The sequence below is a fragment of the Hyperoodon ampullatus genome (assembly GCF_949752795.1).
Source record: "Hyperoodon ampullatus genome assembly, chromosome: 4".
Classification (NCBI taxonomy): Eukaryota; Metazoa; Chordata; class Mammalia; order Artiodactyla; family Ziphiidae; genus Hyperoodon; species Hyperoodon ampullatus.
Genome location: NC_136917.1, coordinates 163,816,529 through 164,359,665, shown reverse-complemented (window position 1 = coordinate 164,359,665; position 543,137 = coordinate 163,816,529). Strand labels below are relative to the sequence as shown.

At 45.4% G+C, this 543,137-nt stretch overlaps 1 protein-coding gene and 1 long non-coding RNA gene across 2 annotated transcripts; one reads left to right on the top strand and one right to left on the bottom strand.

Moving 5' to 3' along the window:
• Positions 1-153,579: 153,579 nt before the first annotated feature.
• On the bottom strand, positions 153,580-154,519 carry LOC307051550. The gene is made up of 3 exons (XR_013810832.1): positions 154,403-154,519; positions 154,156-154,206; positions 153,580-153,706 (listed from the first exon to the last, which is right to left on the bottom strand). It is a non-coding gene; the product is annotated as an uncharacterized lncRNA (long non-coding RNA).
• A 4,208-nt stretch (positions 154,520-158,727) lies between these two features.
• TRIO (trio Rho guanine nucleotide exchange factor) lies at positions 158,728-535,387 on the top strand (the record flags this gene model as incomplete). The annotated part of the gene is made up of 57 exons (XM_079704002.1): positions 158,728-158,884; positions 291,065-291,139; positions 308,520-308,634; positions 316,592-316,784; positions 319,066-319,578; positions 321,460-321,582; positions 325,548-325,739; positions 339,966-340,097; positions 351,199-351,429; positions 364,309-364,431; positions 376,643-376,834; positions 393,019-393,188; positions 394,210-394,384; positions 400,153-400,348; positions 402,313-402,479; positions 404,004-404,123; positions 405,871-406,062; positions 406,433-406,582; positions 410,104-410,218; positions 412,807-412,922; positions 416,178-416,300; positions 428,749-428,943; positions 429,042-429,157; positions 429,990-430,056; positions 430,661-430,770; positions 431,699-431,768; positions 432,377-432,466; positions 433,990-434,082; positions 436,161-436,272; positions 437,627-437,817; positions 439,739-439,840; positions 444,124-444,266; positions 445,019-445,118; positions 457,428-457,671; positions 495,112-495,404; positions 496,827-496,997; positions 499,543-499,638; positions 506,117-506,265; positions 507,381-507,447; positions 509,015-509,118; positions 510,629-510,698; positions 512,909-512,998; positions 513,600-513,692; positions 514,417-514,467; positions 514,722-514,799; positions 516,052-516,243; positions 517,431-517,608; positions 519,944-520,746; positions 524,631-524,878; positions 526,391-526,529; positions 527,353-527,380; positions 527,578-527,740; positions 528,023-528,144; positions 529,527-529,605; positions 531,308-531,508; positions 534,060-534,198; positions 534,776-535,387. The coding sequence occupies 57 exons, from the start codon at positions 158,728-158,730 to the stop codon at positions 535,328-535,330; spliced, it is 9,312 nt and encodes a 3,103-aa protein (XP_079560128.1). The 3' UTR covers positions 535,331-535,387.
• Positions 535,388-543,137: the final 7,750 nt, after the last annotated feature.

Below are 543,137 nucleotides of genomic sequence, written 5' to 3'. Positions count from 1 at the left end.
GTTGCAACACAACCTCTGATGTTCATTTAATTCTATACACTGCCCAACAGTAAACTTGGAGTCAACAGAGATATTTGAATCATTTCTTTGAACAGTGAGTAACTTTAAACTGTATCAAAATAGAAAGCAGAGAAGCCACAGCTCTGAATAAGTTGTACAAGAAATTCAGTCTGTCTTTGTCTAAACAACTGTGTGGTTAACTACCAGCATTGTGGCTGTGGCCATCAGATGGCGGACTGTAACCCAAATGAGTCATTTTCTCCCCATAAAGGACAAGCAGCCTATTTCACATGTAAATAGAAAATGATGTCTGTAGATCACTTGCGCTCACACAGTTGTACATACAAATAAACCAAGGTAATTTATTCTTTGTGACTAAACATCTTGATCATCCTTACTGTAAAGATATGATGGGAGGGCTTCCCTGGTGGCGCAGTGGTTGAGAGTCCGCCTGCCGATGCAGGGGACACGGGTTCATGCCCTGGCCCGGGAAGATCCCACATGCCACGGAGCGGCTGGGCCCGTGAGCCATGGCCGCTGAGCCTGCGTGCCCGGAGCCTGTGCTCCGCAACGGGAGAGGCCACAATGGTGAGAGGCCCGCGTGCCGCAAAAAAAAAAAAAAGATATGATGGGAAATCATAGGCAGTGTGACTTGAGAGATCTAGTCTGTGTGATTTATCTCATCAAGATGAATAAAAGGGGCTTCCCTGGTGGCGCAGTGGTTAAGAATCTGCCTGCCAATGCAGGGGACATGGGTTTGAGCCCTGGGCCAGGAAGATCCCACATGCCGCGGAGCAACAAAGCCCGTGCGCCACAACTACTGAGCCTGTGCTCTAGAGCCCGTGAGCCACAACTACTGAGCCTGCGTGCCACAACTAATGAAGCCCACATGCCTAGAGCCCATGCTCCACAATGAGAGAAGCCGCCACAATGAGAAGCCCGTGCACCACAACGAAGAGTAGCCCCTGCTCGCTGCAACTAGAGAAACCCCATGTGCAGCAACAAAGACCCAACGCAGCCGAAGATAATAAATAAATAAATAAATAAATAAATAAATAATTTTTTTAAAAAAGATGAATAAAAGGCAGGACATGTAAGGTTGGGCATGTTGAATCCAGGATTTAGTCCTTGATGTTCAAGTTTCAGGAACTCAAATCCAATCAGGTCATCCAAGGATAAAACAGGAAATAGGGAACCCATGCCACCAATATCCTGCTAATTAACCTCACAAGAGACTGATTTGGAAGCCAGGATGCTAATCTGGTATTGACACCTACTACTAATTTGGATGCTAATTTGGCACCTGAACTTGGGAAATTCACCTGCTCAACAGCCAATATTAGGGCGTGGCCTCCATATATAGAGTTAACAGAGAGATAGCATTTAGACCTAAATATTGTTTGGTAAACAAGGTGCCAGAGCACAGGAAGTTAGAGTTTGTTTATGGAATACTTTTTAAATCAGCCTCTGGGTATTAGTAAGCAGCTGTTTTCTGTTCTAATGATGAATGAAGACAGTATCTAGACTAGCAGTCATTCTCCTCTGTGCGGTGTTGAAAGGTCACCAGGAAATCGCAGTTTTCTCACCCTCCTTGCTCAGCATCTTAAGTATCAGTCCCAAGAATCCTGTGTCAACACATGACCTCAGGACAGAGGTCACAATTCATTATATCATCCATTCTCTTTCATTAGTTACATTGACATTGGAGCTTCCCTAACGGTATTTTAGGCACCATCCTCATTTCATCAGCAGCCCATTTACAACTCTCTCTCTTGGGAAAAGTTACTTTCTGGGAAGACTTCCACAGATGGCTGGTGGCATTCATTCTGTGTTTGTCAGGCGTCACCATGGCTCTCTCGAGGTTTCGCAGTAAACTGCAAAGTCTTCAACCTCTGTGGCTGAATTTCAGCCTCAGAGTGGGCAAGGCAGAGACAGTAGGTATCTTAGGGAATCCCCTTGAGTAAAGGAAGCTCGGTGAGAATTGTCATTAAGCAGCACAAACAAAGCAAAGCACAAGCCTGAATCTGCATCTGACCGCCTGCCCTTAATTGCCAGCCTGCAATAAAATTGGTTTCTGGCCATTGGAGAAGAGTCATCAAACAATGCTCAGAGGGAGACCCAAGAGGGTTCTCCTGTGAGTAGTTTCCACCAGGCAACAGCTTCAGCGGGCAAGACTCCTCCTACAGGAACTTTTAAACTGAGGAGACCTCCAGCCCCATCTTTGTGGATGATGCACTGTTTCAGGCTGAGACTATTGGTCATTCCCAAATCTTGAGTCAGACATAACGAGAAAACAAGAGCAGACAATGGGCCTCAGGTAGGCAGGAGACTTCATCCAGAAATTCAAGTACCTTCAGGCAAAGTTTAAAGTTTCACTTTCATTCATTCACTCATTCATTCATTCAACAAATGTGAGTACCTTTTATGGGGCCAGGCACTGTACTACATACTAAGCTAACCAAAACACACACTTAGTCAGGCACTAAAAAATATTAACTGTAAGATGCATAGTTATTTTATAGAACACTCAAAGAGAAAAACATCAAATGCTGTCCATTACACTTAAATACAACCTCAATTTTAAGCTGCATTCTGAATTCACAGATGTTAAAATGTGAAAAATGTACATCTCCGAACCAATGAAAAGCCAACGTCCCTGTCTTCACTGGGGGAAGATATAAAATAAATAAATATAAATGCATACATAATTATAAATAAAATATGATTACAAATTGTGGAAAGTGCCATAAAAAAAGAAAAGTGTGAGCAAGCTTCACTCGGATCTGTGTTTTGAATTATTGCCATTTTATGCTTACATTCCAAAGTGTGAAATTTCCTGAACTCATTCCTAAATTACGAAGAGTTACCTGGCTTGGGCCTTGCAGCCCTATATGTACAACCTATGCCATGTGGTATAATAAAAAATTGCAAGCACTGGGGTCAGGCACACCTGGATTTAAATCCCAGCTCTGTCCTCTTTTAGCTATAGGACATCAGAGCTTTTGTTTCCTAAATGGTACATCCGAAATAAAGCCACCTGCCTAACAGACTTGTGCTGATTTAAATATAGGTAAAACCCCTGGATCCTCACAGGCACATAATACATGAAAAAGATGACTATATTTTTTATTTGCAAAACAGTTATGACTACAATTAGTGACAATACCAATGTAGGGTAGGAACTCCCAAGGAATTTAACCTAACCCAATCTAGAGCTATCTGGAAATTTTGCTCTTGATTTCCTAATATGTCCTAAGAGAAAGAGTAGATCCAGGTTTCACTGGTTACCATCTACACATTTTTCATAGATTTCTACTTCTAAATGTCCTACCGACGCCCAGAATTAAACACATTCATCAGTTTAATGGCTTTGTAAACAACGATACAGGGGCAGCATATAAAAATGGTAAATGAGTTCAGTGGGATGAGAAAGTACCGTATTTCATCCATTCTGAGGTGCACATTTTTTTGCACTTTTTACCGTATTGAAACTGGGTGCACCTGCTATGCACCCTGATAACTGTTGGTCAACAGCAATCATGACATAGTTGTCATTGCCAGAGTTTGCACAGACTCAGTGGCACTCCGGACAGCATGACAAGGCCACTGCAGCACCTCAATATCACAGCCAACAAACTACTGAAGATCCATTTGAGGGAGGAATGTGTGTCCTGGTTGTTTTCTGAAAATCTTCCACTGACACCTGGGAAGATCAAGAAAACACCAGCATCACAATTTACAGAATGAATGACAGTCGATGGAAAGAAAATCCCAGGAGAGTCAGACCCTGAATGTGAAGAAGTTTTAGAAATTTCTTAACCTATTCATTGCACCTATTTTTGTATGGATGCACGAGGGTGACATACAATTTTTTTTAATCTATGTTTAACTAAGTCTGAAAGAGCTTTTTTCGATTAAAATAACTAAAGTTCTAAGAAAGCAGTGCATCCTAGATGAACTGACAGTTACTTTTCTTAGGGGTGAAGGAACCAGTGGTGTGTCTTTTATCTGATACTGGCTTAGATCAGATGAAGTACAGTTTTATGATGTCTAATGATCAAAGAAAACTTCTTGGAGAAGGTAGGATTTAAGTCAAGCTCTGAAGAACAGTAAGATTCAAGTAGGAAGAGGCAGGGTATAACATACGGGGAAAATATCACCAGCAAAGCACAGAGGTTGGAGTTCAGAAGAAAGCCTTTCTCGTGCTGCAGTTATGAAGAAACATGAGTGATTCATCTCTGAAAGGTATGTGGAGGCTGAACTGCAGGTGTCAACCTATGGCACTGGCCTTTGCTGGCATTAGGGAGTCACTGAAGAATAAGCTGATGAAACTCTTGATTAGGAAGATTATGCTGAAGGATGGGAGTAAAGAAAGATTGAAGTCAGAATCCTAGGCACAAGGAAATAAACGATTTGACAGAGGGGCGGAGGCAGTGGTCACCCAAGCCACTCAAAAACAAACAAGTAAATTAAAAAAGGCAAGTCCTCTTATCCCATCCACCACTTTGCCACCCCTGAGCCACTCCTATATAGAAATCCTGGTTGAACTAGTGGGAAGGAACAGAGACATGGAACTGGACAATTGGTAATGGGGGAAGTAGACACATTTGTCCAAGGTGATTCCATTTTATCAAGCTTGGTAAAGTGAAGAATCATAATAACTTAACAGGAATGGGGGAATTTAGAGAAAGCGTGCATGTTGAAGACGAGATGTCTAAAGAAATGGAAATAAAGCTCTGGTTCTTTGCTCTTCCTATTGGTCTTTTCATCTTGAAAACGTGAAGGTCAGTATATGAAAGACCAAAAACAACCAGCACCTTTTTCTTTATTTCTAAATTCATAATAGAAAGGAAAAACTCAAAATTAAAAGAGAACACAAGAGCCAATCATATACGAATTCAATAATTATTTGAGCTGCTTCCTCTCAAAAACATTTCTGAAAGCTTAAATTAAGTGGTGTGGTTTGTTGGTTTTGCCACCATTTCCATGAGTTGAAATTGCACAGCAAAAGCAAAAAAAATACGTAAGTTTTCTGAAAGCCTCATCTGCCAAAATTCAAGAGAGGAAGGAGGAAACACAGGTGAAATCCCAGAGGATGGTACAGAAAGCTGATGCATTTAGAGTAAAGCATACACTAAACAGAACATCCAAGTTCTGCAGGTATACATTGAAGGAAGAGAGATGCTCGATGCTAAAAGCACATTCCAGGTGTTATTTTGTATAGTACCTTTCAAGCAGAAAGTGTAAGAATTAGGAATTTTTGGCACTGGGAGAGGGGTATATACATATCAAGAAAATCTCAGGAACAACCTTCTGACTTCTTGTCTTCCCCCTGGTGACACTTCAACATATTCATAGAAACAGTGTTGTCCTGGCTTTGGGAAGCCATGCTTTTGATCTTGACTCCCACATACTAGGTGGTTGTGTGATGTTGATAAACCACCAGCCATACTGGCCCCATTTTCCCCATGAACAATATACGGTAGGTAGCCAGATGATCTTACAAGTACTGTCCAGCTCTAAGCAAGATGCAGGAACTAAGTGAGTGATCTCTGCCACTTGGATCCCAAGCACACAGCATCTTAAAGTAATCGAAACATTATCTTAACATGAATTTTACACATACAATCTTACAACGTGGCATACAAAACATTGAAAAAATGATATCATTGGAATCATCTGAAATGAGGCTGATCACTTTAACGGTACAGTGCTGTAACATCTTTGATATTATTGTTTTCCCCATAGGAATTTTTTCCCATTCTAGATGCCCAATTTTGAACAAATGACATCCCCTGGACCATGACACTTGTTCTTTGTGTATAAAGCTATAGTGCTTTCAATGGAATTACTCAGCCATAAAAAAAGAATGGAATAATGCCATTTGCAGCAATATAGATGGACCTAGAGCTTATCATACGAAGGAAGTCAGACTGAGAAAGACAAATATCATATGATATCGCTAATATGTGGAATCTAAAAAAAATGATACAAATGAACTTATTTACAAAACAGAAATAGACTCGCAGACATAGAAAACAAACTTATGGTTACCAAAGGGGAAAGGCGAGGAGGGATAAATTAGGAGTTTGGGATTAAAATACACACACTACTATATATAAAACAGATAACCAACAAGGACCTACTGTATAGCACAGGGAACTATACTCAATATCTTATAATAACCTATAATGGAAAAGAATCTAAAAAAGAATAGAGATGTATATGTATGACCAAGTCACTTTGCTGTACACCTGAAACTAACACGACATTGTTAATCAACATTTCAATAAAAATTTTAAAAAATAAAAAAATAAAGCTGTAATGCTTTATAAGATTCTCCTCCCAAACCAAAACACAAGCTCAGGGGCTCCGAATGAAGATATGGCAATCAAATTTTGGCTGCAAATCACGGAGTCCATGGTAATAAGTCCAGCCAGTATCCTGCTTTTGGGTTGGCTGCTCAGCATGGTTATAATTTTTCATATTAATCCTTTCCAGATCAGTTATCCCACTTGCTCTTTGTTTAAGACTGAAATCTTAGCATTATTTCACACACAACTGAGAAAAATAATATTTCTTTAACTAGAATCTTGTTTGTAGTTATAATCTAAAGGAGAAGCAACAGCTTGGGAAGGATCCTATGCCTTAATTACATGTGTTTTCCGAAATCCAAGGTTCAAACAAATATAAGACCAGTATTAATTAGAGAGATATGAAGCGAGTCCTTATTAAGTGATAGCTCTTGCTTTCTAAAAGCAGCAGACACAAATGATCTTTACCTTTATGTTACCTTTTAGTTGCTACTGTTCCGCACACGGGCTTTCGAAGGCACCAAGGCAGGATCATTTTCCTGAATATAAAACAACAGAAACTCCAACTCGTATTCCATCTTTTTTGGTTCTGAGTTAGTTTATCGGGTATTTATTTAGGGGAAAACTATATTTCATTACATAAGTCACTGCCCATCCCCAGATCTGACCTCTGGTACTGAAGACGTTGGGGACCAGTGAATAATACTGAGAAGTCCCTCAGCGCCCATCCGCCTGCTCTCTCTGACTCGCCAACAGACACAGACAACCCTCCAGGAACCCAAGACTACAGCTGCAGGATGAGGATCAGGGGCCCAAGGTGCGCTGGAGGACCATTTTAAGGGCTATCTGCTGTTATCACAGTTGTGTTTGTTTTGTTAAACAGGGAAAGAAAAAAGTAGAGAATCAGTTTCACCAGCAAACATCAAAATTCTTACTTAATCCTGCATCTGGCTGCTCTTTGCTTTTCTCTTGTGCTCAAATGTCATGAAATGGTAATCTCAAAATCGTGTTCCTTTCCTTGAGAGAATGAAGTCAAATGTCATTCAGTGTAAAAATCAAACCCTGGGCTTCCCTGATGGCGCAGTGGTTAAGAGTCCGCCTGCCGATGCAGGGGACGTGGGTTCGTGCCCCGGTCCGGGAAGATCCCACATGCCACGGAGCGGCTGGGCCCGTGAGCCATGGCCGCTGAGCCTGCGCGTCCGGAGCCTGTGCTCCGCAATAGGAGAGGCCACAACAGTGAGAGGCCCGCGTACCAAAAAAAAAAAAAAAAAAAAAAAAATCAAACCCTAATATTAGAGATGATTAGTTGATTCACTCAAGATACATCTTCTAAAAGCAATAAAGAAGAACACCTCCCAGGGCTTCTAATATCACCCCATCAGAAGCACACTAATTAGCCACCATCACGGGGAACTTCCCAATGTATGATAGCTTGACTTTGCAAACCCTCATTTAATATGATATTTATCATAAATACAAACCCATGAAAATAACCAAGACATACTTATAAACACCAGTGGTTAGCACTCATACCCATGCCACGGTGTCTGGCAGTAAAATGAGACACATTGATTCGTGAGGCAGAAAAACTTTTGATTATAAGAACGTGATGAGATACAGAAAATCCATGTATCTGAAACCAAGCAGTAATTTCTCGAAAGAATGTTTTGTCTCTCTTTGAAAAGTTTAAGGGTAAACTTGGGGAGACATCAAAGGAAGATGTGTCCAGTCAGAGCCAAGAATGATCGCTTCAGAAAGAAAGCAGCTGAGAGAAGGTCTGAGTTCGAGGGGAGGCTCAGATGCTTTGCTTTTGGTGACCTCTGACCTCCACCAATACCACTGCAAACTCTAAGAGGTCAAGAATGGATCTGTCTGCATCACAGCTGTATTTCTGGATCTTTGCACTGCTCATTAAGTGAATGAACAGTCCCATTTATAACCTCATCCAGGAGCTAATTAGGTCTTTAGACCCCAAGCAACCTACAGTTACAAATAAGTTACTCTGCTACCAAGAGGGCAAAACTTATTTTGCCAATGAAGACAAAAATAACCCAGTTTATTTACCTGTTCATATTTTCTAGACTTCACCCTTCTTAAAGACTGTAACATAATTTGTAATAAATGTCATTACTGCCTATAGGTTTCACAAGGCAAATCTCAAACACTGCTGTTTCCTTCAACAACAAAAGTGTGAAAATATCATTTCAGAGAGGAAACACAAACTCCATTACTGCATACATAAAGAATAAATTCATTTTCTTGCTAACAAAACTAAGTTATCTAAACGCTGTGCATCCCAAATGTTCTTTCTAAGCTTCTTTAGGATGAGTTTTCATGCTTACGACTTACAAAACCAGCATCACAACTTTCCTGACAGAGTGGGGATGAAAGGACACCCAATTAATATTAATATATACACATGTGTTTCCTATCATAAGTACACTTAACCATGCTTTATAATGCAACATCTCATTCCTGCTACTTAATTGCCAGCTCCCTGGTTTTTCTGTTACTAACTCTCCCACCAAAAACAGTTGACGCTGGGTCTTGTACTCAAAGGCAGCTCCCAGGTAGATTCAAATATCCAAGTAAAATGGTACAATTAATTACATATTTAAACTTCCATTGATTAAGTCCATTATTACGGGGACATAAATGTACCAGGTATGAAAATGTGAAGGCCAGGATAAGGCAAGGTTTTTGAAAATGTAGCCCTTACCTGGTGATTTAGTATTTGACATGAAATTAATCTGAACAATTACTTTCTTTGTATTGTTTTAACTTTCAAACATTACATCATCAAAAATATGGGAAAGTTCTTGTTTAAAAGTAACCAAAGATGCAAAGAAAAACGCTAAGGATAAAACCTAGTTGTATAATTCCTTCCCTATTTCCATATTTTAGGTGTGATTTAAGTAAAAGTGTTATATATTTTAAGAAAATGTTTTAGTATAGCTCATTAATCTCATCAAAGTCAACCACCATTATATTTATTGAGCTTCTCTGATACACCCAACATAATGTTATTCAAGTATAAGACATAAAGAGTTTATAATCTAGCACAGGTGACAAAACCACAATTAGTCAATAATAAAGCACTAAGTTATAAGAACCTATCAAGGTATATTGGAATCCAGGCTGCGATATCAAGTCAATGTGTGTAAAATATACCCTTAATATGCAATAAGGTTTAAAAGATAAGAACTTTTCATAAAACTCAGTTTTGAGGGAATTCTCTGGAGGTCCGGTGGTCAGGCCTCTGAGCTTTCATTGCCAGGGGCCCGGGTTCAAACCCTGGTTGGGGAACTAAGATCCTGCAAGCTGTACAGTGTAGCCAAAAATTTAAAAAGAAAAAAAAAAAAAACGCAGTTTTGAAATTAGTCTCAATCACTTAATTAAAGTAGGAGCAATAGTACACTTAAAAACTAAAGGGAAAAATTAAAAAGCTAAAAAATTCTGTACCATTCTCCTTTCACAACAGAAGATAAAGGAAAATACGTTCTTCCAGTTGTGTTCTGAAAGTGAGCTAGAGCAGGCCAGGAGAAAATACTTTCTGCTTTTCCATTTCCTCCCCCTTTACCAAAGCAAAGGGTTTACATGTGAATCTACTCCAAGAGAAAATTCTAGAAGGAAGACAGTGCCTCCCTGTTCCCCATGAAACCACCCCGGCATTCGTATCACTGCCATTTCCGGAGGGAGGCCGATCCCACCTTCTACATCCGGGTCTTCCTCATTCTCTCTTAACCTCCCCCTCTGCTTCAGTCTCCCTCCTTTCTTAACCTCAAGCCTAAAGGAAGATCACCTCTCAACCAAATCTCACGCGCTCCCTTGCACATCATCACCGATTCTCTTGCCATTCTGAGCATCATTTTGAAATAAATCAGGATCACACCATCAACCAGAAGACTAAGGCAGACCACAGAAGTGTTGTTTGGCCAGTGGGTTTTTCGGCCAAACAACAGAAGGAAGAAAACATGGTGTGCCCAATTGCTTATTACGTTATAATAACAAAGCACAGAAACACAAAAACTGAAGGTGTTAATTCACTGAGTGATGTAGACTAATAGGAGAAAATCTATTGCTTTTCTAATCCAGAAAATACACAAAGCCGAAAACAGCAGTCTCCTAAGAGAAAATGTGAGGCAATTACGAATATAAGAACTACAGGTGAAGGCGATTTTCCTCCCAACTGTCATCCTCATTGGGGAATTACATTTGACCTTTAAAAAAAAAAAATTAATGAAATGGAGAACATTTTTAAGTCACAAAAATTTGTCCTGTAGAAAGTTTTCCAAGTGGTAAGCACTCTATGAGACTTTATTTTTCTCTAATTAGTTCCATTCAACTCTTATAGAGATTCAATCTCATTAAAATCAGGTCAAAACTCTTGTTTAAATATTAAAATTTTATTCTGATATATAGGGAAAAGCAAGACTTGAAGGGGAGGGGAGGTCCTGGCCAAAAATGTGCAACAGTGAAGAAAGAAAAGAGCTTCAAGCCATTTCCTTCCCTTTCCTACAAACCTCCCCCTTGGGCAAGGACATCACCCATCGCCCACTCTCACCAATGAGGGTCCACGTTCTTCTCCAAACGAACCTTCATACTTACTTATTCTGCATTTCTACTTTCCTTAATTAGCCTAGACTGAAGCTTGAGGTTTACACCACAATCAACTCTAACATTTTTTTCTTGCACTGAAATATACAAGCAGGTGCTCTTTTTTAATTATCATTTTACTGAGTGATTATCAAATGGGATAGAATTGCAAACTGGAATTTTGTGAACTGAATTATTCATTAGAGTGAATTTCAATATACTGAACATCAACTTACCATTGCTCAGAGCTATCAGCTAAAGTTTACAAATATTTTCCTTACAGGGAATTGTTGTTGCAATAGTATTTCTAGCAGGGGAATGTCAAGTTGGTAAAGCTCTACTATTAACAATGGATCTGTAGACATATGAAAGGTGCACTGTGCCTGCAATTAACAGGCTTAGGCTTCTCAGGCTTTTTTTTTTTTCTTTTTAAAAAGAAATCTTCAGAATTCCAGTTACAAGATTTACAGCATTTCAGTCTTATGCCCTTTAAAATCTGATGTTTGGAGGTTAATAAAATAGATTGATCCAGAGATACTACATGTTGGGGTCTTTTTTTTTCCTTTCAAATGCAGTACATTAGATGATGCAGTCTAAGCTATGGAAAGAGGGATATGGAAACAGCTGACTACTAGTGCATGTTAGCTGCCATCCAGCGGCTGGAAGTATAACTCACCCACACCCACTGCCCAGTGAGCTAAGGAAATGTTGAACGGAGCCACGTCTCAGTACATCAAAGGCTAACAGTAATATACATTTACTGTCTCATATTTATGTAAAGACAGAATTATGGGAAAATTATTGAATGCTTTAGTGGAAGTGAAGCCAAAGTCTCCTCCTTTATAATTCTAAGCCATAAGAAACTTATCTTTATGTTCAAACTGTTTCCCTTTAAAAAATTCCCAATTTAGAAAATTTGCCTATCTATGTCATATGAACCAAACTAAATAATAAAATGATTATCAATGATAAAACAGATCTGACTGCATGGGATACAGCACATTGAAGGGGCAAAATTTTTGATATCAATCTCTAGGGAAGAAAAACATGCAAATATATCCATAGTGATTCCAATATTGTTACAGCTACATAGTGAATTCATTCTGAATGATTTTTGTCATTTTCGCTCATGTAAAATGTAATACCATTCTCTTATTTTAAATCTTTAACCTCTTTTAAACAATTACAATACTAATGTTTTTAAATAGCTTTTGACGATTATTTACTATAAAAATGATGCACATTTATTGTAAAAAGGTAAAAAAATAAATACCACCATAATCTGAGCATTATTAACAGTGTGCTTTCTAAGAGAAATGCTCTGATTCCCATCTCCCTTTTCTTAAAAAAATATTTTATATGTATATATACACATACATATATGTATATATGTATATGCATATGTACACCTTTAATTTTAGTTTACAAGATATCATGAAAATGTTCTACTGAATATTCTTCAAATTATGATTTAATGGTTACATATCATATTGTTAGACAGGCCTTAATTTATTTAGCCAATACTTTTTTTTTTAGCTTTTAGATTGGTTCCAATTTTTTACTGTTATAAACAATATAATGAATATCTCTGTGGTCAAATCCTCGCATAGATCTCTGCTTATTTATTTCAATAAATTATTAGAAAAAAATTATTCCTTAAAAATTATATCCACTGGTTCCCATGAGAAATTAATTTGTTTCGTCTTTGCCTATATGACAGATGAGAAATGGCTGTTATACCATTGCTAGTTTAATTCGCAAGTCTTTGACAATAGTGAAGCTAAACATTTCTTAAATATTTATTGGCCATTTGGGATGGGGGGGTTTGTAAATTGCCTGTCCATGTCCCTATTTTTCTCCTAGTCATTTTCTTTCTCCTGATTTATAATTGCTCTTTTTAAGATTGGATAAAGATAGCACACATACAGAAAATGAATAGCTGCTTCAATATTACTATCATACAAAGTAGAATTAAAGACAAAAGCCTAAAAGATTTGGACCAAGATAAGCATTTTACTTTTATAAAAGGTATAATCCACTACTAGTGTATGGTAGCTATGTACTGAATAACAGTCCTAAAGTAAAATAAGCAAATCCTGGTAGAAATACAGGCAACATTAACAGAAAAACCGTAATAAAAGGCTGTTCTAAAAGAATGTCATAGAAATACCCTGACACTCCCCAAATAATATTAGTCTTTTAAAGTAATCATTTGTTAGAACACAGAAACCACACAAGTCACAATCTCCAACAATAATGTTGTAAATTGGAAATTAATCTTGAAGGAATTTTATTCTCAACTGCTTTTAAGTTTAGAAAACCTTCTTTTAAATTACTATTGGATTCTTGCAGAACTCCAAACTGTAAATAGAGGCCATTTGGAATGTAATAAATCCCACTCAAGACTCAAGAGGACTGAATAACAGAGAGGGAAGGGACTGCATTCACTCCCAGCATCCCGGGAACATAGGGCAGAGAAGGTCAGGAGAGGGGCACCCCTAGTCAGGCTGAGTTGGCACCCCTAATTCAGGGACGGGTCCCTGCCTCTTCATGCCTTGAGTGCAGGTCTTTCAGGACCAAGCCAGAGCCCACAAGTCCTTGGAGCCCCCCAGGTGCTTGGGAGAATAGATGGGGCCCAAAAGTGAGTCCAGGGCAGAAAGAACAGGTGAGAACTGGAGGCGGTATTACCACCTGAGGTCTCCTTATTCATTCTTTAACTGGTTCTCAGCTCCCTTTCTGGAATTCTAGGTGTGTTCTATCAAGATTCCTCATTCCTCTCTCCAGGAAAGGAGCTCCCAAATCTGGACTCACTCCGTGCTACAGTTGAATATGAAGGTCAGAGTAGAAAATAAGTGCTCAGATGAGGAAACACAGTCAGAAGGGTAAAGTGACTCTTCCAAAGCCTGTGGACAAAGTGTCCATGTTCATAACAGAGCATTATAAGTCATCTTTTTAAGATACTTCTCTCATTATTTCTACTAATCCTTGACTCTCAACTCCCTTGCCAGCTGACTCACATCTTACCTGCTCCAAGAATGGTGCCCTGATTGACACTGACCCTGAGTACTCCTCTACAGAGAAATTAATCCTTAAAGCCTTTACTGTTTGTATATATTATTTTATTTGTATCTGTCATATGTTTTACTTTGAATTCAAAGCATGTGGCAATGTGTATAGATTCTTTTCTATAACAGATAAGCACCTGAATTCTGGTGTGTCAATGGAATATTAGAAAATCAAATAATATTTTCTAATTTATATGTCATCATTTAAGTTTTTCACAGAAAAAGAAAGCAAATCCAAGAAATAATGAAAAATCATGTTTTGATACTTTAGAAAGCAATAAATTTGTAATAAAACATTAAATATGTTTGATTTTTAATATTATAGAACACTTCTGTGTTTTTCAAGATTCTTTTGAATTGCAAGGAACAGAAAAACACTCTTATGAATACGAGTGTTAACAAGAAACCTCAATGGACACTTGTTAAAATGGCAAGACAGATTTTATTCAAGCTATTGCAGTAAGGAAGCAAGATTTCAGTACAGAACTGAGCTTAACTCTAAATACAGCAGGGGCAGCTGGTGGTTTATAGCCAATAGTCAGGGGTCAGTGGATAGAAAATACTAAGAAGAACTCGATTAGATTCAGGGGTGGGCAGATTCTCACTGTACTGGCTTAGCAGGATTCTGGCTAAAACTGGGCTTTGCAGGCCAAGCACTGGGCCGAGGGTGAGGCAGAGTCATAAAGAGGGCTCAGAGGAGCCTGACTCAAGTTTGGTCATGGAAGGTAATGGAAGTTTAAGAATAAATGAACGGGCTTCCCTGGTGGCGCAGTGGTTGAGAGTCCGCCTGCCAATGCAGGGGTCACGGGTTCGTGCCCCGGTCCGGGAAGATCCCACATGCCGCGGAGCGGCTGGGCCTGTGAGCCATGGCCACTGGGCCTGCGTGTCCGGAGCCTGTGCTCCGCAGCTGGAGAGGCCACAACAGTGAGAGGCCCGCGTACAGCAAAAAAAAAAAAAAAAAAAAAAAAAGAATAAATGAACGAATGACAAAATGTCTTGGCAGCTGCTCGGCCAGCCTCACAGAGAAATGCCACGTCCATCACACCCCACAGTGGCTTCTGGCAGTGCATCCCTCACTACAGTGGTCAGGTTCCAGAGCAGGGAGCATCTTCCATGCCCAAGTGTTCCACCACTTTGATGACTCAGCAACCTCCTCCTTCTCCTTTTGTTTCAACTGTTTCTATTACTCCTTGGATCAACCACAACTCCTGGTTGCAAACAACTGGAATCAACTCTGGATAAATGGCAGAAAAGGAATCTATTAGAATGATCATTTAAAAGGTACAGAGGATAGACAGAAAGACTAGACGATCAGGCTCAGAAATTAGATGGGAACCAAGAGGTGCTGGAGGCCAAATATCAGCGAAGGTCACACTATGTGACACAGTCTCCAGATGCCCCCTGACTCTCAATGCTGCCTCAGCTATCACCACAAATAGGCTGTAAACACGCTTGACCTTGTTTCACTCCCCCTAGATTTCAAGTCCCAAACTAGGGCACCTGACTGAAGGCCCTGAACCAAGGTAGCAGCCATGGGAATGGAGATGACACAGAACTGGCAGAACCTGCCGGCTGAGTAGGAACTAGGATTTTCAGTGTAGAAGAAAAGAAACACAAACATAAAAATCAAATAAGTAAAAGGTGGTTAATCTTTTTTTTTTTAATTTATTTATTTTATTTTTGGCCGCGTTGGGTCTTTGTTGCTGCGCGTGGGCTTACTCTAGTTGCAGTGAGCGGGGGCTACTCCTCGTTGCGGTGTGCGGGCTTCTCATTGCAGTGGCTTCTCTTTGTTGCGGAGCATGGGCTCTAGGTGCGCGGGCTTCAGTCGTTGTGGCACACGGGCTCAGTAGTTGTGGCTCAAGGGCTCTAGAGCTCAGGCTCAGTAGTTGTGGCACATGGGCTTAGTTGCTCTGTGGCATGTGGGATCTTCCTGGACCAGGGCTCAAACCTGTGTCCCCTGCATTGGCAGGAGGATTCTTAACCACTGTGCCACCAGAGAAGTCCCAAAGCTGGTTAATCTTAATTTTGACTGGAAATATCTTTATGAACTCAGATGTATGTCTCTCCTTTTGAAAACAATGTATTTCCTTGCTCTATCCACTGAAATAATGATAAACAACGATCAACTCAGCAGCAATGAACACCCCTAGGACCCAGACTAGAGTCTCTAAATACATCCCCTATGAAATGGAGCCAGATTTCCTTGGATTCCTAGAGCGGGGCAGGAAATAGACAAGGTGAGCCTGGAGCACCTTCATACCAGAAAGCACAGAAGCTGTCAAAGACAACTGAAGTCATGTCAAAGAACACAGGGGCCAACTTGCAGCATCTCCCATGGACCAAAGAAGAAATGTAAACAATAAAAACAATAATGACTGCAATGGATTGAAACAGAAAATATACAAGATCCATGATTTCATGGTGATATTTAAAAAGCAAAAACCAAAAACACTTTGGTCATTTCAGGAAGTTGCTCTGGCACCAATTTACTTTGAAAACTGATAAAGGGAAAGGATCAATCATTGTTCCTGCTTTTCCAGAACAAACTGTATTTCACAGTAACCAAACAGCTTATGACATGATCGAATTTAAAGAAAAATTCTAGCTTTAAAATGCAGAATAAATGAGAGTAAGTCACCATTTGAACCCTTAATGAAACAGTGAATCTAGGCAGCAAGTATCAATAGATGCTAAAACTTCCCTGGTGGCACAGTGGTTAAGAATCCACCTGCCAATGCAGGGGACACGGGTTTGAGCGCTGGTCTGGGAAGATGCCACATGTCGTGGAGCAACTAAGCCCGTATGCCACAGCTACTGAGCCTGAGCTCTAGAGCCCCCGAGCCACAACTACTGAGCCTGCGTGCCACAACTACTGAAGCCCACGTGCCTAGAGCCAGTGCTCCGCAACAAGAGAAGCCACCGCAATGAGAAGCCCGCGCACCGCAACGAAGAGTAGCCCCCGCTCGCCGCAACTAGAGAAAGCCTCCACGCAGGAACGAAGACCCAACGCAGCCAAAAATAAATTAATTAATTTTTTAGAAAAATAGATGTTAAAACCGTTGGGTGGAAAATTGATGGAGAATTTTACAGTAGAAAAATGAGGGCAAATCCATTGATCAATCTTAACGTCACTAAAAGTGAGATTACAAGACATTATGCCCCTTAATGCGACGTAATAGGAGCTACACAGCACTGCCTATGAAATATTCTTGTCAAAATAAGAAAAAAGAGGGCTTCCCTGGTGGCGCAGCTGTTGGGAGTCCGCCTGCCGATGCAGGGGACACGTACGTGTTCATGCCCTGGTCCGGGACGATCCCCCATGCCGCGGAGCGGCTGGGCCCGTGAGCCGTGGCCGCTGAGCCTGCACGTCCGGAGCCTGTGCTCCGCAACGGGAGAGGCCACAACAGTAAGAGGCCCGCGTACCGCAGAAAAAAAAAAGAAAAGTGATTCTCATCTCTGAGGGGCAGGACTGACTGGGGAGGGTGGGAGGAGGCCTGTGGGCTCTGGTGTGTGCTGTCTCCTCATGTGGGTGCTGCTTCCATGAGTGACTTCACCGTGGGGAAATGCACTGAGCTGTATATGAAATGATCTCTATAGCCAATAAAAAGGCTGATTCCTTTAATGACTATAATAAAGACAACATAGCATGAAAAAAAAAAAAAAGCTTCTATATCAAACTACCAGTTAAGGGAAAGGTGGGGACAGAGGAAATGGTTAAATGACACCATGATGATGATGAGGTCAGCCAAACTCACAACAGGGAAAACTCTAACAGTATAAATGACACTGTTTCTTCAACCAGCAAGAAGTGATGCTTACAAGGAGACGGGGGGACGCGGTGCTATAGACTGAAAGAGATTTACAAGACACACCAACCCAGGGCAGTATACTAACCTTCTAATAAACCAACAGTTTCCAAATTGTTTAAATAAAAGGTCATGGAATGAGTACTAAAGACACTGAGAATAGGTGGGTGTGATAAATGATACAGTGATTTTTTCGTCTTTACCTGTTAAAGATACATACATGATGTAATGTTTGGGATGTGCTTTAAAATCCCCCAGCAGCAACAAAGGAGAAGAATAAATAAAACAATTCTCCAAAACTGTGAGAGAATGTGGCTAATTGTGGAGGTGGGTGATGAGTATCATGGAGGTTTCATTCGACTTTTTTGTCTACTTTTGTGTATTCTTTAAATTTTCCATAATAAAAAGCTATAAAAAAAATTTTTAATGGTTTACAGTGTTTAAATTGACATGGAGTCCAAGCAGGAGAAGGATTGAGAAGTATCCATCTGATGTGAGAGAAGAATGTGAACCTTGTGAAGTGAACAGAAATCACACTGTCTTGTTGCTTTGGGGTCCCAGGCTTCTTCCTCACCCCAAACCCCCTCTCTCTACACCCCTTTATACCATCTGCTCTAGTCACACCACGATGTCCAAAACGCCTGTCTGGTCCCAAACCTCCTATGTTGGGAAAAATGCCCTGTGCCTTGTCCATTTGCTAAGTTCCTATTCTCTGCTTCCAGCTTGCTTAGGACTCACCTTAGGAAAGGTTTCCCCAACGTCACCCACTGCCCTCCATCCTTACACCCTTCCATGCTTGCACACGGCACAATGTAATGCAATCGTGTGTTCAGACAATTCTCTCCCCTCTACTAGACTGAGCCCTTCAAGCATTTATTGTTGGGGGTATATTAATAATATTTAACAACCTATACACGAAAGAAAATCAATAGATAAACCAACATATAAATTGGATGTTTTAATACTTTCCCTTTTATCTCTAGAGAAAATAAATTATATATATTATAAAACAACAAGGTCTTATAGCACATCAGCTTAAAATACATATCTGGTCTAAGGCATTATTTGATATAATCAATAATCTTCCAACACATCTCCCCCATTGAACTGACAGTCATTAAGTGGCATAGTCTTGGAGAATTTTTAATATCAGCTCTATTATTCATGGGGCTGGATATTCACCCAGTTTCTACTGAATTAATGGCAAATATATTCAGAATTTTCCTAGCCCTCCTGAGATTCTTACATATTCAAAATTTCCACTAACAACAGTGGTTAGTGGAGTGAATATCATTATTCAGCCCCCAAAAACGTTCCTGTCCTGACCCGTAAACCTGTGAATTACCGTACATGAAAAAAGTGACTTCGCAAAGGCGAATAAACTAAGGACCTGGGGAGGGGAGAGGATATCCTGGATTATCCAGGTGGGCTCACTGTCATCACAAGGGTCTTTCTAAGCAGGAAACAGGAGGGTGAGACTCAAGAGAGAAGTTGATGTGATCAAGGACGGGGTGTTGGAACAATGCCAGGAGCGGGCCATGGGCCAAGCAATGCAAGTGACCTTGAGAAACCAGAGAAGAAAAGGAATGGGATTCACCCCAGAATCCGGAAGGAATGCCTGCCAACACCTTGATTTTACCCAGTGAATTGGACTTTGGACTTCTGACCTCCAAAACTGTATGAAAAGAAATGTGGGTAAAGTCACCAAGTTAGTGGTCACTTGTTACAGCGGCAGTAGGAAACTAATAAACAACCAAGTCTTCAGGGTGTTGGTTGGCATGTCGTATTTAAGGTCAAACCCAACCATTCAGGTTCTGTGAGAGATGGTGCGGTGGTGTGGGTCAGAGGGATGGCTCTAGGCTGGGTTGCCTCCTGTAGAACTCTGGTGTAAAGTATCTTCTCTACGCTTCACTTTTCTCCTTCATAAAATGGTGGGGGGAAGAGGATGCTAATTATAGTACCCAAATTAATTTTCTTTTAGAACATGTTTGGCACAGAGCAGTGAGATATATATATATATTCATTAATGCCTACGATAGGTTGGCACTGGCACTGAGGGGTTTTAATGACTTTTCCAGGGATGTTGAAAAGCAACTTCCCTGGCCCCATACCACCCACACAAGTCCCATGCATCCTCTAGGGTCGCTCTCCAGCCCAGGATTACCCATCATGTCCAGGGAGACTGACACTCCAAATCAGCACCTGGGTGGCCCCCATTGCTACTCACACTCTTTCCCTGGCTTTCTTACAGCCAAAGTCCTAAGGAGACCATTTCCTACAAGAGTGCACAGCCACAGCTTCATGGGCCAGATGGGCACCAGGTGTTTGCCCATTGGGGTGCCAATGCTACAACCACTATTCACTGTTTCCCCACCGCCTCTGAGCCCACTGGGAGAGGCCTGTGGATGACCCAGAAGCCATGGAAAGCATGTCTTGGTGGTTAGGAGGCTGGTAGAGACTAGGACGGCTGAATGGCATGCTCCCTTGGGACTTCCCAAGAGGTGGGGAGTATTGATGGAGCACAGACTGACCCTCTGGAGTCCACATGGGGAGGGGGCAAATAGCAGGCATCCAAGAGGCAGGACTTTAGGGGATGGACTTGGGCACCAACAAAAAGAAGAGGTGCCAGGGCTTCCCTGGTGGCGCAGTGGTTGAGAGTCCGCCTGCCGATGCAGGGGACACGGGTTCGTGCCCCGGTCCGGGAAGATCCCACATGCCACGGAGCGGCTGGGCCCGTGAGCCATGGCCGCTGGGCCTGCGCGTCCGGAGCCTGTGCTCCTTAACGGGAGAGGCCACAACAGTGAGAGGTCCGCGTACCGCAAAAAATTAATCAATTAATTAATTAATTAATTTAATAGAATAAAATAAAAAATAAAAACAGAAGTTAAAAAAAAAAAAAAGAAGAGATGCCAATCCACAGCTCTGTCCAGGCAGAAGTCTTTAAATTGCTGGATAATGGAGAAGAATCATGGACTCCCAGTGAGGGGACACTGGGCAGCAACGGGGCCCTTGACAGTTCAGAAGCAAGGGTTTACTTACCATATGGAATGGAGGTACCCAACATTCCAACAATTAGTATGGCTGTACCAGTATGTATCTGCTGAATTTCAGCCTTGTCTAAAATTCCATCTTGTACTCTGCAGTGGATATCGAAGAGTCACTCATTCAACATCCATGCTAATCCATTTCTACTATTTGTTTTTTGTACTGTAGTAACTCGACAGCTAAAAACTACATTTCCCAGACCCCTTTGCAGCTCCCTTGTCGCTAGGGGTCCCTATGTCCTTTAGGTTCTTCCCATCAGGTAAACTTGCATGAGATTTTGAATCAGACCAAGCTCTGATGGGAGGTAGGGTGTGAGACATCCACTTTGCTAGCGCAAATTACGGCAGAGGTGATGTGGCCATGGGACCAAAACCAGGCTGGCAGTTCACTGATCAAGTAGACGCCACGTTTCCTTCAGTGGCCCAGCTCTGTGGTGTGGCTTTGGAAGCTCAGCTGCTTATTTTTATATTTTATACTGTTTATTTTGTTCAAAACTTCACACTCAATTCAGTGTGACAGCTGTACCCCTTGATAAAGTCCTTTGCACTTTAAACAGGAAAGTGGATGCTGATATCTATAACTGAGAACAATGACCAAGCAAATGGTACCAGAAATGAAATGCAGGAAACAGCTCCCCACAGGAATGTGGGATCTGAGCTTGGCTACCTGTATCCAGATGCTTTCAGACACTGGGACACTAACAGTCACAGCACACAGTGGCAAAGCAGTTACTTAGATAGTCACTTGTGGTGGTCTGGAATGAAGTGACATTGAAGGCCATCGCCTTAGAAACACCAAGGTCTCCTGCAATTAGCAATTACGGGGAACGTAAAGAATACAGCGCTGTAGGGTGGCAGCCACTGAGCAAGGTAACTGCACCGGGGAAAGGAGATTCCCGGACCCTTGGAAATTAGTGAATCCTGCTCTGAGCTGGCAAAGCATGCCATTGTGGGCCACCAGTCAAAGCAGGGGAGTCTGGGGTTGGTGATAAATGGTGTTTGACTCCAAGTCTCTCTCCAGTGGACCCAGTGGATACATAGACTCATCCTGTGAGCCAGTGGACAACTGAACTCATCCAGTGGTTGCTTCCACAATACCTGAGTGTATAATCAGAATAGACATCCTTGGCAAATGGCAGAATCCTCCATTTTTTCAGGTATAGATTCTCCTGGAACATCCTCTCCCACTGAAAACAGAAAGCAGTGCCACCGTCAAAGTTATGACAGATGGGTCTTCCCTGGTGGCGGAGTGGTTGAGAGTCCGCCTGCCGCTGCAGGGGGTGCGGGTTCGTGCCCCGGTCCGGGAAGATTCCACATGCCGCGGAGCGGCTGGGCCCGTGAGCCATGGCCGCTGAGCCTGCGCGTCCGGAGCCTGTGCTCCGCAACGGGAGAGGCCATAACAGTGAGAGGCCCGCGTACCGCAAAAAAAAAAAAGAAAAAGATATGACAGATGCAGGTGGCAATCCCTACCACAAATCCTTTTAATTCTCCTCTTCTACCAGTACCTCTCTCAAGACAAATGACTTTGGAGCAGGGATCCTCAGTCTTGGCACTCCTGATATTTGGGGTGGATGCATCTTGCACTGTGGGGCGGTGAGCAGCACCCCTGGCTTCTGGCCACTAGGTGTCAGTAGCACACCCTCTCCAGTTGTGATGTTGGCTCCAGACATGACCAAATGCCCCCTGGGGGACAAAATTGCTCTTGAGTGAGAAGCTTTGAACGACACGAAATAAGCTTAATCGGAGATTGACTCTAATTACAGCTGCTGTTTCCAAATATGATTTCTTGAACTAGAAAGAAGCACAAGTTTTGTTGAGCCTCTTTGGCTTTGGGAACCAATATATCCCATATTGGGAGGCACTGCTCCTGCCATGGACATAGTAATGTATAACGCTTCCAGCTCTGAGTCGGGGCGCAGGAAGCCTAGAGCAAGACACGGCTCCATCTGGTGCAAGCCCCTCTGGCCCTTTGACCCAGCTTGAAGTTCCTGGGGAAGATGGAATGCTGCATAGAGGCCTGGGAAGAAAATCATAGCAGAGGCCCCCTGCCCGCTTTGGAAATAACTCTTCTTTTCCTGAAACAGCTCCTAGCTTGCTACTGGGGCCGGTAGAAACTCCAAGTGCCACGGTACCTGAAATTCCCCTCATAAACCCAGTGTTTTCTGATCTTTCAGATCATAAATGTGGGCTTTTGCAATGACTGTCCACCAGATCCGGAAGGCACAGGTAAGTTCCGTGAGCAGGGAGCTCACATGCCCGGGGCAGCTACACCTGGGCACCTAGGCACCACCTCCTTCCTCACAACCCACACGTGGGGCCTCTTGGGAAGCAGAGGTCATTTTTGCTTCTCCTCCTCAGCATCGTGCAATGCTTCTGGTTTGCTACTATGCTTAAACCTGAAAGGTGGAATCTTACAAGATCAGTTTCCTCGCAGGACAGATTAGGAAACTGGTCCCTGGAGAAGTTCAGTCACTTCCCCCAGATAAGGAAGGCAGGTGGTGACTGGCCAGGACGAGAACTCAGGGCTCCTTGTTTATGGTCTTTTTGCACATTTGAAGGTAAAGAGTTGTTCTAAGATTCTCTAGTAAGAAGTAATTCTGCATCCTACCTCAGCCCTTTCCTTAATATTAACCATACGTAGAGAAAGAAAATCCAGCCATCTGCTGCATTTCATGACATTGTTACACTTCTAGAAAAACAGAGGGAGTTTCAACTACATGAACACAAAACCTTCTCATCCATCCAGCTCTGTTTCATTGCTCTATCCTTAGATGGTTTACCCAGCCTCCTCGAGTTTATAGGAATCTTTATTCATGTCCAAGCTAATCATAATCATCCTTGATTTGCTTAGAATCCACATAAGTGAATGGAGTAGAATCACGACAATAACACTTTGTGCAGGAAATTAAAGGTAAGCCATCTAGACTTTTTTTAAGAAATGAGTGCGGGCTTCCCTGTTGGCGCAGTGGTTGAGAGTCCGCCTGCCGATGCAGGGGACGCGGGTTCGTGCCCCGGTCTGGGAGGATCCCACGTGCCGCGGAGCTGCTGGGCCCGTGAGCCATGGCCGCTGGGGCTGCGCGTCCGGAGCTTGTGCTCCGCAACGGGAGAGGCCACAGCAGTGGGAGGCCCGCGTACCGCAAAAAAAAAAAAAAAAAAAAAAAAAAAGAAATGAGTGCAATTAGAGTCAGTATCATTTGCTGAAATGACTTCATCACCTATGAAAAATAACATCTATAAGTTTCACACAAAATGTACCGGTCTGATTACATAAAATTTCATGGTATTTTCCCAAAAGGGTAATACTATGAAAATTCAAATGCATTTTGCTTCAATTCTTTAACCTTGAGCAGTAAGTCACTGAAATATTTTTTAGGCTTCTCCACAAGATGGGGCTGCTCTCCAAGCAATTCTGTTGCTAAGCAGTGCGGCATTTTGAAAATGTTTGATTTATAAAGTGTCACTCACGTTAGCTGTCTTGGTAGGATGGCTCATTAACTGCAACTCTAGGAACCATTAATTAAGGTGAAGGATAGGGATTTCTAGCACCATTTAAGGAGCTGTAACTTCTCGGTCTCTGCTTGTTCACGCAAGGGTCTTCAAGTCCAGGCTTGCGTTCTACCGGCCCCCGTTCTCGACTTCACCAGGAAAGCCAGTGTGAAGGGCACTCTTCCACCTCTGTTCCCAGTGACCTGCACCTTCTTATTCCCTGATCCCCTCCGAACAAAATGCCACGCCTTCACGCAGACCATGGACGCAAACAAAGCCGGTCTTGAGAAAGAGAGGGACAAGAGTGAAGCCAACACCCCACGCGTGCAGCGGGGAGCGTCCAGAGTACTTGCCTGTCCTGACTCTCACCCTTTTCTCAGATCCAGCCTCCTTGCTGCCCACACTGTGATTCCCCAGGGCAACCCTGGCCACTCGGGCTTTAACCCTTCTCTGCTTTCGTTGGTTTAGGTTTCTGCAACCAAAAGGATCCTAATCTATGCACGATACCGCCATTAGAAGGAATCTTACAGGAAGCATTTACTAGAAAATATATTAACATCCATAACCAATATTTATTTAGTTCCTTGATGGGCTCCCGTGAGCAGAAGCTGGGCTAAACACACTAAGCAAGGTCACTGAGTCCCACACTTTCAAGCACCACCTCTCATCCGTTCGGCCTCACCTGTCTCTGAGGCCCTGGACCACCTGTTCTGGCCCAGCTGTGGCTTTGTATCCAACTCTGGGTGGGCGCTGACCACCTCTGCATACACACGGGCCACAACAGTTCTTGCTTCATTTCCAGACTGTATGCCTCTCACCTCCTCCCCAAGGTTTCCCTGTCGCCACAAGACACCTGGAATCTGCTTGTCACCCATGACGCACAACCAGAAGAAAAAGGGAATTAATTAATGTCAGTGAAGCAAATGTTCACCAGTGGGAAAGCGCAGCACGAGGTAAGTTCTCCCTTCCCCCTCCGGCTGCGTGGCCGGCCTCAGGCTCCCAGCGGCCTCGTGGCGAAGAGTCCCACCAGACTGCTACCTGGAAGCATCCGGCTAAATAACACACCCTCCTATTGGCTTTCCCTCCTTCCCTACCTCACTCCTGTTTCCCCTCAACGCTTGCTTTCCTGGGATTGCACTCCTAACAAATTGGTAACACAAATCCATGCCCTGGCTCCGCTTTTTTAGGGAACTCATTCCAAGATGTTCTTGATTTAAATGAGGTCTATGGTCAAGTTAGAAGCTGAACATGGTAGAGACGTAAAATTCCTGGCTAGTTTCCTTTTCAGTAACTGAAAATGCAATAGGATACTACAGTAACTGGACACGAGACATGAAGCAATTCGTCCCCCTGTACGTGGGTTACACGGAGCGTTGCTGTAGTAACAGATCAGCAATCGATTTACACAAGAGAATGAAGGGAAAGATCCTATGAGCAAATGAACTCAGTTTAGTGCCACATTATATACCAAATATGAGCGAATTTAATGAGATGCTTCAATGGGACTTCTCAACTAATAACTACTTTGCCTGGAGAAAAATGAACATGTCGTGGTAAGCCTGTTACACAGAAACCAGAACTGAAAAAGGCCAGATTCAAGGAAGCCACTTCCTGGGCAGCCACTAGATGGAGAGCTTCACCATCCCTTGGATTCTTTCCCTAAAAGAGACACCCAAGGCTTGCCTCTGCCCTTATTCTGGTTGTTAAGACTTTGCTATTTGGCAAATAAAGATCTACTTGCAATAACCTGAGAATGTAAGAACTGTCTAAATTTTAAAAGTTGAGAATTGTTTTATTATAGATAATACAGAAGTAGGATAAACATAGAGCACAGAGAACATTTTAGTTGTCCAGGGGCTGTATTTTTTTCCTATTGCTCCATTAGCTTCCTACTCTGGAGGGAGGCATTATTATAGTGTTTGATGAGGGCTTTGGCTTTGTTTTACTTTACTTTGAAGGGGTATCGGTGTTTGCTGGGGCTCTTTTTAATATTTTAATTTTATTGGAGTATAGTTGATCTACAATGTTGTTAGTTTCAGTTGTACAGAAAAGTGATTCAGTTAAACATATACATGTATTCACTCTTTTTTAGATTCTTTTCTCACAGAGCTTATCACAGAATATTGAGTAGAGTTCCCTGTGCTCTACAGTAGGTCCTTGTTAGGCATCTATCTTATATTTTGTAGTGTGTGTGTGTTCATCCCGAGCTCCTGATTTATCCCTCCCCCTAACATTTCCCCTTTAGTAACCATAAGTTTGTTTTTGATACATATAAACCTGCTTCTATCTTGTAAATAAGTTCATTTGTATTTTTTTATTAGATTCCACATATAAGTGATATCATATATTTGTCTTTGTCTTTCTGACTTACTTCCCTTAGTATGATCATCTCTAGGTCCATTCACGCTGCTGCAAATGGCATTATTTCAGTCTTTTTGATGGCTAATATTCCATTGTATACATATATACCACATCTTCATCCATTAGGTGTTTGCTGTTTAAGTAAGGTGTTTTGATAACCAAAAAAAATCTCCTAAAGAGCATTTCTCAGATGAAGCCAGGGAAAATGGAGGCCTGAGAAGATAGAAAGTGCTGGGAGCAGGGGGTGTCAGTGGGTGGAGGACGTGATGCCTGTAGATGGGGGCAGAGGCATAGGGATATTGTGATAACAACAGCATATTTTTTTTAATTATTAATGTGGGGAATAGTTTATGACAAAAATCTTCCCAGCTTCATAATAAGAGATTCGTAAAATAACTTACTGTAGAGGTATACGATGGAATTCGACACAGCCATGGAAAATCACGTTCAAGAGACATTTTAGGGCTTCCCCGGTGGCGCAGTGGTTGAGAGTCCACCTGCCAATGCAGGGGACACGGGTTCATGTCCCGGTCCGGGAAGATCCCACATGCCGCGGAGCGGCTGGGCCCGTGAGCCATGGCCACTGAGCCTGTGCGTCCGGAGCCTGTGCTCCGCAACAGGAGAGGCCACAGCAGTGAGAGGCCCGCTTACCGCAAATTAAAAAAAAAAAAAAAGAGGCATTTTAATGAAATTGAGATGTGTTTATGATGTGTCATAAAATGAAAAGAAATAGGGCTCTGAAAGAGTATGAATCAATTTTTGTAAAAAAAATTTTTTTAATTAGAAATAAATTACATATACATGTATGTGGGGACAGGAGAGACTATTGACAGTGATTATTTCTGAGACTGAGAGGTTGGCTTAATTATTTTATGGGGTTTTTTTGCTTCTCTGTACTTCCTAGGTTTACCTCTGTCTTATTTTTATTTTAATTACTAGCATTACTCTCTACCTGGCCCTGTTCTAAGCACTTTATAAATAACAACTCACCAGATCCTCACAACTTACTTATGAAGTAGTTACTGTTACTTTCCCCATTTTTACAGGTTAAAACATTGATGCAGGGCTTCCCTGGTGGCGCAGTAGTTGAGAGTCCGCCTGCCGATGCAGGGGACGCGGGTTCACGCCCCGGTCCGGGAGGATCCCACATGCCGCGGAGCAGCTGGGCCCGTGAGCCATGGCCGCTGAGCCTGCGCGTCCGGAGCCTGTGCTCCGCAACAGGAGAGGCCACAACAGTGAGAGGCCCGCGTACCGCAAAAAAAAAAAAAAAACAACACACTGATGCACAGGGAAGTCAAATTACCTACTGGAGGTTACACAGCTAATGAGTGCTGGAGCTAGGATTCAGACCCAGGAAATCTGGCTCCAGATTCTGTGTTGTTAAACTAATTTTAAAAAGAAAGAGAGAGAGAGAGAGAGAGAGAGAGGATAAAAAAAAAAAAAAGGAAGGAAGCAAAGAAGAAAGGGAGGAAACTGTTTGCCCCAAGGGAACAATACAGGTTGGCTTTAAAAAAAAAAAAAATTAAAAACCATTTAATGCCTCTAAAATTTTATTTTTAAAAGAAATCTGTTTTTTTTAAACATCTTTACTGGAGTATAATCGCTTTACAATGTTGTGTTAGTTTCTGCTGTATAACAAAGTGAATCTAAAAGGAAAAATATAAACTGAGAAAAACAGATAACATTGAAGTGGCTAATCCTGAATAAATTCACGGCAGGAATTCAGAATCATGCAAGTAAACTGTCTTAAACAAGAGGCTCTTCATTTTCTTTTCTGAATACTTCGTGCTGGCAGCTCCCCTCTCAGAGCACAACCGGGTCCAGGGGCTGGATTTACCTCTCTACCCCAAACAAGTCTGGACTTTGCCTCTCCAGAGCATGCCTCAACCTGACCAGCACGAAAGTCATCATTTTTTTTTTTGAACCATGTAAAAGAAAACCAACTTGTAAAACAGGGGGAAAAGGCATAATACCCAAGCTGAAACTGTGGCAAACCTTAAATATGAGTTCACACTCTTTAAGTTTGTCTTCTTCAAGACCAAGGTCTGAAAATGAACCAATGACATCTTGCCGCCAAAACCAACCAGCCAGTTGGGAGCCTGCTCTGCTGGGCTCTGTGTTAAGAAGGGAAAGCGCTCGCTCGCCTGAACTGTTCCCTTTCCCCTAGATGCATGCTTTTCATGGGCTTTGGAGGAGAGGAAGGAAAGGGGGAGAGGCGGAGGTGGAGGGGAGGAAACGGGAGCACGAAGGATCCTGAAGGGATGAGGAAGAGGGTGAGAGAAAGGAGGGGAAGAAGAAGACAGAAAAGAGACGGGCAGGATGCGGGAGCTCTTCGTTTTTCTACTGCTGTGGTTGACATGGCGAGGAAGGGGTCACAAACCTATGCTGAAACTCACAAAGCCTAAACACAAGAAGAGAACTATTTCTTTCTTATCCTCTGTCTCTAGGTGCAGACTTCAGGCAAATATCATCTGAAAAAAGTGGTGAATGGGTCCTTATCTCTAAAAACAGTCAGGATTAAATCTGCTAAAGAAGTTTCAGTGTTATATGTAACAAGCACTCAGCAAAATCCTTTATTTCACTGCAATATCCTCCAGCACACAGAGCAGGAATTAACAGACTTTGTTAAAAAGTAATCCTACTATAAAGAAAGCAAGTGCTGTTTAGGTGATGAAGACCCAAGCCCCAGAAGCTGCAAGGTAGCGTAACAAACCCCCAAGGAATGCCACAGATGTTCATTTGTCCATTCAGCTCACCCAGGTTCCTAGCTTCCAGGAAACAGGTATTTTTTAAGTAGTCAAGGATTAAGTTGTTTGCAAATACTTGTTCAAAGGACCTCTCTACTCCACTGAACGAATGGTTTGTCTGCTCTGCATCCACCAAAGATTGGCTGGGTGGTGGTTGCTACTTGAGCTGCAGGAACAGGAATTGCTGAGCTAAACTAAGCAGCTGTGAAGAGCCTGGAATTCTCCAAAACCCCAATGTTCTGCACAAGATGACTGATTACCCCCACTCTCTCCCAACGAACACACTACTCCCACCATGTCCATCAGACCTCCATCAGAAAAATCCACCCAGGGAATTCCCTGGCGGTCCAGTGGTTAGGACTCTGCACTTCCACTACAGGGGGCAGCAGTTCAGTCCTTGGTCGGGGAACTAAGATTCTGCAAGCCACAAGCCGTGCATCGAGACCAAAAATTAAAAATCCGGGCTTCCCTGGTGGCGCAGTGGTTGAGAGTCCGCCTGCCGATGCAGGGGACACGGGTTCGTGCCCCGGTCTGGGAAGATCCCACATGCCGCAGAGCGGCTGGGCCCGTGAGCCATGGCCGCTGAGCCTGCACATCCGGAGCCTGTGCTCCGCAACAGGAGAGGCCACAACAGTGAAAGGCCTGCGTACCGCAAAAAAAAAAAAAATCCACCCAATTCCCAGATTACCCATAGAATTGCACATAGCACATTTAAGAAATCCAGAGGAGGATGGAGATAAAGGTGAGAATGAAGGAAAACCCATGATATCTCTTTTCAGAATTTCTGTACCACTGGTTTTTTGGGGGTTTTTTTCATTTATTTATTTATTTATTTATCTTTTTATTTCTGGCTGCGTTGGGTCTTCGTTGCTGCGCGCGGGCTTTCCCTAGTTGCAGTGAGCAGGGGCTACTCTTCATTGTGGTGCACGGGCTTCTCATTGCGGTGGCTTCTCTCGTTGCGGAGCACGGGCTCTAGGCATGTGGGCTTCAGTAGTTGTGGCTCGCGGGCTCTAAAGCGCAGGCTCAGTAGTTGCGGCGCATGGGCTTAGTTGCTCCACGGCATGTGGGATCTTCCCAGACCAGGGATCGAACCCATGTCCCCTGCATTGGCAGGCGGATTCCCAACCACTGCACCACCAGGGAAGCTCTGTATCACTGTTTTAAAAGATCATTTGCACCTATCTTTGCTCTTAAGACTTTGTCCAAAACAGATGAATATTTAACCTAATCTCTTTATACTTATTCATTTACTGACCACGTGCTAGGCCCTGTTTGATTTCTTTGGTGCCAGTGACCCTAAAACTTGACTTTAAACATCTATTTTGAAGAAATTCCACTGCAAGAATACATCTCTCTATCCTCTATCTGGGGGGATTCCCTTGTAATGGAGCTGGACTTATGTAACATACTTAATAAAGAACTGCCAAGTCATCGGTATTCCACTGCCATCTAATGTTATTTCCCAGTACTAAAAGGAGATCAAGAAGGTAAGAATACATGATTAGCCATTTTTAAATCTTTATGGTAAATTTAAAATATTAGCTCACTGGGCATATATTACTACATAGTTACCAAAACATAACTACAACTCCCAGGATGAAACTTAACCAACCTTTCCTAAACCAACTATCACTACGGAGGCCGCTAGGTAATGACCCAGTTACTTCTTCAGATGGCTTAATTATCCCAGAAACACCAAAGCTCTTTTTTGAGAAGTGGAAATCTATTTCTGTTATTCATTAACACCCTTAAAGTGTATATAAGCCAATGATAGGGAAATGGGGAGTCACAAACAGAGGGCATGACTAAGGTCCTCAAATGAAGGGCCAGTGGGCGCCTACTTTTTTCCTTAGCGGTGTCTGTCTACACATGCTTACCTTTAAAATGGAAATCTAGAATTCTAACAAAGATAAAATTAGGTCCCAAAGTCATTACGAAGTTAATGAACAAATATAACCATGATGCAGATGCTACAACAGGTTCCTAAAGAAGTTAAATAGGCTGTGCTTTCATTACTCTAAATTTTCTCTTTAAGCAGGTGGAACATATTTTCAAGGTAAATGAAGGGACTGGGCGGGGTTTCTCATTTTTAAGCTTCTAGGTCTCTGTAAGCCTGGGAAAAGGATACTAAATACCCAAGCGTTCTGAGATGAATTTTCTCAGCAAAAAGAAAATCAAATATTCCACCCACTTTATGATCAACTGTGACGGTAACAAAATAGAGATGACATAGAGTTTAGTCTCATGAAAAGACTACTCAGTTAATAAACCTTTATAATTGCCGAATCTACTCAGCATTGGGCTAGACACGGACACACATAGGTGTTTCCCCTAATAGCATAAGGGCAAAAATAAAATGAATCCTATAGTCCATCCTCAAAAAAAGCTTGAAAAGCATGAGCATGGCTACAAAAAGAGATTTGCTGCATGGGTGGTTCTGGAATCAGCTCTGCTAATTAACAGTCACACCCCCATGCAGTAAGGTACCCAGAAGCCAGCTGTGATGCCCTAGCCTCTTGAGGTCTAGATGAACCTGGCCGAGCACCCATTCCATGCCCTTTTCAAGACTTCAGTAGACCCCCAAGGGGCTGAAGGGCTCAAGATAACCCCAGCTCTGAGGTCCTTCCTCTAGGGGTCCAGATGTACAACGCAGCCCATTGCTCAAATTCTAGGAAACAACAAAGTAGCTTGTGAATAGAGCAGACTCCATAGAGCAAAAGGGGGAAGACAGTTTCCCAATGAACCCCGGGCATTCCCACTCTCAAGGCTCTCTGCTCATCCCTCGCCTGGGGGATTTTCCCATGACTCTTCCACTGCACTTGACCCAGCCCCCATCTGCAGGCATCCCCCAGCCTTCGTCCAGCCTCCATCTCTCCTCCACCCCTCACCCACCCAGACAGTGAGCCTGCTGTAAGCCCCTCTCCTGGGTTGTTCTGGCTTTGCCCTCAGGTCTCATCTCCTATCTCTAGTGACTTAACAAGAGTTTGTTTTTCCCAAACAAAGACAATTTTCTCCCTCAAAAGAAATTCCGCCATTGATATAATTAATTATGTACACTGGCCTTACTGGAAAAGTACTATCATCCATTCTGAAATGGTCGAAATAATAGCATACATTAAAAAAAGGTAGACCTTTAAAATCATGACTATGAGACACTTCAGCAAAATAGTCGTATCATGAAGAAAGACAGAAGAGTAGTATCCTGTTGTAAAATGACTCATTACGCATTACAAACATGAAAAGATACCTAACCCCAGACACAACAACTACGTATAATCCAAGTCTGCTATGACACGGAAAATAAGCTTAACCATTCTTCATCATTACTGAAAGGAGCCACCATAGGGCTGACAGTCTTCACCACTTATAAACTTCAATGGAAAAGGAGTCGTAACCTAGTTGGGGAGCAAGGACCTCGTTTAAGAGCTCTTTGCCCAGCTCCGCCTCGTTGCTCCAAGACTGCTGCTCACCTAATCCGTCTGTCTGTTGCCCTTACCGCTTCGCCTGGAACATCTCTTCTCCCTGCGTGGCTAGCTGTTCGCAGCCTTAGGTTCACTTGGAACAGCTGTGCAGGTTCATTGTCACCATCCATCTTCAGCAGCATCTGTCCATCACACAGGAGTGGCAGCGAACCCGTATCAATGCAGGTAGGTTGACCACATGCCAGGACCTCCCGGTCGCACGCTTGTCCTCAGACAAGACTTGGAGTGGCTGATGGAGGCCAGTTTCAGGCTTTGCCCACACTGATTCCCCCGTGCTCTTCATGCGTTTTGAGTAACCACATGCATCTTTTGCTGAGTCGGTTTTCATTTTAACTTGTTTAGGATTTTCAGCAGTGTTTGGCATGCTTGTCTTCCCAATGAGAGGGTTAAACCTTTTTGAGAACAAAGACCCGTACCTTCAGTTTCTTTTACATCCGCCACTGAGGACAAAGACCCGTAACTTCAGTTTCTTTTACATCCGCCACATTGCCTTGTAGAGCACAGCACATGTAACATGCTCTTTTTTTAACTTTTTATTTTATATTGGAGTCTAGTTGATTAACAATGCTGTGTGAGTTTCAGGTGTGTAGCAAAGTGATTCACTTATACATATACATGTATCCTTTTTCAAATTCTTTTCCCATTCAGGTTGTTACATAATATTGAGCAGAGTCACCTGTGCTATACAGTAGGTTCATTTAACAAATGATGCCCGATGCCCTACCACCAAAGCCAGCCCCAGCGAAAACTGGGACAAAGGCAAAATTAGTCTTTAGCCCCTTCCTTCCTTCCTTCTTTCCACCTCCTCTCTCCTTCTCCCCTCCCATCCTCCACCAGAGCCAAGAGCTCCCAAGGAATCCATTGTAGCACTTACTTAGGCCGGTGTGGGGTGGATCTCAATTTAGTGGGGTCTGAGGTTTACTCAAATTGGGGGTCCCACATTAAGAAAGAGAAAACAGAATTATAAACACAAAATTAGGCATTAAAGTGAATATTTACCTAGAAAGAAAAAATAAAATATAACAAATTACAAATTTTTTAAGGCTGGTAACACAAAAGCCAGGAAATAAATAACAGACTATTTTATTAATTTCCTGGAAGACTTTTATGTCAAAATAGGTATACAGAGAGATAGATAGAGATATGGTTTTGGCCAAAAACTCTTTGATCTCTTCTTACAAAAACTTTGCAATGTCTTCTATAGAGTGAATACAAAGATGATTTAGTCCTTCCTCCAGCAGGGATGATAGAAATTTGTCTTTTATTATGGAGAAACGGGGTACTCAAAACATGCAAGTTCCCAGACAGATGTACTGGCTATTTACAGTTTACAGGTTTGTACCCTACAAACACAGGAATTTTGATCAACTCTATTTTTCATAATTTCTATCATAAAGCAAAAAAATGTATACTGTGTTTACAATTATATTATTACATTATCAAGAACAGTCATGACAGAAAAGGATTTGCATTTTTGAACAGACACTGATGAGAACCCAATCCTCTGCTTTGGGCACATTTGGTGATTAAGTGTTTTTCCTAGACTGGCTTCTGGCTCATCCATATCAAACCTGGTTTCTCCTCCATGGAGCCCATCCTTCCAAGCTGGGAGCCACAGAACACCTTCACATTGAACATGACCCCAGCTCTGGACCTTTAGGTCATGAATCTGGCCAAGTGGACACAGCAGAAGGAATGCATAGCAGAGACATGCAGCAAAATATATTTGTGCTAGCTCTTTGATATATCCCCCCAAACCTACAGGAAATGTTTTCTCAACTCAGCTTCCCGTTGCATCTTAAAAATGCCTGTTGCCATTCCAACTTCACCCAAGAACAGGACAAGTTGAATGAAGGTGAAGTTGAAATGGAAAGAGACTTACTCAGTTCTTCACCAATGGCAGTTAAGATATCTTACTTCTGCAAATTGTACAAAAACGTACATCCATTGAACACATTCCTGGGTCCTCCCCGTGCAGGTGGGGGGGCCTGAAACCTAACCTTCATTAGTTTCACTGTAAACCACTTCTAGACTATCCTCACTAAGCTGGGAAAATGAATAACATTTATTAAGTGCCTTCTCACACACTGTATTTTACATTTACTAACTCATTTCATTCTAAACGTTATCTTGTGAGGAAGGTAATATTCCCATTTTATAGATGAAAACATTGAGGTGCATGGAAGGTTCTCAGGGGACATCGAAAACAACTACTGCCATGACTGCTTCCAGTGAGGGAGCTAGTAGACAGGACTGGGATAAAGACATGCTTTAAATTGTTTATGTCATTTGAGGGGTTTTTTCTTTATTCTCCACGACTATTGACTACTTCTTAAATTTAAAACTATATATTTTAAAGAAAAAAATAAGAATTCATACTAAAAGGGAAATTACTAATAATAGACTGATGCATTTTATCACGGTTATGTGTTGAAGTGTGTCCCTCCCAAAAAAGGTATGTTGAAGTCCCCCAAGACCTCAGGATGTGATCTTATTTGGATATAGGGTCCTTGCAAATTGTACCAAGACCAGGTCATTGGGATGGGCCCTAGTCCAATAAAACTGGTGTCCTTATGAGAGGTGGGCATTCTTCCCATTGAGAGGTGGGGTCTCCACCCTCAAAATGAGGAGGGAGGAAGTTGTGACTGTTTTGACCACAGCAGAAGTAACTCCCATGTTTAGGTCATAAAGGTGATGCAGCTTCTACCTTGGTCTCTGGAATTCTCCTCTTGGATGCTCTCAGCCACTATGAAAGCAGCCAGCTTCCCTGAGACCGCCTTGCTGTGAGGAAGCCTATTCAGAGAGACCGACCAGGCGGAGCCATGTCTCAAACCAGCCGTGTCTGACCTAAGACACAGGAAGAGAGAGAGATGCCTGTCCAGTCCTGGCTACACCAGCACCCCAAACGCCATAGGAGGGACCCTCAAGCCAGAACCACCCAGCTGAGCCCATTCCTGGCTTCCTGACCCACAGAAATTGGAAGAGATAACACGATGGTTGCTATTTCAAGCGACTAAATTTGGGGGTGACCTGACGTGCAGGTAACCAGCAGAACCTCCAAATTTCCAGAGCTTCCACTCTCATCTGAAAGGAAATGCTTCGAATATTGCTGCTTAGTGGCTATCTAAACATCATTTATTGTGAAGCAGGCATGTCAAATCTAAGTCAAGGTTCCTCCTGGCCCAGCTGGTCCTTATCTGAAAGGTAACAGCCACCTTTCTGCGAAGACGTCTCCTGAGTCCCCAACACAGCCCGTGACACTTGGTCGACCCTCTTCTGGGAAGGCTGCCAGAGTCGGGGATGGCTGCTCCCTCTGGGCTAGGCCTTGCTTTGCTTCTTTGTCATGAGCAATAACATGGACACCCCAGGACACCAATGCATCACAAACTCTTAGTCTTTACCCAAATAAGCTAAACAATGTTCAGAAGTGGCCCACCCAGCTTTCAGCCCTCCAAGAGGAAGATTTTTTAATTTTTTCCAATGTCCAAGCAGTCCAAGGAAGTCTATGACCACTCCCTTGGGGATGGGTATAGGAGGCTTCGCCCACATCCCACAGCCAAGCCCTGTTGGTCCAACCTGGAGGCTGCTTCAAGAAAGGAAGACATTCTGACTCTTCATATTATCTCCCCTGGGGCAGAAATGTTGGCCCATGGGAACCCGATCATAATTCTACCACCCCATCTGGGGTAGGAACATGGCAGCCTTTCTCTAAACGGCCTCATGAAAATAGCATAACCTCTGAGCAGGCCTAAACTTTGTCAGGAATCTGACAAGCATCACATGTTCACCCTCCTTTCTCAGGATGTATAATCCACCTCCTGCAAGACAGGCCCAAATCACTTACCCAGGTTCCTCAAAACCAGCAGTCACAATGTGTTCACCTCATCTGGTCCCCAAAGAAAAGGGGAGAATAATCATTAATTGTGTAGTGAGTGTTAGGGGAACTTCAAAATCATCAAGGGCAGTTTGAGAAAAGGGTCCACAGGAGAGCATGCGATACACACTGTAGGAGGGGAAGCAGGGGAAGGGAGGGAGGAAGGAGGAGAGAAGCAAGAAGAGATGAAGGAACAAAGGGCGGGGGGGAAATGGAGACAGAAAAGAAAGTCAAATTCCCCAGAGCCCTTCCACAGTACTCCAAACACAGTAGGTACTTAAGGCAATGTGTTTTGAATTAAGCCGAACTGCTCAAGTATCCTCTAATTCTGTCTTTCCTACCCCAGCCTGACTCTCCAAGCATTTTCTCTTGAGAGGAGTTCATACGGAAAGAAAGCATTCATTCAGATTCTAACCAACAAACCCCCCATGGGACCTGGTGATGGGGCGGGCCTGGCCCTGAGGGGAGGGAACACCTGGATCCAAGCATCATCCTGAAGGCTGACCTCGTCCCAGGAGTGTCATGCAATAGCCTGGGAAACCAAAATATCCCTGGTGGGCAGTTTACTCTTGAGCTGAAGCTCTTGATTTTTATGCATAAACAAAGAAAGGAGTGAGCAGTTGTTCCGCCCTTTTTCTGTCTGTTTGTTAAAAGTAAGGCTACAAAGAGTAAAGCCAAATGCAAACAGCAGAGAGGTATAAATAAACAGCCTTGGTGCTCAGTGCCAGGAAAGAGCTTAGCAGGACTAAAAGAGAAAATGTAACAGGTAAACTTCCTCCTGACATTTCTCCTGCAGTGGCAACCAATTCCTCGAAATAGCCCTATTCATAGCAGCCTTTTTCTAATGCTATACTAGCCTCAGACAAGGGAGATGAACAGCGTCTCCTCTACCCTCCCCAGGGAATTGAAAGCTCCACAGCCGTCACATTTCCCAGCTCTAACAATTTATATGTCTCAGTGTCCACTTGCTTTGATTTTTCCTAAATAATGTAACCACAGAAATCCATATTGAAACTGGGCAGGAACTTGTGGGGCCCTTCTGGGTACAAAAGACCCTCCGTGTCCCCCAATTCTTGTTTGTAGAAAAGGCTTTAGTCTCCTAGACCTTCCCTGAGTTCCAAAGAGCAGACTTAAGCAGTTACTAATTAGGGAAGTGAGGGAATGCAGAAACAAAGGAAAAGCAGTCAAGCAAGAAAAGTAATGATACCTAAAACAGAGTCCTGTTCCTCCTCAAGGGATATTCATAACCATCTGACACGTATCTTTGAGTTGTTCAGCAGAAACTAAGGTGGAAGTGGAGGTGGAGGTGGAGGAGGATGGAGGATGGAGGATGGTGACTACAAGTGGAGGACGGTGGCTACATGCTGACCGCAAGCGCGCAGATCCCAGACTGGTTGGAACCAGGAGGCTGATGATTAAGATTCCTAACACATCACCCTGTTACCTCACCACCAACCAATCAGAAGAAAATCCATGAGCTGCATCCCCCACCCCAAATGTTGCCTTTAAAAACCCTCCCCTGAAAGCCATCAGGGAGTATATATATATATATATATATATATATATATATATATATATATATATATATATATATTAACAATATGTTTGCATTTTACTTAACTATATAACTTAAATATATACCGATAATTTATATTTAAATATATAAATATTTATAGATTTACCATATGCATATTCATTATGAAAAAATTTTAAATAAAGGGAAAAAAAAGAAAACTAAAATCCTCTTTAATGCCACCAGCCAGAGATCAGTATTTTGGTGTATGTCCTTTTAGTCTGTTTTCTATACATATTTACATAACTTTTTTTTCCCATTTATTTATTTATTTTTTGCGGTACACGGACCTCTCACTGTTGTGGCCTCTCCCATTGCGGAGCACAGGCTCCGGACGCGCAGGCTCAGCGGCCATGGCTCACGGGCCCAGCCACTCCGCGGCATGTGGGATCTTCCCGGACCGGGGCATGAACCCGTGTCCCCTGCATCGGCAGGTGGACTCTCAACCACTGCACCACCAAGGAAGCCCCCTTTTTTATTTTTATAAAATTGGAATGATATTGTTTTAGTGGCCTACGTTTTTCAGCCTTAAAGTGAGCATAATTAATAAAACATAAGAATATGCTCTAAGGCTAATAGCCATATTTTTATATTCTTACAGGGTTAAACTTGATAAATTTATGTAAGATTATATAATATATGGATTTTAAATTAAGGAATACAAAAAAGACATTGGTTTATAGGTATTAGCAGTTGCAATGCCATCTGTCATTTCAGGGTCTGTTTTTCTGGACAGAAAATGGGTAAATGAGTCACTAAAGGGCTTCCGTGGTGGCGCAGTGGTTGAGAGTCCGCCTGCCGATGCAGGGGACACGGGTTCGTGCCCCGGTCCGGGAAGATCCCACATGCCACGGAGCGGCTGGGCCCGTGAGCCATGGCCACTGAGCCTGCGCGTCCGGAGCCTGTGCTCCGCAACGGGAGAGGCCACAACAGTGAGAGGCGGGTGTACCGCAAAAAAAAAAAAAAAAAAGAGTCACTAAAAAGATAAAGTGAACTAACGAGTATTTGTCTTAATGAAACACAATGTAGATATATTGGAAATTCCAAGTATTTATGACATGTTATATGAAAATAAGAATATTAATATGTGCCTACCATAGCAAGATGCTCACAAGAATAAAACAGGTAATTTTCTGCAAGGTAAATATCTACAGAGGGGAGGGAAATGTTGAAGTATTATATATATAAACTATATACCTTGCTCTTAATTACGTCAGTAATACAATTTATGTTTATTAAATCATGACAGGATGCATTTTATTGACTAGCATAATACATTCCTATACTAATATAGTTATAGATAGTGTAAATGATAAAATGTATAATGTAACCACAGAAATCCATATTGAAACTGAGTAGGACCTTGCCGGGCCCTCCTGCGTACAAAAGCCCCTCTGTGTCCCTAGTTCCTTGTTTGTAGAAAAAGCTTTAGTCTCCTAGACAGTCCCTGAATTCCAAAGAGCAGGAATCACTTTTGGAGATAAATGCAAAAACAAATACCCGGATTTTTTTTCCACTCCACAATAGTCATTTAAGAGAGCGAGCAAAGCCAAATGAAGGGAACCCTGATTTAAATGCAGAGTTCTTTTCCGGCCCTTTCTCACATGCTGTGCACTCAGGCAAAAGTAAAAGACACCAGGAAACTGCCCAATGGGGCTTCCTGTGCACCTCACCCCTCTCCCTCTCTCCAAGGAAACTAAACACTGGCTTTTGTCCAAACCCAAGGGCTAACGAGAGCTAGTTACAGCCAACAACTTCCCACAAGAGCTGTCTCCGCCACACCTGGACCTATTTGATGCTCGCTATGGGTCAAGGGTTGCTTGGGTCCACGACGCAGCCCACTAGTGGCCTTTCCGCAGCAAGTTGAAGATAAAGGGGAGAGGTGGTCCCTGAACCTAGGCTTTTGTATTTTATGAGTGCCCTGGCCTCCTGAGCAAAACATGCCAAACTCAAAACCCGGCAACTCTAGGCCCTCAGGCTCACGAAGGCGCTTTCAGGACCCACGCCCTGAAGCTGAAGCCCGCAACCGAAGCCCGCCCCGCCCGTGCGCGGACCCCGTGGAGCCGCGAGCAACCCGCAGCTGGGAGGCCCCGCATGTGCCGTGGCGGGGCGGGCCGAGCGTGGGAGCCGCGCGGAGCGAGCGCGCACAGTACCAGCTTGTCCATGGCGCTGCCCTCCGGCGCTCCGCGGGGACACGCCACGGGTTGGGGGCCAGCCGGCCCGCGCTGCTTCCCGGCGTCCGCTCGGGCTGCTTCTCGCTCCGCTCACCGGGCTGTTTGCGGCTCAGGCGGTCGCCGTGACGACGAGCTTTGCTCCGCCTGGACCGGGTTCCCGCCTCCCTCTCTGGGTGCTCCAGCGCCTCCCCGGGCTCGGGGGTCCAGAGGCGCTTACGCCGCAGCGACCTCGCCGCCGGCTCCCGGAGAGCGGAAATCCAGAGGTTTTGGCTGCCGACCCCCAGATGCCATTTCTTGGCTGCTTTCCGTCCAGTTTCGGTTGGCTCTGAGCTGAATGTTCCTGCTAGCATCAGCCAAGTCCCCTTGTTTGGAGTGTCTCTTCTGAATTTTATGTTTCTAGCTTCAGGAGAAAATTTTTCAAAATGAGATTTACAATGTTTCAACTTTAATTCGCACATCTTCCCACAGGCTTGACTCATACTTTGGTTCCTCTCGTTGGGTCCTTGTCAGGTATCTTCACAGCTGATTCTTCAGCCTAAAACTCACTGGAAATGTTTAACCTGGAGTTTTAGCCTGGAGGTGACAAAGATAATTTCCTAAATGCTGTCTACCTGTCAGAACAGTAGCTGCATTGGCATGTGTGAAGATTCCAGGAACTTTGCCCTAAACGACTTTACAAAGGAGAATATGAATATTTTATCTCTGCAAATTGTCCTCTCTCAGTGGGACTAGGACTGACCGTTAGAAATATGTTTGCCACATGTGTCCGTTTATAGCTCTAGGAGCCACTTCTGCAGTACGCGGGCGTCTCACTGCCGTGGCCTCTCCCGTTGCGGAGCACAGACTCCGGACGCATAGGCTCAGCGGCCATGGCTCACGGGCCCAGTCGCTTCGTGGCACGTGGGATCTTCCCGGACCGGGGCACGAACACGTGTCCCCTGCATCGGCAGTCGGACTCTCAACCACTGCGCCACCAGGGAAGCCCTAGGAGCCACATTTTTAACAAGTAAAAAGAAACAGGTGAAATTATTTTAGCAATGTTTCATTTAACCCTATATATCCAAAATATTATTTCAACACGTTATCAATATAACAATTATTCGTGAGATATTTTAGATTCTTTTTATCAGCTGTAACCGAGCCGGACCCTATGGGGCCTTCCTGGGACAGGCCTTCCCCCATGTCCTCTGCTTTAGCTCCTCTCTGAAGGACCTACACAGCCGTGTCTGATGCACATTTCCTGAGTTGTTTTGCCGATGTGAACCACGAACTTGCGTGAACTATACTACATCCTCAAATTTTTATGTGCATTTTACACGAACAGTAGGTTTCAGAACAGACAGGTCTCATTTCAAATGCTCAATAGTTAACATGACTGCTGGCTACTGTATTAAACAGTTCAAATCTGCTAGACTATTAATTCTAGGGAGACCAGCTCCAAATCTCCATGGGAAGGAGAAGATTGCATCTGTTCATAAGGGCTACTAAATACCGATTAGCTCTTGAACAATTGTTTAAATTCTTCCTAGGAAAAAAACCATTAAGCAGTACAAACTCTAAACACTCTTCAGAAACTAAGAAAATTTTAAATGACTTTTTTTGGTTCTAGGGAGTGTCATCATCCTGTTTCTCTCAGTAGCATATTGTTAGAGTTCGTTGTGCACCCAATAATCACCTTGGAAGATTTAAAACCAGGCCCTCAAGAAAAGAGTTATTCTTTTAACAGAGATGAAAACTCAGCTTGGCCAGGAAAGACAGCCCAGGAAAAGAGGGTGTCAGTAGTGGGTAGGTCTGAGAATGGGAAATGAGAGCTAACACTCTTCTAGGTCATGATTGTGAGTTAAATCATATCTTAAGACACCCTCTAAACTTGGCCATTATCACTATTATCACTGTATTACAGAGGAGACAGAGAGTTCCCCAAGACCATAACCAGAAAGAGGTTATGACCCCTGAAACTTGGCTCCATCTGGTGTTTAAGCTCTGGACTATACAGGCACCTCAGATACATTGCAGGTTCGATTCCAGGCCACTGCAATAAAGCAAATACTGCAATAAAGTGAGTCACATGAATTTTTTGGTTTCTCAGTGCATAGAAAATTGATGTCTATGCCATACTGTGGTCTATTAAATGTGCGATAGTATTATGTCCAAACAGTGTACATACCTTAGTTTAAAAATACTTTATTGCTAAAATATGCTAACCATCATCTGAGCCTTCAGCCAGTTGTAATCTTTTTGCAATAGTAACACCAAAGATCACCGGTCACCGATCACCATAACAAATATAATGATGATGAAGAAGTCTGAAATATTTTGAGAATTACCAAAATGTGACACAGAGACACCAAGTGAGTAAAAGCTGTTGGAAAAAGTGTGCTGTTAGAGTTGCTCCACACAACGTTGCCATAAACCTTCACTTTGTTAAAAAAAAAAAAAAAAAAAAAAAAAAAACTCACTATCTGCGAAGCCCAATAAAGCAAAGAGCAATAAAACAAGGTATGCCTGTGTTGAGGTGGCAGGAGGTAAAGGTGAGGGGCTAGCAAGAGAGAGGGGCACCTCCAGAGATGGTGACACACCAACACAAGTCTGGCTGATTTCAGAAAGAAAGCCAGAGCTAACACTTTCAAAACAGTCCTGTAGTTCCCTGGTCTGTACCATCTTAGGCAAAACTGTGAACTAGATATTTTTGTCTTTGGTCTTCTCTTCTTGCTAAAATTTCTTCTTTGCTTTCAGAGGGGTATACGTTGTTCAGGATCCCCAAGCTAGAGCAGACCTCCTTGGGTCTGGCCTGGGTCCCAGACCTTCCCTGGCTATAGGGGTCCATAACTTCCTGCCTAGGGCACCACCCTCAGAGGACGCCCTTCTGGCTTTCTAACAGTCTAGATTAATCCCAGCAGTTAGTTGTTGCTGGGCAGATAGCTGTCTCAGCCCATTCTCGTGCCCCTCCTGTATCTGTTCTCTTAGACTTGACCTTCTGGAGATGGAGTCAGCCCAGTGATAGGAACCTTGAGTGAGATGACAGGGTGGCAGGGGAGATGCTTGAGCCAGAGGACCCTGCAGGTTCCTTAGGTCCTGACCATGGCTGGAAATAACTCCACCATTGAAGGAATTGGGCAAATCTGCTTTAAGGAAAAAAATTGAATTTTTTCCCTAAAAGATGTTAAAGTAAACGTCAAACTAAAATCGCCACTTAAATTGGTCTTTTAACAAGAGATTCATCCTTGGTGCTTCTGTTGCCCAACACACAGTAGGTGTTCAAAAAATAGCTCTTGAATTTAAGAAAACCAAATGAATGAACACGTAGCAATTTATTTATTGTCCACCCACACAGAATCAAAGACACCAAGACTAATTACATAGAATCATGAAATTTCAGATCTGACAATAACTAATGTAGATCACAATTTTATTGTATAGAAAAGATTATCACTGTATGGAAAAGAAAACAAAGACCAACTTGTCAGAGGCCACAAAGCTGTGTAATAACTGAGACAGGACTAGAAACCAAGTGTCCTTTTTTGTACTGTGTTTTATAATCTATTTCAAGACTTTAAAATTATACAGTTTTTTCCTCCACATGTGATTTTCAAAATCACAATGCTTTACAATGCTTTGTCAGCAATGTAGCATCCCACGAAATTGATTGTATTTGTCTGTCACTAAAATGATATAATGGTAACTTCTAATTTTAAAAAAAAAATTGATTACTGGAGACAATTTTGTTAACCATTTTACTTCCATAATTTGGAGGGGAAACTTTTGTTGCTGGTCACAAATTGTGGGCTAGCAAGCATCAACAGACAGTGAAGGAATTATTAGTTCACAAATCAATATTAAGTTGAATTATAGACTTGGCAGTGGAAGAAGTCACTGTTGGTTGGCTAACTCACACATTTTTCTGTCTCATTAAGAAGAATAAGATTGGCAAAGAAACATCTACCTCTCCTATATATGCAGGAAATGGCAAATATTTCCCAGGGTCCCTTGTAGTTATAGGTGGCTGTGTGGCATGATTCTGGCTGGTGAACCATAAAAGTCAGTCTACTAGGGCCCCTGGGAATGCCTTTGCTTTCCTCAGGAAAGAGACAGATTCAGCTTTCCCCTTCACACCTTCTTGCAGTTGGAATGCAACCATGATTCCTGGAGCTGTTGCAATCAGTTACATTATGACTGTCTTAGTCAGTTGGAGCTACTATAAAGAAGTATCATAGACTGGATAACTTATAAAGAACATAAACATTTCTCATAGTTCTAGGGGTTGGAAGTCTGAAATTAAGGTGCCAGCCTGGTCTGGTTCTGATGAGAGCTCTCTTCCAGGTTACCAATGCTGACTTCTCATTGTATCTTCACATGACAGAAATAGAGCTAGCTAACTCACTGGCCTCTTCTTATAAGGGCACTAACCCCATTTATGAGGGCTCCACCCTCATGACCTAATGAAGTCCCAAAGGCCCCACCTTTTAATAACATCGTGTTAGGATTAGGGTTTCAACATATGAAATTTAGGGGGGACACAAATATTCAGTCCATTGTAATGACCATCAGGGAACAGCCCTTTGAATTACAAAAATGATAGCTTTAATGTCTTTGAGTCTAAACCAACAATAGCAACTGCCACTTCCAGACCACTTGTTAGATGGGAAATTAAAGCTTTGTACCTGGTGTTTTCTGTTCCCTGCAACGGAAAGCATTCCTAAGTGATATGGCAACTGCCAACCATTAGATTTTTTGTGGGTCAATTTTATTTTACAAACATGAATTATACATTGGACAGTCTCAGACTAGAGGTAACTTTCACCACTGTCCCAACCTGAGGCAAGGAGGAGTGGCAGAAGTGAAACAATCCATGAATAAAACCTCTAGCTGGTTTTATTCAGATCCTCCCAAATACAGCTACTGGGCAGGTGGCATCTCTTTTACTCCACGACCACCACCGTCTCCCTTGGTGTCCAGAATTCCAAATCTGTTTTGCAGGCAGGGGTTAAAAGGGTTTACAAATACCCTTGGATACTGAAGCAGGGATAGCCTCTCTTTTGCTAAGATGAGCCAAGCAAAGACTCCAGGCACAAGTGGGCATCAGTCCTGCTAGAAGTTGAGCAGATGCCTGGAGGTGAGTCATCCTTTGGATGATGGTAATGAGAAGGGCTGCAGGCATGGCACCTCTCCACAGGCATCATTCAGAGATGCTCCTGTAAGGATCTGTGGGTGTTGGCCAAGCCACTCTCTGCAGATGCCTTTTTCCCCTCTGGTCCTCCATGGTCCACGAGGCCCAAGGGCACCATCCTCAGGTGCCCTCCAGCCACTTGGCTGCCCCACATGCTTCTTCCGGTCTCACCCAGCTCTGCTTCCCTGCTGGTAACAGCCAGGTGCTCCAGCACGACTGCTCCATGGAGTCTAGGCTGCTACATCCCTGCTAGCTTCCACAGAGGGTGATGACCAAAGGCACTGTAGTGGGCATTTTTCCTCTTTGACCCCCATCCAATTCCCATCCCTCTATTTGGAGAATTTCCCACCAAGCAGAGCTCTCTTTCCCATATAGAAGCCAAAAGTACCAGATATTCTCCAGACCTCCTCACCGCTAGGGCACCAGCAGGTGACTCAGGCATGTGACCCAATCAATTGCATCAAACTTGGACTTGAACCAGGAGCTGATGGCCCAAAGATGTGGGGCGGTGGAGAATGCATTCTGGTAGAGAGTGTCAGCAACAACCCTGAGTAAATTTCCTAGCCAGCCGTGGCAGCAGTGGCCCCCTAAGCAGTGCATCCGGTAGTAGGTCAGGGAGGTAGCAGTATCCTGAACAGGCTGGTTTTGTGGCAGGTGTCTGACCAGCTCCTGGCTGCGGCTGACAGATCCTCCGGGCCATTTTCCAAGCATCACTGTCCAACTTTCTCAGCTATTCTGAGCTGCTCAATTGTCCTTTTAATCCAGTCCTTTTTTCTTTTTCTTTTTTTTTTTTTTTTTACTCCAGTCCAGTAAACAAAAAATTTGCAACAGTAAATTTCTGTTGACTGCGATGGAGAACCATGATTTTGACAGCTGCACATTTAACACTGCCCCATCCTCTAAGCCCTCTGAACAACATTAACTTGAGGCTGGTGTGTGCGTAATGACCTTTATTCAAGCTGGGAAATACTAATGAATAGAAGAATTACAGAAGGAAGGAGAGATTTAAAGTGACATAGAATATATAAACTTCTCAGATTTGGGGGGCCATTTATTTTTCATCTTTACTGGAGTATAGTTGCTTTACAATGTTGTGTTAGTTTGTGCTGTACAGCAAAGTGAATCAGCTATACGTATACATATATCCGCTCTTTTTTGGATTTCCTTCCCATTTAGGTCATCACAGAGCATTGAGTAGAGTTCCCTGTGCTATACAATAGGTTCTCTATTTTATACATTGTAGTGTATATATGTCAATCCCAATCTCCCAATTCATCCCACCCCTCCTTCCCCCCTGGGGAGCCAATTTTAAAGAGTTAAGCTCTTCAAAGGGAGTTTCTTCCTAGGGAAAAGGGGAGCAGTTTGCAAGTTCCTAGCCTTCTTTACCAATTTCAAAGGTGTAGCAGTCAGAGTTCTACCAGAGAAACTGAACCAGGAGAACACACACATATATAAACACATGCGCGCACACATGCACACACACACCACACAAGTAAACTACATACATTTACATATAAAGAGATCTATTTCAAGGAATTGGTTTCCACAGTTGTGAGTGCTGGCAGGCCTAAAATCCTTAGGGCAGGCTGTCAAGATCAGGCTGGAAACTCCTGGGCTGGAGTGGAAGCCAGAGCCCATGGGCAACTCCTTCTTCCTCAGGGAAACCTCTGCTTTGCTCTAAAGACCTTTCAACAATTATCAGTTGCTCAACATCAATCTGATACAAAACAAACATAAGACAGATGTATTTTGCAGTGCATTCTTTGCAAAATTTTAGGGATACAAATACTTTTATAATTAAAACTTAGACTTTGCACTAAAAATAAAATCTTATAATATGGTAAGCAACACACACAGGATGAACGCTTTTTCTTATCTGAGAAAACATAAAATTACCACAGGATTAAACTGAACAGGTACGCACTGAAAAAGAAACAGAAAAGAATTTTCCATTGTATCGTGTATTTATAGAATCATGGTTTACCAAAATATTTCTATCTAAAAATGGAGCAAATATTACCTATAAAACCAGTAGACAGGGGCTTCCCTGGTGGCTCAGTGGTTGAGAGTCCGCCTGCCGATGCAGGGGACGCGGGTTCGTGCCCCGGTCCAGAAAGATCCCACATGCCGCGGAGCGGCTGGGCCCGTGAGCCATGGCCACTGAGCCTGCGCGTCCGGAGCCTGTGCTCCGCAACGGGAGAGGCCACAACAGTGAGAGGCCCGCTTACCGCAAAAAAAAAAAACAAAAAAACTGTAGACAGACCTCAATATCTAATAGTAAAATGTAACAACTAGGGTGTGCAATTACAATGTGTTAAATGCTAGCATCGAATGTATGTAATAAAACTACATCTATTTTTTGCCAAAGTGCAATGTTCTAATAAAATAATGACACTTTATAAAAAGAATTTACATTTTAACCAAAACAATATTTTCCACCTATAGCTGAATATAACCAATTCATTACTTAAATGTTTGAAAAAAATTAACGATGAAAATCAAAAATGGTATAAATGCATGAAGAGTTCCTTGTTATTTAAATTGCCTTTACACTGAGTATTTTAGCTTGGGCCTTTGGGTATGGCCTTAGATTATCAAAAACAAATGAGATAGTCTATCAAAGAAACAGCTGCTTTCTGGTATATGGATGACCTCACTAATAATTTTTAATATTGAAGTGTTAAAGCAATTTCTTAGTCAAATTGAAAAGAGCATGTGTCAAAGTTTTATTTAAAATTTTCCACAAGAGAAGAGCCAGCCAATTTAAAGATATCCCTTCTGTCAGAGATATTTATAGAAAAAAAAAAAAAAGTTGGCTGTTAAGAAAATTTTTCCAAAGCTTGGAAATAAGAAAGAAAGAAACCTGTGTGACTTTTCAGTCTTAGAGTAGAAAATCGTTTAATAACCGGTCCACCCAAGGATTATTTAATTCTTCAGAAGAATGCATCTGTGTCTGAATTATTACCATTAATTAGAGAGCAGACTGTGAAGTTACAGGTTAACTAGTAGGTTTCTGTCCTGTACAAATGAAATGATTTCTGTCTGGGAAAAAATATAATCACAAAAGTTACCATTTTATTGTCATGTAGGACATTAACCAGTTTTGCATTCTTAAGTCAGCATTCTTCCACTGATGATATTCAATATTTCCCATAATTTTTAAACTAGCTGGATCTCTCATTAATGTGTTAAATAAATCTGTAACACATGCTGTTTTATATTTATGTAAGAATTAAGAATCATGCTTTTAGATGTTTTGAGTTATACTTTGATATGATACAATATAAAATATGCATGGTGACCTCAGCCTCCTAAAAAGGCAGATGGTCAGTTGGGTGAGTAGATAGGCACATAACTTTCCAAAAGGATATCTTAACCTCCTTAAAGTCTATCAGAAAATTGCTCTGGAATGCTAATTTTTTCCCAGGAGTTATAAATTATGTCTGCAAAAAAAATGTATGTACCAGATCTTGTTTGAGACAGTTTGCTTTCTGAGTTGTCTTTTTAAATTTGGAAAACATTATGTATATCGTCTACCATCAATAGACAGAAATAACCATAGAATTACACTCTTTCACAGGATTATACTGGGGGAGGAATATCAGGAAGAAAAATGCCGGAGCATTCTTAGAATTGGGCACTTAAAAAATTTCTCCTGCCAATAAAGAGGAGACTCTATCGCATGCCTCTGACATACTTCATAGTCTGTATTCTCCTTTATGAAAACTCAAGCCAGAAAGGGAAAGTGAATTTCAAAATGTCTCATGTTGGTCAAGCTGTTTTGATGAAATGAACAGAAACCCACTCGAATGGGTTTAAGCAAAGAGTAGGATGGACAAGGAGGATACAGGGGTATCTCAGTATCCCGGGGCAGAATGGAAGCAACCAGCAGGCAACCCAGGTCCCCTCCGTGGGACCCGATCCCTAGCTCCTGCCTCTCTCTATAACTCTCCCTAAAGAGCTTTGCCTCTCTGTGCACTCGGCACGAGGTTGCTGCCCCAGGACTCCCCAGTTTACAAGTCCTTAATTCACGCGCCCAGCAGAGACAGACAGACAAAGATGCCTTAACCCCAGTTCCTGGAGAGAGAGTTTTGGATCTCATCCCCACCCTGATCTAATCAGCTCTGGCCAGTAGGGTCCACAAGACCTAAAGACTGAAGGAAGGAAGGGCCTGGAATAGACAGACACCCAGGAGGGGTCACTACAAGAACATCCTCTCCAAGGATGTGAAAACTTTCTTCTCATTTTTCCAACCTCTATTTCACACCATAACATTCCATGTATTTCTTCATTCATTCATCAATCAAACATGTTGTGAATACTGGCCATGTGCCAGGAGCGGTACTAGGGACAAAGAAAGAATGAGACACAATCCCTGCCCTTTTTTTTTACTGTCAAATGAAAGTCCATTAAATTTCTTGAACAAATAAAAGCATTTCAGTTCAAGAAATATGTCTGTTCTTAATGACCAAACATACTAAAACTTCCGATTTCTCTCAAACCAGTTCCTCATTTGATCCGTAGACCCTGGATGTGGTCACTGCAGACTGGCCCACGGTCAGGCTGACATCATCTTCTTTATCCCAGGACTCTCATTAAGAAAATCAAGGTCAGTCTGGATAGAAAAACTTTTCTTACAGGAATTTAATTTCAAAATTGGACTTTAAGAGAAAGATTTAAGTGCAAATCAACTATACTTCAATTTTTTAAAAAATAAAATTTAAGGGGACTTCCCCGGTGGTACAGTGGTTAGGAATCCGACACAGGTTCGAGCCCTGGTCCGGGAAGATCCCACATGCTGCGGAGCAGCTAAGCCCATGCGCCACAACTACTGAGCCTGCGCTCTAGAAACCGTGAGCCACAACTACTGAGCCCACGAGCCACAACTACTGAAGCCTGAGTGCCTAGAGCCCGTGCTCCACAAGAAGAGAAGCCGCCGCAATGAGAAGCCCGTGCACCACAATGAAGAGTAGCCCCCACTCGCCACAACTAGAGAAAGTGCACATGCAGCAACGAAGACCCAATGCAGCCAAAAATTAATTAATTAAATAAAATTTAAAAAAGAAAAGACTTGGGCTTCCCTGGTGGCGCAGTGGTTGAGAGTCCGCCTGCCGATGCTGGGGACATGGGTTCGTGCCCCGGTCCGGGAGGATCCCACATGCCGCAGAGCGGCTGGGCCCGTGAGCCATGGCCTCTGAGCCTGCCCGTCAGGAGCCTGTGCTCCGCAACGGGAGAGGCCACAACAGTGAGAGGCCCGTGTACCGCAAAAAAAAAAAAAAAAGACTTAAGTAGTAGATAAAGACTTAAATGAAATTAATATTTTACCTTAATGTAATTTTTAAAGCTTAAATGACTCACTTTATGCCACTTGTCGTTACTAATATTGAGACAACTGCTCTTCGTTCTTTTGAGTTTTACTCACCAGGGCAAGAATGGTGTGATAAGATCTTGAGGAATCCTTATTCCTTCTAAGGTGACAAATCCAATGTGTTTAGGTAAACCTGGGGATAGGTCACCTCAAGACTTTAAACGTACAAAGTCTCATAATTCAGACTCCACAAAACTGGACATTTGTGATAATACAAAGGCTGGGCTCCTGTGTCTTTTCATTATTTGTAAAGAAAGGATTTGCTGAGTAAATGAATGGCGTATACAACATTTATTTGAGGGAGAAAAAATAGCCTGTTGAATCCTTCTGTAAGTAATTAGAGTTTTCAAATATTTGTAAGCGTTCCAGGGAACTATGTATTTATAAATCATTGATACATTAATTGGAAAGCATTCTTATATATTGATCAAATCTGATTCCCTCAGGACTCCTGCTAGGCACTGCTTTCCTATCCTGAGCCTAATTGCTGTGTATAGTTAAAAGTAATAAGCATTGTACTGTTGGGCTCAGGTCAGGCTGCCCCAAAATATGCCAAAGTGGCATATGGATTATTTTGAATTAAAGTTACTTGAGAAAGAGCTGGTGCAAGGACACTTGTACCCTCCCCTCTGTCCTCATGAAAGCAGGAAGTAAATCTCCCATATGAAAGGTACACTCCCAGCACCAGAAGATGGGGAGACAGCCTTATCACCCACCAGAGGTGTTCTTCTTAAGTTCTTCACTAATTAGTACCCAGGCATGAGCTTCTTTGTCTTGTTAGCTTTTCACAATTTATTGTTTCTTTGTTTAGAAAGTATGAAAGCTGTCTACTTTGGTCTTTTTTTTTTTTTTTTTTTTTGATTCTGAGCTATGAGAATCCATACTTCCGTACAAAAGTAATTAAATTTGTTTTTTCTCCTGTTAATCTAGCTTATGTCAATTTAATTATTAGGCCAGCCAAAAGCACCAAAAGGAGTAGGGGAAATTTTTTTACAAGAAATCTTAAAAGCAATTTAAATGAATGAATGTTTCAATAGAAATTCTCTACGTGACAGAACCACCAAAAAAATACAATAAAATACTTCCCTCTTGTTAACTCCTACCTTACATTTAGGTTTTCAGAAAGTTAAATTTGAGCAACCAAGACCTTGGTCATGCTTCTAGGAGGCTTAATGAGGCAGGTGACATTCTCAGTTTAAGGAGCTGAAAGGAGAAATAGGTGAGGTAAACACTAAGCAATACACTCAACTCCATTCTATTTCCACCAGATCTTTCCTTGGTAGTGTTTGAAGAAGGTGGCTAAAACTTTTTTTTCTTTTTCAATTTATCCTTATTTATTTTATTTTTATTCTTTGGTGTCTTAAGTACATTCCCCCTTTTAAATTTTTCATAATAACCATTTATTGAATGAAGCCAATATTTGGGAAAAATTCATTGCCAGAGAGTAAACATACAATGCTCTGTTTTGTCTTCATTTTTCCAAAACATTCATTTATTTTCCTCTAATCATTACAGAAGTGGTTGTGTATATTTTATTTATTTATTTATTTTTAGAAATTGTTTGTCCTTTTTTTAATTTATTTTTTTTTATTTTTAAAAAAATTTTTGGCTGTGCCCCCTGCACTTGAAGCATGGAGTCTTAGCCACGGAACCCTCAAGGAAGTCCTGGTTGTGTATATTTTACAACATGAATCATAAACAGTGAGAGTTAAAATCCTGGGAAAGCTGTAGACCTACGTCAAGTTAAATAAAGGATCCGCCATCCTTAGATTCACTATAGAAATGCAGTGATGTATTACTCTTTTCAAAACTAGCTTTCATTAAATGGATTTTTGAAGAGCTTTTAGTTCTAAGAAATGCATTTCTGTGTCCACCAATAACAATTTTATTAATACCACATGGCATATGTCCCTTAAACTATGGCAAGACCTATTTCCTGAATTACACAGGGAAGGAGGTACTAGAATGTGTATACTGGGTTCTCAATTTACTACAGCATGATTTAGTTTGCTTAAAAGGCTGTGGCACGATATGGAATGTAACAACGAGGGTTAATGTTCAAGCTACTTTGAGTGTGCATATTTTAACAAGATGTGATTTAAAATTCTGAGAAGCACAGATGGTTGATCGAGTGCAGAACTGTGATGGATGGAAGATCACATATGAGTGCTGAGCCCAACTGCAAACAGCAAATACCTCTTGGATTAGCATTCATTATCATGTTGTTTTGGTTGTCCTGCAACAAGAACTTAATGGCTGATGACATTACAGTTCAAAAATACATTACCCTATTTTGTGAAAGATTCATCCCCTCCACTTTCTTTCCTTCTTTTGGCAGAGTTCAACAGTAAAGGGTGTGAGAAGTTGAGTAGCATCTCCCCACTCCTTCTAGAGGATCTCACAAGACCCTTCATCATACTGTGATTTATAATAAAAAATATATAGTAGTTCTTCTTTCCTAAAACTCTTGGTATTTTCTGCGATGAGAGATAAAGGTGTCTTTTGTTATGTTAACGAGATGACTTTTGGAAAACTCCTAAGGGTTATGGTTGGTTGCCAGGAGAACTAACCAAGTGATTAGAGGGTTGAAACTTCTTGTCCCACCCCCCTGACCTCCAGGGAGGGGAGAGAGCTGAAGGTTGAGTTCAATAGCCAATGGCCAATATTTTAACCAATCATGCCCACGTACTGAAGCCTCCCTAAAAACCCAGAATGACAGGGTTCAGAGAGCTTCTGGTTGGTGAAGACATGGAGATGTGAGAGAGTGGTGTGCCCCCCAGAGAGTACGGAAACTCCTCACCCTTTCCCCATACCTTGCCCTGTGCATCTCTTCCATCTGGCTGTTCCTGAGTTATTGCCTTTTATAATAAACGGGTAATCTAGTAAGTAAAATATTTCTCTGAGTTCTGTGAGTTGCTCTAGCAAGTTAATCAAACCCAAGGAGGGGGTCAATGGAACCTCCAATCTATAGCCGGCAGGTCAATAGTAAAGGTGAAAATCTTGACTTTCCATTGGCACCTGAAGTGCGGGTAGAGAGTAGTCTTGTGGGACTGAGCCCTTAACCTGTGAGATCTGACGTTATCTCCAGGTAGAATGTCATAACTGAGTTGAATTGTAGGACACCCAGCTGGTGTCGGAGAATTGCTTGGTGTGGGGGGCAAAACCCACAGATTGTAATTGGAGTCAGAATCAGTAGGCCCTTTCACACTCAGCTCTGGTAATACGGTAGTTAGTCAACTATTAAAGCCTTAGCCATCCCTTGCAGCTGGGTTGGCCAGTTACCATCTTTACTTCCTGGACATTCCACGTGTCAGCCCACGTGTAGGTTTGGCCCTTTCCAGACCTTGAAAGCACTAGAAAGAAAACTAAAAGGAGTCCCAAACCAGAACTTAGTCTCAGAGCTTCTTGGGCTTGACTCTTGTTCTAGACACTGAGCTTCTTCTCCACTCCACTGAGTGCCTTACCTTGTTTTGTGCAGACCTGGCTCCCAAAAGACAAGAATCCTCCCTTGTTCCTTCAGGCACTTCAGGACCTGGGCCCTTATACATCGACACAAAAGCACCTTGGAACTACACATCGGTTTGTGGGTATGTGTATGAGCCTATGAATGAAAGAAAAAAAGAATCTACTGTTGAAATTCTTTCTTTTGTTTCCTGGTTTCTAGGAGATGCCTTTCAAAAAGAATATATTAATTCTATCTTGATTTCTGAACAGAATAATGTCTGTGAGTCCCTGGCTCCTCTTTGATTTCATTCAGCATATTTTTTTTTTGGACACTAATTACACAACAGGAACTAAAATATGTAGGCACCGAGATACAAGGCAAGTAATATAAATATGGCCCCTACTCTCAAAAAGCCACCAGTCAACCAATAAATATAATACAATGAAACCCTTAAGTAATAGAAGTACATATGTGCAAGGTATAGGCATCAAGGAAAGCAGTAAGAGAAGAACATTTGCAAATGGTAAGCAGTTCTGAACAGATCTAAGTAACTGTAGGCAAACATGTTTGAACATGTCTGTATGTTGGGGGGCGGGGGTTATAAATTAGTGTAGACGGGTGAGCAGTACACAGTGTATAAATGGAAACTATGGGTCTGATTTTTCTCAATTTCTTCCTAAAATGACCTGAAATCACATGGCATTAAATAATTATGCAATAAATGAATAAACACATAAACGAAGGAGTGAATCTTTATATTTTATAAGCACATGGGATGCTCGTCCTCCCATTTTAAGTTCATCTACTGGAGTAAACGCCCACTCTGAGTTCTGTTTCAATGACCTAGGCATGGACATTTTGGTTTCCAGTGTCATTGAAAGGTAAACAGAAATTACTTTATTTGAATTAAAATAAGGGGAATCATTTCATTCTCTGCCTATCCAGATCCTCCCTGTTCCTCTGGGTAATGTACCCATCATTTTTGCTTCCTGTGTGTCACCACAATTTCTGAACTTCTAACCCCCTACTGCCTGGGCCCTCATTTAGCCACTTTCTTATCTCCTTAACAAGACTATAAAGTCATTGAGAACATGATATTCTGCTCTCATGCTTTTCACATTGAAGTCTCTCCAGAAACGTGTAGGAGGTGGGAAGATAAAGAGACAGAGGGAACACATGAAAAGATGCCCAACATCAGTTAGTCATTAGTGAAATGCAAATCAAAATCACAGTGAGGTAGCACTTCACACTAGGGTGGCTAAAATTTAAGACAGACAATAACAAGTGTTGATAAGGATGTGGAGGTACTAGAACCCTCATTCATTGCTGGTGGGAATGTCAGATGGTCCAACCACTTTGGCAAACAGTCTGATAGTTCCTCAAAATGCTAAACACAGATTTATCATATGACCCAGCTATTCTACTCCTAAGTACAGACCCAAGAGAATGAAAACATATGTTCAAACAAAAATTTGGACACAAATGTTCATAGCAGCATTATTCATAATAGCCAAAAGTGGAAATAACCTAAATCCGTGAATAATATTCTGTTACCTGGAAATACCACATTATTCATCCAACTGATGAATGAATAAACAAAGTGTGATATATCCATACAATGAAATATTATTTGGTAATAAAAAGGAATGAAGTGCTGGTACATGCTAGGACATGGATGAATCCTAAAAATATAATGATAAATGCAAGAAGCCAGTCACAGAGGACCACATATTGTATAATTCCATTTATGTGAAATGTCCAGAATAGGCAAATCCATACCAAAGAGACAGAAAGTAGATTAGTGGTTACCTAAGGTTGGGGAGAAGCGGTGGAGGAATGGTGAATGATTCCTAACAGGGAGAGGTATCTTTCTGGTGTGTTGAAAATATTCTAAAATAGGATTGTGGTGATGGCTGCACAATTCCTTGAATATACTAAAAATCACTGAACTGTATCTTTTAAATGGGTGAATTTCATATTATATGAAATAAAAATACCAATAAAGCTATAAAAAGAGAAAAGGAAATGCTTCATGTGACTTCAGGTCAAATCAGTGAGACACATTGTTGAATGGAAACACTAACATAAAAAATAACACTCCCCACAGAAATAAGCCTCATAAAAGCAGCATTTTCTGAAGGCAACAAATTTCCTTGTTTCACCCACTCTGGGAATTAGAATCTTGAATGATAAGTACGAAGGAGCTACTAAGTTCAGAAAATTATCCATAACAACACATATGGATTTGGTAAGAATGAATTTAGTCCATGGAGTAAAAACTAAATGTAGTTTACAATATACTTGACTTAAGCATAATTATACACCCCAAAGAGTAATTATATAGAGTAGGAGGAAATGAACTTCAAGTTAGTAATTTCTGACTTCCCCATTAGGAATAATGTGAGGGTAAGAAAATGTTTTCTGTGCAGGTCCCTATTTATACTGGTCCTAGTGGGTGTTTCTGTGAATCCAGTGGTGCTCTTGCTTTGAACTGGTCCATTCTCAGATGTCACTTTCTTACTGCAGAACCTGTATTATTTGCAGAAATTTCTTAACCTCTGCTCAAACTTTACTTATCCTCTAGGACTTGATCAGTGGCATGCCCAAAATGATCTACTGATAATTTTTTACTGTCCCTGAAATGGTTTCTGTTTCTCCATGGGCACAGACTGGACCCTCAGCTGATCCCAGAACTCCTTTCTGTCCTTTTAGGCCCTGCATTCTACCCCATGCTGAAGCTGGTAATGTTCCTCTACTTTGGGCAAGAAGAGTGATTTAGCTCAACCTGCCTTGGAAGCCGTGATTGGGGTCTCCTTTCAAATGTCCCTGGAAAGACAATAACACAGAGGTTGACCCTAGGTGGTAGTTGCTTGGGTTACCCTCCAGTGCTTGGAATAGAGGGGACAATTGGGTTTCTTCCTCTTTGTCCTTCCTCCCACCCTCTGTCTGTTCCCTGATGGCATGCTTTCTGGGCTCTTGGTTCTCCAGAGCTGCCGTGTTTGCCCCAACAATTCACACCCTGAATTTTGCCTCAAGTTTTTGGGATGAGAGCAGAGAACTGGACAGTCTTACTAGTCAGAAGGAAGGGGAAGGAGAGTGGAAGTCAGAGGATCTATCAGGACCATAACACCTAACACCCCCAGAGCATAAACAGACTCAAGAGTTGGGGTCAAGACAACACACTCTACTCTGTAACTGCCTAAATGCTGATGGCAAAACTTTTAACTGAGCTAAGTGGTTCCACTACAAATCTGTTTTCCATCTCACAGCTGGGTTCTGAATGCTTCTTGACAATCATGTTTCTAATCACTACATGATTCCCTTTCCATCCCTCTCTGCAGCTGTTGTAAGCCTTCATCACTTCTCTCAGCTCCTCACCTCCACCCCTACCCTCCTCTCTCCCCACAGTGTATTTCACCTTCAGTGAAAAGGAGGCACTGCGGGCTGTGACCTCCGTCAGTATCCCTTCCTTTGGCTCAAAATCCCTTCCCCTGCCCTGACGTGGGTCACCCTTTCTCCTTCTGGTCTCTCTCAGGGAAGAGTCCTGAACACCACCAAAAATCAGCCCCCCACCCCTTATAGGATAAATAGGTCAATGCACAGATGGAGATTTGAGTCCTGACATGACCCTTACCAGCTTTGCAGCCTTGGGCAGGTGTTAAGCTCTCTGTGCTTCAGTTCCTATAAAATGGGGATAATAAGAGTACCTAGCTTATAGGGAAACTGTAAGGATTTAATTCATTTTAATTTATCTGGGTAAAGAATTTAAGACCATGCCTGACACATAATAAACCCTAAAGGTTCACTATTATTATCTCTGTGTACTAATAGGAGTGTGTAGTATATTATATATATATTAATTAATGTGTGTTAATATCAATTATAGTTAATTATTATTTGTGAATCTTCAAAAGGGAAATGAAGTGCCATCTCTACTTCCATATGCACCATTGATTCCTAGCCCAACCTGACTTCTGCCCTTTGCCTCTCCTGAAAGAGTCTTTGTCAACAGCCTCCTTGTTGCTAAATCCTGTGAGTTCTTTTCACTTCTTCTACTTATCCTCTCCATAGTTTTTAATTCTACTGACCACACTCATCACCTTAAAATGGTTTCTTCTACTTCCAAGCCTCCATACTCCTCTAGTTCTCCTTTTTTATCTCCCTGACCTTCCTTCTCCATTCCCTTGTGAGTTTCTTTTCCTCTACCCATCCCATAAATGTTAGTCAGACTCCTCTCTTCTCTCTCCATATCTACTTCCTGGATGGTCTCAGGTATGAGACCCATGGCTTCAATCTCCTTCTTTTGTCCTTTAGGCTCTAGGACAGTGCTGTCCAATTTTGTGATTGTTATGGGTTGAATTATGCTCCCCAAACAGGCATGTTCAAGTCCTAACCCCAGTTCACGTGATGGCCTCCTTATTTGGAAACAGGATCTTTGCACGTGTCATCAAGTTAAGATGAAGTCATACTAGATTAGGGTGGGCCCTTAAATCCAACAGCTGGTGCTGTTATAGGGTGAGAAAGAGTTGGAGACATGTCCACAAGGAAGTATTCCGTATGAAGACGGGAGCAGAGATTTGAGCAGAGATTGCACAGCTAAGGAACGCCAAGGACGGCCGCCAACCCCAGAAGCTAAGAGAACGTGATGGAACAGAGTCTCTCCCAGAGCCTCTAGAGGGAGCATGGCCAGCTGACACTGTCATGTCAGACTTGAAAACCCTCCAGAACTGAGAGGATGAATTCCTGTTGTTTTAAGCCACTCCGTTTGTGGTCATTTGTTAATGACAGCCTTAATATAGCATGGATGGAAATGTTTTATATCTGCATTGTCCAACACAGCATCCACTAGCCACAGGTGGCTACTGAGCACTTGAAATGTGACTGGTGTGACTAAAGAACTGCATTTATAATTGCATTTCCTCTTAATTTACATTTAAATAGGAATACGTGACTGGTGGCTGCCATCTTGGACAGTGGCAGCTCTAGACCCACATATCAACAGTCTGCAGGGCAGCGCCTCTTGCACATCCCACAAGCAACCCAAACTCTCTTAATATGCTCACGACGAATGTCTTCCCCTCAAACTGCTCCTCCTTCTGTCTCAGAAGAGGTGCCTCTTTCACAACCCAAACCACGGGTGTCCTCCTTGGCTCCTCTTCTCCCTTGGCTTCCACATGCGGCAAGACACCAAGTCCATCTCCTGACTATTTCCTCTCCTAGGACAGCACAGCTTAACATGGCCCTTCTTGATCTGGCCCCTCCAGACTCCTCTGGCCACCACCTCCTCCAGGGAGTCCTCACTGGAACCAAAACTAGATTATGTGCCCCTTTTGTGCTCTTACAGTGCAGAACGCTCCTACTGCAGGAGGGTTTACAGTATTGAAATAGCCCCTTTGTCTTGTCTGTCCGTCCATTACTGGCTATTTTTACACTACCTAGCTCCATGCCTGGCATGTGGTGGGCAACCTAATAAATATTTGATGAATTGATGAATGAGTGAATGAACGCATGAAAAGAATTAAAGAGTGTAGGTTGTCAGGGGGAAATTGTTAGCATGGTCGCTAATGAGGGGTACTAGAAAAAAAATAAAACACAGAATAGATTAAAAATTTGCTTTGGTGGCATCCAAGTGATACTAATTACAGTTATTTATGTGAAATCTAACTTTTTATGCCTAATTATCATGCAGCAAAAGCAAGGATTATGTATATCATTAGATGTGTCAGATCAACTCGGTTGGGTTTTATTTCATTATAATAGTGAATTATGCACATATGCTTAGACTACATAAATGATTGTGGATGAGCTGGTTGTCTGTTCCCACCCTTTGAAAACGTTTCTTTCCTCTACTGCTCACTCCATAATACTTGCAACTTCGGGGCACCGTGAAAATAAGTGATGGGAAGAGAAATAGGTGATGACTTGTGACCGTGCAGAATACAAAGCAGTCATGAGTTGATTGGGATGTTGATACTGCTGCTATGTTATTCATCATTATAATGCATTTGACAGCCACAGAGGGTTTCAGCGGCATCATTTTATTTAATCATCTCTCCAACCTTGTAAATAATTAAAATTCTCAGAGTTTTAGTGATTTGTTCTCATAAATGTCAGTGTCAGGAAAATAGCCCATGTTAAGACAGGTTCTGAAAGAATGAGGCGAAAAGATAACTACATTTTAAATTATACTTACCAAGGTTTTTATTAAGCATTTTTTATACACAGTTATCAACAACACCACAATGATTTTGGTATTATTATTCTCTTTTTTACAGATAAGGCCATGGAGGGTCAGAGAGGTTGATCAACTTACCAAAGTCTCAAGGATGGTAAACAATGATTTTTGAACCCATGCTTTTTTCCACTCTACTTAGTTTATGCCTAGCGGTCCATGTTTTATCAGGAAAGTAGGAATAAAGACATCTTTTTAGTCATCAGGCGCTGGGCTGTATCTGCAAAACAGCTCAAGGGATATGGTTCAGAATATTATCTACAGCATTTGAGGAGACACTAAAGATCCTTGACTTTGTTTAATGGCTAAACTACTGATATTTATCTTGTTTGACTGCTTTCCTTTGCTTCTGCACTTTCTCATTTTTTTCTGATTAAATTTATTCTTTGGGTAAAGAAGATGTGGCACATATATACAATGGAATATTACTCAGCCATAAAAAGAAATGCAATTGAGCTATTTGTAATGAGGTGGATGAACCTAGAGTCTGTCATACAGAGTGAAGTAAGTCAGAAAGAGAAAGACAAATACTGTATGCTGACACATATATATGGAATTTAAGAAAAAAAAATGTCATGAAGAACATAGGGGTAAGACAGAAATAAAGACACAGACCTACTTGAGAATGGACTTGAGGATATGGGGAGGGGGAAGGGTAAGCTGTGACAAAGCGAAAGAGAGGCATGGACATATATACACTACCAAACGTAAGGTAGATAGATAGTGGGAAGCAGCCGCAGAGCACAGGGAGATCAGCTGGGTGCTTTGTGACTGCCTGGAGGGGTGGGATGGGGAGGGTGGGAGGGAGGGAGATGCATGAGGGAAGGGATGTGGGAACAGATGTATATGTATGACTGATTCACTTTGTTATAAAGCAGAAACTAATAAAAAAAATAAAAATAATAAAAATAAAATAAAAAATAAAAAATTTATTCTTTGATTAAAGTTTTTCTATAGGCAAGAGGCAAGCAGAGGACATGGGGGCAGGGAGCCCTGTCCCCTGAAAGCCCCATAGGATCCTGCTGGGTTTTAAAGGCTTGAGAGAAGGAAGTGGAAAAGGTTTTAAACAGCTGCTATGGGGGTCACCGAAGGACCCAATGTGGGTAAAGGCTAAGCGTATATTTAAGCATTCCTGAAAGCCTGGCTGAAAAATCTCTCTCTTATATCATACAGTGCATTAAAGATAGCCAGAAATTCTTTGGTCCTCCTCCCACTGAGAGGCGGGATCTATTTCCACTTCCCTTGAATCTGGCTGACCTGTGACCAAATTTGGGCACTAAAATAGGAAAGCGATGCTGCTTGATTTCCGATCATAGGCTGCAGGAAGCTTGACAGGTGCACCTTGGTCTCTGGGAGCCCTCTCTCTGGGCTCCCTGAGCCGCCATGCTGGGGGATCAAGCGTTGGCACCCCAGTTGACAGTTCCAGCAGAGTCCAGCCTTCCAGCCATCCCCACTGAGGTGCCAGACTCATGAGTGAAGCTGTCTTGGGCCCTCCAGACCAGCCCATCTGCCAGCTGAATACCACCGAGAGGCCTCAGTGAAGGCCACACGGAGCAGAGTAATTGCACAGCTGAGCCCTACCCAAATTCCTCACCCGCAAAATTGTTTCAAGCCAGCAAGTGTTGGGGTAGTTTGGTACACCGCAAAGGATAACTGGAGTATGCAACAAGTCCATTTTGTAGTTTCCTCCCTTCAAAGTGCCAAGGTCCAGGCTAATAAATAGTCATAATGAAACAAACAAGCCCTCCAGTCTTTCATACGGCAATTCACACATGCACACATGTACACACACACACACACACACACACACACACACACATGATCCTGGCGAATTTGTATTTCAGACAAATAGCCTTTCAACGGATTGATTTGAAAGGTCACCCATAAAATAATTTTTCCTTTGAGAGTTATCAAACACTGCTAAAAAGAAAATGTCTGTGAAAGCACAGCTGGGACAGATAGGACACTCTTTTCATAATTTCACCATTTCCATTCGTGGCACCCAACAGCTTTTTGTGTGTTCAACTCCGATTTGAAAAAGAAACAAGAGATAACATCTGCTTTCTCCCCTGTCTTCACACCCATTTAATCACACCCAGACACGCGGGTTCTTCTCTCACGTTACTCCGGTTTACCATCTGATGACGCTAAGATGAACGTGGCATTTTCTGAAGATCCATCGCACGACGTGGGCCAGGAATGCAGAAGAGCTGAGTGGACGGGGTTGGGGGTAATGGCTCTAACTTCAGTGGACAGAACAGTTCCCCACACTGAGCGATGAGCCCAGCACAAAGGCTGCAGCTGTTTGCAAAGGCAGCCGCAGTATTTCTGACACGGCAAATCCTACCGGTGATGTCAGAATTTTTTCTTAAATAAAAGTGAAACGTGAGAAGGTGAAAATTTACACCACCGTTGGAAGATGTTTTCCCTTGTTTCGGGAACCGTATCCTTAAACGACTACGTTTTTCCGCACTCTGGATCTCCCCCAGGTCTGTGAAAGTCTACATCTCTTTACAAAAACCTACCCGTTGGCTGCCTGTGTTTTGGTTATCTCACCACCCTGTCATGCAAGTCGCTGAGCAGGGAAAATGACTCACGGGCTCGAAAGCGAACTGAATTCATTGAATTACACGTTGGAAAAGAGCCCGAGTGAGTCATCACCGCATCCCTCGCTCTGCCTGGGGTAGCACCACACCTAGACCACTCCGGCCAGAAGAGAAGGAGCCGTGTTTTTTAATAAGCTGGTCAGAGGAGGATCATTTACAACAATAATAAACCTCATTCTTATATATACTCGTGTTCCAACCGCAACAGCTAGGCGCTACAAATTTGGACCCCAAAGTATAAACGAAAGAGCAGAACTATGCAAAGCGGGGAGCCCAGCTCATACAGTGCTTTTGTGCAAATAAGAAAAAGTGATCCCCAGGGATGAAGGGATTAGGGGAAGCCCCCTCACTGGGGCAGAAGCTGCCCAGACCCTGTATGCAGAACTGGGGAAGCCAAGCAATAGATTCAGGTCACTCACCACTGCCCCCACACGCACCGAGCTCCCTACCCCCTCTCCTGGACAGAGAACAAGCCCAGGACCAAGTGCAGTGCCTGGGAAGAAGTTAATGCAACTTTTGATGCCTCCCTCTCCCCCCGCCGTGAAAATCTGTCTTTTCCTGCTTTACCCCCATGGTTCCTGTTACTGACACTAGGTAACACAAATTCATTTTTAATCTGTCACCTAATAATATCTGAGAGCTGACGAGTAATATATCTTCATCCCACTGGGTACCTGGCAGGTGCTCAATATCCCCTCACTAAAGGACTGAATGACTCTGGGAAAGAATGAACACAGCCTTCCCACATTCACATCTCATATTTTCCTCACTCTAACTAAAGGGAAGAGTACGACCTCACCTCCCCTGAGGGAAAAGGACCGACCACATTTGGTTCTCCGGAGCAGAATTCCAAGGTGGAAAGGGGAATTCTTGGACACAGGGACCATTGTGGCTATGGCACCTGAGTCCTTGCTGGCACATTTTCCTTCCCCCCTCCTCCCGTTTGGATGTCATTCCAGAGCCGTCTCTCTCACCAAGTAGTGCCCTAGACCAGACCATCGAGAGGACAGGAGGAGAGCATCCTTTCTAACCCCTCAGAGCCCTCTTACATAAAGAGAAGAGGCTGCCTTTCCAGTTCTGCTGGTCATAGGCACCTTTCCTCTTGGGGACAGTATTGGAATCAGAGCACTGCCACCAAAACCACTTACCCAGGGCAGACCTTCTGGACCACTCCCCAGCCTGGCATTATCAGCCTCCTAACAGGCCACAGAGACAGCTGCCAAATGACCCCATCGCTTTGATGTAAGGGGCCACCTGTCATAGCCAGAGATCAGAAACTGAATGTCCAGGGGCCAGCCCAATGGTCCACACAGTGTCTGTCGTTGTTGTTTGTTGTTGACATTTAATTGCACGAGCCCATTTACATGAAAGATCCAGAATAGCTAAATCCATAGAGATGGAATGCAGACTGGTGGTTTCCAGACGCTGGAGGTAAGGAGGAACAGGGAGTGACTCCCCAATGGGTGTGGGGTTTCATTTTCAGGACATGAACATGTTTTGGAACTAGATAGAGGTGGCGGTTACACAATATTGTAAATGAACTAAATGCCAGTGAACTGTCCACTTTCACATGGTTAATTTATGGTATGTTGATTTCACCTCAATTTTTTTAAAGTAAATACCAAAAAAAAAAGAGAGAGAAAGAGAGAGAGACTTCTATCAGATGTCTGGCTTCACTTCAGAAACTAGAAGACCTGGCAGCGCTAGCCCTATCCCCACGTGACAACAATCAGCTGGTGCGGAGCATCAGCTGCCTGACTGAGGGAGGGGCACTTGCCCTCCACGTTGTCTTTCACCCAAGCCTCATCTGAGTGTGTGACCCCTGCCCCTACCCACAAGGGAGCTACTTATTTTCTGCAGAGTCTAAACAGAGTTCCCACTGAGTTGCCATCTTCAGGTGACTGTGAGGTAAGATCATAAGTCAAGGTCTGAGAACACAGCTGGGAGACAAATAGGAAGAGGCCAGGAGGCCGTGACCAGGGAAAGAGATACAAGGACAAGCGAGGACCAGTGTGTTCCTGGTCGCTCTGCCTGGAAGAGCATCTCCTCCACCCCCCCAGCCTCTCCATCCTTTCACCCTGCTTTATTTTCCTTCCCAGCTCTCATTACTACCTGATTTACTCTGCATATTAGTTTCCTAGGGCTGCCATAACAAATGACCACAAGTTGGGTGGCTTAAACAACAGAAGTTTATTCCCTCACAATTCTGGAGGCCAGAAGTCTTCGATCAAGGTGTCAGCAGGGCTATACCCCCCTCCAGAGTCTCTAGGGGAGAATCCTTCCTGCCTCTTCCAGCTTCTGGTGGGTCCAGGTGTTCCTTGACTCGTGGCAGCATCACTCCAGTCTCTTCCCCCATGTTCACATCGCTTTCTTCCATCTGTTTCTACGTTTCCAACCTCCCTCTCCTTTCTCTTATAAAGACGTCAGTCACTGGGGCTTCCCTGGTGGCGCAGTGGTTGAGAGTCTGCCTGCCGATGCTAGGGGACACGGGTTCGTGCCCCGGTCCGGGAAGATCCCACATGCCGCGGGGCGGCTGGGCCCGTGAGCCATGGCCGCTGAGCCTGTGCGTCCGGAGCCTGTGCTCCGCAATGGGAGAGGCCACAGCAGTGAGAGGCCCGCGTAACGCAAAAAAAAAAAAAAGACATCAGTCATTGGATTTAGGGCTCATCCTAAGTCCAGGATGATGTCATCTTGAGATCCTTAACTACATCTGCAAAGATGCTATTGACAAATAAGACCTCAATCACAGGTACCAAGGGTTAGGATTTGGACTTAATTTTTTTTCGGAGAGGGCCACAGTTCCACCCATTAGGCTATGTACTTTTTTGTTTACTATGTGACTCTTCTTGTGAAGTGTCCTGAGAGTGGGGAGTCTGCCCGTTTGTCTCCATGTTGGATCCCATGGCCTAGAGCAACGCCTGGCACATGGCTCCTCAGTGAATACTCGTGGCAGGACGGAATGAGGCAGCTTGTGTATGGGATGATGTTGGCTCAAGCCAAGTCAGCCAATAGCCGGTTCAATAGGAAGGCACAACGATAGCCGTGTGGTATGTGAACGTCAGCTACAAGTATCAGGTAGACCCCAGGGATGAAGGTCGCTGGCTAGCTGGGAGCCGTCAGGGGAATATGAGGAGGGCTCCAGCTGGACTAAGAGGTTTGTCATTGAAACCACAAGCCTGTGCCGATACTGAGTCCTGGCACCCCAGCTCAGAGACGCAGAACCCTGGTCTGCAGTGGTGGCTGGACAAAAAAACTTCGGGAAGAGTGAAGATGACCTCCCACCCCCACTGGGATATTTGCAGTAATTCCAGCCCAAGGGACACTCAGCCTGTGGGTACCAACCACTTGCTTCAGAATCACCTGGCGGGGGTGGGTGGGGGTGGAATACCCCAGCGGTCCAGTGGTTAGGACTCCAGCTTCCACTGCAGGGGACATGGGTTAGATCCCTGGTTGGGGAACTAAGATCCCGCATGCCACATGGCACAACAGGAAAAAAAAAAAAAAAAAAAAAAGAATCACCTGGGGATAGGAATTAAAACTGCACATTCTCAGACCTTACCCCAGACCTTCCCAATCAGAATTCCTAGAAGGGGTCTAGGTGATTGCTGAGAACACTAAAGTTAGAGAACCAGTGAACCTTGGTCTCTTGTAATGGTCACCCCTGGGATTTTCCCCTCCTCAATTGTCAGCATCCTACATGATTGCTATTTGCTATAATCACTGTCCTCACTTTAGGCAGTTGCCCCAGAATCGGTTGACCTGTCCCAATTTCTTGTCTTTCTATTTTCTTTTTCATACTGTCACCAGAGTTAAAACATAACAGAGATGGCACTGTCTCTGACCCTATACCCTTGAATGGTTTCTCCATGATATAGAGAGCAGACACAGCTGACCACCCGCCCAACAGCCATCTCTCCCTTATTTCGTTCTAATAGAACCCAACAGAACCCTGATTTCATTCAGGCACTTTGGGGAGATGTGCTCATGGAAAGTGGGCCCTACCTCACCACAGGGGACTAATTGTGATGGGTCTCCAATCAGTCATCATAATATCGTTGCCATTTGCCAGGGATTGGTTCAGAGAGAGACAGGTGACCTGGTTCTGTCCAGTGAGACATGATGGGTGCCTGCTGGGGTCTTCTGGGATTCTTGACCCTGATAAAAAGAGACAGGAAAGGAAAAAGTCCCCATTTTCCCCTCCGTAGCAGATGCCTCTGGCTCCCTGTAGCACATGCCTTGGCCCACCTTGGTTTCACCTGCAGCCATGGTGGATGTTCTTAGTTATGGTTGTTTCAGCTCTTCACCTTCACAGCATTGGTGAGGGAGGCCTTCCTACCCCAGGGTTCTGGGGATGGCTGAACACTCAACACTGGACAGATGAGATCAACAGCAGTTTATAGTCACATATACTCATGCCTGGGGAGGGCGTAGGAAACAGCCTACCATGCAGGGCACACAGGGCTGCACTTAGGAGCACAGTGAACAAGCATGGCCTTGGGAGGCAGGGTTTGTAGTATCAAAAGGAGGGGGTGAACCCCTTTGTTCTCCCAGGAGACTAGGATAGGCTTGTTTGGATAACTCTGTGGTCTGGCGGGAAATTGAAGCCCTTACTCAGGGATAAGCCGCAGCAGGGCCTGGGCCTGGGATAAGGAAGATTGTTTGGCTAATGGAGCTTATCTGTGGGAGCAGGTGGGAGAACTAGCCCTCCCGGCTTCAGATAACGTAGCAGCACATACCGCTGAACCTTAATTTCAGGCCTAGCACCACAATGCTGGGCATTCTCAGGCCCTCACACTCACCCTGAGCTGACAGCTTCCCACCTCCAGGCCACACCCTGAACTTCTTTCCATCTTGGCCCCTGAGTCTTCTCAGCACACACCTGCTTTCACGTCCCCCCCAGCCACTGGGGAATAGGAGCCGTGGACGGAGATCCAGGAGCCTCACATTCCAGACGGGCAATCCTGGCCCCACTCTGCGCACTTCCCAGTAGATCCCAGCAGAACTTAGCCCCTGGTGCTCACAGCAGCAGCTCAGTGACATGCTCTTGTATTGGTTCCTCCCCCTTCCCTGTCTCATGTCCTCAGTCCCTCACTCCTGCTTCCTGGACCAGCTCCCAAATAAATGGCATCAGGCTCTGCCTTTCAGGGAACCCAGAATAACACAACTTCCCTGCACCTGGACACGGTTTTATGACGAAATGGTGTCTTGTCCTTTCAGAGGACAGAGCTCAGGATGAAAGCCAACAGGCTCAGGATGATGGAATGGAAATATGAGAGGAGTGGGGGCCTCCTGGTGACACCCCTGAGAAGCTGACCCCAAGCAGCTCTTGCCCTCCACTCTTGTTGGAAGGAGATGATGAACCTCCCCATTCCATCATTTAGGCCACTTTCACTGGAGCACCCTAAGTGATCCCTAAGATGTTCCAGAGCGTCTGTGTCGGTAAAGGCAAAAGAACCACTTTAATTTTAGACCAGCAAAGCCAGGAGTCTCAGATATAAGGTCAGCTGGAAGTGTCAGCTGTCACCGAACAATCTCTCGGGAATCCTGCAGAAGGAGAGTACAGGAGTCCAAATGCACCATCTGCCAAAGCCCGTCCCCAAGTCACAGTATGTGATGAGTGTAACTATTTGTCATAACTTTGTCCATTCTCGTTCCATCTTGCTGCCTTCAGCTGTCACTGGAATTTCACTAACATGATTCTAGCCACAGAGCTGTGGAGGAAATTCTTTTTCAGAGTTGCACAAGCACAATTATAGCCACTAACGACTGAGCTTCTCGTGACAACAGCCTCTGGAAATCAACCACGTTCAAGCGTCTCAGTTGCGTGTCAGCTACTGCCATGCAACTGGCATGTGGGGTTTTGCATGGAATCTGTAAAACATTAAATAAGACGGAGGCTCTGAAAACACCATTCCCTGGTGCGCTCTGGGCTCAGCGATAATATGAGTGATTAGAGATCTATTTTTACTCTTTGGAAGACACTAATTAGCATTTAGCTGATTTACCCCAATTAGACAAATAGTTGTTTAATGAGAAATCTTCACAAGTTAGACGGCTCCCATTACATTACCCTCCCAGAGGAACTAAAGAGACCTCCACAAAGTCTGGCGGAGGAGTGTGCATTTCCTATTTATTTATAAGGATTTACTAGCATGCACAATTAGCATATGTTGTCAGATTTTAGCTTGTTCTCTCCCTGTTAGTAACAATACCTACAAAAGTTCTAGGTGCTCCATAGCACTTGCTGAATTGTCTTGATTGCTGCCCTATAATATTCACTGAGCCTCTACCCTGAGCTGACCCGGAGGTACAATGACCGATAAGGCTGCCCTGTCTTCTAGCTTTCAGCATCAGAGCTGTCTGACCGGGAGCAGGACACGGCCCCTCTGCATCTTGGTATCCTCGTATGAAAATGGCGACAGTAACACCCAGCTTTGTGTCCTCCAGCCTGTGCCGGCACACAGAACCCCACTCTTAGAAGGGCCAGGAGCTTGCTTTAACGCAATGCGATTGCCATCTTGAAATTCTTAATACTTTTTGAACAAGGGGTCCCACATTTTCATTTTTCACTGGACCACACAAATTGCACAGCCCAGCTTGGGGACAGGAAAATACACTGCAGAGGTTTATAAGGATTAAATAAGGGAATGTGTTTAAAGTACGTAACACAAAGCTTCACATAGGATAAGTTCTCCAAAATGGTATAACCATCCCAACTAGGTAGTTAAATCCAAAACACATGTATTTTCTGAAGGCCTCCTACCCATCTAATCTAAAGACAATTAGTTGAATTCTGCTGACCTTTCTTTTAAAAATGCTGTGAGTACATTTCTGACCTCAGCTTTGAATCTTAATTTTCTAATAATTGACATGGTCTGCTTCATTCCTCCCAATCATTTTTGTCAAAACATCCTCCTCTCCACACTCGCGTTGACTTGAGCTCTGTGTACCCAGAAAGTCCTTTTACCAGAATGAATGAGTTACCAAATACTTAATTGGTTCTTTCAAGTCAATCACCTTTCTTCCTTGAATTGACCAATTAATTCGCCCAAAATGCTTACAGAGATAAACCACACACAGGGGACAGCATGGATTAGAAGTGAAGCCATTTCATTTTTTTCTTATCTCTACAAACTGATAACCTGTGATATATGTCCACAATCCCTTATCCACAATTCTGAAATCTAAAAAGCTCTAAAAACTTAAAAATAAATTTGTGGCAAATAGATTTGGTTGCAAAACAGCAAACCTGAAACTGACGTGGGGCTATTTGTAGTCTTTTTAGAATGATGCTGTAGTTATGATATAACATACCACATATAAACTGAATGACCTTTCTAAACTCAAAAGAAAAATTCTGAATTCTGAAACACATCTGACCCCGCATTTTTGGATAAGAGACTGTGGCCTTAGGTCAGGTTTACACCATCCTTTCCCAGCTTGCTTCCCAACCAACAAAGCCACATGTTAAGGACAGGCACTGGGATAATTTGTACACGTATAATCACAGCAGCATTATTCACAATAGCCAAAAGGTGGCAGTAACTCAAGTGTCCCTTGACGGATAAATGAATAAACAAAATGTGGACTATACATACAATGGAATATTATTCAGCCTTTGGAAAAAAGGAAACTCTGATACATACATGGATAAACCTTGAAGACGTTTATGCTAAATGAAATAAGCCAGTCGCAAAAGGACAATTACTGAAAGATGCCACTTATATGAGGTACCTACAATAGTCAAATTCATGGAAATAGAATGGTGCTTGCCTGGGTTTAGGGGGAGGGAGGGGGAAAGGGAGACTTTTGTTTAAAGGGTTCAGGGTTTCAGTTTAGAAAGATGAAAAAGTTCTGGAGGTGGTTGGTAGGTGGTGATAGTTGGTTGTACAACAATGTGAACATACTTGATACCACTGAACTGTGCACTTAAAAATGATTTAAAAGGTAATTTTTATGTTACATGCATTTTACCACAATGAAGAAAAAAGGCAGGCCCCGGAAGTGCCGTGCTCTGTGCATGGGTGCTGAGGCCCCTCCCCACCTGTTCCATCTCCCTGTATCCCTGGCCGCCCCGGATCTGACCCTCCGTCTCCACCACCACCAGCATCAACTGCCTTCACCGAAGCCCTTCAGGCAGAGGCATCCGCAGAGGCCCCCTCCTGGCTCAGCTTTCATCTGGCTTCATTTCCCGGAGTCTCAGAATGATGAACTGGCAACAGACCCATTTCTAGCAAGACACCAAAGCACTCACAAGTGCCCTGGCCTTGCAGGCATCCCAGACCCAAGACAGCCCACAGAACAGGTCCGTCTCCAGGGTCTGGTCACTCTCTCACACTGTAGGAGAGGGCTCACATGCAGGAACAGAGAGAGAGATCCTCATCAAGTTGATCTGAATCCCCTGTGTATTCGTTTCCTATTGCTGCTATAACGAATTACCATAAATTTAGTGGCTTAAAACAATACAAATATATTGTCTTACAGTTCTGGCAGTCAGAAGTCTGAAATCAGTTTCACTGGAATAAAATCGTTGGGCTGGCAGGGCTGCGATCTTTCTGGAGGCTCTAGGCAAGAATCTGTTTCCTTGCCTCTTCCAGCTTCTAGGGGCCACTTGTATTCCTTGGCTTAAGGCCCTTTCCTCCATCTTCAGACACTCCAACCTCTGTGTCCATCATCACGTGGCCTTCTCTCTCCACTCTGACTCCCCCTGTGTCCAACCTCTTGGAAGGACCCTTGTCCCTGTGACTACATCCAGCCCATCCAGATAATCCAGGGTAATCTTTCCATCACGAGACTCTTAATCTTACATCTGCCAAATCTCCTTTGCCATGTAAGGTAATATTTTCACAGGTCCCAGGGATTTCAGGTTCCATGAACATCTTGGGGAAGGGGAGCCTTTATTCAGCCTACCACACCCCGAAAGGCAGGCTAAATTTGAGGGTTGGAACAAGGTGACGAAACACCTCTTGCTGCTAGTTGCAGAAGATCTAGAAGGCGAGTACAGACCGTGTCTGAGAGAAGGGACAAAGATTCGAGTCAGAGAAGGGCGCAGATGCATCATCAAAGCGAGGAGAGCCTCACGTAGCCATCAGGACCTAGATGCAGAGACAAAGGACAAGTGTTCTGTTTCTGGCAATATGGCAAACAGCATAACTTAAATATTCTCCCGATACCAGGCACCAAGAAATGCGGAACAAAATAACTTTCCACATTCATAGCCAAACTCCCAAGCAAGCAAGGGATAGCCTCAGGGCCAAAAACAAAAATGAAAAACAATCAGCATAGTAAACATGAACCGATACTGGGGTTGCTCTACAGGGGTGAGAGAGGTGCAAGTTTTGGTAACTAAGGAATTTATGATTTTATGCCACAGCTAGACAGGAGAGGAGGCCTTGTGCCTGTCCCAGATGGAGAGTTGGAACTGAGGTCCCTGGGGTGATCCAAGAAAAAAATCTGCCTATTGGCCCAGGGAGACTGCAAGGAAACTCACTGACTTGGGGAGGGGTCATGATGAAGACTTGGCATTTACTCTGAGTGAGATAAGGAGCTATTGAAGGGTTTGGAATAGAGGAGAGACAAGGTATGACTTAGGTGTTAACGAAAACAAAAACAAACAAACTGAAAAAACCACTCACAGTAGACTAGAGAGAACAAATGGAAGCAGGGACCCCAACAGGCAGACTAGGCAGTAATCTAGGGAAGAGATGTCAGGGAGTTAGGTCAGAGAGGTAGCGGGAGACGTGGGGAGACGTGGTTGGATTCTGGGTACAAATGAAGATGGAATCAATGATACTTGCTGATGGATTAGTTACAGAGTAGGACAGGAGATGTGAAATCAAGGATGATTCCAATACCGCAGTAATTTTGAGATTCCAGACAAATTTTTAAGCTTGAGATGACTTTTAGGCAGCCCAAGAGTGCTCCTGAGCAGGCAGTAGGACACATAAGTGGGAGTAGAGGGAAGATATCAGGGTTGGAAACAAAAATTTGGCAGATGTCAAAGCAGGCACCCTTGGAGATATCACGAGTTCGGTTCCAGACCATCTCAATAAAGTGAATATCACAACCAAGCGAGTCAGACAAATTTTTCGGTTTCCCAGTGCATATAAAAATTATGTTGTGCATATATACAATGGAATATTACTCAGCCATAAAAAGAAACGGAATTGAGTTATTTGTAGTGAGGTGGATGGACCTAGAGTCTGTCATACAGAGTGAAGTAAGTCAGAAAGAGAAAGACAAATACCATATGCTAACACATATATATGGAATCTAAAAAAAAAAAAGGTTCTGAAGGACCTAGGGGCAGGACAGGAATAAAGACACAGACATAGAGAATGGACTTGAGGACACGGGGAAGGGGAAGGATAAGCTGGGACAAAGTGAAAGAGTGGCATGGACTTATATATACTACCATATGTAAAATAGAGAGCTAGTGGGAAGCAGCCACATAGCACAGGGAGATCAGCTCGATGCTTTGTGACCACCTAGAGGGGTGGGATAGGGAAGGTGGGAGGGAGACGTAAGAGGGAGGAGATATGGGGATGTATGTATATGTATAGCTGATTCACTTTGTTATAAAGCAGAAACTAACACACCATCATAAAGCAATTATACTTCAAAAAAGATGTTAAAAAAATAAAATTAAGTTTAAATAAATAAATAAATAAATAAAAATTATGTTTACACTATACTGTAGTCTATTAAGTGTGCAATTACATTATGTCTAAAAAAATGTACATACCTAAATTAAAAATATTTTATCCCTTAATACTAAACACTAAAAACTGGCATATAGGTCAGGAAGGGTTTTAAGTATGTTAATATATAGTATTTTAAGTATTTTAAGTTGTGTCATTGGGAAAGAGGGTAAAAGTAACATTCGATCTTAATAAGTCAAGGAAGTATGTTATAAATTCTGGGGTAACCACTAAAAGAATAGTAAAAGGACATATAACTTCCAGACCAATACAGAGGAAAGAAAGAATGCCAAACAGGAATTTTTTAAAAAAGAAAAAAAGGGACTTCCCTGGTGGTCCAGTGGCTAAGACTCCATGATCCCAGTGCAGGGGACCCGGGTTCAATCTCACATGCCACAGCTGAAAGATGCTGCATGCCACAAGTAAGACCCAGCGCAGCCAAACAAATAAATCAATAGTTTTTTTAAAAAGAAAAAGAAAAAATATTTTATTGCTAAAAAATGCTGACCATCATTTAAGCCTTTAGCAAGTCATAATCTTTTTGCAATAGTAACATCAACGGTCACTGATCACAGATCACCATAACAAATACAATAATGATGAAAAAGTCTGAAATATTTCAAGAATTACCAATCTGTAACTCAGGGACATGAAGTGAGCAAATGCAGTTGGGAAATGGTGCTGATAGACTTGCTCGTTGCAGGGCTGCCATAAACCTTCAAGTTGTAAAGAGCACAAGTGTCTGCAAAGCACAGTAAAATGAGGTACGTCCATATATAAATGGTACTGAAAGCCATGGGACCAGTGAGAGTAGATAGGCAAAATGTACAAGTACCACACTCCACCATTAAGAAGTTAGAAAAGAGGAGGGGGCCGGTAGAGGGGACAGAGAAGAACATTCCAGAGAGCAAGAAGGAAAACCTAGAAAATGCATGTGCTACAGGCCGAGTGAAGAAGTGATTTGAGAAGAGAGAGTGATTGGCAGGCCAAGTGCTGCTGGTAGCTCAAGTCCAATGACACCTGAGTATCAGCTGTGAGATCTGGCAACATGGCGATCATTGGTGATTTCGACGAGAGTGGTTTTGGTGGCCTGGTGGGGGTGAGAGGCTGTTGGAAAGGGCTTAAATAGAATGGGAGGAAACAATGCATGTCCCTCAACAGATGACTGGATAAACAAAGTGTGGTATATCTATACAATGGAATACTATTCCACCATGAAAAGGAGTGACGTACTGATACATGCTCCAACATATATCAATCTTGAAAACATTACGGTGAGTGAAAGAAACCAGTCACAAAGGACCACATGTTGTAGGATTCCATTTATATAAAATATCCAATATAGGCAATCCATAGAGACAGAAAGCATATTAGTGGTTGCCAGGGACTGGGGGGGCCTGGGAAAAGCAGGGAATGGAGAGTGACTGCTTAATGTATACAAGATATCCATTTGGAGTGATGAAAACGTCTGGAACTAGACCAGTGATGGTCACATCACCATTGTGAAGGCACTTAATGTCACTGAATCATACACTTTAAAATGGTTGCAGTGGTACATTTTTGTGTATTTTACCATAATAAAAAATTAAGAGAAAAGGAGAAGAGAGATTAAAGACAGCACAAGTGGAAACTGTAAAAAGGAGAGAAATAGAGTGGGAGCTCTAAGCGAGGTCAGGAAAAGTGTGTGTACTAATGGGAATGAATGTGTAAAGACAAAATGGATGATTCAGGAGAGAGAGGAAGGAACTGTTGGACAATGACCTCGAGCAGAGGAGAACGGTGAGGCCCATCACAGGAGGACGGGGTTGGCGTTTGCCTCCAGGAGCCCAGGCTTTCCATCCATGGGACGAAGGGGGAGGGAGAGCGTGTGAGCACAGGTGCAGCCTGCAGGAGGATAGGTGCAGTGGTGAGGACCTGTGGAATCTCTCTCTGAGACACAGGGAGCAAGGTCTTCTGCTGAGACTGAGGATGGGGAGCAGATATGGAATCGTCCTCTATGAGCAGGAGAGCGACTAAACCAGGGAAATATAGTACAGTCGTTGCACTTCACTGAGGGTTACTGATCTTTCATTTCCAGTGAGACATGGTGGGCGTCCTGCTCCCACTGCCTCTAGCTATGTGGGAACAACCTCACAAGAGGCAGCAAGTGAGTTTAGCCACAACAGGGTTGTGGTTTAGCCAACAGTGATGCTGAATTTTATGTGTCAACTTGGCTAGGCCCCAGTGCCCAGATTATTGGTCAAACAGTATTCTGGATGTTTCTGAGAGAGTGTTTTTAGATGAGATTTACATATACATTGGTGGACTCTGGTAAAGCAGATTGTCCTCCATAATGTGGGTGGGCTTCAGCTAATCAGTTGAAGGCCTTCATAGAACAAAGATTGACCTCCCCTGAGCAAGAAGGCATTCGGCCAGCAGCCGGCCCTTGGACTTGAAGTGAAACACCAGCCAGGCCACCCTGCAGATTTTGGACTTGCCAGTCTCCATAATCATGTGAGTCAATTTCTCAAAATAAACCTCTTTCTGTATAAACACCCCGCTTGTTGGTTCTGTTTCTCTGGAGACCTTTGACTCATACATCAACCAAGTACAATGAAATGAGAGAGGAGAAGGGTCTGGGGTGTTTACAACCAACTGAGGGTGTATGTTCAGCTGGATACGGAGGAAAGTGAGGGTGCAAAAGGAACGAGGTCAATGACTGCGGGTAAGTTCATTGGATTGTGGCCCCCGTGTGTTTAAACAATTGTTGGAGCGGGGCGTTAGAGGGAGTTATAAAGCCAATTCTGAATACTTCCAAATTAGCATTGTGCAAGAGAAATGCTAAAATAGATGTGTTTCCATTCTTCTCTGGAAGAACAATTGCAAACTCGAGGCTCCAAAGGCCTGATGAACTGTGTCACACTCCCCTCCTGGAGTCCAGGCAGGAGGCAGCCTCAGAGCAGGGGGAGGGTACAGGGAGGGGGACAGGCTGCGGTCAAGGAATGGCGACAGGGCAGGGCTGGAGCGAGAATGACCTGAGAGAGCCACCTGCACCTCGCCTGGCGCGATGGCCACCCGGGGACATTCCCATAGCCCTGGAGGGACCAAGCGGTGACTGAGAATCCATCACGGTGCCTGCCAGGGGTCATCTGGACTGCAACAAGGGGATGCAGAAGGCCAAGGCGACAGCCCAGAGCGAGGAGAAAGAAGGAGGCTGTGACCAGGTGCCCAGGCAGCAGTGGGGCGCCCAGCTCCCCAGCAGCCATCAGCACACACAGAAAACACGACGAGGTCCCACCAAAGGCCAAGCAGGAAGACACACATCTCCTAGGCCAGCTCAGAGAACCAGCCACCTGCCACAGTGTTCCAGAAGCTTCTCCCTGCCCTGGGGATTTCGTAGCGGGGAGGAGGGTGAGAGGAGAAATCATGCAGGTGGGAAAGGTCCGGTAGGAACTTTGAACTTCGAGGCAACTGAGAAATTTACGCAGAAAGGCTTTTGTTTTTAACCAGAAAATACAGAATTACCTTGAGCGGCGCGTCTGGCCTTTGGAGGGGAAGTGGAGCAAGATTGTCATGGAGGTTGTTCCCACTGAGAGGAAAAGGCAAATTCCAGAAATCTGGTTGAATGGTGACCTGAATTCTGATGCCACCATGTGAAAGGGGTGATGTTATACAAAACAACTCTATAAGTTGAGAGCATGTGACAGAATCACAAAATAATCTCTGAATGGGAAGAAGCTTTAGGTGGTCTAATCTAGAGGTTAGATGACCTTGGCCCCCTCCCCAGGGGACAGCTGGCCTCGGCTACAGACATTTCTGGTTGTCACAACCGGCCTCTAGTGTGTGGAGGCCGGGGATACTGCCCAGCATCCTACAATGCACAGGGCAGACCTTCACAACAAAGAATTCTGACAAGAGTGCCAAGGTTGAGAAACCCTAGTCGAATCCAAAATTCTCTCCAGACATGCGTGTCCTCAGGAAAACTCCCTCCTGGCTCGGCCAGGAACTTCTGTGGTCATTTGCCCAGTGACTCAGTGACAGAGGCAGGACCTGTTCCCAGCTCAGCCTGACCCCAGAGTCTGTGCTTTTTATACCTCTCTGTTATGCGCCAAGGCCAGTCAAAACAGGGACATTCTACTTGCGATGCTCTACATGCCCAGATGGTGGGCTGTGAGGAGTTCTGCCGAAGGGTCCCCTTCCCCTAAGTCTCTCTCCCACCACCTGCAACAGTGTCTGCTACTCCATCACTAAGAGTCCACCCTTTGGGCTGAAGCTCCTTCTGTAAGATACAGGTACCCCACACAGGTTTGAAGAAATTACTCTACAATACAGTCTAAAAATGGTACTACTGGTTGACCTTGGCAAGGCACTTGACCTCCTGTGCCTCCATTTCCTCATCTGTAAAATGGGAATAATCATTATACCTACCTCCTGGATTGTCACACAGATGGACTGAGTGATTCTCTGTAAAGCCTGACACATACTAGGTGCAATTGGTGTGATTGTTAACTGTGTATTCCAGCTTTGAAGGGGAAATCTAGATGGTCCCTTTAAAAGCCTGGCAGGAACCCGGGTTTAAAAAAAAAACAGCAACAACAAGAGTGCAGCCTCTGCAGTTTCTTTTCAAGTAAGACAAACTGTTCAAAACTGAACAAGGATTAGGAAGAAGTGAGTGACTGACTCTTCACTGGTTGCCAAGGAAACACTCCAGGTTGGAGAAAAGATTGTGGTGGAGGTTGATGCCAGCTCCAGAAGGAGCCCATAGAATTCCATCCTTCTTCTCCCACAGTCACAGGAGGAAAAGTGAGCAAAGAGGCGCACAGGGCATTTTAGAGCTAAACCCTGTGGTTCTGAGAAAGTCTCGCGTCTCAGCAGAAAGCTTGCTTATTTCCGATGCCTTGGCAAATCTACTCAGGACAGACAAGAACAAGCCAGGCTTTGCTGGTGTAAGCTGCACACTTGTTCTCAGCTTGGCGGAGGTTGTCCGTGGGCTGTTTGGACGCCGAGTGTATGTGGGAGAAAGCTAAATATTTCTCCGAAGAAAAAGAAGAAAAGAGCATAGGGTGAGCAGGAGTGAGAAGGGTTGTGGTAGGACCAAGATGTTGCTATTTCTGGGAGAAATTATTTCCCTATTGTATTCCAGGTTTGTTATGGACTCTTTTTGTTCCCTGTGATAAAAGACACATAACATAAAATTTACCATTTTAAAGTGTACAGGTTGCATTCATACTGTTGTGCAACCATCACCACTAATTCTGTAACTGAGCAAGACCCTATGGGGCCTGCCCAGAACAGATCCCAACCCCGCTCACTCACCCATGTCCTCTGCCTGCCTCTGTCTATAGAAAAAATTTAGTCAAAGAATAAATGTAACCAGAGAAGCGAGAAAATGTAGAAAGAAAGGAAAACAGTCAAGCAAGACAAAATAATAGTAGTTTAGCCATTAAACGAAGTCAAGGACCTTTAGTTCCTCTGCAAGGGCTATAGATGATATGCTGAGCCATGTCTTTTGAGCTGTTTTGCAGATACTGAAACCCTCAGCAGGTGGAGGAAGTTAACTGTATGCTGCCCACAAGCACGTAGACCCCAGACGGGTCGGAACCAGAAGGCTGATGATGTTGACTCCCAGTTACTTCCTACCAGCCGATCAGAAGAGCGTCCACAAGCTGATCACACACCCCACAGCCCCCTCTCTTACCCTGTCTTAAAAAACTCTTTCCCTGAAAGCCTTCAGGAGTGTTCACGCCTTTTGAGCACTAGCTGCCTGGGCTCCTTGCTTGGCTCCTGCAATAAATACTACCCTCTCCTTCACCAGAACCCAGTGCCAGGAGATTGGCTTTACTGCTCGTGGGCCAGTAGACCCAAATTTGGTTCAGTAACAATTCCAGAACCTGTTCATCCCTCCAAAAAGAAACCCTGTTACCAGTCCCTCCCCACTTCCTCCTGCCCCCAGCCCCTAGCTACTTGCGATGCTCTACATTAATGCTCTACATTAATCTGGTTTGTGTCTCTATGGATTTTCCTGTTCTGGATGTTTCAAATACATGGGATCGTACAGTATGTGGCTGCTTTCACTCAGCGTGTTTTCTGCATTCCTCCATGTTTTAACACATATCAGACTTTTGTTCCATTTTGGGCTGAGTAATATTCCATTGGATGAATATAATTTATTTGGTGGTTCCACTCATCTGTTAAGGAACATTTGGGTTATTTGCACTTTTTGGCTATTGTGAATAATGCTGCTATGAACATTTTCTACATGTTTTTGTTTGAACACCTATTTTCAAATCATGTGGGTATATACCTAGGGGTGGAATCACTGGATTTTATGGTAATTCTATGTTTAACTTATTGAGGAACTGCCAGACTCTTTTCCACAGCAGCTGCACCATTTTACATTGTTATGGAAATGACAACACCTCATACTAGTAAAGAAGCAATGCTGTCAGCCCCTGTGGAAATCAGTCTGGTCACATAAGGAGCTGTGTAGCTTAGTAGAAAGAGCATCAAACTGGAAGCCAGGACACTGGGTTCAATTTCCAGCTGTGCCAACTACTAGTTGATGAAATACTTATCCTTCCAAACCTCAGTTTCTTTGTCCATAAATGGGAAATATCTGCTTCATAGAGCTGTGGTGAAGATTAAAGAGTTATATTAAAACACCTGGCATCTAGGAGTTCTAGCTATCGTTATTATAATGTATAATGCTATTATCGGATATTGAGAGCCATAAAAGTCATGTTATTTAACTCAGAAAGTCTGCCCTTGAAAATCTATGCCAAGGAAATCAAGTTCCCTATTCCTACTAAAAAACAAACCTTGAAATATATGTCCTGGGACTTCCCTGGAGGTCCAGTGGTAAAGAATCCGCCTTCTGGGACTTCCCTGGTGGTGCAGTGGTTAAGAATCCGCCTGCCAATGCAGGGGACATGGGTTCCATCCCTGGTTCAGGAAGATCCCACATGCCACGGAGCAACTAAGCCCATGTGCCACAACTGCTGAGCCTGTGTTCTACAGCCCTCAGGCCACAACTACTGAGCCCACGTGCCACAACTACTGAAGACCATGTGCCTAGAGCCACCGCAATGAGAAGTCCACGCACCGCAACAAAGAGTAGCCCCCGCTGGCCGCAACTAGAGAAAAAAACAAAGACCCAACACAGCCAAAAATAAATAAATAAATAAATAAATAAATAATTTTTAAAAAGGAATCCACTTTCTAATGCAGGGGATGCAGTTTCAATCCCTGGTCACGGAACTAAGATCCCACATGCCATAGGGAAACTAAGCCCACATGCCGCAACTACTGAGCCTGCGTGCCTCAACTAGAGAGCCCGCGTGCTGCAAACTCCAAAGCCCACATGTTCTGGAGCCCACGCACCACAACTAGAGAGAGAAAACCCACACACCACAACTAGAGAGAAGCCCACATGCCTCAACAAACGATCCCACACGCCACAACTAAGACCCGACGCAGCCAAATAAATAAATAAATAAATGCCCTATTACGAATGAATTAATAGTACCATTCTTAAACGAGAAGGAGAAGAAGAAATCCAACAATTCTTGAGCACCAGCTTGACCCTGGGTTCTGGGTTAAGCTCTTGACATACTCATTTATTAAATGTGCATGTACTGAGCCTCTACTATGTACTACTTAACAAGCTGGGCACTGAAAATACAGCACCAAAGAAGAAAAGCATAGTCCCTGCCCTCATGAAGCTTATGCTAACAGGAAAGAAATAAATAAAATAATTCATGATAACAGCTAACACTTACTGAGTACCTGTTTTGTGCTAAGTCTATTCAAAGCCAGGGATTGGCAAATTACCATCCGTAGGCCAAATCTGACCTACCACTTGTTTGTGTAAACAAAGTTTTATTGGAATATAGCCACGCCCATTTACGTATGGATTACTGTCTATAACAGTGCTTTCACACTACAGTGTCAGAGCTGAGTAATTAAGACAGAGAGCACGAAATCTAAAATATTTACTACCTGACCTTTTGCGGGAAAGTGTACCAACCCCTGTTCTAAGTACAACAAACCTTAGATATAGGTACAGTGCTAATACTGTGCCCATTATACAGGTGAGGAAACTGAGGGATGGAAAGATGAAGTAACTTGTTCAAAGTCACAGATGTAGAAAATGAAGGAACCAGATCTATAGCACAGTCTGGCTACAAAACATGTGCTATACACTCTATGCTGTACCGACTATTAGATCAAATATAGGGTGATTTAACTAGAACTGTAAGAAGTGCTGAGAAGAAGGAGAGTATGCCGTGTATCACTGAGGTGTAAAACGGAGGCTAGGATCTGAAAGGTGAGGAAGGATTGGCTGGGTGGCAATGAGACATTCCAGGTGTAAGGAACAGTGAATAAGGATCCTGAGACAGAAAAGAGCTGGCCCATTCGAGGGACAGAGAGAAAGTATAGCTGGAGGCAGAGGAGGGGGGAGTAGTATCTGATGGATCTCATGAGAGAGGCAGGAGGCAGATTATGCAGGGCTGGGTAAACCAGTGTGAAGATGCTGAACTTTACACTAAGAGCAAGGAGGGTCTTACGCCAGAATGTGATAATATTAGGTTTGCCTTTTTTCAAAGATGACTCTGGATAGAGTGTGAGGATGAGCCTGGAAGGCGGGAACTGAGAGTGGAAGGAGAGACCCAGTAGAGGCTATGGCCAAAGTCCAGATGAGAGACATGGTGGCTTGAGCAGGGCTGGGAGAGTGGGAGACAGAAGCAGACAGATTCAGAAGCTGTTGTGCCAGGGCGGGGGTGGGGACAGAGTCCGTAAGACTTGGTGACTGACTGGTTACAGTGGTGACAGAGAGAGAGAGGCTCAGGGCTGGCCGTGTGGCTTCAGTACTTCAGTGTGTATCACTTCTAGGGTATTGCTCTGGGTTTTGAACTGTAACAATGGACTCTGCTCTGGTTAATTTCAAAAGAAGAGGATTACAATGCAGAATTAAGTGCCTAAGAGAATCTTTGGAAGGAAGAGTAGATCAGCTCTAGGCTGAGGAACAAATCCCTGATGAAGGTGGCAAGGAGACCCTGGAAGGACACTGCCTGTGCCAGCAAAATGGAGATGCTCCCTCCTGTCTCTTTGCTCACACAGTTCCTGATTCAAAATCCCTGCTGGTGAATCTGATTGGTGGACTCTCAGTCACATGTCTGCATCCTAGCAGCAAAGGAGGCTGGGAGGTGTCCCTGGTTTTTGTTTTTATATTTTGATTTCTATGTTGGGAGAAAATCAAAATGTGAACAGCATGTTCCAAAGATTCTAGGCTGCTATGAAGAGCACAATTGTGCTAGAATGGACGGTGGGCAGTAGAGTTAGGTCACAAAGAGAAAAGACCAAAGGAAAGCTGGTGTGACAGGGAAAATAGGGGGTTCCTTTTTCGATCTGTTGAGTGTGAGGTACCTTTATATCAAAAAGGTAGCTGGTGAGATCCTCCTTAATCCTCATGGCAAACTACAAAATCCATCTTTTGATCACTTGCCCTCATGCCACACAATCAGAAAATAGGAAAAATGGGGGACGTGAATCCAGGACATTTTGGATCCCATGGCTGTGGGACTTTCCTACCTCACAAACACTGTCTTCCAACTTTATTATTATTGTCCTTTTAATCTCTGCCTATTTGGGGGTAATATCATCAATGGCTTTAATTTTATTTTTATTACTCCTGAGGCTGACAAACACCAAGAGTTGGCCTGACAGCCTCAAGGAAGAGCCTATCAATTCCAGAAGACTTTTCTATAGAAATGTCATACTGATTCTACAGTTTATATAAGAATACAAAGGACTTATAATTCAGCCAAACAAATTTTGAAAAAGAACAAATTTGAAGGACTTACATTACCTAAGTTTCAATACTACTATAAAGCTACAGTAATCAACAGTATGGTATTGGCAAAGGTTAGTTGTAAGATGAATGAAAAAGAAGTGATGGTCCAGAAATAGACCAACATATACATGGCCAATTAATGTTTAACAAAGATGCCAAGGTGATTCAATGGGGAAAAGATGGTCTTTCCCCATAGAAATGCTGTTTGGACAATTGGATATCCATTTAAAAAAGGAAATGGACCTGTAATCTTACCTCACACCATATACAAAAATGAACTCAAATAGGTCACAAACCTAAATGTAAAAGCTAAAACTGTAAAATATCTAGAAAAAAGTAGGAGAAAATCTTTGTGGTCTTGAAGTAGACCAAAAGCTCTTAGGACACAAAAAAGCACAAATCATTTAAATATATATATATTAATAAAATGGACTTCATCAAAATTGAAAGCTTTTGTTCTTTGAATGGTACAGTTAAGACAATGAAAAGTCAAACTGCAGACCAGGAGAAGCAATGGATTTGTCTTAAGAACAAAAAAATGTTTATAATTTAATCATAAGAAGTCAAACTAGTTTATTTTTTTTAATGGGCAAAAGATTTCAAATGTCTTCACTAAAGAGGATATACAAATTGTCAATAAGCACATGAAAAGATTCTCAACATCATTAGTCATTGGGAAACTGACAATTAAAGGAAAACCATAATTCAAAAAGAGTCATGTACCAAAATGTTCATTGCAGCACTATTTACAATAGCCAGGACATGGAAGCAACCTAAGTGTCCATCGACAGATGAATGGATAAAGAAGATGTGGCAGATATATACAATGGAATATTACTCAGCCATAAAAAGAAGTGAAATTGAGGTGGATGGACCTAGAGTCTGTCATACAGAGTGAAGTAAGTCAGAAAGAGAAAAACAAATACCGTATGCTAACACATATATATGGAATCTAAAAAACAAACAAAAAAATGGTCATGAAGAACCTAGGGGCAAGACGGGAATAAAGATGCAGACCTACTAGAGAATGGACTTGAGGATATGGGGAAGGGGAAGGGAATGCAGGGACAAAGTGAGAGAGTGGCATGGACATATATACACTACCAAATGTAAAATAGATAGCTAGCGGGAAGCAGCTGCATAGCACAGGGAGATCAGCTCAGTGTTTTGTGACCACCTAGAGGGGTGGGATAGGGAGGGTGGGAGGGAGGGAGACGCAAGAGGGAAGAGGTATGGGGATATATGCATATGTATAACTGATTCACTTTGTTTTAAAGCAGAAACTTAACACACCATTGTAAAGCAATTATACTCCAATAAAGACGTTAAAAAAAAAAAAAGCACAATGAGTTAACACCATACACCCACTAGAATGGCTACAATTAAAAGACTGGCTATGCCATGTTGTCACGGAAGGAGAGCAACGGGAGGTGTAAAATTGTGCTTTGGAAAACAGTTTGGCAGTTTCTGAAAAAATTAAACATGCACTTAACATATGACCCAGAAATTCTGCTTCTAGATTTCTACCCAAGAAAAATGAAAACACATGTGCTCAAAAGATCTATATATGAACGTTCATAGCAGCTTTCTTTAGAGAAATTGTGCGGCATTAAAATACTTCACACCATTATAAAGGAATGATATAGTGATACATGCGAAAACATGGATGAGCCTTGAAAATGTTATTATTAGTGTCTCAGTAATTTTTTCATGGCACCTAAGCCAAAATACCCGAAGGTTCTATTTATTTAGAGGTTAGGTCCGAACAACTTCATAATAGGGGTACCCGAGGTGTTGAGCAGAAGTCTCGTTGTTTCCCTCGGAAATTGTAAATGCCCATGGTGAGTTTGCTGTGGTGTCCCGGGGCGCCTGAGCACAGTTTAGGAACCATGAAGGAAAAACGGTTACCTGAGGCTGTGGGAAAAGGGCATTAGGGAGCTTTCCGGTATGATGGAACCTCCCTACATTTTGATTGTAGTGGTGGTAACACATGTGTATACATTTGTCTAAAATGGATGCATTTTGTTGTATGTAAATTATACTTTACCAAAGTTGACTTTAAAATAAAGGCCAAAAATATTCTGGGTATGAAAACACATCTCATGTGTGCATATATACACTCATAAATACACACAGTCCTCTTTCTGCCTGTTCATAGAATCATAGAACTACGTTTTGTTATCTTTGTTATCGGCCACACTAATTGACTCTAAGATTCAGTTTTCACCACTGAGATCTACTCCCTGTTGAATATTATGATGCATAATACAGATGCTTGCTTTGGTATTACTTTACAATAGAAATTAACTTATAGCAAAATATTTGGTTTAATGCAACATGTGAAATATCATCAGCTACTTCAGATGATTGAACATCAGGATGATCAAGGTAAACCGTAGTGCCGCTGTTTTTTTTTTAAACAATATTTGTGAGTAAAAGCTGCTAGGAAAGATTCCTTCTCGCTGTAATTCTTAAACCTTACACAGACAAAATGTGAGAATTATTTCTTTCTACCATACTAATAGTCATCAAAATGTATGTTGGGTTTTTTTTTTCTTATTTTCTTCAAGGTTTGCAATTTAACAAATGTTTGCAACAAAATTTTATCTGGCTATAACTTTTTCTTCGTCTTTGGGACATTTCCTACAACCAATAGCTAAATCTTGTCGTGGGATCTAGTGCTGAAGGCACTCAGACATCTGCTAATTATTTTATCTTCTTTCTTTGCAGCAGGTAGGTCTTTGCCTTGGATAAAGTGAATTTTAAAGTCCCCAGAAGGCACTAGCCTTCTGCTTTTAAAGTCTCTAGAAGGCACTAGCATCCCCAGTCTCAGAAATGCCTTCTCAGCACGAGGGAGGTCTGCTTGGGTCGGATATAAATCTCACATTGTGCAGTTTAAGCTCATTTCCTCTTTTTTGTACTTGCTCAGTTGATTAGCGCCTCCTTCATCCTGGCTTAAATCACAGGAACTTTGCCCAGACTCTCCTCGATGCATCTTCACTGCCTTCATTCACGTGTCTTCCATCTCTCACTGCCCATTGCCCACCCGGGGCTACGCAGTGATTCCCACAGCAACCTTGGCATCCAGGGCCTCCTCTGATGGTAGTCTGTTTATAACTAGGAGACCACATGTCCTGGTCTGCCGGCTCAGCGTTAGTATATATGCTTGTTGTCTGGCACAGCTCTTAAGAGTGTCCCCTCCTTTCACCCTAAACAGTGTCTTGGTTTGTTTAATAAATTATATGATCCCCTTATTTATAGGGGATGAAGAATCAGGGTGATTCCCCTGAACCTCCCAGATTATGGGGCCCCACACTCCAGTACAGCAAACAGAGGAGACCAGATAGAGTGACTAAGTGTAGAGTGGAATTGCACTGGCCCATTTGGTACCCATAGCCACGTGACATGTGGCTAGTTCTAATTGAGTTGTGCTGAATGTGTACAATACACTCCAGATTTTGAAGCCTTAGTACCAAAAAAAAAAAGCAAAATAGCTCATTAATAATTTTTATATTGAAATTGTATTTCAGGTATGTCCAATTAAATAAAATATATTGATTAAAATTAAGTAATTAATATATAATTAGAATTCAAATATATTATTTAAATTATTTTACTTTTTTAAAAAATTATTTTACTTTTTAAATGTGGCTACTAGAGAATTTTAAATGACACATGTGGCTTGCCTTGTGTTTCTACTGGACCGTGCTGCTCTAGATACAATGAGTCATTCCCAGGGGTGGTCCTACTTCTGACTTTCCTTTTCCTTTCCTACATTAACACCAGGCAGCTGAGGGGTAGATAGCAACCATCTCAGGTATTACTCCGCCCAGATGGTATTTGTCTGATGACTGTGGTCATTGATCGTGCACAATCCCTACTCAACCAAGGTGTTATGGGGTGGAAAACACAATACTCTCCAGTTAGGAGATTGGAGTTTTAGACCCAGCACTGCATCTGGGTGAGTTTAGCCAAAAATCCAACGTCAGAGGACCTTGGATTTCCCCTCTATAAAAACAAATGGGGGCTTCCCTGGTGGCGCAGTGGTTGAGAGTCCGCCTGCAGATGCAGGGGACACGGGTTCGTGCCCCGGTCCGGGAGGATCCCACATGTCGCGGAGCGGCTGGGCCCGTGAGCCATGGCCGCTGAGCCTGTGCGTCCGGAGCCTGCGCTCCGCAAGGGGAGAGGCCACAACAGTGAGAGGCCTGCGTAACGCAAAAAAAAAAAAAAACAAATGAAGGGCTTCCCTGGTGGCGCAGTGGTTGAGGGTCCGCCTGCCGATTCAGGGGACACAGGTTCGTGCCCCAGTCCGGGAGGATCCCATATACCGCGGAGTGGCTGGGCCCGTGAGCCATGGCCGCTGATCCTGCGCGTCCGGAGCCTGTGCTCCTCAACGGGAGAGGCCACAACAGTGAGAGGCCCACGTATGGCAGAAAAAACAAAAAACGAATGAAGGCATGGAGCTACATGACCACTGAAGCTCCTTCATGTTCTTTCCAAAAGGCCTTAATCCATGAATGAACACTGTTGCTACTGCAGGGATATGTGTAGGGTCAGTGGTAGAGCGAGATATAGGAAGAGCTCTTGGGTTGCCTCATAAATCATGTGCCTCTCCCGCCATCAAAGCTTCCCTTAGACCCAGAATGCCACCAAATTATATCCCTTGCCACAATGGCCAACCCAGAAACCAGCATTTAGATAAGGAAATTTGTCACGTGCTAGTGAGAATGCAAGCTAAACAAAAATACCTAGGATTAGGAAGGACTTTGAAATTCAGGGATGATGTAGCCATTAAAGGTCACTAAAGAAGGTGAAGATTATTTTAGAGAAATAACAATTCTCCCCTTTCCAACAACATTTTTCTGGAAACCACATACGAAGAATAACGTAAGGTAGATGGGACTTTCACATAACAGCAATATTGTAGCGGGAGCATCCTTTCTGACGGATGACTCCACATCCTAATAACCACAGACACTAAAGCAATAACAACGTATAGGACCGATCCTCCCAGGAGGTGTTTCATTTTAAAAGAAAATGTATAAACGTAAATGAATTTCCAATTTGTGGCACACGGCAGCTAGGTGGGCTGAGGAGAGACCCTTTCGAGCAGAGAGCTTTCGGGTTATTATTTTCTCATAACCCTCAATCCCTCAGGGCTGCAGCCATGCCCCGAGAAGGCAAGTGAATTGACATCAGAAAGCAGGGGTTCTGCTTCTAAGAAGCCCGCGCTGGTTTAGCAGATTAGCTAACTGACTCCTTGAAGAGCGTGGAACAAAGTTTTGAAGAAGCGGGATGGAAGCTAGATTATCATCAAAGCTCTCTGAGTGTGAAGATGGAGAACAGATGAACCAATCAGTGGGTAGCCAGGAGGCACCTGAGGGATATAGGAAACAGCCAGAGGAAGTGGGACTCCTGGGCATCAGGGGCCAGAAAGGGCTAAAAGACCAGGGAGGGTGGACCCAGGGCCGTGGGGAAGGCAGAGGACCCCACTCCAAGGTCACTGGACTGCCAAAGGCACAGACGAACATAATTTACTTCCTGTCTTGCCAAGGGCCAGCCCCGCTGCTTCCTGTGGGTGTGCATTTCCTTTCATTCAAACCCTCAGCGAACTCAGAGGAATTTGAAAAGGTGTTCAGTCTTTAGTGAGTGGTTCCTCTTGTGCTCTACATAAAGGGTTAATCTAGTGGAAAACAGTCCCCCATCCCTGCAACATTTGACTATTCCTGGTGAAGGGAGAGGCTGCAGAAGAGAGAATACAGACGTCTCAAAATTATGAACACCTGACCAGAGGTCAGGTCAAAGTATGAATAAGGAGAAGGAAAAAAAGGTGGGGTGAGAAAAAGTAAAACACAGCATCAAGGAGAAGAAAGGGTAGATGAGGAAAGTGAAAAGAAACCAAGAAAAGGGGAGAGAGTGGGGATAGAGAACACAGGAGACCCAAGAGGAGAGACACAGCAGGTCCTGGGATAAGGACTAGAATTCTGTAAACGGTTCGAGTCGCAGCTTGCTCTTGGTTGAGCTTTCCAGACAAGCATTATTGGAACCCCCTGAAATCTTAGCTATTTTTGATAGCTCATCAACTGCTTTAATACTTAGGAACATACAGCCAGTCTCCACCTGAGGTAATTTTTTGTTCTACAGTGATGTGACCACAGAAATGCGACCCACTGATTTGGATTAAATCAAAGCAAGGGATTAAACCTTGAACCCCATTCTTCACATAAATGTAAAGGCTACCAGGCATTCAGTGTGGCCTGGGAAGCAGAACCTGCCCTCAGGGCCATCGGCCTGACACTTCAGCCATCCTACCTCTCCGCCCGCAGGGTAGACATCAGAAGGTGCATGAGTGGAGGCGCCATGTTACGCAGTGAATGGCAGAGCTGGATTCGTTCTTAGTGTTGTCTGACTCCAAACACTGGGCTCTCAGCTATACGCCACACTGCCTTATTAAGAGCCAGGGCTCTATGATAACAGCTACAATTTTTTGGTGCACAGGAAACAGTTGAGACTTTATGAAAGTTTCTGGTTGGTGATCAAAGCCAGACATGGCCTCACTCTACCTGGTCTGTGCAAATGGGCCATTGTTTGGCTCTGAAGCAAATTCTTCCGTTCCCTGGTGGTAATAGCATTATGTCTTCCTTGAGGTCACAGTATTTTTGTCTTTCCACTTTTCTAGGAATCTGAGAAGGGCATAGAGGTTTGCGTGAGGGGTCTCCCTAAAGGCATTTTCCATGCATCTGAAAAGGGTGCCATATTTCCACCAAGAGTTAGATCTTAGCCTCTGAGCCAAGTAATAAATAAAAATGTAACCCAAGGGAAGCCCCCAGCCCCTTGAAACACTTGAATTCGGATTTCCAGCCTGGATGGGAACTTGGTTTAACACACAATCCACCACAGGAGAGCCTGGGGCTACTCACTGGACCCCAAAAGGCTGACCTGAGGCCTCACTGCCCAGACTTCCAGGGGGGCTGAGATTGTCCTGGCACCCAAGCCACCACATTCTCCTTCAAGCCCTCCCCACGCATCACACCTTTCAGGTCAGCCCCCTCCTCTCCAAGGGAGAAAGCCCTTCCATCCAGCCCCTATATGGGTCTCACAGACCCTGGGAGCTTCCTGCTGGCTCTACCGAGGGGAGGCACAAGCCCACCTCCTGGGTTACCCTGGGGTGGGGAAGCCCAAACAGCGCCACTCGATCCAGTTCTGCTTCTCCTCCTCCATGTGTCCATCTGCTCCCCCAGCAGTGCTGGGGGCAGATTTCTGCTGAAGAACCTGAGGCAAACATAAGTTACCTGCACAAAACTCGGTTTTCTTCCAAGAACCTCCCAGCCTGATCCATGTGAAGACCGTCAGCTCCTTCTTTTACCATGATTTTGACCCTACTTCCTGTGACATAATTACTATTGGCTTCTTTCTTGGCTTGTTTTCCAACCACAAAGGGTCCTATCTCCCAAGCTGTGCCTGACACAGAGTAGACAGGCAAGGAATTGCATAAACAAGTCAATACGTGGACAGATGCTGCAAGATAGACTCTCAAAAATAAAAATGTATGAACTTTTATGTAGTGGGAGGGCTTAAATTGCTTCCTCAGCTATCAGCTAAGTCATGTGGGTGTTAGAAAGAAACTGTGGTCCACTGTAGCCATTCCCTCTGGATGGCTAAGGAAGAAGTGGTGTTTCCATCTAGCAATTCCTTCCCAGCACTTCCTGGAAAATTTCTATGTTTTTCCAAAATCCCAAATCCTGAGGATAAAATCAGACAAGCAATTGGGAAAATGGGAAAAACAATAATTCTCCTGTGAGAATGAAAGCTTAATCATTAACCTGGAGACATAACTAGTTTGGAGTCCCTGATACCAGGTCAAAAGTAAGAGCAGGAAGCAATGACAAGCGGAAGGGTCAGGACATTTCAGGAAACAGTGACAAGAGCGCTTAGGACGGATGTGTTCACAATCTACGCAGTCGGTCTTGCTTGTAGCTGTTGTGTGTGTGTGTCATGGCCCTTCTCCTGCTAATGGTGACTCATTCTTGCAAATCAAAGAAATACTAATAAATCCATATGCATAGTGTACTTTATACAAATGTTGTGAGTAGGGTTATAAGAAACAGTAAGTTTGGAAGCCAAATAGGTCCTTAAACTGCAATTTTGACATGTGAGAGCAGTGCTGTAAACCCTGCTGAGAGGCTCAAATGTTAAGTCATTTAAATACTATCAGATAGTATTTGGTGTTTTCCTGTGTTTGAATATCTGCTGTAGGTTACAGTTCTTCGTAAAATGGACATTATTTTCATTGTATTAAAAAAAGGAAGGGAGCTTATGTTTCACTGTTTTTATGTAGCCACTCATTTAAAAACATGTCAACAGAGGACATCCCGTGTGGCACAGTGGCTGAGAATCTGCCTGCCAATGCAGGGGACACGGGTTCAAGCCCTGGTCCGGGAAGATCCCACATGCCCTGGAGCAGCTAAGCCCATGCGCCACAACTACTGAGCCTGTGCTCCAGAGCCCGCGAGCCACAACTACTGAAGCCTGCGAGCCACAACTACTGAGCCCGGGTGCCACAACTACTGAAGCCCGCCCGCCTAGAGCCCGTGCTCCGCAACAAGAGAAGCCACCGCAATGAGAAACCCACACACCGCAACGAAGAGTAGCCCCCCCTCACCACAACTAGAGAAAGCCTACACGCAGCAACAAAGACCCAATGCAGCCAAAAATAAATTAATTTATTTTTAAAAAGAAAGAAGACAGTCCAGCCAGGGCTCAGCCCTGGAGAGGGAGGCAGTGAAGGGAACCAGGCTCCCATCAGCTGGGAGTCCTTGGTCGTGGAGCAGAGATGCCAGCGTGACTCTGCCTGGAGCCAGCCAAGGCTTCACACAGGAAGTAATGGTTTGCTGGACCCTAAAGGGAAGGGACAAGTGTTCCAGATGGAAAAGGAAGAGATAGAAACTCCACACATGGAGGCCAGCCTGTGCAGAGCACAAAGACACGTGCAGAACATGGCTTGTGGGACCGTGACCTGGAAGGCGCTGCCTGCACTCCACACTGGGACATTTCCCTCCATTCTTTGATTAGTGGGAAGCCTTTTTTTTATCAGCTTTAGGGAGGTATAACTGACAAATAAAACATGTATATACTTAAGGTATGCAACATGATATACATTGTGAAATGATTACCACAATCAAGCAAATTAACACACCCAACACCTCACATAGTTACCCTTGTGTGTGTGTGGCGAGAACACTTAAGATCTACTCTCTTGGCCAGGTGTCAGCATACACCGGAGTTTTGTTGGCTATAGTCACCATGCTGTACATTAGATCCCCAGGACTTACTCATCGTATAACTGGAAGTTTGCAACATTTGACCAACATCTCCTCATTTCCGCCCCCCACTCCCAACCCCTGCCAACCACCATTCTCTCTATTCCTGTGAGTTTAAAGCCTCTGAAGCATTTAATCAGATGAGCAACATGATCAGGGCTATGGGTTAGAACAATTAGCTAGGAAAATTCCCATCCACACCTGGCTGTGCGGATCCTTTTGAATAACTCCAAAGAGCCAGAGCCCACTGACCAAAGGCATACTCCCCAACCAGTTGTTCCTGCTGGATTTATATTTGGGTGAGAGTGGATTTTTTTCTTTCATCAAATGGTCTAGGTTACAGGACTTCCCCGGTGGTCCAGTGGTTGAGAATCCACCTTCCAATGCAGGGGACACAGGCTTGATCTCTGGTCGGGGAACTAAGATCCCACATGCCACGGGGCAACTAAGCCTGTGTGCCACAACTACTGAGCCCATGCACTCTGGAGCTCACGCGCCACAACTAGAGACAAGCCCGTGTGCTGCACCGAAAGATCCCACGCGCTGCGACTAAGACCCGACACAGCCAAAAATAAAATAAATAAATAAATAAATATTTTTTTTAAAAAAACTGTGTAGCAACATAGGAAAATATTTATTTTTAGAAAATGGTCTAGGTTAGCATCTGAGTTTTCATCTGAAAAACAAGGGGATGTCAGTGCCCAAAGGCACCACACAGGAGCCTCTCCCATCTCAGTTCCCGAGCTGATTAGTAGAAACTGTCACTTCCCACTGTAAATTCCTTCTTTAAAGACCGAGCTATAATACCCTATTCCAGTCAAGAGACACTTCCATAAAAAACTGGGGGCAAGCTATCTGCATCTAACTCTGCAATGGTGCAGGAAAGGCAAATGTGGCGAAATGTTAAGTGCTGGTGAATCTGGGTGAAGTGCACACAGAAGTTCTTTGTACTCTTTTTGCAACTCTTCTCTACACTTGAAAGTATTAAATGATGCCTTAATATCTCCTCCCGTCTGGAGTCTACAAGAGTCCTTTGGATGATGATAACAGCCACCAATCTCAGGAAATCCTGCTATCCTGTGTACATCACATTACAATGTCTCATTTAATTTTTACCACAATACAGTGAGGTAATTACTATTGTCCCCATTTATTGATGAGAAAAAGAGAGATTTAGAAAGGTTAAATGATAGATTCGATCGAATGATGACTCAGTCCATAGTCGTACACCCACCCAACCTCCATGAGCAAGGTATACTTTCCCCATCCCATATTTGTTGGGCTTGGGCCATGGGACTTAATTTGGAAAAAGGGATGCTAATGGACAAGACATGAGTAGCAAGTTAAAATGTAATTGCATGGTCGGGCTTACACTTTTGTGCTTCTGCCATGACTCTAAGAAAAACATGTCTTGGGTAGGTGTTACTGGTCCAAGGGGGATAAGAAACATGTGAAGCAGTCTAGACTTAAGTCACAGCTAGAAGGCAGGGCCAGGTGAGCCCAGACTAGATCAGCCAACACCAAGTACGCCCATGGAAGCATGTTATTAGATGTTACTGAGTTTTAGGGTCATTTATTACATAGCACTATGGTGGCAATAGGTAACTGATACAACTAACATGTCTCCAGAGCAAGTGATGGACTTTAAAGCTGGGCTTTAACAGCATATGATTTCTCCTGACAAAAAAGGGAAGGAGGAACATTTCAGACAGAAAGGGTTTAAATCCCAAAGGCATAAAGTATATCACTGGAAAATCAGGTGACAGATGATACTGAAAAGGTCAGTCGGGGTCTACTCATGTGCTTAAGTATCAGGATAAGCCAGACAGTGCTGCAGTAATAACTAAAGTCTTAAATCTCCATGGCTTGTCACAGTGAGGTTTTGTTTCTCATTCACAAAAAGCCTGAAGCAGGCCAAGCAGCCTCCTCCATCCAAAAACTACTCTGTGTAGCATACCATATTAGTTGGCTAGGGCTGCTGTAAAAAAATGTATCATGAAAATCCACAGAGATGTATTGATGTATGCATACAGAGATGTATTGCCTCACAGTTCTGGAGGCTAGAAGTCTGAAATCGAGGTCTGGCAGGGCCATCCTCACTCCTCAGCCTGTAGAGAAGGATCCTTCCCTGCCTCTTCCAGCTTCTGGTAGCCTCAGGTGTTCCTTGGTTTGTGACAGCGTAATCCCATTCTTTGCCTCCACTTTCACATGCCCTTCTCCCCTCTGTGTCTGTCTGTGTTCAAATTCCCCTCTTCTTATAAGGACACAGTCATACTGGATTAGGGCTTGCTCCAGTGACCTCATGTTAACTCGATTCTGTCTGCAAAGACTCTAGTTCCAAAGAAGGCCATTTTCAAAGCTACTGAGGGTTAGGACTTCAACACAGCTTTTAAGAGACACAGTACATCCCATAACACACACATAGCTATGAAGTCATCCCAGAAGGACAGAAGAGAACTGGAGGATACCATGGGATGTGTTCAAGGGCCAGGTCTGGAAGCGGCTTCTATCCCTTTTCATCAGTCTCCCAAAGGACCAAAGTCTTGTCACATGATCCCAGCCTAACAGCAAGGGAGGCTGGGAAATGTGGAGGAGCACGTGGTTATTTGATGGGCATCCACAGTGTCTTCTGTGATCCCCGGTTCAGGAGTCCAGGCTTCATTCTTCAGGCAACAGGAAGCCACAAAGCGTGGGGAGGGAGATGGAAAGAGGAGGTAAAATGATTGGATAGAGTAGAGAAAAGCAATTCAGGAGACTAGGAGATCTGTTGAGATGCCGTACAAATCACCCAGAAGGTAGACGGTGAAGATCTGCACCAGGGCTGTACTGCTGGGAAGGGAGAGGAGGAAACAGGTTCGAGGAAATGGTTGGAGAAAGAATCGTGCAGCCAAACAGAAGGGAAGGAAAAGGAATCATTTTCCCGACTTAACAATCGCTTCACATCAGGACTTTAAAGGGTCTGAGCCAAAGGAACACGTTCCGTTTCGGAGAAACCCTTCTGAATACTTCGCAACGTCTCAAAAAGCAAAATCTCCAAAACCAGACCACTTTGCTAAAATTGTCTATATGGTGGATACCACCGGAGCTAATGAGCCCTTTTCCTGTTATGAAGCCTGGAAAGGAGACGAAGGGGCCAACTCGAACGAGAAACATCTCTTTGGGGACTTTCCCCCAAGGGGAACGGGATCAGAGAGAAAGGAATGAATTTCAAAAAAATATCCTGGAGGCTTCATGCTTCCACTCCGATACCACTGCTGCAAGATGGTGCCAGGAGCTCAGCACCAGCCCTGGAAGAGAGAAAGAAAACAGCTCCCGGCTGCAGAGTCCAGACCAGAGCCTCGCTGGAGGTGCCAGCTTTTCACGGACACGTATGTAAGTTGCGTGCTCTGGGTGAAAACCTCCGCCAGGACGCCGATGCCCTACGATAAACAGCTCTCCCGGAGGAAGGAGCCCCAGCTCTCAGGCACCATTTGTACCTTCCTTCCTGGGGACCACGAGCACTTCTTTGCTTCCCATTTACTACTCACAGTGGTCAAGGAAAGAAGCAGCCTGTTACTTACCCCTGAAAGGATTTTTGAAACAATGCGAAAAGGGATTGGTCCTTCCCAGAGGGGCCATGTGGCCCCCTGAAGGGAGGCAAGGCGGAGAGGAACCCCTCCAGGTAAGAAGCTTGGTGGGCAGAGGCGGTGAGGCTCCGTGTGCGCTGTCAGGAGACTTGCTGCGTGTGGCCTGGTCCCTTGTCCCCCTCTTCCGCTGTCATCCCGAACCTTAGCCTTCACTTCTACGTGACCTTGGTCGTATGACAACAATTCCCTCTCTTCTCCGGCTGCTGCCTGGAGGAATTGCAGAGGCTCAGCGAGACAAATGCTCTCTTCCCCACTCACCGCATTAAACACTGTTTTCTAAACTCACCAGGAAACCCCCAGAGTTAGAGCAGCCAGGCAAACTTGGGAGAGTGAACAACGGGCTCTTAACACATTAAGAATGTTGGACTCGGCTAGAATGCCTTTCTTTTTTTTTTCCTTTTCTTTTTCCTCCCCGGTCTCCCGCTCCCCAGTTTAAATTTTCCTTCTTGCCCTCCCTGGACTCAACTGGACACCACCCCCCAGAGCAAAGGGAAAGGTTAGGAGAAATATAGGAGGATACAGTATCATGAGGTCAAAGCGAGTCAGACCAGGGAAGGACGGGAGAGAGGAGATTCAGCCGACCCCCCTCAGACCCCGGACTTTGCAAGGGGCCAAGGACTTCGGTCTTTTTCAGTGCCCTTCATCAGCCTGCACCACAACGTGCCTTGCGGGTATCTGTTAAGTGGCCTAACAGAATGCTTTCTTTTTTTTTTTTTTTTCCCAACTCTTTTTTTTTAACATCTTTATTGGAGTATAATTGCTTTACAGTGGTGTGTTAGGGAGACGCAAGAGGGAAGAGATATGGGAACATATGTATATGTATAACTGATTCACTTTGTTATAAAGCAGAAACTAACAGAATGCTTTCTGAATCGAATGCTTTCTGCATGCCTCAGTGACTTGCGTGCAGTCCGTTGAAGACAAGAAAGGAAGCCTCCCTTACCAGGGTGCTGGGCCCCTGTGTGCACCTGCTGGAGTAGGTGTCTCTTGCTAGAGGGGTTGATGGAACAGACTGCAAACGCCCCATTAGCATCCGCTGCCTCCCAGAGCTGCAGAAGTTGTTATCACACACACAAACACACATGCAAGGTTAATGATTTTTAAGATCTGCTTCAACTTGGAACTTACCTCCTTAAAACTCTTCAGGGGCTCCCCGCTGAACTGGTGAGAATATCTAAAATCCTGCAACGGGCAAGGCTCCACATCAGTAGTTTGTTTGTGAGGTGACTCCAAACTTTTTAATCGTGGAATCCCTTTACACTTGTAAAAGGTATCAAGGACCTCAAAGGATTTTTATGTCTGTGGGTTACATCTACCAACACTCACCATATTAGAAATGTAAACTGAGAAGATGTTATTTTAATTATGAATGTATTTTTAAATAACAAAAATAAAGCCATTACTTGTTAATATAATTAATATAAATAACACGTACAATTAACACAAATCAGGTTATGAAGGCTAACTCTATTTTCCAAAACAAATCCTGTTTAGTGAAAAGAGTGGCACTGTTTTACATTTTTGCAAATCTCTTCAGTGTCTGACTTAATAGAAGACAACTAGATTCCCACATCTGCATTCAATCTGTTGTGATAGATTATGTTGATAAATCTGTAGACAAGCCATCCTCACACAGACATGCAGTTGGAAACCAGAGGAGTGTTTAATAGGCATTTCAGATCACTGTAGATATTCTTTTTTGATATTGCACCAAATCTCAGCATGTGGTCATTTCTTAGCGGTTAGTTGCCATGTGGAACACAAAATCGTATCAGTGACTTTTTCATATACTATTATATTAAAATCCACTGGACTATCTTGCTCTTTGAATGGATCTTTCACCCATACAAGATGCTGAGCCATCACACATTGGTCATTTGGAAAACACTGGCTGAGTTAGGCAGATCTTGCAAATGTTGTCACAGCATATTTATACAATATCACAGAACACTTCTCAATATCACCACCCATCTCATCAGAAAAATCTTGAAGTATTAAGGAAACTCTCAGCCTAACTATGACAGAAGTTTTCCAAAAGTCTAGTTTTCACTTGGAAGCTCAAATTTTATTATTGGCAACAAAAAATATTACTTTGTTCATGTTTGAGAAAACATTTGGCAAGTATCTAAGTCTGAATAATCATAGTTCGATCATCTGCCAGTCATTCTTCCCAGTAAAAGCAGCGCTTTGTGAAGCATGAGGCTAGTTCAGCTCACAACTCAAGTCAACCATTGGAGCTGGGGTACACAGAGCACTTTCTGTGTATTTCCCATTCCATTACACAGAATTTTTAAAACACTATACCCAGGGCTTCCCTGGTGGCGCAGTGGTTGAGAGTCCGCCTGCCGATGCAGGGGACACAGGTTCGTGCCCCGGTCCGGGAGGATCCTATGTACCACGGAGCGGCTGGGCCCGTGAGCCATGGCCGCTGAGCCTGCGCGTCCGGAGCCTGTGCTCTGCAACGGGAGAGGCCACAACAGTGAGAGGCCCGCGTACCGCAAAAAAAAAAAAAAAAAAACTATACCCAAAAGAAGAGATTTAGTAAGAAGTAATCATTTTTACAGCTTCATCAAGGACATTTTAAAGTGAAACTCGTATATATGTACGACTCCTAGTTCAGCCTTGATTTGTGCTAAAGCCCCACTGGTTTTACCCACCCTTGAGTGATTTGATAGGGATTGCATTAAATCTGTAGACTGCATTGGGTAGTATGGCCATTTTAACAATATTAATTCTTCCAATCCAAGAGCATGGGATATCTTTCCTATCCACCCTTGATTTGCATTTTGACAGTGACATATCACAACGGTGAAAAAGGCAAATACCATCTTAGCACTATTATGAAAACTTGATTTGACCTATACATCCTGAAAGGGTCTCAGGCAACACCGGGGTTCCATGGACCATGCTTTGAGAATCCCAGCCCTCCACGCTCTGACATCTGCCTTCCTCTCAGTCTCCTCCTCCCTCACTGGCTTCTGTTGGGCTCCATAGGAGCAGACCAGGAAACAAGGATTCAAGGGCAAGTAGTTTATTTGTGAGGTGACCCCAAAAAGTACTGGGTCGGTCCAAGAAGAAGATATAACAATTGTAAATATTTAGGCACCCAACATTGGAGCACCTCAATACATAAGGCAAATACTAAGAGCCATAAAAGGGGAAATCGACAGTAACACATTCATAGTAGGGGACTTTAACACCCCACTTTTACCAATGGACAGATCATCCAAAATGAAAATAAATAAGGAAACACAAGCTTTAAATGATACATTAAGCAAGATGGACTTAATGTATATTTATAGGACATTCCATCCAAAAACAACAGAATACACATCTTCTCAAGTGCTCATGGAACATTCTCCAGGATAGATCATATCTTGGGTCACAAATCAAGCCTTGGTACCCGTTTCAGTGATGTTTTTTTCTCAAAATTTATATTTACATTAATATAGGTGAACCATGAGAATATCATGAATTTACAAACCAATATTTAAATTGTGGTGGGAAGTGTAATTTGACAAGAATATGCTAGGGGGTTTACAGGCTCTGGTCAGGGAAGGCTATAGGGGCCACTGAGTGTTTTGAGTCTAAACTTCATCCGTATCAGTATTTGTTTTACAAATTAAAAAAAAATTTCTTTGGCCCTGCCAAAAAAAGTACTGGGTGGGGACTGGAAGTGTGATATGAAGAAGAGAAGGAAGGCAGTGCATGCTGTGTTCAGGAGCAGGCAGGGTGCCCCTGCCGATGACTGGGGCTGAGTCCTGCTGGAAACTGGTAGGAGACGGAGCCAGGCATGCCTCAGGGTTATCCCACCTGAGAGATGAGGGAGCCGGGGCGTTTATCCTCCAACTCTTGTCACTGTTGGCTTACGGCTGCTTGCAGCGACCTCCCCTATCCAGCACTTCCCATCCGCCACCATGTGCAAGAATTCTGCACCTAACATGGAAAGCAGCAATGAAACCCAAATGAAGAATGAATGAGTGGGGCTTCCCTGGTGGCGCAGTCGTTGAGAATCTGCCTGATAATGCAGGGGACGTGGGTTTGAGCCCTGGTCTGGGAGGATCCCACATGCCGCGGAGCAACTAGGCCCGTGAGCCACAACTACTGAGCCTGCGCGTCTGGAGCCTGTGCTCCGCAACAAGAGAGGCCGCGATAGTGAGAGGCCCGCGCACCACGATGAAGAGTGGCCCCCGCTTGCCACAACTAGAGATAGCCCTCGCACAGAAACGAAGACCCAACACAGCAAAAATAAATAAATTAATTAATAAACTCCTATCCCCAACACTTTCTTTAAAAAAAAAAAAAAGAATGATTGAGTGATGTATAAGAAAGAGCCTAGTGATGGTAAAAGAGAGCTTTCCTTTCTAGATTTCACACAGATTGGATTTTATTTTTCCAAAGCAAGCAGCTAAGACATTTCTTGGGCACTGCTTACTTGCAGTGCCAAATAGTATAAACCAGAAGAAAAACTTAGAAAACTTACAAACCATCTCGTAGCACATGATTCATTTTTGTCTATTAGAATCTTCAAATACCTTGTCAGTGGAGTAGAAATCTCCTTAATCAAATCTATTTCCCTTGTCTGGCACTTTAAAACAACTGAGTTCTGTGACTGACAGTAGGGCTCACAAACCTTTTTCAGGGTTATCAAATCCACTGCTGGGAAAACGCTAATTCCCTGAAGCCTTTTTTTTTCAAGCTCAGGTCTGCAGGAGATTCAATCCCAAAGTTAAATGCCCAGGTGCATGATTTCATATGTGCTTTGAATGATGGTATCTCCCCCCAGAAAATCAAACAGAATTAGGAAAAGCAATTGCCCACAGGGATTTTCATTTTGTATTAGTGACATGAGATCATTCACAGGCCACGCCATTTTAACAATTCAGCGTTGTGGAATTAGAAACCTTTCCACAAATCCACCATAGAATTCAAAGTGTTCATTTTCTTCCTATTATGGGAGGTGAAGGAAATAGGTGTTCTAAAATGCAGGCAGCATCAAGGTAAATGTGGAAGCCGTTTGCTCAGTGAAAAATGCATGTATCATTTTTCTTACAGAAGAGAGACAATATTTGATTTTAATTATCCCTACAGCATGGGTGGTGTTGGGTCCAGATCAAGGAAGCTAAGGAACTAAAACAAAATACATCAAAGCATAACAGGTCAAAGAGAAGCAAACAAACAGAAACATGGAAATGAAACTATCAGTGGATGACCAAACATAACCTGCAGTACTCACTCATCGCACAAGTGTCTAAACATCAAAATCCAGATATTCTTCAGATATCTGGGGCTCCAATATCCCAGGAGTGGTCTCCTTAGGCAGACTATAGACTGCAAAGCATCCCAAGAAAATACAGAGGAGAAACCAGAAGGGATCGGCCGGTGGCTGAAGGCAGCCCCTGACCAGACTGTGTACTGTATCCAATATTCCTGGTCCTTGGGTTTAAGTTTGCACCTGGTTGCCCAGGACCTGCTGAGAGAGGGTCAGACAAGCCCACAGTTGGAAAGCAAGGGCAAGATGTCAAGAGGCTCTCTAAAGAGAAGACTACAGAATATTAGTGGATGGGGAGCTCCTTAAAATAGTTTTTACAGCATCCCTGAGACTCACTGCCCTTGCTCAGCAACCCTACAGAGTAACCCTGGCATCTGCCTGATTGTACACTTAAGCCTGGTGAGTGAAACTTTACAAGCTCTGAGTCAGAGCACACATCATTGACAGCATCTTTCCACTTCTGCTAAAAGCCTGACATTTGGTACCTTGGTCCCCCTTCCGGCTCACTGTCCTCCCAGTGGCTTTCGTCTTCATGAGTCCCTTGATCCTAATATCCCTGGGCCTGGTTCCCCTCACTTCTGTGTCCTCTCGGAAACCAGCTTGCCCACCAGTGGGGCAGCAGCTGGACCCTCCAAGAATCCCAGAGTTCCCAAGAGAAGGGAACTCCATTCCATAAACGTTTACCCTCAGTCCTGAAATATTTCCAAGCCCCGAAAGGCTAATTTAGTCCCCACTCTCGACCTCAACAAATAGCAGAGCTTTCAGCTATTTGTAGTGTTAGGACAAGAGCCAAAATGGGCTCCAAAGAGCAGAGTGCCCCGGGAGAGCTTTGGCATGTGTGCTGGTGCATGTACGGCATGTATGCTCATGTACTGGTGCTCACCACATGCCAAGCTTGGTGGTGAGCTATCAACACACGTCTACTTACTTAAGCCTCACAGCGTTATGGGGGTAGATGAACTGCTATAATGCCCATTTTAAAGATGAGAACATGGAGGCAGAGGGAGGTCAGGAAACTTGTCTAAATGGCACAAAGGGGCAGAGCTGGAAATCCAAGCAGGATGGTCAGTCTCCATGGCCTGGACACCAGAGCTGGCACAGATTCGAGGAGGACGGGGCGAGAGCACAGAGAGTTCATATTTCTGGTTTATATCCAAGTCTTATTTCTTTTTGGGAAATACTCCAATTCTTTTTTTTTTTTTTGCGGTACACGGGCCTCTCACTGCTGTGGCCTCTCCCGTTGCGGAGCACAGGCTCCGGAGGCGCAGGCTCAGCGGCCATGGCTCACGGGCCCAGCCGCTCCGCGGCATGTGGGATCCTCCCAGACCGGGGCATGAACCCGTGTCCCCTGCATCGGCAGGCGGACTCTCAACCACTGTGCCACCAGGGAAGCCCTCCAATTCATATTTTAATCATTCATTTAAATTGTTAAGCATTTATCAAGCTCTTATGCTTTCTTTGGGGATTAACAACTTCATGAAGTAAATCAAACAGTTATAAGTAAATATGCTGTAATTCTAGAACCATAAACGAGATGTTTAATTCTGAAAGGTGGTATTTGTGCATCTTTGTGGAACAGATGATGAACAGTGGCTGGGGGATTGGATCTGCACAGCAGGGCACCCTGCCTCCCCCACTCACTCTTGAGTGTGTAATGTGCTTTCTTGTTCAAACAAACTCCCATCACCATTTTGAAGTAATATAATTCGTGATGAGGGATGAGGGTCTAAACTGGACCTAAGTGTTGCCAAAGTGTTGGTCTAAGTGTTGCCTGTTTAAAAAGAAATGTTTTTGGGGGGAAAGAACACAGATGAATACGTTGCATAATTGGATATTGGAGATAAAGGAGGTCACCAAATTTCAGGTCAGTAGACATTTATTGAGCACTTTCATCCTGCAAAAGCTGTAAGAGGTGGGCAAAGATCAGCTAGAGACATCCCTGATCTCAAGGTGTTACATAAAAATTGGGAAAGCAGAGGGCTTCCCTGGTGGCGCAGGGGTTGAGAGTCCGCCTGCCGATGCAGGGGACGCGGGTTCGTGCCCCGGTCTGGGAAGATCCCACGTGTCGCGGAGCGGCTGGGCCCGTGAGCCATGGCCGCTGAACCTGCGCGTCCGGAGCCTGTGCTCCGCAACGGGAGAGGCCACAGCAGTGAGAAGCCCACGTAATGCAAAAAAAAAAAAAAAAAAAAAAAAAAAAATTGGGAAAGCAGAGAGATAAGACAAATATACAAATAGCAGTAATATAAATTAGATCAATCATATTATGACAATTGCAGACAAAGTACTGCGAATAAAAATGTGCCCAGGATTCACCAGGAGGGAGAGGTTCCATACAGTCTGGGACTAAGAGGTAGTATTTTAGGGACTTCCATGGGCACAGGAAAGGGTTGTGGGCATGCGTACATCTTCTCTCACCCTCCTCCTCTTGCCCCAGCCTGAGGTTGCAGGTTCAAGCCCCACCCCACTCTCATTGGAGGCTGTGGAATGATGCTGGTGGGTCACCCCTCCACTGGGCCAGGGCTGGAATTCTCTGCTGATGCTTCTGGCTCTATCCGAGCACTTCCACTGTCTGGGTAGCTCTGGAGTCACAAGGAGAGGGTATGTATTGTTTTCATATGGATTGTTTTCAGAGTGTTTTGTTCCTTGCAGAAGCCCAAGGAAACAGCCTCTGACTGTGGCCAAAGCGTTGGTCTAAGTTTTGCCTGTTTAAAAAACATGTTTTGAGGGGGAAAAATCCACAAATGAGTATGTTGCATAATTGGATACTGGGGATAAAATAAAACTTCAGAGAAGCCAGCATCCTCAGGAATGTGGGTTGAAGAGTGCTGTGCTTGACATTCATGGGAATGTAAACAGAATCTTGGTCTAGAAGGGAGGGCAAGTAGAAGGAGGAAGAAAAAAATCAGTTCATAAGCGACTCACCCACTGCCTACATGGGTTGCCTGATGAAAAAAAGGCTGTTTGGTTAGTAGGAAGGCATACCTGCTCAGTTCTTAACTAATGCTATCATATGAGTTATTTCTTCTAATATGTTCACTCAAGTTTCCATGTTACATTCAGACAGAGGACATCCTTCTCCTGCAACGGTCAAGACTATGTCCCAGATTCTTCACTGTATTTGATTGTTTGAGATTTAAAAAGAAAAGACTACTAGGGAAGGTGGGAGGGAGGCTCAAGAGGGAGGGGATATGGGGATATATATATACGTATAGCTGATTCAGTGTGTTATACAGCAGAAACCAACACAACATGGTAAAGCAATTATACTCCAATAAAGATATTAAAAAAAAAAAAAAAAGGGCCTCCCTGGTGGCGCAGTGGTTGAGAGTCCGCCTGCTGATGCAGGGGATACGGGTTCGTGCCCCGGTCTGGGAGGATCCCATATGCCGCGGAGCGGCTGGGCCCGTGAGCCATGGCCGCTGAGCCTGCGCATCCAGAGCCTGTGCTCCGCAACGGGAGAGGCCACAACAGTGAGAGGCCCGCGTACCGCAAAAAAAAAAAAAAAAAAAAAAAAAAAAAAGACTATTGATAGGAATTCCCTGGCGGCCCAGTGGTTAGGACTCAGCACTTTCACTGCCAGGGGCCTGGGTTTGATCCTTGGTCAGGGAACTAAGATCCTAGAAGCCGTATGGTGTGGCCAAAAAACAAAAAAAAAAACAAGAAAAACAATAAAAAAAAATTTTTAAATACTATTGACAGGGACTTTGGAATCTCTTTAACGTACACAAGATAATGGCAAACACAAGAATTGATGACTTCTTTGTCTCACCATTTATTTACATTTTTCTTCCCGGGGTGGGGCCGCGGGGGAGAAAAGTTTCCGGGAGTAAATGTCTATTATATGATAGTATGTATCTATCTTGTTTAGTGTGGAATCTGCAGGTTACATCTTTTTTGTTACAATGAATAATATTTATATGTACTTGATGTGGTCAATTAATGAATAATGCAATTTAGGGGCATTAGTCAATTTAATAAATTATGATATTTGATAATATCATCAACTTGGAATTCTTATGTGAAAGTCAGTGTAACATCTTTGAGTGTAAACTTCCTCAGAGTGCTCATGACACTGTTACTAAGCCTGAGTTACTAGGCTTAAGGGCTACATTTTCATTTAATTAGTATGATTCAGCCTGAAGGCAAAGGAACGTGTTAAAGTAGGGCTCCTTGGAGAAATGGCTAATTCTAGGACTGGCGTAAGAAAGTACAGCAGGAGCCTGGAACAACTTGTGAGGCCAAAAAGTAAGGAAAGTAAGGATGGAATCAAAAGGACATGGGAGCCAGCTTGAAGGGCCTCCTAAGTGGCCAAATATGAGACGATCTGAGCCTCAAAATATAATAAAAATTGTGTATTATATCCTGTAATTCATGGAATAAAATTAAAATGTGCAAGTCCATACAGCTTAAAAAAAGCAAATGAGAGAGAAGGGAAAGTCATTCCTCATAATAGAATGCTAACTAGCAAATGTGGAACAACCAAGAGTTAGAAAAGCATCCTTTTATAACCATCATGGTCATAACTGACTCAAGGAAAACTTATCAATGGCTGCAGGATGTGGGGTGAATGTATGAAGAACAATAGGATATTTACATAGTTCCAATATTTCCTGACATAAAAACAACGAGGACCTACCATACAGCACAGGGAACATATTCAGTGTCTTACAATAGCCTACAATGGAAAAGACTGAAAAAGAATCTGAATCACTTTGCTGTACACCTGAACCTAACACCACATTGTAAATTAACTATACTTCAATTTTTTAAAATGGTTATTGAAAAAATAAAGTATTTCCCAATAGCTTACTTATAAATTACAAAAGGGAAAACTGTGATTTCCAGTGAAGAAGCCTGACAGACACCACATTAACCAAGGGGCTGAAGTTAATATCACCACTAATAGGATAAATGGACAGCAAGTGTCTCCTGAGGTGATGCACTAGGAAAAACACAGTACCAGTCATGCAGGATTTGCCCAGAATGCATAACCTAATATAATCACAAGGAAGCATCTGACAAAACCTGTATCAAAGAGCATTTCCAAATATGAATAGTGCTGCTAATCATAATGATGATTCATGACCCTGAAACTCCTCAGATATTTTCTGAATCATAAAATAAAAAATGATTATAGCAAAAATTGCAAATGTGTTTTATCTTCAAGTTTTAGTAATCGATAATTATGGCATATTTAATTAACCTTTCTGTTTACCAGCCTGATGAAATGGTAATATCATTTTTGAACTTCAATAACCATCAGAAATATTCAATAAACATAGATTTTAAGTGGTATGAAGTGAAGGCATTGCTTGAATAATCACTAGTCTCTAATGTCAGATGGAAAAATCAGTTCTGTAAAACCTGGAGTGAGTTTTCTAGCAAAGGCTTTTACTCATCTCTGTGTAACACAAGAGAGTAGATTTCCTTGGATATTTTGACCCTCTGGTTTTAGTCTTACTCAGAACCCAAGAGGAAAAATTCCACCTGCTCTCAAATTTTAGATCCAAAGTGAATTTCCAATTTAAACCTAAAGAGAGGTTGTGTTTGTTTTTCCCAATGACTAAAAATATTCCTACGCTTTTGCTAAAATATTGAAAACATTTTCTCTTACAATAACAAAGGAACTTTTTTCAGCCGAGGAAGATTTCTTTCTTTTTTTTAAGTTTCATTTACCTGAAGACGAAATGCTGTAACAAGAAAGTGCCTAGAATTATAGCACAAGTTGTGACTTGACTCTGTAGCTGTCATTCAGTCATGAAAGAAGGCCTGCATCTTTCCGCAGATCTACTTTGAGGGAGGAAAAGTCAAATTTTCTGGTAAAAGAAATAGCCCGGGATTCCCTGGTGGCGCAGTGGTTGAGAGTCTGCCTGCCGATGCAGAGGACATGGGTTCGTGCCCCGGTCCGGGAGGATCCCACATGCCACGGAGCGGCTGGGACCGTGAGTCATGGCCGCTGAGCCTGCGCGTCCGGAGCCTGTGCTCCGCAACGGGAGAGGCCACAGCAGTGAGAGCCCCGCGTACCGCAAAAAAAAAAAAAAAAGGAAGAAAAGAAATAGCCCACCTCGTGCTAATTCTTCTGGGACAGTGCTGTCAACATTCATTCAAAAGAGATAAAGAGGATGAGGGAGGGGTGGGGAGGGGAAGGAGAAGAAGAATTAAAAATGGAAAAATTGTAAAGTTAATGCTCAGTCTGTAATATGCTATTGCATATATGCATGGTGTGGGAAATCTGTTACTATGAGAATTAGGGGGTTTGTCTCCTTTAAAATCTCTAATAAGTATACATAAAACGCAACCTTATTTTCTAGTAAGAAAGAGATTTTTTTTCCTCTTGTACAAAAGAGGCAGATTATTTGCAGAAACTCAAGTTAAAAATAGCTCTGGTGATATTGTCTGCAAAGCTGAGAAACGCTCTTTTGTGTTTCATATTCTCGTTAAAGAGAGAAGGCAAAGGGAGTGTGAAATAAAGGGTGAGAAAACAAACACACTTTCTAAAAGAACAGAATGCAGAAAAACTCTCCCACTGACTTAGCAAAAGTAAAGTCGATAGTTGAGCTAATTTCATAAGGGTGAAGCTTCAGTAAGTGACTAAATAGATAATAATTTCTTTTTAGGGGGTAGGAGTAATAGTCTCCTCTTATGAGCTCATAAAATATACCTGTTCTTCTGCCACCTTAGCTGGAAAAAAGGACCCCCTGCTTAAAAGTTGAAAGAAAACAATTAATCAGGGCCTGAGGAAGTTCCAAAGAGGTAGAATGTTCTGTTGCTTCCCATTCTTAATGTGTCTTTGCAGCATGTGCAAGAAGCATCTTAGATAAGGAGCAAACAAACAAAAAGGAAAAGGGGCAGTAATTCTGACTTAATAAGAAGCTCTGATCCTAATTCATGGGCTCCAGTTTTTTTCCTAGTAAGACACAAGATCATTTTTATTTTTATAAGACAAGAAGTCAGTAATTGATTTCACAGCCATTGCACTGGAATAATATTGAACAAATGTGGAAGCTTTAAATAAGATGTGAACCATATCAGGAGTGGCAGGACAGCAAATGTGCATCTGTAGACTGCTTCATGAAGCAAGACGGGGGGCGGTCTCACTAAAAATTCAGAAAATACATGTTACCCCACAACGGTGTAAAATGTATTGGAAAAAACTCACCAACAAACCAGTGGAACTAATGTTATGCAGATTAATTTCAGAGTCCTTTGACATCAAAGAAATCATACAGACAAGTCTACGAAGAAGAATCCATGATGCCATCTGGAATTCAGGTTTCTAATTCCAAACCAATTGGTAGCATGAATTAATCTTTTCAGTGGAAAGAGTCTGGCATGACTGATAAATAAAATGTGTGATAGTACTCACATATGTAATACACAACACAGACAACCCCCCAATATATAACATTCTCGCTACGCTAAACCTTGGTTACCTCAACAAGAATATATATGTGTAATATGAATTGGTAGATATTTTAGCACTGCAATTAATATTGCCTATTATGCTTACTATATACTATTGATAAGTGTGGCTTAAAGATATATTCTTAATATTTTTAAGGTTTATTTCCCCCCCCCACCTTTTTTTTTTTTTTTTTTTTTTTTATGGTACACGGGCCTCTCACTGCTGTGGCCTCTTCCGTTGCGGAGCGCAGGCTTCGGACGCGCAGGCTCGGCGGCCATGGCTCACGGGCCCAGCCGCTCCGCGGCATGTGGGATCTTCCCGGACCGGGGCACGAACCAGCGTCCCCTGCATCGGCAGGCGGGCTCTCAACCACTGTGCCACCAGGGAAGCCCTATTTTCCCTTTTTGAATTAGGATTTAAGAGTGGCGAGGGGCTTCCCTGGTGGCGCAGTGGTTGAGAGTCCGCCTGCCGATGCAGGGGACACGGGTTCGTGCCCCGGTCTCGGAAAATCCCACATGCCGCGGAGCGGCTGGGCCCGTGAGCCATGGCCGCCGAGCCTGCGCGTCCGGAGCCTGTGCTCCGCAACGGGAGAGGCCACAACAGTGAGAGGCCCGTGTACCGCAAAAAAAAAAACAAAAAAAAACAAGAGTGGCGAGACACAGCACTCACTTGCTTCAGTAGGTGATCCTCAGTTCTAAGCGCATGTGTTGTTTTCTGAGCACTTACTCTATGCCAGGCAGCAGGCAGAGATGGGGAGCCGCGATTTGAACTGAGCCTCGTACTCCACACATTATCTCCCAAACACGCATTTAGAGAGTGTGATTTCACAGCTAAAATACCCTCACCCTCATTGGCTGTAGCCAGCAGTGACTTTGAAGTCTTTTATCCCTTCCTTCACCAACAGATGCTGGGGTGGGGAAGGAGGCACAAAGTTAGAGAACAGCTGTGGAGACCTTCTACATCACGACTTTACTCCTCAGGGTTCTGGAGCGGGTGTGTCCTCGCTCCGGTGTGTGGGATTGGGAGACCAGCCACTGTCACTACACCAGTAGGTTCAAACCAGCTTCACTTCACCTAGGCCAGTTGAAGGAAGGGCCATCACCTTCCACAGTCCCTGCTAGCAAAGGTAGTAGCATCTATTTCTGGGAGAATTAGGTCTCTAGTAACCCAGAGAGGGAGTTCACACACCTCAACAGATCTGATGCAGCTGTTCTTTCTGGCTCTCACTTTCCCAATGTCTCAATTTCTTCAACACTTAATTTAAGTGGTATTAAATCCTTCCTGAAAGAAGGTTGGACGTAAATACATAAAGCACCTCTCTGAGGCAACAGAGCTCATTTGTGCCTCTTTTTATTTAGTTCCCAGGCTGAATGTCACCCAAACTCAGAGCTCATGAAGTTGCTTTCAAAAACTAGCTGACATAAACAGATAGGAAACTGAACATCAGATTGAAGTGGCTGAGATTCTCTCTGCAACTCTAAAAGAGCTTCAGTATTACCATTTTGCTAAAGATGACTTCATATCAAATATCAGTTGATTTTCTTTAGCCAGAGTAGGTGGCAGTGTAAGGAATCATTACTGATGCCTGAAGTTCCTTAACTGGAAAATGTCTTCATACATCAATTAGAGACAAGTTTGAAATGCAATGTCTCTCAGCCAATGATACCATGATTTAATTCTACACTGAGTATAAATTATTAGTAATTCATAATGAGAAAGAAGAGAAAGGACAGAGAAATTCTGGTGCCTGCAGAAGATGGGGAAAGTGAATACCATACTAGACAATTTCTTGAGTAATTTCTTAAAATTACTCTATCACTGAAGATAGGCCCAATAAATACTTTTATTGTAAACAAAAAATTTAATGAAAAATGGAAAAAAGGTGAGGGGAAACTTTTTGAAAATGGAAACTGAGTCTACTTCTTTACTTTACACAGGGTAGTTAAACAGTATTTTGGCAACAAACCAGGACTAGAAGGGAACTTCCTCCAACTGATAAAGGAAAGGTATGAAAAACCTACAGCTAGCATCATATTTAATGTAGGCAAACTGAAAGCTTTCCCCCTAAAACTAAGAATGAGACAAAGACGTCCACCCTCTCCACTCCTATTCAGCATTGTGCTGGAGGTCCTAACCAGAGCACTTAGGCAAGAAAAAGAAATAAAAGACGCACAAACTGAAAAAGAAAAAGAATAAGTAAAAAGATCTCTATTTGCAGACGATATTATCTTGTATATACAAAATCCAAAAGAATCCACTAAAAAATGATTAGAATTAAATCAATAAACAAATTCAGCAAAGTATCAGTATACAAAATCAATATACAAAAGTCAGTTGTACTTTTGTACACTAGCAAGAAACAATCCAAAAATAAAGAAAATAATTCTATTTACAATAGCATAAAGATAGAATATTTGGGCAAAATTTTAACAAAAGCAGTACAAAACTTAAACTCTAAAAACTACAAGGCATTGTTGAAAGAAATTAAAGAAGATCTAAATAATGGAAAGACATCTTATGTTCATGGACCAAAAGAATTAATACATCTAAGATGGCAATACTTCTCAAATTAATTTAAAAATTCAGTGCAAGCCCTGCCAAAATCAAAGGTGGATTTTTTTTTTTCAAAACTGACAAACTGATCATAAAATTCATATGGAAATGCAAGGGATCAAAAATAGCCAAGGAATTCTGGAAAAGAACAAAGTTTGAGGATACACAGTTCTGACTTGCAAGTTTACAACAAAGCTACAGTAATCAAGACACTGTGGTACTTGCATAAGGATTGACATATGGATCAATGGAATAGAATTGAAGTCCAGAAATAAACACTTATATTTATGGTTAACTGATTTTTGATAGGAATTTCAAGACAATTCAATGAGGAAAGAGTAGTCTGTTCAACACATGGTTCTAGGACAACTCGATATTCACATGAAAAAAAAAATGAAGTTGAACCCTTGCCTCACACCACACACAAAAATTAATTCAAATGTATTCATAGACCTAAATGTAAGAGCTAAAACTATAAACTCCTAAAATAAAATATAGAAGTAAATATTTGTGACCTTGGATTAGGCAATGATTTCTTAAATACAAACCAAAACCACAAGCAATAAAAGAAAAAGTAGACAAATTGGACTACATCAAAATTTAAACTTTTGGTGTTTCAATGGACACCATCAAGAAAGTGAAATGACAACTTACAGAATGGGAGAAAATATTTGCAAATCATATACCTGACAAGGGATTTATACCAGAATACATAAAGAACTCTTACAAACTACAATAAAAAGACATATAGGGACTTCCTTGGCGGTCCAGCAGTTAAGACTTCACCTCCCAGTGCAGGGGGTGCAGGTTCAATCCCTGGTTGGGGAGCTAAGATTCCACATGTCAAAAAACTGAAATGTAAAACAGAAGCAATATTGTAACAAATTCAATAAAGACTTTAAATATGGTCCACATCAAAAAAATCTTTTAAAAAAAGACATATAAACCAATTTTTAAATGGGCAAAGATTTAAATAGACATTTCTCCAGAGAAAATTATACAAACACGTGAAAAGAAAAAGATGCTCAATGTCATTAGTTATAAGGGAAATGCAGATCAAACCACAATGAGATACCATGTCACACCCACTAGGATGGCTAAAATAAAAAAGATGACAATAAAAAGTGATCACGAATATATGAAGAAATTGGAACCCTCATTCATTGCTGGTGGGAATGTAAAATGGTGCAGCTGCTTTGGAAAATAGTTTGGCAAATGCTCAAAATGCTAAACATAGAGTTACCATATGACTCAGCAATTCCATTCCTAAGTATATTCCCAAGGGAATTGAAAACATGAGTTCACACAAAAACATGCATGCTTAAACCAAGATTATTCGTAATAGCCAAAAGTGGTAATAACCCAAATGCCTTCTACTGATGAGTGGATAAAAAAATGTGGGTTTGTTTTAAATGAATATTATTTGGCAATTTTTTAAAAAATGAAGTACTGATACATGCTACAATGTGGATGAACCTTGAAAATATTATGCTAAGTGAAAGAAGCTTGTCACAAATGATCACAAATTATTTGATTTCATTTATGTGAGATGTCCAGAAATGACAAATAGAGAAAGAAGCCAAGGCAGGAGGGAGGGAGTGAGGAGTCACTCCTAATATGTATGAAGTTTCTTTTTAGGGTGATGGAAATATTCTAAAATTAAGTTGTGATGGCTGCATTGCTGTGAATATATTAAATACTAAAAAACAACTGTATACTTTAAATGGGTGAATTTTATGCTGTATGAAATATATCTCAAATCTTATAAAAACATACTTTGGCATAGGATCTATTAGGAAGAAAGAGATCAATCATAGGACTTAATTTTCAAATTTGGATTAAGAAAACTGGTAGACACCATGAGATGGCAACCCAGCAACCATTCTCCTCTTGTTTCTGGGAATAGAATTGCAATTTTGTCCAGGTAAGGGGCAACAGCATGCCTAACCCCAGGTGAGCATTAATTGGCCTAATTAATCATGGTATCCTCATTCACCTTTGAAAGTGACTAGTTTAGGGTTGTCAGGTGACCCAGTCCTGGCTTTTGACACAAAAGAGGAATATTCTGCTGAGAGTCTTAAAGGGATAAAAAGTTCTGGATTAAAAAAAGATCCCTCCGTTCCCTGCTTTTTGACTTTATTTAGTAAAGAAGTGATGCCTGTGAGGGCACAATCATGAGAAGGACAGAGAAGCTGCCCAGAGCTGCTGTGTTAGCCGCCTCTGGAACCAATTACCCTCAGAGTTCTCCTAAAATGAGATTTATTAATAAACCCCACTGTTTAAACTACATTCTGTCAGGTAGGCTGTATATTGTAGCCAAAAGCCTGCTAATTTTTTGTATTGGAGTATAGTTGCTTTACAATGTTGTGTTAGTTTCTGCTGTACAGAAAAGTGACTCAGTTATACATATACATATATCCACTCTTTTTAAGATTTCTTTCCCATTTAGGTCACAGCAGATCACTGACAAGAGTTCCTTGTGCTATACAGTAGGTTCTCATTAGTTACCTATTTTATAAAACATAAAACATATAAACATTTAGTAGTATGTTTATACATAGTAGTGTATATATGTCAATCCCAAGCTTCCAATTTATCATCCCCTCCCCAGATTTCTCCCCTGGTAACCATAAGTTTGTTCTCTACATCTGTGACTCTATTTCTGCTTTGCAAGTAAGTTCATCTGTACCATTTTTCTAGATTCCACACATAAGAGATATTATACGATATTTGTTTTTCTCTTTCTGACTTACTTCACTCTGTGTGACAATCTCTAAGTCCATCCACGTCTCTGCAAATGGCACTATTTCATTCCTTTTTTATGGCTGAGTAATATTCCATTGTATATATGTACAGCATCTTCTTTATCCATTCCTCTGTTGATGGACATTTAGGTTGCTTCCATGTCCTGGCTATTGTAAATAGTGCTGCAATAAACATCTGGGTGCATGAAATGGTGATAACTGATACATTTTCTCTTAAGTGGGCTTACTTGTGAATTCTCATAAAATTACATTTCAGCCCTACGTCAATGCTCTTCTTTAGAAGATGAGATAAAATTGATCTAGATTGTTTCAGAAGACAGGCCTAGCAATAGTCAGTGACAGGTATAAGAAAGGAGCATTTTGAAACAATGCCATTTGCAGCAACATGGGTGGACCTAGAGATTATCATACTAAGTGAAGTGAGTCAGACAAAGACAAATATCATATGATATTACTCCTATGTGGAAACTAAAATATGATCAAGTACTTCCCTGGTGGTCCAGCAGTTAAGACTCCATGCTCCTAATGCAGGGGGCCCGGGTTTGATCCCTGGTCAGGGAACTAGATCCCACATGCATGCCGCAACTAAGAAGCCCACATGCCGCAACTAAAGATCCCGCATGCTGCAACTAAGACCCAGCAGAGCCAAAAATAAATAAATAAAAATAAAATAAAATATGATCAAATGAACTTATTTACAAAACAAAAACAGACTCACAAGCATAGAAAACAAATTTATGGTTACCAAAGGAGAAAGGGAGGGGGAAGGGATAAATTAGGAGTTTGGGATTAGCAGATATACACTACTATATACAAAATAGATAAAAAACAAGGTCCTACTGTATAGCACAGGGAACTATATTCAATATCTTGTAATAAACTATAATGAAAAAGAATATGAAAAATCACTTTGCTGTACACCAGAAAGTAGCAGAATGTTGTAAATTAACTATACTTCAGTAGAAAGAAAGAAAGAAAGAAAGAAAGAAAGAAAGAAAGAAAGAAAGGGAGAAAGAGACAAGAAAAACAACTTTCTCCACGTGAAATGGATCAGAGGACTGTCTGCCTTTGTTAGGAAGCAAAGGGGCTCATGAAGATCACATGTCAAGAATGCTGCTAACATGCAGCACAGTAGCACAACCACTACTGGGCATATACCCTGAGAAAACCATAATTCAAAAAGAGTCATGTACCAAAATGTTCATTGCAGCTCTATTTACAATAGCCCAGAGATGGAAACGACCTAAGTGTCCATCATTGGATGAATGGATAAAGAAGATGTGGCACATATATACAATGGAATATTACTCAGCCATAAAAAGAAACGAAATTGAGCTATTTGTAATGAGGTGGATAAACCTAGAGTCTGTCATACAGAGTGAAGTAAGTCAGAAAGAGGAAGACAAATACTGTATGCTAACACATATATATGGAATTTAAGAAAAAAAATGTCATGAAGAACCTAGGGGTAAGACAGGAATAAAGACACAGACCTACTAGAGAATGGCCTTGGGGATATGGGGAGGGGGAAGGGTAAGCTGTGACAAAGTGAGAGAGAGGCATGGACATATATACACTACCAAACGTGAAATAGATAGCTAGTGGGAAGCAGCCTCATAGCACAGGGAGATCAGCTCGATGCTTTGTGACCACCTAGAGGAGTGGGATAAGGAGGGTGGGAGGGAGGGAGACACAAGCGGGAAGAGATATGGGAACATATGTATATGTATAACTGATTCACTTTGTTATAAAGCAGAAAGTAACACACCATTGTAAAGCAATTATACTCCAATAAAGATGTAAAAAATAATAAAATTAAATTAAATTAAAAAGTCCAGCCAAAACACTAAGCAAATAAACAAGCAAGCAATAACAATATGCCCTAGGGTTGGGGGAAGTCAATATCCAGAGTTGCTATAAAACATTAACTAAAATATTCAATTTTCAATAAGAAATTTGCAACATGCTGAAAAATTAAAAGTGTGACCCACACACAGGAAAAAAAGCAGGCAACAGAAACTGCCTGGATCCAGATGTTACACATAACAGGCAAAGACTTCAAAACAGTCATTACAGGGAATTCCCTGACAGTCCAGTAGTTAGGACTCCACACTTTCACTGCCTAGGGCCCGGGTTTAATCCCTGGTCAGGGAACTAAGATCCCACAGGCCACATGGCATGGAAAAAAAAAAAAAAAGAAGAAGAAGTAAAGACAATATCTCATCAAGTAGAGAATATTGATAAAGATAAATTATTTAAAAAGAGAAACAAATACAAATTCTAGAGAAGAAAAGTATCATAACTTAAATTTTAAAAGTATTACAGTAGATTTGAGCTGGCAGAAAAAAGAATCTATAAATTTGAAGATAAATCAATAGAGATTATGCAATCTGAAGAAGAGAGGAAAAACAATTTTTAAAAATGAGCAGAGGGCTTCCCTGGTGGCGCAGTGGTTGAGAGTCCGCCTGCCGATGCAGGGGACACGGGTTTGTGCCCCGGTCCGGGAAGGTCCCACATGCCGCGGAGCGGCTGGGCCCGTGAGCCATGGCCGCTGAGCCTGTGCGTCCGGAGCCTGTGCTCCACAACGGGAGAGGCCACAACAGTGAGAGGCCCACATACAGCAAAAAAAAAAAAAAAAAAAAATTAAAAGTAGAACTATCATACAATCTAGCAATTCCAATTCTGGATATTTTTCTGAAGAAAACAAAAACACTACTTCAAAAAGATATACACACCTCAGTGTTCATTGCAGCATTATTTACAATTGCCAAGAAATGGAAACAACCTAGGGGTCCATCAACAGATGAATGGATAACAAAGATGTGGTATAGATACACAACGAAATACTACTTGGCCATAAAAAAGAAAAAATCTTGCCATTTGTGACAACATGGATGGACCTAGACCTACTATGCTAAGTGAAATAAGTCAGACAGAGAAAGACAACAATCACATGATTTCACTTACATGTGGAGCCTTCAAAACAAAGCAAACAAAGCAAAACAGTAACAGACTCATAGATACAGACACTCTGGTGGTTGCCAGAAGGGAGGGGAGGTGGTGGCTGGGTGAAACAGGTGAAGAAGATTAAGGTACAAACCTCCAGTTATAAAATAAATAAGTCACTGAGATGTAACATATAGCATAGGGAACATAGTGGATACCATAACAACTTTGTATGGTATGGGATGGTAATTGGACTTGTGCTGATCAATTCACAATGTATATAAATGTTGAATCACTATGTTGTACACCATAAACGAATATAATACTGTATGTCTACTATACTTCAATAAAAAAATAAAATTGGGACTTCCCTGGTGATCCAGTGGGTAAGACTCTGCACTCCCAATGCAGGCAGCCTGGGTTCTGTCCCTGATCGGGGAACTAGATCCCATATGCATGACACAACAAAGAGTTCTCATGCCGCAACTAAAAGATCCCACATGCTGCAACTAAGACCCGGGGCAGCCTAAATAAATAAATAAATATTTTTTTAAAAAATAAAAATATAATAAAATGTTTAAAGAGTCAGAATGATGTCTAGGAGATTCATCCATATCGTTGCATAAATCAGTAGTTTGTTTCTTTTTACAGTTGAATAGTATTCCATTGTATGAATAGACCACAATTTGTTCAGCCACATTCATTCCATACATATAAGAGATCTAAATTGTTACATTATGATATTATATATCTTCAGTATAAGATATGATATATAAAAATTTTGTAACCGCTAACTGGCTTCTCTCACTCCAATCTCCAGGACATTCTCACTGCCAAGATCAACTTCCCTTTCATCGCGACAATCTTCTGTTAAACTTTGCCCTAGTCCACTGCTGAAAGTAACCCCTTTTGCTTTCTAGTTTCATTTCATGTGATGCACCAATTAATACTTTGGGTTATGGTTCCTTAGGTATCTATCTAATTTCAACTACTAGACTCTAAGCTGCTTGAGGTCGGGATCCAAGTGAGTTCGGTCTCTGCTTGTGCACAGCGCTTAGCCAACGACTAGCTTGTGGCATGTGGCCAACAAATGGCTGCTGGTCAGAGAAATTAACAAGTGAATTCCTCGACTCAAAATTAGCTTCAGCGACTCTCCCCATGCTGCAGCTTGTTGTTCAAAACCTTCCACAGCTAGCTCCAACCTAGCTTTCCAGTTGCATTCATGTGGTTTTTCATACATAATAGCCCTTTTCCAGTTACATTGGTTTATTTGCTGAGTTCCATGCCTTTTTCTGTGATGTTTTTCCTGTCTGGTAGAAAACACACACACACACACACACACACACACACACACACACACACACACCTTTATAGTTATTCTCCCCACCTTCCGAACAAGAGTAGAATCCCAAGGTTCCTGTTTCCACAGGCATCTCCCACCGTTCAACATCTCCACATCTTTGTCGTTTTGGACCACACAAATAAGCAGTTTCAAATGGTGCCCAGTAGGGGGAGGTGTGCCCATAATCTCCCACAAATTCCAAAGGTTTTTTTGTAGCCCTGGAGATTTTAAAGAGGCTATATGTCTACAGAAACTTCTCACGGATTAAAGAATAAATAAACAACAGCTCAGGCATCTCCTTCGTCAGACCTCTCACAGGCTACGAGTCATCTCCACTAACCAAAGCCCCGTAACTGAGGTCCTAAGAGCAAAGGCAAAACCATCTGACCATTTTTAATCTCTGTGATTTCAGACACAACCAGTTCATTTTTCAAAGTTACATCTGGAGGACCTCACTCCATTTGCATTCTCACTTTTTTAAAAAAACTCAATAAACTGTATTAACAGAATGAGTGTTGAATCTGTGTGGTTGAATCAGGAGCCATTCTTACCTTTCATAAGCAGAGATTAGTTAAAATGAAGAAAACAAACTCTGGGTCTTCCCTGGTGGCGCAGTGGTTGAGAGTCCGCCTGCCGATGCAGGTGGACGCGGGTTCGTGCCTCGGTCCGGGAAGATCCCACATGCCGCGGAGCGGCTGGGCCCATGAGCCATGGCCGCTGAGCCTGCGCGTCCGGAGCCTGTGCTCCTTAACGGGAGAGGCCACAACAGTGAGAGGCCTGCGTACCGCAAAAAAAAACAAAAAACAACTCGGTACTGCCCACTTCTTCCCCGTTTCCACCCACTTCTTCCCTTTATGTAGATTTTTAAAATATGTTTTCTGTCTGTTTACCAAATGGCAGTTATTTGTTATGTACTAGATTTAAGATACCACAGGATTCGGCTTGACTGAAGTGTAAATGATCATTGATTCACGCGGATCACAAACCAGAAGTGAACAGTCGTCGTGAAATACAGAAACCATGTCACATCACAGGGAGCAAAAGATGGCCCAGCCCGTTCTCACGCTGGGGCACATGGATCTCACAGAGAACAAATAAAGTTCAGCGTTCCATAAGTTTATAAATTAATGAAGCTGGAAGAGATCATTGCATTTCATCGATGAGAAAAGTAAGATCCAGAGAGATCAAAGTGACCATTTCAAGACACCACAGCCAGTTAGTGACAAAATAGAGACTAGAATCCGACCCTTTGGACCAGTTTCCTGGAGGGTGATCTTCATCCATATACACCATTTATTGTTCTTGCAGTGTCAGCAAGAGATGATATCTTTTTTTTTTTTTTTTTTTTTCTGCGGTACGCGGGCCTCTCACTGTTGTGGCCTCTCCCGTTGCGGAGCACAGGCTCCGGATGCGCAGGCTCAGCGGCCATGGCTCACGGGCCCAGCCGCTCCGCTGCATGTGGGATCTTCCTGCACCGGGGAACGAACCTGTGTCCCCTGCATCGGCAGGTGGACTCTCGGCCGCTGCGCCACCAGGGAAGCCCCAGGGAAGCCCCAAGAGATGATATCTTAAAAGGATCTTTTTTGTGCCCAGGACCTTTAAAGATATACTAAGAAGGCAATGAAAACACCAGGTTGGCTTGAATAACTCCTCTCTAAGGAGCCAGCCAGGCTCTCAGCTCAAGGCTGTCACATTAGCACCTTTCTGAAAAAGTGAGAAGGATCAGCAAGAAAGAAACAAAATCCATTCTTAGTGTTTATTGTATATGTCAGCACACATCCTATTCATTTCTCCTGTAATTTATTTATTGGGTGGAGTAAGAGCCAGGATGTGTAATTATATTAGGAAGTTATTTGTCCCTTGAATCTAAAGATTATGCCTACAGCTCACATTACACCAGAGGTAGGACGGAAATGCTAAAAGCTACATTAAAATGACAGTGCTTAATAACAATGGCACTTGAAACTTATGACACCATTCAGGGTGGATCTCAAAGCACTTGGCAAATATTCATTACATTTCAACACAGTATGATGTCCAAGGAGCATCAGCTTGTGGTTTCCTTTTCATAAGTCAGAGGAACGAAAAACCATTGCCTTTCGGGCTTCCCTGGTGGTGCAATGGTTAAGAATCCACCTGCCAATACAGGGGACACAGGTTCGAGCCCTGGTCCGGGAAGATCCCACATGCCATGGAGCAACTAAGCCCGTGCACCACAACTACTGAGCCTGGGCTCTAGAGCCCGCGAGCCACAACAACTGAAGCCTGTGCGCCTGGAGCTCATGCTCTGCAACAAAAGAAGCCACCGCAATGAGAAGCCCACGCACCACAACAAAGAATAGCCCCCGCTCTCCGCAACTAGAGAAAGCTCGCGCGCAGAAACGAAGACCCAACACAGCCAAAAATGAATAAATAAAACAAATAAATTTTAAAAAATCTTTTAAAAAAAATCATTGCCTTTCAAAAATCTGGTTTTTTTAGCCCTAACATTTTTATTTTTAATTATGCTTAATTTTGTAAATTACCTAAAAGCCTCTTAGCAATAAGTTTATGTAAGTTCTAATTAAATAAATAAAGTGATTGACTTCATCAGGATCAGAACTTGAAAGTCCTGGGCTCATTCAGAAGAAATACTAACTTTTCTGGCTTCGTGATATAAAATTCATCCAAAGAACCCTCACAAAACATCATCTGAAATTCCAAGGGTGGAAGGTATAAAGCAACCCACCATGGATTATAGCAAATAATTTTTTAAAAATTACAGAAGCTAAAATTCTCCCCAGAACTATCTTTATTAAAAATTAATCCAGGAATTCAGGTTTGGAGATGAGGTAGGAGGATGGGTGGGAGGGAATTAGAGAAGGAGGAGAAGCGAAGACTTTAAATATGTATGATTTTTATTTGAAATCAGAGAAAGATTCCCTACTTTGAAAACTTGAAGTGTCGTGATAATTAAATACTTCAGATATTTCATATTATATCTGATGGGTTTTGACTTCAAAGGAGCTAGGAGGGCAAAGTGTCCGCCAACACAGGGCTTTCACTGCAGCTCCCCGAAGCCTTCATTCTCATCACAGAAGGTTCAGCATACTTCTTCCCAACACAGCACCCTGGGGACAATTTCTAAAATGGTTAATGAGATGTAAGTGGAACGTATTGGACAGAGTCCCAAGAAAAGTTTCTAAAAGGGGGCTCACTCAGCTAGGAAGAGTGCTTTTGGTTGATTACCCCCATGCCTCCTTATTCCTGCTTGGAATGGGGACGTGATCGCTGGAGTTCCAACAGTCATTTTGTATCTCGAGGTAGATGTTGTAAAAAGGAGGCCACACTCTGAGGGTGGTGAAAGAAAGATAAAAGGAACCTACACATGTGATGACAGTGTTGATGCCATACCCTCCCTGAACTGCCTGCCTTGGGATTTTACATAATAGAAAGCCTCTTACTTGAGTTTTTCTTTATTTATTCACTAACACAGCCAGATCCATGACCTTTAGAGTTTAACTTTGCTTCCCTTTTAAAACTGCCTTCAAGGACTTCCCTGGTGGCGCAGTGGTTAAGAATCTGCCTGCCAATACAGGGAACACGGTGTTCGATCTCTGGTCCGGGAAGATCCCACACGCCACGGAGCAACTAAGCCCGTGGGCCACAACTACTGGACCTGTGCCCTAGAGCCCGTGCTCCGCAACAAGAGAAGCCACCGCCATGAGAAGCCCGCACACCGCAACAAAGAGTAGTCCCCTCTCGCTGCAACTAGAGAAAGCCCACGTGCAGCCACAAAGACCCAACTCAGCCAAAATAAATAAATTTTTAAAAATATTTTTTAAAATATTAAAAAGAATAATTATTTTAAAAAACTGCCTTCATTTCTTGAGGAAGTATGGTCTATCATGCTTTCCTTGACTTTTTAGAATAAGTCCACTAAGGCCTCAGTGTCACAACTCCAGAAGACACCCTATATATTGTGGGCCAGTGGACACCTCCCACCTAGACTCCCACCTAGAATGCAGGGTGAATAGGGTCCACTGGACCCTGTGGACTTAGCTTCCCCTGCTTTCACTGAATTCCCTGATTACCTTTTGATTTCTTGGGGTTTCATCCACAGGAAGATCAGTAAAAAGGTGATTTTAGATTCAAATACTGAGCCAAAAATTGCTGATACAATCTGTGGGTTTATAATATCATTAGGTGCTAATTTAGATCAGATTTCTCAACCTTGCAAGTCATGGACCACTTTGGCAGGTAAATAAATATCCTGAACTATCTACCATACCTCTTTCTACAGGAAGGAAGGAAGGCAGGAAGGGAGGGAGGCGGATTTATCACATTGAATGGAGAGTGTGCTATCACTGATCACAAAACAAGAAGAGAAATAGAAAAACTATTTCCCAACAGAAACAAAATAATGACAATAACAATAATAATTAATAATATTTACTGTGACACAGCTTACTGTGTGCGCCATGGTTCCACGTCCTTTATATGCATTAATTCCTTTGATGTCATAACAACTCTGTGAAATAAGGATGATGATGATGCTGCTGCTTACTTTGCAGATAAAGAAACGGAGGCACAGAAAGCTGAAGTGAGCTGTCCACAGTCTCACCGTTGGTAAGTGGCGGAGTCGGGATGTGCACCCAGGTTTATCTGACCCCTGAACACATGCAATTAACTGCCACACCACATTACTCTCAGTAGTTTAAAACTGTTGGCAACGTGTTTCTGTAAACACTGATACCGCAGGCCCCATAGGGAAGGGGTTTTTGTGTTTTGTTCACTGCTCTGTGCCCAGTGGCAACAACACTATTTGGTATATAATTGGCACTCAAGTAATTACTGAATAAATGAAGAAACAACTAAATGAATGAATGAATGTGGAGAACTTCACAGAACCTCTAGCAGGGTTCTGTGATTATGGTTTAAGAACTGCTTCGTGGGGTTGCTATGAGCAGACCTTTCCAAGGAGAAACCCATTCATGACAAGCCACGTGGGATGCTGGGATGCACCAGCTAAGAAGTATTAACATCTTGACCACCTGTAGGAAATCATAATGATACCTTCTGGGAAGGTTCATAGAGTGTAAAGGACCTTTTACATTTACACTGCCTTGTTGAATCCTCATTGCATCCTATGAGGATTGAGTTCCACTTTACTAGCGAGAAAGCTGAGGCTCTAGGTAACAGCCAGAAGCCAGCCTCCTGCCCGTTCAGCCACCACCCACACCGCCGGGCATTTGCCCTGGGGGTCTTGCCCTCTGTGGGGTCAGATGTCCCCTGACCACTCATATCCCACTCCCCCACCCCCTCATGAGCACAGGCCTGCTTCCACAGCTCTCCTTGGCCCATAGTCTAACCCCTAATTTTGGTGTTCCAAATATCCATTGTTGAGTTTTAATAAACCACTTCAAAATGTAACAACTTAAATAACTATTATTATGTCTCACGGCTCTGTCAGTTGACTGGGCCAAGTGGTTCTTGCTCAGAGACTCTCGTGGAGACTCTCAGACATGCAGTCTGATACCAGGTCAGCTGGTGCTGCAGTTACTCCAAGACTCGCTGGGCTGGATGTCCTATGAGGTCCACTCACATGGGCCAGAGCAGTGATGGCTCAGCTGGAGCTGTTGACCTATGTGAGCCTCTCCGTGTGACTTGGACTTCCCACAGCCCAGTGGCTGGATTTCCAGGGGAGCACTGCAGGGATGAATGTTTCCAAGGGCCGGAAGCAGAAGTTACCGAGCCATTGAAGGGCTGTGCTTGTAACTGTGACAGCGTGATTCCACAGTAGCCAGTGGGTGAAAGCAGCCCTGGGGCCCGCCCAGGGTGTGGAGCTCCCTCCTGACGGGGAGCCAGCAGGTCACATCACCAAAAAGCCTGCGGGATGGGAGGTGAAGTCACAGCCATTTTTGGAACAGATGATGCACTGCACACAGCTTTGTCATTAACCTGCAGTGAAGCTATCCACCTGCAGAGAAGTTTCCATTTCCATCCACACTGCTTGTCTGTGCTTAATTGGGCACAGAGTAATATTCAGTTTATTTTTCCTAACTGTGCTAAGGTTACATTCGGGACTTTACCTGTTATTAGTCCATACCCTTTTATACCTTCGAAGGCTGTTTTAATTCAAGCAGGTATTGAAGCCCAATGATAAAAGCGTCATGGGGAGGAGGGCGTGACTGAAGCTGCCACTGTTTGATGGACATTCATGATGGTCCTGTGTACCCGTGGTGGTTCCCTGCCTCTCAGTGAGGACCAGGCAAGGACACGTAACTAGATCAGTTCGAATCCATCACAATCATGAAAACTTTTTTTTTTTTTGGCCACACCGTGCGCACAGCATGTAGGATCGTAATTCCCCGGCCAGGGATGGAACCCGTGCCCCCCTTGTTCCCCCGCAGTGGAAGCTCGGAGTCCTAACCACTGGACTGCTAGGAAAGTCCCCAAAACTCTTTTTATCAAGTTCACGATCCACCTCTCTTTCAAACCTTAGGTCCCAATATTTCTCACCAGCATCCATGTTCCAGTCCAACCAGACGTCTCACCCTGCGCTTTCCAGCCTTGTTTGCTCTGCTTGATCTACCCCCACCTCTCCCCATCCCAGCTCAGACTCCGCTCCCACATCCCCATTGATTGCAATATTACTTCTCTCATGACAAATTCCAATTCTACTTCCTCTAGATTGACTTTCCCGATTTCCTTGCCAAAGGGTGTGATGTGACGCTGTTCTTCTCTGAACCTCTGGAACTCTCAACTTGTCTACCTGGAGTCACAGTCCTGTTGAGGCTTGTGTCTCATTCTCTCCCTTTACTTTTACAACTGCACAACTCAGCGCAATGGCCCCCTCACCACAGGTGTGGTCAACGTGTGTTGACTTGGGTTGAACATTCAGGAATGTCATTCTCATTATGGAGTCATTCCATTCACCCATTCATGCACTCATTAACCCAACAAATAGTGACTGGGCATAATCCCCATGCTAAACCAAAAGAATGTTTTAACATAACTCTGCACTTAAATAACTATTCCCACTTCCACCATCAAAATGACCTTACCAGAGGAGGTCATGTCCCATGTTCACTTCAGTTTCAGCTCCTTAAAGACCAAAAGAGATGTCTCTCGGCGCTAGACCAAGGGCTGTCCACAAAGACCTGAGTAAAGCATCTGCAGGACCCTGGTCTTCATCATCTACTCAGCATGCCCTTGGCAGCCAGACCTCGAACAGGCTCTCAAATATTGCCTCTTCTGATCACGTTCAAAAATGTGAGGGCTTCGTTGGTGACCCTTCTGATTCTGTTTTGGCTCCATCCTCACGGAGCTGGGGCAACCCATCCATCCATGCCCTCCATGTGGCTCCTAACGTGTTCACTCCCTGGGTTGGTCTTTGCTACTTTCTTACAGGTCGGGCTTTACACCAGGAGAAAGGCCAGCAAGAGGAACTCCAGGCCCTTCGTGGAGGACGGTCGCAAATGTCAAGGTGGGACGAAATCTTCAAACACAGAGGCAAGTTATTTAGCCACTCTGTGTTTCCGTTTTCCTCAAGTGAAAATGGGAAGAGTAAGAGCCCCTGTTTCAATGAGATAATGCACGCACACGTTACAACTGTGCCTGGTACATAATAAGCAGCTCATGAATGTGAGGTTTTCTTGCTGTTGATGAATTAGTGTTGTCTTGCGTCATGTTTCTGAGACAAGGAAGGGTCTGATTTTCAGCAAAGTCACAGGGAGGGCAGCTTCAGCCAAATCCACAGGGGAACGGGGAGTCGGGGAGCACCCATTGTCAAGGGCAAGGGGCTCCCTGGGGGAAAGAATTTGCTGGCACCGCCTGTTCTCTTCGTTGACAGGCAAATCAGCTCCAGCAGCCCAAGAGCAGTTCTCTGAGAAGAGGAGCAGGTGTTGAGCTTTGAGAAACAAAAGTGCTTTGGAGCTGGGAGAACAAGCAGGGACATGGCGGGGACCCAAGGGGTCTGGGCGAGCCCTGCAGCGTGCGTCTAGCTATCTTCTGCACAGTATTGCCTGCAATTCTTGTCTTTGACGTTCCTTTTCATTCTACAGCCCCCTTCTCTGTCCTATGTTCCAGTTCATTTTACAACCTACAGTCTGTTCATTCATTCAGCAAATAAATACTTACCAAGTCCGACTATGACAACCTCCATGCCAGGACCTGGGAATATGTCACCGAACAAAAAGGGCAAAAATCCGTGCTCTCATGGAAATATTCAGTGGTGGCAAATTTTACTACTTTTTAGAATAGATATGAATTTTAGAAAGGGCCAAAAAGACAGAGAAGAGGTGATTAACTGCATAATAGCAATTTTTACCCAAGGTAAGTTGCAATTATAAATGAATAAGACTAAGCCTATTAAACTAATCTTTCCCAGGCTATAATTTTCATAGGACTTTTTAAAAATTGCACTTTTTTATTACATGGGCACCTAATCACACTGCTGGAAACTTGGAAAATAAAAAAAAGTATATTAACCACCTATAATTCCACTGGCTTAATACAACTACTTTCAGCTTTTGGGGGGATTTTCTTCCTGTCTTTTCTTTGTATCTACTTTTCTTTTTTTATAAACTTGAACTCATTAGTATACATTCATATATTCCTTTCTCACTTCATATATTACCATAAGCATAGTCTCACGGTCTATATGAACAATGTTTTAATGACCATAGGAGATTCTTTACTTACTCATTCCCTATTATTATTTGGGGTTGTTTACAATGTTTTCACTATTAATTATCAAATTGATTCATTGGGAAAATAATTCCACAGGAGGAGTTCCAGTTATGTGTGAAGCGCTGAAACCACAGTCGAAGCGAGTTCACTGATTCCTGGGGAACACTTCTGAACGATGACTCTGATTTGAATATACCAGGTGTATCGTGTTGGTTAAAAAAACAATAATCTGACCCCGCAGTTTCATATTTCGCATGCTTGAGGAGTTCTTTCTAAGCTGACAGGAGGCCTCCAAAAGAGGAATTTTCGGAATTCGATTTTTATCTCCATCCGACTGCACCAGAAGCCATGTGCTAAACCTCCCTGAAAGTGCAGGAAGGATATGGATGCGGAAGCAGAGGCTGGGGGCATCCTGTGATTTGCCCGTGTTTTTCGGGCCTCAGCTGACCCCGGAAGGGCCTTGGCCGCAGTTTTCCCGGAAGGGGCCCCAGGTCTCGTTGTCACTGGTTTTTCAGAAGGCTCTCCAAGGCCACCGACATCTGTTAGACACGACCCCAGACAAAGACAGCTGGGAAAACCCACAAGGAAGGAAATCTCACTGTGAAAGGAGCTGCCTCTGGGGCCCTCCAGGGCCATAGTTAGCCATTGTTCGGTCACAAAAGGCTCAAGTTGAAAGCTGCTGCTGATTCCGGGTCAGTCTCTTGGCCCCGTGGCAGAGGAGGGTGGGAGGGGACACAGAAGCGCCCGTGTCCCCAGGAGGGCCTGCCAGTGGCCGACGGGCAGCTGAGGGACTGCTGGCCATGAGCCGGGGCTCTGTCTACACAGGGCCTGGCCCCCGAGGAGACCAAGCGACAGGCACCGACAATGGGCCATTAGCTCCCTGTGGTTTCTCCCCAACCCCGGCGCTGGCATTCACAGCGTGGTCCACCGTCCCAGCTAAGAGCTCCCTGCAAACTGCTAGTCCATCGTAGTCAAAACCTTCCAACAGCCAGCTGCCTGGACCCCCGGAGCTGGACGAAGAGGCAAACAGTGGGACTTGTTTTAGCCACACCCCCATCGCCTCCCTGTAAGGCCTAGGGAAAGGAGAATGAGTTTTTAAACTACATAAACTGTCCAAAATTGGGAGTGCACTTTCACGGCTGGACAGGGTGGCAGTGCCCTTGGCAGATATTTGACATCAACACGCGGAGCACTCTGGGTGAAGAGGACAAGCATGTGGTGGGGAGAAAAAGGTGTCACAGGAGCATCAGACAAGAAAAATCACCTCCAAGCTGCTGTCGACACCTTTCTCTTACCAGTTTCTGCAGCTCCCCAAAAGCCTTCACATGACAAGTGCTATGGTCCCTGAAGTGGGCCACTAGGGCAAAGGGTCAGGCTTGGAGGTTGGCATGGATGGGGGTCCGGCTCGCACTCTCCAGGATTAAAACTGGAAATGACCTCATGCCTGATGGGCTCAGCCTGATGCTCTTTATTTTGACTCAGGGCTGGTAGACAGGGCGGGTCCTCAAAAAAATAACTTCTAAAAAGAAGCAAGGGACAAAGCGAGAGAGAGGCATGGACCTATATACACTACCAAACGTAAGGTAGATAGCTAGTGGGAAGCAGCCACATAGCACAGGGAGATCAGCTTGGTGCTTTGTGACCGCCTGAAGGGGTGGGATAGGGAGGGTGGGAGGGAGGGAGACGCAAGACGGAAGGGATATGCGAACATATGTATATGTATAACTGATTCACTTTGTTATAAAGCAGAAACTAATACACCATTGTGAAGCAATTATACTCCAATAAAGTTGTAAAAAAAAAAAAAAAAAAGAAGAAGCAAGGGAAATCAGGTTAAAACAAAAACCAACACACAAAACTTTCCTCTACTACGGGTGGAATTCTAGCACTGACATATCTTGACATCTCCTCTAAGGAAACACAGTTAAAGGGAATTCCCTGGCGGTCCAGTGGTTAGGACTCAGCATGTTCACTGCCAGGGGCCCAGGTTGAATCCCTGGTCGAGGAACTAAGATCCCACAAGCCCTGCGAGGCAGCCAAAAAAAAAAAAAAAGGAAATACACTTGAACAAACACATGAAGGCGATTGTGATAACAGAGTCTAATTTGCAGGCTGAAGAACACCTTAAGGTGAAAGAGGCTCACTAAAATGGAGAATGAGCCTCCCCATTGGATGGAGATAAAAATCAGATTCTGAGAATTCCTCTTTTGGAGGCGGCCCTGAAGGCATGGCCATGGGCTTGTGTGCACCGTGAAGGGCGAAGGCCAAAGCTGGGCATCTAGACGGTAGTAATTTGCAAAAGCATAAAGGACATTTAGCAAGGAAGAGTCCTGGCAGGTGTCCTATACAGGGCTGATATATGGAAAGTAGGCTCTACTGAGGTTATATCTGCTGTTAAAAAAAGGACACTATATATAAAATAGATAAAGACCTACTATATAGCACAGGGAACTCAGTAGAGTACTGAACTCAGAACACTCAATACTCTGTAATGACCTATATAGGTAAAGAATCTAAAAAAGAGTGGATATATGTATATGTATAATTGATTCACTTTGCTGTACACCTGAAACTAACACAACATTTTGTGTTTTTTGTTTTTGGGGGGTTTTTTTTGCTGTACGCGGGCCTCTCACTGTTGTGGCCTCTCCCGCTGCGGAGCACAGGCTCCGGACGCGCAGGCTCAGTGGCCATGGCTCACGGGCCCAGCTGCTCCACAGCATGTGGGATCTTCCCGGACCGGGGCACAAACCCGTGTCCCCTGCATCGGCAGGCGGACTCTCAACCACTACGCCACAAGGGAAGCCGCTAACACAACATTTTAAATCAACTACACTCCAATAAAAAATCTAAAATAAACAAACAAGGACATACTTCCATACTGATTGGCAGGGGCTGCTGCCTCCACCACCCCCCACCCAGGGCTACTCCTCTTCCGCTCCCACCCCCCAACCCTCCCAGTACTGAAAACCAAGGGTGGGTATCTCCAGGGGCCAACCTGGCACCTGCCAGCCTGTAGGTGCATCAGCCAGTTCACAGCAACTGCTACACATGAACCCCATCCCTGTGTGTCCCCCCCAGCCAGGAAGGGCTCACACCATAGTACTGGGGATAAGCCCAGTGCCAGGTGGCCAGAGCATTTTCCCAAGGCATCCTCAAGAAATGCAGCCCCCACACAGTACCATCCAGCCATCTGTGTGTATTATCAACCCTACTGCTATACATACTTAATGCCAGGACTTAATATCTCATTTAAGACTTCCTCAGACTTTAAGGTTACCAAACAGCAGGTAACTGTATCATGCTTCTTGTTGTGTAAAGAACAGTCTAAGGCAGAGTTATTTAAATAGCTAAGAAATTGTAGGCTAAATATTAGCCAGGGTAGAGCCAAGACTCTGAGATCCTTCAAACCCATTGGGAAGAACTATGTCTTCCACAGAGGGCTTTTTGGAAATTTTCCCTTCTTTTAAGCTGTCTCCAATCAGTATTAAATCTCTTAACTGAGTTGGGGGGTTCTTTTGTTTAAAGAAAGTATGGGAGAAATAATGTCTCCATACAGATGTGCCAAGCTGGATGCTACATGCTTTCCATATAACCCTCCTGGGCTCTGACACTGGATTATTGAGCCCTTTTACAGATGAGGAAACTGAGGCTTAGAAAAGTTATTTACTCAAGGGCCTAGAAGCTAGAAGGTGGCAAACCTAAAATCGGAAGCCAGATCTGTCTAACTGAAAAACCCCATCTTATTCACTCTCTACCTAATACTGTCTCCTCTGTGACTGGCAAACAGTTTGCCTGTGGTGTTACCTGTATCAGGAAGTTACTTAGCTATTAGGTTCGAAAGAAAAAAGGTTTGTGGGAAGTGTGATGTCAAGACCACGTGCTTTGAGGAGAAAGTCAACGGTCACCCTTCTGAGAGACGTTGATTCCCCAAGTATTGGGGAGACTCCTTCACCAGGTATGATCTGGCCACGCCCCCATCCACCTGCTCAAGAGAAGAGGTGCCACCATCTTATATGGTATCCTCTCTGCTGGCCAGACAGACAGCTGTCTCCTCCAAACTGCTTATCCTGTGTCAGTCACCACTTACAGCCTATTATTGGTTAGCACATATATTTTTTCCCTCTGCTAGACTCTCACCTCATTCAAATCAAGATCCATGAATGATCTTTTTTTTTTTTTGCATCCCATACATGTTGCACACAACAAAGGTGATGCACATATCACTTGAATGAATGAATGAGTGTGGAAGATAATCTTTTCTCTCTCTTTTTTTTTCATCCTATATAGATTGCACACAACATAACACAGTAGAGGGTGAATAGCAGTGCAATGAGGGACTGAATGAGTGTGGGAATGCAGAACTGGTCCTTGACCTGGAAGGATTCATATTAAAAGCCTCTAGGGATGTAACTAAGAAAGTGACACTCTTAGAAATATGAGACATGGTTACGGCCAGAAGAAATCACTAGCCAAGTTTTATTCAGAAGCTTAGCTTGGGAGGAATATCTTTCTGCTTTTATATTGACTTTCTGTGAAGCAGGACACAAGGCAGGTCCCATTTTATGCCCGACAATGGAAGTGAAAAGTTTTCCTATGTCTGTGACAAGATCACCAAGCAACTGTAATCAGTAAGAGATAAATGGGCCTCTACCACACCCATTAGATTGTAATTAATTTTTCTTGAAAGTCCTGCATTTCTACCATTTTTTAAATTTCAACAATGATCAAACATATTGCCACCTAAGGTATCTACTTCAGACAGGAAATTCTCAGAGTGTGTCTCTCCAATGATAGAACTCTAAGGAAGATGAAACCCAACCCCAGTGCAGTCAGCTCTTTTCAGCCCTTAGACTTACCTTATTTTCCAGTTTTCAGATAGTCATTCTTTGTTTTCATTTGGTCTTGAAGCTTGTTAGGTTTCTAAACATTAATTTTTACTGGAGTATAGTTGATTTACAATGTTGTGTTATTTTCTGCTGTACAGCAAAGTGAATCAGTTATACATACACACATATCTACTCTTTTTTTAGATTCGTTTCCCATAGAGGTCATTACAGAGTATTGCGTAGAGTTCCCTGTGCTACACAAGTAGGTCCTTATTAGTCATCTATTTTGCATATAGTCTGTGTAGAGGTCAATCCCAATCTCCCAATTTATCCCTTCCCCCACCCCCTTCACCCTTGGTAACCATAAGTTTGTTTTTTGTTTTTTTATAAATTTATTTATTTAGTTATTTTTGGCTGCGCTGGGTCTTCACTGCTCCACTCGGGCTTCCTCTAGTCGTGGCGAGCGGGGGCTACTCTTCGTTGTGGTGCGCGGGCTTCTCATTGCGGTGGCTTCTCTTGTTGCAGACCACGGGCTCTAGGCATGCAGGCTCAGTAGTTGTGGTGCGCGGGCTCAGCAGTTGTGGCTCGTGGGCTCTAGAGCGCAGGCTCAGTAGTTGTTGCGCACGGGCTTAGTTGCTCCGCGGCATGTGGGATCTTCCCGGACCAGGGCTCGAACCCATGTCCCCTGCATTGGCAGGGGATTCTTAACCACTGCGCCACCAGGGAAGCCCCATAAGTTTGTTTTCTACATCTGTGACTCTACCTTGTTTGCCAGTTTTCAGATAGTCATTCTTTGTTTTCATTTGGTCTGGGAACTTGTTACTTTTTTTTTTTTTTTTTTTTTGTGGTATGCGGGCCTCTCACCGCTGTGGCCTCTCCCGCTGCGGAGCACAGGCTCCGGACGTGCCCACTCAGCGGCCATGGCTCAGGGGCCCAGCCGCTCCGCGGCATGTGGGATCCTCCCAGACCGGGGCACGAACCCATGTCCCCTGCATCGGCAGGCGGACTCTCAACCACTGCGCCACCAGGGAAGCCCCTTGTTACTTTTTTAAAAGAACCAAATTCAAATCAAATGATCACTTTTAATATGCCAACACCTGTGATTTCATGAGATTTTAGGGCTCTGAGTACAATCCTCACCTGCATATCTTTGAAAAATAAAGTTTACCAATTTCAGTTAGAATATTTAAGTGAACTGGATGTTAGCTGGCCCTAGACCCGTTGCAGAGACACATGCCAAAATATGATGCTTGGGGGCTTCCCTGGTGGTGCAGTGGTTGAGAGTCCGCCTGCCGATGCAGGGGACACGGGTTCGTGCCCTGGTCCAGGAAGATCCCACATGCCGCAGAGCGGCTGGGCCCGTGAGCCATGGCTGCTGAGCCTGCGCGTCTGGAGCCTGTGCTCCACAATGAGAGAGGCCACAACAGTGAGAGGCCCGCGTACCGCAAAAAAAAAAAAAAATGATGCTGGGAGCAGAGACTCTTACCTTGCTCTGAAACCAGCCTGCTGCAAGATGGGAGAAGAGATACGTATTATCTCACAGGGACATTGCTTAATACAGACTTAATTTAACCTAATTTGAGGATCACATGATGGTTATTGCAACACAACTAGTTTCTTCACTTCTACCTTCATGTCTTATTTCCAGAGTGACCTTTTACATCTGAGTGAATGGCCCCATACATCTTTTAGTTACATGAAGGACTGTCAGATATTTGTCAGCTGCAAGGCAGGCCCAACGATAGTCTCAGCCAACTTCAAGGAGCTAGAATAGCCCACCAGAGTTGTCCTGAGTTTGGGTGACATGGCCAGGCCCTTAGACCCCTGAGTTGATCTGGACATAGGCTGCCACAAGAATGGACATGACCTTGGGCAAGACTGCTTTCTACAACAGAGATACTCCCAGAAGAGGGTGACAGCTTCAGGCTGTCTGCTGACTGTGTTCCCAGCAGCTAGAGCAACACATCTTTCATCGAAGGGAGGTCTGGATGATGCAACACAGAGCCCACCACAAATACATGGTCCAGTTGGGAGATGCATACAATTGCACAGGGAATTATAATACACTGTGATGGGAATAGGATAGAGTTAAATACAGGGCTCTTTGGGACATCTAAGAGACTTATTGTACACAATTTGGGGGATGAGGGAAGCATCTCTGGGGAAAGGGAAATGCACATGCGAAGGACAAGAGCACAAGTATCAATAGCTCAGTGTGATGGGGAGACAGTAAAGATGAGGCTGAAGAGAAACATGGGCCAGATCTCCTCTGTCACATTGACGATTAAGACTAGCAGTAGGGGGGGACTTCCCTGGGTGGTCCAGTGGCTAAGGCTCCACGCTCCCCATGCAGGGGGCCCGGGTTTGATCCCTGGTCAAGGAACTAGAGCTCACTTGCTGCAACGAAAGAGCCCACATGACACAACTAAAAGATCCCGCATGCCACAACTAAGACCCAGCACAGCCAAATAAATAAATAAATTTTTTTTTTTTTTTTTTAAAGACTAGCAGTAGGGAACCATGGGGTGGTGGGGAGGAAGGCCAGCCTGCTGCAGGCTCGGGAGAGAATGGGAGGTGAGCAAGTGGAGAAAAGCAGACTATACAACTCTTTCATGGAGTTTTGTTACAATGACTGCTCCGGTAGGGGGTAGGGCTAGTGTCATTTCATTAGCACATTTTAGAATAAGCCAGTGCTGAAAAGCTGAAATAAGGTCTTGATAAAATTCCTAGGGAAAGATATGAGAAATAAAGCCATTAAAATGTCTTGTGAGGTTAGGGGCCAGTAGACTAGCAAGGAAACTGCCTGGGGTCAGATCATGGAAAGCCAGTAAAAAGTTGGGCAAGAGTATCGGTGTCTAGGGCATGTGTGTTTCTTCTCAAGATGATTCAGTGAGCCAGAGTCATGAAATGGAGAAAAAGGACACAGTCCTTCAGAAAGAATTTAAGCCAACCACCCAACCGAACAAACCAAAAAACAACACTAAGTTGAAGAAAAGATACATATTAGTCAAAAGGTTGTGCTAACAGATAGAACCTTGAGTTTCAGGGGCTTAACAAAAGTAAAAGTGTATTTCACTCACATCCTGGTCTATTTCAGATTGGGTAGGTCTGCTCCATCTCGTACCTTTACCACCTCAGACATGTTGCCACCAAGGCTGATGTGGATGGGGAATGAAGAATAGAGGTCCACAAACAGGGGTGTACATATCCCATTGGACAGAATATGGTCACATGGCCCCATATCAGTGCAAGGAAGTCTGGGAATTGTAGTCTGTGGGCCTTTGAAGAAGAGAAAAATGGATGCTGGTGAGCTCCTGTAGAATCCATCACAGAATAAAATCTCACCTAAGTAAGTTGATTCCTCATTAGTCTTGAAGACATTTTTCTTCAATAAGCACAAGTGTTTTAGTTAAAGAATGAAATACCACTGAAGTGGAAATTATAATTCACAGCATAAAATAATTAGAGGCACAATACCTATCACAGAATAGGGCTCAACAAATATCTGTTGATCAGTTAAGCTAATGCCTGATAAGTCTTGAAATTGAACAGAGCAAAAGAAGATGACAACAACAACAATGACACAACAACAAATGTTTTCCCCCCAAAGACTGTTTTGCTCTCTTACTCAAGTTTTCCCACATCCTATATTTTTGGCTGTTGGTTTGGAAGCCATAATCAGGGACAAGGAACAGAGAGATGCTTACAAACGCAGAGTGGTTGAACTGGGTTTACACTGTCCACCAAAAAGTCTTGGTCTAGTAGATCTTACTTTGCTCCTTTCTTTCTTTTTCAAGGGGAACATTAGGAAAGGACTGTGGCTCGCACACAGGCTCTCCACACTGATGTGGTTCCGCAGACCTGGGAAGGGCATCCAAGGCTCCTAAAACTCCTCGGCGCCTGCATATGTGGGAAACCTCTTTAGAACATTCAGTTGCATAATTGGAGAAAAGGTTTAAATCATCTTGTGGGAGGCAATAGCTTGACGAACATGCCTACTTAAAAATAAATGACGAAAATTAGATTGAGCAACTCATTATTTCAACAGGCATTTTTTTTGAACATTTACTAAATCTGTGAAGCAGAGCACCAGATACAGTGAAGGACACAAAGAAGCCTGAGCTAGTCTCAGCTCTTAAGGAGCTAGTGGGAAAGACCAGCATTTAAAAGTCTCATTGAGGGCTTCCCCTTCCCTGGTGGCGCAGTGGTTGAGAGTCTGCCTGCCGATGCAGGGGACACGGGTTCATGCCCCGGTCCAGGAAGATCCCACATGCCGCGGAGCGGCTGGGCCCGTGAGCCATGGCCGCTGAGCCTGTGTGTCCAGAGCCTGTGCTCCACAACGAGAGAGGCCACAACAGTGAGAGGCCTGCATACCGCAAAAAAAAAAAAAAGTCTCAATGGATTATAAGGGGAAATGATTCTGAACAAAGTGATGAGAAAGCTGGTGTAGAGTTGGTGACAGTGGGTGCTCACCTCAGACTATCAAGACCAAAAGCTCTGTGGTGAGCACAGATTTGGTGGAAGACTCTGGGACCATGGGTGCTCTCTGGCTGCACCCCCCCAACCCCATAGGCACAGGTGGCCAAGGTCCTGGCCTGAATGGGTCCTGGCATTTCAGGGGTCTTCCTGCCTGGATCCTATGCCAGGTATGGATGGATATAAGGCCTTGGAACTGTGGAGCCCCCGGGGGTACCCTCAGACATTCTGCTTGGAGCAGGCTCCAAAATGTGGACTTGACAGAGAGGCTCCAGGAGATTCTGAGGTTTGGGACAATGACAAGGTGGATCTTTAATGTCACACAAAGGAGTGGGAAGAGCATTCTAAAGGGCAGGGGGTGACTCAGAAGTTTTTGAGGAGTGGCATGGCCCAGCCTGTGCTCCGGGAAGATCACTGGGCTGGGGTCCAAGGAGCAGCGGCTGGATGACGCTAAAGTGCGGAAAAGAGCAAGAGCCATTCCCTGAGACAGACCCCCCCACCATTCTGCTTCCTTGTGACTCTCCCCCAGATGTCCCTGCCGCCAGGCACCTGCAGAGATAAATGACCGTCCCATCATCATGAACATGCAACTCTCACCAGCTTGTTAACTCAGCAGGATCACACAGGGGCTCAAGGTCTTGCAGAGTGACCCTCTGCCCCAAGTACTTGGAGGGGTTCCAAAGGCTGTCACAGACGTGTGCCCCTCCCACTAGGTCCAGTGCGCCCCACCTGCTGCCATGGTCCCTCCTGAAACACTACCCCTTGAGAACCAGCCCGAGCCCTCAGGAGGCAGAAGCCAAGCTGTGGGCTGGAGGAGAATGGGGAGAGATGACCACCTCTCCCCATGGCATGAAGCGGTCTCACGGCTCCACATTACTTGAATCCCAACAGTTTTCACTTGTGGTTGTCGCTCTTGTTGGGATCCAGACTTTCACACAGGAGGCTGGACTGAAGCCCATTCTCTCTTTCAAATTTTTGTTCTCTGCCTATAGTTTTGCTCCTGGTCCGAGCTCCTCATACCTGGATCCCTCTCCCCTGTGGATGAGTCCTGACACCAGAGGCTCCTCAGATAGGCTGTCCCAACAGACCAACCCACCTGTATGGAGAAACACCCTAGCAGTGGGCACAGCTGAGTTCTCTTCCCAGGTGGTTCCTTTAAGGTACCCAATGGTTCACCAGTTATGCCTAGACATGGCTAAGTGTCCCCATCTGCTGAAATCCATGTTGTGTGACTGTGTCACACAGGCATGACGTTCCTCTTGTCAAGGTTTTCTAGGTTATAGTAATAAAATTGGGACCTTGAGTTAAGTAATCCTTTTCAGCTGTAAGATTCTGAATTCCAAGACAAGTTAGAAGGCTACTGTAATAGTCCAAACATATGATGATGAGTACATGGAGAGGGAAGCATCAAAGAAGATGAAAAAGCGGTCACATAACTGAGGAATAATAATGACCAAAGTTCACTGAGCCTTTACGATGTGGTATATAGACCATAGTCAGCAGTTTACATGTATTATCCAACTGAAACCTCAGAACAACTGTATGATGTAGGAAATGCTATTATCCCCATTTTACAGATAAGGAAACTGATGGTAAGCTTCTTATATTTACACAGATATAGTAGCTATTTGGAGTCTGCACCTGACTCTGACTCCAGAACCATACTCTTAGTTACTGTGCTACACAGATCTTCATGAAAATTTTGATAAAAATAGAGAGCATTGGATCCTCGAAAGAGAAGGTAATTCTATGGCATAAAAGGAAGATCAGAACGAGAAGGAACTGTACTGGAGTCTACCTTTCCCTTACTCACAATTCAGTCCAACTGGTTTGTCCGTCTATCCATCTATTTATCTATATATCATATAACCACTGACTTATCCATCCACCCATCCATCCATCCATCCATCCATCCATCCATCCATCCATCCATCCAATCAGCCATCTATCCCCAACCTTCTTCAGAAAAGAACCTGAGGAAACCTAGGAGAAATAAAGAAGTAAAAACTTTTAAAATAACAATAAAAGAATAAGAGCCATGTAACAAAGGGGAGTAGATAATTGTAAAACTGATGCAAATAAGCGCATAACTTAATTCTGAGCATCTCATCTTCCACGGAATAAAAAGAAACACAGCGAGTTCCCTACTTTGCATTAGCTCCTAAAAGGAAGCACAACCATCTGTCAGCAGAGACAAACTTTCCTACTACCAAATCTTAAAACAGCTAACACATGGATCTTTATTTATTAAAGGGAAATTAAATAACATAAGGCCAGCATCTTCCAATGCAGATGAATCCCAATAAAGGCAGAACACATCATGTTAAAGCTTCGTTATTTCTGTAGGACTCCAGGGTACACTAATCGGGACATATTCTGTCCAGGGTAGTTTTTAGATTCTGGATTGAGGAGATCCAGTTTTGTGTGACTTACTGTAGTTCACCATGGTCTCCCCTTCACCTCCCCATTGGCTTCTATCTCAGGAAAGATAAATATACAGGGACACCAATTAGATAATGTAGGAGAGAGTGCAGAAGACAGGAAGGAAAGAAGACCAGTGACACGGGAAGGTGTCACCAAGGTGGGGAATGGGCTGGAGGAAGGTGAATGAACAAAACACCATGGCTTCTAAATGGTTTCCAGTCCCACCATTTTGTAAAAATCCAGATAACATAGTATTTCAGGCAATACATATTAGCTCCTTTCCTTGCTTCCCTGCGGTTGTGAAGAGCTGAGAGAAGCTGAGCAGAGAAGAGAGTCTTGCTGAAAGGACACAAACCAGGGCTTCCTTCTGCAGGTAGGAGGTATCTTCTTTTTTTCTTTTTTTATTTTTATTTATTTATTTGTTTGTTTGTTTGTTTTTGCAGTACGCGGGCCTCTCACTGTTGCGGCCTCTCCTGTTGCGGAGCACAGGCTCCGGATGTGCAGGCTCAGCGGCCATGGCTCACGGGCCCAGCCGCTCCGCAGCATGTGGGATCTTCCCGGACCGGGGCACAAACCCGTGTCCCCCCGCATCGGCAGGCAGACTCTCAACCACTGCGCCACCAGGGAAGCCCTTTTCTTTTTTTTTAATTTTTATTGGAGTATAGTTGATATATGATATCACTTATATGTGGAATCTAATTTAAAAACGATACAAATGAACTTTTTAACAAAACTGAAACAGACTCACAAATCTCAAAATCTAACTTATGTTTACCAAAGGGGAAAGGTAGGGGGAAGTGATAAATTAAGAGATTGGGAGGTATCTTCTTGAGTCTCTCCTTTGGGAAAGAATCTGTGCACCACGGAGCAGGATGGAAGGGAGGTGGGGGTAACATCTCCTCCCACGTGGTGAGATGCTGGCTGCTAGCTCTTGCTGTAAAGGATACTGCAACATGAGAGAGGACAGCTGTTCAAAGCCAAGGAGACATGTCATCCAGACACATCTGACCTGCCCACAGTGTCCCAGGTCGGAGATCAACCTAGTCTATGCTAGGAAGCCCAGTTTTTCTTTATTCCACGTGCATAGTTGTATCTCCATAATTTATTAAAAGATCACATTGTATTTATTCTCTGTTCTTTGAGTCTTGGCCTTTGACCAAAAGCAATAAAATTCTGACCTAAGGATTCTTCCCTTACCACACCACTGCAAGGGGGGTTCTTACTGCTTTGAGTTCCTTAGGCATTGATTGTGTCTGCTACACAATTGAACACAAATTCATTTTTTTAAAAAATAGATCTCTATTGGAGTATAATTGCTTCACAATACTCTGTTAGTTTCTGTTGCACAACAAAGCGAATCCGCCATATGCATACACATGTCCCCATATCCCCTCCCTCTTGAGCCTCCCTCCCACCCTCCCTATCCCACCCTCTAGGTCATCGCAAAGCAACCAGCCGATCTCCCTGTGCTATGCTGCTGCTATTCCCACCAGCCAACTATTTCATATTTGGTAGTGTATGTATGTCGATGCTACTCTCACTTCACCCCAGCTTCGCCTTCCCACCCCATGTCCTCAAGTCTATTTTCTATGTTTATCTCTTTATTCCTGCCCTGCAACTAGGGTCATCAGTACCTTTTTTTTTTAAGATTCCATATATATGCGTTAGCATACGGTATTTGTTTTTCTCTTTCTGACTTACTTCACTCTGTATGACAGACTCTAGGTCCATCCACCTCACTACAAATAACTAAATTTCATTTCTTTTCATGGCTGAGTAATATTCCATTGTAAATATGTGCCACATCTTCTTTATCCATTCATCTGTCGATGGATATTTAGGTTGGTTCCATGTCCTGGCTATTGTAAATAGTGCTGCAATGAACATTGTGGTACATGTCTCTTTCTGAATTATGGTTTTCTCAGGGTATATGTCCAGTAATGGGATTGCTGTGTCATATGGTAGTTCTATTTTTAGTTTTTTAAGGAACCTCCATACTATTTTCCATAGTGGCTGTATCAATTTACATTCCCACCAACAGGGCAGGAGGGTTCCCTTTACACCACACCCTTTGCAGCATTTATTGTTTTTAGATATTTTGATAATGGCCATTCAAACGGTGTGAGGTGATACCTCATTGTAGTTTTGATTTGCATTTCTCTAATAATTAGTGATGCTGAGCATCTTTTCATGTGCCTCTTGGCCATCTGTATGTCTTCCTTGGTGAAATGTCTTTTTAGGTCTTCTGCCCATTTATTAACTGGATTGTTTGTTTTCTTGATATTGAGTTCCATGAACTATCTGTATATTTTGGAGATTAATCCTTTGTGTGTTGTTTCATTTGCAAATAGTTTCTCCCATTCTGTGGGTTGTCTTTTTGTCTTGTTTATGGTTTCCTTTGCTGTGCAAAAGCTTTTAAGTCCCGTTTATTTTTGTTTTTATTTCCGTTACTCTAGGAGGTGGGTCAAAACAATCTTGCTGTGATTTATGTCAGAGTGTTTTTCCTAAGTTTTCCTCTAAGAGTTTTATAGTGTCTGGTCTTAAATTTAAGTCTTTAATCCATTTGGAGTTTATTTTTGTGTATGGTGTTAGTTAGTGTTCTAATTTCATTCTTTTACATGTAGCTGTCCAGTTTTCCCAGCACCACTTATTGAAGAGGCTGTCTTTTCTCCATTGTATGTTCTTGCCTCCTTTGTCATAAATTAGGTGACCATATGAGCATGGGTTTATCTCTGGGCATTCTATCCTGTACCATTGATCTATATTTCTGTTTTTGTGCCAGTACCATACTGTCTTGATTACTGTAGCTTTGCAGTATAGTTTGAAGTCAGGGAGCCTGATTCCTCCAACTCCATTTTTCTTTATCAAGATTGCTTTGGCAATTCGGGGTCTTTTATGTTTCCATATGAACTGTAAAATTTTTTGTTTTAATTCTGTGAAGAATGCCATCGGTAGTTTGATAGGGATTGCATTGAATCTGTAGATTGCTTTGGGTAGTATAGTCATTTTCACAATATTGATTCTCCCAGTCCAGAACATGGTATATTTCTCCATCTGTTTATGTCAACTTTGATTTCTTTCATCAGTGTTTTATAGTTTTCTGAGTACAAGTCTTTCACCTCCTCAGGCAGCTTTATTCCTAGGTATTTTATTCTTTTTGTTGCAGTGGTAAATGGGAGTGTTTCCTTAATTTCTCTTTCTGATTTTTCATTGTTGGTGTATAGGAATGCCATAGATTTCTGTGCATTAATTTTCTATCCTGCAGCCTTACCAAATTCATTGATTACTTCTAGTAGTTTTCTGGTGGCATCTTTAGGACTTTCTATGTATAGTATCATGTCATTGGCAAACAGTGACCTTTTAATGTCTTATTTCCAATTTGTATTCCTTTTATTTCTTTTTCTCCTCTGATTGCTGTGGCTAGGACTTCCAAAACTATGTTGAATAAGAGTGGCGAAAGTGGACATCCTTGTCTTGTTCCTGATCTTAGTGAAAATGTTTTCAGTTTTTCACCATTGAGTATGATGCTTGCTGTAGGTTTGTCATATATGGCCTTTATTATGTTGGGGCAGGTTCCCTCTATGCCTATTTTCTGGAGAGTTTTTATCATAAATGGGTGTTGAATATTGTCAAAAGCTTTTTCTGCATTTATTGAGTTGATCATATGGTTTTTATCCCTTAATTTGTTAATGTGGTGTATCACATTGATTGATTTGCATATATGGAAAAGAATCCTTGTATTCCTGGGATAAATCCCACTTGATCATTGTGTATGATCCTTTTAATATGTTGTTGGATTCTTTTTGCTAGTATTTTATTCAGAATTTTTGCATCTATGTTCATCAGTGATACTGGTCTATAATTTTCTTGTTTGTGATATCTTTTTCTGGTTTTGGTGTCATGGTGATGGTGGCTTCGTAGAATGAATTTGAGAGTGTTTCTCCATCTGCAATTTTTTGGAATAATTTGAGAAGGATCAGTGTTAGCTCTTCTCTAAATGTTTGATAGAATTTGCCTGTGAAGCCATCTGGTCCTGGACTTTTGTTTGTTGGAAGATTTTAATTACAGTTTCAATTTCATTACTTGTGATAGGTCTGTTTATATTTTCTAATTCTTCCTGGTTCAGTCTTGGAAAATTGTACTTCTCCAAGAATTTGTCCATTTCTTCATGGCTGTCCATTTTATTGGCATATAGTTGTTTGTAGTAGTCTCTTATAATCATTTGTATTTCTGCGGTGTCAGTTGTGATTTCTCCTTTTTCATTTCTAATTTTATTGATTTGCTTCCTCTCCCTTTTTTTCTTGATGAGTCTGGCTAAGGGTTAGTCAGTTTTGTTTATCTTCTCCAAGAACGAGCTTTTAGTTTTATTAATCTTTGTTATTTTTTTCTTTGTTTCTATTTCATTTATTTCTGCTCTGATCTTTATGATTTCTTCCCTTCTACTGACTTTGGGTTTTCTTTGTCCTTCTTTCTCTAGTTGTTTTAAATGTATTGTTAGATTACTTATTTGAGATTTTTCTTGTTTCTTGAGGTGAGATTGTATTGCTATAAAACTCCCTCTTAGAAATACTTTTGTTGTATCCCATAGGTTTTGGGTTGCCGTGTTTTCATTGTCATTTGCTTCTATGTATTTTTTAAATTTTTTCTTTGATTTCTTCAGTGATCTCTTAGTTATTTAGTAGCATACTGTTTAGCCTCCATGTATTTGTGTTTTATTACAGTTTTTTTTTCCTGTAATTGATTTCCAATCTCATAGCGTTGTGGTCAGAAAAGATGGTTGATACGATTTCAATTTTCTTAACTTTTTTGAGGCTTGATTTGTGACCCAAGATGTGATCTGTCCTGGAGAATGTTTCATGTGCACTTGAGAGGAAAGTGTATGCTTCCTCTCTTGGGTGGAATGTTCTATAAATATCAATTAGATATCTCTGGTCTATTGTATCATTTAAAGCTTGTGTTTCCTTATTTATTTTCTGTTTGGATGATCTGTCTATTGGTGAAGGCGGGGTGTTAAAGTCCCCTACTATTATTGAGTTACTGTCGATTTCTCATTTCATGGTTGTTAGCATTTGCCTTATGTATTGAGGTGTTCCTACGTTGGGTACATAAATATTTGTAATTGTTATATCTTCTTGGATTGACCCCTTGATCATTATGTAGTGCCCTTCTTTATCTCTTGTAACAGTCTTTATTTTAAAGTCTATTTTATCTGATACGAGTAATGCTACTCCAAATTTCTTTTGATTTCCATTTGCATGGAGTATCTTTTTCCAACCCTTCATTTTCAGTCTGTATGTGTCCCTAGGTCTGAAGTGGGTCTCTTATAGACAGCATATATATGGGCCTTGTTTTTGTATCCATTCAGCCAGTCTGTGTCTTTTGGTTATGGCATTTAATCCATTTACATTCAAGGTTATTATCGATATGTAAGTTCCTATTAACATTTTCTTAATTGTTTTGGGTTTGTTTCTGTGGGTCTTTTTCTCCTCTGTGTTTCCCGCCTAGAGAAGTTCCTTTAGCATTTGTTGTAAAGCTGGTTTGGTGGTGCTGAATTCTCTTAGCTTTTGCTTGTCTGAAAAGCTTTTGATTTCTCCATCAAATCTGAATGAGATCCTTGCTGGGTAGAGTAATCTTGGTTGTAGGTTTTTCTCTTTCATCACTTTATCCTGCCACTCCCTTCTGGCCTGCAGAGTTTCTGCTGAAAAATCAGCTGATAATCTTATGGGGATTCCTTTGTATGTTATTTTTTGTTTTTCCCTTGCTGCTTTTAATATTTTTTCTTTGTATTTAATTTTTGTTAGTTTGATTAATATGTGTCTTGGTATGTTTTTCCTAGAGTTTATCCTGTTTGGGACTCTCTGTGCTTACTGCACTTGGGTGACTCTTTCCTTTCCCATGTTAGGGAAGTTTTCAACTATAATCTCTTCAAATATTTTCTCAAACCCTTTCTTTTTTTCTTCTTCTTCTGGGACCCCTATAATTCGAATGTTGTTGCGGTTAGTGTTGTCCCAGAGGTCTCTGAGATTGTCTTCAATTCTTTTCATTCTTTTTTCTTTTTTCTGCTCCTCGGCAGTTATTTCCACCATTTTGTCTTCCAGCTCACTTGTTCATTCTTCTGCCTCAGTTATTCTTTTATTGATTCCTTCTAGTGTATTTTTCATTTCAGTTATTGTGTTGTTCATCATTGTTTGTTTGTTCTTTAGTTCTTCCAGATCTTTGTTAAACCTTTCTTGTATTGTCTCAGTCTGTGCCTCCATTCTATTTCCGAGATTCTGGATCATCTTTACTATCATTACTCTGAATTCTTTTTCAGGTAGGTTGCCTATTTCCTCTTCATTTATTTGGTCTTGTATGTTTTTGCCTTGCTCCTTCATCTGTGTCATATTTTTTTGCCATCTCATTTTTTTTTCCTTTTTTTTTATGAGTGGGATTGTGTTCCTGTCTTACTGGTTGTTTGCCCTGAGGCTTCCAACACTGGAGTTTGTAGGCTTTTGGGTAGAGCTGGGTCTTGGTGTTGAGACGAACTCCGTGAGACTTCACTCCGATGAATATTCCCTGTGGTCTGAGGTTCTCTGTTAGTCAAGTGGTTCAGACTTGGAACACCCACTGCAGGAGCTTCAGCCTGAGCCCAGGTTCTTGAACCAAGGTCCCGCATGCTGCCTGGGGCAGAAAGAAAAGAAAAAAAGAATGATAACAAGTAAAAAATAAAATTAGAGTAGGAAACTAACAGATATGTTAGGAAGAATATAAAAATTAAAATACAGATGACAACAACCGGAAGGTACATTAGTACCACAATAGTAAAAAAGAGGAGGAGGGAAAAGAAAAAAAAGAGGGTTAAGGCCTTGGCTGTGGAGGGTAGGGGACCAAGCAAGGGTGAGTTTGGGTGGTGGGCAGGGCCACTGCTCAGGACCCACAGGGCTGGAAAAGGCCCTGGGGGCTGTGGGGGGAGGGGCTTAGGGTCAAGGAACAGAAGGGGCCCAGGCGTGTCCCCCACACCTGGTCTCAGAGGACAGGGGACCTCACCTGGGAGCCCAGCAGCCTTCCTGACCTCCAGTGTGCTGGGGGCAAACTCCCTCCTCTCCTCTGCTGCTCCTCCAGTCTGGGAGGGCCCCTCCCACCTGCCTCTCCTGCTCTCCCTGGCCTCCCTCCTATGCCCGCTGGACCCACGCAGCCTGGAGGGGGCTTTGGAGGGCAGGGGACCGGCCTGGGAGCTCAGCAGGCTCCCTGGCCCGAGCGGGCACGGCAATCGCACTCTGCTCCTCTTCTGCTCTTCCTGGATGGCTCCTCCCACTTGCCTCTCCTGATCTCCCCGACCTCAGGGGCACTGAGCCTGTCTGGCCTCCACTTTTCATCCCCCTTCAGTGCCCCTACTTCCTACCAGTTCACTTTGGGGTTCCTCCCGTCTCCTTGGGCATCAGGGTCCCCCACCCGCGGCCCACATATTCTCTTTTGTAATCATAATTGTCTTGTCAAGTGACTGGGTCTTATCCTTCCAACTATGTCTTGTCACTTAGAGCTCCATGCACAGGGTCATGCTCAGACAGGTGCTGAGTGTTGGCTGATTCAGGACTTCCAGATGCTGGAGCCACTTCATCATGTCGTCCTTTGTCCACTAGATGTGCCCTCTACCTTTCTTCACTCCTCTCTGTCCTCAGGAGTCTGATGGCTATGGACTCATCCACAGCCTCCCTTGTTCTCGCTCCCAGTCGGGTGCAGGTAATGGGAGGCACAAGCAGCAGATAGAGGGTGGGAGGAGAGAGACATTGGACTGTTTGTTTCTCTGGCTTCCTCCCTGTTGAATTTTGGGGTCACAAGTAAATCACTGTATCTGGAAACTCTACCAAGGGCCGCTTGTTTGCCTCTCATTCCACAGTCTCTAGGAAGGTCCACTCTTCCATGGGTTTTGCTATGATTCTCTCCTGGCACTTTGCAACTTCTTCGGTACTTGACCAAAGAGTGAATGAACCAGTAGCTGCACACCCTTCATAAGACTGTGCAGTTCAAGGGAAGCAACTGCCACAGACATCTCCTTTAGGAAAGATCCCTGAACCCCTCTGGCTAGTGGGGGAAGAGCACCATCCATTGTGGCTGCTCAGGGACAGCACCTGCCATGGGAGATTCCCACCCGGCCCTGTGAGACCAGTCAGTTGAGGATGGTGGGGTGTATGGTCAGATCCCTGAATCTCATGGTTGTTAGCGTATTTTTCCCCCTGGGAGGAACCCCTCAAAGTCTCTACTACTGTAGCAGCCTGTTTTGGACAATTTCACCTTTTCTTCCTTTATGTGAGGGCCTAAGAATTTCCCAAGATGCAGTCTTAATGCGTTTGAGCTGCTATAACAAAACACCATAAACTAGGTGGCTTAGAAACAACAAGGATTGATTTGTTACACTTCCGGAGGCTGGGAAATCCAAAATCATGGGGCTGGCAGATTCAGTGTCTAGCAAGGCTTTTCTTCCTTGATGGCTGTCTTTTCACTATAACCCTGTGGAAGGGGCAAGGGAGTTCTGTGGAGCCTCTTTTATAAGGGCACTAATTCCATTCATGGGGACTCCACCTCACGACCTAATCACCTCCTAGTACCATCACCTTGGGGGTTAGGATTTCAACATATGAATCTTGCAGGGATACATTCAATCCATAGCACCTTCCCTGACATTCTACTGCCTTGTTTTGAATTAGCCACAGCTGTATCTACCAGATTCAATTTGTATTTATTTCTGTTTCAACAGCTTTTTTGAGATATAATTCATATACTACACAATTTGCCCATTTTAAGTACACAACTCAATGCTCCCTCCCTCAGCCCCTGGCAACCACTAATCTACTTTCTGTCTCCATGGATTTGCCTACTCTGGATATTTTTATATAAATAGAATTACACAATATGTGGCCTTTTGTGACTGGCTTCTTTCACTTAGCATAATGTTTTCAAGATTCATCTGTGTTGTAGCAGGTGTCAGTACTTCATTCCTTTTACGGCTGAATAATATTCCATTGCGTGGATATACATTTTCTTCATACATTCATCAATTGATGGCAGTTGGATTGTTTCCAGTCTTTTGCTATCATGAATAATGCTGCCATGAACATTTGCATAGAGATTTTTGTGTGGACTCAAGTTTTCATTTCTCTTGGTTATATATCTAGGACAAGAGTAGCTGGGTCATATGGTAACTCTATGTTTAACTTTTTGAAGAACTGCCAAACTGTTTTCTAAAGTGGCTGCACCATTTTACATTCCCACCAACAAGGAATGAGATTCTAGTTTCGCTACATCCTTGTAAGAACTTGTTTCTGGATGCCTTTTTGATTACAGCCATTCTAGTGGGTGTGAAGTGGTATCTCACTGTGGTTTGGTTGGCACTTTCCTGATGGCTAATTATGTTCAACATCTTTTTCTGTGCTTATTGGCCATTTGTATACAATCTCTATGTCCACAATTCCCTATCTAAAACCTTAGGAACCAGATGGATTTCAGAATTCTGACCCTTTCTGAAGTTCATTTTAAAAATTTCAGATATGGAAAGGTAACGCAGTTTGTATACTGTAAAATGCTTAATACCCCCAGTAGCCTCTTGGGCTGTATCCCCACAATCACATCCTGCTGTATTTCTGCAGCAAAAATATGATTCACCCTAAATGAGATAGATAAAGTACACCCATAACCTCACATATGTTAAGTCAGTTTTTGCCACCAAAAGAGTTACAGAAGACATTGATTTTCAGAACTTTTGGACTTTGGAGTCACAGAGGAGGGACCGAGCACCTGTACGTGCCTTTGTGTCCCGTCCAAGGCTGTGTTGTGGGCAACGATCCTGTGGTGCCACCCCTGCTCCTCTGTGACTCCCATAAACATTGTCCTCTGTAGCGTGGCTCCTCGGGGGCCAGTTGCGGAGCAGCGAGCAAAGACCGGGAGCCACCTCCCCTCTCCTCCCTGATCTGATTTGCATGTTGCCCCACCTCAGAGCCGGGTGGCATTCTCAGCCTAGCCCCACGGTTGCCTCAGGGCTGTTGAGGTCACTGTGCTTGTCCAGGAGAGAGAGGACGGAAGTGGGGGGAGGGTTGTGATGCCTAGGGGCAGGGCGGGGCTTAGTCCCTGCAATGACTCTCAGATATCTCCATTGTACTTTCTGGAATCTTTAACGCTATTTGTAGAAACAGAGAAAGGTTGAGAATTCAGCCAGTGCTGAAAGTGGGGGATTCAACAGTGTGCACGACCATTTTGGGGTTTTCACAGAAGTAGACTGCAGGCTCAAGGCTGGGAGGAGGGTAATTCAAAGGCTTGGTCCTCCTCACCTTCATTTCCTCCTTTAAGTGGCTCTCTGGCGGAGGCTTTCTCTTGCCTCCAGTGGGCCCACAGGGTCCACCCTTGAGAAAGCACAGGGATAGCTCATCAGCTGTCCCCAAACTGCTGATTGTGGGCTTCACTGATCCCGTCCCAGGATGTGGGGAGGAGGGGTTCTATGCCCTGTCCCCAGTTCTGCTCCAAAGCCATAGCTCAGTGAGGGTCTGTGACCTAGAACTGTCCCCTGCAACTGATTCCTTTCCAGTGGGATGCTCTGAGCTAGAGACCCCCTCAGGTGGTCTCAGGAGAAGGGTTTACTGTAGGGGCTAAACCGAGGGGACTGGTGAACAGCCTGGCATCAGGGAAGTAGCGCTGGGGGGCCTCCCTCCCATCCATTCCCTGCAGTTACTTCTCTGCTGCCTGGTTGCCCTGTCCCCCCTGCCTCTTTCTCCAAGTTTCCCAATTCAAGTAGGAATGAGCTCAGTCTGGCTTGTCTCCAGGTACTTTCTTCCCCCTCCAATGAAGGAGGTAGGGATGGACGAGGGGCAGATGGGAGCTAGCGGGTACAAGCAGTGATGCATATGAGGTCTTCCTGGGGAGGAGGGCAGCTCCTGAAGGCCATGGTCAAGCAGGCAACGTTCATTTCTCTAGTTCAGTCACCCAGGATCACACAGCTAGTCAGTGTCAGAAGTGGCACCGAAAACTAGTTCTCACTGGGACTTCTTTTTTCTCCGTGATGCTATGTAACTGGCGTCTCTGGAAGAAGACAGTCAACTGTACTGGTTTTGAAAATAAATCCAATCCACTAATTGGAGTTCCTTGTTGCTTTGCGTAGCCCCTGATTTTACTCTGAGGCCAGAGATAAAGAAACAAGAAGTAAAAAGAGGCCCGAGGTTGAAAGGAATCTTAAAAAAAAAAAAAAAAAGAGTGGATATACGTATATGTATAACTGATTCACTTTGCTGTACACCTGAAACTAACGCAACATTGTAAATCAACTATACTCCAATAAAAATTTTAAAAAAAACAAAGATGCCTGAGATGCTCTCTAAAAAGTGGTTTTCTTGTTGTGTCTCTTCTTGTCTCTAGGTCCCTAAGGGCAGACAGCTGGGTGGGAAAAGGAGATGGAGGTGCATGGGCAGGACCCCCTCAGGCTGGTGAGGGAAGAAGTCCTCCGAGGTGTAGCTGCACAACACATCGGCTCCATGTCGCAGTGGGCAGCAAGGACCAGGCCAGTCGCCCAGGGCCACCCCAGCTTTCCCTCCGCACGTGGGTATCCTTGTGCTCCCGGTCAGCTCTGCCTGGCGCAGGTCCCATTCATTGGTGTGACGGTCCTCAAGCATCTTCCAGAGCCTTTACCCTGGGGGGTGAGAGCTGCTGGTTTCTAGCAGCTCTCTCAACGACTGTCTGTGTTAAGCTTTTTACAGACTTCTGCTTTATTTTCTAACATTCTGAGGAGTCCACACAATCTCCAACTTTTGACCTTAAATCACTTAGAATCTCCTTATACAGTGAACCACACCTGTGATCTCATTCTGATTGTCAGGCAGGGTCCTTACAAAGAACCTACGAGGTTTTACATGATGAGGCCACTCTGCTCTACCGACTGCATCTCCTGTTCCCCCACACTCAGCCACGGTGGTCTCCCTTCCCTTCCTCAAATAGCCAAACCGAACAGGCTGCCTCAGGGCCTTTGCCTCTGGGGTCTTCAGTGAGTAATCAGTGAGCCCCAAATAGAAGAATCTTCACTACCTCTGCCAAGGAACCAGGACCAGAACTTTCTGAGGGTCTACACTAAACAGAGGCAGTAAGACCAGTCAAAAGCAAAGTAGGTGCTTTATTTACTGGTGCCTTCCATTGCTCTTTTCCTTCTTTCATCCTTCTTATTACTCTTGCCAAGGCTGGGTTAATCCACTAATCCTCTCTAAAAGGGATTAAGTGATAAAGGTTTAAGGTGTTAGCACGCCCAGGAGTCTTTATCCATTCCAGAAATCTTGAAGACCAGAAGTTGGCCAGGGTCAGACTGACTGAATTTCCCACCTGGTAGAATTTCACATTCTGCATATTTGGGTCTGGGGATTCAACCTGGAATTCTCTGGGTTCCTGGACGGGGACAGAAAGCCAGCAGTTATTAAGCAATGAGCTGTAACATAGTTCAGTTTGAAACCAAGGCAGCAAATATAGATACTGTCACTTCTCCTGTACACTCTTCTCATTAACATACCAGTAATAATAAAACCTTGCAACTTCCACATCGGAGCTCATTTTAAAGCCAAATCTATCTTTATCTTTTCTTCATGTATAATTGGGTTTCCCTGCTACCAGAACTTCCAGATCTTCATCAACTCATACCCTACAAACATGCATAAGCATGTCTGCACACACGTGTGCATGTACATGCACACACGCACACACACATATTTTTTGTCCACTGTCCACCTCAGATACTCCCAATTTCCATCCCCTGTTCCTTTCCCAGGCTTATTCCACCTAACTCTCTCTTCCACCTCCCACCAGGTGTCTTTGCTTAATTTGTATATTCAGAGCTATCTCAATGGCTAAAAAAAAATACTGGAGTGAAGGAGCTCAAAAGACTCTTACCAATCAACCCACAAGGCCAGGCAGCCATTCCTGGGGTCCCATGCCTGTGAATACAGGTTCAGAGCAGAACAAGTAGGGCTCTGGCTTGGACCTTTTAGTAGCTTAGTGGAGGTCACCCCAAATCAAAGAAAGAAGCTGGGTCTATTTGTACTGCTTTGTGCGCCAACTTAGCATGGTCTGGGCTGAATTAGATGCCCTGGCCCCTGTGGGTCCGCTTTCCTCCTTTTACCTGCCCCAGGACCAGCTGGGGACTCTCAGGACACAAGTCACATCACACAGTGCTACCCACTGTATGGCATATGGCAGCCCTCTGCCCTATGCCCTACTTACTTTCCACACTCATTTCCATAGCAGATTAGTCAAGTTAAATCTCCAGGTATCTTTATGCTCTTTAGCTCACATTTAGAGTTAGAGTTCCAATTCTGGCCAGAGGTAAAGCCCCACAGCTCAAGAGGTCACCTGGACATTTCCATAGCATGTCTGTATTAACATCGATTCACTCCTGAAAATCTCTCAATGTGGAACTCTCCACATTCCTCTAGATTCTTTCTTTTTCTTTATCTTAAGCACTCATTAAATATTATCTATAAGATCAACGTATACATTTCTCTCTAGAATGACAGTTTCGCTCAAAAGTTTGGAGGACTGGTTTAGCTTGTGAGTATCCTAGGGCTGCCATAACTGTAAGAACCCAAAACTGGGTGGCTTAAAACAATAGGAATATATTGTCTTGGTTCTGGAGGTTAGAAGTCTGAAAGCAAGGTGCCAGTAGGGCTGTGTTCCCTCTGAAACCTGTAGGGGAATCCTTCCTTGCTTCTCTGCTAGCTTCTGGTAGTTTGCTGGCCACCTTTGGTGTTTCTTGGCTTGTAGATGCATCTATAATTCTCCATCTCCATGAGGCATTCTCCCTGTGCATTTCTATTCTTATATGGCTATCTTCTTATGAGGACACCAGCTGTATTGGATTAGGGGCCCATCCTACTCCAGTATGACCTCATTTGAATTATATCTGCAATGACCCTACTTCCAAACAAGGTCACAATTTAAGGTTTTGGGGGTTAAGACTTCAACACATCTTTTTTTAGAGGAGGACACAAGTCAACCCAAAACAACTGGTAAGTGAGTTAAGACATTGTTTATATATTAAAATAAATATAGATGTGTAAGGAGAAGGAAAAATTCACATGCATTTCTAAGAAAAAGCTGGCAGCTTTTTGAAGTTCATCTCATGGTGGCTGCTTCGGTTCCTCTCCACGATCCCCAGTGATACAACTTTCACCCTCCTCTTCACTCTCCTCCATCTTTAGGGTTTCTTTGGTGGAAAAGTTTGAGAAGTGCTGATAAAGAACCATAACTGGTCTATCCGTCAGAGCTGGTTTGGCTGCACAAAACTAAACACCTGGGACTTCCCTGGTGGTCCAGTGGCTAAGAGTTTGCGCTCCCTATGCAGGGGGCCTGGGTTTGATCCCTGGTCAGGGAACTAGATCCCGCATGCCGAAACTAAGAGTTCACATGCCACAACTAAAGATCCCGCATGCCGCAACTAAAAATAAAAGATCCCGGAAGCCGCAACTAAGACCCGGCGCAGCCAAATAAATAAACTCAAACAAAACAAAACAAAACAAAACCTGAACACCCAACTGACAGCCACCTAATTAAATCAGGGTCTTCTTTTTCTTGTATGTTTCTATGCAATAAGAAGCCCAGAGAAGGACAGCTCACTCATCCATCTGTACCACGTGCTTCTGTTCTCATGTTTACCTTCTTGCAGTCACACGATGGCCTCTTCACCTCCAGCATTTTGTCTGTGTTCTGCGGAGGACAAAGGGCAAAGGGCTAAGTGCATGCCCTTGCTGTGTCTGAACACTTTCTTCTGAGCCCTGCCCAGTCCCTTCCACTCAGCGGCCAACACTCTGTCACATAGCCCTCAGAACTGGGAAATGGAGTATATTCGCCGGGCATGAGTTCTGATAAGAAGGAGAGAAAGGATATTGACTAGACAACTTACCCTGTGTCCCCCAACTGGCTTTCTCCATTTCTTTTGCCCCATGGCTTGGGGACTGGTATAGATCTAGGCACACAGGAGACAGGCTGATGCTTGTGTACTGACTGCAAGGGATCTCCCCATCTTGTAGGCAAGACATTAAACGCAAAGGCTGCAAATAATATAATGCAGTACACGATCAAATGCCAGAACGAGTGGTACTCCAGAATACAGAGAAGGGAGAGGTCAATTCGAGTTAATGTACTGTAGCAGCTTCACGAAAGGGGATGAAATTCGAGCTGAATTTTGAAAGTGGGGCAGGATCAACAGCAGCTGTCATGAAACCCTGTTTAGATCCCCCTACACATGCTCAGATGGCAGAGGGTAAAAAAAACCCTGTGTGCAGCCTCTTTCTCTTATTGCAGTCTGGGTGCGCCTTCCCGCACGTCCCACACTCAGACACAAAGTCTTCTATTGAGCTTTCTTGGAAATGACTCTACCTGAGACAGAAGAATTGGTCACTATCTGGGTCTCAACACTAGACAGCTCTTTTTGTCCAAACACACACCAGTCACTCCGCTCTGATCCCGACACCCTTAGCAGTCATTACCATGCAGTCAACATTCCCTTTCAGGCCAACTCCCAACATCTAGAACTTGCCTCCACCCAAGAACCCTCCAGCGGGAGTCAGCTTTTTCCAATGGACACTTCCCAAGTACCACCACTAAGGGATGGCTGATCTTTCCGTGACTGCATGACATTCAGTTTGCCTCCCGCCCCCCAGCAGTTTTGATGTTTTCAAATTCTTGACCTTTCTCCACCATTTAGGCAACAGAGGGGGGATCTGTATTCACTACCTGCAGGACAGGGTGCTATGAAAGGGATTCAGAGGGAAAGAAAGAAGTCAACACTTGGCTTCTGAATTTCAAGAGACACTTCTGGAATCTATGGCAGAGGGAAGAATTGGAGTTTATACATTTAAAACGGACTCTCCTAAGAACACGAAGGTTATGTCCCAAATAAAAGATTTTGAAGAAAGTATGTCAAACCTGGAGAGAAGTTTTCTTCCTGCAGAGGAAATAATAATTCTGCAATTTGCGGGAGAGGAAATGGATAGTATTAGACCCCGATGCGAATCTCTGAGGAAGGAAGTCTGTGCCCAGGTAGACTTGAGGGGTCTGGGAGCAGAGGGAATTTGGCCTTACTTTCTGGGGTGGGGTGGGAGGGGGTGGGACTGAGCATCCCAGTGAGCAGCTGAACGTCTCCCTGACTGCTTGGGAGTAGCTCGGGAGAGGCGCTGACTGCCAGCAGACCTACAGAGGCCCCATGGTTGGGTGGGCAGGATGCAACATCAGAAAACAGCAAGGTCATGGCAATGCCTGTCGCAGGAGCACTGGGGAGGCAGACACACACGGGACACACATCGGCACCAGTGCCAGCATGAACCCATGATGACCAAGGACCGGGTGCAATCTCCCCATCCCCACCCCATGCTGTGATGTCACCAATACCTCTGGGAGATTGGCTGCAACCTTGGGGAGAAGGCAGGAAGGGGAATGTACTCAATTGACAAAGAAAATTCCTGGAAATTGTTTTCCCTGAACTAGGATTAAGCCATGAGGAGGAATAAGAGCTGGAGATAGAAATTACCCAACAGAAAACTAAGAAAAAGAAACATGGGCAGCACACCTGAGAAATTTGGACTTACTGAATTTTTTCTTTTTGAGATTCTACATACAATTAAAAATTTTAAAAAAAAACTTCTATTTTAGAATAGATTCAGATTTACAGGAAAGTTGTGAAGATAGTACAGGGTTCCCATATACCCCATGTCTAATTTTCCCATATTACTCACAATTAATGAATCAGTATTGGCAGATTATTATTAACTAAAGTCCATATATTAGTCATATTTTCTTAGTTTCTACCTAATGTCCTTTTATGGTTCCAGGATCCTTAAGAATACTCCATTACATTTTGTTGTCATGTTTCCTTGGGCTCCTCTTGGCTGTGACAGTTTTCCAGACTCTCCTTATTTTTGTTGACCTTGGTGGTTTGGGGAAGTACTGGTAGACTGTCTCTCAACTGGGATTTTTCTGATGTTTTTCTCATAATTAGACTGTGTTTCTGGGAGGAAGACCACAGAGGTAAAGTGCCATTTTCATTACATCATATCAAGGGTATATACCATCCATGTGATTTATCACTGCTGTTAACCTTGATCATGTGGCTGAAGTAGTGTTTATCAGTTTTCTTCATTGTAAAGTTACTCTCCCCTCCCCCTTTCCATTTTGTACGCTGGAAGTCGCTAAGTGCAGCCCGTAGTTAAGGAGAGGGAATTTCTATTCCATCTCATTGAGGGCAGAGTATCTAGGTAATGATTTTGAATTCTTCTGCATGGGATATTTGTCTCTTCTCTCTCAATTAGTTACTTATTCAATCATTGAATTATATCAATATGGGCTCATGGATATTTATTTTATACTTTGGGTATAATCAAATATTGCTTTATTTTGCTGTTCACATTGTTACAGCTTTGGTCACTGGGAGCTCTTTCAGCTGGCTCCTGTGTGCCCATCATTGTTCTGGTTGTTGATTAATTAAAAAAAAAATTTTTTTTTGAGCCCTTCCTTACCTTCTGGCACAAGAAGATGCTCCAGGCTCTCTTGTATATTTCCTGCCCTAGTCCTAGAGTCAGCCACCCCCCTGAAGAGCCCAGGTTCCTTCTACAGAAGAATGGTGGTAATAACAAGATCTGGGTGCCTGGTGTGCATCTTGCTACAGGAGTGTTATTTCTAAGCCCACTCAGCTGACAGAGCAAGGAAATATACATATATGTGCTAGCCCCTGTAAATATACGTATCTGTAAATCTTTCTATATATCCATCTGTGTCTATAGTAAGTTAAACATGAATTCATACTGATGTCTCCAACTCTAATCCCGTACCACAGGGATCATTCTAGCCTCCCTCTCCAACAGTGAAAAACCTGGTATCCACCACCCACTATTTATTTACTCAATTGTTCATTTGCAGTATACATGTATACTGGTTTCAACAGTATTCATCAGTCTTTTTTTTTTTTTTTTAATCAATCTTGTTTCTCTCTCTCCTTGTTTTCGGCAGCATTGGCTCCTTTAACCTCTGACAGCCATAACTTCTGCTCCCTTTGCTTGCAGCCACGTCACAGGCGTTTGTACCTGAATATTTGTCAAATGCTGGCTTGACACGGGTCCTCCGTAAAGCTGGATGTCACCTACCCCTCATGTCCTTTGGTCTCCTCAGCCACCATCACCTTCCCCATTCTCTACATTCTGGTGGGGTGGCTGTGAGTCCGCAATCCCATTTTACAGACGAGAAGACGTCCCCCAGGAGTTCAGAGGCTTGTTCTGCTCCCTCTGGGACTGGAGTACACAACACCCATTTTCACGATCTCTCTATTCAACAACTATTATGGAGCCCCGTCTACGTGCCGGTGCCCGCGCTGAGCCAACGAGAAACACACCGGTCCCGTGCCGGAGTCAGCCGGCCCCGCGGGCGAGAGCCGCAGTAAACAGCTCAAGCGCCCCGAGGACGGCCTCGCGCAGCAGGAGCGAGCGCCCGGCGGGGGACGCAGTGCTGGGCCTAGAAAGGGCCGCCCTCGCTGGTCAGAGCGCTCCTGCTCCTTCCAAGGGTTGCAGCTGCCCGGCAGAAGGAGCAAGACTGAACGCTCCCACAGCCATCCGCCGGCTTTTGGGCGACCGGCACCCCGGCGCCGCCCCGCCTCTCCCGCCAGGCCCCGCCCACCACAGGCCCCGCCCACCCGCCGAGCCCACGCTCCGGCCCCTGACGATATTCGCCGGAAATTGCCGAAGCCCCTCTTTTTTTTTTCCTTCCTCTCTCCTTTCCCTGCTCTCCCTTTTCCTTTCACCCGGGTTCCCTCTGCCGTGATTTCCCCCCTCCCCCTCCTTCCTTCCCCATTTGAAATCAAGATGGAGGCTCGCGGCTGCCGCCGGCGCCCGTGATCCCGGAGCTCCCGCCGGCCACGGGCCCCCGCCCTCGCGACTGCGTGTCCGGCACGGTGCGCGCTGCTGCCCGCGCTCCGGCCGGCGCCGCCGAGGCCGTGGCTCCGTGCCCCCGCCCCGCGGCCGGCTCTCGGCTCTCGGGCGGAGTCCTCGTCTATGTGGGCGCGCTCCTCCGGCCGAGCCGCCGCCGTCGCCGCCGCCCGCCGCCGCCCCGGGGCTCTGCGTCCACGCGCAGGGCGCGGGCAGCTGGGCGCTCGGCGCCGCCAGGCCAGGCGCGGAGCAGGCGGCGCGCGGTGCTAGGGGCGCGGGGCCCGAGCCGGGCGCGGCCGCGGGCGCCGCCGCAGCCATGAGCGGCAGCAGCGGCGGCGCCGCCGCCCCCGCCGCGTCCTCCGGCCCCGCCGCCACGGCCAGCGCGGTGAGCTCGGGCTGCGGGGGCGGCGCCGGCGAGGGGGCCGAGGAGGCGGCCAAGGACCTGGCCGACATCGCGGCCTTCTTCCGATCCGGTGAGTGCAACTGCGCCGCTGCCCGCGCGCGCTCCGCCACCCCCGCCGCGGAGGCGCGGTCCGCGGGCCCTGGCGCGCCCGGTGCTCGCCCGCCCGTCGGGCCCGGAGCGCGCTCGCCCAGGCCGCTGCCCGGCGCCGGGGCTCCGGGCTCCACACCGGCGGGTCCCGCTGCCTGCGCCGCCCCCCGTGCCGCGGCTCGGCCCGGACGCCGCCGGCTCGCCCTTCCCTGCGCCCGCCCCTCGTTCCAGGGTGAAATCTCCCTGTCGCCCGCCCCGGAGGCTACAGCTCCACCGGTTGGGGCGCCGGCTCTTTGTCTCTTTCGAGGGAGGGCCGAGGAGGCGGCGGCGGGGACGGCGAGGGCGGAGGCCCCTGTCCCGGAGGCCGAGAGGACGGGGGCGGCGGGGCCAGGCCCGGGAATGCAGGCTCTCATCTGGGCTGGTCTCCGGGTCTGATTTGTCCCTGGCCCCTCGTCGACCCCGTAAGCCGCCTGGTTTCTTCGCTCGGTCCTCTAGCGTGTCACCTCCCCAGACTCGATCTACACTTCTGGGAAACGGGGCAGCCATGGCACCCGCCGCCCAGGGAGGAGGGGAGGTGGTGGCAGACATGAAGCGCGGCCGGCCGGGCGATGGGTGAGCCATTGTCTCCGGGGGTGGCCCGGGAGGGACATCTGGGAACGTGGTGACCCCGGGGGGCGGCGCGGGGCCGGCACTCGCGGGGCACTGCCTGGGAGGCAGTGCCAGGTGGCCCGGTGTCTCTCGGGCGAGGAGGGGGGTGGCCGCGGGAGAGGCGAGCTTTGCGGCCGGCCCGCGGGGAGGAGGCGCGGGAGGCGTGACAGGGCGTCCCCGGGACCCCGGCTGCGGCGCCTCCTCCCGCCCGGGCCCAGATCCCGCGTGAGCTGGCCCCGCGCCCCGCGTCCCCGAGCCCAGTCCCGTTGGCTGGCGCGTCCGGGCGGCGGCAGCCTCGGGGCCCGCAGCCCGGAGCGCAGCGCCCAGCGGGCCAGGTGCGGGGCAGGGAGGATGCAGACTCGGCGCTGGAGAGCGGAGGAGGGCGGGCCAGGTCGGGGCCGCGGCGGGCGGGCGGGCGCAGGGCGTGTGCGGAGTGCTGGCGGCGGCTCCCGGGAGGACGGCTGGGCCGGGGACGTCGGGGGAGCGGCCTGCGACGGGGCGCGCCCCGGAGGCCGGCGGCTCACTTTCCTTCGTGGCCTCTTTCAGAATCAAGTCGCCAGATTCGGTGAGATCAGTTCGGTAATCCGGGTCACAGGGAGCAATTTGCAGCGGGAGGGCGATGGTCGGAGGCAGAAGTGAGCAGTGCCGGTGCATCCCTGGTTTAGTACTGTCTTCCCTCGTTTTCTTGGTCCTTGTCAGGTGGGGTTACTTTTGAGTCGTTCTAAGAGATTGGTTGTGGCTGGGAGTGACATACGCCGACTCAACACTGTCAGCTTGGGGTTAATATACTCCCCACTGCGCCCTCTCCCCGCGAGGTCCCCGCAGAAAGCAAAGGTTTAGGAAAACATGAACTCCTTTCAAATGAAAGCCCTTTTTTTGTGCAACTAGCCCGATAGAGAAGCCCCACCTTACCTCTTAATAGCAGACCTGGGACGTCTTCCCTTCATGCCCTGCAGCTAAGTCTAGTATGTCTTCTCTCTGTCTTTACCACCTGTCACAGAATAATGGATTCTGTGCAGAATTCAGCTCCTTTCTCGTAGAAGGGTGCCTGTGCCCTGGTGATGGAATTTTTGGTGCTTTCTGAGACCAGACTTTCTTATACCTTTATTATGCATAGGAGAGAAATCACTTCTTTCGCTCAGAAGAGCCTCAAAAGACATCAGGTTGGACTGGCTGCTCACAGAAAACTTGCTCCCAGTCCGTGTGGCTGTCCGCAGGCTTTACCTGGCGAGGTAAATCTGTTGGCGGCCATGCCTAGGCCTGTGCTTCTGCTCGTCTGCTTGGTCTCCTGTACATGTGCAGTTTGGGACAGAGCCAGTCGGTGCTGCCCACAGGTTTATTCCTTTCTTCCTCCTTCCAAAATGATTGGGCAAACTGCCCCTTTAGTTATCTGACTTGGAATCAGGAACCAGAGCAGGTTTTAAGTAGGCAGCAGTTACGCTGTCCTATCCCAGGGGTAGCCTGGAACATCTTTTAAAAGTGCTTTTCCCTCCTTTGCGCACCTCTGAATCCCTGACCTAGATCTTGGCTCCAGCATCTAGGGCAGTGATATCTGGCAGAGGGCGGGTGGAGAGGGACCATTCATTTGGACTGGTCGGGTGGGATGGGACGAACGTTTAGACAGATGAAGCCGGAGGACCCTGGGTGGGGACCTCAACTGGTAGAATGGCTCTGGCAGGGGTCCTCCTGGGCAGTTTGGGTTGAATGCGGATGGCTGAACAGAGAGGTCAAGTCCGTTAGTAAAATCGAACATTTTTTCCTAAGATGTAGAAACACAGGAAATAGGATCTCGTTGACTGGGGTGAACAGATCAGGGTGTGAACATTTTTCCAGGGTGTTGTGAGCCTGGTACTTAAGATTGCCAGTCGGACTTAGACAAGGCGTTTCTACTGGTTGCCTTTCATTTCTTGGCCCTGGAACTGTTTGCTTGGCTGCCTTATTTTCTTTCCTCCTTTTTGTTCCTTGTCTGTCCCGCATTAAATTTTATCCTTGTAGTCACCGATTGAAAACTGGTACCCATGGTTGGATGAAAGAGGGAGAATTTAGCTTGATAGAACTTTTAAATAATTAGAGCAGTTCAGGCATAGAATGGGCTGTCATGATTCCTAGACACACTCAAGCAGGGGCACTGCCACCTGCCAGGGTTCGGAGCTGGGTGCTGGGGGCAGGACTCCTGCACTTGGAGAGGGTCTGGGGAGATGGCTCAGGGGCTGTTTCCTCCTTGGATTCCGTAGTTCCCTCTGAGCCCCCAGCACCTAGTGGTTATTCTTCACTTTTCTTTTAAAAAGGCATCACAAACGTGAGCTGGTCCATTAAAAAACATTTTTTTTTTTTTTTAATTTTATGGAAGAGGAAGCAGGCTTCTAGGGAGGTTGAATGACTTGCTCAGAGTGGAGCTCCGGTAGAGGTGGGGTCAGGGCTGGGAAGCATGCCCCTGACTCTGGGCTTCTTTCCCGGAAGCCTGTCATGGCCAGGACTTTGCCTACATTAGTTCTCAGTCCCACCGGGACCAATCACTTTTATTGCCAGTCTCTTTTGGGGCTCTGTTCTTGTGGCAATAAGTCATTCTTTCAGAGCTTTCCCTTTAACCTTTCTAGAGTGTGTGGGGGGTACTTACATAAATGCATTATTTTTAACCTGCTTGGCGTGTTTTAGGTTTGCATTAAATGAATGTGCAGAGAATAAGGGTTTGTGGTTATTATGAAGCGTCACGGCTCATCGTGCTGTGTTCCTTTCATTACTAAATCTTATTCTGGACTGCTGGCTGCAGCACTTCTCTTTCCAATGGAATATGTGAAGACAGTCGAGTCTGTCCCTTAGTGAGGGAGCAGTCTGCATATCCTTCTATGTTGGTATAATGGTTTCCTCGTGGAATATCGAGGGAATTTGTCTTTGTATTTATGCTTCTCACACCACTTAAGTAGCTGGCTTCTGAGCTTGTGTTGCTGCTGCTTTGTATATTTAGAAGCCTGGCGGCTTTGGTCTTTGTTAGCACCAATAATTATCAGTTGGTCCTTGTTACCCTCAGTGTTTTGAAAAGGAAAGTTGAAGAAAATGAAACTTGATAATGAATGTTGGTTTCCCCTTTCTCAGTGGCAGAGTGAAGCTCAGTTTTAGAGGAGAGCAGAGAGATAGCTGAAAATATCCTGTAAGCGATTTTCAAGAAGTCAAAGAGCAGTAAAACAATCATTGAAGGAAACGTTCCATTGACACCTTGTAAACTGACTTACTGACATGGAATATTATATTTTTTCCTTTGCGATTTAACCATCCAAGGTTCACGTGAACATTTAGATGAAGCCATTTAAACCACTTAAATGATCAACCAAGATTTAAATGAAGCCAGTGGTTCTGTTTGAGATGGGGCATGGGTTTAAGTATGTTTTGCAAAATGTATATTAAAAATATGGGTTTAGGGTGGCCTTTTCAGACCTCTTAAATGTTATGATAGATTTGGGATTTGTTTCTAAGTGAAAGATATGTTTGGAGCTGTTATAATCTAAATCAGCTCTATCTGATATTTAAGTTTATTTACTTGACTCCTCTACTGAGAAAATTTTATCTCATATCCTTGGTGGAATTCCAGAGAAAAGTCAAATTCTCGCTCAGTAGCCACACTTTACTGCCTAGTAAAGTCACTTACGTTGCTAGGGATGGATTGTGTTTTACTATAAAAAGCAGTCTTAACAAGCCCCTTCTTTCCTCCTCGGTTCTATCGTGAATTCGTTTTTGTTTCCTGAAGTGCATTGTCTTGACACATTTTTAGTAGCGCTGCTGGCAGAACAGTAGCTACTCCGTGGAAGGTGAAGAACTGGCTTTGGGTGCGAACCCTACCGCATGGCCCTGAAAGGTAGTGCGGCCTCTGACGCCGCTGCTCATTTCTTCCTCTCGCGAGTGTTCGGCCGAGTGCACTTGGGTGAACTGACCGGGGTGACTGTGTTGTTTGTCTTGTGGACAGAGATGCTGTCTTTTGTATCTTCTTCCTGCTTCTCAGCCCCGCTGAAGCCTCACTCGTGGGCAGTGAACAGGATGGGCCCAGGGGTGCAGAAGGGGTGAGAGGGATTAGATGGTGCAGAGACAGAGCTCTCTTGTGTTCTCCTCCAGATTCTGCCGCTGAGCTGTCCAGCAAGCCCTAGGCAAGGGGATGAGCATGCACGGGAACCTTCCCAGTGTGCCTTGCGAATGGGAATTCTGGCAGCTGTATTGTTTTTCTTCTTCTTCTTCTTCACCTGCAGCCATTCTGGGTATCGCTGTCGCTGTGTCTCTGAATTAGGGCAAAGGAGCAGAAAGGAGCCAGGCTGTGTGGATCAGGACCCCGCAGGGTGCCTTCCCCGCTGCCTACTCTCCGTGGCCCTGGGCTCCTGTGCCCGCTGTGGAGGCACTGCCTGCCCGAGCCCCTGGCTCCTGCCCCTGCCACAGTGCTCGGCCCCGACCAGACCGCGATGCCACTCCGTCTCTGCCACCTGATAAAGAGGAGACCCCGGCTAGAGTTGCCAACGCCGTCTCCCAGCATTGTGACATCCTCGAGCCTTCCGCGCAGACGGTCTTGTTTATGGGAATTCTTGCCCCAGCGGTTAATGGTTGGCGAGTGCCTGAGTCTCATCTTCACTTCTCATTTGGCAATGGAAGTGCTCAGTTTGCTCACGGAATAGCTCTTACCTTAATTTCCTCTTTTTTCTCCCCTCTCCACGTAAGGAAGCCCCTGGAAACCCAAGTTCTGAACCACCTGCCCTCTGGGAAAGGTTATATGTCTAGGGCCAGAGCGAGAGTGAGAGTGGGGTGTGTGGACTTTGAAGCGCAGGGTGTAGGGGCTTGAGCTGCAGAAAGGCGTTTCTCTGGGGTTTCTGGGGTTTTTTCCTTGTGAGACCTCCTGGTCAGTCGGGACTATTTGGTCTAATGCCAGATGTGCTCTGGCAATATGAAACCTCCCTTTGGTGATACATATACTTGAATTGTAGATTACTGACTTCTTTGATCAGCCACACGTCTACTCTTCTCTGGTTGGGGAGGATTGCGGAGTAATCTATGGAGCAGATCTTGTGCTTTGGAAGCATCACACCATTTGGGCTCTGTCATAAATGAGTACATTTTACCAGTTACCCTGACGGGAAGCTTTAATGAAAACGTTAGTGAACACACAGAATAGATTCTTGGTCTAGGGTACTTTGCGTTAGCAGTGTCCGCGTGAGTTCATCAGGCTTATTTTCTTACAGTTTGTAGCCCTGTTGTGGACAGCGATGAACTGCACCCGGTTTCTCTTCAGGAGGGGTTTCTGCAAGGTCCTGCCAGCTGCATGGCCCTCCCCGCTTTTCTTTCAGCCTCAGGAAGGTACTTGGTATGCTGCTGGGAAGGGCTAAGGCCCCTCGCTGTCTGCTGTGGTTGTTAGCGTTAAAAGCAGTAGGTGTGAACAGATAAACTGGTACATCCATTCGGCTGATGCTGAGTGAAGGAAGCCTGTTTCAAAAGGCTACATAGGATTCCACTTGTACGACATTCTCAAAAAAATAGAATTGCAGGGACAGAGAACAGATTGGTTGATTGCCAGGAATTAGGGGTGGGGAGAGCTTGACTACAGAGGGGCAGTGTAAGGGGCATTTTGAGGGATGATGGAACTGTTTTGTATCCTGGCTGTGGTGGTGATTCTATATATTAAAATTCATAGAACTGTACATGGAGAAAAGAATCCAGTTGTACTGTATTATAATGTAAAACATAACATTAAAAAAAGGCTGGGGCTTCTCTGGTGGCGCAGTGGCTGAGAGCCCGCCTGCCGATGCAGGGGACGCGGGTTCGTGCCCCGGTCTGGGAAGATCCCACATGCCGCGGAGCGGCTGGGCCCGTGAGCCTTGGCCGCTGAGCCTGCGCGTCTGGAGCCTGTGCTCCGCAACGGGAGAGGCCATTAACAGTGAGAGGCCCGCGTACCGCAAAAAAATAAAAATAAAAAAAAGGCTAACCACAAACTGGGAGAGAACATTTACATTACAAATCAGACAAAGAATTATATATACAGGATTAAAATAAGGCTTCCTCAAATCAATAAGGAAGGCAGTCCAAAAGGGAAATAGACAGACAATTCAAAGTACAAAATGGCCAACACATATTCAAGGAAATGCAAATAAAAACTGTGAGATACCAACAAAAGTCAAATCTAATAGAAGTCATTTATCTAGGTAAACTTGAACAAAACTGAGTTATTTTAGAAGGATTTTTTATTGATTTTAAAGATAGTAAGAGAGTGACCTCGGTGGGACCAAACTTCCTGAAACGTCTAGGGGTCACCTAGAGAGACTTTGAAGATAGTTATGGGGAAGTAAAGATCCTTTTCTTGGATTCTGTAAGAAGCGTAACTTGGGAGTCCATTTGGCATATAAGTCAAGTCTGTGGACTTAAAAAAACTATCTTTAGATGCACACAGTCACCTGCTTCCAATTTTCCCACTCCAGTGAGTTTTGCTGCTGTCCAGATAGAAAAAGAGTAGCACATGCAGGGTGGTCCGCTGTGCCTGGACGTTCCTGGTGTTAAAGAAGGAATTTCTAGGAATAAGTTTCATTTGGGGGAGGGGGCGTTGTTCCTGCATTAATACCTATGTGAGGTCATTTGCCCTCTGTTCATGGACTTTCCTGTATGTAATTGACTCTGAAGCTCTGTGTTTTGCAGTGTTGATGGTTAATGAATGAATTTATAAAGTGTTAGTTTCCCCACTTAAGACTCATAACCATAAAATAAAGCTGAACTTGAGAAAAACACAATTCAAATTTAAAATTATGATCCTCAAATATTTTTAGATAGGTTTTGTTGGTATCTTGTTTTTCTTTGTGTGTGTGTGTGTGTGTGTATCTTGGAAAAGTCATAAAACACCCCACTTTGGAATTCTGTGGAATGGGTGGTTTCAGTGCAAGAAGAAATGAATAAATCAGAGACTGATTTTTTTTTTTAAAAATAAATATTTATTTATTTTTGGCTGCATTGGGTCTTTGTTGCTGTGCGCGGGCTTTCTCTAGTTGTGGCGAGCGGGGGCTCCTCTTCGTTGCCGTGTGCGGGCTTCTCATTGCGGTGGCTTCTCTTGTTGTGGAGGATGGGCTCTAGGTGTGCGGGCTTTAGTAGTTGCGGTACGCAGGCTCAGTAGTTGTGGCTCGCGGGCTCTAGAGCGCAGGCTCAGTAGTTGTGGCACATGGGCTTAGTTGCTCCGTGGCATGTGGGATCTTCCCGGACCAGGGCTCGAACATGTGTCCCTTGCATTGGCAGGCGGGTTCTTAACCACTGTGCCACCAAGGAAGTCCCACAAAGACTGATATTTGAAATCTATTTTAAAAGAACCCATGTTTCTTAGTATATGTGAAGAGACATGTATAAATGATGTGTGTTTTAATTTTAATTTGAAGTTTATGCCTATGAAAAGTCTGTGAGTGTTTGGTCAAAACAGTATATATTTACAGTTGTTTCCCATCGTTGATTCCTTTTACTTCACTTCCCCTTCTCGCGCTGACCCACATCTTCAGGGTTTCCTTTTTCCTTCATTGCTGCTGTTGAACACCATGTCTGCAAACCCAAGCAGGGTACTCCTGGGCTATTTGGGTTCTGAAAGGTGTATGTTTTCTTACTTGCTTTTACTCTTAGTTAATCCTTGTCCTTCATGGCAGATGTGCTAGGATCTTCAGGAATAACAAAATACATGTTGTTTTTTTGGATAACTTTCTTAGTTTAGCTTTTAAATGATAAGGACCAAAAAGTACAATTTCTCTATTATTCGTTCTGAAGGTGCACACAAATATATTGGGAGGCAATACTTTGATTAGAACGTTGCTGTATTTCTACGGAACTAGAGTCACTCATACAATGAAATCTCTAAAGTTTAGATTGTCTAATATTTTGGCATCCTAATAATGAACAGATTCCTCATGTCTAATACTAAACAAATAGATGTTTCTGGCTTGTAGGTAGCTTTTTTTTTTTTTTTAATTCACGATTATGAGAAATCCCTTCCAGCCCTCTCTGCCCTTTTCAGGACCACAGTGATGTTAGCTGGCATGCAAGGACCCTTACTAGCTCCAAAGAGGCGGAGTATGTTTCACACAGTTAGTTCGGAGTTATTTCACCTCCACTGAAATGTTGTTCCACTGTCCTAATATATCTTGGGTTCAGGAACATTGAGAAGCGGTGCTAATTCGATGGTTTCCAGGCCAATCTGTTTCCTTCACGTGACAGTTCTGTCCACGTGTCCCTGGACGGGAGCCTCTGGGAGAGCAGCTCCTCACGGGACTGGTGAGCTCCAGCATTTTGTTAGCCGGCTGTATACCCGTTTCTTTCCTGATATTTAACCGCAGTCTGAGAGATGCAGGATCTGCAGGGTTCATTGCTGGGCATCTCTCGTCTCCATGGCATTGTTTATAGGTCCTGTCTCAGCTCTGCTGGTTGCTGAACACACAGAAGGGGACAGCCTGTTGGTGAGATGGGACCTGCCCCCCTGAACCAAATTACTGGAAACCTTTGACTGTAGACCCTATGCAGGATTAAGGTGGGATGATGGTAGATTTCCCGTGACAGCTTGCAGGGTGGATCGGGGGCTGTTTTGGGGGAAACTAGGATGGCGGGCAGTCTTGGAACAGCCCTCTGCCTCTCCAGGAGCTTTGCTGTAACCTAAATCTTCAGCAGCAGCTGCCAGAGCAGCGTGGGAGGGAGGACCCCCAGCCGTCAGGGGTCAGGTAACACCTTTGGAATGAGGCTCCATAAGCGGGTAAAATAAGCGCATCCGGAAAGCAGTAACCTGCCTGTAAGGTCAGAGGATGATATTTAAAATAGGTTTATTTTCTTGTCTCCACATGTTATTAATGCCAGTCCTGTCCTTCAAGAAAACCTGGTAAAGTCTTTCTCTTAACTATTATCTCTACTGCTGCTACCATCTGAGTGCCTGTGATTCGAGATGCTGTGCAGGTGTTTTATATACGCTTTCTTATGTAAAATCAAATCCCCCTTCCAGCAGGTGGATGCTATTTCTGGGTTAGGATGAGGATCTCAGCCTCTGGGGAGGTTGAACGACTGCCCCAGCTTGCGCTGCTTCTAGGGGCTGAAGCTGGAATTTAAACCCATGGCTGCCAGACCACGAAGCCCCGACATGCCCTTTCCATCCCTGATGGAGGGAGAGAGTAGAAATGACCCTCACTCTGCACAGCATCCCCCAAGGCACTGTGTTGTAACTTTCACATCTTTAAAACTGAATATGTATATCCTTGTGTGTTGAGGGTGGAAGCTGTAATTTAAAAGTCTCACACCAAACAAAAGTGGAATGAAAGATTCCAGGATAGAGCAAGCATTTTTTTCACGTTGGTCGGAGCCCTATAATTTAGCTTCTATGCCTTTCCTTTTGTCACCTAATTAAACATGATGTTCCTTTTTACATAAATAACCCTGGCAACCCCAGCTTTCCCACTGAGGTGTATTGAGTTTTCCTGGCTCCCAGCTGTTTCTGTCTGGGGAGGACTCCTGTGGAAGTGCTGGTCCCTGTTCCCCTGGCTGCGGACTTGGCCGGGGAGGAAGTCTCTGCGGTGGTCAAGGTCAGCTGTCAAGGTTAGCGGAGGGAAGTTTGGGAAGGGCGGGGAGAGGCTGGCCGGGGAGGGAAGTTTTTTCAGCGGGCTGATGTGTGTGACACCTTATGAAGATTACTGGGGCTTCCTTCCTGACTGAAGAAGGGGGCACGGGTGGGGCAGTGGGGAGGGGCAGCTGCTTTGTCAGGGACAGTTTTAGTGTAAAAGGTGGGCGTGGTCACTCCTGGGTTCTTTCCGTGTAGCTATTTTGTTGCAGCCACTCACTTCTTTGCTGTTCTTCATGGAAATGCGCCCACAGATGATGACTGTTGTGGTCATGGGGAATAGATTTACTTTCCACCATCCTCTTTTAGTGAGATAGCTCTCGGGCATGTGTTCTAGGTTTTCCTACATGTGGGGTGCATTTTCGTCAGTCACACCTCATCCCTCCCTCCCCAAACTGTAGCCTGATTTTATGCGTTGCTCCAGGTTTACTGCATGTGCAGGTCACAGCAGCATCTCCACACTGGGAACATGATCTGTTTTCATGTGTCTCTGAGTAACTCCACATCTACCTTGGACTTTTACTATTTCAGTCAGAGGATGGTCGAAATGCTGGTGTCTTGGATGTAGACATTATATAACCGGAAGGTGTATTGTACTCTTAAAATCTGCTTTTCGTTTCCTCCTGGTTTACTCAAGGAGTTTCTCAGTTTCAGGTTTTTTCATTTTTGTTTAATTCTCGCTTTTAAAAAATTTCTAGAATTACAAAAGTAGCACTGGCCTGCTGTTTAGTGGGAGAGTGTGTGCTTTTGACATGCTATTTTAGTTTATCTTTGATTTTAAACCAACAAAGGAGGTACAAGGCTGAAATCCATATCAACTTAGTCAAATTGAGATTTTACTGTATGTATCATTTTTGGCTATTTAGTTGGTTCATGTCTTCATTGTTGATTGCATTTAAAGTTCATTGAGGTTTTCTTTTTGGGGGGCGGGAGCAGGTAAATTTGTTTTCAGAAGCCAGTATTCATGTTCAAAGGAGTCAGATTCCCCAGTTGTTACTGTTTCACCTCAGGTGCGTCACCTACCCCTCCCCTTCCCACGCCCCTCTAGATACACACACACACACACACATACATACATGTTTTGTATATATTAAATTTACATATTACTTTGTTTCTGAACCATTTGAGAGTAAGTTGCAAAGTGATGGTGCCCTTATCTGTAAAAGGTGGCTTGAGAGTACTGTGTAAGAGAAAGGACATTCTCTTACAGTAGTGACCCAAGTCGTTAATTTTGATGTAATATTATTATATAAATCTGCTGACTTTACTAAAACTTTACCAGTTCTTCCAGAAACTGTTGGCGATGAAAAAAATACTGGTGGCCCAGCACTCTATCCAGGACCACATATTACATTTAGTTGTCAGGTCTCTTTGGTTTTAATTTGGAACATCTCCCCAGCCTGTCTCTTTTGTTACTTGGATATTTTTGAAGATTCTAGTCACTTCTTTGGAAGCCTGTCCCTTGGTTTGGGTTGTATGATTCCTAGGTTCAGGTCGTGCACTTCTGGCATAAGGGCTGTGTCCTTCCCCGAGTGCCCTGTCAGGGACACAGCTGTCAGCTGCCTCATTGTGGGACGTTTGTTCAGTTTGGTCATTTGATTTAGGTGGTGACTACCAGGTTTCTCCACTGTATTTTTCCCTTGTAATTAGTGTCTTGTGGGGAGAGAATTTGAGACTATGTAAAATCCTGTTCCTTTCCCGACTTTCATTTGCTGGTTGTCTCCCTTGATGGCTTTTGCCTGAATCAGTGATTACTATGACGGTTACAGAATGGTGATTTTTCTAACTTCATTACGTCTTCTGTATTTCGTTGGTTTTCGACCGTAAGGCAGAGCCTCTCCTTCTGCCCTACTTATTTATTTATGTAAGTGTGGCCTCATGAATTCCTGTCTTACGCAGTGGGTTATAATCCTTTGTTATCATTATTTAGTTTGATGCTAAAGTTGTCCAAGATCTGGCCATGATGTCCTTTCAGGCTGGCTCCTTTATCTTTTGTGACATGTTCTCATCATTTTTGGGGCACTTTGTTATTTTCTGACACAGTAAAATATTCCAGGCTTATGTTGTCCTTTCCTTACTCCAGCCCTGAAATCAGCTGTTTCTCCAAGGAGCCCTGGTTCATTTTAGCAGAAAACAGCATTAAGAAACTCAGTCTGGGCACTAAGTGTACTTATTGCCACAGGGGCTTCATTGCTTCTAGAACCTCTCAGCGCACACAGCTAGGAAGTGGGGAGTACGTATGTGTGCCACACATACATGTATATGCACACACACACACAGTGTCACATGCACACGTGCCGCTGTCTTTTTGTACCCCTGTCTAGAATAAAAACCATGAATTGATACTCATGCCTTCAATTCCAGTCCAGTACTACAAAGTGCATTTCAGTCTTGCCTCTCCCAAGTTTGTAATTCCTTTCCCCGACGTGAAGGCTCCTTTTATCCTCAGTGTCTTTGCTGATTTACTCAGAAAATGCAGTAAGCAGTTTCAGAATGCTAAGCCATACCACTGTGATTAAAAGGAACCTACATCTTCAAGTTGAAACCGTTCAAATCGGCAGTTAGCGGTCAGCTTCTGTTCAGCTCTTTGCCTTGTCACTTAGTCACCCAAAGAAAACAGATGAAGTCATGCCTGGAACTCCCCCGAGGCGTGTTTAAGAAAAGAGCTGCCAGACTCCATCAACAGCTCACTTTCTGGGGATGTGGAAGTGCAAAATTGAAAAATAAGGAGTTGCCAAAAAAGAAAGGGAGATCGATTTCTAATAAGTATGGTTTATAAAGCTGACACCTGTTGTGGGTAAAACAGTTTATCATCTTCATTTCCATGTACTAATGGCTGGAAGAGAGGAGGAAAAAGGAAAGTGTTGAGATAACAAGAATGAATGATGAGCCATGAGGGATGGCCTGGGACCAGGTGTGTGTTAGGCTGAGCGTGGGGCAGTGGTGGTCCTTTCACGGGAATCCATCCCAGGCTCCGAGTAGGGCGAGGAGCTGAGTCCCTCTCGAGTAAGTCAGGAGTCACGACTTGGGAGACCTGCTTGCTACCCTTCGTTGACCAAATGTTTCTTCCCAGAAACCACCTGCAGTAAGTTTCGTGCCGCTGTGTAGTGTGTGCTTTAGCGCGGGGTTTCTGGGACGTGTGTGTGTGCACTCAGTTCTAGAAACCGTGGACCACTGGGTGCAGATCTTTCTGTTACAGGCAAAGTGAATATTGGCTGTTCAGTGTTCTGCTCCATTAAATGATGACACAGAACATGGGCCCTTGATTTGGGGAGACAGTCTCGATTTCATATATTGTGTTCTGTATTTTCTGTGACTGTCCTCATGCTTGTTAGAGTGTGCTGTGGAATATTTAGCCTCTGTACCTCTACAGGCCTGTTCCTCCAACTAGACATTTTAGCAAGAAGAATCATAATGTGCTTATTCATGTTTTAAGGGTGAAAGCCTTTTGATTTAGAAAATTTGGAGAGTAAAAGGTCATGATTGCTCATTGGTCAAGCATTCTGGGGAAGGACTCGGGTGCTGAAGACGTTCTGGAATTAGCTAGTGCTGAGGGTTGCACACAGTGTGAATAAACTAAACCCCACTGAAAGATACACTTTAAAAGGGAAAATTTTATAGTATGTGAGTTACATGTCAATAAAAAAACGTTATGGCTAAATTGGCAATATTTCAGATTCCTAAACAGCTTCATTTATTGTGTGCTTCAGCCTCCAGCTGTTTAATTTTCATAGCCCTCTGCAAGGTAGGCAGTGACATCCAATTTTATACCTGAGGGAGGGGACTTAGAGAGGGCTTTTAACTTCCTGTAGGTTAGTAGCTATTAGGGGTGGCCAGGAGGATGGATGCCCAGCGCAGCCCCAGGTGGTTGTCCCCGGTGGAAAAAGCAGATGCCTGCGGATGGTTTCTCCCGCTGCGCCATGCATATCACACTGAGGTGTGTGACACCATTCAGGGAGCTTTCTGTGTCCCTTTTTTTGGCGTCAGGGAGAGGAAGAAAAAGTCACTCCTCTTTGAAGGAGGGTGTTGTGGATAAGATCTGGTCGGGCTTCAGTTGTGATTTGATGGTACCTTTGGTAATTTCTTAGAAAGCATTGGATTAACTGTCCCGTTGAAAATTTCAGGGAGTCTCAGTCAAAAAGAAAAAGACGGACTTTGCTTCCCAGTAAGTGGTGTATTTGGGGACAGCGAAGGGCACACCTGAAGTGGTTCAAGCCGGTGATACTTAGTCTCCCTCGTAGCGTCCTGGGGGAGTTGGAGGGGGAGAAGCTCGGCGCTCTTCTCCTGCTGAGCATGGCCTGGACAGTAACAGTTGCACCCAGCGTCCTCCTGCTCATGGGAGCTCTGTATTTTTTTTTTTTTTTCCGGTACGCGGGCCTCTCACTGTCGTGGCCTCTCCCGTTGCGGAGCACAGGCTCCGGACGCGCAGGCTCAGCGGCCATGGCTCACGGGCCCAGCCGCTCCGCGGCACGTGGGATCTTCCCAGACCGGGGCACGAACCCGTGTCCCCTGCATCGGCAGGCGGACTCTCAACCACTGCGCCACCAGGGAAGCGCAAGTTCTGTATTTCTGAACATTGGAGTCAGCCCTGCTAAATCGCATACACGACCAGGAGTACGTGTTAGACTCCAAGACGGAAACTGTATTAATTTGCATAAAATCGCATATGCTCTGTTCAAGAATTTTCATTGTGCCTGTTTTAGAATTGAGTTGATTCTTCATAGAGAGTATGTTAGCGTCCCTTAAAAGGAGACGTCTCAGTAAGAAGAAGAATTTGTGTGGCTTTGAAATTACTTTCGGTCAAGGTCCCTGAAAGAAAGGAACCACTGAAGACTTTCGTTCTTTTTAGCATTTTGAAACTTTTTCTCCTGATTATATACATTAAAAACATGTAAAAGTAGGTTGGGGTTTTGTCTGCTGTGTAGCATGCCTGCAAGGGGACCAGAGGTCTGGTGGAACGAGAGCCTTCCTGCTGGGTGGTGACCTTTTTATGATGTTTGGTCTGTCATCTTTGTTTCTCAGTTTCAGATGCCTAGCTCAGAATTACTTAGCACTTGAAGTGGTTTTCATCTTCAAAGGACTTTATGGGCATTATTTAATATACATGGCACTGTGTAATGAATGAGCTGTTTATCCTTTGAGCAGTGTCAGTATGCCAGGTGCCATACAGCTGGAGAAGACAAAAATAATATTCTGTCCAGTGGGAGTTTGTATTCTAAAGAGGCAAGATGATTAGGCAGATTCTCTCTTCTGGCCTCTTTTTAAAAATGTGCTGGGGAATAATGCAGAAATTAAAATTATAAGAGGTGATCAACTAGCTCAAGTCCACGTAATTGGAATTGCTCTCAAGGTGAAAATGAAATTTGAGATGCTCTTAAAAAGACCTAGTCTATTATCTCTCACCTATCACACATTTTTTGACATACATAGTATTTTTCCTGTTTACAGATGAGGATTTTGCTAAAGCTAGGGCAGAATCACTTTTAGTTCTCTTTATACCACCCCCAAATCCTGTTTTTCTTTACCTGGTGTAGGGATGTGCTTTGCAACCAAGGCTGCGTGAGAGCCACAAAGGCAGTTTTCTGAGTTTCAGACTGGGTCAGTCCACCCACCCTAGCTGGGCTGGCTGGCCTCAAGGGAAGCTTCTGGACCGCTTGCCCCGTCAGCCTCTCGAAGGCCCATCGCACACTCCACGCTGTGGCTGTGTTCTTGCCCCCGTCTGTGTGTTTGGTGTTCCCTCCTCTTCCTGGTTTTCCTGTAACTGACTGAGCTCAAGCATCACTTCCTTTAGGAAACCACCTACCTGTCTGTCTTCTGGCCTCCCTGGCCATCAGTGTTGGCGTAGTACCTTGTGTAGACCGTGTTCTGGTTCTGGGTCTTTGGGTCGTAATTGTTTCCCGTGAGTGTGAGCTGCTGGGCCTCTGGGCCTGGGCAAGCTCCAAGGAGAGGCAAAGTAAATGCCTGTTGTGATTTATACTGGTGGTTCCTTAACCCAGACTGTATCAGAATCACCTAAAAAGTTAAAAAAAATTACAAATCTCCAGGGATTCTCATTTAGTAGTTCTAGAATAGGGCCCTAGAATCCGTATTTTGAAAAAGCCTTACTGGTAACTCAGATGCACAGCTAGGAAGAGTAACCTCTGAGTTATGCCGAGGTGCACATATTGGTTATGGGTCATGGGGCCGTGGCCAGTTTTCTGTAAGGTATGATAAGTGCGTTGTGCAGAACCATTTCACTTACATGCCTGGAGGGAATGGAGAACGTGAATGTGGTCCGTTTATGACGGGACATCCTTCCTGAAGGAGAAGACTCTGGCTCATTGCGGAGCTCGCTGACCAGTCTGGTTTTCTGTTGTGTGAACAGACTGAGTGCACGACTGGCCCACCAAACTTGCATTTGTAGTCACCGTGTTGCCACAGAGATGTTACGTAGTATTGAAGGAGATTAGAGAAATCACATCGTACATTATCAGAACAGATGGCTTGTAATTTAACACTCCCCTAGCTCATATTCTTTGTATTGGTACTTGAGAACACTTTAAAATATCAGTTCTTACTTTGTTTTTCACCTTTAAAAATGGCAGAGTTCATGGGCTTCCCTGGTGGCGCAGTGGTTGAGAGTCCGCCTGCCTATGCAGGGGACACGGGTTCGTGCCCCGGTCCGGGAAGATCCCACATGCCGCGGAGCGGCTGGGCCCGTGAGCCATGGCCGCTGAGCCTGCGCGTCCGGAGCCTGTGCTCCGCAACGGGAGAGGCCACAGCAGTGAGAGGCCCGCGTACTGCAAAAAATAACAAAAAAAAGTTAGAGTTCATACCATGATTTAAAATGGAGATAATGTATGCCACACACACAGTATACAATGGCAGTGATGTAAAGTGGGGAGAATATTTAAAATATTTTGGGAGTGGCCTCTTTACCTCTGCTTTTAGAACTCACACATGATTTGCAGCAGCTTCTTTTTTTTTTTTTTTTTTTTTTTTGGTCCACTTAGAGATTTCATACTCTCCCTTATTATTTTGCTAGCACTAGTCAGGGCTAATTTTCATCTCCTGGCTTGACAGTAAAAGGAATATTATAAGATCGTGTAGATTCAGGCAACATACTCACTTTCACGGTGTTTTATATGTGATCAACAATGTAAAGGGTATTTTCCAGAAGAGGACCTCTTTGAAACTTTTTCTCTTTTCCTGTTCTAATCTATGGACTGATGTGCAACACTTAAAGATTGCATCCCTCATCAAGGACAATTATTCTTTGTCTCTTGCAGGGAACTGCAGCTTGACTGGAGTTCTGGAGTGTGCGCATGTGTATGCGTACACACACACACATACACACGTACATGCTTATAATTACATTTTGTAAATAATCAGAGTGGATACATGTCTGAACCACTTCAAATGAGGAAATGATAATCCTATTAGTGTAATTTAAAAATTCAGTAAAGCTTACTTTGATTTTTAGGTATTTGTAGTTACACGAGAACATAATTTTTAGGTTTTTTTTTAAATTCTCACATTCCTAAAGTATTCAGGAGTCTTTACAGGCTCTGCCTACATACATTTTCATGAGTCTCCTTTCTCATTTGCTGTATGTTAACAGTGATTGGCAAAAAAATTTGACAAGTAAGTTTTCTAGTCCCCAGACGATTCCTGACTTGCTTATACATCAATGTGTGTTTTAAGCTGAGTCCAGACATTAACAGTACAGGGCACTTCTCTTTGAATCTTTCTCTGCCTGTGTGAGTACTTTTGATGAGCCTGTGCTGCTCGTACCAGTGGTGGTTTCTGATGCTACTCAGCGGTGGAACAGGTACATCAGTTGTGAACCCAGCTCTGTTGGATGTAGTAATTCCTTCAGGATGAATCATTCAGGTGACTTAAGTGTATTGACACCTCTGTGTCAGTGCTAGGGAAAAAAAAACTTGTTAATTATATCGAAAAGCATCTGAAAAATAATCTTATCAGAGGCCTCAGGGCTGTTACAGGAGTGAGGTGGGAAATGTGGGATTAAGCCCTAATTTCTTCTTTTTAAATGCCCTAATATTTATTTATTTAACATCTTTATTGGAGTATAATTGCTTTATAATGGTGTATGTGTTTCTGCTGTATAACAAAGTGAATCAGCTATACATAAACATATATCCCCATATCTCCTCCCTCTGGCATCTCACTCCCACCCTCCCTATCCCACCCCTTTAGGTGGTCACAAAACACCAAGCTGATCTCCCTGTGCTATGCGGCTGCTTCCCACTAGCTATCTATTTTACATTTGGTAGTGTATATATGTCCATGCCACTCTCTCACTTCGTCCCAGCTTCCCCTTCCCTTTCCTCATGTCCTCAAGTCCATTCTCTACGTCTGCGTCTTTATTCGGTCCGGCCCCTAGGTTCCTCAGAACCATTTTATTTTATTTTATTTTTTTTTAAGATTCCATGTATATGTGTTAGCCTACGGTATTTGTCTTTCTCTTTCTGGCTTACTTCACTCTGTACGACAGTCTCTAGGTCCATCCACCTCACTGCAAATAACTCAATTTCGTTTCTTTTTATGGCTGAGTATAATATTCCATTGTATATATGTGCCACATCTTCTTTATCCATTCATCTGTCAATGGACACTTAGGTTGCTTCCATGTCCTGGCTACTGTAAATAGAGCTGCAGTGATCATTGTGGTACATGACTCCTTTTTTTTTTTTTTTTTCCTGGTACGCGGGCCTCTCACTGTTGCGGCCTCTCCTGTTGCGGAGCACAGGCTCCGGACGCACAGGCTCAGTGGCCATGGCTCACGGGCCTAGCCGGTCCGTGGTATGTGGAATCCTCCCGGACCGGGGCACGAACCCGTGTCCCCTGCATCGGCAGGCAGACTCTCAACCACTGTGCCACCAGGGAAGCCCCATGACTCCTTTTGAATTGTGGTTTTCTCAGGGTATATGCCCAGTAGCGGGATTGCTGGGTCATATGGTAGTTCTATTTTTAGTTTTTGAAGGAACCTCCATACTGTTCTCCACAGTGGCTGTATCAATTTACATTCCCACCAACAGTGCAAGAGGGTTCCCTTCTCTCCCTACCCTCTTGAGCATTTACTGTTTGTAGATTTTTTGATGATGGCCATTCTGATTGGTGTGAGGTGATACCTCATTGCAGTTTTAGTTTACATTTCTCTAATGATTAGTGATGTTGAGCATCCTTTCATGTGTTTGTTGGCAATCTGTATATCTTCTTTGGAAAAATGTCTATTTAGGTTTTCTGCCCATTTTTGGATTGGGTTGTTTGTTGTTTTGATATTGAGCCGCATGAGCTGCCTGTATATTTTTGAGATAAATCCTTTGGCAGTTGCTTCGTTTGCAAATATTTTCTCCCATTCTCAGGGTTGTCATTGCATTTTGCTTATGGCTTTCTTTGCTGTCCAAAAGCTTTTAAGTTTCATTAGGTCCTATTTTTTAATTTTTGTTTTTAGGCCCGTTTCTCTAGGAGGTGGGTCAAAAAGGATCTTGCTGTGATGTATGTCATAGAGTGTTCTGCCTATGTTTTCCTGTAAGGGTTTTTATAGTGCCTGGCCTTACATTTAAGTCTTTAATCCATTTTGAGTTTATTTTTGTGTACGGTGTTAGGGAGTGTTCTAATTTCATTTTTTTACATGTAGCTGTCCAGTTTTCCCAGCACCACTTATTGAAGAGGCTGTCTTTTCTCCATTGTATATTCTTGCCTCCTTTATCAAAGATAAGGTGACCATATGTGCGTGGGTTTACCTCTGGGCTTTCTATCCTGTTCCATTGATCGATATTTCTGTTTTTGTGCCGGTACCATACTGTCTTGATTACTGTAGTTTTGTAGTAGAGTCTGAAGTCGTGAGCCTGATTCCTCCAGCTGCATTTTTCTTTCTCAAGATTGCTTTGGCTATTCGGGGTCTTTTGTGTTTCCATACAAACTGTGAAATTTTTTGCTCTAATTCTGTGAAAAATGCCATTGGTAGTTTGATAAGGATTGCATTGAATCTATAGATTGCTTTGGGTAGTATAGTCATTTTCACAATGTTGATTATTCCAATCCAAGAACACAGTATGTCTCTCCATCTGTTTGTATCATCTTTAATTTCTTTCATCAGTGTCCTATAGTTTTCTGCATACAGGTCTTTTTTCTCCTTAGGTAGGTTTATTCCTAGGTATTTTTTTCTTTTTGTTCAGTGGTAAATGGGAGTGTTTCCTTAATTTCTCTTCCTGATTTTTCATCATTAGTGTATAGGAATGCAAGAGATTTCTGTGCATTGATTTATATCCTGCTACTTTACCGAATTCATTGATTAGCTCTAGTAGTTTTCTGGTAGCATCTTTAGGATTCTCTATGTATAGTATCATGTCATCTGCAAACCGTGACAGTTTTACTTCTTCTTTTCCAATTTGGATTCCTTTTATTTCTTTTCCTTCTCTGATTTCTGTGGCTAAAATTTCCAAAACTGTGTCGAATAATAGTGGTGAGAGTTGACAACCTTGTCTTGTTCTTGATCTTAGTGGAAATGGTTTCAGTTTTTCACCATTGAGAATGATGTTGGCTGTGGGTTTGTCATATATGGCCTTTAGTATGTTGAGGTAAGTTCCCTCTATGCCCACTTTCTGGAGGGTTTTTATCATAAATGGGTGTTGAATTTTGTCAAAAGCTTTTTCTACATCTGCTGAGATGATCATATGGTTTTTATCCTTCAGTTTGTTAATATGGTGTATCTCATTGATTGATTTGTGTATGTTGAAGAATTCTTGCATTGCTGGGAAAACCCCCACTTGATCATGGTGTATGATCCTTTTAATGTGCTGTTGGATTCTGTTTGCTAGTATTTTGTTGAGGATTTTTGTGTCTGTGTTTATCAGTGATATTGGACTGTAGTTTTCTTTCTTTGTGATATCTTTGGTTTTGGTATCAGGGTGATGGTGGCCTCATAGAATGAGTTTGGGAATGTTCCTCCCTCTGCTATATTTTGGAAGAGTTTGAGAAGGATAGGTGTTAGCTCTTCTCTAAACGTTTGATAGAGTTCACTGTGAAGTCATCTGGTCCTGGGCTTTTGTTTGTTGCAAGATTTTTAATCACAGTCTCAATTTCCGTGCTTGTGATTGGTTTGTTTATACTTTCTGTTTCTTCCTGGTTCAGTCTCTGAAGGTTATACTTTCCTAAGAATTTGTCCATTTTTTCTAGGTTGTCCATGTTATTGGCATATAGTTGCTTGTAGTAATCTCTCATGATCCTTTGTATTTCTGCAGTGTCGGTTGTTACTTCTCCTTTTTCATTTCTAATTTTATTGATATGTGTCTTCTCCCTTTTTTTTTCTTGATGAGTCTGGCTAATGGTTTATCAATTTTGTTTATCTTCTCAACAAACCAGCTTTTGGTTTTATTGATCTTTGCTGTTTGGGGGTTTTTTGTTCTTCTTTCTCTAACTGCTTTAGGTGTATGGTTAGGTTGTTTATTTGAGATGTTTCTTGTTTCTTGAGGTAGAATTGTTTTGCTATAAACTTCCCTCTTAGAACTGATTTTGCTGCATCCCCATAGGTTTTGGGTCGTCGTGTTTTCATTGTCATTTTTCTCTAGGTATTTTTTGATTTCCTCTTTGGTTTCTTCGGTGATCTCTTGGTTATTTAGTAGTTTATTGTTTAGCCTCCATGTGTTTGTTTTTTTCACAGATTTTTTTCCTGTAATTGATATCTAGTCTCATAGCATTGTGGTCGGAAAAGATACTTGATATGTTTTCTTAAATTTACCAAGTTTACCAGTTTTCTTAAATTTACCAAGGTTTGATTTGTGACCCAAGATATGATCTATCCTGGAGAATGTTCCATGAGCACTGAGAAGAAAGTGTATTCTGTTGTTTTTGGATGGAATGTCCTCTAAATATTAATTAAGTCCATCCTGTTTAATATGTCATTTAAAGCTTGTGTTTCCTTATTTATTTTCATTTTGGATGATCTGTCGTTTGGTGAAAGTGGGGTGTTAAAAGTCCCTTACTATGATTGTGTTACTTTTGGTTTCCCCTTTTATGGCGGTTAGCATTTACCTTATGTATTGAGGTGCTCTTATGTTGGGTGCATAAATATTTACAATTTTTATATCTTCTTTTTGGATCAATCCCTTGATCATTATGGAGTGTCCTTCTTTGTCTCTTGTGATAGTCTTTATTCTAAAGCCTATTTTGTTTGATATGAGAATTGCTACTCCAGCTTTTTTTAAATTTCCATTTGCATGGAATATCTTTTTCCATCCCCTCACTTTCAGTCTGTATGTTTCCCTAGGTCTGAAATGGTTCTCTTGTAGATAGCATATTTATGGGTCTTGTTTTTGTATCCATTCAGCCAGTCTGTGTCTTTTGTTTGGGGTGTTTAATCCATTAACATTTAAGGTAGTTTTTGGTGTATGTGTTCCTGTTACCATTTTCTTAATTGTTTTGGGTTTATTATTGTAAATAGGTGTTTTCCTATGTAGGTGTTTTCCTTCTCTTTTGTTTCCTGCCTATAGAAGTTCCTTTAGCACTTGTTGTAAAGCTGGTTTGGTGGTGTGAAATTCTCTTAGCTTTTGCTTGTCTGTAAAGGTTTTAATTTCTCTGTCAAATCTGAATGAGATCCTTGCCGGGTAGAGTAATCTTGGTTGTAGGGTTGTTTTCTTGGTTGTTTTCTCTTTCATCACTTTAAATATGTCCTGCCACTCCCTTCTGGTTTGCAGAGTTTCTGCTGAAAGATCAGCTGTTAAGCTTATGGGGATTCCTTTGTATGTTATTTGTTGCTTTTCCCTTGCTGCTTTTAATATTTTTTCTTTATATTTAATTTTTGATAGTTTGATTAATAGGTGTCTTGGAATGTTTCTCCTTGGATTTATCCTGTATGGGACTCTGCACTTCTTGGACTTGATTATTTCCTTTACCATGTTAGGGAAGTTTTCAAGTATAATCTCTTCAAATACTTTCTCAGTCCCTTTCTTTTTCTCTTCTTCTTCTGAGACCCTTATAATTTGAATGTTGATGAGTTTAATGTTGTCCCAGAGGTCTCTGAGACTGTCCTCAATTCTTTTCATTCTTTTTCCTTTATTCTTCTGTGCAATAGTTATTTCCACTATTTTATCTTCCAGGTCACTTATCCATTCCTCTGCCTTAGTTATTCTGCTATTGATTCTGTCTAGAGAATTTTTAATTTCATTTATTGTGTTGTTCATCGTTGTTTGTTTGCTCTTTAGTTCTAAGTCCTTGTTAAACGCTTCTTGTATTTTATCCATTCTGTGTCCAAGATTTTGTGTCATCTTTACTATCATTACTCTGAATTCTTTCTCAGGTAGGCTGCCTATTTCCTCTTCATTTGTTTGGTCTGGTGGGTTTTTAACCTTGCTACTTCATCTGCTCTGTAATTCTCTGTCTTCTCATTTTGCTTAACTTATTACTATGTTTGGGGTCTCCTTTTCACAGGCTGCAGGTTCATAGTTCCCGTCATTTTTGGTGTCTGCCCCCAGTGGGTAAGGTTGGTTCAGTGGGTTGTGTAGGCTTCCTGGTGGAGGGGACTGGTGCCTGTGTTCTGGTGGATGAGGCTGGATCTTGTCCTTCTGGTGGGAGGACTGTGTCCCGTGTTGTGTTTTGGGGTGTCTGTGACCTTACTATGATTTTAGGCAGCCTCTCTGCTAATGGGTGGGGTTGTGTTCCTGTCTTCCTAGTTGTTTGGCATAGGGTGTCCAGCACTGTAGCTTGCTGGTCGTTGAGTGGAGCTGGGTCTTTGCGTTGAGGTGTAGATCTCTGGGAGAGCTTTCACCGTTTGATATTACGTGGGGCTGGGAGGTGTCTGGTGAACCTGTGTCCTGAACTTGGCTCTCCCACCTCAGAGGCTCAGGCCTGACAACTGGCTGGAGCACCAAGATCCTGTGAGCCACACGGCTCAGAAGAAAAGGGAGAAAAAAAAAAAGAAAGAAAGATAGAAGGAAAAGTAAAATAAAATAAAATAGAATAAAATAAAATAAAGTCATTAAAAAGTAAAAAATATATTACTAAAAATAAACAAAATGTAAAAAGAAGAAAGAAAGAAGAGAGCAACCAAAGCGAAAAACAAATCCACCAATGAAAACAAGTGCTAAAAACTATACTATAAAAAGAAAACAAAAGAAAAACGGACAGACAGAACCCTAGGAGAAATAGTAAAAGCAAAGCTATACAGACAGTCACACAAAGAAGCATGCACATGCACACTCCAAAAGGAGAAAAAGGAAAAATATATATGTATTAAAAAAAAAGGAAGAGAGCAACCAAATCAATAAACAAATCTACCAATGATAATAAGCTCTAAATACTAAAATAAGATAAACATAAAACCAGAAACAAAGCGAACCCCATGTCTACAGTTGCTCACAAAGTCCACTGCCTCAATTTTGGGATGATTCGTTGTCTATTCAGGTATTACAGAGATGCAGGGTACATCAAGTTGATGGTGGATATTTCATCTGTTGCTCCTGAGGCTGCTGGGAGAGATTTCCCTTTCTCTTCTGTGTTCGCACAGCTCCCGGGGTTCAGCTTTGAATTTGGACTCGCCTCTGCGTGTCAGTCGCCTGAGGGTGTCTGTTCTTCATCCAGACAGGACGGGGTTAAAGGAGCAGCTGATTCGGGGGCTCCGGCTCACTCAGGCCGGGGGAGGGAGGGGTACGGAGTGCGGGGGCGAGCCTGCGCGGCAGAGGCCGGCGTGACGTTGAACCAGCCTGAGGCCGCCATGAGTTCTCCCCGGGAGGTTGTCCCTGGATCACGGGACCCTGGCAGTGGCGGGCTGCACAGGCTCCCGGAAGGGAGGTGCGGAAAGTGACCTGTGTTCGCACAGAGTCTTCTTGGTGGCGGCAGCAGCAGCAGCCTTAGCGTCTCATGCCCGTCTCTGGGGTCCGCGGTTTTAGCCGCGGCTCGCGCCCGTCTCTGGAGCTCCTTTAAGCAGCGCTCTGAATCCCCTCTCCTCGTGCACCCGAAACAGTGGTCTCTTGCCTATTCGGCAGCTCCAGACTTTTTCCCGGACTCCCTCCCGGCCAGCCGTGGCGCACTAGCCCCTTCAGGCTGTGTTCACGCCGCCAACCCCAGTCCTCTCCCTGCGCTCCGACCGAAGCCCGAGCCTCAGCTCCCAGCCCCGCCTGCCCCGGCGGCCGAGCAGACAGGCCTCTCGGTCTGGTGAGTGCCGGTCGGCACCGATCCTCTGTGCGGGAATCTCTCCGCTTTGCCCTCCGCACCCCTGTTGCTGCGCTCTCCTCTGCTACTCCGAAGCTTCCCCCCTCCGCCACCCGCAGTCTCCGCCAGCGAAGAGGCTTCTAGTGTGTGGAAACCTTTCCTCCTTCACGGCTCCCTCCCACTGGTGCAGGTCCCATCCCTATCCTTTTGTCTCTGTTTATTCTTGTTTGTTTTGCTCTACCCAGGTACGTGGGGAGTTTCTTGCCTTTTGGGGGGTCTGAGGTCTTCTGTCAGCGTTCAGTAGGTGTTCTGTAGGAGCTGTTCCACTTGTAGGTGAATTTCTGATGTATCTGTGGGGAGGAAGGTGATCTCCGCGTCTTGACTCTTCACCATCTTGAAGCTATCACTGTCCTAGCCCTAATTTCTTATTAGGCATGGCACACCACTCAGCAAGGTTGGCTCAACCTCCTGGGAACCGTCCTCTGCCAGTCTGTTGGCACTGGCTTGAATGAATCGGGGTGAAGTTGCCCAATTATTGAAATGGATGGCTCGAGGGCGGGTTGATTGGCCCGTAAACCACCTGTCATGGTAATGAGGCATAATGAATGGTAGAATCTGCCCAGGATCCGATTTACATCAAGGGCAGAAAGGCTCCTGCTGCCTAAGCCCAGGATCTTGTTTTCCTGAGATTGCTTCAGGAAGATTTGGACAATGACCTCCCAGCCAATGGGATTTGGAGAGTCACTGGGTAGCTTTCCATACACTTATTTCTCTTTCGTAGGGAAAGCTAATCTTTTCCCTCGATCAGAGTTGGAATGAATCCTGTTTTGTTCCTCTCAGCAAACCCACTGGCGTTGATGTGCTTGTCTTTTTCCTCTTATAAGCCTCTAAACTCATTCCCTTGTTGGTTGGTTATGTCTGGAGGAAGAGTTTCCTCATTGCAGTGTCTGCATGTTTAGTTCAAATTCAGCCCTTTACCCATAGTGTTCTGAAGTGTCACTGTCATTTTGCCTATTGAGTTGCTTGTTAGGAACACTAAGGGCACGTGTGGCCCCTGGATCCCCGGGCAGCAGGACAGGTTGGCCCTTTCCAATTGGCCCCTGGGTGTGCAGTGGCCGTGGAGCTCACCGCCTCTCAGTGAAGGAAGGATGCTCTCAAGGAAAATGAATGAATGCAAGCAGCCCTTACCCCTGTCACTCCCACCCTTAAACTTCCCAGGAGCTGTATGTTACTTTATTTTTCCTGGTGACTGTCTGTCTTTCTTTCCGAGGCTCTGTGCCTCTGTGTGTCCTTCAGAGGGACTTTCCTCTCTGTAGGGGAGTGACTCACCCAGAGGTCATCCTCACAGCCTTAGCCCTCCCCCGAGCAGAGCCCCATCTGCTCAGAAGTAAGCTTTTCAAAAAGGCTCCTGAACCCTATAAATAGCTGTCACCAGTGCCCTCATTTAGAGCTGTGTGAACTCCCACCCATGTATCATTCTGAACCCTGGGTTCATCCATCCATTCTGGGTTTTATAGCTTCCAGAGGAGGTCAGGTCAGCTAGAATGGGACGGATGGTGGCCACTGGGGGCACATGCCCTGATTCCAGGCCTATTGAAATAGCGAATGCTTTTCTTCACTAAATGGACTCTTCTATCTTTCTTTTCTAATCCCTGTTTTTCTCACTTCTTCCCTTTTTCCTGCGTTCCTCTTCTGTCTCTCCTCTGACTGCTTAAGAATGGCAGTGCCCTCCCGGCCATTGCTGGACGTGGCTGGAGGCAGCCAGAGACTTTGATTTCTGGGGCAGGAGTTCAGGGGGTGCTCCCTGTGGAGAGGCTAGATGACACGGTGGCACTAAGTACAGCCTTAAATGGGGAGGGAGGCGCTGCCCACGGAGCCCCCGCCCTGTCCCCAGGCCCCTCACGTCCACGTCACCTTCTGTGTGTCCCCTCCTGTCTCCTCCCTGCCTCTTCACTTGGCAGGGCCCTCGACTCTGAACCTCTTTCTACTTGACGCCTCTTTAACCACAGTTTTATGTAATGTAAAATTTGCATTTTATGATGATTTTTGCTAAACTTGGTTTAGCAAATAAGCCCAACAGTTCTTATTTTGGGGTAATTTGATTCCTTCCCCTAAACTGTGGTATTATGTTATTCATCGTAATTCCGTTTGACTCAGTCACCCCAGCATCGTGTAATTTCTTCCTGATGTTTTATTTTCTGAGCCGTCAATTCACATCGAGGCTGAACCTCACTCGTGTTTGTATCCCCAGTACCCAGCACACAGTCGGCGCTTACTAAATGTCGGCTGGAGGAATGAGCAAGTGCATGCACATCCCCATGTCTGAGGGCAGGAGCCAGATGTGGGCTAGAGGCCCAGACGTGTTTATGGTAGAACGACCTCCCCCGTAGAAGACTGTGAGAGGAAGAGGGCCAGCTGGTCTTGAAGCCGGGGCGTGCGCGTGTGCGTGGACGCGGGCTAGGCGGCAGCGGAGGAGGACGGGGGTAGTAGAAGCAGCATCGCCTTTCCCTGTGTGGCTGTGTGCGTGTTGCTGCTACTGGTCTGCTTACCGTTGTTACTGTCGAGAGTTAGCTGCTTCTCAGGACCCACGCCTCTCACACGTGGACTTGTCTCCTGGGCAGTCACCATCTCTACCTAGACTGGCCAAGCTCACCCTAATCCATATTTGCTGGCCGATGGATTACTGGGTTTGATCAGCTGCAGAGGAGAGCGAAGAAGCATCTTTTCTCAAGGTTTCCTTTCAGATTTAAGATCTAGTTGCCTCTGAATGTTTTCATTTCAGTGAGTGGATTTCCCAGTGAGTAGACTGGAAAGGTCGCGTTGGGGAGTGATAGTGCTGGTCAGATTTTCTAAGCTCTTGGGAATGTTTTCATAGGAGAGCTTTCCGTAAGCTGCTTAAGAATGTTTTAGGTCCTTCTCGGTCTTCCCTTTTGCATACTTCGCTACCATTTCTGGAACTTCCCCTCCCATCCCTTTTAAGGCTTTAGTTACATGAATCTGAAAACAGGCCACAGGGCCTTTTAAAATTATATACATCACTATGAGGCCAACCCAGTTTTTCATAAATAGGTCAAGATGTTTCTATAAAGTAGGGTTTCAAAAACACTCTATCCTTTAAAGAAAGAGGTATTTTAAGGAAAGATGACCAACGTTCAAAGCTCAGCTGTTGGCAGGGCCTGAGAATCCTGGCCACGAGAAGATGCTGATTTCTGGGGCCTGCCTTGGATGGACTGCCAGGTGCCACAGGCACTAATTACTAAGGGAGAGCCCGCTGTGGGCCAGATGTGGTGTGAGGCCCAGGCCGGGTGTGAAAGAGGAAGGCCAGGTGCAGACCTGTAGGGAACTTTGGGTCCCGGAGAGGCAGCTTGGTGCTGAACAGGGGCCATGAGGAACCGGCAGCCGCATTCCACCCCAGGAGGGTAGCAGAGACGGGGTGTTTTCAGTCGAACAAGTATTCTTGCTTTACTTAACTACTGAATGCTCATGTCTTTCTCATGGAGAGAGCGACTTAAATCTCTCCCCAAAGTTCTTTTTTTTTTTTTTTTTTTTGTGGTACGCGGGCCTCTCACTGCTGTGGCCTCTGCTGTTGCGGAGCACAGGCTCCGGATGCGCAGGCTCAGTGGCCATGACTCACGGGCCCAGCCGCTCCGCGGCATGTGGGATCTTCCCGGACCGGGGCACGAACCCGTGTCCCCTGCATCGGCAGGTGGACCCTCAACTACTGCGCCACCAGGGAAGCCCCTGGTCTGCTTTTGTTCATCACTTCTGTTATAGTCTTAATGGGTATTAAGACTGCCTAGTTCCATTTTTCTTTTATAGATGCGAAGGTCCCCATTTTTATTTTTATGTCATATTCTTCCATACACATCTTTATTTGACAGTGTAAGCTGTGTTTTTAAGGAAATATTCCCACATTGCCATGTCTTCTACTTTTGTAGGATGATGTCATTTCTGATGGTCACTAATTGGTATGTCTGAATCTCTCTCCTTTGATTCCAGATATTATTTATAGTGCTTTTGAAAAGAGAGATTTTGTTTCAAAGGTGTAAAATTTGGGTTACTGCTCTAACTTTACCACTGAGTCCCAGGAAATAGCTTGCCCTGTTTCATAAATTCTTCATAAGTTGGCTTCTCTTGTGGGTGATAATCAAGTCTGTGATGTTCTTCATTTTATTCAACTGGAGTGCTCGAGTTATTATCATAAAGTGCATATCAATGAGATGCACTGTGATGTGCATTTATTCTGTGCAGTGGTGGTAATAAAATTGTCTTCTACATTTAATTATGATTTCTCATATTGGATTCATAGTGAGTTTTTTAAAAAAGGGGCACCCACTAGTAGATTGAAATCTACTGTTGGGAAACTAAAAGTAATAAGTACTTAATGGTATTTTAGGATTAGCTTAAAAACATCTGTAAGTTGATAGTATTGATACTTGGATCGTACGATTGTGTTGTCACCAGCTGTGGAGTGATTTGGTAATTAGACAAAGCACTTTTAGAAAGGGCTTATTATTAACAGCAAGTGGTAGCCAGTTTTTATAGGTGAAAGAGAAAGTGGTTGAGAAAAGCAGGGTTCCAGGTGATTAAATGGAAAGCAGATGAAGCTGGGGAGAGGGAGAGGAGGAGGAGGTGGGAGGGTGGGACATCAGGCCATGTGTTAGGGATTTAAGGAAATGCTTTGTAGAACTCATTTATATTCTGGGGCTGTGTTTTCCGTAGTTCCCTCAAACCAGAGGTTCCTGTTGTGACATGTTTTTTTAAGTTTCATGTTAGATATATAAAAGTTCTTTGTGATATAGCTTTGTGATGTAGATAATATTTAGCTTTTTCTTTTTTAATTAAACACATTCCGTGGAGAGAGTGTAGTAATCTGTATATCCTGGGGTTAGAAAGCTTTGGCTTTATTTAAAAATTCGATATATCAATACATACTTTTGGTAGTCTTTAGCTAGTCACTGAACCCTTTGCCAGTTTTACCATTATTTAAAACAATCTTTAATGCTCACTTATTCATTCATGCATCACACATTTATTGAGTGCCTGCTATGTGCTCAGCAGTCAGTAAAAGTAAAACCTTTCTTGGAGTCGATTTGAAGTTCTTGGGAGATAATATTATATATGTAGAAATGTGTTTTATCACTTTTCAACCATTTGCATTAAAAATATTAAAATTTAAACACTTGTTTTAGCTTGATATATAATTTCAGCATTAGCCATTTATAATAATGAGAAATTAGTTGGAATGTGACCCTCTTTCAGCATTCTAATTATTAAATTGTACTTAGCCTTGCCCTAAAATCAAATACCATGAAGATATGTGGGGGCAAGATTGGAAATCATCACAGTCCCGGAGCAGTAAAGATACAAAGAATGTCCAGAAGACCCAACCAAGTCTGAGTTACCTCAGAAAATAAGTTAAGTCTGACATCTGGTTTGTACTTCAGTTTGTACGACCACAGAGAAAGAAGTGATTTATGTTCAGGAAAAACTGTACACACAGCAGATTATTTATACCCTTTTAAAAGAAATAAAATGTTTTGTAATAGCTTGCCAAAAATATAGTGCCCATTATAAGAAAAGCCCGTTGCTAAGTCTCTCATTGGTCGCTGTAAGTAATGATACTTTTGACTAAAACTACAGGAATGCCAATCCAAATTTTTCAGCATTTTGAAAGACTCTAAAATTGCACCATTTAAGGTAATGCCGGCTGGCTAAACTTTGTAACATTTGGTTGTAGACCATAAGCCGAAGAGCCCGAGGTCAGAATTAGGCAATCTAAATTATTTGGGATAATGGGGGACAAGGGCAGGGCTTAGCCAAGAGCTGTTCCTCTGTCTGTGCTGTCTGTTTCATGCCTCTGCCGAGTGCAGATATGGAGAGGTTGCTGCAGAATCATTGTTTAGTAGACCAGAAGTGTATCTGAAACCTGACGAGGTTTAAGGACTAGTTCCTTGCTCTTCCTGGGTCTTTCTCAGTCTGAAACAGTCTTCCCTGGTGATAAGATTAGAAAAGAAGAAAGAAATTAGCCTGTTGCTGTTTAGTAGGAACAATGCTGGCATCAAAGCGCAGAGGGTTTGTGTTATTTTTGTTTTGTTTTGCACACGTAAATGAGAAGTGTCCGTCTCTGTGACTCTTGCCCTCCTGTCGTGGTCACCGTAAGTCTAGAGCCTTGCTTGTCTTCTGAAAATACAACATGATGGTACAAAACCCCAGCCGTGAACACCAACGGCTACAAGTCAGGCTACTGCAGGAAAGTGAAACGAAGGAGCTGACACTTCAGCATCACCAAGGTGTAGATTCTTCATGTCCTTTAGGGAAAGATCCACTTCACAATGCTGCTGGTTTATGGGAAAACTAGCTCTAGTCGCCATCAATCCATACTGGTTTAATACTCAGTGACTGTGGTTTTTAGTAATTTGCACTTGAGGAGTTGCATTACAGTTTGGCATATATTGTACTTTCAGGGCCTGACTTAGTTAAGGCTCTTTTGGCTGCTGGGGCAACAAAGAGAATTTATCCTAAGTGTATGGGACCCTTCGTCGGCCCGGGGGAGGGAGGTGCCGAGGCGTGCCCCCCCCGGGGGAGCTGCCGGGAGTTGGCACTCTGAAATAGCTGCTCGAAGTCTGTCTCTGTTTCCTGTTTCTCCCTCGGGTCTTCCTTATGTCTGTCTGTCTGTCTACCCAGCCACTTTCATAGCTTTCATAGCTTAAGAAGGGATTGACTAACAACTCTTTGAGAAGTTGATCAGCTACGGACAGGGGTACACACGACACACACAGGGTTGCCACCTGAACCTTTGCCTGAGAAAGATTCTGCTTGGAGTTTATGTTCCCCTGGTTAAGAACCTGTTCTTCAGTGACCTTCTTAAGACATTCTCTCCAAAGGTAGAGCTCAAAAAGGCCAAGTAAGTAACACTGTGTCTGGCATAAGAGATTTTGGTCTGGAGTGAAGACCCATGAACTTGGATGGGAAAGAAATTAATTACATCTTTATTTTTCACAGCTCTCCAACTAAATACGCTGTTTCTTTCAACTGTGAATGTAATGCACTTCTGGCAGCACCTGTGACTTGTCACCAGTGGACATCGCAGATATTTTCAAATTCCGTTACGGGTGGTTACTGCAGATCTCTCAAAATTTCATTAATGCTCAGCACTGCCTCAAAATGACAGTGGTTACTAGACTGATTGCTAGATCTTGTTGTTTCATGTGTAGTAAAGAAGCACATAATACTTTAAAATCTTTAGATAACTTAAAAAAAAGATTGGTTTTCTGTATTTTATTTTATGTATTGGAAAACAGTATTCCGAGAAGAGGTCCATTAAGTTTCTCCAGGCTGCCACTAGTTAGAACTAAACTACTTTGGAAAAAATCGTGATCTGGAATTGGACCACAGTTTTTTTTTTTTTTTTTTTTTTTTTTTTTGGTACGTGGGCCTGTCACTGTTGTGGCCTCTCCCGTTGCGGAGCACAGGTTCCGGACGTGCAGGCTCAGCGGCCATGGCTCACGGGCCCAGCCACTCCGCACCATGTGGGATCTTCCCGGACCGGGGCACGAACCCGTGTCCCCTGCATCGGCAGGCAGGCGGACTCTCAACCACTGCGCCCCACAGTTTTCTTTTTAAGGCTGTTAGATTTCAAGTGTTTTCTACAAGGAGTTTTCCAATTTCCTTCCAATTTTCTCCACTCTACTTAGAACTCCCTTTCCACAATTTTTATTTTTTTTTTTGAATCTTTTAAGGTTTAGTAATGGATTCCGATTCTTGTTCTTTGCATAAATTGTATATTCTTTGGAGCTGAAGATTCTAGATTATTACAGTATTAAAATTTAGAAATATATCAGCATAAAACTAGATCTTGGTGTGTAACCTCAAGATGTGGAAGCCAGATGTGTTTTACAAACCTGCGTTTTTCAAGATTAGATACGATGAGGCTCAGTTCACTTAAGTCTGCCTGGGCCTTTTAAATAGAACTCTTGATCACATTGACAATTACACAGATATTTGGGGAACTCCCCCATGTGATAATGTAGCTAGCCTCTCTCTTGTGTAGTCCACTTAGTGTGAGCTCAGCATAATTTATGAGAGTCATGAAAATATATAGGACACGTAGACTTCTGTGTGCTGTGTAGCGGGAGACAAAGCTTCTGAAAGAAAAGTTCACAAAGTACCATGTTACAGTAAAAGTGTGTCTTTCCATCAGAAGGACTGATATGTGATGATTTTTTGGAGGCGAATGCATTTTGGGATAATGAATATCTAGAATAGTTCTTATTTAAAAATATGTTTTACGCCACTTCTTAATAAAACGGGCCTTATAAATTCCTGGTATGCTTTCAAAGATGATTTTAAAAATTTACATTGAACCCTTCGAAAATAACATTTTTACTTAATGTCAAATAAACGGAGATGGCTAAAACATTTAGTTCTTCCTGAAATCATAGTCATTTGAGAACTGGGTTTTACGTCTCATCTTTATGGCTGTTGAACAATTTATGCACAGGTTTACAGAGTTGATACTGGATATATGCGTTTCATGAATGCAGCGGTCTTCTGAAACACTTGACCATTAAATTTAGTTTTCACAAGAGTATTTTTAGATTAGGATGAACAGCCCATTTCCGATACTTTGTTTCTGTGTCCCACTTTCTCTGCAGTAGATTTGTCTCATGGACTCTGCCCTGCGGTGTGAGAGAGGAAGACGCTCACAATTTGACAGTAGTAACCATACAAGTACGTCCCAGGGGACAGAGGATTTAGTCTAGAATCCATTTAAGTGTTGACAACAAATTAATATTCATGTATTTAAAACTTTCATAAGTGAATTGCCACATTTACAGTTTGTTTTCAGTGGCTTATATTTCACAAGTTTAAAGGTTTCAGAGTTTAAAGATCCCATTTCTTTCGTAGAATAACTGGAATATGAATATTACAAAATTTTTTTATTATGGAAAATTTCAAACGCAGATCTTTTTACTGCCATGCATTTCTGGCACTTGTGTGAATTTCATGTTGTCTTGGTATCTGGCTGCCCTGAAACTTGGGGCACTAGCACTGTCCCTTCCTTGACAGAGCTCCTGTTCCAGACCTAGAGATTTTTAGGGATTCTGACATTTTAAAGCATGCTGCCTCTGGCTTACTGGCAAATAGGGAATTATAAAGAATAAAAATAGAAAAGATAGGGCTTCCCTGGTGGCGCAGTGGTTGAGAGTCCGCCTGCCGATGCAGGGGACACGGGTTCGTGCCCCGGTCCGGGAAGATCCCACATGGTGCGGAGTGGCTGGGCCCGTGAGCCATGGCCGCTGAGCCTGCACGTCCGGAACCTGTGCTCCGCAATGGGAGAGGCCACAGCAGTGAGAGGCCCGCGTACCGCAAAAAAAAAAAAAAAAAGAAAAGATAGCTTACAGAAGGAGAAAAAGAAACAGAAAGAAAGAGGGTAAATACTGCTGGACTAAGTGGCTTCCCTCCCTGTACTGGGACCCAGGACCCCCGGGAGAGGAAGAATTGCTCCTGTCTCTGCCTAGAGCTCTTCTGTCACTGAGTCAGGCACCTGGGGGTTCTTGGCTGAGTATTTTGGCTGCATGAAGGAGGCTGCTTTACACCTGCATGTAAATATAAGACTTTCTCTGGAATTTCCACAGACCCATGGTTGCAAATTAAACAGAAGAAATCAACCCTGGCTATATACCATGGATGGGCTTTGTTTCTAACTCACTGCAAGGATTTTATCAATGTTGTCTACTCTTTTACATTAATTTTGTTTATTGTGTATGTACCTTGTTTTGTTTTTATTTTTTACAAATGCTCCTACCCAATGATTTTCCTAGTTCGTGAGGTAATTCTTCATTTTCTCACTTCTTCTAACCATTTTTCTCTAAAACTACCTCCTTTAGGGCAGAGATTTTGTTTGGCCCTTATTGCTCCGTATTTGCCAAGCAGGAGCAGCCAAGTTGTATGTGTGGTGCTAGGACCGCACAGCAAAGGCTTTCTTTTGGTGCCAGAGATCAAAAGAGAGGTCACTGTAGGTGATGGCTGTCGGCACAGGAATGCTGCCACTTTAAAGGGTGGAGAAAATGATTTAAGTTCCAAGTCGAGTGAGGCACTTATTGCTCAGGTTCAACTTTAGAAGCCCTAGGTTCCTACCTTGTGCTGTGTTGTGCTTAAAAAGCTGTGTCCCTGCTAGGTGTTTAAGAGATGATGGGTGTTGCTGTCAAATGTTAATGCTTCCTTAGTGTGACATTTTTCACTGATAGACTGACCATATAATTTATGATCTAAGCACAGATGCTTTTGAGAGTGAAAGAGCGTATTACTGATAATTATTCTGGAACAATAGGTGTAAACTGGGACTGTCCCTGTCAAACCAGGATGTATGGTCACTCGGCTTGCTGACCACAGTTTTATAATTTCCATACACAGAGGACAAGAGTCATGTTAAGACAGTCATGTCTCCCAGTGGTGAGTGTTCGGGGGCTTATTCCTAACTTGGATACAGTGATGTGTGATTCAGTACTGGACACATAGAGGCATTGACAGCTGGCCGGGAAGAGTAGTCAGGAGAGATGACGCTGAGTCAGAGCCCCTGTCAATAGTGGTCTGTTTAAAAACAGACCTAAAGTACATTCAAAGTCCACCCCCCGCCCCAGCTCCTTGAGTGGCTGAATCGCCCCTTTTATGTGTGAGCTAAGTGGGACTGGAGCCGTGAATCAGGATTTGTCAACACTCAGGACCTGGCGGGTCCTTCCCTTCTGCACAAGAGCTCAGAAGGGGGTCTTTGTGTTCCCCCTCCCTCCCCATCACAGAAGAAGGCTTTTTAACTTCGTCCTGTTCTGGGTGAGTGAAGAGTGTTTTGGTTAGAGCCCGTCCCACGCCTGGCCAGCAAACACCTCCCCACCCACCCAGGCGTGGGTCTGGTGTCCCAGAACGAGGAAGAAATCCTCTCCAGCACTTAGATTCCCTGACTGGAACCCCTGGCAACTTCTTCATTACCTTTTAGAGGAGTTGTTCTGTATTTGTTCTTAATTGTTCCATAATGCTAGGTTAAATGCACCCTTTATTTATTTACTTATTTATTATTTTTTAAAAATAAATGCACATTTAAATGTGATTTTAAAACCACCTAAAAATACAGTTTTTTTTACTTTTACCGCCCTCAGGATTCTTCAAAAGGATGAGCATTTACGTAAACAAATCAGAATTAATGTGTGTTAAAACATATATTTTTTTTACAATCTGGAATTTTCTACATATGGTATATGTATCCTTTACGTTCACCTGATTTTGGAAGGCATGTTGGGTAAAGTACCATTTAACTGTAATACAGACGTAGTCAAGCCTGTGCATTATATTCCCTAGTTTTCTGGTACATCCTTCTGAAATAACCTAGATAAAAAGTTGGTTACATGCTGATATTTTCAGTCTGTGTGGCCTGAATTTCCAAACTGATCATTATATACTGCCTGGAGCTTCCTATTCTCATTGGATTAAAAAAGATTATTTTGAAGGTAAAGGGGCAAAAGAGGCTAACTGAATTTACCACTGTTTCTTTAACTGTGCTGAGAGTATTGAGTTAAATGGAAGCTGTCAGTATTCTTATTGCTTGCTTTTAAAAAAAATGTTACCTAAATTGGACTTTGGTAAGAATCTCATTTTTAGCTTAAAAAAAAAATCACAGAAGTAGGACGTGTTAGAACTGTCTCATCTCTGAATATGAGAATACAGGTAGATAGTTTTAATTTTCTTCTGGAGTTTATTATTTGAGTTGACTTATTTTTCTACATATGATAAAATATTTAATTTTATGCAGTGAAATTCTTCAGAAAAGAGCTAAGGTAATAAAGATCATGCAAGAAAGTGGCATTTGTACAGTTCACTTTTAGAATTTATTTTTGGCTCCGTTGTATGGATTATAAAAGAAATAACCAACACTGGACTATTACAATGCATTTTTTGGTTTGATTCTTCTATTAGCACTATATCTCAGTCTCCTACCTTTTCACAGGACATGCAGCTGACATTACAGCCTCTTTCTAAGTAATAGAAAAAGACATCTTATTTAAGCGGTATAGAATGAATGTTGATATTTTCTACAGATGCCACATTGTTCTTAGATGCCTCAAAGTGTGTAAGAGACCACTGAAAAGGGAAAGCCTTCCGGACGTTGGCCTGGTTGTAATTGTGTTAGTGCCTCTCCAAAGGTTCGGGCATCTGTTGAACCTGAAGTTGGAGTCCCGCTCGACGCTTTAGGGCCACTGCAGGACGGTGGCTGCTTCCTTCTAGCTCAGATGAGTCTGGGAGCTGGTCACCGCCCTTGTCAGCTGTCATTAGCTGCCCACTGGTCCTGGTGCTGGCCCTTAAACCTCACGGCCCTTCTGTTGATCCATCCCATCTGAGAATCTGTGCTGACCCCCGTGCCAGGCTGCGAATGGCTGTGGGCCGGCCTGTGATGGGCGTGTTTCTGGGCCGGGTGGCCTGTGAGGTGGGGCACGGGACACCCAGATGGGACATGTACCCACAGCCTCCCCAGGGCAGCTGCATTGCAGAAATCCCTTTGTGAGCGCCATTTCAGTGCACTTGGAATGCTCTGGCTTCCTCTCGCTTTGTTATATAGGCCAACGTCAGGGGCATTTAAAATAGACAAATTAGAGGATTTTAGCCAAGTTTAGGAACTGAGTGGATAGCTGGAGAAGTAACTGGGCACAGTGGAAAGGACCGAAAATCCGAAGAGTTTCATGTTCTGGCTTCTCCACTTCAGGCTTGACGTGTCACTGCTCTTCACTGAGCATGCGCTCTGAGTAGGCTAAGAGCCCAGGGTCCTTCTTCTGTTTTACATCTGCGAGGGGCCCCTGCTGAGCCTTCCTGTAGGTTATCTTACGGGCTCCTCCCAGGGCCCCTCTCACATGGACCCCGTTATTCTCTCCGTGAAATAGGGGAAGCTCGGAGACACTAACCCACTTAATTTGCTGAAGGTCACGAGGCTAGAACGTGCTCAGGTGTTGGGCTCGGGACCTGGCTCGCTCTTTGTCTGGTACTGCGTCGCCTTCCTTAAGTTCTCACGTCTCTTCCGGTTAAGCTCTCAGTCGTGGGGCGTGTGTAGAGAGGCCTGACCAGGGTGTGTGGCCCTGGAGGCGGCAACCTGGTGAAGGGGGCACAGAGAGGATGTTCTGAGTATAGAGCCAGTTGGGGGAAGGGGAACAGCGGTTCGGGGCTGGAAACAGGGGCCACGGGCCTAGCAGGGGGCAGGGGTCTCCTGCGTAAGCACAGCGTGACTTTGGTGCGGAGGGCACGGCCCTCCTGCAGCCGGCCTGGGGCTGAGCACCCTTCCTGGCAGGGGCCGGCTGCTGTGTGTCGGGAGGGAAGGGGGCACCAGGTGGAGGCATGGTTCCTTTGTCAGTGGCTTCACGGCCGCCACCCGGGGAAGTGCCCACCGGGAGGGCGGCCAGGACGAGCCCCCGGTCGCGGCGCTGCAGGTCTCAGAGCAGCTCCAGGCCCAGAGGAAGAACGCCGAAGGTGAGATCCTCTGGGGATTTACCTTATTCCTGAGTTATTAGTGGTGTCTGATTTTGCCACAAGGGTCTTTCTGTCCACAGACTTTGAACCGTGCGTACATTTTTTGTGATGATAGCCTCGTTAGGGAAAGTTGGCCAGTTTTGGCTTCTTTTTTTTTTTTTTTTTTTTTTTTTTGCGGTACGCGGGCCTCTCACTGTCGTGGCCTCTCCCGTTGCGGAGCACAGGCTCCGGACGCGCAGGCTCAGCGGCCATGGCTCACGGGCCCAGCCGCTCCGCGGCATGTGGGATCTTCCCGGACCGGGGCACAAACCCGTGTCCCCTGCATTGGCAGGCGGACTCTCAACCACTGCGCCACCAGGGAAGCCCCTGGGCTTCATTTTCAAGAAATGATGGGGCTTCCTCTTTCTAGCCACATCCCTAACGATTTTCGAGGGTTCACGACAGTTACACAGCTTACAGATTTGGCAGCTTGAACTTCCACCTGAGCCTCGTTTTCCTCAGCAAAGGCCTCGGGAGGTTTCTTATAGTGCGGGGCTGTGGAAAAGGTGAGCAGAAAGAGTGGCTGGACTCATTTTTGTCAGTCGCAGCGCTAGGCAGAGAGCACACCAGTGAAGTGGGGCACCTCTGGGCTCAGAACTCGGCTTTGAGGGTGCCTGCCGCAGGCCACAGAGACACCTCAGACTTGGCTCAGAGGGAAGAAACTCCTAAATGTGCGCGCAGCCTTTGATTTTTACTCACTTTATCCCTTCTGTCCTCAGTCCTCCACCTCGACACTCTTTCGAAGGTGAAGTCTCTTCCCCTGAAACTTCAGTTGATTCCAGTTTTGGCTGTTGGAGCCCAAGTGTCCAGAACTGCAAAAGATCTTTTCTGCTGAGCCTTTGAAATATTTGAAGATAGTGACCAGGTCCCTCCTGGCCTCAGGCTCTTCTTTAAACACCCACACTTTTCCTCACTTCCCCCCAGTAGCTTCCATACTTTGTACTGATGTGGATCACAGAATCCCGGGTCTGATCTTTGTGACCTGTGCAGGGTACAGACTGCCCTGCCCTGCCCTGTTCCTGTCAGAGATCCAGCTCATAGGACTCTCCAGAACACCCTGTGTTTTTTGTTCCTTTATCTCCTTTTTTTCAACCAGATCCTTCCTCACTTGTACTTAAGAAATTAACATTTTGAACGTAAATGTGACTTTACACAGATTGTTGAATTTCATCTTATTATTTTCAGTTCTTCCTGTTCAGATCTTTGGATAGTATTCTTTTTTTTTTCCCACTGACACACTAATGATTTCACTCAGCTGTGTGGTCTGAGGATTTGATAACCTGGACTTCTCTATCTTGTTATCTAAGTCATTGCTAGCAAAGTTCCATGGAGAGGGGCCCATCTGTGAAATATGTGGGCACCCATAGCTGTTTGCTGTCTCATTACCCTTGTCAGGCTCAGTGTGAGATGGGGACACGACACATTCTACCTCATGATCCCCTTTGACTTCTGCTGGTACCACCTTTAACCGAAACAGCACCTTGATCCCTTGGTCTTAATAGCAGTTCTGGGATTGCCCAAGAGATGCTTCAACCTCGGGGCACACGTGGATCTGATAGAAACTGTTGTCAGTGTGGACTGAATAGTGAAATTTTCAAAGCAAGGAGACAAGCTTTGTTTTAGAAGGGATTGGCTTATCAAATACAATGTAGTTTCTACTTCCTTACCTGTAGATATGGCTAAAAAGCTCACTTGTAATAATAGAAGCACGATTAAATGATGGCATAAATTCTCTGCCTTAATTTTGCTAAGGATTGAAATACAGAAATTAGTGAGAAATTTACATGTAGAAACTCGGTCTGTGAGAAAATGTCATTTATTTAAAAGGACAGTGTTACACTTTTGTTTTTCTGTGGTTAGTCATAGGATTTTTCTACATTTTGTTTTTCGTCCTATGAAATTATCCACTGGATAGCTCACTAGCATTTAAGAATTCACTTCTCCTGACGGAAGTGCTCCCTAGGTATGAATTTGGAGTTCTGATGATTTATTTAATCCTTCCCTGATTTTCTAGAGGATTAATAAGGAAAATGGGACTAAGTACTGCTGAGATCCTCCGCTTTGCCATTACCTCCTTCTAGAGCAGGGATAGCAAAGACAGGCATGTGCGCTTCACCCGCACCCCTGGCTGCAAGGCATCAGCCCTCTGTGCACTCTCCCCTGAGCCGGGACGGTCCCCTGCTCCCCGCGGCCTGCAGGCAGCCCTGGGGTTGATGGCAGTGGGTCTCAGGACTGGAGCGCAGCTGTCCCCTGCTGTCTGGAGGTGTGGGGCGTCTTCCAGCAGGGTTCAGAAGGACCCCTGCGCCTTCCTGCTTTCCTGTGGCTAACCCCTTATCATGTCCAGGTTTGTTACTGCTCTCCTGGAATTCTCCTCTCTCTCAGCTGAAAACCGTGGCTCAGTCGCCCAAACGAACACCTGTGGTTCTGTGGTATTGATACTTTGGTTGTGGCTCTGCAGTAATTCTTGTGATTTCTCTCTCCATCAACCAGATTGTGACTTAAACAGGGTTGTTTTCTCTCTCCTTTCTTCAATAGTAGGTGTCCAGTAAATATAAATAGTAAAAAAAAAAAAAAAAAGTGCCTTGGAGACCTTGTTTTTTAAAAGGCTGATAAAAAGGCATCAATTTACTAAAAAATGTAGCGCACTCCTTCAAAAGAATTAACACATCCCTTAAACATTACTGGTTTAAACAGAGTATTACCTGTTAAATATTTCTTTCTTTGACCGCCCCCCCCAAAAAACTAAAGAAACTCTAAAAAGAGGAAAACAAAGCCAATTCAGCGCTGCACCTTAACCAGCAGTCTCATTTTTTCCCCCTCCTTAATGGGATCGGTTTCAAACTGGGGCTGAACAAAACACGTGCAGTCTCCCCTCCCCATCTTCTGGGGAAGGACACACGGTTAGAGATGCGCCCGCTCCAGGCTGCACGGCTCAGGGTCTCTGGTGTTGTGACCCGGGGTTCTGTGGGGCACTGCCCACTGTTAACCTTCCACAGACGGTGCCTGTTTTACTTTGAATTTATTTCCATGGCAAGCATTTATTTTTCAAACATATTACCCAAGAGAACATGGCTCGTGAGGGAAGATGGATCTCGCAGTTCAGTACGCGGTTCTCACTCCGGCGCTCCGTGTGCTCTGCGGCTGGTCAAGGAGGGCTCCGCAGTGACCTTGACTTCGGAGCCCCTCAACCACACGAGCAGGTGTCCCGAGCCTGCTGCCTGTTCACATAGCCGCTCCCACGTCTCCGGTAGCCCCGGCCGCTTGCTAACTGAAGGCCTCGCAGCCTTTATCCTGTGGGGATTTTGGAACATTTTGGGCAGGAGAACTTTGCTGCTCGTCTTAGCGGCAGCGGCAGCAGTGTTTGGGGACAGTGTTGAAGGGAACACCGCACACTGTTTTCATGTCCTCTCAGCAGAAAGACAACCGGCCGCTACCGGAAACGCCGTGTCCTATGGCTGCGAGGCTGTCCCCTGCTCATGGCTTCTGTCCAGTCATCGGATCACAGGGCTTAGCTTCTGCAAGGTGCCTTTCACTGCCCTCTGGTCCACTGAAGGCACCAGACGATATTGTTGAGGCTTTGAACTTGTGCTTTTGTCACATTGAGAAAATGACAGGGCGTCAGCGTGCTGGAACGTGTTTGCATCTGCTTAATATTAGCTGTGCGCTACGAAGCAGGACTGCACTGGTTCGGAGGAGTTCTATTTCCCTTGCAAACTGTTCTGTCCTCGTATGATTAACACGTGGACTTTAGAGGAAGGCAAGATTGCTTCTTAGAATCTTTTAAACGCTGCTGAGATAAACTCCCCAAACGCTTGTGCCATCATATTTCTTTTCAGTTACATCCTATATAGAAAGTTCTTGATGTTTCAGGAAAAAAATTTAAGTTAGGTGCGTGAGAGCGAGAGCAGACACTTTCTGGGTCCAGTTCTCATCCCGCGTTTTGACCAAACCCCTCAAGCATTGCTGTGCTGTCCCTGTGGCTCCCATGCTTTTCTACATCAGTGGCCGCCTTCTTGTTCATCACTAAACTCAAATCACCTTTGCTGTTCTGAATCCTAAGCAGAGATCAGACTCCTTCTGGAGAGCGGCTTCCACTGAGCAGTGCACTCAGGGCCACAGGCCACAGCCAGGCCAGGCGCCGATGTGTGCGGGACCCATCCCGGCCCCCAGTGGCTCCCAGACTGCGCTGGTTGTAAGTGGACCTCGGTATCGAGTGATGTACATTACCATGTTTGTGTGAGTGCACCCTGTGGCCTTTGGCTGTTCGACATTTTACTTCATAAAGCTTGTGTGTAATTTAAAATATTGTAGATTTTTTTGTCGACTTTTGGGGCTCGGCTTTTGTGTGTGAGTGTGGTGGCAGAAATCACCTAAGGGGTCATGATGTATTAGATTTTGTCCTACTGGTGAGTGTAGCGAAGTGACCAATAGAGACATTTGGAAGGGGGAAAGCCCATTTATTTAAAACCATGAGTGATAAGTATTTGTAGGAGAACTTGCCATGATTTTAGTCACGATTTGAAAAGTATGAGCTGCTTCGGCCCCATATACTTAAATATTTTTGCCCAGTGTTCAGAACGTAGGATTTTTATACCCAGGATTCCTGTAGTTTAGCCTTTCACAGCTGTAGTCATTGAGTCATTACTGTGAATTCCAGTGATTATGAAACTTAGTCTGAAAATGTATCAGTGCTTTTATGAGCCCAGTATCTCTTTCTATCAGTACACGAGGTGACGAGTAACTATAGATGCTGTAAGTGTCTGAAACCTTTGTGCATCTTCCAATAGAGACGTTTATTTAAAGTGTTACTGCCTCCTCTCCCCCCCCAGTTAAAACCTGTTATTAAACCTTCAGTGTGATCTTAACAATCTGTAGCATCCTGAGTCAAGGAAATTAAAAAAAAAAAAGATTTGCTGATGTGCTTTAGAGAAAAATGGAGCAATTTGTTTAACCCACCTTGGAATCGACTCTCAGGCAAATGATCAATAGACTTTGGTGGGGTTAGGGTAGGCATAAATGAGATTGTATGTGTGTGGGGGGCGGGTGGCAGCCAGGGGGCTGATTTCCCTAAAATGTAAGTGGCCTGCCAGATCCCAAAGGCATTTTAGTCATTTTCAGTGACTGGATCCAGAACACCTGGATCTTTCTACGTTCTCCCATAAAATGCGGGCCTCTCCCTCTCTCGCTGGCTCCTTCCGCCATCCTCTGCTTGCCCTCTCCTTTCCTGCCTTCCTTCCCTCCCCCCATAAAGGCTAATAGTGAGTGTTCTCAAACTTGAAGCCAAAACGGAGTTAGGGAGGCTTACAGGAGAGCTTGGACCTAATGTTTTCCTCTAAGTTGAATTCTGAAGACTGTTGACATCAACTGAAAAGTAAATACACAAAAACACCGACAGCGCTTGTCTCTTCCCAGCCCTGACTGGCGTGGACGTTCTTCTCATGGGGGCCAGCTCTGAGGAACATTTGAAAGACATGAGCAGCGTAGAAGTATTAAAGGCAGCAGGGAGAGCAGCCCTCCTGGGCTCTGAGCGGGCTCCCCGGCCCAGGGCGGCCTCCACAGCCTGGCGGAGCACCACGTGTACCCGCCGCCCGTGCGTACCTGCCGTGCTGCACGCCTGACCTGCGGGTGTGGCTGCAGAGACTTCCCGGGCCGGCGGGCGTGCAGGGAGGAGTTGAGGGCATTGCTGTTCTCATGCCAGACACCTGGGAAAGCAGGAGGAGGGGTCAAAAACATATGTGGAAATGACTGGGAGAAGACAGAGCGGGGGAAACTAGATGAAATAGATGGGAAGGTGGGAGGTGAGTAACTTCTGGGGCACATAGGGAAAAAAATTTTAAATATTTTGAAGCTGATTTGATTGATGAGAAGTAGGCTTCCATGGACTTGGCTAATTCATGGCGTGTATTTTCATAAAAGAAACTTAAAGGAAGCATTTTCTTACTGCCCATGAAAAAAAGCGTTTGCCTATTTATTTAGTCTTCACTTTTGCCAGGTAAGTTTTGAAGCCTTGCATTTAATATCACTAATGTTTTATGTCGCCTTGCTTAAAGTTATGATATATGTTAAGCTGTTTGTGGCCAGTGATAGAAGTTCAAAAAAATTTTTTTAAATTAATTTATTTATTTTTGGCTGCACTGGGTCTTTGTTGCTGCGCGGGCTTTCTCTAGTTGTGGCGAGCGGGGGCTACTCTTCATTGCGGTGCACAGGCTTCTCATTGCGGTGGTTTCTCTTGTTGTGGAGGACGGGCTCTAGGCGCACAGGCTTCAGTAGTTGAGGCTCCTGGGGTCTAGAGCGCAGGCCCAGTAGTTGTGGCGCTCGGGCTTAGCTGCTCCACGGCATGTGGGATTTTCCCGGACTAGGGATCCAACCCGTGTCCCCTGCATTGGCAGGCGGATTCTTAACCACTGTGCCACCAGGGAAGCCCCCGTGATAGAACTTTTAACAGAGGATATAATTGTCTCTGATGTGTGTCTGATGGCTTTATAGGGCTTGTTCATAGTAGTCTTTCAATTGCTTTTTCCTACAGGTGATTTGATTTAGCAGAGGGAGCATTGGTGTTGTGTTTAGATGTGACATGACGTATTTGGAATGCAGAATTGACAGAATAAACCAAAGTGTAGACAGTTGGGAATCATCCCATAGTCTGAGAACACATCTGTAGACAGTCTCATGGCAACAGTCAGATCTGTCTCGCTCGCTCCTTTTACAAATGGGTTGACTTCTCTTATTTGCAAAGTGAAATAGACAACTGTTAACTTTCTTAATGATTCCGTGAAACTTCTCGAACCTTCTCCAGTGAACAGACCCCTTGCGGAAGGTGGACATGGGGTAGGAGATGGGGAGTGGGAAGGTTTTTCTTTGAATCAGAGAAGACCAATTCACTGTTTTGAGTACCTTGGCCTGGGAAGAACTGCTGGAAAGACTGATTCCTAGTTGTGCCCTAGTAAATGTTTTCAAAATATTTTTTTTGGCAACTTTGGGACCTGGGTGTTTTGAATAGCATGTGTAAACAGACTTTTAAGAGGGGGACCCAGTTCGCACTACTGAGTAGTGTTTAAATGTTGACTAGATTCGTGAGACTCTACTGGAAAATAAATTGCAAACTTGAGTTATGTGACGTTTTAAACAAGACTTAGGCCCTTAAAATCACTTCTCCTAGGCTGGAGATGAACTGGCTTCTCCCTTGTTTTTCTTGCTTAGTCACCAAGCGTTAGAGCTCCAGGCTAGCCCCTCCAACATATTCCTTTTTTAGAAATAAAAGTACCTGGCCTCTATGATACATAACTGTGAGTCATCCAGTGGATAGATATTAAAGAACTATAAAAACATGCTCCAAGTAAGTTTTTCACGTTGTTCCAGAGCACACTCTAAATTTGGACTCATTTGAAATTGAAGTGAAAGGCTGTGTCGTTGGTGCCCTGACGGAACATTCTGGTTGGTGCTACTTTGAGTTGCCTTTCGGGCGGGCAGGGTCAGCCCACCTGGACAGAGGCACTGGGTTTGCTTGCACTTTCTCTGAAACGGTGGCCTCTCCTTCGTGTATCCATAACAGTGACCAGTTTCTGATGTTTGAGACTTTTGGACAAAAAGCCTCAAGATTTTGCCGTGTCAGTGTGAGCCAAACTCGGTGGATAAATTCAGTTTATTTACTGTTTTATATTAGTGTTTGGCAGTATTTGGGCAAATTAGAGCGTGAGTGCTTGCTGATACCAAGATGTGTAACAATGAGAAAGTCATGAGATGTAAAAGCTACTTGGCTGGAGCAGCCAAAAGTGATGAATGGGAACTTGATAGTGTTTTACGGGATGTCGGTTTCGGCCTGTCTGTCTTATGTGTCTAATTATAGTGTCGCATACAATAAGTTGAAGTCCTGGAATGTATTGTATGCTCTTTCTCCCACCATTTTGCAATGTAGTACATAGTATGAACAAGGGCTGCAAAGCTCATGCCCAGCCAAGAGTTAATAGGGGCAATAAGGATTTTTAAGAAAAAGCAAAAGTCACCAGGTGTTTTTTGTTGTTTGTTGTTTTGTTTTGTTCATGGTTGAGACTCCAGGGTACAAAGAGGATGCCATTCCCTCTGTATTACCGTGAAATTGTAACTATTGGTGTCCTGGGCTTTCTCTGATTCAGTTTTATTGCCCGCAGCCTTAGTATCAATATAATATCTGGCATATAATTGGCTCTCGGTCAGTCAGGATGTACCTTTGCATCTATGTTTTTGAAAATCATTGTGCCAAGGAGTGTGTATAGCAGTCACATTCAGTCCTGTGTAATCTGAATGAATTATGTTTCTTTTGCTGTTGGACTTTTTGAATTTATGAACAAAAATGAACATTTGTAGTGGGCCTTGACTTTTGAATTTTTATTTAAATTGATCTCACATAGAACTCCGATTGAGTAAAAGGTGCTGTGAGTGTTTTATACAGAGTGCTTTAAGGGATTATTGCTACTTAGATGTTACATTTTGTGGGGTTTCCCAATGATTAAAACGATGTTTTTGCTTATAAAACAATGACAGAATGAAGCATGGGTGAAGAGGAGGGGGAAGGAGTTATTAAAATAATGAAAGAAAGGCTTCTGTCTTTCTTACAGGATAAATGCGTGTTTTCTCACTGAAGTTTTCCTTTATTCTGCCGCTGAACCAGTCCTGGTTGAGCTGGGAGCAGACTCTGCTGTTAGCTTTGCTGATAAGAAGTGTGAGTCTGGGCTTCCCTGGTGGCGCAGTGGTTGAGAGTCCACCTGCCGATGAAGGGGACATGGGTTTGTGCCCCGGTCTGGGAAGATCCCACATGCCGGGGAGCAGCTGGGCCTGTGAGCCATGGCCGCTGAGCCTGCGCGTCCGGAGCCTGCGCTCCGCAACGGGAGAGGCCACAGCAGTGAGAGGCCCGCGTACCGCAAAAAAAAAAAATAAATAAAAAAATAAAGAGTGTGAATCTGTCTCTGCTTTTTTCATGATTACAACCTCGCCTTTCTCCTTGTCAGCCGAGAAGCTAGACTGGGACATCAGCAGGAGGGACAGTAGCTTGGGATTTGTGATTGCAGATTTTATAAGACCACTAGTGTTTTATTCCTGGCATCTGCCAGGTTATGCAAAATAAAGGGTTTAAAAACATTTTGGTGAAAAGGAAAAACTGTGCACTTGCTGGAGCTGAGTAAATATTTTGTGATTCAGTTTCAAGTGATCTTAGAGCAGTCATGATGCCAGCTCACCCTTCTTGGGTGCCAACACGGTGCCATCTGCTGTTCTCAGGGCAGTCTTCCTTGCCTGAATTACTTATTAAAACTTATTAAATAAGTTTTATTACTTATTAAAGTAATAAAACTTACTTATTATTATGTATTAAAAACATTAAACTTATTAATTACTTCTTATCCCCACTCCACAGATGGGGAAACTGAGGTGCAGAGTCGTTAAGTAGCCCAAGGTACTCAGTTAGTTAAGGAATAGGTTGGTTTGAACCTAGATCCTGGTCTGTCCTCATAGCCACTTAGCTTTAACTGTTTTCAACTAAATAATTCAGTAGACATGAGTATAAGTTAATACAGTTTACTTTTTACATGGCTTATCAAATCAGACCCATTATTTTCCATGCCTTCTGCAGAATCTAATGTTATGAAAGCTGTTTCCTATACTTGAGTGAGTTTTCTGCCCTCATTCTCATCATTTTCCCCGGCACCACGGCTGATGAGCTGTAAGTAGGAACTTCTAAAGGGAGCAAGCAGGCAAGCCCGCCAATAACAGCTTTTGACTCCATGTGGTTTTCCTCTTTAACCCATTGATGTTTTTCAGCTTTAATTCCTCACGTGTCCAGGTTTGTCCCGTGAATTGAATCTCATGTTGCCTGGGAATGTTTGGGTGGGGAGAATCTGGTGATGTAGTTTTAAGTGGAAACACTGTGAAATGAGCCCGTGCACTGTGTGCACAGTGAATGTATTTTTAGCAGTTGAGCTTTGGCTCATTGTAGTGAAGAAGTTTTTCCATGAATAATTCTTTAATGTCGGTCTTGGGTTTTTACTACAGATGTTGAGAGTCTGGCTCTGATTCCCCCTTTAAAAATTCATACGAATCGCCAGCTTGGTGTCAGAGTTGCCGCATCACATTACTTTAGATTTACATTTATTTCTATTTTTAGTCTTTAAGTTATTTTTTTATTTATTATTTTTTTTGCGGTACGTGGGCCTCTCACTGTTGTGGCCTCTCCCGTTGCGGAGCACAGGCTCCGGACGTGCAGGCTCAGCGGCCATGGCTCACGGGCCCAGCCGCTCCACGGCATGTGGGATCCTCCCGGACCGGGGCACGAACCTGCGTCCCCTGCATTGGCAGGCGGACTCTCAACCACTGCGCCACCAGGGAAGCCCTTTAAGTTATTTTTTAATATTGTATTGAAGAAACGTGTCTACATGTAAAGTGATTCTGCACGAAGCCCAGGCTTTAGTGAGGATTTTGGCACGTGATTTGTAGCTCTTGTCTCCTTTCGAGTACCGTGTAGAAAGAAGCCTGGCACTTCCGCTCCCATGGTTTGATGAAGCACCCAACACCCTTAATGGCATATTTCTTATCAAATTTGGATGAAAATCACTAGCCCAACTACAAGTGGAACATTTTTGAGATTTTTATCACTTTCCAAGCACCCAGTATTTCTGTAGAATTGGATTGGAGGGGCCAGGAAAGGGTTAATCCTGAAAAACAAAAATGGCTGTTTCTCTTTATCATAGCAAGCATGTGGCCTGGGAGAATGTGTTGGATGATTCCCATCATAGATTGTACACAGGACCAGAGCACTGTATAAATTCATGGATGAGTGCAGTTCACTTTCGCGCTCTCAGAAATGTATTTTGTGTTATGTCTGCCCACCTAGGTTTAAACAGGTCTGTATTTCATCTGCAGAGAGCCGAGGTGCTGCAGTTCTGAATGTCTTCAGAAGTGAGTTCGTATCTGGCACAGACAGTTGGCCTTTTTTGGTCAACAGAGCTAGTTTACATGGTAGTTAGTGGATGGATCTATGCAGAGAGAACATTACAGGCTTGAATCTAGTGGAGGCTCCTAATTTTGAAGGGAGGGAAGGCATCCATGGAAAGGGATTGCTTCCTTAGTCCCCAGCGGCCACTGCTAACCCATGGCCCTGCTATGGGGCAGCAGGTGAGAGGTAGTGCTGCCCAGGGCCGACCCGTCCACTCAGGTGTGCACGGAAGCCTACTCTGTGACAAAGGCAATGTCACCGAATCTAGGCAATCTGAAAAGAAGAAGAAACATCATCCATAAAATCAACCACTTACGCAAATATTTAAAAAACAACATTGGTGGCCCTCTTTGATCATAAGAGATCGTTCTAAAAATGTGTGTATGCAGAATAGTCTGTTCCTACAGAAATTGAGCCAGTCAGAGGAGTGATTGCACTGGGCTCCCTTGAAGCGTCCTGCTTGCGGCCTTTCCGCAGACACACACGTTCTTTGGTCAGCTGGGCATTGCGATTACTTGGTTCCTGCCCGTTTAAGTGATTCAGGAACGTTAAATTTCCGTATAAATATTTCTTTAATTTGCCTTCTCTCTCTCCCCCTCATTTATTCATTTGAAGCCGGACTCAGATGCCGGGGGCACTTCTGACCCTTTGCAAATACCTGGCTCCCCTGTCTTCCAAGAACTCACTAAATTTTAATTCCTCCTCAAAAAGAAGTGAATGGCCCACTTAGTCTGTTCAGAAGTATTTTAGGACAAATTTACATACACACCCGTGCATTTGACACCTGTGGCTTTTGAAAAGGAAGCCAGATAACGCTGCATAGTAATTTAATCAGTTGTATCCACACAAGTGCTTCTAGGATTTCCCTCCTAGAATTAGGTAACAATAGCCTTCCCCTGAGATTGATACATATATAATTAATTAAGTGGCTCAGCAGGTCCTCCTGGAAAGGGGAGAATGGCAGTACAGCACCCCTGCCTTTGCCATCCCCCAGGGGTGGGATGCCGGATACGGGAGGCCCTGGACCCGCAGGGTGTTGACCAGAGGCCTGTCCACTGTATGTCTGACTCTGGGGCTCACCCCGCAGGGCAGGGCTGGTATATTAAACTTTTCACGGTGTGCATCAAAAAAGCCAACTAGACTTAACTTGGCGTATGTTGCACTCTGTGTCCGCAAACGTTGACACAATTTTGCTGGAAACTAGAAGTAAGTTATTGACCGCAAATCCCTTGCCAGCCCTGCAGTGCACATGTAGCATTCTTTCACCCTCATTCGAGAATGGCCACAGATACTGTCCACTTATTTTCATCATTAACACATAGAATATACTTTATAATAATTATTTAGAAAAATGAATAAATCGTAGGTCAAATGAGTAGGGAAGTTCATTGTGATGATAAAGTAGACAGTAATCAGGACTTAGAGAGTTAGGCCACAGTCAGGAGAGTTGCAGACTGGAAAAGATCCTTATTAGAGAATTCTTGTGGTTCTTAAAATATCTTCCTGAAGCTGGTAGATCTGCTTCTTCACCATGAAATCCTGATTGTGTGGATTGACCTCTGTACTCAGTAACCCCAAACAGCTCATTTATTGTTAAATGTTTACACACACACTCTCTCTCTCTTTTTTTTTTTTACGCTAAACATATTAGGAGATGTTGGCGTATCAAAGCTTTGACAAAAGTAGAAGGAATTTAGAAAGACTAGAATTAGTGTTAATGCATCCTAATGTGAAAAAAGAGGAATTCAGAAAGAACGATGCATCTAATCTTTGGAGCTAATGTGGCTGTATTGTAAGGAGAGGGACATGTTTAGTATGAATAATAATAGTAGTGACAGGAATAAAGAATGCTTTCATTTATTGAGTGTGATGCATATATTATCTCATTCAGATATAAAAGAAGTGCCCCCAGTAACTTCTTGGAAGACTAAAGTAGGTTACCAAATAATTTGTTGTACAAATCAGAATATTTTTAAGAATGAAAGGGAGTGCTGTTAATAACTGTGCTGGGACAACAGGTGTCAGTCAGAACTACCTGTAAGGTAGTTGATTAAAAGAATGTCATAGGACCTACTTACTCACTAAACATAACTTTGGCTTTTCCATGAACATTTACTGGTCAAGAATAGAAGAGGGAAGGGTCTGCTTAATAGGAGGAGTGCATCAGCTCACCGACTTTATCTGGTTTGTTATAACACTGATTAAACTAAAATTTCTGTAGACATTACCTATCCTCAGAGCAGAGTTTGGACTTCCCTTTTAGTCAAAGTTTTAAAATCGTGACTGTGCTTTACAAGTTAGAAATGGTGACTTTGCAAAGCATAGTTTACTTTGAAGGTAAAAGTGTGATGATAGTTAAGGGAAACTGCCATATATGGCATTGTTTTTAACAGCTTATGAGATTTGGAGAACTGGATATTTTAGAAAGTTTTCTTGCTGGTGGTGGGAGTGAAATGAAGGCCTTGCTGGGAAATAATAATTCAGAAATCTGTCAACAATTGCTCTAATTATAGGAGTTCAGGCTTGGAAATTTTGTCTGCAAAACTGCATTTCCATGCAGCTTCTCTTAGTAACAATTTTGAATTTATGTTTATTGTGTGATATATATTGTTGAATGGTCCTCAGTTTGGATCTGTGTGATATTTCCTCATGAGTCAGTTCAGAGTATGCATTTTTGTTAGGAAGGCAGCGGAAGTGATGCTGTGGTCTTCTCTGTGCATTTTACCAGGAGGCACACAGTGTTGGTATGTCTGTCCCATGACTGGTGACAGTAACTGTGATCACTTAGGATGGTTCCAGCCAATCTCTGTTGTAAAATTAATAACTTTCCTCTTTGTAATTAATGAGTATCTAGTGGGGATTTTCTTTGAAACTGTGCAAATATCTCTCTTCTTTCTCATCATCCTTTCCCCCGTTAATTGTTTATCCATTGATGACTTTTGCCTGTCTGGTATTTGCCAAATGGTAATTTTCTAATTCCTTCACTTATTCTTTTATTAGTTGGAATCCTACCGTAAGAAAGAGCTTTCCCTTCTCATTTACTTATTTATTTATATCAGAATAGGATCATAGATTGTCATTTTGTTCTATTGATTATTATCCATTATTATCATTATTTTTGCTCCAGTTGTTACAGGTTGACCAATGGGAGCCTGTTCAAGCTTCATCTTGGCCTGAGTACTTTGTGAGCACTTCGTAGTTTTCTCTGAGCACCTCTCTTTTGTTTTTTCTATTGCAGTTTAGTTGGTGGAGTGTGCGTGCGTGGAATCACTATTTGACTAGGTTGTGTGTAAACCTAAGTACATATCTGTGACTACATAAATTTTTAAAACTCTCAGTGAGCTTTATTTAAATGTTAGTGATGATTGTGTTTGGGTGGTGGAATGACTGGTTATCTATTTTTTTCTGAAAAAAAAATTGTCCGTATCACATGTATGTTACTTTTATCAGGGGAGAAATGCTTTTTTTTTTTTTCCTTAAAAAACAGCAGAGATTAGTGGTGATTAGAAATCACAAATCTCTAAGGTGAACTGAAATTATCCTGCCTTTTATGCTTATCATTTGGGAACACTCGTATCCTTCAGGTTACGTTGTACGCGAAATGGAGCACTGCCACTAAATGCCAGTCTGATGAGCTGGAGTGATTGTTCTGCCTTTAGAAGTTATGAAGTCCTTATAACCTGTTCTCTGCCCCTTTCTTAGGACAGATGAGGCGTCTGTCTGCCTGGGAGGCTAAGTGACTTGCCCAGAGTCAGAGAGAGGAAATTAAGAGTAAATTTAACGCTCTGGCTCTGAGTCCGGTGTCCTTAGAAAACCCTTAATGCTGGTTTTGTTTCTTTGTTAACTGCCTTCTAGCTACAAGGTACTGTAGGAAGTGTTTAAGAGCCTTCAGCTTAAACTTGTCAGTGCCATTCACTGGATGATATTCCAGAGCTTTGTATTCTAAAAGTCATCAAAGACCCTTTGGCTGTGGTTGGTGATAAGCACCTTCAGGTGACTCTGAATCGGTTTCTTGGTCGACTGTAGTCGTGAAATGCTGATGGATCTACGGCTTAGCGTTCATCTTATAATTATGCTGTTATTCTATAATTCTGAAAACATAATTGGTCTGATAGAACGGGGGCTGGTAAATTTGTGCCAGTTGTTTCGATTTGTAAACTTTTTCTGGAATGAAGACTTGCCTGCCAGGAGAAAAAAGCATACTTGTGCCCTGTTAGGTGACATCTGCAGAATGTCAGGAAAGCCTTCCCTGATCCCCCCGGGCTTCCTCCGAGTCCCCTTTCCGTCCTCTGAGAGCACCTGGTCCTGGCGCGCTCGCTTCCTGTGGTGCCGCTCGCGGGTGTGTGTGTACAAGGTGCTTCCTGTCTGCTTTGTCCTCGGCTCCCGGCACAGCACCCCTCGCAGAGCAGGGGCGCAGTAAAAACGAGCGTGCCATCGCCCCTGGCCACAAGACGAGTGCTGTCGTAGAGAGGTGGCCCCCCTTGATCTTTATCCCTTCCTTTCTATTTTTTAAAGGACATTTAAAGACCTGATTCCTAAAGCAGTTCTATCATTAGTCAGGGCTTTTGGTTGCAAGCAATAGAAACCGTCTTTAGCCAATTATAAGCATCTCAGATGGTAACAGTAGCAGATATTTGTCATGAACTGTGGAGGGTCTGAGAGCTTTTTCCCCATTTGCAAGCTGAAAGATTAGCCTGCCACAGTTTGATAGATGCTGACAGAAGACACAAAACTCCTGGGTCAGAGACAAAGGACTTTTATTACTCACGGTAGTAACAGTAGTCGTGGTATTGGCATTTTTTGGGGGGGGCACCAGTTCTAGAAAACCCAGTTTCTCCAGAGTGACGTGCAGAAGGCCGGTCAACACTTGTGCACACAGTGGGTTGCATCACAGGAGAGGAAACCTGAATTTAGGGTACCTGAACTTTTCTCCTGGACTGTACGCGTGGGCGCTCTTTGCTCTGAGGAGAGACCGTCTCTCTTCCTTCCAGGCCTGTAAGCAAACCTGCCCTTTGCTCTGGAGGGAAGAGTCCCTATCTCTGTCTTCTCAGTCTGTTCGAGGTAAAATTATACTTGTAATGATGATGATCTGGGACAAAGACAGTGCCTCTGCTTGCGTGACGTGTAGACTCTGGAGAGACCCCTGGTCCCTACCAGGGCTCTACCAACAATATGCATTGCGGAAATTTAGAAAACAAAAGAAAAAAAATGTCACTGGAATCCTGCCATCCTAAGATAATCACTGTTAAAGTTTTGAAATACATACTTTTATTGTTTTATCTCCATAAATATAAATGCTTGTATATGGTATGTCTTTCATGTATTGTCTAACTGATAACTGGATGTGGTGAAGCATCTGTGCCCAGTCTTCTGGGCCCTACTCTCTGCCTGGCACTTAGTTGTGCTAAGTATGAAATCGGCATTTTAGAGAGTCAAGAAGTTTCAGATCATTTGGTCCAGCCCTTTCCTCGAAGATGCTAATGCTCTTGTTTCACATAATTCCATTTCACTGAGACCTTCTGGAAGCAACAACACAACCTTAATGTGGAGCTATAATGGTGGGAGTTTGGGGTATTGTGAGAAGTTGGTGCATTAGCTACATTGCTTGGGTGATTCTGCCCCTGATGTTGTACCGTAAGTATGGGGGCCTTTGCATTAGGCTCTGAGTAGGTTGTGTAAACCTGGGATCTAGCTCTTCGAACCCCTTTTAACCCCCTTGATCCTGCTGGGTCAAGCCCACTGTTGACTACTGTCAAAGCAAAGCAAAGGACCACCTTTGCTTATGCCTGTAACCTCAGAACCCCTCAGGAATCAGACTGGTTGCCTTGGAGTAAGTGGCTCGGAGTCTTGGGAATTGCTTGCCCAAAGAAGAGTTAGTTTTAAACCTTATTCTTCCAGTCAGACTCAAGTCTTTGTGAACAGTAGTAAGTTAGTTCATTTCCAGCGTATGCTTCTTTCAGTGTATTAGAGACTCTGGAAGAATGTTTTCCTGAGAAGTATTCCCCCAAACCTGCAACTCAAGGTGTTAAATATTCATATTTCTAGGTTCCATTAAAGACAGTTACGAGGTATTTATATAAATAAAATTTGCCTTGATTTTAAAAAATTTCAGTACTTTTAGATTTTGGATTATTAAGGCAGAAATGCTAAATATTCTTTTCAATGGTGCCTTTCTTTGGAAAGATACAAAGCTGTCTTATCTGCTTTCAAGAAAATATTATTCTTTGTTGAATGATTTAAGCCTGTTGGTTCTTGGAAAATTATAATGGTATGCCGCCTTCAAACAATAAGACAAGTTCTAGCTTCTTTTACTAAGAAGAGATCGTTCGTAAGGATTATGTCTACTCCTGATGTCATTCTACTGACAGGACCCTATGGAGCAGATACCCAAGAAGCTTGGTGAGGCCGTGGCGTTCTGTATTCTCACGACCATCTCTCTTTTCTCTCCCCTCCCCCTCGGCTCCCCCGTTACCCCCTAGGAGGAGGTTTATGGAGGGATGCCGTAGCACCTCCAGAGCTTTGCTGGCCTCGAGCAGAGCCTTGCGCAGTTGTGTCTTGAACTGTATTTTACCTTTGGTCTGACCACTCCCCTTGGAGGGATGCCGTAGCACCTCCAGAGCTTTGCTGGCCTCGAGCAGAGCCTTGCGCAGTTGTGTCTTGAACTGTATTTTACCTTTGGTCTGACCACTCCCCTTGGAGGGATGCCGTAGCACCTCCAGAGCTTTGCTGGCCTCGAGCAGAGCCTTGCGCAGTTGTGTCTTGAACTGTATTTTACCTTTGGTCTGACCACTCCCCTTGGAGGGATGCCGTAGCACCTCCAGAGCTTTGCTGGCCTCGAGCAGAGCCTTGCGCAGTTGTGTCTTGAACTGTATTTTACCTTTGGTCTGACCACTCCCCTTGCTGGATCTTGGTCGCTTAAGTCAGGTGTAGTGCTGTACCCTTGCCCAGAAAGGGAGCTGGGGAGAAGGTGGCGGGTGGAGTCTACTCGAATGGTTCAGGACAGACCTGAGGGAGAGAACGTAGCCAACGTTGGGGGTGGCCAAGTCAGTGGTTGTGATTAGGAGGCTCCCCTGAAATAGCATCATCCAGGGCGGAGGGCACAGCCCACCACTGCCTAGAGCAGGGTGGTGATGACGGTGCCCTGGCCACTAGCCACTGATTCCCCTCCACAGTAGGGGAGAACCGGCCTCGGCAGCAGTGTCTCCTGGGAGGCAGACGCTGTGCCCCAGGGGCTTTGCATATTGTGTCCTGCAGTCAGTTGGCCCTGCCCTTGCCTCTCCCTGCTCTGTGACCAGTTGGTGCCTCCATTCTGACGCTCCTGCCCTTCTCAGGGCCGCCTCCCTCCCCCACCCTGCCCCGTCCTTAGGTCACAGCTTAAGTGTCACTTGCTGCAAGAAGGTTTCCCTCACCCCTCAGGTAAGGAGACTCCTCCCTCTTAGACACTTCGCAGGATCCTGTCCTAAGTCTTTAATTGTACTTGTCAAATTGAGTACTTACTGTGTTGATTATATGTTTTGTTTCAGTCTCCCCTGTAGGATGGGTATACTTCTTGAGGCAGGGAGTAAACGTCTGTATTTCATATCTGGACTCCCAGGGCATGTCCAGTATTACTGTGATTGTCCAATACCTGCTGACTAAGTTTAGGCTTAGTATTTTCCTTACTGGGCCTGGGTCCACCTCGAAATTGGTGCCTGGATCTGCAAGCGGAGATTGAGAGACCTCCCAGCCGTAGAGTCGCTGGGGGAGGCGCGTATAATTCCAGTAAGAGGAAAGATGCTGTGCTTTGTGGGTTCACAGTGTATAATAAAGCCATTCATCCAATAAGAGTGCCTCCTCTCAGTTTCTGCTTTGGTGTGGTTACTGATGGTAGATAATATTTTCAGTTCCAGCATATGAACAAACTGCCCATTTATTGAGTTGATTTTTCCTCTCTTTTATTAAACGACTGAGTTTTCCTTTTTCAAAGTTAGCTAAAAATTCTCTTTCCACGTTTAAATGATGTTTTAAAAAAACATTATTCTTTCAAAGATAATTGTATTCAGAAGGAAAACTTATTTCTGATGTGCATTTATGTTTTGGAGTAACTTAAGATTTTGCTTCTGTTTACCATACAGCAAAAGTATGATAAGAGTTAAAATCGTACCTAAGCCATAGCAGTTTTTAAATATTAAAACGTGCTTGTAAATAGCACTTCTAACACTGAATTGGTTACAGGTAAATGCATTGCATTTTGATTGTAGCACTTTGCTAAGGTCACGACCTGTAGTTTTCAAGAATGTTTGGCTGCATTATTTGCTAACTTTGAGGGTTAAGTGTAACTACTCTGGTAACAGAACCTTTTCATGGAGGGTAGCAGGAGCTGTGGTCTGAGATGATCCCTTACTTGGATAAAGGGAGAGGTTCTTTTTATTGCTTCGCTTAGTCAGATTTACTTTGAAAATATTAATGAATTAGTTCTGCTCACTAATTAACCCTGAATAAATTGTTCATTTTTCTTAAAGTATTGATTGTCTGCAGATCACAAGACCTACATTAAATAAAAGCAGAAACACAGAAGTGATTGAAAATCTGGGCCCAGAGGTAAAGGTGGGCCCAAGTGGCGATCGTGCTTACTTTGCTTTGACAGTTTCAGGAAAAAAGATGAAAATGAAGGTCCTGTTACCACCTTGTGAAAGTCCCATAAAAGGCCAGCCTAGACGACAGTTCTGGGCTATTCTTAGGCCCTGTACACAAGTTGAAGTAATTTTCAGTATCAGCGTCCCCTGCTGTGAATACCAGTATACCTGTCCCAGTCATCTGTAATTTTTATTTATGATTTTATTTATAATCTTGAAGAACCACCCAGTCAACCCACAGACTCATGAGAAACCAGACGTCGTCCTTCTGGGTGGATTGTTAGGCGGTAGATACCTGATAGTCCAGGTATATTCTTAACTTTTAAAAAATGGAGTAACCAGGTTTCTTTATTCCTCTTACCTATGCGTGGCACTGAATGATTAACTTATTTCCCAAATGCTACCCTGTTGTGAAAGAATAACAGTTTACTGGATTAAGAATCTTCCAGGGAATGTGCCCAGGGTACGTGGGCAGTTTGAAAAGAGAGCTTCCGGAGGCCTTTGAGCGCTGGCGGGTTTTCTGGAGCGTGTGCTGGAGCAGTTCTGGGGCGTCCCAGGGTGATTCCTTTGAAGGTAACCACGCTAGAGGATTCACTTCGGCATCTTTGTTAAAGAATAAATAATAATAAAAGGAAAAGTAGACAGCTTCAGTCCTTGTTTCCAGAAACAGGGCCGCTGCCCCTGCCAAGGACTGCCGTGCAGACATCATCTTAGGCATCTTAGTTCTGCCAGTTTTCTTCAGAATCGGGTTAGGGAGGTGATACTTTACAGAACATGTTTGCTGGTCAGCTCTTTCTGGTTCTGTGCTTAATAATGGAGGAATATTATGAAGACAGAGATCTTGTATTCAGTCTTAGTACAAAAAGTAATAAATTCTTAGTCTTTTTTTTTTTTTTTACAATTTTGTTATCCATCCAGTGTGCCTCTCAGTGTCCTCAAGAATGTGAGCGAATTGTGGAGGGACACTGAGCCACCCCCTCTAGAAGCATCTGAGGGTCTCTGTCCCGGTGTGAGCGGGGCTCCGGACCAGGGAGCCTGGTCCCTCCAGGCAAAGGCTCTGGACCTGCTCTGGGTTGGGTGATAAGAGGGGGCTGGGTGCAGGCTGAGAAGCACAAGAAGGTGTGGACAAAATCCAGGGAGGAAGTGAGCTCTGGCTGACGGTACAGTAAAACTGGTGTTTTTTTCCCTTTTTGTTATTTTGTCATTGTTACATTGCACCTCAGAAGCCACCTGCTACTGATGCTGCAGCTCTCTCTCTCTGGGATCTTGAGGGATGTCTTGAATGATTCCGGTACGAAAAGCTGTCAGTGGAGGCTTTGAGTTTTTCTAGACTTTGATAAGAGTGTTAGGACCTGCCGCTAGCTGTAGACCTCTCAAAGCTGTTTATGCTTTTTATATTTTGGGAAGTGCTTCTTTGGAATTGTATGTCTCGTTTGAAGCCAAAAACGAATTATCGGTGGTTGTGCTACTACTAGGCTTCGCCTTGACCTCTGCCAATAAAATATTGACTAGGAAGGGACTGGCCCGTCCGTTGACCGCACAGGTAGTTTGGGAGCCGAGTGGAGGGCGTGAGGGGCCGGGGCCCTGGGCTGCCTGCCCTGTGGGGTGCACGAGGGGAAGGAGAGCCCCTTTCTCCTCGGGCAGTGGGCACGGAGGAGTGTGACTTACCCTCCTTCCTCTGCCAGGTCGTCCTCATCTTGGGAGGGTTGTCCGCTCAGCCGGGAGCGAGGGCCTGGCCCCTCTGGGCTGCTGGAGGTGGACGGCCATCGCGTGGTCAGTGTACCGGAAAAGTGCCCTCAAGTTCAGTGAAACACATCGAATTGAATAGCGATTTGGAGAAACAAATGCGAGAGTGTCATTGCCGACAACAGATTTGGGGAAGGGGCTGTCTGAAACAAGACCACCGTGGGGACCCGGTCTCCTGTCAAAACGTCCTCCCGAGTTTCAGACAGTGTAGTGTGGACAGTGACCCTGAGGGTGCTGGTCGGGAGGAGGGGCTGCGACCTGGGCAGGTCATTGGCCTCGCTTGCCTCCGCGTCCCTGCTGTGCAGCGGGGACGGTCTCGCAGCGCTCGCCGGGGGTCATGCTGCGGAAATCACCAGGTACCGTCGGGGGGCCTCCCGCGGGCCGGATGGCACCACAGCCGCGCTGCCTGTGTTTCATTAATAACCGTCGTTATGGGTATTTGTCAGGCTTGCTGGAAGGAAGCCTGGGGGCCTGGTGTCGCCCCTCTTGAACGTGTGCAGGCCCAGCTTTTTTCCTGCTTTCTGTGTTCTTCCCTGGCTGTGGTAGAGACTGATGTCAGTATTTGTGGTGCGAAGCGAAGGGCCCACGGATTAAGGAGGATACAGGCTGCTGTCGTCCTGAATTATCAGCTGTTGCCAGAAGGATCCAGAGAACTTGTTTGTGTAAGCTGCAGCTGCACGAAGCATCTGCTCTGGGGCCTGAGCCCTGAGGAGTTGGGGTGCACGGAGCACATCCCTTCCTGCTCCCTCGGCTGCTCTTTTGTGGGGTGCACGTTCCTTGGAAAGTAGGCCGTGTGATCCAGAGAAGCAGGAATTAAGAATTCATCAGCCCATTGAAGCGGCTCCCGTTTCATTCAGAAGTGCCGCCAGCAGTGAACAGTAGTAGTTCCTCCGCATTTGAAGTTAGTTTACAATGAAACATACGGTTCATTACATTTGGTTCAAAATGAAGATCTATCTTGTTTCTGAAGTTCGCTGGCCAAGGACAGAAGGTAAAAGCTTCTGGCAAAAATAGGAATCTTTCTGTTGTAATTAAACTTAATTCGCGAAGAACTGCATACCACACTCCGTAATAATTCACGAATTTTTAGTATCTGGCCATTGCGTTGTTAAAAACTCAATGTATAACAATTACTAGCATTCTAGAACATACCATTTTTGCCCCTTACAAGGTACTCTTTAGAAAAAGAAGCTTCTTTTAAAAAAATTGAACATGTTGCTTGGTTCATCCAGATTTTTGGCTATAGTCCTTGGGAACTTTTCATTCTCTGCACTGAACTTGAGACCAGACTTTCCAGATGTTTCTCAGCTCCAGAAGTTTCACTCAACTCTTTTTTCTAACCATGAGGCTCTCTGAGGTCTCAGCAACCCCCTTCCCTCACGTCCTCCTAACCTCCAGGATGTCTCCAGCTGCTGCTTCTGTGTCGGCGCACACACAGCCTGACAGTTGGCTGCCTGTTCCCGAGATTTGTCATTCTCTTTGGATGATAGCTTTGTGTAGCTTGTGCATGACTAAAGTACACATTCACTGTCTGTGTGAGACGGAGCCTGCCGTTTGGAGTATAGCATTTTGAAACCACTTTATTATATGTTATGCCTAAGTACTGCCAAACAAGAAGAAAATAAAACTCGCTAAAATATAAGTACCTATCTGCCGTTTTGGTATATATCCATTTAGGCTTTTCTCTTTCTATGTATGTTTCTATGCCTTTAACTATTTAGAAGCATATGTAATCATATTTTTCAAAGGGGTCATTTTGCAATACAGTTTTATTACTAGTTTTTTCTCCACCGAGGAACAAGCTATGGAAACGTATCAGAAAACTAAATGTAAAACTGTAAACTTCTAGAAGACAGCATAAAGAACATCTTTGTGATTCGGGGTTCAGTGAGATTTCTTAGAAGCGATGCAAAAAGCATGAACAACAAAAGAAAACGTTGATAAATTGAATATCAAATTTAAAAAAATTTGCTTTTTAAAATGTGCCCTTAAGAAAATGAAAATACAAGCCGCAGATCAGGAGAAACTACTTGTAGGTCACATATTCCCATAAAGGATCTGATTGTATGAAGAACTTTTACAACTCAATAGTAAGAAAATAACTAAATTAAAAAATGAGTAGAAGATTTGAATAGACCCTTCAGCAAAGAAGGTATATGGAGGCGAAATAAACAAACGGGAAAATGTCCGATATCGTTAGTCACTAGGAAAGTGCAAATTTAAACCACAGTGAAATACCACTATTTGCCTTCCGGCATGGCTGCAATGAAAAGATTGACACTACCGAGTGTTGGTGAGACTGTGGAGAAACTAGAACCCTCGTAAATCGCCAGAGGGAATATAAAATTATACAGTCACCTCGGAAAACAGTTTGCAGTTTCTTAAAAAGTTAAACATATGCTTTCCATATGAACCAGCAATTCTACTTCTAGGTATCAGCCTCAAGAGAAGTAAAAACATGTGCTCACGCAAAGACTTTCATACAGATGCTCAGCAGCATTACTCCTAATAGCAGAAATGAAAGAGTCTATATGTCCACCACCTGGTGAACGGATAAACAAGATTCGGTATATCATATCCATCCAGTGAAATTCCCCAATAAGGAACAAACTTCTGACACATGCCACAAAAAAAGATGACCCTCAACAACAAGAGAAAGCAGCCAGGTGCTAACGACTGCATATTGTATGATTCCATTTATATGAAATTTCTAGAAAAGGCAGAACGAATAAAGACAGAAGCAGATCAGCGGTTGCCTTGGCCTAGGGGTAGGCGAGAGGACTGCCTGCAGAGAGGCACAAGGGAAACTTTGGATTGATGCAGGTATTCTAAAATCGATGGTGACGGTGGTTGCACGACTCTAAATTTACTGAAACTCATTGAACAGTCCACTTAAAATGGGTAAATATTTTAAAAAATGGTGTGATCAGAATTTATCTGACAAATTGCAATTTGCAGAAAACCCTTTGCCATTTGCTGTTTCATGCAATTCTCAGAGGTAGATGATATACTGATTTTCCAGAAGAGGAAACTGAGGACCAGCGATGGTAAATTCTTTTCAGTTCTCAGAGTCCGTAACTTGGCAGACCAGGTGGCCACATTTCAGGTGTTCTGACCACAGCACCCTGACTGCTAAAATGAGTGAATTTTACGGTATATAAATTTCACTTCATTAAAACACCTCATGACATGTTTTAAAGAATATATCATGAAGAGCTTTCTGTGTTAGGAACTGTTTTGGCCATCACATCTTAAAATTTATGTTGGAACATTTTAGACATTCATAAAAATAGAGTTGGTCGTGACCACCCTAGAGTTGTAAGAGTATCACCCATGTACTCTTCACTTGGCTTCAGTGATCGTTTCATGGTCCGTCTTGGTTCGTCTCTGTTCCCTACCACCTGGATCCCTTTGAAGCAAGTCTCTGTCATTAATTCTGTTGTTTATTCTGTGGTTATTGCTCGTACTGTAATGTGTTAAACCAGTCATGGATTGTTGGTCATTTAGGGTGAAACTTACATAGCATTGCTTGGTAGATGATGCCGCAACAATCCTTGTGCCTGTTTTCCAGTGCAGCCAATTGAACTCCACGGCTTAGAAGAACTCTGTGTAGTTGGAGGGATTGTGTGGAAGAACCAGTTTACTCCTCAATGCTTTAAAGTGTATTTTAAAAAGATTTAACAAAAGTCACAGTAAAAGAGCCCTGAGGTAATTTTGCTTGTCTAAGAACATGCGCATAATGAAATGGCCCAACTGTTTCGCATTCTTTTGTTTGTAGTTTGTTCCTTGGAAACAAAGACGTTATGGATATTCACGTCCTCCCCCCACCCAAACCCCGTTGTGCCCCCCCTCCCTTTGTTGCTTGTGTTTGTGATTAAGTGTCTTATAAGCAGAGCTGTAAGTTTTATAGCAAAGGTCTTTAAGAAAATACCTATTATACCTCCAAGCAGTATTTTTTTTTTTTTTTTTTTTTTGGCGGTACGCAGGCCTCTCACTGCTGTGGCCTCTCCCGTTGCGGAGCACAGGCTCCGGACGCGCAGGCTCAGCGGCCACGGCTCACGGGCCCAGCCGCTCCGCGGCATGTGGGATCTTCCCAGACCGGGGCACGAACCCGCGTCCCCTGCATCGGCAGGCGGACTCTCAACCACTGCGCCACCAGGGAAGCCCCAAGCAGTATTTTAAGGGTGTCAGGAAATTTTATCAGACTCAGATTTAGGAAGAGAGGAAGCTGGGAGGGGAGGAGCGTTGCTGTGCCCCCGACAGGCAGTCCCCATGGGGCTGGCTTACCTCTCCTCCCATTGGTGGGCACCCTGGGTCAGTGGAGGAGGCTGGCCAGGCGAGGGGGCAGGTGCTCACAGGCTACAGGAGGTGTGGGATGTGGGCACCCGAGGAGGAGGTGTCAAGTCCGAATGGAGGAGCTGGCGGACCCTTTACTTCAGTTTTGAAGGAGGATCAGAAGTTAGATGCCGGGGCCGTTTCTGTGTTGACGGTTGGAAGCATGAGATGGCATCGTATCATTCGAAGAAACCAAACATCACTTCCGAGTACAAGACTTTGTCTCACTTCCTCACTTACAGATGGAGAAACTGAGTCTAGGGAGGCTGTGGCTTGCGGAAGCCATATACGTAATCGTTGAGTGAACCCTGACCTGAACTGGGGTGTTCTGGTTTCCCACGGTCCCCTGCCCCTTACTGGTGCCTCCTTGTTGACCGTGTGTATTTAGCCTCGGACACTGTCCAGAAATCCTTTAACTTAGGCCCCTTTTCATCAGGGCCACTGTCAGGCCTCAGTTTTCCAGGCCTGTGGAGACAGTCGAGAGGAATATTAGTTTCTTCTAAATCTCCTTTCAATTATTGGGTGGGCCAAAAAGTGCCTTCAGTTTTTAAAGTAAAAATACAAGACACATTTTTCATTTTCACTAAGAACTTTATTGAACAACATATTCATCCTTTTGTTCCACTACCTTCTGCCATTTTCCAGACAACTTCATAATTCCATTTTCCCAAAACTTTTTATCTTTCTGAGCAAAGAACTGTTCCAGGTGAACAGTCTTCCAGGGAATTGAAATGTTTTTCCATTAAGAGAATTTTGTAAAGACCGAAATAAATGGAAATCTGAAGGTGCAATGTCTGGTGAATATGGCAGTTGAATCAGAACTTCCCAGCCAAGCTGTAACAGTTTTTGCCTGGTCATCAAAGAAACATGCGGTCTTGTGTTATCCTGATGGAAGATTATGCGTTTTCTGTTGACTAATTCTGGATGCTTTTCATCGAGTGCCACTTTCAGTTGGTCTATTTGGGAGCAGTACTTGTTGGAATGAATCGTTTGGTTTTCTGGAAGGAGCTCATGACAGAGGACTCCCTTCCAATCCCACCATATACACAACATCACCTTCTTTGGATGAAGACCGGCCTTTGGTGTGGTTGTTGTTGGTGGTTCATTTCACTTGCCCCACGATCTCTTCCGTTCTACATTATTGTACAGTATCCACTTTTCATCTCCCGTCACAACTTGTTTTAAAAATGGAACGTTTTCATTACGTTTCAGTAGAGAATCGCATGAGGAAATATGGTCAAGAAGGTTTTTTTTCACTTAACTTATGTGGAACCCAAACATGAAAGCGATTCATATAACCAAGCTGGTGCGAATGATTTTGAACGCTTGATTTGGGTATTTTGAATAGGTTGGCTATCTCCCGCGTGGTATGACGTTGCTTGTTCTCAGTTATTGTTTCAGTTTGATCGCTGTCAACTTCAACTGGTCTACCCGACCGCGGAGCATCGTCCAGTGAGAACTCTCCAGCACGAAACTTCGCAGACCACTTTTGACACGTTCGATCAGTCACAGCACCTTCTCCATACACTGCACAAATCTTTTTGTGCGTTTCAGTTGCATTTTTACCTTTCTTGAAATAATGAAGCGTAATATGCCAAAAATGTTGCTTTTTTCTTCCATTTTCAACATTAAAATGGCTGTACAAAAATTCACCAATTTTGATAAGTCTTTTTTTCAAATGCACTCTGATATGACAGCTGTCACATACAGTCTAACAAAATTGTTTCAAATGAAGTTAACGACAACTAAGTGCTACTAGAAAAAACTGAATGGACCTTTTGGCCCACCCAGTACCTTTTTGAAACAATGTTTTCTTGTTTCATAATTTTTGAAGGAAAACCATGGAAGAAAAAAGTCAAATTTTTATTTCAATACGAACCATAGATACTATCACCCTCACTTTTTCATCAGTTATTATATGATTTTAAAGTGTCAGCTTATTCTGTTTAGCCGTATTTATTGTCCAGGAGTTCTAAATTAGATTAAAATTAAAACCTGAAGTCAGCATAAGTGAGATGGATATCCAAGAATGATGCTCGGGCAGGAGTGATGCGCACACAGGAGGCTCCCTGTTTTCACTCAGCCCTTCTGTTAGTGCTCTTCTGTGCTTGGCAGTTCCCTGCATCCCATCATCCCCTTTTCCTCTCCCTTCTCTCCAGCCTCCCCACTCCTGCCCTCGTCAGTTCGTCATGAGCCCTCAGGCCAAATCTTGGATCTGTTCCCTAGATACTTTTTAGGAATTGCTCACGTGTACTGGTGGCACCTGTAGCCATGCCAGTAAGGGAGTAGGCAAAGCTTTTGAGGATTCTTCATACACTTCACCTTTGAACAACCCAGGTTTGAGCTGTGCAGGTCCACTTATGCACAGATTTTTTTCTATAAATGTAGGACCTGTCTTTTCATTTTACAGGTCTTTAAGTGCGGGGATAAGTGTGTGTTTGATTAGAGATCACAGAATGTGGAATCCAAAGAACTAGGGTGTGAGCCCTGATTCGGTCCAGACTATCTCAGCTTCTGGCCTCGGGGTGAGTCCTTTATCAGTTTCTTTGTTTTTCAGGCAGAGATAGCAGTACCTGGATTTCCAGCTGCACAGGGGTTGGCACCCCTAACGGCTGCTTTGTTCAAGGGTCAACTGTAATGCAAAAAATAGAAAGTCATATTAATGTTATTTTGTGACCTTTTGACTTGGTTTTCTAACTTTCCAATGAGAACTATAGGTTATAATTAGACCAGTGATTCATGTTTATAACAACTACCAAAATCAGTTCCTCAAAAGGGGACGAATCAAAGAGATGGATGTTTATTATCTCAGAAAGAACTATCATCTCAAATATTTGCTACAGAAAGTTCAGATGTTAACATGTAATACTTAGGGCCTGCAAAACGCTTATTATGAATAGTGAGTAATATAAACCTATTTATAAATATACCTGGTATAAAGCCCATATTCTGAAATGGTTTACTATTACTAACTTTAAGTGTACTAACAACATAAGCAGTCATTATTACTGTAAACTTGCCCCTGCTGTGAACTAATCTATACTATAACATACTCACTTACACAATAATGTAAGATCTGAAACAGTGGAATATTTTGTCATGTGACTGAAAGGTTAAACTATTAAAACAAGCACGTACCAGCTGAAGTGTATATAGGACTTTCCTTTGCAAACTCTGTTAAGTTCCTTTTTGTTTGTAAATTTAAAATCCTTTCTTTAGAAATTAGTTCTTTTTTGTCACAGATGTCCTCTCTGGGCTAGATCTGAATACAGATATGATTTTAAACAGGTTTTTCAAATAGATATGTGTTTAAGAAACAGAATATGGAAATTTCTTTAGTGTTCTGATCAAATCAGTACGATGAGGGAAAAAACTTCTAAATGGAATTAAAAGTATAAAGAGAAACATAATAGACAAAGATAAAGTAGTGGCTAAAATGTATTAGTTATGCTCATTGTAGAGATCTCAGAGGGAAAGAATTAGAAATAGGTGTGGATGAGCTCCATCCTTTCAAGGACCAACGGGCAGGTTTCTGAGGGCCTGGAGGACTCCTGTTCACCCAGGTCGGCCCAGGGCCCACGCTGATTGGCGTGTGGGCTTGTGGTCCCTCAGAAGAGTCACATCCCACCCAGCACAGTGGGCTGGCTTCTGCTGAACCTTCAGAGCGCCCGGCCGGCTTCTCCAGGCCAGGGTGGAAACTGCTGGTTATCAGACTTGACTAAATTCTAAGAGGGTCAGAGTTGTACTGGCTTCATCCTTGGGCATCTTTTTGCTTAAATAAAGCTCTTAGTCAGTACATTATTTGTTGATTGCTAGGGATGGGGTGTGCGTGTGCATAGAGAAGACTGGTACGCGATTCCCGGAAATAAAGTAGGATTATCATGAAACACAAAAAGGGGCTTTTGATGCCTTTTTCTCTACTGTCAGATTAATAATGCAGCATTATTTCTGTGAGAAGAAGCTTGATATTACCAGTGTAGTCCCTAATCCGTGATCAGGGAAAAAGGGGGGAAAAACCCTTTTCCTTCTAATTGGCTACAACCTTTATTCCTTTAACAGCATTCTCTCTGACATAATCCAGTATTTGAATGTGGAATGCACAGGTATCAATTACTTACAGAAGTAATTGATGCTTACAGAAGAGGAACAAACTGATTTTTTTTGAATAAAAAATTGATATTAAAGTAGAGTATTAAAAATTTAAATATTTGAAAAAAATAAAGCAATTTTGAATTGCTTGTTTTAAATGAGGCTTTGCTTGCTACATGCTCTCTTATTTTCGTGTGCTTGGGATACCACTTTATATATAAATAAGAGGTGACATCTGTTCTTAAAATTGTTAAAAAAAATTCTTGAGCATGTCCCTTGGTTTGGCCTTCTCTTACCTTCCTCTCTAAAGGAGCGACCACTCGTTATCAGAGCTTTGCACAGTTGTGAGAGTCTAAAGACGAGTCCAGTTGTGCACACGCTCAGACACGCACATGCACTGCTGTCCTTGAATCACATCGCAGGCACACAGGGTGTTTCACAAAGCCTGTTCAAGGTTTAAATGCTAGCCTGGGCCAATTACAAGTAGTAGAAGTGCCCAAGGAAGGGCTGGAACAGGTAGGTAAGAATTGTTGAAATTATTGAAGAGACAAGAAAATTTTTTTTTTTTTTTTTTAGTTTTTAGGAAAATTTTTACTTTTCCTGAAAGATTGGGAGAACAAAGCAAATGGTCCCCTTCTGACTGGGGTACGTAAAGTCTGCTGAGTGTGGCCAGGAAGAGGGGGTTTGGTACCCCAGTGCTTTAGTTTTTAATTTACCTCTTGTCTTTGATTTGGGTCAGGAAGTTTGAGAAAGTGATTCTCATGTCTTTTATTCGTGCAGGACTCATACCAGTTCACTTATTTTCTAGCAATCAAAGAAACCCAACAGGGCAAGCTTTGATGAAAGCAGTATACAGTTAGTGACGGAGTTGAGACTAGTGGTCCGATCTCCTGATGTAAAATTTATTGCCTCTCAGAAAGGTTTGAGTACCTTGAGGGACACCAATGGTATATTGGTGTTGGGATTCAGAACAGGTGGGAGGTTCTTCCTCCTCCTAGATGTTTGTTTTGTGCAAATAACCTTACAAACACTGACAAGGATGAGAGTGAAACAAGTCTGCCTTGTACTTAAAAACATCAGTAATTTAAACTGGGGCAGTGCAATGGAGGGGAAGGAAAATACATTCCCCCTCCCCCCTCTTCTCCTTCTTAAAAACGAATATTAACCTGTAATTAACTAGCTGTTGGGCGAGGAGAGCATGTAGCTTAGCAAGCTAGGGCACTTGGTGCTCACCTGCTGAGTAGGTGCACTTAAGCCATGTTTGTTTCCAAACTCGTTTATGTCAGGTGTACTTTTACTATCAGTATATAATTTAATTAAATGTTAGCTAAGTGTTTAAGACGTGAGTGAGAAAAGAATAAATTTCTGTAAAAGCTAAAGTGAATGATATGGGAAGACTTGATAAAGGCAATGCATTTAAAATAAACTGTCATATCAGGTGTGGGAGAGACCATTGTAAAAAGGGAAATTTTTGTAAATATCTGTAAGCATCTTGCCCTTAGCTTTCTTCTGGAGTGACTCTATATTGCCAGCTCCGTTTGAGGACCAATACTAGAATTGGCATATCCAGGTTTATGCAAGTAAGCCAGTGAAGACGTCCCATCCAGGGCTTCATACTCAAAGAAAAGACCTTAGCCCAGGTCCAGAAATAAGGGGCCAGGCTCTTGAAGTGGACTTGGCATTGTGTCATACTGAGCAGGAGAAGGAAAGAGACAGAATCTTTAATGGGTGTCTGTATAATGGCTTTCTGCTTTAACTGACTTAGTTAAAAATTAACTGACCGAACGACTCGTGGTCACATTGAGAAGGAAGGCACAGTCGGACGAGCCCCAGACTATCTCGGCATGGTTGTAACCTACAGTGTGCTCCTATGAAAGTGGTCAGTTTTCTTTTTCTTTCAATCACACGTATGGAAAACTAGAGAAGGACTGGGTGCCATCGTGAAGGCTGGCAGTGATTTGTTGGCATTGGTGTCTTCTGGCTAACCTGGCAGACCACTAAGCCTTGGTGTTCACAATCGGACGAACCTCCAGGTCTTAAGGAAGGAGAGGCCATAGGTCACCTAGGCAGGGCCACTGGCAGATGCGTCTCTCCTGCCTCATTTCACAGACAGGGAAACTGAGGCTCTTGGTTCAAGTCTCACAGGTGTCTGGCCACGCTAAAACTGCTGGCCAGCTCAACAGGCGTCTCCTCCCCCGCTGCCTTCTGCAAGCCCATAGGGTGATCTCAGGGTGATTTGGAAATACAGGTTAACCTGACCGACACACAGCTTTTTGAAAAGGTTACGAATAATCTATTGTTTTAAGTCTACATCTCCCATAGCTCGCTGGAAAGCTAGAAAGAATACAGCAGAAGGAATGAAAACCTATTATAATACAAGTCAGAAATCAATTCTATTGTCACTTGATTTCATGTAATGATCTTTTAATGGATGGATTAAACTGAGTGTTATATTTCGGTTTGAGGATGATATAGGACCTCATTGATTTGTCGATTGACGTCAGTCGATGTATGTGTACAGACTAGGGTACGTTCTGTTTGCTTCTGACCTGCATGAAGGAAACCCCTTAGGTAATGAAACACATCCTATCTTAGATCATTTTGCCTCGCTCATTGATTTCAAATAAGCAGTATGGTGGTTTTTTTTTTTTCTTTCCTTCTACATTAAAGTAGTAGAATGCTTAGTTCAATAGTAAGAACAGAGAAATGAATTTACATAAATAAAATAGCCTAGAAGTGTATTGCTCTTTATTATGCTTTTATATTTTACTAGTGAACGTGCTAGTGATAAAAATTTCATTTTCTTTTTCCTTTCGGCTTTGTTTCGACCTGGATTCCTTATATGTGACCTTGGGAACTTTATTCGCCTTCTCTGAGCCTTGATTTTTCATCCATAAAATGAAGACTCTGCTAAATGACCCCTAAGGTCTCTCTAGCTCTGATGTAGTGATCTCAGGAAGTGTGTGATCTCATTTGTGCGCACAAATCTTTATTTGCGATTTCACCGATGACATGAGTTAAATTCTACTCCTCCAAAGTTTTATATGTAGAAATTGAGAAACCAAATCACTGGTCTTGTTCTTTCTAAAGAGACAACTGGGTTTCAGACTAGAAACTGGTGTTAAGAACTGGTTATTGATTTACGCTGAGTTGATTATTTTTTATTTATTTACACTTTAGTGATTGAGAACTTGTGTTCTGGAGTCAGCTTTGAACCCACCCCTCACTCGATAGCTGTTTGGTCTTGGGCATCTAGTTTACCTTCTCTGTGAATCAGGAGTAATAACTGGTACCTGCTTCTTAGTGTTATCTTGATGGTTCAGTGAGAGATAATCCATGCAGAGCTTGGCACATAGCCAGAGCTTAGTTGGCTGTTCAGATTGTGATCCTGACCTTTCATTGTCTTCGCTAGCCTGTAGAAAAGTCTTTCCTTCCATACGTTTGTCGGGGTTCTCTGAATCTGCCCCTGAATCTGGTTTGACGATGGAAACACTTCAGGCACTGCTTTCCCTTCCAGAATTTATGAATGGGCTTGGTCCCCCCTGCATTAGCATTTGTCCAGTGCTGGCCATAGGGTCCCACTTGTCCAAACATTGGTGTTCGTCTTGTGTGCCCATTTATTTACACGATTATTTGAAAAGAAGAAGTGGTGTTTCAGACAAGCTGATTTTTATCTTCTTTCCTGTATTTGCTTCGCCTTTCGTGGATGGCTGGGGTTTGTGTTGTATGCCCCACCTATTCAGAGGGAGCTGAACGGTTGTTGGAATATTGATTATTTCTTAGAAGTGACCTCTGGTTCCAAATTCTCCTGTTACCGACACTGAGGTATCTTGATGATGAAGAGACTTTTCTTCCAGTGCGTAGTGTAAACTTCCGTATGGTGGATTTGAGCCATACCTCTTGGATTTTAAAGGCCCTGTGCATCATATGGCATACTGTTTGTTGTCTGTGTAATTCCTTTTGGCACGTGCTAGTGTGGAAGCAGCGGTGTAAATTGGCATGTTTATCTTTTAACGTGATTCCATAATTCAGGGGAAACTACCTGAGTGTGTCCTGAACCAGGTCAGTGCATTTGTTTTCCCTCTTTTCTTATCACTGGCCCATTTGTCTTGCTGAGCCAAATCTGTATAATAACCTTGTGGGGTGGATGGCAGCCTGGGTCCCCAAGGCTGGACAGGGGGAGCGAGCATTCGAATCAAGCAGCCCGGCCCCAGAGCCAGGCTCCTACCTGCTTGGCCGCACCTCTCAAGACCCTCGGATACCACCAGAAACCCCCTGTGGGATGGAGAGGCCTCGGGGACCCCTGGCTTCAGCGAGTGGGCGCAGTGGCCTGGACGTGCGGACTGAGGAGGAGATGCGAGTGTGAGGTGGTGGGGAAACACCTTAGGTTCTCGGGTGGTGCGTCCGTTTTGCTGTGTCCTGCGCTCCATTCCTCTGATTTTCGAGTGGATGTTTGTTATTAAGATTACCTGGGGCCAGGAATTGAAAACAAGCAGAACCCCAAAGGCTAGCCCCCACACAGAGTGTGATCACTGCCCCCTGGCCCCTCAGGGGCCACTGTCTCAGGTGTGTGACTCTGTCTTGTCATGGTCTCCCGGAGAGCACAGTCAGGAAACACATCTGTGCATGTGAAGATGCACCCTTTTGGGGCCCCTTTCTTACCGTTGGCCGTGGCCCTGCCGGGCACTTCTCCGCCTCCCCTTCTTCTCAGGACGGGTGAGAGTGGTCACTTAAGTGTCCCCATGTCATCAGTGTTTCCTCCTCCCCTCCCCACACCCCAAGTAGAAAGTGTTCGCAGGTGGGATTCGGGGTCCAGTGATGCTCAGTGCAGTTTACTCAGTCACAGACACGCTTAGTTGCTGAAGCCACATTTCTCATTTACAGGAAAATTGCCTTTTCTCAAAGATGACAAGGGCACGCTTGACCTAGTTAATGAGAAAATGGTAAAGGGAAACCATGAGCAGCTATTTCAAACTCGGGTCACATTCCAGAAGTGCGGGTGCCTGTGGTGGTCACGGAACCAGTCAGGGTCATGGGCCCTTTCTGTGGGACACACGGCCACGACAGTGTGCAGTTTCTCATTGAGAAGTCTGAAAATATCTTGTTTTTTTTATGTTACTAATGCTAGTAATGTTAGTCTAAGGTTGGGAGTCAAAGGTTTGGGAAAATATTAAATGAATTCAAACAGTAAAAAACATTCAATAGGGCTTCCCTGGTGGTACAGTGGTTGGGAGTCCACCTGCCGATGCAGGGGACACAGGTTCGTGCCCCGGTCCGGGAGGATCCCACATGCCGCGGAGCGGCTGGGCCCGTGAGCCATGGCCGCTGAGCCTGCGCGTCCGGAGCCTGTACTCCGCAATGGGAGAGGCCACAACAGTGAGAGGCCACAACAGTGAGAGGCCTGCGTACCGCAAAAAAAAAAAAAAACAAAAACAAAAAAAAACATTCAATAGGGCTTCCCTGGTGGCGCAGTGGTTAAGAATCCGCCTGCCAATGCAGGGGACACGGGTGCAAGCCCTGGTCCGGGAAGATCCCAAATGCTGCGGAGCAACTAAGCCCGTGCGCCACAACTACAGAGCCTGTGCTCTAAAGCCCGCGAGCCGCAACTACTAAAGCCCGTGCACCTGGAGCCCATGCTCTGCAACAAGAGAAGCCACTGCAATGAGAAGCCCGTGCATCGCGATGAAGAGTAGCCCCCGCTCGCCACAACTAGAGAAAAGCCCGTGCGCAGCAACGAAGACCCAACGCAGCCAAAAATAATTAATTAATTAATTAATTTTAAAAATTCAATAACTTTTAGAAACAAGACTTTGCTTTTCTTATTAAAGGAATAAAGGTGTTTTTAACCAGCTGATTTTTAGTATAACTATAATTTATGTCTCTTGGGAGGGGGAAGATCATCACTTACCTTCTCCAAATAGGTTGGATTTTAAAATGACTTTTGAGAAGTAAGTGACTCATCCACGAGGACACGTTTTCAGTTCCTCACATTTGACCACCAACTTCAGTAAGAAATTAAAAGGAACATAAGCATAATATTTTAAAAAGGGCATTTGGCATTTTCTTCCTTTAGTAGATTATGTAAGTAAAGATGTAAATGTGGTTTAAAAAAAAAAGAAAAGCAGAAGAATGGACAAAGGAGTGTAGGACTCTCAGGGTGCCAGGGCTCCCAGCCTCCTGCTGTGTGATCTCCAGCAAGCTCTTGCCCTCTCTGTGCCTCGGTTGGTGACTGATCCGCAGTGGAAGGTTGTTGGATGATTCAGCGAAGTTGTCTGCGTAAAGAGCTTAGGATGGTGCCTGTGACCAAGGAGCGTCTCATGATTGTTAAAGTAATTTTCATTATTTAATTATGAAACCATAATGACACATGTAAGAGGCTGGTGTTAAGGCCCCCAAAGAAACATTGTTTCAATGCTGTGACATGTTTTAATTTGAAACAATTCTTAACCTTTCCAACAATTAGCATCCAAGGACCTGAGCTAAGTGAGTCTCTGAGAGTCAGCTCTATCACAAAAGGGCTATCAAAATACGAAAAATAGGGGCTTCCCTGGTGGCGCAGTGGTTGAGAGTCCGCCTGCCGATGCAGGGGACACGGGTTCGTGCCCCGGTCCGGGAAGATCCCACATGCCGCGGAGCGGCTGGGCCCGTGAGCCATGGCCGCTGGGCCTGCGCGTCCGGAGCCTGTGCTCCGCAACGGGAGAGGCCACAACAGTGAGAGGCCCGCGTACGGGAAAAAAAAAAAAAAAAAGATAAAAAAAAAATACGAAAAATAGAGTCCAGTTGACTGTCAAGCAACAGTTTGGACTGCCCGGGTCCATTTATACGCAGATGTTTTTCAGTAATAAATACAGTACTGCACGATCTGCGTTGGTTGAATCCGTGGATCCGGAACCGTGGTCATGGAGGGCTGACTGTGGGACTTAACATCCCCAGAGGGCCCTGGAACCAACCCCCCGAGGATACAGGGATACTGCAGTCCGCAAGGAAAAATAAAATCTCAGTCTCCTTTGAAGGCGGAGGCGGAGGGCGCTCTGGGCAGGGCTCTGCCTCTGGTGCTCACAGCAGTGGTGGCTGAGTCAGCAGACCTGCCCCCTCCCAGCCCCACCCCCCCAGCACGTGGGAGAGTTGCAGGCACATTGATTGCACAGCAGCCCAGAGCCCAGACCCCAACCCAAGCCCTGTCCGTTCCCCGGACCCCACGCCAGCCTTCTGCATCCAACAGATCCTAGATAAGTAAAACCCTGCAGAGAGGGCTGGAGCTATTGGAGTGGGATGCTCGTGCAGTCAGCGCTGGCAGCAGCACGTCTGTTCGCAGTGTGGCGCGTTGAAAGGCTGTCAGTGCGGCAGGGGCAGGGCCGCCTTACCGAGGGAGGCTGCGGCTTTGCGCTTCCGTGTCGAGTCTACAGGGTTGAAAAGGAAGTGCCTCCGTTTCTGATGCCGTCAGAGGTGAACGAAGAGAGAGACCTGGGCCGAGGTGAAAGCAGGCGGCCCAGAGTTTGTCGAAATCGGTCGTGGCCAGTGCGGTGACATGACACTGGGGAATGTTTGTTAAATGGAAAAGCATGGCTAGGATTTTAGCAGAGCCAACGGCATATGAAGACTTAAGTTTAGGGCCAGGTGCTTTGGGTGGGTACGTGGGGTGGGGAGGGAGGGATGAAGAGTATTTGTTTCTTTCCCTGTAATTTTTGGGGGATTTGCTCTTTGAGAAGCTGACCCAGCAATTGCTTTCCTCCTCCTCTCCCCCACGGAGCGGGAAAGCTCCTTCTAGAACCCTCTTCGGCCTCTCTGGACGCGGCTTTGTAATTTAGAACACTCAGCCCGGGACTCTTGATCCCCCATTTCAGTGCTGAGGACAGATGTGCTTCCTTCTGTAGCATCCCAAAGCGTCCTCCCATCCCCCGCAGGAATGGAGTCCCCTTGTGTTGGGATTCTTCCATCAGAGCTGGTGGCTCTTCCAGGCTGTAGTCGGTGGAGACCCTCCAGGTTTGGGGCTTGACAGTTTCACTAGGTCTCCTCACTTCACTGTCCCTCATCTGTGATGCTGAGCTGCCTCCTTGGGCTGTGCCGTCCTTCAAAGAGTGCCCTCGATGTGGGCCAGGCTTCCTCACCCTGGGGTGACCTTACAGCAGCATCACCCGGAGGGCCTGGAAAATGCAGCACCCTGAGCCCCACAGCGTGAGGCACCAGAGCCTTTGGGATGGGGCTCAGGGCTCCGTGTAATACCAGTATCTCTACATGAGAACCAGACTAATGTTGAAGAACCATTTCTGGAGGAAATAAAATCGATTGGTATTGGCCTCTAGAAGCTGGAAAAGGCAAGGAAATAGATTCCCCAAAGAGACTCCAGAAGGGATCACAGCCCTGCTGGTATCTTAATTTTAGCGCATTGAGATCCATTTCAGACTTCTGACCTCAAGGACTATTAAGATAATAAATGTGTAATATTAAAAAAATAAAATAAATGGTTATTTTCCAAGCAGTAGGTTGTTACCTACACATCTTTTAAAAAATTTTTATTTTATTTTAATTAAGTTATTTTGGGCTGCATTGGGTCTTCGTTGCTGCGTGTGGGCTTTCTCTAGTTGTGGCGAGCGGGGGCCAATCTGTGTTCCGGTGCATGGGCTTCTCACTGCGGTGGCTTCTCTTGTTGCGGAGCACGGACTCTAGGCGCGTGGGCTTCAGTAATTGTGGTGGGCGGGCTCAGTAGCTGTGGCGCACGGGCTTAGCTGCTCCGCGGCATGTGGGATCTTCCCAGACCAGGGCTCGAACCTGTGTCCCCTGCATTGGCAGGCGGATTCTTAACCACTGCGCCACCGGGGAAGCCCCAGCATGTTTTAAAAATTAAAAGTTAGAATAGTATGGTAAGTATCAGAGTTCACTGCACATACCAAGGGTTGTTTTGTGAGACTGTGAAGTCTGTGTTTATGACATATGTGTTCTTATTTGGTTGCATTGTAAACTGTGTTCCTTACCGTGGGTCGAGGTCAATAAAGTTTGAAAGCCAGTAGACTAGACGGTGTCCCTGCGTTCCTTCTCATCACAGCGTCCTTTTGTACTGTTTGCAGTCTAGCCTGTGCCCCAGCCAGTAAGTAAATCATCTACTTTGTGGTGAACATCAAAAATAAAAGATCCTGGGGAGCCTTTAACCTGTCGTCGCAGTGGGTCTCAAACTTGGGCATGCATTTGAATCCCCTAGGGAACCGAGTAAAACACAGCCCCAGTCCTGACCCTCTGTCCGGGAATCTATGAGGCAGGCATAGTATCGTGCGTTTTTTTTGTTGTTGTTTGTTTTTTTTGCGGTACGCGGGCCTCTCACTGTTGTGGCCTCTCCCGTTGCGGAGCACAGGCTCCGGACGCGCAGGCTCAGCGGCCACGGCTCACGGGCCCAGCCGCTCCACACCATGTGGGATCTTCCCGGACCGGGGCATGAACCCGTGTCCCCTGCATCGGCAGGCAGACTCTCAACCACTGCGCCACCAGGGAAGCCCATATCCCGCGTTTTAACCAAGTGTCTTATGTGATTCCGAGGCAGGGGTTTGTGGGCACCTTTAGGAAATTCGACCTGCCTGTGCAGGCACTTTACCTGTTACATGTTAAACCTTGTTTACAGTTCTGTGAGGTGACTCCTCCCCCCATTTCTCAGGTAAGGACCCTGCAGCCCACATTGATTCTATTTGGTGACTCCATGGTGTCTCAGAGATGCTAAGATCAGGGCCTCGACTCACGCCTAGGTCGGCCCTCCCTCCTGGGTGGGAATCAGGTGGCATGAAAAGGGAAAGATAAACAGTCCTGGTTGAGGGAGCTGCCCTCATGGGGAAAAAAAAATAGGATTGTTAAAAAATGACAGTTTTAGAGAGAAGCATTTTGTCTTGGAGGCAAATACTGCTACTGCTGCTTCTAGGGCGGCCTTTTAGACACGTGCCCTCCGTGAGCAGAGCTGGAGATTGAAGAACGGAGAGCGCAGACGGTGGACTGGGCGGCCCCTCCTCCGCGGGGCTGGGTCACTGCAGGAGACTTTCAGGCCAGCTCCGCCTCCAGTCTTGGGATCCGAGGTGACAGCGTCAGCTGTTGGGCCCAGCTGCTTCCTCCGTAAAACAAGAGCGTTAGCGGACAGCGTCTAGCCCAGCGGGTGCTTCCAGACTTCACAACCTGTGATTTCATCTTTGAAAAAGTAGTGTTTCCTTCCCTCACCTTGAAGGAGATACGGAATGGCTAAACGAAATGTATGCAAGTGTTTTGAGCCCCCCGGGGAGAACACTGTAAACAGAGTCATATGCAGGGTGCTGGCAGCTCGCTTCACACCGTCCATTGATGCACAGGTCTCAGCTGCGTACTCTCAGAGCTGCTCCTGGGGAGCGAGCCCTGCTTTCCAGCAGGAGAGGGATGTCAATTGCATTCCAGCATTTCCTTGGTCTCCCACCCATCAGGCAGAGGCTCTGCAACTAGGTTCCAGAGCCTAGGTGGAGGCTAGCGGACTCTGAGACTGCGTACTTTCTTTACGTAAAGAAAGGGAGAATGATTTTCTTTCAAAACAGGTAGGCAACTCCTTGGAGCCGATAGTGTGTAGGCAGGAACTTATATCCAAGGGGATTTGTGAGAACCAGAGGAAATGGTCATGTTTCTGGGAAGCTGGGCTGGTGCTGGGTAGTGGTGCATTTTTGTGGCTCTAAAAAGGTACTTTATTTTTAATTTGAAGGTTATTGTTTCTCTCCCTGTCTCTCTCTGGCACATGAACTGCCTTCTCTTTTAAAATGCGTGACATTTTATGCTCAAATTCCCATCTAATTTTGGTCTTAATCTAAGTTGGATTATAGAGGTACCCACTCTCTTAAAAATGCTATTTTATAAGCATTCAGTGCTTAATATACCCAAACCCTTGACTTGGATCCGCAGCTGATTAAATTTGCTGTTCCTTCTGCTTGATGTCCTTCAGAGTACCTGAGTGAAGGGAGCATCCACATTTGGCCTAAAAGTAGTATTTGGAGGTAAATTTTTTAAAAACATTATTTATTTATTTACTTTAAAAATCTTTGGCTATATTGGGTCTTCATTGCTGCGCGCGGGCTTTTTTCTCTAGTTGCGGCGAGCAGGGACTATTCTTCGTTGCAGTGTGCGGGCTTCTCGTTGTGGTGGCTTTTCTTGTTGCAGAGCAAGGGCTCTAGGTGCACGGGCTTCAGTAGTTATGGCTCTAGAGCACAGGCTCAGTAGTTGCGGCACACAGGCTCAGTACTTGTGGCTCGTGGGCTCTAGAGCACAGGCTCAGTAGTTGTGGTGCACGGGCTTAGTTGCTCCGCGGCATGTGGGATCTTCCTGGACCAGGGCTTGAACCAGTGTCCCCTGTACTGGCAGGCGGATTCTTAACCACTGCGCCACCAGGGAAGTCCGAGGTAAATGTTTTTCAGGCATAGGTTGCAGCCGTGTTTCTTTGATATTCTACTAAATCATATCTTTATTTTGAGAATTTACATGTTTAATCTTAATATGTTTGTCCATATTCCACTTCTTAATTTTTTTAGGGAAGAAGAAACTTGTTATATTTTGGTTTTCAGAAAGGATATGAAGGCAAAACCCCACATCATGTTCAGGTTAACCTTATATGTATTGTTTGTTTTAAGCAGAATTTCTAGCATCTGCCTTTTAAAATAATTTTTTAAATGGAGCAGACTGAGGAGTTATAAGTTACTTTACATCACTGGGTTACTATAAGAGGAGACATAGCTAAGTTAACCTGTGGTCTTTTGAGGAAGACAGTGAAGTGAAGAATATGCTAAAAGTTAACACTGAGGACGACCTAGTCTATAATGTTAGCATCATCTGAAGCATTTTGACTTTACACAGTTTTTAAAGGATAGAGAGTAACTTTGGAAGGCTGGATGGCTGCTTGCTTTCATGGATGAGTTATAAGTTGCTAGCTAGCAATACAAAACAAATAATAAACGAGACTTACAGAAAAGGAGTGGAAGGACTCACAGCTGACAAAAAACGATTGTCTTTGAGTTGTTTTCTGGAGGTTGACTCTAAATGGATATTGGCCTGGAAGTAGAAATTATAGGTTTGGAACAATGATAAAGAACTGAGCAATAGGACATACCACCCATTTTCCAATTAAAGAAAGAAGAGCATAGACTACCACAGTGTTAACCATGTGTGTAGGTTAAGTGCTGTAACGTTATGTTAAATATATAACGTGTATTACAAGTAACGTGTGTAAAAATTAAAGGCTATCCTCAGTCTTATTCACGGGTCTCACCCAGCTGCAGGGAAGGGCATTATACTAGGGGCACAACGTGGCGTGGATGTCGTGGGGCATTGTAGAGTTCTGCCTGCCACGGTGCTCAGTGCATAATGGCTGAACTGACAAATGGCAGGAAGGAAATAAAGATCAGAAGAAAAAGAGGGAATATAAATTAAAAGTCACCTTTGAGTTCCCCCTTTAAGAGTCAGAGCTCTGCGACGTGTGTGACTGAATGGGGGCTGGGGTCAGGGAAGGTGAGGCAGATGATTACTGCTGGGCGAGCCCCAGAGGCCTGCCTAGGGGTCGGGGCTGGGCCTCAGGCGGGGACCGCACAGACCGGCCGGTGGGCGGGGCTTCACGGCACCTGCAGGGAAGGTTCCAGTCCCTCTAGTCTCTCAGGTTATTGGATGAGGGTGGGGATGTTCTCTGACTGGTGTCAGCAGTCTAGGGGAAGGGGGCTTCTAGCCCTTTCTCCTGTAAAACGCTACCTTGCCAGCTGCTAGTACAGGTGGATTTTAAGGCGACCCTGTGAAGGTTGAAAGCTGGGCTGTGCCAGCTGCCTGCAGCTGTCTGGTGCTGAGCAGACTCACCTGGGTGGCTGGGGGATGAGCAGAGTAGTTTACTGAGGGAGCCTCAAGTTAGTAAACCGGAAACTGCAACGTTATTTTCCAGGCTGAGTGTATCCAGATGGAAGGGTCTACATAAATAGTTTTCTTTTGCACAGTATTATTTTATTCCAAATTATATATTTATGGAGGCTGTGTCTATAACACACAGGATTTCTGATAAGCGTGAGTATTAAGTCTGAAGCTGGTGAATCGAGAGGTCTTCATTGAAACAACTAATCTGTTCAGTCCATTGCCTTGGGCATCCAGTGTTGTGGTGGGCTGACACGCACAGTGGACGCACCCTGGGGGTGTTTCCAGAGCTCCTTGGGGAGAGCACCAGTGAGGGGACAGCTGGTTCCTCGCCTTCCTGCTCCCTGGCCTCCACATCCCCAGGGTTTAGGGCTGGGAGTCCGGAGGAGGGAGGGTGGCAGCCTGGGAGGTGTCCTCAGGATGGGGGAAATTTCATAAACTCGTGGCTCCTGTGAAGCCAAGAAGCGAGGCGTGAGACGGCTTTGGGGAAAACGGACAGAAATAGGAGAAACTGGGTCATTTTAAGCTCTCAGTGTTCAGGCCAGGTTTTTAAATTTATTTATTTATTTTATTTATGCGTTTTTGGCTGCGTTGGGTCTTCGTTGCTGCGCACGTGCTTTCTCTAGTTGCGGCGAGCGGGGGCTGCTCTTCGTTGCGGTGCGCAGGCTTCTCATTGCGGTGGCTTCTCCTCTTGCGGACCACCGGGCTCTAGGCGTGCGGGCTTCAGTAGTTGTGGTGCGCGGGCTCAGTAGTTATGGCTCGCGGGCTCTAGAACGCAGGCTCAGTAGTTGTGGTGCATTGGCTCAGTTGCTCCACAGCATGTGGGATCTTCCTGGACCAGGGATGGAACCCGTGTCCCCTGCATTGGCAGGCGGATTCCTATTGCCCCAGTAGGGAAGTCCCCAGGCCAGGTTTTTGTTCACACCCCTCAGTCCTCAAGGAATTTCAGGCATCCTGGTCCTTCGCCTCTAAAGCCTTCAGCTCCTACTGTGTCAGAAAGGAAAGGGAACTGACTCTAAGACCACCCCTTGGAAAGTTAAAAGGAGGATGTTTTCTATAAATCAGCTCGAGGAGAAAGTCTAGAAACAACCCCCTCTTGACCTTCGGGGTAAAGGACGGGGCATCCTTGGTGCTGTGTGGAGTGGAATCCTCACCTGTGTCATTGGTTCCAGCGCGACCCCGATGCCTGCGCCACCTCCACACTCGTGGGTTTTGATTACAGGTTTACTTTACTACGTACATACTCCGGGTTTTGTGTGTAATGCAGTCAGTCAGGGAGGACGTTCTCGTGTCTGTTGCGTGCTCAGGGCTGTGTTCCTCTAAGCTGTGTAAGACAGTGTGAGACAGCTCCATCTGAGGGACTTGGCTGGGGAGGAAGACCTGTGTGTAAGGTACCCAGAGCCCCGTGTGGTTTTCACCTTGTATGGAATGTGATGCAATCGTATCGGGAGGGTTTGTTTTAAGTCATACAGTAATGATTCTAACACCTAAATTGTTGAGTTTAGATGTGAAATTTAGGGAAATAACTTTAGCTTTGTTCTTCAACCTCCATTAAGAAGTTACAGTATAAGAATAAAGTTAGTTTTTCAGTGTGATGGAAAAATCTCTTAAGAGTACAATTAAAATCCAGTTTTGCTAATACCATATTTGTTGTATTTGAAACTCACAATGAGTACAGCTCATATTAATATTTAGTAAAGTATTCCGTAATAGAGGCCCCTGAGAGTTGCTATCTGAGCTCCTCCGCATTCAGAGGGAGGGCGGGGGCCCATGTGAGAGGAGGTTAGTGAGAGCTGGGCCCCATCTGGGTTTCTGATGGCTGATTTCTGAACGGATGAAACACCACCCCCTGCCGCCACCCCCAAAAAGGAAAAAGGAGAAAAGGGTTTGTTTTCATTACTACCTGGTTAGGTTTGGGAAGAAATTGTGTCTGTGTGTTTTAATGTCATTTCTCACACCCGGAGTTTTAATTCTGCTGTGTGTGTGGGGGGGGCGGGGGTGTCAGGGGCAGATCCCTTCTGGACAGCTGTGACCATGAGAAGACTGTCCAGAGCTGGAGACTATTTCCCGCTCAGTCTTCCCGAGGTCCACACTGAGCTGGTGAGCAGAAGCTATTTTTGAAGTGGACAGATGATCAATCTGCAGCTGTGAGTATGTGAGCCTGTGACTGACAGAGCATGTCCTGGGAATCAGAGGACAAGTGGCCGGGGAATGTTGGAGAGAGAGTGCCCAGTGTAAGGGCAGCAGCACACAACCTTGCATTCAGGGCTCAGAGGCTGGAGAGGACTGGAAAAACCGCACTGTACCGGTCTTGTTTCTTGCAGTCACGTGAGCTTTCCCGAGGTTGCATGTGGGTTTAACTGCAGGTAATTTACATGGGCGCAAATCCCATCAGTTTGAATCAGCTCTTTAGAACGAAATTGATATCTGCGGTATCACCACTTGTTCTTATGGAACTCTTTTGACTTTAGAGGAATTTACCTGGTAGAAAAGTTTTCTCTCTTCTTAATATCGTTTGAATGTATCAAATTACAATTGATGGGGTCAAACCATTCTAATTGTAGGCTGTGGTGAACGAAAATCTGGACAGGAAATTTTAGATATATATTCATGGAATCAAGGAGACTAAAACTAAGACGTGTTTAATAAGGAAGTTCAAACCATCCTGCTTATCTGAGACATCCCTCATGATGTTTAAATTTACAGTATTGATTATGATACATAGATTTTATATATCTAAAACAGATTTAAGATAAAAATCAAACATATCAAGGTATGTTTGATCTAGAACAGGAGTGGGTACTTCTTTTGGTCAGTGCCAGATTGTGAGTATCCTAGGCTTTGTGGACCTAGATGGTGTCTGTCACAGCTACTCTGCCCCGTGGTTGTAGCTTAGAAGGAGTATTCAGGGAGAATGGGCTTGTCCCCTGGGTTCTTGTTTGCCAGTCCCTTCCAGTATTGTCTTAAGACTTGGGAGGAAAAGCGGTCTCCCTTTTTTTTCCCTACTACTTTTAAATGAAGTGAAACTGTCAAACCTCAGTGGACAATCTTTAGAACCTATCCCAGGAGTTTCATTTAGGTTTGGGTTGATGTAATTTTCACCACCTTGGAACGGTCCAGGTCATCACACCCCACTTTGACGGGTTTCCTGTACTTTTAGGAAGACAGTGTTCAAGGCTGGATCCAGATGATTCTTCTCTTTCTTTACAGCAGTGGGTGGTTTCTAACTCCTGCAGACCCGGTTTCCCTGTTTCTAACATACTGTGTAATGCTCCATGTCCTATCCTGAAATGTAATTAATGTATAATTTAAAAATCAAAACAATGCTTTAACTGACAAAAAAGAAATGAAATAAATGTAACTTACAAACATGTATTTAAGTACGTAGATGCTGAGATAATGACCGTAGACCAGAACAGTGGTACTGGCAGTGCTGGTCTGCTGGGACAACGTGTCTGTTGTGTCTGTAGGTTCCCCAGTAACTTTCTTCACTGAGTTTTGCTGTGGAAAGAAAAGTCAGCCGAGCAAACTCCTTATCTGCGTGCAGGGAAGTGCTAAGGAACTTGTGGGCTTGCAGCCAGTCTCCAGATCACGCTGTGGTAGCACTGCTCCAGAAGATGTGATGATGTTTGCAGCTGCTTGCACCCATGTGTGGAGCCTCCACGAGCAGGAGGGCCACGGAGGACACCTGCTCCTGATGTGCTGTGTTGGTGACTCAGAAACCCTGAGTCACTTTGCTGCTGGGGCATGATTTCCGAAGTGAACAGCTCTTGGTGCATTTCCAGACCAAGTAGAGATCTCCTCCATCTACAAGGTAGCTGTTCTCCTAAAAAATGTAGGAGATATATAATATATATAAAATAATATATCTTACTGTAGACTCCCCCCCCAACACTGTTTCTGTTTATGCATGAAATGGAGTTAGGTTGTAAGCCCAGGATTTTCGCTTCCTTAAATATCTGGCAAGACATTGGAAAGTCAGGCAAGATGCTTAGTGATGGGTGTGTGTGTGTGTGTGTGTGTGTATGTCGGAGGGCTGTGTCACCTGCAGTTCCTGTCCAGCATTCCTGGCCTTTATCCTCTAAATACTAGCAGCGTTCCTTGCCCCCCAACCTTGCGAGAACCACAGATGCCCCCACAGATTTCTACATACAGGACCGAGCAAAGGTAGCTGTCTGCATCGGCATCTTGCTGTGCTCTCAGAGGGAGCAGCTCACCCTCTGCCCAAGCCTCCTCAGAACTTCTTCTGAGCCGCTTCTCTCCCCTTCTCATGGTCTCCTTCTCGGCCTTTTCCCTTCTGCCTCCCTGCCTCCCCCAGTATTGCCCTATTTTACCCGGTCCTCTCTCTTTTGTGTCATTCTCTAGGGTAAACTTTCTTGTCTTGATGTTCCAACATAGTGGTGAGTCTTATCATTTGTAAGATGTGTTGAAAATAATTTATTACCCATGGTAATCAAAGCACTGAAATTTGCAATTTACTTTTACCAGTATCGCTTACTTCCCTATTGATTTTTTTTTTTTTTTTTTTTTTTTTTTGCGGTACGCGGGCCTCTCACTGCTGTGGCCTCTCCCGTTGCGGAGCACAGGCTCCGGACTCGCCGGCTCAGTGGCCATGGCTCACGGGCCCAGCCACTCTGCGGCATGTGGGATCTTCCCGGACCGGGGCACGAACCTGTGTCCCCTGCATCGGCAGGCGGGCTCTCAACCACTGCGCCACCAGGGAAGCCCTACGTTGCCTTTTAAAAAAAAAAAAAAAAATTATTTATTTATTTTTTGCTGCGTTAGGTCTTCATTGCTGCACACGGGCTTTCTCTAGCTGTGTTGAGCAGGGGCTGCTCTTTCATTGCAGTGCGTGGGCTTCTCACTGTGGTGGCTTCTCTTGTTGTGGAACACGGGCTCTAGGCACGCGGGCTTCAGTAGTTGTGGCATGCAGGCTCAGTAGTTGTGGCTCGCGGGCTCTAGGGCACAGGCTCAGTAGTTGTGGCGCATGGGCTTAGTTGCTACATGGCACGTGGGATCTTCCCGGACCAGGGATCCAACCCGTGTTCCCTACATGGGCAGGTGGATCCTTAACTGCTGTCCCACCGGGGAAGCCCCGCTATTGAATTAAAAAATTTTTTTGAGCTAGAGAGAAAGTGGTGGAGTGCAGGCTCCTGCATGTCAAGGTTCTACAGATGGGCTACATGAGCACCTTTCACGGAGGTTGCTTGAGGATTCCACTTGCAAGATAGCGCTTTCGAGTTACTTGCCAGTGCCTGCCCGCTCCATGCATGAGGTGGTAGGTGTTACAAAGGAGGGAAAACCAAAGGACAGTCTTTCATGTTTCCTGTTGTTGACTATTTTAACCACCCAAAGGTTTAGAAATGCACTGTGCCTCTGCAACTTCTCTCTCACTTTGTGAGGTAACCCTGTGATGCTCAGTACTGATGAACAAGTCTATTTTCCAACAGTAGCACCTCGCCATCCCTTTTTCCCCCTGCAGGCCAGACCCTTTGGGGATGACCTGTGAATCTGAGTATGAAAGTGTATGTTGGAAGGGGGAGGTGTCACTGCTGTTGTGTCTGAAACAAGAGTTAAGATTACATTTTATGAAGCAACTTTGTCTATTTCAGTTGATTTTTATGGATTTCACAGTTGAGCAGTAATGAGTCATAATCAGTACTACTTAATTTTCTCAAACCAGAGGGTAGACGCAGTTTGTTCTCGAACCCTCCCGGCTGTCAGTGAAGGGGAGAAAACCTCTCCTTGGCGTTAAGTTGAAAGTCTGTTGCTAACACCTGTTCCTGGGCCTGTCTTCTCTCCTGAGCAGATCTCTTTTTGGGAGCCTCTTCTGCCTGTCCTCTGTGCAGTAGAGGTATAGAGCTATTCCCCAGCTTCATTCTGTACCCTTAGAGTTTAATATAGTAATACGATTAGAACATAAAGTATGCAAGAACAAAATGCCATTACAACACACTTATTTAAAGCTTTTATTATGCAGAGATAGAGAAAATAATATATCTTACTGTAGACTCGAGGATCCTCTCTGACCCTGGGGACTTGTATTACTTTGGAGAGTCTTATATAGGCATAAGCCTGTGACTGAATTAATTTTTCTGACTATTTACTCATACTGTCATAGATAATTTTGGGGGCAGGGGAAGCACATACTTGTTACGAAATCTACATGTGCAAGATCATTCAGGCAAAGGTTTAGCCGAGAACATAAGGATTTAATTATAACAGCACTGGCAGCAGCATCTACCGGTCCCCACGGTAAGAGGTACATAAGTTATCTAATCCTTACGACAGTCATGCCAGGGTAGGTCTTGCTCTTCTCATCTTATAGTGCTAGACATTAAAGATGAGAGATGCGAAATGGTTGTCAAGGTCACATGGCTGCTAGGGGCCAAGTTTGTGTTTTTGTCACTGTCCTTCTTGATTGCATGTTTCTGTCATACTGGCCTTGTCTTAGGTCCTTGAATAAGACAGACATACCCACCTGCCTCTGGCCTCTGTTCCTTCTGGCTTCAGTGAACATGCCCTCCCTACACCCCTACCCCTTGGTTAAGTTCTAACCATCATTTACGTTTTATCTTAGATGTTAGCAGTAGGCTATCTTAACCTCTACATCAACGCCCCCCCGCCCCCAGTATGTCCTCTTTATTTCCTGTAAGCCCCAGCTTTCTACTTGATTGCATTGATGGTATTCATTGTTTCATGTGTGCCTGCTTTCCTGGACTCTTAGCTCAGTGAGGACAGGAATGGTCTGACGTGGTTGCCTCACTTGGCATGTGGCACCTGGTGGGTGTGCAACACATATTTATTAAATGAATGAATGGATGTTCATACTTTTGTCCCCCATGTCCTATGCAACACACACAGAGTAGAAAGAGAGAGAGGTGTTCATCCTTCGAACCGTGGGTAACACACTTATAAAAAAAAAAAATTGCACACTAGATCAGTTAAAAAAACGCGTATTTTCAACATCTGTGTTTTTGTTTACTTCATATATGCTGTATAGTGCAAAAGTTCACCAAATTGAAACTTTAAAAAGGATGAAGAAAATCTCAAAACATGGTGTTTCTGAAATATTTTTCTATAGGTCGTAGGATCAACTGGTGTAAGGACCTGCTGTACTTGCAGCTGGGGAGCTCGGGCAGGCTCTGTGGGAAAAGGAAGAAACTAATCCAGCTTCAGCACCTGGTGGGGTTTGGGACTGGGATCGGATGGGATCTTGGGACAAATCAGAGCTTGATCTGGAGTGGGAAGTACCAGGCTTCCGCAGGGAGGGGTGAGTGATTGAACAGAAAGGTGAAGCATCAAGATCATGGCGGAGGGGTGGGGAATAAGATACATCAGAAAGGCTGGGACTTGGCTGGGACTGAGGTCTGAGACCAGTTCAAGGTGTAAGACTTCACCATCCTGAAACGACAGCTTGTTAAGTTCTTGAGGAAGCAGATAACTGCACCCCCCCTTATCCTTTAGTAAATATTTTCCCTTCCCTCTCTTATCTCTGGGTATAGTAGTACAATTTATTTATTCTATCACTTTATAAGATCTTGGTTAACTTTTTTCCCCTCTCTACCAGGTAAACCTAAAAGATTTACTCTGTCATTATCATTGAAAATGCTGATGAGGTTACTTACTCTACAAAGGATGTAATGACAGCATGATGCCATGGCCTGACTGCTTTAAGCCCATAGAGCAATACTGGTAGTATCAGAGGTAGAATGAATGGCAGAGGATAAAAAAGTACAATTCAGTGTTGACATTTGGACGAGCTGGGCAGTGGATGTTGGGACCAGACAGCTGTGACCTTAGAAGCTGGTGGCCAGACCAGTAAACGGGTGAAATGCTTCTTCTTTGGCTAATCTGTGGGTAGGGTGGTAGCTGCCTTGGCATGTTTAACCTTCCATATTGTGAGACTGCCAGTGATGCTGGTAAAAAGCCTGATGCTGGTCAGACGCGGATAGCTCCTGTGATCCAGCTTGTAATCTCAGTATCTGTTTGGGGGAAGATTTACCCCACAACTGAGTTAGGGGGCAATATACTGAGATCTGTATTTAGAGAATCAATATCGAAAAATCACATTTGGTGTAGTGTAGGGAGTGAAATAAGTAGTGAAAATTATTTCTGTTCTAACTATAATATTGCATCTACAAATAAAGGGAAGCACTGTAATGATTGCAGATTGCAATGCAAAATGTATTTAGTCCATTTCATGGAAGCAGATATGTCAGCCTATTAAGAGGAATGTATGAATTGTCATATCAGGTCATTTAACAGAGCTGTGGGGCATTTAAAAGTGCTTTATTTATAAAAAGATCTGAAATGGCTATTTAAAAAAAAAAGTCTGCTCTCATCTCCAAAGCTAGATTATTTTCAAGGAATGTCTATAATGCAGAATATTGATAAGAAAATATTAGTTTGTTTTAGGTTAAAATGCATTATTTTTCTTTTTAAATGATAGTTCATAAAAACTATATAAAAGACAGAAATTTAACTTTGCCCTAAATTATATATTCCAATAATTTGAAAAATTTGATCTAAGTAAAGTATTAATGAAGACCTCTTTGAAGAATATTTGTTCTTTTTGAGGAAACTCTGATATATTAAGAAATTAAGGGGAAAATGATATCTCTGAAAAACAAAGCAAAGTCAAGACAAAATATTACCTATTCTCACATGACATATTTGGAATATACTGGAAACCTAGGAAGTGTATTTTGCTACTTGTAAACCATTTCTTTTCAGATAATTTTTTGATACTTTAAAAGTATATTTTAAGCATCTTATAATACAATCTAATTCATTCATACAAACCAATAAATTCTAGAAATAAAATAGATCAGATCTTTTTTTAAAAGCTGCTGGAAGACCTGGATTTGATTATGGCTTCGGGCTGTATTGTCTCCAGTAAATGGTGATGTCTCATCTTTGACCCTCGAGTCCCTGGTTTCTAAAGTATAGACCATAAATGTATTTATCTTACAGGCTGGGTTAGTCATTAGGTGAGCTAATTTGGTTTGGTTACATGCTTTGAAAACTGTAAAGAACTGTATAAAATGTAATAGTTTTAGCGATTCAGAGGTGGGATGTTGGCCAGTGATCATTCTGCTAAGTCCAAAGGTGGTTTAATTTATGGAAACTGGAGATCTTCTAAAAAAAGGAAAAGTATTTTTTCTTCCAAAGCCAAAATGTGAAAACCACGAATGAAATTTAAGCACTTATTTATACCCATTCTAATCTACAAGCATGTATTTGTGGAATGAGTTCACAGGGAAGTTGTCTAAAGCTTTTGGATAGGGGATGTAATCTTTTTGTGGTTACACTGATGAAGCTAAACATTTCTGAGGAAACATGAAAATTGTAACTGAAGGTTGAACTGACTGACCTGGTCAGTCAGTTAGGTAGGTAGGTCAGTCAGTTAGGTAGATCACCTATTTAACAAATTATTTATTTATGGTAGGAACAAAGCTAATTTTATTGAACTGTTAATTTCTCAGAGTTAAAGTCCAAATGATATGGAATTGTGGTGGTTTGTAGTGCCTTTGGTGAGGCAGTTTAAATAAAGCTTTTTGTCAGAGCATGAAAGATCCCCAGAAACTAAAAATTTAATGGTGATTTAAGGTATTTTCTTTAAATGTGTTCAAAATCTTAAAACGTTTGTGCTTTTTAAATACAGTGACAAAAAACATTTTATGTAAAAAAGTTAGTCTTAATGTAAAAGCTGTGTGTTTATTCTTCAGGCCTTAGTCTTGTAATAAACCAGTTGCCAAAGCAAAGATAATAAATTCGTAAGCAGCCATCTTTCTATTCAGTGCATCAAACAGAAGTGTTGGGTTCAGGGATCCTTAACTTGAATATATGCACTTATTTCTCCTGAGGAATATTTGGCCAAGGTGGTAAACATTATTACTATTTTAGTTACTCTTGTATATACCAAAACTTTGTGTGCTTTTACGAGAGAAGTAATCATACCGTATCTATTCAAAGTGACCTCTCCTCCATTCCATAGATACGTTTTTAATAATCAGTTACAGAATAATGTTTTATGAAGAATGTCTTTGTAACATTTCTAAACAACCTTTCTTTTTTTTTGTCACTTTATTGGGATATAACTGACATAGTGTAAAAATCACCCATTTAAAGCGTATGATTCCGTGGCTTTTGAGTGTATTCACCAAGTCGTACAGCCATCATTATGGTCAATTTTAGAGCGTCTTCAACACCAGGAAGAAATCCCACAACCTTAACACTTGCTGAGCTACTTTGTTTCTTTATGGATTTGCCTATAAAACAACCTGTTTCATAACTTGAGACAGGTATTCAGAGGGAAGTTTCTAGGCCTCTCTCCGATTGCACCATGTGATAACTTGGTGTGATAAGCTGCTGAGAGAGGGTTGGAACCCCTGCCTGTCTGCTCGTCAGCATTACGGAGTGATTTTTCCCTCTGACAGCATCCCAGAGGTATTCGCCTTCCGTCCTAACGTGGCTGTGGACACAGTGATGAAGAAGTGCGAGGTTCAGCGGTATCGTCGCGTTGCTGTAGGTGTGGTGGGAAGTCAGGCTGGGAGGGGACGGCTTGCTTGTCGCTTCGAACATCAGAGAATCAGCGTTAGCGCAGACGGGCCGGCGTGGCACGCTGGAGATGGGTGTGCACACATGGCGCACACACCTGCTGTTTCCAGCAGTTGTCGGGTGGAAATCGACAGTTGTAGCCTTGACACACATGGAAGTGAACACAGCACAGTTGAAGACAAAACCCTCTGAGCAGTCACTGAGCTCATTGACCAGCTTGGTGCTTAAAATGTCTGACTGGTGCCTGAACTTAGCAGCTTCATCTCTGTCCCGGTAGACCCTTTGATTGATAGATAATTAGTTGGCCAATAATAATGGTCAGGACTTGATAGCTAGGCATTGAAGAGGGAGACTGTTTCAAAGCTGAGCCCACACCTGCTTGCCTGGGTTTAATTTAGAGGTTGCTATGATTTGAAGTAGAATTCATGGCCCAACCATTTCTCTTCTTTCTTAGCATTAATGCTATTATTACTTGTTGGGCAAAATTACCTTAAAATATTACCTTGAATAGTTATTTTATTTTATTTTAGCCGCTGTCCCTATCCTGCCTGCCTGTCACCAATTGAACATGTAGGAGGAACCATATAAGATACATTTCCCTTTTTATTTTCCATAGCTTTCTTTTTTAACATTTTTTATTTCTTTAATGTTGTATCTATTTTATTTGTTTATTTTTGGCTGCGTCGGGTCTTCGCTGCTGTGTGTGGGTTCTTCTCTAGTTGTGGCGAGCGGGGGCTACTCTTGTTTGCGGTGCGCGGGCTTCTCATTGCGGTGGCTTCTTGTTGCAGAGCACGGGCTCTAGGCATGAGGGCTTCAGTAGTTGTGGCTCGCAGGCTCAGTAGTTGTGGCACGTGGGCTCTAGAACACAGGCTCAGTAGTTGTGGCGCACGGGCTTAGTTGCTCCGCGGCATGTGGGATCTTCCTGGACCAGGGCTCAAACCCGGGTCCCCTGCACTGGCAGGCGGATTCTTAACCACTGCGATACCAGGGAAGCCCCTTCCATGGCTTTTAAAGTGATTGTAACATTCAGATGAAGTCAGAGATACAGAGTGATATTTACAGCGAGAAAGTGGAGTTTGGGTCAGATTTCTTGAAATAATGGGCATGTCACAGATTTTAACAGGAGGAAAATTAGAAAAACGCCCAGCAGTTTTGTTTTTGGAGAGGGTGTGGCAGGTGTTGGAGGTGAACCGACCCGCTGCATGCTGGGAATGGTTTTCTGCGAGCCAGGAGTTTAGATGTCGTGAAGAAAAGCACTTCAGTGTTTTCTTTGATGCCCATTTGAACCCTTTCATTAATACGCTCATTACTTTAAATCATGACGTCAGCGGCAGGGTCTTTCCCTATGGCGTGGTGCGGTAGGCAGTAACCTCTGCATGTTGTGACTCTGGTTCCCAGGGTCAGCGCTCTGTCACCACACGTGGACTCATGTGCGCCGCGTCCCGTGACTCCTGCAGCCTGCGGGGGGGTGGGCAGGGGTAGGGCCTGTGGGCACCCTGTCTCTCGTTCAGTCTCTAGATGAGGATCTCCATGTGCATATCATTCAGGACCCTAGTAAAGAGACAGTTCAGTGTTCATCCTTTTAATGTAACTTCTTACACTCTTTTTTCATTTAAATAAATAATTCATGAAATGGTCCTTTAAAAGTTGAAGTCTTGCAGTGCAGTTTTCTAAAGAGCTTGGGAGCACAGCTGCAGTGTTTTCTGCTTGGTCTTAAATGGTGTTACTTAGAGCTGCGGGGTCCTGGGTTTCAAGTCTCTGGTTTAATCTGTGAAGTTAATTAGCCCCTGTAAGCCTCAGTTTTCTCATGGCAGACAGGTAGAAAAACAGGCCCTTCGTCAGATTAGGAGATCTGCCAGCTGATGGTATCAGTTCAGTGAATGGTGATGCCCAAGGTGGTGATAATGATGCTTTGTTGTTCGCCTGATCTTCATGAGGATGGGAGGAGGTTACACATAACCTGGGATTGTTGGCCACAGACTTGAGATACACAGCGGAATGCCCAGGGTGGGTTTTTTTTTCTTTTTTTTTTTTTGCGGTACACGGGCCTCTCGCTGCTGTAGCCTCTCCCGTCGCGGAGCACAGGCTCCGGATGTGCAGGCTCAGCGGCCATGGCTCACTGGCCTAGCCACTCCGTGGCATGTGGGATTTTCCCGGACCGGGGCACGAACCCATGTCCCCTGCATCGGCAGGCGGACTCTCAACCACTGCGCCACCAGGGAAGCCCACCCAGGGTGTTTTGAATAGTCAATAAAGTAAAAAAAAAATATCGATAATTCAACTGTTAAACTGCCAGGAATAATTCCAGAGTATGTAAATGGTATTGTAACAAATTATGCCTCTCCATTTGTTTTTGATGGAAAACCTAATGATTATTTTATAACTCTCTGTTCTGATGAGCAGGACAGACCTCCTTGCCCCGTGTCCCGATGCCCTTCTCAGTGCTTGTGTGAGTGTTCTTCAGAATAAAGCTAGTATTTCTCCTTCTGTACTTGGTTGAACTGTACAGGATAAGAATTATATGCAGTGACTCAATCTGCAGGGGCAACCTTCATGGTCTCAAAGTTTGGATCCGTGTTCTCTTTGCTGAAAAGAAAGGCACAAGCACAGCAGTGTGGAAGAAATAGCGTTCATTCCCCCTACCTCCCTTCCCAGTCCCCCCAAATCCCTGGAGATACGGAGATGTCAAGCAGTGAATCAGCACGTAACTGACTCATATTCATTGGGCGCTTGACCGGGAATTGATTTCCCTGTTTAATTCTCCCTGACCCCATGAGGTGCCACCCATTTCATAGATGGGGACTCTGAGGCCCAAGGCCTCCCAGCTGCAGAACTGAATTCTGATCTGGTTGAGCCCACTCTAAAAACCCACATTGTTTCCACCATTGTCTGCCTTCACGTTTCGTGGAGGGGGAAGATACAGGAACTTACATGACTGTGAAATTCCTAATGGAAGTACAGATTTCAGTTCAGCGAATGCCGAGGGGTGGATAGAGAGCTGCGTGGGGTCTAAAAGGGGAGCCGTCCCCCCGCCCCCGCCGCCACCACCAATCCCTAGGTAAGTTCCCATGAAGTTTGAGACTTTGAGACTCTCCTTTAAAAGAAGGATTTTGTGGGGGGAGGGGACGGTGATAGGAGCAGAAGGAATATTTTCCTGATTTTGAAGTAATTTACACATAATTGATAAATTGTTTGGGAATACCCCAGAGTTCCATCTTCTAGAACGTTCCCTAGGTTTCCCTGTCTCCTTAACTGTTCCTTTCTAAACTCTTTGACTGGCTTTTCTTCCTTTGAAACCTAAGTTTTGCTATTTTTCAGGATTTCGTCTTTAGTCTGTGAGTAACAGGTTTTCAAATAGTAATAATAAAAGTTAATAGGAATCATACAGGTTTCTGGAATAAGGCTTTAGAAACTAAATGAAGCTTGAAATTTATTTGCTTTTATGAATGCAACGTGGTTCCATTGGTTTATTCTAACATAAATGATTTCTAAAAATGGGGTCAGCTTTTATCTACTGAAGGCAATTCAGTAGGGAGACGCTTTCAAATCATGAGCTTCACAGTGGGGGTAAATGAAGAAGAAGGAGTTCTTGGTGGCAGGAAGATGAGGAAGGACTGCTGTATTTACGTATGTGAAAATCACTGCAGAATTTTAGCTAAGCTGTTATCCCGAGCCCATCCCCCTCCCCTTTTCATATAACAGCAGATTTTCATTCTTCTCACTCTTTCCCTTGCTGTGAACAGTTGCATTTAAGCATTATCAGCATTAAAAACATATTTGGGAGGAGAGCCAAGCCAAGCATCTGTGAAGCAGCCAGACGTTCTTCAAAACCCTTTCAGCTGCAAGCAGTGGGCGTGTGTACCACGTCCTTTGACACAGGAGGCAAGTCAGGCTGCGGGCCTCCTTTGGGGAGGGGTGTGTGGGCTTCTTCTGTAGGCTTTCAGGAGAGGGGGAGAGAGAAAGACTACCTGTGTTTCACTGAAGGCGAAAAGTTCTAAGTCATAGAAGACAAGACCCCAGTTATCAATATCTGATGAAATTCTGCAAGTCTACTAACTGGTTTGAATTTTAGAGGATCTTAAACTTGGATTTTTCTCCCTACGCCACCTCCCTCCCCCTTTATATAGTCAAGATGGGATTTCTTCATTAAAGCTGTTGGCAAAATCTGTTTTGGATATAATATGATAAAAACTTGAAATTTACATTATTTTCTCCTAAACTGTGAAACAGAAGTTTGTAAGAGTAGTTCTGGGGTCCCTAGAGCTTGAGTGATTAAAGTACTGGTGATAGTGTTTTAGGGAAATAGCAGTGCATTTCATTTCAGTACATTGAAAGAAACAAAAACGTCACTTTGATTCTTTTTTTATTGTTTATCATTGTTAAATCGAGGCTTTTTTTTTTTCCTACTGAGCTTCTTTTTGGTGAAGACTGCTACAACAATTTGAGGGCTTCATTCAAAGAAGAATGTTTTTCAAAGACGTCTCTTTCATATTAACTTACAAATATAGGCCTTGGGCTTCCCTGGTGGCGCAGTGGTTGAGAGTCCGCCTGCCGATGCAGGGGACACGGGTTCGTGCCCCGGTCCGGGAAGATCCCACGTGCCGCCGAGCGGCTGGGCCCGTGAGCCATGGCCGCTGAGCCTGCGCGTCCGGAGCCTGTGCTCCGCAACGGGAGAGGCCACAGCAGTGAGAGGCCCGCGTACCGCAAAAAAAAAAAAAAAAAAAGAAAAAAGAAAAAAAATATAGGCCTTGTTTAGGGCCTGTCTCATATACATTTAATTTATAGTTAATGATGTATAATTATCCTTTGAACATCATAAATTTGCCTTAAATCATAATAGGGAATTAAATGATACTGATTTAGGGAAACCAGGTAGAAATTATGAAGTAGGCAGATTTGGGGATGTTTTACTAATCATTTAGTGTGATTATAAAATCTGGACATAGTAACATAAGTACTCAGCTAGGCTGTTCTTTTTTTTTTTTTCGGTACGCGGGCCTCTCACTGTTGTGGCCTCTCCCGTTGCGGGGCACAGGCTCCGGACGCGCAGGCTCAGTGGCCATGGCTCACGGGCCCAGCCGCTCCGCGGCATGTGGGATCTTCCCGGACCGGGGCACGAACCCGTATCCCCTACATCAGCAGGCGGACTCTCAACCACTGCGCCACCAGGGAAGCCCTAGGCTGTTCTTTATCAGATGCCTTGCAAGCAGTCTGAGAGGGAGCAGGTAGAACCAGCTGTTGGTCCTGACTTTAGACTATGTGCTTTTAAAGAAGTGTTTTTAGAACCTTTTATTTAATGGAAACTCGATTCCTATTATAGGCTGATTTTTATATTGTTGGATATAGAGAACTTTTTAGTTCTAAAACTGATTTTTTAGCATTCTTTGCATTCTATTTTATCATTTTATTTTTCTTATTTTTTTTAAAATTAATTAATTAATTAATTAATTAATTAATTTTTGCTGTGTTGGGTCTTCGTTTCTGTGCGAGGGCTTTCTCTAGTTGCGGCGAGCAGGGGCCACTCTTCATCGCGGTGCGCGGGCCTCTCACTATCGCGGCCTCTCTTGTTGCGGAGCACAAGCTCCAGACGCGCAGGCTCAGTAGTTGTGGCTCACGGGCCTAGTTGCTCTGCGGCATGTGGGATCCTCCCAGACAAGGGCTCGAACCCATGTCGCCTGCATTGGCAGGCAGATCCTCAACCACTGCGCCACCAGGGAAGCCCTATTTTATCATTTTAAATAACACAATTGGAAGAGGGCAAAGCAGTCACAACTAAGACGTGTATTTGATCGTTTTAGTTCTTGTTTCTTCTCTTAGCCCAGACACTCTGTAATTCTGTTTGCTCTACATGAGCACATTCGGGTGTGCTAGTTATATGAGTAGTGAAGCCCCTTGATGCCGCATGTGGGACAAATTATATTCCATGCAAGCTTGGAATATTCTTTGTAGCAGTGCAATATATTTGAGCACTATAAGTTTCATTAAAAAATTAAATTATAATGATATAATTAAAAGTAAACGACATCATCCCAACAGCCTTCCTAATAACAGCCACCAACCACAGGCCTTACGGTGCTTAGCATGTGCCAGGCATTGGCCTGACCTCCTGGCTTGTATTAACTCTGACCCACACTACTGCATGACAAGGGGGACGTACTGTTTTACAGATGTGGAAACTGAGGTCCAGAGAAGTTAAGTGACTTATCCAAGGCCACACAGCTCCTCAGTGGCAAAACCAGGCTTGGAATCCAAATCGTGCTCTCAACCACCTGTTTATTGTTCTACTTCATGTTTTCAGCTGACGGATGGAAAGTTCTTTTCTCCGTTACATTAACATGGCCTTACAGCCTGAGTGTATGTATCTGTGTGTGCAGTAAAGATACACTAAATCACTATCTTTTCTCAACCTGTTTATCTTACATAGACTATGTGGTTAACAAAGAACACATAGGAGACCAATCCTATGTAAATCTGAAGTCTGGTCAATTTTTATGATTAATAATATGATGAAAATCGGTACGGTTTTTCCTTTGGGGAATCCTCACAAGAGGAAAATAAAGTGTTGTCTGCCAGGCATAGAGGAGCTTCTGATTCTGTATCCACACTCTCACAAATGAATATTAGGAGGAAAACCTAATAACGTGGGACCTTTTTATCTACTCCGTGATTGCTCGGTCAGCAAACCCTTAAGTTCTCACCGTCCCCTGCCTTGTGGGAGAATAAACCAGCGATGGCAAACACAGCACCACCCTCTGTGAACTCCCTCTCCACTTGGGAAGGCGAATTACAGGTGCGCTTTGAGTCACCTCGTCCGTGAGTTCCAGCCGAGGGGACTTTGAGGACAGACACGCAGGGACGAGCAGGGGGAGTCCCCTCCCTCGGCTGCACCCGCGAGTGCACAGGTGTGGGGTGGACACCGTCTCCCCTCCTGGGGGGAGGAGTATGGGGCGGGATGTGCCGAGTGAAGAGACCCGGGCGCTCTGACCCCTGCACTGTGACTCGAACTCTCCGGCTTCTCTGCTTCCTGTAGCGTTTGGGTGTTTGCGCCCCTGTCCCTGCCGCGGCCGTCACTCTCCTTTCCTTTTCGTTCACGTTTACCCTCATTCCTCAACGTTCAGCCCGTGTTTTCTTTTTAAAAAAAGTTTAACTTTGGGAATTCCCTCGCGGTCCGGGGCTTCCACCACTGGAGGCCCCGGTTCGATCCCTGGTCGGGGAACTAACATCCTGCAAGCCGTGCTGTGTGGCCAAAAAAAAAAAGTTTCACTTTGATTCGAGGCTCTATTCCTCAATGCTAGTAAACTTCCTCCCACCCCCATTAAGTTGTTCTTAGCTTCCAGAGTCCTTGGTTGGTTTTTCTTTATGTTTGTAGCACTTGATTGAAAAGAGTTTCCATGTACCTACTATAATGGCCAGTTTCATTATGGGAATCTCTTGAATTAGAAAATTTTGGGAATGATACAGCACTTCAGATAGAGATGATAATGACAAAACAGTGTCTTACAATAAATGTAATTTCTGGATTTAACAAAAACTATTCAGCAGGAGGCTATAAGCCAAACTCCTTTTTTTCCCCCAGCATTTACTTTTCTCATACATTTAGAAGGAAAACATATGTCATGAAAATAATTACGTGCATTAAAAGACCGTATTGACAGTCTTTTGTGTGCTGGCAGGATTTTTTCCTTATTTGTGTACATTCTTCGTTAGTTTTTGTCTTGTGTGATTAGTTTTTGGTATAGGCATGCCAGTAGCCTAGAGCCTCCTAATTCACCAAACAGAGGATATTTCTAAAAAAAAAAAAAAATAGCAAAGGCTTTGTCTGAGCTTCCCATTGCTGTTGCACAGACTAGCTAGTACCCCATCACCACCTATGCAGCAGGGCTGCTCCAGGGAGGGGCGACTCAGATCCTGCGCGGGGCCTGCTCGGCTGCACTGCTTGTCAGAGGGGAGTTCATTTAGCATTTTATACTTCAGTCCATTAGTTAAAACGAAGAAATTAAAACCTCGTGGAAAACTTTTGAGGCCTTTGGATAGAGCACTTGTAACACAGGGCTTGATGTTTCTTTCACGTAAGTAGATCCTAATACCTTAAAAAATACAACCTGTTTTTCATTAGGAGGATTATTTTGCGTTTGAAGTTGCCAGTTTGGGGAATGCATCCTGAAGTTGTGATTGCCTTTTTAATTGACAGCACTGGGTGTAGAAGTGCGTAGGATTTCTGTCTTTGGTTCGGCTGTGTCTGCTGTAAGTGGGGCCAGTGCCGTAGAAAAGGCTGAGTTTCGTCTCTGACGTTGGAGAGGACATGGGAATTGATGCTTTCTTTCACGGCTCTCAGAGACGCTTGAGTTTTCACAGTAGAACTTGTAGAATACTCACAAGCAACTTATGGCCAACTTTTCTGAATTGGTTATTTGTATTCTAGAATATGCTTTCCTATAGAATTGATACTTAGCCACTAGGCTTTCGGGCCAGCTCCTAGAAATCAAATTACCCTGTGATATCGCTGAACTATCGTTTTAAGAATATTAGAAGAATAAGCAGGGACCATTAAAATAGATTTGGAGTTCTGATGGGCCAGTGGGATCGCAGCCGCATTTGCTCCTTGCTGAAGCCCACGTAGCAGGACGCGGCGCGCTTGGCGGTGGCCCGGGAGCTCCGCGCTCTGTTCCTTGTCGTCAGCCTAGGGAGTAGTGGTTCCTGGTGCACCCTGGCAGGTCACTCAGGAATGGGTCTGGCAGGTTGCAGTCACCAGAGCTGGCAGGGCAGAGAGAATGAGGTTCGGGGCATGTGCGTGCCAGCTTGAAGTTGAGTATTCTAACGTTGAGTGCTACATGTTCAAGATTCCCTGCAGCAGACCCTAAACTATTACTGACATAAAGTGTGTAAAAGCTAGTGCATCTTTTGGGTCAGTGACAAGAGAGCATTTGCTGTGACACAGTGTCTCTAATATTGTTCCTGTGTAACTGTTCTCAGCGTTCACCATTCTCAACTGTTAACATGCACGTGCCATCCTGTGGTAGATCCACTTGTCCATGGTGTTTAAATTTGGTTATTGTGAAAGCTCGTTTGCACCTGTTGAAAACGCTGGCATAATTTCTACATGAGTAAACCCCATAAATCTGATCCCTTCTTTCGCTGATGCTTCTTATTTCAGCTAGAACAGTGCACGGTTTCAAATGGTTCAGTCTTTTTCTGCAACAACGAAGTTTCTGATTCGGGGGAGTGCTTGCAGTCCCTACACCCCGCCCTCCACTTTTGAATTAAGAAAAGAAGGGCTTAGATTATTTTTAAGGCAGCTGCTAACAAAAGTCGTGTTTTCTTAAGAGCCGTGCTTGTCATTGTGTAATGGTGGTGTATGTTGGCCCAGGCTGGGAACAGTTCTACTGGAATGAATGGGCGATGCCTCGGAATAGAAGAGCTTCCCTGTGTGGATCTGCGGCCTTTGCAACAGACCGTTTCTGCGCCCGGAGCTGATTGTAAGGCCGTCTCCGCCTGTGCACACAGAGGCCATTGAGAAGAACACGTGGGCAAAGGGTGTGCGGGGCTGGGGGTTGCCTGGTGCTCCAGGATCCAGGATGACTGCCGGCCTGTGCTTTCCTCATCACCACTGCCAGCCAGGGCTTTGACCTCCCGAAGCCTAACTTGCCAGATGATTCCCATTCTAATTAAATGATACAGCCTATGGAATCAGCTATTTTTTTTTTTTTTTTTCCGTTGTGGTGGGTGCATGGGCTTCTCATTGCGGTGGCTTCTCTTGTTGCGGAGCACAGGCTCTGGGCGCGCCGGCTCAGTAGTTGTGACGCACGGGCTCTGTAGTTGTGGCTCAGGGCTCTAGAGCGCAGGCTCAGTAGTTGTGGCGCATGGGCTTTGTTGCTCCGCGGCATGTGGGATCTTCCTGGACCAGGGATCCAACCCGTGTCCCCCACACTGGCAGGCGTATTCTTAAGCACTGCGCCACCAGGGAAGTCCTTTGCCGGTATTTTAAAATAACAAGTCTGTCCATAAAAGCTCATTGCCACTTTAACTGAACTGTCAGGACATGGGATGGAACAAACAGGGATGGGCTGGCTTCGCCTCACGTGCCTCCATCTCTTGCTAGCTTCTCAGGGAGGCCCATAGCTGTCAGTTCTCTTCTGGGTTTTAGGATGGGGATGCTCTGGGTATTAAGGGCCCAGACTAGTTTAACCCAAAACCTCACTCTTTCATCCAACTCCAAACTCTCATCTTCCCCAGTTCAGCCCCCCACCTCCCGTTTCTGCAGAGCAGCCAAAGGGAAGGGGCTGTTGGTTTACTCTTCAGCTCTCCTCTCTCCCGCCCCCGCTCCACTCATCCCCAGCACTCCCCTCCACGCGACAGCTGGGGACAGGGGAAGGAGAAGGGTGACATCTGTTGGCTGTTACTACCACCTTGATTTTGTCTTTGCATCTGTCTCTCTTTTCGTCAGAGACATTCCCTCCCAGCCTCCGAGAACGTCCCTAAGTGCTGGCGAGGCACACTCCAGGTGACCTTTTACAGCTGCCCGCCAGAGTCTCCCCGGAGGTGCACCCTGCTCCGTCCCCCTCTGCTGACACCCTCACCCCACTCCGGGCCTCTCCTTGGTCCCTCTGCCCACAACAGCAGGATGTGTGTCCCCCCAGACTGAAAGGAGCGGGCTGCAGAGTCTGCTGCCCTCTCTCCTTCCCCCACCTCAGCCTGCTGAGCAGGGTGCTGCTGCCAGGAAACCCCACCGAGAGGCGCCTTCGGCCTGGCATCGGAATGCATGGGCACTTCCCCCTTCTGCCCTTGGCTTCAGGCCTGAGCCAAGTTCACGATAATGGGAATGTCCTGTTACTGTCACCTTGGGGATTTGGACTTTGCTGCCGTAATCCCTTGTTTTGATGTGTGTGTATAAACCTCAGAATTATAGGGAAGATCAGTCTGAATTATGGAAAAATTTAATAATGTGCAATTTATTTACAAATGTAGTGAAACACAGCTTCACATGAACAGTTTTGCTAATTTGTGTATCCCGTTACGGTAAAAAAAAAAAACAAGTCTTTAAAGGAATTCGTTCTTATAGTTTAATTCAGAAATTGAAGTTACATTGAAGAAATGCCTTTTTTTTTTTTTTTTTTTTGCGGTACACGGGCCTCTCACTGCTGTGGCCTCTCCCGTTGCGGAGCGCAGGCTCCGGACGCGCAGGCTCAGCGGCCATGGCTCACGGACCCAGCCGCTCCGCGGCATGTGGGATCTTCCCAGACCAGGGCACGAACCCGTGTTCCCTGCATTGGCAGGCGGACTCTCAACCACTGTGCCACCAGGGAAGCCCATTGAAGAAATTCTTAATCATTTGAACCTTGTCTTGGAAAGTGCACTGAATTTTGTGGTAGGTTTCTTATAGGACACACATGCACACACACATATGCAGTGTGGGTTTGTAATGTAGGAGTTTTCATTGTCTTAATTAAAATGAATCTTGATTTTGTTTGAAGATTTGACGGTCCGTGCTGAGAGAGCATACGGAAGTTCATGAGTTAGACTCTGTAGACTTAGACGTCTTAGTAAAAAAGCTGGACTACTTGCTGCCTTTTTGTCTTGCTTGGTTTTAACTTTTGAGTGTTAAAAGGAAATTTAAATGCGTCTTCTACTTTGTAGTGTATTAGGAAATCATAGGGTTAGAAGTCGGTAATAAGTACACCAAGTTAAGATGATAAAGGAGATTTTGAAGGAATCATGCATTTATGTTATAGCCTCCCCGCCACCCCTTTAATTAGAAATAAATAGAATGTCCTTCCTTAGGCTTTAGGTAACTGAAATCCTGTGTCATACCCTTTTGTTAAGGCAGCTGCTGTTGAAGTGTGTTGAATGTATTTTAGTAGCATTGACAGCCACTTGTAAGTGACATTGAGTAGATTAGGAAAGTAAAATACATTGATTTGAACCATTCATTACTTTGATAGTTAATTTTATGTTATTGGGTAGATCGACTCTAGGGGAGATGTTGGAGCCAGGGCCCCAGGCAGTGTCCTTGCACCCCGTGCTGTGCTGTAGGGGGCCGACAGGGGAGCCCCAGGTCCTGCCTGAACAGAGGGAGCTTGCGCTGTGCCTCCGCCCCTTGAGGATGAGCCCCTCATTAGCGCTGCCCAGGATGGGTGGCTGCCCGGACCACTGGGCACCTCTCCTCCAGTCTTCTTCGTGGTCGGGAACTGCCGTTTTAGGCTCTGATTTGGGACAGATGAGTGTCATCAGAGCTGACACTGGCTGGACACCATTGGTGCTCAGTACCGTGCTGACTTTTCCTTTAATGCTCTGCGCACGCCTGCACGTGAGAAATTCTTATCCCCGTTTGATAGAAGGTAACCCTGGTGCTCTAAGGAGTTTATGAACTTGCAGACGGTACTTCGGGTGTTTGAGTCCAAGCCTGAGTGATAGTCACCTCTGCAGGTGATGATCTCTCCCGCTACTCTGAGCCCCCTGAAAAGTCTGCCAAGTGCCTGGCACAGGTGCTAGGCTCAACACAGGTGAGCAAGACACAGTCCCCAGGTGGGGACTAGGCAGGGCGGCCTGGACCTGCTAATAACCTCGAGGTCCACAGAGGGGCAGGCTGGCTGTAGGTAGTGGACCTGTGTGTTGTTTCTCAGAGGCAGACACGTGGCTTCTCCATTGAAGAAAGCAGTGGGAATGTATAAGGGAACCTTGATGGTAAAGCAGGTTGGAAGTGGAGAGGATGACAGCTATTTGTGATTTATTGATATCTGGGCTCTAAAGCCATCCTAAATGCTGGGTGGAAGATGGTGTCGTTCTGAAGCTCATGACAGTCAGACATTGGTTAGACTTTGCTGCTTCCTGCGCCCATCACTTCCAGCTGAGGCCAGCTTACAAAGGGAGGGGGTGAGGTGGGCACCCTCCTCATTACTTCGGCTTGAAAAACAGCTGAACTTTCTGGGCTTTAGACGAGGGAGATTACTGATGAAAATGTGTCCTGTGGTTCAGGCTTCATTTGGCCCTTTGTGTATTTAATTTGCATGTGTCGAGGTCAAGCAGCTGGACAGACCTCTCGGCTCAGATACTTTGTCGCCAAGGCCGGAGGGTGAGGTTAGTGCCACCGTAAAGGGCAGGCGTGTTTGCTCACAGGACGCATTTTGTGAGCAGGGTTCTTGGTAACGTCATTCTGAGCTGACTCCTGGCCTGTCCGCGTAACAGAATCGTTTTAAAATGAGCAGAGCAGTTCTGGGCCTGGTGACAACCCGCCTGGGAGCTTGTTGGGGGACGTGCACGGACGGGCTCGGCTTTGTGACACCCAGAGCAGCTCCATCTTACGGCGAGAACGCGGAGACCGGGTATAAATTGGTAAATACGCCACTTTGCCCGGGATGGGGGGCTGAAGCCAATCTGGAATAAGAACAAATGTTTTGCCGATTTCTTACCTAGTTTATTTTTTAAAAAACCTATTTTTTTTCCCTTTCCAGTTTTAGGAATTACCCTGTTAAGACACGGTGTGCTCCAGAAGGCACAGAGAAGTGATAAATACGAATTTGTTGGTGAAACTAAGCTGCTTGATTTTTATCATCTTGGGGGCATGTTTTATTTTTGACACAAAGGAGAAAGAAGGGAGATTTTTGCCAACGGAAACTGTAGCCTCCTCTAGCCCAGCTCTGTGTGCTGCTTAAACTAGCAAGCGGTGCTTCTCCCGCAGTTCATCTTTGCACAAAGGGGATGATGTAATCTTTTTCACTGCCGGCCACGTGGCCAGCATGCCGTCACTGTCTTCACGCGGATACCTCTGCGCTGCCCAGACGCCTGTGCCTTTGAAATCAAATTGCATTCCTCTCGCCAACGCTGGCCTTCACTTGTGCATACATGCATGTGCCTGCGCGCACCTGGATAGCATGGGTGACTTTATTGCAGAAAAATGACCAGAGTAGCATGTTGTAGAGAGTGGAGCTGGCTGTGTGCATGCATGTAAGATTGGGGGAGGGGACTCCGTTGCCATTAGCAACCACTTGCCTGTTTATTAGGAGGGTGAAATGCACAAAGCTCGGGCTTCCCCTCCTTCCCCTGCTTTCTCCTGAGCTCTGGCAGCAGCTCACCTGAGCCTGTACAGCCCAGAGGCCGTGCTGCAAGCAGCCTCATGTACGTGGAAGCGCATCCTTTCCAACTGAGCACATCCTACCACGTGTGCTGGCTTTTGGTTGCCCTTCCTCCGCGGGCGTCACTCCATCCTGTTGACTTAGGGCAGTGACCGCTGCCGTGGACTGCGCCCTTGTTTGTTCAGCTCTGGGTTAAGCAGTTTCCCTGCATGTGCTCATTAGGTTCTGCTAACAACTTCGGAAACACAATCACAGAGGAAACTGCAGCCCGTGGCAGGGGTGGGGAGCTTTGCCGCACAGAAGACAGAGACAGGCTGGGGGGCACCTTGCATTTCATCTCTGAAGGAAAGATTAGGTTCATAACTTCCCTTCTCCTCACGCCGCCCTGGTGGTTCTCTTGCCCATTGTGAAGAGTCGGTGGGAGTGCGAGCCCCTGGCCACTGGGGCGTAGTGACCCCAGGACAGCTTTGCTTCTTTGGGCCTGGCGTTCTGCGTGATGTGATGTTGGTGGTTAGGTGCAGCTGCCTGAAATACTTCAGCAACTGTAAGATGTCCTTGATTTGGGGGCCCTCATGCCTCTGGGGACCTTATTGTTAAAGCTGTCTCAGTACTAATTTTGATCAGCATTTATGGTGATCAGAAATCTTAATCCCAGATTCCGCAAGTGCCTTATTTGGAGAATTTGGAGCCTGGGTAGCTGGGAGCTGGAGAGGAGTGCACGCCTGCCCGCCTGCCACGCGCACCGTTGCCCCCTGTGCACGGCCACCGGCCGCTGCGTGGCCTTGCTGCGCCACAGGCTGGGATGGCCTGGCTTTCTTCCCCTGGTGGTGCAGCTCAGGACCGGGGAGTGGGGAGCTGGGGTGTCCTGCCTTTTTACTTATCGAGCTGACGTTTGCAGAGCCCCATTGCCGGGCAGTTTTTGGGGCTTTACGTGCCTCACATCACCGACTCCCCGCAGTGTCCCTGGGAGGTGGGGACTGTCCGTGTGTGTGGTGGATGGCTGGGGCCTGGAATCCATCTGCAGAGGGGTCGGGGGGGCCTAATTAATGGATGAAGCAGGTGCCGACAGAAGCCCTGGGAGCAGGGAGAGATGATTCGAGAAAAGACTGTGCCTGTTTCTTCTCTAAAATCAGAAGGGCGAGAAGCTAGCAATAGAGGCATTTGGATGCGGAAGGGAAGAAACGTGAGCTTGTATCTTAAAACCTTGCTCTTCTTGGCGAAATAAGAGGTGACTGCCTGGTGAAAAGGTGAGCCGAGGTCGAGGATTTGAGGAGACCAGGGGTAGGGGTTGGGGGACAACAGTCATGGCAGCTCAGGTGCCCCAGCGGCTGGCAGCTCATCACCACTGTCTGGTCACCTAGTAAACGGTTTCATTTATGGGAGTGAGCAGCCTGCGAGATGACAGTAAAGCCTAACAAGCGCGAGATTCTGAAGGAGCCCACCTTTAAGAGATGTTCTTCCCGAGCTGTTGTGATTGTAGCCTTAACCAGATCCTGCAAAATAAGACATTGAAATAAAAATACCAGTTTGGCTTTGTTCGTGCTTATTTACAAAGGAAAGGGTCACTTTCTCACTGTATGCTCAGTCGTGGTCGTTTCGTGTCTTGTTCAAGATTTCATCTCATTAAACATTAAGCATCTTTTGTGCAAGGCTCAGTGGGCCGTGGCTCCCATTTCTTGTCTGTCGACAGATCCGATCGCTCTTCCTCCACGATCGCTCTTCCTCACTGTCCGTCCCACCGGCCTGGCCCAGAGCCTGGCCCCCGTCCACGCCGCCCGCCCGCCCTCAGGCCCCCTTCTCCTCCTTGACTTCAGCATATGTGCTGCTCTGCCCGCGCTGAGGGCCAGGCCTGTCATTGTCCTGCACAGGATGCCAGAGTGGCAGGCGAGCTCCGAGAGGCTGACGTCGCTTCCTCGGGCGGCCTCACCTGCGTCACGGAGGGACTCACGTCTGTTCTTTTTATTTTTTATTTTTTATTTTTTTTTTTTGTGGTACGCGGGCCTCTCACTGTTGTGGCCTCTCCCGTTGCGGAGCACAGGCTCCGGACGCGCAGGCTCAGCGGCCATGGCTCACGGGCCCAGCCGCTCCGCGGCATATGGGATCCTCCCAGACCGGGGCACGAACCCGTATCCCCTGCATCGGCAGGCGGACTCCCAACCACTGCGCCACCAGGGAGGCCCTCACGTCTGTTCTTGATGCGGGGCCTGGTCCAAGGGGCACCAGCGCTCTCTTTTGCCACCTCCGGAGGAAGGGACAAAAGATGACAGGAGAGCCCAGGAAACGATTTTTTAAGAATATTTATTTATGGGCTTCCCTAGTGGCGCAGTGGTTGAGAGTCCGCCTGCCGATGCAGGGGACACGGGTTCGTGCCCCGGTCCGGGAAGATCCCACATGCCGCGGAGCGGCTGGGCCCGTGAGCCATGGCCGCTGAGCCTGCGCGTCCGGAGCCTGTGCTCTGCAACGGGAGAGGCCACAACAGTGAGAGGCCCGCGTACCGCCAAAAAAAAAAAATTATTTGGCTGCTCTGGGTCTTATAGTTGCGACATGCGGGATCTTTAGTTGCGGCATGCGAACTCTTAGTTGCGGCATGTGGGATCTTGTTCCCTGACCAGGGATCAAACCCGGGCCCCCTGCAGTGGGAGCGCGGAGTCTTAAGCCACTGGACCGCCAGGGAAGTACCCCCAGGAAATGATGAAGCCATTGCTTGAACGTTCCTGAAAACCGACCTTTCCAGGTCTGAAGTACACCCCCTTAGACTGGGCTGCCTGTGTGTGAACCCAGCATTTTATTAAAATTTTATTAAAATTTAATAAAACCCAGGTTTTATTTTATTTTGTTTGTGAACCAGAAGGTGCGGTACTTGCCGTCCTGCCAGGAGAGCGGAGGGACGAGGTTCTGCCTCTGGGCAAGTGTGCAGCCTTCCCCACTTCTGCCGAGCTCGTGGGGAGGGGAGGAGGCCCAGCGGAGGGCGGCCGGCCCCCAGGCAGACTCCAGGCGGGACTGGCCTGCACACTTGGGGCTCCTGGACTCAGGGTCCAGCTGTGCACACTGCCACCATTTCACCCACTGGAAGAGCCTGGCCTGGAGTTACAGGTAGCCATGTAACTTCAGGGAACTTTGCTCAAGGAAGCACCCTCTGTATCAGCATGATTTTTAGTCCCTGCTGCAGATTATCCCGGTCAGATCACTGTCTAGCGGTAGTTAAGAGGAACTTGGCTGAAGAAAAGGAAATGCTGATTCCAGGGCAGATGGGAGCTCTTTGTTCACCACAGGGTGTGTGTGCATCAGGATCTCCTGAGTGTGGGAAGAAAATAGCAAAAGCTTTTGAAAGATATTTATGTATAGCTTATTATTTTCAAATATCTATTTGGGGGTATATAATAGACTAGTACGATAGTACACTTAAACATAATTGGGGACATGTACTAAAATTCTTTGGTGATGGAATTCTTCAGCAAAAGCATTTGGAGAACATTGCTTTAGGGCAGTGGATCTCACAGTGCGCTTCCAGGATCCCATGGGCTCCTCAGGGACTTTTCAGGGGATCTGTGAGTTAAAGCTGTTTCCACAATAGGCAAGTAGAGTCTGAGCTTTTCCTCACTCTCATTCTTTCCAAAGTGTATAGTGATGTTTCCCAGTGGCTGCCTGGCACCTAACATCACAGCAGATTAAAGGCAGAAGCAGACGTGAGAATCTAGATGTTCTACCAAGCGTACGTTAAAGCCAGTCTCAAAAGTGTAAAACACTGCCAGCCTTCTTCCTGGTATTTTTTGGAAATACAGATTTTTAAATAGAAAGTCTTACTTATTTTAACATGTAATAGATTTATTATCATTATTTTCCTTTTTTTTAAAAAAAATATATATTTTGGCTGTGCTGTGTGGCATGTGGAATCTTATCCCGACGACTAGGGACTGAACCCCACGCCGCCTGCTGTGGGAGCGCAGAGTCTTAACCACTGGACTGCCAGGGAAGTCCCTTTCATTACTTTTCAAGAAATTAATCTTTAATTTTTTTTTCTCAGTTTTAGATTTTAACATAGGTATTAGATGCCTAGGTATTATGTGGCTCGACTGTGACAAGCAGAACCCACATAAACCAAAGCTCTTTGAGCTCCTCAGTGGTTTTTAAGCATGCAGAGGGGTCTCGTGACCAAGCCTTTGAGATCTGCTTGCAGTGTTAGAGGTCTGGTAGGCTGGTCTGGGCCGTGCAGTCCAGCAAAATGCCCACAAGAGGAGCCTGGGGAGGAGGACCTGGCAGGTGGGAGGGCAGGCAGGCGAGGACCGCTTTGTGCCTTTGCCTGGCCCCATCCTCCCTGGGAGAGGCAGGAAGGTCTGTGCTTTTGGCTTCCACTCCTCCTCCCCAGTTCTGCTCCAGCCTACGGCAGTAGCACAGATGGGTTATTGTGTGTATTAAATAGGCTTCTGTTGGAACCCCTGAGACCCTAAGACCAACCTATGGCATTATTGCTGTGGGAAAATCCATTCCTGAAATCCAGGAACGGCGGACTTGCTAACTGAGTTTTGGAACACAGGCTGTTTGGCGGTTAGAGACCGAGTTTCTGTGCAGGTCTCCGCAGCAGTTCCTTTTTGGCAATTACTGTTAAGGAATCTTACATAGGAGGAACTATTAGGGGAATTCAGTTGAGATAGAGATAGAAAGGGAAACATCTGGGGTATCCTGTTCTTTCGGTCTCAAACTTTCTGGACAAAATGTAAAAATCTAGTTTACTGTTCTGTTAGCTCAGAGAGGTTAGAACCTAAAAATAATTTCAAACTAATCTCTTGTCCAGTAACATGCTTGTTTTTGTTTCCTTGTTCAACTCATTTTGGTAAAAGGTACCAAATGGTTGCATCCTTAAAAAAATATGCAGGCTCATCTGACAGACAGTACACGCTTTAGAGAAGATGTGGAGTTCAGCCAATTTGGGAAAACATTTGGCATCACCTCATAAACTCTGACCCAGCAGTTTCTCCCCTAGCTGGTCCCTCTGCCCGGAGATGCTCTGAAAGTGTGTTCTGGGATACGTGGACACGGCAGTTCAGGCAGCATCATTTATAATAGCAAAAATGGGAGACAAAGCAAACGTCCATGAACAAGAGTGCAGGAATAAGTTCATGGTATAGTCACAGAATGGAGCATTAAACAAAGCTCAGTGTGCAGATTAATGCAGATGAACCATCCAAACTGGATCAAGTCACAAGAGAATGCGTGTAGTATGATTACTTTCATATGAAGTCCAAAGACAAGTAAAAGAAGCAATATATCATGTAGCAGTAGATTCATAAATGGCAAAACTCTAAAGAAAAGCAAGGGAATGTTTATCCTAAAAGCCAGCATAGTGGCATGTCTGGAGCCAGGAGATGGTACCATCAGGCCAGGGCGTGGGGAAGGCTTCTAAGGAATTGACAGGGTTCTGGTTCCTAAACGGGGATGGTGGTTTCAAATATATACACGTAACGCACATACACGCCTTCATACAGACCAGCCTGACATTCTCTTCTAAGTCTGGGGCCTGTTTTTGCCTGGGCTTTTCATTTTAGTAGCTGAAAGAATTAGAAAAATTGATTAAAAACCCTTTTTGTTTTACCGTGCAGTGAATAATTGAATATTTAAAGCCATCAGGGCCCTTGGAAGTAATCTCCTATCATAGCACCCACTGCTCTTCCTGTTTTGAGGTTTCGAGGTGGTACCATTGGAGAGTTGACTGATGTCAGGCTGTGAGCTTCCATAGAACCATCTGGGCCTGCTTTTGCAAAGAATGAAGAACGGTAACTTAGTGTGGGTTTTCATCACTTTAAAAACTTATTTTCGAATGGGTTTGCCTTCACCAGAGTGGGCTGAGTGGGTGGCAGCCTCGGACAGTGGACACATGAAGGCCAGCATCTTTTGGGTGTACGGTTAGCTGTTCACTGCAGTGCTTCTCATGTGTCTGGGCATAGTGGGAAAATCCTGCTTTTTCTTGATCATCTATTAAAACGAGAGATGATTGTGTATTAAAAGGAGAGACCGAGGGCTTCCCTGGTGGCGCAGTGGTTGAGAGTCCGCCTGCCGATGCAGGGGACACGGGTTCGTGCCCCGGTCCGGGAAGATCCCACATGCCGCGGAGCGGCTGGGCCCGTGAGCCATGGCCGCTGAGCCTGTGCGTCCGGAGCCTGTGCTCCGCAACGGGAGAGGCCACAACAGTGAGAGGCCCACGTACCGCAAAAAAGAAAAAAAACCAAGAGAGACCGAAGGTGGAAGACGAGGTTGGAGCATGGTCTGTGCCTTCTGGCCTCGGGTTTGAGCCAGGTAGCTTCGCAGGGGTAGAGAGTGACTGGATTCTTACTCCAGTGGACAGGCTTCTGACAGTACAGGGATGTGAAGTGGAAAGATGTTGGAAAGGGAACCCTTTTTTAGTTATTAAAGTGTTTATTGTCACCATTTTAGTTAGAGGAGGTGATAGCTCCCCCCAAAATTTGTTCATTTCATGTGACTTTTGGGCTCATCTATTTTTATTTCTTATTATATTCTGATTTGCCCCTTTCTACAGTAGGACAGGCTGAGCAGGCCCCTGAGAAGGCCCAGGGGCAAGCGGGGTGCCCCTGGGTTGGGGGAGTGTGACCAAGGGGTCAGGAAAAGCTGCAGCCTCTTAGGCAGAAGAATATTCTGACTTTTGAACTGCCTTATAGTTCCTTAAATTATTTATAGTCAGTCCCAGGAGAAGGAAATTGCCAAAGTTAATTGTTGATTTTAAAAAATAAGGGTTTTTTTGTGGCTTTTGACAATAACTGCATGTGACGCATCTCCTTATAGAATGAAGTAATTTCAGGTAAATGGGCAAAATTTCCTCAAACCCATTTACTTAAAAGCACTTAGCACATGTGTGTGTCTGAGAATAAGCTGCTTTCTCAGAGGTCAGTGGTAATAGTCGTTAGCGTTCTAGGTGCCGTTAGTCCTGTGAGCGGTGTCGTTGGGATCCTCATCTGACCCATTTCACAGATGGGGAGTCACGGGTGCAGAACGACTCAGTGGCCTCCGTGCTCTCCCTGCTGGGAAGTGCAGGCCGGGCAGCCAGGCTCCAGCCCCGACTCCTCACTGAACACATCAGTCCCTTGGCAGAAAGTTCCGTGTTGAGCCGTGGCACCGTGGCTTTCAGGTGACATCCATCAGGGTAACGCAGGGGAGAGGGGTGGTGACGGGTGGCTTTTATACCCTCCTCCTGAACTCCCCTCCGCACCTCTTGGGTCTGCGCCACCTCTACCTTGGAAGGAAGTTGCCTGTAACCCTGTGCTGGTCCTGAGCACCTGGGCAGCAGGTGCGCTGAGGTCTCGGTGCAGTCCTGGGCAGGTCCTGCAGGTGCAGGTTGGGGAGTGAGTGAGTACGCACCGCTTCATTTTTTTTTTTTTTTTTTTTTTTTTTTTTTGCGGTACGCGGGCCTCTCACTGCTGTGGCCTCTCCCGTTGCGGAGCACAGGCTCCGGACGCGCGGGCTCAGCGGCCACGGCTCACGGGCCCAGCCGCTCCGCAGCACGTGGGATCTTCCCGGACCGGGGCACGAACCCGTGTCCCCTGCATCGGCAGGCGGACTCTCAACCACTGCGCCACCAGGGAAGCCCACCCACCCCTTCATTTAACTGTCCTTCCTGCGTTGCTCTGTGCATTTCTATACGTCCATTTGCATTTCTTTACTAATTGTGAAAAAATGTTCCCTGGGCTTCCCAGTAGAGAGATACCAACTTGTTTCCTCGCTGTCAGGGACTTAGCAGTTAGAGGCTTGGAGAAAGGAAAACAGATTGCCCATCCTGCATGGCCTACAGCTTTGAGTCTCAGCCCGCTTAGATGGGGTACTGCCGGGCACGTCTAAGGAAATCATCTTTCCGGAGAGCTTGCCTCCCCCAACCCCTGCCTCAGTTATTTATGGCGGACCCCACAGTAAGCAGGAAGAGGTCCCATGGCTTACGGTTGCGCGGCCCCAGTGCGGGCCCAGGACACCTGTCTTCTCAGCCCCTTACGTGGCAGCAGTTTCCCAGGTGGGGTGATGAGTTTTATGGTCACGCAGTTGGAACTTCTTCCCATTTTGTGAGGGTCTCAGCCCCGCCGGAGCACTTCTGAGCCGGGGCTGGCACCCACTTACTGAGCGCAGAGTGAATCAAAGGGGAGATGCCGCTACACGTGGGCTGGTACCTCGTCAAGTTCACGGGGTCTCCAGCAGTGATTCCCTCTGAGCAAGCTTCCCTGCGCTCCCTCCCACAGGGTTTAGCCCCTCGCTGGCACTTCGGTCCTCTGTACCTTGGGAATTGCATCTTTTTCTCATTATCAATGAATATGCATAAGAATCCCAAGTGAGAGAGTCGATCCACATTAAATCCATTTTTATGTCAAAATTTGTTTTCCCATCAGTATATCTGAAATTATTTGGCCTAATAAACATATTTTAACAAGAATTTAAAAACCATACTCTTGTAGGTATGCAAAAGGGAATGTGATGGGAAGAGGTAGCGGGAGAGGTGGTTAGAGAATTGAAATGAATCTTTTTTTTCTTTTTTACATTAGCAGGTGCATTAGTTTTCTCAGCTTCCTTTGTAGTTTCTTAAATTTCTTATTAGGAATTCAGTAGGAAGGCTAATTATAGGGACCTATTTATTAGAATTTCTTTTCCCTGCTTGGAAATGAGGGTAAGGCAGGACAGCAGTACTTGAGTTAACATGAATGAAAAAGTTGCTTTAACCTTAAAAGCCAGTGAGTCCTAAAGGCTTTGGCTGCCCTCCTGGTGTAATCCCGATGCAGGTCCCATTATCTGTGACCAGAGTCGGGCTGGCCTTTCTCCTGCGTGGCTGTAGCACACCTGTTGAGCCATCAGATTTTGTTATGCTAAATAGAAGGATCAGGAAGGAAACTTCCAGCTTAACCATAGGTTGCATTTGGAATTCAGCCTTAAAACAAACAAGTTACAAACACCACTTTTTTTATTTTTGCGGTACGCGGGCCTCTCACTGTTGTGGCCTCTTCCGTTGCGGAGCACAGGCTCCGGACACGCAGGCTCAGCGGCCGTGGCTCACGGGCCTAGCAGCTCCACGGCATGTGGGATCTTCCCGGACCGGGGCACGAAGCCGTGTCCCCTGCGTCGGCAGGCGGACTCTCAACCACTGCGCCACCAGGGAAGCCCCAAACACCACTTTTTAAAATTTATTTATTTATTGATTGAATGATTGAATGAACATTGTGGTACATGGACTCTTTTTGAATTATGGTTTTTCTCAGGGTACATGCCCAGTAGTGGGATTGCTGTGTCATATGGTAGTTCTATTTTTAGTGTTTTAAGGAACCTCCATACTGTTCTCCATAGTGGCTGTATCAATTTACATTCCCACCAACAGTACAAGAGGGTTCCCTTTTCTCCATACCCTCTCCAGCATTTATTGTTTATAGATTTTTTGATAATGGCCATTCTGACCAATGTGAGGTGATACCTCATTGTAGTTTTGATTTGCATTTCTCTAATAATTAGAGATGTTGAGCATCTTTTCATGTGCTTCTTGGCCATCTGTATGTCTTCTTTGGTGAAGTGTCTATTTAGGTCTTCCACCCACTTTTTAATTGAATTGTTTGTTTTCTTGATAATGAGCTCCATGAGCTGTTTGTATATTTTGGAGATTAATCCTTTGTCGTTTCATTTGCAAAAATTTTCTCCCTTTCTGTGGGTTGTCTTTTCATCTAGTTTATGGTTTCCTTTGCTGTGCAAAAGCTTTGAAGTTTAATTAGGTCCCGTTTGTTTATTTTTGTTTTTATTTCCATTTCTCTAGGAGGTGGGTCAAAAAGATCTTGCTGTGATTTATGTCAAAGAGTGTTTTTCCTATGTTTTCTTCTAAGAGTTTTATAGTATCTGGGCCTACATTTAGGTCTTTAATCCATTTTGAGTTTATTTTTTTGTATGGTGTTAGGTAGTGTTCTAATTTCATTCTTTTACATGTAGCTGTCCAGTTTTCCCAGCACCACTTATTGAAGAGGCTGTCTTTTCTCCACTGTATGTTCTTGCCTCCTTTGTCATAAATTAGGTGACCGTATGTGTGTGGGTTTATCTCTGGGATTTCTATCCTGTACCATTGATCTATATTTCTGTTTTTGTGCCAGTACCATACTGCCTTGATTACTGTAGCTTTGTAGTATAGTTTGAAATCAGGGAGCCTGATTCCTCCAGCTCCATTTTTCTTTCTCAAGATTGCTTCTATTCGGGGTCTTTTGTGTTTCCATACAAATTGTAAAATTTTTTGTTCTAATTCTGTGAAAAATGCCTTTGGTAATTTGATAGGGATTGCATTGAATCTGTAGATTGCTTTGGGTAGTATAGTCATTTTCACAATATTGATTCTTCCAATCCAAGAACATGGTATATTTCTCCATCTGTTTATGTCATCTTTGAGTTCTTTCATCAGTGTCTTATAGTTTTCTGAGTACAAGTCTTTCACCTCCTCAGGCAGCTTTATTCCTAGGTATTTTATTCTTTTTGTTGCAGTGGTAAGTGGGAGTGTTTCCTTAATTTCTCTTTCTGATTTTTCATTGTTGGTGTATAGGAATGCCATAGATTTCTGTGCATTAATTTTCTATCCTGCAGCCTTACCAAATTCACTGATTACTTCTAGTAGTTTTCTGGTGGCATCTTTAGGGTTTTCTATGTATAGTATCATGTCATCTGCAAACAGTGACAGTTTTACTTATTCTTTTCCAATTTGTATTCCTTTTATTTCTTTTTCTTCTCCGATTGCCGTGGCTAGGACTTCCAAAACTATGTTGAAGAAGAGTGGTGAGAGTGGACATCCTTGTCTTGTTCCTGATCTTAGTGGAAATGCTTTCAGTTTTTTATCATTGAGTATGATGTTTGCTGTGGGTTTGTCATATATGGCCTTTATTATGTTGGGGTAGGTTCCCTCTATGTCCGTTTTCTGGGGAGTTTTTATCATAAATTGGTGTTGAATTTTGTCAAAAGCTTTTTTTGCATCTGTTGAGATGATCATATGGTTTTTATTCCTTAATTTGTTACTATGGTGTATCACATCGATTGATTTGTGTATATTAAATAATCCTTGCATCCCTGGGATAAATCCCACTTGATCATGGCGTATAATCCTTTTAATATGTTGTTGGATTCTGTTTGCTAGTATTTTGTTCAAGATTTTTGCATCTATGTTCATCAGTGATACTGGTCTATAATTTTCTTTTTTTGTGATATCTTTTTCTGGTTTTGGTATCAGGGTGATGGTGGCTTTGTAGAATGAATTTGGTAGTGTTCCTCCCTCTGAAGTTTTTTGCAAGAGTTTGAGAAGGATGGGTGTTAGCTCTTTTTTCTAAATGTTTGATCAAATTTGCCTGTGAAGCCATCTGGTCCTGGACTTCTGTTTGTTGGAAGATTTTAAGTACGGTTTCAATTTCAGTACTTGTGATAGGTCTGTTTATATTTTCTAATTCTTCCTGGTTCAGTCTTTGAAAAGACCTTTTCAAGAATTTGTCCATTTCTTTGTGGTTGTCCATTTTATTGGCATGTAGTTGTTTGTAGTAATCTCTTATAATCCTTTGTATTTCTGCGGTGTCAGTTGTTACTTCTCCTTTTTCATTCCTAATTTTATTGATTTTCATCCTCTCCCTTTTTTTCTTGATGAGTCTGGCTAAGGGTTTATCAGTTTTTTTTATCTTCTCCAAGAACCAGCTTTTAGTTTTATTGATCTTTGCCATTGTTTTCTTCGTTTCTATTTCATTTATTTCTGCTCTGATGTGTATGATTTCTTTCCTTCTACTGACTTTGGGTTTTCCTTGTTCTTTCTCTGGTTGTTTTACGTGTAGTGTTAGGTTATTTATTTGAGGTTTTTCTTGTTTCTTGAGGTGAGATTGAATTGCTGTAAACTTCCCTTTTAGAACTGCTTTTGCTGCATCCCATAGGTTTTGGCTCTTCGGGTTTTCGTTGTCATTTGTTTCTGTGTATTTTTTTATTTCTTCTTTGATTCAGTGATCTCTTGGTTATTTAGTTGTGCACTGTTTAGCCTCCACGTATTTGTGGTTTTACAGTTTTTTTCCTGTAATTGATTTCCAGTCTCATAACGTTGTGGTCAGAAAAGATGCTTGATATGATTTTAGTTTTCTTAAATTTTCCAACGCTTGACTTGTGACCCAAGATGTTATCTATCCTGGAGAATGTTCCGTGCGCACTTGAGAAGAAAGTGTATTCTGCCACTTTCGGGTGGAGTGTTCTATAAATATCAGTTAAATCTTATCTGGGCTATTGTGTCATTTAAAGCTTGTGTTTCCTTATTTATTTTGTGTTTGGATGATCTGTCCATTGGTGGAAGTGGGGTATTAAAGACCCCTACTATTATTGTGTTACTGTCGATTTTCCCTTTCATGGTTGTTAGCATTTGCCTTAAATAGTGAGGTGCTCCTATGTTGGCTGCATAAACATTTATAATTGTTATATCTTCTTGGATTCATCCCTTGATCGTTATGTAGGGTCCCTCCTTATCTCTTATAATTGTCTCTATTTTAAAGTCTATTTTATCTGATATGAGTATTGCTACTCAAACTTTCTTTTGATTTCCATTTGCATGGAATATCTTTTTTCATCCCTTCACTTTCAGTCTGTATGTGGGTCTCTTGTAGACAGCATATATATGTGTCTTGTTTTTGTATCCATTCAGCCAGTCTGTGTCTTTCGGTTGGGGCATTTAATCCATTTACATTCAAGGTTATTATCGATATGTATGTTCCTCTTACCATTTTCTTAATTGTTTTGGGGTTTTAAAACATTTATTTATTTATTTATTTATTTTTGGCTGTGCTGGGTCTTCGTTTCTGCGCGAGGGCTTTCTCCAGTTGCAGTGAGCGGGGGCCACTCTTCATCGCGGTGCACAGGCCTCTCACTGTCACGGCCTCTCCCGTTGCGAAGTACAGGCTCCAGACGCGTAGGCTCAGTAGTTGTGGCTCACGGGCTTTGTTGCTCCGCGGCATGTGGGATCTTCCCAGACCAGGGCTTGAACCTGTGTCCCCTGCATTGTCAGGCAGATTCCCAACCACTTCGCCACCATGGAGGCCCCTTGGGTTTGCTTTTGTGGGTCTTTTTCTTGTGTTTCCCACCTAGAGAAGTTTCTTTAGCATTTGTTGTAAAGCTGGTTTGGTGGTGCTGAATTCTCTTAGCTTTTGCTTGTATGAAAACCTTTTGATTTCTCCGTCGAATCTGAGTGAGATCCTTGCCACGTAGAGTAATCTTGTTTGTAGGTTTTTCTCTTTATTCACTTTAAGTATATCCTGCCACTCTCTTCTGGCTTGCAGAGCTTCTGCTGAAAAATCAGCTGATAACCTTCTGGGGATTCCTGTGTGTGTGTGTGTGTTTTTTTTTTTTCCTTCGCTGCTTTTAATATTCTTTCTTAGAATGTAATTTTTGTTAGTTTGATTAATAGGTGTCTTGGTGTGTTCTCCTAGGGTTTATCCAGTATGGGACTCTCTGTGCCTCCTGGACTTGGGTGACTATTTTCTTTCCCTTAATAGGGAAGTTTTCAACTATAATGCTTCACATATTTTCTCAGACCCTTTCTTTTTCTCTTCTTCTTCTGGGACCCCTATAATTCGAATATTGGTGTGTTTAGTGTTGTCCCAGAGGTCTCTAAGATTGTCTTCAATTCTTTTCATTCTATTTTCTTTATTCTGCTCCTTGGCAGTTATTTCCACTATTTTGTCTTCCAGCTCACTTATTCATTCTTCTGCCTCAGTTATTCTGTTATTGATTCCTTCTAGTGTATTTTTCACTTTAGTTATTGTGTTGTTCATCTCTGTTTGTTTGTTCTTTAGTTCTTCTAGTTCTTTGTTAAACCTTTCTTGTATTTTCTCAGTCCGTGCCTCCATTCTATTTCCGAGATTCTGGATCATCTTCACTATCATTCCTCTGCATTCTTTTTCAGGTTAGATTACCTATTTCCTCTTCATTTATTTGGTCTTGTAAGTTTTTACCTTGCTCCTTCATCTGTGACATACTTTTTTGCCATCTCATTTTTTTTTCCTTTTTTTTATGAGTGGGATTGTGTTCCTGTCTTACTGGTTGTTTGGCCTGAGGCTTCCAACACTGGAGTTTCTAGGCTGTTGGGTAGAGCTGGGTCTTGGTGCTGAGATGAGGAACTCCGGGAGACTTCACTCCAATGAATATTCCCTGGGATCTGAGGTTCTCTGTTAGTCCAGTGGTTTGGACTCGCACCTCCCATCGCAGGAGCTTCGGCCTGACCCCCGGTTTGTGAACCAAGATCCCTCAAGCCACCTGGGGCAGAAAAAAAAAAAAGGAGAACAGTAACAAAGTAAATAATAAAATTAGACTAGGAAAGTAACAGCTATGTTAGAAAAAAAAATAAAAATAAAAATATAGATGAAACAACAACCAGAAGGTAGAACAGAATTACAGTAGTAACAAAGAGGAGGAAGGAGGAAAAAAAAAAAAGAAAGGTGGAAAAGGTCTTGGCTGTGGAGGGTGGCATCTAAGCAGGGCTGAGGTTTGGCTGGTGGGCGGGGCCTACGCTTATGACCCACAGGGCTGGAAAAGGTGGCGGGGGTGGGCGGGGCTTAGGCTCTCCAGAGTAGAAGGGGCCCAGGCGTGCCTCCACACCTGGGAGCCCAGCAGGCTTCCTGGGCTCAGGTGGGCGGGACAAACACCCTCCGCTCCTCTCCTCCTCCAGTCCCTTCCCAGCAGCCTCTCCTGATCTTGCTGGCCTCCCTCCTTCGTCCCCAGGGCCCATGCTCCCTGCAGGGGGCTTTGGAGAGTGTGGGATCGGGCTGGGAGCTCAGCAGGCTCCCCGGACCCGAGTGGGCAGCGCAAACGCCCTCTGCTCCTGTCTTGCACCTTCAGTCCCGGAGGGCCCCTCCCGCCTGCCTCTCTTCATCTCCCCAGCCTCCCTCCTATGCCCCCAGGACCACCCCAGCCTGGAGGGGACCTCCGAGGGCATAGGATCCAACCGGAAAGCCAGGCGGACTTCCCCGGCCAATTGGGCAGGGGAAACGCTGGGCCCGCTCCCCCCTGATCCCAGCCCCCACGGGTCCCTCCAGGCTTGGGAAGGCATCCCTCCCCTCCTCTCAGCCACCCCTCAGGGGCGCCGGTCCTGTCCGGCCTCCACTTCTCCTCCCTCCTCAGTTCCCCCACATCCTACTGGTTCTCTTGGGGGTTCTTCCCATCTCCTGGGGCATGAGGGTCCCCCACCCGCATTTTGCAGGCGCCCTAGTTGTGGGGAGATGCCAACTCTGAGTCTTCCCACACTGCCTTCTTGACTCCGCCCTCCTTCTCATGATTAAAGCAATCACAGTATTACTCTGTAAACATGTTATAGTATTATTCACTTCTGTGCTTTGTGGTTTTAATCCCTATAGCAAGGGTTTCCAACCTTTTCAGAATGGTCTGGAGCATCCTTTTCTATGTCAGGGACTTAGTTTTAGTGCCAGTGATTGATACAAAATTTCAGTGACAAAAGTAATACTTATAGATGGCTTTGTGTAGTTAATCACAATAGCATCTACATCTTTTTTATAAATAACAGTACCTATATTTGTAAGGCATATTTATTTGTCAATCAGACTTTGCTTGTTACGTACACATGGTTAAGGCCACTGTTTGGTCTAATGTGTGTTTGGTTTTGTTTTAGATTGTAAGCTTCTTAAAATCAGGAGCACGCCATTCAGGGGGAATATTTCTAGGGCCTGAGAGAACACCGTGTGTAAATATGTCTTATATGAATGCCAGGTGATGAAAAACACAGTTCTAAGCTTCATCAGAGGGACCGGCTGGTAGAAAGTTCTTCCATATCTTTCTAGTGAGTTTATGTTGAAATTAAATCCAAATGGAAATAACTTCAGTCCTTCAGGTTCAGTTTTGAGTTGTATGGGGTTCACTTGGCTTGCTGTTTCCCCCACGACTACTCTGTTTACAGAATCTCCTAATTAAAGCACTTTGGTGTAACTCGGAATTCTTGGGTGAAGACAATCCTGGGTGTAAAGGGGCGGGGCCGCAAGACCCGTGTTTCCTACTTAGAAACCACCTCCCTAGAGTCTTGTATTCCTCTTGGTGGTTGAGGACGTGGTGTTGACTGAAAAAGAACACAGAGTGAGAGCAGCGAGTTTGTTTTATTCAGTGACCTCACTGAGGACTGTAGCCCAGGAGACAGCCCCTCAGATGGCTCTGAGGATCCGCTCCGAAGAGGGAAGGGGGGAGCCAGGATGCAGCTGAACTTCTTTGCTGGAAGAACATGTGGTCAAGCATAAAAAGATTACTGCTAATTACGAAGAACGGACATCTGAAGTTAATGATGGCACTGTTTTTCTGTGTGTGGGAGGATGCAGGAATCTGGGCTCACTGAAATTTTTCCTTAGGTATGCATCTTAACTATCTAGGGGCCAGTACATGGTCTGTGGAACTCAAAGCCGCTCAATGTTCTTCCACCACAGAAGCTTTTCATAAATAATTTGTGTGTGTGTGTGGCTGGGCAGCAAATAACTTTTTTTTTTGTGTGTGGTACGCGGGCGTCTCACTGTTGTGGCCTCTCCCGTTGCAGAGCACAGGCTCCAGACGCGCAGGCTCAGTGGCCATGGCTCACGGGCCCAGCCGCTCCGCGGCATGGGGGATCTTCCCGGACCGGGGCACGAACCCGCGTCCCCTGCATCGGCAGGCGGACTGTCAACCACTGCACCACCAGGGAAGCCCAGCAAATAACTTTTTAATTACATTGCGAAAATCCCAGAGTCAAACTTTTCCTGCTTAAAAATCTGAACGAAGAGTATGTAAATGTAATTTTATGTATTAGATGAAGGACTCACGCGTCACCGCAGCCTCCTCGAATGAGCGTTTGGAGCAAGTTGACCGCTTCGGAGCGGTTGCTGACTGTCTGGGATGAGACGGATACTTGGCTCAGAGCTGCGGGTTGTCAGCTGCCACTTAAAATTTCCAACTGGTTGAAGCGCTCTGAGCCTCGGGGGTTACCTAGCTGGGGATGGAGCCCTTACTGTGACCATAGCACTCTGCTAGGCAGTGAGATGTAGGACCGTCCCATCCCTCGAGGGGCTTCCCTTATCGTGGGGCGCACTGATGGGTGTTTAGGTAATTGTAACCGTGCAGTGGGATTAGGGTTCGGGGTGCTGTGGGAGTGCAGGATGGGGCATCTGATCCAGCACGGGGGGGTCCGCAAGGCTTCACAGATGGGCTGGGTCTGGCCCGCGTCTTTCTGGAGGAGCTGGGAGGGTGAAGAGTGCGTGCGTGTGCGTGTTCACGCGTGTATGTGCGTGTTGGGAGGTGTGGGGGGTGTTTCCGGCTGGCAGGGAGCAGTGTGCGTGGCAGTTCAGCCGTGTGTGAGGACGTGTGTTCCCTGCAGGTGATTAGAATTCCTGGAGTGGGTGTGGGGAGAGGGTACTGAGTCGGGGGGAACTAGTGAGGCCACAGGGGTAAGTGGACGTCAGGTCTTGAGGGGCTTTGTGCTACATCAGGGAGTTCGAGCTTTATTCGAGGGCACAGAGAAGCCAGTGGTGAATTTCAGGGGAGTGAAACTGTGAGGTGGATGTTTAGGAGAGAGTGGCAGGATGGATCAGAGGGAATCGTGAATGTCCATTAGGAGACTGTTGCAGTCATGTACACGAGGGTGTTGCTGGCCAGTGGACACGGTGCCCCTGGAGTCTGCAGGAGTGCAAGGGAGGACGGTGGGGGGGCAGGGGGCAGCCTGGGTTCCTGGTTCGGTTGTGGGTGGGTGGTTTGTGGGACCAGGTGCTGCGCTGGGACCCACACAGTGGGGGGCAGGTCTGGGGGGATGCGGGTGAGTTCGGGGTTAGACGTTTGGTGGAGAAGCCTGTACTGTAGGCATGCAGGTGCCCAGTTCATGACCCCTCATGGCTCCAGTGATGACAGTCAGTCTCCTGCTCGGCAGCCAAGACCAACCATAATCAACTCCCCCCCGCCCCCCGGCAAGAATCCTACGTCTTATAGGACATCTCTTACTTTGATCCCTCTGGCCCTGGTTTTTCCATACTGTGTGTCTGCACTGTACAGAACTGACCACTCCTGCTGCTTTGCCAAACACACTGGGTTCAACAAGGCCCCTAGATTGCACTTGATGTTCATATCACCCCCAAATCAGAGCAAATCAGTGTACACTGAGAGTTTTAATACCGTCAATTTATACCACTTCTCTGTAATTGAAAGCCTTTCTGTATGTAATAATCAAAAAGATATTTATATAAAGGGAAAGAGTAGAGTTGTAATTATAGCTTTATTTTCCAAAGCCTTTTATAGAGTTTGATTGTGATGTGCATTTAAAAAAATATACATGGGTATTAGAATTTTTTCTTTTCTTATTTGGTAGAGGGTAAGGGTGCTACCATTTATGGACTGTTTGATGTAATGATTAAACAAGTTTTCTTTTAGCAGTCAGTTTTGGTTGATTGCTGTACAGTTGTGTCACTGTTATTCATTTGCTACAAACTAAGTTTTTTTTTGTTTTTTTGCTTTTTTTTTTGGCTGCGTTGGGTCTTCGTTGCTGTGTGTGGGCTTTCTCTAGTTGCGGCGAGCAGGGTCTACTCTTTGTTGCGGTGCGCGGGCTTCTCATTGCGGTGGCTTCTCTTGTTGCGGAGCACAGGCTCTAGGTGCGTGGGCTTCAGTAGTTGGGGCACGTGGGCTCAGTAGTTGTGGTTCACAGGCTTAGTTGCTCTGCGGCATGTGGAATCTTCCCAGACCAGGGATCGAACCTGTGTCCTCTGTATTGGCAGACAGATTCTTAACCACTGTGCCACCAGGGAAGTCCTGCAAAGTAAGTTTTAAAACAGCTTTCCTGAGAGGCTACTTCTTATGTAAAGCAAACCTTATTTGCAGTCTGTCAGCACACAGAACCATATGAATCAAAGTGTGTGTGTGTAGTTTAGGGTGAGTGATAGGTCTCAGGGTACAGCCTGGGTGAGCTTTCCCCAGAGGCATCTCCTGACAGGCAGTACAGGCACAAGCACAGACAGATGTCTTCTTTCTCTTGGCGTTAGACAAACACAAGGATAAGGTTTCTCTACGCATGGCCCTGTGCTGGTCCCTGGGGATGCAAAGATGAACAGCACATCTCGGCACATGGTTCTTTTTAGATTTATGAGATTATAGAACTACCTTTTATAATATTCCTCCTTTTTTTGACTATTGGAATATTTCCTTTCATTGGTCTATTCCTTATGCTTTTTAATTAACCTCTAACACAGTTACTATGTAATTAAGTCATCAAATGTTAAAAATTCTACAGATTGTTTCATTACAGTAGAATATGCAATAGTTAAAAATGTTCTTGCTATGGTTTTGTTTTTGTTTTTTTTGGTTATTTTGGTTTGTCTTCTGTGTTTTTCGCTCAAGACATTAAAAGCCAGAGCTATTTCAAGTTGAAATGCCCTTAAACTGCCTTGAATCAGACAACTTACGTTGCTTTTTCTTTCTGCAAGGTATGATGTTATAGGCTATTGCTTCTAAAATTATGTGAAGGAATAAATCAACCAGTCTGACAGTTATTATAACCATAAAGGAAATAAGTGGAAATTATAATGCTGCACTATGAAACCCCATCCATATTCCTGTGTGGTGGCCTGTGAACGTGTTTATATTCTTGATATAATTACTTATTTTATATGCATTTTATATGCATTTTATAAGTATGGACTGTAGTTACATATTTATGTAAATAATATAAGCATTGCATTATGTTTTGATTTTTTCATGTATTAGGAAAGAAGACACAGTACACCACTTGATTTATAACCTTATATCTCCCCCCCCCCCCAAAAAAAAAAACATTTTCAGAGAGGATCCGGGCTAGAGAAAATGCTTCCTCCCTACGCAACACTGGTCTCACTGCTTGCCCAGCTAAAAGCCTTGATAGCGCAGACATTGTGCCGCGCGCGCTGCCGCTCCCAGCGATCCGTGACTAATCCCGCAGGCACTGCAGAGAAAGGTCCGGGAGTCGGAACTGCGGACGGCCTGCCTGGAAAGGGTGACGTCACCTCCATCTGCGCGTGCGCGCCGCCGCTGATGGAGAGGCTTAGCCCCCTGCTCTTTGTGCTGTGGGGTGCATGCGCGCGCGTTTCCCCTAAATAAACTAATGAGCAAAATTCGCTAATTACCACCAAGACTCCGTACTAATAGTGACCCTCCAGCTTACTACTTAATGTTGCTTTTCTTTGTTCTTTCAGAACGCTGCTTTCTTTATTACCACATCGTTTATTACTGCTACAACCTGTGTCTTTAGAAGGATGGGAATTTGTTCAGTCTCTCTCACTTTCAGTCTTCCCATTTAGTAAATACTAACGTAAGATAGCTGACCGGCAAATGAGACCTCTGAAAACGGATGAGCTGCACAGTTTGCCTTGTGGATTGTCTTTTAAGGACAAATCCCAGTGCAGGAGGTGAGGCGGACTGTTCAGAACAAGGTGCCAGTTCATCTGGTTCAGCTCAAATGGTGAAGAAATGACTTTTTTTTCTTCTAACAAACACTGTTTTTATTCAATACTTAAAAAAAATTGACTTGTTTAATTTGAGGATTATGTAAAATTTCAAATGGCTAGTATCTGCCGGTAGTCCTGAGAGAAATATGGGGGAAATAATTAACCTGTGTTTTGGTTTAGAATTTTTAAAATTTGGTTCATTTAAAAACTCATTTGATTTGTTTCATCTTAATTTCTTTTGAAACCAGCTATGGAAAAATGACTGCTGGGATAATGTGCCGCATAAAAGCTTTTTGCTCATTGTAAAAATATTTCTGTGGTGCTTTTTTACTTCTTAAATAAAAAAAAACTTGGGGGTGGTTGTTCCTTATCTGTTTGTTGTTTTTAAAAAATCTGATAGCAAGGAAATGACCAAGTGCGGGAGCATTCTGGTCAGCAGTGACTCGCTTCAAAAGGTATTTGTCAGCAGTAACAATACAGCACCTCCTTATAGGGTCGAGGGGTGACAAACGAGAGATTGATCTGACCAGTGGGGTATTAGATAGTTGAAGTTTCAGACCATTGATTCAACTAAAAGATTTTACATTGTTGAATAACTTGTGGAATGTTTTCTCTTAGGGCAGAGAGGTTAATTTTCCTCGTTATAAATATAAGTCATACTGTAGGCCATCTGAGCAATACTGAGCTTACAGGTTAAACAGGAAACAGGAAGTGCTCAGGACCATTGAGAGGCTTGCATGGGGGTTCCGGGCAAGAAGCTGGAGAAGTATGTGCATGTCTTAGTTCGTTCGTTCATTCATTCATTCAGCCAACCCATGTTTATTGACCACCCTGTGCCTGCCCTGTCCTAGGCAGCTGGGACACAGCAGGGAACAAAACAGACCCGTCCTCTGGCTAGCAGGCAGATTTAGAGGAAGAGAGAGAAAAACTGTCCTCTTGATGGGCAACGTAATGTGAGTCACTTTAGGAAATGTGGATGATTTGGGAGCAGGGGGTTGAAATGTACCTCAGGCTGACAGGTCACTGAACCAAATAGCAATTTGAAAAGTGGTAACAGAATCAATTTTGGCAAGTCATATCATGCTGAACCTGGGGTTTGAGATATTTTTAAATGAATATGTTAAAACCTCTAAATATTCAAATGTGATTGCTTTAGGAAAAGGGGTTATTTGTGTTGACTGAAATCAGGAAGGAGGAAGGAAAATCAGCCACTAACTGCATGCTTGTGTTAACAATGATAAAATCAGATTGTTAACCCAAACCCTTTTCCCTCAGTAGCGTTCAACAAATATTAACATCAAGATCTAGAGTAATGGCAAATGTTATGTGAACATTTTTTTCAGATTTGGTTTAAAAGAGCAGTTGTTGACTTCCTTTTAGGACTCCCCTGGGACACAACCCTTTGCACCTACGAAGGAGCTGGATGAGCCTCAGCTGACTGCATCCCATGCTCTGTTCACTGTCCCCTGAAGCTAGCATTTCATTAAAATTCACAGTGGCTTCTTTGTCTCAGCAAAATGTACTTTAAATCGTAACAAGTATCCAGTCCCTCTGCACACTTCAGTATAGGCCTGTGTATTTTAAAAAGTATATAATTGGGGCTTCCCTGGTGGCGCAGTGGTTGAGAGTCCGCCTGCTGATGCACGGGGCACGGGTTCGTGCCCCGGTCCGGGAAGATCCCCCATGCCGCGGAGCGCCTGGGCCCGTGAGCCATGGCCGCTGAGCCTGCGCGTCCGGAGCCTGTGCTCCGCAACGGGAGAGGCCACAACAGTGAGAGGCCCGCGTACCGCAAAAAAAATAAAAAAGTATATAATTGACGAAATGGGTACAAATACATGTCCTCTGACTTTGGCCATTTACCTCTGTTATATAGTTATTGCCTTTCACATTGCTCTTCTTTTTTTTGCCCCTTCTCTCCTAGTTTTACTGAAATTCTCTCTGTGCCACCTATTAAGTTTGGTGGCACTTAGAAGTAAAGTACTGATGACTTCCTGGCTGTGGCACTGATGAGGTCTGGGGTCTCACGAGTGTCACTCCGAGATGGCATCTGCCAGTCCTTCCCCTCTCCATGAGTGTGGGAGGACAGGTGTGTGTTTTGAGGGTAGTTGCTGAGTGTATCCTTTTGTTCCAAAGTGTGGGACCCACAGCTAGATCCTTTAATGTATGAGGAAGCAGCACAGTAGTTGTTGTCCTATCTGTCATGTAATCTAGAATCACTGGAATAGCACAGAAGCCATTTATTTGTAATTTTTTGTAGTCATGCACTCTGTTTTCATAAATAGCTCTTCAGGGCATGGAGCAGAATCTGCCATTTGATCTGAGGACATTTCATGGCTGAGTTCTTCTTGCTTTTTATTGAAAGTTACGTGATATAGTTAATCTAGCTTCAGTATGTGTGCAGGCTTCCTCAGTCCTTTGCCTGTTGGGTGTGTCTTTTAAAAATGGAAATGAGGTTAAACAGTACTTAGGTGAGCGTCTAATAATAGCCACAAACTCAGTTTCTTTGTGTGGTTAGTTTTATGTTTCTTTCTTTCTTTGTTTGTCTCTCTATTTTCTTTCATGTTTTAGACGTTTTCATTGTCAATTTTAATAAAACCAGCATCTCTTTTTTTCTGTGCCGTATTCAACAAAAATATTACGGTAAAACTATTTAGAATTTATATTCTAGTCTATGTTCAGACATGTACATATATCATAATAGAAGTTAAACACATTTTCACACCAGTTTAGCCATTGATTCATGTGTCTTTCTTCTTCTGGAAAACCTGTTGAGTCTTACTTAATTTAGGGGAGATCGTCATTGTCAGTTTTGTTTTTTTCTTCACTTTGTTTTCATATCAGTATGATATTCTTCCTGTGGGGTGACCTGGAACATGGCAGCTCTAACTGGCATCATTCACTGCATCAAGGTTATTAATAAACAGATGTAGTTCAGAGTCGGTGGGAATTGTCAAGAATGCTTTGGAATTCCGTAAGTCACACAGGCCTCTCTTGAGGTCCCCGAACTGGAATGGGGACATTCTCCTTGTCGCGGGTTGTGTGAGAGGCAGCCCCTGCTTCTGTAGTGTGGGAATCCAGGACCGCGGTGGTAGTGGCAGCTCTCTGCGGGCTCTGCTGTGTCCCGGCCGGGGCACGTGTGCACACGGGCTATGGGGGGACGGTAGGAAGCGTGCGTTTTCTTGTCTGGTAGCGGTGGAAGGGGATCCCCTTTTCACATCCCGGTAGATGGGGGTCCACAGCTACGGCTTCCTCCTTCCTAGTATTCTGGTTACTTGATCTGGCTCCTCATTGCCTGGGTCCGTTCGTGCTGCTTACAGAACTTTCCATCCTGTGCCTTGCTCTCTAGGTGTTTATGAGCTTGTCTCTGCCAAGGCCACCGTGGTGCCTGATTCCTCTTTGCATTTGCCCCGCGGCCATCCATGTCCGCCTCGGTTGGAACTGGGATGTCATCAATCTTTGTAGACACATGCAGTGAATTACCCAGTGACAGGCAATGATTTGCTGAGACGACACTGCATCCATTCAAGAGTTTTGAAGGAACCTTAAGGATGAAATTGCAGAGCCCTTGGCTCTTGTTTTGCCTTTTATAAATAGCCACTGTTCTAAAAGCTTGGTGGGTTGCCAGCATAAGGCATGGTATATTGGAAAGCAAAATGGCCTGGTGATCTGGAGGCCTGCGTTCTGTGTTGAGCCATTTCACAACCAGCTGGGTAGTGCCGCTAAGCCCTTGGACCTCAGGGTCCTCGTCAGGATGTGTTGGCTGTGGTCTTTGCACAGAAGTCTCTGGTGATCGTCAGTGTCATGGTTAGATCCTGTTAAACTGGGTTCTTTGTACATGTGTAGGTATTCTGTGGACAGGATTGTTATTAATCTAGGACAGGATTGTTATTAATCTACTCATTCTTTGTTTCTGTGAATGATACATTGCAGAGACTAGATTCTGTTGGATTCCTCCAAAATGTGCTGGTTTTGTTGCTGTTTGGGTACTTGATTCAGCAGGCTGGACCCTGCAGTGGGCAGCCACTCCAGCCTCGGGTGAGGTCCTTAGCCTTAGCTTGGAGCTGGGGCTACTTGGAGCTTGCCCTGAACATGCAAGCTCGGGGGACAGCCAGAGGTTTGTGCCAAGTTTATGTACAGAACTGGGGGCTCCCCTTCTCTTTTGCACCATTTCTTCTCGTGATTACAGCTGCTGACGTTGCCCTTAGCTGTGTCCCGACTTGTTTTAGCAGCTCCAGGTGGCTTAGGCTGGGCCCTGCCCTCAGGCTGAAAGCCCTTATAAAGTCACTTCCTTTTTCCTGGTGTCTCTCCCTGCTTTTGGTCACTCTCCTGTGCCTTGAGACAGTCGGTTTTTGTAGGTTTAATCTGTGGCGGGGCTGGTCCACAGGAACTGCTCAGGCTCAGGAGAAGTGGAAGCTCCAATCACGTACCTAGAGCACTTTTTTTGCTGCTAATTCCAGGTCTATGCCTTGCATTGGTTATTTATTACCAGACTCACATTTTTGGATCCTTTCCTTGTACTACTTTGGCAAAAACAAACAGGAAAATAGGGATGGGCAGCTCTCTTTAATTCTTTCTAGAGATTGCTCTGCCGTGAATGATAGTTACTGGTTTTGATGAGTATGGCCAACATCCTGAACCTGGATTTCCCCTGCTAGAGACCTCCAAGAGAAAAATGCCGAGGCGTTATTACCGGTATGAACATTTCTGACCCCAAAATCCCATGTGAGCATTCGCCCTGGAGAGCTGGGCCGGTCGTGTTGGGGCTGCCAGAGTTCCCTTTGCGGAGATGGGTGCTGGCCTGGCCTACAGTGCCCGCTGCGTGCTTCCTTGCCACACTGTTTCCACTGGGCCTTCTAGATGGTCGGGGCGTGGGGAGAGTTGGTTTGATGTGAGGAGAGGGACCTGGGCCACCCAGTGAAGCGGGTGACACCAGGCCGTCTTACCACATTCGCCAGTGACATTCCTCCAGGGGCGCCTGACCCAGAAAGCCTGGAAGGACAGCGCCAAGTGGGAGCTGTGGCCAGTCCCCAGCTGTTTATAATCCTGCTCTCCTCCGTGACGCTGTTTATGTTTAACTGGATTCGGAGATAGGATGAGGCTCTGAGCTCCCCCTAGAGGTTTGAGTGCGGCATGAATCGCAGTTTTTAAACAACCATGTTGCTGCTTTATTTGCCAGTGTTTATGTTAAATCTGTGGAATTAAAATGAAGATTTTTGAAACAATCTGGACTGATTTCATATCCCGTCATTTTGGGACCAAACCTTTCTCTAAAACCAGAAATGATGGAGAGCCTGCTTGGTATGGGAGCCTCTGGGTCTGGGTCTTCAAATCATTTTTCCACATTGAAATAGAAGGTAATCCTGTGATCAGAGACTTTCCTTCATAGAATTCAGATGTTTTCAAATGATGATATTTCTCAAGTTGATTTAATGGGTGTGAAGAAAGCAGCTGTGTTGACATTGAGATGGGGTTAGGAAATTAAATGACACTCAAGCAACCTGGTAATTTTATTTTCTCCTTATGTATTTCAGGGTTTCGAAAAAACGATGAAATGAAAGCTATGGATGTTTTGCCAATTTTAAAGGAAAAAGTTGCATACCTTTCAGGTAAAGTTTAACTTTCTAATCTGCTCTATTGTTCCTTCTGAGTGCTTTGATACAATGTCAGAGTCTGAAATACTAAACTATAAACTCGCCCACCTGTCACAACGTAAAAGCATTGGCATTTCGATGGATTTTTAACTGCTCTATTCTTGTGGTGTTGTCCTGAGAAATTAGTGCCCAAAGAGTTTTCTTCTAGCTGGCAGGCACATCATAGGTCAGATAGCCTCGGTGATTAAAATATGTTCGTGTCTGTCATTCAACAAACATTTGGCTGTTTTGCCCCAGTCAGTTAAGTAAAAAAACTGATTTTTTTTTAATTGGAGTATAATTGCTTTACAATGTTGTGTTAGTTTCTGCCGTACAGTGAAGTGAATCAGCTATACGTATACATATACCTCCTCCACACCTGCATCCCACCGTCTAGGTCATCACAGAGCACCGAGCTGAGCTCCCTGTGCTGTGCCGCAGGTTCCCACTAGCTACTTGTTTTACATACGGTAGTGCATATATGTCAAACCTAATCTCCCAGTTCATCCCACCCTCCTCTGTCCCCCATGTCCACACGTCCGTTCTCTATGTCTGCATTTCTGTTCCTGCCCTGGAAATAGGTTCAACTGTACCACTTTTCTAGATTCCACATATATGCGTTAATATTACAATATTTGTTTTTCTCTTGCTGACTTACTTCACTCTGTATGACAGACTCTGGGTCCATCCATATCTCTACAAATGACCCCATTTCATTTCTTTTTATGGCTGAGTAATATTCCATTATAGATATGTACCACATCTTCTTTATCCATTCCTCTGTCGAGGGACATTTAGGTTGCTTCCCTGTCCTGGCTATTGTCAGTAGTGCTGCAGTGAACACTGGGGTACATGTGTCTTTTTGAATTACGGTTTTCTCAGGGTATACACCCACCATCTCAGCAGAAGTGGTGGGAATGAGACCATATGTAGATGTGTCGTGAATTCCTTGCCTCTCTTTCTGGCGCTCTGGTCCTGGAATTCCTAGAACCCATGTCATGGACCTGGAAAGCCCTGATGGTCTCTGCCAGCCAGCTGGTCCTCTACTTAACTCCTGGCCCTTCTGCAGCATGGGGACAGACTGGACCAGTCTCCCAGGCTCTGGGGCACTCACCTGCCCTCTCCTCTGCACACAGAGGGTCAGCTTTGGGGCTTTTCTGGCTGTCTCCTCGGGGGTTCCTTCCTACATGAACAGAACAGCCATTGGGTATCATACCATTTTAGCACCAGTTCACTTGTTACAGAACAAAGGTCTGCAGGAGTTTTCTGCTGTGTTATAGCAGGAAGTAAATCTGTAGACTGTCACGTGCTTTTAGACAGTCTTCCTGGATGTGTTTCCCTTGATAAATTTTTATCTTTCACAAACAGGCATGCTGTGCTGATCTCATGTCTCCTCTTGAACACATTTTATTTAAATTTGTGACACTGCTAGCTGCTTTTATGCGTTCTGTGTGTCCTTTACGCATGTGGGACGGGTATATATTTAGGCTGCAGCTTCCTGTGGCCTTTTCGCTAGTCTCATCTTGCTTTGTGTCCAGTAGTGTTTCTTGGTTCCTGTTGACCACTGTTTGATGATTTTGCTGAAGTAAATCTAATTCAAAGTGACTTTGAGAGGTTAATAGAAGACTAAGTTCATGAAAAGGAGAAGGTGCTTTAGATTGTGGGAAAAACATGGTAAAGAAATGAAAGGGGGAAAAAAGGCCCTCCTGGCTCCTAATGCACTGTTTTCAAATTAGCATTTGCTCCTTTCTAATCATTTACTGACGAACTGCAAAATACGGACTCATGCCAGTTTCGTGAGCCTCCTGACTAGTTTACAGGTGGATTTTAAAGTGAAAGACTCTACTTTAAAATATTACAGGCTTTCTTTCGTAAGAAAGGCTTAAAGAAAGCTGATCTCGCACGTTCATCAGTGTTCTGTTTTAAAGTTTGGCTCTGTGATGAGGGCACCTGCTGCTTCGGTCCCTTGTTTTGTTCCTAAACCTCGTCACTGCACTTTCTTCTCTTATTATGCTTGTGGTGATGGGTAGGTGAAGAACAGTAGAAGACTGAGTGATGATTGTTATATGTACTCACTCTTTTTTTAAAAACAATAGTGGAGGGCTTCCCTGGTGGCGCAGTGGTTGAGAGTCCGCCTGCCGATGCAGGGGACGCGGGTTCGTGCCCCGGTCTGGGAAGATCCCACATGCCGCGGAGTGGCTGGGCCCGTGAGCCATGGCCGCTGAGCCTGCGCATCCGGAGCCTGTGCTCCACAACAGTGAGAGGCCCACGTACCGCAAAAAAAAAAAAAAAAAAAAAGTAGTGGAGCATAGTTGATTAACAATGTTGTGTTAGTTTCAGGTGTACAGGAAAGTGATTCAGTTATACATATACATGTATCTATTTTTCAAATTCTTTTCCCGTTTAGGTTATTACAGAATATTGAACAGCATTCCCTGTGCTATATAGTAGGTCCTTGTTGGTTATTTATTTTAAATATAGCAGTGTGTACATGTACATATTCACTCTGTTCTTAAGCATTTAATACAGAATATATTAATAGATGGTGTTTCTATGTAAGTTACTGTCAACACTAAACTATTTCTCTTTCAACTAATCCAGTAAAATCAATCTTTCAGAGTTTATCATGAATCTTTGCTAAAACCTTAAATTCTGCAGGGTTAATTAAAGTTGGATGCCTTTAGTGGGGAGGGAAGTTTTGCATTGCAGCAAATCAGTCCAGAACCATCTTTAGAGATGGTAGGACTTCTACCAGCTGTGTTAGCAAAATGCAGTTAGTAGGGGCCACCACAGTTTCATAGTATTTCCTAATCTGTGGCCAGAATTGGCCAGTTAAAGTAGCATGAGGTCCTTGCTGATTGCCTTAGGCTTGCTGTTATCTTGTTTAGGAAGGGAAAAGGAAAAAAACATTAAATTAAAAACAAATTGATTACCTATGTGGTAAATTTTTTTTTTATTTCAATGAAGGAGTAAACTTTTGAAGCATTTTAACCTCTGATCCTGTTTTTTCTTTTTTCTTGAGATATAATTCACATACCATTAATCCACCTTTTATTTTTTATTTATTTTTAAAATTTATTTATTTTTTAAATCTACCTTTTAAAAGTGTACAACCTAGTAGATTTTAGTGTGTTCGCAAGGTTGTGGAAGCATCACCACTGACTGTCCTGATCCCAGAACACTTTGATCAGCCCCCAAAGAGCCCCATACCGAGTCCCTGATTCCTCCACCCCTCAGCTCTGGCAATTGCCAATCTACCTTTTTTTGCCCTGACCCCATTTTAATAAATATCAGGGGTCTTTATTATGGTAACTTTGTAAAAGCTCTCCATGTGAGTGGCTTTTAGTAAATTAAGTCTAAGTGGAATAGCCAGGGCTTTGAAAAAGCAGGCCAGGGGATCGGCGATTCTGTGAGATGCCTGTTAGCTCAAGATCTCTAAGAAACCAGTGTGGACTCTTTGAGCTTCAGTATTTCTGATCCTGTCTCATCTCCGGGTACCCTAAAAAGTAGTCCTTTTGACTGAGGTGAGTGACGTATCTAACTTCATGCATGACATCAGAGGAGGGGCCGTGAAAGAAGTGTCCTGTGGTTTATGTTTGATGTTACATCTATAAAAGTAGGTATGTTTATGGTATACATAGTGTCTTGCATATTTAACGTTGTGCGTGTGTGTACGTTATATATATATATATGTATGTGTATGTATATAATGTCAACCACTTCATGTGGCTCCTGTGCCACTAGGGTTTGGTCTGGGCCTTGAAACAACTCACAGGCAGCCACCAGAATTAAGAACGCCTTTTTTCCCTTAACTTTTTATCATGGAACATTTCAACGTCCAAAAGGAGAGAGGATAGTATAGAAGACTGCCTGCCGTGAATCCATGGGTCACCTCAATAATCGTGTTTCATCTATATTCCTTGAAAAGCTTTAAAAAAACCTCAATATACCATTAATAGACATAAAAATGAATAATAACGTTGATATATAAAACGTTAATCAGTATTCATGTTTCCGTTTGTCTCGTAATTTGTTTTTACAGGATGTATACGGCACTTGGTTGATGTGTCTGATGCATCTTTTAATCTTCAGCTTCCTCCTTCTCCTCGTTCTTTCTGTGTCACTCCTGTATGTTTATTAGATGAGGAAACGGTGTTTTCCTGTAGATTTCCCTACATTTTGCTGGTTGCGTCCCTGGGGGGGTCATGTCACATGTTCCTCTTGCCCCGTGTTTCCTGGGAACTAGGAGCTGGATCTTGATGCTTGGTTTTGCAGGGAAGTAGGCAGAAAATTTTAATGGGTAGTGTTGGGTAGTTCTACTGGGAGTTTTATTTGGAGAGTCTGGTTGTCTCTCTTTTATGACGTTACGATAATTACTGCTTTGATGTAATATTTTCTTAGGGTTACAAAATAGTGATAATCTAATTATATCCTTTTTTCTTCATTTGTCAACTTGGGTATTCCATAAAGAGAAACGTCCCAATCAGCTTCTTGGTCTCCCTGAGAACACAGTTCATACAGGAAAGGAGGAACAATGATTGATGCTTGTCCTTTATTAGTTTTCAGACTAATGAAGAATGATCATTAGTCATATCAGACTAATAAAAAAAACCATTGAGTTTTTTTTTAAGTGTCATTTTGAGCTCATGATTTTAAATATATTTGATGTGTTTCAATTGTACATTTCTGTTTGGTTTTTTTTTTCGGCCACACCGCAGGGCTTGTGGGATCTTAGTTCCCCGACCAGGGATTGAACCCAGGCAGTGAAAGTGCCGAGTCCTAACCACTGGACCGCCAGGGAATTCCCCCACTGTACATTTCTTTTTCTCTTGCGAAGTTAAAATGTTCCCATCCTTTGGCCGGTGGGAGCCTCTTCAGATGCGCTCCTGAATCCAAGTACCACAGCGTTACAGCTTCTCTCTCTGCTGATGTTACAAGATATTTCAGGCCCATCTTGTCTGTTTCCTGCTCCATATCTGCAGTCAGCCATTTCTCTAAAGCGCCCTGGTTCTTTGGCATGGGGAATGGTGCAGGGTACTGGGGAAGCTTGCTGTTCTGGGTGGGTCACTGTTTCTGAGCCTCTTCAGCGGACACATTTAGGAAATCTGTATATATATGTTTTCTAAGTGAGAAAAGATATCATGGCTTCATACTAAAGTTTCCAATTCAAATACAGAATTACAGATATTTTATTTTTCTTTGATTTTATATTTGCATCTCCTTTTCTTTTCCTTATGCTAAAAATCTTAGTGCCTACCCTCATCAACCTAATTATTTGCATTGTAATACTGATGTTATCACCACAGTATGACTACCGAATGTAACTTAATACTTCTGTTGTTTTGTTGTCCTAAGGGTACATACCACTAAGAACGTACAGCCCTATTACTGTATTTTAAAGTCACAAAAAATAGTTCCTCTCCACGTAGATCAAGTTCTTCCCAACCTGAAACTCAGGATCATTTGTCTTATTTTACTTTACATTTATTTTTCAGGCTTAAAAAAACAACCACTTAATCTTGCTTCAGTACTAAGTAACGTGTACATCATTTGAGGTTTAAAAGCTAAAAACAAGTTAAAAGATAAGGTGTGCTCCAAGAAATCTAGTTTCTCTCCTTGCCCCATCCACCTGTACCTTCCCCCCGCGTAGGTCAACTTTTTTGCTTTCGTCTTCTTTAGTCTTGGTTTGTTTCTTATACCTTTAAAACCCAAGCACTCTCTGTCTCTGTCCCTCCACTGATCCTCACCTCCCCGCCGCCACCCCCAGACCAGACAGTGATGTACTTTGCACCATTTTCTCTGCCTTTCTGCTTTCCTCTTAAACAGTATTCTAGAGAGAGCAGTGTGTAGCAGGACAAACGGAGATTCGCCTTCCCTTTTACAGTCGTATATAACTGTGCTGCGTATGCACCATAGCTTATTCAGTCAGCTGTCTGTTGACGAGCATTTGGGTAACTCATTGAGACTAGCTTTTTTGGGGCAAGGTGAACACTGACCTTTGTAAATGGGGGAATTGACAGGAATATAGGGTCTTATTGCCCAGAGGTTTGCTGTTAGTGTTGAGACCACTGACCCTAGCTCTTGTTTCAGTTTTGCAGGAAATTCCACGTTTCTTGAGAAGGGAAGGGGGAGGAACCTCCCATTCATTTTGTGTGTTCTAGTTAGCATCTGGCACAGTCCGAGGCTGTAGTGACTGACTGGAGGGCCAGGTGCCTCTAGAGACCTTCCTTCCACCCAGAGTACGGAGTCCCCTTAGAGCCTTCACTGGAGGCGGTGTGTAAGCGAGTTTCTGATTCCCAGGATTAGGCAGCGACAAGGTACTGGTGGTGAGCGTCTGACGGTCAGGGCTGGCCTTCTGTTGGCCTCGAGCAGGGACCCAGTGGGCACCCTCTTACCAGAGTTTTGGTGGTCCGTAGCAGACTTAATAGATAGTAGCCATAATTTCTCTTTCACAAACTGCACTTTCTCAGAGCTTTGCTTTGGAAAAGTTTGCTTTTCATGGTTAGTGAGTTGCTGTTCCTCAGGGGGAGTGAAGAACCATTTTCAATGGTATTCGAAACCGGAAATTCAGATGGGGACCATGCAGAGAACAATACGGTTCATTGAAATTTACATTATACTTCGCAAAGTAAGAATGCCTTTCTTACAAAACAAGTTTATTCTCAATATTGTAAATCACTATACTTCAATTAAAAAAAAAGAAAAAAGAAGTTTCTTCTACCTGGGTAACAGGTGAGTTTTTATCAATTCATTTAAAGAAAAAGGGGTGACTCTGAAACTGGCTGCTTCTGTGGTCATTCTGGGCCACACTGCTCAAGAGACCAAGTCCCCTGAAGTTACCTTTCATAAGAGGGAAATGAGTATCACTGGGTTTATTAGGAAAAGAAGTGTCACACAGACATATATAGCTATTACGTAGACCTTTTCCAGCCTCTTTCTGATATTGAAATAAACCTCAGTTCATTTAGCATCTGCTTTCTATAGGAGTGTTCATCAGGCATTTCCATTTTTAACTTCCTGATACCTGATAGTAGGTATTTTTAATTAACTTTGTTTGGAATATAAAAGAAGAATCCGTTCATTCAGTAACTATTTATTGAATACCTCCTGTGTGCCAGCCTGAGAGGGTATAAGATGTCAGTGAGTGAACAGAGATGCCTGCCTCTGGGGGCTTCCGTTCTAGTGGGGAGACAAACAGAAAGAATGTGTGACGTGTATCGTTTACTAGAAGGTGATAGGTGCCTCATAGAAGTAAAATGTAGTGGGGTGAGGAGGAATGGCAGAGAGGATGCTGTTTTTATAAGAATTGAGAAGAGTATCATTCTGAACAAAAACTTCACGTTTTTTGCCTTGTTTTTCGACTAACCCAGCATTTGGATAGGGAGGTAATCCTTAACGGGCTGTTGGTTTTTGGTTCCAGACACGTAGAGGTCCAGACGCTGTAAAGCTCTCATACGCAGATATCCTGTGACGTTGGTAGGTGCAGGAAATGGATTTCCTGCCCTTTTCTTTTCATCATAGGAACTGAGGCGCTGAGTTTCCCGTCTATAAAGTGGAACTGACATCTGTCCTCTCCCGCCTCACTGTGAGGCTGGGGGTTGACATCAGACACATAGGAGTGTGTGTCTAGTAGATGAAGCTTTTACGAGCTGCAGTATCATTGTTTTTATTAGTTGAGGAACCGAAACTCTGAACTTGTGGCTTTTCTGCCTCATAACTGGGTCAGTGTTTTCATTTGTGTACCTTCTCTGACATTGGCAACCAAGTTAAATCTTGGGGAATATAATATAAACAGACATCTGTGGAGTTGATTTTTAAGCTCCTTAAGGATCAGAGACTATATTCTTCTGAACTAATACTAATGGTTCTAAGATTTTTTTTTTAAACCTCACTGGGAAGGGTCCTCATATGGATGATTGGCACCTGCCTGTCATTGACTGTGACACACCACAGATTGGAAGATGCACCCCCATGCAGGGAGGTTTGCAAGTGAAAAGAAATTATTAAATTATTTAATGGAGACTAGGCCATCTTTACTTCACAAGTGATTTTTTCTTAAAATATTTTATTTATTTATTTATTTGGTTGCTTTGGGTCTTCGTTGCTGCGCACGGGCTTTCTCTAGTTGCGGCAAGCGGGGGCTACTCTTCATTGTGGTGTGTGGGCTTCTCATTGCGGTGGCTTCTCTTGTTGCGGAACGTGGGCTCTAGGCACGCGAGCTTCAGTAGTTGTGGCTCGCAGGCTCTAGAGTGCAGGCTCAGTAGTTGTGGCTTGCAGGCTTCAGCAGTTGTGGCTCACAGGCTTCAGTAGTTGTGGCTCGTGGGCTCTAGAGCGCAGGCTCAGTAGTTGTGGCGCACAGGCTTAGTTGCTCCACGGCATGTGGGATCTTCCCAGACCAGGGGTTGAACCCGTGTCCCCTGCACTGGCAGGCGATTCTTAACCACTGTGCCACCAGGGAAGTCCCTCATAAGTGATTTTTGATGAAGTTCTAAAATTATTGTAGAGAGTTTTCTGAAACTCTTGTGGGAATGGGAAAAAGACAAAATTATTTTTTGCCCGTCTGTCTTAAAATTCAAGTTCAGGTTTAGGTAAGCTTTTATTAGGACATGAATGAGGGCCTGTTTCGTGGATGCGCTTGTGGGCAGTTCCCTGGGGGCTCCTCATCAGCACCATCAGCTTGGGGCCATCTCTCATTGACAGTGGAGCAGTTCCAGAGGCAGCCAGCACTTCGGCACACACCTGCAGCTTGTCGTCACTCCTGGAGTGAACAGAATGGCCACGTGCACACCTGTTGACTCCCCCATGACTGTCTGAGGTGGGCGGATTTTAGATTCTACTTTTCACAGCCATGCTGGAGCCCACCTTGCTCGCGTTATGAGATACGATGACCCCAGAGGGAGGACAGTCGAGCAGGGGTCATGGGCATTTAGTCTCCCTAATGAGCCACACATTATGTTGCATTTAAAATATTCAGAATGGTGGTCCAGAAAAATGTGAGATGCTGTTCTTTTTACCAAAAGTGAGGTGAATGTTTTAATACAAATATCATACTATATTTTTTAAAACTCACCTTTCTGTAATATGTTGATGTATAATATATTTTTTTAATCTTTGAGAATACTTGCTTTATAATGGTATGTTAGTTTCTGCTTTATAACAAAGTGAATCAGCTATACATATGCATATATCCCCATATCTCCTCCCTCTTGCATCTCCCTCCCACCCTCCCTATCCCACCCCTCTAGGTGGTCACAAAGCACTTAGCTGATCTCCCTGTGCTATGCGGCTGCTTCCCACTAGCTATCTATTTTACATTTGGTAGTTTATATATGTCCATGACACTCTCTCACTTTGTCCCAGCTTACCCTTCCCCTTCCCCGTGTCCTCAAGTCCATTCTCTATGTCTGTGTCTTTATTCCTGGGTTCCTCAGAGCCATTTTTTTTTTCTTTTTTAGATTCCATATATGTGTGTTAGCATACGGTATTTATTTTTCTCTTTCTAACTTACTTCACTCTGTATGACAGACTCTAGGTCCATCCACCTCACTACAAATAACTCAGTTTCGTTTCTTTTTATGGCTAAGTAATGTTCCATTGTATATATGTGCCACATCTTCTTTATCCATTCATCTGTCGATGGACACTTAGGTTGCTTCCATGTCCTGGCTATTGTAAGTAGAGCTGCATTGAACATTGTGGTACATGACTCTTTTTGAATTATGGTTTTCTCAGGGTATATGCCCAGTAGTGGGATTGCTGTGTCATATGGTAGTTCTATTTTTAGTTTTTTAAGGAATCTCCATACTGTTCTCCATAGTGGCTGTATCATTTTACATTCCCACCAACAGTGCAGGAGGGTTCCCTTTTCTCCACACCCTCTCCAGCATTTATTGTTTGTAGATTTTTGATGATGGCCATTCTGACTGGTGTGAGGTGATACCTCATTGTAGGTTTGATTTGCATTTCTCTAAGGATTAGTGATGTGTGCATCCTTTCATGGCAATCTGTATATCTTCTTTGGAGAAATGTCTATTTAGGTCTTCTGCCCATTTTTGGATTGTTTGTTTTTTTGATTTTGAGCTGCATGAGCTGCTTGTAAATTTTGGAGATTAATCCTTTGTCAGTTGCTTCATTTGCAAATATTTACTCCCATTCTGAGGGTTGTCCTTTCGTCTTGTTTATGGTTTCCTTTGCTGTGCAAAAGCTTTGAAGTTTCATTAGGTCCCATTTGTTTATTTTTGTTTTTGTTTCCATTTCTCTAGGAGGTGGGTCCAAAAGGATCTTGCTGTGGTTTATGTCATAGAGTGTTCTGCCTATGTTTTCCTCTAAGAGTTTGTTAGTGTCTGGCCTTACATTTAGGTCTTTAATCCAGTTTGAGTTTATTTTTGCGTATGGTGTTAGGGAGTGTTCTAATTTCATTTTCTTACATGTCCCTGTCCAGTTTAACCAGCACCACTTATTGAAGAGGCTGTCTTTTCTCCATTGTATATTCTTGCCTCCTTTATCAAAGATAAGGTGACCATATGTGAGTGGGTTTATCTCTGGGCTTTCTATCCTGTTCCATTGATCTATATTTCTGTTTCTGTGCCAGTACCACACTATCTTGATTGCTGTAGCTTTGTAGTATAGTCTAAAGCACGGGAGCCTAATTCCTCCAGGTTCGTTTTTCTTTCTAAAGATGGCTTTGGCTATTCGGGGTCTTTTGTGTTTCCATACAAATTGTGAAATTTTTTGTTCTAGTTCTGTGAAAAATGCCATTGGTAGTTTGGTAGGGATTGCACTGAATCTGTAGATTGCTTTGCGTAGTATAGTCATTTTCACAGTGTTGTTTCTTCCAATCCAAGAACATGGTATATCTCTCCATCTGTTGGTATCATCTTTAATTTCTTTCATCAGTGTCTTATAGTTTTCTGTATACAGGTCTTTTGTCTCCTTAGGTAGGTTTATTCCTATGTATTTTTTTCTTTTTGTTGCAATGGTAAATGGGAGTATTTCCTTAATTTCTATTTCTGATTTTTCGTCATTAGTGTATAGGAATGCAAGAGATTGCTGTGCATTAATTTTGTATCCTGCTACTTTACCAAATTCATTGATTAGCTCTAGTAGTTTTCTGGTAGCATCTTTAGGATTCTCTATGTATAGTATCATGTCATCTGCAAACAGTGACAGTTTTACTTCTTCTTTGGCGATTTGGATTCCTGTTATTTCTTTTTCTTCTCTGATTGCTGTGGCTAAAACTTTCAAAACTGTGCTGAATAATAGTGGTGAGAGTGGACAACCTTGTCTTGTTCTTGATCTTAGAGGAAATGGTTTCAGTTTTTCACCATTGAGAACAATGTTGGCTGTGGATTTGTCATATATAGCCTTTAGTATGTTGAGGTAAGTTCCCTCTATGCTTACTTTCTGGAGGGTCTTTATCATACATTAGTGTTGAATTTTGTTGAAAGCTTTTTCTGCATCTATTGAGATGATCATATGGTGTTTCTCCTTCAATTTGTTAATATGGTTTATCACACTGATTTGCGTATATTGAAGAATCCTTGCATTCCTGGGATAAAACCCACTTGATCATGGTGTATGATCCTTTTGATGTGCTGTTGGATTCTGTTTGCTAGTATTTTGTTGAGGATTTTTGCATCTGTGTTCATCAGTGATATTGGCCTGTAGTTTTCTTTCTTTGTGATATCTTTGTCTGGTTTTGGTATCAGGGTGATGGTGGCCTCATAGAATGAGTTTGGGAGTGTTTCTTCCTCTGCTATATTTTGGAAGAGTTTGAGAAGGATAGGTGTTAGCTCTTCTCTAAATGTTTGATAGAATTTGCCTGTGAATCCCTCTGGTCCTGGGCTTTTGTTTGTTGGAAGATTTTTAATCACAGTCTCAATTTCAGTGCCTGTGATTCGTCTGTTTTTATTTTCTGTTTCTTCCTGGTTCAGTCTCTGAAGGTTGTGCTTTTCTAAGAATTTGTCCATTTCTTCCAGGTTGTCCATTTTATTGGCATATAGTTGCTTGTAGTAATCTCTCATGATCCTTTGTATTTCTGCAGTGTCAGTTGTTACTTCTCCTTTTTCATTTCTAATTCTATTGATTTGAGTCTTCTCTCTTTTTTTCTTGATGAGTCTGGCTAATCGTTTATCAATTTTGTTTATCTTCTCAAAGAACCAGCTTTTAGTTTTATTAATCTTTGCTATCATTTCCTTCATTTCTTTTTCATTTATTTCTGATCTGATTTTTATGATTTCTTTCCTTCTGCTAACTTTGTGGTTTTTTTGTTCTTCTTTCTCTAATTGCTTTAGGTGCAAGGTTAGGTTGTTTATTCGAGATGTTTCCTGTTTCCTAAGGTAGGATTGTATTGCTATAAACTTCCCTCTCAGAACTGCTTTTGCTGAATCCCATAGGTTTTGGGTCGTCGTGTCTCCATTGTCATTTGTTTCTAGGTATTTTTTGATTTCCTCTTTGATTTCCTCAGTGATATCTTGGTTATTTAGTAGTGTATTGTTTAGCCTCCATGTGTTAGTATTTTTTACACATTTTTTCCCTGTAATTGATATCTAGTCTCATAGTGTTGTGGTTGGAAAAGATACTTGATACAATTTCAGTTTTCTTAAATTTACCAAGGCTTGATTTGTGACCCAAGATACGATCTATCCTGGAGAATGTTCCATGAGCACTTGAGAAGAAAGTGTATTCTGTTGTTTTCGGATGGAATGTCCTATAAATATAAATTAAGTCTATCATGTTTAATGTATCATTTAAAGCTTGTGTTTCCTTATATATTTTCATTTTGGATGATCTGTCCATTGGTAAAAGTGGGTGTTAAAGTCCCGTAATATGATTGTGTTACTGTCTATTTCCCCTTTTATGGCTGTTAGCATTTGCCTTAGTATTGAGGTGCTCCTATGTTGGGTGCATAAATATTTACAGTTATATCTTCTCCTTGGATTGATCCCTTGATCATTATGTAATGTCCTTCTTTGTCTCTTGTAATAGTCTTTATTTTAAAATCTGTTTTTTCTGATATGAGGATTGCCACTCCAGCTTTCTTTTGATTTCCATTTGCATGGAATATCTTTTTCCATCCCCTCACTTTCAGTCTGTTTGTGTCCCTATGTCTGAATTGCCTCTCTTGTAGACAGCATATATACGTGTCTTGTTTTTGTATCCATTCAGCCAGTCTGTGTCTTTTGGTTGGAGCATTTAATTCATTTACATTTAAGGTAATTATCGATATGTATGTTCCCATTACCATTTTCTTAATTGATTTGGGTTTGTTATTGTGGGTGTTTTCCTTCTCTTGTGTTTCCCACCTAGGGAAGTTTCTTTAGCATTTGTTGTAAAGCTGGTTTGGTGGTGCTGAATTCTCTTAACTTCTTCTTGTCTGTAAAGGTTTTAATTTCTCCGTCAAATCTTAATGAGATCCTTGCTGGGTAGAGTAATCTTGGTTGTAGGTTTTTCTCTTTCATCACTTTATCCTGCCACTCCCTTCTGGCCTGCTGAGTTTCTGCTGAAAAATCAGCTGATAACCTTATGGGGATTCCTTTGTATGTTATTTTTTGTTTTTCCCTTGCTGCTTTTAATATTTTTTTCTTTGTGTTTAATTTTTGTTAGTTTGATTAATATGTGTCTTGGTGTGTTTTTCCTAGGGTTTATCCTGTTTGGATATCCTCTGTGCTTCCTGGAATTGGGTGACTATTTCCTTTCCCATGTTAGGGAAGTTTTCAACTATAATCTCCTCAAATACTTTCTCAGACCCTTTCTTTTTCTCTTCTTTTTCTGGGACCCCTATAATTCAAATGTTGGTGCGTTTAGTGTTTAGGTCTCTGAGACTGTCTTCAATTCTTCTCATTCTTTTTTCTATATTCTGCTCTGTGGTAGTTATTTCCACTATTTTATCTTCCAGGTCACTTATCCGTTATTCTGCCTCAGTTATTCTGCTATTGATTCCTTCTAGAGAATTTTAAATTTCATTTATTGTGTTGTTCATCATTGTTTGTTTGCTCTTTAGTTCTTCTAAGTCCTTGTTAAACGTTTCTTGTATTTTTTCCATTCTGTTTCCAAGATTTGTATCATCTTTACTCTCATTACTCTGGAGTCTTTTTCAGGTAGACTGCCTATTTCCTCTTCATTCGTTTGGTCTGTTGGGCTTTTTACCTTGCTGCTTCATCTGCTCTGTATTTATCTGTCTTCTCATTTTCCTTAACTTACTGTGTTTGGGGTCTGGTTTTCGCAGGCTGCAGGTTCGTAGTTCCCATTGTTTTTGGTGTCTGCCCCCAGTGGCTGAGGTTGGTTCAGTGGGTTGTGTAGGCTTCCTGGTGGAGGGGACTAATGCCTGTGTTCTGGTGGATGAGGCTAGATCTTGTCTTTCTGGTGAGCAGGACCATGTCCATTGGTGGTTTGGGGGTTTCTGTGACCTTATTATGATTTTAGGCAGCCTCTCTGCTAATGGGTGGGTTTGTGTTCCTGTCTTGCTATTTGTTTGGTATAGTGTGTCCAGCACTGTAGCTTGCTGGCTGTTGAGTGGAGCTGGGTCTTAGCGTTGAGATGGAGATCTCTGGGAGAGCTTTCGCCATTTGCTATTATGTGGAGCCAGGAGGTCTCTGGTGGACCAATGTCCTACCTTGGCTCTCCCACCTCAGAGACTCAGGCTTGACACCGGGCTGGAGCACCAAGACCCTGTCAGCCACATGGCTCAGAAGAAAAGGGAGAAAGAAAAAAAGAAAGAAAGAAAAAACTAAAATAAAATGAAATAAAGTTTTTAAGATAAAAAATTAAAAACATTATTAAAAATAAAAAAAGTAAAAAGAAAAAAAAACGGACAGATAGAACCCTCGACAAATGGTAAAAGCAGAACTGTGCAGACAGAATCACACCAAGAAGCATACACATACACACTCACAAAAAGAGAAAAAGGAAAAGAAAGTATATATCTTTTGGGAAGTCTGAGGTCTTCTGCCAGCATTCAGTAGGTGTTCTGTGTGAGATGTTCCACATATAGATGTATTTCTGATGTATTTGTGGGGAGGATGGTGATCTCCATGTCTTACTCCTCTGCCGTCCTGAAGGTCTCTCTTATATTTTTGATCAAGGAGATGGATTCTGTTTTGAAAGGAATGAAAGATGTTGGGAAGTAAAAAATACTGCAGTTGTTACTGGTCGTATCTCGGGGACAAGAGGTATTCCAAAAAAACTGGAGCTAATGATTTTTCCCTAAAATTACTGTCTGGTATTTTAGAAGATTACTTCATAATGTCATTCTACCATTTACAACAATACTGCTTCTCACTCTTTAGTGTTTTCAGTGTTTAAGTTTTTTACTCTCCACACATAATACAATTCTTCAGCTAAAACAGGAGTAATGAGACAAAATGGTTCTGAAAAGCACAATAGAAAAATATTGTCCACTGGTTTATTTTTCCAAATGAGTAATAGGCTATTTACAAATAAGTAGATCTCCAATGATGTATATTAAAATGGTAAATTATTACTGTTTGAAATCTAAATTAAAAAAAATTTACTGCTTCTCACTTTTAATAGTACGTTTCATTCCTTTTGATATTTTTATTATTTAGAAAGAAGTAAAGCCACTAGTTTGAAAAATTATGCAAGTTCTCATCAGGGCGAAGGGCCCAGTTGTGACATGCTGGCATGGTCCCTTTGTTTTTATATAAGCTCTTTGAGCCTCAGTATCTTTCATGATAAAGCCGGTGTGAGGAAATCTCCTGGCAGGATCATTGTGATGATCAGATCAGAACGCATGTGTCAAGCACTCGATGCCATACCTAGCGTGTGTCAGCTGTGATGTAGTGTTGTTCCTATTTAATACCTGCGTTACTGGATTTATAAATAATTTAACGTCTTCCTGGGCTTCGTAACTTAACAGTACATGTGGGTCAGTTTAAGTGTTCAGAATCAGCATTTAGTTTCATTACTGTTTAGAGGAATTGTTAATCATTCTAGGACATGGTAAAGACCCATGTTGGTAAAAATGTGTTTTTAAAATGCCAACATCTTCTGCTGAATATGTTTTTGGTATTCTAAAAGTAAAGAATTTGGTTTTCTGTTTGTTTGCTTGCTTGCTATTTTTGGGGGGTGGGGGCTTGCTTTTTCATTTACCTCTGCTGACAAGGTAAATAATTAAGATGAGAAAATAATTGTTTCATGTTGTGGCTTGAATTTTGAGATCTTATTGCTGTACTTCTAGAAAGAGATGACCAGAGCTGTAAAACTAAATGAAGCATACACTTGGGAAAACAAAATTTTCTTTCTCTGTGTTCTTTTCTGAAAACCCTAATAGAAGTAATAAAATATAGTAGTTTCACCAGAAATGTTCAGTGATACCCAGCAGACTTCCTTAGGATTGTATACATGTTCATGAGAAGCGTTTCTGCCTTCCTGTCAAAGGTCAGTCACGTGAGATTTGTGCTTAGTGTGTAATGTAATATTTCTAAAGTTCTTAAGCTAATTTAGTTCTATTTGAAAATTCTTGTGTGCCAATCTCTCCGTCTCTCTCTCTTTTTTTCTTTTGTGTGTGTGTGGCTTTGTGTGAGAGAGTGGGGAAGCTTGACCACAGGGGTCAGGTACTGCCCTTGAGAGGGGAAGGCGCCCTGGATCCCAGATTATATAAAGTAGCCATCAGTGCAGAGTTTGAAGAACATTCCTGCCTTTCCCCTTTCATGAGTTAAAGCCCAATTTGGTTGGTAGCAAAGAGAGAGCTGAGAGTGCCGGGGAGGGAAGGAGGGGGGACAGTGTGGAGGAGAGAGAGAGAGGGAGCCAGAGAAAGGGAGAAAGAGAGGGCGTGAGGAGGTGTTTTTTTTTTTTTTTTTTTAATATTTATTTGGTTGCGCTGGGTCATAGTTGCAGCACTTGGGCTCCTTAGTTGTGGCCGGCAAGCTCCTTACTTGTGGCATGAATGTGGGATTTAGTTCACTGACCAGGGATCAAACCTGGGCCCCTTGCATTGGGAGCGCAGTCTTATCCACTGTGCCACCAGGGAAGTCCCTGGAGGTGGGAGTTTAAGGTGATGGAAGCACATATACATGAAACCGTTTTTTCTCTCCAAACATGGAACTGAATAAAGGAGGGAACAAACACTGGAAGAAAGAGCCAAGGCCTTCTGTGATACTTCCATGTGGTGTGCAAAACTCAGACTTCGTCACTGGCATCCTGGGAGGGATGTCATTGCCGCCTGTCTCAGGGGAGCCAGGGGCGCCAGCCTTTCATGGGGTCCTGCCGGGCCAGGAGGGTTGGGGGCACAGCTTCGCGAGAGTGGGTGGGTGGGCTGCGATGCTGGGCGCCCAGTGGCCCATAGAGTCCTGTTTCCTCTTGTTTCTGTCTGAGCCTCTTCCACGTTTGTTTCCAGGTGGCAGAGATAAGCGCGGGGGTCCCATCCTAACCTTCCCGGCCCGCAGCAATCATGACAGGATACGGCAGGAGGACCTCCGGAGGCTCATTTCCTACCTGGCCTGTATCCCCAGGTGAGTCCCGCGTGGTCGTGGCTGGTCCCCGTCCCAGAGGTGCAGTGCTGCACACACTCCCCAGAAAACAGCCCACAGGAGCCTGGATTCTAAGCAAAGTGCTGTCAAGTTAAAATCATGGTCTTTCTCCTTGTTTTCCTTTTGTGACCCTCCTGGGCGCGGGGCTGAGAAGGGTGGTGTATCGAGTGAGCAGCCTTGTGTGGTGGCGATGGGGGTGGCTTGGCCACGGGCCCGGGCCTTAGGTTGTGGTGTCCGAGGCGGAGCTAAAGCAGAGACGATCCTGATAACCGAGACCCGGCGGGCCGGAGGCTCACCAGTGGAGTGTGGTTTCCGCGAGGACCTTTCTGGCTCTGTGCTGCGCTTCAGTTCTTGGGAAGTATTTGGTTGATGTGTAGCGTGAACTTTGCAGGGCATCCAGAATCCCTAGCAGCTAATGTGCCAGGACATGGAGCTTGGGAGCTCTCATTCAATCTGCGACCCGCTAGTGACAGCCAGGGGGATTTTTAGCGTAGACGCCGAGGAACACAAGGAGTAGGCAAGGCTTTATTTTCTGGAGACCCCTGAAGTGAGGAACAGTTAACAGCAGTTGGCCAGTGTGTATACTTGAGGAGTCTAGCATGTTTGCTTCTGCTCTAGAAACATGTTACTGAGGTTTTACCTACAGAGCGAGCCGACAGCTGGGAGACGAAACCCTCCCCTGCCTCCCACATTAACACCTCCATTTAATGGTTAAGATTAATTTTTGGAAAACAAAGTACTGCCCTGCTATAATCCAAGCATACAGCCAGGCCTGGCATAAGAGGTGGCTGTGTACCGGGGGTCGGAGCGGGACCCCCTGTGAGGAAGAGGTACTCTCACCCCAGAAAGGGGTGTGCTAAAGCAGGGCATGGCTGCTGTGCGCCAGTGAAGAGGGACTTCCTAGGAGACTAAACGAGCGCGTGAAAAAGGACACTCGGTCATAATATAGGCTAACGAGTAAACGTAAGGAACATGTTACACAAGGAAATCATGAAAGATGGTCAACAGCAGCGTAATGGATTCTGAAGTTTGCGGTAAGTGTAACGGATCGGCCACGGTGCACGGCTTGTGACTCTCCCCCGACCTCTTTGGGTCGACACCAGCCAGGGAAACAGCACTGTCCTCTGGCAACCCATCCTCACTGTGGCTGAGGGAGGTCAGCTTTGGTGTCGATGGTCTGAGCTTCAGAGGGAGTTCTTGGGTTTTTCTGTAGGGTATCCTTTGTGGGAAAGCTATTACATCAAATCATCAGTAACATATTAATGGGCCCCTGCTTAAATATGTGGAAAAGTTTTCCCTTTCCTCTTACTCTGATATTTTCTTGGCCTGTTGAGCTGTTGAAATCACAGAGTTGGAAAGAATTTTAGAAGTAATTTACTACTCACTGTCACTTATAAATAACAGCATAGTTCACAGCCACTACTTACTGAGCTCTTACTGTGTGCCATGTGCTGTGCTAATGATGAAAAAGAAAGAGATACAGATGATGATGTGAAAAAACAAATCCCTGCCATCCACAATGATGCTTGGTGTATAGTTTAATGAAACACAAGTTGAATTTCACCCAGGTGATCTTTTAGAAAACATTTACATCGTTGGAATTCTGTATATAACTTTGGCTACTTGCTTTCTGGTTTTGAAATCCATATTGGTTATAAATATAAAAAAATTACTTTTCCTTTCATTGATATCATAAAAAATCGATTCAGGTATATTTTGAATCATCTGGATGACCCACTTAAAAAAAAAACCACACAAAACTTTGTCCTGGGAATCGTGAGTGTATAAACAAAACTAGAGAGAAGCAAACACCTATGGGCCCATCATCCAGCTCCAACGATGATTGGATTCTGCCAATCTTGTCTACTTTCCCAAGAAAATATAGCAAATCCCAGATATTCTCTCATTTCTCTCACAAATTCTTCAGTGTGTAGAGTGACTCTCCAAGCACTGAGCACAGTCAGTTCGTTTCATTGCCTGGATTTGCTTTTGTATTTACAATTTCAGGTGACAGGCAATGCCAGTTTCTTGTTCTTGGTTCATGAGCAAATGAGAGAGATGGGATTAATTTGCATGTCAGTGATGCGTTTGCCAAGTGATAGTGGAGGAAGGTTTCACAGTGGTCCAGATAGAAGTGGCCACAAAAAGAGTCCTCTCCAGGTCCACCGCAGGTCCTACAGCGACTGACAGAGAGCCTCGGTGCCTCCAGGGAGCCTGCGGAGGTGGGAGCACTCTGGTTTTAGCCAAACAGTGGGACCAGTGATCATGTCAGGAGATTAATGGTGTGTGAAGTTTTGGGGACTTGTGGGTTCGCTTGTTCTTTATTTCTGAGTCTATAATTTGATTTTACAGTTTCAGAGTGAAATACACAGTCCTGGGCAGTGGGAGGGCCAGGGGGAGGGTGTCCTGTGGGACCCCGTTCTCTGTCCACCACTGTCGATGTCTTCTGCGATGTGACGGTAGCCTCTGGCTGCCCCTCGGCCAGACAGTTACAGGGCTCCACGTGCCCGGATTTGGAGAAGTGTGCCATCCGGGAAAGCTTGGGGGTCAGAGTCAGACGGGCTGACCTGGTTCCTTAATTTGATGGGTTTTCTGATCTACGAGATGTGATAGTAATCGGTACTTCTCGGATCACTGTATTAAGTGAGATTATTTATGCACATGCCCAGCACAGCGTCTGACTCACGGTAGCCCTCTCAGAAGTAGTACAGTAATGTCCATCTTTCGTATTTGCTCTTCGACTTTCCTTCAGTTGTTTTTCTTTTTGCCACGTGTTCGAGAAGCAGATCATCTTGTCTGTTTTTTTCTGCGTGGCCTCCCGATGGTCTTTGCCTCTTAACATGTGGCCCTCAGGGTTAAAGCATAACGTGATCTGAGAGTGGCGACTAGTTTTGAGTCCTGTTGTTTGGGCCACCTTCCCTCCCCTCTCGCTTCCTTAAAAAACAAACAAACAAACAATTAGAATAATAGATTGGTTTTCATATGCTTAATTTGCAAGGGACCTTTTCCTTAAATGTGTAGGAGAAAAGTCACAGCGGAACTTCTTTTTTTTTTTTTTTAATTAATTTATTTTATTTATTTTTGGCTTTGTTGGTTCTTTGTTGCTGTGCGCAGGCTTTCTCTATTTGCGGCGAGCGGGGGCTACTCTTTGCGGTGCACAGGCTTCTCGTTGCGGTGTCTTCTCTTATTGCAGAGTATGGGCTCTAGGCGCGCAGGCTTCAGGAGTTATGGCTCGCGGGCTCTAGAGCGCAGGCTCAGGAGTTGTGGCACACGGGCTTAGTTGCTCCGAGGCATGTGGGATCTTCCCGGACCAGGGCTGGAACCCATGTCCCCTGCATTGGCAGGCGGACTCCCAACCACTGCACCACCAGGGAAGCCCCGGAACTCCTTCATGGTGTCATTGGAACCCCTGCACAGAAATGATAATCACGTGAGTCTTGGTGCATCTCTAGGTGTTTATTGCTCTTTTGAATTATACTCATTATGTTCTAGAACGTTTTGGCTTCTTTAGAATGATTTATAGCAACTAAATGGATAAACCACTCTGACTGTCTTTTGTCACCAGTGACATAATGTGTAACTTTTCAGTTGATCCCTTCATGAACATTCATATAAAAAGGGACCTTCTTCAGCTAGGAACTGAAGGAAGGAGAGTTCCTCTTTTTTAGAGACCTGAATTGAAAAAGGACCTTAGTTTTATCTACATTTAAAAAAATCTCCCAGCTAAAATGAGGCTCTTAGGTAAAACTGCTAAAATACCTGGTTAGTAAGTCGCACTTCGCAGTGAGCAGTGCCTTGAAGGAAGAGCCTGGTGCGGAGCCCTTCTGCAGCAGCTGTGCTTGTTCATTAGACGCTCAGAAATAGAGCTGTGGCTTTGGTAGTGTTTGCAAGTCACCGCTTTCTTAATAACGCGTGGCTTTTAACTTGATAAAGACAGATGGGTGCGCAGGATGTGCACTCCCAGCCCAGTTGGTGTGCTGCTTGCTTTACTTGGAAGTCACCGGTGGGAGCAGTTAGTTGGATGGCGGAGGCAGGTGACTGGTTAATCCTTCTGTAAATGGTGTAAGCTCAGGGCACCTTTTGCTTGTGTCTCTCTCCAGCTTGTTCCTCTTGTTAAGCCTGGAGTTATTCAGGATTCCTTCTAAGCCCCGTCAAGTGGAGGGGCTTTGTAGTTTTATGTGCACACTGTGTAGAGCTGTGTGAGGAGAAAGGCCGCCAGAGGATTTACCTTGATAGGGGAAGACCGATGCTTAAAGCGCGGGCACCAAACAACAGCTCATACGACAGCAGAGCCTGCGGCCTGACAGCCTCCTGTCTTTGGTGTACGGCAGCAGAACATGAGAGTCTGGAGCAGAAGGTCCCAGGTGGGCAGCAGACCTCCGACATCCCCCTGCTCAGGCAGGTCTAGCCCCAAGGCGCTGTGGAGCCCAGAAGTTTCTACCGAATGGACTTTTGCAGGATGGCAAGCTCCTTTAGAACCCGAGCAAGTTCAGAATGCTAAATTTCAGTGACTCGGGGATTTTAGGAAACATTTCTGGGCGTGCCCAGCTACCTCTAAGGATTTGTGAAGGTGACCCGAGACACTCCCTGAAGACACTCCCTGGACCCACGCCCAGGACCTACCTGAGACAGGAGGAGTGATGGCCTGAGGACTGTTGAGCTAGGTGTTAACTGGTTTTCAGTTCATATTCGTACAGGAGTTAATCCAGTCACTCCTCGCAGCTTTCCACACTGGGGTGATAAGCCGGTTCGTTGGATCAGTCTGTTTTCTCCTTAGGGCTTTCAGGACTGTGTTTCTAGGGCTGCGGGCCGCCATCTACTCAGGCTCTGTCCCCACGGACTTTTTGGGAATGTTTTTGGGAGTATGCCTCTTATACTGATGAAGTTGTCCTAGGAACTTGGAGTGTCCGTTACTCTACCGGTATGAATCAAAAGATAAGGAAAAGAATGGCGTGTCGCAACTAGAGAAAGCCCACGAGTAGCAACGAAGACCCAACACAGCCAAAAATAATAAATAAATAAGTAAACAAATTAATTAATTAATTAAAAAATATATTCACCTTTAAATATAAATAAATATTCTAGATGTAACTTGGGGTGAAAATCTTGAGTGCTGTACATGTAGAAACTATCAGTTACTTGAAAAACAGATATCACTATAAGAGTAAAATGCTGAAATAATAATAATCTGAAAACTGTCTATTTCATGTACAAAAACAATTATTAAAAGCTTTCAAATAGTTAAGAAAAAAAGAATGGCGCGTGAGGCAGTGGGGAGGGCAGGGAGGCGGGGGAAGGGGGAAGGTAGGGGAGTAAGCTCATGCGAGAGAGTGTGAAATTCATTTTAATTTTGACATAAATTTAGGTGAGACTATGGATTTTTTTTCCTGTCTATAATGGTCTCACTTTATTTTTAGAAATTTTCCATTAAAAAATCTTTGAAGTGTAGTCAGTCGCTTTACAATATTGTGTTAGTTTCAGGTGTACAGCAAAATTATTCAGTTCTGTGTATTTTTTTCAGATTACTTTCCATTGTTGATTATTACAAGATATTGAATGTAGTTCCTTGTGCTCGTAAAGCTTTGTTGCTGATCTGTTTTATGTATAGTAGTTTGTATCTGCTGATCCCAAACTCCTAATTTATCCCTTCCCCCAACCCCCTTCCCTTTGGTAACCATAAATTTGTTTTCTATGTTTGTGCGTCTGTTTCTGTTTGGTATATAGATTCATTTGTATTATTTTTAGATTCCACATATAAGTGATATCATATAATGTTTGTTTTTATCTGACTTACTTCACTTAGTAGGATGATCTCTAGGTCCGTCAGTGTTGCTGCAAATGGCAACATTCCTTCATTCTTATGGCTGAGTAATATTCCACTGTGTGTATGTACCACATCTTCTTAACCCAGTTTGTCTGTTGATGGTCACTCAGGTTGTTTCCGTGTCTTGGCTGTTGTTAATTGTGCTGTTACGAACATTGGGGGAGATGTATATTTTTTAATTAAAGTTTTCATTTTTCACTGGATATATGCCCAGGAGTGGGATTGCTGGGTCGTATGGTAGTTCTACTTTTAGTTTTTAGAGGAACCTCCATACTGTTCTCCATAGAGGCTGCACCAGTTTACATTCCCACCAACAGTGTAGGAGGGTTCCCTTTTCTCCACACCCTCTCAGGCATTTATTATTTGTAGACTTTTTGATAATGGCCGTTCTGACCGGCGTGAGGTGATAGCTCATTGTAGTTTTGATTTGCATTTCTCTAATAATTAGTGATGTTGAGCATCTTTTCATCTGCCTGTTGCCAGCTGTACGTCTTCTTTGGAGAGATGTCTATTTAGGTCTTCTGTCTTTTTTTTTTTGATTCGGTTGTTTGTTTTTTTGATATTGAGTGGTATGAGCTGTTTGTATATTTTGGATATTAACCCCTGTCAGTCACATCATTTGCAAATCTTTTCTCCCATTCTGTAGGTTATCTTTTCGGTTGCTTGATGGTTTTCTTTGCTGTGCAAAAGCTTTTAAGTTGGATTAGGTCCCATTTGTTTAGGGTTTAAAAAAAATTTTTTTTATTGGAGTATAGTTACTTTACAATGTTGTGTTAGTTTCTGCTGTACAGCAAAGTGAATCAACCATACGTATAATATACATATATCTCCTCCCTCCCAGATTTCCTTCCATTTAGGTCACCACAGAGCACTGGGTTCCCTGTGCTATACAGTAGAACCTCACTAGTTATCTGTTTTGTACATAGTAGTGTACATATGTCAATCCCAATCTCCCAGTTCATCCCACCACCGTTTTGCTTTTGTTTCTTTTGCCTTGGGAGATTGATCTGAGAAAATATTGCTACAATTTATGTCAGAGAATGTTTTGCCTATGTTCTCTTCTAGGGGTTTTATGGTGTCATGTTTTACATTTAAGTCTTTAAACCATTTTGAGTTTATTTTTGTATGTAGTGTGAAGGGAGACTATGGATTTTTAACCCAAGTTTATGAATACTCTGACTTTTGTTTTTTTCTTTACTGCAGATGTGCTTTCTGTATGTTTCCCGTGTACTCAGAGGTTGAGATTTAATAAAGTTAATAATTTTTATTTTTTCGTCAAGGACATTCTTAAGAGAAACTGGCTGTTTTGTTTTAACAGCTAGAACGTGGAGAGGAAGAATACGTGACTCCTAGCCCTGCCTTGACTTGGGCTAAGAGCCAGCAGTGTCCACCGTGGCCTGTGCGCCATCGGCGCAACCAGCTGAAAAAGATAGACAAGTCTCAGTATTACTAGATTTTACACCACAGACCCCGCCAGAAGGGTGCCAAGGATCCCCGGGGGTGGGTGGACCACACCTGAGAACTTCTGAGGTAGCTCAGGGGCCTGGGACAAGTTAAAGGGAATAAACTGGGACATTCAAAAGCTCCTGCCGTCACCTGCACGCCAGTGCGGGTGGTTTCAGCTCCTGTGACCCCCGAGTCCTGCGTGACTGCTGTTCACTGCTCTGCGCCTGCTGCTGGGGCTCTGTCCCTGCTGTTTAGTGGCCCTAACAGTTACTAGACAGCCTGTGTGATCAGTGAACGCACAAAAGCCCAGAGAGATGGGCAGGACGGTCATTGCTCCTCTCCTAAAGAGAAGGCAAGGTGCAAAACCGTGGACACAGGAGAAAAAGTTGGAAGGTTTTTGAGGTTGAACCCTGTGCGTGAATAGTCAGTCTACTCTGTTAAGGTACCAGGGAGGGTGAGGACCACGCGTGAGAACTAAGCTCTTCCTGTAATGATCTCTCGTCCGCCAGCTCCCTGGGCACAAGTGCTGGCCAGCCAGGCGGTGGGTGGAGCGAGGTGCCCCGCAGGCAGCAGGATGACGGAAGCAGAATCGGCCTTGCCCAGCAGGACTCCGACCAGAAAAAGTGGTGGGAATTGCGTGGTTTCAACCTGTCTTCTCTTTCTCTGTAGTGAAGAAGTCTGCAAGCGAGGATTCACGGTGATCGTGGACATGCGTGGGTCCAAGTGGGACTCCATCAAGCCTCTGCTGAAGATATTACAAGAGTCCTTCCCCTGCTGCATTCACGTTGCACTGATAATCAAGCCAGACAACTTTTGGCAGAAACAGAGGACTAATTTTGGCAGTTCTAAATTTGAATTTGAGGTAACTTCCCTGTGTAGCCAGCCCAACTAAACCAGTAGGTGTGGTTTATTAAAAGCTTTTCCGTCATCATTTTAGGCTGGTTATAGATTTTTAAAAACCACGTATTCCACAAGAACTGCACATCTGACGTACATATGACATGCAAAATTAGTTATTGTGTAAAATAACACAGTTAGGCTTGTTTCTCGCCTTATCCCAGTGGGTGTTTTGCCCATGGAGGGTTTAGGTTCCAGGCCTCTTGTTTCTGGGTAATGGGGCTACTTGGGTGTAAGGCGTGTTTCCTAGAAAGAAAAGCCTGTTTCCTTTTACTTCACGGGATAAAACAGCTTTACTGTTCAGTGCAAGTGGCTTTAGGTGGCTTCAGAGTCATCATCGTTACCTCAGCCTTGGAAATAAGGGAATGTTAGGGAGAAATGCCCAACTTCACATTTCCTGAGGAAAATGTGTGGGAGAGACTGACTTTTCATCGTGTCCTGGAGAGGACGGTGTGCCACATATTTCACACATCAGGTCTCTCGTTTATGAAAAGGGAGAGGTTCCTTGAAAACCTATGTGGGGCTCTGGATTCAACTAGCAGACAAGGTCGTTGTCTTTCAGATAGTGTGTAAAACAGACCTCAGCCCGCTGACTTACTCTCCTTTCCCCTGGAAACTGCCCCCCTTAAGCTACCAGGGTTCTGACAAGGCTTTGATGCAGTTGGTTTCATCCGATGATTATGGGGAGAAAGTATTCTGGCCAGCTGGAAACTTGATTCATGCCGTATTCTGTAATAAAATTTAAGTATTTTCTAACAATAAATTATAATAATTTTTAGTCGAATAGATCGCTTCCTCTAGCCACTTTGCCCAAACATTAGGTTTCAGTGAATGTATTCACGCATTTCAAGGTTAACGACAATAATAGTATTAAACATACCACACAATATTAGTTCTTAAGCTTTATGTTACATGTTACACACACTTTTCAGTGTCTCTTCACGGGTACATTACTTGCATTTTAAAATTTCTCAATCCATGGTATTGATTTTCAACCTGAAATCTGAATTTAGTTTTAATTTGAATTTGAAACTACACCCAAGAGGTTTAGGTGAAAGGTGAAACCAGTAAGCCTTTATGTTCACACACAAGAAGAAGTGATTTTGGAGGACAGTTTGTTGGCTATTATATTAGTTATTCTCTTGACGCAGAACGTAAAGTGTGTTGTATTTAATGATACACGTTTTAAGCAGAAATAACGACGTGGTGGTATAATGTATGCAGGTTTTTGCTTGTCTAATTGTGCTCTTTCCCTCCGGGCCTTTAAAAGTTTCCTGCCCTGGCTTTTCTATTGAACTTGTCTGTACATTATCACGAGCTTCTGTCTGTGAAGCGATCATCTCCGTGGACATTATTAAAGTCTGGGCAGACGAGACAGGGAGGAACCGACAGTCACACTTCAGACCAAACCGCTGGCCGAGGGGCTGCCTCTCTTTCTCGCTCTGCTGCCTTTTGCCATTTCTTATGCCAAAGAGCATAGAGATACAGTTCTAGGTTTCTCTAAGGCTGGAGGTGACGGAGGTGGGGCTAAACGAGCCTTTCTCTGTTTTATCTTTGGGTTCTGGGCCACACATCTTTTCCCTTTTCCTTTGTCTTCATATTTAACACCCCCCACCTGCCTCACCCCCAGTGATGTTTTCCTTGAGGCATAATACTAATATTAACTCTGCGTCATCTTCTGATAGCATGAGATGGAGATTTCTTGCTCAGGTTGTAACTGACTAAAACTTTGTTAGATTGGAATGTAGTCGGTGATGTATTGAATACAACACTTGTACTGCTCAGAATCGCTGCCGATATTATTGCAGTGAATGAAGCATTCCCTCTCTCTCCAACTTTGTGAGAAGAGCTTCCGCCAGCTTTCTTGCTATAACCCTTGTGTATTTTCTACATTTTTAGAAAGCCATTCATATTCTAATGTGCTTAAGATAGTGGGTTAATTTCCGCATTCTTGGAAAGAAATCTAATATCTTTAGCTGTCCTGAAATTCATATGATTCTATAATTTTGGGTATTGCAACTAACGTATATGTGTTGCTCTAATGGATTTGTCGTTCACTGACTGTACTAATGCCTCTTTCATTTACATTTGTTTTTATGGGGCCAGAACAAGGTATGTGACATTTTCTATAAATGGATTACTTGCTTTAAGTTTGAAAATCTGTGATTAAGCATTGCAAACTGCATTATGATAAGACCGTATAAGATTGGTTCATCTTCTCATACATGATTTTCTTTCCCCTTAAGACAAATATGGTCTCTTTAGAAGGCCTTACCAAAGTAGTTGACCCTTCTCAGCTAACGCCCGAATTTGACGGCTGCCTGGAATACAACCATGAAGAATGGATTGAAATCCGAGTTGCTTTTGAAGACTACATTAGCAACGCCACCCACATGCTGTCTCGGCTGGAGGAGCTTCAGGACATCCTAGCTAAGAAGGAGTTGCCTCAGGATTTGGAGGGGGCTCGGAATATGATCGAGGAACATTCCCAGCTGAAGAAGAAGGTGATTAAGGCCCCCATAGAGGACTTGGATTTAGAGGGACAGAAGCTGCTGCAGCGGATTCAGAGCAGTGACAGCTTTCCCAAAAAGAACTCGGGGTCAGGCAACGCAGACCTGCAGAGCCTCTTACCCAAGGTGTCCGCCATGCTGGACAGGCTGCACTCAACGCGGCAGCACCTGCATCAGATGTGGCACGTGAGGAAGCTAAAGCTGGACCAGTGCTTTCAGCTGAGGCTGTTTGAACAGGATGCTGAGAAGGTAAAAGGCGGGGGAGGGACGCTAAAATGCGCCACGGAGGGAGGCTTCCTGGATCCTTGGGTCTCAGCAGCCGAGGCTGGTTTGGTCAGGAGAAAGGGCAGAATGAAAGGGCTGGGGAAGGGTAAGCTCCTCGCATGGCGTCGGTGGGAGCCCAGCAGTGTCGGTTCAGAGATCTCCCCTCAGTCTGCTTTCCACTGCTACTCACTGTGCAGTGCAGAGCTCTTCTAGAAACTTAGAGTTGCTAATTACTAGTAGTTTGGTTTAGAATGCCTGTGAGATAGATGAGAATATTTTCAATTGAAAGAGTGAAAACTTTGTAGGATATATTATTGAAAGCAATAGTTGTTCATGTGAGTATCTTTCTAATAACTGCTCTTCCACTCATAAAAGCCAGTGAGAAAACACCCTTCAGATCTACTATTGAGTATGTTTTTACAATAAAAGGCGAGTAATGAATTAAAAATAATAGCTTCTGGGAAATAGAGGCAATAATTACTTACGGTTTCATGTTTCCTTTTTGTGCTCCAGTCCAACCAACTGGCCAAAGTGAGCTCTTGTTTGTCTCAGCAACGTGAAAGCAGGACACTTACTTAGAGGAATACGTTGCAAGCCATGAACATGAGTGAATTGATCCCTCTTACTCTGAGCTCACTGAATTTTTTTTCATGGACTGGAAATTTTTTTTTTAAGTTAGAAAACATTAAAAGTCTTTGCTATAAAAGGACCTTTTGAAAGGTGACAAACCACCACTATTTTCCAGTAATATCATTTGGTAAGCTTTTAACCTCTCTTTATGTTTAAAGTACAGCTGACCCTTGAATAACATGGGGGTAGGGATGCTGACGCTTCGTGCAGTTGAAAATCCAGACTGCTCTCTCTCTGCCTCCAAGACAAAGGAATTGATAAATGACTCACCCCAGGACAGCAAGCTGAAACAGTTTGGATAGAATCAGGACTCCAACTCTAATTCTTTTGATTCCATATATTGTGATCTGTAGTTGAACACAACTCTTCCCCACACTTAGTTAATTTAAAGATGTGTAAAATGAAAATATAGGTACTCATTTGTTGAAAAATATCTGCATATGAGTAGACCTGTGCAGTTCAAACCCATGTTGTTCAAGGTTCAACTGCAGTGCCTTGTCAAAGACGCTAGAAAATCTTCCTTTCAATTACTAGACAAACGGGTGACTGTCCCTGGAAGTCACATTCACATCACAGAAGCAGTGCTAATTGAGAATCATTTCTTTTTCCTTAAATGTTTTCCTGGGAACGATGAAATTAACATCCTTTTCCAGGTAGCATCTGTATTGAATCTTAAGAGAGACGTCATTGTTAAAGTTTTCCCCATTTCTTTTTATTTTTACTGTAAATTTTATTGTTTGCATTTGCACAGGGATTTTTTTTTTTTTTTAATTCTTGCACTAAAGAGCATAATCCTTTAGTCATTGGAATTGCTGTCAGTAATCTGTGGTCAAAGCAAAGCCCATCCAGAAACCTGTACGTTTGTAACTTCACCTAACGGGTCTTTTTTTTGCAGAGCAGTGTGCCTCATTATGTAGTTCAGTATAGCAGAGAGACTGGGTTGAGAGTCAGAAGATTAGCGTTTTAATTAGCCTGGGGGATTTGAACACCTCTCTTTACTTATCTGCCCCTCAGTCCTTCATCTGTCAAAGGAACACGCTAGGTAGGATTTTCTTGTAGCTCCTTCAAGTTCAGAGCTGCTGATTGGTTAGAAGTCGAGAATCTTCTGGGCCCTGGCGCCTGAGAGGTTGTCAGAGGAAAGACGCCGCTCTTTCTTGGTTCGGTCCCGTGCTGGGAGCCGCGTCAGTCATTTCTTTTTCTGGAGTGATTCCAGGTTGTCTTTCTTCATTCCGGTAGATGTTTGACTGGATCACGCACAACAAGGGCCTGTTTCTGAACAGCTACACTGAGATTGGGACCAGCCATCCTCATGCGATGGAGCTTCAGACACAGCACAACCACTTTGCCATGAACTGCATGGTAAGATCCTGTGGGAACAGAGGTATCCTGCCTGTGCAAGTATAAAATGGGAGATATTTACACAGATCATTCCCAGCACACTGCGGGGAGCCCCTGCAGGGGCTTCTGACAGTTCAGGGGCAGCAGCTGACCTCCAGGGGCGGGAAGTTCTCTGTGGGAGCAGTGTTCACGTAGCTCATTTTAAGCTTTAAGCAAACAAAAGCGAAAACAAGCAAACAGACAAACCAGTGAAACTCGAACCAATTACTTGGCCAGGGCCGCGTGCACGGTTTTGAGTCTGGCTCCTGCGCTGTACGTCCTGGGAGCCCGCGGGGCCCAGAAGAGCTTCTCAGAGGCCGAGCGGGCCTCCCGGACCAGCCCAGCGTCAGTTTGCTGGCCGCCTGCCCTTCACGATGAAGGAATACGCCAGCCTGCTGCTCACCTGAGGGGCATCCTCAGCTCCCGTCACACGTGAGCGCTCCTCCCAAGATGAGCGCAAGGACTCGGGTCTGGACGCCAGCCGTGCCTGGAATCCTTTGGCTCCCTTTGATGCCCTGGGCCGCTTGTGATTCGACAGCTGCGAGACTACAGTGCAAACAAACACCCCAAAAGAACCCAACAATGAATTTTAAATAACGGTCTTATTACATTTTTGGAGTTAATATAACTGCAGTAGGGCTATATATTGTTCTGTAGGGTATATGGTTACTTCTCTAGAGAGTTATTCTAGAAATTTTCACCTTAGAGACAGAGTTTTGGTGTGGACCTTGAGCCAGAATTACGAGAATTCACCCTCTTAGCCTTGTCACGTGCGTTAAAGAGCACTGAAAAGATGCGCAGACGGGGTCTTCGTTTAAATTAGTTCAGTAAGATGCCATTTAATTAAAGTTCAGTCCGCAAAGTGCTCCACTTTAGGTAGTTTCAAAGCTAAGATTCAGCGATAAAGTGTTTGTAATAGACACTATCCCAGAAGTTTGATACTGTTCTTGAGTTTGAGGTAAGAGAATTTTGGGGTTAAATGATTCAGCCCGGGGAGAGGTGAGGAGAACGCAAATGTGGGCCTCTGGGGGAAGTGTCTTAGAAGAATTTGTTCCTAAAAAAATTCCTATCAATTTTTCAAAATATTCTGAAACTTCTACTAATGGTGAAAGGCACACTCAGCCCACCATATCACATACTTTAAAAACCAGAAATGTTAAAATATATTTTGTAAAAACTAGAAATGACCAGAAAGGGTCCTCTCCCTCCCCCAGCATTACTATGACACATTTAGGAATCAGCAGAAGAGGAAGCACGTGTGAAAGACAGGCGCGGTGTGCTATGAATGTAGAAGTTTTTAATTCTGACTCCTGCAGTCTGTTTAATCTCTTTGAGCCTCCGTTTCCTAATCTCTAAAGTGGGGATAATCTCTGCCTAACAGGGTGTTACATTATTTTACTTACTCTGTATGTGTAAGACACTAAGCAGAGTGCTGAACACAAAGTAAGCACTTGATAAATGGTAGTTATTATCAGTGATGTTATCATCTAATTAAAAATACTGTTAGTATTTTTAGTATATTATAGTAAGAAACTCTTAAAAGTGTGGATGACTTTTTTTAGGTTTAAGTATATTTTCTGTTTTTCTATGATACACTTTTATCACTTCTCTAAGTAAAAAATTTAATTCAAAAAGGATGTGGTAACCCTGTGCCCTGCGTGGTGACAGCTACTGGGAGTGCTTTCCAAGCCTGCCAGCCCCTGGTTCCGAACACCTCCCTGAGTCCTCAGTATCTGTCTAGGACACTTATTTATGCAGAACCGGGGCCTGTTAACCTTCAGCCCTTTCTTGTGCTATCTACAGTGTTTTCAACATTTTTTGACAAAGAAAATGAAAGTGCTGGATATCAGTAAGCAAAGTCGATAATCTTTTAAGAAAGCATTTTAAGGGACAGCAACAATCGTGCTCATTCTCCTATCACAGGTATTTTTAAAGGCTATGGTGGTAAGAGTCTAGGTAGAGGTACTTCTAACGCAGGGAACTGTACACTTGTATGTTGCCGTGCTTGTGTACACACTCATTTGGGCTGTGTGCCACGTGGTTCCTTCCTCCTGCAGTAAGTGACAGAGGTATGGACGAGGCATAAAGCGTAGAGCAGTACTCTACGTGTGGAGCACAGTCTGTTTGAGGGGATGAAAGCAGTCCAGGGCCCTGAAATAGCATCAAGGTGGGAAGGACTCCCCTCTGTGGGACCCACAGTGGAGCCATCCAAATGGACAGCTCTTCTCCGGATTCTAACAGAGGGCATCTGCTGACGCTCTTCCCAACAGACCTTTTGGGTAGATTTTCCTCTTTGAGCATACAGAGGAAGCAAAACTTAGTGCATGTGGCCACCTGTCACCGGAGAGGGAGAATGCATGTGAGAACGGCAGGCACCACTCTTGACCTAGAGGACACTAGTTAGAGCATTAATGCCACATGAGGCAGTGAGGCCAGTTCCCCATGGATTGTGGCCTTGACTGACTGTCACAGCCTCACCAAGTACCCCCTCCCTGCCGCTGCAGACACCCGGATGTGTGGTAGCTGATTTGAGCCTGCAGTCCAGAGAAGTACCTCCGAGACGGGCGTCTGGCTTTCTAAACCCAGATAAAGGCGGCTCCACCTAGTTTAGGTTTAGGTCAGAAGCGGCGGAAAGGAATGAGTACATGAAGGAACAGAGACAGAACAAGAAGTGTGTTCTCTAGGCCGCCTACTTAGGTGGGCCAGAGACCAGGTGACAGCGACAAGGCTCATGCAGGGGTCCAGGTGCGAGCCAGCGGGAGATGGGCCTGGAGGACCATGGCAGGAAGGAGGAAGACTGTAGAGGCGTTTGGGCAGGTTGGATAATTAGATTTGATTTAGGGGCAAGAATCGGAGGAGCCAGAGGCGAGTCTGTGGTTTGGGGAGACCCATTGCAAGGTGAAGGGTTGTGATGCGTCACGAAAAATAATACGTAATGCGTACCTGAGGAGCCGCAGCCGGGGATTTGTTGAAGGTGTGCATTCCTCACTCTGCCTTTGCTGCAGTGTGACCCTTAAAGAAGATTGAAGGTGGGAAGGGAAATACCATGGGGAGAACTCCTTTTGCAAGAAAAATGCTTTTGTTTTTTTTTAAAACCTTGCACCCTTATTTGGCGGCAAGCTAGTGGACTTGAAGACAGAGATTGCAACACAGGAGAGAAGTGTGATTTAAAGTTTGAACACAGCACTGTTCTGTTCGCACCCCAGTTCATATTCCTTGGTGAATGTGAATCCATTTACAGATTTTCTGTTGGCACCAGAAAGATGACTTGGGCTTATGCAGAAAGGAGAGCTTGTTTTCACACAAAACAGCCTCTGGTTGCTAAGTACATACTTTGTCGTTTCTGGCTCCTACTTACAAACTGCAGTGGTGGGTTCCTGCAGTTCTGGGTAACTGCGTGCCATCTGGACCCTTTTCAGGATTTGAGGCCAAGGAGCGAGTCATAGTGCATTCGTGTGCACCCACTTGTGTGTGTGACTGCTTCGTGTCTAACAGTATCCCTCCCAGCTAGTTGATCTGTAATTTTGCAGGTTTTTTTTTTTTCTTTTTTTTTGTCGTACGTGGGCCTCTCACTGTCGTGGCCTCTCCCGTTGCGGAGCACAGGCTCCGGACGCGCAGGCTCAGCGGCCATGGCTCACGGGCCCAGCCGCTCCGCAGCATATGGGATCTTCCCGGACCGGGGCACGAACCCACGTCCCCTGCATCAGCAGGCGGACTCTGAACCACTGCGCCACCAGGGAAGCCCTGTAATTTTGCAGTTTTAAAAATAGAAACTGAAACCAGTACCTATGGTTTATGGAACTCCAAATAGCAAAACACATGTCCTATTACCCCCCAGCTGAGTCTGCTTTTAAAATGTAACTTTTCAGCAAGCGCTCTCCGCATTGCTGGGAAAGACGGCCCGTGCGCCTTCCCCTGACCAGCCCCGCTTTCTGCCCCCTTCGCAGAACGTGTACGTGAACATAAACCGCATCATGTCGGTGGCCAGCCGCCTGGTGGAGTCGGGCCACTACGCCTCCCAGCAGATCAAGCAGATCGCCAGCCAGCTGGAGCAGGAGTGGAAGGCGTTCGCGGCCGCCCTGGACGAGCGCAGCACTCTGCTGGACATGTCGTCTGTCTTCCACCAGAAAGCCGAGAAGGTCAGTGCCTGGGACCTCCCCCACCAACCCCCGCCCCCGCCCCGGAGCCCTGTGTTCACACGGCAGAGCCCAGGAGGACGCTGGGGCGCTGAAGTCCACGGCTGCGCCCAGCCCGCTGTGCGACCTCAGGCACGCTGTTCCACCTCCTCGTCCCTTACTTTCCTCATCTGTAAAGTGGAGAGAAAAGTACGGACTTGAGGGGCCGTTGCATGGTGTAATGCGATCATTCATATTAGCTGCCTTGCACAGGGCGTGGTACGCTGTAGGGACTCGGAAGTGGCAACTGCTGTTCTTTATCCCCTCCTGTCCGTCCTCCTCATCACCTGAGAATTCCACTTAGGATGCTTTGGCAGCAAGTAACAGAAAGCCTGGCTCTCAGGTTTAGACATCAGGGGTTGTTGAGTTCTTGTCTCACAACACAGGGAACTGGAAAGTATAGGGAGTTCCAGCCGCACAGTGGCGTCAGGGCTGGGTGGGCTCCTGGCTGGGCCTGGCCATCCCCTGGGGTGCCAGGTGTGTGCTGCAGCCCCCAGCGCCGGCCTCTCTACTGTGGTGTCCCACGCGTGCAGGATAGCGGTGTCGTGTCCTCTCACCTTCTCGGGCAACAGTGTTTTCAGAAGGTCCCTCCAGCCCAGCCCGCTTACCTGCAGTCCCCTCAGCCAGGAGAGGGGTGCCTGCCCACACCCTGGCTTCAGGGGGGCGGGGAAGGGCGGTTCTGGGTTCTCAGCCTCCCTGGCAGGGGCAAGGCTCTGCCAGCCAGGGCTGCAGTGGGAAAGTGGCTTTGGGATATGGTTTCCAGTGTCCCTCACAGTCACTAAGTCATTTGTATGGACTCGGCTTCACATCAGCTTCATCTGCTGATGCACTGGTCACAGTACCTTATTTCAGAGGGAACGTGTGATGTGAGCCCTTAACGCTCCCCACATGCCCACAAACAGGCAAACCTGCTTCAGTGAACACGCTTGGAAAACAGCGAAAGGAAAGTGAATTGCTGTGACTCAGATGCTAGTGGTGGAAGCCTGGGTGGTGAAACACCTTTTCAAGACATAGAGGAAGAAAGGTCAGGAACTTCGGGCCACTAGGAAGACACAAGTGGTTGCCTTAATTGAAAGGAAGAACACTAGTAGAGCTTCCTCAGGGATAGTTCTGGGAGGAAACCTACACGCATAGGGCTTTGCACTGACGCTTCTAAGAAGGAAATAGTATCCCTTTAATCTAGAAACAGTCTCTGTTGAGGAGTGAAGGCAACAAGGGAAGGTAGAGGCCTCAGCTTGCCCGGCATCTTGGCAGGGCAGCTGGAATGTTGCACAAGGTGCTAATTATGGGTGATCTCAACTCTAGAAACCTTTACAGTTGTGAAGCAATTGAGGAAACAGAGTGGGATAGAAAGAAGAAAAAATCTTAATAGTCACATGTGAAAGCTGTGAGTACAGACTTGGCAGGTTTCAGTGGTCGGATTTTTCTGCTAACTGTATGCATTTCGGTAGTTTGATGATAAAGGAGAAACAAAGCCCCCTACCCAGAAACAGTTTGAATTAAAGTAAGAGGAGCCCCCTTCAGCCTAAAGCAGCGCCGTCTACACTTCCCTGTGGCCACCTCTGGTCCCTGTCATTGTCAAGGTCGTGGTGTGTTGTTCATTGGACATTATCGTGGGTGGGAGAAGAGCTTTGTGGCCCCTGCTCGTGTGCCATCTGGAATGGTAACATATAGTGTGGGCTGCAGCCACCCCCTGGGCCTGGAGGTGTGTGAGTTGCTTGTGGGCCCCTAGAAAGGTCCTTTAAGATGATGTGAATAAAGGTGAACAAGGACAGGCTGCTTGGGGGAATAATGGAAAGTCTGAAGCAGAATAACACATAGGGAAAATCTCTCTAACGATGGCAGGTTTCAGAATTGCAAATAAACCCAGAAGATTAATTGCTGCTCTGACCTACCTGAAAATAATGTAGAAATGTGGGTGCCATGGAGTGTTTTCCCCCCAGTGTTTTATTATAAAAATTTTTAGACATGCAGCAAAGTTGAAAGAGCCTGAGGTGTTTTTATTTGGATAAAATAATGGCTGTCATTTATGGATTTGAAGGAAATGCAACTAGATGAATACACTGTGGAACAGAATTTCGTGGGATCCTGCCTGAGCTCTAACAGTGCTCGCAGTCCCTGCGTATCGGTGGCCAGAGAAGATGCCAAGCATGACCTTAGGGAGAGTGGGCTGGTGAGAAAGGCCGGCATCTCTCACGGGCCCTGACTGAGGCGGTGTGGCCTGCACCCGGCAACTGAAATGTCCGGATGGGGCCGACCGTAGGTCGGCTTCGGAAAATGTTTCCTTACCCTCAAGTACAGGTATAATGTGTATCTTCCCCTCCACTGACATTCAGATGCGCGGAAGAAGATCTCACCTCCTAAGTAGTTTTCCTCTTCCCAGGAGAGGGATCTCTGAATAGGTTAACTTTGTTCCCTCCTTTAAAATGCTCTGTCTTCTAGTTATGCTTCAGCTGTTCTCATAAACTCAGTAGGGAACGGACCAGAACCTGGATATCATAAATAAGGTTTCCATCACAGCCACCCCTTTGACCCTCATCCAGTTCTCATTAAGAATTTAAATCTGATTAGGGTGACAGACCCTGTGACCCTGTGGTTAATGGTGTCACTGAAGGAAGCAGCCTTCCCGGAAGGGTGACAGCTCGGCTTTGGAGGGGTGTGTGCTGTGCGCCCAGCCTGCTCCTGTCTCTGTGGTGTGTTCTTCTGTTGGTGTTCGTTTGTGGGTTTTTTTTTAATTTTTGAATTTAATTTTATTTTCTTTATACAGCAGGTTCTTCTTAGTCATCAGTTTTATACACATCAGTGTGTACATGTCAATCCCAATCGCCCAATTCATCCCACCCCCACCCCACCCCCCGCCACTTTCCCCCCTTGGTGTCCATACGTTAGTTCTCTACATCTGTGTTTCTATTTCTGCCCTGCAAACCGGTTCATCTGTACCATTCTTCTGGATTCCACATATATGTGTTAATATGCGATATTTGTTTTTCTCTTTCTGACTTCCTTCACTCTGTAGGACAGTCTCTAGATCCATCCACGTCTCAACAAATGACCCAATTTCGTTCCTTTTATGGCTTAGTAATATTCCGTTGTATATATGTACCACATCTTCTTTATCCATTCGTCTGTCGATGGGCAAGTAGGTGGCTTCCATGACCTGGCTATTGTAAACAGTGCTGCAATGATTGGGGTGCATGTGTCTTTTGGAATTATGGTTTTCTCTGGGTATATGCCCGGTAGTGGGATTGCTGGATCATATGGTAATTCTATTTTTAGTTTTTTAAGGAACCTCCATACTTTTCCCCATAGTGGCTGTATCAATTTAAATTCCCACCAACAGTGCAGGAGGGTTCCCTTTTCTCCACACCCTCTCCAGCATTTCTTGTTTGTAGATTTTCTGATGATGCCCATTCTAACTGGTGTGAGGTGATACCTCTTGTAGTTTTGATTTGCATTTCTCTAATAATTAGTGATGTTGAGCATCTTTTCATGTGCTTCTTGGCCATCTGTATGTCTTCTTTGGAGAAATGTCTATTTAGGTCTTCTGCCCATTTTTGGATTGGGTTGTTTGTTTCTTTAATATTGAGCTGCATGAGTTGTTTATGTATTTTGGAGATTAATCCTTTGTCCGTTGATTCGTTTGCAAATATTTTCTCCCATTCGGAGGGTTGTCTTGTTTATGGTTTCCTTTGCTGTGAAAAAGCTTTGAAGTTTCATTAGGTCCCATTTGTTTATTTTTATTTCCATTACTCTAAGGAGGTGGATCAAAAAAGATCTTGCTGTGATTTATGTCAAAGAGTGTTCTTCCTGTGTTTTCCTCTAAGAGTTTTATAGTGTATGGACTTACATTTAGGTCTCTAATCCATTTTGAGTCTATTTTTGTGTATGATGTTAGGGAGTGTTCTAATTTCATTCTTTTACATGTAGCTGTCAGCACCACTTATTGAAGAGACTGTCTTTTCTCCATTGTGTATCTTTGCCTCCTTTGTCATAGATTAGTTGAACATAGGTGAGTGGGTTTATCTCTGGGCTTTCTATCTTGTTCCATTGATCTATGTTTCTGTTTTTGTGCCAGTACCATATTGTCTTGATTACTATACCTTTGTAGTACAGTCTGAAGTCAGGGAGTCTGGTTCCTCCAGCTCTGTTTTTTTCCCCTCAAGACTGCTTTGGCTCTTTGGGATCTTTATTGTCTCTATACAAATTATAAGATTTTTTTGTTTTAGTTCTGTAAAAAATGCCATTGGTAATTTGATAGGGATTGCATTGAATCTGTAGATTGCTTTGGGTAGTATAGTCATTTTCACAGTATTGATTCTTCCAGTCCAAGAATGTGGTATATCTCTCCATCTGTTGGTATCATCTTTAATTTCCTTCATCAGTGTCTTACAGTTTTCTGCACACAAGTCTTTTGTCTCCTTAGGTAGGTTTATTCCTAGGTATTTTATTCTTGTTGTTGCAGTGGCAAATGGGAGTGTTTCCTTAATTTCTCTTTCAGATTTTTCATCATTAGTGTATAGGCATGCAAGAGATTTCTGTGCATTAATTTTGTATCTTGCTACTTTACCAAATTCACTGATTAGCTCTAGCAGTCTTCTGGTGGCATCTTTAGGATTCACTATGTATAGTGTCATGTCATCTGCAAACAGTGACAGTTTTACTTCTTCTTTTCCAATTTGTATTCCTTTTATTTCTTTTTCTTCTCTGATTGCTGTGGCTAGGACTTCCAAAACTATGTTGAATGATAGTGGTGAGAGTGGACATCCTTATCTTGTTCCTGATCTTAGAGGAAATGCTTTCAGTTCTTCACCATTGAGAATGATGTTTGCTGTGGGTTTGTCGTATGTGACCTTTATTATGTTGAGTTAGGTTCCCTCTATGCCCACTTTCTGGAGAGTTTTTATCCTAAATGGGCGTTGAATTTTGTCAAAAGCTTTTGCTGCATCTATTGAGATGATCATATGGTTTTTATTCTTCAGTTTGTTAATATGGTATATCACATTGATTGATTTGTGTATACTGAAGAATCCTTGCATTCTTGGGATAAATCCCACTTGATCATGGTGTATGATCCTTTTAACATGTTGTTGGATTCGGTTTGCTAGTATTTTGTTGAGGATTTTTGCATCTATATTCATCAATGATATTGGTCTGTAATTTTCTTTTTTTGTAGTATCTTTGTCTAGTTTTGGTATCGAGGTGATTGTGGCCTTGTAGAATGAGTTTGGGAGTTGTCCTTCCTCCACAGTTTTTTGGAAGAGTTTGAGAAGGATGGGTGTTAGCTCTTTTCTAAATGTTTGATAGAATTCACCTGTGAAGCCATCTGGTCCTGGACTTTTGTTTAGTGGAAGATTTTTAATCACAGTTTCAATTTCATTACTTGTGATTGGTTTGTTCATATTTTCTACTTCTTCCTGGTTCAGTCTTCGAAGGTTATACCTTTCTAAGAATTTGTCCGTTTCTTCCAGGTTGTCCATTTTGTTGGCATAGAGTTGCTTGTAGTAGTCTCTTAGGATGTTGTGTATTTCTGCAGTGTCAGTTGTTACTTCTCCTTTTTCATTTCTAATTTTATTGATTTGAGTCTTCTCCCTTTTTTTCTTGATGAGTCTGGCTAATGGTTTATCAATTTTCTTTATCTTCTCAAAGAACCAGCTTTTAGTTTTATTGATCTTTGCTATTGTTTTCTTTGTTTCTATTTCATTTATTTCTGCTCTGATCTTTATGATTTCTTTCCTTCTGCTACCTTTGGGTTTTGTTTGTTCTTCTTTCTCTAGTTCCTTTAGGTGTAAGGTTAGATTGTTTATTTGAGATGTTTGTTGTTTCTTGAGGTAGGCTTGTATAGCTATAAACTGCCCTCTTAGAACTGCTTTTGCTGCATCCCATAGCTTTTGGATCGTCGTGTTTTCATTGTCCTTTGTCTCTGGGTATTTTTTGATTTCCTCTTTGATTTCTTCAGTGATCTCTTGGTTATTTAGTAGTGTATTGTTTAGCCTCCATGTGTTTGTGTTTTTTACGGTTTTCTTCCCTGTAATTGAATTCTAATCTCATAGCGTTGTGGTCAGAAAAGATGCTTGATATGATTTCAATTTTCTTAAATTTACTGAGGCTTAATTTGTGACCCAAGATGTGATCTATCCTGGAGAATGTTCCGTGGGCACTTGAGAAGAAAGTGTAATCTGCTGTTTTTGGATGGAATGTCCTGTAAATATCAATTAAATCTATCTAGTCTATTGTGTCATTTAAAGCTTCTGTTTCCTTATTTATTTTCATTTTGGATGATCTGTCCATTGGTGTAAGTGAGGCGTTAAAGTCCCCCACTGTTATTGTGTTACTGTCAGTTTCCTCTTTTATAGCTGTTAGCAGTTGCCTTATGTATTGAGGTGCTCCTATGTGGGGTTCATATATATTTATAATTGTTATATCTTCTTAGATTGATCCCTTGATCATTATGTAGTGTCCTTCCTTGTCTCTTGTAACATTCTTTATTTTAAAGTCTATTTTATCTGATATGTGTATTGCTACTCCAGCTTTCTTTTTATTTCCATTTGCATGGAATATCTTTTTCCATCCCCTCCCTTTCAGTCTGTATGTGTCCTTAGATCTGAAGTGGGTCTCTTTCAGACAGCATATATATGGGTCTTGTTTTTGTATCCATTCAGCGAGCCTGTGTCTTTTGGTTGGAGCATTTAATCCATTCACGTTTAAGGTCATTATTGATACGTATGTTCCTATGACCATTTTCTTAATTGTTTTTGGTTTGTTTGTGTAGGTCCTTTTCTTCTCTTGTGTTTCCCACTTAGAGAAGTTCCTTTAGCATTTGTTGTAGAGCTGGTTTGGTGGTGCTGAATTCTCTTAGCTTTTGCTTGTGTGTAAAGCTTTTGATTTCTGCATCGAATCTGAATGAGATCCTTGCCGGGTAGAGTAATCTTGGTTGTAGGTTCTTCCCTTTCATCACTTTAAGTATATCATGCCACTGCCTTCTGGCTTGTAGAGTTTCTGCTGAGAAATCAGCTGTTAACCTTATGGGAGTTCCCTTGTATGTTATTTGCCGTTTTTCCCTTGCTGCTTTCAGTAATTTTTCTTTGTCTTTAATTTTTGCCAGTTTGATTTCTACATGTCATGGCATGTTTCTCCTTGGGTTTACCCCGTATGGCACTCACTGCGCTTCCTGGACTTGGGTGGCTATTTCCTTTCCCATATTAGGGAAGTTTTCAACTATAATCTCTTCAGATATTTTCTCGGGTCCTTTCTCTCTTTCTTCTCCTTCTGGGACCCCTATAATGCGAATGTCGCTGTGTTTAATGTTATCCTAGAGGTCTCTTAGGCTGTCTTCATTTCTTTTCTTTCTTTTTTCTTTATTCTGTTCTGTGGCAGTGAATTCCACCATTCTGTCTTCCAGGTCACTTATCCGTTTTTCTGCCTCAGTTATTCTGCTATTGATTCCTTCTAGTGTATTTTTGATTTCAGTTACTGTGTTGTTCATCTGTGTTTGTTTGTCCTTTAATTCTTCTAGGTGTTTGTTCTTTAATTCTTGTAGGTCTTTGTTCAACATTTCTTGCATCTTCTCAATCTTTGTCTCCATTTTTTTCCTGAGGTCCTGGATCATCTTCACTATCATTATTCTGAATTATTTTTCTGGAAGGTTTCCTATCTCCACTTCATTTAGTTGTTTTTCTGGGGTTTTATCTTGTTCCTTCATCTGGTACATAGCCCTCTGCCTTTTCATCTTGTCTACCTTTCTGTGAATGTGGTTTCTGTTCCACAGGCTGCAGGGCTGTAGTTCTTCTTGCTTCTGTCTGCCCTCTGGTGGGTGAGGCTATCTAAGAGGGTTGTGCAAGTTTCCTGATGGGAGGGACTGGTGGTGGGTAGAGCTGGGTGTTGCTCTGGGGGGCAGAGCTCAGTAAAACTTTAATCCACTTGACTGCTGACAGGTAGTGCTGGGTTCCCTCCTTGTTGGTTGTTTGGCTTGAGGCAACCCAACACTGGAGACTACCTGGGCTCTTTGGTGGGGCTAATGGTGGACTCTGGGAGGGCTCACGCCAAGGAGTACTTCCCAGAAGTTCTGCTGCAAGTGTCTTTGTCCCTGCCAGCGTCCTTGGCCACAGCCTCCCCCCGCTCCTGCCGGAGACCCTCCAACTCTAGCAGGTAGGTCTGGTTCAGTCTCCCCTAGGGTCACTGCTCCTTCCCCTGGGTCCCGATGCACACACTACTTTGTGTGTGCCCTCCAAGAGTGGAGTCTCTGTTTCCACCAGTCCTGTCGAAGTCCTGCCATCAAATCCCACTAGCCTTCAAAGTCTGATTCTCTAGGAATTCCTCCTCCTGTTGCCAGACCCCCAGGTTGGGAAGCCTGATGTGGCGCTCAGAACCTTCACGCCAGTGGATGGGCTTCTGTGGTATAAGTGTTCTCCAGTCTGTGAGTCACCCACCCAGCGGTTGCAGGATTTGATTTTACTGTCATTGTGCCCTTCCTACCGTCTCATTGTGGCTTCTCCTTTGTCTTTGGATGTGGGATATCTTTTTTGGTGAGTTCCAGTGTCTTCCTGTCAATGATTGTTCAGCAGTTAGTTGGGATTCTGGTCTTCTCACAGGAGGGAGTGAGAGCACTTCCTTCTACTCCGCCATCTTGGTTCAGGGCCCTTATAAAGACTGAAACCCAGTCTCGTATTAGCTCAGTCCTTTTAGGATCCAGTCATTCCCTTCCAATTTCTTCATCCTTTGGAGGTGTTTTCTGCTTTCTTCCTTTCCAGATATTTGCGTTGAGTGAGAGGACAACAATTTCAGCAGTTATAATCTCTTCACATCTTACTCATGTTCGTTTGTGGTTTTATAAACGTAAATCTTGCGGTTCAAACTAGATGAGAATGACGTTTCGTAGACTCTGCTTCCAGAGGTGTCTTGGCCATTCATTCTCTCCCAGCCTCATCCCCAGTGAGGGTGTGCACAGGATCAGAACGTCAGTTTGCAGAAATGGAGACACGACCACAAGGTTACTGGTTTCACCAGTAGACAGTGTCTACGGCTCCAGCCTCCACTTTGTTTGGTCATGTGTTATATCCCTTTATGTTAAGAAGCTTCATAGCACACTTGTTAGAATTACCTTTTTATAAATCAAAGAATTAAAGTGATTTGATTTTACTACACCTTAAAATCTCCAATTTTCACTATTTAAGAAAATTATGAGAGCTGCACTGTCCAGTATGTTAGCCAGTCACCACATGTGGCTATTGAAATTACTTAAAGTTAAATAAAATGTATTAATAAAATAATTTAAAAATAGAATTAGGGACTTCCTTGGTGGTGCAGTGGTTAAGAATCCGCCTGCCAATGCAGGGGACATGGGTTTGAGCCCTGGTCCAGGATGATTCCACATGCCGCAGAGCAACTAAGCCTGTGCACCGCAACTACTGAGCCTGCGAGCCACAACTACTGAGCCCACGTTCCACAACTACTGAAGCCCACGTGCCTAGAGCCTGTGCTCCATCACAAAGAGAAGCCATCGCAATGAGAAGCCTATGCACTGCAACGAAGACCCAACACAACCAAAAATAAATAAATAAATTTATTTTTTAAAAAAAGAATTAAACTTCACCTCCTTAGTCACAATATCCACATTTCAGATGCTCAGTAGCAGCTTGTGGCTGGTGGCTGGTGGCCTCAGCAGCACAGATGGGCGTTTCCATCACTGCAGAAATTCTGCTAGTGCTGCTAATGGTTTACCTTCAGAGTGAACCATAAATCTGATCAGCTCCTTTTATCCATGACTGTATGGGCCTCTATAATCAGATAATAGCCAAAACCAAAGTAACCAGGACTTGTATAGCTCTTTGAAATTTACAAAGCCCTTTAATACAAAATCTCATTTCATCCTTAAATCAGCCCAGTGAAGGACATGGGACTGATGGTGTTAATGTCCTTATATTCCGTTTGGGGAGTGATTTACCCAAGCTGGGACTTTCTTCAAGGTCTAGGAGAGTCTTTTGCTCCTGACCTGACAGCACACTGTTTCACAAACAAAGCACTTAGATTTATTTTCTTGTAGAATTTCACGTTCGTGCTTTCCTGGGGGCACAGTGGTTGAGAGTCCTCCTGCCGATGCAGGGGACGTGGGTTTGTGCCCCGGTCCGGGAAGATCCTACATGCCACAGAGCGGCTGGGCCTGTGAGCCATGGCTGCTGAGCCTGCGCGTCTGGAGCCTGTGCTCTGCAATGGGAGAGACCGCAACAGTGAGAGGCCCACGTACTGCAAAAAAAAAAAAAAAAAAAAAAAATTCACGTTCCATAAAAAATTTTAGAAGTAACATTTACTTTGAATATATCATAGTTATCATCTGGATAATTTTATCATATGTCTGGGTTGAAATTTAGAGGAAAATATTACAAATACTGTATCAGTATTCCCTTTTGAGTTTTTAAGGCAAATAGTACACATGTATTTGTTCCCATTTTAATGTCATTTCACTTTGTTAAAAGCATAGGTCTAATTCTTGGCTTGTAGTAAAACAAAAACAAGATTCTCATGTGATAGAAAGGGATTAGAATATATATCTGTATACATGAAAGAAAAAGATACTAATGAAAACAGGTGGAAGGTACTTAGAGTGATCATTGGCATATTTTGGTTCAGATTGAACCTGTCTTCTCCAGTTTACTCTGTTGGAGCCATGAGACCTGGATTCACAAGTAGAAAATGCATGATCCCTTCTGTGACTTTGCTGGGCCGAGAAGGGAGCCCATCTCCCTTAAAGGAACCAGGAGAGCGAGTGTGTTTATTCATACTCAGGGAGTAGAAATGATGAAAGAAAAAGAAAAAGTAGGGTAATATCTCCTAGAAATGAAAGCAGAAGCGAGGAAATTAGAAATAAGAAAGGAAACTCTGAAGTTTGAATTCATAAATGTATTATATGTATAAAATTCAACCAGTCTTAATTTTTCCAAAGAGTAGAAAATCCCCATAAGTAAGTATTTTAAACATTTACCTTCTGGGAAGTTTCTGTCCCTTTGTCTCCTGAATCGGTGTAACCGCCTGTGCTCAGCTAATGCTCCATCAGGCGCTCCTGTTGGGCGTGAAATTCACTAGGTTGGGTGATCCCAGCACACTGGAAGCCCCTGCTCGCAGCAGATGGACAGCAGCGGAATAAATGCTTCTGAAAATAAGTTTGCTCATTAATTATTCAGGCTCTCCTTTTAAAGCTTTTGTATTAATCACTCTTCCCTTGTCTGCCTGCCTCACTTTTGCAAACCGGTCATCTTCTACTCAGCAGCACTGAAGTGACCTTTCTGCTGAGCATCAGAATCCTCAGCTCTGAAGCCGGTTCCTGGTTTGAATCCAGAGAAGCCTTGAATTCCCTTGCACTCTCCTGCCTCTACCCCCAGGCTGGCCAGACACATTTTGGTCCACATTTGAGCATTTAAAGCATCACAGACTCAACTGGTGCTCTGATCTCGCTAGAGTACAGCAGCCACTTTCTGTTGTCCTTCAGGAAGTGTCAGGCTCTGTGCTGGACATTCCCCTGGTGTTCCAAACCCAAAACATATTTGTCAGGATGGTAAGAGAGGTGTGTGCGTGTGTGTGTAGGGGGTGTGTAGTAAAGTGGTCAGAGAGGTTTCTAAGCAAACACACCAGCGTCCCTCCCCCTCCCATATTCACAGGGCACATTATATTAATAGGCTCTAGGAGGTTCTATTCTATAGGTACCTGTTGAACTTTGACCCCAAACTTGATTCTGGGATGCTTTTTCTTTGTGGAATGCCTGTTAACATCCTCTTCCTTGACTCTCCAGATAGGGATTGCTGCTCTGGCTCCGATCTCTTTCGGGCGTTGAGCCTTTCAGAAAGCATTCAGGGACTGGAGCTTGCCCTTTAGAGTCTAAGGTTGCCATCTTAGAAATAAAAGACAAAAATTGTGCTTGTGCAAAAGTCCCTGTAAAAACCATGGCCAGGTTTATTTCTGTCGTTGGGGTATTTTAATCGAGTGAATTTAGATGTGCAGAGTCCTTGTTCCACAAGATTTCTGTGTAGCTGTTCTGCCCTATGTTTTTAGAACTGGGCTATGTTTCTGCAGGTGAATATAATCAATACTTCTCCAGATACTTTAAGAAATTATAAGGAAGTTAAGTAACTACAGGCATACATAAAACTGCTCAAATGTTTCTCTTTACCGATAGCTTCAAAAGCTGGGGTTGAATATATTTTAGTGGCCTTCTTGGTACAGTAATATATTAGTCTGACACTTCTGCTTATTGTGAAGTGTTGTGTAACCAAAACTTGTTTTCACCTTGTTACATCAGAAGCATTTTATCCTCTCCTTAAGAATATGTTCACCTCGGCTTTGTTTTGGGTGTTTTGTAGTGGCCAGTGTGCAGGAGCAGTTAATTGCTGACTTGACCTGGTGATTTTTTTTTTTTTTTTTTTTTTTTTTTTTTTGCGGTACGCGGGCCTCTCACTGCTGTGGCCTCTCCCGTTGCGGAACACAGGCTCCGGACGCGCAGGCTCAGCGGCCATGGCTCACGGGCCCAGCCGCTCCGCGGCATGTGGGATCTTCCCGGACCGGGGCACGAACCCGTGTCCCCTGCATCGGCAGGCGGACTCTCAACCACTGCGCCACCAGGGAAGCCCGACCTGGTGATTGATTAATGTTGATGGTTAACCTCAGTCAATTTTGTATTTGAAAAAGGTTTACAGTAATTTAAGAGTCGGCGTCACATGCAGTAATGGAAGAAGATGGAGTGAAATCGAGATCAAGAATGCTTATAATCATCAACTTGACCTAATTGTAGGACACTCCATCCAAGAAATACTTAGACATATGCCTAAGTAGTCATAAGTGTCTTCATGCAGAGGGGGAGAGGTATAAGGAATTTTCTTACTACGTCCATTGCCGTGGTGGTGTCAGGAGGAGCTGTAGAGGAGGGTACTGAGGACCTTCCCCTGGGCCTGCATCCGTTTAGTCATGTTTGAAGCCGTCAGAAACCACATGCTATCAGCTGACACTTAATGCCCTGGGAATTAGTTTCGAGTCCTAGGATTTGCATACAGGTGTTTTTTTGAGCCAATACATTAATGATAAAGGGATTTTTATAAACAATTATTATTCAGGTGACTTGTCTATTTTAAGTTCCTAAAAATGTCATAAGTACCTGGGAGGTTATTCTCACATATATTTTAAGAGAATTATAGCACGTTTCTTATCTGGCAGGTCACTTACCCTGCATTAAATAGTCACCCTCTGCATTCCTTGATAAGTAGAAAGACGGCGCGGAACGAGCGTAAGCGAGGTGAAACCCAGGGAAATATCTCAATGTCTATTTGGCTTAATTGAAGTAGCGTCTTCAGTTGGGCCTTCTGCTGCTTGCCTGTGATGCTTAACCGCGATGGATGCTGATAGGATCCCCCTAGGAAATTTGGCAGTGATTTCTCAGCTATCGATGAGTCCTGGGATGTGGTGGTGGCAGTGAAGAAGACGGTAGGTAGCAGCAGCGACCCAGGACGGCAGCCTGCAGCTCACACTCTCCTCGTTTACGTGCCAAGTAGGAAGAGCCCAGTGATTCCCCAGCCTCCCTTCCATTCAGTGGGCACCGCTGAGGAGTTTCGGCCCCGTTCGCTTGGTGTCCTTTGATTCCTGTGTGTATTTGCTTCTGGAAAGGTAGACAACTGGACCCCCTGCTCTTCCTAATGACAGGTAGATGACTTCAGGAATCGTCCGTTGCCGTTTTAACGTAAGAGGAAAGCGGGAGGGCTGGACTACGGCTCCAGGAGTAGGAAGAGGCTGAGGGGAGGAGGTGGACGAGGCTTCTGTGCCTTCCGTGGCCAGCAGCGCGGAGCAGTCGGAAACACGGATTCAAACGCACAACGGGAGAATGAACCAGGTTGCCCCAGACCGCTCATGCAGGGCAGAGGTGCTCCCACGGGTGACCACAGAGCCGCCCGAGGCTGTCACTTCACATGCAGCTTCCTGGGCCCAGCCCCAGTGCTGCCAGAACCTAAGCTGGAGGGGGGCGGCCGCAGAGGCCAGGAATCTGGTTTGAGAACTCATGTCAGTGCCATCGGAGATGGAGGCTCAGCCGTGCTCTGTTCTTAGACTCTCTCTCAACCACGCTTATTTCAAAACCACGTTAAAAAATAGCTACTTCTCAATATTATTTGCTATTGGTAGACATAATCCTTTTTTTTGTTTGTTTCCATACCATCCCAGTACATGAGCAACGTGGACTCGTGGTGCAAAGCCTGTGGTGAGGTGGACCTTCCCTCCGAGCTACAGGACCTGGAGGATGCCATACATCATCACCAGGGGATATATGAGCACATCACCCTTGCTTACTCTGAGGTGAGTGGTCAGATCTACTTCAGCTGTAAAGCAGCACTATTTTTGTGTCATAGCGCTGAAAGTTGAAAAAATCAAATTTTTGGCTAGTCTAGAAGAAACTTACAAGTTTCGAGTTGAACTGAAGTTTCACTGTAGCTTTTGAACAGGAGTTGGGGGTGAGGGCTAGTGAGTGAAACAGGACAGAGCAGAGAGCAGTCTCTTCACGGCCCTGCGACGTTTGTGCATTTTCTTTAGAGTGCTTAGATTGTCATCTGCTAAAATCAATGAAATTGTAATCTTCTTGACTACCTCTGTTTAGGAAATAGTATTTTGTGTGCTATTCAGTCTAGTCAAACTCAATCTACTATTCCTGAATGAAACTTTCTAGAAAAGAGGGAAACCTGATATACCTCGTGTTCTGGATTTCAAAGCATACACAGGGGCTTCCCCGGTGGCGCAGCGGTTGAGAGTCCGCCTGCCGATGCAGGGGACACGAGTTCGTGCCCCGGTCCGGGAAGAACCCACATGCCGTGGAGCGGCTGGGCCCGTGAGCCATGGCCGCTGAGCCTGCGCGTCCGGAGCCTGTGCTCCGCAACGGGAGAGGCCACAACAGTGAGAGGCCCGTGCACCGCAAAAAAAAAAAAAAAAGCATACACAGTTTTTTCAAGTGTGTAAAGCCACTTGCTGTTCTAGGAATCTAAGTGGACCGTTTTCTTTATTAGTTTAAATTAATTATTTAACATATTCCTGCTTTATTTTCTGCCACGTTCTGTGCCAGGCTTTGTTGTAAGGACGTTATGTAATCACTTGTTTAATGCCTTCAGCTCTGAGGCAGGGACTCATACTAACCCGCTGTTACAAATGAGGAAAGCGCGCTGCAGAGGTCAGGTGACTTGTGCCTGGTTAACAGCTTGTAGGAGGTGGAGCGGGGACTGAACCCAGGCAGGCTGCCTGTGTGTTCTCAGCCACCACTGTGCTAGATGCAGTGACAACGACAAATACACGTAGGTCCGGGCAGGTCACTCTTGTCCACGTCGTGGTCATCCGGCCCTTCCGGCCAGTCTGCCTTTATGATACTGGTTAAGTTCCTGGAGGGGAGTGGGGAGTGGGTAGGAGTTCTGTGCGTGCTTGCTTCCAGCATCTATAATACTATATGCTCACAGGAAAGATTACTGTGAGACTCCAGTAAGAAAATGTTCCAAACCACCTGGCAGAGGGCTGAGCACGGAGTAGATGTTTAGGAAGAACAGTCAGCCTTCTGTAGCCACACGTCTGCGTTCTGGATGTGCAGGGTCACCTGTTCTCCGCGGTTGTAGAAAAGAGACTTGAGCATCCACTGGTTTGGGTATCCATGGGGGGTCCTAGACCATTCCCCCTTGTTACCAAGGGGTGACTATGTTTAAATCCAGATCTTCCTTGATTTGAGCCACATCCACACCTGTCAAAGTTGTTCGGCCATTTGATTTTCAGTCTGACACGTCCTGCTTCACCAAACAGCTGTCATTCTCATGTCCTTGGGCCCTGGTCTCCTGACCCCACCATGTCCGCGGGTGAATTAAATGAACGTGTGATGCGCTACAATATTTGCTTCACAGTGTGGTCCAGTCTCCTGCCCGAGAAAGTTGATACGTGTTTGTTTCTCTGGACACCTCTTTACTTAGCATGATCCCTCTTTAACACTATTTTATGTTGTCATGCAATTAAAAAATAGTCAACTCTGTATTATGTTTCTTAATTTTGCATCAGGTGTTTATAAGCTAATTTGGTTATCTAGTTTATTAGAAACTGTATAAATAAGTGATAGCTTTTTTAATAGGAAAAGTGAAGTCTGAACAGATCTGTAGTTTTTTAATCACTCTGATTCATGAGGAACGTGTGAGTTCCAAAGAGCATTAAGTTCTTCCCCCTAGTGTACCATCTCCATGCATCGTCTGATTTTGACCTGTAATATAGAAAGTGGATGAATGACCCTGTTATCCCTGGTATAACTAGGCCTTCACCCATCTTCTTATTAATGATTTTCTTGGGAGCAGCTTTTCAATTGCATTGGTAGGTTCCAGATTGCTATGGGATTGAACAGCTCACACACAAGGTGATTGGCAGGACTGGGCTACAGTCTTCACCTACAGGACTTACCTCGGACTCAGCCTGACCTGACCAGTGTCGTCCTCTGGCCTGGTGGCCAGTCAGCCTGCCCGCTGCCCCTTGGCACTTTTAGCCAAGAACAGAATTCTCTCACCGTTTCCACTGCCTTCTGTAAAAATGGGGCATCTTAACATGGGAGCTTAGGTTTACCTGTGGTGTGGTTTCATTAGATTTTAAATTGGTGCTAATAATTTAAAATGATTTGATGGCAAGTAGATTTGATGGCAGGTAGCTTCCCAGGCTTAAACCACAGTTTTTAGCCTAAGAACATGTTTGCAACTGAGCTGTAAACTCAAGGAGACAGTGGTTGGAACTAGATGAACAGAAAAGACTTTCAGTAGAAGAGAATGAATTGAAGAGAAATTCAGTAGAAGAGAAATTTTTTTCCCTTGTAAACTGTTTAAATTTGGAGGTAGTTTCAGGCTGCAGAAAAGTGTTAGAACAGGGAGCTCCCGCGTCGCCTTGACCGGATTGCCCGGTGGTTTGCGCTGTCCTCTGCCCCCGCCTCTCTCCAGCCCTCACGTTGACACTGACACAACACGACCATCCTGCCCACGGGCCATCCGTATTTCCCCCTGTCCTGGCTACGTCTCTTTCTCTTTTCCGGCCCGGCAGCATGCGGTACGTTAGTGGACGCGTCTCACCGGCCTCCTTCACACTGGAACATTCTTTAGTCTTTCTCTGCCTGTGTCTTCGACAGTCTTAGAGTTCAGGCCTTTCCTTCTGTAGGATGACCCTCAGCCTCCCACCCACGCAGTTTTCTTGGGGAGCTGACTGGGCCGAGTGTCACAGCAGGGGCACAGGATGCTGACCCCCCCCACGACTGCCGGTGCTAACCTTGACCACCTGGTGAGGTGGGCAGCGTCTATACCTCAGACTTCTCACGGCCTTAGCGTCCCTGCTGACTCCTGCCCACGACAGCGCCACTGCGATGCCCTCAGACGCTGGGGACCTATTTCCATGATTCCTTCTATATTCATTAGGTGACCTTCTGCTGTAGGAAGGACTTTATTTCCTTTCTTCCCCATTTTTTAATTTATTTATTATTTCAGTATGAATCTATGAAATCTTATTATATTCCATGGGTTAAAATCCAGTACTCTGTTTTGACGCCTAAATTGTCCACGTTTGGACAGTGGGACAACTTAGGCCTCGTGTTTCTGTGTTTTTCTGATCTGTCCTTATCATTATTGGAGTGTTACTATCTAGCATAACAGGATGTTCCCAGGCTCATCTTGTTCTTTTCCTGCCTCATCCCTGAGATCAGGCGTCTCACCAAGAGGTTCTGGTTCCTTGTAGTGTTGCATGGTATTTAGAAACACGGATCTGGCTGCTCAAGAATGTTCACTTGCTTGTGGGGTGCCAGTGCTTCTAGGCCGTCTGAGCAGAGTCAGGAAGCATGTGAATGTAGATACCCATCCACCCACCCACCCATCCACCCATCCATCCATCCATCCATCCATCCATCCATCCATGCACATACATCTACAGCTATTGCTGTGTCTGTGTCTGTCTCTGTTTTAAAACCGCACATGTTCCTACTGACACTTCCATCTCTAATCCAGTACCAGCCTTTCCCTTTCTCTTTATAAATCCCCTTTCAGATGGCGAGAAACCTGATTCCCTTTATCCTCGGTATATTAAGTTATTTGTTCGTTAAGTGCCTTTGCTCTGTCTTCCCAGTCTCCCCCGTTCCCCCGGCCTCTGACCACCCCCAGTGCCCGCGCCCTTAGGAAGCCCAGCGCGGGGTCACCGTGGCACCTCCACCGCTCACTGCTGCAGACCCTGGGCACTGGTTCCTCCATGTTAGGAGGGGAGGGGGAATGGGGGATGGGAAAGCAAGGATCACTCGTCTTTTCAGTGATTTTCTTCTTTTCCTAAATCAGTGGTTTTCTAACCTGAGCATGCTGGTTATAAGTGCAGCTTCTCATACTCCACCCCCAGAGATAGTGAATCTCCATCTTTAATGGGTTTCCCAAGTGATCCAGGGACTCTGATGCAGATGCTTTACAGCCCACACACTGAGAGATATTCCCTGCCTGGCTCTCAAGAGCTGCCGGCTGCCCAGGAGGCACTCATCCCACAGAAATTGACTGTGCCCCTGCCATGGGCACAGGTCACTTAGGAGGAGGACTATTGGTAAGCAGGGCTTGTGCCTCCTTTTTCTTTCACCGACTTTTCCTTTCCTTCCCTCCTTCCTTCCTCCTTCCTTCCTTCCGCAGTTTTTTTCTTTAAATAGTTACCTACAGCTTCTAGTCTCTGGTGACAAAAGTTTGCAGTGGAAACTTACCCAGCACTTTTTTTTCCCCCAGGACACAAACACCTGCTTTTCTGTGCTTTAATTAGACCTGTCCCACGTTCCTGTTTGTGTTGTAGCAACAGGAGCATGCCCGTGCCTCATCAACATGTGCTTGCTTCAGTTTGCCAGGTTTGGGGCTCATGCTGTCTGATGTAGTTGATCGCAGGAGAGTGAAGCAATGCAAACATCTGGGATAAGCTGTAGTTGTAGAAACAGCACAGAGAGTAGTCCTTTTCCACATTTTATCTTAAGCAGACTTACCAACTACTTTCTCAACAAGCTAAATTCATAGACGTGATTCTTATCTCAGTACAGTATGCCCGTGCCATCTGTAACCCTAACCCCCGCCATCTGAATTGTGACGTGAGACTGTGTACCGGCCGTCCAGCCACCTACCCATGGTCTTCGCCACAGCAGTCACAGGCGGGGATTCTTAGAGCGGAGGGGGTGGGATGCCACGTCCACCGCGGCCCGCCCGATCCAGTGTGACCTCAGGGTTTAGTTTCTGCATCAGTTTCTCAATTTAACAAATATTAAAATGTCAGTTTAACAATTTAACACATTTCTCAATTTAACTTACTGCACACTTCAACAGCACCTCGTAGAAGTGGCTGATAGGCTGCCTGAAGAGCTGCTAGAGCTCCTTTTTTAAGGAGCTGTGCGAGTGGGTGATAGCACGATGAGGGTTATTAGCCTAAAAGAAAAGCAAACAGAAAAATGAGTCACCCCGATAGTAAACATCCTAAAATCCTGTCGGTGACGTGTGACAGCTTGCCTGCCTGGCTATAGAGCAACTTCTCTAGAGCGGTTATTTCAAAGCCTCATTAAATACTGCAGCATCGCTGTAGACGTGCAGGTGCCGTAGTCAATGTTGGGCACCGCATCAGAGCCAACAGACCATCCGGGGGTCTCTCTCTGCACCCCCAAACTGCAGGCCTTGCAAGGGCTTGAAGTACAGAAGCAACAGAGGTCAAGCCCACGTGGAATCTGTAGAACATGTATGTTCTCTGCATACAGTTGACTTAACTGGCCGGGCTGTGCCAGCCAGTTCCTTGTCTGGGTCCTGTTCTGGTTTTCCCTTTCTGAAGATCCCAGGTAGAGGTGTCAGCGAGCCAGGCATGGTTAGATTGATCTGGTTTTGAGTAAGAAACCTAATAGCTGAAAGAAACGGAAATAGGCTTTCAGAATTCCATCCTAAGAGCTTTGCCTGAAGAAAACCATCTCAGCGGGGAGTCCCATCCTCTAAAGGTAAGGATGTTGGGTGGCCTCCCTGGGGTGTGGGAAGCCAGCATGCAGCCTTTCAGAAGGTCATTGGCCAGTGTTAGTGGCAGCAGCTTCTTTGCGGAGCCATCTTAAGACAGGTTTACGCTCCTGACTCAAAGACAAAGTGTTCATCTCTTTGGCTGAGGAGTGTCGACCACAACTGCAAAGTAAGCTGGATGCTCACGTGCTACCATTCGTCACTCTTTCCTGCTTTCCTAGAACCTGGACTTGAGAATAACTTCGTGAGAGTTGGAGAGGGTAGTGGGGCTGTGAAACATTCTCAGGCTCGGCATGGAGGGCTGTGCCCTGCAGGCTGTGATGAGCCACACCCTGCGAAGGAAGCAAAGCGGGGGGTGCTGGTTTGAGTCAATGCATAAAAGATTTGAAGAAGGACCACCATTTCTTTACGACGTGCCGAGTGTAGTCATTTCTAGCCGTGCCTTTATGCAGTTCATGTATTTTGCCTACATTGGTCCTATCTTGGGAATGCTGTTCGAGCACTGTTAGATCTGATATAGCACCACATTTGGATCTAACTGACCTTTCCCAGGTCACACTTGGTCCTTGGGTGGTGGTTTTTGCCACCTTGAGCAATAATCTCCAGGTACTGGTCTCTTTCTGTAGATCGGAGCAGCATTCTGTGTGTGAGGGAAGGGTACTCCTGCTGGAGGCTCTTAGCCCTAATTTGATCTAGTGGGAAATGTAGAGACCCAGGTACCGGAAATAAGAACGGGCAAGCCTCTGTGAGGTTTGGCGGAACGTTTTGTAGGGTGATGCACAGGAATCCAAGTTACAGGTCTTACGTGAAGTTTTGATTAAAAGTAAATAATCAAGAATCAGACCACTGTTCTTGATTTTAAACAGTTAAGTTTCCTCTTAAATATTAGGAACGAACATACTTATGATATGGTAAAATTTTAAACTTCAACCCCTTTTTTTCCTTTTTCGGTACGCGGGCCTCTCACTGTTGTGGCCTCTCCCGTTGCGGAGCACAGGCTCCGGACATGCAGGCTCAGCGGCCATGGCTCACGGGCCCAGCCGCTCCGTGGCATGTGGGATCCTCCCGGACTGGGGCACGAACCCGCGTCCCCTGCATCAGCAGGCGGACTCTCAACCACTGCGCCACCAGGGAAGCCCTCTTTTTTGCATTTTTCTTAACTCATTTAGGTATTAGAGTGTATTAGTTCATATATTTATAAAATGTTACTCTTTGTAGAATGTTACTTCCACTGCCTTTCAAGTCCCTGAGTGCTGTATTCCAAGAGAAACGAAGAGCAGAATGTGAAAAAATGGCCCAATTTGATGTTTTCAAAAATTACAGCAGATCGTTCCTGCTTTTTGATAGTAAAGGTTGATTTCCTCTGTTTACGGCTATGGTCTCTTTGTGGGACAGGGTTTGACTGCCTGAAAGCTAAAAACACGTTTTTAGACAATACGTATAACTTAAGTAAATTAATTCACCTGCTTCTATATAGTTAAGAAATTCAGAACTGTATCACATACCATAAACTTATATATATTCATTGTTTTAGTACTTAAATTATATATGAATAATTTGCTATTTTCCGTTTTTTATTTCATTAGTTTTCTGCTGGTTATTCTGTACCATTTAAAAATCCTTATTTTTATACAATAGAACAGTCCTCTTTATAAAATTCTAGCATATTTTCCCCTATATAGTACTACTGTACTTATAAAGACAAAGACATTTTGCTAAAATTTACTAAAATTTATATATGGTATTCTTCATGTGCTTAAATAATACCTTTTAAATTGACCAGTTTGTGACTGCTAAACTGAAATAGAGTAGAACTATTTCTGAAAGCTTTATTGGAGAATTGTTACGTATGAACACACATTTGGAGTTCCATGGGGTCTAGTTTTGGTGCAACAGGTGTCCTCTTGACTGGAATATGTTTCTAGCCACTTCTGCTGGCACACTCTCTACCCACAAGTGACAGTACCAGAAGGGGCACCAACAGAGACAGTTTAATCCCTGCTTAGGGGTACCCAGAAGGCAGAGCTTTGCTTAATGTGTTCCCTTATATTAAGGTGATTGTGTGTTCACGTACTCAGTCATTCCCTCCCGCCCCTCCACCATGAGTAGGCATGTTGTTCTAAACCCAGTAATAATATCTGCTCTCGAGCTCTGTCAGACAGATGCAAAGACACCCAAGAAAGATTAGTTGGAATATTCTCTCTCGGATTATTTATTTATTCTCAGTAGTAGAATATTAGTGGTGTCACATGGATGCCTTTGGAAACTTGGTAAGGGCTGGGGACCCATTTGTCATTTTGTATTGTGGTTTAAGATCCAAAACAACGGCTTAAGATAGAGGTTTACTTCTTACCAGTGGGAAAAACTAAACCTTCCCAGGGCTTGCATCCCAGGGCTGGTATGGTAGCTCTGTTAGTAGGAGGATCTCTGAATCCTTTTGTCTTTTTGCTTTGCCTCTTCTAGCAGGTGGGCTACCATCCTTAAGGTTGCCTCAACGTCATCAGTAGCTGCTGAAGCTCCAGCCATCTTCACCAAGTTATTGGCAGCAGGGAGGAGAAAGAGGCAAGGGGGGAAAGAGCATACTCAGCCTCCTAGGCAGCTTTCCTGGAAGCCCCATTCAGCATTTTTTACCTCTGTTACGTTAGCCACTCCTACTTGGAAGCGAGTCTAGGAAATGCAGGTTTATAGCTGGAGTATTGCCGTTCCTGACTGTGGGGTTTGGCTATCAAGGAGGGACAAGTGGACTTTGGGGAAGCAACTCTCAGTTTCTGCCACATCTTCTGATCTATATCCTTCTGGCACACATTCACCAAGTCATATGCTCTGGTGTATGTTTCCTGACTTACGCATATTATAAGGAGTAAAACTCAGAGGAAATATTTATAAGGAATTCTTTCTAGGCTCTGTACCAATGCGAAATGTGTAACTTGGAATATTGGTCCTCAGTCCTAAGAAATGCTGCACCCCCATTGTTTAACTGAAATTTTAGGGTACCTGCTCAAATAAAAGGTATGGGTAATTAGTTTCAGAAAAAATTTATGTTTGTATATAGAAGTTACTGATATATTACAATATGAATGAGAGAAAAAAGAAAGGTGATTTATGATAAAATGTGTTTCAGTCTATAAATGCCTAAGTACATGCAAAATGGAGGAGAAAAAATTTAGATATTCAGGTGCTTGCAATACATATAAAACCATTGTGAATATGGCAACTACAGATGCAGACTAGACATGTGTTATATTAATACTTGTGACTCAGATACTGAGAATGGTATTATTGTGCTGGTATTTTAAAACGGTAAGCAGCTCTTGTAAAGTTTCAAAGAAGACCAAGCACTGCCTTCCTTTGATTAACATGGTTAACTGCATTCCTGGAAAAATCAGTGTATATTGGAGTAGGTGAAAAAAGAAAAAGAAAAAGAAAAACAACCTCCTTGTTTATATGTCAAATAGAGCCTAACTCAGATTATTACGAAAAGCGGGATGATTTTGAGGTAATATCCTGCCTCTGTGAATCTGTCACAAGAAATCCCTCCCCCCAAGTCAGTCACTGTGCCTCCCCTCCCCCAAATCATTGTATCAAAAGTGCCCACGCAAGTTTCCGTGACTCCTGGGGGCAACTCCCTGCTTTGGAAGACTTGCATTTCCTCTGTTTTTGTTTGTACACGTGCCTGACACAACTGCTGCCGTTCAGTTGGTTCCTTTTTTCCCCCTGTTCTCTTTGGTTACGTCAGCTTGGTTTGTTTCTGCCTCAGTTTTTCTAACTTGATGTGTTAGATCAATTTTAATCTACAAAGGCTGGTAGCCAGCCTTCATAAGGAATAGTCAGCACTTCAAACAAAGGTCTCCGAATCAGGTATTAGGAAACAAACATGTTGCATTCCAGCAAGATTTAAAGTTGTAAGGGGATTAAAGGAAGAGATTAGAGAATTCCACATGCCTCTCATTTGCCACCAGTTTTTGCTAAAGGCTTCCTTTGGCCTGTCCCAGTCACCCAGTGCCCTCCTCTCCTCTGTCCTAAGGGTTTGCCCCTGAACCCTGTCTGCGTCTGTTAACAAGGCTCCCTTTCGGGACTTCCCTGGGGGCACAGTGGTTAAGAATCCGCCTGCCAATGCAGGGGACACGGGTTCGAGTCCTGGTCTGGGAAGATCCCACATGCCGCGGAGCAGCTAAGCCCTTGCACCACAACTACTGAGCCTGAGCTCTAGAGCCCGCAAGCCACAACTACTGAGCCCGCATGCCGCAACTACTGAAGCCCATACGCCTAGAGCCCGTGCTCCACGGCAGTAGAAGCCACTGCAATGAGAAGCCTGCGCACCGCAATGAAGAGTAGCCCCCGCTCACCGCAACTAGAGAAAGCCCGTGCGCAGCAACGAAGACCCAACGCAGCCAAAAATAAATAAATTAATAAATTTATATTTTAAGAAACAAGGCTCCGTTTCGCTCCTCCTTTCCGTAGAAACCCAAGGAGGCTTTCAGATTCGGGAGGATCTGAGCAGGATCCTGGCTATGAGGACTGGCTTAGGGAACGCCCTGAGCCCCACACACAGCCCAGCCACGTTATGTGCATCACATCCTTCTTCTCGTCCAGTCTGATCATATAGTTTCTCCCACATCTGGCATAATCGTTCATACGTTTAAATGTAAAAAATACATAATGCTTTTCATTCCGTATTCTGCCCTCACCTTTTCTTACTGTTTTTGGTTAGTCTGATTGCTTTCATTTAATTGTACTTTGATAGTTAACTGCTGTAATACAGCACTGAAATCTCCTTTAAGAAATGATGGCATTTTAATTAAAATTGCTTCTTCTAAGTTAATGAACCAAATAAAATGGCACTTTTTAATTTTCTTTTTTATTTTGTGAGGTAAAATTGCTATCCAGCTGTGTCAGAAAGTGAAAGTACATATTCTTTGCCTGGTGCTAGATTATTGATTTCTTTTTAAGCGAGGTTTCAGATTCAGCATTAAAAATTTTGCTCCGTTGTGATTGCTGTATTCTCGCTAACATAACTCAAGAAAAGTATTACTTTAAAATTTTAATTTGCAGATATCACAGCAATGAAATTTTATGTCAGCCCATATGTCATTTAAGGCAAAATACCACGTTTATTTATTAGGACTAGCATCTACTACAGTGTTCCGTGATGATGAATGTTCTTTTAAGTCCGTGTTTTACCATATTTGGTTTTGTGATGTAACTGAATAACTGATGGATTTGTTTTCAATTTTATTTTGTTCTTTATATAACATGCCTTTGAAAGAAACTGCGGTTTATGTCTGTGTGTGTGCGAGCACGTGTCCGTGCGAGTGTGCGCACACGCGCTGGAGGACAGGTTCTGCAGCGTGGCCTGGGCGGAGCCTCGGGTCTGGAATACTTGCTGGTTCATGATCGCTCGTCTGTCCTGCCGGCAGGTGAGCCAGGACGGGAAGTCACTCCTCGACAAGCTCCAGCGGCCCCTGACTCCCGGCAGCTCCGATTCCCTCACGGCCTCTGCCAACTACTCCAAGGCCGTGCACCACGTTCTCGACGTCATCCACGAGGTGCTGCATCACCAGCGGCAGCTGGAGAACATCTGGCAGCACCGCAAGGTCCGGCTCCACCAGAGGCTGCAGCTGTGCGTTTTCCAGCAGGACGTCCAGCAGGTGGGTCTCGCGGAGCCCCTGTCCGCGCGGGGCGACTTGTGCCGAGCGAGAGCATAGGTGGGCGTGTCGTCACAGGGGGCTGTCTGTGCTGATGAAAGCAAGCTGGCCAGGTGGGAGAGAGAGACACACACAGGCACGCACGCACATCTCCTTTCTTGCCATGAGTGAAAGCGGCGCTTCGAGAACGTGTGTTCAGGCTGCTGTCTGCCACGAGCTCATAGTCCTGGAACACAGGAGATGATGCAGCGCCTAACCCGGGGCCCCTCTGTTCTGTTCTTGACACAGGCCGTCCTTAGTTATGTTTATGTGTGAGAATAATGCCTCTGGTGCTCATACCGAGTGCTGGTACAGTTTAAGGTTTGTCTGCTCTCCAGTTATTTAATGATGGGCTAATCATACTTCTCTCCCCGCTTGGTGGATAGTGCAGTCCGAGGGGCACAGGGGGAGTTTAATAAATAGTGGAGAGTGGATAGTGGATAGTGGTGGATAGTCGATAGTGCAGTCCGAGGGGCACAGGGGGAGTTTAATAAATAGTGGATAGTGGATAGTGGTGGATAGTCGATAGTGCAGTCCGAGGGGCACAGGGGGAGCTTAATAAATAGTGGATAGTGGATAGTGGTGGATAGTGGATAGTGCAGTCTGAGGGGCACAGAGGGAGCTTAATAAATAGTGGATAGTGGTGGATAGTGGGTAGTGCAGTCTGAGGGGCACAGGGGGGCTTAATAGTGGGTAGTGAGTAGTGGTGGATAGTGTATACTGCAGTCCGAGGGGCACGGGGGAGCTTAATAAATAGTGGATAGTGGATAGTGGTGGATAGTGGATAGTGGTGGATAGTGAATAGTGGTGGATAGTCGATAGTGCAGTCCGAGGGGCACAGGGGGAGCCTAATAAATAGTGGATAGTGGATAGTGGTGGATAGTGGATAGTGTTGGATAGAGGATAGTGGTGGATAGTGGTGGATAGTGGATAGTGGTGAATAGTGGTGAATAGTGGTGGATAGTGCATTCCGAAGGGCACGGGGTGGGGGTGCTTAATAAATAGTGAATGGTGAATAGTGGTGGAGAGTGGATAGTGGTGGATAGTGAATAGTGGTGGATAGTGGCTAGTCGTGGATAGTGGCTAGTGGTGGATAGTGGATAGTGGTGGATAGTGAATAGTGGTGAATAGTGGATAGCACAGTCCAAGGGGCACAGGTGTGCTTAATAAATAGTGAATAGTGGATAGTGGTGGATAGTGGATAGTGCAGTCTGAGGTGCACAGGGGGGCTTAATAAATAGTCGATAGTGGATAGTGGTGGATAGTGGGTAGTGCAGTCTGAGGGGCACGGGGGTGCTTAATAGTGGATAGTGAGTAGTGGTGGATAGAGTATACTGCAGTCCGAGGGGCACGGGGGAGCTTAATAAATAGTGGATAGTGAATAGTGATGGATAGTGGATAGTGGTTGATAGTGAATAGTGGTGGATAGTGGATAGTGCAGTCTGAGGTGCACAGGGGGGCTTAATAAATAGTGGATAGTGAATAGTGGTGGATAGTGTATAGTGCAGTCCGAGGGGCACGGGGGTGCTTAATGTATAGTGGATAGTGGATAGTGCTGGATAGTGGATAACACAGTTCGAGGGGCACGGGGGGCTTAATAAATAGTCGTCTGATTAATGAAAAACGGGCTTTTACAGTCATTCATTTCTAAGCAGTTGACATCTTTATTGCTGTTACAAAAATAAGAGGAAGCCCAGTCCCAATACCATTTATTTCCTTGTTATGAAATACGGAAGATTGTCCTGCTACCAGGGTTTTGAGGATTAACGCTGTGGAAGCTTATGAAATATGATATAGGTTTAGTAGTAAATAAAATAAAAGTTGTGTTTTTGCCCTAAAACAGAGGAGAAAGCAAGGGCGTGGATGAGGTGTCAGTCTGGATGAGGAATTCTGGGGGTGCAGCGAAGCCCGTGGCCTCCAGGGGAGTTGGCCTGAAGCCACAGTGATGGGTCGGGAACAGAGCCTATGTCCCCTCCCTGGGTGTCCCGAGTCCGGGAGCATTGTTTAGACAGGGAGAGGCTCAGACTGCGCTCTGCCGAGTCTCACCTGCCGCGGAGGGCGTTGTCCGCCGATGGACGGAGGCGTGGAAGTCGTGCCGTGTCCTGACGACACGTAGGTCCTCCATATGCACTGGTCATCATTCTTCTAGTAATGGGATCTGGTGAGTTCCAGATCCTTTTAATTGCTCTATAATTTTTAACTTTCGCATAGTATACTTTGATTTTACTGATGGTTTTGAGTTCTCTGAAGGTTGCACGTACAAAGCGCCATAGGAATAATCATTTTGATACCGTGCATGCGTCTTTACGATGTTGTTTTTGTTGAAGAAGGTAATTGCCAGGGAAAGAAGCTGGAGGAGTCAAGGTCTAGAAGTTACTGTGAGAACTGAAATTGTGAGGTTGAAAGCACCAATATTAGTTTTTCTTAATTGTCCAAAAACTGTCACAAAGTGTGGAATGTTAATGGCTTAAACGTGATTATTAAAGGACTTCCCCCCTGCCTCCGTATCCCTTGGATCAGCTGTTCATTACGTGTCCACGGGCCCGCACACTTTCTGGACTTGTGTCTGGAGCAGCAGCTGGGCTCCCCCTTTTCTCCCCCCAGCTCTCATGGCTCCTTGGGGCGCCCAGTCACATAAGAATAAGCCACTGGGCTGTCACATCAGAAGAGGAAGCCTTTGGAAACAAGCTGATGAGAAAATCATCTAGTTTGGTGCCAGGTAGTTAACTGTGCTTGAATTTGAAAACCGCAAACATTAATTTTTGTAGGTAGAAAGGTAATTTTGATAATTACGAGGCCAGTTCTTTAAGCTGTTAATTTTTTTTCTCAAGAGCCAGAACAGGATTGGACGTCGGCAGGAGAGAGTGTTTTGCAGTCCATGGCCCTATTAGCATTCTGAAGAAATAATAATTGCTGTTTAAGGGAAACATTTTGTCGACTAAATGATCGGGAATGGTTTGGACTCATTATGCAAACGGGAAATTGCTCTGTGAGCTTGTGAAGCCAGGAGCGAAGTTGATAAGATTAATAAGCAAAGCAAACACTTTGCTTAGGAGGAGTCCTTAGGATGGCAGAACTGAAAATGTGTTCCTGAAACTCAAGAAATTAATCACACACAGGGAAAAATTTTGCCATCTTGAGCATAATGGAGGAAAGGTAAGCTGAGGATAAGTGAGGAAAAGAAATAGTACTTTAGGAAGATGTTGTCAGCAGAAGATAAATTTGTCAAGACAAAAACAATCAAACTCCAGGGCAACATCATAAGCCAATTAGAGATACCACAAGTGGTTTTTGTTTGGTTGCTTTGGGTCCTGAAAAGACTTCTGTAAATACTGAGGAAAAAGAAAAGCAGCTTCCCACAAAAGAGGTAAGGACGATGCCATTCTTGTGAAGACAGCCCTCCAGGAAGAGTGTATGCTTGTCTGTGGAAAAATACTTCAAAGAGAGGACGTGAGACCGTTAATAGTGCGTGCCCTTGAGGCAGGGAGGGCTGGGGGGGATGGCATGGGGGATTTCATTTTTAAAACGCATAATTTTGGTTTAGTGGTTAGTGATTTTTTTTTCATAACAAGCAAAGGCAATTTCGTAATTTCTGGATGGACAGTGTTTTGGATAGGAGTCAGGCGCTGTGGGGTAGGGGGTGTGAAGCTACCGTCGCTGAGCACTGAGCACGGGTCCAAATCAAAGGTTGGGGGGCACGGGTGGTAGGAAGACTTGCTGAAGACTTGCCCAAACACATGTCCTGCCTACTGGACAGCCTTAACCTTGGTCATCGTTAGCTTAAAAATAAAATTAATACCATTTGTCATATTTCTTGGTGGTCAAATAATATACCTATTCCCATTGCCTTTTTTTTTTTTCTTTTTCTTTTTTTTTTGCGGTACGCGGGCCTCTCACCGCTGTGGCCTCTCCCGTTGCGGAGCACAGGCTCCGGACGCGCAGGCTCAGTGGCCATGGCTCACGGGCCCAGCCGCTCCGCAGCATGTGGGATCCTCTCAGACCGGGGCACGAACCCGCATCCCCTGCATCGGCAGGCGGACTCTCAACCACTGCGCCACCAGGGAAGCCCTTTCATTACCTTTTGTCATAGCAACAGAGAAGAGACTTGACTGTCAGAGTAATCTTAGTAACCGCAGCTTGCAAGGGGCCCACAGTTCAATGGTGGGGTTAAAAGAGTGGGAAAAGGGACGAATCTCTTCCCCACAGTGGATGCAATACAGGAATGCAGGGCGCGGGAGCTGGCGCCGTGAGCCAGTGGGATGGGAAGTCGAGGACACATTCACACAGGGGTCAGGATGACCAGGAACGGACGGACCAAGAACAAGCCCCAGGCAGCTTGGTCTCCCCGTTGTTGAGTGTCAGCCGAATTGCCGGGGTCCCCTAAGAGGAAAGTGCCCAGGGATTAGCTGACAGGGAAGACCGCATGCATGCATGCATGTGTGTATGTATATTTCTGTAGTTCAGTAACTAGACTTAAGGTATACATAACATCTGGACGCGTTTCTTAGATAACATCTAGACATATTAAGATTTTTCTTGGACAACTTTGGACTATTTTATACTTATTTCCAAATTAAGAATGAGAAAAATAATTTTTAAAAGTTTAGAAAATTGCTAAAGGTATTAGCCCGTGTTGGTAGAGTGATGGTTTGGTTGGGGTGTGATGGGAGTATCCAGGGTGAGACTACGTGAATAGTAACCTACTTACCTCCTTTCCTCCCTCCCTCCCTCCCTCCCTCCCATCCTAAGGTTCTTTGTTTTCCTTAAGAAATTTAATGTACCTATATAATTAAAACTACGGTAATACCAGGAGAAGTGATTTAAATTTTTTTAGAAGATGGATGGATGGATGGATGGACGGGTGGATGGATGGACGGACGGATGGATGGATGGATGGACAGACGGACGGATGGATGGATGGACGGATGATGTAATAGTTTAGAAGCCTGCCAGCCTCTGTCTGAGCCCTTCTTCCCTGATTTCGCCCAGGCTCCCTTCCACACAAGAAAGTGCGTGTGGAGCACGTGCTCCTGGCCTTTCCTGTGCTCTCATGGGAGTTAAGCAGAAGTAGCTACTGCAATGCGGGGCATTTGGTGTTCTGTATCATATGTTTACTGTGTGTAACCTGACTGAGGTGTTTTAAATAGCATCTTTTTCCTAGTGAGCATTAGGCTTAGTGTACTTTGAAATGTTCTAGAAACCATTTTTTAAAAATTTCAGTATTATGAGTATTTAGAAGATGTGGTACATAATATAATGCAATATTACTGAGCCATTAAAAAGAATGAAATAGGGCTTCCCTGGTGGCGCAGTGGTTGAGAGTCCGCCTGCCGATGCAGCGGACACGGGTTCGTACCCTGGTCCGGGAGGATCCCACATGCCGTGGAGCGGCTGGGCCCGTGAGCCATGGCCGCTGAGCCTGCGCATCCGGAGCCTGTGCTCCACAACGGGAGAGGCCACAACAGTGAGAGGCCCTCGTACTGCCAAAAAAAAAAAAAAAGAATGAAATAATGTCATTTGCAGTAACATGGATGTACCTACAGATTATCATACTGAGTGAAGGAAGTTAGACAGAGAAGGAATATCTATATGCTTATTGCTATGTGGAATCTGAAAAGAAATGATACAAATGAACTTACTTACAAAACAGAAACAGACTCACAGACTTAGAGAAGGAACTTCTGGTTATGGCGGTGGGGGAGGAGATAGGGACTCTGGTATTGACACGTACACACTACTACATTTAAAATGGATAACCAACAAGGACCTGCTGTATAGCATAGGGAACTCTGCTCAATATTATGTTCCAACCTAAATGGGAAAAGAATTTGAAAAAGAATAGAGACATGTATATGTATAACTGAATCACTTTGCTGTACACCTGAAACTGTCACAACATCGTTAATCAACTATGGTCCAATATAAAATAAAAAGTTAAAAAAAAGAGTAGGGGCTTCCCTGGTGTTGCAGTGGTTAAGAATCCCCCTGCCAATGCAGGGGACATGGTTTGAGCCCTGGTCTGGGAAGATTCTCACATGCCACGGAGCAACTAAGCCCGTGAGCCACAACTCCTGAAGCCCGCGCGCCTAGAGCCCGTGCTCCGCAACAAGAGAAGCCACCACTCGCCGCAACTAGAGAAAGCCCGTGCACAGCAACGAAGACCCAACGCAGCCAAAAACAAATAAATAAATTTTAAAAAAAGAGTGATTATATTTTTAGAACAAACTTAATTCTAATTTTGAAATACAGTGATTGAAGAAACGGAGAGTTCTTGGCTCCACAGGAGAGAAGTAAAGAAATGTGTGGGTGGAGATAGTCGTTACTGTCGGGCAGCGGTGAACGCTGGACCTAGAACTCTTTCTTCACTCAGTCCCCAAGAGCCCACAGATGCATGTGGAATTTTGTGTCTGTTTCATTTCACTGTAAATGTTATGCCGCGCACTTTACAGAATATAGAGCCAGAGGCCCTTGTGATCGCGTCAGGCCAAGCCCCTCATTTTCCAGGTTAAAAAAACCCCAGACTCAAAAAAGTCGAGGGTCTTGGCCAAAACTGCAGGAAGCCCCGTGGGTTTTTAACTGCTTTACTGCTCTTGACCTGGGCAGGATGCTTCACTCTGAGCTAATCAAAGAGTCAAACTGACATCTTACTTAAGAAGGAATATTTAAGTGGAGCTTCTCAGGCTCCAGGAAGGGACTTTCATGGAAGCCTGCAGTTGCCCATCACTGCAAAGGAACATAGCTACTGAAGGAGACTTTTAAGATTTCTTCACAGTTTACTTTCTCACTCACTGTTTGCATTCACCTTAGGAGTGGATGAGGGGAAACGGAGGCCGCAAGGGAGAGAGGGCGCTGACTCCCAGCCCCCAGCGGTCCCGAGCCCGGCTATTCCCAGCTCACAGCTTCGTGTTCTTCTCTGAGCAGCTGATGGCAAAGGGCCGAGCATGACTGGGGGGCCGGCTTCAGGAGGAAAGCACGCTGTGAGCGTGAGGGAAGAAAGTGTCAGGCAGGCTAAGATGGCAGGGTGTGTGGGTTCCCTCACTTCTGAGTTTTAACTTCGTGATTAAGTGTCATTAACAGCGTGATACCGGGCGTCCGTTCTCCTTGCAGCAGTGGCTGAAACACTGGCCTTTAATAAAAGTTACGCTATCGAAGATCAGGCCTCCTGTTTGGTCCCCCACTTGAGTTTAGCAAATTTCAAATTATGTGGCTTAGTTGTTCGGTCATCCTTTGTTATAATCACTAAAACAGCATTGATTTGATCATCAAGAAAGCTCTTATCTAAATGCTTCTGTCAGGAGCACTTATTTAAAAGCAGAACTAGAAACATAGTATGTCCATTTCTAGCTTGGTATCTGGATGATTTAAATAACAGCCAGCCTGTTGAACAAGGAAGTAACTAAAGTAAGTGAAACTGGGTTGGTTTTGGTTTTATAGGGAATCTAGGGTAGGGCTGGGAGGAAATTCATATTTTGCCACTAGAAAATCTGATTTCATATTAAAAAGAACAAATTCAGAATATTTTAGAATTACCATTGTTTTTCATTTGTTTCATGTAACCGTAGTTTTTAAAACTGAATATAGAATCGGGAGAGTTAGTTGTTTCATTTTTGTGTGCTTAAAATGTGAATTAGAGCAGCAGTCCCCAACCTTTTTGGTACCAGGGACCGGTTTCGTGGAAGACAGTCTTTTTCCACAGGCTGGAGCGGGTGGAGGTGGTCAGGCGGTGATGCCAGCGATGGGGGCAACAGGTGAAGCTTCACCCGCTTGCCGGTCGCTCACCTCTTGCTGTGCGGCCTGGGTCTTAACAGGGTGGAGGACCCCTGACTTAGAGGGAACTCTCGTTATTGTGACAGAAAACACTGATTCACTAGGCCTTGTCTCTTTAAAACAGTAGCTAAAATTGACAGATGCTTTCCCTAAATACCGTTTGCATCCAAAGTTCCCAGTAAAAATAGATAAGCTTAACGTGCTCCTGGTGGTTTTATGTCAGAGGTCTGGTCTAGTTTTTACAAACAGTAAATCTTAGCACTGGAACTCTAATGTTAGAAATATTTTAAAGGTTTTCATATAGTATTTGCATTTCATAAAGTAACACAATATAATGAGGGGTAGGAGCCTGTGTCTGGAGTCTTGAAGTCCTGTGTTTGTTTCTCTTTTTCACTAGGTGTTCTTTCCCGGGCTCTTAACTTTCCTGAGCATCCAGTTCTTCCTTAATAGAGATAATAATAAAAGTCTACTGTCTTATTTGTAGCCCTTGGGACAAATATGTTTTGGAATTAAGAATCAGAGTTGAGAAAGAGAACAGTGTGTATACACTGTGATACACACTCTGGTGAGGTCTGGGCAGCCCCCCATCATCAAGCACATAGAGATTTCTGCAGCCAAACATTCAAGGACCCACGCCAAAGGGATCCATAAAGCCTATTAGTAGCCTCAGGTCAGGTCTTATCGCCAATGACTTTTTCTGACCAAGTTTTGAAAAAATATTTGGAATTTCAGAGCTGTTTTTAGCTTTTTGTGGATAAGGGGTTATGGACCTATATTGCCCTCCCAAGCACAGCACAGAATAATCTCTCAATAAATGATGCCAGAGACAATGACGTGGTGCATGGTGATGATACAGGGCTGTTCTATTAAGTATTAGAAATAAACACCTCTACATTTTCAAGGGAAAATGTCATTACATTGGTCTTTATATTGCATGCTGTTGACACAGGGCCTTGAGAATGTCTCCTCTCTGACAAGGGTTTAGTATTTAGTCGTAAGTTCTTAAATAGTAATTACTTAGAAATATTAATCCACAAAACATAGCGAATATTAGGTAGTAGGGGCTTATGGCAGAAAATTACTTTAGAGATTGTACAGGATGGCCAGACTCGGCCACATGAGTGAGAGTAGAAAAGGCAACAGTGGCCAGTTCCCGAGGCGTGTGATCCAGGCGCGGTGTCGTTTGCTGGTTCACCTCCCCCCGTTTTGCTGTCTATTATAATAGTGTCACTTCATCAGAGGTCATTTACCCAATAGCCTGAACTGTTCTGAAGCAAAGCAGCTCTTTCCTTCCTCAGTCTGCCACCTGTGTGCCAGCTGTGCTGACTTGAAGAGGCAGTGGAGACTAGAGGCTAAGAGAATGGACCCTGCTTCCGGGGTCCAGGTCCACAGACTGGCTCTTGCACTTGGTAGCCGTTGGTCCTATGTCTTCATATGTGAAACAGAGTCATGATGTGCCCCCATCCAGCTCTCCGTGAGGAATGTTGTTGTGGTGTACGTCAGGGCCGGCTTCAATAGCAGGCTCTCAGACAGCAGTGCAAATATTCGTTAAGAGGTGAGCAACATCATACTGCCGTCGTCACGTTCAATCTTATAATTACCTTACAGACAGACAGGGAGCTAAACGATCTGAGATCTTCTGCACAGCTGACATTTTGACTTAGATGCTGAGAAGAGTTATCTGTGTTTTAAGTCTTGGTGGCTCACTTTGGAGAGACCTTGACCTTGGGGCTATCATGGTGCCTGTTAGAGGACACTGAGGTACAGAGGAACGAGCTTGCCCCACATTCCCCGAACAAGGAGGGGGCGGTGTCGACCTCCCAGCCTTGTTCTCCTGCCTGTGAACCAGGTGCCCGTGGGAAGGACCGGCATTTGCCCTTTTGCCTCGAGCCGGCTGCAGACAGCACGTTGTTCTTCAGGTGAAGGTCCCAAGGCAGGGAGAGGGCAGCTGCCACCACGGCTGAGTCAGGGAGGGGGCCGGCTGGACTAGCTTGATGGAGCCCCTGACTTGCAAATATTTTTATGTTTTAAATGGAAAGGTTCCACAAGCTTGTCTTTCAAATGCTCCTTGGGCAGGTACATTCATTCAGGATTCCTTGGCAATGTTTCCCAGGAAACATTCTCAGACTTAATGAGAAGCAAAATCCTCGTGGGGAAGTTTGGTTTTGAATATGAGCTAGATTTCATAATTGTCTGCAATTGTTTTTAAAAAGTGCTTGGAATTTGTACAGTCTTCTTTGAATTACTTTCATGTTTGTTGGAAATATAATTTCACTTGCTATTTACAATTCTGTGAAAAGGAACCACTAATAAAAGAAAAATTGTGACCCATTTGTAACCCTGAGTGGTTGGTTCATAATAGCTTTTATTTCCAATTTATGCTTTCTGAAGCAACTTTTCTTGGGCTTGAAAAAACAAATTCTTATTTTTTTAAAAAGACTGTATTTTGCTCCTTCCAGCTCTTTCTACCAAAAAGTGTTTGTCTTTTACTTTTTGAAATTGTGCCCTTACTTCAAGTCTGTATTGAGTCATCAGTACTCGTCAGGTTTGCTGTTTACCAAACCTCGATTTTTCTTTTTACACTATGTTGAGGAATATACAGCAGATACTATAGCTGTAGTTTAAAAAAAGAGTCTCCTAGTCTTTCATGCAGATCTGATAGGCAAGTGGACAGTGGCACAGGTGTTGCTTACGTATCTCTCAACTCTTTTCAAGCTTAATATAGTTGATCCTGGTCTTCTGCCTGGTTCTGGCCTCATACCAAAAGGCACATTCCATGAACTGTATCCATTCTTTGAAGTTGAGACATCTTGAAATTATCATTGGGTATTTCTTCAGGAGTGAGACAGGACCTGTGTTCTGTAATATGTACTAAGAGACTGTCCTATAAACAGCAGCTTGATATCAGGTGGTGAATGTGGTATTACCTTCTAATGGTGATACTGAAGGTCTCTCTCTCTCTTTTCAATCTCAAGAAAGAAAAATAATGTACTAAGTGCACTGGTTAAAAAGCAATGGAACATCCATAGCCTGTGCCACCAAAGAGCTTGACATTATGTGGAAGCCGTCTCTGGAGACAGTCTGTGGGTGGGGATGGCTTGTGTGCTGTGTACCTGCCACGCCAGGATATTAAGGTGCCTGACAACTCACAGGCCCCCATTATTATCCCCACTGAGCAGGCGGGAAGCTGCAGCTCAGAAGGGCTACCCCGTGTCTGTGGGGCAGGGGACTAGAAATGAAAGGTAAAGAGGGAGCTCTCAGAAGGGCTGGGAGGTGGACAGACAGAATACAAATGGATCCAGTAGGAATCACTTTGACAGTGTGACCCCGGGTGACTGGCAGGGCGTGGTGTAGACAGAGGTGCAGGAATGAACTGTGGTAATAAGGTAAGCGTGTACCTTTAGCCTGAGCAGCCGCTGCGCCGCGAGGCTTGACCTCCGTACCCCGCCCTGTCCTCCCGCATGCGCGTGTGTGCGTGCACGCATGCGCGCGCGCGCACACACACACACACACACACACACACACACACCTGCTCATTCTACAAGGCTCTTTACAGAGGACCACCAGGGATTTATGCAGGTTCGTGAGCCATTTTATTTACACGCACTGCTAACTTTGCTAAGCCCTGTGCAGAAAGGACCCTCAGTCAGACCAGAAGGTCACTGGTGTGCAGCAGAAGAGGACGAGTCCGGTTGTCCCTGGACAGGCCTTTAGCAGCTGCCTCTTGTTATCTAGACGTCCGTCAGCACCACTGATCTCTCAGTGGCGGAGGTAACACAGGGCAAGGGATCCCTTTTGTAGCAATGAACCTCAAATTAACGCTGCTTTTATTTATTTACTTTAACTGAAATATAGTTGACATGCAGTGTTGGGTTAGTGTCACGTGTACTCTGTAGTGACTTGGCATTTGCATACATTGTGAAACAGTCACCACATAAATTGAGTGCCCACCTGTCCGCACACAGTTATTGCAGTATTATCCACTGTCTTCCCCAAGCTGTACCCTGCATTCCCCACCCTAAGGCCCCCTTAATTTTGCAGTTAGTGGAGGGCTGTGACTCATCCGCTTCCAGGTTGCCCTCTAGACAGACCACTGTCCTCCTAGCTGTGCGGCTCCAGGCAGATCTTTAGTCTGAGATTGTTTTGATCTGCATCCTTAGTTGCCATGGTTACTAATTGCAGAATCCGAGGTGGCCTTCAGTACTTTGCAACACATGAACGAATGTCTTCAGATATTTAAATATCTTTTAAGGAAAGTTTCTGGCTAAAGACGTCACTGACTTACTTTTTTGCTGGTTATCCCTCTCCATCAGAAAGAGACAAATGTGTATTTGATGTAGTCTTAAATATGTTGTTTGATGGTGTTGGCGTTTTGCAGCTTCTCAAGTACAGTAGCCAGTGAACTACTCAGCCCCAGCTGTGACTTAAAAACGCTGGGTGGCCCTGCTTTACTTTTACTCTTTTGCTTTAGTGTGGTGGATTTCAACTAGCAAGAACTCCTATGTATTTAAATTCATGGAATGTTTAGCTTTCACAACAGCTTAGTTTATAGAATAAATTATCCTCGAAGACCAGGACAGAGGCATTTAACTGTTTTGTTTTCTTGGGTTTTACTTACATGTTTCAAGTCTTTTAGAAGAGACAGAAAAACATGAACTCTGTAGTTAAACTTGAATTGTCTGAGTTGTGAAGCTTTGAGCCTTATAAAAATGTTACGTTAAATTGCTCCTCTGTGACTTGATGACCACTATCTCACACAAAACCCAGGCAGTTTTGTTGGCTCAGTCATGCGTAAACTGAGGTGAGATTTAATTTAATCATTATTGCATGTAATATTTATACATGGACAGACTTGCACTATTAAAGTAAGAGCTGATTAAAATCGTGGTGGGAAAGCTGACAGAAGATGTAATTCTCAACGTGTTAGATTACTGTCCAGTTGCTCCCAATTTTTTTCTCCTTTGCTTCTTGTTTCTTATAGAGTTTAGGTAGGAGACTGCATCATTAATGGATAGCCCTAAAACTGATCGAGGCAGGCATGGTTTTTATGGCATATATATCTGTATTTCATTGTAGGTGCTAGACTGGATTGAGAACCATGGAGAAGCATTTCTGAGCAAACATACAGGTGTGGGGAAATCTCTCCATCGGGCCAGAGCTTTGCAGAAACGTCATGAAGATTTTGAAGAAGTAGCACAGGTAAAACAATGGTTTTTACTATTTTCTTCCATAAATACTTATGTGGTTGGTTTTGAATTACAGTTTTAACCCCATCTCTGTTGACTTAGCTTTAATGACGTATGTTTGAAGGTGATTCCGAGATAGTGCTCAGATTTCAGATGAAGCTGTCATTGCCTGGGCAGAAAGATGATTTAGACAGTTGACCCTTTTGTAAATGCGAAGTTCTTGAAACAGAAAAATGTCTTGGGTATTTTTGCCATATTTATTGTACAAGTGTCTGTTGACTAGTTTGTAAAATTCCCGTTCATAATCAGGGAATAACAGTCCTTGAATTTCTGTAAGGATGGGCCAGCATTTCTTTTCCCTTTTCTATTTCTTTTAAAGTCATGTGCTTCAGAAACAGGAGGTGGGGGTGTTGTATGTTAAGAGCATGAGATTTGTGGAGCTGGAATGTTGGCTGTAATGCTCACCAGCTGTGTGGCTTTGGAAAAGTCTCTTAACCTTTCTGAGGTTAACTTTTTTTTTTTTTGCGGTACGCGGGCTTCTCACTGCTGTGGCCTCTCCCGTTGCGGAGCACAGGCTCCAGATGTGCAGGCTCAGCGGCCATGGCTCACGGGCCCGGCTGCTCCGTGGCACGTGGGATCTTCCCGGACCGGGGCACGAACTCGTGTCCCCTGCATCGGCAGGCGGACTCTCAACCACTGCGCCACCAGGGAAGCCCTGAGGTTAACTTTTTTACCTGGAAAGTAGGCACAGTGAGGGCTGCTGGAGAGGAAGTAAGGTGTGTGTGATAGTGTCATGTATGGCATCTTGCCCAGGTCTTTCCCACGTTGGTAAATGAGCCTTTCATTTTGTTTTATGTTTTGAAAGAAAGAGAAGTGAAGGAGGGAGAGATTACCATGCCATGGTATATATGTGGGAAATATAGGAGCTAGGGTAAAAGTTGTTTTAAAAAGAAGTTGTAGGGGCTTCCCTGGTGGCTCAGTGGTTGAGAGTCCGCCTGCCGATGCAGGGGACACGGGTTCTTGCCCCGGTCTGGGAAGATCCCACATGCCACAGAGCAGCTGGGCCCGTGAGCCATGGCCGCTGGGCCTGCGCGTCCGGAGCCTGTGCTCCGCAACGGGAGAGGCCACAACAGTGAGAGGCCCGCGTACCGCAAAAAAGAAGAGAAATTGTAGGGTGAATCCAAACTGAGACACATTATGGTAAAACGGAGGAACACTAAAGGCAGAGTCTCAACGACAAGAAGAGAGAAATAACAAAATCACAACCGTGAGAATGACTCTTAGCTGACTTCTCACCGGTAACTGCAGATTCTGGAAGACAGTGGGATGGAGTCCTGAGGGAAAGGAACTCTGAACCCGGAATTCCACACCCAGTGGAGCTGTCATTCAACAGTGAGAATAAAATATAGACCAAGACCAAGAGAGTTTACCATTCACTTACTTACAGGAGAACTGAAGTGTGTAGTTTAGTCAGAATCATGGAAGCACCCACTGTAATTTAAACTCCACGAGTGCAGGGGTTTTGTGGTGTTCACTCCTCTGTCACTGGTGCCTAGAACAAGGCTGGCGTGGTGCAGCTAAGCATCCAGCAGTATTTGTTGAATGAGTTAATTTAATGAATAGAAAGGAAATATGAGAAGAAAGGCTTGAGGTCAATAATGAGCACAGAAATTGGTAAATATGCTTGTAAATCAAAGGATTGACCACTTAGACAGACAGTAGAATTGGGTGGTAGCTAAAAGCAGGACGGAGTGAAGCCCCGGAGCGCTTGAGCACAGAAGGTGGAGAGGTGTCCTGAGGAGGATGGCAGGAGGTGTTGCTTGTCTCAGATTTGTAAAGACAGGGGTGCGTGTGACCGTTCTTGAATGCCTACTAAATGCAGGGATAGAAAGCACCGCCTCCCATAAGTATAAAGAGAAAAGAAATACAGAAAACCAGCTAAGTAAAAACTCAGGAAAATGGGTCTAGTGGAAGCAAAAGAAAGGAGAACAACAAAAATCATGTCGGAAATCACAAAATAAGATGTAGCAATTTGTCCCCAAATAGCAGTAATTACAGTAAATGCAAAATAGATTATACTTGTTAAAAGAAAGATTCTCTGATTGAATAGTTTTTTAAAAATCATACTGTGTATTGTTTTCAAAGGGCAAACCTAAAACATAAATACCCAGGAATTTTGAAAGTATGTAAAGTGTTAGAAGAAGATCCACCAGGCAAATATTAAGCAAATGAAAACTGGTATAGGACTTTTGGTATTAAGCAAACAGACTTGAAAGCATAAAAACATTATTAGAAATAAAGAGAGCCTTCAGTTATAAAAGGAAGAGTATCAATATACATCTAGTGATTTAGTCTCAAAATCTATACCACCAAAATAAGCTGGAGTGGGTGCGTCCATGGGTTTTACATGACAGGGGGTTCAGTTGTACCCTGGGTTGGTCAGGAAACTGATGTGAGATTAGAGTCATGAGATAAGAAAGCAAACTGCATTTCAGTCCTGTTCAGGGAAAATGCCTTTAAAAAGTTACCTCCTTTACACTGTAAAAGTCTCTGTATGTAAAGTTAAAGTGACAACCCAGCCTTCTGCATTCTTGATCTTAGAAGTGGGATGGAAGAGGCTCTGTGTTCAGTGGGCTTGCCGCACCGGGATGGGTCTCTGGATTTTTCTTTTCTGCGTTACGTGTGACGTCCCTACTTACGGTTGCTGGACAGTATTTTGCCTTCCACTCGTAGCAGAAGAAATGTGGAAAATGTGTCTCATCTCCCCTTGATTTTTCCATAAGATAAGCTACTGCTCTGTAGCCATGTGGTTTGAGGATGGATGTGAGATTTGGATCCTCTGAGCAAAGACTTCAGGCACCAGAGAATCTAAGAGGCGAGACTGCAAACAACCAAACCCAGAGGAGGCTCCTGCCCCAAGTAGCACGTTCACCCGTGGCCGTGGGCTCGGTTCCAGCGTGAAGGCGCTGGCCTGCCGAGCGTCCTCGTGTGCGTCAGCGCCTGTTGACCCCTCCTTCTAACTCCTGTGGTGCCTTCTGCGGCGACCCTCGTCCTACCTTTTCATGGTAATCTTACTTCTTCAGATCTAAGATGACAATCAAAGCCGTCAACACAGGGGCTCAGGGGCAGCAAGAGGGAGACACCTCCTTTGTAGGACACGTTTGCGTCTTGAGGTTTCTAGGGCGAGCCCCAGGGTGGAGGGAGGACGGCCTTTACCCCTGGTTCAGAGAAAGGCAGGGGCCTGTCAGCTCCCGGTGCTGTCCGGCCGAGTCTCGCTGCTTTCTTATCATCTTTGGCACATTGACCCTGGGACTCTAAGGGGGGTACCTGACCCTCTTTTCCTTAAGTTGAAAGTCCTTAAGCCCAAGTCTGAACTGTGCATGAAAAAACAAAAACCTTAAATGTAAACACCTTTTGCTCACTTCGCAAACCTCTGCACCCAGTTTCCCTCCCTCTGGTCTTCATATAATCACCAGTCGTGTGCCAGGGGTTCATTCCGCAAGGGCCTGAGGAGCCACGCACAGACACCCGGCCTCCCCTCTCTGCGGGCCTCCCTCCTTTGCAAATCCGCCGGTGAGAGGGCAGGCTCCGAGCGCTCCGCCCTGGACCTGGCCGCGCGCTCACTTCCACCCTCTGCCGGGACCTGGCCCCTCACTTCTGGCCTCTTGGCCCAGCATCTCCAGCTTCTCCTTCTCTTAGTTCTTTTCCTTCTGGTATGAAATGCTTATAGGCCCTCCGTCTCTTGGAGAATGTCGCTTGATGCTGGTGCATGTTTTAGGTACCATTGGTTCAGAGGGAGTGTTGTGCACTTTACCCCCGCATCGCCCCCGGCAACGGCCGGTTTCTGCGTCTCTGGCTGATAAAACTGTAGCCAGGAGGCATACAGGGATGTGCCGTTGCCCAGAGTGGGCATTCAGCAGTCTGTCGTGGGTGGCTGTGAACGGGGACCAGCCCCTCACGTATGATAAATCCCCTCCACTTGCCTCAGGGTGAAAGTCTCTGATCCTTTCTGTCCACAGACACGCGTCCAGCTCAGTATGTGTCATGTGACAGGTCCCGAGTGGTCCCTGATGGGGCTCTGGAGCCCGGTGCTCGCCGCCCGTGTACCTGCAGACACTGTGTATCACAGACCCGCTTCAGGCTGGTTCTGAAAGGAACGTGCCCTGCCTCAGAGTACGGGGGGGCGCCACCCTGGACCCCTCTACGATAAGAACAGACTAAATGTAGTAAGCTGCGGGGGGCGCTGTAGACCTGAAGAAATAGAGTGGGCTTCTCTCTCTAGCCCCGCCAGCTTGTTCAATAAAGATTCTTTGAGGGGCGTAAGAGGGAGGAGGGTAGCATTTTAAGCCAGGAGAGGTCTGTCCTGTGAAGTGGCTCCACGTGCAGCAAATTCGGGCTAGACAGACAGCGGCCTGGGTATCCAGCCACTGTACGCTCTGTGTTTGTAGCTTCATTCATGGAAAGCTGTCTGCCTCTTCCCAGAGAAGACGGTGACGTCAGTCTTGCTCCCGTGCAGGGGGCGAGGCCTCTGGAGGGAATGCCTTCCCCGCCTTTCCTCCGCCACCCTCCTGACTTCCATTGCTTTCTGTCAAAACAAAGTATAATACGAGTCCTGTGGCAGAGGGAGATCTACGGACATGCTTTAGATGTATGTGTTCTTTGGACAGAATGGCCTTTGGAGGCACCTTAAAACCAGGAACAGAGGCACCTTTAGTGCTTAATAAAGAGCCTTTTCTCGTTTTCTGAAACATACAAAGGTAAAATACATTTTGGGTTTAGGGAAAAGAAATTTCTTTTTCATAGTTAAGTTTAAGGTGAATTAGTGTGTGTCTTGGGGTTGTGTTTTGAAGGGTCCTTTGTAAAATGAATTCTAAATTGTCTCTAGACAATCTTTAGTTTCAAGATATTGAATTAGTCGTTTATTTAATGAATTTTTCTTAAAGTCAACTTCTTCAAAACATGACATGGTAAAGTAACATGACAGAGATTCACAAACGAAGTGTCAAAAGTCTTATGGTTGAATTCATTTAAGACCTACTAAATATAGATTATTCTGTAGAACAGTTCTAGTGTTCTGAGAAGGGGAACCCAAAAAGAGCCTCTTGTGTCCTTGGTGGCAGTGAGTTGTGCAGCCGGTGTGACTTTTGCAGGCCCTCGACTTTGCTGCGAGGCCCCTGGTCTCAGGTTGTTTCAGACATTGCTAGAGCCACATCAGGAAGCATTGGACCATTCCCCCGGCCCCCGCTTTTTTTGTGTGTGTGTGCGGTACGCGGGCCTCTCACTGTTGTGGCCTCTCCCGTTGCGGAGCACAGGCTCTGGACGCGCAGGCTCAGCGGCCATGGCTCACGGGCCCAGCCACTCCGCGGCATGTGGGATCTTCCCGGACCAGGGCACGAACCCGTGTCCCCTGCATCGGCAGGCGGACTCTCAACCACTGCGCCATCAGGGAAGCCCGCGTTGGACCATTTTTGCACACAGTCCGGCAGACCCGAGAACCTCCTTGTGACTCATCTGAAGATCCATTCCTTCTTTATGTTGTACAGTGACTGTTGAGTAGATAGATCCTATCCAATGACTCCGTGCTAATGAATTTCTAGACCATGGCAGATGCAACCATCTTGCATGTTCACGCAGGAGTTTTAAAAAAGAAATTAACAATGCTTTCCGCCTGAAGCTTTTTGCAAATGACTCTGGGAAAGGAAGGTGCTCTTTGACGGTCACCTGTTCTTTTACCTTCTAAATAATTGTCCAAGTTTAATGTCCCTTTTTAGATTTAAAAAGCTGTGAGTACAGCAGCCAGGAAAGCTGAGAAAATTCTGGTTCAAGGAAGAAGCTGGTTTTGAGAGCACAGAAGATTTCTCTACTAGGAGTCAGTACATCTCTGGCATAGCGTCTTCCCGTAGGTGCCTTCTCTCATGTCTGCTTGTCCCTTGGGATTCAAATCACCTTCCAAAGATGTAAATATCTCGAAGTTGTTCTCCAGGAAGCCATTTCTGTCAGTAACTTTTTGTGTGTGTGATATAATTAACTTGTCTTCCAGGATAAAGAAGTGTGGCATTCAGGAAAGCCGGAGACCTTAAACATTCATTCTGGATTTTCAGAAGCTAATCGGGCCAGTTCTCTAGCCCCCGGGGTCTCTTCTGCACTCATTCAGCTTTTGCCGGGGGGATGCTCTGAGCACAGCACGTGGGCACTTCCGGCACACCTGAAACTCAGGGGTGACTTCAGGGGTGACATGCTTGTGTTTTCCTCCTTTCCTATCTTTCCTAAGGTCAAGAAAACCCATCTTTTTTTTTTTTTTTTTTTAACACCAGTTTCTACATATAGCCTCTGGCCATCTTGCCTAAGACCCAGGCTGTAGCTGCTATGGATTGTAGGGAAGAGAAGGTCTGATCCTCCTTTGAAAGGCTCTTGTGTTTCTTGAGACCTAGGACATTGTGCAATTTTAATTTATTTCTCAAGAAAATAGGAAGCTCTTCGGGCGCACCCCGGCCTGGCCCTACAGTATCTCCTTCAGTGCTCGCTGCAGGGATTGGTACCCCACCCCATGGACCAGGAACTGGGCCCCCGGGGGAGATGCCCTGGGGACAGGGCGGTGGGTGGAAGAGGGGACTCCAGGCTCTTCAGACCCCAAAACAGCCTCCTTTACCTGACATCTCCTCCCTGCTGTAAGTCTAAGATTGAGTGACTCAACCTTCCCTTCTGAGAAGACCCCTGGCCGAGGCCTTTGTTTGGGGGACAGTCCCAGCTCTTTGCACCTCTTTGTCTCCATGTTCTGGCTTATAAAGTAGAAGTGAAATCGTGTCCTTGTCACGGGGCTGCTTCGGGGCACAGAGCAAGTGCTCCAAAGCTGGCATTTCTCATCCGTATGTTTATGAACACATGGAGATCCATTTCTTCCATGGCCAAAGGATCCAGGGTAGGTTCTGTGCACAGGGAGGCCTTGGCCTTGGGTTTCAGAGAGGCCGCGGGCTGACCCTGGCTCCACCAGCACCTACTGCTGTGCCGAGGGAGAGCCACAGAGACCTTCCTACTGGCTCAGGGTCTTCAAGCGTAAAATGAGAGGTGAGACAAAATGAGTGCTGTTTCGTGTCCCAGATCATTCAGAGATGCACTTCTTCCTCTGGGACGTTGATTGTTGTAACTGTCTTTATATGCTGGCCAAGAGGTGGAAAGCCTTCAGAATTGGCATGTGTTGGGAGGCTCTGTCACCTGCAGATCCACTTACTAAACTCGAGAGGGAAGCGGCTTCGCGGCTCTAGTGGCAGTAGATGCGAAAACAGGACTCGGCTCTTAACAGATGTGTGCGTGCAGCGTACAGCGTGCTACGCTGTCTGCTCCGTCCAGCACCAAGGCCCCGTCGTGCCTCTGCTCAGAGCTGCAGACCACGGTCCTGAGAGGCCCCGCAGGGAAACGTGGATCCCCATAAAGCCACCGTCCCCAGGAATGTCACCTCATTGTGCGGCCTTTGATGAGCGGAGGCCTCTGGGGGCAACGTGTATGCAGAACCTGCCCAGCAGGAACCTTGAAGCTGGTAGCTGCCCGTCGCGAGGAGAACTTTCTCTGTGCCCAGGGGCTGCGCTGAGGGGCCGGAGGCCAGCCTCCCTGGAGGGGAGGACTAGGTCAGGGGTCCGCAAGCGGTACCGGTCTGCAGCCTGTTAGGAACGGGAGGTGAGTGGCGGGCGGGCGAGCAAAGCTTCCTCTGCCGCCCCCATCACTCGCATGACCACCTGACCATCCTCCCTCCATCCCCCCGCCCCGTCCGTGGAAAAAGCGTCTTCCACGAATCCGGTCCCTGGTGCCACAAAGGTTGGGGACCGCTGGACTAGGTGACAGAATATGTGGGCAGTGCTCAGGACCTGTTCCTAGGTGAAGGCTGTTTTTTAAAAATCTGCTCTGTGTGTGTGTGTACATATATACACATACATCTTTTTTTGTTTGTTTGTTTTGTTTTTTTTGCGGTACGCGGGCCTCTCCCGTTGCAGAGCACAGGCTCCGGACGCGCAGGCTCAGCGGCCATGGCTCACGGGCCCAGCCGCTCTGCGGCATGTGGGATCTTCCCGGACCGGGGCACGAACCCGTGTCCCCTGCATCGGCAGGTGGACTCTCAACCACTGCACCACCAGGGAAGCCCACACATACATCTTTTTAATAAACTTTTTTAGACAACTTTTAGATGTACAGAAAAATGGTAAAGATGCTACGGAGGATTCTCAAACCGTGCACCCAGTTTCCCCTGTTAGCAAAACTCACACCATTCATTAGTGCGGTACATTTGTTGTCATTAATAAGCTAATATTGATCTAATATCATAGTAATAATATATAATATTATACGAATGTAATATTGAACCGATACTCTTAGGATTAATAACTAATACTGATGAACTGAAGTCCATACTTTGTTCAGGTTTCCTTCCTTTCTCCCCGTTCGGGGCCCCGTCCAGGATCCACGCCGCATGTGGTTGTGAGGCCTCCTGAGGCTCCTCTTGGCCCCGACACTTTCCGTCGCTCTTTTTTGTGTCGTCGTCGATGGCTTCCTCATCCCTCCCTCATCCTTACCGCACCGCTGTGATTCTCATTCATAGTTTAACTCCCCCCTCGTCCGTCTGGCCATCTGGCCACGAGGAGGGGTGATCCTCTCCAGCCTGAGGCTGCGGGTCACCACGTCGGCGACACCCAGGTACTGACGTGACAGTCTTTCTGTCCTGTCCCTCGGAATCTCCCAGGTGGTTTGATAATCTGCGTGAAGGGCTTCTTGTCACAAAGTCACCGCTGGCAGGTTGCCAGACTCTGCCCCGCAGCGGATGTGGAGGCCCAGAGCCGCACAGGACGGAGAGTGGACTTTTCTGAAAAGTGCTTTTGTTGTTCCAGAGCTCTTCTGAAGTGGGCAGGTTCACTGTCTGCTCTACGCAGGAATCAGGACAGCTTAGCTTCCCAGTGGGTCACGGTGAATCTATACAAAACCGTCTAACTGTGCTTTGAAGCTCTGCAGTCAGATTGGGAATGACTGTGCTTTTCAAATGATGCCACATAATAGATTTCAAAGACTCTGTAAAGTGTGCATGTAGGCATTTTCCGAGTCTGGCCATGTCGGTCAGCCTTACGGGGTCCTTTGACATCTCCCGTCACTTCTAGGAGTTCTGAAGGATCCTTTGTTAACAGTGCAGAACATTCTTATGAGACTTGGATAGTACCAAGAAAGGAAAGTCCCCTGAAGATGGTTTTCCAGAGGGACAGGGAGAAGGGCTGACTGTCAGCCCTGCAGTGTGTGAAGCGGGGCTGCATGAACCACCGTTGTGAGGGGTGAGCTGAACAGTACACTGGGCTGTTGAAAGCCCGGGCCCCTGAGTCAGACCTGGATGCGCCCCGCTTCACCACCAGCCAGCCTTGGCCTCTGAGTCTTGAGATTACCCTCCTGGCCTCAGTCTTCTGACCTGTAAAAGGGGCTGTGGTTAGGATCAGACAGCTCAGTGCGGGGGAGGCCCTTAGACCCACGCCCAGTAAGTGCTCATGCCAGGGGTACACTTGGAGCAGGGAGCCGTCAGCCTATGCTGGTGACGAAGAGCAGACCGCCCTCCAGCTGGTCTTTATTGTCACGTTTAAATCCCCTGTCGACACTGTACCCCCCTTAGAGCCTGCCCAGGATGGACCGCTGCACCCCACCCCACCCTGACGCTTGGGCCTCGCGTGCTCTGTAAGTGTGCGTCAGCATCATTTTTGAGATCACCTCATACTTATCACACGGAATGTTACTCTGTTGTAAAATTTTTTTTAACTTGCAGAAAAGTTGGACATACAGCACAAAGAACCTACCCCCCACGCTAAACCGTTGACTTAAGTGTGTGTTTCCTACCAACATTCTGCTCTACAGCCATAATAATGCCCTCCAAATCAGGAAATTAACACTGACACATGACTACCTTCTAACCCTCAGACCACGGTGTCCATAGCTAACGGATCCAGTGTAGAACCACCTGTGACATTTGGTCGTCACATCTCTTAGTGTCCTTCAGCCTGGAGTCGCTCCTTGGTCCTTCCTTAACTTCTGTGACATGACATTTTGGAAAATCTGAGGCCCGTTGTTTTGGAGAATGCCCCTCACTTTGGGTTTGTTTGATGCTTCCTCACGGCTGTACTCCGGTTATACGTCTTCGGCAGGTGTATCCGGGAATGCTGCCGTGTCCTCCTAACGCCGTCCCTTCAAGGGTTGCCCAGTTTAATCTGTCCTGTTACCTGTGGTGTCCACTTTGATCCCTGGGTTCAGGTGGTGTCTGCCAGATGTCTCCGTTGTAAAGTGAGTCATTCCCCCTTTGTAGTTAGCAAGTACTTAGTGGGGAGGCACTTTGAAATTCTATAACTATGCCGTCCATCATCCAGGTTTATTTTTTGTGTCAGTCGGGACTCCTGGTTTCCTATTGAGTGGATGCATTATCGTCCATCGCCGTCACTGTTTCCTCTGATGCTCAGATTGTCCCTCGTTTGGCCAGCATGCGCCTTCTCAAGCTGGCTTCTCTCTCCTGTCCACGTTGCTCTTGGGCTTCTCCTTGCTTTGGGGCATGGTAAGATGTCGCCGGCTCATCCTGTACTCCGTCTCACCCCAACCCTGGAGTCCACCGTTTCTCCACGGAGCCCTGTTTCCCTCCAGAGCAGGATGGTGCTTACAAGTGGAGGTCTGGTTCCTACCATGCTTAGTGCTGCTGGGCCATCGCTGTTCCCAGGCCCTCTTGGTGGATGGGGGGCGGGGAGGGACATGAGGGTACGTGCACATTTACACACGTGTCTCTTGAAAACTGTGAACTCACGTGGATCCTCCAGTTCCAATCCAGTGCTGCCGGGTTGACTCAAGTATTCTCCTTCTTCGTATTTGTAACTCCCTTCTCCAAAATGAGACACCGCCTCTCATCATCCTTGATGCATTGGCTTAGTAGGTTAATACCAGTCTCCACCGGGGAGGCTTCCCACTGCAGGGGCCCCCCGTGCCCCATCAGGCTCGGGCTCCCCACAGGGGCGCCCTCGCACACCTGGGGCCACCCCCCGTCTCACCCACGAGGTGCCGACCCTGCTCGGCTGTGGGACTGAAATGCTGGGGCAGGAGAAGGACGAAGGGCTCAGCCCGTGTCTCTCGGGGAGCCGCGTGCCTCTTCCGGGCTTCTCGGGGCCCTGAATTCTGTTCTTCCCTGCACTGAGGTCCCCCACCTGGCTGGACTGCTCCCCGTCCCCCTCGGCAGCCCTCTGGCTAGCAGGTCCCTCGAACACTGTCGGGTCTCTAACAGACCTGTTGATTTGAGGAAGCCATTTGCAGCCTCGTTTATCAAGAATTAAAACAGAGTAATTTTCAGAGTATTTTAGACAGCCATAGATACTCAACTCAGCTCTTGAAAACTCTGGCTACTTTATAGCCATGGTAGTTATTATTTCCTTTTTCTTTAAAAGAACGTATCCCGGGCTTCCCTGGTGGCGCAGTGGTTGAGAGTCCGCCTGCGGATGCAGGGGATGTGGGTTCGTGCCCCGGTCCGGGAGGATCCCACATGCTGCGGAGCGGCTGGGCCCGAGAGCCATGGCCGCTGAGCCTGCGCGTCCGGAGCCTGTGCTCCGCGGTGGGAGACGCCACGGCGGTGGGAGACGCCACGGCAGTGAGAGGCCCGCGTACCGCAAAAAAAAAAAAAAAAAAGAACGTATCCCCCGAAGTAGAGAAAAGATAAGCAGAGAATTACTGATAAGTAGAAACATGTGAAAAGAGGCAGCAGCTTATGTTTGTTTGCAGCGTAACTTTTTCACTTGATCTTGGGGAATTATCCTAAAGCGGTGTATCATACTGAAAGACACAGAACTGGAACTCTGCACTCTGTCATAAAACCAGGAGAAAAAGTGAAGTAGGCATTTGTGGCTACGCGCTGTCTTCTGGCTGCGCGGCAGCAAAAGGCCCAAAGCCCTTTATGAGTCACGAGCCGGCCAGCAGCTGCCTATAGATACCCCATCACTGCCTCAGACGGAAGGGCTTTGCCGTGAGGTTCAGAGTTTAACAACCTCAAACGAGAATGGAAAAGGCTGCTCATGGAGATGTTCTGAACTCCTGAAATCATCTCTCCCCCTCCTCTTTTTCCTGTTTGATTTACAGAAAGACGCATCACACGCTGACTCTGTTCCAGTGTATCATGGCTCCCAGCCTGGCCAGTTTGTCTTTTATTCACCTTCTGTGTCTCTGAATGTTCTCTTGCACAGAACACATACACCAATGCGGATAAATTACTAGAAGCAGCAGAGCAGCTGGCTCAGACTGGGGAATGTGACCCGGAAGAGATCTATCAGGCCGCCCATCAGCTCGAGGACCGGATACAAGATTTTGTTCGGCGAGTTGAGCAGCGGAAGATCCTCCTGGACATGTCGGTGTCCTTTCACACCCACGTGAAAGAGGTGAGGCGTCCGGAGGTGGAGACGGAGCCCCGTCTGGAAGGGGCCTTTGGACTCCGGGGGAGGGATGAGGGTGGGCGTGATGTGAGAAAGTGGACCAGAGGTGGCCGTTTGCACCGGTGGGGACAGGGCTGGCCTCCTTGCTGGCCGTCCTCGCCACACGGGCACACGTGTGCCATCGCAGGGGGTGGCATCTGCCGGGAGCAGACCTGTGAGGGAGGGCATGGCTGGGAGCCGTGGACCAGGAGGGGAGCGGGCAAGACAGCAGCTGAAGGGGGTCCTTGGCGAGAGGCGGGGCACGGCCACTATAGCAGAAGTAGACGACCTGCCTTTTGGGCTCAGAGCCGTGGGGCCTCCTTTCTGCCTGCTAGCCTGTCATGTGGCTGCAGTCCTGGCTGCCGTCTGATTTTATCAGGCCGTGCGGCTGCTCTGAGATACTCGCAGAAGTGCATTTTACACAATGTTGAATTTAAACCTAGCAAAGCCAGCACGGCCTTAATAATATTCACGTTACTGTCGTAGGTATGCTGTTCTGATAAACCGGTCTCAGGATAAGAGGTGATGTGTTATTTGGTAAATGGAAAACACGTTGGTATTAATTATACCTTGCATATATGTTATTCTTGTGAAAATCATAGTCCAATCTAAAATAAAAATTAAAAAAAAGAAAATCATAGAAAGTTACAATCGAAGAAACTATTACGTAGCTTTTGAGATAGAAGGATTTATAATAAAACCTAAAGTTTTCAGTAGGACAACAAATCAAGATGTCAACTTACTACATCTTATTTCTAAGGTGAAAAAAATTCTCCACTTCACAGCTCTTTATAAGTTGGAAATGAGGGGTCCTTTTAGGTAATTTGAGATTGAGTCCATGAAGGCTGTAGTTAACAGGCTAGGAAGAAGGCTCTGGGAGGAGTAAGACTACGAGAGATGCTTGGAAGGGGCTAGGCCTGGCTTGCCTTGTTTAAAGGCATCCAAGATCAGGAACCAATGAAACTGTTTAAAGGAAAAGAACTTCACTGCCGGGTCCGGGACCTTGGGCAGTCAGTCCTCCACCAGGCCGTTTGCTTGACTTGAATGTTTGACTTCAGGACAGCCATCCTCACGTCCGACTCAAACTTCGTGAGCCCAGGAAGATAGTGTAGGGGGCATATTTGACGAATGACCGGGACCCTGAGCAGCCCTTTCTGCAAAGGGGCTGGTGCCTCGTGGACCCTGGACAGTTGTCAGAATAGAAAACTGACAGGAGTGGCTTCTTTTCCTGGTTTAATAATGCCATCACTGAAAAAGACTTCACAGTGTTTACAAAGAGACTGTTTTTCCCAAGGAGACACGTTAAGTGGACATCGGTCCATGGCAGTTTCTGATTACGGGTGCATGTGTCACCAGTTCCCCACTCAGCTCGAATCAAGCCGCAACCACTAACTAGTGTCCCTGGCTCTGCAGCCCTGCCTCCAAGGCATATGCATTTGATTAGGTCCTACCCTTGCTTTTGAACCATCGGAGAGTCTGGGTGTATCTGGAGCACCAGCCTGAACCGCCTCATCCTCATGATCTGGTCCCTGCAGTTACGTACTGCTTCCCTTCTCTTCTCCAGGCAGAGTCCGCTGTTGCCCCTGCACTCTAGAACTTTCTTCACACACACCTGTTATAGCACCTGTTTGCGTAGAGCTGTGTGTTACCCTCTCTTTCCCATCAGTACTCGTATGCCACCTCCTCTTTCTCTTGCGCATTTGTACACCCTAGCCGAGAGGGAGAGAAGATGCTGCCTGTGAAAAAGCAGGTCGTGCCTTTGTTCATTAAGCTGTGACAGACTTTAGAAAGCAGGCGAGGGTCTCTGGGCAGCCCGGACCTTCCCGAGGGAGGCGTGGTGGGTGGGTACGGGGGCTGGCGTTCCTCATTCGGGCCGCAGGGAGCGCCGTGGGCCTGGACGGGCCCCAGAGGAAGGACAGGCCGCTGGGCAGTGTTCACGGACTGAGCAGAGGGGAACGGCAGCAGTGGCGGCAGGCCTGGAGCCTGGAGATCGAGAGCCAGGGCTCGTATGCTGATGTTTGTCTGCGTCACAGGCCTTGGGAATATTCCTTAGCAGGATTCATGAACAGTTAACTTGCAGTTAGGACAAAGAGAGGCTCTTTGCATGAAGCATTATTTATGACTTTTCAACTCTGTTACGGTTCTCCAAAAGCAGGCGTTAAAGGAAACTAGAAGGAAGGCCGTTTGCGAAAGCCGCTCTCTGGAGACTCCGTTTGGGTTCACTGGTTTTTGTAACAGCAGCAGCATTTTTAAGGAAAAGTCTTACAGTAGAAGCATTCCAGTTAGTAAACGATGGGGTCTGTTTTGTCACTAGGCTTGGAAATTTATTGAAAAGTGAAAAGACATTTTGTTTTCTCGACTTACGCTGTAGGAACTTCTAGTATATATGAAGTTTGTAGACTGAGGAGAGCTTAAAGCTGCTTTAAAGGTTAAGTGCTTCACGTTCACAACTGGAGAATTGTCAGTCCATTCATTCTTTCCTTTTTATGTGAAAGACCATCACAGTAGCAGAGACACTGGTATTTTACTGTGATTTGGTTCCTCGTAATCTCATGTGACTCTGAAGTGACCCGGGTCAGGGAAGGATTCGGTGACAGTTGGAGGCGGGGTACCTAGCAGTACACAAACACAAACACGCCCAGGTGACTGAGAGGGCAGCACTTGAGGGCCGCTGGCCACACACAGGCATGGGATGTGGTCTGATTCTTCCCCTCCATGTGCTTGGACTCCACGTTTAGCCTCAGCCATTTTCTCGGTAGATTTACTTTTTCCTAACCAGCCCCAGAATCTTCCCCACTCTCCTTTCTCTGGGCTGCACAAATGCCCTCAGACCCACCAGGATACTTGGTAGGTTTTATGCAGGAAGGGATGGCTTCTTCAGTTGCTGTGTTTTGAAACTTGTTATTGAAAGAAAACTTCATTTAGAACAAATTTCATTATGTGTTTTGAAACCAAATTAACTCCTTTTTTAAAGAAGTATTTTATTATTATTATTTCTTTAGTTTTTGGCTGGACTGTGCAGGCTGTGGGATCTTCGTTCCCCGGCCAGGGATCGAACCCGAGCCCCTTGGAGTGGAAGTGCAGAGTCCTAACCGCTGGACCGCCAGGGAGTTCCTAAACAAAATTAACTGTGAGAGAAGGGCCAAGAGGAGGAAATCATGCTAATTAAATGTGTCTTTGCATCAAGTCACTAAGTATTTTAGCATATCAGATGAATGGAAAAGTGCTAGAAGATTTAAGTTATCAGAATTAATTTTCTCAAGCAGATCATACAATTTCAGATTACTTGGAGGGAGATAGAAAAAGCAAGTGACCTTTTTCATTCAGGCAAATACGTGAAGCTTTTTAGAAGTTAACTGTCGGGCTTCCCTGGTGGCGCTGTGGTTGAGAGTCCGCCTGCCGATGCAGGGGACACGGGTTCGGGCCCCGGTCTGGGAAGATCCCACATGCTGCGGAGCGGCTGGGCCCGTGAGTCATGGCCGCTGAGCCTGCGCGTCCGGAGCCTGTGCTCCGCAACGGGAGAGGCCACAACAGTGAGAGGCCCGCGTACCGCAAAAAAACCCCCCAAAAAACCAAAAAAAAACAAGTTAACTATCAAAGGCTCTCCTGACGCGGAGGTTAAGCTTCCCCACTCCCAGGTGTTCGGCAGTGGTTTTAAGTCTCACTTTATCCGGAGAGTAGCCCTCTAGCCCTCTCTTTTTTGCAGTAAATTTCTGGCTCTCTGAGGAGCAAGTAATACAAAGGTGATCTCATTAACAACCAACTTGGAAAAGGTGCCAGGTCAAGGGGATACCTGCTCAGTGTTGACTGAGAAATGGTTTTTAAGAATCACACCTGGGGGAAGGTGGGTGGTTTTAAGTCTCGTTGCAGACCGAGCACTTCGGTGCAGCGTAGAGACCTTGGGCTCTGCCCTCTCACCCCAGAGGACAGAACGCAGATGCCTGTTCCCGGGAAGAGAGGCAAGAGGACCCCCCAGCTGACTCTTGAACAACGTGGGCTTGAACTGCACAGGTCCACATACACGTGGATGTTTTTCAGTAGTAAACTACAGAGCTACACGATCTGCGGGTATAGAATCGCAGGTGTGGAGGAACCTCACACATGGAGGGCTGACTGTAAATCCTACATGGATTTTTGACTGTGCGGAGGGTCGGTGCCCCTAACCCCCGCTTTGTTCAAGGGTCATCTGAATTTTCACATGGGTGGCAAGTATTTTATACCTTGAGGTTGAATACAGAAGGTGGTGGATAGAGGTGTCAGCCCCGTTCCACCCTTAAACCCAGATTTGGAAGCGTCCTGGGACCCTTTCCTCTTTGTTCTTTGTCTCTGAAGGGATCCATGAGATGTTTAATCTCCTCTCAGAAGACCTGAAGACTGATCATCTGTCCTCGATTTTTTCTTTTTTTCAATGTCTTTGAAGTAGTACTATGGTATTTAGAAGGAACGCTGACTTTATTTTAGGAGAGTTTTTGTCCTCCTGTATTTTGTCCTCCTGTAGTTTTTGTTCTCCTGTGTCCCTCTCTTCCCTGCAGTGTTTCTAGCATTTCATTCACCTCCATTCTGATCCTAATCCTCCCATTATTAGGCCTTTGTCATCTGTCCTCCTTTCCTTCTGAACGCTCTTTGCACTGTTCGTTAATTCCTTCATTTACTCTTTCACTTACTCTTTTCAAAGTGTCTCCCAAAGCCACCTGTAACATACGGGGAGGGGGTATAAAAATGAATGACCAGTAGAAGAACATACTGCTGCTTCTGTGTGCAGCACGTATTTTAGACATCTGTTGGTTTCTCTTGATAGAGGTTAAGCTACTTGAAGGCTGGAACCCTGTCTCACTTGTCTTTGTAGCCTGCCTCCCAGACTTAGCAAATACTCAGCTTGAGGAACAAGTGATGTCTATTTCTAGCCCATCATTCTGAGACTTAATGACAGAGGGACATAGTTCCATTTTCAGATATAGCAAAGGCATAATTATTTTCATCCATTCGTTCTCTTCAACTTCATTCTCAAAATTAGGTCCCGAGTTAATTGACAATTACCTTTGAAATGTGTGGGTTATTTGAGGCAACCAGGTGGTGACATTGAGTTCTCAGCCAGAAGTTTATTTCTGGAATCGATTCAGTGGCCTTGAGCTGGTTTTTCTTCCCTTGATTCCCAGAAACCATGGTTTCCCGGGAAAGATCATTCCCGTTTGAATGGGGCTGTGATTCTTGCTGGGTTAAGTAAAGAAGCCTTTTGGTTCTGCTTCTGCAAACTTACACACTGAACTGGGACAAATTTTTGTTTGGGGTAATGCCTGGGAAAAGAGGAACCTTTCATTTTATTCAGAAGTCAAAACAAGGCATCCCAACCACCTGGAGATTTTTTGGTCACAGCATACCAGCCTGGCTTCACTTTTATGCCTAACGGTTAGGCAGGCAGGCCTCTCTCTTTACACTCGGGCCAGCGCCCATCTCTCCCCGGGGAGCAGGGAGCGCGTCATCCGGATCTTGCCCTGTAATAGGTGCGGGGTTACGGGGAAGCCGGAGCTCACCGCTGCCCTCCTCCGGGTGCGGAGTTTCCCAGCGGCGTCTCCTGCCATCCTCACTGAGTTTGAAAACATACCCAGTGCCTTTTCAACCAGCCACCACTCAAAGGGCCCGGATTCCTTTTCTCTTCTTCCCCTGTGGAGCCGGAGAACCACCCAGTCAGGCGTCTGCCTGGTAAACTAATTCAGGAAACTTGACTACAGGTAGCTGGTGCTGCTCGTGTAGACCAGCTGCCCTCTGATGGCTCTCGTGGTCATTGACCGTGGTGATGCAGACCCGTTCAGGACACCTAGCTTTCCAGAGAAGCCCTGTTTCTGATCTGCAGGACTCTCGGCAGGGGAGGGATCGTAGTCCTCCTCGGGGTGATCCCAGCCTCTCGGCATTGGATTCTTCCAGATCCCTTCTGTCTCCTGTGCAGAGATCTCTAAAATTTGGTTTCCAACTTCCAAGCCTTTTATTTTGACCTTCGCAGCTGGATTTTACTGATGGCTCATCTCTCTATATTCTCTAAAATGATTTGTTTTTTTGTGCATTCCTCTGTATGGGTGATACCTTTAAACATATTTCCCAGCTTTTTTAAAAAAAAACTTTTTATTTTGAAATATTTATAATCCCTGAAAGTTGGGGAAAAAATAAACAGACAAGGAGGTCCCTGCACCCTTCTCCCAGCCTCCCCCCAGGGGTCACATCTCGCATAACCACGTGCACCGTCAAAGCAGGAAAGTGGCTTTGCCACACTCCCCAGAGCTTATTCCTAGAGTCTACTTTCCCCAGGTATGCAGTGCATGCACTCACGTGTGTGTGTGTGTGTGTGTGTGTATGTGTGTTTGCGTGCGCACGCACGCTTAGCTTCGTGAGATTTTGTCGTGTGTAGATTCATGTAACCACCACCACTCTGAATGTCCAGAGTCACGCAGAATCATCCCGTCACCGGCGGGCTCTCTTCTGCGCCTCCTCACACCCATGCCTGACCCCTACCCCCTAACCTCCAACCCCTGGCAACCACTAGTCTGTTGTTCTCCATCTCTGTCATCGTACTTCAAAAATGTTCCATAAATGGAATCATACAACATATACCTTTTTGAGATTGGCTTTTTCTACTCAGCAAAATTCCCGAGACCCATGCCTGTTGTTGTGTGTGTCAGTACTTTATTGCTGAGTAGTATTTCATGGTTTGGATGTATCACAGTTTCTTAACTATTTACCCTTTAAAAGACAGTTGGGATATTGTCAAGTTTTGGCTTTTCCAAAAAGAGAAGCTGTGGACCTTCATGTACAGGTTTTTGCATGAACTTAAGTTCTCATGTCTCTGGGATAAATGCCCAAGAGTACAACTGCCAGGTCCTTTGGTAAGCACATTGTTTTAAAAGAAACTGCCAAACATTTCCAGAATGCCTGTACCATTTTACACTCCCAGTAGCAATGTATGAGTGACCTCTAGCTTTTTAACATCTCAGAAGTCCAGTGGGAAAGGTTAAGATCAAATGCATAATATTTTAGGAAGTAAAGTTTACCTTCTATGATCAAATCTCGATAATTTTTATGTTAATATTCAATTCCTTAGATGAACTCTCTAAATAAACTCTTAAATGTTTGATTTCTTTAGCTTGTTTATCTGATGTACACAGAAACGAGCAATTAAATGGCCACAAGCCAGAGAAAGCAAGAGGAAACTCAGGGCCTAGAACCGTCCACTACATCATTGCCCCTTGCAAGACTGAGCATTGGATTTGACTTTGGTTTCAAAGTCAACATTCAGTTGCTACCTACTGCTTTGGCAATTATGCCTTCACATAGATTGTGGTATCTGGTATTAAAAAAAAAAAAATAGGTGGTCTTCCCATAGGTGGGAATATCCAAAAAAAGAGATCTAATCATTTATGCTTTCTTTCTGTAAAAAGATAATCTTTATTAAAATAATTAAGAAAGTATACTATAGTGTAGCACATCCCCTTACTGAACTGGCTGAGTGATCTGGGACAGGCTGCTCTGTGGTGCCTCAGCTTTCTCTCTGCAGAATTGGGAATAACAGCATCTCTGAGGGCTATGGACCAGTTGGATGCAATTACACACTCACCATCCTAGCTGCCAATAAATGTCCTTGTTTTTCCTCCTCACCTGCCTTGTTACTCAACAAATGATTTAACTATAAGACACAGAGGTATAAATACCTGGGTATGAATACTTGGGTATAGTCCTGATACCTTCCTTACTCATCTTTGAGCAACAGGAACTGCTTAATCTGCTTCTGTTGCCCTTTCTCAGGGTGAGCGCCTCACTCTGACCCTTCAGATCAGCAGTCAGCCTTGCCGGGTGCACAGCTCCAGCGCTGCAGCCAGCTCAGGGCAGAGGAGGCTGTTACAGAGAATCTTTGCTCATGGTTCCGTCACATTGGCATACATTGCTTTGTTCACATCACTAACTACTTTTGTTCCCAGCCAAAGCTGCAAAATAAATGAATTTTTTCACCAAGTAAGTATGTGTAAAACATTTGGGTTGGCCAGTGGGGAAGAGGAATGTTATTATCTAAAAGGAAAATCCTTTTGTCAGTTTAGTTTAATTCATGTAAAGCTTTTTTTTTTTTCCCCCTAGAGAATGGTTTAAAACCTGTTTAAATTCATTAAGTTTCTCTTTCTTCTTATCGACCCAATATTTTGAGGCAGAGAAAATTTTTAGATCAAGAGAGAAATTAGAAGTTAGTGTGTAAAACTGTAGGGAACTCTAATATACCTGACAGAGAATAGTCACTTAGTAGATGATTATTAAATGAATGAATTAATAATATACTATCTTATCTTTATTTGTAACTCACTGTTACAGTGGGGACTACACATATATCCCTGTGCACTAACTCCAGATTTTATCATTTCTTATTGAAGGGAGAGTCTAAATGTCTGCTTCTAAACGGAGAGTCGCAAACGTCTGCTTTAATTAGTCATTTGTAGGTTGGCCTCAGTTAATGTAACGAGGTGAGGCACTTGTACAGAAGTTCAGGGAATACAACATTAGGTCTTAAAATGCCCAGCTGAAAATGGATGTCTGTGTAATCTCGTTTACTTGTTAGACTTCTTTTTAGAGGGCATTTTAACATTTTGATACTCAGCTTCATAAACTAAATGTGATAGGGCTTCGGTTAATTGAGAGAAATAAACTATCCATGTGTATTTCTGTCATGTACTGTTTGTTACTGTTTATTGTTCTTATTGAATAAGTGGTAGGAAGATTCATCACCAGCAGTGTTTTGTCAGAAAGCTTAAAAGTTCTAGGTAAGCTGGGCCAATAGAGACTGAAAAGCCTTTTTTGGTTTTGTTGTTGTTTGTTTTCTCTTCCTTTTTATAAAGCACAAAATGCAGAACCATAAGATCAGGGAGGGTTGGGCTTTCTGCTTGGGGCCCAGGATGTTGATGGATACAAGTTGATGACCAAAATGGGTGAAGATTTTTATAAGAACGAACTTATTTCTCCTAAATGATTTCAAGTCTGTATTCCAAGACAAATTAGATCCCTGGGTAGTGAAAGAACTTGATAGTTAGTTCACCAAATTTGGTGTATCGCTCTCTAAGGAACTGTGGGAAAAGGAAGAGATGCCAGAAGGCCAAAAATGCACTTGTGCATTCTTAAGAAGGTAGATTTCCCATATTACTCAGGTTGAGGTCACTCCTAAGCAGAGTTCTAGAAAAGACAGTTTATAAACTGCCTTTTAAAAGGGAAGAAGTGAATGAACACGTTATGCCATGTGAACTTTATTTCGTTCTTTACTAGGTTTCTGATTTGAAGAAGAGTACGCAGTGGAATCAGTGAGCATTTAACCAAGCATTTGACATTTAATTTGTACACAGAAAAATATGGGCTGAATCACTGTGGAACAGACTCAGCTGAGGGTGTCCGTTGACACAAGACCAAGACTGTCCTTATCCTCCCAGACTGATTTCTGAGTAGACCATGCCAGGAAGAAAGTGTCTGTGATGGGAAGACATTGCTCATACCCCGCCTGTGAATGAGGAAGTCATTTCCAGCCCAGACCCACAGTTAGATCAGCTTTCTGATGGAGGGGGTGACGGGAGCTGGTAGACCAGTCATCCCAGGTGGACCTGAGGCCCCACAGACAGATGGTTTTAATCCCTGGCGTCACCTGCTGCAGGGGGGCAGCCTGTGCAGTTGCCATGTCTTTGAACTGCCTCCACCCACCTCTTCAGAACTTTTGCGTCCGTCTGGGACATCTGGAGAGATTGTATATCCAAGTCCAGGCACCCTGAAAACTTGCCTTTGTTGTGTTGAGAGCATTTTTGTCTTGAAAGTGGTCAAATTGTCATAAAGCCAGGACAGACTCGGTGCTGAAGCAGAAATAATCATGGCTGCATTAAAAACCTTGCAGCTGAGGCTGGCAGTGGGAGTGTTGGTTAGTGGATGACCTCAGCGGGGCTGGAGGTTGTTTGCACTGCAGACCTCTGTCTCTAAGCACGAGGCCTCTGAGTGCGTGGATTGGCACAGAGGGCAAGTTGATCAAAGTCTAGACCAGGGACTGCCAGATATATCAGATAATAAAATAGAATCAGGAAAGATCCCGGCAAGAGTAAGTCCAAATCTATGACAGAAATTTCATTCATGGGTTTTAATTCATGAGTCTGTTTTGAATCAGAAGTAGGCGGGTTACAGAGGTAATAAGTCACATAGGTGGCAGCAGCATGTGTTAAACAAAGGATATTCCTACTTGTGTTGATGGACAGTGTCCCCAGTAATTCCTCCCCCAGGGTGACGTATTTAGCTGCAATGAGTAAAGGCAGAGTCATGACCAGGGGGCCAGTCAGCCCGCCCGCCCGCCCGCTCGCTGCTGCTTGGGTCACGTCTGGTGCTGCCTTCAGTGCTTCAGCCCCCAAATTGGGGGGCGGGGAGTTCAGAGGAGAGACAGCTGGTGCTGCCAGAGCTGGCCGAGTGCAGGGAATAACGTGTTCGTCTCCGGAGACGGAGGCCAGGCTGCAGGAACAGGCACTATCTCCAGAGATTTGAAGAGCGCAAGAGGAAGTACACTTGGACCAGCTGCGTACTGTTTCGGGGAGACAGGGTTGCGCTCAGAATGACCCTGGGTGGCGAGGCACTTTCCCCTAACTTGATGCCTCAGGGAGCGACAGCTGCTGGAGGGAGTGTCTTACCCGCTGGGGATGTGGTGGAATAAAAAGAAGATTTAAAATTCTAAATCTCAAAATCTGTTTTTAGCGAATTAGACTTCATGTAAATGTCTGGGAGGTTGAGGTCCTGGCACTGCCCCGCTCTCCGAGTCGGCCGTGGGTCCAGCCGTGTCACCGGTCCTCGCTTCCACCGCAGAGCCCGACGCCCCCCTTAACGGTGTCCCTCCTTAATGTGTCGGCTGCCCTTGCCACGCTCCGGGGGTTTCCTCCTTTTCTGTCCCCCTTACACATATTCGCCTTGGAATTACTTCATGACGCTGACGTTACTTGCCCTCCCTCCATACAACCTGCCTACGTTTCATCTCATCTCATCGTACTAAGGGATCTTTTATCACCCATCCAAGAATAATCAGTACCCCTGAAACCCTTACTCCGCAGTCAGGTGACAGGCATGTGCCCCAGAATCACAGTTGGTCATTTCAGGCTAAAGAACATGCTGTTCGTGGCTGGAGCAGTTCCCCTTTGATCCCTGCTTCCTCTGCCTGAAACGGAATCGCGTTCTGTGCTCATAGCAGGTGCCCTCTGAAATTCCCCCTGCAAGTTGCCCTGCAAATTGCCGCCTGCTTCTGTTCCCGGCTTTTTTTTTTTTTTTTTGCCTGTGTCAGGTCTTAGTTGTGGCACGCGGGATCTTTCGCTGCGGCGCTCGGGCTTCTCTCTAGTTGTGGCGTGCGGGTTTTCTCTCTCTAGTGTGGCGTGCAGGCTCCGGGGCGCATGGGCTCTATAGTTGTGGCGTGCAGGCTTCAGAGCACGTGGGCTCTGCAGTTTGCAGCACGCGGGCTTAGTTGCCCCACGGCATGTGGGATTTTAGTTCCCTGACCAGGGATCCAACCCACGTCCCCTGCATTGTAAGGTGGATTCTTTACCACTGGACCACCAGGGAAGTCCCTGCTCCCGGCTTTTACACTTCCCACGCCGGCCCTGCGGCTCACCCATCCCCACTGGTACCTGAATGATTGTCAAAAACAAGAGTAGGGAAATGGATACCAGTGGTGGTAGCTTCTATTTACAAAGTGCTTGTGGTAATTGAGCACTGCCACACATTTGTGGTCATCTTACTTGATTCTCAAACTCATGGTAAAATGATCCCATTTCACAGATGAGAAAACTGAAGGCAGAGAACTGCAAGGACTTTTCCCAAGGTCACATGGGGGATAAGGACCCCCCAGCTGGTGTGTTGCGCTCCTACCTCCATCCAGATGGACCAGGCTGGTAGCCTGCATTCAGACTGTGCATCTTGGGAGCGGTTGCAGCTAGAGCAGTCCCCACATCTCGGGGCTCCCATGTGACCACCCACTGAACCAGCTGGAGACTCAGTGCTTTCCTGGGATCTCCCACCCCAGTGAGTTCCTCTCAGAGCCCTCTATAACAAGGAAAGGGCTTTTTCAGGGGCTTTCTCCCAGCAGAGCTTTGACTCCTTCTTTAGGCTCCACCCAGCATGGGCGGTGTGGGGGAAGGGACTGGGATAGGGGATGCCCAGGGGTCAGACCCAGCAGATGCTCGATCCAGGACCAGGCTCTCCCACAGCTTATCACAGGAGTTTTCTTCCAGGAACTCCATGGGTCTTTCTAAACCAGCCTTCTCTCTGGATCCTGGACTGTGACCCAAGTCTGTACGCACCTGCACCCCATTCTGGGCTGGTTTCAAGTTCTCCTGCATGGAACGCTCCTGGCCACAGCTCGGGTGGCCTCTAGGGGACAGCGTTGCGTAACTCCGGCTGCCTGGCCGTCACCTGGCTGTGGGCACGGTTCTCTGAGAAGTGGATTCCATGCTGCTGAGAACTTGGATAAAATACAACTCCTCTCTCATTGTCGGGCAAAGATTTATCTTTTCATTGTAAATTAACAGCATGCCCAGAACTGCAATTTTTTGCACCCTCAGGAAGTCTATGGTAAAAATTTCACAGGCATCCTAGAGACTATTTCTCATTCCTTTATTCAGACGTTATTTTGGGCGTCACATGTACCACTTCGAAAGCTTAAAAATAGACTTTGTCTGACTCATATTGTATTATGATATGCATCAGTTCATCATCGGTTGGCATTGGAAATGACCTTTCTCTGAGACTTTTTCCTCCAAAATGAATGGGAATATTTCCTGTAGGACCCGACAGAGGAATTCTAAAGGGCAGAGGAGCTTTGGGCGTTTTAATCGTGGATTTAAACGTAGGCTCGCTCCTGCTGCCTCCGTTTTTTTTCCCTTTTCAACTGCGTGAACCCCTCCATAGCTGGGCCCTTCCCTGGCTCCGCAGCCGGCTGGGCGGTGTGCACCCTCCACCACGGATGCGTGTCGAGATGTCCAGGCTCTTGGAGGAATTAGCTGGTTCTTTCAGAACTTACCAGGAAGAAAGGAAAGGGTTTGACCCACACATACTCGTGGCACTTTCCCCAGAACCAAAGGGAAGAGAGTTCTATAGCGTCGGGACTAATTCCAGCACCTTTTCCCTCGTACTGCACTGTTTTTAGGTGTAAAAAGATTTAAATGCGGCACGGTCTTAAGTTTACCAGACTAAGTGACCTATTTTGAACAATTGGTTGGAACTTGGACGTGTTTTGAAAAATACCCAGAGAAAGAACACTTCTAAAAACTTTGTGATTCTTATTATCAAAATTTCTCTTACAAGAACAAAACTATAATAGTGGCTAGCGTATGTTATTTTGAAGAAACATGTATCGTCTTGTTGAATCTTCTCAGTAACTCCCTGGAGTAGGCATTATTACCATGTCCATTTTACAGATGAGAATGCCGAGACATGGATCCAAGGAAGTTGCTCTAGGTCACACCCTAGGAAATGTTAAGTCAGGATTTGAACTCAGGCAATCTGGCTTCAGAACCCACGCCTCGTAATCGTTATTCCATATCACAAGAAAAGTGTTCTTTAATTACTTGTGGATAAAACACTTTTTAATTGAGATATAATGGACATATGATTAGTTTCAGGTTTACAGCATAATGATTCAGTACTCCTATATACTGTGAAATGATCACCTTCCCATGGAAGATTTTTCATGGGAAATATTAGAGCAAATTGGGAGATTCTTTATGGTCATAATGATTTCATCCTTCCTATTACTAATAACTGCAGCAACCAGTTTCATGGGAATTTAGAGAACAAGGCAAAACAAAATGAAAAACAAGAGTATGTTATTGATGGGACCCTTAATAGATGTGCAGACTATCAGTCCATATTTGGTCTGTCTATGAATGGCATTGTTTCATGTTGAAATGCAGCATCAATGTGAAGTGTGACCAGGTCTGGAGGCCTCCTTTCTGATACTGTACTGGCTTTGCTCATAGGTTGGCGCTGCTAATAGGTTTGCCCATGTTGTTCAGGTCACTTCATCACCTATGGCCTCTTTTCCTTAATCTGTTAAGATCACAGAGGTGAACCAGCCTCTGTCTAAAATGCCTATAATTAAAATCCTTGGATTGTATGAAATTTGATATCTTACAGAGATGGGTAAATAATATGATACAAGTTGACATTTTAACATTTTTAGTAAAATTAACTCTTAGGACCCCAAGTACTTGACTAAAAGTAAGTTCTTTGCCAGCACTTCCCTTATTTTTAAATTTACCTGCCCTATTTAAAATACTTATTCACCTGACAAGAGCCAGCTGGCAAATACTTTGTTTTCAACTGAATACATGTTTAACAACAAAAGAACTCTTGAAAGGTTAGCTTGGATTTGCTATCATTAGTCATTAGGGAATTGCTAATTAAACCCATAATGAGATACCCCTCATTTTGAATGGCAACAATTAAAAAGACCGACCACATTGGTATCGGTAATGATGTGGAGAGATTGGAGCTCTCAGACACTGCCAGGGGCAGCGGGGGCCGGGGAATGTGAAATGAGCCACTTTGGAAAACAGTTTGGCATTTTCTTAAAAAGTTAAACATACACCTACCATATGATCCAACCGCTCTGCACCTAGATGTGTACCAACCAGAAAGGAAAGCACGGGTGCATACGGAGACTATGCACCAGTGTGCATAGCGGCTGTGTTTGTAATGGCCCCAAGCTGAAAACAACCCAGATGTCGTCAACATCTGAGTGGATAAACTGTGGCGTCGACACAGAATGGAATATTACTCAGTAACAAAGAGGAAAGGACTGCTGATACACACGGTAGTATGGGTGAAATCTCAAGATAATTATGCGGAAAGAAGCCAGACCAAAAAAAAAAAAAAGAGGACCTACTGTATGATTCCGTGAATGTAATTCTTTTTTTTTTTTTAGAAAATGCAAGCTAATCTGTAGTGGCAGAAAGCAGGCTGGTGATCGCCTGGAAGGAAGACAGAGGGAAGGATTACCGGGGGCACGGGAAGGCTCTGGGGGTGATGGAGTCACTGTCACTGTCTTGATAGCGTTGATCTTTTCATGGGTTTACATGTGTCCAAACTTATCAAATTGTGTATTTTAAACTTGTGCCATTGCTTCTGTGTCCGTCAGGCCTCAGTAAAGCAGTGGTGCTGTGTCAGCCACGAGGCCACGTGGCTGGCAGTGTCGGGGCCCCCTCTATCCCCGCACCTGGGGCAGCCGCCTGTAATGTACACATACGTTACGGTACAGGAGGTGATTATTCCATCCCCGGGGAAGCAGGAAGCCTTTTCTCCACGCACAAACCGCTCCCAAGCCACCAGGGCCCTTTCAGTTTAATTAATTGTCCCTTCAGTTCGCTGAATGGCTGCCCCGGGACCTGGAAGAGGCAGTGGGCTTCCCAGAAGCGGGCGAGGTGCCCTGTCCCCGCCAGGCTGGAAGCAGTCCTTGTCCCAAGTTGTCTTTGCCTATCCATGTGTGCGAACACCTTGTTAACAGTCATGGCAGTGAAGGTGATCACGTGTTTCCAGTCTGTGCTCCTGTCATCGACGGACTGACCTGTGTCCGGGTTGACCGTCGCCTGTGTTGGGAGCGGGGACCTGGCAGAGCCGCATCCGAATCCCCTGCCGGGCGCGGCGACGGGTTGATTTTACCACGTTATATGTTTCCTTCTTTTTGAGGGATGTAAAGCCCCCCTGTCTGAGCAGCAGTTTAATAATTAATAATGGACTGTCATGCTCTTGCTAAAAATAAAACTGTCCACCTGCTAAGTAAGAGTCAGAAGACGCGTAGAAGAATGCCCGTTACGTTTAGCAGGCGTTCCCGCCGTTGGAGGGTTTTTTCTGTTTCCTGTTGCACCTGGGTTGGGTCTGGGAAGCACCAGGAATGGTCGCTGCCCTCCCCTGTCCTTTCTCTCCTTTGTGACCATCCCCTCAGGCTCTCTGCCTGGTTGTTTCTTCACCTCGCGTCCTGCTCTGTGTCCCACTGGCCGCCGGCCCCCCTGCCGCCTGCCTCCCTCTCAGCTCCCTGGGAACCGCTGCCGCCGGTCCCCTCCCGGCCCGGAACCCCCAGCCCCGGGGAAGCGGGAAGGGCCGGGCTCACAGCGCTGTCCCCGCAGCTGTGGACATGGCTGGAGGAGCTGCAGAAGGAGCTGCTGGACGACGTGTACGCCGAGTCCGTGGAGGCCGTGCAGGACCTCATCAAGCGCTTCGGGCAGCAGCAGCAGACCACGCTGCAGGTGACCGTGAACGTGATCAAGGAAGGGGAGGACCTCATTCAGCAGCTGAGGTGGGCCACGCCCCGTCCCTGTCCTCCGTCCCCACGCGGACGCTCTGAGGTCTGCGGGGGGCTTCCCGTCCCCCTCACTTTTTGGAACAATTAGCTATAATCCTCTGTCCACCTAGGCAGAGAACGAATAACATCCATGCATGCAAAGGAGACCAGCATCACTCTCTCTTTTCTTTTCTCTTTTTCTCTCTCACAGTTTTTTTTCACTCTTATGATTTTTCTCATTATGGCATTGACTAATACGCCTCCCCAGGATTCAGGTCTTATTAATATTTCCTTTTAACAGCTACCTAGAAATTACTGAGATTTCTTTACAAACCAGGTGAATTTAAACTTCCCAGGACCACGTCCTTCAGGCCCTGAGTGACCTGCTTTTTCTACGGTGAGGTGGGCGTCACTCCTCTCAGAGTCCAGGCTCGGCAGGCCTGGCCTCGGGTGGCACCAGGTGACACTCCGGTGCTCCTAGTGGCAGGAAGCGGGGAGGCAGGCTGGGGCAGAGAGCATATCCCTGTCCTTGGGTCACAGGGAGCGGTCACGTAAATGCAGCGCCCCTGCTGGATCGCTGGGGTAGCTTATCTCATTGCCCCTGACGACTTCCCGTGATGCTCACTTTTCTGAGAGTCCGGCAGACTTCCTCGATCAAGGCTCAGTTGGCTGCATTACAGCTTAGCCCCACAGCTGACGTGGCTCCACCATTTGTAGCGAACGGGTGCCATCTGTTCTCTACTTACGGAGAAACGTGGCTGAAGGTGGAACTCTACGACGTGACTCACGTGGCCGTCAGCCTTCTTTTAAGAGATGGGCTGTGAAGAAGTGCGGAAGGCGATCCTCAGCGTATCCTGAGGTCCAGGGAGGAAGGCCCGGCTTGTCTGGCGGGAGGGGCGGCGTGTTCCGTGTTCGGAGCGCGGCGGTCCCGCTTCCCGCCGGCTTCTTCCCCGAGGCCCCAGCCGCCGGTTCTGGCCCCCGGCAGGGTGAGACTCTCCCATCCAGTTCCTGTTTGTCCCTCTCCGCCCCTTCTCAGGGACTCCGCCATCTCCAGCAACAAGACCCCACACAACAGCTCCATCAGCCACATCGAGACGGTGCTGCAGCAGCTGGACGAGGCCCAGGCCCAGATGGAGGAGCTCTTCCAGGAGCGCAAGATCAAACTCGAGCTCTTTCTGCAGCTGCGCATCTTCGAGAGGGACGCCATCGACGTGAGTGTCCGCCCCGCCCCGCCCACCCGGGTCTGCTCCCAGAGCTCCAGCACCCTCCTCTGCCCCAGCCTTTGCACCGGGAGGGGGAGGGGGAGGGGAGGGGTGGGGGAGGGAAAGAGCGGCTCCTCCCAGCTCGGCCCTGGGAGATGGGGCCTGGCTCTGGGGCAGGCAGGTGGGCAGCGGGACAGACACCACACAGCAGGACAGCAAAGCGAGCGAGCTTTGAGAGTGGATCCAGGCAGGGCTTCTACAAACAGGGCCACCTTGTCACCTTGGCTTGTTCATCCTTGATTGGACCCCTCACAGCAGCCCCCTTGTCCTGGAAGCAGAAGCACAAGCTCAGGGCAGTGATGCTCTTCCTCCCTCCTTCCCTGCCCCCCGCCACTCCTCTCCCTTCAAGAGTGAGTGTTCCCTGAGCGTGTGGTCATAAGGCTGTACGTCCCAGGAAAGCCCATTTTTTTCCCCACAGAAGTGTTCTCAGGCCATCTGTAATTCTTACCTAAAAAATTGACTTTTGCACCTTATATGTGACTGGGAGAAAGAAGGACAGGTTTCTTAAGAGGGCGGTTCTTAATTCTCTGCCAGGCAAGATCTTTTATTTTTGAACTTGATGAAGTACCAGCAGAAGTAAGTATAATTGGATGACGCTGAATCTGTGTGTGAAATATGATAAAAGGAACCCGAACTCCCTGGTGAGCCTGGCTTCCTGGAGCCGGCGGGCTTCATGCCGCTGCTGGCAGGGACCTGCTGCCTGTCCAGGTACCTCCACACATCCCAGGTGGCCCGTGCCTGGCGGCCAGAATCTGTAGAGCCTGCTGTCTCCATATCTATCACTTGTCCTGCGTTTGGAACAGGGCCTTGAGGGCAGTGGGGTCCAGACCAAGGTGCCACCAAAGGCAGAGGGATGGCAGAGCTGCCACAGCTGAGGGCGACCGTCTGCCCGAAGTGGGCCTTGGTGCTAGTCCCTCGGTCCCGCCCCGAGGGGTGGTTTGGTGTGTGTGCCTCTCACAGGGGCCTTTGGTTGCCTGCTTGTCTAAACTTCCATCAGTGTTTTCATTAAAGAAAGGCCATCTTGGCTGTTTCATTGTCATCACTGGTTGATGACAAGAAAGGAGTTAAACCCTACACACGTTGCCTGATAACAGCTACTCAAGGGCTCTGGTCTTAACCTTCCCATCCACGTGGAGCCACACGAAGAAGAGGTGCGCTGGTCTCCACTCACGGTGCCGCGGCACAGCTGCCAGGTTGGAGCGTTTGGGGATAGCCAGGGTCAGGGTGCATCATCGGGGGGTAGCCAGGGTCAGGGTCCATCATTGGTGGGTAGCCAGGGTCAGGCTGCATCATTGAGGGGTAGCCGGGGTCAGGGCGCATCATCGGGGGGTAACCAGGGTCAGGGCGCATCATCGGGGGGTAGCCAGGGTCAGGGCGCATCATCGGGGGGTTAGCCAGGGTCAGGGCGCATCATCGGGGGGTAGCCAGGGTCAGGGCGCATCATCGGGGGGTAGCCAGGGTCAGGGCGCATCATCGGGGGGTAGCCAGGGTCAGGGCGCATCATCGGGGGGTAGCCAGGGTCAGGGCGCATCATCAAGGGGTAGCCAGGGTCAGGGCGCATCATCGGGGGGTAGCCAGGGTCAGGGCGCATCATCGGGGGGTAGCCAGGGTCAGGGTGCATCATTAGTGGGCAGACAGGGTCAGAGTGCATTATTGGTGGTCAACAAGGGTCAGGGCGCATCATTGGTGGGTAGCCAGGGTCAGGGCGCATCATCAAGGGGTAGCCAGGGTCAGGGTTCATCATTGGGGGTAGCCAGGGTCAGGGTTCATCATCGGGGGGCAGCCAGGGTCAGGGCGCATCATCGGGGGGTAGCCAGGGTCAGGGCGCATCATCGGGGGGTAGCCAGGGTCAGGGCGCATCATCGGGGGGTAGCCAGGGTCAGGGCGCATCATCAAGGGGTAGCCAGGGTCAGGGCGCATCATCGGGGGGTAGCCAGGGTCAGGGTTCATCATCGGGGGGCAGCCAGGGTCAGGGCACATCATCGGAGGGTAGCCAGGGTCAGGGCGCGTCATCAGAGGGTAGCCAGGGTCAGGGCGCATCATCGGGGGGTAACCAGGGTCAGGGCACATCATTGGGGGTGACCAGGGTCAGGAAGCATCATTGGGGGGTAGCCAGGGTCAGGGTGCATCATTAGTGGGCAGCCAGGGTCAGAGTGCATTGTTGGTCAGCAAGGGTCAGGGTGCATCATTGGGGGCTGACCAGGGTCAGGGTGCAGCCCTGCATGAACAGAAAAGCCAGCGTGGCTGCCTTCCTCTCTGACCTCCACTTCATAGGAATTGCTCCTGGTGACTTAACTGCTTACTGAATAGTTTCGATCAAGAAACACAGGGCAATCAGAAGTATTATTGGAAGTTTTCCTTCCAGGACATTTTGATATTTGAAATAAAATATTGGCTTTACTTGTATTAATGTTATTGCAAAGGGAAAAAAATTTTTTTATTGTATTTCTACTTTCATAAAACTACTTTTTTTTAATATTTATTTATTTATTTATTTATTTATTGTCTGTGTTGGGTCTTCATTTCTGTGCGAGGGCTTTCTCCACTTGCGGCGAGCAGGGCCCACTCTTCATCGCGGTGCGCGGGCCTCTCACTGTTGCGGCCTCTCCCGTTGCGGAGCACAGGCTCCAGACGCGCAGGCTCAGTAGTTGTGGCTCACGGGCTTAGCCGCTCCGCGGCATGTGGGATTTTCCCAGACCAGGGCTCGAACCCGTGTCCCCTGCATTGGCAGGCAGATTCTTAACCACTGCGCCACCAGGGAAGCCCCCAAAACTACTGTTTTAAAACGTAGATCAGGAACCAAAAACATACATTTTCCCCACGTGATAGCCACAGAGTTCCACATGACCTCAGCAAAGCCACCGCTCTCGGCCAGGGGTAAGCGCTTTCCTAAGCTGGGAACGTAACCCTGCAGTTCGGTCACAGACCAGCTAAAATATAGTTTAAAACTTTTAAATGTCACAGCCTGAGAGCCTCTGTTCTCTGGAGTAATCCTGAAAATGTGAAAACCTGAGCAGTTTAGGCTCTGCAGGGATTTCCTCTCCTGTCTGGGAAGATGCCCCCTCTGACTGCCCATAGGAGGCATGGAGTTATCTTTGTGGTAGAAATTCATCTGTTACCTGGTCAGTTAGAAAACCCCCCCCGTGTCACTTGTATTTCAGTTGAAATAGCATTTCCATCTCTCAGAAGTGGAGCAGGATTTCCTATGGCTTAGAATATTGCTATTTCAGTCTCCAAATATTCCATATAAAATCTGCTGTGTTGGTCTAAAAAGGACAACAAAAGCCTTACACTAGCATCTTGTGACAGTTTAGTTATGGAGAACAGTCATAACTATCTGTGCATTTAAAAGAAAGAAAAACAGACTTTCTAAAAATTCGGGGCTACATTTTAAAAAATTGTGTCAAAGTTATTTCTTCAAAGAATCCCTGTTCAAAAAAGCCTTCCACTTTCTGGAGCTTTGTCTGTGCCACAGATTTCTTTTCTTGGCTTGTGTGGTTATTAACAGTGCTGAACATGAGGGCAGGATTTTTCCTGATGATCCTGGATCCTGACCATCGCCAGCGTTCCTTTGTGCTCACTGAGGGTTTTTGAATCCTGCTGCTTTTAGCACATTGACCGTTGTTTATTGTCCATTTCTTGAGTGTTTTTTGAGCCTAACGTTGTCTCCATGAGGCACTGTCGCTGAGTCTGTAACTCACCACCACACCTACCTCTCTTCTCCCTCAGTGTCAGAAAACAAACAAACATTAAGAAAGAAAGTTCCCGGACTTCCCTGGTGGCGCAGTGGTTAAGAATCTGCCTGCCAATGCAGGAGACATGGGTTCGAGCCCTGGTCCGGGAAGATCCGACAGGCCGCGGAGCAACTAAGCCCGTGCGCCACAGCTACTGAGCCTGCGCTCTAGAGCCCATGAGCCACAACTGCTGAGCCCACGAGCCACAACTACTGAAGCCCGTGCACCTAGAGCCTGTGCTCCGCAACAAGCCCGCGCACCACAACTAGAGAAATCCCATGCACAGCAACAAAAGACCCAACGCAGCCAAAAATAAATAAATAAAATTAATTAATTAATTTAAAAAATTCCCCTTAGAATAGAAATAAAGATTAAAGTTACGGTGATTTTCTTCCTTTTAAAAAATATTTTTCTCATAGCCTCTTGGTTTGTGTCTAATTTGGTGGTGTTTAAAATGATTACTTTATAAATTGATATAATTTAATAAATTAATATCATGTGCACATATATTATGGAGACCAAGTAATACAAGGAAGAAATCAGGAAGATCTGGGCAATAGGAATTTGGAGAAGCCTTAAGATGTTTATTACTTCCCATCTCCCAGCTGGATTCTGTGTAAACTCTCTCACATTCTCAAATTCTCGAACTAATTTCCTTACAGCTCCTGTGGACAAAGTAAATGAGGATCCGTGGGAAATGCTATTTCATTGAAGTGTAGAGTATAATATTCTTTCACAAGAAGTTTTTCTCCTCCTTTCTGGATTTCATAATTTTTGGTCTTAGTTTTTAAAAAGTACAGCGTGAAAGTTTTCAAACTACACAGAAGTAGCGAGAATAGTACGATGACCTTCCAGATGCTTGTCCTGTAAATTCAATGTGAGTTTGACCCTCCTCCGTCAAGTATCCCCTTGCTATTGCTGTGCTGTAGCGTTTCAGAGGAAATCTTTGCCAGCTGATCATGTTTCAGTCCTAAAGGCTTTGTGAATATCTCTAAAAAATAGGCATTTTCTTGCATAACCACATCCTAAGCACCTCGCCGTTAAGAGTGATGCTCTGTTGTCGGCTAACACCCAGCCTCTGTTCAGATCTCTGCAAGTGCTGCAGAGAAGAGGCACGTGGGGTCTGCCCCTGCGTTTGGCGATTAGTCTTTTCATCTAGACTCCTCCCCCCACGCGCCCTTCTCTTTTCCCGTATTGTGACTTGTTGAAATAACGTTCAGTTGTCAGAGGAACCAGGTCCCACGTTTTGCATTTTCGCACTTGATCTCTGGTAGGCTGTTTAACTGCTTTTCTTTTCTCGGCATTTCCTGTAACCTTAGAAGGCAGATGGGAAGACCCAGTTAGGTTCGGGTTCATTTTGGTGCCAGAAGCTGCGCAGGTGGCTCAGCATGGCTCCTCCTGTCAGGAGGCGTGTGCTGTCTGGTCCCGCATCTGCAGGGATTCTGCGGGCGGTCTTTGGGGCAGGAGGTGCAGCCTGGTCCCTGTCAGCCTCTCGGGATAGTTCACTGGGCGCTGATGACCTTTACCTGAACAGGTGTTGTAGTAGTAGTTTTTTTTTTTTTTGGTTACAAAGAAGTTTTCTAATTTTATTGTTTCTACATTTAATAGCTAGATTTAACCTTAAAGAGGAACTTTCCTTCCATCGTTGTGTGCTTAAATAATTAATTTTCTCCTTTAAGAACCAAATTTGTGGATAAAGGTTGGTTCCCTTTACTCAAAACCAAAGAGCTTTTCATTGAATGTCTGGCTTTTTAGCTCTTCTTTTTTTAACATCATTAGGAATTAATGGACTTTCGTATATTCAGTGTATTTTATTCAATTGTGGTAAATTTTTTTAGGGTCTAATGGTCCCAGTCACCTGGCTCCCGTGTCCTTTGGACACAGTCGCCTTATTCTCTTCCTTCCCTACCTGGCACAGTGAGATGTCACAGCAGATATTTATTTTGTAAGTCTTGGTCCTAAGCAGATACTTTCCTCTGTCAGATCATCTCAGACCTTGAGTCGTGGAACGACGAGCTTTCTCAGCAAATGAATGACTTTGACACGGAGGACCTCACAATAGCAGAGCAGCGCCTGCAGCACCACGCGGACAAGGCTCTGACCATGAATAACCTGACCTTCGACGTCATCCACCAGGGGCAGGACCTCCTGCAGTATGTGAACGAGGTGCAGGCCTCCGGTGAGCAGCGCGTGCCGCCCTGGGGCGGGTTCGTGTCCCCGCAGGAAAGCATCTGGTTGCTTTCAGGGTCACTTCCCCCTGTGACTGAGGTGTTATAAATACCTGCTCTCTGGAAGGAAACGTTTTGCTTTCTTTCACCACATAATAGGATCACATTTAACACGGGCTAGTGTACTTACCCTTAAAATTCCTGCACGTTATTTCAAGTGGCACGAACTTTAGTTTTACAAATTATATATTGTTGGATCTCCATGAATGAAATGTAAACCCCAAGAAAATATTTTCATGTCCTTTATTTTTTTCTTAGTTTATATTTTACCAGCAGATGTCACTATAGGCTCAAAAACGTAGAGGGAACCATAGTGTTAGAAACTTAGCAACAACCTGTGTCCTATGTTACTCATTTTACACAAGTCAAAGTAAATGCTTCCTCAAGAGTGAACGGGTATACAGTGGATAACAACGGAAACAAACTGAAGTTTGTGCATTTAAAAAGGGCTCACTGGGCTTCCCTGGTGGCACAGTGGTTGAGAGTCCGCCTGCCGATGCAGGGGACACGGGTTCGTGCCCCGGTCCAGGAGGATCCCACAGGCCGCGGAGCGGCTGGGCCCATGAGCCACGGATGCTGACCCTGCGCGTCCGGAGCCTGTGCTCTGCGGCGGGAGAGGCCACAACAGTGAGAGGCCCGCGTACCACAAAAAAAAAAGGACTCACTTTCACCAGATATCAGTGTAGGAGCAGAAGTACATTGATAGGATATGGGTTTGCTTTGATTAGCTGTACGTTATATTTGGCTTTGGACCACATCGAATTTATCCTCTGAGACATGCTCGGAGGCAGGCATAAACCTCTGCTGCCTCTGACCTCCTCAGACTTGACCTTCACAGTAATAGTTTGGCCCGGGCAGGTAGTTCACACATGCAGCATGTACGTCATGCTCCCTTAAGAACAGGTTGAGTTACGGTTTTCTCAGGGTATATGCCCAGGAGTGGGATTGCTGGGTCGTATGGTAGTTCTATTTTTAGTTTTTTAAGGAAACTCCATATTGTTCTCCATAGTGGCTGTATCAGTTTACATTCCCACCAGCAGTGCAAGAGGGTTCCCGTTTCTCCACACCTTCTCCAGCATTTATTGTTTGTAGATTTTTTGATGATGGCCATTCTGACCTGTGCAAGGTGATACCTCATTGTAGTTTTGATTTGCATTTCTCTAATGATTAGTGATGTTGAGCATCCTTCCATGTGTTTGTTGGCCACCCATATATCTTCTTTGGAGAAAACCGTAATTCAAAAAGAGACATATACCACAATGTTCATTGCAGCACTATTTACAATAGCCAGGGCATGGAAGCAACCTAAGTGTCCATGAATGGATAAAGAAGATGCGGCACATATATACAATGGAATATTACTCAACCATAAAAAGAAATGAAACTGAGTTATTTGTACTGAGATGGATGGACCTAGAGTCTGTCATACAGAGTGAAGTAAGTCAGAAAGAGAAAGACAAATACCATGTGCTAACACATATATATGGACTCTTAAAAAGAAAAATGGTTCTGATGAACCTAGGGGCAGGACAGGAATAAAGATGCAGATGTAGAGAATGGACTTGAGGACACGGGGAGGGGGAAGGGTAAGCTGGGATGAAGTGAGAGAGTGGCATGGACATATATACACTACCAAATGTAAAATAGATAGCTAGTGGGAAGCAGCCACATAGCACAGGGAGATCAGCTCGGTGCTTTGTGACCACCTAGAGGGGTGGGATAGGGAGGGTGGGAGGGAGACGCAAGAGGGAGGGAATACGGGAATATATGTATATGTATAACTGATTCACTTTGTTATAAAGCAGAAACTAACACACCATTGTAAAGCAATTATACTCCAATAAAGATATTAAAAAAAAAAAAAGAACAGGTTGAAGTGCTGTTTGAATTCCGGGCCTCCCTTCAATGTCCGCAGGCGTGGAGCTGCTTTGCGACAGAGACGTGGACATGGCCACCCGGGTCCAGGACTTGCTGGAGTTTCTCCACGAGAAGCAGCAGGAGCTGGATTTAGCAGCCGAGCAGCATCGGAAGCACCTGGAGCAGTGTGTGCAGCTCCGCCACCTGCAGGCTGAAGTGAAGCAGGTAAACGAACGGCCGGAGTGAAGGGTACCCAGCCGACAAGCAAGCGCTCGATGAGCGCTCTCCCGGTAGCTCGGATGTGTAGGCGTTGCGGCAGATTGTCCCTGATCAGAACACAGCTGTCCTGGTGTAGAATACAACAGACCCCCTGACACACCACAGCTAATGTGTAAAATTGAGCCAGTGCCTGGGCAGCTCTGTGTTTACTCTGTAGTGGAAAAGCCTTGGTCACCCAGCAACTGGTCACTTGAGAGTCACCTCCACTTAGCTTGTTTTGTTATTGGTCGTCTCTTGCCTGAAACCCTGAGCACATTGCTTCCCAGGCTGAATAACTATATGATTTTTTTTTTGCCCCAAATAGACTGTTATCAGTCTGGCCGGGATCACAGGCTGTGTATGGCTGGGGTCTTCTTGTGTTATCAGGATACGATACTGCCATCTCCCAGATAGCATGGCAAAATAAAAATGGGACATTTGGAGGAGATTGCTTTTGGTTCAGTGCCAATGGGATTCCATGCATATGTATATTTAGCATGTCCATGACATTTTATCACGTGAGTGGAGAAACCATGGAAGTATGGCTTTCTGGGATTCATGTAGATGTGTAGAAAAGCATCTGTTTGATTGGAGGGGACTTAATGGTTGCCAAATGGCTGTTGTAGCCCCAACTATCACCTCCACATTCCAGGTATCAGGGAAGGGAAAGCATATCAAGAAAGAGGCAGCACCTGGATCAGAAAAGAAATGTTTTCCCCAAATGGCCCAGAAGCCCCTGCTTTGATCTCAGTGGCTAGAATTGTGTCATATCTGCAACCAAGCTGTCATAGGAGCTGAGAACTGGCTTTATTTTAAGCTCTTTCCCAAGTTGGGATTTTCTGAGTAAAGGACATGAGGAAAATAGGTACTAGTTAAGTAACCAGCAGTTTCTACCACAAATGATTACCCAGAATGACCTTCCACATCCCTGTGGCTTCCATGGTCAGAACTGACTTCTCATTCTGTGATGCTAAGAATCTGGTGGTGTGGCCCTGAGCATTAGCGGACAGCTAAATTCATCCTTGGGTTAGTGTGCTGTCTGAACACTGACTCTAAAGTGGAAAATACGTTAGTGACATAAAGCAGATCCCTTATCAAGCAGTTTGCTAATTCTGCATGTTCATGAGGCCTAAAAGGAGTGAAAGATACATATTTTTGAGTATCAGGGAATTCTTTGCAATTGTAGGTTTTCTCATATGTGATCCTCAGTCTGTTTTGACCTGTGGACTGATGATCAATCCTCCGGACCCTCCACCTTTTCCAGCTCCCCCTTGAAACTAAACATGACAGAATTAATTTTAAAATGCAGCCCTTACGATCAGATACCAGGGAAGGGTAGCAGGCTGTTGGCAGTGGGATCACGAGAAAATCCCTGCTTCGTAGCTAAGTGAGCAGCTCGACCGCCGCGCACTCGGACTGCATCGCTGCTGGTCCACGACCTGGATGCCCCAGAGGGGCTGCTAAATGGAGTTCCCCTGTGTCGTGTTTCAGGTGCTGGGCTGGATCCGCAACGGAGAGTCAATGCTGAACGCCGGACTCATCACGGCCAGCTCGTTGCAGGAGGCGGAGCAGCTGCAGAGGGAGCACGAACAGTTCCAGCACGCCATCGAGGTGCGGACGCCCGGCCTGGCCTCGGAACCCGGCCTCTCCAACCTCAGGGCCAGCCTGTTAAGTCCCCTCACACGGCACTGACCCTGGGAGCCGATGGGGGTTCAGTGGAACCCAAAACGGCTGCGCTTACGAGCCTGCAGTTGGTTACAAGAGGGGGAAGCAGTCTGGCAACTGCAGTGATGGGAGGCTGTCCACGCCCACCAGGGCGACCTCACCGCAAGGGCCCCAGAGGCCGGGGGTGGCTCTTGCTGTCCCCTAGCTGTCAGGGCCCTGGCAGGATGCACCTCACCTGTCAGGAACATCTCGGCACTGGGGAGCCCACGCTGGGGTCTCGGCTGAGGTTTTTCACATTTTGCTCATGTTATAGGCACAGTTGCTGCTGTGTAACCCGTCTTGAAAAATCAGGGCACTCGGGGTGGCTCTTGAGGACCAGGTGCCAATCACCAGTTCCGTTTTCCCCATAAACAGTTCTGTGCACAGAGCTCCTGTGACCCTGGGGAAAAGCAGTGTCCCTCACCAGAGGGTTTTGTGCCTCGACGGGGTCAGTGCTGTGCCGGGACTTGAGCAAAATGGCTTGGCCAGTCACTCTCACAGCATATGGATTAATTCATTTTAGTATTTTTGCAGGGTGGGGGAGTTAATGATTGTGACGTGTGGTCTCAAGGCACAGTCAAGGGAAAAAGAGCATTTGATTATAGAAAACTTGTTTCCTGCTCTAGTTATATACATATTCTCAGCCAGAGATGAAAACCAAAGAAATTACCATTAATTTCTTCCCTAGATTAATTTACTCTCAACTATTCAGTGCCAGTGGACAGACACTAACACTTCTCCCTGAAGCCCAGACTCTGGGTGAATCTTTTGAAAATCGTACCCTGTGCCAAGTGCCTTCTAGTAATTAAATCACTGATGTACCTCACCATCTGGGTAACGGACAGGATTACGCTGGGTACAGTGTTTTATGGGGCCATTAGTACCACTTCAGGTGAAAGGCAAAATTTTGCCATTGTTTAAAAAAAGAGAAGACTCTGTGTCCACAGAGACCCATGTGCCTCCCCGTGACGGCTGCCCTGCCGGGCCCTCTGGTTTTCCCGAGGAACCTGACCTCAGCCCCTCACAGAAGCTTCTAGTGAGGATACGAGAGCAGGAGTTGTTGCCGGATTTGCCAGTTTGTTTTCATGGATTCATTGTCTGGCGTGGACCTCCAGAGAACACAGTTGGCTCATTTTTAGCTTTTAACTGTGTTTCTCTCGTTCTCTTTTTTTAGATCAGTAAGTAGTTTTTGAAAACCTTTTACTCGAGTCCAGCGTTTAAGGTAAAAGTGAAATAAAGAGCATTCGCTTAGGCCACCTTTTTCTCCACTTGTTCATTAGCCCCTGGCTGCTATTATAAGAAGAATCCATAGGAATAATAAACTTGGAACATTTCAACAGCTTTTTTAGAATATTGGCTGCTAAGGGTTTTTCCTGCTATTTCTCAAATGCTGGAAACTCCACAACCAAGACCCATTCTGCAAAGTCCTAAGGCAGTTCATCCTTCCTTGGGTAAATATAAATAGTTGTTGGTAGGCATAAAAGCTTTTTTTTAACTAACCTGTCAGCTGCGGTTTTCGAAGCGTCCTAGTGAGTGTTAACTGAAGTCGTTTCCGTAAAAGCAAGCGGACAGCAGAGCTGCGGGCTTCCCGCTCCTTCCCAGTGAGCGCGCGACACCCCCGTTGAAGAGCTTTCTGCTCTCTTCCTCCCCTTAGAAGACCCACCAGAGCGCCCTGCAGGTGCAGCAGAAGGCAGAAGCCATGCTGCAGGCCAACCACTACGACATGGACATGATCCGGGACTGTGCCGAGAAGGTGGCCTCGCACTGGCAGCAGCTCATGCTCAAGATGGAGGACCGGCTGAAGCTGGTGAACGCGTCCGTGGCCTTCTACAAGACCTCGGAGCAGGTAGGGCTCCCCGCCGGTCCGCCTGCTGAGCCTGACTGCCCGGCACGACTCAGTCCTTACCTCGCCAGTCATTCCCGGGCCAGGCGAGCAGAGAAAAGAGGCATTATGGAATTAAGATTATTCTTGCTTCCCTTACGTATCAAAGAATAACAGGTCGGAAAGGATCTGAGGAGACGTCCCTTTTCTTCTCATTTAGATGGATGGCCTGACACAGGGCAGAGAGAGGCGGGAAACTCACCTTGTATTTTGTCCTTGTTCTGAAAGGCCTGCGTGGCCGCACGCCAGGTGGTGGTCCCGGCCCTCGGGCCAGCACTTGTCGTCCCATGGGTGCCGAGTGGTCCTTCTGAGCCCGGATTCTCTCCTGCCACAGGTCTGCAGTGTCCTCGAGAGCCTGGAGCAGGAGTACAAGAGAGAAGAGGACTGGTGTGGGGGGGCCGACAAGCTGGGCCCCAACTCTGAGACGGACCACGTCACCCCAATGATCAGCAAGCACCTTGAGCAGAAGGAAGCGTTCCTGAAGGTATGGGGCCGGCCTTCCGTGTCTGGTGCCTCAGTGATGGGGTTCGAAGCCCCCCGAGGGTCCGCCTGAGCCGGTGGGGCATCCGGACCGTCAGCCCCACAGCTGCGGCCACTCCTCCGGCCCCGCCTGCCTCACAGCGCCCCTGCCCTGGAGAGAGATTGCGGTGACCCTGCCTCCGCCATAAGTCAGCTGATCGGAGAAGATCTTAAAATCTTATTTCAGTTGTCGTTTGTACTCTCCTTCTAGTTTTCACAGAGAAAGAGCTAGATAGAAACCTGTGTGCATAAAGAACGGGTGGAAGTCACAATACCAAGTGATCCTGAACAGACACACGCAGAGAGATTGATTTGGGGGAACAAAAATGCCTAGAGCTTAAAATAATCTTCCTTTGGAAATTCAGCCTTTTGAGGAATAAAGACTGTCTCAGAACACGTGTGAGCCCAGTGTAGAGTGGACACAAAGCAGGAACACCCCTTGTGGTTCACAGGACCAGTTACTAATGCTGTACTTATTCAGGAAATGTTTCTTGCAAGAGAAATTTAATCCCATTCAAGGCCTGGCTGGAAGTTTTAACTCTGAGAAGCGTTCAATGAGGCACTTATCAAGCCTGCTTTGTCATTTGTATATATAGTCACACCTGAGTTACTGGTGTGCTTTGCAACAATTAAATTTTAAAAAGTGGTCAAAATGTTTAGGTAACATTGACTTTGAATGTTTCCACGTTGCATCCTTGCACTTGTGAAAAAGACTTCCTGAGGTTCTGCTGGTGGCCACTCCGACCTATGAAAAATAGGTGTGGTGTTTACTTTCCATGTTGCTTGGTTTAGTTTTCCTCATAGCTCCAGCGTCCTGACCTCTCTGACACCACTTCCTGTCACATTTAATCATTTCTGTTTCTGTTTCATTTCTGAAGGTGATCCTCTGAGCTGGCAGAGAGTTATTGTTTAGTCCCGGAGAACAAATTGTAACTCTTTGAAAATTCTTACCTGGTAACTTATTATGAGCTTCCACCACAGAGATTTTCTTTTTAAGCAAATCAAGGTGGGAAAACAGTTGGAGCTTCCCAGGGTCATTAGTTGTAACTATTCCAAACAGGACCTGAAAGCCCCACCCCTGCTGGTCGGTGCTGTTTAAGTTTAGGAAAGGTCCATGGCTACTGGGATGTTTTGAGGTGGAATCGTTACCATCGCCTCGCTTTCTCTGGAATCCATTTAGTATGAAACAAAATTACATACTACTTAGTTAATATAATTAAGAAAGATATTTAGGTAAAATTACAAAACAAAAATAACCAGAGACCTGGTCAGATTTTTTCATTCAACTAGGATTATGTCTTTGGTGTGTTGGATATCTTTAAACTTCTTATTATGGAAGTTTAAAAATGCATATGGAAATTAAGAGAATGGATAATGAACCCCCATGTACTTCTCACCCAGCTTCAATAATTACCAACATATGGGCATATGCCCACCTTTACTGGATTATTTTAAATTCTAGATATTACACCATTTTATTTATAAAGACCTCTGTGTGTATCTAAGCATTAAATTCTACCTTTCTAAAACCATTCTACAACCACAATACCATTATTGGACCTGAAAAATTAACAGTAACTCTTATTTTATATAAAATCCAATGGTGTTCACATTTCTCTGATTGTCCCATAAATGTGTTTTCTATACGTGGTCTTAATCAAAATCCAAACAAGACCATGCATTGATTTGATTGGTATGTCTCTTAAGTCTCTTTTAGTCTAAATCCCACCCTCCCTTTTGTTAGCATTTGTTAATTGAAGAAATAAGTTATTCATACTGTGGAATTACCCTCATTCTGGATTTGGTAATTGCATCCTGTGGAGTCATTTAGCACCATCCCGGATTCTCTACATTTCTGTTAGTTGTGTTGAGGGCCTTGATCCGGTTCAGGTTTAAGTGAGTGTGTGGGGTACACTTAGGGTTCCTGATGGGTGGTGGTGTGTACTTCCAACGGCGTTGCTCCAGGACACACACAGGTCTGCTTCTCCTGCTGTCTCTGTGATATGAGGGCTTTTCAATACTTCAGATGTCGTAAGTCCACGTCATCCGTTGTGTACTTCCCCATCAGCCTTTCACCCACTGGGTTTGGTAGCCAGTGGTGATATTGTTTCATTAGGAGTTGCAACATGGTAGCATTCTAGCATTCTTTCTGCCTTGATTAGCTGCAGTTATCCCCTCCTCAGCTATTTGGTTATGCTAAAATAGAGTTTGTCCAGAAAAATGGGGGGAGGTAAATGCTTGATTCCTTCCCTTTGTTTATGATTTTCAGAATAATGATCTGTTGCCCTAGCAACCTCTGCGTATGATTAATTTGTTCTTTTAGTATCATCGTGGGTTTTAACATTTGGTGTGTTTCAATCAGTTACAGTCATTTATCTTTCTATATTCAACTTGTCCCACTAGTGGGAGCCCCTTCAAGTCAGGTTGGCTCAGATGTCCTTTTGATGTAACCCTAGCAGTCTTTACGGCTTCCTTGCTGTTTGGTATGACAACTTCTTTCAGTCTTATCGGTAGAGACTCATGATGTATTTTTCTCTTCATTTAAAAAAAAAAAAGAAAGAGGTATTGCAGCTCCATCTACTGAAAAGGCCTTGGAACGATGACCAGCCCGATGATAACGAGCATCCCTAGTGCCCACATTGTGGGCTTTCAGTGCCATTTACCACAAGAAGGAGACGGAGCTCCTTGAAAAAAAGATTGATTCCAGATCTGGGCTAGGAAATGTGCAAGATATTTCCAATTCTATTATAATTAAGGGATTTTTTTTCTGAACCATTTTGATTTTATATTTATATCTCATTTCTCTTAAATAAAACTTTTTTAAATACATGAATGAAATTACTTAGTTTACAGATGTGGAATATCAGTTTTCTATTACCACAATAACAAACCACCCCACAATTCAATGGCTTAAACCAGGGGTTAGCAAGCTAAGCCCTGAGGGCTAAATCTGGCCACTCCCATTCACTTAAATATCATTCGAGGCCACTTTCATCTACAATGGGCAGGTTGAGTAGTTGCAACAGAGAGATGGAGACCACCTGACTCGGAGAGCTGAAAATATTTACTGTCTGCCCTTTATAGACATCCCGGTGCAGCTTAGCCAGGTCCTCTGACTCAGGGTTTCTCCTAAGACTGTGATCAAGTTGTTGGTCAGGGATGTGGTCACCTCAAGGCTCGACTGGGGAAGGGCTTTACTTCCTCTCGGGCTGCAGGCCACGGGTCACCCTCAGTCCCTGGCCACCTGGACCTTACCATGGGGCAGCTCTCAACATAGCAGCTAGGTTCAGCAGAGCAAGGGCTCCAAGACAGAGATTTTTTTTAAAGTTGAAATAGGATTTAGCCTATGTATTCTCCAGACACAGATTGGCCAGGTGAATGCTTTAGATTAAGACTGGTGTTAGAGCCACGTGATGTCATCCATATACACTGAAGATGCATGTCTGTATGAGTCACATGAACATGTTGCTCTGCATTATTTCTTAGGCTTGCACGCTTGCTAGGAGAAATGCAGATGTCTTCCTGAAATACCTGCACAGGAACAGCGTGAACATGCCTGGAATGGTGACACATATCAAAGCCCCTGAACAACAAGTGAAAAGTGAGTACACCTAGGAGTCAGCTGACTGATGAGCTTGACAAGACGTGTTCTAAAATCTTGGTCCAGGGCTTCATTTGGAATGTCCTTTTCATATCATTAAAGTTCTCCTAAGTTATCTTATTTTAATAATAAAATATTAAACATATATAGCTTGATAATTTACTGAGTAAAGTTGAAGAATATAAACAGGGAGAAAATGCAGCATGTTCAGGATATTTATTGGCATCAGCTGTTTTGTTAAAAGTAAGTGAAAATATAAATCGGGAAAAAATGAAAGCCAGAATTATCTACAGGCCAAATACTTTTAAAAGTTTAAATCACAAAAATTATATACCCATTCATTTCTATAATATATCAGTTTTATATACTTAAAGCATTATTAATAAAAGCAAGTTGCCAAAGAATGTTATATAGATAGCTGGGTATCATTTGAGTTTAAAAATGTACAAAACCGTACACACACACACACACACACACACACACACACACACACACACACACCCCTCTGGGAACAATTATACTAAACTGTAAGTAGGGGTGTTATGGGTGGAAGTTAAGGGTACTCATGATTTTTATGCTGTAGAATTCTGATTGAATATTTTGCAGTAAAAATGCATCCAGGTGATACATCATTTTAAGCTTAATCATAATTTTTTTTTACAAGTTTAATTGAAATGACATGGAAGTGGGTCCTCAGAAAATGATGAGAGTTGTTTAAAACAGTCTCGATATTCAGGCCCTATTCTATCAGCTTTAATCCTCACCTGAGCTTCAGTCCTGCCCCAGGCAGAGGCTACGGAAATAAGAGACTAGAAAAGACTTACGCTCATTTTCTTTTCTTTTAAGTGGTAGCTTATTTTTTAACATCTGGCTTTTTAATTTTTTTTTGAAGTGGGACTATATCCCCCTGCAATTTTCTTCTTACGCTTAGTAATAATCTCATTCTATATCAGAATTTGGAGATCTGCTCTGTTACTTTTTTTTTTTTTTTTTTTTTTTTATGGCTGTGTTGGGTCTTCGTTTCTGTGTGAGGGCGTTCTCTAGTTGCGGCAAGCGGGGGCCACTCTTCATCGCGGTACGCGGGCCTCTCATTATCACGGCCTCTCTTGTTGCGGAGCACAGGCTCCAGACGCGCAGGCTCAGTAGTTCTGGCTCACGGGCCCAGTTGCTCGGCGGCATGTGGGATCTTCCCAGACCAGGGCTCGAACCCGTGTCCCCTGCATTGGCAGGCAGATTCTCAACCACTGCGCCACCAGGGAAGCCCTGCTCTGTTACTTTTTTTTTTTTTTTTTGCGGTACGTGGGCTCTCACTGTTGTGGCCTCTCCTGTTGCGGAGCACAGGCTCTGGATGCGCAGGCTCAGCGGCCATGGCTCACGGGCCCAGACGCTCCGCGGCATGTGGGATCTTCCCGGACCGGGGCACGAACCCGCGTCCCCTGCATCGGCAGACGGACTCTCAACCACTGCGCCACCAGGGAAGCCCTGCTCTGTTACTTTTAACGTCCAGTATGGCGACTTTGTAATTGATTTAATCTGACCCCTAATCGATGGGCTCATACGTTGCTGCCAGTTTTTTCCGAACAGCACCTCAGTGTGTGTGCATCTGTGTACAAGCTGTGTTGAGAGCTTGTGCCAGCACCGTGTCTGAAAGATAAATTCCTGGTTCAAGGGTGCTCACCACTCGGTGTCGTTACCTGTCACCAGGTGACCTCTGCAGGGCTTGTGCTCCATTTTGCTCCCGCAGTAATACAGGCACACAGGTTTCCTCTGTCCTTTCTAGCCCTGGGCAGCGTAGTCCTCGCCAGGAAATGGTGTAAACTGGTCTCATTGTTTGAGTGAGACGAAAGGTTTCTGTATTTTTAGTGGCCATATTTCATTTCATATAATCATGACCTCCATGTTTATATGCTTTGCTCGCTTTGCTAACAGATTATTCATATTTTCCTGTTGACTATTAAGTAAGTTAGATCCATCCTCTATGTTCCCAATAGTTTTTCCTGGCTTTTTATTTGTGTACTATTTTTATGGTGGTTGTTATTTGGTTATGAGATTTTTAATTCTCATGTAATGAGATTGCTGTTTTAACTTTTCCTTTCTAGCTTCATGCTTCTCAACTTCATTTCCTTCCCTCTCCTAAGGGTTTATGTTTTTGGTTTTGTTTTTAAAACCCGTCATTTTCTTCTGGTACTCCACTGTTTCATCTGACATCTTTTGATGTATACTAAATTCCTTCCGCCGGAAGGTCCTCACGGTCTTGCACAAAACATCTAATACTGGTGTTTTTCCAGCCATTGTCAGATTGCCCCACCAGGGGACTCAGTAGCTATCCCACTGACCCGGCCGACCTGAGGGATTAGAGGCCAACTCGAGTGTCTGGTGATGTCAGTGCTAAGAGTAAACTGGAATAAGAGAACGAGGAGAGGCATGTCAAGAAGGCCAGGCAGGCGGGCCGTGCGGCTCAGTGACTGATACTCTGGCTCACAACGGCATTTGCATTAAAATGTCTTTAAATAAAAATGAATGGGATTTTGTGGGTGTTTTTGCTTGATGGCGAGCACCAACATGCGGCTTTCTCTTCATTCTCTCAGATATCTTGAATGAACTCTTCCAGCGGGAGAACAGGGTGTTGCATTACTGGACCATGAGGAAGCGGCGGCTGGACCAGTGCCAGCAGTACGTGGTCTTTGAGCGAAGCGCCAAGCAGGTCAGCCATCACACAGCCCTCCCGGCGCCCTCCTCCCCGCGCTCAGGCCTCCGTCGTCAGATAGGCAGCTTCTGACATGGCAGCAGATGGGAAACCACTCCCTGATCATCAAAACAACCTTGCCTTTTACTTAACAGTTCGTTGCAAGAAAAACCCCCGGCCTCGTAAAAGTGTGTTACTCAGTGATTTTGGCCTCAACAGGTGTGCCATTCAGCTCTGCTGCGCTGCCGTCACCCCACAGATAAGACAGCGAAGTGCGAGCAGTCATGACCATGACGATTTAGGTCACTGTAAGATAACATGGTGGGCAGTTTTCCGTGTTGGCGTACTTATATTTTCAAGACAAAATATTGTTCTTCGGATAAACTGAGCTAAAATTAAGTAAGAAATGTGGCAGAATTTCTCAGTATACTCAAAAGAAAGGTCACGCATTTGGCTAAGGCAGAGACCTGAAGAGGGTACGTTTGCAGTGTCCCCCCCACCGGAAGTCATTTTCGGATCGATGGCCAGTTGTGGAGATCATTTTAGGGTAAAGTCTGTTTGACTGTAACTCAAACAGGAAGATGCCTGTCACTTCTCTCTGGCCTTAACAGTAGCCTAGGAATCCGTGCCCATTAGTCCAGAATTCGGAGGGTCAGGAGGGAGTGCGGGGGAGAAGGCTTGTTCTCAGAAGCCCCCGCGAGTCACCTCACATCCTCCACATCCCCGGGGCCCCCTCAGGGCTGCCAGTCCCTGGTGACCACATGTGACCTGCTCTGTCTTCTGGATCCACCTGGAAACCTGACACGTGCCTGACACAGCGTAGGCATTCGATAAAATCCTTTTAGCTCAAGAAAGATTACATTTTCCTCAGCACAGGTTTCTTCCTTGGGGAACATATTTTGTTTAATTTGGTAAATGTCAGTCTCTCACTGGGCAGCCTGCTGCCCAGAGCAGCTCGGTGTCCCAGGGCGTGAGCAGGAGTTCATGGTCCCTGGGCCTGGCGCCCTGACCTGGCCCGTCCCTTGTCTTGACTGGCTTTCCCGGATGCAGTTATCATGTTCGCAGCAGGGGTGGCAAGCAGTAGTATTTTTTAATGTTAAAATTCCATTTTCTTAACATTTTATTTAAGGATAATCTAACCATATTTCAGATTTATGGGGGCCTGATTTTATTTCTAATTAGAGACTATTTCATAATCTTTTCTCACGTCTTTGTTTCTCTCTCTGTTGAAAGACAAGGAGTCATTCAGCTACAGAGAACAAAATTGTAAATAATTCCCTTGACAGAGAGAAATAATGGAAGATGCTGTTGCTTCTTCCTAAAGTCACTTCACATGCCAAAAATAAAATCATTCAGTCTCTGCCGTTACAGATGATGGCCCGTCAGCCCCACGGCCCTGTAGGGTTGGCTTCTGTGCTGTACAATAACAACAATCCCACAGTAAATACCGAGTTACGGGTGGGATGTGGCAGGTGACTTGCAGCCCCTGCTCTGCTCTGGGCACCTCCTGCCTCTGGGCTGCTCCTCCCGGGCTGTCTCTCCCTTACCTCTGCCTCTGAAAGTCGGCTTTCAGTTCAGGGCTTGTTCTTGTTTCTCTTTCCTCTCTCCTTAGCTCTCACTGTTGGTGTCTCCCAGCCCCGACCTCCATTTCTGGTCTCCAGATGTAGAAACCCCAGCTCCCTCCTTGCGTCTCTCCACTTTGGCCTTAACCAAAGCAGAAGTGGACCCGGGACTCCCCGTCCGCCGTGTCCCTGCCCTCATCTTACCTGATTCCTGCCTTTCCCGCATCTTCCCAGCTTCACCCCTTCATCGGGGCCTGATGCAGCACATCTGCCCTCTCCTCCGCCCCTCAAAGCCATCACGGGTGCCAGCCTAGCCGTGTCCCATCTGAACCCCTGGACCGGTTTGCTAACCGGCGTTGCTTCTCTCGCTCCCTCTCCACTCCAGTCGCTTTTCCATGTGGCAGCCCCATTCACTCCCAGGCCAAAGTCCAAAGGCCTGCGGCCTCCGAGGGCCCCCTGTTGCCTTCCAGCCTCACCTGCAGCCTCCCCCTGTGCAGGGCCCCTTTCCTCCCAAGCCCATCCCTTCTCAGCCTGCAGGTCCCTCATGGTCACAAGGGCAGGGCCCAAGCCTCTCCCACCCCAGCGCCCCCCCACTCAGCACCTGCCTGCATAGAGGGCGCTTGGGCACGATTCGCTGTGTGAACGGAGGAAGTAGGGACCTTTGAATAAATTGACCAAAATGGCTTTCTGCCTTGATGCACTGTCAGTGTCAGCATTGTTTCAGAGATGGGATAGCCATGCTTGTGCAAAACGAAAGTAAATTCCCAGCCAGGAAGCTGCATGGGAAGTAATCTGGGTCGTGGTTTCCTTTTCATGTTTTTCTTCTAAAATGCCATAAATGCTGTGAAGTATCTAATAGAGATGGTGATGTTTCTGTTCCAAGACCAGCAAATCACAGCGGACGACTCAGATACTGTGAAGGGCAGATATGAAAGCTTCCATGGTTTTATGTTTCTCTTCCATTGGGTTGCTTTTTCAGATGTGTGCGTTTAAGTAAGATTTCACTTCAGATATATGCACACAGAAGGAAAAAAATGGCTTCCATCTAAAAACATGAAAGAATAGGAGTCAGAATGTGTCCTTCTGTTGCAATCTGGACCTTGCCGGCCCCCTTCCTCCCAGATGGGGTCATCTCTCTCCTACATCTGGGAGGTTAAGCCACTTCTGCCGGCGTCTCCCCAGAGCATCTTGATGCATAATGCCGCTCTGTAGGAGCCCCCAGAAGGGAAGTGAAGTGGGTGCACACCTGAGTACTCACTGAAGGCAGGAATAGGAAAAAACATTTGAAAGCTGGGAATTTGCATCTGCTTTCTTTTCCTTTTTTAAGTTAGAACACCCCAGGAAGGCTGTCAAGTCCCTGTGACGCGAATGTCTCAGTATTTAGCAATGCAAGGGTCTCGGACTTCCCCTTCCCCACACTTGCTCAGTATTCTTGAGGGAGGCTATTCACTATTGCCCTTTAGGTTCATGCTTATAAGAAACGCTTGAGCTTATTATTGTTGATGCCTAAGTGACATGATTACAGTTTTCTAGAACGTCAACTTTTAATTTTGGAATTAAGATACATGTTTCAGAAGCTCATCTCTCTTTGAGGGAGTGTTTCTTGACGCGCCTGGGCTTGTGACTTTGCGTTTAAATGAGATACTGAGGTACTGGGACTTGCTTCACCGACACTGAGCCGTGAACATGTTTCCATTCCTTCCGCCTCTAGGCTTTGGAGTGGATCCATGACAGTGGGGAGTTCTACCTTTCCACACACACCTCCACAGGTTCGAGTATCCAGCACACCCAGGAGCTGCTGAAGGAGCATGAGGACTTCCAGATCACGGCAAAGGTGAGCTTGCATTGGCCGGTGCCTGCGTGCCTGCCTGCGTGTTTCCAGGATAAACTCGAACAGGATACTTTGTGTAAAAGAGGTCTTTCCTAAAAGTATCACTGAAGAAATACATTATGCAGTTGGAGGAATGGGGTGAGCCAGATGGACTGTTAGATCCTAATTTAGTGGTGATTCTAAGGCCTTTCACACTGTCCTCACTTGTCCCTTCGTTTTTCTCTGTTTCCTCTTGTTCCTCTGATTTCTGGAAATGCCTCCCACCTCCTTCCTTTATTTTTTCTTCCTTCTTTGTCCTTTTCATTCTTCTCTTATTTTCATTCTATTTTCCAAGTATTTTCTGAGTACGTGCCATTTTTATGGAATGCTGGTGTTCCCAGCTTGACTTAGACGGATCCTGTGCACGTTTCCTTTCCTTGTCTTGAACAGTGAAAACTGCTGCAGTAGCATCATGCCCAGTTGTCCAGTCACGAAGCTGTCTGGGTTTTATAGTTGGCAGAGTTTATGTCAGTGGCTTTTCACAGGCTTATAAAACTGGAGGCATTTTCACTTTTCTGCTGAATTAAATACATCTTTATGGCATACGCAGTACCTGTGACTGTGAATTTTTAAGCAGATGTGTAAGAATTCACACACTGACACGAATGTTTTCTCAGTTAAAATATTTGCAGGGGCTAATTCCTTCTTTTACCTCAAAACGGTTTTGAGGGCTCTAGGCTTCCCTTCTCAACCTGTGGTGTTTTTGTTTTTTGTTTTTCAAAGTTTTGAATATACATTCTATGTGCTGTTTTCAGGAGCACCTCTGTTTTTGATGATAGAGTTAAGATTTTAGAAAAAATTGGAAATTAATTCACATTTAAGAGTAGAAAATAAATGATGAAGCTGCATAATAATGTTTGGATAAAAAGAAGTGTTCCTGAGGAGACACCTTCAAGATAGTGGAGGAGTAAGACGTGGAGATCACCGTCCTCGCCACAGATACATCAAAAGTACATCTACATGTGGAACAACTCCAACAGAACACCTACTGAACGCTGACAGAGGACCTCAGACCTCCCAAAAGGCAAGAAAGTCCCCACATATCTGGCCGTGTAGCTGACAGGGTCTTAGGGCTCTGGCCAGGTGTCAGGCCTGAGCCTCTGAGGTGGGAGAGCCGAGTTCAGGACATTGGACCACCAGAGACCTCCGGGCCCCTCGTAATATCAAGCAGCAAGAGCTCTCCCAGACACCTCTGCCTCAACGCTAAGACCCAGCTCGACTCAACGACCAGCAAGCTCCAGTGCTGGACACCCATGCCAAACAACTAGCAAGAGAGGAACACAACCCCACCCATTAACAGAGAGACTGCCTAAAATCATAATAAGTTCACAGATACCCCCAAAACACACCAATGGACATGGACCTGCCCACCAGAAAGACAAGATCCAGCCTCATCCACCAGAACACAGGCACTAGTCCCCTCCACCAGGAAGCCTACACAACCCACTAAACCAACCTTAGCCACTGGGGGGCAGACACCAAAAACAATGGGAACTACGAACCTGCAGCCTGCAGAAAGGAGACCCCAAACACAGTAAGATAAGCAAAATGAGAAGACAGAGAAACACACAGCAGATGAAGGAGCAAGGTAAAAACCCACCAGACCAATCAAATGAAGAGGAAATAGGCAGTCTACCTGAAAAAGAATTCAGAGTAATGATAGTAAAGATGATCCAAAATCTTGGAAATAGAATAGAGAAAATGCAAGAAACATTTAACAAGGACCTAGAAGAACTAAAGATGAAACAAGCAACCATGAACAGCACAATAAATGAAATTAAAAATACTCTAGAAGGGATCAATACTAGAATAACTAAGGCAGAAGAACAGGTAAGTGACCTGGAAGATAAAATAGTTGAAATAACTACCACAGAGCAGAATAAAGAAAAAAGAATGAAAAGAATTGAGGACAGTCCCAGAGACTTCTGGGACAACATTAAATACACCAGCATTCGAATTATAGGGGTCCCAGAAGAAGAAGAGAAAAAGAAAGGGTGTGAGAAAATATTTGAAGAGATTATAGTTGAAAACTTCCCTAATACGGGAAAGGGAATAGTCAGTCCAGGAAACACAGAGTCCCATACAGGATAAATCCAAGGAGAAACATGCCAAGACACATATTAATCAAACTATCAAAAATTAAATACAAAGAAAAAATATTAAAAGCAGCAAAGGAAAAGCAACAAGTAACATACAAGGGAATCCCCATAAGGTTAACAGCTGATTTTTCAGCAGCAACTGCAAACCAGAAGGGAGTGGCAGGACATATTTAAAGTGATGAAAGGGAAAAACCTACAACCAAGATTACCCAGCAAGGATCTCATTGAGATTTGACGGAGAAATTAAAACCTTTACAGACAAGCAAAAGCTAAGAGAATTCATCACCCCCAAACCAGCTTTACAACAAATGCTAAAGGAACTTCTCTACGCAGGAAACACGAGAAGGAAAAGACCTACAATAAGAAACCCAAAACAATTAAGAAAATAGTAATAAGAACGTACATATCGATAATTACCTTAAATGTAAATGGATTAAATGCTCCAACCGAAAGACACAGACTGCCTGAATGGATACAGAAACAACACCCATATATATCAGGTCTACAAGAGACCCACTTCAGACCTAGCAACACATACAGACTGAAAGTGAGGGGATGGAAAAAGATATTCCATGCAAATGGAAATCAAAAGAAAGCTGAAGTAGCAATTCTAATATCAGACAAAATAGACTTTAAAATAAAGACTGTTACAAGAAACAAAGAAGGACACTACATGATGATCAAGGGATCAATCCAAGAAGATGATATAACAATTGTAAATATTTACGCACCCAACAGAGGAGCACCTCAATACATAAGGCAAATGCTAACAGACATAAAAGGGAAAATTGACAGTAACACAGTAATGGTAGTGGACTTTAACACCCCATTTTCACCAATGGAGAGATCAACCAAAATGAAAATAAATAAGGAAACACAAGCTTTAAGTGATACATTAAACAAGATGGACTTAATTGATATTTGTAGGACATTCCATCCAAAACAACAAAATACACTTTCTTCACAAGTGCTTATGTAACATTCTCCAGATAGATCATATCTTGGGTTACAAATCACGCCTTGGTAATTTTAAGAAAATTGAAATCATAGCAATTATCTTTTCTGACCACAACACTATGAGACTAGATATCAGTTACAGGAAGAAAACTGTAAAAAATAGAAACACATGGAGGCTAAACAATATGCTACTAAATAACTAAGAGATCACTGAAGAAATCAGAGAGGAAATCAAAAAAATACCTGGAAACAAGTGACAATGAAAACACAACGACTGAAAACCTATGGGATGCAGCAAAAGCAGTTTTAAGAGGGAAGTTTATACCAATACAGTCCTACCTTAAGAAACAAGAAACATCTCAAATAAACAACCTAACCTCACACCTAAAGCAATTAAGAGAGAAGAACAAAAAAAAACCCAAAGTTAGCAGAAGGAAAGAAATCATAAAGATCAGATCAGAAATAAATGAAAAAGAAATGAAGGAAACAGTAGCAAAGATCAGTAAATCTAAAAGCTGGTTCTTTGAGAAGATAAACAAAATTGATAAACCATTAGCCAGACTCATCAAGAAAAAAAGGAAGAAGACTCAAATCAACAGAATAAGAAATGAAAAAGGAGAAGTAACAAATGACACTGCAGAAATACAAAGAATCATGAGAGATTACTACAAGCAACTATATGCCAATAAAATGGACAGCCTAGAAGAAATGGACAAATTCTTAGAAAAGCACAACCTTCTGAGACTGAACCAAGAAGAAATAGAAGATATAAACAGGCCACTCACAAGCACTGAAATTGAAACTGTGATTAAAAATCTTCCAACAAACAAAAAGCCCAGGACCAGATGGCTTCACAGATGAATTCTATCAAACGTTTAGAGAAGAGCTAACACCTATCCTTCTGAAACTCTTCCAAAATATAGCAGAGGGAGGAGCGCTCCCAAACTCATTCTACGAGGCCACCATCACCTTGATACCAAAACCAGACAAGGATGTCACAAAGAAAGAAAACTACAGGCCAATATCACTGATGAACATAGATGCAAAAATTCTCAGCAAAATGCTAGCAAACAGAATCCAACAGCACACTGAAAGGATCATACACCATGATTAAGTGGGCTTTATCCCAGGAATGCAAGGATTCTTCAGTATATGCAAATCAATATGATACACCATATTACCAAATTGAAGGAGCAGAACCATATGATCATCTCAATAGATGCAGAAAAAGTTTTTGACAAAATTCAACACCCATTTACGATAAAAACTCTCCAGAAAGTAGGCGTAGCGGGAACTTACCTCAACATAATAAAGGCCATATGTGACAAACCCACAGCCAGCATCGTTCTCAATGGTGAAAAACTGAAACCATTTCCAGTAAGATGAAGGACAAGACAAGGTTGCCCACTTTCACCGCTATTATTTGACATAGTTTTGGAAGTTTTAGCCACAGCAATCAGAGAAGAAGAAGAAATAAAAGGAATACAAATTGGAAAAGAAGAAGTAAAACTGTCACTGTTTGCAGATGACATTATACTATACATAGATAATCCTGAAGATGCCAGCAGAAAATTACTAGAACTAATCAATGAATTTGGTAAGGTTGCAGGATACAAAATTAATGCACAGAAATCTCTTGCATTGCATTCCTATACACTAATGATGAAAACTCGGAAAGAGAAATTAAGGAAACACTCCCATTTACCATTGCAACAAAAAGAATAAAATATCTAGGAATAAACTTACCTAAGGAGACAAAAGATCTGTATGCAGAAAATTATAAGACACTGATGAAAGAAATTAAAGATGATACAAACACGTGGAGAGATATACCATGTTCTTGGATTGGAAGAATCAACATTGTGAAAATGAGTATACTGCCCAAAGCAATCTACAGATTCAGTGCAATCCTATCAAATTACCAATGACATTTTTCACAGAAGTAGAGCAAAAGATATCACAGTTTGTATGGAAACACAAAAGACCCCGAATAGCCAAAGCAATCTTGAGAAAGAAAAACGGAGCTGGAGCAATCAGGTTCCCCGACTTCAGACTATACTACAAAGCTAAAGTAATGAAGACAGTGTGGTACTGGCACAGAAACAGAAATATAGATCAGTGGTACAGCATAGAAAGCCCAGAGATAAACCCATGCATATATGGTCACCTTATCTTTGATAAATGAGGCAAGAATATACAATGGAGAAAAGACAGCCTCTTCCGTAAGTGGTACTGGGCAAACTGGACAGCTACATATAAAAGAATGAAATTAGAAGACTCCCTAACACCATACACAAAAATAAACTCCAAATGGATTAAAGACCTAAATTGAAGGCCAGACAGTATAAAACTCTTGGAGGAAAACATAGGCAGGACACTCTGTGACATAAATCACAGCAAGATCCTTTTGACCTACCTCCTGGAGAAATGGATATAAAAACAAAAATAAACCAATGGGACCTAATGAAACTTAAAAACTTTTGCACAGCAAAGGAAACCAGAAGATGAAAAGACAGCCCTCAGAATGGGAGAAAATATTTGCAAACGAAGCAGTGGACAGAGGATTAATCTCCAAAATATAGAAGCAGCTCATGCAGCTCAATATCAAAAAAACAACCCAATCCAAAAATGGGCAGAAGACCTAAATAGACATTTCTCCAAAGTAGATATACAGACTGCCAACAAACGCATGAAAGGATGCTCAACATCACTAATCATTAGAGAAATGCAAATCAAAACTACAATGAGTTATCACCTCACACCCGTAAGAATGGCTATCATCAAAAAATCTACAAACAATAAATGCTGGAGAGGGTTTGGAGAAAAGGGAACCCTCTTGCACCATTGGTGGGAATATAAATTGATACGGCCACTATGGAGAACAGTATGGAAGTTCCTTAAAAAACTAAAAACAGAACTACCATATGACCCAGCATTCTCACTACTGGGCATATACCCTGAGAAAACTATAATTCAAAAAGAGTCATGTACCACAGTGTTCATTGTAGCTCTATTTACAGTAGCCAGGACATGGAAGCAACCGAAGTGTCCATCGACAGATGAATGTATAATGAAGATGTGGCACATATATACAATGGAATATTATTCAGCCATAAAAAGAAATGAAATTGAGTTATTTGTAGTGAGGTGGATGGACCTAGAGTCTGTTATACAGAATGAAGTAAGTCAGAAAGAGAAAAACAAATACTGTATGCTAACACATATATATGGAATCTAAAAAAAAAAAAAAAGGTTCTGAAGAACCTAGGGGCAGGGCAGGACAGGAATAAAGGCGCAGACGTAGAGAATGGACTTGAGGATATGGGAAGGGGGAAGGGTACGCTGGGACGAAGTGAGAGAGAGGCATGGACATATATACGCTGCCAAATGTAAAATAGCTAGCTAGTGAGAAGCAGCCAAGTAGCACAGGGAGATCAGCTTGGTGCTTTGTGACCAGCTAGAGGGGTGGGATAGGGAGGGCGGGAGGGAGACGCAAGAGGGAGGAGATATGGGGATATATGTGTACGTACAGCTGATTCACTTTGTTATACAGCAGAAACTAACACAACAATGTAAAGCAATTATCCTCCAATAAAGATGTTAAAAAAATAAAATAAAATAAAAGGTTATATTGAAAAAAAACAACAAAAACAGAAGTGGTGTATAGGTACTACTATATTTAAAAAGGATAACCAACAAGGACCTACTGTATAGCACAGGGAACTCTGCTCAGTGTTATGTGGCAGCCTGAATGGGAGGGGAGCCTGGGCGAATGGACTCGTGTATATATGGCTGAGGCGCTTTGCTGTGCACCTGAAACTATCACAGCATTGTTAATTGGCTCTACTCTGATATAAAATTAAAACTTAAAACAAAAAGTGTTCCTATAAAGTAAAAAGATTGAATTTCTTGTGTGGCCCTTGGCTTTGAAAACATATCCTTGGGGAATTTTTAAATCGTTTAGAATGACAGCAGCTACCTTGTATTATGTTTATTTTTCCCTTTTGATACATTCTGTAACAACTTCGGACTCCTGCTGTTCCTTCTTCCTGGGGCTCTCTTCTCAGCTGCCCTCCACCCCAAGCTGTAAGTGTACTTTTTCCATTCGGGCTCTCGGTGCCGGGCTGTGGGGACCCCTGGTCTCTGTTCTGGAGGACACACAGTCTAGCGGGGCTCCGTGGGGAGGTCTGGCAGCAGGAGCATTTGGGTAGGGCGAGCCCCGCCCAGAGGGGCCGTGGACGCTCCGGGGGGGCCCCCGCCCGCTCGGTTGAGGGGAGATGACCTGTCGTACCTCTGCAGGTAAGGATCATATCTTTTCCTTCCTCTAGCTGCAGCACGTTTGGCCGTATAATTCTTATTTTTTTGTTAATAATTGGATAGTAAATACAGTTATGTGCCTTATACGATTTATATTTGTTTCATTGAATGTCCTTTGGTTATAGATAGTGAGAAAATGCCTAAGATACACTCAGGTAGATTTAAGCTTTGCTCCTTTGCACTGACTTAAATTTCCATGGATGCTCCACTCTGCAAGCCGTGTGTACAGCCAGACAGCTGTTCACTGCCCAACTCCAGGGGACGCCATGCGATGCACACAGGTTGTGGTGGGAATGTCGTCATCTAGAGCTGAGTAGCGTGGCAGCTTTGTGCCACCAGTGGAGCACGTACAAAGGGATTTTCCCATTATTTCTAGTTTTGCCATTTCCTCAGACTTGGGTTGTGGTTTTGGGAAGAATGAGCAGTAACAGGCATATTTTGTTTTTTTTTTTTTTGCGGTACGCGGGCCTCTCACTGTTGTGGCCTCTCCTGTTGCGGAGCACAGGCTCCGGATGCGCAGGCCCAGCGGCCATGGCTCACGGGCCCAGCCGCTCCGTGGCACGTGGGATCTTCCCGGACCGGGGCACGAACCCGCGTCCCCTGCATCGGCAGGCGGACTCTCAACCACTGCGCCACCAGGGAAGCCCCAGAAACAGGCATATTTTTGCCTGTATTTTATTAAAAGAAAGAAGCATCTAAAATCATAGGTGACATCTGATCTTTCTATTTCCCAAATAGAGCTGTTTCTTTTGTTGGGTATACTGAATTAGTTTTGCTAAGAGGAACTGATAGGTTTTGAAAAGAGCGCCTCTCAGGTTTTTTTCTTAGCATTTTTTCTTTGGTTTCTGGCTCCTTTTCTTTTAATCAGAAACCACCTGCCTTGGTGCTTGGAGACATCATGTAGTTTCTCGTGTTGAAATGATGCTGTTGCTCTCCTTCTATCTCTCTGTCTTAATGTCTTCTAAGAAGTCATTTTTCTCTTGTTACCTAGAAAATCCTTCGTTCTGACATGACATCTTCCAGTTCAGTAGTTACATAATTAGTATTGTAACATTTTTAGGGTTAATGGAAATGAAACCTCACTATCTGATTAAGACTCAGCTTGATTCCTTTGCAACTCAAGGCAGTAATTTCTCAAAATGCTTTTAAGCACCACCGACATCCGGGCCATGGGTGTTTACTTAAAAGTAGATTTCTGTCCTCACCAGGCACTACTGACTTGGACTCTCTGGGAGCAAGGCTTGAAAAGGAGCATGTCTAACAAGCTCTCCAGGTGGTTTGTATGCACACTCAAGTTTGAAACCCACTGCCTTACTAAGACCTTCACAACTTTGTCCCCCGTGCCAAATGCCTTACTTTGCTAGAAAGTGTCTGAGACCATTGAATATGCATCCTTTCTGGGTTTCTGATTACCTGAGAACATGATGAGTAAAGCTCTTGTGAGCATGTGGACTTAAACGTTCGGTCTGCCTTTATTTTTCTCCAGTCCCTTGCTTATGCCTAAAGATGAGGCTGTTCAAATTATATTTGTACTCTTCAAAAGTAAAAATCTGCCTTCATAACAATCTCTTATACAAACAAGGAGGCAACTGTGTCCTGATAGTGAAGGATAAGCAGGAGTTGTTAAATGAAAATGCTAGGTGCCACGCAGTGCTTATCATAGGCATTTATGCAAAAAAGGGAAGGGGAAAAATACACATATATTATACATACACGCACTTGCTTGTGTATAATAAAACATCTCGGGGGTGGTGCACATGAAGCTGATACAGGTAACAGGTGAATGTGGAGTGAGAAGGCTTTTCACTTTTTGTCCTTTCGTACCTTTTGAATTTTGAATTCTGTGAATGCATTTTAAAAATACCAGTTAAAATAAAAATACACCGTTATAAAAGGTTCATGGATTAGCAGGTTCGTCCTACTTAATTTTTTTTTTTTTTGCGGTACGCGGGCCTCTCACTGTTGTGGTCTCTCCCGTTGCGGAGCACAGGCTCCGGACGCGCAGGCTCAGTGGCCATGGCTCACGGGCCCAGCCGCTCCGCGGCATGTGGGATCTTCCCAGACCGGGGCACGAACCCACGTCCTCTGCATCGGCAGGCGGACTCTCAACCACTGCGCCACCATGGAAGCCCCGTCCTACTTAATTTTGATCACACCGTTCATGCACTCAACAATTATTTATTGGACTCTACAGTATACCAGGAACCACTCATTGGTGCAGAGCTCATGGACTGCATGTTCTAGTTAGAGAAACGAGCAATAGCATGATAAATGAGTAAATATATATACATACATGTTAAATAATAAGAGAAGAAGCCACGGGGGAGGGAAGGGTTGCCATCTTGGATAGAGAGGCTTCGGCAGGTCTCCTCAAGAAGCCTTTGACTATCTGATGAGCATTTTTGTTTAAATGAAGTTTACAGATGGAAGATTTATAGATCTACCAGGCTTTGCCTATAGGAAACCTTTTGTTCTGTATCTAATTTCATAGAATCAGCCTATTGGTGTCACATGCTTGCAACTAGTCTGTTTTGTGATGTGTTTTTGACATATATGAAAATCTGCCTTTAGTTTCTTGGTGGCTTTTGTTTTCTGTTTTAATGTAGGTAAGATGCATTATCTTTTTTATCTTCACTTCTATGTCCCCACTGCTTAAAGCATAAAATAACCCCTTAAAGATTAAGGGGCCCTTGGACAGCACGGGGTTGAACTGTGTGGGTCCACTTATACTCAGATTTTTGTCAACAAATACATACTGTAGTACTGCCTGATCCCATTGAAGCCTCGGATGTGGACTGCATGGGGGCGGGGTGAGAAGTGAGGCGCAGGGGTCAGCACCCCAACCCCTGAGTTGTTCAAGGGTCGGCTGTTTGCAGTGCCCTCCACTGATGTCATTCATGACAGTGGAAAAGAAATGCTTAAATGGTGGTAAAACACAACTTCCCTGTGCTTTTCAGAAGATTCATACCTTGGTAAACAGCAAAACCTTCTTTAGGCAACCTGATTTTTTAAAAATCCTGTATCAGCCATGTTAATTCTCTTTGATAGTAAAATTTAATAAAATTTAATAATGTTTCTAACTTAAATCCCTTTTGGAATTTATGCTTCCAAGTCTGAAGCTTTGATTTCTTACTTCCTTGATATATAATTAGGCTTGTCTTAACCAGAAAGGTATCGTGTCAGAAGGTTTGTTTGACAGGTATTTTCCTTTCAGCTCACTCTACTTGAGTTCATTTCCACACAAGATGAAGGCCCTAAAAACTTTCAGAGTGTTTTGTTTGGCTGACTTTCTCCAATAAGCTTTTATACAATTTGCAATAGCAGTTTTTTTCACAGAGGTATTAATGTCTCTGGAGTTCTGTTTTCCTGTAGTTTTTTTGTAAAGTATGTATTCATGCCAGTTAAAAGTAACTACCACTCCCATTAAAGTTGCAGGTGTATACACACTTGCATAAAGGACCCAATGTTAATTTATTATCTCAATAAATATTTGGTAGATGGCCACCATGTGCCAGACACGTAGAAGGTATGTGAGATACTAGTGAGCAGAGTAAGCACATGTCCCTGGCTGCTGGCAGGTACATTCTAACCAGGAGAGAGACAGGCAGTGATCTTAGCAAGTGAATTACACCTCTTGGGAGGGTGAGGCGTGCCGTGGGGTACAGCGGACAGGGTGAGGGCGGCGCGTGGCAGTCGTGAGGGTTAGGGAGGCCGGTGAGAAGTGGCTTTTATTCGAGCAAAGCGTGAAGGAACCATGGAGACGTCCGGGGGAACAGCATTCCGGGCGGAAGGGGCACCGGTGCACAGAGGCGGAGGCCAGCAAGCCTGGAGGGATGGTGGGCAAGCTGGACCCTGTGGAGGAGCCCGGGGGGCGTTCGTGTAGAGTCTGAGGATGTTCACAGCTGGCTTTGCAGGCTGCCTAGTGAACTCTGCTCAAAACTTTTATTGTACAAAGGAAGATAGTTTATCCAGGTTTTGAACCCTGACCTCCTTCCTTTGGGGGATTTTTAAAGTCAATTTCCTGAATGTTAGTCATAAAGATTTTCTAGTTAAAGCCTAAGGGAGAAAAGTAGGTTCCATAGCAGAAGAGTAACTATATTCATATGAAGTGCCAGGTGGAATGTTGAAGGAACCCTAAGGACTGAATGAAATGGTTACAACAAATGATATAAGTAATAAGTCATAATGAGTGAAATAATAAATGAAATGGATGTGACGAAAAATCTGTTGAAGAATCAGATTTGAGTGAAATCACTGCCGTATGTATGTATGTACGTACCTATCCATCTATCGGACCAGTGTTTTATGGTTATCCTTAGCTATAAAAGTAGGAAAGTCATCCTTAAAGATCTTTCTATGTGCATATAAAATGAAATAAGTGTATTTCTGAGAGAGAGTTTTAAAACAGGGACTAAGTTTTAAATACCTCTATGAAGGCAGCTTCCCTAGTCGTGACTTTTCCTCCGGGTCTCCTGAGAATTAAAGAAGAAGCGAGCGCGTGCTGTGATGCTGCGGCATCAGGGATTTGGTTGAGTATCTGCGGGGGGCGGCGGCGGGGGCTTGGCCACATAGGCTCCAGGAGAACGAAAATCTCAGACGGCTGCTGCCCTAAAAGGGCTTTCGGTCTAACTGGGGACACAGAATAAACAAGCGTAAGGCAAGAGGTGTCTATAAGCAGTACCTGTGACCTTCACAGGAGGAGAGTCGTGGAATGTAGAGGCTGTCCTGAGTGAGCATCCACTTGTTCATTCTGCAGAGTGACTGAGCATCTACCAGGTGAAGACACCGTCCAAAGACAGTCCAGACTTTTTCCTCGAGGTCATGAAAATGCCATTCATTGCAGAAGAGCTGAGGAAACGGAGCCAGTCTAGGATCGGGGAGGTGAATCGGGTGGACTTAGGGCTCCAGTCTGAGTTTCTGTCACCAGCAATTACTTTCCTGTTCAGAGCTCAGAGTTGTAGGCAAGTTGCCACTGTGTTTCTGGTTTCTGGCAGTTGGGTTCATTTGCTTCACAATACTTTCCTGTTGTTTTTTTGCAGCAAACCAAAGAGAGAGTGAAGCTATTGATACAGCTGGCTGATGGCTTTTGTGAAAAGGGGCATGCCCATGCGGCAGAGATAAAAAAATGTGTCACTGCAGTGGATAAGAGGTACAGAGATTTCTCTCTGCGGATGGAGAAGTACAGGACCTCTTTGGAGAAAGCCCTGGGGATTTCTTCAGATTCCAACAAATCGGTAAATTGCTTTGTGCAAACTGAATAAATCACTGTTCTCTTTTTCGTACTGTTTGTCGATTTAATTAACTGAAGTTCATTGACTCCCTTATTTCACAGAGTAAAAGTCTTCAGCTAGATATCATTCCGGCCAGTATCCCCGGGTCAGAGGTGAAACTCCGCGATGCCGCTCATGAACTTAATGAAGAAAAACGGAAATCTGCCCGCAGGAAAGAGTAAGCTTGTCTTTAAGAACCTGCCAGGATTCATTGAAAAAGTGAAGAAAATGTCACTTGGACAAAGATGCTTACTTCTGTGTGTGCTTTGAAATCAAGCAGTGTTAATACTTTTCATTGCTCTGCATGTGCTTAGTTTTTACAGCAAAAATGCCACTGTGTCCACTGTCCCCTTATCACCTGACGCAGAAACAGTATCTTGTTGTTTTTGTCTATGCGCCCCCATTTCCTATGTGGTTGACAAGTTGGTTTAGTGTCATTTGTCATCAATAGGTCATGAGTAATAATACTAAGGAGAAGAAATGAATAACAGAAGTGCAGCTGTTTGGAAGTTGCTAATTAGTAAACTGTACTAGATATGAATAAAGACAAAAGATTGCCCTAAACCAGTGGTTCTCAGTCGGGGCCAGCTTTGTTCCCCCGGAGGGACATTTGACAACATGTGGACACAAGTTTGGTTGTCACCCAGTGTGGAGGGAGGAGGGCTCCTGGCATCTAGTGGGCGGAGCCAGGGATGCTGCAAAGCGTTTTATAATGCACAGGACAGTCCTACAGCAAAGCATCCTCCAGCCCCAAACGTCAATACTGCCAGGCTGAGAAACCATGGCCAGTAGGTACCTTAACAAAATTTTTTCCAGAATATTTTTTCCTTTGAATTGGTGACTGGATACTGTTAATTCTCCTATTCTTGCTTTAATTCTCCAGAACATATCACTGACTAATGCTTTTTCAACCACCTTATTATTTCATGGACCCTAAAAGTAAATAGTTAAAATAAGCATGTCTCCTGACTGTGAACTAAACTAGTTGCTGTCTTTTCCTCTGCTTTAAGGTTCATAATGGCTGAGCTAATTCAAACTGAAAAGGCTTACGTAAGAGACCTCCGGGAGTGTATGGATGTAAGTAAGTTTTTCTGCTTGTTTATTTAGATGGAGTACAGTGTTGCTGTTTATTCTTACCTGTTGACGATTCTTAAAATAATCATGTTTCGCTGTTATTTTTGAGATTTGAAGTGTGCGCGCGCAGGCTTCTGTGCGTGTTTCTGCACTTCTCTGAAGTTCTAGGCATGTTGTTGCTCATTACAGAGATGATACAGCACTAATCCTCTCATTCCATTTACCACATGATGGCCTGACTGACATTCCCTCCGTGTAGAATTTTACAGCAGCTTCAGAGAACCGTGCCGACCGATTATGATGGGCAGCTGATGCTCAGTAGTTTAACGAATACTTGCTGTACCTTGTGGAGTAGGTTTATCCCAAAATTTGAAGCTGGGAATACATTTAGAGCTGAAAAGTGTGGAAACTATTCTCAAGTGTTAGTAACAACTGAGATTTCTTAAAAATAGTTCCTCATGGTTTTTTTGCAAAAGGTTGCATTGTTAAGATATATCTTCAATTATACATTAACTCTGGGTACGTATTTACATAGGTCAGGAGCACCTGTTTCTTGAAGATGAGGTGTGGGTTTTCATCTAACCCTCTCTGTTTCCCTCCCGGCCAGACCTACCTGTGGGAAATGACCAGCGGTGTGGAGGAGATACCGCCCGGCATCGTGAACAAAGAGCTCATTATCTTCGGGAACATGCAGGAAATCTATGAGTTTCACAATAAGTGAGTGGCTTTACCTTTGGGGACCTCATGAGCTACTCTGGAAATCTGTGCTGAAGTTTCATGACAAATGGAAGTTTCCAATAAATAAGCATAGATTCCAGTGATTTTGTTGAAATTTGAAGGAAGCCTGCCAGACTTGCTTCCCAAGGACAGACATTCTAGAGACTATTTTAGCAGTGACTCAGCTTTGTATTTACTTTCTATAGAAAAGAGATTAGGAAAACTGAAAGCTGTTTTTGTAGGAACCCTAACTTTTCTCAAGCCTTTGTCATCAGCTGCTGCATCAGTTACTTCTTAGGGTTAAAAGAAAGAATTGCCCTCTGTGGGCTGCTGGCTGGTGTTTGGTCTTTTCTAATAAGAAGGAGGAAGGAACTGAGGAATGAACCGATGTGCAGTGTGACCAAAATAAAGTGCACTTTCCACAGGCCATAGGAGGAACATGGTTTTATTTTCAAGATCAAAAAAACAGGCAGCAGAAGCTCCTCTAGGTGGAGTCTGTGCAGCCTAAATAGCCTGTGGAAAGATGATGCTGGGCCAGAGCTGGCGATGTCTTCCTCGCTTCCCTGCACACCACCCCAGCAAAGATGCTAGAATCTAAATGGGTTCTCTAGGTTGAGTGTTTACCTCCCTAACTTATGTCCTTAGCTACTAAACATACCACTTTCCCAGAAGTAAGCTACTGTTGAAAGTGTTCAAAGGCTAAACTGGTTAACTCTTTGAAAGTCGCAATAACTTACCCTAGTTCAGAGCACTTGCTCTACGTTTTGTTAAATTAAAATCTAGAAGTTACAGTTTTCACTGCATTTGATTAAAATGCTGAAGTTCGGACATTGAATTCACGGTATGCTTGGTCTAATTCCTGGCATATCTCACTAGTAAAATGTTTTAAAACACTGTAATCATTTAGTATTGTTTTCTGTCTCTGCAGCATATTCCTAAAAGAGCTGGAAAAATATGAACAGTTGCCAGAGGACGTTGGACATTGCTTTGTAACCTGGGTAATGAAACCTCAACTGCTTGTTCTGTCACAGTTGCTTTGAGGGAAGTTGGAAGGAATACTGTTCATTTCTCAAGTGTCGCCATTTTCTCCTGGTGTCTACAGAGAGAGAAACAGACTTTACCTCAAAGAATTACATTCTCCAGCTATTTATTAATGTGGAATAAGCTTTTTATTGATAGTCGTGATGGTTTGAAATAGAATGTTGAGTTAGTGTGCCAGGCCTCTTCATGGCCCCAGGGATTCACAGGTAATCGTGAGTGCCCAGCCCTGCCTGGGAGGATTGTTCTGTCGGGAGGGAGGGAGGGAAGGAGGCAAGTGACCTGGTGATCAGGCCCTGCTCTCTAAGTGTGACACTCACGTTTGCATATAGCATCATGGGAAGAGGGGCCGGCATTCAGCCCCAACTCTCCAGGCCAGGGGAGCATGTGTGTCCTAGTAGCAGGATGTGTTTCTTATTTTAATAGCTTTCTTTATAAAGTAGGGTTTCTTAAATTGGGGGCTTGAATTTCATTTATACACACAGCTTCTTTTCTACATAAAAGTTTATCATAATTTGATTTATTGTCATTTGAAAGAGATAGTCTAATTTTCTTTTTGTTTATATAGGCAGACAAGTTTCAGATGTATGTCACATATTGCAAAAATAAGCCTGATTCTACTCAGCTGATATTAGAGCATGCAGGATCCTACTTTGATGTAAGTAATAGATTACTAAAGAAGCTGTGATATTTTCTAAGTTGCATTTCGTGTACATAAAATGCAGCATGACTCATAACTTTCACCTAATGGATGGCATGATACCATTTTTATCTGTCACATTTATAATGGGATATTCTTATATTCTGTTTTTAAAAGATGCTTCTCAAATACTGCAAGCTGTATATCTGTAAAAAATTCAGATTTTAATATATATATGTGTATATATGTCATTACTTACAATTTGTATATAGTCATTAATATTTTACATGTAATATTGTGTAAAAAGTATGAGTATTAACTATTAAATTCAGCTTCTTTTCCCCTCTATAAAAAAATAACTTTGAATCTTTCTCGATCATTTATTTTTCCCATTTCAATTCCATGATGTTATTAACTTCCAAAAGTGGCCTATCAGTAAAATTTTACAAATAGCGCTCTAACAGCTCAGACCATTGGGAGGTTCATTAATTATATTCTCATTGGTGTAAACATGGTTCATCTTTTTTGGGACCATGTTGCAGGGAGGTTATTTAGTACGAAAGGTGATGGAGCCTCATGATATAATATATAGAGCAATTTTGGGGTTTCCATAACAGAGTCAAATGTGTGCCAAATAAATTTTGATTAAAAGATAAGGTACTTTCGAATTTTCCGTATCATTTGGTGCCTGAGGCCACGAGGATATTAGACTTGTTTCCGTCTTTATGTTTGTACGTGGCTGAGTGCAATCATCTGCTCTTCCCCGAAAGTCTGGGAAATGAGGATACATTTTAGCTCCTGTCTTTTGAGGTGGAGCCCTGCCTGTAGATGCCCCTATTGTAGTTGCCATTCTCATGACCAGTAGTTACACATCACTGCCTGGGTGAATATGAAGCCTGCTCCCAGCCCAGTGAGGCCTTTTCTTTCCGATATTTCACACAACCCTGGGTCTTTGCCATTATGTGGAACCCAACACTGTGGCTCTATGCAGTTAGGATTATTGAAGGCCTTATTGAGCGTATGGCACATGTGCTGTTTGGAATCAAAAGTCATTAAAAAAACCCCATGCCCTAAGGAGGATGCCAAGAGCTAAGATACTGCAAATACAGTAGGTTGGTGTGCAAATGAGAGCAAGCAGGAGAGAGGACTTCCTTACAGCGAGGACGAAGGAAGCCTCCAGTAGGGAGGGTCGCATGTGGTCTGCGACGAGGGTGCGCACGTGGCTGAAGCTTCAGGAGCTGCAGTGGGAGAGTCTGACTGCCGGGCAGGCGCAGTGATGACAGCACCAGGAGTGGTTGGCTTCCCTGCTTGACCTCTGCACGTGGAGGCCTGTAATACGGGGGAAACACTGTGTCTTTGGTATTCAAAGTGATGACCGAGATTTGTTATTTTTATGTTGAGCGTATTAAAAGAAGCAGTAGTGATTTCTACTTTAGAAAAAGTGGTTTGTGTGTATTCATCATGGAGGTAAATGAATGTAAATTTTTAGTTCCTGTTATCTGACTTACACAGTGGTGTGTGTGTGCTTTTTTTTAATTCAGGAGATACAGCAGCGGCACGGATTAGCCAATTCCATCTCTTCCTACCTTATTAAACCTGTTCAGCGAATAACAAAGTATCAGCTCCTTTTAAAAGTATGTATGAAGCCTCTTCAGCCTGAAAAATTTTACTCACTGTGCATTATCATTTTGACATTGTTTTATGTATGTAAAGTACCCTGAGTTTTTGAAATAACACCGAGCAAATTAATGTTAGTTTATAACTCATTGCCAGTTATTGCCCCGAATGATTTGTCAGTGCATCTGGTAAATAATAGTATATTTCTTGATTATGTACCTGAACTTTGTTGACTGACCCTAGTCCCTGACATAAAATGAGAAAGGAAGGAAAAATTGTCAATCCTGGATGATTTAGTACCATTGTTCCCAGTATGACTTGTATCAGACTGACCTCTGCTGTTTCTTGGTTATGAATGATTATAGTTAAAATCACACTTGTAAAAATCAAATAATGATTAGTTCTGACAATAGAATGGTGAAGAAAACTTAGAATTTGTGATAAGAGTTGTTACAGAATTCATTATATATAACTGACGCACATTTTCTTGACTACAAGAAAAATAATGTACAAACTCTATCTCTCATGGTGTTTCCCCTACCGTTTCCTTGGCTGGTGAATGTTATTAAACGTTAGAACGTACCCACATCCATTCATCCCAGTAAGAACATTGCATGACCCCAACTAAGTCCCCAGTTCGGTCCTAACACAGCAATAGGAGATGATCATGTAATTTTTCTAGATATAAAAGAAATACAGAAGATGAAGTTATGAATGCCTGAAACCCTTATTTTTACCCTTTTTGTTAATACAAAAAAATCTAGAAACAGTAAAAAGTGGCTACATTCTTTTGGGAAGGGATGCCATTATGGCGTTCTTACATTGGAACAGCGCTCCTGCACTTCCCTGTCAGAACCCCATTAAGTGATTTCACGACCACCACGGCAGAAATATGTGGTTGCTATAAACATGAAATAAAAGTCAGGAGGCCAAGTTGTTTATATTCACGTTTGCCCTTTGCTTTCTCATTCTGCAAAGGCAGTTTACCTCTTAGCGTCCTCAGGATGGACGGGTTTGGTTGTTAGCACATGGTTCCAGTAAAGATCTCTTCCTCGGTGACCTCACATCTAGTCATTCACTGGTAAACCTCTGCTTTAATTTATAAACCTGACTTTATTCTGCCCAGGGGCTCTTCAAGAGAGCAGTCATGAGCTGTGCCGAGCTCCCCAACGAGGAGGGTTTCCTGACAGTGACGTTAGTCTCAGCGCATTGCAGTTTTAAAGCACTTTTTGCCAAGCTGCTCAGAATAATAGGTGCACACCATCTGGCCATGAGAAGAGGGGCCTGTCAGGCAGCTGCATTGCCCGAAACCATCCAGGGTATGGCCAGAGCTGACTGCAGGGCCACGTCCCTCTTGTTGAGCCCCAGGACACAGAAAGCTGTTGTTACCGTTACTGCCTGATAAAAGTCATATAGGCGCTGGTGAGAAGATATCTTGGAGCCACCAGAGAGTGACTCTGTTGTCCTGCTGTCACTCCTCTAACGACAGGTGTTCCCCTACGCAGATCTGAAATGTAATTATGCCCGGGGAGGCGTGCTGCAACCATTAGAGCTTTCTGAATGTCCCAGCACAGAGAAGAAGCGTTTCCCTGTAGGTGACTGTGCAGCGGTGCTGTTCCCGCTGTGAGACAGGGCACCTCCAGGGCAGAGGGGACATCGTGTTCACGGCACCAGAGGGCTCAGAATCGTGCTGGGACCCTGTGCAAGCAGAGCAGTACTAATTGGACTCTGGCTTGACCTTCGGACGTAACCACTAGCTGACTGCTTTGCGACACTGGCTAAATATTTTATTGGTCATTTTTGAGGCTCGGTAGTTGACGTGTACACTCACTTCGTTTTAATCTCTGACTGCATCTGGTTTCCTCTGAACTGCAGAAACGTCCTGATCGGAGCAGGACAAACCCTTGCATCCACTGGATTAAGAGGCGGTTCAGGTTCATCATTCGTTCTCTATGCGAATCTCTGCCTAATTGAGCACAGTTTGTTTTTATCTTGAACATCATGGATTCTCACAAACTCTTTTCATTTCTGCAAAGACCTCCGTAGCGGAGCATTTTGCTCTCTTGGGCGCGTTCACGGTGTTGCTTTCCCACAGGAGCTGCTCACGTGCTGTGAAGAGGGGAAGGGGGAGATTAAGGACGGCCTGGAGGTGATGCTCAGCGTGCCGAAGCGGGCCAACGACGCCATGCACCTGAGCATGCTGGAAGGTACGTCCTCCCGCCTCCCGCTGGCGCCACCTGTCCACCACCCGCCGCGTCCTGTGCCTCTGTGTTGAGTTAGGAGTCATCAGTGCAGGTGCAGGTGCCTTCTTTTTTCAATAGTCGGTCTCGTTGCTTCCCTTAAGGAGTACATGACATGCTTCGACCTCGTCACAAGCCTGTCCTTGTCCCCTCGTTGGCGAGCAGCCACTCCACGCTCTGAACCCCGGGAGCACCTTGTGTCCCTTGCCTTTAGCTACCTGGTCTCTGTGTTAGAAGGACAGGTGGAAGGATAGGTAGACCCATCCCCCAAGATTGTAAAATCCCGAACGGCGCTCGAACCTTCCCCGTCTCTACATCCACCGCATCACTTGCCAGAGCCTTGAACCAAGCAGGTTCCACATCCCTGCCCGTGCAGCCAAACAGCGCGTGGAACGTGGCAAAAAGAGAATCAGATAAATACGCCTAGAAATGATCGTCGCCAGTATAATTTCCACGAATGCTTCTGTTTAAGAAAGCCATTTCTGTGTTACAGCTCAACTCTCGTTATCAGGTTACACAGAGTTACTTTAAGAAGTAATCCTGCCCCAAACGCTTTAACCAGCCTCTGTGGTCCCCATTGGTCACATTGAAGAGTTTCCCAGTTAGGGCAGAGGTGCTGCTATTTGTTAGTTACAGAGACCCCCCCCCCCCGCCAAATCAGAGGCCAAGCCAGAGCACCTTTTCCCCCTCTGATGTAAAATCCCGAGCTGGTGGGCGGCCCTCAGGGCGTCACCAGGGACTCAGGCTCTGTCCAGCTGGTCTCTCTCCACTCCTTGGATGTTTTGCTGGTTGGCCAGCTGCAGGGTGTGTCAAGGCCACGTTAGCCTTCCATCTAGCAGGATGTGGGGAAAGAGCGGGGAGGGGACAGCTCGAAGGGCAGAAACCAGAAGTTGTGCCCGAGTCTCCCTGCGTGGCCCGGGCGTAGGTGAGCGTGCGTGTGGCTGCTCCTGGCCGCACGGGGGGCTGGGAAATGTAGTGCTGGCTTGAGCGGCCACGGAGGGGCTTCTGCTCGTAGAGGAGGGGGGCCCTGGAGGCTGGCACGTAACTAGCAGCCCCTGCCCGGGTGCCGGCCACTTCAGGAAGAGACAGCCGCAGTGAACGGCAGCCAGTGACCAGAGCGCGACCGACTGGCTTGAAGAGCTTCGTGTCCAGAGGAGAGAAAACCCCCCAAGGAAGGGTAGTCAGAGGCCCAGATGGGAAACTTTAATCAGAGATTTAATGGATGGGCGTTTTGCAAATGTTTAAGTAGCCGTGATGCTGCTACTGCATCATTTTTCATTTTCTTTCAAATTGACCGTGCCTCCTTTTTTTCGTGTTCTAGGGTTTGATGAAAACATTGAGTCTCAGGGAGAACTCATCCTGCAGGAATCCTTCCAAGTGTGGGACCCCAAAACCTTAATTCGAAAGGGTCGAGAACGGCACCTCTTCCTTTTTGAAATGTCCTTAGTGTTTAGTAAAGAAGTGAAAGATTCCAGTGGCAGAAGCAAGTACCTTTATAAAAGCAAATTGTTTGTAAGTACAGGCCTTCAGAATTGTAAGTTTAAGGGTGACACAGTTGCAGCTTCTTGTGGTCAGAGAAAAATTTGTTTGTGGCCTTCAGTTTAACCTCCCTAACTCCGAAAGTGTGACTCTGAAGCAACTTCTTCAGTGAAATACTGACAGCCTTGAGTCCACTGGAGGGCGCTTGTGAGTTTGCGTGTCCCTAGACTTAGGAAACTTGCTTTTTCTAAATTCCGTAGAATCCAACTGCAGGATAAGAAGACACTTTGTAAGTGAACTTAAATTATTTATCTCCTGTGTGCCTTAACTAGCTTTATAAATCAATCAATCATGTTAGACTATGATTAAGTAAGTTCTCATATCATTATAATTCATATTTCATTCACCGACATTGGAATTTATTGAAGCAGCCTACTGGGTGGCTCACTGTGGGCTCTTAATGATGAAGTTTGATTTTTTCATTAAAAATACATTTATGAAAAGCAGCGGCAGAATACCATTATTAGAGAAAATGTATGTTATATAAGCAGAAATTGTTTTAAAGATACACAGCCCCACCTGCCTAGAGACAACCTCCCTTGAGCGCTTGGTAGATAGAGTGACGCATCTGAATTCTTCTTTAACTTGTCGGCGTACTTCCGAGCAAGAGAAACACACCTGGTGCTCTTTTCCATGGGTGACAGCCCCACACGAGTATCTATAAACCACAGGTCGACGCTCCGAAAAGTCTCGGGCGGGTGTCATCCTCACCTTCCCTTCGTGGGCGATATCTCAGAGGGCTTTCAACACAAAATTGCTGGGCAGGGGGAGGAAAAAAATCACAATCAGAGAATAGAAAATGCGGTAGAATTTGGTTTCTTCACAAGAGATGGCAGATCACTTATAAATATTGGTAGATGTTTGGACTTTGGACTACTTATACATTAGACGTTTTTATGATATCCATGTATTAATCAAATTCCCAAAGTAATAGAATACTACCAAGTGTAGAAATCATCTTAATAATAATCTGGAGTTTGCAAGTTCAGGCTAATGGTAGGCATACCATTTTCTTTGGCTTGTTTCCTGTTTGAGATTGTCTTTTGGATCACAGCCCACCTTACATCATTTTAGATCATATTGTAGCTGGAAAGAAAACACGAAGCATTGCTGGCTAATAATTTCACTAGCTGGCCTTAATCCGTCCCTAGGGACCAAGCTAGTCTGTTTTAGAAACTGATACATCTTCACTTAATTTATCTTTTAAAAGTTAAGGTTCCCTCAGAGGCCACAATCATGAATCACTTCCTTTGCTGGAAAGGAGAGAATGCATTGGGGTGAACCTGATTGCGGGGGAGGATGAAGATGTTGACCTTCATCTACACTCTTCCGTGTTCTGCGTCTCCTGCAAATGCACGTATTATAGAGAGAAAGTTTGTCTCTTAACCCTTAACATTATTGGCGAAATAGTAGACATTAATGCTATGGATAAACGCAGTGGAAACGAACTGCATTTTAAAATATCATTTAGCTTCTTCTGTGAAGCTAGTTCGTTCATGGAGGTGATAGCAGCTCTTTTGCAACTAGGACAGACTCATTCTATTGTTTATAAGGCTGAAAATAGTCAACTCTCGATTTTCCAGATTATAGGAAATAGGACTTTCCAGGTATTTTGGTTTTCTTCTTCTGGATTTGCTTGTTGACCTGCATCAGGATTTCCAGTGGAGGTGCTCAGAGGAAGTGAAAGAGATGAAGCCCGTCATGTGTAGCCTAAGAACAAAATTTCCTCATTTTAACTAAAGTGAGGTCTAAGGAGTATGTATCAGCGTAAACAAAACTGTGTCATTACAACCTAGCATGAGCACAAGTCACCAAAAACGGTTTCCTTTGTCTCTGTTCTATATCCTGCCAGAATTTTACTGTTGCCTAATTACGTAATTGTCTTTTTATCCAGACCTCAGAGTTGGGTGTCACAGAACACGTTGAAGGAGATCCTTGCAAATTTGCACTGTGGGTGGGGAGGACGCCAACTTCAGATAATAAAATTGTCCTTAAGGTATGTCCATCCGAAGCTTGGGAGTGTGCTTTGTGACAAGATTACCATGTCTGTGAGTGCTTTTTCCTGTTGTTGGGCCATACTGGTTTTCATGTCCTTTTATTTTTTTTTTTTTTTTTTTTTTTTTTTTTTTTAAATTTATTTATTTATTTTGGCTATGTTGGGTCTTCATTTCTGTGCGAGGGCTTTCTTTAGTTGCGGACAGCAGGGGCCACTCTTCATCGCGGTGCGTGGGCCTCTCACTATCGCGGCCTCTCCCGTTGCGGAGCACAGGCTCCAGACGCGCAGGCTCAGTAGCGGTGGCTCACGGGCCCAGCCGCTCCGAGGCATGTGGAATCTTCCCAGACCAGGGCTCGAACCCGTGTCCCCTGCATTGGCAGGCAGACTCTCAACCACTGCGCCACCAAGGAAGCCCTCATGTCCTTTTATTGTTCCCTTTGTGTTCTGTAGAGACTGGTGATTACCACAAAAAGAACAGTAGAATAAATTCAGTTTGGTATTCTAGTGGTGAAATTACTCGAGCTAAATTTTTGCTTGCCTACAAAAGGTCACTTGGAGAAAGGTCTTTCTAAACTTCTCCATTCTTCCAGTCTTGCAAAGAATTGGGTGATTCCATAAGAGATGCAAGAAGTTGAGGTACAGGAGAAGGGAGATATGGACCAGTAGCTCCCATTGTACACTTGACCTCTGGTTTCCAAAGGAAAATAGGCACCTGATGAATCTGTGAGGACCTTTGACAGTTTCAAGGCTGAACGTGCCAGGAGTCTTCATGGGGTCCTAGACTCTTTGGCTTTCCAGTTTGGAGGCAGAGAAAAAGGGGGGAAGGTCATGATCAGGTATAGGGTTTGGTAATGTTATCATTTAAAGTGTTCAAAAACACTAAGGGTGCTTTGGAGTATGTAGTCTTTGAGGGAGGAATATATCTTTGAATATTTAATTTGAACGCTGTTTTGAGTATACTAACCTCTCCTAGGAAAGTTGGAGGGCTCTAAGGGTGTCTTGTGGACTTCCCTCCTCCTGTGTTTGAGAAAATGCAGATGGAACTGTCTTCCTGAGCTATCTGGAAAGACCATAAGCGACTTCAGATGTAGCTGAAGATTTGTAGAATATTGGGAGATGAGCCAAAAGCTTAATGGGCCTCTGGTGTGTGGACTTGCATGTCAGCAATTTTGTCCCTTAACATTCCTTTTGAATCTCTCTACGGTATTTCCAGCAACTGTGAGTTATTTAACAGTACGGAGCTCTTGTAGAGCCTGTACTTTAGTGACCGCTGACTGTGGAAGCCATTGTGTTCCTAAGGTCTTTATTCACATGGAAATGATGGATTGTTTTGCAGTGAATATATGACTACCAGCCCAGTGTATTCTCATTAGTACTGGCGTAAAGCCCTATAAAGTATAAATTGCACTGATAGCTCAATATTAGATAGCTGAACTTTTCTAAGGGATAAAGTTTTAAAGTATACTCAAGACCTTAAAACTTCCAACTTATGAGTATTTATCCAGATTAACTGCAGTGACACATGCCAAAGGGTACATCTGAGAAATAGTGCCAGATATTTTAGCCAGATATGGACTACTTTCATTTAGGACATAATAAAATACTCATGATGCAATTGAAGAATCAGATTTCCTTGCAGGCTTTACCAAATGAAAGTTTTCTAGGGAATTTAGGGTAATATTTTTCTGACTTCTAATGAGAGGCTAAAGGAAATGATGTCCTTATTAATTTCAGAGACTGCTTAGTGGTGGTGGTGGTGGTGGTGTTGATGGCGTAGATGGTGGTGGAGGTGGAGGTGGTGGATATTTCAGCAGTGGTTATGGTATAGATGGTGGTGAGGGTGTATATGGTGGTAGTGATGGTGAGGGTGTAGATGGTGGTAGTGATGGTGAGGGTGTAGATGGTGGTAGTGATGGTGAGGGTGTAGATGGTGGTAGTGATGGTGAGGGTGTAGATGGTGGTAGAGATGGTGAGGGTGTAGATGGTGGTAGAGATGGTGAGGGTGTATATGATGGTAGAGATGGTGAGGGTGTAGATGGTGGTAGAGATGGTGAGGGTGTAGATGGTGGTAGAGATGGTGAGGGTGTAGATGGTGGTAGAGATGGTGAGGGTGTATGTGGTGGTAGAGATGGTGAGGGTGTATGTGGTGGTAGTGATGGTGAGGGTGTAGATGGTGGTAGAGATGGTGAGGGTGTAGGTGGTGGTAGAGATGGTGAGGGTGTAGATGGTGGTAGAGGTGGTGAGGGTGTAGATGGTGGTAGTGATGGTGAGGGTGTATGTGGTGGTAGAGATGGTGAGGGTGTAGGTGGTGGTAGAGATGGTGAGGGTGTATGTGGTGGTAGTGATGGTGAGGGTGTAGGTGGTGGTAGAGATGGTGAGGGTGTAGATAGAGGTGGAGGTGGTGGATATTTTAGCAGTGGTGATGGTGGTTATGGTATAGATGGTGGTGAGGGTATAGACAGTGGTAGAGATGGCAATGGTGTAGATGTAGACAGTGGTGGTGGTGGAGGTGGTGACAGTAATGGTGGTAATGACAGTGATGGTGATGGCCTAGTACTTGTAGAACAAAATTGTGACCTTTTTTTACTTTTATAGTCTGGAAAGGAGAATTTTATTTCTAAATCCTTTCTTGAACAGATTGAGACTACTTGAGACTATGAAACAGATTATTCCCTTCTCTTAGCCAAGTGGGGCCTTTGCTTAGTACTCTAGCTGGGTTGCCTTTCTTTTACTGTCTCTGAAAAACTGGTGCCTTTTTTCCTTGTTTAATTTCTTTAAGGTTGGGAGAATTGCTCTCCATAAATGTAATGGCCAGTTTGCTCTACTTAAATTACGAGAATTTTCTTTATTTCTGAACATGGTACATACAGATCTCCAAACTTTGCCAAATGTCCTTTCTCAGATACTTCCCTTTGTTTAACGTCCCAGACGTTTGTATCAGGCGTTTAAATTCCAGTAGTTCTGTGCTGTTCATGGTTGTGCATCCCGAGATGCTTATTTCATGCACAGACTCCCGTGTTCCCTAGTCACGCTGCCTCCGACCCCAGGAGAAACGGGTTTTACTGCTCTCCTGGCATCAGAGCTGGGGAGAGGAACAGGAGGCTCCTGTCCTCCTTCACTTATTTCTCTGTTACTGCCTCTCATTAACTTTGAAGACACATCCTCCAGTGAAAACATTTTATTAAGAAAGAGAGTTCTCAATGTTAATTTCCTTTCCCAGCATGGGCTTTGACCTCGTATTTTCAAAAACAAGGTCCACCACGAGAAAAGGCTGGGTTCCCCTCCCTGCGTGATCTCATCCATAATCCCACTGACGATTGTTTTAATCGTTCACAGGGAATTATGCTTATATCATAGGAGGTTGATGTTTTCCGTAAGGAAATTAAAAACTGTTACTAAGGCCCAGAACATGTAAAAAGGAAAAAAAAAAAAACCTCCTTTGAGGCACAGTGAAAGAAAAAAATCTGGGAAAAGTGATGCCATATGTGTTCATTCAACCGATGCTTGTTCAGTATCTACGATGTGTCATTTCCAGAGAACCCTTCTCCAGTGTTGCAGTGGAGTTGAGGGAAATCCACCATATGTAACTGGCAGTAGGCTACCCTGGTTTATGCCAGTGGTCTAACCGGAGGTGGATACAGGCAGAGATTGGGGGGATGGGCTGGGGTGTCCACCCCCCGGGAATCCCGGCTTCTTCACCTGCTGGCAGCGTGGCCTTAGGCACATTTCCAGTGTGTCCACACTGCAGGTCCTCATTTATAACAGGAGGATTAGGGAGGCCCCAACTCCATAGAGTGCAAGTGGGGATGGGGAGCGGATGCAGGTGGGGAAGCGGTGCAGCTGCACCAGTTGATCGTGAGTCCAAGGGGGCGAGGTGGCAAGCTCTGGGGCACTGGTTCAGGTTCCTGCCAGTGCTCCACGGGCCACTGGCCACTTGTCTGCCTAAAGGGCCTCAAGACACTTGGGTTTGGGGGTGGTTGTGTTTTCATATTTACCCAGGGCTGCTTAACAGGTCTTAGGGTTGGAGAATGATTGATTACTAGACTATTCAGAGATCTGGAATAACATGAACGCTATAGAATAAAAACGGTCTGGATGACAGAATATTCAAAATTAGGGTCATGTATTTGGTGGGAAATTAAACACCAGGAGATGGTTGCTTTTCTGCTGAAAAGTTATTTTTTAAATGGGCAATTCCAGGAATGCAGGGACCTGAGTGTGGTTAGTGCAGGCTCTGGAAAAGGCCCCTTCTGTATCCTGATTGATTCTAACACTTTGTCAAGGCCTCCAGTATAGAAAACAAGCAGGACTGGATCAAGCACATCCGGGAAGTGATCCAGGAAAGGACCATTCACCTGAAAGGCGCCCTGAAGGAGCCCATTCACATCCCCAAAACAGCTCCAGCAACGAGACAGAAGGGAAGGAGGTCAGTGCCTGGGGATTTTTTTGTAAGTTTGCTTTTATTGAAGGAAAGGAACAAGGCAATGTTAACATACTGTTTTTCAAAAATCATTTTTCTCAAATATTTTTGAGAAATATTGAGGAGTAATTTTCTAAAGAATACGATTTATATATAACATCATTCTTAGCAATGAAATTCCTTTGTCAAGACAACAGCCTCCTTCGGCTTCAAGTAAATGAAAGTCTATATGCAAATCCCTAATTCTTCTCCTTTTCCACCCCAAGTGTTAATCTGTGCTCATGTGTAAGTCGTGCATGTGACCTTGGACAAGTTATGTAGCATCTAGACGTTTTTGCTTCTCATTTCTAAAATGGCGGTGACCCTATCAACTGGATTTTATTACTGTGAGAACTAAGTGCAGTGGTAGATGTTAGACTCTCAGCCCAGGGCCCAGCAAAAAGCCTGTTCTCAGTGAAGCGTCATCTATCATCATTAATACCGTGGTGGCAGCCGTAATCAGAGACCGATTTGCACCTCTTTAAACAAATCTGTTCTTCCTCCAATTGCTGATAGCCCATCTTTACCATTCTTTTTTTTTTTTTAACATCTTTATTGGAGTATAGTTGCTTTACAGTGGTGTGTTAGTTTCTGCTTTATAACAAAGTGAATCAGTTATACATATACATATGTTCCCATATCTCTTCCCTCTTGCGTCTCCCTCCCTCCCACCCTCCCTATCAAATCCAGCAATGTCAGGAATTTCTCTGTGTCTCCAGGGATGGAGAGGATCTGGATAGCCAAGGAGATGGCAGCAGCCAACCTGATACGATTTCAATCGCATCCCGGACGTCTCAGAACACTCTGGACAGTGATAAGGTGAGCCAGAACTAGCCCTTTCTCTGGGGAGGTGCATGTGGCCAGTCTCTGGTCGGTCGACAAATGACAGTTTGTCATCAGCATTTCACACAGCTGCCATGGGTTAAAAGAGGTGCCCGGACATGGTACCAGGAGCAAAGATTTGCAGCGTCAGGGCTAGCAGGCTTGAACCCTGAAGATTCAGGAAAAAATCACTTGCCCTTCCCAGTGCTGTTACATGGTTTTCTATCCAAGTGTTCTAAGGCAGTGTGTTTAAGCTTTTTTATTTTATATTAAGCAGAAGACCCTATTATTTTAAATTAAATCTTACACAGAGCCCTGGTATGTAAAAGCGGGGTGCTCCGATTGAAGCAGGGGCAGCGGCATCTGTCGGTGGGCCCTGAGGCGTCCGTGGTCTACCCACCAGGAAGGAGGATCTGATTTGCAGCAAAGAAGTCTGTAGGTTTACCTTGTGCAGCAGTGACCTAGAGTGTCCTGTGATTCTATCTTGATAGAATCAACTAACCTACAAAATAAACTGATGGGAGAAGTTGGAACCCTGGGCTTACGTGATGCACAGGTGACCAGAGTCCCCTGTAAAAACCAGTGGAGGCATTGATGTCCCCAGAGTCCTCAGTTCCTACTGAAATATGCACCTATTCTGTTCTTTTTCTAGAAGGCTAGACCAAGTTCTTTTTTTTTTTTTTTTTTTTTTGTGGTACGCGGGCCTCTCACTGTTGTGACTTCTCCCATTGCGGAGCACAGGCTCCAGACGCGCAGGCTCAGCAGCCATGGCTCACGGGCCCAGCTGCTCCGCGGCATGTGGGATCTTCCCAGACCGGGGCACGAACCCACGTCCCCTGCATCGGCAGGCGGACTCTCAACCACTGCACCACCAGGGAAGCCCAAGACCAAGTTCTTAAAACAAGTTTTTGACAGCAAGTAGGGGTTTCATTGAACATGCCGTTGGTTCAGAATTCCTGGGTTTCTCAGTCCCTGACAAGGGCTGGACTTTCCCACGAGAGACCTTCGTCCCTGGGGGGCTGGAGGAGTCTGCCTTCGCACGATGTCTCCACAGCCCACTCGCTGTCCTGACCTCCCGTCATTTGGAGACGGCCGCTGTCAGAGGAGAGAACCCAGTGTCGGGGTTTGCTTCAGGTGGCAAGTCTGAGTCCCAGGCTTCGGTCTTCTCTCACTTGCTTTTGCAGAATTCATGGTGTTGAATGTTGTTTCCAGGACAGAAGTAAGTTTAAAAATATTGGTTTCCTGCACTGATTTCATTTTCAGAATCCTTCTAATTTGAGTCATTAGCTCTTTCTCAACCTCCTTTTTGACTTCACTAAATAATAAGTCCTAGAACTTACAATGCGTAGAGTAACAGGACTGGAGAACAAAAACAACGTCATGTTTGATTTTGTTCGGAACTCAGTGTATTACGTTCAGCAAATATTTCTCTCCAGTGGTAATAATGAGGAATAAGATAAATGACATGTTCAGTCGTTTGGTCCCTAATAGCCTCTTTCCCCACCCCCCCCATAGTCATTCAGTGAAGAAAATAAAGTTTGAACTTGGAAACATTTCATTAGAGTAATCCCAATTATTTTCTTTTAAAAAAGTAGTAATTGAGGTGACTGGGTTATCTGAATAGTTACACAAGACTTCCACCTGAAGGAAAAGTCCAAAGTAATCGTGGCTCCTGCCGAGGGGACCAATTCACAGACTCGCGGAGGCTGAGCATCGCCGCCCCAGCTGGAGGTCCACCAAGCCCCAAACTCGCAGTCTTACCAGACGTCCTCTCATGGATCTGGTCTGGGTTTACCTTAGTTTAAAAGTTTATTTAAAAAACAGGTGATTTGAGTGAAATTGACAGAGAAAAATAAATATAAAAAGTTCTGTCTTTTGGAAGGGGTGTTAAGATTTTTCTAGTTGTTGGCCCAAGAAGAAAGGGTAGCTTTGCTTCTTGGGTGGTTTATGTATAAATGGGTGGTGGTGGGAGTCTGGAAACGCCCCCTGCATCTGGGAAGGGGCTCCTGGCTCTCCAGCCCCCGGCTCTGAGATGGAGCTGCCTGGTGCCAGGTTGTGCCTCTGGCCCACAGAGAACCGTGTGCTAGTGCCCCCGGACTCCCTGTCCCCTGACACTGGGGGCTGGCAGCTGCGGGGCTCCAACCGGGATTCACAGGGCGTTTGCCCCAGAGACAAGGCTCTGCCCTGGAGTTAGGAAGAGGCAACTAGTTGTACTTTGAATCTATTATAGCAAAGTAGGCTAATGTGAACTTGGATTTGAGTCTGTACAACTCCTGTAGAAAAATAAGGCATTATCCTAGGAACTGTTGCTTTTAAGACAACACATTGTGTACCCAGTGAGAGAGAAGGGATACATCACTAGCAACAGTATAGGTTTGTGGAAACTAATCATTTTGCACTGGGGATCTACTGGGGTGTTAGAATTATTAAAGTACTGCCTCTTAAATATTTTTACCTGTGAAGGTAACTCACCAGCTTCTGTTTACCTCATCTCACACCTCACCACCAAACTTCATTCCGTAGCTCAGAAATCCCGCCAGGGCCCCTTCTGCAGGTGCTGCCTTGCCTGTGCTCCCGGGTGCAGCTGTGATAGCAGCCCCCCACTCAGCCTACCTGATGTTCTCATGACCCTTAACCATCTCGCGTAGTGACACGCCAGAACTGTTTTCTTACGTGGATGTGGCATGTATTTAATACCCCTCATTGAGGCCATAGGTCCTTAATAGGAAGAACACAAAGAGGATGAAATGTCTTCCTAAGACCGTAGAACGGCAACGGGTTGTCTTCTTCCGTTCTTGTGTTCTGTATTTGGGAGGAAAATCAGCAGCGTGTGAGACTTAATGTGGATAAGTCAGAATGTGGAGTTTGGAGGGGCCATACCCAGGAGGCCTTATACAAAAGAAGGCCCATGTTTGCGACCACACATATGCCTACACACGTCTGTTCTCTGCTTTGGGGAAGTTTTCTTGTAGCCATCTCCTTTTTTTTTTTTTTTTTTTTTTGCGGTACGCGGGCCTCTCACTGTCGCGGCCTCTCCCGCTGCAGAGCACAGGCTCCGGACGCGCAGGCTCAGCGGCCATGGCTCACAGGCCCAGCCGCTCTGCGGCATGTGGGATCTTCCCGGACCGGGGCACGAACCCACGTCCCCTGCATCGGCAGGCGGGCTCTCAACCACTGCGCCACCAGGGAAGCCCGCCATCTCCTTTTATGTACTTCTCTGGTAGAACATTTCAGGGTCATTAGGTGATTCAGGAGAATACATTTAAGAAACTGCATCCTTTATGGAGTCAGTTTGTAAAATGCACTGTTACTCTGAACTAGGCTTAACCAGAAAGCCCTGTTATCGCTGATGGCAGTAACTTTTCATATGTCCCAAGGTTCTTTCCACCCTACATATTTCAAGTTTAAATAGCCTCTGATGACATGGGCAGATAGATCTGGCAAGGGAAATGACTTCACCATATTCTGCCTGTTTGACTTAATTTACGATGTCTGTTATGAGTTAGTTGTTATCATGGAGCTTGGTTCCATTTCAGAAACTGGGTGGGGGGATGTTTTCAGCTTGGCCTCTTGGAGGACTCTTGAGGAAAAGTTGTCTGCCCAGTGCTGTAGTAACTCTCAGATGAGGCACAGGATTTTAGAAGGAGGGGCCTGGAGACACCCTCTCTCCAGGGACACTGTTAGCAGATACAGACCACAGGCCCCCCGAGCACCTTTCCTTCTTCGAAAACGTCGGTTTTAAAATCTGCCATCTCTTTGTTCCAGATGTAAGTGTAGCACTGATTCTTAGAATTAATGGTGCTTGTGCTGATAAAGCGATCTCATGAAAATATAATTTGGGTTCCAAAGAAATCAAATGCTTGCCAGATTCTTGTCTCATTTGTCCTGAGCTTGTCTCCCTGATGTTGGGAGGGGGACGCCTCCAGGTCACTGCGGGGACGAGGGAGGCCAGGTGACCCTCGCAGGGCCACCCAGAATAGAGAGCGGAAGCCAGAAACGGAATGTGGATCTAATTACCTGGCGGGGTCTAGACCCTGTTATTTCACACTAGAGCTGAGGAGGATCTAAATATTTTGGCGAATTAAAGAAGCATTTTTAATATGTTTTCCTTCTGTATGCATTATTAGTCTATGGTTTGCTTCATATAACAAAAATTTATATTATAAGGAAAATAGAAAATATGCGAATCAAATATAGGCTGCTACTATAGAACAAACCATCTTGAGGTCAGGATGAAAAAAATAACCAAGGCCAGACAGGGCAGGCTGTGGAAAAGCGGCCCAAGGCAGCAGGGGCCCAGGTGTGAGCCTTCTTTAGGTCTGAAGCCGTGCCGTGCTTATTCGTAATGAACGAGAAATTCAGTTGAGACCGATGCTTGGCACGAATTGCCCCTAAGCTTGTGATGTGAGCATATGAATTCACACATTTAAAAAAAAAATGGTTTCAGTTACTTTTCATGAAGTATATATAGCACTGTGCCGGTGATATGAAATTTATGTAGTTTAAAAAGTCAATAAACCTCTGTGAAGTGACAGCCTGCACCGTAGGAACGTGGATGGATTTACATAAATTGCAGCGCTGAGGTAGTATATAAAGTAATGAAAGCCAATACGTTTTAAAATGAGGCTGGATTCAAGTTTTGGAGAAAGGAAGGCTGCGTTCAGCCTGCTTAGGAAGTGCCTCATGCTTGCGTTCAGCCCCGTTCCTCACATGCCTGGCCCTGTGTGCCACCCGCCTAAGCTCACACTATCCCCTCTGCCTGCAGCCGCCAGAAGCAGGAGGGAGCCTTGACTCGAGGCGCTGCCCTGCCTGCTGCCCTCGCCGGGGTGTCCCAGAGCCTCGTGTAGGTTTGCCCGCGTGGGCACAAAGTTGAGTCGCTTCGTTCAGAAGCCTTTCTGGGGACAGCACATAGTTTTAATCCCGGGACGTCAGTTAAGGGTCCCGACACCGCCCAGAGGGTCGCAGAGTCGAGGAAGCAAAGTATTGAGCGTCCAACAGCAGGTGGTTAGGAGCAAGCAGGTGCTCCCCAGCTGGGCCTCTGAGCTCTGCTTCTCAGCAGCCTCTCTGTGCCTGTTTCCTCATCTGTAACAGGGGACAGTACGGCTCCCCCCTCTAGGGCTGTGAGCATTAAAAATGTGCGTTTGGGGCTTCCCTGGTGGCGCAGTGGTTGAGAGTCCGCCTGCCGATGCAGGGGACACGGGTTTGTGCCCCGGTCCGGGAAGATCCCACATGCCGCGGAGCGGCTGGGCCCGTGAGTCATGGCCGCTGAGCATGCGCGTCCGGAGCCTGTGCTCCACAACAGTGAGAGGCCCGCGTACCGCAAAAAAAAAAAAAAAAAAAAAAAAAGTGCGTTTGGAACAGTGCCTTACACGCCCTGAACACTGCCTAGATGTCGGCGGTCACTGTGTCTTCATTTCAAAAAGTGCGTCCTTCTCCCTCATGACTGGCTGTTGCAGACCGCTGTACATCGACCTCTTAGTGAGCACTCCTGGCTGCAGTGGGTTTAGCCGCTAATTGTGTTGCTTGAGAGCTACAAGCTGTGCTAAGGGTAAATTGCTCAGACTCGGTTCCTGGACTTGCCCGTCTTGGTGGCTCAACAGCAGAATACTGATCACGTGTTGAACAGGCAGCCTCTGGAGAAGCGGGAGACTCTTGCTTGAAACGTTTTCCCAGCCGCTCCCCTGTAATCCTACAGCCTCAGCCGCAGGATGAGTCCGTGCTCTTCACGAGGTCGGTTCGTGCCTTCCCAGGTGCAAGGGCATCAAGCCCTGTGCAGCCCAGGACAGGTGCCGCTCCACAGGAACAAGCAGAGAAAGCCCTCCCCGCTGGCAGCCCGGCGAGGGTGGCCCCTGGCCTTGGTTCCCCCTGTCTTTCTAAGTGACTGTGGCTTTTTGTAGTTTTCAACGTTTCTTAAGTGCTCTCGTAAAGCCACAGAATGAATGCAGCCTTTGCTAACTTTACTCAGTCAGAAAAACAAAATCCCCCAGGCTAGAACAGAGAGCCTCAGTTCCCAGAAAAGGCAGGTTTTTCAAAACTACAACTTTAGGTATAACTGTTAACAAAAGTGTTTCTAAAAATAGTGGTGCATCGAGAAGTGCTTTTCAATGTAAATGTTACAGTACTGGTCAAAGTCACTGTCGACCATGACGGCCCATCTTTGATTCAGACTCGAGGCTGGTGGTTTATTCTGGTGGTTCTTCCTTTGAGTGAGGGACCCAGTCGGCTGGTTACCTGGCTGTCATACCTTAGCTTGTCAGGGGAAAAAAAAGAGGCCTTTCAAATGAACTTTTCTGGATTAGTGCTGCTTTCTCAGGAAACACAGCAAACAGGCTCCTTTGGGCTCAGTTGTCCCAAGAGGGGTCCTGCTTTCCAGGGCCTGTGACTGAAAGTGGTACAGGTGGGGTCCAGCTGACTGCTTCCCGAGCCTCATTCGTTTTTTCCGCTTTTCAGCCGACGAAGCTTTTCATTCATGCCCCGTGGCTCAGCCCTCGGCGCCTCTCGTTCTAAAATGTTCAGTGAGGGCACGTGTGGCATTGGTCCAGGCCAGCTGCCGCTGAGCCCGGAGGCCTGGTACCTGGGCGCTGCCCTCTCTCTCTGATCTGCCTGGCTTTTTACACTTCAAGTTTGCCTTTTCAAATATATCTTCTAAGTTTAGCTTCTTGGCATCTAACTTTCCGTTGCACCTCATGTGTATCACAGTCAAGGAAGGCTTCCAAGGGATATTTGCGTGTCAGAGCCAGCGCGTGGTCACATAAGCAAAGAGGGAAGGATTAACCTCCCTGAATGTTATTCTCAGTATTTCTTTTCTGGGTAAAAATGTTGGGTAGGGTAAGCTGCTGCTTTTGAAACAGTTTTTTCTCACAGATTTTCTTTTTCTTTTCTTTTTTTTCTGTTTCCTTTTGTTTCGTTCTTTTCTTCTTTTTCTTGGGGGAAGGGTGGTAAGAAACACCATCTTTGCCATCTTAAACATTTTTCAGTTCTGACACCTTTCTTTTTGCACCCCAATCTGTGAGAGATTCACAGAGGTCCTCTTGGAAACCCAGCAGCAGATTTTGTGACGGCCTCTCGTGTGAACTTGGCCTTGGGTTTGGGGTAAGCAAGGGGCCTGATGGCCCCGTGGTTAGGACGGCCTCCGCGAAGTTGCCCAGGGAGAAGCTGGGGTAATGCGTTTCCTTGGGGAATTGTTCTGGCTGCGGTGGTGGCCTTTCTCTGGTAACCACGGAGCCGGTAACTAACGGAGCTGTACTTTCTAGTCCCCTTTAAGCGAGGAACCACTCTGTGGTCTGCTCTGTGTGAAGCCTGCACAAAACCGCAAGGCCCTTTTGTGCGGTTTCCAGTGCCGGCACCGTGCTGGGCTGTAGGATGTGACTGTGGGTTGGTGCACTCTATTCCATAGGGGAAGGTGGCTTTTAGTAGACCGCTTCCCCCTCTCCTTTTGAAGTGCTCTCGGAAAGTTGGCCAGACACCCACCTGCAGTTGATCTTAGCTTCTCGAAGCAGATTCATTTACAGGGAGGACTACACCATCCGCGTGTCAGTCATAAACAGCCCCTGTTCCCCTGGCGGAACCCGCCCCAGAACTCACCTGCGAGCCAGTCATTCAAATCAGGTGTTTGCTGTTGTCTCTCAAGAACTGTACGTTCTTGTAAAGTAGACATGCCTCATTGCAGAGCTCCAGGGAGGGGATGCCAGAGCCCGAGCGGTGGGTGAGAAGCACCCAGCCACGGTTCTGCTTCAGTTACTGTCTTTAACTGGGTTCAGGCAAAGCAAAACAGTATACTGTGGTTTCTCCAGAACATGTAAAAAGTAAAGTTCTGTTCTGTGTGACGGTTTTTGAAGGTTCACGTGCCTGTGACCAGGTGAGTATTTCATTCTTTTGGGTGAAACACAGCAGCTTGTTCATTTTCAATCATTGAGAGAACTCAGGCAAAGGGACCCTGGTTTGGTTCTGCTAATTGTCTATGCATCGGCATCACTGGAGTTCCCCCGGCAGCCCTTTCATGGCTGGTCTTGGAGGAGGCATTTCATTATAGTATCCATGGTCCTTGCTCCAATTAAGGCCATTTTACTGTCATGCTTTTTAGTCACCACATCTAATTTTTTTAAGGTGAAAAGCAGAAAGATTGGGAAAAAAATATCTTCTGATGAGAATGTCACAAGAGTTAATGTGAGTCATGGAAATTGAGATTTTCATAAATTGCAATCCTAAACCAAGTGCTTGGGGTAAGGAGCCCATGAGACAAGTCCATAAAATATATAGAAGTGAAAAAGATAATGTGAAAACTTTCACAAACTATGGTTGGAAAGGAAAAGTGAATTTTTAAACTAGATAAATGGAATGGTAACACTTTCAACATAGTGATGAAATTGTGTCACTAGGGGTAGAAATGTCCCTGACAATAAATAAGGATAACCCAAACTTTTTCTAATTAGGAGATCAATTCTACATAAAGGGCTGTAATGACTTGCATTGATACTCCTCAATAGTTATTTTAAGTCTTTTATACCAAAAAAAAAAAGTCTTTTTAATTAACAAGCCTGGTCTTAAAGACAAGCTTTGGAATAAGTTTAAAATACTCAAATGCGAACATTGAGGCAGAAATCCATGGGTTGTCTCCTCTCTGGACTAGAAAACGCCCATTTAATCCTCCCCTTATAGATTTGTGCAGGAGATTCCTATGGGAAAAGTCAGTTTATTCTTAGGGGTAGATCCAAGAAGATATGGTTTTTTTAATGATAATTCTAGCACTGTTTGAAGACATTCTTCTGGTCCTAGATTTTGTTACTAACTCTCTAAAGGCTTTGGAAAAGAATTTTGACTCAGGATGCGAGTCTCTGTCAGAGCAGGCTTGATTTTCATTTCTCAGGCTCTGTCAAGTGCACAGATGTTTCCAATAGTTCTGATTACTCTGTGAGGGGCTGAAAACTCAGCGCCAGAAAGAAAGTCTAGCTTCATTCCTCTTGGCAGCCGCTTTCTCCCTTCCCACCCTTCCCCCACCCACAGAACACACCACGTGGCTTTGAGCAGTCTGCAAAGTTCCTGCAACGCGAGAAGGAGACCAGCACAGGCTGGTGATGAGGGAGCACGTCTGAAGTGGAGCTTCCCAGGGCCGGGGGTGGTGACACGCGGGGACCGCGTGCACGAGCGGGCCCAGCAGACGGGCGGCTCGGGCCGAGGGAAGGCTCCGTAGGGAGTGCAGGCCTGAGGGGCCTCGGCAGGCCGGGCTCCCCACGGGGCTTGTTCACGGGTCACGTTTGCCCTGGGATGGGAAACATTCCTCCTTTTCGTTACAGGGATTAACCACTTCCATAACATGGAGTTTTACGAGGAAAATTCTTCTCCGGGCTGGGCCTCTGCTGTTGACCTTTTAACATTAGCATCTTCGAGTGTTCACAGAGAAATGTGTGAGATTCAGCGTAGTTTTTCCAAAGAGAAGTTTGTAAAATTTAGAAGGGGGTTAGTCACTTGGGGATAATGTCCTTTGTGGCCCAGCAAAGACAACTCCTTTTGTCGATATTTATGCTTTATTTTGGAAGAGTTTTGTTTTGTTTTGCTTTCTGTGGTTGTCAAGTGGACATGTGTTTCGTATTCTAAATATCTGAACTTTCTCTGGAAAGACAGAAGGGCAGTGGAGAGCATGGAGCATGACAGAGGGCCGGCAGGCAGCCGAGGACACTGCAGGGCTGCGAGCCCGGGTACGAGTCAGTTCTCTGCCGGGGGTGGGGCTGGGCGGCCTCTCTGGAACAGGATGTTTCCCCTTCCTCCTGCACATCGCAGCTCAGCCCAGTGACCGTCTTCTCTTCTTCTGTGGTCTCCGTGCTGATGCCCAAAGCGGGGACAGGAAACAAACAGGCAGAGTTCACTCCCGAAGTCACAGAGGAAGAGCCCGTGTTTTGTTTTGGTTTTTAGACAGCTCATTTTTACAGCAAACCTATCTTACCTTTTTCACGTCAGCAAATGTGTGACCACTTGCTGGGTACAAGGCACCTCCCGAGGCAGCTTTGGGAGAAGCCTGCCGCTAGCTTCCTCTTACAAGCTGTGCGCCGGCCCTTGGCACCTGGGGGCTCACACACTGGGCATGGAAAGGTCGCAGAAGAATGACACAAACCTGCTTTCTGGTGCCGAGGACAGACACACACACACACACACACACACACACACAACCCAAAGCCTGGCTCGTGTCAGACTTGAGACGTAATTTGTTTAAGGACAGAGTGCTAAGGATGGTAGACACAGGAGCAGCTTCTCAGAGGGATTTGACGGGGGCTGAGACGAGACCAGCTGGGGAGGTGAGAGCTCCAAGCAGAAGGGCTCATGGACACAGGGCATGCAGGACCCACCTCAGAAGGAGGACATGGCCACTCTGGGCTGTGAAGCACGGGAGAAGCAGCTGAGCCTGCCCGGGGAGGCGGGCTAGGACCCGGTGACGGGAACTTGGCGTCTTCTACTAAGGAGTGTGTGCCTGAGGTTCTTGAATAGGAGGATGGCATGTGTGAACATTTTAAGAAGGGAGCTCTGGCAGCAGTGTTCAGGTGCTTTGGAAGGAAAGCCTGGATCGGGCAGGGCACTCAGGAGACCAGTGCAGAAATCCACATGGAGTGATCGGTGTGGGCGTGCTGAGGAAGGGGGAAGTCAGAAACACATTCTAGAATCTGATCGACCGCGTTTCAGGGGTGCAAAGGAGTGCAGTTGACGGTGATACCGTTACCCAAAAGGCAGCGCTGGAAGAGAAACAGATGTGAGGGCAAGGAATGAGTCACGTCCCGGACTCACTGCTTTAAAGGGATGGGGAAGCAGCAGCAGACCCAGATGCCTGCTCGGAAGTGCCCAGCACGGAGGCTACAGTGTGCAGCCTGAGCCTGGGGCTGCCCGGATTGGAGGGCCGGAGTGGGTGGGCCACAGACGGGGAGCCGGTCACAGATTCTCCTGCAGAGGGGCGATGATGAGCATACCCGTGAGCTGTCCCCAAGGAGTGTTCGCTCCAAGGGAAGACGGACAGCAAGTGGTCGTGAGAAGGCCCTGCGCCTCTTTTCCCAGCAGAGGTCATGGAGTTGATGCTCTTTACAGAGCTCCTGGGTGTGCTTCGAAGGGCCCAAGACTTAGAAGAGTTGGGACAGAATATGGGAGTGAGCTGAGAGGAGAGGAGAGAGGAGGGAAGGAGGGAAAGGCCTTCAGGCCAGAGGCCACGTGGCACGTGAGGGGTCAGCCGGTGTCCACGCAGCATGTGCAGGGACTGGGGTGGGGAGGGAGCCCGGGTGGAGCTGGGGTGGGGTGGGAGGGTGGAGCTTGCGCTAGGGAGTATCCTGGGGGCTGGCGAGGGCTCTCGAAGGGTTTTGGAGGGAGAAGGGCGCGCTCCGCCCGTGCTTCCGGATGCTGCGCTCCCTGCTCTGCGGCTCTCCTCCCGATCCGGGGGGCACAGGCGCTGCCCCGGCCGCACCGCTCCCGCCAGGCCGGAACTGACCTCCATCTGATGTTATCACCGTATTTCGCAACAATCCCCCCAGAGGCCTACAAGCAGAGTTCTTCCTAGTCTTCCCTAAGTTTAAAAATGAGTGCAGTTGACCTTTAAACAGACGCAGTGCCCTGGTCCACTCATATGCGCGTTGTTTTTCAATAAGTACATAAATGTGCTGTAAATGTATTTTCCCTTCCTCCTGATTTTCTTAATAACATTTTTTTCTAGCATACTTTATTGTCAGAATACAGTGCGTAAACATATGACATACAAAATACGTGTTAGTCAATGGTTCATGTCGTGGGTAAGCCTTCTGGTCGACGGTAGGCTACCAGCCGTTATGTCTGGGGGGAGTCGAAAGTTAGACGCAGATTCTTGACCATGCAGGGGGGTCGGCGCCCCTAATCCCCGACCTTGTTCAAGGGTCACCTGTATGTGGCACTCTTTGAGAAGGGACATATGTCTGAGGCACAAAAGTAGTTGGACACTCTCATGGAAAACCATCAGATTCTGACAGTGTAACACACACAAAATCATTATTATACATTACAAGGTGAAAAAGTAAATATTCGAGTGTTTCGAAAGGGATGTAAATTAAGGGACAGGGAAACGGGAGAGCCCTCATTCGGCTGGTGCCCGGTGCTGTGACCCAGCTGTGGAGTGGGGTGCTCTGACCCGACTGTGGAGTGGGGTGCTGTGACCCAGCTGTGGAGTGGGGTGCTGTGACCCAGCTGTGGAGTGGGTGTTCTGACCCAGTTGTGGAATGGGAGCTGAGCTCCCGGCCCAGGCGCCAGCCTCACCTGCTGAGGGCCGGTGGCTTGGGCTCTCTGACCTGTCCCCTCCCTCCCCAGCTGTCCGGCGGCTGTGAGCTGACAGTGGTGATCCACGACTTCACGGCCTGTAACAGCACCGAGCTGACCATCCGCCGTGGCCAGACCGTGGAAGTCTTGGAGCGGCCCCATGACAAGCCTGACTGGTGTCTGGTGCGGACCACCGACCGGTCCCCCGCGGCGGAAGGCCTGGTCCCCTGCGGCTCCCTGTGCATCGCCCACTCCAGAAGCAGCATGGAAATGGAGGGCATCTTCAACCACAAAGGTAGGAGTTCGCGGGCGTGGATGGCAGTGGCAGTCCTACTGGAAATGACACCGGTGCTTCTGTCCCGGCTTCCTGCAGCCTCACGATAGGTACGATCCCTCCTGGTCACTCGTGCCCCGGTCCGTTATCCCTGGGTCTCCGGGCCTTCTTAATCCAGCTGAGATGGAATAAGGATTTCACCCGTCACTCAGAAATAATGAAGCATCACCTCATTTCCCAAGGCCGCGTAATAAGATAGCGGGTTAGCGAAGCACAAGGGGGCTGTTGTTGGGGGCCGGCGCCATTCATAAACGGAGGAGACGGAGCAGACGCTGGCCTCCTCCAGGGGGCGTTGGAAACAGGTAGGGGAGGTGGGACCAGACTCAGCACCTTCCTAATCAGGTTTTCACATTGTGGATTCTTTATTTTGTTAGTGTTCAGTGCTAGACAGTCAAGCATGCAGGTCCTGAGAGTTTGTCTTTATAGCTTGGTAAAGTGTCTCGGGGCATCCCAGACTCCCCAGGTTCCCAGCCTGGAGAGGGAACGCAGCTGGACCCCCCGGTGGGGAGGCTGGCCGAGTCAGGCAGGGCTCAGTGTCAGGGGTCTGCAGCTGTGACAAGAGAGGTGGCTTTTGAAAAAAATGCTTTTCAACTGAAATGACAGGGTATTTGAAAAAAATGCTTTTCAACTGAAATGACAGGGTATTTGAAAAAAACGGCCTTTGGCACCGGGGACTCCTTTAGAGGCAGGCAACTGTAGCAAGGCCGCTTTTCCACGTGTGTCTGGATGGGTCAGTAACAAGCTCCCCACGGGAGTATGAGAGTCTGTTTATCCTGAATGCCCAGCATGGTTGCTGCTGGACTGATGTGGCTTGACACGGGACCTGTCTGAATTGAGCTGGTCTGCAGGTGCAAAACACACACCGGATTGCAAGATTTACCATGAAAAAAGAATGTGTAATTATTTTATAGTCATTGCAGACTGGTACTATAACATACTTTATAGGGTGGGTTAAATAAAATGTATGATTAAAATTAATTTCACCTGTTTCTCTTTACTCCTTAAATGATGGCTGCTAGAAAATTCTAAATTACATACTCAGCTTGCCCTGTGTCTGTTGGACAGTGCTGGTTTAATCTCTCATCTTCCTGAGGAGCTAATTTGAGCCTTTAAGACCTTTTCAGAAACACTGAGCTGTAGCTTCTAGAACAATGCACAGTGGGTAGAGTTTATGTGCTTCCCACCGCGTGAGGTCGGTCTTCGTTTTTCTGCCATGCTGGCAGATGGCCGATTCTTCCAGATCTGGGGGTCTGCGGTTGGTTTACCCTTCCTGAGAGAACTCCGCTATACTCTGCATACTCCAGTTCTTTTAATTTCGGAACATTCCAGTTCCTCCCTCCGTTGGTCAGCTGCGCCCGCTTTACGTTCGTCCTGACGCGTCCTGCAGACCATCCTCTGGCTGCTGAGGGGTTAGTCATGGCGTTGAGCTAAGTGAAGCTGCACAGGAAACAGCCGGTGACTAGCCCCCTCGGGAATTACCGGCCGGACATGTTCCGGATCCCTCGGGGCCTCGGGATCCAAAGAGAAAGGCAGGGAATTTCCCGATTTTGTCCCGAAGCTGAGGCATCTGCTTGCATTTCCGGGGAAGCTGCCCCTGAGTGCCAGCAGCCTTGGACCTGCCCGGCTGTGGTACCGGGTTCTGAGTTCAGATAGCGGCTTGTGCTGGGCTCCCCGTTGGCCCATCGCCTGGGTGTTCCCAGAGTTGCATAATGTAGTTAAGTCCTTGAGTCGGAGTTGAAAATGAAGTACAACGTTTTTTTTCAAGTTCTCTATTATATGCAGAGGAGCCCCGGTGAACTTAAGCTGCAAATAACGTTTGTTCTGAAAGATTTCTTTTCACACGTGCCCTTCCTGTGGTGTGTTCTCCGCTTCCTGGTGTTCGCAGTTGCAGGCCAGCCAGGCAGCAAGAACCGTGTGCTTATCACACTTGGCTTTGTCCTGCAAACGTCCTACAGAGGCTGGATTTGTGCTTGTCTTCTGGCTTAACTACCATTCTGTCCCCGGAGCCTTTTCTCTCTGACGTTCTGTGACTTTCCGGCACCTGAGACGTCACCCCTCACGAACCCTCTACGTGCTGAGAAGGTGTCTCTTCGTTGAGTAGAGCCTGTTGTGAACTAACAGTCAGTTCATAGATTGGGGCTCGGAGCCTTACGCACCGTTTTCCTCCTTTTCCGAATTTTTGTTTTCCCTGTAGTGCAGGGAAGCTCTTGAGGTGGTCTGTTCCCGGCAGTGCTGGGACTTGGGTGGCAAATGGGGGAGGGAGGATCCTCCCTGGGCTCCTGGACAAGCCTCTGCCCGAGCCTCCTGTGCGCCGTCAAGTCCAGGGCAGCGGGCGGTGACCCGCGGCTCCGTCTAGGAGAAGCGTCTTCATCGGGTAGTCGGGGCAGCAAGGGGTGAGGGTCCAGAACGAGCCCCAGGGACTGCGGGGAAGAGGCCGCCGCCCCCCTGGGGAGCAGGGGGTCCCCAGGGCCTCTGCTCGGCGCCGCAGCTCCCCTCCTGGCTCTCGTGTGCAGAGGACCGTGGGCCGTTCACGTACCGCTGCGCGCCGGGCCGGCGGGGCTGCTGCTCGACCGGCGTCTGCTGGCACAGCGGCGGCTCATCCTGAGTCCTTTCCGTCCGAGAGCCGGGCTGGGCCGCAGGGCCACTGCAGGGAGGGGTCCAGTGCGTCCCCTCCTCCCGAGACCTGGGCGCCCCGCGCCCTCCGGGCCTCCTTTGCAGGGTCGCGCGCGCGGGCCGTCCGGCCTTCCACACGCTGCAGAGCCCCGGAGCGCGGAGGGGGGTGTCGTGATGTCTCGTCCCTGGTCACTCGCTGTTGACCTCCGGCTCCTTAGACGTCTGTGAGTCTTGCTGCTCTGACCTTCCCGGTGGAGGAACAAGCACGTCCGCTGATCTCTAGCCCCACAGTTTTCTCAGCCTTAGTGCCTCAGTTAGTTCACAGCTCCCCAATCCAAGCACCTTAAGTTTCCAGGTGAAAAACATGCCTGTTGAGATTAAATGTCTGTGTATTCGGTTGTGTGTGATATTTAAGAATCGCAGCGTGGCTGTGAGGATAAATACTCAGGTCAGCCCACAGGGGCCCATTGCGCGCTGTGGGCGCCGCCCGGGTCGCGGGCGCTCCGAGGCGTGGCTGCAGTTGGAAGTCTGCTGGACACCGCGAGCACTTAGGACTTATGAGCCCCGGGCTCCTTGGATCACGCTGAGTTTCCCTGGGTGATGCCGGGGGAGGATAGATCATCACTGGTTTAAATGAACGAGAAGTGTAATTGGACAGTTTGTTCTTGGGTCTGAGGCTAGACTCCAGTGTGGACCTGATTCAGGGGAAACGTCCGTACGGGAGCGCTGCCGTGGAGCGGCGTCTGTCGACAGGCAGCCTTGGCGTCTGGCGTCTTGCCCTCATCTTGCCCTGGCCGCCCTTCTCCCCGCTCACGGCCTCGCGGTCACAGGTGGCAGCCAGGCAGCAGCCACAGTCAGCAGGACGGGGCCTCAGCAAGTCCCTGTGCCCCTCCAGCGCGTGTGTGGGGTTCACACCACCTCCCACCGCAAAGGTTCTCCTGGTCTGGGGCCCGGCGAGTCCGCCGAGCAGCCGGATTGAGAAGCGCTGGCCCCCAAACCCTCGTGTGTGATCATTGATTGGCTGCTGATACAGGGTCACGGAATTATCTTTCGTCTCTTAGAAAATCCAAGGGATTTTTCTGTGCTACTGTCTCAACGTGGAAAGCTGTCACTGTTCTCTGTTATCCATTCATCTGTTGATGGACCCTGGGGTCTGCGGTCAGTAGTGCTGTTCTCAAGTCTCTGCTTTCCGTGCATTGGGGAGGACACCGAGACGTGGAATTGCTGGATCATGATAGTGTTGGGTTTTGTTTGGTTTTTTTTTTTTTGCGGTACGCGGGCCTCTCACTGCTGTGGCCTCTCCCGTTGCGGAGCACAGGCTCTGGACGCGCAGGCTCAGCGGCCATGGCTCACGGGCCCAGCCGCTCCGCGGCATGTGGGATCTTCCCGGACCGGAGCACGAACCCGTGTCCCCTGCATCGGCAGGCGGACGCTCAACCGCTGCACCACCAGGGAAGCCCCACAGTGTTGTCTTAGTTTCGAGCCCGCCCACCGCACGTTGTCACCTTTCTCTAAAGAGCGTATTTCAAGCAGATTCCCCTCTTCCCATCGCCGCCGTTGCCTCCTTCCCACTAGGTCTCCCAGCCTCACTTCTCCCCCTCTTCTTGCAGCTAAAACACAAATCCGGTCACACTGTGCTCCTGCTTCAATTTCTTCAGTGTCTTGCTGTTGGTCACAGAATAAAATCCAGTTTCCTAACACGTGCCACAAGGCGTTGCCCCTCATGCTCGCGTGCACAGGTACACACACGATGATGCACACACCCCCTCTTTCTCCCCCTGGGGTGGTCGTAAAGTAACGGCGAGCGGGGGTTCTTACTCCCTGCCTGACACTCCTGTCCGTTCTCGCCAAATAAAAAATCCTACAGGAAACAGTGCATGTGTCCAGTGAGTCTGGGGGGGTGAGGGTGCAGTTAACAAGTATTTCGACACAAAGGCTAGCATCAGGGTAACCTGAGAAAGGCCCCATGAGATGATGAGCTCCAGGGACCACTAAAGACACACAAGGAACCTCATAGGAACTCACTGAAAGAACTTTAAAACGTTTTAGTAGGAGCGATGGGTGAGGTCATAGTGCTGAACTTATAAATGTGATGGAGGAAGTGCAAGGAACGCAGGCTTTAAACAGCAGGGTTGATAGGGGGCAGAGAGCCTCCGCCCACAGCCGTCATGGAGAGCAGGGACCATGACCGGTGGGCACGAGGGCTTTAAATGGAGGCCTGGGCACCGGGACTTCCCTGCTGGTTCAGTGGGTAAGACTCCGCACTCCCAACACAGGGGACCCGGGTTCGATCCCTGGTCGGGGAACTAGATCCCACATGCATGCTGCAACTAAGGGTCCACATGCCGCCACTAAGAAAAGTCCGCAGGACACAACTAAAGACCCCGAGTGCTGCAACTGAGACCCAGCACAGCCAAAAAAGAAAAATCGAGGCCTGTAACTTGGGGGAAAGGGGCCTCAGCAGTGTTCACAGGCAAGTAAATGAGTACGGTTCATCGTAATCCGCTTTGTCCAGTTCTGTTCTGTGTTTTCTACTTTAAAGATACACACCTTACGCAGATCAATCCATGGGGCCACTGCTCAAAGTTGTGAAAAATGGACATACCATTTATACCACATGCAATTTCTTAGAATGAACGAGTGGATGAAGTGCCCCGGTCCCAGACCTGGAGGTTATAAACTCCACATCTGATTTTCAGGGTAGCCACTGGCACGGCCACTAGGTGAGGGTTAAATTAGGGCACCCAAGTTGCAGTGCGTCTGAGCCCCTGTTGCCTCCCCTCCAGGGCTGTTCTCCGCACCTAGCCCCTTCAGCCTCCCTGTCCACATCGGGGCCCTGTGAGGTCATGGCTCTGCCTGCTTGCTGGGTGGCGCCCACCACTGCCCACCCCTCAGCTCCCGTGCCCCTCGGTCCCGTGCCGTACAGGTGAGACCAGGTGACAGGACTTAGCAGAGGTTTGCAGATAGTGGAAAAGTAGGACTCAGATGGCCACTGGTGCATCGTCCCGCAGGAATCCCAGGCGCCGGCCTCACCACCTGCGTCCCCAGCCCGTGCCTGACATCTGGTTTTGGCTGACCCCCAGCTCAGGGGCACTTTAAAGCGGTTTCCCTGCTCGGAATACAAGCAGTTACTAAGATTCCTCACCCCCATCCAGACCACCTTCCCAGTTCCTGGGACAGCATCCGCTCCATGCAGCCCAGCTGGCAGAGGTACGCCCCATCCTGGGAGAGGAAGCCTGGCCTCTGTGCACGGGGCCAAGGCCTCATCCTGTGCTCTCTCCCCAGCCCCCCTGCCACCCAGAAAAGCAGCAGTTCTGCAGATGCTCAGGTGCTTCTCTACCTTCGACAGAAATCTGTGCAACCAAAAATGGAGCTCCCGGTCCCAGGCCTCTTGCATTCCCCCAAGGATATTGGGGACAACTTGGTTTAAGTTTGTTCAACCCAAACGTATCATCTTTCCCAAGTCATGAAACCCTCCTCCCCACGGATGAATCTAAGTCTACCACTGATGAACGCTTATGACTGCTTAAATGACGTGTATGTTTTTGGAAAACGTAAGGCATTAAAAAGGCTTTAATAATGTTAAATTTTTAGTTGAATATTTTGTGATCCTGCTGTATTTAGACATTTGCTTAGTGCCAGATTGTCCCCGTTAATCAGAAAACACATCCACCCAGACACACCAATGCATAGACGTTCGAACCTGTATCTGCCCACACGTTCTTTAAGAATATATATAATGGAAGATCTGTATTTTTTTTTTTTTTTTAATTAGCTTGGAAAAGAGCACTTTTTCGTCTGTTTGAACAGCTGCTAATGTAAATCCCTGTGGGAAGAAAAACCGAGGAACAGACAGTTGCACCAAGAACAAAGACTCAGTCTCTCCCCTGAGCCCTGTGGATCCGGGGCTCGCGGATCAGCCCGAGGCCTGTGATTAAGGAGCACTTTCCATGCAGCTTGTAATTACGGAGCCTCACAAGTGGGCCATGGCTCTCTTGAGTGCTTCACGTAGGAGGTATTTTCATGCGCCAACTTTACGTGAAAGTGTTCATTAAAACAGGAAAAAACCATGAGCAGGTATTGACGCCATCCGTATTAGCTGATCACAAAAAATTATATATATAGCAAAACCATAAACAATGAATGCGAACACCATCTTCCCACAGCCGGTCATGACACAGTGTTCAGGGAAAGGTATGTAATCAGGGGAGAGGTGATCCCCAGGGAGAATTGAAACGTGTCTTGTTCAGGGTGACTCGGGGCCTGGCAGGGTGTCTGCTTCCTGCCTCTCTGTGGACTCGACGGCTTTCACTGCCTCCTTTCTGACACGTACGCATACCAGACTTCGCGATTTGTTAGACAAACTGGGGTTTCTCTTTTAAATTTACTCTAATTAGCGCCTGCGGAAGCTGTGAAAAATTACAGGGAGATGATGTGTTGGGTAAGAGGTTGTTCAGTAGTACAGTGCGCTGGTTTTCTGAAGTATTTTGGAAATGAATAAATGCTGTACCTGGAGGGGATGTTCATGTATGTTTCAGTCAGGGTCAGCTGGCACTTGTTTCCTGATAGTATTTACTAGATCGTGGTTCTGAGGACACCTGATAAAATAGCACCTAAGCACCCATGGGCAAGTGTGTGCCAGAAAAACTAAACTGTGTTTGACTTTGGCTTCTACGTTCCTTTCTCTGTTCTGAGAAACCTGAGATGATTTTGTGATTATTTTGTGTGCCTAGAGCTTACTTTCCCATCAGCAGTCAGAATTTTGAAAGATTTGACTGTAGATCCTAATAGCTGAGCTGCAAACGGCAGGGAGAAGGGAAAATACCTTCAGAGATCCTGGCTGATTCTGAAGCAGCGCGCCCGGAAAGCTTTAGAGTCATGTGTCCCTGATCAAATCTGATGGAAGCTGTGGTACCTAGTCCCAGAAAAACGAACATCGATACAAAACTTTTACATACAATTTCAGCGACGCCACATTCAGAACTTCTTTTCTAAAGAAGGGAAGAAATACCAAATTTTAAAACTTATTTTTAGATGTTTCTCGTGGTTCAAAAATAAAACTGAAAAAGTATAAACTGAGAAGTCTGGTTCCCACAGTCCCACTGGCCATGTATAGATCACCATTTTTATTCATTCCCAGCTTCTACATCTGGTACTGTGTTAGGCACAGATAAGCATGTATTCATTCCTCCTTCCGTTTTCCTACATAAAAGGTAGCGTATTTTGCCCCAGCTTTGTCACTCAGCCATACCTTTTAGGAATGACTTTAGTACGTGGAGAGGTGCGTGCCTCATCCTTTCTCACGGACAGGAGAGCTTCCCATGTGCACATGGCTTAGGTTACTACCTAGTACAAGGCTGAGCACCCCAGGTCACTTCTGGTCTTCTGCTGTTATAAAGAGGGTCACAGAGGATTACTGTGTGTATGTGTCTTTTCCTTCATATGCAAGCTTGTCTATACAACGGAATTCTACAAGTGGGATTGGTGGGTTGAAGGGTAAATGCATTCATGGAAAACAAACTTTTGAAGAAGAGTCACCTGAATCATAAATTAATCACATCAGAAAAAAATCACAGTAAACATGCTATTTAATGACATTTGCTTTTACGTATTTTTTATTCCTTTTTTTTTTTTTTTTTTTTTTTTTTTTTGTGGTACATGGGCCTCTCACTGTTGTGGCCTCTCCCGTTGCGGAGCACAGGCTCCGGACACGCAGGCTCAGTGGCCATGGTTCACGGGCCCAGCCGCTCCATGGCATGTGGGATCTTCCCAGACCGGGGCACGAACCCGTGTCCCCTGCATCGGCAGGCGGACTCTCAACCACTGCGCCACCAGGGAAGCCCTATTTTTTATTCTTGAGCAGAGTCGTGATATTTGCACTGTACCAAACCCCTTGAGCCCTCTAATTTCATCTTACCCACATAGGAAAACAAAAAACAAAAAAAAACTATCCCCTTTGAGTAAGAGTACTCTTTAAAATCATTCACGTAAATGACATCAAAAGTTTCCATGTGGGGGGCTTCCCTGGTGCCGCAGTGGTTGGGAGTCCGCCTGCCGATGCGGGGGACGCGGGTTCGTGCCCCGGCCTGGGAGGGTCCCGCATGCCGCGGAGCGGCTGGGCCTGTGAGCCATGGCCGCGGAGCCTGCGTGTCCGGAGCCTGTGCTCCACGGCAGGGGAGGCCACAGCGGTGAGAGGCCCGCGTACCACGAAAAAAAAAAAAAAAAAAGTTTCCTTGTGACTCCTGTGAGATGAGATTTTGGTGGACGTTTTCCCACAGAACTCTGCACAGGAGCGTGCAATGTTAATGCAAATAATATTTCACCAGTGTCTGCATTTTACTGCAGACTCAGTCAGAGGTGCAGATTAGGAGTTTGACACTAAATGTAGAATGGTCGTCGTTTCCAAAGAATGGGTAACCTCCCGTAGTGTGTGTCTAAAAATAGCTTTTTGTGGCGCTTCTGTTTTGCTTTCCACCCGAGCCAGGCTGCCTCCGAATCCAGGCCACCCGTCACCTGTGAGAAACATACTCCGGAGACAGTGCTGTCCGTGGTTGTCACGGGCTTTGAAGTCTCCATATAATCTCTATACTTTCTGAAGCCTTCACTTTCCAATCACGAACATCTCACAGTGAATTTTGAAACATGCTGTTTTTAAAACCCTCCCCAGTGTAACTTTTTTCTTTCTTTACTGACTCTCTGGAAAGATTTTGGAGGGAAGAGAAGAGTGCGGGAGGCTGGGGGTCAGTCAGAGGGTTCAAGAGGTTGACCTTTGAACTCTCACCCCCATCCCAGCTCTGTCTAGAAGAAGGGTCCTGCCCCCTTCCTGGTGCTCTCTGGACAGAGCGGGGCTGCCCTGGAATCTTCTGACATGCTTTGGTGCTTGGGCCTTCAAGGCGCATGGTAGCGTGGTCTGACCAGCGGTGGCTCGGATGCTTTGGACAGCTTGGTCGTTCCACGTGGCCAGCTATTCAAGGGGGTCGTCATTTTCCCAAAAGTCTTCCGACCAAGCGCAGGACAGGGGACCCAGCGTGTTTGTTGTCTGAGGGCCCTTTCAGACATTCGAGAAGACAGTAAATAGGCTCATTCACCTTGGCTGCGTTGCAAGGTAGCTCTGGAATTCTGTATTCTTTTCCCTGTGTATTCAGTTGCATCCTTTTCCTCCCGCACCCCTTCTCCTGAGTCTGTAGAACTTTGAATTTACTAGAAGGAAAGAATATTAAGTTCTGTTCTTAGAGATAGATTAGCTTCTGTCTCAAAAATAATGGGACCATTTCAGTCCCAGATTATGGACCAGTTTGTTATCAGACGGGGGCAGAGGCTGCATTAGTCACCCCGGGGTGCCATAACAAAACCCACAGAGTGCTTGGCTTAAACAACAGACGTGTACTTTTTCATAGTCCTGGATGCTCGAGGTCCAAGAAGAAGGTGTGGGCAAGGTTGGTTTCTTCTGAGGCCTCTCTCGTTGGCTTGCAGACGGCCACCTTCTTGCTTGTCCTCACATGATCCTCCCTGTGTGTATAGCCCTGTCTCTCTGGGTGTCCAGATTTCCTGTCCTTATAAGGACACCAGTCATATTAGATTAAGACCCACCCTTACAGCTTCATTTTAACCTGGTCACCTTTTTAAAGACCCTATCTCCAAATTTGATTACATTCTGAGGTACTGGGGGTTAGGACTTGAACTTAGGAATTTGAGGCAGTCATAATCAGCCTACAGCAGAGGGACTATTGGAGCCTCAGAAGAGTAACAGTAATAACAGGTAAGATATGTTGAGGGCTTGCCCTGTGCCAGGCACTGTGCTGCTTTTCTGTGCATTTAATCCTCAAGATACCCCGATGGCTGTGTATACTATTAGCATCCCTGTGTTATGATAGGGAAATGGAGGCACAGAGAAATTAACTTGACCAAGCTTAGTAGGTGATGGAAAATGGGGTTTTAAAAGCAGTGGTCAGGGGCTTCCCTGGTGGCACAGTGGTTGAGAGTCCTCCTGCCGATGCAGGGGACACGGGTTCGTGCCCCGGTCTGGGAAGATCCCACATGCCGCGGAGCGGCTGGGCCCGTGAGCCATGGCCACTGAGCCTGCGCGTCCGGAGCCTGTGCTCCGCAACGGGAGAGGCCACAACAGTGAGAGGCCCGCGTACCGCAAAAAAAATAATAATAATAAAAAAAAATGAAAGCAGCGGTCAGCTTTCAGGGCACAAGTTCTTAACCCCTGTGCGTCCTGCTCTCCATACAAGCTGGAAGGAGCCTTTGGTCCGGGAGGGAAGCTGTAGCCTCTAGAGACAAACTCAGTTGCCCAAGGCCAGGTAGTATTTGTGGAAGAGCTGATTCCGGAAGCCGGTCTCCCAGGCCCGCAGCGCTCGAGGCCATTTTCCTTCCGGGGGCTGTGGGCATTCCCAAGACTACCCCACCACCACCCCCAGCAGTCGATTTTCTCTGAGAAGGATCCATTTTCAACCTTCTGGTTTCACTTACGATACGATGATTCTGAATGCCTTCCACCACCCGAAGAAGCCACCTTGATGGACATCTGCCCTTTTTTCTTCTCTTTAGGTCCCTTCCCTCCTCTCCCTCCTCTGTGAGTCAAGCACAGAACTTGACCCTCAGGGGGCTTGTTGTGAGTCAGTGAATGGAAGAACCAGTAGCAAGAGTGAAAATGAATTTTTTTTTTTTTATCGATTTTCATCCAGGAGTAACATTTTTCTGCTCCCTCCCTGCCTAAAAAAATAAAAGTCTGCCACTTGGCCTTCCTTGGAAGAGCTGGAGAGATACGTAAGCTTCCTGTCGGGGCTTCCCATTCACCCTGACCCCTCCCTGGGTGCTCCTGTGGCCTGTGTCCTCGCTCTCTGATGCTTCACAGAATTGGGACATGAAAGGCGCGTATTGGCTGCCAGGAGTTGGCGACATTGCTCTAATTTTTTGAACACTATTGTTTTTGTTAGTTTTTCTAGGGAACGTTCTTGTGGGGTTACCATCTCATATTGCCATTCTGCAAATAATCCACATGCTGATGCAAACAGAGAAGGTCACATAGTGAGTTAAAGTGGGAAAGAGGAGTCCTTGAATGTTGGTTTTGTTCAAGTAAGAGAAAAACTCCCACCGTTTGTGAAAAGATAGTTAAGTAAAGCAGTGAAAAGGAGCCTATCGAATTTTTGGCACCCAGATGAAGAGTTTGAATGCCTCCATAAAGGTGCTTTTGTGGATTGGCAACTGCGCTAGAAAGCGGCAGGAAATAATGTGCTGAATGGGGCCCTCAGATGCAGGATTCCGTCGTCCTGTGCCCTCCTTCCAGAGCGGGAGGTGTTATCTGCGGGGTAAGAAACCGGACAAAACGTCCTCTGAACAGGAGTATCTTTGTGCGTGGAACCTGAGAAACTCGATCCCGGCTGTGCAGCTGTGCAGAGGCCAGCGCTGTGGACTCGCTGGACAGAAAGGAAATGCCGGGAAGGGAGGAAACCAGCGCCGGGGAGGCAGGATGGGAAGCAGCCACATGAAGCAGTGGGATGCTCGGAGGCTCCAGCTGCAGCGCTGCCTGCTTCTACTGATAGTTGAGGTTTCAGGACTGGATAGAAGATAAGACTACCGAAAACTTACCAGAACTGTCGATAGTGTTTCAGGTCTCAAGAAAACACTATTAATTTTTAGAGGAAATTATAAATAATATTCCTCATAGTTGTGTTATTTGAGTTTCCATCTCAAAATGTAGCTGCTGTTGTTTTACGGATCCCATCTTTGGCTTTTAAGATTTCGAGGACCTTTTCATCCTACATTAACTGCCTAATTATTAATGTTTGTTCCCTCTTCAAAAAGTGCTATAATCTTAATAGAAAGACTTTAGGCCCTTTGGTTCATCTGAATTTTAGTTTTACAAATAGCTTTAAGTATATTTTTAGTTCTGATTTAATAAAGCACCATTTATATATGGACCTATTTTATTGGTGTGAGTTTTGGATTTTTTTTTTTTTTGAGACGACCTTTGACAAAAAATGACCTTGTCTCATTTTTTTCTGAACAGATTCATAATGGGCACTTGAAATTTGAAGTTCTCATTTTAAATATTTGAGGATTAATTATCACAAGAGAAGCTTACATGAAAAGTGATTTGGGTGGTGGGGGCATTGATTTTGACCAGAAGAATTTCTTGTCAACCAATTTAAATAAAAATACCTTTATTTTCATGAGAATGAGATTGGCTATTATAATTTTATGCACAGTTATGCAAAGGATGATTTTATATTTCTTCAGTAGTTTTTTTTCAATAAATCAAAGATCACTTTGTTCACAGGTGATCAGTTTGCCTAACAGGGTTGTTGTTTTTTTTAAATAAATTTATTTATTTATTTTTATTCATTTATTTTTGGCTGCGCTGGGTCTTCCTTGTGGTGCGTGGGCTTCTTCTTGCGGTGGCTTCTCTTGTTGCGGAGCATGGGCTCTAGGTGTGTGGGCTTCAGTAGTTGTGGCTCGCGGGCTCTACAGCGCAGGCTCGGTAGTCGTGGCACACGGGCTTAGTTGCTCCGCGGCATGTGGGATCTTCCCTGACCAGGGCTCGAACCCGTGTCCCCTTCATTGGCAGGCGGATTCTTAACCACTGTGCCACCAGGGAAGGCCCCCTAATAGGGGTTTTTTTCCCCCACAGAAGTTCTCTGACTTCGCCTATTTCTCTGGTAACTTTTTTCACACTCTCAATTTCTTTAGCTGTTTACGTATCTGTAACAACATTCAATTTTTTATTTTTAAAAACTTTTCATTTTGAGATCTTTTTTTTTCCTTAATTTTTATTTATTTTTTGGCTGCGGCCCATCTTAGTTGCGGCACGCGGGGTCTTCGTAGAGGCATGCAGGATGTTTCATTGTGGCGTGTGGGCTTCTTTCTAGTGGTGGCATGTGGGTTTTCTCTCTCTATTTGTGATGCGCGGGCTCCAGGGCGCATGGGCTCTGTAGTGTGCAGCGTGCAGGCTCTCTAGTTGAGGCGCGCAAGCTCAGTAATTGTGGCCAGTGGGCCTAGTTGCCCCGTGGCCTGTGGGATCTTAGTTCCCACACCAGGGATCGAACCCACGTCCCCTGCATTGGAAGGCGGATTCTGAACCACTGGACCACCAGGAAAGTCCTGAGATCATTTTAGACTTGGGAAAAAGTTGCGGAACTAGTATTGAGAATTCCTGTACCCCTTTACCTGGCTCCCCTGATGTGACGTGTCACATGACCCTGGTTCAGTGACCAAAACTAGGAATCCAGCCTAGTTAACCGGGCCACAGACCTGATTTTGGATTTTGCTTTAATGTCTCTTTTTGGCTCAGGATCCAGGACCCATGGTGTATTTAGTTTTCTCCAGTCTGTGGTAGTTCCTCCACCTTCTTTGGTTTTTCATGAACTTGACACTTTTGAGGTATTAAGTCATCCCTTATTTTGTAAGATGTCCCCCAGTTAGGGTTTATCTGACGTTTTCTCATGATTAAATGGAGCTCACGCGTTTTTGGCAAGAACACCACAAAAATGATGCTGTGCCCCACTCGGTGCATCATATTGAGGGTGCAGGAGCACCCAGACGTGTCTCCTTGCTGGTGCTGGTGACCTCGGGCACCTGGATAAAGTGATATCTGCATATTTCTCCACTGTGAGGTCACAGTTTTTCTCTTTGTGGTTAACAAATACCTTGTGGGAGATGTTTTGAAACTGAGAATATTCTATTTCTCCTCTTCCTTTACCCACTCGTTTCCATCCATCAGTGGGTCTTGCATACAACAGTAATTACTGTGGAGTTTGCCTACTGGTGATTTTCTGTTTTCCTCATTCCTGTTAAATTTATTCATTAGAAGTCTGTCAGGAAGAGTGCTCCCCCTGCCTCATTTATTTATTCAATTATTTATATTGGTACAGAGTCACGGATATTTATTTTATTCTATGAGTCATTATCCAATACTGTCATTTATTTTGTGGCTCAAATTATTCCAGCTTTGGCCGTTAGGAGCTCCTTCAGGTTGGTTTCTGTGTACTCTGGACACATCGCATCCTTTTTGGAGCGCTTCCTTGCTTTCTGGCAATGCACGGTGCTCCTGGCTCATCTTGTGTTTTCGTTGCTGCAGTGCTGGATCAACTGTTTCTTTTAGGTCTTCTCAGCAGACATGTATGTGCACCTACCCATGTGTGCACACATATCTATAGCCATGTTCTGTCTCCCTCTCTCTCTGTCTCTCCATATATGTATGTGTGTGTGCGGACATAAAGAAACATAACTTTCACATCACGCTGAAACCTCTGACCCCTGTCGAACAACACAGCATTCATTCTGCCTCTCCTCCGCCTTTCCTTACTTGGAACCGTTTTCTCTGACAGTGAGAGACCTGCATCTCATTATCCAAAATATGTTTACTGATTTCTTCAATCCTAGTCCAGAAGCCCATTTTTTTTCCTCCTTGGAAATTAAATATTTTCTTTACCTAAAATGACTTGGCTTTGAAAGACTCAACTCTACCTTTTCTCACTGCCAACCCATGACAGGAACTTATGATTCTTGTTGTCCTTGGTTTTACAGTATACAATCAAAATACTGTTTTTCAAAGTCGCTTAGTAAGCTCTTTTCTTCGCCACCCTCTGCAGCGTGGTTATGTTTTCCCCTGGCAATACAACTAGGTTCATTTGCTACTGTGTTTACCTTGCGTTTGGAGGACACACCCCAATCCTCATGGACCTTAATTACTTCTTTGGGGGGGGTGTGAAGCATAACCATGGTTCCAAGAATCAACATCCCCGGTTTTCTGACATACAGATACGTCTTATTTTTTCTTCCCAACAGCCCTTGCTGTTGAGCCTTACAGAGAAACACTGGGTTAACGTGTTTAGAAGAACTGTCTTCGGCAGTGCATCTTCTATTTCCTTTGTGACGCTTTTAATCATATGTCTAGCCATCAAATGAAAGCAGCAAAAATACCAAAAAACCCAGAATTTCTTGTTTTCCTTCACAAAGTCCACTTTTTAATTTCTGCATTGCATATCTCCTCTAGAATGTTCTTTTTTAACCCACCCCACGTAGTCAGTTTTCACGTCTGTCTGCCTTCTTTGCAAAGCTCACCTCCATCTCTCCTCCACTGAGCTCACTGTTCCGTTCCACTCCCAGGTCTCACACTGTTGTCATGGTTTCCTGACCACCTTTGCTGCCTGCTAGCTCACACTCACCACTGCAGATAGACTCATTCTGTGCTGGAGCTTTAGCCTCACTGCACCCATTCTGGAGCTTCCCAGTCGCTTCCTTCCTTTCTGGTCGGGGCACATCATCGCCTCTTTTACAGCCAGTCACCTGAATTCCCCAGCCTCTGTTCCCACCACCTGCTCCCTCCCACCCTCAGGGCCACGGGTCCCACAGGCTTTGCCCCCCAGGTCAGTGGAGGTCACCCGTGGGTCTTTCGCACCTGAACTCGGTTCAGACTCTTAGAGTCCCGGTCATACCACCGAGGTAGAAACACGCCTTAGAGGCAGAACTGATTTCCGGGAAGCATTTGCCAATTGTTTGGACTTTCTTCCTTTTCCTCAATCCTCTCCCATCCCTTTCACTTATTCTCATCAGCACTTCTGTTGGTTCCATGTTTGTCTGTCCAGCGGTTAGAGTATCACCACTTCCAGGTGAGGGCCATGTGGTACCATTAGTTGACATAATTTATCTTTACTACTTTTTTCAAAATTACATAGTAAACACTCTGTAATCTCACACTTCCATGAATAGAAAGAAGGAGGAGATGGAAAAAAGCTCCCTTCCCCCTCCCTCCCTCCCTCCCTCCCCCTCCCTCCCTCCTCCCTCCCCCTCCCTCCCCCTCCCTCCCTCCCTCCCCCTCCCTCCCTCCCTCCCTCCTCCCTCCCTCCTCCCTCCCCCTCCCTCCCCCTCCCCTCCCTTCCCTCCCTCCCTCCCCCTCCCTCCCCCTCCCTCCCCCTCCCTCCTTCCCTCCCCCTCCCTCCCTCCCTCCCCCTCCCTCCTCCCCCCTCCCTCCCTCCCCCTCCCTCCCTCCCTCCCCCCTCCCTCCCTCCCTCCCTCCTCCCTCCCTCCCTTCCTTCCTCCCTCCCTTCCTTCCTTCCCTCCCTCCTTCCTCCCTCCCTTCCTTCCCTCCTTCCTCCCTCCCCCTCCCTCCCCTCCCTCCCTCCCTCCCTCCCTCCTCCCTCCCTCCCTTCCTCCCTCCCTCCCTCCCCTTCCCTCCCTCCCTCCCCCTCCCTTCCTTCCTCCCTCCCTCCCCCCCTCCCTCCCCCCTCCCTCCCCTCCCTCCCCCTCCCTCCCTCCCCCTCCCTCCCCCTCCCTCCCTCCCCCTCCCTTCCTTCCTCCCTCCCTCCCCCCCTCCCTCCCCTCCCTCCCCCTCCCTCCCTCCCCCTCCCTCCCCCCTCCCTCCCTTCCTTCCTCCCTCCCTTCCTTCCCTCCCTCCCCCTCCCTCCCCTCCCTCCCCTTCCCTCCCTCCCTTTCCTTCCTTCCTCCCTTCCTTCCTTCCCTCCTGCTGTGCTACATTCCTCTGACAGATGTGAACTTGAAATTTGAAGAGAGCAGTCACTGAGGAAATTTCTCATATATCTTAGCCAAAATGATTTTATTCATCTTTAAGCATCATTCCCTGCCTCTTGAGTAAAGAACATATATTACACATGAAGTAATTAATTTCCCTGACAGCTCTTTTTTTTTTTTTTTTTTAATTAATGGCCCTCACTTGGCAGTCTGTATTTTTGGAAAGGGACAAAGTAAAATATTTAATAAAGGTTGTAGCAAATGAAACCCTAGCATGTCAGTTAACTTGATTTCCTTTAGGACATAATTTTTACTGCTTTTTTTGCCAACAAGAGAGAGGGTTATTTATTCGGTAATAAAGTTTTCTTTTCTTGCATAAAAAGTGCTCTGTGCAGAATTCCGCCTCTTGCTTGGTCCTGGCATAAGTATGCCATCTGGGTCTATCACGGGACCATTTATAAGGAAGAACAACCTTATGCTTTGTTTCTGGTCTTTTAAGAAGAATATGAGGCCTAATGTGGGCCTATAAATGACAGACCCCACTTTGTAGCAGTTTGTTTTAGGGAGGTATTACAGTGCCGGGGACAGCTTTCTTTGGGCGCCCTGGATTTATTCTCTTCTTTTCCTTTTTTAAATAGTTCTTAATTGTTCTAAAATGAGAAGGAAACTATTCAATAATCCCCCCTTGGAAAATGTTTAGGTAACTGAGGGCCATATTACAGTTTTAGATATGTAAAGAATATTCCAGGTGACTGCCTCACAGCAGGAGCTGGGCCATGAAAGTAGAGGTTGGAGAGCGCTGTGAGTGCTTCTCGAATTAATGAGAAACAGGAGGGAGCGCGTCCACTTAGCATAGAAGTTGAAAAGTCAGACTTGGTGATTGTTAAACAATGGATATTCCCCCTAAGAAGCCATTGTGCTGTGTGAGACGGGGAGAAAACACATGTAAACTTTCACAGAGAGAGTGAGAATTTCTGTGGGCTAAATATCCAGTTTCTGTAAAGGACAAAAATAAGCTTTTAAGATGCTTTACTAAAAACGCCTTTACAGATCACAAGTAAGGATATTTATTTTCACTCGTACGGCTGCTTTTTGTAAGGAAGGATGAAGATATGTTTTTAATAAGCGATGGAGCGGCATTGCAGTTCAGTGATGTAACCAGTTGGCTACAGACCGAATTACGTTTCTTTTTGATATCAAGTCACATCAGGAGGCCCTGTTTGTTGTGTGTCTCAGAGAAGCCCTCCATCCAACGGCGCACAAAGCCCAAGTCAGAGAGCCCAGCGAGGGGAGGGCAGCTGGCACTTGACATCTCCCTGAGTCAGGAAGTCGCAGCTCTGGCTCGAGTGGAGAGGAGAAACATCTGGCTCCCAGCGCGCCTGCAGAATTTCCTTGAGCTCCAATTAGAGTGACTGTGGTAGAAAGCAATCCACTGCGGTGTCTGGCCCTTCCCACATGTGAAGCCCACTGCAAGGCAGTGCTGGGCTGCCAGGCAGAGGGAGCGGTCCCTCACGCCTGCGTCTGAGTACCCGAGGCACTGGCGCCTGGTTCGCTGCCCCCAGGGTCGCTCTGGCTGCCTGGAGGCATAGGGAGGGTCAGGGTGCTGAGCCTTTAGGCTCGGGTCAGCCCGGCCGCACCATGCCAAACGGAATTAAGCCGGTTGATCCGCTGGACTCGCTTTCGGCCGTCAGCACAGCCTACCGCAGCGGCGGGCAGCCCGGCACCTGCAAGTACTGGATCCTGGACCTAGGTACACACCTCCCTGCAGCCCCAGCTGCTGTCCCCGGGCTGTGTTCTTCCAGGCAGCTGCCGCAGAGGTGGTGGTGGGCTTGAAAACAGAAAAGGTCTGTGCTTGACCTCTGGGATGTGTTATCTGCCCACCGCCTCGTAAGAGGGACTGCGCGGGGAGGTTTGGCGGGGGACCTCTAGCAAGGGGATGAGAAACGGTAACTGGGCTCTGTGCAGTGATGTGTTGATGGATTGCTTTGTTGTAAGTTATTCTTAATATCTGGGGATTGCTGTGATTATCCCTTTTTTCTTGTAAATGGCATAAAACAGTCTAAAGTAATCTGTGCTACAAATTGGTCATATGTCTGTTTCAGGTTTAATTTTGTTGTTTAGGGTTTTTCAAACTGTTCAGGTGTCCTGCATGTATATTTAGATTCTCTGTTCCCTTCTCTTAAGAACTGCAGCCATATAATAAGTTACTATAAAGTTACATGCGGGGAACAGGTCTCCCAATAACCACCAGTCTATTTCAGGGGAGTGTGTGGGCCAGACTGCGGTTTCTACACAGAACTGGAGTTAAGACAACAAAACATGATTCCTGCAAAGGTCATTTGAGAAGTAGATAAATTCCACTTTGAGGAAAAGGCAATAGGATACAAAAGAATGAAGCTAGGGAAGAAGTTAGGTCTGTGGGTCGCAGAGAACCCCTGCCCTGCAACGCTCCAGAGGAGGCTAACTTTCCAGCCATAGCCTTTGACATATGTCCAGACTGTACAGCCATGGAAAGGAATTTCTCACAGGCTGTCTCCTGCATACCAGCCAGGATGGCTTCTACCAGAACGTTGGTGCTGGCCTGGTGTGCGTTTGATGTTTGCCTTCACTCTCCCACCCGCTGTTATTCACATGTGCACTTAGAAGTGGGCAGCAAGCAGGAGAGAGCCCAGGGGACCTGGCAAGACCTTTGGGGCACTTCAGTGTACTGTGAGCTCAATGGACAGGTGGAGGTGGAGGGACCCACCAAAGAAGGGGGGATCCGAGGAAGAGGGAAGCGCAGAAATGTGCTTTGAGCATCTGAAGGCGACATGGCACTGTTTACATGTTTGTGCATGAAATGCCAGAAGAAAACAACCACATTTCTTTGACTAACGGGCCCCAAAGGAGCCCCAAAGGAGGTGTTGGCTATGTGAATATTGACTTTGTTGGTGTGAACGTGGGTTTTGGTAATATTCCTCGTATTTTTTTGTTCACAAAGCTATCAAAGCATTTTTAAGTCACTGACCGTAACTTTTGTCATATTAATGTTAATTAAATTGTTGAAGAATGGCCTCCCTTTCTGGAGGGGTCCAAGCTGGGCAGGTCCATTGGTGATGCTGTGCACTGGGGATCTGCACTGGAGGTGGAAGTAGATGTAAGATCTGTTTATTGAAAATAATAACGTCTGTGCAGTGAAAAGAACAACCGATAGTGTCAGAAGTCAGATTTAAAGTCTCAGTCACCCAGTAACTCTGGGGCTTGCGTTAATGACCTTCTCTCTCTGAACTTCACTTCTTTGTGTGCAAAACGGGAAAAGCACTAGAGCACCCCGCTCAGTGGACCATAAACATCCCCAATGTGTAGACCAAAATATTTTAATAAACAATTTTGCTAAGATTTTAAGAAGACGTTCTTCTTATAGAGGGGATTTTGAATCCTAGCAGCATTTTAGGTCCTTAGGAATTCTTCCGAAGAGACATTATTAAACTAACTTTTTACATACAGGAGGATCGTTATGCTGTTGTAGTTTGGGTTTCCCCTGGATATATTTTTGGCCTGGTAATTCTCAGACTCTAATGGAAACTCCAGGTGATGTTATCCAAACTGTCACACAAAAATTTTAAGCTAACACAAATTTGGAAAGAAATAGATGTCCACTGGAATTTTCATGGGGGAAAAAAAAAACTAATCTCTTCACAGTAAAGACTAGAAGAGGAAAGCAAAACTCTACTTTGATTTTTTTTTTCCCTAGAGAAATATGACTGTCGATCTCTTTCTAAACCTTCACAGTAATTCCTAGGCAATTTCCTGAATGCCATGTTATATCAGAGTGATACTTTAACACATTGTGATTCCACTCATTCAGTTGATTATGGGGACCTATAGATGCATTAGATTGGGAAATGAAAAATGATGATTCTGGGTCATATGCAAGAAATGAATCCCAAAGTAACTTTAAAATACCCAGCAAATCGTAGAGAGTGATTGCAAAGCCTTTCTTTATACCCACCAGCAATCTGGGAGTTCATTTATTGGAGTACGTTGGGAAAAGGCAGTTTTTCTGCTTTCTGACGTATGCGGTGGGGCATTCTCCTTGTCCAAATATGAATTCGTCTCTCTTGGAATTTTATTTGCAGATGTTGCCATTTCCAGTCGCTCACACAGCCATAAGCCCTGAGAGTTTTACTGCCAAGCTGTTGTTAGGAAAAGGACTTAAGAGAAGGTGAGGTCAAGAAGAGGGATAAATTATCTTTTAAGAGGGGTCCAGTGGGAGAGCCCATTTATACTGATAAGATAGTGGGACTGTTGAGTCGGTTCTCATTCTGAAGTAAGCATCCCCATTTCTAGGACACATGGAATCTATTCCAGGGCTGCAAAAACATAGAGTAGTCATCCTCCTTAACGTTAAACAGACGCCTGTGCACGGGGAGCTGTGCCTCAACATTCTTCTAGAACTCTCTTCACGTCTTTGTTCTTTTTCGACGAGGAGTGTGGATTCTCACCAATGCAGTTTTTGTTTTTGTAAATTAAAGGACAAACCTTTCAAAGACTAAATATAGGAATGTGAAACTTGTTCTAAAAGTGTGCAGGTGGTTAGCAGCAGTGCCCACTTCTCGTCCAGGAGCCCAGTGCACAGGCCATCAGTCTCCTGTGAGTGAGCGAGACCACAGAAACACTCGGCACAATAGTGTCTTGTTCCTGGGCTTCCCTGGTGGCGCAGTGGTTGAGAGTCTGCCTGCCGATGCAGGGGACACGGGTTCGTGCCCCGGTCCGGGAAGATCCCACATGCCGCGGAGCGGCTGGGCCTGTGAGCCATGGCCGCTGAGCCTGCGCGTCCGGAGCCTGTGCTCCGCAACGGGAGAGGCCACAACAGTGAGAGGCCCGTGTACCACAAAAAAAAAAAAAAAAAATCATGGTCTTGTTCCCACGATGAAGACTGACTGTTGCATGCAAGTACTGTGCAAACTAAATTCTATCCTAAATCTTTTTTGCTCTTTAAGTATTTTTAAATGAATCCGAGTTTAAGGCATGGTATGCATGGTAACACAATGGGAGTAGTGTGTGACTGTGCACAGCAGGCCACCAGTGCTCCTGTCTGGGCACACACACACACACACACCCCACCGCCGCCGCCAGAGTGAGCCAGATCCTTGCTAATCTTGCTCAACTGCAGTTTCCTCGCCTGGAAAACTTTTTTAAAAAGGAAGCTTGCTGCTGCTATGGTTATTATGCTCTTCAAAAACTACATTAAAGGTTTTTTTTTTAATTTTAGGCAAACCACAATTATAAAATAATTTGTTTTCTCACTTTTCACTAATCAAAGATGTATTTGTCCCTCTGAGCTTACGATGACTAGTTTGGTGGGGGGGGAGGAAGTGTGACGTGCCGAATTTGTATACATGTATATTTCCAGCCCAAATGCAAAGAAGTGTTAAGTTACTGGGCCTTATTTAAGGTGAATATACAAATTTTGAAATAGTAAAGCTTCTTGAAGTTCATGTGGAAAATAGGCTGAAAAGTTCCCTCCCAGTGCCCTGAAGGTCCCAGGTTAGGAGCCTCCAGACCAAGCGACCCTGCCTTGTTCTGGAATCCTTTCCTCTCTGCGGACAAGGACCACGCCCCCTCCTCCTCACCTGTCAGCCCCCTTCGGTGTGTGTTCTTTATATCCCTTCAGCTAGGCTTCGTGGGGACACCAGTTTATGGCGTTTTATGCTGAAGAATTTCCTCCAGGTGCTCCAGTTGGCCTCAGGGTGGTAAGTCCGAGGACCCAGCGCCATCTGCCTGGGAGCTGGTAATGCGCCGGGGAGTTCATCCTCTGGGGCTCCCGCTTCACCTTCCTGCCCCTGAGGGTGGGCGGGAGAGGCTGGGCTGCGGGGCCACAGCCCAGATGCCCCTCATCAGCTTTGACAGTTCTCACATAAAACCACACAAACGCGAACAAAGTGTACCAGCCCAACACATAGTTGGTGTTTCTCTGAAACTGTATGCCAAGGGTTTAAAGAAGAAAAAAAAAAAAAAAAAAGGAAAATTCACAGACATATGGAGCAGCAGAGGGGAGGAGAGAACGCCCCTAGGCGACCAGTGACGATGTTCAGACACATTTTTATATGAAAAAATGATGTCTCTTTTATCTACACTTTTAAAATTTGACTGGAAGACATCACCTCTCAATGCTTTCCGCCGTCCATTTTCTCCAACGCACGGTTAAAGGAAGTTTCACGCACGGTTAAAGGAAGTTTCTATTGTTTCACGCACGGTTAAAGGAAGTTTCTATTGTCACATCTTGTTAATAGTAGTGACAGTTCACACTGTCATGAAAGTGGCCCTTTTGCAAAAAGACTAGAGTTTTTCTTCCTTCTAAGGATGGAGCCACTGAGAAACATCTGAGACAAAGGATGTCGCCTCCAGGCAACCCCCCTTCCTCTTTTATCTCTTAAATAAGCCGATGGATTATTTTAAGAAATGGCCCAATGGCCAGAAGCACATGTGAAGTTGAAGAAGAGTCTTTAGTAACAAGAAGGGACCCTGCTCATTGTGACGTAGAACTGGAAATGGAAGGTTTTTCCCTTTGTGTCTCTCAGGCACACAGCGCTCACCCAGCCCTGCTCGCCCCTGCCCCGTGCGGAGGCTGTTTGGTTGTTTCCTCCTGTTGCTTCCCTCCCACCCCCCCACCCCACCCCACCCCACCCCGCCCCGTCCTCTCCTCAGCAGTGCCGTTCTATCACACGGGGCACTAATTAAAGCCAAGGACAGGATTTGTGCCGTTAATTGGCGTTCAGAGCAGAGGCGTTCTTTTCATTCCCTTTGTCTCTGAGGCAGCTTTGTTCCTTCCTGGAATAACTCCAGGCCTCCCTTCCTTCCTTCCCCTGTAGTTACTCAGCTGCTTGAGTAACACCGACGTGGGGAAGATGCTAACAGGACAACCTATGCATGAGGAGCGCGGGGGATGCTAGAAGGCTGCCCTGGCCTTGCGCACTCCTCCTGAGACACATCGGAGATGGAGATTTCACCTCCGGTGTTGGAGACATGAAGGACTCTAGAAACAGTTGCCCGGATCCTCTTTTCCTTTTGTGTTTTGGCTTGTGTTGGAGAGGGAGTGGGCAGTCCTCAAGAAAGTATGAAATAATAATTAGAAAAATAAACTTCAGTGCCCTTCAGTTCTCACAGGGGAGTGAGGGGGCAAGATGTCGTAAAATCAAACGAGGTAAGGCTATGGGATTGCACCCCTTACCCCTCTGTGTGCTGGGAAGTGGCTTGTGGGTGCAGGATGCACACACGCAATTGGGCAGAAAGCCACAATTGTGTGGTTAACATTATAATCCCGTTTTCAAGTGCTTAGTTTTAGTTAGAGCAGCATTTTGCTTTTGGTAAAGGTGTTACCAAAATACAATTGTAAGAGGAACTCCTAATTGGTTAGGGCTTTTTGGTTCTCTGATTTTGAACCAAACAACCATGGACCCTAGGATAGAATGTACTAGATACTTGCTTTGTGGTTTTGGGGGGTGGGGGGATGGAATCGTCCATTTCCTCATTCTCCACAGCTGTAACTCTTTCTAAACGAATATTCCGTCCCTTGAGACCGAAACTTCAGCTAACCTGCTGGGTGGATGACGTGAAGAGTGATGGTGCTTGGCAAGCTGATTGCAAAACATTCCAAGGCCAGTTTTTGTTTCCTGATGCTCCATAAAAATGAGTATAGGGCTCTATGAATGAGTTATGTGGCTCTAAAAACACGTTTATAAGTTTGTGTCGTTTATAGCATATTTTGGTTAGAAATGTTCTTATGTAATTCATGCGTTTTCTGGAATGTAGGAAAAAGACTCACAGCAATGTTGGGATTCCGAATCTGGTCTAAATTAAAAGTAATAATAAATTTATATACGAATGAAGAGAAATCTGTCACCACCTGAAATAAATCAATCGCGTAGTTTAAATCACTAACTGCATAATTTCTCTTAAACCATTTTGCAGGGGAGTGCCTTTGCATGTCCCTGGCTTCACCTAGAGCCATGTCCAACTTAAAAAATCTACACATTGCCCCCTAAAAAAAAGTTCTTTGGTTTCCTCTTTAAGAAGGTAGCCCAAGTTATTTTATCTTTTTCAACAATATGAAGACATTAATCGAAAGCATCAGTATCCATCATGAAGACTACAGTTCCAAATGTCAGCCTCCTTCACATAAGATTAGATCTTCCACCGACTAACACTTTGTGTTTGACAGCAGGGACAATTTTGCCCACGGGTTAAACATTCATGTTTCTAATTAGCAGCGTAAGAACCTCTGAAAGCCAGGATGAGATGGAGGGAGTATTTTGTGAGCACCATGTGATTCCTTTTCCCCCCGCAAATTAACTTCCTGTTCCCTTAAAAGATGATTATCCATTCAGGGCAATAATAAATACTGTATTGCCTTGGAGATAGCTTCCCAAATCAAGAAATTAAGAATCAGCAACCCACCATTTTATCACAGAGAAAAAAACCTCATTATCCCTAAGTCAGCAGTATACTAAATACTAAGCAATCTGAGAAAGATGCAGAAATTTTTTTTTTAATTATGTTTTCTTTGCATAAAGAAAAGAACAGGCATTTGACTTTTGCGGCGGGGGTGGGGAACACAGAGGATCTCAGCCTCCGAAAAAGCCAAACAAACAGAGGCACCTTTCGGAGCTTTTCTGGTTTCTAAGCGTTTAAGCAGCCCTGGGCGAGAGCAGCAGGCCGCAGGATGTCATTCATTGCCAGCGTGGCGGTGTGGTCACCACGGTCAGGGGCAACACCCTGTCCTGCAGAACTTCCGCAGAAGCAGCCTGGTCTCGGGCTGACACCTTCCTTTTAATCACGTAGGAGGGGGCCGTGGAGCCAGGTGAGGTGTCAGAGGGCCCCCTTCCCCCGCCTCTGCCCTCACTGGGTGTCAGCGCTGGTGTCATCAGTCACTTCCAAGGCCCGGGACTTCACCTGCAGCCAGCGCCGCGTGGGGCGCAGGGTGGGCAGCAGGGCCACTCGCTGGCTGGAGAGCTTCCCATGTGAGGCTGCTGCAAACCGGCCTTTCACCCTTCAGACATCCCCGGGGGGGTGGCGGGGGACCCGTCCATTCGGAGTATGGGGGCTGGGTTGGGACAGTGTCAGAATGGGGCTGGCGGCATGGGGATGTAAACGTCTGCAGCTTGCAAGATGTGTGTGTGTGTGTTTCTGGTCTCACTGTTAGGTACTCGTTTTTTGGAAAAGTGTCTTTCTTTCATCCAGCAAGGATATCTTGAAACATCTGCTTTTGTCCTTGTATAAAAGTCAGGAATGAGCCCAGACCCCCTCCCAGCCCTCCCTGGCAAGATAGCCCTTCAGGAATTTCTTTTCCCTTTTGTGGCAGCATAGAGTTTTGGTTGCAGGAAAAGCCTGCTGTTCATCTCCCCAAAAATATGTATTTCAAGGGCTAGTCCACATTAAAAACCAAAACAAAAGAAAACCAAAAAACAGAGAAAATGGCCCTGTCATTCCAAGGAGACAGGAACATGGGCTAGAAACTCTTCTCAAACAAAGCCAGTGTTTGTCCAGAGTAGAGAAAGATCCCCTTAGAAGTAAGCCCTGGCATAACGTTGGCATTCAGAAGAAGAGAGCTTTCTGACGGCATCGTCGTTTTCTGACCGTGTGGTTTTAACCATTCGAGGATGTCTGCTCCAGGCCAGCAGGCGACGCAGGTGCTCCCGCCCCTCCCAGCCCCACCCCTGGGGGGTCAGGCAGGCAGGTCACAGCCCAGCCGCGCAGGGGGATTCCATCAGGCTCTCTGTCTCTGCCACGGCCCCTTTTGCCCCTTGGCACGCGGCCGCCCCCTCCCAGCGTTCTGGTCACCAGGCATGGCAGCTCCCAATCTCATTTGTTCCTGGAAGCCAACAGCCTGGTGATAAACAGTCACCAGCCGCAGACCCGCTGATACCTGGAATGTTCCTGATCCCGCAAATGAGCCAGGTCCAGTTTTGTTGAGGGCTTCATAACTCAGTTCACTAGATTTGTATTAAATTCCGTACACTGATCTGGACTAACCCGTCCTTTCTATTATCCACTGTCGATAATGACTCCTTCCTTATCATTTCATTTCTGGGGTGTTTCAGCTTTCCACTTTGGCAGTGTGTGATATCCTGTTCATCTGATTAGCCAAGGAAAGGATTACGCCATCTGCTTTTATCTTTATTTAATTTCTTCACATTTCCTTTTTGGAAGTTCAAGCAGTGAAATTCGGATGGAGGGAAAACCTTTTTAAATGAGATGGGTTTTGACTAGAAATTCGGACAGGTTAGCATTTCTCACAAGAATGAATTTGAGGAGGAAGAACAACACTTGAAGTTTTGTGTTTGTGACATAGCCACATTTTCCGAAGACTGTGTAATGTTTTAGGTGTTTTCAGAAACCACACTAAGAATAAATAGCATTTAGAGGCTCCCTAAGATTCAAAGAGCAAATTGCATGTGCAGCTTCTGTTTGCATGTTCTGTTTGGGTGGAGGTTACAAGCCTGGTGTCTTTCTTGCTTCTCACGTTGCTGAGAGGTGCTGGTGAGAGGACCCTCTCTTTTTATGACACGACACGCTAAGACTAGTGCACTAAACGGGTCAGCTGCTCTGTGTGTGCACACACCCTTGCTTTTCAGCCTTCACAAAGAAAAAGGTAGAGCAGTTGCTTCCAGTTGAGTCCAGTTGTTTCCAGTTGAGTGTTTTAATTGATGCCAGTAGTTACGTTATGTTCCTCCATTCAGCGGTCCCGGGAGGTGGCCTGAGAGTGAGCGCTCCCGTGGCATGAGTTCGTGGAAGGGGGCTACACAGGGAACAGTGAATGTGTTGGTCATTCATGTGCGTTTTCTCAGGCATCAGAGACCATGTGTTCTTCATTACTGCGTGATCCATGGCCGTGCTATGCGGGACCTCTGGTTAAATCTAGGGATTATTTAAAAAAAAAAAAAAGCTGGGGAATTTATCTGGCTCCTTCATGTTTTCTGTGTTCGCTTCATATTTGAAGCAGAGACAGAGTTCCCATTTTTGCATTGAGGACCCACTGCACCAAATTGCGAAGTATGTGAAACTGGTTTTTAATACTCTTGTGCCACATTTTCAGTCATTACCATCCCACCTCCGTGCTCGGTGCCTCTGTACAGCTTCTGACTTTTTAAAAAAGACTGTTTCCCATGTTCACATGCATTTGCCATGACAGTGACAGCCCGGAGCGAAGCCCTGGCCCACCTGAGCCTAGGGGTGTGCAGAGGAGGAGATAACCCACTGAGGATGCAGTGTCCTGGCCAAGCCTGTGTCTCAGCCCCTGGTGCACCTTTATTGTGCTGAGGAACAAATTAAGAACCAAGGACTCTCGTAGACAGAAGATGAGTCAGGCGACCAGAATAGAAAATTAGGAGTCTAGCAAGAAAAGGTTTCAGATACTTATTCACAAATAGAAAAAGGATTTAAATTTGGGAAAGTATTATCAAATACCTGCTCTTATATTCTGACCCACCAAAAGTGTAACCATATCACCAGACAGTCGGTTACTTCTTCTTAGTTACTTAAAGTTCTCCAAGTAATACCCCAGCTTCGTCTCACTCCTCATTGTTGTGGATTAAGACACCTAGCCTGCCCAGGCAATTGTAATCACTGTGTAAATCAGAGAGAAGATGTGATCCCGAGAAATGCATCCGGAAGAATGATTTAGGATGACCTCACTTTTTATGTGATCTTCGGGAGAATTTCTAGTGTGTGATCATTTTCAATTATTATTCCCCCCAAAAAAGTTACTTTGAGTCTAAAAGCAGGGAATTAAAATCCAGTTTGAGCAATGTAGAGACAGATGACAATCGTTTACTCAGAAAATTTTGGTCTAAAATACATTAACCAACCCAGTCAGCAATCATAAGCTAACAACTTACTCTCTCTTTGATTTATAAGTAGTCTGTAGACCCGACTTCCACATGTACATTACAACCTTCCTGATACAGTGGAAGAATTCCCTAAATAAAAGGTGATTTGCTGCATTGAATTCACAACAAGACGGTGGTTTGAGAAACTGCCAGAGGCCAGGCATACCTGATCAGACCCTGCCTAGTCTGTTCTAAAATGGTCTGATGGAATTGTTTTCAGCCCCAAAGTGTCCTTGAATTATCTTTTTCTAGCCCATAGCAATAACGGCTACATAAGCATTTCTTTAAGTCCTTACAGCCAGAACTGTAAATTAGCACTTTGCTTTGGGAGGCTGCCAGGCTCTGAGTTCAGCTTACCCCGTTTGGAGCTTGCATCAAGACAGCCCTGCAAGGTTCACTTGACAGATATTTTTGAACACCTACGATGGACAGAAAGATGGGAATATCTTTCTTTAAAACTAATCAGCTAAAATTGTGCTGGGAGCCTCCGTGGAGGGGCAATTGAAATGTGAGTCAGCTGTTTGTTGGAAAGTGTCCCAGTGTTGAGTGTCCGCCTCTGCGTGGTGGCCGTGCCTCAGACGTGACAGGCCATTGGCGTTGGTCCCACGTGTGCACGTTTGGCTGATGCCGCAGAGTGCAGGGTGCCTGTCACAGCAGACACTCGGCGACACCGCGAAGACGGCAGCACCAGCCGTCGGAGGGATCAGGCTTTGCTCTCTCCAACTGCTGTTTCTTCCTCCTCTCAGCCCGGGGTGCCTGCCTTTCAGATGGATCCTTACACATCTCGCCACCCCACTGCATCCTGTTTTATTGCTTGTCTTTCGCACTTCTTTTTTCCGTGTAAAAATGTGAGTACTGCCTTGTGTTTGTGGTAGGCTATGTGTTTACAAAGACCGTTTTTGTTCCTTTTCCCTGCAGCAGCCTGGTAGAGAATCACAGTCATTTCACCGTTAGGAAACTGGAGGACTTGTCAGATACCCACGCCCAGTACCTGCCAGGGAGAGGCCGGAACCGCTGCCCCATTGCTTTGAATGACCGTTAATCTATGAGGCGCTCGCTTGAAGGGAAAGGCAAACCTTATACTCCAGAGATACAGTCTGAACAAAGGGGCAGCGACCTCTGTCCTCCTGGACCCCCTGTGCTTCTAGGGCTGAAGTGAAGGCAAGCAAGAGGGCGTGTTGGTGAAGCGTGTTCAAACTCAGGGGCTGGCGTTTTGAATTCAGGGACAGCATCCTTCACAATCCGGTCTGTACTCTGGGACACTTAGGAACATCTTCACGCCTTCTTACCGTCGTGAAAACAAGGAGAGGGTTAAAATGAAACGTGATCCTTTTCTCAGTCTGCAGCTAGCAGGATATGGTCCCTTTTCCTTTTTTTCTTACATTAAAAAAAAAAAAAAGGCTTTATTAATCACAGATGTCTCAACTGTCGAGACTGGGACTAGAGGGCGGTTTCCCTTCTCCCAGCAGTTTGGGGCTGTGTGTGTTCCCATGGTGGAACTCTCCTGTGGCGGCCAGAGGAGCGGGGCTCCCGCTTCCCCCTCCTTTTTTTTTTTTTTTTTTTTAGTTTTTTTCTTAATTTTAAGAAGAAATCTAGCATGGACTTTGGGTGAACTCTGACTTCAGCAAAGAACCATCTTTGTGGGGTTGTTTTCCCTTCAAAATAAGAGAAACTTCGATTTCCCCTCTTAGGGCTTCAGGCAGCTCACAACTGGCTTTCTCTTATACACACATGAGCGTCTTTTGAAATGAGTGGGACGTGCTGACAGTATCTTTATGCTACAGTTTACCCTGTCCTCTTAATAAGGGACAAGTTATTTTTTTTAATGGAAACAGAATGAAGTAATTCATCTAAGTTGCCTCACTCATCTTTCATACATCTATCATTGATTTTGAGTATGTAGCTGATTACCACACTAGGCCTGTGATTAGAAAATCATTAATCCAAGTCGCTGTTGTCTGGGTACTCACAGTTTGCATGCATGCAACGTAGCAAGTTCTGTGCTACCAGGGAGTCCGGGAGAAGCTTGCCTCAACCATCTTATGTTTGCAAATAGCAGTTTACAATTTGCAAAGCGCGTTCCTTCTCATTACTTCATGTAATCCTACCGTAGCCCTGGGAGATGAGGGAATTCAGGTGCCAGCATGTTGACCTGGGTCAGGGCCGTGGAGTGGAAGAGGCAGTCTCAAGCTCAGACCCCGTGACAAGCCCAGGGTCCTTCCTACGTCCTCAGCTGATCTCCCACCTGGGCCTTGCATCAGCGGAGGTTCCCCAGGCTGGAAAGAGGAAGGCATATCCCAAAAAGGTGTGTTGTGGGTGCCGGCATCCTCATAGACGTGGACGGTGGTGACAGGGGGAAAGGCAGCAGCACTGAAGGTACTGGGTGTTGAGTCTTTTTTGTCTTCCAAGAAAGTAGGAGTTGAGGGGAAGGCAAGAGATGGGAACTGAAGATGGGAACAGGAACAGTACAATTGCCTTGAGTGACAAATGAGTTTTCCATCGTCTTTCTCAGGTGAGTTCGGTCCCGACCCCTCTTTTTGCCGCCTTGCCCATACCACACATGCTGGGGGGTGTTCACATGCTCCCCACCCTCACCAAGGGCTCCTGGGCCTGGCTCTCACCTGCAAGAAGGTGTCGCATAGCGCAGGCCGGTACAGGGACAGCTCTCAACTACTCTGAGTTACCGTCTTGTAAGTACATAGTTCACAGACTCACAAGCTGGACTAAAATTAGACGTGACCTGTAGCTCGTCTCCAAACTGGTGGGGTATAGCACCAGGTCAGGACTTCACCGTTCACGGGGTCAACGTAAGTGATCAGGCTCGTGAGCTCAGGCTGGAAAATAGCCTGTAGCTGGCAATCGATCCACTGACTCACCCGTTCGGTTGTTGGTTTTTTTTGGCTGAATGCAGAATCTTAGTTCCCCAAGCAGGGATCGAACCTGTGCCTCCTGCAGTGGAAGCTCAGAGTCTTAGCCACTGGACCGCCAGGGAAGTCCCAACCCATTCGTTATATATTCAACATAAACTTATTAAGCTCCAAGGATGTGCCAGCTGAGCACATAGCTGTAAACAAACCAGACCCAGCGCCCGCCCACGTGTAGCCTGGAGTCTAGGTCATGGTGGCTTCCTGTCCTGACAGTTACCCAGCTGGAACTGCAGTCATGAAAGGGAGATGCAGAGCCTGGCCATGGGCCTCCGCCCTGGGCTTACTCTTGTCATTGGCCTGAGCCACCCACAATCCACCTGAACAGAGAGGAGGGGGTCTTAGAGGGAGGAAGGGGGCCTTCCCAGCAGCGTCTGTGCCTGATTGTGACCCTTCAGACGCAGCGTGTCACGGCCACCGGGAGCTCAGCTGCGTGAGGCACCTGTGTGCAGACCAGTAATTTAGGATCTTCCCAAGGAGACCACCGGAAGCTCGTTTATCCTGTGAGTCACGCTTACCTTTGCCCAGTAACACTGGAGACCTTAATTCTACTAGATGTCATTAGGACATGTTGTTTCATTTAAAATTTGCATCAGAGCAGTGGGTCTAGTGGTCAAAGTCTGTTCTTAAGATAACGAAAAATAATAGCAGGTCCTTTATTTCATTCTATTAATAATTGACTTAAGTTTAAGTAATTTTTAAGTGTTTTAAAATCTGATTTATGCATTATGTCACAGAGCATGTAAATGGACTGTTAAAATCCATTGATTTGGGCAAAATGAGTTTCTATGTTGAAAAGAAAAAAATAAGATTTTTTTTTTTTTGGAAAGTGTCAAACAGCATGAAGAATTAAGTATTATTGTTAAAAACAAACTGGTGAGAGAAGGAATGTACCTGTTCGCTTTAGTTTGTGGTTATTTTTTTCATTGCTAATCCCCTGGATTGTGACTAATGTATCAGATCTGCACAACACGAAATATCTGTTAATCTTAGAGACAGGTGAAGAAATTTTCCCTCTACATTTTCAGACTTCTGAAACGAAATAGATTTTCAAGGTAAAATTTAAGAAACGACAGAATTTTCTTCTTAGTTTGTAATTGCTGCTAGCATATTTCTAAGTCATGAATATTCCAGTAAAGTGAAATAATGTCACTTAAGTGATGATAAATAGTAGCTCAAGAAGAGAACCACTATTCCCTGAGAACAGTGATTCGTCTGCAGCACTGGTGAGCTCTGACCTTGGACAGCTTTGCCTCCCTCCTGGGTCTAGGCCGGACTGGTCAGGCCACGGCCACGTTTATAATGCTCAAGCTGCCAACTGAAGGAAAAAATCTCTTCTGAACCTACTTCTCAGAGTGCAGAGAACCAACTCCTATGCAGCTGAGCACACGGAGAGAAGCTGGGCAATGTCACCTCTAATTTCTTTTTCTTTTTGAACCATTTTGACCACCACCATCTCCTTTCCTAAGCAAGGCAGGGATGCCCTGAGAGTCACACTTGCAAAGCCAGCCGGGTCCCCTGAGGCCTTGGTGATGGACTGCAGTTCTTCGCCTCGTGCCGCCTAAGGCCGCTGGGGCTGCTGACCGGGGGCGAGATCTGCGTGTCGGGGCGACGTCCCTCAGCTGCCCACCCGGCCCAGAGCTCTGACTTCTCCGTAACCCCGCACGTTTGGGGGACACAGAGACCCTGGCAGGTCTCCTGGTGGGCGGCCTCTTCACTGAAGGTTCGTATTACAGGCCGCGTTGCTCCTGTGCTGCGTCCCCCCAGATGCTCGCTTTTAGGCACCCAGACACGTGGAAGGTTCGTTTGTTGGCTTAGGCGGTGTCCCCGTCACTTTTTTTTTTTTTTTTTGCGATACGTGGGCCTCTCACTGTTGTGGCCTCTCCCGTTGCGGAGCACAGGCTCCGGATGCACAGGCTCAGCGGCCACGGCTCACAGGCCCAGCCGCTCCGTAGCATGTGGGATCTTCCCGGACCGGGGCACGAACCCGTGTCCCTTGCATCAGCAGGCGGACTCTGAACCACTGCGCCACCAGGGAAGCCCCCCGTCACTTGTGATGTGTGAGGGTTCTGCTGGTGACGTTAAGGCCTGCAGTTGATTTGGTTTTGTGAAGGCGAGTCTGCCTCTGTCGTTTTCCTACCACGGAGCTCCGTCACGGATGCTCGTCTCCTGTCGGGGACGCCCGCCCTCCTCCACCCGGGCGCCACCTTCGTGGTTCTCTGTCTTGTGTGGTTGCTCGGCTGAGTGAATATTCCTTGAAGAAACGCCCGTCCCGAGAATAGGGCTGTGGATCAGCTTGCTCTGTTTCTCTGGGCTGGGATTTCTGCTGTTTCCAGTCGATACTTCATAGGGGCCTGCTGTGCGCCAGGCACCAGGCCAGGCCCTGGGCACACCTCCGGAGACACGGCGGACGAGGCCCCCGCGCTCCTGGAGCTTATGTCCTTGTGAGCTCTTCCTAATGGGTTATTCAGGCCCAGCTCCTTCAAAGGCCCGCTTCAGCGTCACCTCCTTTAGGAAGCCCTCCGTGATCCCCCACCTGATTCCCCTTCTCCTCAACCTCTACCAGGGTTTGTACTCGCTTACAGCAGGAAATGTCACGGTTCTGCCTGAACGCCGGCCATGTGATCACTGGAAGCCCTGCATGTGGCTCCCCTGGGTAAAGGAGGACGCAGGTTTTGCCGTCTCTGTCCAGTGGCAGGTACAGGGCTTGGCTGTGCATCCCAGCACAGCAAAGGCACAGGAAACGACTGTGAAGTATGTCCCCTGCTGTGGCCAGCACAGGGCCTTGCTAATCCTGATAGCTGGTACTTAGAAAACCTTCAGCTGAATAAAGTATCATCTGCACGTGGATTGTCCAGCCCCGCCTCTCCCTTCTGTCGTTCCTGTCGTCACTGCAGCAGGAGCACCCGAGGGCAGCGACCGACCGTGGCTGCCTTGTTTGCCCTTTACCCTCAGTCAGCACCTGAGAAAGTCCCCAGGAAGCTCTTTGCAGCAGCCGTGCTGTTAACTTCATGGCTTTGTTCTGCTACCTGTTCCCGATGGTACCTGAGGAAAACGAGGCTGACGTGGGGACGTTTTAGTCACTCTTCTCCGAAAAGAACTAAAATCAAAATATATGCTCACACACACATATATACACGAGGCGGGGGGGAGGCTATATTGAGCCTGAGTCTGCCTCTGAGAAAATCTAGACTTTTAAGAATGAGGGATCCAGCTTGAAACGCGTCATCTGTTTATGGAAGATTATACCCTCTCCCCTGCGAGGCTCGGCCGAGGAGGGAACGGGCAGCAGTCAGACGGCGCTCTGCTGTCTCGCCCGGGCATCTGAGTGTGAGTGGGAAACTGCTGTCAACTCTCTCGTACATGTAATCACAGGACTGGCAGGAATTAACTGCCTTGCTTTTTAGCTGCAGCAGGTAATGGTCTCCAGTGCCACAGAGGTAAATACAGCTAATACAGGTAGCTGTATAAAATCATCTTTTTAAGGATGAATTTTAATTTTCAAGACTTAAGATGTAAGAAAATAGCAAGCATAGTGAATGATCTTGCTCCCTCCGTCTCCTAAAGCGAAGCGGTCTATTCCATTTTGCTGTGGGAGGAGTCCTCCAGAGTCCAGTGCTCGGGACGGGGCCAAGAAGTGTCCCAGGTCACTGGTCTTCTGTTTGTAAAGTAACGTGTCTCTCGTAATTCCACAGATCTGTTGAGTGTCAGCTGTTACCTAAGTGCATTTATATCTCCTTTTTTCTCCTGAAAAATTAACAACTCAGGGTCGACTCTATTTAATTTTTCAAATCCAGTGAGAAGATTCATTTGGATATATTTTCAAGTAACATTTTGGTTACTTGAGGAAGGTTTCTCCTACTCACATTTCTTTCTGAAATGTGTTGTTGTTTTGTTAAGTGTTACTGGTATTTTCTCCAACACGTGGAGTAACTTTGCTGAGGCTGAGAGCAGAGGCTGCAGATGCCTGTGTAGTTCCAGAGAACGGCTGGGAAGCAAGGGGCCGTGAGCCGCATTTCCCAGTGAGCCAGCCAGCTTTACCCTTCCACACTGAACTTTCTAGGAGGGTGCCGTTTGTCACAGTGCCTGACCAGCTCACGTCCATACCGATTTACACACCCACGCACGTATACATACAGACAGGTATACCTCGTTTTATTGCACTTTGTTCTTCTGTACTTCACAGATGCTGCATTTTTAACTAATTGAAGGTTTGTGGCAACTCTGCATCGAGCGAGTCTGTTGGAGCCATTTTTCCAACGGCGTTTGCTCGCTTCATGTCTCTGTGTCACATTTTGTTGAGTCTTGCAATCTTTCAAACCCTCCACCAGCAAAAAGATTACAGCTCGCTGAAGGTTCAGATGATGGTTAGCATTTTTTAACAATAAAGTATTTTTTAATTAAAGTATGTACATTTTTTTAGACAATGCTATCGGGCACTGAATAGACTACAATAAGTTGAAACGTAACTTTTATATGCCCTGGGAAACCAAAAAGTTTGTAATTCACTTTATTGTGATGTTGGCTTTATGGCAGTGGTCTGGAACCGAACCCAAGACGTCCCCAAGGTGTGCCTGTACTTGTGTTTGTTTATTTATTTATTTTTTTAAACATTTTATTTTATTATTTATTTATTTATTTTTGTCTGCATTGGGTCTTTGTTGCTGCTCATGGTTTTTCTCTAGTTGCGGCGAGCAGGGGCTACTCTTCGTTGCAGTGCACGGGCTCTAGGCACACGGGCTTCAGTAGCTGTGGCTCATGGGCTCTAGAACACAGGCTCAGTAGTTGTGGCTCGTGGGCTCAGTAGTTGTGGCTTGTAGGCTCTAGAGCACAGGCTCAGTAGTTGTGGCTCGTGGGCTCAGTAGTTGTGGCTCATAGGCTCTAGAGCGCAGGCTCAGTAGTTGTGGCGCACGGGCTTAGCTGCTCCGCAGCATGTGGGATCTTCCCAGACCAGGACTCGAACCCGTGTCCCCTGCATTGGCAGGCAGATTCTTAACCACTGCGCCACCAAGGAAGCCCATGTTTATTTATTGAGTGGTACACCTATTCACTGGGAGGGAGTGAAACTGTACCTTTATCCACCAGGATTAGTTTCTAACTTCCTTTAAATTCTTCTTTAAGCCATTCTTTCTTGGTTCTTGTCTATCAAGAAGATGGGTGAATATAATTCAAACAATGTGTCCTCCAATGTCTGTGATATTTTAAGTGACAGTGACATTTTGAGCCTGTGCGATAATGAAGCTGGTCTCCAGGATTGGTGACTTGGGGGTTTTTGGAGGGGGCACTACACCTGGAGAAAAATCACCTCTAGCAAAGCTCAAGCTGGGGAGCCACTTGATGGGTGAGCATGTGGGTCGGATCTCCCTGGACGTTCCCCCAGGGCAGAGCCACCAGACACAACTCCCGGCGGCCCCTGAACTTGGAGTTCACCTGGGTGGTGACGCCGCTCGTCGGCACAGCGGCCCCAACCAGGACTCTGGGGCTACCAGTCACACTTGTTTCTCTCTCTCGCCCCACAGACTCGCTGTCCGTCTCCAGCAACGATGCCAGCCCGCCTGCCTCCGTGGCCTCCCTCCAGCCCCACATGATGGGGGCACAGAGCTCCCCGGGCCCCAAGCGCCCAGGCAACACGCTGCGCAAGTGGCTGACGAGCCCGGTGCGGCGGCTGAGCAGCGGCAAGGCTGACGGGCACGTGAAGAAGCTGGCCCACAAGCACAAGAAGAGCAGGGAGGTCCGCAAGAGCGCCGACGCCGGCTCGCAGAAGGACTCAGACGACAGTGCGGCCACCCCGCAGGACGAGACGGTGGAAGAGGTCAGGGCCTCTGGCATCTCCCTCCGGTGGTGGGAACAGTGAATACACTCATTTGGTGGTTTTCCCTAAGTTCTGGAAAGGACCAGGGTCAGAGCCCCACTCAGTTCCTCTAGCAGCGTCTAGAGTCGGGGACCCACGCGTGGCCTCGGATCACGAAATCAGAGGACCGTGGGCAGCCCCGCCTGCTTCAGGAGAACGTGGTGCCTGGCCATCTTAGCTTAGCCCCCTCTCACCTCCATCACAGGCAAAGCCAGGGGTGCCTCCCGGGAGGCAAAAGGTTTAAGTGGCCCCTGAGGTTAGCACTCAACCACAGGGGCAGCATTTTGCAAGGAAAGCACCAGTTTTAGACTTGGAAGGACCAAGGGAATGTTTGCATCCTCCAGTTACCTCTGCCACCACGCCTGCCCCCGTACTCATACACAGTCATGCTTATGTCTTGTCCTGAGTAGAAAGCACACAGTAAATATACTTTGCTAACCCAGCAGTAAGCGCTGGATTATTCCCATGTCATCGAAGATAAATGTATGTAGGTCAGCCAGGAATTATTTTTAATTTCCCCTTTTTTGGAGGAGGTGGGAGCTTAAAATTATACTGCAAGGAACCAAATTCCTTCATGATCCCCACGATGGGCCTTCAGCAGTGTGGTGTCAGTGAGGGGCCCTCAGCGTTTTTAACTTGGACCCCTATCCCCCAGTTCCCTCACAGACTCAAAAAAAGGCAGAGAGAGAGAGAGAGAGAGAAGACAGGATTTGTATCGTTCAATTTATTTTGCAGATGTGGGGTTTCTGCTGCCTTTTTCCCGGGCGTGTTTTTGCTGTGCGTTTTCACTGGAGCGTATGGTTCATTTATGTCCTCACCTCTCTGTTTTATATACTGTGTCTCGTCATAGAGATTAAAAACTGAAATTTTTTTCTAAAAGTAAGAATAGGGGGAAATTAATGGGCTACTTAATTCAGATTCTTAAAATACACCTTGAATCGTATTTTTCTTTATGCCCTCCTGATGTCAGTGAGTTTTATTTGAGTTTTATTTTATTTTTATTTCATTTATTTATTAAGTAACAAAAAGTGAAGTATGAGACTAGAGAAACTAAGGGTTATTATGGTTCCGATTTTTGAACCTTCTTTTTAAAGCGGCTTCTTGAAGATCAGATGTGTTCAGAGCCTAACGGTTAACGTTGGCAGTCCCTTCCCAAGACGCTCTCAGTGGCCATTCCCCCATCCAAGTTGGCGAGCGAGGGAGCTGGGTCGCTGGAGGGAGTGGAAGCTCCCGTCAGGCTTGGAAGGAGCTTGGCCTTGATTTCTGCTCTCAGTTTCCATCCCGGCTGTGCTTTCCCAGTTAACCCCTGAGGGCTCAGTTTCCGTGAGCTGACGTGGACAGTCAGGGCCGGGTTCCAATGGGCGAATGTCGGTCTGGTTTCAGAGAGGCCGGAACGAGGGCCTGAGCAGCGGCACGCTCTCCAAGTCCTCGTCCTCGGGCATGCAGAGCTGCGGAGAGGAAGAAGGAGAGGAGGGGGCCGACGCCGTGCCCCTGCCCCCGCCCATGGCCATCCAGCAGCACAGCCTGCTCCAGCCGGATTCACAGGACGACAAGGTAAGGGGGCCACGCCCACACCACGCCTCGCCCGGAGGGGCCCTGGCGGTTGCCTGCCGCTGTGCCCCAGCCTCCTTGCAGGACATAGAGAGCGACCCGGGCTGTGAAAAGGCACCTGGAAGATGCCTTTCACCCCCAAAGTATAGATAGCAAAGGCCATTTAGACTAAGCTGTAGGAACCCGCGCAGACTCTCGTACTCGTGTGCTTGTATAAATACGTTCAGAGCATTTTTAGTGGATGCTTTCGTAATTGCTACTTTTCAAGTTATTTTAATTTTTCTCACCGTACTAACCAGGGTCACTGAGAGGGCAGAGAAGTCGCACGCCACCTGCGTGACTGCGTCCTAAACGCACACGAGCCCATCTGGTTCTCTCTGTTAGGGGTCTGCACACAGGTGTGGTTTTCAGATGGGATGGTATTGCTGTCCAGTTCCTTTTTCCAACATGGCAAACATCTGGGTCAAACTGGAGTTTGTCAAAGTGCAGGAATCAGTTCAAAGCCATGAATTTCCTCTTTGGATGTATGCAGAGGCTTCAAGCCAAGTAAATCTTATTTTTTGTTTTCTGGGTTTTTTTGAGTTCTTACATAATCAAAAATTACTCTGTACAACCCTAAAATATCAAGAAGGAAACCTGGTAACTGTGGCTTATACATCCTCTCGCATTCTGGCCCATCCTGCTTCTCCAAATTGGCAGGTGTTGAAAACCATCCTGTGGAGTCATTACTGGTGATTTTTTTTTTTTTTTTTTTTTTTGGCAGAAACTAAGGTTTCTGAATAAAACAGATGTTTTTGTCAGTTTTCCCCCTTCTTCCCCTTTTTCCTTCCCTGACTTCCCTCGGTGCTAACACAGTCACTCGCTGGATGGGCCCGTGCGTGATGACCTGGGGTCGCGCTGGCTTGGTGATTGACGGCCGTGAGGCCAAGGCCGATCACGCGTTAGTCTTAACCTAAGGCGCCTTCTCTGTAGAACTCCTCTCCCTCCTTCTCCGGGGCCCTCAGTGCACAGCAGGGGCGCAGTGGGCTTGGCAGAAGGAGGGAGCTTGGGTTCGAGTCTGGGGTTTGGAGGGCATCTGAGGTACAGACCCTGTGCCATGGGGGGTGCAGGGTGGCCTGAGATGGGAGAGAAGCTCGCGCCCCACTGCCCAGAGCAGACCCGCCAGGAAGCCAGGCTCTGACGGCTCCTCGGTTATTTCGTAGCATCCTAAGCCATAGCTTTTTAAAAGCAGAAAACTGGAATTGTGTAAATCTGGATGGTTAGCCGAAAGTGAGGGGCCAGGCCTGGTTGACTTATTCACCGAATAAGAGGGTAGTTTTCTCCATTGAAAGAGTGGATTGCACTATATTCTTCTGTTTGCCAAAATCATTTATTGGTTATTGTGTTACCTCGTTGGGTATTACCCATAGAAATGCTTCTTTTACAAAAGTCTATAGTGATGTTCCCAGAGAGTATATTATCTTGTGACTAATGTTTTGTTTTGTTCTGTTTTCTCTTTTTGTAAACTTTCACTGCAGCATTATGTTGATTTGTGTTCTGTGTCTGTTTTGATTCAGTTTCCTTACCTCTCCATTTGAATTTTTTCCTTGTTTTCTTCACCTCATCTTCCAGATTTCATTAGACCAAGCCAACATTTGTTTTGCCAAGTGCATATCTGGATCCGCACTGTAACAGCCTCGTTGTAAATGTATAAATCCGTATCTGTCTGCTGTGAGACATGCATCATTAGGACAGCTAGCCGTGTGTCACATGCATCTCTGCTGTCCTTAATATGAAGCAAGGTTCATATTACACCCCTCTTCTAGTTTCCAGTAAATTAACGGTGCAAGTAATCCGCAAACACAGCGTGTTTGCTAATTACTGAAACTCGAACTCAGTAGCCCCTCCCCCAGATTCCTTACCTGTCCACCCCTGTACACCCCGACTCTAGCCGTAAATGGCATCTGATAGCTTGTGAGGCCACAGATCTCCTGTCCTCTGCACTAATCACTGGGGAAGTGGATGGCACAGAAAATGGTGAGCTTGTCCCCCTCTTCCCTGTCTGGCCAGTGCTCCCGGTTCCTTTCCTTTTCTTGTTTCTTTCTTTTAACCCCATCCACACAGTAAAGCCATTTTTAGTATCCAGTTTTGTTTCCCGATTTTTTAAAGGGTTCACTCATTGGCCCTTAAGCCTTTCACTCTTCCGTTGATCAGATTCTCTCCCTTTTCCTCCTTAGCCAGTAGCCTAGCCAGCAGTTGCAAAAGTTAGAATTTTCCCGTGCCCAGTCACCTCTTTGAAAAACATTCTGATGGTACATGACTGCGGATTAAAAACAGACTTTGTCTGCCTTCCACATGTATCCCAGACAGGTCTTATTTAGTATTTCATGTCAGAATATTGTAAATTTTAAAAGATGGCTTTAAATAAATGCAAACAAAGACAAACTTGTGGTCTTTTTGTCTGGAATTACTTTTAAAAGGAGATTGAGCTTGCAGGAGAATCCTTTCTGCCCAGTGACTAACACGAGGCATTTCCCTCCCTCTCTCTTTTTCTCGACTTCCTCCATAGGCCTCTTCTCGGTTATTAGTCCGGCCCACCAGCTCCGAAACGCCGAGCGCAGCCGAGCTCGTCAGTGCGATCGAGGAACTCGTGAAAAGCAAGATGGTAAGGCTTCCCAGAGACTCAGGCTGAGGGCTGGAAGCTGCTCCAGGGTGCTGCTTGTAGGCGGGCAGGCCCTCGTCCAGGTGTGGCTCTGGTCTGCAGGACGGAGTTCAGGAAGCCCAGGCCCACCCTCAGGTTCAGTAATTTGCTTAAAGGACTTAAAAAACTTAGAGAAGCCGCAGTGGCGGTTCATTGCCGTGAAAAGACACAGGTGAAGATCAGCCAGGGAAGGGGTGCGGGAGCAGGTCCAGGAGGGTCAGGTTCAAGCTGCCATTGTCCTCTCCCAGTGGAGTCATGTGCACAACACTGACTCTCCCCACCTCGCACAGCGTGTGGTGATATGTGCAGGGTGTCACCAGCCAGGACACCCCCCACCCCGCCGAGCCTTGGTGTTCAGAGTTTTTATTTGGGCTCAGTCACATACACGAGGGTGAGCTCACATGGCTCACCCTTGTCCCCTGCCTCTCCAGGGATTAAGATCGGACGTGGACCAAAGCCCTCACCCAAAGTCACACTGTTAGCATAGACTCTCTGTCTTAGCCCCAAAACCCCAAGTAAACAGAGACTTCATCAGGCAGGACATTCCCCAGGCTTAGAGGAGCCAAGGTCAGTCCTTTCCTGCACCTGCATTGTCTGCAGTGCTGGCACCGTCATAGCCAATGTGGTCAGCTCCAGTCTTGTCCGAAGCTGTGCACAGGGTCATTGGACTCACAGGTACCACTGGGAGTCTCTCTCTGTGTCTCTGAGATCTTTCACTTGGGTTTGCAGTATATGAGACAGAAGGGTTTGCATTGCTGTATAAGGGCTTTATTCTTTTTGTGACCTCTCTGTTGCCAATTGGTCAACATGGATTCATTTAATAAAAGCCCCAAATCAGATGTTGATTTATTGAAATTAGACAGGTTTGCATTGTTTCTAACTGATTCAAATCAATAAATTTCTGTGTTTCTTTAGTCTTCCTGTGAAATAGAAAAACCAGTAATGGTAACAACATTTTAGACTAGTAGATCCTGCTACCCTACAACATCTTTTAAAAGTCACACCTCCTAAAGTAAAAGCCCTCGGCCTCTCCCACATTCCATTCTCCATAAGAGTTTGATGTGTTTCCCTCCAGACAGTTTCTTTGTATATACTCCCCACAGCAGCCCTATGAGGTAGGCATGTACTATCATATCCTCATTTTACAGATGAGAAAACTGAGGCACACAGAATGCTTAAAAAGTTGACCAGCTGCTAAGGGGCAGAGATAGAAATCTACTATAATTTATTTAAATAAATTCATAATAATATATATCAATTATTTTCAATTTTCACTATTGTAAACATCCATTGTTCATTTATATGTGTGATTAAACCTGTAGGGTAAATTTCCAGCATTGGAATTGCTAGATCAAAGGGTGTACAATTGATCCTTAAACAACATGGGTTTGAATTTCATGGGTCCACTTCTATGCAGGTTTTTTTCAATAGTGAGTACTCTAGTACAACACAGTCTGCCCTGGGTTGAATCCACAGAATCAGAACCACAGATACTGAGAAACCACGTATACAGAGAGTCAGCTTCCCAACCCCTGCATTGTTCAAGAGTTAACTGTACTTCTTTAAAGTTGGGAATTTATCTTCCAAAGCCAGTATTAACTAGGTACCATGTATCTAACTCCAGTTTCTTCTCCCACCCACCCGTAAGCAGCTTCTAATGAGGCTGGTTGACTAGGTCAAATGGGGAATTGTATCCAAAATTCAGACCGACAAGTATTGCCCTGCCGTAGCTGGAATTCCCCCTGCTTGGTGTTCTGTGCTGTGATCTGAGAAGCACGCAGTGGGCTTCGAGCTTAGACAAGACATTAGGCAGGAGGGCTGCTAGGACTTGGTAAGTAAGTCAAGAACTTGACTCCGCTGGTCAAAAATTCTGGATCATGTCGGTAGGAACTGAGCTAAACCGCATCCTGGCTACCTTTTTGAGATACAAGTTGATTAATGGTCTAAAAAGATGCTTAAATTATATCTAATGAGCTTTCAAGCATTCTTAAACATCCTTAAACATTTTAAAAACAGCCGTTTATACACATCCGTTATATGATCATTAAAATCATTGTTGTCTAGTAATTTAAGTAAGTTCTCCCAAGGAATGTTGTGAGACAACACTTTGTCAACCTGCCAGCCATTATTCTGCAAGTATTTGAATGGATTACATTGCAAGTGGGCTGAGATTCATGTGTAATTAATTCAGATGGACTTCAGATGGAGAGGAGTTCTATGGCTGGTCTCTCAGCTCTTACTGCTTTACTCCCCCTTTTAAGTTCTGAATAATTAAACTTTATCCATTGAAACTGACTTATTTCTACTCACTTCTGTCTCTTCTGAAGTTAATGGGCATAAAGCTGTTGGCAGAGTCGAAAGGGCGTAGGTTCTGGAATCAGATAGATGTAGGTTCAGACTTTCCTACTGACTGCTTCCGCCTCTCTGAGCCCACCTCTCAGCTGGAAACGGGATGGTAAACCGAGTGCTGTTTGTTACGCTCCCAGCCGGTTCCCTCCACCTGGGCTCTCACTCAGGCCTTCCCTCCCCGTTGGAGACCCATATTTAGGTTTTTTATGGTGACGTCATCTCTTCTTCATTCTACATGGAATGTAATCTAACTGCTGCCCTCTTTTTCTGGTTCAGGGGAAACAACTCTCCCTTGGTTTCTGGTCACTAATCCTCAAACAGGAAGTACTTTTTGTCACTAAAACCTCTCGTGAACCATTTTAATATCCTTCACCCTGTCATGCTCCCCATGACTCTGAGTTACTCCTGCAGATTTCACCGTGTGCTGTGGCTCCTTGGTCCTCCTGTTCGTTTTCCTGAGGGCCGTCTCTTAGGCTCTCATGACTTCGTGATCGGATTTGAACGCTCAACTGTTATCCCTCCAAAGCTGCGTGTGCAGTGGACTGGGAAGGCGAGGGGAGAAGGTGTCCTGCTGTCGTGCGGTGTGTGTTCAGGGAACTGACTCTCCTCGCCCTGGACCTGAGGAATTCCGTCTGAAAAGGAAAACCTGCCCTGCACACCTTTCCTTGGAGTTCGCCTCTCTCTCCACCTCCATGTTCCTGATCAGTATTGGAAGGTGTGGGCAGTGGCGGCTGACAGCTGCAGGGACCGAACTTGACTTTGGAGTTTTCTTCTCTTTGTTGATCTGAATATAAAGAGAGATACAAGAAAGAATGAAAATAAATGAAATAAACATGTAGCTCAAGATATTAGAAGAACAACAAAATTTTTTTTTAAAAAGCAGAAGGAATGAATTCACAGAGAGAAAAGCAGAAATGAATGAGTTGGAAAACAGAAAAATAGAATAAGAAATAAAACCCAAAATTTGTTCTTTCAAAACATATGGACTTCAGGTAACCTTCCGAAGAAAATAGCCCAAATTCACAAAATAAGAAATTACAAAGGAAAGATAAACTGAGGGAATTGAAACAATCATGACACGTTACTTTGTTCAACTCTTTGAAAGCAAATTTGAAGACCTGGATGAAATGGGCAGTTTCTTAAGAAAATACAGTTTACCAAAACTAACCTCAGAAGAGCTAGGTCTGCACAGATAGTCTCTTCATTTAAGAAACAGGGAAAGTTGACAAGAACCTACCCACAAAAACCCACCCAACCCAGGTTTCACAGATAATTCATCTGAACCTGTAAAGTCCCAGTGATTCCAGCTCTGGGGCAGCTTTGAGCCCTTTCACTCACGCACAGTTGGTGGGAGAGCCACTGGGGGGCCAGGAGTGGACGGCACAAGCGTGACGGCAGCCTGGGGACGCGCCTGCACCCTCCCTGGCCACCCACCGGGGTCCACACCAGCACGTCCAGGAGAGGCAGCGGAAGGAGCCTGGATGCCACTGGGGCAGATCCAGACGGGGCCTCCCTGCCCGCTGCTCTGCGTGAGCGGCCATCTGGAACCTTTCTTGTCTCTTTGCTCACCGTTCAAGTGACCATAATTAAAGCTAACGAGCTTCAGCTGTTTCCTTGCACATCTGGGCAGGAGACAGCACCACTGCTCCCTCCCTCGTCCTCCAGCCTCCAGTCTCCTGAGTCTCCTGTCCAAGGCCTCCAGGACCCACGCGCATGGACCAGGCCCTGCTGCTACCATGAAACGTGTGCTTCCACTAGAGGTCAAGAGCTATTTATTTAAAAATAAGAATGCTACTTTCCCATCAAGCCCCATTCCTAAACTTTTTCATAACTAAGAGCAGGGGTTGGTGTGTTTGCACAGCTCCATGGGTTTGGTGAACAAGATTGCAGGAACAGACTTGGTGTTCTCAAAGCTGTGCTCAGTGATGGCGTCAGCTTCAGCCTGTTTACTCTTAGGGGGGAAATAGGACAAGCATTAGAGGTTTTAATATATAGGAAATATTAAGTGTTCTTGTAGTTTGTATTGGGCTTTGTTTGAAGAGAAGTAAATCACATTTTCCCAGTTAAGTTTCTGAAATACCTTTTGATCATCTCTGTCCAGCCAGGGTGCTTTGAAAAATTTAAAAGAACTATCACCTATTTGCAAATGATGTGACTGACAAGGGATTAATCTCCAAAATATACAAACAGCTCATGCAGCTCAATATCAAAAAAAAAAAACAAAATGGGGCTTCCCTGGTGGCGCAGTGGTTGAGAGTCCGCCTGCCGATGCAGGGGACACGGGTTCGTGCCCCGGTCCGGGAAGATCCCACATGCCGCGGAGCGGCTGGGCCCGTGAGCCATGGCCGCTGAGCCTGCGCGTCCGGAGCCTGTGCTCCGCAACGGGAGAGGCCACAACAGTGAGAGGCCCGCGTATCGCAAAAAACAAAACAAACAAAAAAAAACAATCAAAAAATGAGCAGAAGACCTAAATAAACATTTCTCCAAAGAAAACATACAGATGGCCAACGGGCACGTGAAAAGATGCTCAACATCACTTAGTATCAGAATGCAAATCAAAACTACAATGAGGCGTCACTTCACACTGGTCAGAATAGCCATCATCAAAGGGTGTGGAGAAAAGGGAATCCTCCTACACTGTTGGTGGGAATGTAAATTGGTACCGCCAGTATGGAGAACAGTATGGAGGTTCCTTCAAAAACTAAAAGTAGAGCTACCATATGATCCAGCAGTCCCACTCCTGGGCATATACCCAGAAGAGATGAAAACTCTAATTCGAAAAGATACACGCACAACATTTACTGCAGCTCTGTTTACAATAGCCAAGACATGGAAGCAACCTAAATATCCATCGGCAGATGAATGGATCAAGAAGATGTGGTATATATACACAATGGAGTATTACTCAGACATTAAAAAAAAGAATGAAATAATGCCATTTGCAGCAACATGGATGCAACTAGAGATTATCATACTAAGTGAAGTAAGTCAGAGAGAGAAAGACAAATATCATATGATATCACTTATATATGGAATCTTAAAAAATAATACAAATGAGCTTATTTACAAAACAAATAGACTCAGAGACATAGAAAACAAACTTACTGTTACCAAAGGGGAAAGGTAGGGGGGAGGGATAAATTAGGAGTTTGGGATTAACAGGAACATACATCTATATCTAAAATAGATAAACAGCAAGGACCTACTGTATAGCACAGGAAACTATTCAATATCTTGTAATAACCTATAATGGAAAAGAATCTGAAAAAAAACATACAGCTGAATCACTTTGCTGGATACCTGAAACTAACATGACATTGTAAATCAACTATATTTCATTTTTTTAAAAAAGGCACTAGCACCTATACCCCTGGTAGTTTTGTGAATTCAGGTTAAGAGATAAAATTAATATGTACCAATAAGAAAGTAATCAGTTGCTGATCATTGTCACACTAACCCAGGGAGAAAAGTCGTCAGTATTCAGCTCACAGATTTATTGATCACCGAAAAAGTTGTGTTCAAGATTGGCATGGCAACCACTTCCTAAGGAAGAAGAAAGAGTGTCACAGAGATAGAGATGAATTTTAACTGCATGATCTCTGTGCATTGAAGTATGAGTCTGTTTAATTAAAATAGAGGTTTGCTAGTGTTGCTGCATGGTCCACCGGCCAGGAATGTGGGCTGTGTGTCTGGGTGCACCGGCCCGAATGAGGCGACTGCACACGCTTCTGAAATGGTCATGCTTTCATGTGACAGGAATATAACTGGAAAGAAAATGGCTAGATTGGAAATGGGTACAGTCTGTGGTATTGTTTCTAATTATTTGGTAACCAGGAACAGAATACATGAACGGATATAAATTCACCGTTCTTTTCATTCTCACTCTCCTCTTTTGTGCAGCCCCTCTTAACTCAGTTTCAGAATTAATGCTGGGGGTTTTGTTGTTAAATACGATGTGATTTCACACACATAGACTCTACAGTGTTGTAATCAGGCCTTCTGAATTTTCTGACATATGAGATTTTCTGGTCCTGATTTCGGCCTCACGCACTGTGTAGGCAGGAGGCCTGACTGGTGCTCTGGTTTCTTCTAGGCGCTGGAGGATCGTCCCAGCTCACTCCTCGTGGACCAGGGGGACAGTAGCAGCCCCTCCTTCAACCCTTCAGACAACTCCCTTCTGTCCTCCTCCTCGCCCATCGATGAGATGGAAGAGAGGAAATCCAGCTCTTTAAAGAGACGGCAGTAAGAAATGTTCTCATTGTCATTGTTGGGTGGCTTCCCTCCTGGCTTTGTCACCTACAAAGCTGTGGCTGGGATTCATCTCTGAGTCACACGAGGAGGAGACCCAGGGTCTCTCGCCGAGCGACTGTACGCTTGTTTGCAAAGTACTCAGAACCTCAAGGGGGCGCAGTAAGCCATAGCTGCAGCTTTTATTGTTTTATTTGTATATTATACTTTATCTAGAAATAAGAATGATACAAGAATATTTTTCGTCACTTCTGGTGAGAAACTGCCGTACTTTCTATTATATACGTAGTTGTGAAGAAAAAAGAAGATAACATAAAACTAAATGCAGTCCCCAAAACTTGAAACATACCTTAGTGGTCGAGCTTTTCAGTTTCAGTTAAAAAGTCTTGAAGAATATTACAAAAGGTTTAAAATTGCATTTGGAGAACAGGAAAAAACTTAACCAGCTGCATGAGTACAGAGACTTGGTTTTATTGAGTGCTGTATCCCAGCACCTAGAGCGGCATTGGGTGCATAGGAGGTGCCTGGCCAGTGTTGGCTGAATGAATGAATGAACCAACCAATGAACCTTTTTAGGTCAACTGAGGTTGTTTGCTGTAACCAATCAAGGAATTGTCTTCTATTGTCTGAGTGGCCTTAAACGGTTACTGAACCTTACGGAAAGGAATACTTCTGAACGATGTGATCAGACCCAAGGCTTTAAACATCGGAGTTAAATTTCGTTTGTATGTCCAACGAAGCTTAAAATGACTTTATCATGAAAACACAAAAAAGCAAAAACCCTACTTCCTTTAACATCATGCCTTTATAACAGAGTTATGTCTGTGCTGCTTTTGGTCCTCGTACATGTGATCAGAGTCCGGTGGTGTGAATTCACCCAGAATGCGAGGTGTCATGTGACCTCTGCAGCACCCGTGGGTCACCCACATGAACCTGTAAGTGACTGGGGACACACAAGAATTGGAGATCCAGTTGTGCAAGTTTGAGAGGTCACTTCATAGCCGCCCCTGCAGAATCTGACCTGACAAAAGCAAAAGGGCGGATGAATTCATTCAGAAAATTCCTTGGATTGTGGGTGGTAAACACTGTTCTTTCTCTCTTTTTTTCAGCTACGTTTTGCAAGAATTAGTGGAGACAGAACGAGACTATGTGCGGGACCTCGGCTGTGTGGTGGAGGTGTGTGTTTCAGAGATGTGATAACCTGTATGCATCCGCCCTGAGGGTTGCCACGGGGGGCGTTGTACTGGACTATTGAAAGCCGATATCTTCTCAAAAGCTTTAAAAATGTTTTTGGGGCTTCCCTGGTGGCGCAGTGGTTGAGAGTCCGCCTGCCGATGCAGGGGACACGGGTTCGTGCCCCGGTCCGGGAAGATCCCACATGCCGCGGAGCGGCTGGGCCCGTGAGCCATGGCCGCTGAGCCTGCGCGTCCGGAGCCTGTGCTCCGCAACGGGAGAGGCCGCAACAGTGAGAGGCCCGCGTACCGCAAAAAAATATATATATATATTTTTGACTAAAACAAAACATAATAACAACAACCAACAAAATATTTCTGAAAAATAAAATTTAGCCAATTATCTCAATTGGTATTCACTTTTTAAAGGCTTCTTTTTTGCATGGTGCGTCTTGACCTAGTCTCTTCTTTTTATAATTAAATTTGTAAATATTATCTCCAACCACTGAATTTCTTATATGGAAATCTGGCCTTTAATTATTTTACAAGAGTGGATATCACCACAGAAATGAGGACATCATTGGTTGAGAAGTCAGTGTGACCAGCTGTGGATTCAGTTACATCCGGAATCCACCTGGGTTCAGAGCTTGGTCTGTGGCTACCATCCTAGGCCATTTGCTTGTAGTTTTCAGAGAACGAATATGTCACCACTTTCACTGACCAGAAGTTGATACGTACTTTGTACCCATAGCAAAACCACTGCCTTTCATACTAAATCAAGGGCTCTCTCTAGGCTTGTCCCTGCCATTAACTTTAGGGCATAATTGTATTAATAAACTCAGCTTACCAAAAAGCTATTTTTATAATATAAAACTTTATCACTTATTCTTTCAACTTTGCAAATATGTACAGGGCAATACTTTTTGGATGTACTTTCCAGTAAAAGTAATGGCTATTACAGTTAGTTGCGTAGCATAAAGGATTAAACATGCTTGACATGTCTGTAATCATTACTAACAATAACTTGAAACCTTCAGAGCTTCTTGTACAGGCTGAATCACATTCAAGTTATATAGAAGTTTTAAACCACATTTTAGCAACATAGTTAATCAACTGTTGTTAAAAATCAGTTTGTGAAAAGTATGTTGTTAAATCCTTATTTAACAAATTATGTGAATAATCCAAAAAGAAAAGAAAATCTGTTTATATCAGATCAGTACCGAGAACAGAGGAAATATGCTTCTGGCCAAATATTTAATCTTTACAAGCCGACAAGATGATTTGTTTTATGAAACCATTTACATTTATTTAAACTTTCCAATTCCTCAGAAGAGTTTTGATCTTTGAATGCTAAATAGTTCAGGGGGAGAAAATCATGTCAATGAATGTAACTGTATTTCAAGGGCCAGTTAAGGACACATTTCACAAAGGGTTTTTGTTCTTAAATAAAGAAGTAGTTTACAAGACAGTGCGTATGTCTCTTCTATCCTTTGTAGCTCTCAATCAGTAAACCATTACTTGATTCAAACATGTTCAATGAAATAACCTTATCTTTAAATGTTTAATTTTAGGGCTACATGGCACTTATGAAAGAAGATGGCGTTCCCGATGACATGAAAGGCAAAGACAAGATTGTGTTTGGCAACATCCATCAGATTTACGACTGGCACAGAGAGTACGTAAAATACATGCCATGCTCACTGGTGGGCAGCCTGTCATCACCCTCTAAACTGCATCACGTCAGGCGAACGAGAAAGGATATTTGTTGATTCATTTCATTTCCTTACCTATGCGGCCCCATGGAGGTAGCTGGTGTAAAGGAAATGTTGGTGTCCCGAGGCCTTTTCTGGTTGCGTTTCACAGCATGAGGAAGTCTCTTACCTTCTTTGTGCTGATCCATCCAGGTGCCCGTGTTGGGAAGGCTGGAAGCCCGGGCACCGAGCCTGAGCGCCTGGGTTCACAGCCTGGTCCTGACCCCGAGCCCTTTGCTTCCCCTCTTTGCCTCCATCCTTTCCTCTACACAACGTGGGTCATGGTGTTACCCTCCTCGTGGGACTTTTGTGAAGAGTGACTGAGTTAATACATGTAAAGCCCTTAGAATAACATCTGCATAGAGTGAGACTCGATGAGTGTTTCTAATTAGAATTGCAGCCACCTCTTTAATAAATACAAATGACTGTTAGAGAGTTTTTTCAAGTCAGCTTTCATGGGGAAAGTAGACATGATTGCCCATGAGAATCAAATTTGATCCCAGTATCTTGCCACACCTGTCCTAATCTACAGTGAAACCTATTTTAAAAAAGGATATTTGGTGCTATTATCTAGTCATCTGCTTCCAAGGCTGGTTTTAAGCTGTGACAGGGAAGGGGAAACAGCACAAGGCTCCTGGGACGACCAGACAGAGAAACCGCTCCCGGCAGTGTGGTGTCTGCCGTGGTGTGCGCAGAACTAGGGGATATTGAATCCTCAAGCGTAACACAGCGCAGCGTAGCATTTATTGGTGTACTGGTTTGCAGGTTAGTAAAGTACTGGATATAAGTATCAACATATGTAAGTGATAATTAAGGTGGGCCTACATCTTACCAACTACTATGGCCCAGAGGAAGTGAAGAGTGGTTGTCCACAGCTATTTTGCTTCTGTGGATACCTAATTCTGATCTTAATGGAAGCTAATATTTGCAACCTAGAAGTTGACTTTGATAATATTTGAGAAAACTTTTTAAAGCTGGCCCAGGTAACATTCAGTATTTTGTATCTGTTATTATCCAATTTGAGCCTCCTAAAAATTACCGTGGAAAGAATATGAAACTCACAGGTATGAGGACCAAGTTTTTAGAAAGAAAAATGACCAATTGCTTTGAAACATTTATTTTTTACCCCGTATTCAGATGGGATATTATTGTTTGTGTCATTTACAAACAAAATGAGACCAAAAGGTTGATGATCCAGAGGAAGGGAAGTTGGCCAGTCAAGGGACGTCTCACTCTGCCTTGCCTTGTAAAACTGTGTCTCCTTTTGCTTTCTGTCCTGACGGAATGTCTTCAGTGTGCACTATATTTGTTAAGCATATACTTTACACTTCCCAATTGTTTTTCTCAAAACAGAATATTTTGAAAATATAAATCTCAATCTAAAATTAGAAGGCCAAACTGGAAATGGTTCTAATATTTCTCCTTTCATTTCAGCTTTTTTTTAGGAGAGTTGGAGAAGTGCCTTGAAGATCCGGAAAAACTAGGATCCCTTTTTGTTAAACATGTAAGTACAATAGCATTATTTATATTCTGTTCTGTGTTGTCATATTTAGCTATTGGCTTGTCAGATTAAAGGAGAACTCATTTGTAGGTTATGAAAGCACTTTAAGAATAAAATCAAACTGTACAATGTCAGCGAGTTGGACTCAAAATCCCCCGTTGCTATTCTCCATGTGAAGGATCAGCTTTCCCAGTCACCTGGCCCCAGTTGGCTGTTCAGTTCACAAACAGTACAGGATGGTCAGAAGGGGACCAGAGCCAGACCAGAAGGAGGAACATTTGGGGATGTCTGTAGGCAAACAAGTGTCCGGTGCAGGTGGTGATGTATCGAGACGTGCCGTGGGTTTACTATAATAACCAAATGTTTGTGTGTATCTAAAAGAAGCATGTTAACAATAAAAGTTTGGGGGTTTTTCTAGGAAAAAATACTATATTTTCAAAAAATTAGTGACTAGGATTTTTGTATTTTTGCAAATCTCCTTAATGTCTGGCTTAGTAGAAGACAGATGCATTTTTTATATCAGTTTCTGTATTGAACCTATTGTAGTATGTTTTTTAGTTAAAATTTATGAAGAAAATCCATCCTCACAGATATTTGGATGGAAAGGGATGAGTGTTTTAATAGCCTTTTTTGATAATTATAGCTAATTTTCTTAGATACTACATCAAAACTCAACAAGTGAGAACTTCTTAAAGGTTAGTCGCAACATGGAATCTGAAAACCCATTGGTGAACTTCTCTCTTGCTGTTGCACTAGAAGCCGTTGAACTGTCTCACACTTAAAGGCTCGTTTACCCCTGCACCAGCTTGTGACATCCTGCATTGTAAATTCTGGTTCACTGATTCAGACAGATCTTCCAGATGTTGAAACATCTCAATAAACAGTATCAAAAAATCAGATTTGTTCACATCACCACCCATCTCTTCAGAAAAGTCTTTAAGTATTGTCAAGTTCCAGGTAGCAGATCCATGGTTTCCAAAAGTATAATTTTTTGCTTGAAAGCTCAAGTTTTCATTATTAATAGACATTGCAGGTTGTTTGCCTTAAAATGACAGGCTTATTTTATTCATATTCAGGAAAGTGTCTACCAGATACCCACGTGTAAATAATTATAGTTTTTGTCCATCATTCTTTCAAGTAAAAATGGTCCATGAAAACAAGCAGTCGGTTCAGCTCATGGCTCAGCCACACGAGGGCTTTGCCTTGACTACTGTAGCACATAGCACAAGTGTCACAAGGATCTCCATTTTTGTCACAGGAACATTAAAAAGATGTATAGTCCATGGTTGAGGGGTGGGGTTTTTTGGTATTTATTTATTTATGCATGTGTATATGTATGTGTACGTATGTATGTATATATGGCTGCGTTGGGTCTTCGTTGCTGTGTACGGGCTTTCTCTAGTTGTGGCAAGCGGGGCTACTCTTCGATGCAGTGCGTGGGCTTCTCATTGCGGTGGTTTCTCTTGTTGCGGAGCACAGGCTATAGGCGCTCAGGCTTCAGTAGTTGTGGCACGTGGGCTCAGTAGCTGTAGCTCGCAGGCTCTAGAGCGCAGGCTCAGTAGTTGTGGCGCACAGGCTTTGTTGCTCCGCAGCATATGGGATCTTCCCAGACCAGGGCTCGAACTGTGTCCTCTGCATTGGCAGGCGGATTCTTAACCACTGTGCCACCAGAGAAGTCCCCATGGCTGAGTTTTAATACAACGAATTTTTATCACTTCATCAAGGACATCCTTAGGTGAAACTGGCATGTGTAGCAGTGAAAGATATTTGCTAAGATGGCAGCAGTTTCTCCCACCACTGGTTTTGCACATCAGTACAAATGGTAGCACAGCAGAAAGGGCAGATGGCAGCTTAGTATTGTTTGGAAAATAGTTTTGATCTAATGGGTCCCCGAAAGGCCTCAGGGACCCCAGGCGTGTGCACACCACACTTTGAGGATCAGGGCATGAAGGGATGGCTTGCTGCCTTCATTCAGTATTTGAGACTAAAGAGGTTTTTCTAGCCTCCTGAAGAGAGCCAGGCTTCCTGGGACCACTGGCAAGGTTTGAAGGGGGGAGAATGATTCTTCGTTGAATATTAAGAACTGTGTCCTTTCACTGCCTCTCATATTTGCCGGGTAAAGTATGGGGTTTTAAGAAACGTTCCTTTATGAACGAGGTGACACTTGCGTGTGTGCCTGTGTTCTAACCCATCTGTTTGCCTTTCATTCCTAGGAGAGAAGGTTGCACATGTACATAGTTTATTGTCAAAATAAACCAAAGTCTGAGCACATTGTCTCAGAATACATCGATACCTTTTTTGAGGTAAGACCTAAGTTATAAACAAAGTATTTCTGAATCCTTTGTTACAGCTGATTTCAAAAAATTGAAATATCATTTGTTTCCCAGGACATGAAGCAATCCTCAGGAAATTCAGCCTCAGTTATATGAGTTCTGAACCTGTATTTCTTTCCTATAAATCAGAGAAATTAGTGTAAATTCAAGCTGTGATCATATCCCTTAGTATTCAGAGGACTGGGGTCATGGTTAAAATAAGGGGTTTTAAAAATCAATTTCAAACTTAAGCCTCATTTCAAATTCAGAATAATTCATGATCTAGACTTTTAGCCTAGAAATAAAATATTTGTTTGTATGAATAAAAGAAAACAATTGAGAGAAGGCCATTTTAGGCAAGCATTAAAGACTATTTTGAAAAACAGCTCAGAAAGCTTCCAGTGTCAAACTTGGACATTCTGAGCAAAGTCACAGCACTTGTTGGTTGTGTGCAGCGTGGCATCTTTTCTCTTTTTTACTCTTTTCTAGAAGTAGTTACTTCTACTGCAGTGTAGTTAGTTAGCATTTCTGACAGTTACAGGGACTTTAAAAGACAAAACTTAAGATCCTTCTTTCTACTTTGAAACCACAGGACTTAAAGCAGCGCCTCGGCCACAGGCTGCAGCTCACAGATTTGCTGATCAAACCAGTGCAGAGAATCATGAAGTACCAGCTGCTGCTGAAGGTGAGGCTTTGCCGGTGCCCGTGCTGGGGGCAGGAGCCCATTTGGCGGGAGGACAAGACTCGTGAGGGGATGGAAGGGTTTGGCAGGTGACGGGAATCTTTTCTGTAAAAAATACGAAGCAGTCTTGTCATTTCTGATTTGAAATATTTGAGTAAATTTTTTTAAATTTAATAAGACACCTTACACTATCATTTACATCAGGTTCTGAACCAAAAGGTCCGTGAAAGTGAGCTTTTTCCCCACCACAGAGCTTGAATACTCATGAGCTTTCTTGGGCTCTATCCACCTTACATATTTTCTAATCTTCTTGGGGCTCCAGATGAAATTAAATATTTAATCCCTGCCTGTTCCTCTCTGTGGGCTCAGCAGTAGCCCTTGATTGATTCAAATTCCTGAGCACCACTGAAGGCAAAGTCACACCATTTTCCACCATAAAAGTGACTGTTAAAGGTGTCGAGATTCCTTCATGTATAAAACTTAGAACCTGGATGTAAAGAGAGATGAGCGCTTGTCTTGGAGTGAAACAGGAACCATGACCTGCTTAGATAGATCTGGTCTGACTTGGCTCTACTGTGCCTTGAATCCACAAAAGGATACCTTTTCTTTGTGTTACTGGGAGGAAAAAACGAGGATTAGCCCAGCGCCTGGTGTCTCACGTGATCAAACAGGTTACTGCTGTGCGACCATCACCCTCGTCATGCTCTTCTCTCCATTTCCCTTGCAGGACTTCCTCAAGTATTCCAAAAAAGCCAGCCTGGATACGTCGGAACTAGAGGTACTTACACCCCCGGGCCCTGGGCTCCCCTCCCAATCCCCGCGCGTCCCTGAAGCAGCCTGTCCCTGGGAGGGTGGGGTGGGGGCGGTGGGTGACGGCGGGTCTACCCAGCCCCGGATGTGCCCTGTGCACACCAGCGGGTGGGGACGGGGAGGACCTGATCAAGGAGAGGCATCTGAGGGTTAACGCTCCAGCCGTGCCCTCTGGAACTGAACGCTCACTCTGCTTTCCCCCCACCCCACCCCACCCCGCAGAGAGCCGTGGAGGTCATGTGCATCGTCCCCAAGCGCTGCAACGACATGATGAACGTCGGGCGGCTGCAAGGATTTGACGTAATGCGGCTGTTCTTCTTTAAACTCGGCCTCGGGCTGCCATCACTTTCTTTGGTCTCGGATTCTTTGTCTCCACCTGGAGAAAGCTGATCCTTTTTGCTTGGTTTTCTGGCTTCTCTCACCGTCCTTCAACCTGATTGATATTTTCTTTCAACTTCTTTTGGTGCATTTGATTTGCTTTGGGGGGGACCTTCCTCTGCTCAAAGCCCAGCGCCTTGTGGCGGGAGCAGGCAGGACTCTGCTTTGTCTCTTGGGCCCTCTGCTGCTGCAGGAGCGGAGTTTCCTTCCCTGGCATGAGGTGTAGTGGAAAGCAGGGGGCCCGTCCTGCTGTCATCTGTCAGCCCTGGGAGTTTGACCCCAGGGTCACCGTGCGCATCCTTAGTCTACAGACTTTTCTATGAGTTGACAGTCTACTCAGATTACGTATTACCTATTAGTATCCTAAAGATATTCAGAACCAGAAGCCTTTCTTTTTTTTTTTTTTTTTTTTTTTTTCAATTTGACTATTGAGTAAGGAGATGGGAAGGTTTTACTTTTCTTGCCTACTGTTTTGCTAGAGATTTGGGTTTAACGTGCTAGTGCTGTGGTTCTCCAAAAAGCACACACAGGCTCTCCTGGAGAGCTTCTGAAAACCCAGGCTCCTGTGCTTTTGTGAGCGGGTCCCGCCAGGGGTGCTGGTGCCACCGGGCCGCGGACCGCACCTTGAGAAGCATTCTTCCACTGTGAACTAGATCCTTAGATCCACTGTCAGTCTTTGACCGTAACTGAGGCCAGTGATTTACACAGAGGTTGGCAAGAATTTTATTTAGATGATTTTTCTGTTTGGAGCTAAGACCTCATTTTAGTGAAAAATGTTTATGCTGTATAAATGAAGACAAGGAAAATATATTTAAAATGTAGCATTCTAGGGCTTCCCTGGTGGCGCAGTGGTTGAGAGTCCGCCTGCCGATGCAGGGGACACGGGTTCGTGCCCTGGTCCAGGAAGATCCCACATGCCGCGGAGCGGCTGGGCCTGTGAGCCATGGCCGCTGAGCCTGTGCGTCCGGAGCCTGTGCTCTGCAACGGGAGAGGCCGCAGCAGTGAGAGGCCCGCGTACTGCAAAACAAAACAAAACAAAACAAAAACAACAACAAAAAAAATGTAGCATTCTGTGGGAGGAAAGCTAAAAAACAGAAAACAGAACTTCCTGTGTCTTAACTGCGAGTGCAATGTTTTCTTCTCCTGTTTCTCTGCCCCCTTCTCCGTGTTTTAGGGTAAAATCGTTGCCCAGGGCAAGCTGCTCTTGCAGGACACGTTCTTGGTCACGGACCAAGACACGGGGCTTCTGCCTCGATGCAAAGAGAGGCGGGTGTTCCTCTTTGAGCAGATCGTCATTTTCAGTGAGCCGCTCGATAAGAAAAAGGGCTTCTCCGTGCCAGGATTCCTGTTCAGGAACAGTATCAAGGTAACTTGGGTTTGCCTGTTTTCTCATGTGTTAACGCACATACCCATCACGCTGATAAACCGTTTCCTTCTTAATTATGACATGTCCTGATCTTCAGTTTATTAAATATTTAAGAGTTTTCTAATACGTTTCAGAACCTTTAAATTCACTCCATCTGTCTACAGTCTGTATTCCCCAGTGGCTGATGTCTTACACATGTGGCTGCAGCATTCATTTTTACCATAATGAGAAGACCTCATCTTGGTTAGTGTTTGTGCTCCATCTTCTCTAGGACCATGTAAAATTATCTAAGTTCAGAGGATAGCTTACCCAGGGTCTTCTTCTCTTCTGCATTCAACAAGGACCTCCTCTGCCCTCAGAGCTGGGCAGGGGCTGTAGGGATGGACAAGGTAGGTTGGCTTGCTCTCTGATAGAAGAAAAAGACAAATAAAGTGACTGCAAATGGCCCTGAGTCTTGTAAAGGGGGCAAACCAAGGGTGAGACAGAGGAGGCCTGAGGTCCCAGCAGGTTGACCTTTCTAGTTAACTGTTGAAGCTACTAGTTAAACCCCTGGTCATCCCCATGTACCTGAGTTAAAGGAGTCATAAAAAAGCAAGACAGTGATTTCTGAGGCAGTAAAAATGGCAGCTCAACCAAAAAGTGGTGGTTTCAGTTCTGACCTAGGATGAACTTCACTTTGCACTTGACCAGTGGAAATAAATGTGCTTTAGTTTTTTTATCGTGGTACCTCGTAACATAAAATTTACCATCTTAACCATTTTTCAGTGCACAGCCCACTGGCATTAGGTTTGTTCACACTGCCGTGCAGCCATCACCACCATCCATGTCCAGGACTCTTTTCATCTCGTCAAAGTAAAACTCATCCGCATTAAACCCTAGTTCCCCATTCCATCCCCCCAGCCCTGCAGGCACCCTTCTACTTACCGTCTCGAGGAATCTGACTCCCCTAGGTGCCTCATCTAAGTGGAGTCATAACAGGGTTTTCTATGGCTGGCCCACTTCACGTAGCATAATGTCCTCCAGGCCCACCCATGTTGTAGCCTGTGACAGAGTGTCGTTCCTTTTTAAGGCCGAATAATAGTTTTGTATATACAGACTGCGTTTTGATTATCCATTCACCTGTTGATGGACACTTGGGTTGCTTCTACCTTTTGGCCGTTGTGACTAATGCTTTAATTTTTTTTAAGGTGAGTTGCCTTTGCCTGGAGGAAAACGTGGAAAATGATCCCTGTAAATTTGCTCTGACATCAAGGACGGGTGACGTGGTGGAGACCTTCATCTTGCATTCATCCAGTCCAAGTGTTCGGCAAGCATGGATCCATGAAATCAACCAAATTTTAGAAAACCAGCGCAATTTTTTAAATGGTAATGTGTGTTGTTACTGGGCATGTGTTTTCTTTCCCTAATGTACACATTCCTATTTCTCGTCTCTCCCTTATTACACACGACTAGGAGTGATAGGACTTACTGAGCACTTACTGTGGACCAGGCTCTGTTCTAAGCATTGTCCATATATATTGCTTCATTTCATCTTCAGAACGACCCGAAGTGGCAGGTAGTGATATTATTCCCATTTTATAGATGACGAAGCTGAGGCACAAAGTGGATTCGTAATTCACTCCAAGTCCCACGAGTTGCTGGTGGCAAAGTCGAGATTCAGAGCAGCCATGTGCCCCTCACCACTGTACTGTTCACTCTGTCCCACAGGCTCTCGTACCACATGTGCCCAGAGCCCTGTCCTGGGAAAGAAGTGCGTGAGAAAAACTAAGGCAGCAGATGTCATTGGCCAGAGATGTTGGAGACATTCTTGCGTGCAACTTTAATATTTGTGTTTGACCGCCTTGTACGTCTATACCACCCTCCTCATCATAAAAACAAGACGTCTTTTTTCCTTCCCACTTCCATGACATGAGTGATTCTAGAGGAGCAATACAGTAATAATACAGTAGAACACAGGACAGTAGTAAGGTGCCAGCCACCTCAGGGAAAGGCCTTCTCCACAGGGAGAGTGACCGCACACACCTTACATTGCAGACAGTTCGACTCTTTATATTCCTGACCTGAAACTGCTGGCTTCTCTTGGTGGCCGCTGACTTGGACTCTGGTTTTAATTGGGTGATGAGTGCAGAGCGTCAAATTCAGTGAGAAGCTAGATACTCGTTCAATATCATGTCCTTGTCCTTTTCTCCATGTCCGTGTTCTGTGTCTACACCCCGGTCTAGTGGGACGCTGTAATCTCTCTGTCACATAAAACCACCCCCATACCTCGCTGTAATCTCTCTGTCACATAAAACCACCCCCATACCTCGAGTGACATTCAGGAACACAGGCACTCAGTGAAAAGTCAAGGTCACGTGACATTTTTGGCCAAGGGGTCATCAGCCGCCTGGGTGTTAACTCCAGGCTCCCGTCCAGACTGTAGACTGAGCATTTCTTCCATGTGCAGTTAGAACTGGATGGCTGGGGCTGGCCGGCGGTGGGGGGACGGCTCCTGTGCATGGAGAGAATAGTTTTGCTCCCATGGTTGTGAGCGAATGCAGGTCTCTTGAAATGTGTAGCTCTTAAGTGCTGCATTGAATGCCAGTCCACAGCAGGTAACTACTGGGAAATCTCTAAACTTTGACCATCTTCTTTAAAATAAAATGAACTGCCTCCCGAACTGCAGGCATGAGTGGGCCGTGCTGTTCACGTTTCCTGGGCACTCAGTCTAGAGACTGATGATACCGCTCCCGAGAGCTGGAGGAGGTCGGGAATGCAGCGGGCTCTGGGCCTGCTTCCCCACTTTGCTCTCCTGTTCGTCCTGTGACCAGGCGCCACAGCCAGCACAGAGCTTGTCAAATGTCATATGGCTCCAGAATGCTCCTTCACATCTGCCTGATGCCTCCCAGGCAGGAAGGGGCTACATCTGATTGTCGTACGTCTCAAAGGTTTTAGCTCTTTAAGAATTTGTGTTAGTGTTTCCATATATCTTATTTGGCGTGTTTCCTGCATTTTCCTGCAGATGATGCTGTAACTGAATCACTAAAGCCCGGAGATGGGACAGTTTCACGACCCACAAGGGGATTTGTGGAGCTCCTTCCCTTCCCGGGGTGGTCTCTAACACCACCTCCGCATGGGGTAACCCCCAGCCAGGTTCTTCTTTGCCTAACTGCTCCCTGGTCTAACGAAGACCTTTGCGGCAGCTGGGCTAAGCTTTCCCAGCGCGGGAGCCAGCTGGTACCAGTGGAGTCCCAGTTGAATCTTCCCTGGCAGCCCTGGGCCTCACCGTTGACCCTGGCCATCTGCCTGGGATGCTCCAGGCCGATTCCACTCCTTTTCACTTGGCGGAGATGCTAAGGCTGTGCTGGCTGTCCCTGGGCGGTTATCTTCTCCCCGGCAGCGCACCTCCTCCATCACCCTGCAATTCTGCTCCCTGCCCCGCTCCCACACGCAGATGGCCCTCGACTCGTTCATGCACAGGAGAGTAGTTAAATTTAAGAGCTTTTCTTTTGCCTTCCCTGATGGGTGGTGTCAGCCTGCTGCCTGGAGGGTGGCTGGGTGTTTCTGGATGACGGTGACTGGAAGTTGGTGGCCACCCTGTGACTTGACCCTGGGCCATTAAGCCAGCGCTCCCTTTCCGTTCATCGTGCCCCCTTTTCCCTCCGCCCCTGTGACCGTCCTTTTCTCGGTGCCCTGACTGAGTCCCTTCTGTGTCTTGCAGCCTTGACATCACCCATCGAGTATCAGAGGAACCACAGCGGGGGCGGCGGCGGGGGCGGCGGCGGGGGCGGCGGCGGGGCCCCCAGTGGCGGAGGCAGCGGCGGCGGCAGCGGCGCAGGCAGCAACCACAGCGGCGGTCCCGGCAGCTGCGGCGGCCTCCCCAGCGCGAGCAGAAGCAGGCCCTCCCGGATCCCCCAGCCTGTCAGACACCACTCCCCCGTGCTGGTCTCCTCTGCAGCCTCGAACCAGGCAGAGGCAGACAAGATGTCAGGTATGTCCACTCCCGGCCCGTCACTGCCTCCTCCCAGCAGCAGCCCCGCCCCGGAGGCCGGCCAGCCCGCTAGGGCGCCCCCCAGCGGAGAGCCCGAAGGCCCCGAGCGAGAAGCGGAGCCGATCCCCAAGATGAAGGTGCTGGAGAGCCCCCGGAAGGCGGCCGGGAACGCCGCGGGCGCGCATCAGGACGGACCCGCCAAGGAGGCGCGGAGCGGCCCGGGCTCCCTGCCGCCGGGCAAGCCCAGGCCCGGGGCCATCTCGCCTCTGAACTCACCTCTCTCCACTGCGTTCCCCTCTCCGTTCGGCAAGGAGCCCTTGCCCCCCAGCAGCCCCCTGCAGAAGGGGGGCTCCTTCTGGAGCTCCATCCCCGCCTCCCCCGCCAGCCGGCCCGGCTCCTTCACCTTCCCGGGGGACAGTGACTCCCTCCAGCGGCAGGCGCAGCGCCACGCGGCCCCCAGCAAGGACACGGACCGCATGAGCACGTGCTCCTCGGCCAGCGAGCAGTCCGTGCAGTCCACCCAGAGCAATGGGGTAAGAGCGCCCGGCCGCCTCCGCCCGCCCGCCCCGCTGCCTCTGTCCCGCGGCTCTTCTGCTAAACCTCCCGCGTGGCCGCCGCTGTCCTCGTACTAACTCCGGGCTCCCGGCCGCCGCGCTGCGGTCACCAGCTCCGTCCGTCCTGTGCCCTGGCCGCGCGGACACGCGGGGACGCCTTCTAACCTCCTGCTCCAGCCGGCGGACGGCGCGCTCTCATCTCTACTAACTCGCTCCTTGCTTTGTTTGTGTCTCCTTAATACGGGAAAGCAGATCATTAACCTTCCGAATGCAGCATCTCTAAGCCTCTCACGTTTTCCGAGCAGCAGCGTATCTGGGAACTTCCTCTCTCGCCCCTGCCTTCCTCGCACACTTTTTTTAGGGGGGTCCGTGCCCCTGCTGTCTACCTCCTGCGTCAACTGAAACCTGTACACTCTAAGCTTTCTGCTCGTCGCTTGGTTGTGCCCTTTTATGCCTTAAATTCATCTTTGCAGCGTCTTTGACCCATCTGCTGAAAAAAGAGAAAAAAAATCCCTCAAGAAGTTTCCAACAGCAACTCAAAGCAAGCTAAGCTGACACAGTGGGGGGAAGGAATCTCTCCAGTGGAAGTATTTCCCCCCCGCCCCCCCCCCCCCCAAAAGAAAGAAAGAAAAAGTTTCACTGTGGAAGGGAGAGAGACTGCTTTAGGGCCCCTGGATGTTGGGCTCTGGCCGGCGGCTGGGAGCGGAGGCGCAGGCAGGCTGGATTCCCAGCGCCCGCGCTCTGTCCGGCAGGGGGCGCAGTGCGGGCTGCGGGCGCCGCGGGGCGTCGCCGGTCACTATCCGCGTTCTCAGCAGAAGGGTTACTGGGGGGTCTTGGCCCCCATCCTCTGGCTTCCTCCCTGTCCTACCCAACTGCTTCCCACACGGCAGGTGGTCTGACCCGTAACACCTTCCTAAAGGCATGCGTGAGGGAGTAGAACTGTTCTGATGCGTGTATGTTTGATCGCTTTATAAATTTTTAAATACATTTCCCTAAAAGGGTCTGTGTCTCTCTTTATGAAAAAAGAAAGGAAGCAATCCGGCTTTTGCATGTCTCTCTCTTTCCTCTGGACTTCCGTTAATGCCTTGTTTGGGTGGACATGGCCTGATTCGTGCCTCCTATTTTTTGTTATTTATTTTGTTAACCTTGCTCTTTAATTGAGGAAGAGATTGAAAAACGGGTCTTGGTACATATACCCTATCGTCTTATTCTCAGAAATAAGCGGTCGGGGCGGGCGTCCTCTGCGGTGGCCGTCTCCAGCGTCCCGGTCGTGGTGCCTGACCGTGTCCTGCAGGGGGGCCTGGACCCCCACCTCCAGTTAGTTCTGAAATGCTAGGTGTGCAGGTGAGCATCAGCACGGTTTTCAGCCAGAGGAAGAGACGCAGAGGCCCAGTGATGCTACACCTGCCAGCACCTGGTTGAACCTTCAGGGTGCAGGCGTGGCCTCGCAGCCGAGACCCCTCCGAAATCAGCCAAGGGAGCAGCTCTTCAGCCCATCCTAACCTGGACGCTTTCCCCTAAGCGCCACCCGCCCCAGCGTGGGAGCCCGTGCTGGTCTCTGTGCCCCCCGTGAGAGTGTTCGGTTCGTGGCCCTGCCTGGCTCCTCCCGGGATGATTTATTCTGAGGCCAGCACCATCGCATGCGGCACACGTTCTGGCAGGTTTTAGGTCGCAAAAGGTGCCTTTTATTTCTGCCTCTCACTGTTTCTTATGTGGTTGGTAACCTGGAAAGTGAAACTGCCAGGGAGTCCAAGTGCCTTACAGAAACGCCCTGGAGGCCTGGGAAGACCACGAGAGGCTTAGAATGGGCATGAAAGTGTCCTCTAGGACTCTCAAGTTTTTCGGTCAAGAAGAGCTACCGCCCTGCCTGCTCCCCCCATTCAGACTGTCTTATCCCCCTGGCGGTCAGCAGCGGCCTCCTCCCTCCTTGTCTGCGTCCGTGAAGCTGTCTGCGGTCACAGCCCAGCAGCTGTGCCTAACCCACGGCCCAGGTCCTTCTTCCTCCTTTAACACACGCCTTCTGGAAAGTTCTGCTGAGAGCAGGAGTGGAGTGGATGTGGATCAACCCAGGCAGTGACTGCGCCAGGCCCCAAACGTGGACGCACAACCTCCCTGCATCCGCCCACCCAGGCAGCAATAGAAGTACAGCCCTGCCTTTCTCTCAGAGGCCGGTGACCCGTGTGAATTCCTAGCCTCCGCTCTGTAAGGGGGTGGTGATTATGCTCACTGGCATTAATTGAGATCGATTTTTAAATGCCTCATACTTAGATTGGTACATAGGAGGTTTTCAGAAACTACTAATAGCTGTTATTATCGTGGCAAAATACTCACATTACGAGACAAATGGTGGTACGCTATACGATAAAAAAGAGCCGTGCCACAGAAGTTGGTTTTGTTTACATTTTCTAGCAAATGTGGCTTTGTAGTCTCAACACTATTGGGTGTTGCTATAAGTCATGCTAAAAGGATAAAATTGCATGAAGGGGTGTGCACAGGCCAAAACCTGACGTGGACATCCATGAGGGACAGGAACACGTACCGGACTCCTCAGCCGCGACAGGACCGAGAACCTGGCACTCCAGTGTATTTAACTTCACCACCCACTGTGGGCCTAGAGTCCTGGCCCCTGGAATTCCCAGCACACAGGCTCCTTGACAGTGGTCAGCCGTCTGCTCCGGTGTGTCTCAGTAGCCCAGAGCTGTCAGGCGTATGGCAAGGTTTCTGACAGTCACGTCTACACCGACCCAGGACCTGCCCCAGACATCCGAGAGACCAATGGAGGGAAACAGCGGAGTCCTGGGAAGCCGTGAACGGCCAGACGGCATCTTCGGTGGGAGCCCCTGAGGACAAGCTAGTGGGGCGCCTGACACCACTTCCACATCCCAACTCTTGACAGAGGGGATTGAACAAGATGTAGCTCAGGATTTGGAGGTCTCAGCTTCCTCCTCGTCCCCTGGAACAAAGGGGTCACTCGGTAAATGACAGCTTGGGACAAACACCATTTGTGTTTCTTCTGCTCAGCAGCTAACACCACTCAGCTTGTGAACCTGAGTAGGTGGTCTTGAGAAATGATCTGGGTTTACCTTTGCAATCTTGCCCCATTGAGTGAGTAGTTACTGGACATGTATTGAGTGCCTGCTACGTGTCAGTCACTGTGATGGACACTAAAGACACAATAGTGACCTGAAGACATTGAGTACCCCTGGGACTCCAAGATAAGGGGAAGATAGGCTTTCCCACGCCAGGGGCTGTCCCCGAAACTTGAGTTGTGAGGCCAGTGGTGTCCACAGCTGCTCTGCGATGGTATGCCGTCCCCATGACGGCCGCACCTTCAGCACCGTTGAATCATCACGCTCACAGGAGGACCACCCACCCAGGGATACATACAGGAGGCAGAACAACTCTCCATGACAGCAGGACAGTAGTTGGTCTGCTTTCCAGGTGTCCCGCATTCTTCCTTTAGAAGGGAAGAAAGGTGGAAATGATTAGGGATGCCAGCAGCATGACAGTCACAGTGACAGGACCGTGACATAGATGGAACCCAGCATGGCCTCAGCATGAGGATGAGCCATTCCTCTGATGGTGCAAGGAAGATGGGACTGAAATAACCAAGCTTCCAAAGTAAAGTGCCATCATCACTGTGACTGTGTTTTTTTTAGATCGTTCCTAAATTGCTTTCTAGAGAAATCCTGATGGTCAGTTACTGAAAAAGAGGCACCAAGTTAGCTAAAGAATGTGGAGGCGTCCGTCCGGCGGGCCCTGCTCTGGGCCGTCGTGCCGTGGCGCACGCTGACAAGCGACTCCGTGTCCTCAGACCCCATTTCAGTTCCCCTCTGCCTTTTTGTTCATCTTTCCCTCTACAGAGTGAAAGTAGCAGCAGTAGCAACATCTCCACCATGTTGGTGACACACGATTACACGGCAGTGAAGGAGGATGAGATCAACGTCTATCAAGGAGAGGTCGTTCAAATTCTGGCCAGCAATCAACAGAACATGTTTCTGGTGTTCCGAGCCGCCACTGACCAGTGCCCCGCAGCCGAGGGCTGGATTCCGGGCTTCGTCCTGGGGCATACCAGCGCAGTCATCATGGAGAACCCCGACGGGACTCTCAAGTGAGTGCCTGGTGGGGTGGCTGTGGCAGGGCGGGGGCAGGTGGTGCTGAGCACAGACGAGGCATAGAGGCCCTGGGAGGGTGAATCCCATTGAGAGAAAGCAGCGCTGTGGTCTGTTGAACCAGGTCATCTCTGTACACAATGTGGAACCCCACAGTGAAGGTGGGGCGGGTTCCGTCTCTCAGACCTTTTCTGATGGGTTCTTTTAATAACCTGCATTTGCACACACATAGCTTTTTTAAGCCACTAGACAGAGCATCACTGTATTTTAGTTCCCAGAGGTCTTGGGTGAGGGGTGAGGACTTTCCAAGGGCCCCTGACTCGTATCAGGCGTGCTGAGGGTGCATCACTGAAGATCCTCGTCCCGTAAGCTTCAGCTAAAGATCCGTGTGGTGTCACTGCCAACACGCCTTATGCATACTAGGTTACTTTAGTCAAGTAACTTGAAACCAATTTTGCTGCATTAAACATTACTTTAAAGAAAACGAAATTCAGGGGCTGGTTTCAAACTCTGCCCTTCCCTGAATCTCACTGGCTGTAGGAGATGCCAGCCAGATGGCTTCTGGCAGTGGAAGCATTGCAAAACTGTGATTTTTAAGCCTCCAGAGGCTTCAACACAAAAGACCAGACTCAAAGGCACAGGCGGTGGTCACGTTCCTCTCCAAGCATGGCAATACCCCTGGTTGGTTTGCAGCCCAGACTGGCAAGCCTTCCAGCACTGCCCCAAACCTCTGGGCTAAGCACCTACACCCCATGGGGAGTCTAGGCTTGAGTTCAGGCTACAAAGAGCCCATCTTCCATGACGGTCCCTTGTCCTGTTTCTCCTTGATACAGAGATATTTTATTCTAGTACATTGTTCAAGAATCCCATTTTATACTTTGTTTCCTCAAAAATATTCTTAGGCCCTGTATTAGGGTTTTCCAGAGAAACAGAACCAATAGGGTATATGTGTGGTCAGCAGGTGGTTATTGTAACCATACAGTTGTGGAGACTGGTGAGTCCAGACCTGCACTGTGGGTCAGCAGGCTGGGGGCCCAGGAGAGCCAGTGGTGCAGGTAAAGTCTGAAGGTATTCTGCTGGAGAATTCCCTCATGCTCAGGGAGGCTGGTCTTTTTTTGTTCGACTCAGGCCTTCAACTGATTGGATGAGGCCCACCACGCTATGGAGGGCAGTCTGCTTCACTCTACCAGTTAAAATGTTAATCTCATCCGGAAACACCCAGAATGATGTTTGACCAAATATTTAGGTCCAGTCAAGTTATACGTAAAATTAACCATCACAGACACCTTTATATTTAATCCTTAAAATTTGATCTAAGAAACTTGGCTTTTATCTCTGGTCATTGAGAATCGCAGAAAAGTTTTCCTTTGCAGAGATCACTGTTCCTAAAGGAATCTCAGTCACCCTATATCCGCATAAATTGGACAGTCCACTTTTCTCTGATGCTTTCAGGAATTGTTTGCTGAACACCAGGAAGGCGTAATACTAACAATGTGTTGTGGTCCTCCTAGGAAGTCAACATCTTGGCACACAGCACTCCGTTTAAGGAAAAAATCTGAGAAAAAAGATAAAGACGGCAAACGGGAAGGCAAGTTAGAGAACGGTTATCGGAAGTCTCGGGAAGGACTCAGCAACAAGGTATCTGTGAAGGTGAGCAAGGGTGCCTCCAGGAACCTGTGCTCCTCGGGGAGCACGCAGGGCTGGTGCCGGCCCAGGAGGAGCCGTCGCGGACCTGGCGCCCAGCCTTGCCTGGCAGCAACCTGCCTCCCTCTGCCCTGTGAGCAGACCCACAGGTCTTTGTAGGGGGCTCTCATGGGCAGTGTGGTGCAGGTATGCATATATATTCCGAGGAACCGGGTATACGGGTAAACCCCTGAGCGGGCGCATGTGTAACTTACAAAGAAGGCTGCTGGATTCCCAGAGGGAACAGACACTAGGACCTCAGAAGCAGATGGAGCACAGAGCAGCTGTGGCTCAGACCACAGGGGAAGTGACCAGACACCGAGGCGCAGGTTCACTGCTGCAGCAGATTCCCTCGGCGGGTGCTTCAGTCCACTTTACTCCTGTAATCAGATTGCCTTAAACCTGTGCAGGTTTTGCCTGGGGAGAAAGGAAATATCTCCTGAGGGGAACTCGAGGCCCCGGAGTCAGGGCCCTGGCCATTCTGCAGAAGGGGGCAGTTCAGGGATCTGCTGGACTCAGCCCATAGGATGAGTAAAAGGGACTTTTCTGAGTGTAAGCAGCATTGTGCGTCTGTGGGTAGGAAGAAAAGTCTCTCCTACGTCTGTGTGACACGAAGCCTTCCAGTGCATTCAAAGGCAGTCGGCATGTGGTCAGTTTTGATTGACACGCAGGCAGACCAAGTCGTGTTTCCTCTCATCTTTCAACAACAACCATAGCCCTAGAATAGAAGCAGTATATCTCAGAGTAGCTCGTGTATCTGGTTAATAGCTGTGCGCTTTTTCCATTTCAGCTTCTCAATCCCAACTACATCTATGACGGTGAGTTCTGTTCCTTTTCTTGTAGACTTTAGAGGGTAGGTCTACGGGGCATTTCAGGACACTCAAGTGTAGCCTGTGGACGTGGGTGTTCTGTGGAGCTCTGGGCCTGGGCAGCATCTCATTCATTTGTTGGGGGAGGTTGGTGGGCACAAGAGGGGCGGCTGGGTGACCAGCGTTACTGACCCCTTCTCGCGCAGTTCCCCCAGAATTCGTCATTCCCTTGAGCGAGGTCACGTGTGAGACAGGGGAGACCGTTGTTCTTAGATGTCGGGTCTGTGGCCGCCCCAAGGCCTCGGTCACCTGGAAGGGCCCTGAACACAACACCTTGAACAGCGATGGTCACTACAGCATCTCCTACAGGTGAGGGAAGCCCCCTCGGGGGTCAGTTTCACAGGCAGTGAGCATGACCCCATTCCACTGGGACTGGCGCGGCCGATTCCGTGGGTCACCTCTGGCCCTGGGACGTCTCCCGTGAGGGAAGGTGTCATACCTGGGTGTGCAGCTAGGATTGAAATCCCACTTGAAATTGCCCATCAGCATTTGAGCTCCTCATTTCCTATGACCCCAAAGGAGAGAGGTCGGGGGGCTGGCGGTGGGGAGAGCTGAGCCTTTCTGAATGCCGTGTGCCCTCCTCTGTGGCAGTGACTTGGGAGAGGCCGCTCTGAAGATCGTTGGCGTGACCACCGAGGACGACGGCGTCTACACGTGCATCGCCGTGAACGACATGGGCTCCGCCTCGTCCTCGGCCAGTCTGCGGGTCCTAGGTGAGCTGCACCCCGAGCCCCACACGCTCTCGATGTGGCCTGAGACACGTGACGAGTCACTCGGGGGCTGCACGGAGCAGGCCAGCCTCTGGGACACCCGGGCGGGTGCCCTCGGGCAGGGGAGGCGCACGGTGAGGCCTTCCGCCCATGGCCACTGAGCGTGTGAGCGTCTGGTCCAGCCTCCAGGTGGGAGCAAGCCAGCCTGTACTCCTAGCGCTCAAAACACATTCTCGTCCCCAGCTTCTCAGTTGTCCGATTGTTCAGTTGATGCTTTAGCTCTAAGAGAAGCTCTTCTCAGTCAGTTTCACATAGAATAGAATGGAAAGAAAGGAAAGATGGGAGTGTGGGTGAGCCCCGAGCAGGCTCTGTACCCGTCCTAGACCGTAACAACCCTTCCAGAGGGTGTGTCGTCCTGCCCTTCCATGAGCGCAGGGCGACCCTGGTGGGACTAAAGCCCTTGCTCTCTCCATGGCCAGCAAGGTCTGATCTCTCTCCTCAGCTAAACCCTGAGCTGCTGGCAGCAGAACTCATATCTTAGGCCTTTTAGAATTTCCTGTAGATGCGCTTGACGTATGTAGATGCTTAGTGAGCAACACAAACTGGCTGATTTCCAGCTACCATTTCACAGGAGGCCAGCTGTGCCAGCTGTGCAGTCCAGGGCTGCTGAGATTTCTCCTGGGTCCTCCAGCTGCACCAGGTATAGGATGCAGCCTCCTAGAATGACAGTTAAAGAACTAAAATAAGTTAAGTAAATTAAACAAAACCGATTTTTTAAAACTATGGTAAGTAAATAAATAAAAGGACTAAAAGATGAATTGAGTCCAGGAGTGCCCTGTGTGTAGACCGTAAACGGAATTGTCTTTAGAAGTTTATATGCTGTATATCTTAATCCCATATATTTTAACCTCATAAGTCAAAGAAGGGAAGGGTTCTGGTTTTTGGATCACAGTGCAGGAAAGGAAGATAATTTTGAATTTGACAGTTGAGAATCACCAGTGTTCTAATTTTTAAGAGACGTCACAAAAAGTATACAGGTGATTTTTTTTTTTTTTTTTTTTTTTTTAAACAAATCACTGGTGAAAGCAAAGGAACTTAGGGAGATAGAAGGCCGTTCACAGGAATGGTCTTATGGAAGTGCAAATGGGAAAATAATGGAAAAGCAAGTGTGTGTTTATTTCTGTCACATAAATCCATCTTTGTCTCATACTAAGTCCCAGCGCAGTGTGGATTTTATACTTCTGGTGCGTCTGCATTTCCACAAGCCTCCGTTCAGACGCTCAGCAGCCCGGGCAGCTGCCACATTGGACAGCGCAGGTCTCTAGTCTCCTTCCCCGAGAGGTGCCCTGTACACCAGGCTCAGGGAGATGCTGCCTTTCTTGCAGGTCCAGGCAGTGATGGCGTCATGGTGACCTGGAAAGACAACTTTGACTGCTTCTACAGCGAAGTGGCTGAGCTCGGCAGGTATGGTGGAAAACCCAGAGCGCCTCCCGAGATCGCAGAGTGAGAGAAACGACTCTCTAGGAGCCCACAGAGAAAGTTCAGTGGCGGATTTTGCCAGCAGTTGGAAGTTAGATGTATTACATCCGAAATGTAAGCTGTAATTGCCTGTTGGTATTAAATGCTGAGGAAGTGAGGAGGAGATTGCCAGTGCAGGTTCCAAGAGAGAATGAAGGCTTAACACCGTGAGCCGTCCGGTGATGTGATGAGTCCACTTCTGCTCCGTGTCCAGGGCAGCACTGGCTACGCCCTGTTCTTGGGAGAATCCAGGGAAGAGTCACTCACACCCCTTCTCGTGGCACATTATTCTCTTCTGGAACCCAGTTGAGAGGGGCTGAATGTGTCCTTCAGGTCTCAGCTGTGCCTGGAGATTTAGGGTCCCCCTGCGTAGACCAAGAGGGGGCTTCGACAGAGAGGGGCTGTTCCTCTCCGGACAGCAGCCAGGGCTCAGGCGGTGGCTCAGCGGTGCCCTCGGTCACCCTGCTCCTTCTGAGGTGGCACAGCACTCAACCACACCTCATGTCGCGTCCCGTAGGGCAAGAAAAAGGTCAGAAGCATGACAGCTGAGCTTGTCCCCGTTAAAAAGCTTTCCGAGACCCCCCACCACCAGCAGCAGCCTCGTACACTCCAGTGGCCATTCCTGGGTCCGCTGGCTCCAGGGATCCATGCACACGCCCGTGTGGATCAGCCCGAAGTGCCTGTCCGTCATCTGTCGCCACACGAGGCTCAGCCCTGCTGTCCAGAGCAGCAGAGATGTATCACTTTGTGCGACGTGCCCCTGACCGGACAGTTATTCTTTGGTCCCTCCTGGGCTTGGTCAGCTGGCACCCCCATGCCTCACCCATGTGTCTGTGGCCTCTCTCCACACACACGTTCACCCTGGGCCTCCTCGTGTGATGGCAGTCGCAGCCTGGGAGAGCAGAAGCAGAGGCTGCAGCCTCCCAGGGCCCAGCTTCAGAAAGTAACAACCACACTTTGTCCACATTCTGTGGACGCAAACAGCCACCCGCCAGCCGAGATTCAAGGGGGGAGAAAGAGACTCCGCCTGTCCGTGGGAGGAGGCGCAAAGCAGTGTGCCCACCTTCCTCCCCACAGTCTGCATTCCCCAGCCCCCAAATCTCATCCCACCGTGGCAGCTGGCTCAGGCTTGAGGTCCAGGATCTTGTTATCCGGATCCAGTCGAGGCTTCCTGAATGTGGTTCGCTGGGTGCAGCTCCAGAGACCACAAACTAGAGATGAGTTACCAGCCCCCCGACTCACATCCTGCAGCGGCAAGGCAGACACAGTGATGACAGTAGTTGCTCCCGTCTGAAGTGGGGGGCATGGGGTGCCCAGGAGCCACCTAGTAGTCCGTTCCAAGCTTCTTCACGCGACGAGGTTTTCACGAGAGCGAGGTGGGAGCTGCCTGGTACATCTCACGATGTCACTGCTGCTCCATTCAGCAGCGGGAGGAAGTCACGTGGCTGTCCGTAGCCAGACGGAGGCCCCCTCTGGGAGGGGAGGTGACAGGACAGGACAGGCACAGGCACAGGCAGGCTTCCTTGGGGCCGTCACGTGGCTGCAGCCCTTAGGCCGGTGGCTGGGGAGGCTGCCTGAGTTAAAAGAGTCTTTTCTCCGTGACACGCTCAGAGTCCTCTGAAAATGACCTTCTCCACCTATCTTCCAGGGGCAGATTCTCTGTCGTTAAGAAATGCGATCAGAAAGGCACCAAGCGAGCAGTGGCCACTAAGTTTGTGAACAAGAAGTTGATGAAGCGCGACCAGGTCACCCACGAGCTTGGAATCCTGCAGAACCTCCAGCACCCGCTGCTCGTTGGCCTCCTGGACACCTTCGAGACCTCCACCAGCTACGTCCTGGTTCTGGAAATGTGCGTACACGCCAGCTCCCTCTCCCCTTTCTAGCACTCGGCCTCAACTCCAAGTGGTCTTGGTGTTTATTCTCTAAGAAGTATAGAAATCAGGATTTTAGGATTCACAGAACTTCTAAAAAAGCACGTCTGCTCTCAGAGACCACAGTTCTAGAGCTTTCCAGCAATGCTAGAGGGAAGTATAGCTGCCTGACAAGGAAGCACAAACCTAGCATCAAAATGCTCCCCACCCAGGCTCCCTCGGGGGTCTCAGCCAACCTGGAGATGCCTCCTGGTTCCCCGAGAGGCCAGGCCTCTGCAGACCACAGCCCTGCTTGTGCTCTCAGGCTGACCCGGTCCCATGTGTCAGCCCAGCTGGGCGAGCCCGGCTGGTGGGCGCCTGCAGTGGGCCGGCTGAGACCTGCTCGTGTCTGGTGCTTCAGCATCCAGCTCTGCCCCGGGGCCCGTCCTGCCCCTCCAAGGGTGATTAGAATGGGGGCGTAGGTGCGCCCTCTGGAGGGGGGTGGCTCCCCTGAGGGCAGCCCGCTGGTCCCCGTGGTACTTGCTGGGCCCTGTGTGCCATCTCAGGAAACATTTGCGTCGTTTAAAGATAAAGTGTGAGACCTCTGACCCAAGAGCAGGGGGCCTCAGCCTGGGGACATTTTACCCCCAGGGGACGTTTGGCAGAGTCTGCAGACGTTTTGCTGGTCACAGCTCGCCGTCCCGCAGGGCACAGGGCGGCCCTGCAACAGAGGACCGTTGTCCCAAAGTATCAGTAACACCGACTTGAGAAGCCCTGCCCTTAGAACATTCTGGTCTCTCTGAGACACCTCATCCTGCAGCTTTGTTGAAATTCCTAGTCCTCCTTTTCAGGGGGAGTCATTTCATACGTTTCCTTGGATTCATGAGTCCGTTTCCATCGGCCGGAGCGCCATCTTTTGTGCCATTTCCTAGCTCTTGACACATTGTTGGGAAGAGTGGGCCTGGCAGGAGGACCAGCCGTGGAGCTGCGTGGGGCGCGGTCACAGGGAGTGTGACCTCCTCGCTCGCGGGGACTCCCTTGAGGCCTCGCACCCGCCATCCCATTGGTCACATCTGTAAAGAGTCTGGAAGTGCCTCCGCATCCAGCCTTCACAGGTGCAGCTGCTGCAGGCCCCTCGGCGCCAGGTCGAGCCTCAGCCTCGCTCCCCGCCGACCCCAGGGAGGGGATGTTTCGAGGATGTCCCCGCCCAGGGCTCCCGCTGGAGCATCTCTGTGGGCCTGTCCAGCCCTCTCTGCGGCCTAGGAAACCTCCCAGATGGCGGAGGGAGCAGGAAAGGCCTCCGCCCTCCCCAGCCGCCCCCAGGGCTGGCCATCGTGTGGGAAGGGCAGGTTGGCGGACCTGGGGCCCATTTCTCAACCTCGGCTCCCGTGGACGCTCAGCTACTTGAAGGATCGTTATGGGGCTAAAACGATGTCCAGGCAGAGGCCTGGCCCCTGTGGACCCTCAGTACCGGGGAGGGTGCTTTCTGGCTCTAGAAGCTTGGTGACTAAAAGCTTCTGCTCATCTTCCTCAGGGAGTTTCAACAAGAAAGAGAGTCCTAGAGTCCTTGTCAGAAATCTCCTGCGGGACCTCGGTTTCTGGTTTACATTTTCAGAGCGTTCAGCTGTCATTTCTTTTCACTGGAAACTAGATGGTTTGGCCTCATCATTGCTGTTAATAGGGTTAATTTTCGTAACAAACTACTTACTACCAAAGTTCCCTTGATCACTCGACGTTACCAAACAGGTGGCTGATCTTTCCATAAATTTCTGTTCTGCAAAGAGGGCAGCCTAGCCCAGTGTCCAGGGAGACCGGGGCCAGACCACCTCATTGCAAGCCTAGCCTTCCCTTATGAGCTGTGTGACCTTGGGAAAGTTACATACATTCTCTGTGCCTCCGTTTCCTCATCTGTAAAATGGGGACCATAAAACACTCTTCCCAGAGAGTTGTCTTGAGGATTAAGTGAATTGATAGAAAGCACTTAGTCCCTGGCACAGGGCTGCTCTGTATAGGTGTTTTTTAAATGTTAAAAGTAATTTCACGGTAGGAAGACTTTGAGTCCAACGTGAAGCTCTCACTGTATTGTCTGTGTCTTAACGTTCTCTCGTTCAGCCGTCACATGACCCACTTTCCAGATGATGAGACGAAGGCTTGGGGAGGTGGTCTCACATTATCCCCTGCTCCAGCAGGTACCTGCAGAGCGCCTGCTGTGTGCCAGGCACTTCCAGGCAGCTTGCCCAGGTCTTGTGCTCACATCCAAGGGGCAGGGTTTGAGTCAAGCCTGCTGGGGGCGGGGTTGGGGAGCCTGGGTGCACCCACCTCCGCCTCCCAGTTCACTCTGTGGGTCCAGATGCCTTGTTCCCCACTTGTGCCTCCACAGTGAGCTTAAAAAGAAATCGCCCTCTTGATCCCGTCCTGCCTCCGGGTAGAGGTATGATCCCCAAAAGCTGACAGAGCAGTGACAATGGGGCATGGAGGCGATGCGTATATCGCAGGAGACGGGTCTAAAGTGACCGACCCGCACCGTAACGCGCATTCCTCCCTCTGCAGGGCTGACCAGGGACGGCTCCTGGAATGTGTGGTGCGATGGGGAAACCTCACGGAGGGGAAGATCAGGGCATATCTGGGGGAGGTTCTGGAAGCCGTCCGTTACCTTCACAACTGCAGGATAGCACACCTGGACCTAAAGGTTAGTGGGGCCCCGGGGACGGGGAAGCCGAGGGACCCCAGCGCGGCCACGCGGGTTGCAGAGCCCACTCTCGGCCTGTCCTCTGAAGCCAGGCCAGGAGCCTGCGGGGACTGGGGACCAACACAAGGGGTGGGAAATGGGAGCAGTGATTTCTAATCTCTGTTTTTAAACGTTGGATATACACAAGCAATAAAGTACCAGGTAAACGTGTGAGGTCTTCAGACATTTCTTGTGATTTCAGGGGCTTCCTGTGAGTGTCGCTGGGTTGGGGCGGGGCTGGAGCAGGGGGACGGAGGCGGGAGGCGGAGGGTCGCTGCTGCCACCGCCGGGAGGGAAGTGAATCCCCGGCTTCACTCACCGGCACTGTGGAACACAGCAGCTGCGCGTGACAGTTCCGGAGAAGTCGGGGCAGCTTCTCCTCTGTGTTGCCTCTCTGTCCTCCTCCCGAGGGCTTTGTCCTGTTTCACATGTGGACGGTCGGCGCCCGTCGACCTCGTAGGTCCCTGGTGAGCCTCGCACCTCAGCTTGAGGTTGGGGTCGCTGGAGGGGATGACGGTTGTCTTGTCCTGTCTCCTAGCCCGAAAACATCCTAGTGGATCAGAGTTTAGCCAAGCCAACCATCAAACTAGCTGACTTTGGAGATGCTGTCCAACTCAACACGACCTACCACATCCACCAGTTGCTGGGGAACCCCGAGTTCGCAGCCCCCGAAATCATCCTGGGGAACCCGGTCTCCCTGACCTCGGACACGTGGAGTGTTGGAGTGCTGGCCTATGTGCTTCTCAGCGGCGTGTCGCCCTTCCTGGACGACAGCGTGGAAGAGACCTGCCTGAACATTTGCCGGCTAGACTTTAGTTTCCCAGATGACTACTTCCAAGGAGTGAGCCAGAGGGCCAAGGACTTCGTGTGTTTCCTCCTGCACGAGGACCCTGCCAAGCGTCCCTCGGCTGCGCTGGCCCTGCAGGAGCAGTGGCTGCAGGCGGGCCACGGCCACGGCCACGGCAAAGGCGCGGGCGTCCTCGACACGTCCAGACTGACCTCCTTCATTGAGCGGCGCAAACACCAGAACGATGTTCGACCGATCCGTAGCGTTAAAAACTTCTTACAGAGCAGGCTTTTGCCTAGAGTCTGACCTATCTTGAAGTCCTTTCTCATTCTCTTTCACCTGCCGATCAGCTGTTCATTTGAATTTTGAAGAGAAACACAAACCAACATAACTGATCAGCTGCCGTACGTTCATCGTGTGAAATTGCATTCCGAGTGAGCTGTGCTCGGCAGTGCCTGGGACTCGGGCTGCAAGCTGTGCTGGGGTGGAGGACCTTCTCGAACACTCTGCGAGGGCGGAGACAGCATTGCTGTGTCACAGTCTTTTATTCAGGTTTCTGCAAAAAATAAAATAAAAAGAAACTTTTTTAAACGAACATGAGTAGAATTTTGCAAATTTAACATTTTCCAGGATTTCTTCAAGGAAGCGAAATGCCTATGTTCAACCACTGGTGTTAACGAACAAAACAGAGATACTGGACACCTCTGGGGAAGACCCCCGCCCCAGCGGCGGCCGTCTCCGTGGCCTCGTCCAGCTCGGGGTCCCCCTGGCTCTGAGCTTTTCCAGCTGCCTGGTCTGTGTGCCTCTGGCCCCGACGCCAGACTAGGCTTCTGAAACGTGCATTCAACCTCAAACTTTTGCATAAAAATAGAATGAATCGTTTTGCTCTGATGAAAAGTAGGCCTTACTTGTATATAAGACTGGTCCTGCCTTCGGTCTGTCCTTTACCCCCACTGCCTTCCCCGCCCCCCCGCCCCCGCTCCCCGTCTCCCACCCGGGGCTTCCTTTGGGGTCCGAGGGGTCTGCCCACCCACCGAGGACGTCGGGTTGGCTCCTGCCCCTCCGCCCGTCCCCACACGTCCCACCCCCAAGCCGTCAATCAGATTGTTGAGCAGTATACAGTCAGATGAAAATACTGTAAATGCACTCATTGGGGTTTTTTTGGTTTTATTTCATATCATGTGCAATGTTGTGGCTTTAACATTTTATGCAACTATTTATGAAGACCTCTGTTGTACCTGTAATAAATATATAGAAAAAGCACATACTTCGTACGGTGAGCTTTATGGTTTTGTGCGTGTGTCGGGGGGGTGGAGGGGGGTCTTTGCCCTGTGCCATCGGTTCAGAGAGACTTAACTCTTCGTGAAATTTGTCAGTTTTGAGGACTGTAAAAAGTGATTTCATACTCTGAATATAAAACTGGATAATAGGATAATGTTTTAAATTTTATTATGCTATTATTCAGAATGCCAAAGTATTATTTTTTTTTCCCAAAATCAGTCTGGACATTTCCTACTTTTTAGACTTTTTGACATTCAACTTTCTGTACAAAAATTGGCTGGATTTTGAGCTTTTGGTAAGAAATAAAAGCCAATTAAGCACTAGCCGCCTTGAGGCTGGCATTGATGTCTGTGGCACTGTGGCAGAATTCACGCTGGTGTGGGAGGCCCTCAACAAAAGACGCTGCGTTTCTGGGCACGCTTGAATTTTTCTGGATGTCTTTTTATCCTCGTTGTGTGAAATACACTAAAAAAAACAAAAAACAAAAAAAAAAAACAGCCCGCTTCCCAAGCCAGCCAGACACCTGGGTCTTCAGCCATAAACTGGCATAGTTGAGCTTTGCAGCTTCCAATGTATTTTATTTATTCTTTTGTTGGGTTTTTGTTTGTTTCTTGTAAAATTGTACAGAAACTTTTTAAAAGAAATTGGATTCAAAACTGGATGTGTATTCGTAACCTCACAACTTTTATTTGTGTATTGTTTCTTTTATTATTTCAGTTAAAGTTTTACATTATTTTGCATGTATATTTCTTTGTACAGAGACCTTACATGTTTACACAGTATGATGTGATGTAAATATTTTATTTTGCCATCAGTTATTTTAAAAAATTAAACATATTTGCCTGATGTTTGTGTTAGGCCTTTTATTCAAGTTGGTCACTATTGAATCAAAAAGCGAGATCGATGAGGGAGAGACTGAAGGAGAGGCCTCTGGTGGGTCAGGGGAGGGGCGTGGGGAGGAGAATATTCTGGGTTGGGAATCCACTGTAGGCCGCCAGAAACGGCAGTCGGTCATACCCCTGCAGACTGGTGCACAGCCCAGACTCAGAAGACACTGGCATATAAACCAGAATGTCAGCTGACTGTTTACAGAGAGGCTGCACTGGTCCTGGTTAGAATAACTAAGGTACCCCCGGTTCTTGATGAACACATAATCAGAGCAAGGGGGAAAACTGTTGCAACTTGGCCACAGAAAAGCAAAATTAATGTTGTTCAGATGGATTAAAGCACATGAAACACTAGGGTCCAGCACCTGCATTAGGAACAATCCCAAGAACCCACACCTGCGAAGACCCCCCGGTGGGGGCTTCTGCCTGCTTCTGACAGTAGGTCATCTTTCCTGATGACCACTATCATCTCTCTTGTTCTGATTCCTTTTTGCTTTCTTTTTTGACTTGTTCCCCCTGGGATCATGATTCTTTGCTCAGCACACTATAAAGGCTATATTTTTCATCTGTTTGATCCTGAAGGTAAGACAAATGTGAGAGGATGACGTGTGCTAAGACCCCAAGTCCGGGCGTGGGAAGCTTGCTCCCCCTGAGGTGTGTGCTTCCTCCCGGGTGCCAGGACAGCGACGCTCGGTGGGCCCTGGAGGGACAGAAATGCAGGGTCAGTCCTAATACAGCGTCAGGCCCCAGAGGGAGTCCTGTGGCCACCACGTGGCACACCTCAGCAGCAGGAGCGAGGCAAGGGTCTGCTGTTTTTTAATCGGACACTTGTTGAAGGAAGTAGTTATGCCTGTGGGTTAGCAAAGCATCTCACGAGTGAAAAGTGTCCTATCATGATCACTACCTAGATTTCTCAAATAGCAAAATATTATTCTGCATGTTACTCTCTCTCTCTCTCTCTCTCTCTCTCTCTCTCTCTCTCTCTCTATATATATATATATATATATATGTATATGTATGTATATGTATTTTAATCCAGGCATTCTCTAGCTCTAAAGGAAAAAAGCTTACCGGTATCTTTGTGCAATAAATTATGAGTATCATCTTAAAGTCATATCCAAGGAATATTAGACCATTGTAGACCATTGGAAGGAAAGGCCTTTCAACTGTACATCTTTGAGACATAACTGTAGAGACAAAGAATCCGTGGGATTGATAGGTCGCTGTGTGTGTGAGTGTGTGTGTGCATGATTTAACTTACGAAAAAGAAAGTACACAGACCATAAGTAAACAGCTCACTACATTTCTATACATGTTTGTACCTGTGATCACCACCCAGAGCAAAATAGTCCAGTATTTCCACCGTCCCCCAGAAGCTTCCTCCAGCCCCTTCCCAATAGGTCCCTACTTGCCAGAGCTGATGGCTGTTCTGATTTCTATCACCCATGAATTCGTTTGCCTTTGAACTTCACGTAAGGAGGATCATCTAGTATGTGCTTTTCAAAATTAAGCTAAACTTTTTGTTGTGAGATCACTGTAGTCACATGCAGTTGTATGAAATGTACCCTTCGCCGAGATTTCCCCAGTGATAACAGCTTGACAACTCTTACCACTATGTCACAACCAGGATCTGGCGTCAGTACAGTCGAGGTGCAGGGCATCCCATCGCCACCAGGATCCCTCCTGTTGCCCTTTTCTAGCCACACTCACCTCCCTTCTGCCTTTAACCCCTGCCAACCACTGATCCGTTCTCCATTTCCATATTTTGTCATTTCCATAATCTTACATAAATGGAGTCATATACTCTATAACCTGAGATGGATTTTCTCACTGAGCATAATTCTCTGGAAATTTACCCAGGTTGTTGTGGGTATCGAGTTTTCCTTTTTATTACCAAGTGGTATTCCACAGTGTGGATGTACCATAGTTTGTTTAACCATTCACCCATTGAAGGACGTCTGAATTTTTTCCAGCTTTTGGCTGTCACAAGTAAAGCCCCTATGAACATATGTGTACAGATTTCGGTGTGAACATACCTCGTCATTTCTCTGGCATAAATGTCAGACAATTGGCAGATCGTATGGTAGTTGCATATTTCATTTTTGAAGGTTTGCTAAAATGTTTTCCAGACTCTACCATTTTACATTCTCACCAGCAATGCATGAGTAATCCAGTGTCTTCAGATCTTTTCCAGCATTTGGTGTTGTCACTGTTTTGGCCAAGGATAGAGGGGGCATTCTGACAAGTGCATAGTGACATGTTATTGTGGTTTTAATTTGCGTTTCCCTAGTGGCTAGTGATGTTAAACATTTTCCATGTGCTTAATTGCCATCTGTTTATCCTCTTCTGTGAAATGTCTCTTCGTGTCCTTTGCCCATTTTCTCATTGGAGTCTGGCTTTTTATTGTTGAGTTTTGAGAGTTCTTCATATATTCTAGATACTAGTCCTTTGTCAGAGATGTGATTCACAAATATTTTCTCCCACTCTGTAGTGTGTCTTTCAATTTTCCAAACAGGATCTTTCATAGAGAAAAAGATTTTAGTTTGATGGAGTCCTACTCATCAGTTCTTTCTTTTCTGGATCAAGCTTCTTGGTATTGAGTTTAAGAACTCTTTACCTGGTCATCTTAACTAAGTCCATCCATAAAGACTCTATTTCCGGCCTTAAGACTCTGGAATTCTACGCGGAGATCACCTTCCTCCCCACGGATACACCAGAAATACAGCTACACGTGGAACAACTCCTACAGAACACCTACTGAACGCTGGCAGAAGACCCCAGACCTCCCAAAAGGCAAGAAACTCCCCACATACCTGGGTAGGGCAAAGCGGAGAGATTCCCGCACAGAGGATCGGTGCCGAGCGGCACTCACCAGCCTGAGAGGCTTGTCTGCTCGCCCGCCGGGGCGGGTGGTGCTGGAAGCTGAGGCTCGGGCTTCGGTCAGAGCGCAGGGAGAGGACTGGGGCTGGCGGCGAGAACTTAGCCTGAAGGGGACTAATGTGCCACAGCTAGCCGGGAGGGAGTCCGGGAAAACTCTGGAGCTGCCGAAGAGGCAAGAGACTTTTTCTTCCCTCTTGGTTCCCTGGTGCGCGAGGAGAGGGGATTAAGAGCGCTGCTTAAAGGGGCTCCAGAGACGGGCGCGAGTCGCGGCTGAAAGCGCGGAGCCCAGTGACGGGCGTGGGACGCTGGGGCTGCTGCTGCCACCGCCAAGAAGCCTGTGTGCGAGCGCAGGTCACTGTCCACACCGCCCTTCCGGGAGCCTGTGCAGCCCGCCACTGCCGGGGTCCCGGGATCCAGAGACGGCTTCCCTGGGAGAACGCACGGCGCGCCTCGGGCTGGTGCAACGTCACGCCAGCCTCTGCCGCTGCAGGCTCGCCCCGCACTCCGTGCCCATCCCTCCCGCCCGGCCTGAGTGAGCCAGAGTCCCCAAAGAGGCTGCTCCTTTAACCCTGTCCTGTCTGAGCGAAGAACAGACACCCTCCTGCGACCTACACGCAGAGGCGGGGCCAAATCCAAAGCTGAGACCCAGGAGCTGTGAGAACAAAGAAGAGAAAGGGAAACCTCTCCCAGCAGCCTCAGAAGCAGTGGATTAAAGCTCCACAATCAACTTGATGTACCCTGCATCTGTGGAATACATGAATAGACAACAAATCATCCCAAATTGAGGAGCCAGGAGTCAGTGCTGTGCCTCTGAGGTGGGAGAGCCACCTTCAGGACACTGGTCCACAAGAGACCTCCCAGCTCCACATAATATCAAACGGCAAAAATCTTCCAGAGATCTCCATCTCAACACCAGCACCCAGCTTCACTCAACGACCAGCAAGCTACAGTGCTGGACACCCTATGCCAAACAACTAGCAAGACAGGAACACAATGCCACCCATTAGCAGAGAGGTGGCCTAAAATCATAAAAAGTCCGCAGACACCCCAAAACACACCACCAGATGTGGACCTGCCCACCAGAAAGACAAGATCCAGCCTCATCCACCAGAACACAGGCACTAGTCCCCTCCACCAGGAAGCCTACACCACCCACTAAACCAACCTTAGCCACTGGGGACAGACACCAAAAACAACGGGAACTACGAACCTGCAGCCTGCAAAAAGGAGACCCCAAACACAGTAACATAAGCAAAATGAGAAGACAGAAGAACACACAGCAGGAGAAGGAGCAAGATAAAAACCCACCAGAACTAACAAATGAAGAGGTAATAGGCAGTCTACCTGAAAAAGAATTCAGAATAATGATGGTAAAGATGATCCAAGATTCTATTTCCAAGATCCAAAATCTTGGAAATAGAAGAGACAAAATGCAAGAAACAGTTAACAAGGACCTATAAGAACTAAAGATGAATCAAGCATCAATTAAAAACACAATAAATGAAATAAAAAATACTCTAGATGGGATCAATAGCAGAATAACTGAGGCAGAAGAACGGATAAGTGAGGTGGAAGATAAAATAGTGGAAATAACTGCTGCAGAGCAAAATAAAGAAAAAAGAATGAAAAGAACAGAGGACAGTCTCAGAGACCTCTGGGACAACATTAAACGCACCAACATTCGAATTATAGGGGTTCCAGAAGGAGAAGAGAAAAAGAAAGGGACTGAGAAAATATTTGAAGAGATTATAGTTGAAAACTTCCCTAATATGGGAAAAGAAATAGTTAATCAAGTCCAGGAGGCACAGAGAGTCCCATACAGAATAAATCCAAGGAGACATACGCCAAGACACATGTTAATCAAACTGTCAAAAATTAAACACAAAGAAATCATATTAAAAGCAGCAAGGCAAAAACAACAAATAACACACGAGGGAATCCCCATCAGGATAACAGCTGATCTCTCAGCAGAAACTCTACAAGCCAGAAGGGAGTGGCAGGACATAATTAAAGTGATGAAGGAGAGAAACCTGCAACCAAGATTACTCTACCCAGCAAGGATCTCATTCAGATTTGATGGAGAAATTAAAACGTTTACAGACAAGCAAAAGCTGAGAGAGTTCAGCACCACCAAACCAGCTTTACAACAAATGCTAAAGGAACTTCTCTAGGCAAGAAACACAACAGAAGGAAAAGACCTACAATAACGAACCCAAAACAATTGAGAAAATGGGAATAGGAACATACATATCGATAATTACCTTAAATGTAAATGGACTAAATGCTCCCACCAAAAGACACAGATTGGCTGAATGGATACAAAAACAAGACCCATATATATGCTGTCTACAAGAGACCCACTTCAGACCTAGAGACACATACAGACTGAAAGTAAGGGGATGGAAAAAGATATTCCATGCAAATGGAAACCAAAAGAAAGCTGGAGTAGGAATTCTCATATCAGACAAAATAGACTTTAAAATAAAGACTACTAGAAGAGACAAAGAAGGACACTACATAATGATCAAGGGATCAATCCAAGAAGAAGATATAACAATTGTAAATATTTATGCACCCAACATAGGAGCACCTCAATACATAAGGCAAATACTAACAGCCATAAAAGGAGAAATCGACAGTAACACAATCATAGTAGGGGACTTTAACACCCCACTTTCACCAATGGACAGATCATCCAAAATGAAAATAAATAAGGAAACACAAGCTTTAAATGATACATTAAACAAGATGGACTTAATTGATATTTATAGGACATTCCATCCAAAAACAACAGAATACACATTTTTCTCAAGTGCTCATGGAACATTCTCCAGGATAGATCATATCTTGGGTCACAAATCAAGCCTTGGTAAATTTAAGAAAATTGAAATTGTATCAAGTATCTTTTCCGACCACAATGCTATGAGACTAGATATCAGTTACAGGAAAAGAGCTGTGAAAAATACAAACACATGGAGGCTAAACAATACACTACTTAATAACGAAGTGATCACTGGAGAAATCAAAGAGGAAATTAAAAAATACCTAGAAACAAATGACAATGG